At 41.3% G+C, this 489,353-nt stretch overlaps 1 protein-coding gene and 1 non-coding gene across 4 annotated transcripts; one reads left to right on the top strand and one right to left on the bottom strand.

Annotated features, from left to right (window-relative positions):
- The first annotated feature begins 117,862 nt into the window (after positions 1–117,862).
- Positions 117,863–117,937, top strand: Trnat-ugu (transfer RNA threonine (anticodon UGU)). The gene has a single exon. It is a non-coding gene; the product is annotated as a tRNA-Thr (tRNA).
- Positions 117,938–121,237: 3,300 nt separating this feature from the next.
- LOC126458000 (ATP-binding cassette sub-family C member 4-like) lies at positions 121,238–432,078 on the bottom strand. Of its 3 annotated transcripts, none has more exons than XM_050094772.1 (26): positions 431,923–432,078; positions 429,919–430,090; positions 336,839–336,949; positions 331,285–331,404; positions 323,079–323,283; positions 320,892–321,114; positions 315,276–315,432; positions 314,951–315,089; positions 314,458–314,568; positions 288,701–288,931; positions 259,714–260,000; positions 249,362–249,545; positions 229,348–229,530; positions 222,185–222,399; positions 203,055–203,431; positions 191,976–192,055; positions 180,793–180,943; positions 177,053–177,159; positions 175,620–175,740; positions 153,159–153,329; positions 144,850–144,977; positions 142,073–142,318; positions 138,266–138,435; positions 123,019–123,148; positions 121,578–121,688; positions 121,238–121,450 (listed from the first exon to the last, which is right to left on the bottom strand). In XM_050094772.1, exons 2-26 carry the CDS (start codon positions 429,990–429,992, stop codon positions 121,424–121,426), a joined length of 4,059 nt encoding a protein of 1,352 aa, XP_049950729.1. In that variant the 5' UTR covers positions 429,993–430,090; positions 431,923–432,078; the 3' UTR covers positions 121,238–121,423. The 3 variants fall into 3 exon arrangements, with proteins under 3 accessions (XP_049950729.1, XP_049950730.1, XP_049950731.1); XM_050094773.1 differs by lacking the exon at positions 431,923–432,078 and adding an exon at positions 430,212–430,228; XM_050094774.1 differs by lacking the exons at positions 429,919–430,090; positions 431,923–432,078 and adding an exon at positions 370,261–370,402.
- Between the last annotated feature and the right edge of the window lie 57,275 nt (positions 432,079–489,353).

Raw genomic sequence — 489,353 nt, 5'->3', positions numbered from 1 at the left:
AAAGCCGAAACCAGAGATAGCAGTGATGTTGGACGCTGGGGCTGATGTCGGGACTCTGGGCAGGCCAATCCATTGGAATGGTACTGTCTACAAACTATTGCCCCATAGATACTGTTTTATGACAGAGTGCATTGTCTTACTGGTGCAAACAAACGTCGTCTCCGCATTGTTCTCCTGCTGTACGCTATACACAGTGCTCTAAAATGTGTTCATATCCTTCCGCATTTAGCGATTTCTTAAGGGCAAGTAGGGGACCACACCACAACCGCGAAAATCATCCCTATACCGTAACACCATCTCTTACGTACATCAGTCGCAGTTGGCACTACACTTGATGACAGGTAACGTTCTCGAGGTATTCGCCTAACCCAAATCATCTCATCGGATTACCGCAAGGTACAGTGTGATTGATCTCTCAAAATCACTCGTTGTTAGTCATCCACTGTCCAGTGGCGTCCCTCTTAACGCTACTTCTTTGTACTGAAAACAAAAATATAGAGCTTATGAGAAACTGCTCGACCATTGTACCTTGTTCTCTTTAATTCCGCACACGTGACTGAAGTACAAAAGCGAAGAAACAACCGCAGATAAACCCAAACACCGCGAGAATATTGAAAATCTCGCGCGACGCGCGTGCTGTATAGCTTAGGTGCTTTTCGTAGGCCAGTTTGAGGTAGTTTTCCGACTTGATAGAAAACAAGCGTCCTGTATCAATATGTTCGTCTCAACTTCCTCTATATTACTGTGGCACGTTGTAAACAGTGACAATGTATAATACAGGAAACAAATAGAAATGTACTTTAAAAGTGTTCTGTCTCGGAAACCATTCGGAATAGGGCGTATATCCATATCAAGTTTTTTGTTCAGAATCACTATGCTATCACTCGTAGAAATACGTTCCTTTCCTCCTGACTCACCCTATATAACGAAACATACCATATATATATATATATATATATATATATATATATATATATATATATATATATTCTCTCTAGCTCCGCACACACAGTCATTGTGCTAGCTTGATTGCTGGTGTCATTTTGGAACACACGAATTATTCCTTCCGCTGATTACAAGTGTGGTTGTAAAACATCGCATGAAATATATAGGGTGAGTCAGGAGGAAAGGAACGTGTTTCTACGAGTCATAGCATAGTGATTCTGAACAAAAAACTAGATATGGATATATGCCCTATTCCGAATGGTTTCCGAGACAGAATACTTTTAATGTACATTTCTATTTATTTTCTGTATTATTCGTTGTCATTGTTTGCAACGTACCACAGCAATATAATGGAAGTTGAGGCGAACATATTGATACAGGATGCTTGTGGTCTATCAAGTTGGAAAACTACCTCAAACTGGCCTACGAAAAGCACCTAAGCTACAGCGCACGCTCGTCGTGCGAGATTTTCAATATTCTCACGATCTCCCCTCGCAAACTGTTAGTCCTAGACAAAAAATAAATAGGACCTTTTTTTGTAGCAAACTGAGACACGTTTTCGTTGGAGTGTGGGACTCGTCACCCTTCTCCCTCCTAGTGCTGCGGCAAAGGGAAAGGCTGCATCCCACATGCAGTCTGGCCGATTGTCCGTTCGCGGTCTTATGCCACAGGCTTTAACTTTACCTTTATAAATTTATTAAAGAAGATCATACAAGACCGATATTAAACGTGTTCTATCTCGGAAACCATTCGCAATATGGCATATGTCCCGTTGAAGATTTTTTGTTCAGAATCATTAATACTATCGCATCTCAAAGCATGTACCTTTCCTCCTGACTCACCCTGCATATACATATAAGAGAGAGAGGGGGTGGGGGGGATAATATACGTGGGAAAACAACGTGTTCAAACGCTCTGCTATTGTAGTTAAATCTGACTGCGAAGAAGAATACGAAACAGCAGATTTTTACAGCTCACCACAGAATTTTCTTTCTAGCCGCCATTTTTAACAGAAAACGTGCCGTCGGAATGTTTCTTAAGAATATCGTGTAAAAATTTGAAATAAGTCGAATAGGAACTTCTCGAGATTTTTATTAATAACGTTTCCCCTATATATTTTAGTATAACGAAACATATACTATCTGATTAAAACAAACCAAACACCCCCTATGTAATGTGGAATTGACCAAAAAACGTCACGAGAGATGGACCCGCCAGTATAAAAGGAGGCGGAGGATATTGAAACAGTAACGGCAGAAAGGGGTCTATCAGGAGACTTTAGTGACTTCGAACGTGAGTTAGTTTTTGCATGTCATCGGGGTAACATATCCATCAAGGATATTTCAGCCCTTCTAAAGCTGCCCAAATCGATTGTTGGTGATGTTTAAATAAACAGTGCACTGTTTTATTTCCTTCCGTGCAGTAGGTTTTAACAGAAAAACTGTAAATTCGTAAAGTTGTGTTTATGATTTATCAGCTAGTGATTAGAAAACCACTAGAATCAGAATCGTCCGAAACTTCGTAATGTTACCTGTTCGCAGATTAAAACTGTGCGAAATAGTGTCAATGAAGCTACTATCATCCCATATGAAAAATCTACAGAGGTCTCTCTCATACCCTGTACTCTAATGATCCTAACCAATTTGAACGAATCAAGGTATCATTTGCAGTAACAACAAAGAAGGCTCGAGGTCACAAATACAAATACGTTGGAAATGATTCACGATCAGCGTGTTTTTCGTATGGTCAGATTTAAGTTACCCTTTCACGAAATGTTAGTTCAGAAAATCAGTTCATATTTTTACCACACAGTACCCAAAAAAAAAAACGAAAAATTCTTTACATTCCGAATTTTGTGATTGTATCGCGTATGAAAAATTTAATCGTACCCTGTGATTTATTATAATTTCGAGCTCTATGTCTCCAAAGTGGACTATTTCACAGCAAAGGGTCGAAATTTGCTTCCTTACACAATGACCAGGGATACCCTAGATTAGGACGTACATCCAACTCCCATAGCCGAGTCCACTGCTATGAATATAACTGTGTTCTTGAAATGACGAAATCTTATAATTGGTGGCAGTTGTGAACACGGAAGAAGTAGTGTGACAGTCTAAAGATGACCAATATAGCACTCGTTCATTTATTGTTAACCAGGCACAGAACACGTCTGGTACATGTATTGTACAGCGTCTTGTTAATTCTAAGTTTATCTGTAGACGCAAAGAGAGTCATAGCAGGCAATTGCAGCCTCAACTTACCTGAGGACTATATCGTAGAGAAATATAAGACATCCCATTCTGAAGTACTCCAAGCCGAACGTCCGCACTATTGCACCTATGAGGCTAGGTTTCTTCTTCTTGAGCTGTTTCTCCCATTGCCTGAAACAAGAATGACAGATATATAACTTACTCCGAATCTGCAAATCTTTTCGTATATAATGGTCGGAGTTTTTGCTTTCACTGACAATAGTAACCAACGGATGCTATCCATTTCGTCTGTAACGTTGTTATCTCTGTAGATCTCTCTGCGCCAAGTATTTTCCAGATTGTACTTTTTGAGAGCTTCCCGACATAATAACTGCTTTAGTGGTTTACGGGCGTCGCTTCGGATAGTGACCGTTTATCCAAACGAATAAAACACGAATTTGCCGAATCTTTCTTCTCCTGTGAATGGCGAATCTGGAAAATTAAACAATAAGTCCGAATCTCTGCAGCCGTGTGTTCACCATACCACACATTCCGCGCCTAAATTGCTTTTTCAGATGCAGAACAAACGTATTTGGGCAGATTGTTTACCGGTGTTAAAGAAGTGCAAGACTATCAAAAGGCCAGAATTTTATGTCCTCACGTCATCGAATATAGTGTGTGCCGTAAATGATTTAGTATTTGATATTTTAACTATATGAATAAATTAATAACCTATAGTTCAGTAATACTACTACAGTGACCATTATCTTATTTTAGCTTTATGTAGAAACTAATAGAAATTACTGATAATTGCTTCTTGAACTTTTCTTGTACCGCGCTTTATCAGTGCATAAATGTGCGCCCCTGGTAGCTGAGTGGTCAGCGTGACAGAATGTCATGTCTAACGGCCCGGATTCCATTGTCGGCTGGGTCGGAGATTTTCTCCGCTCAGGGACTGGGTGTTGTCCTTATCATCATCATTTCATCCCCATCGACGTGCAAGTCACCGAAGTGGCGTCATATTGAAAGACTTGCACCAGGCGAACGGTCTACCCGACGGGAGACCCTAGCCATACGGCATTTCCATTTCCATTGCATAAGTATGACTTTAAATCTGCTCCACTTTCATGGAATCTCTTCCACCCTTCTCAGGTCGTCTTATGCGTGTCCTCCACATGGTATATATAGCAAAAGTAATTTGGGAAGTCGTTTGCTATCCACTCCCCGTTTGCATTCGAACCAGAAAATGCAATATTTAGTTGATTGGTCTCACTTAATACATATTCCGACTCGTATTGATTAACTTCTTGTGTGATTCGTTGTAGAGGAACTTAGTTATATGCAAAGCTTCCTTTTCTGCATCCTGTATCTAAACTAGAATCGCATTCATTGGCACCAAGCTTTCGCTACCATACAGCAATACTAAGAGAGTCAGAATTACTCAAGACTTCATTCTTCGACGTCTCGAGCATGCATATGCATTTGTTTTCCGAGAGTTTCTGTTGCTATTATGGAGTATTCGACAACCTTCATACTGTATCTAAAACACTTACGCTTCAGGTATTATCTGTATCGCAGAAGCCCCTGATTTTCTTCTTGTGTTTTGAATTGTTGAACATCATTTATAATGCAAATTATTTAAATGGTATTGTGCTGATTGTACGTAATCTCCCATTTCCTGGTATCTTAAACCATATGAGCGTCCTTGACAACGTGAAACGTACATATTTATGTCGAGTTTCATACGTCACTTCGATGTCACATAGTGTGAGTGATACTGCAGGTACTCCCTAACTAAAATTTCACCAGTCTTCTTTTCTTGTGAAGTTTTATTTTTTGGTTGTTATTAGCTCGGATATCTGTTTGTAATATCCCGCCGCTCCAGTGTTACAGAGGCGGACTCAGACTAAGGAAGCGCAGCCACGAGGATGGGGCTCGCGGCAGACACGCCACATGGGGATGTCTGTTATCTCTCTACCGGGAATACGCTGCCTGACAAAAAAGTAAAGCACTCAGAAGAAATGGTCGGACGTCAGTGTGACTTCATACGCGTGCAGACTATCGGCGAGTGTGTAAAAATTACTGCTGCGACAGACAGAAGTGCCATGAGAGTGCATTAGTGTTGTTTGTGTTTAGTGTTGTTACCGGTCTGGTATAGTATGTAAGTGTCAGATGTCGAATGATCGCTGTGAAAGACACGAAGATGCCACACACTCGTGTGTGACAGCGTTATCAGGACCTGTCAGAGTTTGAAAGCGGCGTCCTTGCGGGTCACTATTTGGCCGGCTGGTCCAATCGTGCAGAACACGGATGCGTGGGTAAACTGGATATTAAACTGTCCCGATTCCTTATCTGTTTGTCATTCGGATGTGACAGCGGTCCGATGATGGACTGCATGGGAACATGAGGGCAGGTATACGCGTCGTCAAGGTTCTGATCGACCACGTCTGACGTCTACAAGGAAGGACTGCCTTACTGTATACCGTTCAAACTCGCTTCACACCTGTGCCTGCATTCAGAGAACAATTAGTGGACTCCCTGCAACATTCGGTATCATTCCGCACCATTGTAGACTAGCATCAGTCACAGGAGGGAATTGTCATGATACGTATAGGCTGCCGTTAATACCACAACATAAAAGGTTGCGTTTGGAGTGGCACCGTAACCGGTGAACATGGATTGGCGATTATGATAGCAACCTGTGTCCCATTCTTCCAATGTTTTAGAAAGGAATAGCAGTATTTCTGGTGTTACGGTGCGTGTAGCCGTCGGATATGACTTCACCTCACGACTGGTAGTGACTGAGGGAACTCTGACGGCACAGTGGTACATCACAGACATCCTGCGTCATCCTATGTTATCCGTCATGCAACAGTATCACAGTGCCATTTTGCAGCAGGACAACGCATTCGATGTTGATGAATGGCGTCGTATTGCGTTCATTGCTGAATCACACTTATGCATTACCTCAAATGACTGTTGAAGGCGAGTTTTGCAGTGGCGAGAGAGACAACATCAGGGACATCTCTGCATCCTGTTTTTTCTCTTGTGTGGCAGTGTTATGGTGGCATTTTTTAACAGAACAATGCACTTACCCACACACACACACGACATGTGGCTCTGTGAACTGTCTGCGTGATATTGGCTTATTTCCGTGGCCAGAAAACCGCAAGATTTGTCTCCTACAGAAAATGTGTGTAGCCAGCTCGGACGTCAGCGCCATCCCACTTGCAGTAGCTTAGATATCAAGAATAATTTCCGACAGTACTGGACCAGCTTGCCTCAGGAAAGGATACAACGGATTTATGATACCCTTCCCAAATGAACTAGGTGCCTGCATGCACACCAAACAAGATGCAACGTCATACTGATAAATGGGCTCAAACTGGCAACTTTTTTGTAAACCTGACTCGAATTCATATTCACTGAAATGTAATCGCATACTCACTCAAACCGTGCGGTTTAATTTCGTTTCCTCCCCCAATTCTGGGTGATCCACGTTTTTGTCAGACGGTGCAAATATTCTGTGGTTCGTATCTCGCTACTTGGATCCAGAGTTACGCCAACGGTTGAATATTGTTATTACCTTGATTTTCGAACCAGAACTTTGATTTGGAACTGTTGTGGATTGTATGTTGTCGTGTGAGACGATTCTGGCTTCCGTTCATCGGCGCTGATTCGGGACTCACGTATTCGTTGTAACGTTCGCCCTCTTATTTAGTTTGTAGCTATCGACTCAGTGTAGATCTCGATTTCCGTACAGTACCGGTTCACAGAAGAGTCTTGCCTAGTGAACTGTGGATTTATTTTCAAAGAACACACTTAAGAATTTACTTTATTTACTAGCGATTCATCAAGAACATGAACACATTTAATCACACTACGTGAGCGTGGAAGTAGTTGCCAGGGAGTAACTGATGAAATCATTCTCAAATTGCTTTTAACAAATGGAAATTTTATTCCTAAAAGTGTTTTTTTTAAGGAATGAGATTTAAAATTAGAATCAGAAAACACCCTCTAAATATCAAGTTACAATTTATTCAGAGGCAGAAAGAAACCAAATTTTCGAGTGTATGAGCTTTCGGGCTGAGAACCTAGCCGTTCCCTTTTGACACGGCCGTAGTCTCGACCGCTCACAACAACCTCTGAAAGACTACACTGGTGAAAATCTGCATCACACCAGATTACTTTAAACTAAAAGTTTTAACAATTCACACAAGCACACAAACTATGCACCCCATAGGAGGGATGTAAATGGTGCAAAACACTAATATTAAAAGATTAACTTTGCCACCGAAGGTGCAACTTGATTTTAACTTCTAAAAAAAGTCTTACGGTGGAAGGGTGGCAACTTTATATACTAAAATGACCATTTAAATAAAAGCCCATGAAATGCAATCTTACATAAAATTATACAAGGTTGGCCAAACGAGTTAACATGCTCTACAGTACACATATACCGCCTCTCAAGATGATAGGCAAGATAAAAACATATTTCAGGAATTAGGCCGTTACACTCAAGCAATGAATTCGTTAACACACCGAATCCGACAAACATGACAGAGGCAGCTCCGAACGACAGACTAACTGCCTAACAAATGCGGACGAGAGACACACGAGCAAGCTGCTGACGAGAGATTGACCAAGAAAACAAGTAGAGTTTAACAAGGGTAAACCACACAACATATCACCAATCACTTAACTTCTAATAAACTGCGATTTCTCGAGAAGACCTGGCGCAGCACCCCCAAATAGCTCTCCCGAACCGTCCGCTGCCAGCCGCTTCAACGGGCGCAGGAAGGCGCGCCGATCTCCCCTCTCACGGCGTCGCAGCTCGCACCGGCCAGACCGATGTCGTTGATTGACTCCTGTTGCTCTTCTGTCGGCCACGAAGCCACTACCTCTCGCTACACGGCGCGGCCCACTGGACTCACGTGGCGACCTCACATGCGCCGACGCTCAAGACGGACAAGTCATCTTGTGTCTCAGTGCGCGACCAACCAACCGATCGATTCAACCGCCAATGACCATTGCCTGTGCAAATCGAGCAGACTGGCAGCCTAATGCGCAGACTCAGATGCAGGAACTAAGCACCGGCCGACCACTCGCTGAGTTCTCTTACTGACGGAGTGGAAAGACTCTCATTCTGCCAGCTTTAACGGTTGATCCGAACGAAAGACATACTAGCACTCCGAACGACAGACAGACACTAACTGCCTCACAAATGCGGACGAGAGACGGACTAGCAAGCAGGGAACAAGAGAATGACCCAGATTGAGTCCAGACTGACCAACTGGCGAGCTGATAGCGCCCCTGAAATGCACGAGGACAGGCAACCTTTCCGCTTTCCCACCAGAGGGACACAACAAAGCTGCGACTGCCACAGCGGCGCCACCGCCAGAAACGGGGGGCGACTGCTTCACACAACGCGCTGCGGCGCGCTCTTCAAAACAGCAATTTTTACCACGGCTCACCTAGTTTAGTGTTAGGCTACGATACTTGACTACTATTTTCCGTTACTAATCAGACTATGATTCTGTGAAAACTGTCAAATACTTAGCAGAGATCTACGACGAACACGTGCACTTGGAGATTAAATTCGAAACACTTCCATCGTGGTCGATTGTCTTCTTCGAGTCCTTTTTAATTATTCCTAATAAATTCGTTTGAACCAATTATTAAATAATCTTGCGTATGCTTGTCTATGCATTTTAGGAAGCTTATAAGTGTGTACGTTTTACAATATTTTCTCTTTCATGCAAAACCAAATAATATGGACGGTTTGAAGCACTGCCGGGAATGATTCATACTAAATAATATTATCTGATTTGACGCAATAAACGTAGATCATATAAAAAAGTGAAGGAGCCATTTTGTCGCTTTTCTGATTTTCATTCATTAGAGTCCCCTTCACATTTGTTTGTGTTTGGTCTTCCTCATATCTTGCGCGATACGATCGATTTTTATAGTGTTCAGTCCGCGTATCCCTTATCTTTACCTACATTCTACCGTATCTTAGTCAAATATTTTGAAGTCTTTGTGATCGAAACTATGTCCGTTATAATTTTGTATCTCTTTGTACCTCTGGTAGCTGATTTACGCATGTATTAAAATTTTGTTCGTCAGGTTGGAGAGAGTAACATCTCATAACTTTCATTCACCAAAGCACGTGATGTAAATAATGCGTGATTCTGCACTGTGCCATGCAATAGCGAAATGCCGCAGCATACTAAACACTTTAAAGACATTCAAAAAGTAATCCGGAGAATGAATCATGGAATCTCTTTCATAAGTCATCTTTGATGGGCTATCTCCTTCCTTCATACCTGAATGTATTATGTTGGTGCATAATTTCGTAGCGTTTTCCCATAAGTTTAATAAACACAGCAGACATGCACAACAGAGACTTTAGTCATCAAAAAATATTGTCATTCACTATTCACGCCGGGCGGAGCGGCCGCACGGTTTAAAGGGCCATGTCACGGATTGCGGGGCCTCTCCCGCCGTAGGTTCCAGTCCTCCTTCGGGCATGGATGCGTGTATTGTTCTTAGCATAAGTTAGTTTAAGTAGATTGTGTGTCTAGGGACCGATGACCTCAGCAGTTTGGTCCCTTAGGAATTCACACACATTTGAACACTATTTGCAACAATCTGCCAATGCTGGGGTAACTTCTCGATTCCGCGGCTACAGAAATCACGCGGTTTTGAAGTGAAGAACTCATCGAACGATGTTCGCGGCGCATTATTATCCGGAAAGAAAGTTCCTTGATTGTTGTTTGACAGAGAGTGGAAAAGCTAAAAATCTGAGGGCACAAGATCAGGTGAATAGACTGCTTGCGGAATGACTTCCCAACCTAACTTCTGTATAGTGTGTTCTGTCAGTCTAGCAGAATGCGGACGGGCGTTATCTTGGTGTAGTATCACTTCACGCAGTCTTCCTGGCCATTGTTGTTGGACTGAGTCAGCAAGATATCTCAGTTATTCACAATAAATGTCAACAAACAGAAGAATATGTCGTAAATGTTCCGGTTTCTCCACTTGGTAATCTATTTTGTAGTGTCCACAGCTCCACTCACAATTTTCAAATGAGAAAATGACGACATGGAAACTCAAATATAACAGTGAACTACAAATAAAAATGACAACCTGTAAATAAACCCATAGCAACCGGAATATCTAATTGCAAAACAAAAACACCTAATAATTCATATCAGGTAGCATAGTTTTTTCTTAATTTGTCACTACATTCATCGATTATAATCCCGAACAGGGGTCGGCATGACGAATGTTATCCCTCTTTCTTATTTTCTCCTCCAATTCATATACCATACATTTCAGTTACTTATTATTCCTAGTTAGCCATTGACCAAAAGAGATAAGAAAAAAGTCATCAACTAATTATATAAAATGTCACTTACTGTTCTAGTTGGTCCCCCAGAAGAGCAGATGTATCTTCGTCAAGGGGTTCAAAGAGGTCGTCCACTGTCAGATCGCGGGAGTAACCCTCTCTAAAAAGCGGGAGCGTGTACCTGTAACAGATGAACGTTCGTTACTTGTGTGTGTATGTTTAGATTAGATTAGGTGGTACTCTTCGTTCCAATAGATCCAATGTCAGGAGACTTTCCAGGGTGTAGAACATGTGACAAAACAAGAATACACAATAAATATTTACAAAGAAACAAAATTCTAATGTACCTCCTCCAGATCAGAAGTAAAATCGTCCTCATCGATGTGGTATAATCCACAAGATATTAAAACACATTATCATATAAAAGATAAACATGTAAATGTTCAACACACCGAGGTGCACATGAGAATTCATAGGGATCGTCAAGTAGAATAACACTAATTTGGCCGGCCGGAGTGACCGTGCAGTTCTAGGCGCTTCAGTCTGGAACCGCGCGACCGCTACGGACGCAGGTTCGAATCCTGCCTCGGGCATTGATGTGTGTGATGTCCTTGGGTTAGTTAGGTTTAAGTAGTTCTAAGTTCTAGGGGACTGATGACCTCAGATGTTAAGTCCCTTAGTGCTCAGAACCATTTTTGAACACTAATTTGCATTGATTGTATTACTGCGCTGAATTTGTACAGAAGTCAGATTGTATATAATACTCGCATATTTGTTATTATTAACAACGTATACACGTCAGTTGGTTCTACTAAGACATTCGTCAATGGAACAGGACGACCTGGCCGCCAATAAATCCTTTAGACCTTCTTAAAGCGAACTTCATTAGCAGTTACACTTTTATGGCAGCTGGCAAGTTATTGAAGACGTGTGTAATTGAATAATGGACACTTTTTTGTTCCAAGGTAAGTGACTTTAAATCTTTGTGAAGATCATTCTTATTTCTAATGCTGATTCCAATAATTGAACTACTGGTTTGAAAACACATATATTTTTAATGACGAATTTCGTTGAAATAAATATATATTGTGAAGTAGTATTTAGTATCCCTAATTCCTTAAACAGGCCTCTGCAGGACGCTCTTGAGTTTGTACCGCAAATATTTCATGTTACACGTTTAGGACTCCGAAAACTTTAGCTTGGCTTGAAGATGTACCCCGAAAAATAATCTCTTATGACATTATGGAATGAAAGTAAGCAAAGTGTGCCAGCTTTTTTATTTTTTTATCACCTATGTCTAACAACATCCACATTGCAAATAGAAGTTTGTTTAGGCGGTTCAGCAGTTCCATAGTATGCTGCCCCCCTAGATGAGTTTACCATCAAACGGTAATCCCAAGAATTAAACACTGTCAACCGCATCTATCTGCCTGTTGTCATATTTTAGGCATATGTTGCGGGACAATGTGTTTCAAGTTCTAAACTCAATATAGTGTGTTTTTTCAAAGTTTACCGACAGAGGTTTGCCGGGGAACAGTTTATTAATGTCCGCGAAAATTTCGTTCTTTCTAAGAGTGTACCTGATTTGCTATTTATTGCAGTATTAGTATCATCTACATACAAAACGAAATTTACTGATGAAGGGTCATTAGTACACACAAGAAAAAGTAAGATCCTAAGATGGAACCATGTGGGACACTAGACGTAATTAATTCCCAGTTGGAAGATGCCTTATAGCTTAATATAAGTCTGTTTCCTTTTGACACTGTCTTTTTCCTGTCAGAAGTTTTCGATTTGAACCATTTCCAGCGTTTCTTGCTGCACTGTAATATTCTAATATACTTATGTGGCGATGTACACTTGTGATGTACACAGTCAAATATCTTTGATCAAAAACGTAACAGTAGCCCGTAACTCGTTGTCTAACGAATTAAGTGAATTCTTGCTGTATGTGGAGCCAATTAGAAAAACGAACTGTGAATTTTACAATATATTGTTACTGTCACGTGGTTAAGAAACCGACTGTATATCGTAAAATATACGAGAGTGCTGGGAAAGGTAAAACTTGACTGATGCTTGTCTATTTCTTAAACAAGTGCTTAACTACAGTATATTTCAAGCATTCAGGAAGTGTTTCATTGATAAACGACTGGTTACGCTAGTAATTTATATGTTACTAATTTTTAATTAACGTTGTTGATACTACATCATAACCACAACACTTTTTTATTTTAAATGATTTATTACGGACATTATGTCCGCTGATATAAGGAGGGTCGTATTCAAGTTGCTGAGGTTATTTTAATGAACATTTTCTCTAGTTCAGAGGGTTTCGCAAGTGTTATGTTGAATGAATGAAATGCCGCCCATTTGCTAATACAGTAAAATCTTTGAATCCACTTTATATTAGGCCATTCTCAAGCGTATCTGAATCTGCCATTGTTAATTTATAATGTGATGGATATAAAAAATATTTTATAACAGGAGAAAACGAAGCCTCTATATTTGCAGAATAAGTACAAAAAGAAAATATAACTTGCACTATGTTGTTGAGAAGCAACGTAAAATGAAGAAAACAGTAAAAGTCAACTGGATTTAAAAAGTTATGTGGACAGTTACATCGTGAGAGAAAGTAGTAAGAAAAACTGTACAGTCTGGTATGTTAGAGCTATCAGCATACTTCAGATTTAAGAAAATTTATATTTGACGGCTCCAGATTTTCATTTGCATGCTTTTGCACTAAAGGTCGAAAGTAATTTTTAGATTTCATAAAACGGCAAAATAGTTGGGCGAAAGTTAAGTCCTCTGTCGAGTAACAGTTAAACCAGAAGGAAATGTAGAGGGCTCTAGTGTAGCTCGGACCTTCGTAGACTACTTACAGCAGCGTGTTGCCAAACACCTACAGACAGCTACGAAATTGCGGAGTTATTTAATGGAAGTTGCAGGAACTGGGCTGCTGATATTCGCGAAACTGCTGTTTCTTAGTGTGCATTGTCCGTTGAGCGTAATTTCCTTGGATTTTTTGAGGTAGGTGTAAATTTATATTTTTTCGCAAATGTCCGTAAAGTATCCTTTCCCCAATGTCTGAAAGATTACTAGGTTGTTTTCGATACTGTGCATCGCTTGATTATCTGTTATAAGGTGAACTGCGAAGGTGAATTTACTTCCTTTGTCTTTTTTTCTTTATATTTCTGTGTGTTCCGTGTATCGCATTTTAAAATTTCACCTTACAATGAGAGCAGTAAATTTTCTATTGCCACATTTTTGTTATAAGTTTTGTCTTGTGTTAATGTTGTGAATTAAGAGTCGTTTTAGAGACCCATATCCTTACTAAACTGAGTGACAGATGCACTATAGTTGACATGATAAGCAAGCAATATTGTTCACACATTAGTTGTATAAGTAATTGACCCTTTGACGACGTGTAACATGAAATTGTGACTATTATCGATTTCTGGGATTGTTTCCTGTGTAGAAGAGGCTGTGTGATGATGAGATTCATCCGATACTAGTCTGGATTAATAACAACGAAGTGCAGCAAAGTCTTTAATACAACACATAAAAGAAATACAAGCTCAAATCCTGCTGCTGCTGCTACCCTTTCCATCAGTAATGGAGAGTGAGACAGCACAATGAACAGTAGCAAACACTGAGGAGTTAAGGACACAAGACAAAAGGGAAATAGCGGGTATAGCGTAGTGTCAAAAATACTTATATACTTAGAACATTCTTAGATAGCATTCGTCACCGAGAGGAAAAATACGGCCAAGTAATTCCTGAACAAATAGTCGCCCACCTCACAGTGACACAAACGCTGGCCAAGGTCTGCCCTGCAGCACAGGTTACGTCACACGAGCAGTCTGAGATTACCTACAGCTTCAGGACAGCCGAGCTCCGTGTACTTTGATTCATACGCGCAGTGTCTGGATCACTGTATGACGCTCCCGAAAGAGGCCTGTGATGGTAGCACAAAATTGTAAAGGCTTTAATTCAACCACAACCTGAGATACAAAAGGATACAAATAATATACACAGGTGCAAAATAGTTCTTAATAGAAGATGGAAAACACGCCCAAACGTGAAAACAATCTAATGTCCTTTCGATGTTTCACGTAACGTAAAGGATGTGCTAAGTCACTAGTGGAAGGAATATCTTCCGCTTTCCAGAAATGCAACTAAATGTCGTTTTACTGAATGTTTATTGAGTTCAGCACCTGTTTTGGTTACATTTTTTTCATTAACAAATGACACAATTTAAGTGAAACGTGACGATAATTACGAGGGTGCACTATATTGTTGTCTTTTTTTTCTAAAAAGTCCTTTTCTTGACTCTTACGAAGCAGTGACTGTAGCTGTCAGTCAGTATGCTGAGATGCCGCATTGTAAAAGTCAATGAATGTTCTTTATTTACACCACAATGGGAATAAATGTTTGCGGTCTTAGTAACAGTTCTAAGTTCAGTTCTCACTGTTTGCTCTTTGAAGAAAATTCACATATCTTTTGGAGCGATATGCGTCCTTGGAGAACCAGCACGATATGTTCGCTGTCCGTTGTTTATAACAATATCAGAACTTACATGCCGCTGTCGTATGTGGAAATGGCATAATTTGGAGCAATTAACATCTACTTCCACATTCTGCAAACCATTCTGAAGCGCATGCCAGAGGTAATTCCGATTATAGTACGCATTAGGATTTCTTTCCGTACCACTCGCACCTCTATACGTCTGTAATTAGCCTAACTTCGTTTTCGCAGTCTTTGCGGGAGCGGTATGTAATGGGCCACAGTGCAATCACAATCAGAAACAAACAGAACACCATGAACGACTAGAGACAGGACGTTCATATTCACAGGACATATACATTAGAATGTGGAAAGACATTTAATTTTGTCCTTTCACTCGGTCACATGGCGTAAAAGAAATTTACACAGTAAGTATTGCCACCTTCGACGGAGATCACAGTGGATTAAACAGGAGAATTATATTAGCGATTTACGACCAACAAGGGCCGGCCGCAGTGGGCGAGCGGTTCTTGGCGCTTCAGTCTGGAACCGCGCGACCGCTACGGTGGCAGGTTCGAATCCTGCCTGGGGCATGGATGTGTGTGATGTCCTTAGGTTAGTTAGGTTCAAGTAGTTCTAAGCTCTATGGGACTGATGACCTCAGATGTTAACTCCCATAGTGCTCAGAGCCATTTGAACCAACAAGGACTACCCTAGACAATCACAAAAATTCATGGTTCATTACCTGACACAAAATCATTTAGTGTGTTTCTTTTCGTGTTACAGATTGATCCGACTGGTCTATCTCTGTATATCAGTTGACGGTTGCTGTTCTCAAACATTGCTCGGAGACAGTTTGTAACGCCGGAAATGCATATCCTCCTATTTCCAACTATTGCACTGCAAATTTTTTTCCTTATTTTGTTACCTGAACATATAACATTTCTGTGTCTTTATATATCGTAATTGTTTTACAATAATATATATATATATATATATATATATATATATATATATATAATTGTTTTATGAAGATTATTTGTATTTTTGCGCTGGGTCTGGCCTAGGGAAAACTATGCTATCGAACGGTTACGTCGATAGGTCGTGTGGAGAACCAAAGTGTTTAAGATCTTTGGTAGTGTCAACTCACCCGCAAAAGAGATGGGGCCCCTCCACGCCGGCACCAACGTGGTGACCAAACCAAAAGTTCTACTGTCACCTCCGTAAACATGTTAGTTATCTAGTAAGTGGATCACAGGATGCTGGGCTGTGATGTTGTCCGTGCGTCTGGGTAAGGCTACGCATTAACACGGTCCATCAGGTGATAGATAGTAGACGAAACGCGAGTGAGGGTAGCGATTTGAAGAGCAGAGGGAAAAAAGTGCCATGGCTCGTGCCGTGGGAAAAAAACCTCTGCGACATTGGGATGTGTAGTAAGAGCAGTAGTGGCTTAGTAGCTGCGATAGCTCATGCAAGGTTGGATTTGTTAGTATAGGTATCATGCATCATTACCGTGACAAGCGATGGAAATGTGCCCCAGTTGCTGCAGCTGCTACATTCCTGGAACAATCAAGATCGTTATACAGTAGTGGGAGATCGGCCATAGATCATTTCACTGTGTGGGGGATGTGTGGAGCTTGTTTGCATGCAGTGTACGGTACGGCTTCCCTGTCTGGTGCCAGTTATTCGGCAGTGTATTTCAGCTGGATGTCCAGTAATGGCGTCTGTGCCGTTATGTTTGCGTATGCTTGGCCACAGATGTTATGTCCTTACAGGTATGTCTTTTGATCTTTTATGTTTCCATCTATGGTTGAGGTCGTAGTTCCCCAGATCTGCCGCATGGAGCGCGAGAGCAGAGGGAGAGTCTGGCTGGAGGAGGGCAGTGTAGCAGGTGTGTTGTGTGACGCTCCCGCGAGTTGCCGCGCTTTCGGGGTTTGGCAGCATGTAATTGCGCTCGACTTGCTATGATAGTTTCTGACACGGTGTCGCGGGCGGGAAGCATTAGCTGGCGCACATCTAGAGACCGTTTCGCCTGGTGACCGTGTCGAGAAGAAGGCGCGCCAACACCAGCTTCTGCAACAGCGACGCCCGACAATGAGTGACTGTCGTCTCCTCCTCGATCGACGGCTTCAAACCTTCAATCAGCCAACAAGGAAGACTGGAAGCACGTAAAGTTTTAGAACTGTATGGCAGACCTCAGTTTTTAAAATTGTTGCATCACAAAATTACAGCAACTTAGCACGAACCTTTGTTGCTCGTTGTCCCAATTGCATTACCAAGCAGGGTCCCTTCCTTTTCCGAAATGAACCCGAGTGTCGTTGAAATTCAGACGCCAGCATTAAAGTAATATCATTCCATTTCACTGCTTTAATTTCAAAGTACAGTTAAAGTATTCATAGCTGGCTACAATATTTAGATTACTCAAGCACAAATTAAGAGTGCGAGTTTTGTTAGCATATTTTAGCTTACCTGTGACTGCAGCTCAGCTTGGTACGTACTAAATGTTACTATTGTTAATTGTCCAGAATCATTTAATTCAAGTTCAAAGTTAAAGCTCTTATTTCTAAATTGCGTAGATTCAAGTAGCTTTTGAAATGATTGTTGAGGTAGCCCAATACTAACATTATTTTACTGAATTTCGATGTGCTTCAGAAACAAAGCTCACTATTAATTTCAGTCACTAAATTAACTTTCAATTTTCCGGTTTTATTAATTCTTTTGCTAAATTAAGTCAGAGTGTAGCGAAGTTTATTACTTCTGACAAACATTCAATTTTCACACAACACGTGTCAACCTTCAGTTGCCACGCTTTTAGTGCTAATTATATGTGCAATAACCTTTCTTTTTCAGTTACTATAGTAATTGTCCATAGGACTGGTGACCGTAATTTTCCCAAAATCTCAAATATCTAATTACCGCTAGTTAACTGTTAACGTAACGACCGCACATTTACTTTCTTTATCAACTTTACCCTTTTTCAAAATTAATTTCCAGCAGTTTCATTTGCATTTTTCCTTTCATTTAGATGTAACCCTTTCCTCCCTCTTTACCGACAGATTAACTTCGGTGACGATTGCTTTTCCCAAATTTCCATTAGGTACACGCGGTTTAATTTTTCACTGTCATTAAGGTCGATAAGTGAGGGGGAGGTTACACGTGGAGACCTGGTGACAGGACAATCTTCAGATTTGAGGTTGTTCTGGACACGAATTTTGTATGGTGCAAATCTCGTAACAAAGTATTGGTTCTGAACAGGTCGTTACGTCAGCGAGATTAAGTACTGCGAGGAATCCTAATTAGGTTTGAGATTTGTCATTTATATTGAAAATTATTAAAATGAGTGAAGGCAACAATTACCAAAATTTGGTAGACTTGGATATGGAACAATCGGTCGAACAGTGGGAAACGCGCACCGCGGTACCCATTGTTCAGGGGCAGGCGGCTAGCATGAAAGACGCGACCGCCGAAACGCAACAAAGAGCAGAAATGGAATTCCAAGTTTTAGAAAATATTTCGGAATCGGAAGTGAAAATCATATCTGAACCCCTTGATGACGAATATGGGGGGACAATTAAAGAGTAAGCCGCTACGGAAGTAAAATCGGTAGTTTCCGGGAATTTAACTGATTTATTGAATGTTTTGATTAACGAAATCAAGAGTCAATCGGCAGAAATTAAAGCTCAGGCTGCCAAGCAAGGAGCTCAGTTTGCCAAGCAAGAAGCGCAGTCTGAAAAAATTGAACGGAAGCTAGACAATCAGAACAAAGCTATTAATGTTGTTAACAACAATGTTGGAGTTGTTAACGCAAAAGTTGCTAAAATCAAAGAAGATATTGTTGTAATTAATACCGAAATCGGTAATCTTAAACAGGAAATGATAGGCGTTCAGGCGGAAATTGCAAGCATAAATACTCGTTTTTATTCCGAAATTAGCAGAATCGAGAAAAGTGTAGGAGAAGCAGTTGCTCCGATCATCGAGAATAAGGTGACGGAACAAATTCAATTAGTGAAAATAGAGGATCAACAGAAGGTGGAAACTTTAAAGGCTTTAGTATCCGAAGTAGATATCAAAGTGAGGAAGCAGGCTAATACAAGGTGTTTCAAAAATGACCGGTATATTTGAAACGGCAATAAAAACTACACGAGCAGCGATAGAAATACACCGTTTGTTGCAATATGCTTGGGACAACAGTACATTTTCAGGCAGACAAACTTTCGAAATTACAGTAGTTACAATTTTCAACAACATATGGCGCTGCGGTCTGGGAAACTCTATAGTACGATATTTTCCACATATCCACCATGCGTAGCAATAATATGGCGTAGTCTCTGAATGAAATTACCCGAAACCTTTGACAACGTGTCTGGCGGAATGGCTTCACATGCAGATGAGATGTACTGCTTCAGCTGTTCAATTGTTTCTGGATTCTGGCGGTACACCTGGTCTTTCAAGTGTCCCCACAGAAAGAAGTCACAGGGGTTCATGTCTGGCGAATAGGGAGGCCAATCCACGCTGCCTCCTGTATGTTTCGGATAGCCCAAAGCAATCACACGATCATCGAAATATTCATTCAGGAAATTAAAGACGTCGGCCGTGCGATGTGGCCGGGCACCATCTTGCATAAACCACGAGGTGTTCGCAGTGTCGTCTAAGGCAGTTTGTACCGCCACAAATTCACGAAGAATGTCCAGATAGCGTGATGCAGTAATCGTTTCGGATCTGAAAAATGGGCCAATGCTTCCTTTGGAAGAAATGGCGGCCCAGACCAGTACTTTTTGAGGATGCAGGGACGATGGGACTGCAACATGGGGCTTTTCGGTTCCCCATATGCGCCAGTTCTGTTTATTGACGAAGCCGTCCCGGTAAAAATAAGCATCGTCAGTAAACCAAATGCTGCCCACATGCATATCGCCGTCATCAATCCTGTGCGCTATATCGTTAGCGAATGTCTCTCGTGCAGCAATGGTAGCGGCGCTGAGGGGTTGCCGCATTTGAATTTTGTATGGATAGAGGTGTAAACCCTGGCGCATGAGACGATACGTGGACGTTGGCGTCATTTGGACCGCAGCTGCAACACGGCGAACGGAAACCCGAGGCCGCTGTTGGATCACCTGCTGCACTAGCTGCGCGTTGCCCTCTGTGGTTGCCGTACGCGGTCGCCCTACCTTTCCAGCACGTTCATCTGTCACGTTCCCAGTCCGTTGAAATTTTTCAAACAGATCCTTTATTGTATCGCTTTTCGGTCCTTTGGTTACATTAAACCTCCGTTGAAAACTTCGTCTTGTTGCAACAACACTGTGTTCTAGGCGGTGGAATTCCAACACCAGAAAAATCCTCTGTTCTAAGGAATAAACCATGTTGTCTACAGCACACTTGCACGTTGTGAACAGCACACGCTTACAGCAGAAAGACGACGTACAGAATGGCGCACCCACAGACTGCGTTGTCTTCTATATCTTTCACATCACTTGCAGCGCCATCTGTTGTTGAAAATTGTAACTACTGTAATTTCGAAAGTTTGTCCGCCTGAAAATGTACTGTTGTCCCAAGCATATTGCAACAAACGGTGTATTTCTATCGCTGCTCGTTTAGTTTTTATTGCCGTTTCAAATATACCGGTCATTATTGCAACACCCTGTACCTGCGAAGAGAAAAAGAGGGAAGTGGAAACCCTTGCGACAACCACTTGTCAAGTAATTACGAGAGTTTCGGAATTAGAAACGAAACTTGACGAAAAACAGAGCTATGTGCCAATCTGTGCACATAGTTCGGAATTGTTGACGAAAGAGGAGCGGTATACACGCGTCGGATTTCATTAAAAATTGTGAAAGAGTTTTACCCCTGATCATGGACTAACGAGAGAAAAATTAATGCGGTTATTGACGTGTTGGCCGGTGATGCCAACCGTTGGGGCTTAAACCTCAACATTACGAACCTGACTTTTGACGAGTTTAAAAATTTGTTTCTGGCTGAATACTGGTCAGAGAAAAAACAACAAAGTGTCTGGCGCGAATTTGTCATATCGAGGCCTTTCGATGCGAATTCGCGCGGCTCGATGAAGGAGTTTTGTGGGGGCTGGATCCGCAAGTTGGAATATTTGCGTGATCGCCGCACGGAATCCGAAATAGTCTGGGAACTCTACAAGAAGCTTCCAGATGATACAAAACGCTGCGTAGGAAGCAATTACAGGACAATCAATGATTTCCTGGAAAGAGTTGAGGACGAGGACAATTGGCGCAATAATCGCGACAGTGGTAGAGGGCGTGGTAACAACAACGGGTACCACAACAACCACAGCAACGATAACCATGTGAATAATGCATACCGCAACCAGGGCAGTAATAACAATAATGGTTCGGACCGTAATAACAATCGGTACAATGCAAATAATAACAGGAATGACGGAAACCAGTATCATACTAATGTGATACGGGCTTCACAGAATAGTAATAACGCCAGAGGGTGCGAGAAGCCGCCTCAGCAGCATCCGGAGAGCAGATCTGCTGGAACGAGACAGGGAAACCATTAGCCGCGTCGGTGAGGGGCCGACCGGGCGTGGAGAAATTTTGGCGGCCCAATAACAGTAGAAAACCGAGGTGTCGTCGTTATGAAAATTCCGTATGGAATAATCAACGGCGGGAGAGTGTGCCAGTGTTAGGAGAAAGGAGTGCGCCCACAAGTAGTAGATCAGCTGTAGGCACGGCAGCAGAAAATACATTCACTGTCAGTGGGAACAATTTAAGCAGTGTTCCGGAAATCGATTATAAAGTGGCAGCTGTAACACCCACAGCGGAACTGGGGATTGAGTTTAAGAATGATTCGCAAGTGTTGAGAGAAGATCAGATGTCGGATAAAACGTCCGTCATCGAGCGAGGGGATGCAGAGAGGGATGAGGTCTGGTTAAGGCAGTTCGGTCGCTTATAGGACGAACTAAGACTTTATAGGGGCCTGTTTGGGAGAAGTGTTTATGGGGAGCGCGTGCAGGATTTTCCGCGTCTCGTCCCGCAGGAAGATAGTGTTTGTGAAATGATAGAAAGTTCTGGTCCTAACCGGCAGACTTTACCAGAAATAGTTGATGTTAATGGGTAGCACGAGTAAGATTCGTCGTATTTCATACCGCAAGAGTTGGATGTTGAAGTAGTAACGGAAAGTTCTGGCCCTAACCGGCAGACCTTACCGAAAGTTATAGTGGTAGAAGTAGCCGACTCATCCGACGCAAACCTCCAGTTTAAACATTGCGAGAGTATTAAGGAGAAATATTACGAAAATTTTAGTGATAGCCGGACACGATTGGTAGAAAAGCACGTAGATTACAGCGTGTATGAGATTAGAGCTGACGGTATACGGTCAGACGGTAGCAGTGTGGATTGTGCAGATCCAGAGGAAGTAATTGCAGATACTACTGGGCACATTCCTCCAGGTAGATTGGCAGATGAGGTCAATCTGACCAAAGAGGAATCAACGAAGGTGTCAATTAGTTAATTGATAGCAAAGCAACACTCACTAGTTGACGAGTTACAGGAAAAGGGTTCGGTATTGGAGGCGAAGCTACAGACTAAGCCTCAAGACAAACGTGTTGAAATTAAAACTGTATGTGAACAGATGCTGAAAAAGCCGCCAGATAAGCCGGATTTACGATCAAAGCCGGATGGTTTTTTCTGGAATGACCTGGATATAGACGAGGATTTACTGTGGGAAAATAAAGAAACAGACTAGGACAAGTGTAGACAGATAGTAGTGTCTGTTAATATGCACGACCTACAACTAAACGTGTTGATTGACACCGGTGCAGAATTGAGTGCTGTATCTGGGAAAATATTTGAGTTACTGAAAGACAGACCTGGCATCATAGTTATGCCAGTAACAGAAGTGAAAATTATCGGTGCTACTGGGAAGGCCAGTAAACCGGTCACAAAACAGATTTTTGTCAACTTCGAGATATGTGGGGCACGATTTGAACAAGAGTTTGTCGTCGTGCCAGACTTAACTACGGAAGTAATTAACGGGTTGGATTGGCTATTGAAGTACCGTGCAGTGGTTAATTGCGAAAGCAAAACTTTGACATGTACGTCACGAGATAAAACAACAGTAATTAGTTTTGACGAGGCAGCAGACGGTGTGCGTAGGCAATACCAGCCTATGCACATTGTTAATTGGCCGGATGCCATTGACATTAGTATTGGTGTGAAAAAAGATCGTTTGCGAGAAATAATGAAGCTAAAAGCCGATGCTCGCATAAGTCTTCATGACGCTAAAGCGCGTTTTGATAAGTTTGCAATCGGAGACTTAGAACTTGTAAAAGCTCATGAGAAATCGAGCGAGATAGACAATGAAATCTCTAAATTTAAGTTTGTTTATAATGGACCATATAAAGTCATTGGTATACCTCACACAAATGCTTATTGCTTAGAGTATCCAAGCTCTGGAAAACTATTAGGTATACGGAACATTGTATAATTGAAATTGTACCAACCAAGAATTGATTAATACCACAGAATGGGTAACTTGTACAGGATGTAATAGAGTGTAAGATTTAAGGATTTTCTAGGTTGCCATGCTTTTGCCTCACGAAGAGGCCATTAAAAAAGTTGCATTAATAAGTAATTAATTTTGATTAAATGAATTAAGAGTAACTGATTATAAATCAATTGAAAAATCCAAGATACTAGTTTGAGTTTTCAGCTGAGTCACAGTAGATTAAGGAATGTAAATATGATTTTGTAACTAGCTGTAAGATTTCATAAATATGTGATTTACTAATCATTGCCGATGTACTTAGACGCTGTTTTAAGTTTCAGGCTAGTACATGGAAGTGATGATGGACAGTGTTGAGTTATCCACTGTGATAGTATTAATGGACTCCTTGAGATTACTCGGGAGTAAGTTTTTCCGAAAGATTTCAGTGAAACGGACATTCTGGAAATGCCGTTACACAGGCGAGTGAGATCAAGCGTGCCGCACAGGCGGGCGCAACAATACTGGCGAGGCGGAGCCGCTGTCGGCTCTTGTGCCGCTCTCGGCATTCTTTGTACTTGCGAGTACGGAAGGCGGAGTTGTTTTTCTTCCCGGACAGCTGGTGTGAAAGACTTCTGCTGTTAATATCTATGTTTTTTTCGATCTGCTGTGTATTATTTTCTTGTTTAGAGTTAAGTGGACTCTCATGACAAGAATATTAATTATCAAAAGGTTATATAAAGATGTGTATTCTATGTAATTAATTATTAATTTGCGTATTTTGAACTACCTGTTTTTATGACCATGTACTCTGGTTAATTTTATAAATAGTATTCCATTTCTTGCTGATTTTAGAATAGCTAAACCATTTTCTATGTTTTCTATGAATTTTAATATATTGTCAACCTGTTTTCTTTTGTGTAAGATGACAGAGTGGAATAAGGTTAGGAGTGTCTCCACTCAATTATTATGGTCTAAAAATTGGTTTATGGTTAATCAGCCTAATGCTAAATTTTCTTGATGTTTTGAGCATATGCATTTCCTCTGTTTTTTCCTTTTTGGGGCATTTTCTGAGTCTGTTTAGGACAGATTAACTTCGGTGACGATTGCTTTTCTCAAATTTCCATTTGGTACACGCGGTTTAATTTTTCGCTGTCATTAAGGTCGATAAGTGAGGGGGAGGTTACAAATTAACACTAATTCACGCAGCTAATGTACTCCTGTCAACTGGATATTACAGCAGTGTGACTCGCACTCTCATAAGGAAAGGCATATCCTAGCATAGGTTGACGACGGTTCTAATGAATCTCAAACAATACCTTTCTGTTGACATTCAGCCTACATGAAACCAATCGAAACTATATGAGATGCGGTAAAAGATATTAGCTTCCTCTACTTTCATATTCAAAAAACGTTGTTTTTGAGTTTTTCGTTAGTCCTTATTAGCTTCTACATCCTTGGCATATGGGTAGTAATCACAGCTAAATGATATGCTGTTTTTATTGTGGCATACGCGATTCGCTTATTTTTATTTGTGAAGCCTCTTCAGTGGCAATTTGTGATCGTATTAGTGCATATGTGCCGTCTTTGAGTTGTACTTAGATGGTTTGCCCACCCAGGATGTGCAAGTTTCCGCGATTTACGATCGGATTTCATCTTCACACCTCACTTTCACTGATCACTGTGTTTCGGTTTTATTCGTTTGCCGGCCGGGGTGGCCGAGCGGTTCTAGGCGCTACGGTCTGGAACTGCGTGACCGCTACGGTCACAGGTTCGAATCCTGCCTCGGGCATGGATGTGTGTGATGTCCTTAGGTTAGTTAGGTTTAAGTTGTTCTAAGTTCTAGGGGACTGATGACCTCAGAGGTTAAGTCCCATAGTGCTCAGAGCCATTTGAACCATTTTTTTATTCATTTACTGTAAACCGTCTAAATACAACTCCAGGACGGCACATATGCGCTAATAAGATCCGAATCGCACTGCAGATGATTCACAAATAAAAAGAAACTAAATGTCTATGGTATATCATTTAGTAGCGTTAGACTATCTACATCCCAAGGATCAAAAAGCATCTTGGCTGCAATGGGATTAAAGTAACTCATTATTAATGCAGAGCTGTGAAAAGATGCCAATTCGACTGGCCGCACACGTGGTCTGGAGAGATTCCTGCAAGATACTAGTAAATATTATTCACTAATTTTTTCGTCCCTTTGGTTTGATAATTTTATAAATCCGTACTTTGGGAATTTCCCTGTATTTGTTACTATAAACAATCTGTTGCGCGTTCTTTCCTTGTCGTGGTAATATGTGAAATTGTGTTCTTCGAGATATCCCAGACTTAAACGAAAGCAGATATATAATTTATACCAATCTGACAGAGAAATCTCAGAAATAAAGTGTAATGCTGTTCAGTAGTGCGGAATGTCAGCAGGCCGTTTTGCTTTTTGTTTCGTATATGAGGGCAGTTCTTCCAAGTAGAAATTGTCACCGTCTTTTTATCCAAGGTGTGTGTCACACGTTCTTCGAAGCTCCGGTTTGAAAGACAAACATGAGTTCACTGTGAGCTGAACCTACAAACATTTCCTTTGCTGATAGCGAACGCTTCTTTATGCCCTAAAAAGTGAGAGACGACACTTGCGTTCAACATTTTGTTTTTAAGGCAAGGCGTGTTTCGCGATGACTACATCTGAAAAATAGGTTCAGCTCCTTTTGATAAAGTCACCAGCACTGAATGGACTTGGTGTCCGAGACCGCTCACTAGTCCACTAGCAACGTAACTTGGTTGTTATCAGGTGCGGTTTTAGCTGTGCAAACCTCACTATCAGCTGTGGCGTATTGCAACGACTGCGGCAACGATTCCTATGTTCTCCATGTCATCGCATTAGAAATACGCAGATGGCTGGATGTTTTCTTTTCTTTTTGTTCCTGCTGCAATACCTTAACCAAAGACTCGCTCAGCTCAACAATTTGCGAAGATTTAAGCGAATGCGTACAGCATGGTACAGTATAGTTCTTCAGCGCTTCCAGACATATTAGTCGACCGTTTCGTGGGGCTTTAGGCTCTAGATCCAGTTGACGAACTTGTTGATGTGTCGTTCGATGAAAACGATCATTTTCCGAGTATTAGCTTTACTGCAGCTGAACTCGACAGAGCTCTGCTCTTTGGAAGATACAGCGTCGCAGGAATTGCTAGTTTACATTAATGCAAGCTATCTTCGCTATCGGGGAAAGGGAGGAGTCACATCTGTAATCTCCACAAAAATATTTCGAACAAACCAATCAATACTGACGGATGGAATGGGGTGCCAATAATACCGATAAGAGAATGTGATAAACCTAACGAAGCACAATCGAATAGACTAATAACACCCCTAAGTTGCACACAGGAAGTGTTGAAAAGGATTTTTTAAACAATGACTTGAGTTGTTCTATTCCATCGCTCATCCGTGTTTTGTTTTCGGAGAGGATATGGCACGAATGAAAATCTTATAAAATTTGCAGCTGATTTCCAACCACGCTTCAGCCGAAATGAATATGTCACTGCAGTTTTTACTGGCGTAAACAATTCTGCTGACAATGTCGCGTTTCTTAGCGACCTAACTTATTCACTTAATCTCTCAGCAGACTGATAATAAAGAAAACAAATAAAGAGGAAAAAGCTCTACGGGGGCCTCAAGGCGAAAGCAAAGGCCTGCCACAAGGTTCAGTTCTATATGATCTCTTATTCGACATGTTTGTAAGGAATCTGACGACACTTTGTCACAAAATGTAAGAGTTTTGTAGTATGTTGACTAACTGTCTATTTATTCAAGGAGTAATACTCTACGTATACGATATTGCAGTGCCTGTGTTATTCTAATTACGTTGCAAAGCTCCTTTGGACATTCAAGCATATTTATCTGCCGATACCGGGCAAGCGACTTTCAAGTACAACGTCTGACCTGTACGGGACTCAAGCTCTGTCAAGACTACATACATAAACCGGGTATTCCTCCTAAGAGTCTTCAGGTACGTTTTCTCTGATGCCCGCCCCCGGTAGCTGGATGGTCAGCGTGACGGATTATCAATCCTCTGGGCCCGGGTTCGATTCCCGGCTGGGTCGAGGAATTTTCTCCTCCCAGGGACTGAGCGTTCTGTTGTCATCATAATCATCCTGTCATCCCCATCGACTCCAGGTCGCCGAAGTGGCGTCAAATTGAAAGACTCGCACCCGGCGAACGGCCTGCCCGACAGGGGGCCCTAGCCATACGATGAAACAAATAAATAAATTAAATAAATAAATTCTCTGATGTTTCGATAGCTATTTGCAGTTTCGTTTTTTGCAGTGTGTAGTTGGAGTCAGTTTCTACTCACAACGTCTTCCGTGCGACGCCCAGTGTCAACCCAGTGTCACTGGAAAACCTCCATTTGTTTCTCTTTACGAACAAAATGACTTTTAAAGCGAAATTTTACGTGCCCATTATATGGTGCGGCCCCAAATTATTCTAGTGCAATATTCTTTTTATCGATGTATATTAACAGGGACATAAAAACACGAAGAATAACGAGTACTCCAGCAGCGACTGAGCAGCGCTGTTGTTTGACGGCAGCAGTCACGGCTACAGGCATAATTTTGGAGTGCTCCATCTAACGCGTACGTAAAATTCCGCTTTAAAAATCAATTTGTTCGTAATGAGAAACAAACCGACGCTTACCGTCGACACTGCGTATGGCATGAAACACGTCATCAGCAGTCTGCGCTGACTCTAGTTTCAGATTTGGCAAAACACCGAAGAAGAAGCGCCTGACGGCTCTTACGATGGGTCCCCGATACAGAGGAGACTAGTAGCGATGTGTTACCTACAAAGTTCTCCGTTTAGCTGCTTAAGATAAACCCTATGTGGCAGATACTTAAGGACGAAAGTTTTACTAAAAAGATCGCAGTTGGCACAAATCAGATAATGCAAGACATTCATATCTTAATGTGCTTGTACTCCGTATCCAGAGACTGGCTCCTCTTGTTGTGGCGTATGTGGGAACTAGTCTATTTATCAAATTGAGTTTGTCTGGACAAAGACGGCTCTACTATGGTTCACATTACAAGCTCAGTACACTAGAAACACAAGTTGAATTAGACCTAGGCTTTCATTATGGATACCCATATGATTACGTTTTCAAATAACGTACCACTCCTGCATATTTTCGTACCATTCCTGAATACTTTCTTACAGATCTGGGTTATTGGACCCTGGAGGGTTACTTGAAACCAAAACGTTAAAGGCACTTAAGCTGTTCCTTGTACTGGTTTACTGAAATATTCGACGCAGTCCTTAGTTCATCCACGAGGTAGCAGGGCTCAGCAGGCTCTGGCGCACTCTGTGTATTTCTGTTTTTTCTAATCCAACAACTTATTTGTCAAACGTGCGAAGAATCGATATTTTGAATGCAGTAAGGGCACAGTTTTATTCCTTAAACAGTAAATTATGTAATTTTACGTAAATGTTCAACTATAAATCACCTTTAAAACGTTACTCATCAGAGTGTATGCTGGTGTACTGATAACCACATACAAGGGCTACTTGTACCCACGATCGGCTTGGATCCAAATAACACTTGGACATGTATATTCTTCAATTACATCAAATTAAAACACCTGTTACAGGTTGTAACAAGTTATTTTCAATTTGTGCCTAATACAAAATAAGTTTGAAATTATTTAGGTTTAAGGCTCACTACCGCGTCTAAATACAGAAGATTGTCTTGGAGATAGATGTACAATGATTTTGCAGAAGAACAACTGGAAAAATGCTTAAGCGGTAGGGGAAAACATTAAAAATGTCAACCAAAACAACTGCAGAAAAGGGGGAGAATAACAGAGAGAAATCGAAGAAACCATTGAAACAAGTGGACAGCGAGTCAACATTAGAGGATGCTGATGTTTTCAGCCTCCAGTCACCAAAAGTAGGCGATTTTAAAATGTCTAACAGTGAGGATGAGGCGTGTGACCTGAGGGATCTTGCTTTGCCATCTACCGGTAGGCCTATAGAAGGACAGCATAAGATGAGCATTACAAAAAGCGCCGAAGAAAAATAAAGACACTCTGGAAGTGGCCTAAGCAAAGGCACATTCTCCATTATAAATGGTGCGATATTAAGGAGAAGATTAACCCTCCAAAACCAGTCAAAAGGGACTTATTTTCTGTTCCATCAGTCAAAGACAGTGTTTAAAGTTGGTTAAAGTTGTGTGATTTGTTTCATAACTCTACGTTTTCATTACTGTTTTATGTTGCTAAAAGAAAATTTTTGTAAATGAACATCAAGGTATTTTTGAAGATCCTGTGGCTTACTTGAATCCATCACACGTTTATAATGCATTTGCATGGGAAAATATGAGCAGAATATTGGTTCAAGCAACTTAAGCTAAGGACTACTTGAACCCTATTTTGTTTGTTTTTTTTTTCAAAATCGTGAAGTGCAAAGAAAGGGAATAATTGTCACAAATAGTATGTATATAAGTTGTGCATTAAGAACAGTACCATTCTTTTGTAATAATGATTTTACTAAAACATGCATCAGGAATATGTAAAAACTGGAGTCATGTAACCCTGGTTTAAGGTAAATGCGAATAAATCTTGAGTAGCGGAATAAGTATTTCACCTGATCGACGAAAGAAGGAAGCAAACAAATGATCATGGTAATACAGAAAAAAAATGTGATTCACTTAGGAATGAAATGAATAGGAAGTACTGGGAAGTTAAGGCGGAATGCCTATAGGAAAAATGAGAAGAAATCGAAAACGAAAAGATGGTCCGAAGGATTGATTCAGCATGTATCAAAGTCAAGCTTTCGAGAAATTAAAAGCAATGACGCCCACATTAAGACTGCAATGGAAATTGTTCTGTTAAACCCAGAGGAGAGAGAAATAGGTACCTTGAAGGCCTCCACGACTAGGAGAAAACTTGTCTCATGCGACTGAAGAAGAAGTGGGACCAAATAGGCAATACGTATGGCACCCAGTATTAGGGTTTAGCAGATATTTGGAAGACTTGCGGTCAGATAAGGCAGAATGGATAGTCAACGTTCGTTCGGAATTTCTCAGCTCGTTAGAGGAAGTGGCTACCAAGCGACTATCATAATTGGCTTGTAGAATCTATGATTCGTGAGACATACCACCAGACTTTCGGAGAAAGATCACCCACACAACCCCGAAGATGGCAGGGGCAGATAAGTACGAGAACTATTGCACAATTAGTGTAATGGCTCTTTCATTCTTGATGCTGACAAGAATAATATACACAAGAATGGAAAAGAATACTGAAGATATGTTATGTGGCGATTGTTTTGGCGTTGGGAAACGTAAGGGCACCAGAGAGGCAGTACTAATGTTGCTGTTCGTTGTGGAAGCAAGAGCAAAGAAAAATTCGTACATGTTCATAGGCTTAGTCGACCTGGAAAACGTGTTCGACAGCACAGAACAGTGCAAGATGTTCTGAGAAGTAACTACCAATGACGGAATGCAGCCCTTCGAATTTGCCATTTTCACGGAGTGTAATCATAACATTGCTACCGGATGGGAATTCTTGCAAGCTTCACAAGCAGTCGTAGACTGTGGAAGATCAGAGGTCCAGATTGATGAAACAATTCCAACAAGCACACATAGAAAAGATTGCTGTAGGCGGTTGTTTACCTCTGAAGACGTTGTTATCACACCACCATCGACGAGACGAGTTCCAGGCGTTAGTCGAGATGCCCGTTAAACTCTGAAGTTTTAATTTGAATGCGTGATATATGTCCTTTTGGACATGTCCCAAAGAACAGACACCACGCATTCACATAACTGATTCGTCTCGATGGACAATGAGTCTACAACCTTCAGTGTGGATGCACATCAATGTTTGACTTCCAGTGGGCATCTAAAATTAGCGAAGATGAAAGACACTGACATAGACAAGGACATGGTCGTGAATATTGTACTGAAATGCAGGAGGATCTGCAACGAATTGACGCATGGTGCAGGGAATGGCAGTTGAATCTCAATGTCGACAAGTGTAATGTGCTGCGAATGCATAGAAAGAAAGATCCTTTATCATTTAGCTACAATATAGCAGGTCAGGAACTGGAAGCAGTTGATTCGATAAATTACCTGGGAGTAGGCATTAGGAGTGATTTAAAATGGAATGATCATATAATGTTGATCGTCGGTAAAGCAGATGCCAGGCTGAGATTCATTGGAAAAATCCTAAGGAAATGCAATCCGAAAACAAAGGAAGTAGGTTACAGTACACTTGTTCGCCCACTGCTTGAATACTGCTCACCGGTGTGGGATCCGTACCAGGTAGGGTTGATAGAAGAGATAGAGAAGATCCAGCGGAGAGCAGCGCGCTTCGGTTCAGGATAATTTGGTAATCGCGAAAGCGTTACGGAGATGACAGATAAACTCCAGTGGAAGACTCTGCAAGAGAGACGCTCAGTAGCTCGGTACGGGCTTTTATTGAAGTTTCGAGAACATACCTTCACCGAGGTGCCAAGCAGTATATTGCTCCCTCCTACGTATATCTCGCGAAGAGACCATGAGGATAAAATCAGAGAGATTAGAGCCCACACAGAGGCATATCGACAATCTTTCTTTCCACGAACAATACGAGACTGGAATAGAAGGGAGACCGATAGAGGTACTCAAAGTACCCTCCGCCACACACCGTCAGGTGGCTTGCAGACTATGGATGTAGATGTAGATGTAGATGTAGAACTGAGGACAGCTGGCGCTAGGGGGGATGTAAGTTGGCCAGGAAGCGTGCCGAGATAGTCTACGGATATACGATAAACACTGGTCTGGATGGTGCAGTGGTTAACGCAACTGCCTAGTAAACAGGAGATCACGGGTTCTAGATTCAGACTGACACACATTATCACTTCTCGCCGCTGATATGTTTAATTTCTTTCCTTCCCTTTCTTTTCTCTTCCCTCCAACTTCAATTTATATAATCTTAAGCTTTTGTCGTCTGCAAATACACTCCTGGAAATGGAAAAAAGAACACATTGACACCGATGTGTCAGACCCACCATACTTGCTCCGGACACTGCGAGAGGGCTGTACAAGCAATGATCACACGCACGGCACAGCGGACACACCAGGAACCGCGGTGTTGGCCGTCGAATGGCGCTAGCTGCGCAGCATTTGTGCACCGCCGCCGTCAGTGTCAGCCAGTTTGCCGTGGCATACGGAGCTCCATCGCAGTCTTTAACACTGGTAGCATGCCGCGACAGCGTGGACGTGAACCGTATGTGCAGTTGACGGACTTTGAGCGAGGGCGTATAGTGGGCATGCGGGACGCCGGGTGGACGTACCGCCGAATTGCTCAACACGTGGGGCGTGAGGTCTCCACAGTACATCGATGTTGTCGCCAGTGGTCGGCGGAAGGTGCACGTGCCCGTCGACCTGGGACCGGACCGCAGCGACGCACGGGTGCACGCCAAGACCGTAGGATCCTATGCAGTGCCGTAGGGGACCGCACCGCCACTTCCCAGCAAATTAGGGACACTGTTGCTCCTGGGGTATCGGCGTCCGCATGTATCCCGTGCCACCCAACGTGCTCTAGAAGGTGTAAGTCAACTACCCTGGCCAGCAAGGTCTCCGGATCTGTCCCCCATTGAGCATGTTTGGGACTGGATGAAGCGTCGTCTCACGCGGTCTGCACGTCCAGCACGAACGCTGGTCCAACTGAGGCGCCAGGTGGAAATGGCATGGCAAGCTGTTCCACAGGACTACATCCAGCATCTCTACGATCGTCTCCATGGGAGAATAGCAGCCTGCATCGCTGCGAAAGGTGGATATACACTGTACTAGTGCCGACATTGTGCATGCTCTGTTGCCTGTGTCTATGTGCCTGTGGTTCTGTCAGTGTGATCATGTGATGTATCTGACCCCAGGAATGTGTCAATAAAGTTTCCCCTTCCTGGGACAATGAATTCACGGTGTTCTTATTTCAATTTCCAGGAGTGTAGTTAGTCTCACAAAATAAATCTACATGCCAGACGTTTATAAGCATTGTAGGTGGTCAAGGAGAACTTTGGATCATTGTCAAGAGTAGTCACAATTAATCCCTAAATATATTGCGTAAGGGCAGTCAAACCAGTTCAGGTGAGCAACTTACTGCCATCGATGAAGAATCGTGCTCTGTCACCATTACAAACAATGCAAGGGAAGAAGCTGCTATCGATTTGACAGTAGGATCTGCCCTGACCTAACAACGTTGTCTGCGACTGATAGTCGTTCTGCGTCAGTTTTCGGATGCTTTCCATTCTAGAGTGGAGGAAAGACAGATCAACTGCCTTTGGTAAAACACCATATCTGCACTGAGGATCATCCGCTATCGCTCATATAAAGTACCGCCGAATGAACATCGTATAATCTAGGAGAAAATGAGCAAGACGCTTCAAGATGATGTCACTGAACTTTCAGAGAAGAAGAAGGACGGCAGATGGCGCTTCTGCGTTGACTACTGATGACTAAACAAAATCATCAAGAAAGATGTTTATTCAATGCCGTGCACTGATGACACCCTAGATTGCTGTAAAGGAAAAAAGTATTTTTCATTTATGGAAATGTTGACAGGCTACCATCAAATCGAGATTGACAAGACAGGCTGGGAAAAGATTTCCTTTATAGCTACTGATGGCGTCTATGAGTTTAAAGTTATGTCGTTTGGACTAAGTAACGCTCCAGCCACCCAAATGCACAATGGACAATCTGCTTCAACACCTTAAATGGACGATGTGTCTTTGCTATCTGCATGACTTTGACATTTATCCAAAGACATTTGAAGAATCCAAGTTTCTGACAACCATGCTGAAATGTGTTCAGACTCCAGGTCTCCACCTGAATGCAAAATAGTGCTTCTTCTTCAAATGAGAAGTATAATTCCAATAAGTGACGTTGGAGTTTGTCCTGGTCCATAGAAAATAAGAGCAGTCAGATTTCCCGAATCTTCGGCTCATTCGTGGTGTAAGATGTGTTTTTAGAGTACTATTGACGATTCATAAAGTTTTTCCGGACCCAACTTCGTCCCTTGCAAGAACTACTCAAGAGAGACGTCAGATTTTCCTGGAACGACGAGCAAGGAATAACTTCCTTGTCCTTAAGAAGGAGGCGCGAGCATCTTCTCCTGTTTTAGAATTGTATGATGAGAATGCCGAGACAGAATATCACACAGACACTAGCAGTTTTGAAATAGGGGTACTTCTAGTATAAATTCAGGGAAGTGCTGACACAGTGATAGCTTATGCTTCCATAGTAATCCCTTCGTTAGAGATGAACTATTCTACAACCGAGAAAGAGTGCCTTTCAAAGACTCATTTGGCAGAACGCAGCAGTTTGTATGAATTCTGAAGTACGGCTACCTATGACTGGTGAAGTCTCTACCGATCCGTTAGATCCTATGTGAGCCACTGTAAGGAAAGCCAGAGACAGAAGCAGTTAAGAGAGCTTTTATATTTTTTATTTTATTTTTATTATTTTTTTAATGTCAGATCGGTTGCCAAATTAGAACCAGAAAATCAGATGAAGCTCTGTCCTTGTGTGTTGCACGGTGTTTTTAGTATGGCCATCGAGCATGTCAGAGCAGACTTTCCAGTTCTGAAAACGCAGTGAGGACGTAAAGATGCCTACAAAAATAGTCTCCCGCCGTGTGAGACGTATGTGCTGTTTTCGATTTCTTCATGGGGAGAAGTTCCTCCCGATTTCCATGCATTCCACGTAACATATCTATGTTGAATGACGGCAAAGTGCGGCAGTGTTGTAGGAACTTTGAAGTAGGCTAAGGAACTTCATGATACAGTTGATCAGGGAAGGAAGCGAGTGGCAATCAATCATCTTGTTTAGCGAGTGGATCAAGTGATTCGAAAAAATCGTCTACGAAGAGCAGTTTAGAACAATGAAGAGGAATATTGTGAACAGGCATTCTTTTTCTACAGTACAATGCTTAGCTGCACGCTGCTGTTGCAACAAATATGCGTCTGCACCATTTTCGATAGGAAATGTTTGATTACCCACCACCATCACACAGCTCAGACTTAGTTCCCTCTGACTTTCATCCCACATGAAACGGTGGCTAAAAGGACAGCATTTTGCCACTGACAAACAGCTGCAGGACAGTGCAGAGAACTGGCGAAATGCATAGGCAGCTGCGTTCTATGACAAAGGTATTGGAATCTTGGCACAACTGTACAAAAAATGTCTAAATCAGAGCTGGGACAATGTAGAGAAGTAGCTAGAAAGTGTAGCTAAATGCTGTAGAAAAAAAAAGAAAAAAAATCAGGGCCGATATGGCCTAGGGAAAAAAGTTTCGTTTGTACATCCAGGGCATCTGCTACCAATCCCACCGGTAGCAGCGCCATTTCACCGAATTGGAATCGATCTGTTGGGGAAGTTCCCAAAATTGATAAATAGGAATCGATGGATAATAGTCTGCAGTGACGACCTGACCACTGATGTCATCATTAAAGCTGTGCCGACTATCGAAGCTCCAGAAATTGCGTAGTTCATTATAGAATACATCATTTTAGCACAGAGCACACTGTCTGATGATATCTGATCATAGAAAAGTTTTCCAGTCGAGACTAGTAACAGAAAAAATTTCACAGGTTGATAGCTGCGCACAATCCGGAGACGGATGGCCTGACGGAACGCTGTAATAAGATTATTATATGTGTGGTGTCTGCTCTGTCGGACACAATTGGGCACTAAATTAAATTCAGTAGTGACAGGTGAAAATTTGTGCCGGTCTGAAATTCAAACCTGGATTTTCCACTTTGTGTGATCGGTCAACTCAACCACTAAGGCTGTCTGGACACACATTCCGTCCAGTTCAATTTCTCAACTTGTTCCACACTATACATGCAACCTCCGCCGTCCATTATCGTCAGTGCTCGCAGCTTTACCGGATTCCTACAAGAGTTATATGAGTGGTGTCTGTTCTATCGGTTATATAATAATACATGTGTAACCTGATGGCAGTGATAACTTCAGTGCGGATGCACACTATGTCCAAACTCTTGTGGAAAACAGGTAAAGCTGCGAGCAATGAAGATAATGAACGGTGAACGCTACATGTGTTGTGTACAAGCTGAGAATTTGGACTGGACGGTAAGCGTGTTCTAATAACCAAAGCGGTTAAGGCGACCATTCTCGTAAAGCGATAAATCCGGCTTAGAATTCCAGTCCGGCAAAAATTTTCACTTGTTGCCACTGAATTTAATTCAGTGTCAAACTACGGATGGGATCTTAATTAATAAGACGTTGGCAGATTTGTTCTCTATGTACGTTAATATCGAACATAGAAATAGCCACACAATATTGCCAGTAGTGACATTCGTGCAAGACAATACATGCTTCCCACCATTCTTTCTGCTCCACGGTCACGAGGTTGAAACGACACTGGTTGATACTGAGGATGACTATGTGGAACATCTCTTCATCAGGACCGAAGAAGCAAGGCAGCTTGCTAGCATAGGGATTCTGGATGCCCAGGAGGAAGAGAGAGAGCAGTATAAGGAGTGGCCAGTGATATACAGCTTAGAGGCTTGTACGGAGTTCTACGCCTGTGCGGCAAGTGGGACTATCAGAAAAGGTGCTAAAGCGCTGCTTTGGGCTGTACAGTCTCCTTCGTCGCTTATCGGACGTCACATATGAAGTCGAGGATCATGACCCTTCATCAAGAGCATAAAAGAACGGAGACTTGGTCCACTCCTTCGTGAGAATCCCTAATGGTTGTTTAAACACCAGCATTCTGGATGTTTGTATAAGTAACAGCACTCTTCGCGCGGGACGCCAGTTCAGTTCTGGATGTACGTTGGTATTTGTAATAAATGTGCGCTTAGTTATAACTTATATTTAATTCAATAATCTGCTTTCACATTTTTACCTGAGTGTGATTAGGACATGACAATATTACTGCTTGCACAATGGGTTCTTCCATATTTTCATATACCTCTGGGCATTTTAATTTTTTTAACAATGCATAGGTGCTCAAAACTCACATCTGCTAATAAAACAAAGATCTAACCAGTTTGTCTTCTTATGTCTTTAGTTGGAAGGCCAATGTATGTACCCCATGATTAATTTAATGTTCTCGTCCTCCGCATAAGTTGCGAGTGTCGGATTAGATTGCCGTTTATTGTCGCTAATGACGTACAACATTCCCACCCGTTCATTGTGTAGAGAAAGCAAGATGCGTCGCCACTTTATATTTCATGTAAACACCTGGGCCAGTTAATGCTGATGAATCCAGCTGCCTCGTGAGATAACAGCAGCAGAGCTTTAACTCATGAGACTGGAAACACCGCCGCTGCATACTGGTGATCTCTTTGTGATTTTCTAACTTCCCCATGAAGATCGTGCCGCATGTATTATCGTCTGAAATAGTTTACTCGACTTACTACGTGATCGAGAACGTCTATGACAGTAACGTAGTTCGGCGTTAACAGATGTATCAACATGACTCAAAAAATTTCAGTCAGCAATACATCGGCTTACCGATTTTCCAGATCAGTGGAAACGTAACACTACACTCACTTCGAGAAAATAAGTGGCTTCTGTCAGTTACTGTAGTGCCTGAAACGAATGAGTAGAGTGTAAGCTTGTTTGCCAATAAAATTGCAGGAGCGCTTTGTTGTCTACTTGTCAGTGGCACAGTAGAGATTTAAGAGGACATGAAGACAGTCTCTGCTGGGCTTTGCTGTTTTTCTCATCAGTTTTCTGACCGGCTCGATGTGGCCCGCCACAAATTATTCCTCTACACTGACAACTTCTTCATGTCACTATAGCACTTGCACCAACCGTGTCAGTTATTTGTCGGACATGTTCCAGTCTCTATCTGCCTCTATGGGTTTTATCCGCTACAACTTTCTCAAGTAAGGCAGAAGTTTTTCCTTGATATCTTAATACATGTACTGTCATCCTTTCGTATAATATCAGTAATGAACGAGCATTTGACGATGAGCGTTCGTAGAGGGAATCGTTCCTCGACAACCCTGTACACGTATTGGTCCTCTCAGCGTCATAACTGAAACCCTACTGAACACTGATGGAATATCCTAAGAAAACATTGCATAGTAACAACAATTCTAAATTAAGTATCGATGGATGTGGTACGATAAGCTTAGGATGTATGCATTTGAAATTCAGTTTATTTGAGATGAATCTGTAATTCCGTAGCAAAAACTCCTAAGAAGCAGAAAGCAGTGGGCTTGTCGAAGGGTGCCCTTCAGTGATCACCAGATATGCAGGAGAACCTGGGACCGACTCCTCTCACCGAGCGGGGTGGCGCAGTGGTTAGACACTGGACTCGCATTCCGGAGGACGACGGTTCAATCCCGCGTCCGGCCATCCTGATTTAGGTTTTCCGTGATTTCCCTAAATCACTCCAGGCAATGCCGGGATGGTTCCTCTGAAAGGGCACGGCCGACTTCCTTCCCAATCCTTCCCTAATCCGATGAGACCGATGACCACGCTGTCTGGTCTCCTTCCCCAAACCAACCAACCGACTCCTCTCGAATAGCACCAAGAGGAGCGTCGAGCATACCGTCTCCAGCCCTGTATTACCTACCACTGTATGAAGTGGACCCAGAAACGAATGGCGACTGTAGTTTCAGCTTTGTATTTGTACCTTCACCTGTTAAACGAGAATAATGATTATAATAAAAACAGTGTGCTACCAGTCACGTCACTGTGGAAGGTTACAAGCCGTCTGGCTTTCACCTTCCATTTATATTAAATTTACCTGCCATTTGTCACAACTGGCGATATGAAGGACACTTCAGCTGCTTCCACTTAAACTCTCATTACGTTGATTTATTGCGGCGAAATATATTTTATAAAATTTCAGTGGTCGTCAGTAAAGGGGCTAATAGTTCCAGACCGTGAATACTTGAAAAATGCACAGCCCGCACGCTGCTCTGAATGCGGCAGGTGTTTCGTCGGCACTCAAAGCACTTAGTGCTGGCTTGCGCGGGTCAAGGGACCACCGACGGAAGGTCACGGAACCTACTGGTCCTTTTCACTAAGTCGGGGTTAGCAGCCTGTATGATTTCCCCCCAAGTATTTAAATTGAGAAATCCTTTTTATTTTTCCATATTTCGTGTTCAAAAACTTTGGTGCTTGTTTGTTGCCAGTCATATATACCGTTTCTTCGAATGATGTTTGTAGTCCTTTCTTTTCCACAAGTTCTTTAAGAACTTCAATTTGTCTTTGAGCTGTGGTAATATCCTTAGTTAAAATCACCATATCATCTGCAAAGGTGAGGCAGTCTTCTCTAATATTACTTCTACCTAACTTGATTGATTGATCTATATTTTGGCTTAACTTTTGCTCTCGCCATTCTGTAATTACCTTTTCCAAAACACTATTAAACAGTAATGGGGAGATTCCGTCTCCCTGCCTAACACCAGTCTTTATATCAAATGGTTCAGAAATTTCTCCCATGAATTTATCTATGTTTTCTCAATCAGTGTTAGAGTTTTATTATCTAGCATTTGTTTCTCTAAAATTTGGAAAATAGATTCATGATCAACTAAGTTGTAGGCCTTTTTAAAATCCACAAATATACATACAATATTGTTACTAGAAAACCTTTGGTGCCTAAGGATTAGTTTTAAATTAAGAATTTGTTGTCTAAAGCCTTCTTGGTACTCCCCAGTTTTAGGCTCTAACTGTTCTTGGGTTTGATCAAGTAAACATTGCGAGAGAATTTTGTATGTGAATGGGAGAAGAGAGGTTCCTCTGTAATTATTAACATCAGTTCTACCCCATTTTTCATGCAATGGATGAATTAGGACAGTTTCCCAGTCCTCAGGCATTTTCTCAGTTATCCAGAAATGTCCTCTTAGTTTAGTGAACCTTTTTATAGTGTTAGGGCCAGTTGATTTTAGTGGTTCTGCAATTATACCGTCTTCTCTAGACGCTTCATTGTTTTTAAGTATCTTAATTTGTTTAGTTATTTCGTTTTCGTCAGGTTCTTTAGAGTTAGGGATGGTGTAACTAGTTTTCTGTGGTTGGAATTTATCCTCTGGTTCTGCACAGTTTAATAATTTTTCAAAGTAATTAGCAGGTGTCTCACAATTTTCCTGGTTGTTAAGAACCAAACTGCCATCTGCCATTTTCATTTTTGAAGCAAAGACTTTGAGGCTGGTAACCGTTTGGTTTTGTTTTGAATGTTTTATAAAAGTTTCTTGTATTGTTCTTTTGAAAGTATTTTCCGATTTCTAATAGTTGGGAGTTTTCGTAGTTTCTTTTAGTCAGTCGGATTAATTTAGATGTTTCTTTTCTTACAATTAGAAAGGTGCTGCACGTATTTTTAGTTTTATTACCATTCCAATTTTTGAATGTCTCATGCCTACACTTAACTGCTGTTTCACAATCCGCATTCCACCAAGGGTGTTTTTGTTTCTTTCTAAGCGGAATTAAATTTTGTACTGTTTTGATGAACTTTTCTTTTAGGTTTTGCCAATTGTGGGGTTGTTTCTTGTCAAGTTCGCTTGTTAGCGTTGGGGCTATTTTAGCAGTATCAAATTTTGGGATAACATCTTTTGCTTTACTTTTATTCGCCTTAAATAATGGTTAGAATCAATTTTAGCCCCTTTCCTAAGCGGACATTTAAAATTTCTTTGTAGTTACTGTACGAAATTGTTACATGATCGATTTGACATTCCCCAATAAATGTACTGGGTGCCCTCGAAGATTTTGTTCAGGAGGGTTCTTTTTAAAATAGTTTGACATGATTGTAAAGTTAAAATTTTTGCACGTTTCAAGAAGCCTTTGGCCATTTTCGGTTTCTCCATTTATGCACAGGAAATCGATTCACCGTTTTCTTATATTTTTTTCTCGTTACTTGATTGAACATTAAAATCACCTACTAAAATTTTAACATGGTTTGAGGGAATTTTCGAGATGATTCTTTCTAACGTTCCCCAAGCTTTATCAACTTCTTCAGGTTTTGTACGGTTTTCCTCATTGACTGGCATATGGGCATTAATTGAAGTATATGCTGTATTTGCACATTTAAGAAAAATTGTCATTAGTCTATTATTAACGGGTTTTACCTCTGTTATTGAATTTAAAATACTTTTGGAAACTGCAAAAGCAACTCTCAGATGTGGTGTATCGTTACACATCCTTTTATAAGTTTTTACTTTTAAATAGACATAATCGCCGAAAACCATGGTATTATCGTTCGTTATCCGTGTTTCTTGAAGTGCCAAATTTCGAATCTTCTGTTCTTTAAATGTATCTCTCAGTTTATAAAGTTTACCTGGTATCAAAAGTGTTTGTATGTTAACCGTTGCAAAAAATGTGTTTGTTTTGGTTTTCAGTTGGCCAGAGAAGTAGTTATATACAGGGATCATTGCAATTTCCCACCTTATGATTCTATTTTAGGGCAGTTCAAGACAGCGATTCCGTTGCGTAATTTACGATTTACATCGAATCGTAAGGGGAGTGTGACGGAGCCTAGATAGATCCGTTACTCTGATTCTGATAGATTTCGCAACCTCACACATCGCGGGATATTGCAGTTGGGCAGTAGTGGGGTTCAAATGGCTCTGAGCACTATGGGACTTAACATCTGAGGTCATCAGTCCCCTAGAACTAAGAACTACTTTAACCTAACTAACCTAAGGACATCACACACATCCATGCCCGTGGCAGGATTCGAACCCGCGACCGTAGCGGTCGCGCGGCAGTAGTGGGGTCCATGAATGTTATCAGGTTGATCTTCCATACTACAACAGGATTTATTGAGATTGTACGAAACTTACTAAAGATAAAAGATACAAAGAGTATGAAAGTAATGGTCTGCCAGCATATATTCAGTGATTCATTTGTAGAGGGAAAGAATCCGTGACAGAAGCTGCTTTATCACTGAAGTTTATAGCCTTCCGAGAGCAAGGAGCTGTAACAAAAAACTGTCACGATTTGACAGTACGCACAACTGACAAACGTTTCCAAGCAAGCGAAGAGGTGTGAGTTACTTCAGATCTCTGGGGAAAGAACGATTTAACCTCAGTTACAGGTGGCCTCAATGAATGGACACATTCGTGACATGATCACCGAAACGCGCATTTTACATAAATTTGTGACACTCTAGTGTTATCCGTCGACATCGGCTGGCGTTGAAGTACCTAGTGACAGAGCCACTGCTCGTCAAGGGCCTCTTATTGTTAACGACCTGTTGTCCTGCCTACTTGGGACGGTAAGCCCTCTATTTTCAGATAGTGTGGTTACGCTTTTGGGCTGCTTACGATCCCTCCAACAGCGAGCTGTATTATGTGACATACAACTTTTCCTATCGCCAGGCAGCTGCTTCCTTAAACGCTCTCTAACCTGTCAGGTTGTTTCTTAAAAAAGTGTACGTTCGTGGGACGATGTTACAAACAGTAAAAAAGTAAACCATGTGGTTACATGGCATATCCTGAAATATTTTAGAGTTTATTCTTTTGAACCAAACGAATTGATAATCTTTTCTTTTCCCGCCGGCCGGAGTGGCCGAGCGGTTCTAGGCGCTACAGTCTGGAACCGCCCGACTGCTACGGTCGCAGGTTCGAATCCTGCCTCGGGCATGGAGGTGTGTGATGTCCTTAGGTTAGTTAGGTCTAAGTAGTTCTAAGTTCTAGGGGACTGATGACCTTATAAGTTAAGTCCCATAGTGCTCATAGCCATTTGAACCATTTTTTATTTGGCGGAGGAGCTACACTCCCGTATAATTTCGCAAACGAACTACAGTGGAGTATCTGCTATTTTTTTCCTTGTAGGATTCATGGGGTCACTCATTCTCATATCCCTCTCTCTGGACTCTCTAAAGTCCTTGAACGGTGCGGCAGTTAGTTATTTATCACCGATTCTATACTCAAACACTAATAGGAGTTTTCATCACATTCCACTTCAAACGAACAAAATTTTTATGTGCGCACTGGCTGCCACGAAGTTAGTGATCGTGTTAGTTTACTTTAAGCAGGCCTACAATTCGATCGACAAAACACTTTGGAGGAATTCGGACGCTATGTGAAAATTAAGAATTTCCTCTAGAAAATCATGACTACGTCTGTGTAATGTATTGTCCAAGTAAGCTACAGTTTACGAGTAGGATATTGACGGTATTAACCATTAGCTTAAGTGATAGAAAGGGGGACTGAGAGGCTTCAGGTGATATCGGCGAACAAATGATGTCACCTCAGAAGGCTTCAAACATCACAACCAAAAGCAGAGCCTTAGATACGCAACAATATCAACTCTACGGATCATGGAAAGCAAGTGCAGAACGATCAAGAAAGTGCGAACATAAAGTTACGCCGGCCGGGGTGTCCGAGCGGTTCTAGGCGCTACAGTTTGGAACCGCGCGACCGCTACGGTCGCAGGTTCGAATCCTGCCTCGGGCATGGGTGTGTGTGATGACCTTAGGTTAGTTAGGTTTAAGTAGTTCTAAGTTCTAGGGGACTGATGACTCAGATGTTAAGTCCTATAGTGCTCGGAACCACCATAAAGTTACCTTGTGGAACTCGTAATGATGATATGGCTACCAGTAAAGCACAAAGCAACTGTAATCATATTAGATGCTACCGGAAACATCCATAACAAGTAATCGATTTCAATCATTCTAATGAATTCCGACACAGCTACATCGTATGCCTATTGCGTCACTGGATTGCAACATTTAAGGTTCCATGTGGCAGGCACACAGCTCTTCCGACTGTTGTCGAAGACGCTACTATACCTCCCCGAGAAGTAGATTAAGGTTTGATCTCACGAAGCTGAGTGATTTCCTCTGTAGTCGTCCCGACAAGGAAAAACACGTGGCTGTGACTTTCGATAGGGAATCAGAGTTTGCTGGTCGCTCAGCTACGGAAGAGAGCACGTGAGTACGTAGGGAAAAATGACGATAATATTGGGAAGGATTCCATAGAGTAGGAAAAACGGGACTAATTTAGAGTATGACTAATTGATGAACTGTGGTACAAGAGTAAATAAACCAGGCCAGGCTGGGGAAGATAACGCTGTACTTCTCTGAAGTCAGTAGAAGAATGACATCAGAGAGAATAGCTAGGAAGATCGTAGAATCTGTGAAAAACAAGAAAAAATTGTTTGAAGAAAGTCTTAGAGGATATATTAGAATAGGAGCCGGCTTACAACAGACCGGGATACGGGAAGACTGCATGAAATTTAAAAATCCCGAGATAAAGAGTTAACTGTCGTTCGGTAATACTAGGTATTTTCTTTGATTTAGCAAGGCTTTTTATGATGGATCGTGCAGTATTTTTGCATAAGTTGGAACATTATGGGATTAGGGAAACGCTCAACAATGGTTCACGTCTGCAAAAGAGGGAACAGACTGTTGCCCTTTAATGTCAATAAACAGGGAAAATATTTGAATCTGACAGGCATTATGTAAAGTGGAAAATGAGACATGGTTTTACTCCTGTTCCATTCCTATTCTTGATATAAATTTCTTATCAGCCACTAGACACGACGAGTCTTAAAAAATTTTCTTTTTTAAGTTGACAAAAGTGTTGTTGTAAAATACGTGGAATTTAATTTAAATGATCTATCGATTGCGGTAGTCGGTAACAGAAGCACTTGGCTTAACAGTATACAACGTGGTTATAAAAAAACTTTTCGGTGCTTGAGAGGACCCCCGTGATGGAAGGATAATGAAACTTTGTGGAAATATTTGTAAGTACATGCGGCAGAAAAATAACAAATAGACTATTGAAACAAACACGTTTTAATTTCCACAAGAGAGGTTAACATTTGTTAATTGTTTACCGTGTTAACGTTCCAGGTTACAAAATTTTTGAACGGTGGACCGTGGAATGTTCAGATGTCGTGACCAGTACCGCCGCCTAACGGAAAGTCATGACCGTAACACTAATAATAACGCAAATCGTGCAGCGCACAGTCTGAACATCGTTCCTACAAAGTCTAGTACCCAAATGGTTACTAGTTTTCCGTCTACACTGGCTCAAATAGCGTAAGCTTAATTATAACCAGCGAGTACATTTTCTCACGAGGAATTCTTGTGGAAGCGAAATTTTACTGTCCAATAGGGGTCAAACAGTCAGTGACAACGATTATTTTAGAGTCTTAGACAAAAATCATTTTTGGAAGTATCACGTTGAGGGTCTGACTCGTAAACTGAATGCTGCATCAGCGAATCTCCACTGTATTTGACACTGAAATGCGAAGGCTTCATTACGTTCAGGCTACAGTCTCTTATGGCATCATATTATGGGTCAGATGTGCGCACTCACCAAGAATATTTTCAGTCCATAAAAGGACTGTCAGGAAGTTCTGAGGAGTCAGTTGTCTGTTGTTCAGCTATCTCTAGATCGTAACTCCGCGAGATTTGTTGTAGGCAATACTGACTCATACGGAAGAATACATTTAACATAAATTTTCTCAGCATGTTATAGTCTTAGGTGGAGATTTCAATTTACCAGATATAGACTGGGACACTCAGATGTTTAGGACGGGTGGTAGGGACAGAGCATCGCGTGACATTATACTGAGTGCACTATCCGAAAATTACCTCGAGCAATTAAACAGAGAACCGACTCGTGGAGATAATATCTTGGACCTACTGATAACAAACAGACCGGAACTTTTCGACTCTCTAAGCGCAGAACAAGGAATCAGTGATCATAAGGCCGTTGCAGGATCCCTGAATATGGAAGTAAACAGGAATATAAAAAAGGAAGGAAGATCTATCTGTTTAGCAAGAGTAATAGAAGGCAGATTTCAGACTACCTAACAGATCAAAACGAAAATTTCTGTTCCGACACTGACAAAGTTGAGTGTTTATGGAAAAAGTTCAAGGCAATCGTAAAATGTGTTTTAGACAGGTACGTGCCGAGTAAAACGATGAGGGACTGGAAAAACGCACCGTGGTTCAACAGAAGCTAAACGATGTCAAAGTTAGCGTAAGGAAGGCTATGCGTGAAGCGTTCAGTGAATTCGAAAGTAAAATTCTATGTACCCACTTGACAGAAAATCCTAGGAAGTTCTGGTCTTACGTTAAATCAGTAAGTGGCTCGAAACAGCATATCCAGACACTCCGGGATGATGATGGGATTGAAACTGAGGATGACACGCGTAAGGCTGAAATACTAAACACCTTTTTCCAAAGCTGTTTCACAGAGGAAGACCGCACTGCAGTTCCTTCTCTAATTCCTCGCACAAACGAAAAAATGGCTGACATCGAAATAAGTGTCCAAGGAATTGAAAAGCAACTGAAATCACTCAACAGAGGAAAGTCCACTGGACCTGACGGGATACCCATTCGATTCTACACAGAGTACGCGAAAGAGCTTGGCTCCCTTCTAACAGCCGTGTACCGCAAGTCTCTAGAGGAACGGAAGGTTCCAAATGATTGGAAAAGAACACAGGTAGTCCCAGTCTTCAAGAAGGGTCGTCGAGCAGAAGCGCAAAACTATAGACCTATATCTCTGACGTCGATCTGTTGTAGAATTTTAGAACATGTTTTTTCCTCGCGTATTATGTCGTTTCTGGAAACCCAGAATCTACTCTGTAGGAATCAACATGGATTCCGGAAACAGCGATCGTGTGAGACCCAACTCGGCTTTATTTGTTCATGAGACGCAGAAAAAAGTAGATACAGGCTCCCAGGTAGATGCCATTTTCCTTGACTTCCGGAAGGCGTTCGATACAGTTCCGCACTGTCGCCTGATAAACAAAGTAAGAGCCTACGGAATATCAGACCAGCTGTGTGGCTGGATTGAAGAGTTTTTAGCAAACAGAACACAGCATGTTGTTCTCATTGGAAAGACGTCTACAGACATTAAGGTAACCTCTGGCGTGCCACAGGGGAGTGTTATGGGACCATTGCTTTTCACAATATATATAAATGACCTAGTAGATAGTGTCGGAAGTTCCATGCGGCTTTTCGCGGATGATGCTGTAGTATACCGAGAAGTTGCAGCATTAGAAAATCGCAGCGAAATGCAGGAAGATCTGCAGCGGATAGGCACTTGGTGCAGGGAGTGGCAATTGACCCTTAACATAGGCAAATGTAATGTATTGCGAATACATAGAAAGAAGGATCCTTTATTGTATGATTATATGATAGCAGAACAAACACTGGTAGCAGTTACTTCTGTAAAACATGTGGGAGTATGCGTGCGGAACGATTTGAAGTGGAATGATTATATAAAATTAATTGTTGGTAAGGCGGGTACCAGGTTGAGATTCATTGGGAGAGTCCTTAGAAAATGTAGTCCATCAACAAAGGAGGTGGCTTACAAAACACTTGTTCGACCTATACTTGAGTATTGCTCATCAGTGTGGGATCCGTACCTGGTCGGGTTGATGGAGGAGATAGAGAAGATCCAAAGAAGAGCGGCGCGTTTCGTCACAGGGTTATTTGGTAAACGTGATAGCGTTATGGAGATGTTTAGCAAACTCAAGTGCAGACTCTGCAAGAGAGGTGCACTGCATCACGGTGTAGCTTGCTGTCCGGGTTTCGAGGGGGTGCGTTTCTGGATGAGGTATCGAATATATTGCTTCCCCCTACTTATACCTCCCGAGGAGATCACGAATGTAAAATTAGAGAGATTCGAGCGCGCACGGGGGCTTTCCGGCAGTCGTTCTTCCCGCGAACCATACGCGACTGGAACAGGAAAGGGAGGTAATGACAGTGGCACGTAAAGTGCCCTCCGCCACACACGGTTAGGTGGCTTGCGGAGTATAAATGTAGATGTAGGAAACTGCAACGTCACTTCAGCGAACACTGGACGAAAAAACGATTTGCAGATGGGTAGCACTTTCTTTATCACTATGCAGAAAGGAATGTGCTATTCAGGAGGTTTCATCATCAGTAGGCATCCAGAAAAAATGAAAAAAATTAGTGATGAACTTCAACTCCTCAAATATGAATTGAAAGATTTCCTTGTGGTACACCTCTCCTATTCTGTACAGTAGTTCCTCACAGTAGGTGGTTACTATTTTCTGTAACGCGTCGTTTATTTGTAAGCTATCTCAAAATTTTTTCGTATTGTATTTATTATTTAATCTCCTTTTTCTATAAATTTTACAAACAGCTGGAAACTATTTACTGACTCCTTTCATGACCAAGTTGCTTTGACGCTCAGTGTCCCACGGAACATGCTAAATAAATGAGGAACAAGGAAGTGACGGACATCACTTCCAGGTGGCTACTTGTGAGGGCAACGTTCCGCTGGCGCTAGCGTTGCAGTGAAACTTGGAGGAGCTGTAGCGACTCACGAGAAGAAGAGCACGGACAGCGGGTTGGCCGTCTTGCGCGGGTTGTGGCGGGTGCGCTTCTTGCCGGCGTCCATGGCTGCCGGCGTGTGGTGGCTGGTGGCTGGTGCTCAGCGCTTGGTGCTCGGCGGCTGGCGCTTGGTGTCTGGTGTTGGTGCGCTGCGCGACGTCTGGTCGCCAGTAAGGGCGGCGGGCGACGCCGCTGCGTATATAGCTGAACGCAGTGCGGAGTGGCGCTTATCAGACCGGCAGGTGTGGGCGTGTGCGAACAGCGCGAGGCCGGGAGGGCTCAGACCGGGCGCTATCAGCTGCTGCCAGGGCGTGCGCTAATCGCTATTTCAGAACTGCTTTCTAACATGTTTTCACTCTGTGGTTCTGACATCCTGTCTGTCAGCTATGCGAGAACTTTGCTGGATGTTAGTGTATGCTGTACATACACTTGCTTGCAGTACATAATGATCAAATAGCTTGCAGCGTGCAGGTTGACCTTTGCAGTTAAAACAAATGCAATTCACAGTGACATGTCCAAGGACAGGTGACGCAGTCCTTGTAGATAAAACGGCTCTAAGCACTATGGGACTTAACATCTGAGGTCATCAGCCCCCTAACTAATCTAAGGACATCACACACATCCATGCCCGAGACAGGATTCGAACCTGCGACAGTAGTAGCAGCGCGGTTCCGGACTGAAGCACCTAGAACCACTCGACCACAGCGGCCGGCTACATTCACTTGCACAGCGCCTACTTGCAGTCGTTTTGTCTTGAAGATGACAGAGTGTGCTCATGTAGAAATATCGGCGGTTGTCGACAACGGCACCCGGCTGCATTCCTGTAAGTTATTTGAACAAAGTAAATTCTTTCGCCTACATTTCCGAGGGGAAGTATTATGGAAATAGAAGAGGACGTAGGTGAAGATGAGAAGGGAGATATAATACTGCGTGAAGAATTCGACAAAGCACTGAAAGACTTAAGTCGATACAAGGACCCGGGGGTAGACAATATTCCGTTAGAGCTACTGATAGCCTTCGAAGAGCTAACCATGACAAAACTCTTCCATCGGGTGAGCAAGATGTATGAGACGGGCGAAATACCCCCAAACTTCAACAAAAATATAATAATTACAATTCCAAAGAAAGTTGGTGCTGACAGGTGTGAAAATTACCGAGCTCTCACTTCAGTAAGCCACGGTTGCAAAATACTTGCACGAATCCTTTGCAGAAGAATGGAAATACTGGTAGAAGCGAACCTTGGGGAAGATCAGTTCGGATTCCAGAGAAATGTAGGAACACGCGAAGCGATACTGTCCCTACGACTTCTCATAGAAGGTAGGTTAAGGAAAAGCAAACCTACGTTTATAGCACTTGTGGACTAAGAGAAAGCTTTTGACAATGTTGACTGGAATACTGTCTTTCAAATTCTAAAGGTGGCATGGACAAAATACAGGGAGCGAAAGGCTAGTTACAATTTGTACAGAAACCAGGTGGCAGCTATAAGAGTCGAAGAGCAGGGAAGGGAAGCAGTGGTTGAGAAGGGAGTGAGACAGGGTTGTAGCCTATCGCTGATGTTATTCAATCTGTATAATGAGCAATCAGTAAACGAAACAAAAGAAAAATTTGGAGTAGGAATTAAAGTCCAAGGAGAAGAAATAAAAAACTTTGAGATCTGCCGATGACATTGTAATTCTGTCAGAGACAGCAAAGGACTTGGAAGAGCAGTTGAACGGAATAGATATTTTCTTGAAAGGTGAGTATAATATGAATATCAACAAAAGCAAATCGAGGATAATAGAATGTAGTGGATTCAAATCAGGTGATGCAGAAGGAATTAGATTAGGAGAAGAGATAGTTAAGTAACAGATGAGTTTTGCTATTTGGGAAGCAGAGTATGGAGGATATAAAATGTAGACTGGCAATGGCAAAAAAAGTTTTTCTGAAGAAGAGAAATTTTTTAACATCGAGCATAGATTGAAGTGTCAGGAAGTCCTTTCTGAAAGTATTTGTATAGAGTGTATACATGTATGAAAGTGAAACATGGACGATAAATAGTTTGGACAAGAAGAGAACAGAAGCTTTTGAAATATGGTGCTACAGAAGAATACTGAAGATTAGATGGGTAGATCACGTAACAAATGAGGAGGTACTGAATAGAATTAGGGAGAAGTTTGTGGTACAACCTGACTAGAAGATGGGATCGGTTAGTAGGACACATTCTGAGGCATCAAGGAATCACCAACGCAGTACTGGAGGGAAATGTGGGGGTTAAAAATCGTAGAGGGAGACCAAGAGATGAATACAGGATTCGAACCTGCGACTGTAGCAGCAGCGCAGTTTCGGACTGAAGCTCCTAGAACCGCTCTGCCACAGCGGCCTGCCCTTGTAGATCAGGAGGTCGTTGGTAGTCACCAGCTCTCACAGCATAACATACTTTATGCTATATGATCAAAAGTATGCGATCAGCTATTAGTGGACATTAATATGGAGTGTGTCCATCCTTCGCTTTTATGACGGGTTGAGGCATTGAGAAATGGCAGCCCATTCTTCCTCAAGAGCCAAAATCAAAGATAATAGTGGTGTTGGACGCTGGGGTGTGGAGCGAAGTCGACGCTATAAATCCCAAAAACGTTCCACTGGATTCAAGCTGGGACTCTCGGCGGGTCGATCCATTTCGGGAATGTTACTGTTGACAAACCACTGCCTGACAGGTGTTGATATTGACAGGACCCACTCCCATGCTGATACAATCATTCATCATCCCCGAACTGTTTCTCTATCGTACGTAGTACAAAATGCTTTAAATGTGTTCATATACTTCAGCATTTTCAGCGTTTTCTTACGCGCATGAAGGGAACCACACCATAAGCACGAAAAAAAAGCTCGTACCATAACATCAACTCCTCTGTACTTCATCATTGGTGCTACACATTATGGCAGGTAACATTCTATAGACATTCGTCAAACTCAAACCGTTCCATCGGATTGCCACAGGGCATAGCGTAATCCATCATTCCAAATCAATCCAGTCACCCGCTGGCCATGGGTGTCGGTCTTTACGTCGCCCCAAGCATCGCTTAGCACCGATTACAGGTATGGGTGGTTTACGAGTAGCTGTTCGACCGTTGCTCCCAATTCTTTCTTAGCCCCTACGCACAGTCACTGTGCAAGCTGAACTACTGCTATGTGACTTCCAATAATTAGCCCATGTTCGAAGTCGCAGATCTCTCAAAATGTTCAAATGTGTGTGAATTCCTAAGGGACCAAACTGCGGAGGTCATCGGTCCCTAGACTTACACACTACTTAAACTAACTTATTCTAAGAGCAACACAAACACCCATGCCCGAGGGAGGACGCGAAACTCCGGCGGGATCAGAGGTCTCCTGACCGACACGTTCTTCTGTTGCTGCTTCTCAGCACAGTACCGCCCCCCTCCTCCCACCCCCTCCTTTTTTACTGACGGGTCCGTCTCTCGCAATGTCTAATGGTCAGCTCCGCATTACATAGGGATGTCCGGAAAATTTTGATCATATAGTGTGTGCACTAGACAGAGTTGAGATTTCGTCATTATATCCGAATGATTATCTGGATATGAGTCATGGACAGTTGTACTGGAAATGGCAAGTCGCATGTGAAGGGTTTCAACAGTTCAGAAATAATAACGAAATAATCAACCTCTTCTGTAATAACTGTAGGCCTGCAAGATCTTCAGGTGAACGAATCATATTTCTGCCATCAGATTTTGTACCTCGATGTGACGTTAAACCTTAATATCCCTGCCGGCCGGTGTGGCCGTGCGGTTCTAGGCGCTTCAGTCTGGAACCGCGTGACCGCTACGGTCGCAGGTTCGAATCTTGCCTCGGGCATGTAGTTCTAAGTTGTAGGGGACTGATGACCACAGGTGTTAAGTCCCATAGTGCTCAGAGACATTTGAACCATTTGAACTTAATATCCCTCCATTCGTTACTTGTGTACTATCTTTAGTGTGTCAGTCGAGCTGGAGTACTGGACGACAATCTGTCTTCACAGTACCGTCGTCGAGCATGTATTCTGATAGACAGTCGGTCTTCACACTACTACCGACATGATATAACGAGGCATGTTATTCATCAGGAAATTGATTTCCATTGTTCCACCTTCAGTTCCGTGTGTACTGGATTTCTAATTTGTAGCGTACTCTTCTTTCACGTGTTGCGCCACAGGTTGCCGTCTATTCCCCTTCAGAAGGCTCCGTCGTCTACTTTTGAAATACACTAATGACGTCAAAACGCGAGCGTCCGACGACCGTCGCAGATTCCATGACACTCAGTGGACCTTCACAATCTCCAATTTGCCAAATGTTTTTTCCACATTTTCTGCATATTGAATCTGTTGAATGGCTTCTCTGTGTCACAGTCTACGGCATTTGTGTATAATTCGTGCAATGTATTTGCTAATAATGTTCTGAACAGTTTCAACTACTGTCTAAATATTTGCAACTGTATTTGCAAGAAGGTCTCATATTCGTAAAAGTAAAATGTTTGAAAAAGTAGATACACTTTCTGTGTGTAAGTGGATACAGAAGACCACAAGATAGTGCGCCCGAAAGTGCAACGTACGCATTTGGATGATCACCACGACGATAGTCTATTTCATTGCATACACGAATCAGCTCGACCCAAGTTACTGAACCATTACCTAATCACTCAAAATGTTCAAATGTGTGTGTATTCCTAAGGGGCCAACTGCTGAGGTCATTTGTCCGTAGACTTACACACTACTTAAACTAACTTATGCTAAGAACAACACACACACCCATGCCCGAGTGAGGACTCGAACCTCCGGCGGGAGTAGCCGCCCAATCCGTGGCATGGTGCCTCAAACCGCGCGGTCACTCCGCGCGGCAGCCAATCACTCAGATTGCTACGCCTTAAATAGTGGTAGGTATGGGTCAGGCAATCTTTGTTGAGTAACCGATAGCTAATGTTTACAATCGTGAACTACCATTGTTAACATCGAGATACCACGCAACAACATCGCTTGAGACATCGATAATTCTCAACGAACCTATAGCTGCGTGAAATAAAATTTTTAACAGTAAATAATAAACTACTTGCTTTGTATAAACAGATTGCCTGAGCAACTCGTAACTACAGTGGAACCTAAAGGGTGCACTATTTACATGTAAAAATAATAAATCAGTGTGACTGGAATGATTGGTGAACGCAGGGACTAAAATTCTCAAATGTAGACAACGATGAGTTGATCCGCATCTGTAACTGCAATTAATTTCTTGACAAATCCATGACCTGTTTCGGTCTCATGGAAAGACACATTGTTGAAAAAATAAATATAAAACAAAAATTTGAACTCAAAGTTAAATAAAGCTCTTCAAAACAGTCAAGCTTAAACATGCAGTAGCTGTTACAGTGCCGAACAAGGACCCCAATACATTCAAATTTCCAACTTCGGGCAAACCCGTATGAGCTCCATGACCCGTTATGAGGAGCACATCGACTTAAGAGGAAAAAACTTAAATGAACACTCTTCCTTTTGCAGTATATCTTATACAAGAAAAGAAATATCAAGTGCACTGTATCGACATTAATCTCGACTTCCTCGATACTTTGAAGAAAGGTCTTTTCAATTGAAGACATAAAGTCTGTATATGAATCCGCGATCATTTCATTTTTAGCACTTTCGGCTTATCGCTATTTTCAGATCGTCAAAATATTCTGATACAAATCATCGTCAAATTAAAACTGGCGATAAGCCGAAACCGGCCATAAAGTGTAAAGAAATCTATGTGACCAAGACGAACTTGTGATAATAAAAGTGCTGAAAAGTCTTTTAATGACAATTTTTGAGGAAATAGAAAGCTTAGCACAGCTACCAACCAGGAAGAAACTACACTCAACGACATGTTCCTCGATGTCAGTGGTAACTTTTGCCGCTCGTATTTTCAGTTCCAACCGAGATTAACTACAGTCCGTGTACATGTGAACAGTTGGCATAAGCTCCACGTTAGAATGTTGCCATACTCTCACTACGACTCTTCGTGTAGCTACGCTTCCGTTTCCACCTGCATGTGTCAGAGACCGACTTACGCATCGTCTCCTCCAATATTTTCAGTTCCTACGTGAGTCTGCATAACGTCAAATCTTCTCTGTGAATTCTGGAAATGCCCTGGTTTTTATCTGTATTCTTCTGTGAATTTTTAAAATTGTTTCACACGGTTGATTTAAGCACGTCATACATGCAGGTTGTTACGGATATAAGTGCAGAAATTTCAATGAATACAGTCTACTGAACGACATTACGTCAGTACTTAGTCCCTTTGCAAACTAATAATTATAGCTACTACGATCAGTATATTTTTAGATTAGTTAGTACACGTGGCACAAGCAAGCTTTAAAGTTTATTTTCTCCTGGGCAGTATGTGAGTGTGAATGCAAGGAGGCAAAAGGATGATGTATATTGATGGGTGTAATCCACTTCCCAATGCAGTTACGACCGTGCAGGAAACATCATAGAATAAATTAAATGATGTATCTACGGGAAAACTGTTAGACACAGAGAAAAAACAATTTAGACACTGAAGTTGGTACTTATTAAGGTGCCAATGTTCATAATGTATGTACTTATACCCCTAACATCCCGGATATTATGAGCTCGGTCTTCAGAGGATCAATGCCGCCTTCTCTCCTCTACACCGTCTGCTTTGTCATTGGCTGCACGCTTCCTGAAAGCTGTGTTAGAGGCCCCTACCGTTAGTGTGCTTGGAGCCGACACATTGGGCGGGCTACCAAAGCTGAGGAACAGAGATCTCAACTGCCACTTCATGATCGGCGACGAAGAACTGAAATATTGTCGTGTTTTTTCATTTATTTATTCTAGTCCACTTTCATGGTGGCAACACATGAAGGCACATGATGTTTTTAAAATGTATTTCATTCCATTCTGGCCTGCTGGTAAGGCAACGGTTTTTATTTATTTCAAATTGAAAAGCAGTTTGGGTTGCCATGTTATTTAATTTCAATAACGCGTTTCGCCCTTTTGAGGCATCATCACATTCTCTACAAAACAAGAAAACAATCCATAGGGACAAGTTAGAGTGAAGGGCACGGTCATATTCGTACGACTAAATAAACTAAATTATACAGTTCATTAAAAGTTGCATGAAAGTAGACGGGTATGGAACCCATCAGTCTCATAGACATAAAAATGAGAGGTGGTCCTAATTAAAAGAAAGAAATCACTACAGTAAGCAATCACGAATAGGAAGGAAACGGGAAAATGTCAAAGAAGTTTCAAAAACCCTTATGCTATCTTAAGCACACCAACACACAACGGCATAACAGCACAGCATAGGAACATATTTAGAAAAGCATAAACACTGTATCAGCTGTGTGTGAGTGCTGAACGGATCTATTATGCCATGCCCAGCCGATACCACGTTTATGCTTTTCTGAGCATAGTCCTGTACTATGAGGCTATAACGTTGTCAGTTGGTGTACTTAAGGTAACGTACGGCTTTTTAGCCTCTTCGGCACTTATAATCGGTATGATTGTTTAACAGTCTGTCATTTAATCAAGTCTTCTACGATAGATATTGAAAGAGTATGCAGGATACACCAGCGTAGCTACCTCGTCATCGAGAAAAGATATAGCGGAAATATTTATATACATTTATGATGGGTTTCACCACATACTTCACAAATATGTGAAATCTTATCCTCTGTAGACCCATGTTAAAAAAATATTATCAATTGACTTCTCCACGGGCCAATTTTTACCTTTCTTGGGCTTAATTGCCTCTGTTTACATAGAAACTTTTTATTGGATTTAAATAAATTATTATGTAATAAATACAATTGCACAACAAACCATATTAGTATGGCTTAAGCGAAGTTCTAAAAAGGTAAAAAATTAAAATCACATAATTTTCTTATTGAATGAACAAAAACAAAAAAATATTTTGAGAATGAATTACAGAAAATTGGAGATTTGCTTAAGTTAGTTAATACCCTAGCCAACATTAAGTATCAAAATCATATTAAACTATAAAAAGGTTAAATTTTAGGAAAGAGAAAATGGTAACTATCATCATTTCAGTATAACTGTTAGTGATTTAGTTGGATATTTCCTAACTAAAGCAAAATTGCGCTAAATTCAAGAAAAATTATAATTATTAAGGTAATTTTTAATTCATTTTTCATGTTATACATAAAAATTAATGCAAATAAAAGAATTCCCTTTCTTGCTGCTGCACAGTAGATAACTGTATAGATAAAATATTTACACTACCAGCTATTTTTCATTTAATTTTTGAGTTTTCACACAGTACATGTCTCACAAAAAACTTCAGATCTATTATAAAACACTTTTAGTGCTTGTTATTATTGTTGCAAAAGTAATCCTTAGTTTATAGTAAAGATGTTGCTGAAATTTTTGAATATATAAATCCTCAAAAAGCAGTTTATGACTATAAAAGAAAAATGTCAAAAAAATTGTAATGATATTAGACAAAATGAATCATTCACTAATCAAATATAAAATGTAATACAGTATTTATTAGTGAATCTGGGTTATATTAATTAATTATGGAGTCAAAGTGAAATTAGCAAAACAATTTCAAGATTTGGTTACTTAAGACGTTTTACCATCAGTTTGTGAAATGAAGATTATAAGATTAGAAAATATATGATAGATTACTACAGAAACCAAATATAACACAAAAATTATTTTATAGAACAGTTACAAAAAATAAATAAAAAATGGGGAAATAAATAACAGTAATGAAGTAATCATTACATAGGGGGAGAGACGAATAGAACATCTGAAAGAAACAGTTAATATTGCTTTAGAGGTAATAAACGAAAAAAGTGAGGAATCTGATTCAGCCAACTCAGACTTAAAATTCTCAAATAGTTCTCATTCTCATTATATTGTGTATTCACATTTTTAACAATATTATTTAATTCATTTTCTAAATATACTTTGGTAACTGCATCATAGATCTACTAATCTACTACCTTTAAAGTCAGTATATCTTTAAGTTACTTTAAAAATGTTTTGTAGTTTTTTATGAAATGGTTTGGTTAAATTTTCTAATTTTGGTTCAATTTCGTTTAAAAAAATTTTCTAACTCTCCAGATTTTTGCTTATTTCTCTCATTTTTGAAAATGTCAGTTTATTAAACTCAAAATACCATAAACTTATAATTACCTAACAACAGTTTTAAAACAAATATACGCAAAGACCACATATCACTTCATTAAATTTTTTTATTCGCTGTACATTATAGAGCCACAATATTTAACATATTCTTCATCATAAATTCCTCCAGATGAATCAGACACAAATTTTTATCATTATTCTTATAATAGCATATCCAGTGAGTGCCAACATTATCAAAAGAATCTAATATACTGGATGTTGCCATCACCAAACACATTTGAGCAAATATCAGGCTACATACAGAGTTCTATAGAACCTAGTACTTGCCACCATAATCTGAGCCACCTCGCCAACACCCAGCTTCACAAATGAACTGCCCACTGCGGACAGAATACCCATATTCCGTCAGGTACCGTGCACCCGAACTGACAGAAAGCATCGGAACAGCCTTCACATACCTACATGGAAAAATTAAAATGTAGCTGCATATGCTTCCACTAGGCTAGTATTGCCAACTTCACAAGCCTCCGAGCTTCTACCATTACCACAAACATTAAAACATAAAAAAATTAGATACAAAGCAAAGGAAAACCTACAGGCATTCACGATTTATAACTGACATGCGCAGGCTACAAACAGAATTAAGAGAAAGATTTTCGAAACATCGCATCAAAAGATAAGATGAAAATTTCCTCGCGCAATTCCAATAAGAGTGAAAAATTTTAAGGCGTTGAAAAATGCTTGGGCAGAGCAATTACAACTCCTACAAGTCTTAAAGACGTGAATATTTAAGCCGGCCTAAGTGGCCGAGCGGATCTAGGCGCTACAGTCTGGAACCGCGCGACCGCTACGGTCGCAGGTTCGAATCCTGCCTCGGGCATGGATGTGTGTGGTGTCCATAGGTTAGTTAGGTTTAAGTAGTTCTAAGTTCCAGGGGACTGATGACCTCAGAAGTTAAGTCCCATAGTGCTCAGAGCTATTTTTTTTGTGAATATTTAAGTAATGTCTCGGATACGGCAACGGAAAAAGACTTGAACTGTCTCTATTCGCAAACCAGATGAACGTCCTTAACAGCTCTATAGCTACAAATCACTTTCGCTGTTATATACACTGAGGGAAATAGCACATCAAATAATTCTAAAATGTATCCAGAGGGATCGCTTAAAGACAATACCGTATGTCCTGAAGGATTTAGTTTTGTAAGAGAACTATACGCAGAGATGCAAATCCTAAGACTAGAGGAATAGATCATCGTTAATTTAAGCTTGTCTAAATCTGTAGAAACCTTATTAATGTATTGAGAGGCTGCCTACGTTAAGTCTTAGATATATAATTAATCCAAAAAGTGATGTATGGCTCAGACCACAGTGCCTGACTGTTGTGTTAATGGATAATTTCTTGCAACACAGAAAAAGAGTAGTCTCCATTAACAGGGAGAACGTGAAAGAGAAGATAACAAGAACTGGGATACATCAAGTGTCAGCATTATTGCAGATAGTGTTGTTAGTAACATATGTAAGAAATGTTTGCTCTTCCAGAAAGCATTAGGCTAAGAAACATGGAAGAGTTATTCCACCAAAAAGCACATGTGAAAAATTTAACTGAAATGAGGCTATGGTGAGACCAACAGTTAAATCCAATGAGCCGTCTACGATGGATAAGCCACTATAAAATACGTCTGTAGTACGCAAATGAGAATACCATATGTCCTGAAGGATCTAGTTTTGTAAAAGAACTATACGCAAGGAGAGGACGACAAATATCGCTGCAACATGTGAGTCGGTAACATTCCTCTGTCATGGTTGTCACTAGACCAACTTACATTTATACAAACCTGGACAACTCGCCTAGTGTCGGTTTAAATCTTTGTAAACGTCTCATTGTATTAAGAAATTGTATATTTGTAACTACTATCCGAGAGCACTGGGCCGTTATACCTGTGCTGGATCAGTCAATTGACAACACTAGTTAAGAAAGCTTAATGTTATCACTGTTGTTAGTTGAAGTGCGTGCCAAAACATTCCATAGCGACAATACATATATATTTCAGTACTGTTTTAGGTGCTTTGAATGCAACAATTTCTATTTAAATCCGACAATTGCAAATGACATTGCATGACAGCGACTGACTCATAAAGGTTTTTGGAAGGTACTATGAAACGTGCTTCTATGGTAATTCTATAGCTTGCATAATGTCGGTTTGGAATATGTTTGGCAACACGAATGGAAGAGTAAGTATGGTTCCATGGCTTCATTCTTCAGATTCGATTATAATATACAGGTGAATTACATTTGCGTCATGTTTACAATCTTGTGTATCATTATTTTGATTAATGTATAGTTTAATTAGTGTGTGTTTCTGTGAATTTTTATGATCATAGTAGTTCATTGGTGAATTTTTTGAAGATAATTTATTTCCTTTCATACATTGTTAAAATCTGTCACACCCAGTTTTATAAACATGAATTTACAGCTTGAGGTCCATGGGATGGCGAGATTAACGCAATGCTAGATTTATCAAACAGACGCGCCGAACACACGCATATCTTGATTACCAGTCCAACGAAAACACTTCTACTTCTCAACAAAATCAAACGCTGTAGCAGAGCAATTAGCAAAAATCTGTATTGCTGACAATTTCCCAGATTGTTTGAGATTTATATTGACGATTCCAAAGCAACAGACAACGGCAGAGCGGGTTGAACGTCCCTATATCCAATCACAGGTTACAGGGAAATGATTTCGTTTACCAGTGAAACTAATGGTTTATCTGCAGAAGCCACAGCTATACGTCTCATCAACTATTGCCAGCTAATAAAGTAACTCTCCTTCATAAAAATAATTTATCGATTTTAAAACTGCTTCTGAAATTTTTAGGTAAATGTAACCTTACTATAAAAATACCAAAAAAACTTATAGATGGTTGTGTGGCATTAACGCCGAGACTCACAATCAAAAAAAAAAAAAGTAAATAAAAAGCAGCAGAGGTCACTTATTGCAGACTATAGGAGACTTCTGCAAGGGATGCCAAGAGGGGGCATAGTTTTTATTCATATATTGAGTGGATAACCGTGAATTACGTGGGACGCAATAAGTCTTTTGTGTCACTTATAAAATTTAGTTCTTTTGGCACGACATGTCTCGAAATTGAGCAACTAATGTATAACAAAATGCGTTTTAGAGCCTTGCCTCTCCTCCATTCCTCCCCCCTTTTTCTTTTTCCCCCTCTACCCCCACTGGAAAAATATTTGCAGATGCTCGTGCAGCAGGCTGAAATTATTTGAACTGTTGCGGTACACGTGTAGCATCAGGACAGGTTTTGCCCACAGATATCGTAACGTTGAAAGTCTGTCTCTGCGAACTTTTTTCAGTTACACGTCATACAAAACAGATGCTCGGACCAACAAGCGAGGGTCGTCCAGGGTGGAAACTGACATGAAGTTAAACGAAAATTCTTGAAGTTGGCATAATGTAGCTGTAGTCGAACCTTATCGTTCGCTCATGAAAAATCGAATATCTACTAAATATTGTTTAGAGTCCAGCTGGTTTGAATGCGAGATGTAATATATGAAGACTGCTCTCAAAAGAAGTTGCATACTATAATTTCATAATTTTTCAGGAAGTAAAAATAATTGTTGCCTTCCTTAAGTATTATTTATTTATTCGTTTCACTGTAATGATGAAGTGACATAGTATGTATTATGCAACAGCAACATGTATTTACCATATTTTCCAATATTTAGAAAATTATCTTAATTTTTATGTAGCTTTCCATGTAAGAATGTTGCATATCTTGTAACTAGAATAACGTCGTGTATCTAACAAATATAATTTTCTCTTACAATGGCAAACATAATGGAAAGTATTAACAGAATATATTATCTGAAATACTGAAATAATGCATTGCATATATTTAAACCTCCAAACCTAAAAAATTAGATCTATAGAGGACATACCTAAGAAAAATATTAAACAGAGGAAAAATAAAATTCCTTGTATTGTACATCAAGGTATTTACATATACCCGACAAATCTCTCGTTTTCTCTGCTGATAGAGGATGAATCTCTTTATACAAAAAAGGAATTTTGGATTGACGGGGGTCATCGCAAAAGTTCAAAGAAGAGCAGCTCCTTTTGTATCTTCACGAAATAGGGGAGAGAGTGTCACGGATACGGTACGCGAATTGGGGCAGCAATCATTTTCAACAAAGACGTTTTTCATTGCGACGAGATTTTTTCTCGAGATTTCTATCTCCAACGTTCTCCGACGTCGAAACTATTTTGTTGGCACCCATCTACACAGAGAGAAATGATCATTGCAATAAAACAAGAGAAGTTAGAGCTCGGGCGGAAAGATTTAAATGTTAGCTTTTCCAGCGCGCTGTTAGAGAGCGGAACAGTAGAGAAATTAGTGTGAAAGTGGCTCGAGACACATAAATGTGAGTTGCAGAGCAGTCATGTAGGTGTGGATATAGGAAATCTTGTAACGTATGTAGGGATGTTAACTTGAGGTTGATTTTGTCTTTTTTTTAACAGTAAATGACGTACCTGGTGTTGAATGACATTATGAGTAAGACGTAGATACACTGAATTTGGATCGTCAACATCGATACTCAACTACGCAACTAATAATTTTCAAATTTGTGTCGCACTTCCTAATTCCTTCAAGAACACTTTCAGCAACAAATTCATTCTGGTTCATTTCTTTTATACTGAAAGATATAATTAAATAAGCCTCAGATATTTCATGCTCCCATTTATAGGTAGTCCTGACATCTATTACTCTTCTTTTTGCTCGATTAATGCGAAAAAACGGTCCCAGGGAGGAAAGTTATATCCGGAAACAACAAAATTTTGCTATATTGTTATAAAATGTCCTATCAAAACATGGTAGTGGAACAAAAGTATAACTGTATCATCATTCTTTTGCCTAAACCAACGACAAGACCAAACAAATTATTGTAGCACACAACTTTTACTTTTCAAGCTCGTCTTTACCAACTACAAAAATATAAGATTTTCCATTGTTTCTTATACTTTTCTTGACATTTTGTCTCCACTTAGATCGATCTATTTTCATTTCTGTGCTTTTATTTAATGATATAATAGCCGTTGGATTGAAACTTGAATCAGCCATATCCGCTGTTTTCATTGATGTGCAACGTTCTTCCAGGATGGCCAACTTTACAATGACAAATAGCTCAACATGTGAACATAAAAAAAGACATCCATTACTTTGGTAACATGTTTCAGGTAATGCACCACTTTATTCCAGCGAAAACTCAGTTTTTCCAAAAATGTGAAAATCTTCTTTTAGGGAGTTCTTCATAAGTAAAGCGATGAGACTTATTTATGTAGAATAAAAAAAGTTTAAGATATGCTCAGTACCCGAAAATAATGAATACCTGGCACAGATGTGACGAAGTCAGTTGCCAGATGAGGTCGAGATGCTGCAAGGATGGAACATGTCTACTTTGTTTCTTAAGGTATTATTTGGATTAATAAATGAGAATTTGATGATTGTTTGAAACAGAATACAAATTGACACAAACTTTTTCTTCTTTCATCAGACAATATCCGTTTTTTTTTTTTGCAGACGGGTAGCTTACCTGTTGCAGCCTAATGTCGAGACTCACAATCCAGCCAACCTGCATTTTTGCTGCGACTGCTGTAAAAATTAGAAGAAGAGTACTAAGTGTAGTGTTAACTGTTCACTTTCCCGTTAGGAATAGTGGTGTAGGTTAGGGACACGCAACTCGTCGAAGTGGCTTTCAATTGAAACACTAGCATCGGAAATATTTGTTACCGAGATTTCTGAATGGTGCACTTCGAGCTGAGGAATCAAAAATCACCATACTATTGTGTCTGTTAATCTTGGCTATAGCTTTGTGTCAAAGCATCTTTTGCGCTACTTACGTAAGGTTTTCGGCCTTTCTGCGAGAGTTCGGTAGATGTCTGTTACTTAACCGTCGATAGAGGACTCTTTGTGGATACGAGAAATCTTTGGGCAGCTTTTTAGACACCGAAAGAATCCTTCAGTAAACAACAAAGTAGTTCAATTACGTGTTAGGATGATTTTTAAATTCCTTGTATGAATGTTAGATGATTACATTCGTTTCATCTGCAAGGCAGTGTGTAGTCAAACAGTTTGTACACTGTGTTACTTATATTGGTGATTGAATACTACTTCACAACGACATCTCACAGCCATTTGTAACTTAGGTGATAGTCTGGGAATTCTTCACTCTGTGTAAAGTCTCCTCTTTCTCTTCGGTTCGAAAGTGCCCCGCTGGCGTCATACTAACGTTGTATTCTAGATAATGCAGCACAGCACAATGTATTAGAGAATGGAAGCACCTAGTGAAACGCACCGTCCGCTTATTTAGATGATGTATAATGACTGAAGCCGAAAATTTAATTCTTAGTAACTGATGCTAAATCAGTGCCTCGGTTAATTTGTAATGGTCCGGATGCATTGCCCCGGTAAGAGAGCGAATGCTCTTTGAGACTGTTCGCAGATGATGAGGTCATCCATGATAAAGTAGCAACCCCAGGAGACGGTACCGGTTTGCAGGATGATTTGCAGATGAATGATGATGGTACAGGCTCTGGCAGTACATCCTAAACGTAAATAAATGTAACATTGCGCATAGATATCAAAAGAAATCCGCTACTGTACAACTACACAATTGAGGGAAAACTCCTAGAAATAGTATCTACCGTAGACTATCTAGGAATATCTATCCGGAACGACCTTAAATGGAATTACCACATAAAACAAATAGCAGAAAAATCAGATGCCAGACTGAGATTCATAGGAAGAATCTTAAGGAAATGTAACTCATCCACGAAGGAAGTGGCTTATAAAGCGCTTGTTCGACCGGTTCTTGAGTATTGTTCATCAGTATAGGACCCTTACCAGGTAGGACTGTTCGAACAGATAGAGAAGCTCCAACAAAGAGCTGCACGTTACTTCACGGGATGGTCTAGTCGCCACGAGAGCGCTACGGAGATGCTCAACAAACTCCATTGGCTGACGTTACAAGAGAGGCGTTGAGCATTGCGGAGAAGTTAACTATTGAACTTTACAGAGAGTACTTTCCAGGAAGTGTCGCACAACATATTACTTCCTCCCACACATATATCGGGTAATGACCACGACGAGAAAATTCGACCGATTACAGCTAATACAAAGGCTTATCGACAATCATTCTTCCCACGCACCATGCGCGAATGGAACAGGGGCAGGGGGAGGGAGGGGTCGAGAAACAGTTAGTGGTATCAGAAGTACCCTCCGCCACACACGATTAGGTGACTTGCAGAGTATGAGGTAGATGTAGATGAACTGAGGATGTCTAGTCCATAGGTAAAGGGAGCGGGCAGTTATTCTAATTTTAAGTCGCACTGGCGTGGAGGGTAGAGTCTTAACAATCCGCTTGGGACTGCAAAAAAAGATTTCTGGAGTTTTTCAAAATCAACAAACATAGAACACTCTAAGCTGGAATGCGCAATGGATTCTTAAAAGTAGTAATGCATCACCAGACCGTTGTTACAGAGAGATAAGCATCTAGAAAACTTCTGAGTTCAATACAGTCATGCTGACGATGAGAAATGACGTACACCTCGCGGCCCAAAACGTATCATAGCATCACAACTGTGACGTTCAAATTATCTCTCTAACCGTCACTGTATCAACACAGGATGATGAAGCTTGACAGATAAAGTGCGGTGACGAAACTGTTGTCCAAAGGAGATGTTAACCGCAAGATCACGGCACCAGACTTAGCGTAGCTTTTTGACTTTGGTGGATGATCTGATTTCTTACCCTGTGTACATCCTCTGACGATATGACACTAAGGATTTATCTTTCTTGGTTAGGGTTTGATACACCATCAACGTCGAACTATTTAGACACGGGGCGTTAGACCAGTAAGCCGAGCGCTGCAGACAAATGCACACGTGCTCGATTTCAAGTAACCACTCAAGCAATTGCGTCTACTTGTTTATAGAGACCATCGCACACTTCAGTCAGACAGCCACATCCGTATTCGACTTCTCTGAGCCTTTAAATATTGCGACATATCTTTCGGTATTGGGGATTTAAAGCTGTCATTTGTACGCTATCTCTCAAATTTTAGGAATTCAAGCGTGTTTTTCCATGTTGCAACGGTCAGATATAGACATGACAACATGACGTGTATCCAGTTCCTCCGGTTCGTGTGCTACTTGCTTTAAGTCCAGATTAAACACAACATTTAAAAACGTTTTTGCTTGTTATAAAATAACGTTTTCTGGCGCCAGTCACAATTTTCCTGCACGAAACGTTCCGAAGAATAATCCCCGTTCTCAAATGCGTTTTTGGTGTATTACGACATTCTTGCGTAAAATGTGTGGTGTGTGAGCTGCTGTAATATGTTGTTGCTTTTGCTGTAACATATAAACACGCGCAATTTTGTAGTTAGTGATGGATCTTTCTACTCGTACATAGTTAATGACGAATTTGGAAGTAACTTTTACTTACTGTTTTCTTGTAGCCCACTTATACAGAATCTCAGATATGTGAAATATCACAATTCCTCAATTCACACTATGCAGTACACGTGAAAAACATAAACGTACAATAGCAATCTCAAAATATTTTACATGCAATGAACTGAGACACTACGATCGCTCTCAGAGTTTAGCGCAGTGGGTATTTTTCTCCAGTTCTCCAAACGATTATATTTTACGATCTCTATTTGAGTCGGTGGGGTACTTGGTCATTTTGCTGTAAATTTCCGAATGAGTTTTCTGTATTATGTATGTGCTTGGCTATTGCTGACTTTTCGTGTCTGTTTGGTGTGTAGGCTCTGATGTGTCCTGTATCCCTTTTTGTCCTAAGTAGAACGTGGAGCATAACTGCTACGTTATTTTATATTTTCCAGAATGTGAATCTGCGTCATGATGACACTTCATATATGTGTTAATTGCTGCCTTATTTCTTTAGATGTAGGTAATCTAATTTTTACCTTATGTGTACTGAAGACATTTACAATCTTCTGCGATATATTGCCATTCTATGGGAGGCTAGATAAACATTTGTTTTTATATTTTTCTTCTGTAGTGTGGATTGTACCTCGGCTACACTTGAGTTTGCCCAGTATTGAGTCAACCATGGAAGCAGTGTAGTCTTTGGCGACTGCAATCTGCTGCACTGTGTCATTTTCTGTCCATGTTTTCTGGGTTCATCGGTATTTTATTTGCCATGTTCAGCACTGGCCTATAATCTGCTTGTTCATGGATGTTTCATGAAGTTGCAGGTATGTATCATTGTATTTTTCTCATAAATATTGTATGTGGATGGACTGTTGTCCCTTGTGATATGTAAGTCCATGCGATTAATATTTTTGTCTTGTCCATGTTACATTGTAAAAGTAATTTTCTGATGTAGCTACTGAAGCAATTTAGAACATCCACTACCCCTTTACTGTCCTATTCGACTGGCGGTCGTGCGTCATCATTGACGAATATACAATACAATTACTTTAGGAGAGGTCCTTTGCAGTTAAGCAATTTGTGTTCCAAATGATTACATGGGGTGTTTCAGAAGTAATGGTCAATATTCAGGGATATGACAGGAACGATCATTCGAAACTAAAATGTCAAGTATACATGGGCCCTAAAATGTATACCTTAAGAGCTGTGGGCAGTCCTCGATCTTCGATACTGTGAAACAAACTTCTTCTACTGCAGGGTCTTTGCTTTCCATATTTTGTGAAGCGGTAGTACGGACAAAAACAAGAAAAAAATCCAGTGAACATGTACTCTAAAATGCATACCTTAAAAGTTAAGAGCACTTGTTCATTAGATGAGTTGTGCGGAATGAGATTTATACTCTGCAGCGGAGTGTGCGCTGATATGAAACTTTCTGTCAGATTAAAACTGTGTGCCGGACCGAAACACGAACTCGGGACCTTTGCCTTTCGTGGGCAAGTGCTCTACCTTTTTTTCCGTGGCGTTTGGTCTGGGCGGACGTCACAAGACACCCTTTCAAGTTGATCGTTGATTCCTTTACTCAGCTTTTTTATTACAGAGGGCGAGCAGTCCTCTGACCGAACACGCTGAGCTACCGTGCCGGCTGCAAACCTTGCAGAAACTAGTACTCCTGAAAGAAAGGATATTACGGAGACATGGCTTAGCCACAGCCTGGGGGATGTTTCCAGAATGAGATTTTAACTCTGCAGCGGAGTGGAGCACTTGCCGGCGAAAGGCAAAGGTCCCGAGTTCGAGTCTCGGTCGGGCACATGGTTTTAATCTGCCAGGAAGTTTCATATCAGCGCACACTCCGCTGCAGAGTGAAAATCTCATTCTGGAAGCATTCCTCATGCTGTAGCTAAGCCATGTCTCCTCAATATCCTTTCTTCCAGGAGTGCTAGTACCGCAGGGTTCGCAGGAGAGCTTCTGTAAAGTTTGGAAGGTAGGGGACGAGGTAGTGGCAGAAGTGAAGCTGTGAGGACGGGACGTGAGTCGTGCTTGGGTAGGTCAGATGGTAGAGTACTTGCCCGCGAAAGGCAAAGGTCCCGAGCTCGAGTCTCGGTCCGGCACACAGTTTTAATCTGCCAGGAAGTTTCAGATGAGTTGTGTTTCAAAGTTGCGTCAACCCTGGCTTGCAAGAGTAATTACAATTACAAAGATCATCCTGAGCATCCCAATACCATGTAGGTGATAATAATCGTGTGTATTAAAACTTTGATGATATCGAGGTCCCCATGAAGATCCAGGGCATACCTAAATTTGAAGCGCAAACATCGGAGTATCGGCTCATGTTTATGGTGAGGAGGAGAAAGCAAGCCAGATGAGCAGGACAGGCATACTGTCGTCGGCGTCCTCCATTTCTCAAAATCTGCCAGTGAGTGTGAGATGCATGTAAACATGCTGCTCTTCTTTGATTCTGATGTTGGGTATGTGGAGGAGCCAGACCCCACATACCTTATTAGTTGCATGATGCGCTCGCCGATTTGCCGCTATGTCCAGAGCAACTAGTTTTTCTAAGAGGCTCCACCCCAAAACTGATGACAACGTTGGGGAATAAGCGGAGATACATTATTCATTATCGTAATCTCAGCAGTGTCTCAACTTGCGAATGGAGCTGGTTAGAATCACCTGGGCTATCTCCTTCAGTCCCCCTGCTTGAAGGAGTATATTGATTTGAATACGAGAGAAAGAGTTTCCGCGACGTGTGACTTTGAGAAAGTTTCTTATAAATTACTGACTAATTCAGTTTTCGGCAAAACAATGGAGAATATTATGGAAGGACGTGAAATTTTAATTAGAACCGAATAGGATGGGCATTGTGGCGTGAGAAAATGTATTGCCAGACCAAATTTTAAGCGGATCACCGTATTCCATAAAAACTTTGTTGCTGTGGGGATGGCGAAGACTGCACTAGAGTTTGTGAAACCTATTTATGTGGGGATGTGCGTACTAGACCTATCCAAACTCAACATGTACCGCTTTCATTATGTGTTTACGAAAACTCATTTTGCAGATAATAAATTACTTTATATGGATACAGATAGCTTTACTATTGGATGAAGAACTGCGATCCATATGAAATAATGAGGTGCCACGGTAATGAATTCGACTTGTCCTTATACACGATAATCCTTATGGTATTGTTCCACAGAACAAGAAGGCTGTCGGCCTCATGAAAGACGAGGCGAATGGATTGCTGACTGTAGAGTCTGTAGGTCTGTGATCAGAAACGTATGCGTATCGCACATCAGAAGGTGCCATACAGAGGCGAGCTAAGGATATGCGTCATATGGCATCGAGAGCCCTCTCTATCGAAGACTATTTGCAGTGCCTGTACAGCGGTGTTCTCAGTGCTGCACGGCAGCCGCCGCATATGGTACGGCAGACCCGTATTCGTTAGAGAGGACACGAGGTGTACACTGTGCTGCAGTCTAAAATCGGCCTGTCGCCTCATGACGATAAAATGGTCATTTGTAATGACGGGACTGAAAATCTCCCGTAGTCACACTACTCACTTGTAGCCAGGGAAGTGGTGGGGGACTCTAATTTAAGGAGGGGAAGAAAATGAATGAAAGAGAGAGAGTGTGTGTGTGAGTGTGTCTTCAGAGTAGTTTTATGACCCTTTTATAGTAGTGTAAGTAATTTTGTGTGTCTGTGAGTAGGGTGTAAATATTTATTTATTTATGTATACTATGTATGCGCCATGTGTGAAAAATCCATCAAAAAACATAAATAGAACAAAATCCTTATATATTTGTTTATTCATACGCAATGTCTGTGTATCCTGTAAATATATATGTCTACCCTCCATGTGTGTCTTGTATACAGAATAGTTTTTAAGTTTTCACCTGCCGCTATTCATCCAAGTCAGATTAATTTTTGAATTATATATATCTATTAGCTCACACTCCATCAGAAATATTGTAAAAAACCTTTTGTACACAGTCGACAAGAATTATTGTAAAAGATATGCTACTGGGACTGTGGAATTTAGTTGTAGTAATAAAAAAAAGTATCTCTGTATTAGTTTTTAGCGTAGATTTATATACCTGGAAAAATTGTAAACATTCTCATCTAGTGCTACTGGAAAAAAATGTAAAAAAAAAATTATATTCTCAACCAATGTCACTCTTGTACCATGTAAGTAAGTTAAAAGTATCTCCGCAGTGGAATGGCAGAGTCAAATTGTACCTCAAGAACTATATTGTACCTCAAGAACTGAACTATACCTGAAGAACTGAACAATAATCTCAAGAACTATATTGTATCTGTGTGAACTGAATAAACTAAAAAATTCATTACAATACATCTTTGTTGTTGTTGTTGTTGTTATTTACAAAAAAATTATCCCCTATTGCAGTATGTACATGTATATAAATGCTGGGCAGGACACAAATGGGATTAGTTTTTCTGAAGATGCGTGCTTTTAAGGAGGTGAAGTTTAAGACAGAGAATAACAAAATATATGGAATGGCTGCATGGAGTTACACCTATAATGCAGCACATATTGGGTTATGGAAGCAGGAGGCAGGTGACTGCGTCTGCCTCCAAAGACATGAAGCAAAAATTATGTCTCCTGTGCTTCAAGGCAACCACAGACATATTATCTGCACGAAACAGTATACTTTCAAAGTGGGAACAGGGTGAAGAGAAATTATAAACATATTATGAGGTAAAAATTCATTTATTTCTCATCCAACTTAAAAATAATTTTACATTTGAATGGGTAAGAATGACATAATCCAAAGCCACAAAATGTAAATTTTTCAGGGGAGCATTTTAAAACTTCGAATAAATCCATAAATCATATTTCAACTTTTCAGGTTTTTGACAAAACTAGTTTATTTCTTTAATGTGTTAATATACATGTTTGCATAGTTATATTGTGAAAAAAGTTAAATATTATTAATAAAAAAATATTTTATCCCTGGGTGACACAACATTGGGCTTTGGCCTGTCTCATACTAACTTTACACAAGGTTTACAAAAATTTGTTCATCAATATACAACATAACTTACAATGATAGTCACTACAGTGTTTCACACAATATAACCAGTATCTATCACCTGTGTTCACTTTGATCCTTTGATTCATTCAGACTGTTAAAGTATCCCTTTGAAACATCTGGTATGTATGACATTAATGACATAATATCTTTGAGTTTTTTGCCACAAATTGGAATGGGCTTTAAGTATTTCCTTGAGAGCTGGTATGGGTTACTCTCCTGATGTGCTCGTCCTTTTTCAGTAATATTTACAGTTTTGAATTCTTCAAATTCAGTGTACTGATACTTCACTTTCAAATGTGATGGCATTCCTTCATCAAAATGAAAAGCTGTCGCTTCAGAAAATCGGAACTGAGATCCATCATCATGTTTGTCCTTTTTTCCAATATTTATCTGCAGGGGTGTCAGATCTATAAAGCCCGCTTGCTTCATTTTAACTACTGAAAATAGCTTATTCTTGCACGATTCTTTAATGACTGTAATGCAGTCATGAGGGGTGTACACAGTGGGGTTTCTGTTCTTAACGTGCTTCTCAATTCGACGAAAATCTCGGTCACAGGGCAGTCGTATGTGTCCAACTTGTGGAAACCAATGTTCAATGGCCTTAAGTTTTCCTGAACGCACTAGTGGTCTCTCTAATGCAACAGTTGCCCAGTTTTTGCCTTGGCCTCTGCAATTACCACTAAAAATGTGAAGAATGTTTGCCTGAGACTTTAGTATTTCTAAGAATATTATCAGACAGCTTCCTATCTCATCAGATCCACACTTTGCTTCATCTTCACTCCACACAAACATATGTCCCTTTTCAGACCCGCAATCATGAATACCAAAATTGTAAGGCCACAACTTCCTCTTATAGAATGAAGGCTCAGATGTAAGCCATGGCGTTGGAAAGGTTTGTTGTAGATCAAAGGCTATTGTAAGATATTCCTCGGGATTTTCCCTAGCTAATTTGGAAAGCTGTGTAATCATATATTGTCCAGCGGATGCTTTGGCGTGATTTAGGTCCCTTTCAATTTTTAATCTTCTAATAATATCTTCAGAGTTGGCCAACTGTGCATTTTTTATTTGAATTTGAAATTCATCTCATACATGACATGTGTCTGAATGAGGTAATTTAAAACCAATATAAAAATCTTGGTTAAATATATATCACAAAATTTTGAAACTTTTACTTGTGGTGCATTATTTTCTTCACAATATTTCAAATAATGTTCTTGATATAATGAAGAAATTGAAATTTCTTGGTCGAAGTTATTTTATTGGGGTTCTGTGAATGGCTGTAATGACTGGCATACTTATGTATATTATTTATGAAATTGTGAACTGTCTGAACTGCTTCGTGTGAAATTTTCCTTGATGGGTACCCTTTTTTTCCTGGAAACAAAGAAAAAGTGATTTTGAAGGTAAATGCCCAGGTCAGACAGATTTAGTGAACTTGTGTCTGAATATGATATGTAAATAAAACCTTGGATAAATAGCACAGCAGAACAAAATTATGGTTTTTCTTGGAAGCAACATTAATTTAATCGTTAAATACCTCTTCTGTCTTTTGGAGAAGTGGAGTGTCCATCACACAAGTATTTTTGTAAGTTCTTAAAACGTCCTTGATTGTTCTGAAGCCAATGCACACTTAAAAATGCTTCCCTGCATACTAAAATATTACAGCCATTAACCTTAACCTGGTACAAAAAAGTGACCATTCGCCGTGAAATTGTGCTTTTCCATTTCTTTGGGTACCTTAAAAATTGAAATATATTAATCAAAATAATAATATTTTATTTATAAAAAGTACATGATATAAAAATCAATTTCAAATTATCATTAATCATAGTTAACTCCTTTGTATTTGTTGCATCTTAACATTGCTCAGAAGGTAATTATTTTGGCAACTGAAATCACCCATATCCCAAAAAGAATTGAATATCTGCTCTACACATTCATGAATTTTACTCCTACACTTGTTTTTACATTTACATCCAGAACCAAGAATTTTAGCACCAACAATTTGTCTTGTTTTATCAGATACGTACTCTCTGCCATAATTTCTACGACATTTACATTTTTCCCTTTTCCAATTCCTCATATTTCTCCTATTTTTTCTGCCTTTAGGTTCTGTAGCAGGTGATACTTCAGGAGACCTTTCACATTCATCAGCATCGTAACCCAAATAAAGTATTCAAAATGAGAAAGACCAAAGCCACTTTAACACATATACCAAACGTTAATATATTATACAAATAGGCTTATAATATTTAAATTATTACGAATAATACAGTAATTAATAGGAGAAGTAAAATTTGCTCATGATTCACATGTACATATTTTAATTAGCGAGTATATAAAAGTTATAGTTACGCAATAATGTTTCACTGTGATAAAGACCTAAGCCTCAATGTTTTAAATGTTTAAAAAAGTAAGTATTGTAGACTAACCATATCATTTTCAGATGAAAATTCATCAAAGGGGCAATAACTGTTGCCACTGGACGTAAAATCGTCTTCAGAACTAGCTATTTCTGTATCTGAATCTTCTTTTTCGCTTATGTATGGAAGTAGCCTCTTCTTTGAGAGCGCCATTGTACTGTGGCTTTGGGTTGTTTCAGACGCGAAAATACTGCTTCAGCATGAGAACAACAAGTGTGAACAGCTCTGCCATCTAGTGAGGGAAAGTTAAAATATTTATGCAGTAGCTTCCTCTGTTGCGTAGAAGCTGAACTAACACAAAAAACGTATTTTGAGAAAAGTGTGGCTTTGGGCTATATCATTCTCGCCCCTTCATTTTCATAAGCAGACAGAGTCGATGAAGAGCAGGACCTTGAAAGACTACCATGGTGCAATATTTGGTGTGGATGTCTCTATTCTTCTGGCATCTTCTGTGTACACCACGAATGCAACATCTTTAAATATGAATAGTGTACAGTGTAAGCTCATTATCATAGAAAACCCGAGCTCCTGATGATGTTCACACATTGAAATGTCATTGTGGAATTCTCTGGGTATGGGGCAGCAGCTGTTCATTTATACAGGTCGTTGCACAACGCAGGTGAGCGGGCAATTGTTAATCACATGGTAGAACTAGAGCATACGTTGCAGTGTGTTCCGGAAAATTTGCTGAAGATTCAAATAAGTCAATTCGCATATCTATAGGTCCTGACCTAATCATCTCGTTGTGTTTCGAGCAGTCTAGTACAATGATCTGTGATAGCTCCTTGGACTGAGAAGACACCCTCCTCCTCCTCCTTCTCAGCACTGTCATAGTAAGAAGCGTGAAACCTCGCATAAATGTCGTGTGCTAGACTGCATACGTTTTCATCCCACTGCGGGTGTAAATTGTCATATCGGTAGAATTCTGAATTCAGGTAGACTCTGGCATTAGTTAACTTGTAGTTGTCGTATACATTGGAATCATTAGCTATATTCCCTCTTCTACCAGCCTAAAACGCAAGTATGACGAATCTAGGCGTCTCTAGCTGCGAAGGGGTTTTAGTAGCCCGTGTTTGTCTGCTTGCAGTCGCTATCACTGGGTACTCAAGAAACCTCCCAAGAGTGGAATGTTAGTGGTAGATATGTACCGGGATTCAGAACTTTTAGAAGCTTGAAACGCTCTTCTTTTGATACACTGATGTGAGGCATTTTCCATATTATCTTGCTGACTGTGATCATATTCTTCTCTTGAGCTCGTTGAATCTGAGAATTATTACCGGTCGCACTCTGTAGCAAAATGAGTTCCTGTTTAGCATTCATAATGATATGCTTCATGTTCTCAAAGTAGCCCATAACCGTTTTTAGAGGTATGCATGCATTAAGTCGTATGTACTCTACAACTGTTCTATCCACCGGACCGTTTAGGAACCATCCCGCATTTTCTAAACCATTCAAATCCGTGGATGATGCAGAGACGTATGTTTTAAGGATTGATGTTACGTCGACATTGCGAGTACGATCGATCTTAGACCCAATAAGTTCATAACGTATCTCTTGAAACAGGAATGCTAAAGAGCTACATGTAAACTTAGATTCCACTGTTGCGCTGCCGTCGGTTTTCTTAAATGATCTCTCCTAATACATGAAACTCTCGCATAGAAGCGTCAGCGCGTCTTGATTCTGGATGACAATCCTAATTTCATCATTCTTGTTGAATATGATTGATGCATACGGTTTATTGCTGACGTTTAATTCTCTCATCATATTCTATTGGACGGGTTATACTGAGTGAGGACGTCATTGCAAGGTTTCAAGCCAACTGGTTTAAGAAACTCGTGGTTAGCACGTGTTACCACTTTGCGATTCGGCGGCGAAGTGACTTGCTGTGGATTTCGTGCACTGGTTTTATACCGTACACCCATCCTGCCTTAGATGTAATCGTACAATACTTTCCTCAAGCAGAAGTTAAAAAGTTGGTTATTCTTGTCCACAATACGCAACTCCAAATAGTCCAGTATCTGAACTGTCACTGGAAAGTTTATTGCATTTATGGGAGTCTCAACAATCGTATACTCTGTTGCAACTAAGGGGAAGAATCCGTAAATAGCACGAATCAGACTGTCGTTGAGGTAGGAGTTCGTTGCAGTGTTACACTCGACTGAGATTGTACTGACAGGCAGTATGTCCACAGTCTGATCTGACTTGTAAAATTTACTAGGATCCTTCTTCAGAACCTGTCCTTTTGTGAAATCGAATAGGCACCCTATTGAACTTTTCTGGTTGAAGTCAATTGTTCCATTCACATTCCTTATTTCAGTTTAAGTGTATTGATTTTTGCATTTGCACGTATCTCAGTACGCCCAATATCTTTTTCCAGACTGTTTTAAGAATTATTTTAAATCTTCGATATCGTATGCACCAGGTCTTATTTCCACAGTGTCTTTTTCACCATTAATATTCATATGAGCCGGCCGCGGTAGCCGTGCGGTTCTAGGCGCTTCAGTCCGGCACCGCGCGACTGCTACGGTCGCAGGTTCGAATCCTGCCTCGGGCATGGATGTGTGTGATGTCCTTAGGTTAGTTAGGTTTAAGTAGTTCTAAGTTATAGGGTACTGATGACCACAGATGTTAAGTCCCATAGTGCTCAGAGCCATTTGAGCCAAATATCCATATGCAGTTTGTTTGTTGTTAGCCTGGGTGATATTTGGGATGCTGTTGTACGTCCCCAGTCCACTCAATGCAATACTCCATTCACCAATGCCCAAATCAGTTTGTGGGAAGTAATTTGCACGTAGTAATACAGATGATCATTCTTTTAAACTGAAAGTGTACGACATTTCTTCTGAACCTCACCTGCTGAAGGAATGTTCAAAGCTCTTCCTTATATACTCTTCTTCTTCTTCGTCTTCTTCTTCTTTGTAAACGTCAAGAGAAACATGACGCATAGTAGTCCGCAGAGGTGTCTATTAAAATCATGATAGCGTCGAAAATTGTAGAACACCCGTCTTCTGCGAGGGAAGTATCGTTGTAATTGTTCTGGCAGTTGCAGGTCACCAAATGAGTCAAATAGTAGGCGGTATCCGCATTGTTCATAACATACGATACCCAGTGGGTGCTGGGGCCTCCAGTAACATCTAAATTTACAATACCACATTCACAAGTTTTCCACATAGTCTTCAGTAATATATCCCGCATAAACACACCACGGAATCTTGGAATGTTGAATTTTTTTCTAACGAACATAAGAAGAGAGTGGTCGATCTGATAGGACAGCTAATGGGCTTTTTTTTATTTATGAATATACCAAGCCCTTTCCTGTATGGTTTCAAGTATAGTCCTTTTCTGATGGATGTGGCTTCCATCATGCGGTTATGTCTTCTTGCCTCTTCTAACTGCGCTTGGGAGTTTTGCGCGTTCTTGGCCGTTCGAGCAATAGTTGCACCACCACCACCACCAGCGAGGGACGCTACCGCCGAGAGCGCGTAGTGGGCCGGGATGAGAAATGGAAGAAAACCACCAGGCATGGGTATTTGCAGAACTCGAGGTGCTTTAACCGATCCTCTTCTTTTTCTTCCCACAGCTTTCTGCTTCAGTGCGTTTTTAGTTGCATACATCGCTGTCAGGATACAGTTCTTCAAACAGCTCTGCTTCCCGCCCTTGTCCTTCTTCATCTTTAGTGACAACGTGCAGCATTCATAACTCGCTTGAAATTCATAACTCCTAAAACAATCTTAATTTTTTTAATGGTTTTATCAACTGCAAATGCAGCAATGCGTTAACCTATATCAATATTTTTTCTTCTCCGTATCGCCGTAGCCTTATCAGCTAAAATCCTATCTGCAATGTGACGACTGGAGAGGTCTTTATTTGCAGCGTATGCAATGTCATATTCCATACATGTTTCGTCGAGCAGATGAACCCCCTTATCACCTCGTGCCAAGCGTTTCTGAAGTTTTATTGCAGGTCTACAGTAGTTATATCCCGGGATGTGTAATTCCACTGGCAGTCTATCTAGAATACCACCACCTCCTCTAATGCGTCTCTTAGCATGCATGTTATGCTATTGTGGCGGTTGTGGACTGTGCGCCCCCATTATATAGCAAATCGTTAGCAACAATCCAACTGTTTTGTGTAGTAGGAAAACGAAGCCATGTGACTGATGCTTTATTTACACCACATCTGATGACTCTATCCTAGAGAAACACATCCGGTTCTGAGCTTTTCTGCAACTCCTCGGTGTAGAAGCAGCCTGCAGTTTCTTCAAATGGTTCAAATGGCTCTGAGCACTATGGGACTTAACATCTGTGATCATCAGTCCCCTAAAACTTAGAACTACTTAAACCTAACTAACCTAAGGACGTCACACACATCCATGCCCGAGACAGGATTCGAACCTGCGACCGTAGCGGTCACGCGGTTCCTGACTGAAGCGCCTGGAACCGCACGGCCACACCGGCCGGCGCAGTTTCTTCGTCTTTACTATCCTTCAATATACAGGATTCGTTCTTTGCACCTTTCAAACTGTAAGTATCTCTGTTGACCAGTTCGGTTGGTTTGATTTTCACATTCCGCCTTGTGTTTTGAGGTACGTACCAAATCACTTACATTAAATTTCTGTCTGCGGGGATCCAGCATTTTAATACGATAGTACACCGTATCCATGAGTCCATTATCACGAACGTCCATTGGTCTCATTTTTATTGTGCTATGTTTGGTTCGATTATACTGAGGAATTATTTCTGGGAGGATATCTGCCCATTTGTATGAGCTGCGAAGGTTAAAACGCATCCCCATTCGAACATTTATTGTTCTGTTCAGACGCTCCACGATACTTGCCTTCAGATGAGTGAATCTCAACCGCTGCATCAAGTTCTTGAAATACCTATTGTAAGACTCTCCACTGTGATCAGTTTGGAGGTTGTCCAGGCATCGGTTCGCCCTTTCTGCAGCAAGCGCTCGAACACATTGTAACGCAGAAAGTTATTACGAGATGACATTCGTTGCAGTAAGCCACGCAGCCGTCTAGTAAGGTGGCTGCTGGATGCCTACGTTTTGTTTTTCGTTCCGCTCACAGCACAGCTGACGCGCCTGCCGTGAGAAAGGCATAGCGTAACATTCAGTCGATGCGAAGAGTCATACCCTCTACGAATCTAAATAATCCATATTAGTTATTATCCGATTTTGTTCAAATTTGGTACACAGCCTTTTATTATTAATGGAACGATGCCATCAAAATTTCAGACTGTTATTTATTATAGTTTCGGAGATAAAGAGAATTACCTAAAAATCCTAAAACCTACGCTTGTCTTTTAAAACCAAGTTAGGAACAATAACAGATTGATTTTCATTATCGTTTGAAGCCATTACATAGTTCTCAGTGCATAAAAATCAATTAATTAGAATTTTCTTTTTAAAACTTTAGTCACTTTGCATTACGTAATACAAAAATCGGTCAAAATTATTATTTGATTATATTTTATTGTGTGAGTGCGTGAGAATGATTGAGAGAGTGTATGTGGGGCATATGTTAAAGTTAAATATTTCATTTTACGTAACACCTTTACAAACGAACCATGGGAAAGTTATGTTGCAACCACGATTCAGGTGACGTATGTCTGTGTGAGCATGCTTTTCTATAAAAGCAGCCAGAATGGCAATTAGAGGTGGAATAAGTTAATTTATCAGTTTGAAGAATATTTCACACTTCTCTTATTTTGATTCAAGATGAGACATGAAATTGAAGTTTTGCTGACATTAATTACTATCAAATTCGTTATTGGATAAGGCAAGATTTGCCGCGAGAATGATAAGGAAGGAACGATCTGATTGGTCGTTTAGATCAACAGCCAATCAGAACCAAGCTGTCCCCGCACGAAAAGAGGAGTGGGCAGAGAGGAGAGTATGTCGAGAAAGAGTCGCTTGCTAGTCGGCCTACGGATAACTCGATGTTAGATCGCTCCTTAAAAATACTCTGTAAGATGAGGAAATAGTGAGCAAATTTCGGTTCGAACATATCGTGACTGAAGCGACTGCAGTTACGAACATTTTAATGAAAGTTTGATGTTTCTAAGTTAATCAGTTTGAGAGATATGAGCGTGTGAACTTTCTGGTCATAGTAAAAGTCTGAGTTTCGTGTTTCGGGCTCGGTACAGAATATTTTAGCTAGCACTGACCACTGAAACGACCGAATGTTTAACTCGCAAATAGTTGTGGGTCTGTGACTGGTAGAACGTGAAAATAGTCTGGTTGGACATGCTAAAATTCCGGTTGCTTTTTCGAGTGAATATTTGTTATACAGACGGTGAACTTTCAATGATAACGTTTCACCATATTAAATACCGACTTGATAGCCATTTCTTGTGTTTCAGCATAAATAAAAACCAGAGTTAATCTAATTTTAAACGCTTTTCTGCTAGTAGACTGAATATTCCGAACGCCCGATTTTTTGATCATGAACTTTCAGGAACTGACTTTCAACTAGAGTTACGTGGCCTCTGTGTGGTAGGTATTAGGTAGTGGTTTCATCATCGCTGCTTTACACTGCGTAGAAGGGACATCTGTCAGAAACCTATCGAGGAAGGTGGACTGAACGATAGCGTTAACAGCAACACAGACGACCGACCCCATCCCGCCGCAACATCCGCAACATTTCTTCCCATTTTTGTTTTAACAGGTAATGTCAAGGCAAATTTGGACTATGTATCAATAACCATTAAGATATATTTGAATCCATTATTCTCTTATGAATATTCCCTCATATCTACAAGATCAGCCTCCCATAAGTCATCCAAACCTTTAATCATAGCATACCTACGAGGGTATGTTTTGCGTGTTGGTTTGTGCTATTCTCGAGCTACTACGTCCGTACTTATTCGATGGTACCTCTCTCTCTAAGCTCAGAGGTTATTGAAACAACCTCATTCGAGGGGCTTATGACTCCAGGAGAAACATATCCGATTGTAAGCTTTTCTGCAACTCCTCGGTGTAGCAACTGATGCCTTGAACAGATGTAGTCGATCTATTAGATCGTTGGGGTCGTCTTAATGTATATACTGTGGGATTCGATTGTTCACTGCTTTATGCTCAAAGTCAATACCATCACTGCTGCTGCCGATGTTTTCACCCATCAAATATTGGTCTTATAATGGCTTAATATTACGACAAGGAAAGTTGATATTCACCATATAGCGGAGACTCAGCATCTCCGCTGTATGGTGATTAGCAATTTTCCTTGTCGTAATATTGTTACAATCCATCTTGGATTTACAATTGTTTGATTTTATGATGGTTTTATATTTCTTGTTGCTCTGCCTTCTTGTGATCTTATGTACACCAGTCAATGCAGTATTTCACATTACATTTCAGTATCATTAACTGAATAGTTTATGGGTCTTTCCGTGGGTCTTAGGAAAATAAGATTCATTAAGCCAGGTGTTCTCTCAAACTGCATATTACCAATCTGCATTGTGTCATCAGCTACATTTATAGGCTGAGTACCGATCATGTATGGTCATCCCGTGCTGACGCCGAATGTTCTGTCTATCTGACCAGGGGCGTGACGGGTAATGAATTCGTCAATAACAACACCATCATTATCGTTTGGTTTTGTTTTCGCTGAGAGCTGCCTAAGAAATTCAAAGATTCAGTAATTGGCTTGAAGGTCTCTCTTAGTGTTTGCTGTCGATCCAAATGCCATAACCTTAGCAACCGTAATTTCTCTCGAAAGTTTTTCCGCGCCTAAATGACTTTCTGCTTTGTTGACATTTCTATGTATGCTAATCAGACTTCCCTGCAGCATGATGCTTTATATATCTGCTCTCCTTTCACTTATTATGTGCCTGCTTCCCCTTCTCAATAACAAGGGCCTCTACATCTATTTTCCCCTCAACAGCCTCAACCTTTTCAGTTAAGTCGGTTACTTTCATACCGATTTCATTAATTAAGTCATTTAATGGATTGATCATTCTCAGAAAAGCCTAGTAATATGTCTCTAGCTCCATGCACATACCTCCAACTTTACACATGACAGTTGGAATTTTCGCATCCATCTGCAAGCGAATGTTCTATCTATGCGCAACCATTCTCTCGAGTTGAGAGCCAGACATCCCTGCGAATTTGTCCATGGTGCAGCGTATACTGATGTACTCGCCTCTCTTAACGGGCTTTATGTACAGAAACTATTGGAAGGTTTGCCTATATGTACCAACATTCAGTTTCTTGTTTTATCAATAACGAGAAACACATACTGTGAATGCTTTCAGTGATCGGCGCACATTTTTACAGAATCAATGAACAACATGTCAGTTCCTACATGTGCTTTTCAAATGCGTTTTAAATTCAGATTGTGCTGTTTGAAGGCTATAATAAGGTTTGCATTATCCCTAACCAACTGTTTTGGGATTCTGGAATATGTCTGGCTTTGATAAAATACATCAGCACCATATGAAGACCAAAACCCAAAGATGGGTGAAGAGGTGTTTGAGGAAATTGTCTGCTGCTGCATGATTATAGGCATAGCATTGAAAGTATCGATGTTAATCAGTGTCATATTTGGACTATAATGAGAGAGGTATGAAATAAAACACAAACATAATTTGGGATTATGTATACACATTATTTATTTAAATGTCATACATCGACTGTAGTATTTAAAAATATCATCACTCTTGCTTTATCTTCTTTGCACTTGTACAATACTTCCCAAATAAAGCTTTTTAATTTGCAATAATTGCACATGTATCTCCTTCAGACTAATGGGCACCACACAGTACTGTGATTTTTCACATGCACATTTAACCTGTTTCTCTTTTGGCTCTGCATTTATAAGTAAACAAAGGTACTGTTCCAAATCATCAACATGTACACTATGTAGATATAGAAACTTTAGAACATCATTGTATGTGGAGTCTAGGCTTGGCAACCAGTAACTCAGTCTCTCCAATGCAAGGGGTAGCACAGAACGCACATAATGTAAGTATATAACTTAGGCATGCCGTAGATAAATACAGTAGTCACCCAATTTCATACATCATGCAGAGTCATCATACACTGTTGTAATGGATAATGTCACACCAGTAAGACGAATGTTCAGGTAGGGTATATGAATTGGACAATACTCTCTGATCGTCTGATAATTGACATAGCACTCTGCACGACATATATCTTCCCAGTTGAACTCAGAAATAGCCACTTTAACACCCTTTGCTGCATTTTCAATTTCTTTCCTCACATGCAAGCTCCAGTCATGATGTTTTTCTGTACCCACATTTACACGTTTTGTTCCACTAAGAAATGAAGGCATGGGAGCACTTGATACCTTCTTATCCATAACATCCACCCTCTGTTCCTGCACTACCACAGTGATGTTCTGCTGGTTTGCTCTGGTGGGTCATATGTTGGTGACGAGTACTGTCCTCCATCTTGCTGTTGTTTAGGACCACCAGCAGCATTCGAGGTACTGGGAGCAGACCGTGCATCCTCGTCAAACAAACTGATGTGTGGGACAGACGATAGCAAAAAAATGTTTCAAATGGCTCTGAGCACTATGGGACTCAATTTCTGAGGTCATCAGTCCCCTAGAACTTAGAACTACTTAAACCTAACTAACCTAAGGACATCACACACACACATGCCCGAGGCAGGATTCGAACCTGCGACCATAGCGGTCGTGCGGTTCCAGACTGTAGTGCCTAGAACCGCTGGGCCACCCCGGCCGGCAGACGATAACAGCTCTGTGTCCTGCTCCAGTAGGTGGGCTCTTTGTGGAACCTTCTTCATGAAGCATCTGTGCCCTGCACTACCACAGGGATGTTCTGACCAGATACATCATATGTCAGTGACCAGCAATGACCTCCATCTTGTTTAGGACCATCAGCAGAATTCCAAACGTTAGGAACAGACTGTGCATCAAGATCTCCCAAATCAATGGGTGGGATAGACGATAACAGCTCCTTGTCCTGCTCCAGCAAGTGGGCCATGTGTGCTTCAGGATCGCACGTGGTTGCTATAGGTTTGGACATGCTGGAGGTTGTTGCAGCTGCAGGTCCAGAGGTGGTGAGGTCTCAACAAGATGGCGGCTGAGGTCACTGTGGGTCTGGATGTGGCAGAGGTCGATTTGTTGATGCTCGCCCCTGCAGGCCTTGACATGTCGAAGGCTATTGCTGAACAAGAAGAAGGAGGAAGCATGACATACAGACTAAGACATGAAAACAACCAATAATAATAACATTAACTACAATCAAAGATGTGATATGGGATACTTACTTTACCATTTCGTCCTGTTCTGCAGGGCTGTGCTGGATCTCAACTGCTGTTGCTGCGTTTCATGGTGCTCCTTCTTCTTATTCTTCTTCTGCTGCTGCTGGATGACTGAGTGGGAATGAGGCTGTGAAGCTGCTGAACCCACCCTAATCTCCTTCAGTGATGTCACCAGATACTGCCATCCTATTGGCCGAAGTCTATCACATAACCTTTTTTTTCTGGACTGCTGTCTTGGATTACATCACAGGAGGGGAGGGGAATGGGAGGACCTACAGCGCCCTCTGATGGTGGTGTTGTGAATTACGCCAGTTGGACACCAGACCTCAAGGTGAATACACTGGATGAAGCTACTGTCTCTGACAACTCAAATTGTTTAAATAAACAATGTGCCACAATGCATACAAAATAACAACTTACATCCATCCTATACAGCAGCCTAGCACAGGCTGAATCCTTCCCTGCCAATTTCCAAAGAGCGAGCGGTATGAAGAAGAGGGGAGTTAGGTTAGTGGAGGTAGCCCGACTGACCTATCTTCCTGCCAAAATTTGAACTTCCCGCCAAGGCGTTAGTGTGATGTGGCTACATCAATGGTCACCATCTTGATCCGCCATCTGGACAAATTTGGCAACAATGCAGAGTGGGGTATGCCCCCTTTGTCCCAGTACTCATAAAAAGCAGACTAACAGTGGCGAAGAGGGCATTCCTGGACAACTGAAGTCTGCAAGTATGAGACATTGGCTTTAATGTGAGGAATAAATTCCTGAGAATGTATCTTTGGAGCACAGCGTTGTATGGTCGTGAATGAAGGACTGTAGGAAACCCAGAGAAGAAGAGAATCAAAACATTTGAGATGAGGTGGTATAGAAGATGTTGATAATTCGGTGGACTGAAAAGTCTGCTTTTGAATGTCAAAGCTGGTAATGATGGGTAAAATTCCACCAACATCACAAATTTTTGCTACACCAAATAGGTAGAAGTTCATAAAAAGGAATGTGGAAAACTGACAAATTGGAAAACCACTTTCAGTGTTTTCTAGGTTAATATGTACATCAATTTTTACTTGGTTTTTGTATATCCAGACGGCAATCCCCATTTTTTGCCATACAGTAACCAGATTCGATTGTAAGATACATACATTTTCAGGTGAGAAAGGTGAATGTAGTATACCGTCGAAATCAATCTTTGTATGACATAAAACTGAGATTGTCGTCTGAATAAATAAAAGAAAAAGACTCTCATAAATAACGACACTACTGAGAAAGACTCTATAATTGCTGAACTTTTAAAATGATCTCTCCAAAAATCATAGAATTTACAAAAATTATCTTTGAAGGAATTTGGGAAACAAAAAAGATGCCAGAAGGATGGAAAGTGGCTCTAATACACCCTTTCCATAAGAAGAGCAACAAGCAAGATGTTGACAGCTACAGAGGTATATCCCTTTTACGATTTGGTTATAAAAAAAATATTACTTAATAGGGTGCAATCTGCGCTTGACTGTCAGTTTGTTCAGTATCATTGCGGGTTTCGGAAGGGAAGATCCTGCTCCTGATAACGGTAATTCGTTACAGGTTAACAACCTCTAAAGACATAATAGTAACATTTATTGATTTTAAAAAGCTTTTGACTCTGTTGATAGGGAAACGCTAGATAAAGTAATCCTACAAGGTCGTGCTGAAAAATATAGGTTCCAAATTTTTTATGTGAAAACTCGTAAAGATTTTTAAGTGAAATAAACTTTATGAATGTTCTACGTACTTGTTCTACATATTTGTTTCTCAACATAGTCACCATGGCGACGAACACATTTCGCCCAACGAGAGACCAGTTTGTTGAAACCGTCAATGTAGAACGTTTGAATTCGTTGACGGAGCCACAACCTCACCTCTGCTTACGACGCTTCACACTATCAAAATGATATCCTCGAAGGTGTTCTTTAAGCTTTGTAAACAGATGAAAATCGCACGGTGTTAAGTCGCGACTGTACGGGGGATGATCTATGACAGTGAACCGAAGGCTTCGGATAGTTGCAGACGTGGCAGCACTCGTGTGTGGTCTGGAATTTTCATGCCGAAAGAGAGGATGCTCCATGTGTGGGCGAGCTCTTCCATTTCGTGCTTTCAGGTTCTAGAACTGTTCCTCACGCACCGACGTAGTTACGTTACACACGGCCATGTTACACGCTGTAATTCCGAGCCCTCTAGCAGCAGAGGGTTGTAATTTGCTTCAGCGAAACGGGAAAGTCGACCAAGTAATATGCACGACATGTAATGCCTCAACCGATACCGAGTACTGAATAAAAAAAATTCGAAGCATTACTTTTCAGCACTTCCTCGTAAGTGTGCAAACCTAGTCCAAGAAACTCCGACAGACACAATCTCGAAAGTGGAATTTATGGATGAGACAAATTAGACATAGGTGTCAGGCACATCCACTTCTGTTCAACTGTGCCTTGGAGAAAACTGTAAGAATCTGGAATGCAAAACTGAAAGAATTTAAAATATTTCCAGTTTTTCTATGGAGAAAGAAGAAAGAAGGTGCAATAAATTGCCTGGGATTTGCAGATTATTTTGCCGTACTTTCTGCAAACTTGAATGATGCAGTAAGTGCTAGTCAGTCTCCTACAAGAGACACCCAAGATGACAGGTTTAACAGTCTCTGCTGACAAAACAAAATTTACAACAGGCATAAAACGAGATAAATATTTAAAGACGAATACTGGTCAAATAGAAAACGTAAAAAATTCAAACGTTTGTTCGAAAACTGTTCAAGAAAACGATTTAGAAAAATCTGCTTTTGAGGGTAGGATACACAAGATGAAAGAAGCGTTTGATACAACTAAGAAAATCTACCACAAAAAGTTCTTACTTAAAAACCTTAAAATAAAGCGCTGTAAGACAGTGTGGAAAACAAAGGCAATAGACTCACCAATCAGATCTTCAAATGTCTTACGGAAAAGACATTAACCACCACCTGGATTAAAGAGGTTAGTAAACATCTGAAAAGTAATAATGCAAGACAGGAAGAAGTATTGAAAGTTGGATCTTTAGGGAAAAATATTCAAAACGAGAAGGCTTACAAGGCAGGAGTGAAAATAAAACTGGCAGAAAGTTGTCTGAAGACCTGAAAAGTAAACATAGTGAAACAGTGAAGGAATACGGGAAGAAGAACAAAGGATTAAGAATTGAAATTTTAACTCGACCTGTAGAAGGCATGAACACAAGAAGAAGAGGAAGGAGAAGAAGAAGAAGAAAAGAATAGTCACTACACTCCAGAGACGCCAAGTACATCTATTTTACAAAATACTACCGTTTCATGGGGACTCTATTCGCAGGTATTGTATACAGACGCTCAGGAGGGTTCTGAAAGTGTGTGAAGTTGGTATAAACAGTTCCAGAATTTGAGGTGGTTGTTACATATCGCTCGCTTGTCCCGTCGACGAGATTGTTATAGCTACTAAAGCGAGATCGGAATACTGACAATATGACTCGTGTTGTTATTGCTACTGTTGTTGCTGTTGTCGCCATTTGTTGTTGTTGTTGTTATGGCCATTTGTCCAGAGTGATTTGATGCACCTCTTCATACTAGTCTATCCTGCGTAACTCTCTTTGTCTCTGCATAATTACTGCAACCTACTGTACATCCCGTTGGGTCTTCTAGGTGCAGTGAAGGTGCAAATACAGGGTCACTCAACAAGTAATGTGCAGAATACTATTCCTCAATCCTTTTTTCGATATAATCTCCATTCAGTGCGACGTCCTTACAAACCTTACTGGGATGGCCTGTATGCCCGCATGGTACTACTCTACTGAGCCAACGTCTCGCTGCCTTGATAACCTCTCCATCATCCACGTACTGCTTCCTGTGAAGTGATTTCCACTGGGCTTAACAGACAGAAGTCGAGAGGTCCGAGATTAGGGGTGTAGGGTAGATGAGGAAGAACAGGTCAATGAAGTTTTATGAGCTCCTCTCAGTTGCGCAGACTTGTGTGAGGTCTTGTAATGTCATGGAGAAGGAGAAGTTCGTTTGAATTTTTATGACGACGAGCACTTTTTTTTCCTTTATTGAGTTTCGATTCCCCCCCCCTCCCCCCCCCCCCCCCACCCCCAAGGGGGCTTGCTGCCAGCAGCTTAGTATGCAGCTCTTCAGCCTACAGAATTTGTTTTAAAAAAATTAAGATAATAAATAATAAAAGCAGGCGATAAAATCGGTGACTTAAATGGTAAAATGGCGGAAAATCGTGGAACTTAAAACATAAAACAAAGGGTTGGTGATGCTAATAAAATACACAGGAAGTAGACAGGTAAAATAATAGACAGACAATTAAAAAACACGGCGACAGTCTGGTTTCTGTTCGCAAGAGATATAAAAATCACTCCCAGCGAGAGTATGATCTCTGTTCGTAACACTTTGGAAAGAAGCACAACACTGAACACTCACTTGAACACTGCACTAAAAAGTCGGCACAAATATGAACACCACAGCCGAGGGCAGACGTGGGGAAACATGGACAGATGATGGGAAACAAAAAGGGGGAAGGAGAGGAAAACGAAGTGGGGGGGAGGGGGGGACGGAACAGACGGAGGACGAGGATTCATAAGGGGGGGGGGGGCAGACGCGAGAGGGAGTGGGAAAAGGCAGAGGAGAGGAATGCAAAAGGAGTCGCGACGGGGGGGGGGGGGGGGGGGAGAAGGGAGGCAGAGAGAGGGTAGGTGGGGAAAAAACAGGATGACAAGATGGAAGGGGGGGACGAGCACATTACAAGAGTCTCAGCTTTGTATGGCCGGCTGACACGAAAGAGATCGAACAAGTTTACGCTGCCTTGTTGTGAAGATGACAGACGCCTCGCTCATCGGCTCACCAAGCTTTTGTCCGCTGCCAAGTCTCAGTAGACATCCTGCAAGAACCTGTGAACATCTCCGATGCTGTGTTTTTCCGCCAAAAGAAATTGCATTACTTATCGAACACCCCCTGTACATGATACTGATAAATAAACCGAGTGAGATGGCACAGCGCTCAGAGCACTGTATTTGTATTCAGGAGAAGCGATGATCAAACTCCATCGCGAATGCTGTGACGATTGTCTTGGAGAGGACACGGCTGATTTACTTCGTATTCTTTTCCAAACCGAATTTCCTTTTGTAATGACCTCGTTGTCGATAGTCCGTTAAACCTGCACTCTACTTTATTTTCTTTGGAAGACTAGAACAGAATTTCCTCTAAGATGTTAATAACTACAGGAGGAATCAAGGCCACAAAAATATCAGGGGAAGTACAGTCTAGAATTGCAGTAATGCATCTTAGTTATGTACTGATACCTTCGGTTCACTTCTGCTCTATGCCTATTCACTGCGTCTATAACTTTGCTGAGTCAAATTTTCATTGCACTTGTTTATTTGTCTTTCTTCATTCTTTTTGAGAGGAAATTTTGACGATAGTTCTCAAGACGCCAAGAACAAACAAATGTAATAGATAATTCCCTGTGACGAATTTTCAATACACGAATAAAAGCTAGCTTCTCATCAACTATATATTACTCCTAAAATTTCCATCTAGACCACTTTGTATATTGACATTAGTAAGTTACCGCATTAAATTTCTAGATAGGTTTTGCAAAAGGTATAACAGGAGAAAAATCTACGATCTTTTGGTTTTAATACTTTTTTTAGATATGTATTTCCTATACGTCTGCCTTTATTGGTAATAAATTACTTTAACTTGTAGTCTGTTCTAACTTATGCAGACCTACTCACAAGGGTGCGTGCATTTGTTAAAGTTATTTTTCGTTGATTTCCGCAATACTAAGCGGTTAAAATAATATAACCGTTATTCCTTTAATTCTTACGACTCTTTGGCATTTCTTTAGTGTTCCAGATATTCCCTCTTTCTTCGTCGTTTTTCGTAGTAACACTCCCACCAAACCGGTGTAGCTTCGGTCATATTTAAGTCATGGCGCTCACATCTCGCCAAACCACTACGTTGCCCTTCTTCGGCACAAAAATATGTTCCCAACTGGCCCTCTCTTAACCTTATCACAACTGCATAATTTTAGGTAATTTGGGAAGTAGGTGTCTGTTAATCTCTTCCAGAGTTCTGCTACCGCTCCTACTTTTACTTCATACTACTTCTGTATATTATTGCCTTTTACATTTATCATATAACACTGTATACAGTTTCCAGTTACATTTTCTGATCTTCTCTCTTGGAAGATCATTGTCAGATCCACAACACTTAGCAAACTATGTAAACGAGCATTTTGCAAGTATTGCAGAGAAGTTACAGCAAAAATTCCCCAAAACAAATATAACGCCTGTAAATAATGTTGCACTAAATACAATGATGTTACTTCCAGCCACAGAGAATGAAATCAATAAAACTGTTCAAAAACTAAAAAATAAAAAGTCAGTAGGATTAGATGAAGTACCAATGTGTGTACTGAAATAATGCATAGGGATTTACAAGGCCCCTTAACAAATATAATAAATTAATCCTTCACATCAGGGACATTTCCAGAGCAGTTAAAACAGGCAAGAGGAAGGTAATGCTTAAGGAAGGTAATGCAGAAGACGTATAAAATTACTGGTCCATTTCGCTGCTGTATGCACTCTCAAAAAATAATAGAAGCCATTATGAAAGACGGATTAATGAATTAACTGAATAAATACAATCTTTTAAGCGATTCACAGTTTGCTTTCCAAAGTGACAAAAATACGAAGTCAGCCATACTAGAATTCACAAAAGCTGTACTTGATGCTCTTGATAAAGATGAGTGTGTCACAGACATATTTTTGGATTTTCTAAGCGGTTGATACAGTCGAACACAAAATTCTATTAAATAAATTAGAAGCATTAGGGATAAGAGGGGTAGCTAATGGCTGGTTCCGATCATACCTAACAGATAAGGTACAAAGAGTAGAGATAACACATACTTCAAATAGATCCAAACATTTAGTAAAATACTTATCAGAATCAAAATACATTAATATAATGGTTCTGCAAGGTAGCATATTAGGACCAATACTGTTCATATGTCAATGAAGCCGCGCGGGATTAGCCGAGCGGTCTGAGGCGCTGCAGTCATCGACTGTGCGGCTGGTTCCGGCGGAGGTTCGAGTCCTCCCTCGGGCATGGGTGCATGTGTTTGTCCTTCGGCTAATTTAGGTTAAGTAGTGTGTAAGCTTAGGCACTAATGACCTTAGCAGTTGAGTCCCATAAGATTTCACACACATTTGAACATATATCAATGACTTTCCCAGTAGTGTTACTCATGGTGTAAAAAACCTCTTCGCTGATGACAGCAATATTATCGTCACTGAGAAAACGAGTACTCCTTGTCGTGAAAACAAATGAAACTCTTCAGGAAGTTTATTGTTGGTCAATAAGCAATAAAGTGACATTGAACATAAAGAGAACTAATGCCATGAATATCAGTTTGAATAGGAAAAATGACAATGTTAAATTAAACGTAGATGGCACCTCTATAGACTGTGTAACAAATGCAAAATTTCTAGGAATGAATATTGATTCTCAGTTTAAGTGGTGTGAACACACCAAGGTACTTGCAAACAGAATGTCATCAGCATGTTATGCCCTTAGAATCCTATCATCAGTGTGTAACATGCAGTGTCTTTTAGTTACATATTATTCATATGTACACTCAGTTCTTAGTTATGGAATTCCTTTTTTGGGGACAAATACACAAAATATGTACACAATTTTCAAACTCCAGAAAAGAGCCACAAGAACAACAACCAAAAATACTAGTCGAGCTCATTGTAAAGATCTGTTCAAAACACTGGGGATTTTAACTGCTCCATGTAAATATATTTACCAGTCAGTTGCACACATCAAAAATAACATTGGTAATTACTGCACAAACAGCTCTGTCCATGACCATGCAACAAGAGATAGACTCAACTTACATTTACCAAAAAAAAAGAATAAGCATAAAACTCAAAACAGCATTTTCTACCAAGGAATAAAAGTGTACAATAAATTACCAAAAGAGAGTAAAGAAATTGCAAAAAAATACACTTATTTAAAAATGCAGCTAAAAAGTACATGTTATGCAATACATTTTATACATTGAAGGATTATTTATCTAAAACAGAGTAAGGATTTGATAAAACAAATGTTATACAAATAAATAAAATACTAACAATGATTACAAAATATCCAACATTCCACATAACACTACACTTTTTTTTCCTTCGTTTCCCTTTCTAGAAATAATTACCCCCAGTCTACGCATAGCACAATACTAACACCTCTTCCTCTTTCTGAGATCAACATCTCACTCATTTTGGAGGGATGCTGATTCAGTTTTTGAGGATAGCAAAAGGGAAGTTGCCGTACAGAAAATGGCCCAGAGACCATTAGCGTGTGTGTGTGTGTGTGTGTGTGTGTGTGTGTGTGTGTGTCTGTCTGGTGTAAGACGTTGTCGTGGATAGCTGTACAGCGCCATCTGCACTTGAACTATTCTTTCCTTTCCTGCAGGTAATCTCCAAGTAATGAAAATGTATTTTCGCCTTCTACTGTAGATTATTTTTGCGATGGAAACGAAAGCATCTAAAGTGATTGTCTTAAGTGTTATGAAATAATGTATGTTTAGTGTGTGCAGTGACTGATTGTGAGATATGAGTGAACAGTGTGGTATTACATTATTTAATAAGTTATTCGTAAAAAAAAGTACTGTAAGCCTATACCAGGAGTAAATTGACTCTAACTAGAAATCTGTAAATATATGTGTATACGAATTAGTTTATTTTAAATTGATCTAAACTTGTAAATACTTTGACATGTCCTATATCTTTGTAAAAAGAGATCTACGGATGAATGAAGCTACTACTACAATACTACTACTACTACTACTACTCCTACTACTACTACAACGCATGAGTATCACAATATTGCTGGTGTAAGACGTTGTCGTGGGTAGCTGTACAGCGCCATCTGCTCTTGAACTATTCTTTCCTTTCCTGTAGGTAATCTCCAAGTAATGAAAATGTATTTTCGCCTTCTACTGTAGATTATTTTTGCGATGGAAACGAAAGCATCTAAAGTGATTATCTTAAATGGCAACTGCCAAGACAGAGCTCTGCTTTTCTGAGCCGTTATTGGCTGTATGTACTTGATGATATCTGTGACCCTTGACATCGTACCTTTGTAAGGCCATCCTGTATGTAGCCATAAACAGGCGTGATGTAGTTCTCTCGTCAGCATCTTGCAGAGAGCTGGCTATTTGCTCTGCGCTTACGAGTAATCTGTACATCTTTCTTTATTGCCTCGACACCTACACGGTGCAGGGTTTCTCTCCAAGACTTTTGTATTCTCGTCTTCGTGTAACACTACGAGTTTAAGAGCAGAAGAGCTCCTCCTTTCAGTCAGAACATCGTAATTTCAATCTTACGTCCTTTGTTGATTGACATAAATTAGTTTGCATGTATCTTTGATGCTATTCAAAAAGTCCTTTTCAGTTCTACACACATAATTATATTTCAAAGCAGAAATCCAGAAACTAACGCAAAGGAGCTGCGCTAAGATTGTAAAAAGTAAACTTGCCAACACACGCCGGTGGTATTAACATCAACGATGTTTCTCTTACTGATTAGCTCGGAAAACCGTACACTAAAAATTCGAGTACTCGTATAAATGGTATCTTACGCCTTCCGTAGTAATTGTGGATGACAGCATACTGACTTGTAACTTCTGGACGGACGAAGTACGGAAAAGTCTTCATGGTGAACAACAAGATGAGAAAAATTATACAGTGTACATGAATTTCTCATTGCAGGGAATGACACTAACTGGTCTCTTGAATCCACCAGGCCTTTATAAAGAACAGCACTTAAGATTCTAGCATTTGTCTTTTTGCACACATGTCATAAAATAATTACAATATAATAAATAAAATATGAAAGCTACGCCAGAACTACCTGAGAATGTTTGCTGGAGCTATGCGTGTGATATCCGAGTGCTGATTATCAAAAGTCTTTTGGAATACCAACTACATCCTTCTTTTACTAAAATAATTAGCGAAAACTGCTGTATATAAGAACCTTGTGAGTAATATACAAAATTATTGTCAGAATCAGTGAAGACGAATCACCGACTAGTAACTCCTCAGAAACAATTGCTTACATCTGTTCAAGATAATGAGAATTTATAGCGAATTACAAAACTCTGTTACGAAAGAGACATTTCCTCATCCAAAAGCAATCAGATTAATTTTTGTTACATTTATAGTGCCATCACTCAAAGAATTTTTGTTTAACGACTGATATACCTTTTTCTAGCCTGAAATAAGCTTCACGTACACGAGTTCTAAAAACCATTAGATTCTCTTCTTATGAAGAACATAGGAAATTATATTTAACTTGTGTTTGAAATTTGTGCGAATTATTTGTTTGTTCTCTTGCGGAGGATTTGTGATGTTTCTATCATTGAGTGTTTATTCGAGACACTGCGAGAGGAGTAATAGTTTCTGCAAAGGATACGTTTCGTAGTACTCCCCGCAAAAGTAATTGATAGACATTTAAGATGTAATGAGTAGAAATATAGTGCTTATTTTATAATTTCCGCGTGTTATAACAATATAACACATAACATCAAAATATTTACGTCTGGACGTATAACTTCATGGTGCCCGTATAAAGCGATAAAATAAACTTTATGTATACATATTACAAATTACAGTAACCCTCCTGATTTTTCTGCTTGTATTTGAAAGCCAAACTCAGGAACTACTGTCCGTCTTTTGATACCGTTTTCACGAAGAAGGTTTGTGTATGCCCCAGGCGGGTCTTCCGGCCGTAGGCACTTAGTGCTGCCAGTGTGAAGCTGGGACAGGTCGCTAGTACTCTTATAAAAATTCCTTTACTGACACTCTGGGTTCAGTACTGAAAAGAAAGGAGCGAATATTCTCGTTTAATCCGACACAAACAGACCGTAGACGTACAATAAACTTTCCGTGTCCGAAATCTTCGTAGATGGCCACTACGTTAGCGACAATATTCCTGTCCTTGTGTGGAAAGCCTTAAGACATTTGTTTTTTTCTGTATTTGACATGTGAAAAAAGACATCGACCCCAGGTAGGATATTATTTATTGAAAGAGAAGACACGATGGTGATTGTTACACAATCATTCAACTTCCGGATATTATCTTTAATTGCAATATTTATTCTGTACACAATGGGTAAACAAGAGCGCATTAGAGCATGAGATGAGACAGAAATAGGTTAAGCAAGCAAATCGGTCCTGTATTCTTCGAAATATCTATTCATGGTAGCCATAATTGAGTTATGTAATATAATGCAAAAGTTACATCTAAATAGCAGAACATTGATATAAACACGGTTCTCTCAAGTAAGTTGCCTTTAGCCAAACGCTACTTTCGTATGATGATATGTGTTGAAATTTCAGCGTATGGGTCAATGGTTGACGTCAAAATAAACACACTGCCTTCTCAAGAGCGAAAATAAAGCGCTTCTTGGTACTTCTAGCGACACCGTTTCCATAAAAATACCGGCAGGATGGCTATTGGTGGAAAAAGATTATGCTGCAAGACGCCATTTCCATGGAGACGCTGTGAAACGGCCGCAAGCGACTGAAGATTTATGGAGAGTTCGCTGTCATCATAGAGATGTCGTTCAGGTGGCTGTTAATGGTTAAAGATGTATTTATCGGACGCTGTTCCCAAGATGTTGATACCGTTGCAGTATCCGTTGGCCGCTGTAGATGTATATTGAAAAAGATGTGACAACCAAGTAGAAGGTGCATTGTGTCGATGTAAAATATCACTTCAGGTGTAAATTGACGTTATGCCATACATTGCTTGTAGTTATCAGTACTAGAATATATACAGTATTTCTAACCTTTTGTATACGTTATATAAATCTCCAGTCAAGTATCACGCTACGTTATTTTTGGTCTTTTGAATATGACTGTTATGCAAAGGCTGACTTCCCTAACTAAGAAGTCCTTTCATATCCTTACAGTGTTCGTAACCAGAAGATCACCGACTAAACATGCCGAAACTGGTCACTTTCATAAATGAAATATTCTGCGATCTTGACTGTTTTTGCTAATTTATGATCAAGAACAGATCACCGTGACTCCTTACCACGTTGGTTAAAATTACTTCAGGTACACTTGTCGTCACAGGTAGAAAATAAAAAAACAACATGTAGAATGATATTGTAAAAGTAGATGATAATCTAATGATTATGGCGTATCGTAACGTGATGGAAATTGATGGAATAGTAGGAAGATTTATGGGAGAATTTGGTCTTGATAGCAGGAATAAGATAAGAAAAAGTCTGAGTTCTGCAATACATTTCAGCTAGTAACGGCGAATATACCGTTCAGAAATAACAAGAGGAGAAGCTATACTTAGAAAAGGCCTGAAGATATCGAAAGATTGCAGCTGCCTTACATCATGGTGGATAGAGATTCAGAAATCAGCTTTCTGCCCATCTTTTGAAAATATAGTAATCTAGTCAGTTACTTCATATTCCAAGATTTTGAAAAAACGTTTATTGTTTTAATGAATTCTTCTACCAAATTCCATATTTGCTTTAAATTATCTAAAAATTTAAGTTTCAGTAGTTGATGATGTCACTTTCCTCAACAAAGGTCATAACTAATACTTCCAGGTCCAGGGCCTTACTTACACATCAATATTTATTGAAGTAGTATTTTGAGGGTAAAAGTCAACAACATTGAGCAAAATTTGCATTTTTCAAATCTTATTGTGGTGGTTGTTAGTCGGGGGTAAACATTATTGAAAGTGCTTTAGTATTGCTAAGAGTCTGCTAAAGGATATTTTCAGGTTCTGGACCCTACTTACATATCACTAACTTTTTAAAAAGATTGTTGTTAATATATTTCAACATCAATTAACGAATTTTGTTTTTTTTTATTTTTTTATTTGGTTTGTATAAAGTATTCTCCCCCATGGTAATGCACATTATGGAAATGGCCTTGGTATTGCTAGGATTAACAACAGTCGAACAGGATGAACAAGAGGCCAACTAATTTGATTCTTGAGAAAGTGGTGTTCCTTTCTAGGAGGGAAATGTCGGCACAGGAAAGATAGTGATAAGAGATCAGATGTGAAAAAAATTGCTTTGTAGAGAATCAGCATCGCAATACGAAATCCTAACCCATTTGGTTTAAAATTAGCTGACCAGTTCTAGGTAAAACAAAGGACCAGTAAATCAGAATCAATGGTGACACTAAGAAGCTCATTCTGTTACACTATTGACCCTTTGTTGTAGTCAGAAATCCACATTCAAATGTGTATCATTTGGAATAGCCTGAGTCTCTGAAATCCTTTGGGTTTAGGAATACGAATGGACAGCAACTTTAAAAACAATTAAGTACTGAAGCTGCCACAAGGATCTTGGTAAGTCGTAGCGTTGCAGAAATGATAATTTATTAGATGGTAGTACAAGTTGCAGCAACAAAGCACTGTTTAACTTTATTCTTAAGATAATATGGTTTTGTTTTGTGTTTCACATTTATCAAATTATGTTCATATGGCTTTGATTTATTGTTTTTTTGACCACACCATACTATGGACTGCAGAAGTGGATAAACCACCAATTGAAAAGGAGCTTATGTTTACATGTCAGATATAACGATTCACTTCATTATTATTATTACTGCTTAATGGTGCAATGCACATATTTAGACTAGTAAATTTAGATATGGGAAAGCTAGTACTGTTTTTCCTTGAGTGTGTTTTTATTTATATAAATTTTGCAGATTGAATAGTGTTTCGTATTTCCCTTTCGTACATATGCAGTGTTATTGTCGTCCTTTTTATGAGCTGGCAGTAACTTTCATGTACATTTTGACAGTAATTTAGTGTACTATATTAAATTGGCAAATGATGTTTTGCAGATAAATTTAATGGAGATTGACAACAATTATTATGCAATAGCTTATAAAATGAACATTTGCTATAACGACACATATCAGGAAATTGATGTTTCAGTTAAACTGTTAACAAACTTGTGGTCGGTACTTGCAATTTATTTGGCTGACGTACATTTGTGCGGACATTCAGGCACTGTTTGTTGTGCATGTGTCGGTTGGCACTTGTTATTGTATCTGTCAGGTTTCTATTCAAGAAATCTGTCTATTAGGGTAAGGGTTGGGTAAATCTGTCTAAGCCCTGGACTAGCAGGCTAGGCGTAAGTTCGGTGACTTATTTAGATGTTTTTTTTATATACATGTTTTACAAGAGTCCATGGAATTAATTTTCAGAGTAGTTCCATGACCGCCTTCAAGAGGTTGTAATTGTTAAGCAAGAGGACCAGACGCCAAAGAAGATGATGAAAATGTGCGAGTTTACAATACCGACAACCACAATGCACCGCTGTGCCCACGAATAGGGAAAAAAAGTTTTCAAGTGGAAAAGATCGAAGTGAGTAACACGTCTCAGTGTAAACAAAAATACTGAATAACAAAAGTCAAGGATTTATTACATGCTCCATCAACAATGTGTAAAAAATTATGTTGTTTAATTACATATTGTCTTTTAACACTCACATGTATACTGACACACAAGCAGAAACGTACAAAAATGGTAATGAAATATAGTTTAGTGCCTTTTTTGATTTTGCTTGTTTGTGCCATTTATATTAATGTAGTGTTCACAGATATACTGATGATTATTATATACTAGCTGAGTACCCACCATTACCTGCTTATGTATTTATTCCCGTCTTCTATTAGTCCATCTCCTGCTTCCTCCTCTCTCTGTCCATCTCCACTTCTCCCTCTTTCTGTTCACCTCCCCCACCCCCCATTCTCTGACCATTTCTCCTGCCCCTCTTTCTATCCGTCTTCTCTTCTCCCCTCTCTCTATAAGTCTGTTCCTCCCCACTCTATCCATTTGATCTTTACCTCTCCGTCTATCTCCTCCTCCTCCCTCTAATTCTATTTGCTTTTTATGCCTCAGTCTATCTCCTCCTCCTCCCTCAAATTCCATCTCCTCGTCCCCTTTTTTCGTTATTCTCCTTCGTCTCCTCTCCCTGTTCATCTCCTCCCCTTTCCTTTCTGTCTCCATTTTCTCCTCTCTCTCTGTCCATCTCTCCCTCCTCTTAGCGGTCTGAGACGTCTTGTCACGGTTCGCGCGGCTTCCACCGTCGGAGTGTGTAAGCTTAGGGACCGATCACGTAAGCAGTTTCATCCCATATGACCTTACCACAAATTTCCAAAATTTCCCTCTTTGCCTCTCTCCTCCTTCTCACCCGATGACTGACCGTCTCGTCGTCCTCCCGTGTCTTTCCATGTTATCATACACGTCCCAATAGAAGGCTGGTGGTTCTTACCCTTACAGTATTTCTATCCAGAGTGTAACTAATATGTGTAGCAATTTGACTGAAATCGTTCCATGGGTTCAGGATGAGCTTTTTACCCACAATGTTGCTCGCATACGCACATGTAAAATATATTTCACACATATTTAACTTATTTCACGCATATTTGTACTTATATCTCACCCGTATGTCTAGAAAATTTTGCCCTGTTGTTTCATTCTCACATAACTTAAATCTTTATGAAGTCGTATCTCCTGAAGTATGTGATATACAACGATAGAATCTTGCGGGTACATTCAGTGTTATATGTGCCTACTGTCTGCGAAATGTGTTACGAATAGAGTTAGTAGTAAATAAGCAAAAAATTAAAAGGTCGTGTACGATGAGGCAGTTTTTCACACATCTCAGTGCTTATGACGTCATACTTATTGAATTATGTGTCTTTCAATCGTTCAATGATATATTCTGTAGGTACATTCAGCGGCATATGTAGGAACCCCCTGTGAAAATTTCTGCGTATAGAAACAACGAAGTGATACATTTAAACGTCTTGCAAGGTGTGACAGTTTTTCAAGCTTCTAGTGTTTGTGACATCAGTCTCGTGAACTGAGTGTCGTACAGTGACGTAATTTTTCTAGCACATTCAGTGGTATATGTGAATACTATCTGAAAAATGTGTCACAAATACAGTTAGTAGTATAGAAGTAACAAATTAAAATGTCGTGCTTCACGCGGCAGTTTTACTGTATGAACAGCGAAAATGTAGTAAGCGTTAAACTTTTTCCTTTCATCATTCTGTGGGGGTCGACAGCGATAAAAAATTTCGTAGAAGGTTGAAGTTATCTGTAAGTCTGTTGCAAATCTCCATGGATGTTTAAGACAGATATCGTTCTGTTGAGTGATATCTAAACTAGAAATTGATTTTATTTTTTGACTGTCTTGATTTATTTTACTTCCAAACTAATTGCTTAAGCCGTTAGCTATGTTACTCCATATTGTGAGATGGGATGCTGCGATTTTCATCTCCATTATTAGTATGTTTGCTGGAGTTGTAAATCGAGCTTTGTGACAAATCCTTTGAGCGCTGAGTGAAATGATGCATACGAGCGCATTCCAAACTAAGAGAAAGGAGACGTGGTCGCTCAATTCACGCTGGTCAGTGCCCAAGTGGTGAAAGCGAGGTGACAACTCTTTGCTCGGCCTGCAGAAGACAGTAGTCGCTCGCCTTCCCAAAGTGTTTTGGCGACAGAACTACCTGTCAACGTAGCAAGACATGAGGTAATCCAATTCCATCAAGTTCTCGCAATGTGGTTTCTTTGCATGCGCTACGGCAGCATGCAGTCGCCTAATGGACATTTTAAAACCCCAGTCGCGACAGATAATGCATGATGCACTACAGCTAAATAAGAGTTAAGAATATCAAATGAAAGGCCTCTTTGAGACGAAAAGGTGAGCCTACGGAGAACCTCATAGCATAATTAGTTTAGCAGTCACAGAATGATAAATATGTAGAAGTTGTTGCAAATTAAGTTTGTGTTACTGCACAGAACTTAGCGATTACTCAAAAAAGCGTAATTATGAATTGAATTATGAATTGAATACTGATCTAGTATCAGATGTTTGGAATTAGTATTTATTTGGTCTCATTAGAACTTTTTGATATTTTGCAAGTAATTTTAGGAAAATATCGGTGATGCTAATTACAAGTACTAAGCCAGCATGAGAAAATTGATCTAAGGATGAGTTGACTGGGAAGCTGCAACCTGTGGCGTACTTAGTCTGGCGAGGGAAAATTGACCTTAAGCTCTATCAAAAACTGCTGGTAACTTCATCTTTCCTCAACATGTGATACTGTCATAGCTTTATGTTATTGTTAAATGCCCCTGTCTTTAGGATAAAGTGCAGTTGGTGTAGGTGGATATTCACCATAACTGCACTTTAATCCGTCTTTGCATAAACTTTTATATTGCAAAGCATGATTTTAATGTAAGAGACACTCCAATGAAAACTATAAAGATGGAAAAAGTACGTAAACTGTTTGTTATTTCAAAAGTAATTCCCATAACTGTTAATACACTTGTCCCACTGTAAGACAAGACGGTCAATGGCTTAATGGAAAAATACACTCCTGGAAATGGAAAAAAGAACACATTGACACCGGTGTGTCAGACCCACCATACTTGCTCCTGACACTACGAGAGGGCTGTACAAGCAATGATCACACGCACGGCACAGCGGACACACCAGGAACCGCGGTGTTGGCCGTCGAATGGCGCTAGCTGCGCAGCATTTGTGCACCGCCGCCGTCAGTGTCAGCCAGTTTGCCGTGGCATACGGAGCTCCATCGCAGTCTTTAACACTGGTAGCATGCCGCGACAGCGTGGACGTGAACCGTATGTGCAGTTGACGGACTTTGAGCGAGGGCGTATAGTGGGCATGCGGGAGGCCGGGTGGACGTACCGCCGAATTGCTCAACACGTGGGGCGTGAGGTCTCCACAGTACATCGATGTTGTCGCCAGTGGTCGGCGGAAGGTGCACGTGCCCGTCGACCTGGGACCGGACCGCAGCGACGCACGGATGCACGCCAAGACCGTAGGATCCTACGCAGTGCCGTAGGGGACCGCACCGCCACTTCCCAGCAAATTAGGGACACTGTTGCTCCTGGGGTATCGGCGAGGACCATTCGCAACCGTCTCCATGAAGCTGGGCTACGGTCCCGCACACCGTTAGGCCGTCTTCCGCTCACGCCCCAACATCGTGCAGCCCGCCTCCAGTGGTGTCGCGACAGGCGTGAATGGAGGGACGAATGGAGACGTGTCGTCTTCAGCGATGAGAGTCGCTTCTGCCTTGGTGCCAATGATGGTCGTATGCGTGTTTGGCGCCGTGCAGGTGAGCGCCACAATCAGGACTGCATACGACCGAGGCACACAGGGCCAACACCCGGCATCATGGTGTGGGGAGCGATCTCCTACACTGGCCGTACACCACTGGTGATCGTCGAGGGGACACTGAATAGTTCACGGTACATCCAAACCGTCATCGAACCCATCGTTCTACCATTCCTAGACCGGCAAGGGAACTTGCTGTTCCAACAGGACAATGCACGTCCGCATGTATCCCGTGCCACCCAACGTGCTCTAGAAGGTGTAAGTCAACTACCCTGGCCAGCAAGATCTCCGGATCTGTCCCCCATTGAGCATGTTTGGGACTGGATGAAGCGTCGTCTCACGCGGTCTGCACGTCCAGCACGAACGCTGGTCCAACTGAGGCGCCAGGTGGAAATGGCATGGCAAGCCGTTCCACAGGACTACATCCAGCATCTCTACGATCGTCTCCATGGGAGAATAGCAGCCTGCATTGCTGCGAAAGGTGGATATACACTGTACTAGTGCCGACATTGTGCATGCTCTGTTGCCTGTGTCTATGTGCCTGTGGTTCTGTCAGTGTGATCATGTGATGCATCTGACCCCAGGAATGTGTCAATAAAGTTTCCCCTTCCTGGGACAATGAATTCACGGTGTTCTTATTTCAATTTCCAGGAGTGTATTTGCGACTGCGTACGGAACCTTGATTACATCCAGGCGCGCACGTCTTCGTCCGAAGCAAATCAACGACCACGATTGTCTTTCTTCAGGGCTCCAAAAATATGGAAATCACATGGGGAGAGATGAGGACTGTACGGAAGATGAGTGAAACCTTCCCAGCTAAAGTTTTTCAGCGTACTCGAAACCTTGGAAATATGTGGGCAGACACTATTTTTGTTTTTTTATTTCGAGACTTTGAATATTTTGGGATACGTGGAAATATGACGACAAACTGAACATTCACCTGTTGTTCAGTAACCATCTAAGATATATATTACTCGCAATATGTTATTGTGTTTGAAGAATTAATGAAGTCAGAGAGTTACGATAATTTTTTTCATTCAGAGAATGTCTAAGTCCCTGCATTTTGTTAAGAAAAGGCATTAATGTTGCGAGATTTTATGACTTCATTAAATATCGGTGGCCATAAAAGGAAAAGCGAACACCTCTTCTGCAGGCCAGCTAGACACTCTTGAACATTTGAGCCATAAACAGTCAAATATTCAACTTTTGTTGTCCTTTCGTTCTCAGTTGCGTGTAATATTGTGTTATGTTGTGTTAATAACTTTCGGTTCGTCTAATTACAACTGAATGAAACGAATTTTTCGTGCCATATGCGTTTCGCCTGTATTATTTGGAAGGCATCATCAGTGACACATTTTGCAGACGGTGCTCTACTTGTGTTCATGATCCATTGTTATAACTGTTACTAGGTGACAGTCCTGGCATTGCTTGGATATTCATTTTGCCAGTGTTTGTAGGAAGTATCGAAAAAATCCATTTCTACGTATTTATGAAAACACCCTTGAAATTATGAATGAGTCCTACAAGGAAATATTCATAGTATTCAAATGTGTAAGTGTAGCATCCAAATTAAGAATTTGTCATAACCTAAGGACATCACACACATCCATGCCCGAGGCAGGATTCGAACCTGTGACCGTAGCGGTCGCTCGGTTCCAGACGGTAGCGCCTAGAACCGCACGGCCTCTCCGGCCGGCGTTACTGTCAAATTTGGCAGCTACGCATATACTACCGTAGTTGAGCAGCCATATCTTGGGAACTACACAGTCTAGACGGCTGTGAATTGTTTGGTTTTGTACCTACTGCTACGTCTTAGAAGTTGGCATTACGAATAAACAAATCAGTCCTTTGTTTCTGATACTAGTTTTCGTTGAAAGTAGTGTGATTATAGCCTATTTTTGTAGTAAGCTAACTTCTATTTCTTTTTATACGTATATAAAATGACTAAGCATAAAAGTAACTTCAAGAAATACAAATTTGCGGGTAACAGATGTGGGAGACCTGCATTTTCTTCTGAAGTACTTGAAAACACCGATGAAAAGCCATGTCAGGCTTTCTGTCCACCTTCACCAAACACTTGGTGTTTCACTCTGAATTTTCTGACACCCTGCATGAATTTACACATAATCAATGTCTTCCTTTGGCAGGAATGGAGGCAATCAAACCTATTTATAGAGATTTGGCAAATTCTGAGCTACTAAAGAAGTGTTTACATGGGTAGACCCAGAATATGAATGAGTCCTTCAGTAATGTTGTATGGTGACATGTGCCTAAAAATGTATTTTCTGGCCTTATGACTCTAAGGTTAGCAGTGTCTGATGCTGTAATAACTTTCAGTGATGGGAACTATGAAAGACACTTAAGCTTCTGGGCAATTAGAGGTAAGATTTGGATAGAACACAGTTAAAGGACTGCGGGAGCTGGATGAGCTTCGTTTAAGTGAAGCAGAGTTAGCTCCTCTGCAAATGACAAAAGAAGCAAGAAAGAAAAGGAGGAGGCAAGCACTGGGCTGTTGTGGCACTGAAGAAGACACAGACTACGGACCAGGGCAACTCTAGTGCATAAAAGACGCAGAAATGTAAGTCTGTATAAGAATTTGTAATAAAAAGGTTTTAAACCTCAATATCTCTGAACTACATTTTTTGCAATAAACGACCCGTTTTCTAAAAAAGTACTGATGGTAGAGACATGAAATTTTCGCAGTATGCGAAGTGTTTTGTTTTTATGTTCATTTATTTACAAAATTCGTCAAAAAATTGAGTGTTTGAAGAAAAAGTCAACATGCCCAACAGTGCAATTTTAGTAATAATTCTAGTTCAGTCTATCTAGAAAGGTGCATTAATATTATGTAAAATTGTAAGTTTGTGTCTTAAAAAGTTTCCAAGATAATGGGTCACAAAATTCGATAATTTAACGTTGGCGGTAAAGGACATATAATGTCCCCTTAAGTTGGGGGATTTAGAAATATTCCTGTTGGTGTTGGGGTTTGAAATGTTTTAGACAGTCATTGGAATTTGAAATAATTCCAACAGTCATTGTACGATCTTAACAGCTGGTTTTTATATGCCACTATCAGTGTGGGTAATGCACGACCTAATTTGTTGGCTTGACACGTGTTTTAATCTCAAAGGACTAGTCATGCTCCATAGCTTTAAAGCCCATACATTAAAGACAGAAATAATTCTTAAAACCTATTTTAGCAAGTAAACAAATCAACGAAATATAAATAAATAATAAAATGGCTGGGTATTATGTGAATATTCTTCTAGATAGTGATGTAGGCTAAAACAGATAACTAAAATTTAAGACAAAGAATGTTTATTAAATGAACTTTGCACATATGACAACGGTGACTTCACATCGATTCGCAGATTCAAATAAAACTACATACTTATGTAGTGTGAACAGAGTACTTGAGTACAGAAATATGTGCAAGCACAGTTCATTTAAGAGCTTAGTAACTCATGCGAAATCAACAGAAACATTCAAAATCAGTCTGTCCAATTGGCTACTCTCTATCGCAATGTCAACTAATGTTCACTGTTCTGAAAAATCACAGCCATAAACACGCAATATATTCATTGCATACGAATATAAATATCAATGGCATCAAGTTATTGCAGTTCACAGCTACCTCAGATACCATAAACAAAATCAAAGCTTGGGTAATCACGCAAACTCAACCACTGGAAACACAATCAAATATTCTTACGTCCTGTGAAAAGTAAGACTCCATAACTCATACTCACAAAGTTATTAGAAGTCCACACGAATCTTAAAGTATTTGATTCGTGCACTCACAAAAGTTATTCAAAGTCCAACGAATGTAAATCTAACGTATGCGACTTGCAAATCAAGACTGCGAAAAGATCACCTGCACACTCTAGCTCATGCTTATATGCTCTCTGTAACGTGACGCACTACTGAATCCAACTTAGTTCAATAATGACCACCATTCAGATTAAAACTAAATACACATATGTTTTTATGTTACTAAATGACTAAAACGGCCAGCCGGTTATCTAGTTTCCATCGTACTTTACCTATGTATAAACTGATTTCAGAGTCAACAATCTTCCCTATATACGGTTTTTAGAAATTCCCTTACAATCTTCCAGGACTTGTCGCGGGGAGTGAGTAGATAATACTCTGAATTGGAACTGATACCTGGAGACGTACATTTTCCGTACTACAACCATTTGAAAATACATTGGTATTGTGACCACTTTTGCAAGTAATTAATTAGATGACCCACTACATCACTTGATTTACAATTCCACTTATTAACAGCTAAGGAAATGGCACATCTACTCGTTGCCGGGTTGTCTCCTTGGAGCACCACAGTCACGCTTGCTGACGGTGAAGGTACCTTTTTTTTCAAAGCTGTTGCGTAATTGTGGCGAAAAGAGTACACGATGGAGTCGGACATTCAGAAGGATTCAGAAGGATCATGTCGGTGTATTCTGCAAACGTGTACTCAACCATGTTGCTCTAACACTCCTACAGACACATGAATGATGTTCGAACAAGGTCTGAGAGGAACGACAGACGTCAAATAACATCTTCTGATCCTGCGTACCACACCCCATCATGACTAAAAAAGGTTATGTACTCATTACCCTTTACAAGTCCTAGAAGTTTGTAACGGGAATTTCCGAACACCCTGCTATAAAAGGATACGTCCTGACTGATTCAATTACTCATCATCACCCAGCCAAAATCGCTAGGGCAGAAACTTGAAATGTGGATAGCGTGTTGTTTTTAGACCGTAGGCTTCGTTTAAGAAGAGATTTTTCGAAATTCCGTGCCTAAGTGGGTGAAATAGGGGACAAACGTTTTTAAAAAGTATGTCGCTGTTAAGGTAATTTTGAAACTAGATTTATCGAAATTGCTATGTGGTTTCTCGGTCAGAAAAAAGTCTTTCAGTATTTTTGGAAATTGTGGGTGAAAGTTTACTTTTAATAAATCCTCGTTAAACAACTGCTACAGCATTTTTGAAGCTACAGCTGTTAAAACTGGTACTTCAGTTCTCAGTTAGTAAAAAAAAATCGCATTTTAGAGTTTTTGGAAATTCAAATGCTAAGGGGGTGAAAGAAGAATGAAATTTTTTATGAAAACATTTCATTATGAAAGCATTTTCATAGCCAAATTTATGAAAATTTGTATTAAGCGTCTTAGTTAGAAACGAAAGAAATGCATGTTTCAGTGTTTTTTGGAAATTCGATCCAGAAGATGGTGAAATAGTGGATGAAGAGTTTTATCAAAATGTTTCGTTGTATTAAAACATTTTTAAAGCTAAGTCTATCAAAATTGGTATTTGACTTCTCTGTTCGAAATAAAGAGATACATGCTATGAGATGAAAATTTTATATGGAAATATCACCGCGAGAACTCAAAAAGTAGGACCAACTAAACCCTCCGACTCTAGCTACCAGAATGTTGCAGTTTGTGAAGAATATCAATGAAAGTTTTTTAACAGTCTCCATGACAAATCGACTTTGTCGGATTTGCATAGAAAAAGAAACGACTCTTCAATACATTAATCTGCAGTAAGCCCAATACATGTCTATAATTTCTTTTTTGTAATTACTACGAAAATGCAAGCGAAGCAGTTAGAGCTAAGCTAGTATTTCACACAATTACTGATCGAAGTCAAATGTTAAAAGTGCTGTCATAATCTACTCATTAAGCGGTTCCATCTTACATTTAAGGGTTTAACACAATACTTCAAGTATTACAGTTTGAAACTGTGTACGTATCTTGAGGCATCGTAACTAATGGCATACAAATAACGCAGTCTATACTCATCGAGTATTTGAGAATGAGAGCACTTCGCGACTTTCAACGACCTTTAAGCGTAATTTTAAACCTTGATGAAACTTTCTCTCGCTGATCCCGGCGGAAAATGACGAAAGGAAAAAATTTTATCTCCTACTACATTTTCGCTATTCTTGCAGTAAAAATTCGCATCAACCATGACGTTTTAGTGTATTACTTCTTTACTACTAACTGTGTCCGTAAAATGTTTTGCAGACGGTATTCACATATGCCACTGGACGTATCCGCGAATTATATTATTGTATGACACACAGTTCAGGATATGTGATGTCATAAACACAGAGATGCGTGAAAAACTAGCTTTTGCTTAAAATGGATCGGAAATTAGCCGGACTATATTCGTACAGCGTTTCGTAATGAGAAATTTTAACTTTAAACATGATTTCAAGTCTTTCCTGAACTTCTCCTCGCTTAGTTGCTTGATGTCAGATATTTAATACATGGACTCATTTGTAAGGTACGGACATGTTTGAATCTGTTTTATACATGGGAGTGAGATTCTTCAAAGGATAGGGAGGGCCTTCCCTAATCTAAGCCTTGAGATTCATCTCTAACTGCCCGGCTTGACGACGAGCATTAAATACTGATCTTTCTTCCTCCCTTCTTTTCGAGCTCATGTTAAAGCACAATATTCATTATGTACAAGTTACCTAGTGATTTTTGGTTAATTTTACCTGGTAGGTAAGTCGATATTTCCTAATAACGACAAATTATAATAGTAACATATTACTACAACATGTTAAAAACGTGCGCGACGTGTTGCTAAAGATTTGTTTCTTGTTTGACTTAACACTACGTATTTCTGCAGAATCACGCATCGTACACAATCGAATATTATAATTATGTGTTAGTCACGAATGACTGCCACTGTCGAACGTTCATCCAGCATTACAGCTTCAAATACTAATTAGGGCGTAACTGTTTCACAAAAAATAAATTGGAATTTATTCCCACTGCGTGTTCTGCTTTCTTCCAAATGAATGGTAAAAAATTCTATGGTTTTCTACAGAGATTTTCTTCACATCCTCACTTCCATTTTCACGTGACGTTAAAATGCGATATACGTTCTGAGATTCTATTCCAGCTTTAAAAATATGGCGGCCAGAGTGAAATGATACATTTGGAGAGCAAATTTTTTGCTTGCTTTGAAGAACGTAGAAACGTGCAAACGATACAGATACCAGAGGTATTGGCGCATACCACGTTTTATTCGTATCAAAACATTAAGCCGGTCAGTAATTCACCCCATGTGGCTAATAACATAGTTTGCTGAAAACCGGTTATTAGTCGTTGTTACTGGTGATAACATGTTTGTTGGCTGTGGTTCAAATGGCTCTGAACACTATGCGACTTAACTTCTGAGGTCATCAGTCGCTTAGAACTTAGAACTAACTAAACCTACCTAACCTAAGGACATCACACACATCCATGCTCGAGGCAGGATTCGAACCTGCGACCGTAGCGGTCGCTCGGCTCCAGACTGTAGCGCCTAGAACCGCATGGCCACTCCGGCCGGCATGTGTTTGTTCTCTAAGCAACATTTTACTTCACCAGGACTTTATAGAAGGGTAAAATGAAAGAAAAACCTACCACAGTTCGCGTAAATTTTAACGTACTGATGGTATTTGCCTTAGTAGAACATCAACGTTGGTCTTGCAAGCAATAAAACACATTTTGACATGCGAGGCTGGCGTAATGATATATGAACAAAAAGGCTCATACTAAATACTTACATTTGCACACATACAAAGCAAAGCACCACAAATGACGGCAGAATTTTTTCCAAGAGGGTGCAAAATTCTGAAATTTGCAACAATGATATAACTGAGTCAGTGTGTATGAAAACGTGTCGTGCAACAATTACCAAATTTGTTAAGCACACAAGGCTTTTATTATTTAAAACAATTGAAGATATTTCAATAGCATATGCGAAGTACGTCTTTTATGTTACTAATATGAATGTCGAGGTCTTGTTTTTGATCCGAAGATTTGCAACTACATTCTCGTACCAAATATCCAGCAAATCCAACGAGTTATGAAATAAAGCTACAAAATATATACAAAAACTTTATAAAAATTCCCACTGTCAATTAAAAATCTGCCACAGAATGAAAGTCAGAACGCTTGAGGGCTTCCTGTTGGATATTAACAAAAATAACCAACTAAAATGGTAGATTAGTAGTCCTCAAAGTGGAGAAACAGGGAATAAACTTTATAAAAGGCTTATTTAACTTTGATGACATATATAACAAATTGTTTGCATATGAAACTTGACATTTTATCACATTATTAAATTTATTCCATTACTCTCATGATATTTATGTCGCAATCTTAACAGGCGTAGCCGAAGCTGAACAAAATGTGCTTTTAAAGCTATATTTTCTGGGTTGGTCAGGTAAAGTGTAGACTAGGGTGGTATATGAGCCGATGAACGTGGGAAATCTAGCAAAGTCACCCTCAAAATGACCAGTAGAGATGTTCTTCAGCAACTGAATCAATATATTCCTCGTCTGACGTCTCTCACATTATGTTTTGGCAGTGGCAGTTGGACAATAGAATTCGTCGTTAGCGTGTGCCGCTGGGTTGCATCCAATAGAGTGGTGAGGAGATAAGTGTTACGTAATCAGCAGTTTTAAGGACTAGCAAACGATCATTGCCATAAATTCGTGAAAATGTTGTAATAAATAAAGAGCCGTATCCGATTTTCTTGCGGAAGCTTTTGCAAAACACTGAAATGTCATGGTGTACGATATTTATCATTGTACCATACGTCAGGGTTTCTATCCGTTCCAGCTGCATATCAAGAATGGGGGAAAGAACGATTGCTTAATCTCCTGCACCGTAATTAGTCTAATATTGTCTTTACCGTTCCTACGGGAGCAACACATAGGGGCTTAAGTATATTCCTAGCTCCTCCACTTAATATTGGTTCTTACAACTTTTCCGAGGGGTAACATGCGTCTCTATCTTCCAGAATCTATCATGGGTCAAACAAACCTGCGTCCATTCATGTTGACGTTCTGTGAATCTATACGTTTCCCCTGTTAGACGTATTTGTTACAGGTGACACGAGCAGTTTTCTAAGATGGAAATCACAGATGTTACGTAAGCAGTCTCTTTCGTAGGCCGACTGCGTTTTCCTAGTATCCTGCACATGAAACGAAGTCTACCACAAGCTTTTCCTACAACTCAGTTTACGTAATCATTCCATTTCCTGTCCTTACAAATTGTTACACCCAGATATCTATCAGTTGACTGACTGCGACTCATTGATATTGAAGTCATAGGATAGTACTCTTCTGCGTTTTATGAAGTGTACAGTATCAGATTTCTGAACATTTAGAGGAAATTACCAGTCTTCTCACCACTTAGAAATCTCATCAAGATCTAACTGCTTTTTCCAGATTGTACTTCATTAGAGATAATAAAATTATCTAAAAAAATGTCTGTGATTACTATTAATATTCGATGGAAAGTAGCCTAAGCTAATAAACCAGATTGTGTACTCTACCGAACCTCCTGGTAGCAAGATCTAATGCGTAGCGCACCCAAGATAGATTTAGAGAGCTCCTACACAATTCTGAAACTTACGGCACAAGTCTAAGAAACAGTTAACCTCGCGATTAGGTGCAAACGATAACGCGATGCTTAGTGGGCACCATATCGTCCACTTCCATATGGCATGACGTCATCGGTTGTAGTATGGAGGGGCATCTGGGAAATATTAATATCAAAAATTGAATGAATCAGGTCTGATCATTTCTTGCGAATACAGTAAATATGGTAAGTACTGCAGGCACAATACTGTAAACCAAAACTAACAGTTTTTTGTGACATTCCCATAGAGTAATTACGTTGTCGTTTCAGTGTAGTAGAAAACCAGTTCCACCAATATTGTAGTTGTCGGTTTCATAACCCCTATGGTGGCGAATGGGTTGGGCTGCTGGTATGTGAGGATGAAGTGCAGTTCCCCACTGGGGTACGGACTGTAGTGGTGCTGGTGGCTGCAGTCGAATGCTCGCACGTCAGAAAACACCTCTGTTTAAAAAAGTCGTTTATTCATAACAGTTACAGTGATGGAATCGATACTGGAGGAGAGGTGGTTGGGGTCTGTGTCAAAGTGGACTAAGATTGCGGCAGTATGCCGGCGTCAGCAGCCACCCGCCAGGAAGGTGGCAAGTGGCGACAGCGGTGGCAGCGCGAGGCTGTAGTCAGGGAGCGCTGATGCAAGATGATGATGACTACTGGCGACATACCGCAGAGGCAGCCTTTGATGCTGGCCTGCGTTTCTAGCCCTGGAGAAGAGCCATTGGGGTATACACAAACCATAGCCTCCGACATGGCTGATGTTGAAGGCATGTACTTGCTCTGGTAGTTGAGCAGCAACAGTGTTGGCTCGTATGGGGTGATGGACAGTGACAGTGCGGCTGCCTCGGCAGTGGTGGCCGGGCAGTTAGGTGGTTCAGTCTTGAACACACGGTTCACCTGGGACGCGATTGTCAGCAGGTGTTACTCACCTAGCAGGTGACTCAACGGTGCAAAGACACCGAGTAGACTGCATACATGGTTAACTCAGGCAGAGGCCCTCAGGTAGCAACAGCACCTGATTGATTCATCTTGGACTGCAAACAGACTTCTCCTCTGACTAGCGGTAGGCATCAACCGTCTAACTGGGCTTATTGTATACAACTGAACACTACTGAGACTGAGGGCCCGAGTTATGTGTTATGTGCACAGAGGATGGAGAAAAACATGGAAATACCAAAAACACGAAACGTTACCATACCTAATAAGGTGTAGAAAAACCGCGGGCACTCAGAACAGCTACCGGTCATCTTGGAATAGATAAATACGTGTCCTTTATGGTTTTCAAGGAAATCTTGTACCATACTTCCTGCAAAAATAGTGGAAAGTTCAGGTAATGATAATGGAGGTGAATAACGATCATGCATCCTTCTATCCGAAGTAGGCCACAGAGGCTCAATAATATAAAGATCTGGTGACTGGAGTTGCCGGGGGAGACGTCACAATTCATCCTCACTCACGAAACCTGTCGTCCACATTGCAAGCTGTTTGATCAGGGCCCCTTTCATCTTCAAACACAGAATCACCATTGGGGACCAAATACTGTACTATGGGGTGGACCTTACTAGCCAAAATGGTCACATAGTCCTTGGTAGTAATGTGACCCTGTGGAGTAACCGTGAGTCCCATGGACTACCACAATATTGCTGCACAAATCATCACCGAACCCCCGCCATGTTCCACTCGTAGCAGGAAGCAGTCTGCATCGTAGGCTTGGGATGGGATATACCAGACGTAAACTCGGTCACAAGTTGGAAACTGTATGAAGACCAAGACTCATCCGACCAAGTAACTTTCTTCCATTGCTTCATAGTCGCCGTTTCATGGCTTCAGCACCACCTTCTCCTGTTATGGGCATTTGCATTACTTTGATTTTCGAATTCCAGCTCTGCCTTTAATTCCCAAAAAATGGTTCAAATGGCTCTGAGCACTATGGGACAGCTGACGTCATCAGTCCCCTAGAACTTAGAACTACTTAAACTTAACTAACCTAAGGACACCACACACATCCATGCCCGAGGCAGGATTCGAACCTGTGACCGTAGCAGTCGCGCGGTTCCGGACTGAAGCGCCTAGAGCCGCTCGGCCACCGCGGCCAGCTTCAGTTCCCAACTCACGGAACTTACTTCATGTTGTTTTGTTGTTGACAGCATAATGTTCATATTGCAGTTACTTTTACAACTATCATTTCTGGTCACAGTACTTTTGTTGATCACTCAACACAGAATTTCGTACGCTTTGTGACTTAGCAGATGATGTGCTTGCTTTCCTTGTAAGCGATACGGTGGCTCTTGAAACACTTTGGGTACATTGCTTATGAAACAACCCACCATACCAGCACCAACAAATTGACCACATTTGAATTCTCTTAGCTCCAACATAATACACTCACAATTACACGGAACACTGTTCTGACCACAACTGACACTTGCGATGTATTGTCGGCATTGCACAAGTGCCATTCATGGTCATATACAACAGGGCCACCTGCAGGCTTGTTAGCTTCCGCATTTATGTTGGTGCATGCCTCTCTCAGTGCTTCCATATTTCCGTCCAAACACTGTGTGAGATGGGCTGGGTAGCATTTTTCCAACGACAGACTCCTGGCATGTATGCTACAACAGACGTGGGCAGCTGGGTGTCACCATTGAGCAACTATGACTTCGTTCACACTGATTTTTCTGTCTGGTCAGCTCTAGAAGAAACCCTGTCGATGGCGTAAGGTGTCGCAACTTCATTTTTCATACGCACTGGCTGGCTGCTTCACCATTATCAGATCACAGAATATGAATTCTTGCATACTAAGTATGTGCTCTTGTGCCATAGCCCCATAGCATGCACTGAGTTGTACAGGTGCCGGATGTCAGTTTGTGTGATGGATTTCCATGCCTGTTGCACTTAGTCGGTCAATACAAGGACGGTGAATGCTGTTTGTGGATGACGCTGGAGTTGTCGTCCGATGATACACTGGCCTGCTCGATCACCAGATCTGTCTCCGACCGACCACATCAGTCAGGTCACGTTCAGTGGGGTTGCTGCCCCTCTGTGTCCTTACATTAGGGCTGAGTTGTCTGGGGGATGTCAGCAGTGTCGAATGTTGTCAAAAACGCCGTCCTGTTTCACATCACCCTGCGAACTGTTGGAATCAACACCCAAAGCGTAGGTATGGTTTCATTGACGCCCTTCATACCACCACCTTTTCGCGTCGATTTTGAGTGGCGGTGTGTCTGAAATGTTTTTCTCGGTTACCCATAAGAAAACTACGTCATTTCAGCGCGAACATGGCGGTTATGAACTCTTTCTTAAAGAATCGAAAAGAAGTGGTGAAATGTGGGTAAGAGGGAGTGAGACGACCTCTGCATCGTTTGACACATCCACACTTGCGTCGTACAGAATTGTGGTGAAGTTTAGTGGCAAAGCGGTATCATTAACTCATCTTACAGCTCACATGAACTTCTGAACTCTGACCTTTTTTTTTCGTAGGTGTCGACACGTAGCTGTTTCTAGAGTCGCATAGCCCGAGGGTGATGTTACAGGGCAAATCTGCATATTTCAGAAATAAATGCATATGTACCACTTCGCTACTCAGAATATTTGCAATATAACATCATTAGTAGCTTCATATGCATTCATCGCAGTATCTACAGCAAAATTATCGTCTGCAGTCACACTCTGCATCATACAAAATTCATTGGCACATATACTCTCCCGTACATCTGCTCCATGCTCTACCGTTTCTGCACGACACTCGCTATCACCCATAGGGGTAGATATCATTACACCTGAGTCAAAACTGCTATTTACACACTTATTTACTTCAGTAAAGCACATGTTCATTTCTTATGGAACTACAAATAATTCAGACTCTGCATTTTCACAAGATATTGGAGCTGATAAAACACATTAACTTCAGAATATTAGTGCTTCGCGCATCAGTTAAATTCAAAATATTAAATTCTTACTCATTTTGTCCGCCTCGGATGGAGGACCCAGATTCGCTTCCTGGTACCGCCACGTATTTTTCCTTGATGGGAGGACTGGTTGGGTTGTACTCAGCCTGGTTAGGACTACTGAGAAGTTACTCGTCCGATTAGTAGCGGCTCTATATTGTTATTTTTGTTGTATTTTATGCTTTTATAGACAACATTAGCATATATTTATTCGTCTTCAAATGGTGTCCATTGAAATTAAACTCGCTTCGTGTGTGTTTTGTCATGTGGTAATATGTTGGTAAAGAGCAGTGGCAGATTTCTTGTTGAGTCCGATAAAAGTCGCCGTGTTATTTGCAGGTTCGTTCGCCAATCTTCCCAACGTCTCTCCAACTTCACGTCCTATAGTAATTAGAATGACTAGAAAGAGTATATTTACGTTCGAGTCTCATCTAATTACTTATCAAAGATTAACAATCGTTTATTTCTTCCTTGAATTCAGCTTTTACTCTTACTATCGAGTTGGAATGCGTAATATTCACAATTGTTCCCTTCGTCTTTATCAGACCAAGTACAAAATCGGGGTCATTAACATTACATTCAACAATTGGGATAATAAAAATCAGAGATAATGCAATAATGAGGTTCGCTTTTCTTATGCAAGGAGTAACGTCTTGGATTCCTACACACTGCACAGTTTCTGTCCCAGCTAATCCCGTAAGAAAACGTGATATTACAGTACCCGTGTCAACAAACCCCACAATAACCGGGAGAGCGGTTTGCTGACCACATGCTCCTCCGTAACTCATCCGGTGATGTCACTGGAGGGGGATGACGTAGCAGTTCGTCGAGCCCGGTTGGCCCTTCTAGGACCACAGAGCGGAACCACACGTTCTACTTGACCTTATTTTCTGCTTCCGCGCAAGTGCAACTCCTATTTAATCTCTCTAGATCTTGAAATGCCTAATATTATTCACCGGTAAAGAACAATAGTGATTCCTGTTTTTAATCCAACAGTCGTCAAATTCTTTCTGTCTCTTCTCCGCATACTAGGAAGTAACCGAACTGAGCACAACTCTGTTCTCTTCCGGGACCCCTGTTTGCTTCAATATATTTGCCTGATGTGCCGTTACCTCACCTATTTGAGATGCTACAATTCACAACATTTCCTCAAAGGTAGCTCCCTGTGGTATTGAGCTTGACATGGTTGACCGACTATAAATTGTAGAAATAAAAAATGACTAGAAAACAAACCAGAATGACCATGGGGGCCTTTAAATATACTACTAACATAGTACATCTTACTGAAACTTAATTCCTTTGCCTCAATTGCTGCACATGCTTACTACTTTGCATATTTCACAACAATGAGCCATACTCCCTGCTCTCAAGAAAATACGTTGCCCATTCCGAACGGAGTAAACTACCGTATATTTTTTACAATTCTCAGAACACCATCCTAGTTAACTTTCCTCGTCGTGGACGTACAGATACAATTAAACATCTGCCAATAACTCACTGACTTTCCATTACCCTTGCAATAAAAAACAAAAAAAAGAAAAGAAATACTCCACTCACCGTACTGCATGCTGACGGAGCTGCAGACTAGAGCTGTCGACAATGTCAGTGATCCAGTTGCTTGTAGCAGTCGAACCATATTCTCCGCAGAGTATCGAGATTCTTCTGACATCAATACGTAGGGGCGAAAGACCCTTCTGACTCCAGATGTCGGAGTTGGGTTTGTAACCTCAACAGTGGACTTAGAATTATATCAATACCTCCAGCTGCTGACGGGCGTTGATATATATCAACGGGGACAGGTGAAAATGTGTTCCCCTACCGGGACTCGAACCCGGGATCTTCTGCTTACATGGCAGACGCTCTATCCATCTGAGCCACCGAGGGCACAGAAGATAGCGCAACTACAGAGACTATTTTGTTCTAGACGGCTGCAGGTTATCAATGGTGTCTGTTCTTTCGGACATGTCCGAAAGAACAGACACCATATCCATATAAGTATATAGTTCTGGCAATACCGGCCTTGACCTTCTTCTTCTGTGCGGGTGCACACATATTCCCCGAACTCTTACGGGAATTGGTAAGAATGTCTTCCACGAGTAATGAGTGTGTTGGGGTGGGACACTACGAATGAATCGTGTGGACATACAAGGTGAGAATGTGGGTCTCGTGGGAGGCGTGCGCGAGATAGTCCCTGCAGTCGCTCTATTCTCTGTGCCCTCAGTGGCTCAGATGGGTAGAGCGTCTGCCATGTAAGCAGGGGATCCCGGGTTCGAGTCCCGGTTGGGGCACACATTTTCACCTGTCCCCATTGATATATATATCAACGCCCGTCAGCAGCTGGAGGTAACATAATTCTAATTTCGTTCTAGGTGGCTGCAGGTCATCAATGGTGTCTGTTCTCCGTGGCAAGCAGGATCAAACAATACATATAATTATATCGACATTGGTAGGTGGATTGGGCTGCTGGTATCTCAGGATGATGTACAGATCCCCCACCAGGGCTTGCGCTGCAGTGTTGGTGGTAGCTGGTGTCAAATGGTGGCCCATCAGATATATATCCCTGGTTAAGAAAGCCGTTTAACTGTAACATTTACTCTGACGGAACTAAAACTGGAAGTGTTGTCTGTGACAAAGTCAGCCACGGACACGGCAATGAACTTGCGTCAGCAGTCGTCCTCGAGGAAGGTGGGGTACACAGCGATGACAGCTGACTGTTTTGCTGTAGTCAGCTCAGCAGTAGTGCACTAATGGAAGGTAGTGGCGGCCACTGGTGACCGACAGTAGAGGCAGGCCTGGCTGCTAGTCCGTTTCTGTCGCAGTGGCAGAAGCCCCACCGTGGCGAGCAGGATCAAACAACAACCTCCACCATGGCTGATGACACTGGCGTGTGCTTGCTCTCGGCGTTAAGAGCAGCAATGTAGGCCTGTACAGGGTGGTGGACAGCTACAGTGCGACCACTTGGGCAGTGGTGCTGTGAAGCTAGGTGGTTCAGATTCAGACTTATGGGTTACCAGGGAGGTGGCCGTCAGCAGCGTCTAACTGAGCAGGTGACTGGACAGTGCGAAGACGCCAAGTAGGATACACACAGACTTAGCTGAGGTAGAAGCCTGCAAACAGCGACAGCAAAGACTGACAGCAGTGGCGGCTGGCTGCGTCATCTCGGAGTGTGAACATTGTTCTCGAGGCTAATAGCGCCGGCCGCGGTGGTCGAGCTACAGTCCGGAACCCACGCGGCTGCTACGGTCACAGGTTCGAATCCTGCCTCTGGCATGGATGTGTATGATCTCCTTAGATTAGTTAGGTTTAAGTAGTTCTAAGTCTAGGGGACTGATGACCTCAGATGTTAAGTCCCATAGTGCTTATAGCCATTTGATTTGACTAATAGCAAGTGGCTTTGAGTGTATAACAGCGCATACTGAGTACAACTGAATCATATTGAGACTGAGGGGATGAATAATGTGGTATACTGGGTGTTTCACAATTCATGTTACATACTCATAGAGGTTGTAAACGGGACTTAGTATATGAAGTTTTACATTGGATCAAAAAAATGGTTCAAATGGCTCTGAGCACTAAGGGACTTAACTGCTGTGGTCATCAGTCCCCTAGAACTCAGAACTACTTAAACCTAACTAACCTATGGACATCACACACGTCCATGCCCGAGGCAGGATTCGAACCTGCGACCGTAGCGGTAGCGCGGTTCCAGACTGTAGCACCTAGAACCGCTCGGCCACTCCGGCCCGCCTACATTGGATCCCATGTCCGGACACCGGACTCGCGTTCGGGGGGACGACGGTTCAATCCCGCGTCCGGCCATCCTGATTTAGGTTTTACGTGATTTCCCTAAACCACTCCAGGCAAATGCCGGGATGGTTTCTTTGAAAGGGCACGGCCGACTTCCTTCCCCATCCTTCCCTAATCCGATGAGACCGATGACCTCGCTGTCTGGTCTCCTCCCACCAAAAACAACCAACCAACCACCCAACCATGTCTGGAAACGTCATCCAACGACATTACAAAGCATCAAAGTTATAGGCACCAGTGCCTGTAAATGTAGGTAAATGCGGGGTGATTCTGTGATGATGTTACAAACTTTCTAGAATTATAGAGAAGGATAAATGTCTCAATTGGAGGTCCCCTGTACCGGGAACGAACCAGACGAAAGCTATACGTGGAAAGCGTCCTGATACCTTTGACAATGGAATATTTGTACTGGCACTGTTGTTGCTAAGACTGTAGGGTAGGCAACTTTCAGAGGTGGTAGGTAGTATGGACAAAAAAAAAAAAAAAGGTCCGGTAAAAAAGGTCTCTAAAACGCATACCTTAGGAACTATGAGCACTTGTTCAATAGAAGAGATGTGTTTCACAGTAGCGAAGATGAACAAGTGCTCATAGCTCGTTGGGTATGCATTTTAGGGCCCTTGTGTACTATACTTTTTCTCCTTGTTTTGGTCCTTACTACTACCTCCGTAAGTTGCCTACCCTACAATCTTAGCAATGACGTTATCAGTACGTGTATTCCACTGTCAGAGGTACCAGAACTGTTTTCCCTTACAATTTTCGCCTTGTTCGTTTCCGGTACAGGGACGCTTACCTCAAATTCAGACATTTATCCTTCATCGTCCTAGAAAGTTTGTAACATCATATGGTATCCCGCTGTATATGCATACGTTTACAGGGGCCTGTGCCTATGACTTTGACACTCTGTAGCGTTATTGGATGAGTTTCCGGATATGGTTTCCTTTGTAAAACTTGATCTACTAGGACCCCTCTAAAACCTCAATAAACATGTATAATTAATTGTGAAACACCCTGTATACATCCCCTGGGCTGGCTAGCGTTTCTCTAGCGAGAGCACTCCTGGCCTGTAAGTTACAATGGGCAGGGATGGCCGGACATCATCAGCGAGCAATTATAACTCCATTAATCCTGGTTCTCCTATCTGGTTAGCTCTTCCAGAACACTCTCGGTCCTGCAACGCGCCGCAGCTTCAGCTTTCCGGATCGTCGGCGTACTGAATATGATTTTGTGTACTGAATATGCAGTCTTGTGTCTCGGCAGCTAATTATCAAGCTGAAATGTGCTTCCCTCAACATGATGTTGGCCTGCTGAATCGATTAAGGAGCAGTTTGATATCTTGGACGTAGCCTTGGCGCAACAGTATGTAGGAAAGCGGCCGTGGGGTATTTTACACCTGCGTACATACTTTTAATACGTAAAAACACTATTACATCCCCAAAAGTTTACATTAACCTTCGCGATGTATCATGTGGTTTTATTAGTCTTTAGTTACTTCGACAACAAAGTCATACGTGAGATACACTTGATAACTGTCCAGAAGAATTTCTGACACATTCTCATCGACAGTCTAACGCTACCGTAAGAACAGATGCTCAATCAAATACCATAATACAAGGTTTGGAAATGAAGGAGAGGAAAAAGACAAAGGTGAGTTTAAAGTGTGTTTTATGAAAGTAGCGTATAAGGTCTGAAATCGGAAATATGAAATTTTTTGATGTATCATTTCATATATTCACTTTCCGTGGCCTTGGACCACTCTCCTAGTTCTAGAGAAAGTGTCGTGCTGCGGCATCTGCACTGAGAAGTGCTTTTATTTACTGAAGACTGTCGAAATTATAAATAAATACATACAAAATTGTGCATTTGTACAATGTTTGCAGGTTCCATTTGTTTTTCAGCGTTTCTTAGTACACTAAATCAATTAAATGCCCATGGAAGTAGTATCTCAGGCACGTTGCTCTTCGTCTTCTCTACAGACGAGTTGTAGTATTGTAACACTGAAATTGAAAACAAAATAATAAGAAGTATTCTTCATAAGTGCTACGGTAACTGGTTAATGACTAGTGAAGGTATGAAACCAGAAGCGTAAAAACTTCACTCTAGTTCTGTGCTGTTGTGGTTTACCTCTTCAGCGGCTCTTCTCAATTGCTCTGCCATGGATGGGCCGGTTTGCTGCACCATCTTGTAAAAGTATCCCTCCTCGTTTTGCAACAGCACGTGAGGATGGTCAAATTCCTGTGTGAATAAAGCAATGACATGCTTCCTTAATCTGAACGCCTACTAAATTAACACAATGTTGCATTCGTCCATTGTTCCAGTATATTTCTTGCATGTAGACAACATTTGAAGTTATTTAAATGTTAGAAGAACGGAAATATTTTGAAAAGTGCATAAGATTTTGAATCACGGCAGCACTTTGGCGATATTCGTTGACATAGAATTAGAGAAATACCTGAAGACATTAAACGTACCACAGGCAGTTCTTCACCTTGCTTTTAATCAGCAATAATACTTGTCTACTTGAAATAATGACTTTCTCAGTCGAATGGTGCGCATCATTTAATTAACAATAAGTTAATATTGAATCAGATTTATATGACCATCAAGCTAGATACTGATTGACTTAAAAGAGCTTTTGCAGGAAAAATTCAGATAACAGTTATTCCAAGTTAAGAAAGGTCTCCATTGGTTCAGTTGCGTCGTCACTGAGTACAGAAATATTGCAGTACAACATACGTGAATGTTTGACTTATTAACTACATACAGGAACAAGAACTTCACTACGCAAAACGCTGTATTTCATATGGACTTGACATTACAAAAAAATAACAAATAGATCTGAATTTCAGTTTTCGGACAGTAGGATAACAGCGGCTCAAATTTTTCCATGTTAATTTAGATACGCCACAAGTGGCACAACGTCTCGGATAATTATCAGCAAGATGAACTGAACTCAAGCTAGAGGTTCTTGGATCCCGACAGGAAGAGAAAATTTAATGTTGGTATAACCAGATAGGGGAGGAGAGGTGGTGTCATAAAGTGCCTGCTGGTCGCCATATTGTGTACGAACTTCGTGGTTAAATTCACAATCTGTTCTCAATGTCTCATGGAGGGAGGACATGTAACACACTAGAAAAAAATTCGTCTGTCGGATGGGGACATTAAGCTTGGCACCCCTCACCCCCTTGCCCCGGTGTTTCTCAGGAGTGGGCAATGTGATAGCACTGGTTTTCTTCGTATGGCTTCTCTCATAGTCATCATCATCATCATCATCATCATCATCATCAACAACAACACATACAAGTCAGAATACTACTCATTCACTGATCACAAATCATCCGAATACAACATTAACAATTACAGTTTAAGATACACAACTATGCACCATGCACTGGCACAGAGTGAGCGCGGTTGAAAAGCAAGGCACTTTCTGAGATGATACATTGGTGTGGGCAACTCATAGTTAAGTGAGTGTATGCAGATCTTCACAGTGACATATGTCATGGAAAGGGAATCTGTTTTCTTTTCTGAGACAATACTTGAATGATTAAACTATAATACGTACCACCATGCGACCAGCATCCATTACAAGCACCTTGTCGGAATCAATTATGGTGTTCAGACGATGTGCCACTGTCAGTACCGTACAGTGCGCAAACTTGAGACGAATGGTCTTCTGAATCAACGAATCAGTGCTGAAAAGAGAATTGTTTGTTTACAATCAATGCAAGTGAAACTAAAAATAAAAAGTTAAAAGCATTAAAAGTCAAATATTTATTAATTCTGTCAGCTTAAAAGTTTGTTAATGTAGCTGGAACAAAAGATGGTTGACTGTATAGTAACTTTCTAGACATCTACATCTATACTCGGAAAGCACATTACGGTGTATGGCGGAGGGTACATCCAGCTAAACTATCATTTCCCCGCCTTCTACATCTACATCTGCATCTACGTGATTACTCTGCTATTCACAATAAAGTGCCTGGCAGAGGGTTCAATGAACCACCTTCAAGCTGTCTCTTTACCGTTCCACTCTAGAACGGCACGCGGGAAAAACAAGCACTTAAATTTTTCTGTGTGAGTCTTGATTTCTCTTATTTTATCGTGGCCGATCGGAGTGGCCGTGCGGTTCTAGGCGCTACAGTCTGGAACCGAGGGACCGTACGGTCGCAGGTTCGAATCCTGCCTCGGGCATGGATGTGTGTGATGTCCTTAGGTTAGTTAGGTTTAATTAGTTCTAAGTTCTAGGTGACTGATGACCTCAGAAGTTAAGTCGCATGGTGCTCAGAGCCATTATTTTATCGTGATGATCATTTCCCCCTATGTAGGTGGGCGTCAACACAATGTTTTCGCAATGGGTAGAGAAAAATGATGTTTGAAATTTCATGAGAAGATCCCGTCGCAACGAAAAACGCCTTTGTTTTAATGATTTCCACTCCAATTCACGTATCATGTCTGTGACACTATCTCCCCTATTTCGCTGTAATACAAAACGAGCTGCCCTTCTTTGTACTTTTTCGATGTCATCCGTCAGTCCCAACTGATGTGGATCCGACACCGCACAGTAATACTCCAGAATAGAGGGGGGACAAGCGTGGTGTAAGCAATCTCTTTAGTAGACCTGTTGAACCTTCTAAGAGTTCTGCCAATGAATCGCAGTCTTTGGTTTGCTCTACCCACAACAGTATCTATGTGATCGTTCCAATTTAGATTATTTGTAATTGTAATCCCTAAGTATTTAGCTGAATTTACAGCCCTCAGATTTGTGTGACTTATCGCGTAATCGAAATTTAGCTGATTTCTTTTAGTACTCATGTGAATAACTTCACACTTTTCTTTATTCATGGTCAATTACCACTTTTCGCACCATACAGATATCTTATCTAAATCACTTTCCTAGTAGTTTTGATCATCTGATGACTTTACATGACGGTAAATAACAGAATCATCTGCAAACAATCTAAGACGGCTACTCAGATTGTCTTCTATGTCGTTAATATAGATCAGGAACAATAGAGGGCCTATAGCACTTCCTTGGGGAACGCCGGATATTACTTCTGTTTTACTCAATGACTTTCCGTCTACTACTACGAACTGTGACCTTTCTAACAGGAAATACGAATCCAGTCGCACAACTGAGGCGATACCCCGCAGGCACGCAGTTTGGTTAGACGACGCTTGTGAGGAACTGTGTCGAAAGCCTTCTGGAAACCTAAAAATATGGAAACAATTTGACATCCCCTGTCGATAGCACTTATTACTTCATGAGTATCAAGAGCTAGTTGTGTTTCACAAGAACGATATTTTCTGAATCCGTGCTGACTATGTGTCGAGGTACTTCATAATGTTCGAATACAGTATATGTTCCAAAACCCTACTGTAAATCGACGTTAGTGGCATAGGCCTGTAAGTCAGCGGATTACTCCTACTTCCCTTTTTGGGTATTGGTGTGACTTGAGCAATTTTCCAGTCTAAATTCTGTGAGCGAGTGGTTGTATATAATTGCTAAATATGGAACTATTTTATCAGCATACTCTGAGAGGAATTTGGTATACAATCTGGACTGGAGGCCATGCCTTTATTAAGTGATTTAAGCTGCTTTGTTACACCGAGGATTCCTAGTTCCATTCGCGAATGGTGTATGAGAAGAATGATTGTCGATAAACCCACATATGAGATCTGCTTTTTCTGTTTTCCTCGTCTTGGTCATTTCACGAGACTTACGTGGAAGCATGTAGCAAGTTGTTCTATTTCTTCAAGTATATTCTCTCGGAATTTCAACATTAAACCTCTCCATGATGCACAATGCTCCTCTTATAACATCAGCTATTGAAATTTAATATCCGTGTAACGCCCTCGCATTTATCAAATGGTACAGTGACGAATCGCATAGCCCTGCGCTGGATCTTCCCTGTGTATTCTATTGATCCTACCTGGTTAGGATCCCAGGCTCATGAGCAATTCTCAGGAATCAATCTAAGAGTGTTTTGTAAGCCACTTCTACTGTGAATGACTTATATTTCCTTGGATTTCGCCGAGAAGAATCTTAGCCAGGTGCTTACTTTTTATTACAATTATTTTCATGTGGTCATCCCTACGTACTGTCCTTCCGGGCAGTTACTCCTAGCCATTCTACGCATGTTACTGTTTCCATTAGTATATCGCTAATAATGTAATCGTACAGTAATCAATGTCTTCTACATCTACATCCTACATCCATACTCCGCAAGCCACTGACGGTGTGTGGCGGAGGGTACCTTGAGTACCTCTATAGGTTCTCCCTTCTATTCCAGTCTCGTATCGTTCGTGGAAAGAAGGATTGTCGGCATGCCTCTGTGTGGGCTCTAATCTCTCTGATTTTATCCTCATGGTCTCTTCGCGAGATTTACGTAGGAGGGAACAATATACTGCTTGACTCCTCGGTGAAGGTATGTTCTCGAAACTTTAACAAAAGCCCGTACCGAGCTACTGAGCGTCTCTCCTGCAGAGTCTTCCACTGGAGTTTATGTATCATCTCCGTAACGCTTTCGCGATTGCTAAATGTTCCTGTAACGAAGCGCGCTGCTCTCCGTTGGATCTTCTCTATCTCTTCTATCAACCCTATCTGGTGCGGATCCCACACTGCTGAGCAGTATTCAAGCAGTGGGCGAACAAGCGTACTGTAACCTACTTCTTTTGTTTTAGGATTGCATTTGCTTAGGATTCTTCCAATGAATCTCAGTCTGGCATCTGCTTTACCGACGATCAACTTTATATGATCATTCCATTTTAAATCACTCCTAATGCCTACTCCCAGATAATTTATGGATTTAACTGCTTCCAGTTGCTGACCTGCTATATTGTAGCTAAATGATAAGGAATATTTCTTTCTATGTATTCGCAGCACATTACACTTATCTACATTGAGATTCAATTGCCATTCCCTGCACCATGCGTCAATTCGCTGCAGATCCTCCTGCATTTCAGTACAATTTTCCATTGTTACAACCTCTAGATATAGCACAGCATCATCCGCAAAAAGCCTCAGTGAACTTCCGATGTCATCCACAAGGTCATTTATGCATATTGTGAATAGCAACGGTCCGACGACACTCCCCTGCGGCACACCTGAAATCACTCTTACTTCGGAAGACTTCTCTCCATTGAGAATGACATGCTTCATCTATTTACGCACAATATTTTACACTGAAGAGACAAAAGTCATGGGATACTTCTAATAACGTGTCGGACTTCCTTTTGCCTGGCGTAGCGCAGTAACTTGGCGTGGCATAAACTTTTACAACTCGTTGGAAGTCCCCAGCCCAAACACTGAGGCACGCTGCCTCTATAGCTGTCCACAATTGCGAAAGTGTTGCCGGTGCAGGATTTTGTGTATGAACTGACCTCTCGATTATGACCCATAAATGTTCGATGGATTTCATGTTGGGCGATATGGGTGACCAAACCATTCACTTAAATTGTCCAGAATGTTCGTCAAACCAATCTCGATCAACTGGGGCAAGGTGACGTGGCGCACTGTCGTCCTTAAAAATTCCATCGTTGTTTGGGAATATTAAGTCCATGAAAGGTTATAAATGGTCTCCAACTAGCCGAACATAACCATTTTCAGTCAATAATCGGTTCACTTCGACCAGAGGACCCGGTCCATTCCATGTAAACACAGCCCACACCATTATGGAGCCCCACCAGCCTGCACAGCGCCTTGCTGACAACCTCAGTCGATGGCACAGTGGTGTCTCCGACACACTCAAAACCTACCGTTAGCTCTTACCAAATGAAATCGGGACTCGTCTGATCAGACCACGGTTTTCAGTCTTTTCGGATCCAACTGAAATGTTCACGAGCCCAGGAGAGGCGCTGCAGGTGACGGTTGTGCTTTTGGCAAAGTCACTCGCGTCCATCGTCTGCTGCCATAGTCAGTTAATTCCAGATTTCGCCGCACTGTCCTAACGGGTATCTCTATCGGACGTCCTACATTGATTTCTGCTGTTATTTCTCGCAGTATTGCTTGCCTATTGACACTGGAAGCTCTATGTGAACGTTGCTGCTCTCGGTCATTAAGTGAAGGCCATTGGCCACTGCGTTGTCCGTGGTGAGAGGTAATGCCTGAAATTTGGCATCCTCGACACACTCTTGACACTGTGGATCTTGGGATATTGAACTACCTAACAATTTCCGAAATGAAATGTCATTTGCGTCTAGATCAAACTACCACTCCTCGTACAAAGTCTGATAATTCCTGTCGTGCGACCATAATGACGTCGGAAACCTGTTTGCGTGAATCACCTGAGTTCAAATGACAGCTCCACCGACGTACTGCCTTTTATACCGTGTGTAATCGATATTACTGCCATCTGTACACGTGCATATCGGTATCCCATGAGTTCTGTCACCTCATCGTATTCAAACAGATCAGCGGAAATCACAAGTTACCTTTGTGTGATAGCAACAAGCCTCTGGAAGATTAACGAGCTGTTCTACGTACTTAGTATGTTTATATGTTTGTGTGCCCGTAACACGTCATGTGACACAAGGCACTGGATGGATCAATTGTTCAGCTGATCTGAATTTAAGACTTCTGCAGATTCCGGAATTTGCAGCGTGATATGGTAACTCTATTAACGTGAGGTGGTGTAGTAAAAGAGCATCTTGTGTAAATCATTTTGCAATTCGTTCACATCATTTGATGACGGCAAATGACACTATCATCTGCTTACAATCCAAGAGGGCTGCTAAGATTGTCTCTCAAGTCTTTTAATAGAGAGCTTCCCGTCAGTTACTGCGAACTGTGACCTTTCTGACAGGAAATCAAGAATTCAGTCACGCAACTGAGACGATACTCCATAAGCATGCAATTTAATTAGAAGCTGCTTGTGAGGTACGGTGTCAAAAACCTATTGGAAATCTAAAAATATGGGAGCAGTTTGAGTCCCCTGTCGATAGTACTCATTACTTCGTTAAAATAAAGAGCTAGCTGTGTTTCACAAGAGTGGTATTTTCTGAATCCAAGTTGGCTGTTTGTCAATAAATCGTTTTCTTCGAAGTGATTCATAATGTTCGAAAATCCTACTGCAGATTGGCGTTAGTGATATGTGTCTGTGTTTCAGCGGATTACTCCTATTTCCTTTCTTGTGTATTAGTGTGACTTGTGCAACTTTCCAGTTTTTGGGTACGAATCTTTCTACGAGCGAGCGGTTGTATAACACTGCTAACAAGGGAACCTCCCCATCGCACCCCCCTCAGATTTAGTTATAAGTTGGCACAGTGGATAGGCCTTGATAAACTGAACACAGATCAATTGAGAAAACAGGAAGAAGTTGTGTGGAACTGTGAAAAAATAAGCAAAATATACAAACTGAGTAGTCCATGGGTCACATAAGCATCATAATGGACAATATGAGCTTAGGAGCGCCGTGGTCCCGTGGTAGCGTGAGCAGCTGCAGAAGGAGATGTCCTTGGTTCAAGTCTTCCCTCGAGTGAAAATTTTACTTTCTTTATTTTTGTATAGTTATTATCTGTCCGTTCGTTCATTGACATCTCTGTTCACTGTAATAAGTTTAGTGTCTGTGTTTTGCGACCGCATCGCAAAACCGTGCGATTAGTAGACGAAAGGACGTGTCTCTCCAATGGGAACAGAAAACATTTGATCGCAAGGTCATAGGTCAACCGATTCCTCCACAGGAAAACACATCTGATATATTCTATACGACACTGGTGACGGCATGTGCGTCACATGACAGGAATATGTTGTCGACCCACCTAACTTGTACACTTGGCGAATGGGTAAAAAGATTCTTCTACCTTGCCCGATTTAGGTTTTCTTGTGGATGTGATAATCACTCCCAAAAAAGTGATGAAACATAAGAGTTTGTCACATAAACTGAAAATAAAAAGTTAAACTTTTCACTCGATGGAAGATTTGAACCAAGAATCTTTCGTTCCGCAGCTGCTCACGTTACCACGAGACCATGGCACTCCTGCGTTCCCATCGTCCTTTATGTTGCCTATCTTCCGTTGAACTACTCAGTTTGTATATTTTGATTATTTTTTCACAGTTCCACACAACTTCTTCCTGTTTTCGCAATTGATATGTGTTCAGTTTTTCAAGGCCTATCCACTGTGCCAACTTATAACTAAATCTGAGGGGGGTGCGATGGGAAGGTTCCCTTGTAAGTATGGAGGTACTGTATCAGCATACGCTGAAAGCAACCTGACTGGTATACAATCTGGACCAAAAGCCTTGCAGTTCTTAATTCGCTACACCGAGGACATGTACTTCTAAATTACTCGTGTTGACAGTTGTCCTTGAGTCGAATTTTGGAATATTTACTTCGTCTTCTTTTGTGAAGGACAACCTTGTTTAGTAACTCTACGTTTGTGGCACTGTCATCAATAACATCACCACTGCTATCACGCAGTGAAGGTATTGATTGCGTCTTGCTACTGGTGTACTTTTCGTAAGACCAGAATCTCTGTGGGTTTTGTGCCAGACATCTAGACAGAGTTTCTACGTGGAAACTATTAAAATCACATCGCATTGAAGTTCGCGCTAAATTTCAAGCTTCTGTACGCGCCTAGGCACTTCAGTATGTGTTAATTCTCATATGTTAGCGGACCATGTAAATGCACAGTAACCATAAGTAGGTCGAGCTTCCTTGGTCACATGTCCCGTGTACTATGCATAATACGTGCTGAATTGTCATAATAACTTTATAATTAAAATAGTAACAAACTCTTCTTTTATATTTCAGTGTCACAGCAGATTCCATCTTGTTCCAGGGGATTTTATACCTGATCCTCCATCACAGTAGTTAAGGGAGAGTGCTCCCATCTGCCGCGTCGTACTCTGACTTCATGTTTGCAAGTTTGCATTATCTGTTGTGTACCCTATAGTATAACATAGTGTTATAGGTCGTTTATAAACAAATATGTATTTATGGAAGTGACGCACATTAAATACACTTATGGATTATATCACTTCTGTTTAACACACCCCTGTTGTTACGTTCAGTTCCAAGTGCCCGTCCCGGCACCCATTGTATATATTCTGCAGGTCTTTCTTCCATGAGCTGCTTCTACACTACTTCTGTACACACCACCCGCTTACTATCACTGATACTAAGGTGGTGTAACCGTAAGGCCGATGCCAACGTTATTAAGATATTAGCGTGTCTTCATATTTGAAACCCAGTTACGAGAGGTGATCCTCGAGAGGAATGAAGTAGTTTTAGGGAAGTTGGAGGTGTATTAAGCCGACAGTTTTCGTCAAGTTAGAAGAATTTATGTGCGTACGTGATTCTTTAAAAGTGGTCTGAATTTCTGATAAAAGTTGTTCACTTCGCCTTGTAACACCTTACGTAGTTGAGCGCTAACTGTGCACAAACACCCTAATTATTAATTCTGCCCTGAGTTCCAAACCACCGTTAAGTTCCATGAAATTTTAATTGATTACTAACCCTAATCCCTATCCTAAAGAAAAAACTGCGCAATGTAATTGTAATTATTGAGCTCCAGAACGACCGATCAGATATATTACAGTTTGCTAAGATATTATTTTCTCTCGCAGGGTACACAACGCTAAACATTACGGGTTACAGGGACATGAGCGGAAAGAACTGCGGGAAGAACTATGGCAGTCAACATGGCACTTGGCATACGTTGCATGAAGTGCTTCGTAACCGATCAAACATCAAATTCAGTTCCATTTGAATTTACGTAAAAGCGATTCTGACATCGTGACTCGCGAGAATTTCGCACTATTCCCAACAACGGAGTTGCATCGTTACGGAGAAACCTAACTCGAAATCGTTATAAAAATAATACTTTATCACGGAGCAGCGACTATTCTCGTCCACGTCCCGGTACGTTCCCTCTAAAACTTAAACCGCCTCGCCTCTACATACGGGGAGGGACAAAACTTGGTAGAGTTGACGGAACGCCAAATTGCTTCTTTTAAAGAGAGCATGCGTTTCCTCCAGTCGGAAGACAATCTCTTCCTAAAATTTTCCATTCCGTCAACGGCTGAAATTTTGAAGACGATGTCCCAACGCTCCCGTTTCAAACGTCCAAGTACAAAGCCCGACGCCTGGGGACGCGTGGCTGCGTCAGGCTACACAGAACTGTAACGACTTCATGCCACCGGAGCTGGCTTCGAAAATAACGTTCCCAGGCCGCTACAACAAAGCTAGCTCAAGAGCCTCCACCTGAATTTGCAAACTTGCATGCCTTCATTTTTGCGCACACCTTCAATCAAACTGGAAAGGCATCCATCTTCAGGACGAGTGGTAAAAGACACATTTTGTACTGACTGCCGGTCGTACTTAACGTCAGAATAAAAGCACATACATTAATGTCCCTAGCGTGATCTTTCCCCCCGGCACGGAAAATATGAGAATGGAAAATAATGGCAAACGCAAGCACAAAAAAAGATACTCTGCCGAACTTGATAAGACGTAACCACCAAAATTATATGAGAGCCGGAATGACTAACGCCTTTCACCCTTTCACAAGTAAAAGCAGGCTAGCGATGCAGCGACTTGAGATCGACATACTGTGCACAGTAATTATTCCATATTCAAGTGGCGACTAAATCCCAACGAAATCATTACGGTACAGACGGCAGATTAGTGATTAATGATTAATTCCTAAACTTTCACGGGTAACGTTGTTACCAAATTAACCATCCAGGTACGCCTCTAAACTAGTCTCGATCTTCCAGTATCTCTCTCCTACTTCCAAACCATCAGTGACCTAGTCCAGGCAAAGTATTCATCTGCGTCAGTCTGAGAATAGGAGACAGCGTCTTAGAGATTGAAGTCTGTATTGGAGGATGTCCAGTAACTTCTACCGCAGCACAGAAAATATCCTGTGAATCTATTTTCAGTAAACTGCGAAATGACTACAGTTCTTTGCTGCTTTTCCTTTCACCAAATTCCTCAAGGTATTGCCTTAATGCCTTCATGTTCGTAACTTCTCCTATGTTACAATATTACTCGAAATTCCAACACATGTACTGAGCGTCACTAGCTCCTTTCGTTATTTTTACGTCGGTCCGTGAATCAACCCTCTGGTCACTCAAACACAGACACACACACACACACACACACACACACACACACACACACACACAAAGTTCCTGCCATCATCAGATTAACTCTTCCTTGATGCCTCTGGATATGTCCTATCAGCAGAAACCTTCTTTTAATCGAGTTCTGCAATTAAAATCTTTGGTCTCTCATTCGATTCAGTACCTCTTCTTTCGTTATCATGTCTACTCACTTTTAGCACTTTTCTGTAAACCTACATCTCAAAAGGTACTGCATTCTTCTGGTATGTACTGTTAATTGTCCATGTTTCAGTTCGATATGAAGGTACACTCCTGACAATGAGACAAGGATATCAGCAGGAGTGCCGTAGGGATGTGTGATACAACCGCTCTTGCTTTTTTTCACGTAAGCGTTCTGACAGATAGAATGAGCAGCACTCAGTGAATGTTTGCTGATGACGGCTTAATACATGGGGAAGTACCGTCGCTGAATGGCTGTGAAAGGATACAAGTCAACTTAGACCAAATTTCTATTTGGTGTAATGAATGGCAGCTCTTTCTACACGTGGAAAAGTATAAGTTAATGCAAATGAGTATGAAAAACAATAATGTAATGTTAGGATATATTACTTCCATTGTGCTGCTTGACTCAGCCACGTTGATTGAATATCTAGGCGTAACGTTACAAAGCGATATAAAGTGGAATAAGCATTTATGGACGTTAGTACAGAAAGTGAATGGTTTACTTCGGTTTATGGGGGCGATTCTGGGAAGGTGTAGCACATGTATAAAGGAGACTGCGTATAAAATATTTGTGCCACCCATTCTTGAGTACGGCTCGAGCGTTTGAGATCCTCACTATATCGCATTAAAGGAAGACACGAAGTAATTCAGAGGCGTGCTGCTAGATTTGCTAGCGATAGGTTTAGCCAACACGCGAATATTACAGAAATGATCGGTAAACTCAAATGGGAATCCTTCGAGAGAACTCGACGCTCTTTTCGCGAGGCATTATTGAGAAAACTTAGAGAACCGGCATCTGAGGCTGACTAGAGAATGATTCTACAGTCGCCAATGTACATTTCGCCTAACGACCGCAGAGATAAGAGATATTAAGGTTCGTATGTAGGCATACAGACAGTCGCTGTTCCCACACTTCATTTGTGAGCGAAACAGGAAAGGGAATAACTAGTAGTGGTACAAGGTACCCTCCGCCACTCCGTGCATGATACCTTGCGGAGTATATTTGTACATGCGCATGTAGATTACTTTCAGAAAAGACTTCTTGATGCTTAAATGTACTAGGATTGGAAAAAAGTAGTGGCAACATTGCTGTGACATGAAGGATGTGCATCCAATGACATGCATGCTGTATGTAGCTGATGGCAGAACGTCATTTGAAGTAGTGCAGTGAGCGGCGACGACTGTGTTTGAGTCAGCTGTAGTGTGTACTTTCTGAAAGTGTGGGAGGCCAGTTCAAGTGCCATAACGGTATGTTTAGGAAACACAAAAAACGTGCATGGATCAAGAGTGAAGTGGCACTTGATTTGAGTCCACAACAGTGTTTTCAGGGACTACGTCAGACGCATGATGATGCAGCATTGCCGTACTGCACGGGAGTGGGATGGATGGAAGTGTTTCGGGATGGCAGGGATACCATTCACGATCGGCCCAGTGATTGGAAACGCCCTGGTTCTCTCCGTGCAGAGAACGTGCGCCCTGAACCAGCTGGTACTAAAGTGATGGTTGTTGTTGAAACTTCCTGGCAAATTAAAACTGTGTGCCGGACCGAGACTCGAACTCGGGACCTTTGCCTTTCGCGGGCAAGTGCTCTACCAACTGAGCTACCCAAGCACGACTCACGCCCCGTCCTCACAGCTTTACTTGTGCCAGTACCTCGTCTCCTACCTTCCAAACTTTACAGAAGTTGTCCTGCGAACTTTGCAGAACTAGCACTCCTGAAAGAAAGGATATTGCAGAGACATGGCTTAGCCACAGCCTGGAGGATGTTACCAGAATGAGATTTTCACTCTGCAGCGGAGTGTGCGCTGATATGAGACTTCCCGGCAGATTAAAACTGTGTGCCGAACCGAGACTCGAACTCGGGACATTTGCCTTTCGCGTGCAAAGGTTGTCGTTGCTTAGTACACTACTGGCCATTGAAATCGCTACACCAAGAAGAAATGCAGATGATAAACGGGTATTCATTGGACAAATATATTATACTAGAACTGACATGTGATTACATTTTCACGCAATTTGGGTGCATACATCCTGAGAAACCAGTACCCAGAATAACCACCTCTGGCAGTAATAACGACCTTGATACACCTGGGAATTGAGTCAAACAGAGCTTGGATGGCGTGTACAGGTACAGCTGCCCATGCAGCTTCAACACGATACCACAGTTCACCAAGAGTAGTGGCTGGCGTATTGTGACGAGCCAGTTTCTCGGCCACCATGGACCAGACATTTTCAATTGGTGAGAGATCTGGAGAATGTGCTGGCCAGGGCAGCAGTCGAACATTTTCTGTATCCAGAAAGGCCCGTACGGGACCTGAAACAAAAGGTCGCGCATTATCCTGCTGAAATGTAGGGTTTCACAAGGATCGAATGAAGGGTAGAGCCACGGGTCGTAACACATCTTAAATGTAACGTCCACTGTTCAAAGTGTCGCCAATGCGAACAAGAGGTGACCGAGACGTGTAACAAATGGCACCCTATAACATTACGCCGGGTGATACGCCAGTATGGCGATGACGAAAACACGCTTCCAATGTGCGTTAACCGCGATGTCGCCAAACACGGATGCGACCATCATGATGCTGTAAACAGAACCTGGATTCATCCGAAAAAATGGCGTTTTGCCGTTCGTGCACCCAGGTTCGTCGTTGAGTATACCATCGCAGGCGCTCCTGTCTGTGATGCAGCTTCAAGGGTAACCGCATCCATGGTCTCTGAGCTGATAGTCCATGCTGCTGCAAACGTCGGCGAACTGTTCGTGCAGATGGTTGTTGTCTTGCAAACGTCCCCATCTGTTGACTCAGGGATCGAGACGTGGCTGCACGACCCGTTACAGCTATGCGGATAAGATGCTTGTCATCTCGACTGCTAGTGATACGAGGCCGTTGGGATCCAGTACGGCGTTCCGTATTACCCTCCTGAACCTACCGATTCCGCATTCTGCTAACAGTCATTGGATCTCGACCAACGCGAGCAGCAATGTCGCGATACGATAAACTGCAATCGCGATAGGCTACAATCCGACCTTTATTAAGTCAGAAACGTGATGGTAGGCATTTCTCCTCCTTACACGAGGCATCACAACAACCTTTCACCAGGCAACGCCGGTCAACTGCTGTTTGTGTATGAGAAATCGGTTGGAAACTTTCCTCATGTCAGTACGGCGTAGGTGTCGCCACCAGCGCCCATCTTGTGTGACTGCTCTGAAAAGCTGATCATTTGCATATCACAACATCTTCTTCCTGTCGGCTAAATTTCGCGTCTGTAGCACGTCATCTTCATGGTGTAGCAATTTTAATGGCCAGTAGTGTATATGCAGGGGCAGACTACTGAAATTTCTTGCGACATCACTTTCGTCCCGCACTGAGAAGAAAGTGACGGCACCTTCTGGCACTGCGAGCCATCATCCTTCATGATAGTGCAAGATTCCACACAATGAACTCCGTGCAGGAACTCCTGCATACATGGGAGCGGGAGATACTGAACATTACCGTATTCATCCGATATCAGTCCACGCGATTTCGACCTGTTCGCCAAAATGAAAGAATTTCCTCATGGCACATGCTACAGCACAACAGAAGACATCATCCGTGGCACAGGGCGATCCTTGAGAGACATCGACAGAGATGGACAAACTGACGGTGCACGACGCCCTTTATGTGTGTGAGGGAAAGTGATCGAGATGTCGGACGATTGTGCTGAGCGCAGTTAAGACTGTGAACGTCTGTCAATAAAGTGTGATATGAATTATAACAGTGTTTCCATTACTGTTTATCCAACCCATGTTCATAAGGTATTAATTTTTTTCCTAAAAGCTTTATTAAAGTATTTTTTTCATAAACACTTTACTTGGTATGGCCAGTCTGCATTTATATCTTCTCTATTGTGACCATCTACAGTTACTTTGCTGCCCAAACAGTAAAACTCATCTACCGTCTCTAATGTCTAATTTTGAACCTAATGCCCACAGCATCACATAACTGTATTCGACTACATGGTGCAAGATATATTAAACTGTAACTAAAACAAATATGAAATATGGGTAATACACAGTCTTTACAAGAACGAATAAAGAACAACAATAATGGAAAATCAAGAGAGCGGTGCTCAGAATAAAAGGGCGTAAAGGAGGAATGTAGTCATTCCGCTCTACTGTCCAGTCTGCACGTCCTAGAAGTAAGGTACAGGTGTTGGATTCAGACTGAGTTTGAAAGGACGTCAGTGTTAAAATTCGTTGGTGACATTGCTATCCTGACTGAAACTGAGGAAGATTTACAGGATTAATGAAAAACCGCAGACGTTGCTGTTGAGAAACGAAGTGAGTGCACTAGCGGTTTCGGCCGTTTTCAAGTGGTTCTGAAAACTGCGGTAAACCTGGCAGATATATAACCATTGCTATATGAAGGCTGAAATTGGTACTGGACTCAGTAAACAGCAACTGGAGCGGTTTCTCATTAATGAAACAAACAGTTGCGGAATCAGGACATGGAGAAACTAAGAATTATAGAACCTCTTGCATCAAATGAACTGTATAATTAGTACAGAATATAAATTGGGGTAGACTAAAGAAAGATGGAAGTAATGACTAGTAACAGAAATCAGAGTAGGTAAAATTTAACATCATAATTGGAGACCACGAAGTAGACGATATGAGGGAATACAACTACTTTCGAAGTAAAATAATTCACGATGAATGGAGCAAAGAACACATAACATTAGAATAACACAGGCAAAGAGGGTATCCTTCGTTAAAAGAAATCTACTAGTACCAAACATGTATCTTCGTTTGAGAAAGCATTTTCTGAGAATGTACGTGTGCAGTACAGTAGTGAATAGATCAGAATCATGGACTGTGGGAAAACGAGAAAGGAAGAGAAGCGAAGTACTTGAAAAGTGGCATTACAGAAGGCTCCTCACAAAGTGGCCCGATAAGGAATGTGGAGGTTCTCGTTTGAATCGGTGACATGAGATAGTGTGTGGAAAACACAAACACTAGAATAACGGACAGGATGATAAAACACATGTTAAGACATAGGGGTAAACATCTATAATACCGAAACGAATCATAATGGCAAGAAGTGTGTGAGAATACAGAGACTGATATATATCTAACAAATAATTGAGATCGCCGGCTGTAAGCACCTCTATGAGATGAAGCGGTTAACACAGGAACGAAGACATAGTGTGGTACACGGAACCAGTCAGAAGACTGATAACGCTAAGAAGCAGAAAATTGTGGTCCCATAAGAAGTAACTTCAGCCCATCCGTCTTGCTGATCTTGTGTGTACATCATCTCAGACAGGGCCTGCCAGAAGCAGCAGTGAGTAACCAAAACCGCAGCTGTAGTCACGCTTTGACGCCAGTAGAGTTTAACCGCAGAAGAGAAACGATGCCTTTACAGGTGAGGGTCCCCTATGGAGCCTAAAAGTTGTCATAATACCTGAGAACAAGCTGTTTTAGTATTTTACAGTAACGGAAATCTGTTCAGAGAGTTGTGGAGAGGTGGAGGTGCGGGATACTGACTTGTTGTCGACGTTGGCCGTCGCCTCGTCCAGCATGAGGATGCGGTTGTCGCGCAGGATGGCGCGCGCCAGGCACACCAGCTGGCGCTGGCCCACGCTGAAGTTGCTGCCCTGGTCCAGCACGCGCGTCTGCAGACCCAGGCTGTCGTGCAGCGACTCGCGCAGCTCCACCTCAAAAACAAGACGGCAGCCTTCAGCTTGTCCTCATTTCTCCTTCACAAGTTTGAACCACACCTGAGTATACTGCCTATTTCTGTTTACTTACAACTGGTGAGTAATTCTGAACATGAGGCAAACTGCCTGTGGAAATCTGAGAGCATGAGAGGTAAATAAGGTTCAGAACATTTACTAACGACTGCCTTCGTCGGAGAACGTGCAGCTCTGACCATGGGCGCCGATAATTCTACACTACTGCCCATTAAAATTGCTATACCAAGAAGAAATGCAGATGATAAACGGGTATTCATTGGACAAATATATTATACTAGAACTGACATGTGATTACATTTTCACGCAATTTGGGTGCATACATCCTGAGAAATCAGTACCCAGAACAACCACCTCTGGCAGTAATAACGACCTTGATACGCCTGGGCATTGAGTCAAACAGAGCTTGGATGGCGTGTACAGGTACAGCTGCCCATGCAGCTTCAACACGATACCACAGTTCATCAAGAGTAGTGGCTGGCGTATTGTGACGAGCCAGTTGCTCGGCCACCATGGACCAGACATTTTCAATTGGTGGGAGATCTGCAGAATGTGCTGGCCAGGGCAGCAGTCGAACATTTTCTGTATCCAGAAAGGCCCGTACGGGACCTGAAACATACTGTCGTGCATTATCCTGCTGAAATGTAGGGTTTCATAAGGATCGAATAAAGGGTAGAGCCACGGGTCGTAACACATCTTAAATGTAACGTCCACTGTTCAAAGTGTCGCCAATGCGAACAAGAGGTGACCGAGACGTGTAACAAATGGCACCCTATAACATCACGCCGGGTGATACGCCAGTATGGAGATGACGAATACACGTTTCCAATGTGCGTTCACCGCGATGTCGCCAAACACGGATGCGACCATCATGATGCTGTAAACAGAACCTGGATTCATCCGAAAAAATGGCGTTTTGCCGTTCGTGCACCCAGGTTCGTCGTTGAGTATACCATCGCAGGCGCTCCTGTCTGTGATGCAGCTTCAAGGGTAACCGCATCCATGGTCTCTGAGCTGATAGTCCATGCTGCTGCAAACGTCGTCGAACTGTTCGTGCACATGGATGTTGTCTTGCAAACGTCCCCATCTGTTGACTCAGGGATCTAGACGTGGCTGCACGATCCATTGCAGCCATGCGGATAAGATGCCTGTCATCTCGACTGCTATTGATACAAGGCCGTTGGGATCCAGCACGGCGTTCCGTATTACCCTACTGAACCCACCGATTCCATATTCCGCTAACAGTCATTGGATCTCGACCAACGCGAGCAGCAATGTCGCGATACGATAAACCGCAAACGCGATAGGCTACAATCCCATAGTGCTCAGAGCCATTTGAACCATTTTGTCAAAGGTCATGGGCTACCTCCTTATAACGAGTGGGACCTCCTTTTGCCCGGCTTTGTGCAGCAGCTCGACGTGGCATGGATTCGACAAGTCGTTGGAAGCCCCTGCCGAAATATTTTGACCTATGCTGCCTGTACAGCCGTCCATAACTGCGTTAAGTGCCAGTGCACGAACTGACCTCTCGATTATATCCCATAAACGTTCGATAGTATTCATGTCGGGCTATGTTGGTGGCCAATAATTCCATCCAATTGTGCAGAATGTTCTTAAAACCAATAGCGAAGAACTTTGGCCCATTGACATGTTTGGGAATTAGAAGCCAATAAGTGGCTGAAAATGGTCTCCAAGTAACCGAACATTACGATTTCAAGTCAATGATCGGTTCAGTTCGACCAGAGGACCCAGTATATTCCATTTAAACGTAGCCCACACCATTATGGAGCGACCACCAACTTGCACAGTGCCTTGTTGACAACTTGGGTCCATGGCTTTGTGGAGTCTGCGCCACACTCGAACCTTACCATCAGCTCTTACCAACTGAGATCGGATCTCATCTGACCAGGCTACGGTTTCCCAGTCGTCTATGGTCCAACCGATATGGTCACGAGCCCAGGAGAGGCGCTGCAGGAGATGTCGCGTTGTTAGCAAAGGCACTCACGTCGGTCGTCCGCTGCCGTAGCCCATTAACAACAAATTTCGCCAACGGATACGTTCGTCGTAAGCCCCACATTGATTTCTGCTGTTATTTCACACAGTACTGCTTGCTGTTAGCACTGGCGACTCGACGCAAACGCCGCCGCTCTCGTTCGTCAAGTGAAGACCGTCGGCCACTGCGTTGTCTGTGGTGAGAAGTAATGCCTGAGATATGGTATTCTGTTTTAGGAACTGAATTGTAACAGTAAACCAGACCGTATGGCAAAAACACCTGTCTTGTAGCGTTGGCACTGGAATCAGTTGAGCATATCCATGGGCCTGCACAAAGCGTCGATCTTCTTCAGAGCTTCCTGCATTTTGCAAAAGTTTTCCAGCGTTGGTAGTTCTCTGTGTACAACAGCTTCATAGTTCTTACAACGTCACACACTAACTCATTTATATATACTGTGAATAGTAATTGTCCAATAACATCGTCTTTGGGTCATCTGACATATCCGAAGATTCCTCATTGTTAACAAGGATCCAATTGTTCTATTTGCTAGGAACTCTTAAATCCTATCACAAAGCTAGTCTGATACTCCGTAAGCTTCTCCACTCGTATTTTCTTCACAAGGTGACAGTGCGGAACTGTACCGAACGCTCTCAGATGCTGTAACACGGGGAATATCCGAAGCAAACTCGGTCTATAGTCACGTCGACTACAGGTCGTTATGCTCACCCACCGTACAGTCTTTCGCAGTTGGACGGTATCGTAGCAAACCTCTCTTGACTACTGCACACTAGAAGAAAAAAGAAAAAAACTAGCAGGTAAAATAAAATGGGCAAAATTTAACTGTGACAAAATTTGTCATAAATGGAATAGTGATTTGCTGTCTTCACTGATGACAGTAGATTATGCTGGTATTCAAGTAACGGTCGTGTCTGTACACCGCAAATATAGTGACACTTGTCATTCATAGGTCATTCATCCATTATCCTGGAACTCAGCACCTGAACGAAATGTCTGGGAGACCTTCATCTGAAACTTTTGTTCGCATTTCTATTTTGTAGGTATTGAGAAATGTGTGCCAGCTATATCTGTCACGTTGATAATCTCATGCTGCTATCATTCATTCGACAAGAAAGCGACATCCAGTTTACGCAAAATAATCTGAGACCACGTGGGTTGTTGCAGCGACATGTGCTCTTCGCAGTGTGTAGCACCTGTCCTGTACAGTCTGGTTAAAACTGGCCAACAGTGAGCTCAAGTGGGAGCAGTAACTGGTACGGACTCTGCAGTCACCCACAGCATTTCCGCAAGAAACTTGGGAAATTTTACTACAGAGTGCTATTTGCCACTGGCATGGTCATCTGCATGCGGGAATGCAAGTCTGCGCTACCGCCAATGATGATATAATGGGAAATGGTATGACAGTTAGGACACTTTCAGTTAGAAGTATCTGCATTGGTTTTGATGTCATATAAATCTATCTCCCTTTTCAATCTTCAGTTAAACATTACTTGCGGTTGTTGTAGTATTTCTTCGGATAATGTACAAACAGATGGTAAAAAACGTACCGTTGTTTAGAGAGCAAACTAAGAGTACATGAACATGTGTCACCTCGTCAAGAGTCCTCCAGAGGACTTCGTCAGGAAATTCGTCGAAGGGGTCCAGGTTGAAGCGCAGCGTGCCGGCGAACAGCACGGGGTCCTGCGGGATGATGGAGAGGCGAGCTCGCAGGTCCCGCAGGCCGACCTTGGCTGTGTCCAGGCCGTCGATCATCAGCTCGCCCTCCACGAACGCCAGCCTGAAGAGCGCCGAGATCAGCGACGACTTGCCGGCCCCCGTGCGTCCCACCACGCCCACCTGCAAGGCGACACCCCTTATAACACGTTTATTTTGCTTCGCAGGAGTTCTCTGTCTAATTAGTTATAAATAAACATAGGATTCTGTACAAAAACTCGCTTTTCATTGCTTCATGTGCATTTCGAAACATGTCCGTCCATTTTTAGAGGTTGATTTCACTTAAAACTTTTTTTAGCCCTTGATGTCTACCTTTGCTGCAAAAAATTACTGCTTCATGTTTGTGCTTGTTACTAACACAGCACTTAACCTGTTACAGCTCCACATTTGACCTTGGCCTATAAAGCTATAATTAAACTCTGTCAGAACAGGCGTCGGAAGACCCAAAGGTACCGACCGGCCGCCGTGTCATCCTCAGCCGACTGGCGTCATTGGAAGTGGATACGGAGGAGCAAATGGTCAGTATACCCCTCTCCCGGCCATTGTCAGTTTTCGTGACCGGAGCCACTTCTTCTCACTCCAGTAGCTATTCAATTTGCCTCACAGTGGGTGATTGCATCCCGCTTGCCAACAGCGCTCGCCAGAATCGGACGGTGACCCATCCAAGTGCTAGCCGAGCCCGACAGCGCTTAACGTCAGTGATCTGACGGGAAACGGTGTTACCACTGTGACAAGGTCGTTGGCCAATAGCAAACTTAAAAAGGGATATTTACTGTGTGCATCAAACTTGAGCGTATACCAAACTGTGCGTCTATGACAGGTCAAATGTTTGTTAACCATGAGAGTCTGCCTTTAAAGGGTGAAACATCCTGACATTAATACTGTGTGCTGCAGCGACAGTCGAATCCAGATCAGTGACTTTTTAGAATAATGCTCTTGTAACGTATCATTTCCAGGCCATGGCCGTCAGTTAGTGCTCGTCGCTCTTGTGAGGACTGCCGTTATTCTCCAGCCTGGAGATAAACAACGGGGTTCCCCTAATCCGGCTGAAGTGAGGTGGCTCGGGCCGATCTACCGATTTTTAAAGGCGCATGTTTCCCACACGGTGGATAGCGTTTGCTAATATCTTTAAGAAACAAATTCCAGAAACTGTCGGCAGGCAGCAGCGAGCATTAATAGTGGCCAATCGAGGTGTCTACTTGCTGCTCTGGAGCCTGACTGATCCAGAGGACTGTATGTAAAATATTTTGTTGGAGCATTTGGGAGCGGGCAAAGTTGAGTGGTCGATCGGCAGCTCTGGTGGCCGAGTTTTAAGCCCTCTAGGGTGGAGCTGTTGTGGAGGTGTGCTTCGGAAGTCTCTAGTCAGGGATCAGTGAAGTTACTCTCTCTGTGTCGAGAGTATAGGAAGTTTCCGGAAGTGCGATCCAGTATGCGTGGGTGGGAACAGTTTTGCTCAGTTTGTTGTTTTCACGGTGGGTGTTGCTGTTTAGCGGATTGTTTAGGAAGAGGCTGCCTAACAGAGCGGGGCACAACTAGATAACTGAAGCTGTTGTCTAGCGAATGAAGTGGAGTTGACGGGGGATTATTAGAAGTTAACACATTGTGTTCTGGTCCAATTGAAATTTAAAGTGTGGACTCCTTGTTTATGTCCTTATCGGCTTTGACTTTAGACTGTGTTGTTTATAGAGCAGATGGTAGAAACAGATTGGTGATAGTGTAGTGACTGACAGTGATGCTCGTTGTACAATTCAGCGGCCAAATTTGGGATATTCTTGAAACTAGTCAGATGGGCATAGGGGATTGAGTAGAGATATAATAGACGTGAACATAATAGCCTTGTCTCGTGTGTCAAAGCAATACTGGTGGATCCTAATTTAGCTTGTAGTAAATATGCAGCATTGAAAAGAAATTATTCAGGTCTGCTTGCAAATATTTCAGAGGAAGTTTATGGAGCACTACGAGGCGTGACTCGCCTCGCGCACTACGAGTTTATAGAGTCTGGCCGTGGCTGCGACGGGGACTACACCAGATGCTTATGGAACCCCCAAGACGAAGCATGAGAGGGAACGTTTCGCTCTTACCATCCGAACTAACCTGGCACAGCTTACAGACTAACTGAAAACTTCATTTTTGCTGTAATCCTCCCCATCTTTTCAAATTTCGCAGAGCTTCTTCAGGAAGTCTGTGAAGCATGAAAAGTAAGACAGATTTTGGGATACAATTCTAATATAGTCTGGAGTGTGCCTGGATACTTCAGCCGATAAGAGAATACCAAAGGTATAGATTGAAATTCCATTTTGGTGCTTAGTTTTAATCTGTCTTGAAGTTTCATTGGGGTGCACTTTCCGCTTAAGTGTGGAAGTTTCAGTTTGTGCGCCAGTAATAACGAAATGCTTCCCTAGTAAAGACGCACGAAAATCCAGCAGGAATATTTGGTTTTAAGAGTACCTACACCTAGCACTTGAAGAAACACCCACATCGTTCGAAATACATTGGATAGCAATGAAAATGGTTTTTGTGACTGAAGATGCTATCTGTTTATCACTGAAAGAGTAGAAACTGGAACAGCTCTAAAAAGTTCTGGTACTGATAAAGTGAAATGATTTATACACGTCTTCTTCTGTTACCGTTGGTCAAACAGGTAACTGACTCACCTTCTCCCTGGGTTTAATTTTCAGATTCAAGTCTACAATGACGTAGTCAGACTGAGGCCCGTATTTCATGTAGACGTGTCGGAAATCTATTTCTCCTTCTGATGGCCACTCTTTAGGTGTTTTCTTGTCTGAAATCAAAAAATATGTAACTATATTAGCAACATGAAACAATAAGTTCTTACAGTATGATTCTCTGTATGTTGAAATTCGTCATCTCTTATTTCCTCCTCTTAGAGATTTCAAATTGCTTTAAAATCTTATATGGACGAAAACAAAGCCTTTCGTGACGGCAATGATGTATAGAATATTCTTGGACTTCTTGCTGCGTAAATTCAGGATAGAACCTCAAGTTCTCGACGATTATCTCCATCGTCTTTGTCAACAGAAAAAAAAGAAAGGTTCAAATGGCTCTGGGCACTATGGGACTTAACATCTGTGGTCATCAGTCCTCTAGAACTTAGAACTACTTAAACCTAACTTAAGGACAATCTCCTTTATCTTCTTAGGAGGTAGGAAAAAAGATCTTATACCTCGTCTTACCAGGACTCTGCATATTGTGCTGGCCGTAGCACCGTAGAAAGGGAGGAATTCAATGGGCAGCTCATGACGTGAATGTTCAACATATTCATGTTTCCTCTTCTTAGAGAATGCTGACTTCGTACCACGTGAACCATAACCGTACTTTCGGAACAAGTACGTCATTTCAGAATCTAGATGGTCCTTGTCAGAAAGGCTTTTGCTGGCCACACGACGTAGAAGCCCTTGAGCACCCGCCTTGAACACAGGAATAGCACATACCCAAACATCCAGTTCACTATCGAGACAGAGAAAGAAGGAAGGTTAGAATTTTTAGAGGTTTTGTACAATTTAGGTTGGATGGGCGTCTCGTCCACTCTACGTGCCGCAAGCCGAAGCATACTGGTTTATATCTTAGCGCCCAAATTTTTCATCGTCCATTCCAGAAGAGAGCCGTTTTAAATACGTTGCTACACAGAGCAGAAGCTGTTTCTGACGAGGACCGTCTGGTTTCCGAAATTTCATTTGAAGTACGTGTTCCGAAAGAAAGGCTATGGTTGACGTGATACAAAGCCAGTGTTCTCCAAGAAGAGGAAACGCGAAAATGTTGAACATTCCCGTGATGATTATTCTCCGCCATAATGGCTATGTTTGTGAACCATGACTGTGTGGGATAATTATTTATTTGTAATTTCTGCTACCAGTCACTTTTTTTGTGTTATGTTTAATCTAACATAATACAACGCGTTTCGAACATATTCTGTTCACCTTCAGCCGTTTATACATACATACAGAGAAATGTTACTTAAAAATAAACTGTCTTAAACTAGATTAATCTAGACCTCTTTGTCCATTGTTTGTTACTGTTGTGGCTGGTGTGGCATTTGGGGGGGGGGGTGGAGGGGGGAACAGTGGATGGCCTGAAATCGACGTCAGTGATGTCTTCTGCTGATTTTCTTCTTTGTGGTTGTTTATATGACAGTTGATCACTTACGATTTCATAACCTTGCAACTTCACTTGCATCGCTGGTGTAATGGCGGAGCTGTTGATTAACATTACACCATTGCACATTGTATTTTGTCATTGATTTCGAACGTAATTCACTGCACAAATACAATGTGACAAAGTACTATGTGCAGCAGTGTAATGTTAATCAACAGCTCTGGAGATGAACAGAACATGTTCGAAACGTGTTTATTATGTTAGATTAAACATAAAACAAACAAATAAAAAAGTGACTGGTAGCAGAAATTACAAATAAATAATTTTCCCACATGAGCCGCCGATTGCAGTCCTTCCTTTCTACAGCACTACATCCAGAAAAACAGACAAAGTTCTCTTAAGACTGGGTATGAAATCTATTTTCCGGCATCCTAAGGAAATAAATGAGAGGCTACGACCTGTTAAGGGCAGTCTCAGTTTCAGAATCTCTGGGATTTACAATAGCCCTTGTGAGTCCAGTCATCCATACAATATGTGACTGCTGTGCAGAACATCAACGGCATATTAAAAATCGGGAAGTGGAGAAATCTGCCGTTGCTGAGCACTGTCTTATGAACAAACACGAAATACTTTTTGACGGAACGCAGATTTTGTCTCATGCTTCTATGTACTGGGATTCTGTAATTAAAGGGGCTGTAGGTATAAGAATGTGAAAGAAGTACTTCAACCGCAGCAGATATAATCTTAGTAGTGTATGGAAGCGAGCTCTCGATGCAGTGAAGAAGCAGAGACATTTGTCGCAATGCTGACGCTACTATAATCCCATCAAACACCTTATCTTCTTCAGAACCCTGACTGTCATCTGTGTTACTGACTAGATACAACCTAATGATCCCATACCCTATCATTTTCAGACCCACATCAACCCTACTTTTCCACCTGTATTATTGCTGCTGGCCTCAAATCCGTAGAACATCCCCTGCAGAACTCCAGCTGTGGCATTAAGTTCCAGACTCCCCTCAAAGTTACACTGTACCCACCATCTCCTACAGACTACTTCATCCCCATGCACCCTATCCCAATCTCCATATTAAATTTGTCCATAACTACTCCTGTGCTAACTGGAATGAATATCAGGAATCCATAGATACCCAGATTGGAAGCCACCCCATCGTCTTCCAGCACCGGACAGTATCCCCCATGCCACATCCTTGTTCCAGCAGACCTTTTTGGTCACTATATCCGCCCATATCCTACCAAGGCCATCCATCCTCATCATCCCACTCTATCCTCACAAGCCCTGCTCCTTCTCCGAGAATCCTGTCACTTATACTGCACCTTCCAGAGGACTTGTGACCAGGATACATTCACACGCCATCAGAAAATACAGAAACACATCAGAAATTTACTCAACGCTAAAAAACGCCTAGACAGGCGCCAGACATGCACCAGACTCAATGCTACATTTCCCATTAATTCTTCTAAGTATTGGAATGCATTCCACCGACTCACTGACAACTATTTCTTCCCTCACTACCCACACCTGCTCAACAACCATCCTTTACGTGACGACCGGACCAAAGCTGAACTTTGCATCCTATTTCCGACATCTTCTCAATTCCTGATGACCCTCGCTTTGGTTACTCCCTCTTTCCTACCACCTGTGAACATGTAAATACCGTTGTCCCACCTCTGACTCCCAGCTTCCAGTACTTGGACAACGTATCAAAAATGGAATCAAACAACCCAATCACAGCACATAAAATAAAACAAGTATTTCACAGAAAATGCAACACATCCCCTGGTCACAACCGCACCACCTATCAGCACCTTAAAGAATACCCCTCTCTTTTCTATCCATTTTGAAACCCTTTGTACCACTATCCTCTCCACAGGTTACTATCATCAGCTGCAGAAAACCTCCAAAATCCCACTTTTCTTTAAAAAAAATGGTTCAAATGGCTCTGAGTACTATGGGACTTAATATCTGTGGTCATCATTCCGCTAGAACTTAGAACTACTTAAACCTAACTAACCTAAGGACATCACACACAACCATGCCCGAGGCAGGATTCGAACCTGCGACCGTAGCAGTCGCGCACTTTTCTTTAAAAGCAAACAAACCCCCTATTGATACCCTCCTGCTACTGCCCCATTTGCCTCACTCAGTATTCAGGAACGTCTTTAAATCCATCCTATTCCGTTGTATCCGCAACAACACCTCCTTCCCTTTAATCAGTGTGGCTACCTTCTCCTCTGACAACCAGCTGCTGCACCTCATCCATCTCTTATCCAATCAGCTCAACACCCATAAATCCACAATCTTCCCATTCCTCAACCTGGAGAAAGCCTACAAACATGTATGGCATTTCACTCTTCTCTTCGGATTCCAGACTTATGCACTTCCAATTAATTATGTTCGCCTTTTGCATGCTTCCTCTCTAATTGCCCATTCTTTGTCAGCATTAACAACATCAATTACCATATCTCCTACCCCCACTGCAGGTGTTCCCAAGCCTCTGTCCTCTCTTATCTTCTCCACATCCTTTACATTGCTGATGTGCCCAAACCACTCCACTAGCCCATCGCTTCCAGTATGCTGTGACAACACTTTCCTCGCCCTTTATCCTACTACACTCCAGAAATCTCAACAGTCTCACCAAACACAGCTCAAATAGTTCCCATCATGGAGTAAAAAATGGCTCCTGAAGATCAATCCTTCCATCTCCATGGCTTCTACCTCACCATTTATGATCATCCTATCCATTTAACTAACACATTAAAATATCTTGGACTAATCATGAACCAGCAAATAACGTAGAAGCAGCATCTACTAACCATCCAACAGAAAGCCCACAATAGACTGAAACTGCTAAAGCTACTAACTGTATGAACCTGGGAATTGCCTTCTTCCACTGTCCCCCACACGTACAAAATCTTGACCTGACCCATCCTTTGCTATGCTAATGTCGCATGGATATCACCGCCCAGCTGCACGTTTGCCAACACATCCCATCAATCCTACACCTACACACCCTCCACATATTCTCCCAAGGAACTTCAACCATTTCCATCTCCCAAATCATGAACTCCATCCTGACTTTTAATCCCCCTACCAACTTTAAACCCATCTCATCCATTCCACCTTGTCAGTGCTCCCTCTCCCTCCCTTCCCCACATTTTCCCTACCCCCTTTTACCCTTCCATTCTTCTTTCCCTAGCCCCTTTTCCTTATCAGATTTTAGCCTCACTAATAACCCTCTACTCCAATCCCTCTTTTATCCCAACAGCCACACATACCTCACTGATACAACTGCACCAGTCCTCCACCCATATACCAACTGCATTCTACTCTTCTCATTGGCCAACCTTTCCCCTTCAACAACAGACTACCTACCCCAGAACTGGTCCTTGCAGCTTCAGTGCCAGTGAGGAGCTTCTTTTTAACATCAGCATTCTGTGTCAAGGTTTTTTTTTTTAAATGTTTTTAAATATAACCTTCCTGTGTTTCTGATTTTTACCTGTATTACCACTGTTTTTAAGTAAGCGTGAAGGAAGTTATGTCTCAAAAAGTTCAATCTATTTATTAGTCTTTCATCTTATTTAGATTTTCTTGCCAACTGGCTGAAGCGTGGGTTGGATGTACCATCAACAGCTCACCTTCTGCCTATATGGGATAAGAGGGGATAAAATAACAATAAAGGAGTGGGAATCAGTTTAGACAATCAATTTCTCATGACAAAGATGAAGGAGGTAATCATTGAAAGATCGAGGTTTCACGATGAATTGACACGGCAAGAAGCCCGAGAATGTTTTATATATCTTCTTGGGATGTTCTTAGGAGTATAACAGGGGGATGGGATTATATTAGCGAAATACTGTCAGTTATGCTAGGGACTCGGCGTATGACCACTTTATTACATGTCAGTTGTAAGCAAAGCGTTTCCTCATTGTTTGCCCCAAATCACTGTCAATCTTAAGATAATTCTCAAGATGACCTGGGTGGGTGAACATGTAACAGCAGATGTAAGAAACTTGATTTAGAGCCATAAATTTAGTACCTAATCTGTCTGTTGCAGATGATAAGGGAAAGAAAAAATTTATTGAATATATGTATCCTAATATTTCGACACCAGAACCAGACATTCAGGCAAAGAGGGTACACTTGAGCGGCAACCTGTATGTGGGACTTTCCCAAAATCCAGACAGGTGGGGTTTAACTGAAGTGTTTGCTTCGCTCTGACATGGTTGTCCTGTTTAATATCTGGTGGACAGCAAGAGGGACGCTACCAACTCATAAATACGTGAGGAGACGTGAGCCAATCACAGGCATTCCCGTAACAAACAAGCAGGTTTGTTGTTGGGTTGTGCTGTCTTTATAGCTCAATAATGCAAACAAATACTTGGAAACAATCCGGCAGGGACTCAGCTGCCAGTACTGGAAGTGCCACAACGAGAGACACTTGAGAGTGATTCGGGAGTTCCCCATTCACATGCCTCCCATCGCAAGATCAGAAATTTTCGCACTGTACAAAGACAGGGAGGTGTGGTAATGCAGTGTTAATAGCTTGTTGGGTTTGACGGCGAATTGATCCCAGCAATCGCAAAGACAAAATGACAAAAAATCCATTGCCTTCAGGACAGAGTGATGACAACTAACAATGTTCCTAAGCAGGAAGTGACAGATCAGTCAGTTACAGTGATGAGTCAGCAGTCTGCCAGAGAGGAACTAGATAGAAACAGAGAGACAATGAGTATGCCTTCCAAAGGCATGTCATCCTATTGCAGACTCAGATTTCAGACTCTGAATCAGATCACCACATTCATTTCAGTTCTCTGGTCACTTTGTGGCATAACCATTTTCCATTCCATGCCAAACGGAGCTTCCTTGCCATCTGATGTTCAGATTTTTCAAACATCCGTCTGCGCTTCCTTGTCTGACTTCAGTTTTCAAATATTTAAGTTGAGACAGCCTCTGTGAGGTAATCACCATAGACAACAGATGCCAAGCACTGGGACAATAACACTGTGGGACCCTCTGAAGTCAACCTGTGTGGAAGAAGGTATGAGTTAAACTGCCCAGGGCATCTCCTCAAATCCGCAGAATATGGAAGATGTAAGCTGCAGGATGTCAACTCGCAGCCACATATATGACGAGGGATGATAGACATGTCGAGCTCTCCTCGAATGTGCCATGTATACCTGCATGTAAAACTGATTCTGTCAAATAGTGAGATAACATGGCTCACCTCCCCTAGTTGCACAGTCGCTGAGTTATATCTACACCCAATCAAGTAAATCCTCAGATTATATTTGTATTGTTGATCTGATAATAAGGATTAGTGTTTCCATGTATTAATCCATGAACCAATTTGTTTTCACTGGCATCTCATTTCCATGAACCGGTTTTTGGATTTACTGCGCTTTGGTGCCCAGCCTGGTATAACATGATTTTCACTTCGCCAAAGCAATTTAAATTTATAGAATTTTGGCACCCGGTGTAGGGTCATTTGCATATCATTCCCTGTATCAGTTTTGAATTCATTACATTTTGACACCCAACATGGGGTCATCTTGTCTATTGTTTGCAAATCCATTTACTTTTATTAGGATACATATTTTTGTTTATTTTTTTAATTACAGCACAACACACATAGAAAATTGTAGCTTGTAATATACTGGTTTCCATAAACCATTAAAAAATCATAAAAATTAATAAAAAACATAAAGCAGTTGGCAGTACTGGTTCACAAACTACCATATACAAATCGGGACGATGCAACCTGGTTGTGTCACATATACCTAACATACAAGTCTTGTTTCTGGAATTAGGAGGGCAATTGCTGCTGTGAGTAGTAGTATATGGATGTGCTACCTGGAGTACAACCAAATAAGATCCGAACAGGGTTATGGTATTTGAAAGGAAGTCCTTCGGAAGATTTTTGGACCAGTTTACGGTAATGAGAGTGAAACATGGAGGTTCGTCACAATACAGAGTTGTATGATATTTACAAAGAGCCGAACATTGTGACTATAATGAGGACACGACAACTCCAGTGGGTGCGGCATGTTACTCGAATGCAGGACAACCGATGGCCGAAAAGCGCACTCAGTACCAAGCCAACTGGCAGAAGGCCCGTAGGAAGACAAAGAACACGATGGAGTGACTGCGTATCTAAAGACCTTCAGAGAGTGGGACTGCTGGAAGGTTGGCAGAAAGAAGCTGAAGACAGGCTGAAGTGGAGGCAATCTCTCAAAGCAGCGCTCGGACAATTGGCCTGATCGCGTAAAGTAAGTGTGTAAGTAAGTAACTGTTGCTGTGAGAATAAGAGAACACATTCCTGTCAGCCGACACTTCAGGTGAACTGCGTTGGAGGGTTGCTGGTACATTCTAGGTGTGTCAATCTCTGACAGACGATTTATAACAAGGTGTTTGCTGTTTGAGAGTTTAGCCAAGGACAGCGAAAGTCCACGAAGCTATCGATGTTTAAATTTGCTGTAAGTGGACGTGCCCTGTTTGTAACAGGCCAGCAATCACTGCAGCAATCTGGAATGATATAATCTGTCCACATAATGTCAAACGAGGTAGTATGTGCTCAAGTCATGATGTGTGTATTACTCATAGCTTGTCCCAATAGGAACGTTTGCAATGGGCGCTTCAACAAGAATTGCCTCCAGATTTAAGCAGAACAGTTCTCTTCAGATGTGGGTTCCAGTTCAGTTTGCAAATTTATAATGAATGTGTTTTGATCTGATACGCATACAATATCTTCAACCTACCTCCGAAACTTTGTCGATAGAATTCGGATTCACTCTATAGTACAGTAATACATAAAACAGTAGAACACACCTGGAGGCGCCTCAAGCAGCGGTTCTTCTTCCAAGCCAAGGTATTCCATGACACGCTCCACAGACATCATCTGGTTGGCCACTTCTGCGGACTGCCGTATGCCATATTGGAGCATGCCAGTAAGGCTCATGGCTTGCGTTATCGCGAGTCCCATCTGTCCACCAAAGAGATCTGCAAGTGTTTCATATCATTTTATTATATTGATTACTTAATCATAATAGAAAATAATGAAGTTAAAATTGCTGGCAGTAGGAATAACATGTAATCTTGTATTAATGGAAGCAATGCACATGACAAGTAGAATGTAAGTCAAGTTATTTGGATGAGAGAGTGCAAGGGATAGAGGACATAGTCAGTTGCTGAACTAGAAACTTTCTCTTTCATTGCATTCATTAGAACATTTTCTTGGCTAAATTTTCAAGTTGCACTTCGATGGTGACTGGTGAGAGTGGGTGATAATGACAAATGTACGATTAGTATAGTGATGTATTTCTGTTTCTGATGAGAACGGAGAAGAATTCTCTTTTCGAGCAGCATTAGATGGACCATCAAACTTAAAGTCCCTATGCTGCAAATATGTCACTAACAGCAGTTTGCATATACAGCTTCATGAACTACTGGAGACATGTTTGTTACTGAACACAGGACTTTGGCGCCAAGCTTTGTAATCGGCAACTTAACGCCTCCACCTCTTCTCACTTTGGCCACCAGAGCCCTGGTAATGAAAATTCTTCACTTCCATTGCCCTAGTGCCGGTTTCTGACGTCTGCGCAGTGAAGGTAGACGGGGAATTTATATGCAATAGAATATTTGGAGAATTGCAATGCAATTGAAACTACTTGGTAGATTAAAACGGTGTGCTGGACCGACACTCGAAATGGAGACCTTTGCTTTTCACAGGCAAGTGGTCTACCAATAGAGCTACCCAAGCACGGCTCACGACCCGTCCTCACAGCTTTACTTCCGCCAATACATCGTCTTCAACCTTCCACACTTCAAGATGCTCTCTTAAAAAACTTGCGGGACTAGCACTCCTGGAAGAAAGGATATTGTAAATACATGGCTTAGCCACAGCCTGCAGGATGTTTCCAGAACGAAATTTTCACTCTGCAGCGGAGTGTGCGCTGATATGAAACTTCCTGGCAAATTCAAACTGTGTTCCGGACCGAGACTCGAAGTCAGGACCTTTGCCTTTTGTGGACAAGTGCTCTACGAATTGAGTTACCCAATAAAAGCTTTACTTTCGCTAGTGCCTCATGTCCTACCTTCTGAACTTCACAGAATCTCTTCTGCAACAGGCTGGGATGACTTGCTGTTATCCGTGAATTAATTAACCAGAACGAACAAAGTGACTGCCACGTACGAAATACGGAATAGGAAATATCACTCAAAATACTGTTAATCGCAGCATCTGTAAACGTTGTATTCTAAATTTGGCAGTTTTTCTGAAGTAGCAGTAAATCCAAATATGAAATCTGACTACCTTTTTGTTAATTTTGAACTGTATGCTTAAAGTAATACGATTTAGAACTCTCCTTTTGTCTATAAGGCAATATAAAGAGGGTATTAAGGTACTGAAATCATTAAGTTGGGTTCGCCCTCATAGAATTACCCATACAGGTCACGAAAACTGCACTGATTTGGTTCTCCTTCAGCACAACGTCAGTTTTCACCCTAGAACATTGCTCACCTGTTGTGGGATGTGTACCAAATAAGGCAGAGGATACTAAATGTAAATAAAGAGGGGCAACACAAATGTCCATAGGTTTGCTTGATGCATGGAATAGCATCACGGAGACGCAGAAAAATGGAACTGGCGAACGCTTCGAGGTAGACGCAACTTATCCCTCGAAACAATAGTTACAAAGTTTCAAAAAACAGCTTTAAGTTATGAATCTAGGAATATACTACAGTGACCTTTGTATTGCTCCCTAAGGGATTGCGAGGACAGTATTTGACTAAGTACATTGCATCACAGGCGCTTAAGCAATCATTCCTCCCCTGCTCCACACATGAGTCGAACAGAAGAAGATTTCGAGTAATTACTCGTACAATGGGAAATACCCTGTGCCATGCATTCCATAGTGGTTTTCAGAGCGTGGGTGTATAGTAAGAAGAGATGTCAAAAGTTTGAATTTCCGTGGTAATGAGCTACCTGAGCAAGTTATTCATTTATTTGTGTAAGAAGTGAAAGTTGTAGCGACGGACGGAGCAGACGTTAGAAGCAGACATGCTTAAGCAAAAACTGCCTTCAACAAGAAGAAAATCTTAAGCCACCTGCCTTGAAATCAGAGAAAAGTTTTTCAAGGCCTATGTTAGAGTGTTGCATGCTATGGCTGTGAAACTCTGCGGACTGAGGAGAGACGGAAGTAAATTCTTTCGAGATGTGTTACAGTCGCAAGCTCAGAGTAAGGAGAACTGACATGGCTACAAACGAAGAATGTCTGTGATCCAAAGAAGAGTGTAACTTCCTGACCGTCTTGTGAAGCATGAAGGGCTTCTGAACAACAGAGAGATATGTCAGTGGAATGAGATCTAAAGGAAGAACGCGACTAAGGTACTCGTAGATGCACCTAATTATGAAAGCAAGGGAATAAGTACTGTAATGGGGAGAACCCCCCCCCCCTTACATGCCTGCCCTTACTCTACTTCATTCCCCTCACCCGCCCTCTCTCTCTCTCTCTCTCTCTCTCTCTCTCTCTCTCTCTCTCCCTCGCTCTCACTCACTCTCTCTCTCTCTCTCTCTCTCTCTCTCTCTCTCTCTCTCTCTCTCTCTCACCCACCCACCCACCCACCCACCCACACACACACACACACACACACACACACTGCATTACACTATTACCACAGTCTCTCTCCTCGCACTTGAGTAGAAAAATGAAATAACATAGAAATCTTTTAAAAAACTGTCTATTTTATGTTAAATACTTCAGTGAAGCCAAATACATGGTCCAGTCAATGTGACCACCCCCTATGTTCGATGTCAATGAGCCGCAACCATTCACACAGATGGCAGGTGGCAGCACTGACAATAGAAAGGAGGACGTGGGAAAAGACCAATCTTGTCGTAATGATTGGCTTTTGGGTCAAGGGTAGAAGCATTTCAGAAATGGCTAAGACTGTAAGCCGCTCGTGAGTTGCCATGATCAGCCAAAAGGGGTGCCGAGGTAACTATGGTGCGCCATTACCGTAGATGATGGGGATGAACGATGGCTGCAGAGATGTGTACGGGCGAATAGACGTGCAACCGTTAAGCAACTGATTGTCCAGATGAACCAAGGGGTTACCAGCAGTGCCTCCACAACGATAGTTCAGCGAATGGTACTGCTAATGGGCCTCCACAGCTGGCGCCTGGTTCGTGCACTCATGCTGTTTATCAGCGACGAAGGCTGGAATTTGCAAGCTAATACCAATTTTGGACGTCCTGCGAGTGGCGGCAGGTGGTCTTCCCAGATGAATCGCGTTTTAGGCCGTTGGCATGTACGGCGTCTAACATCTGAAAGCAAACTTCCTGCAACAATCATTGGAAATGTGCATACCAGAGGACGGAGCGTTATGTTTTCGTGGCATTCCCTAGTGATCTCATTATTCTGGAAGGTACAGTCGATCAACACAAGTATGCATCTGTTCTTGGGGAGCATGTCCGCCCATAGATGAAGTTTGTTTTTCCTCAGCAGGAAGGCATCTACCAGCTGGACAGTGCAACGTGTCACATAGTTCGCAGTGTACTTGTGTGGTTTGAAGAGCACCAGAGTTTACCATACAGTCCTGGCCACCAAACTCTCTGACTTTAAAACTTATCAAGAATCTGTGGCACCATCTCGATCAGGCTTTTCGCACCAAGGATCCTCAACCGAGAAACCTAGCTCAGCTGGACACAGGACACGAGTCGGCATTACTCCGCATGCCTGTTGTTACCTTCCAGAACCTCACTAAGTTTCTTCCTGTAGGTCTCGCAGCGGCCCGCTGGCTTTTGACAGGTGGTCACAGTAATGTGACTGGACAACGTAAAATCCTAACCACATTCAGCGACTGATCTCTAGATGAATTCCTCTCTGTATTCTTGCACATAAGAAATACTGCGCACTACCCAAGATACATTTTAATTAGATACAATCCCAAAATGTTTCTTATGGGGATCTTTATTTAACTTGTAACACAATCATGCTACATTCAGTATAAAAGCTTAAAAAAGTAAATAATGTCTTAAAAAGTGAAATAATTTCTAATACTGTACTGCAAGACAAAACAAGAATGACTAAATAATTTTTGATAAGTAAATGTCTGAATATCCACTATCCACGTAATAATGAAAACAGGTAATGAAACGAGTTGTCGTGGTGACCTAAATTCTTGCTTTTCTTAAATAAGTTTTTTCTTGTTCTTTTATGTGCAAAATGATCCACTATTTTGAGATAATGTACTTCGTGCTCTTCCATTTTCCACATAACTTAAACACTTAAACCTTCGTCTACAATCCGTGAATCACTGTAAACGCCGTGGCAGAGGATACTTTTTGTTGAATCATTCCATTTCCATTCGCGGACGGAGCGTGGGAAAATGAATCCTTCTGCGGCTCTGTGCGAGATGTTATTTTCATAATTTTATCTTCACGATAGGGGACTGAACAAAATTCGTGATTTTTACTCTAAAAGAAGAGTGTTGCAGTTTCTCACGCACGTTCTTGATAGAGGCATCATGCGTCGCTTCAGGTTCTGCCAATTAAGATTTCTTTTAGTCACTCTTACATGTAAAGCAAACGTGTTACCATTCGCAGCACCTTTCTCCTATTGATGGTACTTCCAAACAGGATAACCATTTCTGACTCATTGCAAAACGCAAAACGTAAAAATAGTTTTTAATCATGAAACTTCCTGACAGATTAAAACTGTGTGCCAGACAGAGACTCCAACTCGGGACCTTTGCCTTTCACGGGCAAGTGCTCTACCACCTGAGAACCCCAAGCACGACTCACGACCCATTCTCACAGCTTCAATGCTACCAGTACCTTGTAGAGCACTTGCCCGCGAAAAGCAAAGGTCCCGAGTTCGAGTCTTGGTCCGGCACACAGTTTTAATTTGGCAGGAAGTTTCAAATCAGCGCACACTCCGCTGCAGAGTGAAAATCTCATTCTGGAGATTTTAAACATATTTGTTTAAACTTTTGCAACAGCCGTGGGTTCTATACATCACGACGACTTTAAATGAACTTATCACTGTCGGCTGTGCTGAAACAGAAACGTCACGAGAAAAAATGTCATTGAAAAACTTAAGTGCTTCACTTTTAACGTCATCGTTATACGAAAAAAGTTATATTCCTACATTTGCGTTGATAATATACTTTATTTCAGGTATTAGGTTGCAAATAAATGTTGTTAACCACTGGATAGAAATATGTTACTTTAAGCCCAGCTACAGCGTCCTCACAAAGCTGGTCTTTACTGCTTTAAATCTTTTATTAGGCGATTTTCGGTCAGTGGCACATCTTTTAACCATGTTAAAACTTTTGTCAAGTAGTTTTTCGTTTGCCTGAGAGCAACAGAGCGATATGCCGCACTGGTAAGACACTGAAGTGGCATATGTCAGTCCACATTAAGGTTTTCTGTAATTTCCATCCAAGTCCTTTGAAAAGGATAGACCAATTTCCTTAACCATCCTACCCTTACACGAGTTTGTGCTCCGCCACTATTGACTTCGTCATCGACGGACGTAAAGCCCTGATCTTCTATCTTTGCTTCTGACAGCACCATTTCTAAGCAGTCATATGCAGCCGTAACATCCATAGTCTAAGAGTGCAAGATCTTATATACTGTATTAACTCTTTCTGCTGGTTTATACTGAATCTGAAAAAGGTAAGATAATATTTTTAATATCTATTGCGACACTTCATTTGTTACATTTTTTATTCTTACATATTATTGTCGGAGTCTTACGAATGCCAAGGATGCCTCTTTAAGTGTGTAGATGGCTTATCATTAGCCTCTTAGCTTTTACAGTGTCTTTCAGGGCTAAATTGAAATTTCCATTTGATTCTTTTTTGTAGATGCTCTGTCATAGCCTTGGCCGAAACACTGCTTACATCTAGTCGCTTTCATTGTATATATTCATTTTCGGACTTTCGTGTCCTAATGGAGATTGATCTTTGACATAGACATAGGAGATAAATGATAGGCATATCTTAACGTCAGGATGATTTTCTAAACAATCTTTCATTATTTTAACATAATGAAAACTACTCTTGACTGATCGATTTTACTAAATTTTCCGATTTTCTTTCATATTTCAATTTTTTCCCATTTCTCCTTTCTTTTAAATTCCCGAAGCATCTTATCCTTGGGAGTATTTCCACGGGCATTCCAGTCTAGTTACAACCCTCTGCTGGATAGCTTCCTTAATTTTGCAGTGATTAACTTCGGCGTACTTTCTCAGAGTAAACAAAGTATCTCGAATTGATGCAGTTCTTAGCAATGTGTCCACAGTGTCCCATGCCGTTGCTCAGAAACCGTTGGAGACGAGATGTCTGGTCAGCAGCGAGAATGCATCCGTCGCCAGTCAGCAAAATATTAAGAAAACTGTGAAATGCAATAAGAGGACGGAACAACGACAGCAGTCAGAAGGTAAGCCATCAATAGAACATTAGAGCTCTTCGAATCCGTGGCACCCAAACACCAGCGTCAAATTGCTTGCGCCTTTCTGTGGGCACACAATAAATTCTCGCGGGCACTTATATTTAATGAATACGGAGAGCTTCGATATTGCAGTTATATTCCGGATAATTTAATTTTGCAAACTAATCACCCAAACTGTTTATAAAGATTTAGCTGAGTCAGTCTGTGCTAAAGGAGTATTAATTTTGTAAACATGTAATTACTGGCAATCACAGTACGACAAATTATACATTCTCCTCATAAGTTTATGTGGCAACTGATCTTTGAATTTTCTCGTAATAAAGAAGGAAGGGAGAGTAGAGTTTAATGTCCTTTCGACAATGAGGTAATTAAGGACGGAGTACAAGCTCGGATTAGGGACGGATGGGGTAGGAAATCGGCCATGCCCTTTCACAGGAGCCATCCGGGCATTTGCTGGACCGATTTAGGGAAATCGCGGAAAACCTCAGTCTGTATGACCAGTCAAGGATTTGAACCGTCATTCTCTCGAGTGTGAGTCCTGTGCGCTGTCTTGCTCGGTATGCACTGATCCTACCCTAATAGCCGGTATGTCCTCCTTTGGCACGGATAACAGAGGGGACGCGTCATGGCATGGAAGCAATGAGGTCTTGGCAGGTCACTGGAGCGAGCTGGCACCAAATCTGCTTACATGTCACCTGATTCCCGTAAATTCCAGGGAATGGCCTACGAGCTCTAAGGCCACATTCAATCACATCACAGATGTGTTCGATCGGGTTGAGATATGACGAGTTTCGGGATGGAGGGGGGGGCAGGGCGGGGCAGCACATCAGCTGGCACTCGCCACTGTGTCCCTTTCGAACCACCCCATCACACCCATGGCTTTGTACCATGGCTATTATCTTGTTGAAAAATGCCACTGCTGTCGGGAAATATGATCGTCATGAAGGGGTGTACGTGGTCTGCAACCAGTGTGCGGTACTCCTTGGCCGTCATTGTGCCATTGTGCCTTGCACGAGCACCACTGAACCAATGGACACCCACGCGAATGTTCTCCAGAGCATAATGGAGCAGCTATCAACTTGTCCATGTCCCGCAGTACAGGTATCAAGGAGCTGTTCCCCTGGAAGACGACGGATTCGCTCCCTCCCATCAGCAGTACCACTGGCATGATGAAGAAGGTAGCAGGATTCATCGTACCATGCAACACTGTACCATTGCGCCAACGTCCAGTGCCGATGGTCACGTCTCCATTTCAGTCGTTGCTGTCAATGTCATGGTGTTAACATTGGGACACACACTGGAGATTGACTGCGGAAGACCAGCGTTAGGACTATTTGGTGGACTGTGTGTGTTCAGACACATTTTTACTCCGCCCAGCATTGAAGTCTGACGTTAGTTCCGCCACAGATCGCCGCGTCTTCTGTTTACCAGTCTGCTCAGCCTACGACGTCAGATATGTGTAATGAGGTATGATCACCCAACCCCACGACGTCCGGACATGGCTTCACCTTGGTTTCGCCACATGTTGAAGACACTCACCACAGCTCTCCCCGAAAATCCGACAAATGGTGCAGTTTTCGAAATGCTCATGCCAAGCCTCCAGGCCGTCACAATCCGCCCTCCGTAAAACTCTGATAGATTGCGCATCTTCCCCATTCTACATACGGACAGCATGCTCACTGATACTACATGCCCAGTGCGTCTGTCTGACTACCAGTTATTCCTTGCCAGCTAATGCTGCTATCGCCTGGATGGGTTTATATCGATAGTAAGTCGGTGGTCATAATGTTCTGGCTGATTGGTGTATATACACCCTTATGGACATTGTTCGACAAGTCATGAGTTCATGGTGATGGGCTGCAACTCAGGTTTCCCATACACATATCATAAGAAACAAAATATTTTTATAAGATTTTCTAATGACTGTACATGGATTTCGAACATTAAGCTGTATTTTTGTTAGAAAATTAACTCACCTTTTAAAGTCATAGGTCTATTGTAAACAGAATGATATTCGATTTGAAATTGTTGTTTCTGCAGTAATTTCCAAGAACCCTTACGCATCAAAGTCGCACCCTCACTGCGATCTAACGCCTGACTGTCGATGAACACTAAATAAGTGAATCAATGTTTTTTAATTAAATCATAGGAGAAGGTAGGTGGATCAGTATGTATTAATAATAGAATCACACTTGGATATATTAATAAACATTGGTCCACCTACCTTCTCCCATTATTTCACTTATAAAACATTGATCCATCTACTTTCTACCATGATTTAATTAAAAAATATGACTATTAATAGCGTTAGACCACATTTGCCTCTCAGTGCAGAAAACAATATCCAGACACCCGCCATGACAGCTGGGTGTTCGATATAAATTGCTTGCAGTGAGCCCGAGACTTCGATACCCAAGGTTTTTTGAATGTGTGTGAATTCCTAAGGGACCAAACTGCTGAGGTCATCGGTAGTTTTTTTTAATTGCTGTTTCTACTTATGTGCAGTTAAATAATGAGTCTTCGTACCCTGATTACCGGTGCAGTGTACTCACATTTACTTGACTTCTTGTCTCCCTAGAATATTTAGAGGTCGCTGGAATTCAAACTGCTAGTAGGTAAGATTCCTCTAACATTTAAAAATACATTTTACTTAGCATCCTTGTATTTAATCATAAAAATGATACAAGATTTGTCATACGTTGCCTTACGTAGAAAATAGGACATGAAAAGATTTACAGTTATATGTCCATAAGTTAAATATTATTACATATAACATGAAACCATATGCATAACAACAGTCATAATGTACTAAATTATAATAATAGACAAGTACAATTTAAAAATCCGCCAAATAAAAATTCGGTAAATTTCTGGAATCGCAGTCATCTCAACAGAGCGAGAGCACGGAGAATTGGCTATGAAGAAGGTGTATGTGAGGCAGGTGCAGGTACCAAAAGCGCATCCGGCACAACATTTCAGCACAGTACCTGGCGATATTTAATCGCAATCTGGAAGACTTTTAGCGCCCATTTGTAACTGTTGATGAAACCTGGATCCATCATTACACAGCACAGTCAAAAATGTAGAAACAACAATGGACAAAGTGTGGTGAAAGTGCACCAAAGAAGGTAAAGACCATGTTGTGAGCTGTTATGGTGCTCGCCAGTTTTTTTTTTTTCTTTTTTTTTTTAGATTCCCAAGGAATAATTCTCGTAGATTACTTGGAAAAAAGGGAGAACCATAAGTGGACCCTATCATGCTTCATTGTTGGATAGCCTGAAACTTGCGTTGGCTGAAAAAAGACCAAGGTTGGCATGCAAAAAATTAAAAGTGAAGGGAAGACAGTTGAGGACCCACTACAGATAGCCAACATATTCATCACACATTACATAAATATTGCAACAAAACTAATTCAAGGAAGATGTGATTTCAGCTCCAGAGCAAAACTACCAATGAATGATAAAACCATGTTTCTATACCCTGTTACTGCATTAGAGTTTCAAAATGCCTTAAATCAGTTAAAAAATAAAATGACATGTCTGTGATGGGATTCCAGACAAAAGTAATAAAGAACAGTGCAAGATATATAGATTCCTCACTTGCTAAATGATTAACCTGTCATTTAGCAAAGGAATCTCCCCAGAAAAACTAAAGAAATCGATTGTCAGGCCGAGTTCGAGTCTCGGTCGGGCACACAGTTTTAATCTGCCAGGAAGTTTCATATCAGCGCACACTCCGCTGCAGAGTGAAAATCTCATTCTGGAAACATCCCCCAGGCTGTGGCTAAGCCATGTCTCTGCAATATCCTTTCTTTCAGGAGTGCTAGTTCTGCATGTTTCGCAGGAGAGCTTCTGTAAAGTTTGGAAGGTAGGAGACGAGGTACTGGCAGAAGTAAAGCTGTGAGTACCGGACGTGAGTCATGCTTCGGTAGCTCAGTTGGTAGAGCACTTGCCCGCGAAAGGCAAAGGTCCCGAGTTCGAGTCTCGGTCGGGCACACAGTTTTAATCTGCCAGGAAGTTTCATATCAGCGCACACTCCGCTGCAGAGTGAAAATCTCATTCTGGAAACATCCCCCAGGCTGTGGCTAAGCCATGTCTCTGCAATGTCCTTTCTTTCAGGAGTGCTAGTTCTGCATGTTTCGCAGGAGAGCTTCTGTAAAGTTTGGAAGGTAGGAGACGAGGTACTGGCAGAAGTAAAGCTGTGAGTACCGGACGTGAGTCGTGCTTCGGTAGCTCAGTTGGTAGAGCACTTGCCCGCGAAAGGCAAAGGTCCCGAGTTCGAGTCTCGGTCGGGCACACAGTTTTAATCTGCCAGGAAGTTTCATATCAGCGCACACTCCGCTGCAGAGTGAAAATCTCATTCAAGTACAATTTAGTTTAGAATGAGCATTTTGGGTCATTATGATGAAGGAAATAAGCTATTGTATATTGAATGCTGATGATTTAAGTATTCCTTGACACTATAAAATCTCTACCTAATTAACATTTAAGTTCTTTTTTGAATATGTGGAATTTTGGTATACTTTTAATTTCCTTTGGTAGTGCACTAAATAAGATTTTTGGCTGATAAAGACACTTTTTTGGTACATAGCTTTTGTGTGACTTTCTCTGTGAAAGTCGTCTCTATTTCTCGTTTTGTAGTTATGAACTTCACTGTTTAACAAAGAATGTTCCTGATGTGCCTTCATAAAACATATACTTTCATAAATATAGTTACATGGTAGAGAAATGATTTGTAGTTCCTCGAAAACTTTTTTACATGTTCTCTGTGTGTCATACCTCTGATTATCCTCACTGCCTTCCCTCACTGCCTTCTTTTGAAGCACAAACGAGTGTTTGGCCAAACTGGTATTCCCCCAAAATATGATACCATATCTTAGTGTGCTATGTATGAGTGCAAAGTATGAACATAACACTACATCAACACTACAGAAATTTTTTAGTATTCCAAGAACATAACAATACTGACTTAATTTTTCGTTTAACGTTTCTGTGTTTTTCTCCCACATTAAATATTCATCTAGCCATTATCCTAAAAATTTAGTATGGGGGGTTTGCTCTATCTTACATTGCCCACATTCTACAGTTAGGTCACATTTTTCTTTGTTTGTTGTATGTCTGAGGTTCATCCAAACTTTTTTTTGCCATTAACAATTAATTTGATGTTTGTAAACCACATGTTTGCTTCTTTTGTGGCTACTGTGACTCTCTCCATTAGGTCAGTTCCATTCGTAGCTTTGACAAACAGACTGGTGTCATCGGCAAACAATACTGCATCTGCTGTTGATATATTGCTTGGCAAATCATTTATAAATATTAAGAACAGCAATGGCCCCAGTATAGAGCCCTGCAGCACACCATACCTGACTCTTTGGTATGTCAATGATAGGCTTTACCTGTATGCCTGTCTCTACCTTCTGATACCTATTAGAAAGATAGGATTTGAACCAATCATGTGCTACTCCACGAATCTCATAGCAATATAGTTTCCTGAGCAGTAAATTATGGTCAATGACATCGAAAGCCTTAGACAGGTCCAAAAACAGGCACCAGTTTAATTCATTTTTGTCTACAAAATTTATGATCAGTGTTAAGAAAATATAAATTGCTATGTCAGTTGATCTATTTTTCCTAAAACCGTTTTTCCCAGTAATTAGAATTTGATTTTTATTAACAAAATGAGACAATCTTTCATGTATTACCCTTTCAATTACTCTTGAAAATCCAGGTAACAGTTATATAGCCTGGTTATTGATAACATCAAACTAATCACTCTTCTTGTAAACAGGCCTGACAATCGATTTCTTTAGTTTTTCTGGGGAGATTCCTTTGCTAAATGACAGGTTAATCATTTAGCAAGTGAGGAATCTATGTATCTTGCACTGTTCTTTATTACTTTTGTCTGGAATCCCATCACAGACATGTCATTTTATTTTTTAACTGATTTAAGGCATTTTGAAACTCTAATGCAGTAACAGGGTATAGAAACATGGTTTTATCATTCATTGGTAGTTTTGCTCTGGAGCTGAAATCACATCTTCCTTGAATTAGTTTTGTTGCAATATTTATGTAATGTGTGATGAATATGTTGGCTATCTGTAGTGGGTCCTCAACTGTCTTCCCTTCACTTTTAATTTTTTGCATGCCAACCTTGGTCTTTTTTCAGCCAACGCAAGTTTCAGGCTATCCAACAATGAAGCATGATAGGGTCCACTTATGGTTCTCCCTTTTTTCCAAGTAATCTACGAGAATTATTCCTTGGGAATCTAAAAAAAAAAAAAAAAAAAAAAAACTGGCGAGCACCATAACAGCTCACAACATGGTCTTTACCTTCTTTGGTGCACTTTCACCACACTTTGTCCATTGTTGTTTCTACATTTTTGACTGTGCTGTGTAATGATGGATCCAGGTTTCATCAACAGTTACAAATGGGCGCTAAAAGTCTTCCAGATTGCGATTAAATATCGCCAGGTACTGTGCTGAAATGTTGTGCCGGATGCGCTTTTGGTACCTGCACCTGCCTCACATACACCTTCTTCATAGCCAATTCTCCGTGCTCTCGCTCTGTTGAGATGACTGCGATTCCAGAAATTTACCGAATTTTTATTTGGCGGATTTTGTCAATCATTTTCTTCGTCGTGACCTCAATTGGATGGTCAGAATGTGCTTCGTCCTCGGTACTTCTCCAAACACGTTTAAATTCATTAATCCAAATTAAATGGTCTTCAATGATATTGCAGAGTCCGCTTGAACTTCATCCAGTTCTGTTCAGATTTGTGCAGCAGCCTAACTCTTCGAATGAAAATGTCTAGTAACGGCATGAAAGACGGTTTTCTCCATTTTCTATCGCAGTCGACATGAAGGCATAACGAAAATGTTCCATTCTTTCATGGAAATTTACCAGACTTATCAAACCACCCTCGTATATAAGATTAAAAACCCATCGCTGAGAGAGGTAAAAGCTGTCCCAGAAGTGTTTCAGAGACTGGAAAAAAGCATTGGCCTAATTTTATGCTATTTAATGGAGCCCATTTTGAAACGAATAACATTAATGTAGAGAAATAATTTTAAAAAAAGAAAAATACCCTTCTTAAAGTAATATCAACATAAACCCTTTTTTCCTAGAGAAATTGATCGACCACAAATACAAATTACATCATTAGAAGTTTCATTGTGCCTTCACTTATTACTGATTTTATGTGGCAATTTCACTTTTCATCACTTAGCCTGATGTTCTGTTTGTGTAAACAGTATGATGTAGTTGTGTTCAGGGCCATGTCAGATTTTTGCTCTGAGTTATGTATATTGCGTTATACTTATTTAATTTAGGGTGAGCTGATCTCAAACATGTGCGGGAACATAACTATTCTCTCGTTTCTACCTACCTTATCTAACGTAGCAACTACATTTCGTATTATTGTATGAATGTTTCCCCCTCTGTTTTTCTTTTTTTTCACTTAAATCACAATAACACTGCAAAAGTCTTCGCCTAGATTTAAAAACAAGAGATCACGCCACCCATGACGTGGCGTGATTAAATTATTTATTCCGTAACTCAATGCTGTCTAATTACAACATTCACGTTAGGGGCGCCGGAAAATTATCACTGAAACGATGAAATGACGTAAAAAGGTATAAGAGGGCGTGCTAAAAAATTAAAGCCTCCGAATTTTTAATGTGAGAACGCTTTTTAAATAAAACAAACTTTATTAACATTCTACATCTTTATTCTGTCTGTAAAACTTTACGGCGGTTGGAACTGAAATTACAAAAAGGTCGATTTCTTTTAAAAAATTGCTTTGTTTTTCTGTAAGAAATATCATCTTTGGAGATGCATGAAAATTGTTGAATAAGAGTCTTAGAAGTTAGAACCACTACAGAGTTTCTCGATAGTGTGGCAACTTCTGTTGTCAGACAACAGCTCCAATTTGACATTTTCTTCTAGTTTCAAGAACGAATCTAAAAATCTGGCACACAAATATCGATGTCCACAAATGGTCATTGGATTTGGTACAATAACATTCCAAAGTATCGATATTTTTTATCTATACCATGTACAAGTTAACAACACCACGTGATGCGACAATGACAATAAACAAATGAACCTTAGATGTGTTTTCAACGTGTACGCATTCATTCTTGGGCAAAATCGTTGTGTTTATCTAGATGCGCTTGCATTGTTAGCTCTTAGCAGCATTAATAAACGAATTGTATCCTAATTGCACGTTAAACAAAACATGTAAAAATGAAGTAAAACCATGAAAATGACATTATCGTTCGGAAAGTAAGTAGTTATATAACAAAACACGCAAAATTAAATTTCGTTTTTACACCCAAAATATTCTGAATCTTAGAACTTGTGAACAATATGTAGCTCATAAAAGAGAAAGAGTACACATCAACCAACTCCGGACATTACTAACAAGTTATAATGAAATGAAAGGAAGCTGTCGATCGGCTGAGTGACATTTTGCACGTGTACGAGGTCCCATTAAGGCCTTCCATCTTAGAAATGTTATCAAGTCATCCTCCCAGTTCCCATCTCACTAGATGCACATTTCTTTATGAATCTGAAATGGCTACTAGTGTAACAAAACAGTTGCATGACAAAAGTACACTTGACAAAAGCTTACATACATACATTAATCCTTGTTCCATAGATCACGAATATGACATTTCGTAATGATGTGGAACGTGTCACTTTAACATTACACAAAATTAATAATTAATTTTTTATTTTTATTTATTTATTTACGTATTTATTTATTTTTTAGAGTTACCACTTCATATCTAAGAATTCATCTAGAAGAAGTTTTCATTCAGGAATTCTTTAAATTTGCTTTTAAATGTTGGTTGGCTATCTGTCAGACTTTTAATACTATTTAGCAAATGACCAAAGATTTTTGTAGAAGCAAAATTCACCCCTTTCTGTGCGAAAGTGAGATTTAATCCAGAATAGTAAAGATCATCCTTTCTTCTATTGTTGTAGCTATGCACTTCGCTGTTATTTCTGAATTGGGATGAGTTATTAATGACAAATCTCATAAGTGAATATATGTATTGCGAAGGTACTGTGAATGTGTGCAAGGTGATCTTGGGTGGGCTCCAGATATTATTCTGATTACACGTTTTTGTGCAATGAATACTTTATCTCTTAATGATGAAGTGCCCCAAAATATGATTCCATATGAAAGCAGTGAATGAAAATAGCCATATAGGCTAATTTACTGATATATTTATCATCAAAATTTGCAATAATCCTAATAGCATAAGTCGCTGATCGTAATCATTTCAGCCTATCATAGATGTGTTTCTTCCAATTCAGATTCTCATCAATGCACACACCCACAAATTTTAAGTATTCTGCCTTAGTAACAGACTTCTTTTCATAGTTTATATTTATAAATGGTGATATGCCATTTGTTGTACAGAATTGTATAAACAGTGTTTTCTCAAAATGTAGTGAGAGTCCATTTTCAGAGAACCATTTAATAATTTTCTGAAAGACATTATTTAAATTTCCTCAGCTGATTCTTGCTTGTTGGGTGTGATTACTATACTTGTATAATCAGCAAAAAGAACTGGCTTTGCATGTTCATAAATATAGAGTGGCAAGTCGTTAATGTAAATTAAGAACAATATGGGACCCAAGACTGGCCCCTGTGGGATACCATTCTTGATACCTCCCCAGTTAGAGGACTCTGCTGATTTTTGCAGACTATGTGTACTGTTAATTTCAACTTTCTGCATTCTTCCAGTTAAGTATGAATTAAACCATTTGTACACTGTCCCACTCATACCACAATACTTCGGCTTATCCAGAAGAATTTCATGATTCACACAATCAAAAGCCTTTGAGAGATCACAGAATACCCCAATGGGTGAAGTTTGGTTATTCAGCCCATTTTATATTTGATCAATGAAAGCATAATAGCATTTTCTGTTAAAATGCCTTACTGAAAACCAAATTGACATTTTCTTAGTACTTTATTTTTACAAATATGCGATGCTCCGTTTGAATACATTAATTTTTCAAGAATTTTGGATAAAGCTATCAGAAGTGAGATTGGGTGGTAATTGTTAGCATCAGACCTACCCCCTTTTTTATGCGGTGGTTTAACAATAGTGTATTTCAGTCCATCTGGAAAAATGCCCTGTTTCAGTGAGCTACTACTTATGTAGCTGAGAATCCTACTTATTTGTTGGGAACACACGTTTAGTACTCTGCTGGAAATGCCATCAATTCCATGTGAGCTTTTACTTTTGAATGAATTTATTATTTTCCTAATTTCAGCAGGAGAGGTGGGTTGCATTTCAATTTTACCAAATTGCACAATTATTACCTCTTCCATATACTGCCGTGCATTTTCTAATGAATAGCTTGATCCTATTTTCTCTATAAAACTTAAAATATGATTATTAAAAATGTTTTCTACTTCAGACTTCTTGTTAACGTACATTTCATTGACTTTAATGGAAATACAGTATTCCTGTGCTCTTGCCTTGTTTCCCTTTTAACAATATTCCAAATTATTTTAATTTTATTATCAGATGTGCTAATCTCAAACATAATGTACATACTTCTGGACTTTGTAATAACTTTTCTTACTACAGTGCAGTAGTTTTTTTTAATGTTTCTCTGTTTTGAGATCATTACTCCTCCTAGCTATAAGGTACATTTCCATTTACAAGATATTTTTATCACTTTAGTAAGCCATGACTTTTTACATGGTTTCTTACAATTATATTTCAGTGTTTTCTTGGGGAAACTGTTTCCAAATATACTCACAAAGGTATCATGAAATAGGTGAAATTATTAGCATCATGTTCCTTGTACACCTCATCCCAGTCTGACTGTTGTAAACTTTCCCTAAAATCTTGAATTTTTAAATCATTAACTGAACACACTACTTTGGAGGACTGTTTTGCATTACTATGTCATATAGTGTAACTAGCTGTGCATCATGATCAGATAGACCATTCTTAACAGGCAAAGTTTCTATTTGATTATCTTGGTCTACGAAAACATTATCTATCTTCCTGTACCAACCAAGTAGGAAAATCAATAACTGACATCAAATGAAAGAACCAAGTAATACTTCAATGTCAAGCTTTCTACCAGACTCTCTCAAAAAAATCTACATTGAAATCCCCACAAACAATAATTTGCTTTCTTCTGTATGACAGATAGCACAACAACGAAGCCAAGTTTTTCAAAAATATTTGAAAATTTCCCAATGGGGATCTACACATGGCTACAATTATAATAGTGCCATTATTTAGTTTAAGCTCACATGCTCATGCTTCTGTATGTTGCTCTATGCAAATCTTTTTTAGTTTCCAAGTTTTTCACACTATAACAGATTTTAATATATATGGCATCTCTTCCTCTCTCCATAGTGCTGAAAGCTTATATTCATCTACATTTACCATTTCCATACCTGTGACTATATGATGTTCAAACAGGCATAGTACATCTGTTCCACCCTCAGTTTCTAAATTTTCTAACCAAACAAGAAGCTCATTTACTGTATTTTTTAATCCCCTGATATTCTGATGCAATATACTGTCATAATTTTTACTGTGCTTTTATGTGAATCTTGTGACATACTAACATTATTTGTCACTTTACTGTTATGAGAATCTTGTGATATTTTAACATCTCTAGTACCTGCCTAACTGAACTTCTCATTAAGCTTAATTTCAATCAATGTTGAATGATTGGACACTGATCTTAGCCTAAAAAAGTACTCCCGTGAGTTTCAGTGCCCCCCTCCTTAGAGATTTTGCTGTCATCCTGTCCAGTTTACCCTTCCCTTTTCTATTGAGATGCAGGTCATGTCTTGTGAAGTCGCACCTACCAATACCATCAACAGGAACCAAACCTATGCCTGACAAAGTACGCGCCCGAAGCAGCTCATCTACCTCCATATTGCTGACAGAGCTGTTCAGTTGGGGCCGGTATACCGCATGAAAGCAGGAACCAAGCCAAAATTTGTATGGTTTGTTGTGGATGCTATTTTTACCAGGTCACAGTCAATATTGTAGAGCTGATCCCTGTCAATACCGTATTGTTTCCTGCTCCGCCCACTACCATAACATGATCCTGTAAAATCCTTGCACAATGGTCCTACAACCTCTATCACTTGGATAAGACATGCACTGGGCTTGAAAATACTTGTGACCCAGTAACTGTCAGCTAATTTTTCCTGCAACATCTGGCCCACACCTCTTCCATGGCTACTACCTAACGACAGAACTTTCCTCCTACTTTCTACTCTTTTTGCAACAGTTGGTTTCCTAGTGAAAGTCTGTTGAGAGCTGAGTACACTTACATCTACTTGAACTCTTCCTTAGTTGACTGAGGTAGCATGGCAAATCTATTATTTGTGCCAATGATGTAACTGTCAGATATTGTTCTCTTTCTGTTCTCTTTCTGTTCCTTGCTACCACTTCCCACCTGTCTTCATCATTCTCCCCCCTTAACCCCATCAGTTCCTCCCTAGAAATATTCAGTTCAGCCTGAAGGACTCTAATCTTCCCTTCCTATCCCTCGAACATAATCTGCAGTACCATGGAAGAGGACCATTCACTCCCATGATTTGCATGCCACTATATTCACCCTAATGTAACCATTTGCCACAACTGCTGCACAGAACCTCAAAACTGACTTTCCTACGGCAGCTCAAACACTTCTCGCTCATGGTGGTTTACAATATTTTTACAAACTTTATCTAGGCAGTGAGAGTAATATTCTATTAACTACAGATCACAAGAGTCACTAAAGTTATGTGGAACACTAATATATGTTTATACTATTAATATAGTAACGTAATGCAGTTAAATTAACATTAAAAATCAAAGCTTGTATACCCAAAAAATCAGGCCTAAGATCGTGTATGCACGATACATACCTTACACGTTTTGAAAGGAAATAAAAGATACAACTTAAAACCTTTAATTCCGCAAGTAGATATGACACTACTAAATATATATGTAATGAAAATAATCTAAATTCTTCACTTAATACTTAAAGAAATGTCTTTAGTTTGTATGTAAACCTACGTCTAAAGTATGCAGAAACTGGCCCTTAGGTTTTTTTTTTTTTTCTTTTTTTTTTTTTTTTTTTTTTTTTTTTTTTTTTTTTTTTTTTTTCCGAGAAGTGCTTTGAAACAAGTGAAACCTTCAATAGATGATATAAAACAGACTCTAATTAACTTAGTTATGGTGTAACATTAACTTAATTGACAGTTATTATAGAATTAATTACTTATCTTCACAAGCTTAATATTCAAGCATGTGTGATCTGTGCCGGTGCTTTCGAAATTCAAGTAATGGTTAACAATTGTCAGGTGCTAATTTAAAGCAGCATATTGTATTATATTTATTTTCATTTGCTGAAGGGATGTTCATTTGAAGTGTGTGGCTGGTGGTCATTACTTGTTGGTAGAAGTGAGAAGTTGTCATCATTGGAACTGCTGCCAACCTATGTGATCCAACACTGGTAGGTGCTCATTGAGTAATTGTAGTAAAACAGCCTTCTTGTGATGAATTCAGTAGTCACTTCTGTAAATATGCACCCATCACATTTAAGCATGAATGTCTCTATAATGCGTGGCAATGAAACTCAATTATCAATGCAGCAGTGTTGCCGGCAGTGAATGAAGTTCTCTCTTACAATTTTTCAGTCTGCAATGAGTTGTAAGTGAGCAGTGGGCCACCAATGTGGTGTACATAGAATTCTGTACACTATGAGCTATAAAAGCAAACCAAATAGAAGGACAAAATAAATGATATTCGTAAGTGTTTTGTATCTCATGACTGTATGAAAATGGTGATAGAATCCAAAAATACATTACCGACATCAACAGCTGGCACCAGTGTCATTTTGACGCAGGTGCAATTGTCCTGGGGCTGAACAACCACACTATCTACTTCTGTCGAGGCCAGACATACATCCTAAATGCTTTTATTCTTGGGAGTCAGCCAATTCACCTTCACATTGAAATGCTGTGGCTTGTCATTGGACCACATCCCAGTGATACTTAACATGGACATCAAAATAATCTCACAGCCCAACAGATGTTGCCATCTCCAAGGAATCAACTGGAAACATTCCCAAACCCAGATATTAGACAAGTGTGAGGGCACAATGGATCCAGGCAGTGTGGTCAACAAGGTGCTGACCCCCCTTATGTGACAGGTGCTGTGAGTGGCAGATACAGCCATGTACAGGAGCCTGCAAAAGCCGCACTTAGGCGGTCATTAAGATGTAAAACTGGCACTTCTGCAAATGGAAACTCACTAATCATCCATTGATAAAATGACTTTAAAATCAGCTGTAACAAGATGTCAAGGTAGCCACAGATGAGGCTTGAATCCAAGATTGGGTGGGCAATATTGCCACATTCAGTATCAAGGATGACAGCACTGTGGCCACACAATTCCTTCTTCATAGGTAGCTAAACCCACTGCTGAAAATGTACCAGATGTCATCTGTGAGCCAGATACCAATGCCTTGGCAGATAAATTTGCAGCCATTTTATGCCTGTGAAGACCCAGTCAACAACAAGCACATCTGCCTGGGGTAGATAGGCTACTGGCAGCCCAGGGAAGAGGACAAGATTGAGCCAGTCACAGGGGAGGAGATGTTCAGCACTTAAATGTAAAGAAAGATGGAGGCAGCAACGGACTCTACAACGTACTGCTGAAGCAACTGCTACTAAGTTCACATCACATCTTGACTGCCATTTTGCTGTGATGAGCAGTCTGTCAACTGCCCCTCTCTGTAGAAACATGAAAGTTGTAGCTATGCTGGAGAGTGGTAAATATCCATGGCTGTCACAGGATTATTGGCTGATCAGACTGCTTCCTTCCTGTTTGAAAGTTTTCAAGAGGATCTACATGAAGTGATTGCTCAAACATGTCATTGCATAATGCATAGTACCAGACGAGCAGTTTGGCTTCTGGAGGAGGCTCTCTACATCTCATCTACTGCTGCAGTTGATGAAGCAGCAGCATTGTGAGCACCTTAAGATGATGCCTGGTTCTGTCAGAGGCATTTGTTTTTGTGTGGCACACTGGCCTCACATACAAAGTTCTTGGCCATCAGTAATGATGTCACACAGTTACCTGCTCCACTCCTACCTATCCATAAATATCCTTCCATTATGGAACAGTCAATATGTGCTTGAGTGCCAGGGGGGTCAGTGTTCATACCTATGCTGTACTCATTGCACACTTCTGATGTACCAGTAGAAGTGCTGATGACACAGTTCTGTTCACACACAGTATAAGTATGTAGATGCTAGGAAAAGTTGAAGATTAGGGCTTAATGATATATCAGCAACAAGGTTGTTAAAGATGAAGTGCTAGCTTGAGTTGGATAAGGGTGAAGCAGAAATTTGACTGTGGCCTTTTCAATTTACACTGGTTGCCTTAAGTGGTTTAGAGAAACTGAGGAAATGTGGGATCTAGGTGATCAGTTGGGACTTTAAGCACCACTCCTACAGAATGCAAGCCTGATACCTTACCACTACATCATCTCAACTGGTAAATGTAAGCCATACAAAATTATTTGTTGGGAGACCCCATGACATCTATTAATCCACCTAACTGAAAAGTTTTTCCCTCTCCACATTAACACCTTACCTTTGTGAAGTATGTGTTTTGTGTCGTAAGTGTAGTGTTAAGAGTAGGGTATATACGTAGTACAGTTGACTGATGTGCTTTCCACATGATGAGTAAATTTAATTTTTTGTTCATAACTATGAAGCAAGTATATGCTATATTCAAAGCATTTTACAGATTTAGAAAACAATAATTTGCACATACCTTCTAGAAATAAGAAACTGAATGCAATGAATGCCATGTAAACTGTAGACATAACATCTAAGGTGAACCCAAATGTCTGTGATGTCGTTAAATACATATGCCATGCTGAAGTGTGTAAATCCTGAAACATGTACATAATAAGAAAGTAACTTCACTGTTTATCTGAAGAATGAAAACTCTTCATTCTCCTATAGAGACAGAATAATTTAATAAAATTATCACATAATTTTAAGATGATTTAAGGGTTGGACATTACATATCTTCAGGAGGGAAAATTCCTAGAACTAACAATAGAAACATATAAAAGCAGGGATACCTTTCCAGTTGTTGAATTGTTCATTATTAATAAACTTTACTGAATACTACATACAGAAACATTACTAAAAATGATCTGAAAAATCAGTGTCTTATTGGAGGCCATCACAGATGAAACCACTATAGATTCTTTGAAGCTTGTCAATTGTGCCATACCTCATTCAATTTTAAAATCTTGAACTACTTAGTCTGGCAGTATAAAAATGAGAGTAATGTCATCCAAGAAGAAAGCAAAGCATGACAAAATTACTGTCCAAATTGTTCAAAATTCAGCTATTACTATGCGTTTATGCAACTGAATCCACTTGCTTCACAGTGCAGCATGCCACAAGAATTATAAATTGCCACACCAGTGACACAAGAAGCAAATCTTCCCACCTCCCAACAGGTATCAGGTAAGCCAAATCACCCCTCTTTCATCAAAATGAGTATTTCAGCTCCAAATTTCTTCAACCAAATTTGTATTCTTTTTAAAAATGGTTCAAATGGCTCAGCACTACGGGATTTAACATCTGAGGTCATCAGTCCCCTAAAACTTAGAACTACTTAAACCTAACTAACCTAGGGACATCACACACATTCATGCCCAAGACAGGATTCGAACCTGCGACCGTAGCGATCGCGCGGTTCCAAACTGAAGCGCCTAGAACTGCTGTGCCACTTTGGCCGGCGCTGTAATCTTTTGAACCTTAGGTATTTTTCAATACATATGCCAAAAGCCCTGTTTCCAACCATGAATCTGTAATCTTTTCAGATGACACGTTTTTTTAGCAAAGATAACATGTAAGTCAAAAGATTTTTACGTTTTCTATTATAATTTCATGTTGTTGCAACCTGAAGCTTTGCTCTTGTCACTAACTTTGACAGTCATGACTCTACTCTTAATATAAACTTTTACTTTAATTTGATGCACAAATATGAATGTTCACTGACTTGTCCGGATCAGCTGCACAAGTGATTTGATCTATAGGACAGATAACAGTGAATTGAAATATTAATATGAGGTGTAACTGACATATGCATGTGTTTACATGACCTGTGTCAAATAATCACAATATATAACCTGAAAAATTAGTAATATGAACCACAAAGTGCAGCTTTGTAATTTTTTGTATTACCTGATGTTTGTCAAATTCTTCTCTCAATACACTCTCAGCACCAAAGGCTCTTATAGTAGTCAGTCCTTGTAAAGTTGCAAGAAGGTGGGTGAATACAGGACTTTTAGCTGAAACAAATTTATAGATCTGATCAGGTATTATTTTTAGTTGTGAGGGAACTGAAATTAAAGACTCAAAACTAAAAAGAAATATTTGAAACATTGTGTAATCCTGACATTCTACAGTGTGTTTTCAGTTGGTAAAGTTATGTATTACCATAATTTTTAGAGTACTGGAAATACTTTCAAGTGAAGTGAAGGTGAAAATCAACTAAAACTATCTAAAGCTTTTAAATGAACCAAGGAAAACAGTGAAAATAATGATGCCATTCATATTGAAACTGATTTGGATTACTTGGGTAGTGAAAGTGCCGTATTGTGTAAAATTAATAAAATTTTAGCAGAAGACTTTTCCTTAATGTTAGAAGACCATGTAACTCCTACAGATTAACTTGATGAACTTCAAATCTCAAAAGTGGAAAAGAAATCCATCCATATAATGTTTTGAAACTAGAGTAAATTCAGTATCAAGTTTAGAGTTGGCCAGGTTCTGGAGGATGGTAATTCAGCAAACAAAAATTGACCATAAGATTTTGACAGATATTTGTGGGTGCTGCTTGAAATGTCTGTCTGAGGAAATCTATTGCATCTGCATTTGACCATTATTTTCAATCCATAAACTTCCTTACATCATTAAACTGTGTCCATTAAGTTAGGTGGTCAGTGTTTCCAGTATCACCTCATTTGTGTCGCAGCTACAATCTGGAAACTGAATCTGATTTTGTGTAACTACTTTTAATAATGCTCCCAGTAAAATTTTCTTAAGCCTTTATCCACACGTATGTTGTGCATTACTGTTACTTTTTAAAATGAAGTGGAGGATGGATAACATTTCTTGGTACAATATACTTTAATTTTGTTTTCTGTATCTGCACAGGGTTTGACAGTGCCATGAAAATGTCACAGTTGGTACAGATGTATCTATACTATCTGATGGTTGCTCGACTGCAAGCTAGGAATTTGAACACTGGAATAGGGAATAGAATCTTGATTGGCAAGTCCATCTACAGGGGAGCAGTGAGTCCAAACACTGTGTAGAGAAGAGCATGAAGAGAAACACAAAACACAACCAGTGGGAGTAATTGAACAACAAAACACAACACAACAGAGCATGGTGCGAGGAGAATGTCAGATCTGAGATAGTTGAAATCAGCCTGGCCTACTGCCACCAACAGGTAAACACCTGGATCACTGGTTCTGCCCATATAATATTTTGTGCACACTATCCGTAACAGTTTTCCACTTTATTTTGCTCAGAAACCCATGCCAGTTCATCTGTTCCCATATTCATGCCTACTGCTGGTTCCTCCCCCCATGAAAAGGCCACGTAGGACTGAAACTGGTAATGTTTGTGCCACAACTTCCGAAACAAAACCAGAGAGGGTGTGAGATTCCCCAGTAGTGGAACTACCCCACAATAGGCAACATCAGTGCAGCTGATGCCTCTGGAGTGGTGGAAGAGTACGGATACTGGCATAGTGGCTGGGCTGCCTGTAATGGTGAGGGCAAGCACAATCCAAAGATAAGAGATGAAAGAAGGGTGCTGGTTCCAATTTTATGGCTCCAGAGCACAAACTGCAGGTGCAAGCCTTGCTGGTGCTTTACTCTGCAGACAGCTGGTGATGGTGGGGGACAGCTGCAGGTGTGCACCCTGTCACATTTGGGGACCTCTTACTGGGAAAATGCTATGACTGACCTTGCCATCCAGCTGGTATGGTACAGCAGCATCATGGGTCCAACAGACTGCAGACACCACTCATTGGAGACATAGATCAGCTGTTCCTGATTGACATCCATTAAAAATAAATGCTGACACTTGTTCCCCACCTCTATACACAGCAGCCAGTCAAGTTATGCTCTGTGCAAAATTCTACCAGGTGGCTTCCTCTTTCATTCCATATTCACCTACTACTTTTCCTTCACTTCCTTTTCCTACTATCAAATTCCAGTCACCCATGACTATTAAATTTTTGTCTCCATTCACGACCTTAATAATTTCTTTTTTGTCATCATACGTTTCTTCAATTTCTTCATCATCTGCAGAGCTAGTTGGCATATAAACTTGTACTATTGTAGGAGGCGTGGGCTTCATGTCTATCTTGGCCATGATAATGCATTCACTATGCTGTTTGTAGTAGCTTACCCGCACTCCTATTTTTTATTCATTATTAAACCTACTCCTGCATTACCCCTATTTGATTTTGTGTTTATAACCCTGTATTCACCTCACCAAAAGTCTTGTTCCTCCTGCCACCGAACTTCACTAATTCCCACTATATCTAACTTTAACCTATCCATTTCCCTTTTTAAATTTTCTAATCTACCTGCCCGGTTAAGGGATCTGACATTCCACGCTCCGATCCGTAGAACGCCAGTTTTCTTTTTCCTGATAACGACGTCCTCTTGAATAGTCCCCGCCCGGAGATCCAAATGGGGGACTATTTTATCTCCGAAATATTTTACCCAAGAGGACGCCATCATCATTTATCCATGCAGTAAAGCTGCATGCCCTCAGGAAAAATTACGCCCATAGTTTCCCCTTGCTTTCAGCCGTTCGCAGTACCAGCACAGCAAGGCTGTTTTGGTTAATGTTGCAAGGCCAGGTCAGTCAATCATCCAGACTGTTGCCCCTGCAACTACTGAAAAGGCTGCTGCCCCTCTTCAGGAACCACATGTTTGTCTGGCCTCTCAACAGATACCCCTCCGTTGTGGTTGCACCTACGGTATGGCCATCTGTATCGCTGAGGTGCGCAAGCCTCCCCACCAGCGGCAAGGTCCATGGCTCATGGCGAAGGGCTTCAATATGTAGAACACGTTTTCTTTCTCCTGATAAAAACATTCTCCTGAGTAGTCCTTGCCTGAGATCCAAATGGGGGACTATTTTACCTCCGGAGTATTTTGTCCAAGAAGACACCATCATCATTTAACCATACAGTAAAGCTGCATACCCTCGTGAAAAATTACGGCTGTAGTTTCTCCTTGCTTCTAGCCATCCACAGTACCAACACAGCAAGGCCATTTTGGTGAATGTTACAAGGCCAGATCAGTCACTCATCCAGATTGTTGCCCCTTAAACTACTGAAAAGGCTGCTGCCCCTCTTCAGGAACCACACGTTTGTCTGGCCTCTCAACAGATACCCCTCCGTTGTGGTTGCACCTACAGTATGGCTATCTGTATCGCTGAGGTATGCAAGCCTCCCCACCAATGGCAAGGTCCATGGTTCATGGGGGGAGGGGGGGGGGGGGAGGGGGAGGACTAATTCTCATAGCAGGAAATTTAAGAAGAGCGAAACTGTAAAAGATAATTACTTAAGTCTCAACAAGGCTCTTAGTTTTAGTTACTGGTCTTTGTTTGGAACTCATGTTTTTCATTATATCCCTGGAATTAGTTTCTATTAATGTTGTAGTATGGTGAACTCATTGTGTATGGGAACTAGTGAGAGAAATGTATTTAAAATCAGATGCAAAATTTTCAGAACTTCCTCATTACTGCTGTGACCCAGTTGTTTCCCAACATATTAAGATTAAGAATGCAGTTATTGCTCCAAGATTACAATGATGATCATAAATTAAATATGAATTCCAGCTCTGAAAAATTGTTGCCTCTAATATGAAAATCATTACATAGTTTATCTTACTTACTCATTCCTTCCAGTCGCTTAATGTTCATCGAAGACCTCAGGTAAATTTTTCTCACAAACCAAAGGATAAAGCCCATAACAATAATAGGGATAAGATACACCCAGTTGACAGCCACTGCTATGACCAGTGATCCAAGCACACTCATAATGATCTAGAATTTAGATAAGAAATGTGGTCAGAGAAGTGAATATCATGTGACATAATTACAAACAGTAAAATTGGGCAAAGAGACAATCATACAACAGCACAAGTAGTCAAATAATTAGAAAAGTTATTTCAGGTACATGTAAAGAATGGGTGGATGATCAGAGGAGCTCTCAATTATCAGTCTCTCTCTTATGAAGCTTCACAAAAATATTAAGAACAATCAAAATATCTTACTAAATTGTCTTTGTCATAATAACACTTTTGTGTAGGTTAACTGGATGGATTATCATTCACACTTAGGGTAATCCTTATTATAGTACTACTGGAACAAAAAAGTAAAAAAAAATTGGCATGTATGCATTATTTTCAGTTTTTAACATATTACTTGACAGTGTTAAAAATTTAACTGGTAAGATATTTGTTACTGGAAATGGTGACCTGCAAATAAACTAATGTTTATTTCTGTACCATACAAACCACTGTAATGTGAATTATAGAAGATACACATTATTGTATTACACATGGAGCAGTCTTTCCATTGTGTTCAAAGGTAGAGAACGGGAAGAATGATTTCATTTGCCTGTGCATGATTGAGCTAATTTTATCTTTGTGGTCTGTACTATGAGGCTGAAAACATTATATTGTCAGCTATCTTATAACTTTTTTCATTATTAAAAGAGAATCTTATCTTTGTTTTGTAAATTTTGTTTGCTGCAAATGATTGCTGCACAAAGAAAACTAGTCAAAATCTTGTATTGATATGTGCTTCTATAAAGACAAAGTGTGTACACTTCTTTTGATACTTTTGCCTGTATTTAAAACTACATTACCTTCTTCTAGGCACTAGGTTTATTTAACTAACCATTCAGAATATTCCTTCACTTAGAAGTCAAATTCTTCAACACATATTTTATTCAGCACCACTTACTTATTTAAAATCAAATCGCAGAAAAGAATACTTCCTGACTCGTCTGGAAATACACAAAACAAAAGGCTTTTGGTGGTGAATACCTTATGCTCAATACAGTACTGTGAATATTTGCTTAATAACTCACACATCAGTGCTGGAGGCCACTGTTTGTAAATTCGATGAGGAAACACTCAGTTACCAACCACATTTTTGGTGCACCCATTCAGTTCATTAAAAATGCAATGCTCAGTTACATAGTGAACAAGGATAGTGTTGCATTGGGGAAACAGACAAATCCATGCAATAGCTAAACATTGTTTTTAGATAACACCAAAGTCCAAATTACAGTCCAGGAGGAAACAATGTACTGCAGGATCATCATCTACAGACCCACATGAGAGCTTGCTGTAAACATCTTATGATTGTCAAGCAAGCCTGTTGTGGTCCATGACAGCCCTTAAATCTGCAGCATGTGTGTTGTCATGTGATGTGACACTGCCAGTTGTATCCTTCCATTACAGGCTACAGGCCTAGTGACTTCACTAGATGTATTCGTACTCATAATGAGTGATCCATTGATAAGTCCAGTAGTTTTACAACAGTTCAGTTGTCCTCAGCTTGTAATCTCCAGGTTCATTACTATTATAATTTTGGGAATAATAACTTTTGTGCCTGGACTTTTATTAAACTGAATAACTGTCCAGTGCAAAACTTTTTGAAAAGATAAATACTCTATCTTGTGCAAGCCTTTTCATCTCCAAATAACTACTGCATCCTATGTCCTTCTGAATCTGATTATTGTATTCATCTCTTGGTCTCTCTCTACGATTTTTACCCTCTATGACTTTTACTCCTCACACTGTCCTCCAGTACTAAACTGGTTATCCATAGATGTCTCAGAATGTGTCCTATTGACTGATCCCTTCTTTTTGTCACGTTGTGGCACAATTTCTTTTATCATCAGTTCTACTCAGTCCCTCCCCATTAGTTACATGAGCTATCTAACCAATCTTCAGCATTCTTCTGCAGCACCACATTACAAGAGCTTTTACTCTCTTCTGTATAAGAAATTTATCATCCACATTTCACTTCCATACATGGCTACACTGAAGATAAACAACTTCAGAAAAGACTTCCTAATCAGTGCTGTGCACAGAAGCCCGGACCTCGGGTGGTGGCAGCACTGATCTACAAGAGTCTCAGGATGAAGTGAGCCCTTGATGTCAACACACGAGTGGAGCAGTGCTGTACATAATCACTGGTGTGCTACAGGCTCTGCAGAGTCATGCACAGAGGCGCAGCCCACAGTATGCAGCAACACTTCAGGGACTAGTCCATGCCATGTGCAAGCACTGGCTTGCTGCAGTCTATGGACTGGTGGCAGCACTGACCGCTGTTGTGAGGTATATGAATGGCAAGTACAGCAGTCCTTACTCACTATGTTTACATGGCCTCCAAAAACCTGATTTCGTAAACTGATTTCCCAATGCTGCTTTTGATCGCTCATGTAAACACTCCAAAATCAATTTAGGAAATATGCTTCTTGCTGTCAGTTTTTGACTTTCACAATCGATTTTGGTTATCAAATAAAGAGCACAACTGTTTTTGAAAAGTGCATGGGCTGTCAAGTTACCACTCATTTTATAAAAATTTCGACTAATATAGATGAAGTGGCGTTTTTCACTGTGAAGTAGAAGTAGAAATATTATACTGAGCATGAATCTGCCTACTTCTAATATGTAATTGAAGAGAAATATTGATTGTGCTGACCCAATCAGAAACTTGTGCTGACTAAACCAGAAACTGTAACAGCTGATTTCCTGACGCAATATTTGACTGGGGTAGCAAATCCACTTCAGGCCTTTAACATGTAAGTGTGACAGCGAAAATGGTTCCCAAAATTTGTTTTCATCTTCCAGAAGATATGTCATATTTAAATGTAGTGGGTGTAGTGCTGCAACTTCGCCATTTTTTTCCTAATGCACAAAATGAGTGTGGAAACTGAATGTGATTTGCAGAGGAAGAAGAGCATGTCAGGAAAAAGGGAAATGAAAGAAAAACTAATCAGTGGTGAGTATATAACTGCACAGCCTAGAGGAATCTTAAAAGTACAGTTTGGATGACATGTAAGCCTATTTTGGATGGTGATGGGAAAGAAGTTAATTTTGTTTACTGTTCACTGTGCAATGAAATTTATGCTCACGCTAAAGTGTCAATTGGCACTTTGCGCATTTCTAGCCATTCTTGCTTGTTTAATAAACAACGATCTTATGTGTATGAGAAATGACTTCCTAAACCTACTCAGGAGATAATTGTCAACAAATGAATGGATAGATGTGCATGAGACTAAGTTTGCAAGGAACTATAGGAAGTGAAGGTTTCTGGATCTTGTTGAGACATTGGCTGACCCTGGAAGAACTTACAGATAAGAGTCTGCAAAGGCTATTATTATTCATGCCACAAACATATCACAGCACATGGTAAAAAGTACTAAAAGCCTAAGACATATAATAATGCCATAGGTAATAGCTCATATAATAAAAAGTGAATGCTCACCAACTACGGACATGTGGTCATGCAGCGCAAGAAGAAACCATTATCTGACGCGCTCTGTTTCCTATTCTGTTCACCGGGAATTCAGTTTCCAGGTGAACCAAAAACTGGCAATAACATACGAAGAGAACTGTTGAGAAGATATATGTCTCTTGGTATCCATGACTCTGCTTTGAAAGACAAGCATTTTACAAGTGGTCAAGGTGCCAACATTGCCACTGCATTGCACAATTATTCAGGACTGAATTGTTCCTGTCATATGCTAAATAAAGTGTTACGAAATACTTTTAATGCGAAGTATATATGCGTCAGTTGTTCACAAGTTCATGGTCTTTGCAAAAGAACTCATCACTTATGAAAGGAAAAGGAGGAAGAGGAGGAGGAGGTGGAGATTAGTGTTTAATGTCCCATCAACAACGAGGTCATTAGAGACGGAGCAGCAGCTTGGATTAGGGAAGGTTGAGGATGGAAATCGGCCATGCCCTTTTGGAGGAAACATACCGACATTTGACTGAAGTGATTTAGGGAAATCATGGAAAACCTAAATCAGGATGGCTGGATGAGGGATTGAAGTGTCATCATGAAAAGAAAAGTGTCCTTCTTAATGCTCTTGACAGATCGCTAGAGCAGTCCAATGATACTCACTGGAATACACGGTTGATGTTGTTATAAGCAGTAGAAAGCCAATATTCGACTTTATGCAAAAAGTTCTCAAAGAAGGGATAAATAGCTCGAATTGAACTAGTTTCTCTTCTCACTGCATTTATGATATTTTTTTACTGTAAATCTTATACATTATCACTTATTTTGTATCTTTTAAAACAGAGGCTTTTTGCAACTCTTCAAGGAGATGTCCAAGGAATTAGATCTAGAGCAATCACCTACACTACACCTTCTGGAAAATTACAGCATTTGAGTCAGGCCACAGGGCTGCAGTGGGTAGAGGCACAGGCTGTCAGGCAGCTGCGTTGAATGTGGTGGGTTGGACCAGAGAAGTGCGCAGTTTGGGCAGAGGGCCACTCTGTAATACTCTCTTTTTAGGACTTAAATCTATATTTGAAGCTGACAAATTGTTCTTCTTCATAAACACTTTTCTTGCCCTTGCCAGTCTACATTTTATACCCTCTCTACTTTAGCACTCATCAGTTACTTTGCAGCCCAAATAGCAAAACTTATCTACTACATTAAGTGTCTCATTTCCCAATCTAATTCCCTCAGCATCACCTGATTTAATGTTACTACATTCCATTATCCTTGGCGTGCTTTTGTAGATGTCCATCTTATATCTTCCTTTCAAGACACTTTCCATTATGTTTAACTACTCTTCCAAGTCTTTGCTGCCTCTGATAGAATTACAATATCATTGGCTGACCTCAAATTTTTTGTTTCTTTAATTCCTATTCCAAATTTTTCTTGGTTTCCTTTAATTTTGTTCAATCTGCAGACTGAATAACGTAAGGGACAGGCTACAACCCTCTCTCACTCCTTTCTCAGCCACTGCTTTCCTTTCATGCCAATCAGCTCTTATAACTGCCATCTGGTTTCTGTACAAGTTGTAAATGGCCTTTCGCTCCCTCTATTTTACTCCTGCTACCTTCAAAATTTGAAAGAGAGTATTCCAGTTAAGTCAGTGCTCTGTCAAATTCTTCTCACTGTATCATATCTCCCATATCATCCTCATCTGCATCCTCTTCCTTTTGTATAATATTGCTTTCAACTTCATCTCCCTTGCAGAGACCCTATATATACTCCTTCCATCTTTTGAGCTCTCCTTCTTTGGTTAGCACTGGTTTCGCATCTCAGCTCTTGATATTCATACAGCTGCTTCTCTTTTCTCCAAAGGCCTCTTTAATTTTTCTGCGAATGGTTCCTGTGCCAGTGAAGTATGCTTTTAAATCTTTATATTTGTCCTCTAGCCAATCCTACTTAATCCAACTTGTGTGTCCTGTCAGTCTCATTTTTTATATATTTGTATTGCTTTTCACCTGCTTTATTTGCTGCATTTTTAAATTTTCTCCTTTCATCAGTAAAATTCAATATCTCATGTGTTATTCATAGATTTCCACTAGGCCTGGTCCTTTTACCTATTTGACCCTCTGCTGCCTTCACTGTTTCATCTCTCAAAGCTACCCATTCATCTTCTACTGTATTCTCTTTATCTGGTCTGATCAGTCATTGCCTAATGCTCCCTTCAAAACTCCCTGCAACCTCTGGTTCTTTCAACTTATCCAGATCACATCTCCTTAATTTCTTACCTTTTTGCAATTTCTTCACTTTTAATTTACACTTCATAACAAATAAATTGCAGTCAGAGTCCACATCTGCTACTGAAAAGTCTAACAAATTAAAATCTGCCTTTTAAATACTCTGTCTTACCATTATATAATGAGCCTGAAATCTTCCAGTCTCTCCACATCTCTTCCACATATACCAATTTTCTTTCATGATTCTTAAACAAGGTGTTAGCCATACCAGGTGGCTTCCTCTTTCATTCCTTTCCCCTGACCATACTCACCTACCAGTTTTCCTCCTCTTCTTTTGCCTACTATCGAATTCCAGTCACCTACGACTATTACATTTTCATCTCCCTTAACTATCAAGGTAATTTCTTTTATCTCATCACACATTTCTTCAATCTCTTCATCATCTGCGGAGCTATTGCATATAAATAAACTTGTGCTATTGTGGTGGGCAAGGGCTTTGTGGCTATCTTGCTACATTAATGTGTTCACTATGCTGTTCTTAGTAGCTTACCCACATGCCTATTTTCTTATTCATCATTAAATGTACTCCTGCATTACCCCTATTTGATTTTGTATTTATGACCTGGTATTCACCTGACCAGAAGTCCTGTTCCACCTGTCACTGAACTTCACTAATTCCCACAGTATCTAACCATAATCTGTCCATTTCCATTTTCAAATTTTCTAATCTATCTGCCCAATTAAGGGGTCTAACATTCCACACTCTGATCTATAGAGTGCTACTTTTGTTTCTCCTGATGACGACATCCTTCTGAGTAGTCCCTGCCTGGAGATCCAAATGGGGGATTGTTTTACCTCCAGAATATTTTCATGATTTAATCATACAGTCAGTAGAGCTGCATGCGCTTGGGAAAAATTATGGCTGTCATTTCCCCTTGCTGTCAGTCTCCAGGAGAGGACAGTACTCTGTGTGAGGGTTACCATAAGTCATGTATCAGAGTACTATCAGGAGAGGATTGTACTGTGATACAGGACCCTCAGTAACCCACACAACACACTCATTCGCAGTGTATTTGAATCACCCGACAATAGTCAGGGTGACTTATAGCTGTTTATGAACATCTACTAACTCATCGTATGCTTGAGAACAGCAGTCATAGTGGGCCTGAACTGCAGGATGGGCAATGTTTTATGGCACATTAAAAGATAAGTTTAAATTAATCTTGCTGATTCTCTTTTAATCTCTGTATCTGTTAAACTAAAAGTATTTGCTAATTCCCTTTAGGAACTGAAACAATTAATAATTCAATACGAGATTTCTGTTAAGACAACAGAAAAATTGGTGTGAAAGGCAGACCTTCTGATTTTCTGAAACTTTTTTGATGTAATGGTCACTAAAAAATTCGAAAATAGCATTAATTTATGGCAAATACACACAATATACATTCGCATTGTAGGGGAAAACTAAAAGTAACATGCTATGTTGGTTACACTATGTGCTGCAGTAATCGTAAATTACAATTACCAAGTTATTATGAAATATGTTCTGTACAATACTTGTACTTACTAAAAATTCTTAAAATTGCATTTAATTTGATTTTTACCAATGCAATAAATTCTGCGGTGTGTTGTTACACATGGATACAAGACAAGTCACAATTACAATTTATGTAAATATCATAATTAGCTCATAATAATTCAAAACAATGAATATGAGACAAGTCACAGTTATTATTTGTATAAACATTATAATTAACTCATATTAATAAAAAATCAACAGTTACGTCTGTAGAAAGAAAGAAATTAGCTAAAAACGTATGGTATACAGGGTGTTACAAAAAGGTACGGCCAAACTTTCAGGAAACATTCCTCACACGCAAAGAAAGAAAATATGTTATGTGGACATGTGTCCGGAAACGCTTACTTTCCATGTTAGAGCTCATTTTATTACTTCTCTTCAAATCACATTAATCATGGAATGGAAACACACAGCAACAGAACGTACCAGCGTGACTTCAAACACTTTGTTACAGGAAATGTTCAAAATGTCCTCCGTTAGCGAGGATACATGCATCCACCCTCCATCGCACGGAATCCCTGATGCGCTGATGCAGCTCTGGAGAATGACGTATTGTATCACAGCCGTTCACAATACAAGCACGAGCTTGACAAGAGCTTTCAAATGCCCCCATAAATGAAAGTCAAGAGGGTTGAGGTCAGGAGAGCGTGGAGGCCATGGAATTGGTCGGCCTCTACCAATCCATCGGTCATCGAATCTGTTGTTGAGAAGTGTATGAACACTTCAACTGAAATGTGCAGGAGCTCCATCGTGCATGAACCACATGTTGTGTCGTACTTGTAAAGGCATTTTCTAGCAGCACAGGTAGAGTATCTCATATGAAATAATGATAACGTGCTCCATTGAGCGTAGGTGGACGAAACTAAAATGAGCTCTAACATGGAAATTAAGCGTTTCCGGACACATCTCCACATAACATCTTTTCTTTATTTGTGTGTGAGGAATGTTTCCTGAAAGTTTGGCCGTACCTTTTTGTAACACCCTGTATACAGGAAACATGTAACTTGGTTAATTTAGGCTCATAATAATAAAAATAATAGTAACATCAACAGCGAAGCCTTTAGCACATAAGATAATATTTAACTTTGTTAATGTAGGATGGAATTCATAAATTCATCTACTGTGTGGAAGGACTTCTTCTGAAATAACATTTTTACTTTGTCTCTGAATCTTTCTCTATTTAACTTCGATCTTTCTGGTACTGGTATTGCATACAACTCCCACATGCCTTATGCAGTTGCTTACACATTCTTTGACTAATTACAAATAATTCATTGGAATGATGGAACTGATAAAGATAAATGCCTTCACTTTAAAAAAAAAATTGTAAATTTTCATGAAAAAAAGCACATTGTTATGTGGATTTAAATAAAAGGCACTGGAATGAAAAAAGTGTTTAGTGGTGGAGGAGAGGGACGCTTATCTCATTATCTTAATTATTCTCATCAGAATAATAAATATCTCTCTGTGTGGAGCACCCCAAAATGGAACGCGACGTGTGTACACTGAATTTACTAGTGCAAAGTAGACACATTTTACTGTTTCATTGTCATAAACTTTTCTCTACTCAGGACATTATAAATGCATAGTACAAACTGCTCAGTCTATTTATTAACTTTTTTATGTATGTCCCACAGTAAGGTCTCATCTACTTACACTCCGTGGAATTTAGTGATTACTTCTGGGTTTATATGTACAGGTTCAAATCTGCCATCATCTGTCCTTGATAAATCTACAATATGTGATGGATGAAAATGTATAATCACAGCTGTGTCCTTGTTGACTAACAGTTTTTTTTAGTATTTAAGCAAATTGCCAGCCTGGACTTGTATTGGAGACCATGTTATTGAGTTCATTAGGACAGAGATTTTAATATAGTACCAGCAAGCTGCAGCAGGAAGCTGCCATTGTCATCAGGTCCATGTCATCTCCTCTAAACTTACGGACAATGGCATAAACATCTAGCAGTTCAAAGTGCAGTGCCATCAGCCATAAGGATTGAGGCTTTCTTCCATTTATTGTAAAGGCCTTAATCTATTTTAAATATGGTTTTACTGCTTTAACAGCCTGTAATCTAGTTTTATATATTGGGATTAACTGATTTACATATTATTGTAAATTTGTCATACTTTATTGTTGTCATAAGTAGACATTGTCTTATAGAAGACATGCATATCTACCACAAGTAGGGAAAGAAAAGTATGCTTACTTCTATATATATAATTTCCCACTTTTTGCTGCTGTGTTTAGTTTGACAATGCATGAACATTTTCTCACCAAATGCTACTAATAGGTATGATCCACATACAAACACCACCCATAGGTATGACCCACATACATTTTAACAGCACTTTACTTAACTCACAGTAGACCTAATGAAAATATATTTCTTGTTTCAAGATCTTAATGTATACTTTTTAGTTTTTCCTATTATACCAAAGAAGATGGTTATTGTGGGACAAAACCTCTTATGATTGTGTCATAAAATGTGACAGTGTCAAAAATAAACAAAACTTCGTAATCAGATATGCCATAAACACAACATGAATGTGAGTCTGGTTCTCTTTTATAATACCATAAAGTTCACCTCATGTGGTTGGATCAAGAAACAGTGTTTTGGGGAATAGCTCTGAGTCAGAACTGAGAAAGGGCACAGGAGCAACAATGTGAGAAGAAAGTTTGTTGTCAGTGTTTGTGAAGAATATACTGAATATTTCACATATTTCTTTAGGGTCAGAGATATTGCTACCCTCATACTTAATGTATGTGATTGAGTGACCCTTGCTTTCCTTACCACTGTCCCATTCATAATTTCCCACATTACTTTAGATTTATTCTCAGTGTTGACTATAAACAGCCGGTTGTAGTTTCTTTGCTTGTGAATAACCTTGCTGAGAATTTTGTTTTATACAATCATGAATTAACTGTTGTATATAGTTCTGTTGTACGCAAGAACAGTTTTTTTTATTTTTGCAAGAAATTTGTATTTCTAAAGTTATCCATTTCTGACAAGATTTTTTTGCATGAACCTTTCTTTTTTAAAACAAATTTATCTGATGGGTTTGATTTTACTCAAACACAAAAAAAATACTGGTAGTCAACTTACATATACAAAAATAAATAATATATGACCAAAATGCATGGATTTTGCAGTTAGCTGATTTCATGACAACTTCTACACTAGATGAACACTGTAGCATCAGTACATCTCATAAAAGCAGAGTAAATTGTGGAGCACAACACTGAACCTCTTCTGCTTCGGGCAGCTAATTATTTAAAAAAATTGTTCAAATAGCTTTGAGCACTGTGGGACTTAACTTCTGAGGTCATCAGTCCTCCAGAACCTAGAACTACTTAAACCTAACTAACCTAAGGACATCACACACACCCATGCTCGAGGCAGGATTCGAACCTGTGACCATAGCAGTCGCGCCGTTCCAGACAGTAGTGCCTAGGACCGCTCGGCCATCCCGGCCGGCCTAATTATTCAATTCTTTGTCCTAGTCAGATTTTGTATGTTATTTTTTGTTGAAATGAACAATTTTTATGTAGCACACATTGTATGATCAGACACTCAGCACTGACATATTTCCAAAATTTTGTGCTAATTTTGATGGAAATTGGGTTTTCTGTTATGATGACAAAGAACAAAAACTGAATATGATAACTAATGGCATTCATGCTGAAAGTAGTGTGATGTTTCCTGAAGTGTGGCTTGATTAATTGTAACATGTAAAAAATATAGTACATGAAATGCAGTTAATTAAAGAAACTGTAACTAAATACTAACTTGAGTTGCATCCATAACAGCCTTTGGAAGAATTTCATCAACTGCTCCCATGTCTTTTGAAAACCTATTTAATATACGACCTGAAACAAAAATTTTACAAAAGAAATGTTAGGTGAAGAATAACTTATACTGAAATGAAAATTTTTGATGTTCAATTATGGCAACAGAAAATTTTTTCAAAACATTTACATTTTTACTAGAACAAGCAATACAGTTAATTTCTCCATCACAAACCTAAGTTCAAGTCCAAAAATTGCTCATAGTAATTTAGCACCATATCTTTGTTTCAGTGTGACAGTATCCACCTTTAACTGCTACCTACTCGCTTGAAGCATGTGATCAAGCAATTACTTCTTATTAACAACTGATGATGGCTCATTTCTACTTTAATATAATTTTATCAATTTGGCATTAATTATTATTTTAGTTGGTGGGGCAGAGATAACAGTTCCACAAGCAGAAGCAACAGATAAGAATTCAAAAAATTTCAAAACTTAAAAAAATTAGTCATTGTATAGAAAGATCCAGATGGGTAGCAGAAGAAAGCCAGTAAACAGGCATGAGAGAAAGAGCACTCAAACAAGTTGTAGAATATAATAGTGCTTACACTATGTGATCAAAAGCATCCGGACACCTTGCTGAAAATGACATACGAGGTGCGGCTAGAAAAAAACCGGACTGATGCTGGAAAAAACATTTATTTACAATTATTTATTTTATCTCCTTCAATGTACTCTCCTCCTTGGTCTCTACACCGCTCCATACGAATTTTCCACTGTTCATAGCAATGCTGCAGATCATTTTCGGTAAGTCCATACATTACTTCCGTCGCTTTTTCTTTTACTGCTTCAACAGTCTCAAATCTAGTTCCTTTCAAAGCTGACTTGACTTTAGGGAAAAGAAAAAAGTCACAGGGGGCCAAATCAGGTGAGTAGGGTGGATGATCTAAGATGGGAATGTTGTGTTTTGCCAAAAACATCTTCACTGACAACGCACTGTGAGCTGGGGCATTGTCTTGGTGAAGGATCCATGACTTTTTTCTCCACAAATTGTTCCGTTTTCTCCATACTCGCTCACGTAGGGTAGCCAGGACGCTAATGTACTAATGCTGATTCACTGTTTGTCCCTCTGGTACCCAATCAATGTGCACAATCCCTTTGATGTCAAAAAAAAAAAAAAAAAAAAAAACAATCATCATTGCCTTGAATTTCGATTTTGACATTCATGCTTTTTTTTGTCGTGGAGAACCAGGAGTTTTCCAATGCATCGATTGGCGTTTAGTTTCGGGATCGTAAGTAAAAAACCACGATTCATCGCAAGTAATAACATTTTGTAAGAAGGTGGGATCACTTTCAATGTTTTCCAGGATGTCAGAACAAATCATTCTTCGGCGTTCCTTCTGTTCAATTGTGAGACACTTTGGCACCATTTTTGAACGCACTTTGTTCATGTTGAAACTTTCATGAAGAATCTGCTAAACACTTTCCTTGTCAACTCCTGTTAACTCAGACACTGCTCTGATTGTTAAACGGCGATCTTGTCGAACAAGTTTACCGATTTTTTCAATTTTGGCCCATTCTTCACAAAGTGCTGCACTGCGGAGAGGTATCAATGTCGCTTGGTGAGGTCTGGCATGAAGTCAGCATTCCAAAACATCCCAAAGGTATCCTATAGGAGTCCATTACAGGGATGTTATTGTCATGTATCCACTCCACCACAGGCCATGCATTATGAACAGGTGCTTCATCATCTTGAAAGATGCAATTGTCATCCCCAAATTGCTCTTCAACAGTGGGAAGCAAGAAGGTGCTTAAAACATCAAAGTATGCCTATGCTGTGATAGTGCCACTCAAAACAACAAGGTGTGCAAGCCCCCTCCATGAAAAACATGACCACGCCATAACACCACTGCCTCCAAATTTTACTGTTCACACTACATATGCTGGCAAATGAACCTCACTGCCCATTCACCATACCCTCACCCTGCCATAGTATCGCCACATTTAGTACCATGATTTGTCACTCCACACATTTTTCCACTGTTCAATCATCCAATGTTTACTCTTCTTACACCAAGTGAGGCATCATGCAGCATTTACCAGTGTCATGTGTGGCTTATGAGCAGCTGCTCAACCATTAAATCCAAGTTTTCACACCTCCTGCCTAACTGTCATAGTACTTGCATTTTGGAATTCCTGTGTGATGGTCTGGATATATGTCTGCCCATTACATATTATGACCCTTTTCAACTGTCGGCAGTCTCTGTCAGTCAACAGATGAGTTTGGCCTGTACACTTCTGTGCTGTACTTGTCCCTTCGTGTTTCCACTTCACAGTCACATTGGAAACAATGAACCTAAGAACGTTTAGGAGTGTAGAAATCTTGTGTACAGATGTATGACACAAGAGACACCCAATCACCTGACCATGTTCAAAGTCTGTGAGTTCTGCGGAGTGCCCCATTCTGCTCTCTCATGATGTCTAATGACTACTGAGGTCGCTGATATGGAGTACCTGGCAGTTAGTGGCAGCACAATGCACCTAATATGAAATATGTATGTTTTGGGTGGTGTCTGAATACTTTTGATCACATACTGTGTTTCATTGGTCAGATTATTTGGATACTGCACTCTACGGCAGCATAATCTAGCCTCTGGTGATCCACATGTTGCTATTTTATGCTACATTCTTCTTCTTTTAATTTTTCTAGCTCTCATCCACAACTTGCATTTGTAGTGTACCATATCACTTTAGTAAAGTGAGGTCTTGCACAATGTATACCAAACTGATACACGATGATTGCCACCACAGAAGTTTATTTCAGTAATTAGCTTAGAATGTATGCTATGTAGGAATTTGGTTTCTTGTTTTCACATGTGATCTTACATTGAATGGATGCAGTGCATCTGCAAGCTAGGATGAGAATAGCTACTTTATCACATTCCATGGCACCTGCTCAGTGGTGATTTGTTCCATTTCATCAGATCCTGTCTTGGAGATATGGTGTGCTCCCTGTCTTTGGAGATACGGTGTGCTCCAAGGAAGAAGGACATCACTGATATCAGTGATATCTGGAGAGTCTTAAAGGTCATTCTGGTAGCTATCATTCAAGTGAGAATGTTCATCAGTTACAATCAGAAAAAATTGTGTTGAGAAAATGTAATGATGGAGCTATTTTGTCATAAAGTATAGTACGAACTGTTCAACTACTGCAATGAATAGATCAGTATATTCATATTAATGAAGTAGGCCTCTAAATTATTTACCAGAAAGCTGAGATTTATTATACTAATGCAAGGTGTAAATCGAAAGTGGAGGAGAAAGGAAAGGAAAGGGAAAGAAATGATGATATCAGATGCATCACAACTTTATGCAGAACCAGTAGTGAGGAGTGTCAGACTGGGACTCGAACACACAATCTCCTGCTTACTAGGTGACTGCGATAGTCTGTGTCACCTGGACACCTTATTAATCACAAATGCGTGGACTGTTTCAGCATATTCCTTGGTGTAACCACATACACACAAGCACCACCACTTACCTGCAGCCCTGTCCATGTCGTCAATGTTCACTAATTTTATATTCCCACTGGATGTTGAACATAAATGTGCATCTGCTCTGACAGTTGTGTATTCATAGATCATCAAGGAGTATCAGTTACATGGATTTGTGGTATCTGTTCTTTTGGACATGAGTGAAGGAACAGACACCATGCATTCATATAAGCGACACACCTCGATGTGCTGTGAATCTACAGCCATCAGTGCAGATGCACATTTACATCTGCACCATCATGAGGTGCATGGCAGAGAATATGTCCCATTGTATCAGTTATTAGGGTTTCTTCCTATTCCATTCACACATGGAGTGTGAGAAGAATGATCATTCGAATGCCTCTGTGTGTGCAGTAATTATTCTGATCTTAACCTCACAATATCTATGTGAGTGATACATAGAGGTTGTAGTGTACCTCTAATCATTTGAAGCTGGTTCTTGAAACTTTGTTAATAGACTTCATCGGAATAGTTTATGTCTGCCTTCAAGAGTTTGCCAGTTCAGTTCCTTCAGTGTCTCTGTGACACTCTCCCATGGATTAAACAAACCTGTGATCATACATGCTGTGCTTTCTGTTTACATTAAATATACCCTGTTAGTTCTATCTGGTACAGATCCCACACACTTGAGCAGAATTCTAGAACTGGTCACATGAGTGATTTGTAAGTAATCTCTTTTGTAGGCTGACTGCAGTCCCCACAATTCTGCCAAGAAACCAAAGTCTACCATTTGCTTTACCCAGGACTGAACCTATGTGATCATTACACTTCATATCCCTACAAAGTGCTATGACCAGGCATTTGTATCAGTTGGCCAATTCCAACAGGGACTCATTGATATGATAATCATAAGATACAATGTTTTTTTTTCATTTTGTAAAGCATAAAATTTTACATACTGAACATTTAGAGCAAGCTGTCAATTTCTAACCATGTTGAAATCTTATCAAGATCTGACTGATATGTATGCAGCTTCTCTCAGACAGTACTTCATTATAGATAACAGCATCATCTGCAAATAGCCTGATTTTACTATTAATATTGTCTGAAAGGTTATTAATACACAACATGAACAGCAAGGGTTCCAACACTCTTCCTTGGACTACATCCAAGGATACATGTATGCCTGATGATGACTCCCCACCCAAGATAACATGCTGTGTCCTCCCTACCAAAAAGCTCTCAATCCACTCACAGATTTCACTTGATACCCCATATGACCATACTTTTGATGATAAGTGTAGGTGCAGTACTGAGCCAAATGCTTTTTGGAAATCAAGAAACACTGCATCTACCTGGTTGCCTTGATCCAAAGCTTCCAGTATGTCATGTGAGAAAAGAGCAAGTAGGTTTCACATGATCAGTGTCTTTGAAAACCATGCTGGTTGGCACTGAGTAGGTCATTCTGTTCAAGATACCTCATTATGTTTGAGCTCATAATATGGTCTAAGATTCTACAGCAAATAGTTGTCAAGGCTATTGGACGGTAGTTTTGTGGATCTCTTCTACTACCCTTCTTGTAGATGGATATAACCTGTGCTTTTTCCTAAGAATTGGGCACAGTTTTTTTGTTTGAGGGATTTACAATAGATTATAGTTAGAAGAGGGGCTAACTCAGCTGCATATTCAATATAGAATCTGACAGGGATTCCATCAGGACGTGGAGCTTTGTTGAATTTTAATGATAGCAGCTGTTTCTCAACACTACTGACACTAATACTTATTTCATTCATCTTTTCAATGGTATGAGGATTAAATTGGGGCAATTTTCCTGGGTTTTACTTTGTAAAGAAATATTTGAAAATGGAGTTAAACATTTCAGCTTTTTCACGGCTAACCTCAGTTTCAGTTCCTGTCTCATTCACTAGGGAGTGGACACTAACTTTGGTGCAGCTAACAGCCTTAGCATATGACCAGAATTTCTTTGGATTTTGTGAAAAGTCATTTGATAATATTCTCCTACAGTAGTCACTGAAGACATCAAGCATTGCTCTCATGGTTGCCAAACATGTTTCATTCAGTACCTCTCTGTCTACAGTGCTACTCTTTGTTTTACACCTATTATGCAGTAATCTTCTTTAGAAGTTTCTTTACTGTGACTGTATACTGTGGAGATTCCCTCCCATTATGAACTGTTCTTCTGGGTACATATCTATCCAGAGCATCATCAGCTATTCCTTTAAACTTGAGCCAGACTTCCTCTACATGCTCCTGACCTGTGTGGAAAGTGTCAAGTTTCTTATTTAGATTCTATGTCACTGGTCATATACAGGGTGTTACAAAAAGGTATGGCCAAACTTTCAGGAAACATTCCTCACACACAAATAAAGAAAAGATGTTATACGGACATGTGTCCGGAAACGCTTAATTTCCATGTTAGAGCTCATTTTAGTTTCGTCCACCTATGCTCAATGTAGCACGTTATCATGATTTCATACGGGATTCTCTGCCTGTGCTACTAAAACATGTGCCTTTACAAGTACGACACAACATGTGGTTCATGCACGATGGAGCTCCTGCACATTTCAGTCGAAGTGTTCGTAAGCTTCTCAACAACAGATTCGGTGACCGATGGATTGGTAGAGGCGGACCAATTCCATGGCCTCCACACTCTCCTGACCTCAAGCCTCTTGACTTTCATTTACCGGGGCATTTGAAAGCTCTTGTCTACGCAACCCCGGTACCAAATGTAGAGACTCTTCGTGCTCGTATTGTGGACGGCTGTGATACAATATGCCATTCTCCAGGGCTGTATCAGCGCATCAGGGATTCCATGCGACAGAGGGTGGATGCATGTATCCTTGCTAACGGAGGACATTTTGAACATTTCCTGTAACAAAGTGTTTGAAGTCACGCTGGTACGTTCTGTTGCTGTGTGTTTCCATTCCATGATTAATGTGATTTGAAGAGAAGTAATAAAATGAGCTCTAACATGGAAAGTAAGCGTTTCCGGACACACGTCCACATAACATATTTTCTTTCTTTGTGTGTGAGAAATGTTTCCTGAAAGTTTGGCCGTACCTTTTTGTAAGACCATATGTTTGTTTGTGTGTCTGTCGACCTGCCAGCACTTTCATTTGGTAAGTCACATCATCTTTGTTTTGTATATATATATATATATATATATATATATATATATATATATATATATATATATATATATATATAGACACACACACACACACACACACACACACATAGATATGTCTTCTTGTGTCTGTATATGTGTGTATGCGCGAGTATATACCCGTCCTTTTTTCCCCCTAAGGTAAGTCTTTCCGCTCCCGGGATTGGAATGACTCCTTACCCTCTCCCTTAAAACCCACTTCCTTTCGTCTTTCCCTCTCCTTCCCTCTTTCCTGATGAGGCAACAGTTTGTTGCGAAAGCTTGAATTTTGTGTGTATGTATGTGTCTGTTTGTGTTTCTATCGACCTGCCAGCGCTTTCGTATGGTAAGTCACATCATCTTTGTTTTTAAATATATATATATATATATATATATATATATATATATATATATCTGCCTGTTTTAGTTGTCCTTGGTACTTTGATAATCATTGTTGCCACAACTGTGTCATGGTGATTGATACCAGTTTTGACATGGACATGTTCAAAGACATCAGGTCTATTTGTTGGCATTAGATCCAATACATTTCCATCATAAGTGGGGTTCCTAACTATCTGTTCTAATTAGTTTTCAGAAAAGGCATTTAGTAAAGTATTACAGGATGTTTTATCATGGCCACTACTAACAAAACTGTAATTTTCCCAATTAATTGTTGGATGATTAAAGTCTCCACCATGATTACAGTATGATTGGGGAACTTCCATACAGGTGAACTGAGGTTTTCACTTAAGTTTTCAGTTATATCAGGAGATGAGTCTGGGGGATGAGCAAAGTATCCAATTGTCATTTTCTAACCAACCCTGATACTGAGACTTGCCAAACAATCTCACATACAGTTTCAGCTTCTATCTCAGTGGATTTGAGTTTCTTGTCTACTGGGACAAATACACCACCTCCATTTCCCATTTCCATATCCTTTTGATGTATACTTAAATTTACTCCAAAAAACTCACTGCAATCAATTTCAGGTTTCAACCAGCTTTCTATGCCTAGTATTATGTGAGCTTCACTGCTTTCCATGAGCACTTCAAACTGTGGCACTTTGTTGTCAATGCTTCAGCAGTTTACCATTAGGATTTTAATACTCTCACCTGTGGCAGGCATTTCTTTTAATCTCACAATGATATTTCTGGGTTTTCTAAAGCTATCATTATCTGGATTAGATGGAGAGTTGCCTAATCTAAAAAAAATCCTTGTGTGAACCCCCTCCCTTCCCCCCACACAGCCAGCTACTTGAGTAGCAGCCTCTGATGTGTAATGCACACCTGACCTACTTACGGGGACCCTACAGTTCTCAGCCCTATGGCGCAAGTTCAGGAAGTTTCAGCCTAGCTCGTCGCAGAACTTTCAGTGTCTCTGGTTCAGTCCTTCTACTTGAGTCAGGAGCAAAGGGACTACCATCAGTTCTAGGGACAATGCTGCAAATTGTGAACTTCACCGAAACTCCATGTGCAAGGCTGGTGTTCTCAGCCTTCTCTGACAGTCACTGGAGTGACCCAAGAAAGACCTCCAAGCCCAAACAGTAGGCATAATTTGTTCCATTGTGTTCCACAGTCTGCAGTTGGTTGCAATCTGTTCCCTCAATGGCTGCTGGAATAGTCTTTTCAGTGTGTGGAATGAGGCTCCCAGGCACACAACCTGAGTGCGCCTGGTGTCCTTTCCTGTCCCTTGCTGCCATTTCCCTAAGGAGTACCATCATTCACCATGTGTTTGAACTTCAGACAATCAGTACACCCCTACTCTCTTGCATTTGCCTCCTAATAGCAGACAAAACAGGTTCCCCATAAACAGGTGAAATGAGTCTCACTGGTTCAGTTTCAGTTTCAGTGAAAGACAGAATCTCATACTTGTTGATTAGAGAGATCAGTACAACACCTTGGATCCTCCCTGGTCCCTATCCATCCTGTACAGGACACCTACATCAACCATTGACATGCCACTCGCAACAAGTGGATGGGTAATGACAGATCCTGTACTTTCCACAGAGGAGACAGGATCCACAAAAGCAGATAGTACTTGAGGTACCTCTGGTACAGGTACCAAAGGTAAACGACTCTCAGGAGCTATTCCAACACACCAATTCACAGCAGCTTCCAATCATTTGACAGAAGTCAGGGTGATTTCCAGCTGCTTACAAACATCAACCAACTCATCCCATCTTTGAGAACTGCATTCACAGTGGGGCTCCATTTTGGTTGGTGCAATGTATTATTAGCCTGTGAACAAATAACTTTAAATTAAACCTGCTGATTTTCTTTTAATCTATCGAGCTAAAATGTTGCTAGTTCCCCATGAGAATTCAAACAGATACACAAAATGGGAGTTCTATTAAGTCAATGCAGAAACCTATGACAAAAATTATTAGTTTCCTAAAATGTTTTGATGTTACAGTTGTTAGTAGACTTGAAAACAGAGTTAATTTATGAAAAATGCAGATAATACATAGGGCTACTCCTCTTTAAGGGAAAACTAGATTTAACACAGTATGTTAGAAGATTTGCTACAGTAACTAAATCAAAAACCCTGATTTGTTACAAATTGGTCATAGATTATGCAAAGGACAATGGTAGCTTCCAAAAATTCTCAAACATGCACTTTTGTGTGCATTGATATACAATGAAATTCAGGGGTGATGTAATCCTTGTCTGAACTGTGAACCACAAGTCCTGATTTGCTATGCATTAAATTATGTATACAAAACACTCATACCATTAACATATGAAACTATAGCTTTCTAAGCTTCCAAAAATTCTGAAAGTTATCTGTTTGTCACATAATTGTACAGTGAAGTTAGAGATAGACTGTTTTGAATAAGGATAGGCCTACTGTCCAAAAAATTTTTAAAGGAGCCCAATTTAGTTTAAGCCTATAGTTGACGATAACAGTACTAGTTCATTGCAGCACTCACAAATGTTCAGCCTTTCACAATATATCACAGTACAAATGGATATTGGTACAATTAATGAAAGAGTATGCAGAATAAGTGATGTGAACAGTAAAATATGTGAATCTAGAATGTTCACCCTCCAGTGGTAATCTAAAATTAACGAGCAAGAAAATGGATTGGGACTGTGGATAGGTGGCACTAGGTGGAAATATGGGTTGGCCAAGGAATGTGCTAAAATAGTCTGTCCATTTGCAATCAGCACTGTGTCTGGGTGCTGCATTGGTTAATGCAAACGTCTAGTAAACAAGAGGTCCCAGGTTTGAGTCCCAGTCCAACACAAATTTTCACACTGCATATTCTACTTTAAGCCCTGATGCTCATGGTACAATCAGTTCCTTCCATTTCCCTTCCTTTCTCCCTCCCTCCATCTTCAATTTACATAAGATGAGATTTGTAAAAAGACCTTTCCAGCTTCCAGCATAAAAGAAGTTGCACAGGAGGAGACAAAGCCTACATTAACAGAGACATACACAGCTATTCTGACTTTGCAGTTCAAATGTAAGAGGTCAGAATTCTTAATCAATGGTAATTGGGAATTTATCCATGAACACATGACATCACATAACATAACTATGAAATAACTTCTCACTTTTCAATCATATTATGTTCATGTTTAATCTCTACACTTACCATCATCATCATGAAAATATTCAATTTTTCTTTGTTTATTTGTTGAATTTTTATTTTCCTTTTTTCAGCCTATTAGAGTCATCATCTGCATTTTGTTATAGACACAACTGAGCGGCCTTGTAGATGAACTGTCATTGGCACCTTAATATCTTAGTTGACTACACACACACTTTTCATCCATGCTAGGACAAATACTTTACTTACTAAAAATAATTGCATATTGATAATTCATTACAGTGAAACAAGAATTTGGGAACTTATCAGTTCTGTTTAATTTTTCATAGCACTAAGCAACACAGACACAAAATTATAATGCAACACAAAAGAAATGAGAAATTTTTGAATAACACTGAACACAACCACAGATGCTATTCAGAAGCTTCTAATGTGTGAAGCACATGTTTGCGCTTTGAGCACTGTTGTAATAATCTGAAGTGTTTATTCTGGATATCTTTGCTGTACTTTTTCTTTACACATAACAGGTGGCTGTACAAAACTCTGTGTTAATGTAGAAGGACTGACAAAAATCATTTGATTGAACACATGTGATATATAATATTGTGCATGAAACAGAAACAACAGCTCACATTATTAACAAGCTGATATCTTTAAGAAGGTATTAACTATGCAGTAAATGCAGATGTAAACACCTAAAGATGGACATACTTGCCTGGAAAATAACAGTTTTTCAAAAACCTTTGTGTCTAATCATCATCTCCCCAAATAATCATTATTTAATAATAATCATAGATGTTACCAGTTTCCTTCATGAATAAAATAATGTAAAAACAGGTGTTTTGTATATGAGTTTTATAAGATTACCTGAAGGATTTGTGTTGAAAAATCGCATAGGTGCTCTCATCAAATTAGTGAACATTGTATCATGAAGCTTTCTTGATGATTTCATACAAATGTTGTAGAAAGTTAGAGAACGTGTGAATGCAATAACAACCAGTCCTACAGTGATTGCCACAAACATGTAAATAAGAGTTTCAGTTTCATACAATCCATCCAGTAGACTTTCTGGATTTGTTTCATTATTAGAAGTTACAAAATCCAATAAGCTGAATGACTGATTTGCCTGGCTTGTTGTAGTACTTTCAATTGTTATCTCATCATCACTGGCAGAAATGTTCATTTTGTTAACAAAACTGTTCATCTCTTCCCTATACAATGCTCTAGCCTCTTCTTGTGTAGTCCTGAAAAAGAAATTATTGTTTAATTTTTTAATTCTGATATCAGTATTTTGATCTTGTGATGTTATTTGCAAGTTTATATTTAACTGGAAAACAAAACTGCAGGTTTAGAGATGTGAATTTTCTTTACTGAAATGAGTAGTCAAATAGATGCACAGATATCCTTCGCTTACATGATAGCACCTTTGCAATGAAGTGTTTCATTGCAGCATTTCAGCTACACTCATTAACTTGAGAGGAAATTGAGCACTTACTATACAATATAAAGAAAAATTTTCAGAATTGGGCTAAAACAAAATATTTATAGCATTTAAATAAGCATATGAAATATTTCCCCCTTCCTATATTGAAATAATGCAACAATATATATACAATTGTTGAAAACCCTCTTATTTGGTAACTGTTTATCAAAAAAAAGTAATCAGTGATTCCACAGCATCTTTATTTACTTATTTTCACAGAATTCATGAAACTGCTTCCTTCAGTTAAATTTTTTCTGATAGGAATAGATAGAATCTGGTAGGTGCAAGATCAGGCACTCTGCAGCAAATTGTGCACAGTTTTAACACTTTTTGGCAAATTAGAACTGTGTGCTGCACTGGGACTTGAACACAGACCCATGCATACAGGAGAATGTTTCTCAGGTTTGTAAGCTTAGAGAGAGGTCTTGGTAAAATTAAAGCTGGGACTTGAACACAGACCCATGCATACAGGAGAATGTTTCTGGGGTTTGTAAGCTTAGAGAGAGATCCTGGTAAAATTAAAGCTGTGAGGGAGGATTATGAGTTGTGCCTGGATAGTTCATCTGATAAAAGTATAACCATGAAACGCAAGTGTTAGGGTTCCAGTCCTGTCATGCAGTGTTAATCTGAAATTAGTTTTCAACTACAGTGAATGTTCCAACACATTAGTATCATTTTTTAAGTAGTAGTAAGACAAATTTGCAAAATCAGTGTTACACAAAAAGTAATTTAGTTACCATATTATTAAGGCATAATGTTTCTGACATTTTATCATAGCTGGCAGTGGACATCTGCCTTCATGATTAGGTACTTTCTCTGCTTTTTTACTCATGTTTTAAATAGATTTGCTGGTCTTTCACTCAGCTGAGCGCCCTTTTACTTAGAGCTTGCAGAGGAAACATTGTATTCAGTTAACAGTGAGCAAGGTTTTCAAAAAGTAATCATCTATATATAACTTATACTAGGGAGGCCAAAAGGCACTCCTTTCTGTTTTAGAGCTTGCCAAGCTCCTTAATTTTGCTGCACATCTTGTCCCAATAGAGGAGCTTGATGTGTGATTTCAGCCTTTTCTGGCGTAGGAAAATCTTGAATATTTCCTGTGTATTCAGCTGGGAGGCATCGTCAAACAGGCACAATATTTCTGACTTCATATTGGACCATGAAGACCTCATGGTGGTATCTCTCTTTATCTGGGTACCTCTAAGAGACTCCCTAAACCTCATAGGAGAAAAATTTGGGTCAATGCTAATGAAACTGTTGGAAATCATGCTTATATCAACCTAATTTCTGTTCAGTGCAATTTATTATGAACAAACTGATGGAGTTTTGATGGGATGCCCACACTCACAAGTGGTGGGCAATATGTTTATGAAAGCATGTGAAGAAGAAACTCTGGAGTCAGCAATCTACAAGCCTTCATGCTTTTTCAATATGTTGATCATACATTTGTAGTCTAGTGACAAGGACAACATCACCTACAGGACTTCCTGCAACACTTGGATCTGAAAATCAGATTCCCAATGGTGACATAAAAAAATTATCTTCAATTTCTGGAAACATCAGGTAAAGACCAGATAGCATGCTTAAATGTGGAGTCTACCACAAACCAACACATGCAGGTTTGTACTTACATGCCTCCAGCAGTCATGCCCCTTCACAAGGAGAAGATGTCCTGAGCGAATTAGTGCACAAGAATGGAAAATCTAAGACTGTGACAGTCTAGTTACAGAATTGCAGCACTTGCAGAACATGTTCCATATGAATGGATACAACAACTCCCAGATGCAACATGCCTTAAGACCAAAGAAGCTGATACCACAGCCTGCTGAAGATGAAGATAAACTGGTTGCAATGGCAATTATTCCATATGTCAGGAACACATCAGCAAAAATCAGGAGAATACTCCAGATACACAACTTCAAGTGCATTTTCTGGCCACCATTCCCTGCCAATGTAGGAAGATGTATGTAGGCCAGAGTATGGAGACAGTACAGGAGAGATGCACTGAGCATAAACACAACATAGACAATGTACAGCCGATGAATGCCACTGGGGCATATCCCATGGACATACACAAATTGTGATGACACCGAGTTGTTGCAACAATTCAATCTATGTGGAAATCTGATCCCATAACAGCTATTGAAGAATATGATGGCACAGCTGAGGACCCTGGATTGACTCCTGACATCATGCAGTGGCAAAATTTAATCTTGTGATTTTCCAAATGATTGTAGGCTTTCCAAAATAACAATTTATTCATATTCCAGTCTTTTATTAGTCAAACATAACTCCAAGTCTGAAGTCTGAACCCAGTCCCGGTTGAGATAACAAGCATGTAACACCTATGTCAAGTATGGTCCCAGTAATTGCTCTCACAATAGCTATGCACAAATTGTTCATGAAAGTACATGCATCAGTATCTGCGAAAACTCAGCAATGTTGATGTTTAAAAACCTGAAGTGATTTAGCTTAATGAATATTTAGACTGAAATGTGATGTGATTGGTAGAAAGTTAGAATGATCCATTGTTAATCATTGTGACTTTTATTAATAACTGAGCTAAGTGACTATTGCATTGTACTTTTATCTGGTGGGTTATTTCAAGTCAGTATGTGAACTGTGAGCCATAAGAATGATAGCCAACCTTAAATGGAAAGATTCATGTAAACCAGCATTTAAAGCTCTCAAAATACTAACATTACCCAGTATATGCCTACACGAACTCCTCTGTTGGACAAAATTCAAATAGTCTCCCGATACTAGAGATAACAACACACAACACAACCATGATACCAGAAAACGGAACCTTTTCCATGAGCCTGCACACACCACAAAATACAAAAAAAAGCCATCAAACACTGGACCAAAAGCCCTTGAAAAACTCCCTTCATTCCTGAGAGAAATAAACAACAAAAATATTTTCAAAAAAATGTTTCAAAAATTTTCTCATAGAAAACTGTTATTACAGTGTAAATGAAGTTATGTGCACTACAGTTCAAAACAATTGAAATACCATTATTGTATCAAAAGAAAAATTGTACAAAATCTAATTTAATATGAAATAGCCCCAGAGTAATTTTGTAATAAATTATATTTTTGTTAAACAGTATACAGTAAAAACTATGTACCTGTTGGTGCATGAAATGAAAATATGTCTTGATCCATACAATGTACTTTGTCAAAAGATAAATAAATATATAGTGTAAAAATGAATTGTGTTGTGTGGCACATTTAAATATTTTGTTCAGTGACTTGTTAGAATTACCACTGATTAATGGACAATGTTTAATTAACTTGTGCTTCAATGGCTTTACAGTTTATCTGAATAATTCTACCACTGAACTCTTGGTTGTTTGTGAGTGCAGACCTAATGACAAGCAATAATAATTTTACAAAATAGAAAACAAACTTAACCATCATCCCAACAATATGACTTTGAGGCTAACAAATGCGTAAAAAAGTGCAATCTAAATCATGTTGTTGTGTACATTTTTAGAGCAAATGCCATGAAGTACTGAATAAGATTTACATCTTCAAGACAACTGACTGACATGTTACTGAAGAGTGGATGGAGACTGCAGAAAAATCTGGTCGGTGGCTTACAGGGACTTGGTGACTAAGCTAAAAAAATGTCAGTATCTGTGCCACTTTGAAGTATAGTGTAGCATTCAATAAGATATACTTGACACACCACAATAATAATATTTATATCTCCTGATACAAGTTAGAACAAATTAGTTCAAGGCAGTATGAGTCAGTGCATTTGCAAGTCATCAAATGTTGGAACTGAAGAATTTACATAACATGAATGTCAAAATTTATTTGAAAAATATAAAATCTGTTCCACATCATGTACATAATTCACAAATGAAAAATCCAGGTTATTTGCTGTGAGATATAATGAAGAATTACTGCGAACCATTGTAGGCTGCATCAGCCTATTTCAACTTAAGTATTTCAGAACCTTTGTTACATTTCCTGCTTCAAAACTCTTAAAATATTGCAGAAATCTCATTTAATCACTTGAGAATAATATGATTTGAGAGTAAAAACATTTTATGTTCATTTTCATAAATACAAAGCATGAGCATTATATATCTCTTCTATATCTTCAATTTGAATATGATGAGGACACTCCCTTCTTCAAAAGTGACAACAGCAGCCAGGTTCACAGGACTGGAAGCATACATTTCTGGTTTGGCAAACACTCAGGTACCCAGTAACAACTCAACTGGCATGTTAAAGCACCCAATCTCACTCACGCGGAAAATATCTGGGACTGTTTGGAACAGTGGGTGCAATGTAGCATTCAACAGCATCTCAGTCTGGTAGGTATCTAGGATCTGATCACCTATGTGTGGCTTCAACTGGATATGGCATAGCAGAAGAAACTTGTAGACTCTTTCCTCCACTGAAGTGATGTGATGTTAAAAGGTATTACTGTAACTCCTCCTAGGACTTACTGTTCTTTTGTCCTTGTATTTACTTTGGTTGCATTGCCACATAAAGTACTTCTGTTATACAGCAGGGAGTGTTGTCAACACAGTTTAAGTGAAGTTTTTTCATAGTTGAAAACATAACACAACTGAGCTCCTTGGTTAATTTAACTTTGTTTGACTTTAATTTTGCTTGTTACCTATATGGCTTCCAAAGAATTTTACTTTCACTTAGTGCTTATTATTAACATTTATTTCTGATAAACTAGGTTATGTTTTTACTTATTTTAAGATTCACAATATGAATCTTTGCAGTATTAAGACAAACCCTTTGCTGTGATCCAGTTTCAGGCCTGTTCTGATTAATCTGGCTTCTGTATGGTATTGTTGAGTTTGGAGCCTTCGTTAGTTAGTGTATTTCTGATACGCTATTGTTGTTGTGGCCTTCAGACCAAAGACTGGTTTGATGAAGCTCTCCATGCTACTCTATCTTGTGCAAGCCTCTTCATCTCTGAGTAACTACTGCAACCTACACCCTTTTGAATCTGCTTACTGTATTTATCTCTTGGTCTCCCTTTACAATTTTATCCCCCAGGCTTTCTCCAGTACTAAATTAGTGATCCCTTGATGCCTCAGAATGTGTCCTACCAACTGATCTCTTCTTCTAGTCAGGTTGAACCACAAATTTCTCTTCTTCCCAATTCTATTCAGTACCTCCTCATTAGTTATGTGATCTACCAATTTAATCCTCAGCATTCTTCTGTAGCACCTCATTTCAAAAGCTTCTATTTTCTTCTTGTCTAAACTATTTATCATCCATGTCTACCCTCCACACAAATGCTTTCACAAAGGACTTTCAGACACTTAAATCTATACTTGATTTTCTGATGTATATAGCTTATTTATAATTATTTTCAGTTGCATGTTACAAACCCGTATGATATTAAGACAAACTCTTTGATTCAGGTTAAGGCCTAGTCTGATTAGTCTCGTTTTTCTGTGGTAATGTTGCGTTTGGGGCCTGGATTATTTTGTTGAGGTCACAACCAAACATTTTAGGTCTTTTTTCCTTTTTCTTCATCAACTCAGAAATTTTTTGACTCTTAACTTCATCAAATTCAAATGGAAAGCTGGTTTTTATATTCGAATTGTCACATGGTGAACATGTGCACTTCAGTAAAGTAGTGGTTTTGCTGAGAAGCATTCCATTAGTAACATTTTATATTGGTAGTATACCCTGAAAATTTAAAGTTAGTCTCTAATTATAATGATTTCCAGGATATGAATACCAGATTAATTATGATGGGCTCAAAGAGAGAGAGAGAGAAAATTGTATGTATTTGGAACATTTAGGCATGAGAAATTGAAGACCCTGAATTCATGCAAACATCATTAAGTTTCTTTTAAAAATCTAAGCATACATCTACTTGGGTTTTGATTAACATATAGTGGACTGACCCTAGAGCTCAGGGAGAAGGTAGGTAGATGGAGAAATGTATACTTGGGATACCACTCACCTGAAGAAAAAATTGCTCAGAGGACACAAGGGAATAGATGCTTTGTTGTGATTTGGATGGAATGGGCTAAATGTCTGTCCATCTGATCTGTTATAGGAAAGAGGGCTGCTAATACATCCCTCATGGTACATGAAACCCTAAATGTGTCTACAAAAGCAGCACCTTTCAAGTAGATAAAATGGAATCAGATATTGATTTCAGACATGGTGCGCCTACTTCCGACAGTCACAATCAGCTCACTCACACATTTGTCCAATCTCCTTTCTTACACTAAGATTTCTACTATGTTCTCAACCATAAATATTTATAATTGCATAAACATCTGCAGCCAGAGCCAATCAACATAAAAGTTTTCTACTGTAGACCCAGAAGAAGGCTGCTGCAACTGCGGCCAAAACATTGGTTTTTCTCCAGACATAGTTTTATACAATATGATGCAGTGCCATACCTAGAAAACTTTTATGTCCATAAATATTTCATTTCAGTTGAAATATTTCACTGAAATGAAAATACAGAGTGATGTATGATACTAATTGCCCTTTAATTCATAATTTAATGAAATCATAGCCTCAATGAAGGTCGTGACATATACAGTTATGACCAGTATGTTCTAAAATGCCACACTCAAAAATATAATTTTTCAAGGAGTCATATTTCAAATTCTGTTATCACAGACCTAATGGGACAAGTAGTTTTATGTAGGGCCAAGTAGTTTTATGTAGCTCTTGGCCTCACAACTGTGTGTATACCTTTTGGAAGAACTTGCATACTGTAACTATTCTACTGTATAGGGTCAACATTTAAACATTACATACTTTCTCCAGCCCAGACATATTGAGCAAATCAGATGATTCTTTTGCATTAGGTGTGATCTAGGGTGGACCTTTGGCAGCTTGTAAAAGCAACATTTGTTCATGAGTGGTTCTTCAGAAAACTTCAAAAAACTATTATTTTAGGTACAAAAAGTACAGATTGGGGAACAGCTGCTCCTATAATTTCTATTCATGGCAGGTCATCAAAATTTGTACCATTGTTCTTAAAATGATATTCTTGGGGAACTTTTATACTTTTTTGATACTATTCTCCATTACCGAGATTCAGAGGTTCAAAGTTATGCATATACAATATACAGTATGCGCATAGCGCATAATATCCAGTCTGGGGCATAAATGTAGTTTTAACTGATGTGGTTAACACATGGCAAGGGTTCTCTGGTCAACAAAAAAAAAAAAAAAAAAAAAAAAAAAAAAAAAAAAAAAAAAAAAAAAAAAAAATTAAGAGTAAAATGAGAATTGCTGTATGTGGTGATTTCAACATAGAAATGGTAAACACACAGACCAGTTGCTAGGACATTTTTGAATATGCTAAGATCATTAGACCTCTATTGTACAAATAACTGTGCCATACGTAAGAATGCCTGTATAGGCAATATTATTGTGAATTTCCATAGGGACGATTTTACAGTTAGACTTGCAGGAAGTGGACTTGCAGATTATGAGCCACTACTCCTTACCCTCTGTAAGAGGCAACCAGTTAAAACTGGAGAATCTAAAGTAGTAGTGGTACGAAGACAGAAGGGAGAGTACATAAATATGTTTGTTGATAGATTAGGAAGTGCAGATTGGGACTTTATATATAATTGTCAATCTGGAAAAAGGGAAGCTGAAACTAGCTTTGGTAACTTCTTTAAAAAGTACACAGATTTATGGTATTCTTGCTCACCAGTAAAAAAAATTAGATATCCAAATGAAATGAAAAAGAAAAGTCTGAACTGGTTCACACAAGAGCTAGTAGAAACTAGAGGAAACTTGCATATGCTGTACCAGATGCATAAACAAGCCTCTGACCAAGGGGCAGAACAGAGTGTGAACATTCATAGGTCATATCTGAAATGCAAAAAATACTATAAAGCTTAACTACTACTGGCAAAAAATTAAGCAGTGGAGAACTATATAGAAAGAGCTCCCGATAAATGCAAGGCAGCCTGGCAAATAATAAAACAAGAGAATACACCGAAATGCACAGAAACAGCTCTGCTTGATCCTGAAGAATTAAACGAGTACTTTTTAAACTCAGTTAAAGAAATAAGTAACAGTATCAAAGCAACAAATTCATCTGCAATGAACCTTGTTGGAACACCACTGCCTGTTAACCTGGCATTTCAATGGAGGGCTGTCACACCTGCTGATGTTATAAAAGCTGTATCCAAATTTTCAGGTTCTAAAAGTATGGACTGTTATTGGTTATCAAATAACATAATTAAAAAGACAATACACTCAATAGCCAAACCATTAGCTTATATTTTTAATAAATGTGTAGAATTTGGAGTTTTTCCGGATGCACTCAAGGTATAAAAAGTTGTCCCAGTTTTTAAAAAAGGAGACAAACATCTGCCCCAAAGCTACAGACCAGTCTCCATTGTTCCAATATTCTCAAAGGTATTTGAGGCGCTGATACACACACAAATAAGCAACTTCTTTGAAAAACACAATATCCTATGTAACAATCAGTTTGGCTTTCGAAAGGGGAAGAACACAACAGGGGCCATCTTGGAAATCATTGACCAAACCTTAACAGCTTTTGAAAATAATAACATGGTATCACTGGTATTATGTGACCTAAGCAAAGCTTTCGATTGCATTCCTGTTGACATACTACTGGGGAAACTAGAGTTTTATGGGGTGAGAGGCAGCACTTTATCTGTGATAAATTCTTATTTAAGTAACCGAAAACAATTCGTTTCAGTCAGAATTTTAAATTCTTCCATCACGGAAATCAGCACAGGTATACCACAAGGGTCTGTCCTTGGACCCTTCTTCTTCATTGTCGCTATTAATGATTTACCTAAAAATATAGCTCACCCTGTTGTGTGTTATGCTGACGATACAACACTACTTACCACACATCAGAACATTTCAGATCTGAATAACCTAACAAAAGAAACACTAGATAAGGCCCTGGACTGGTTTGCAGCCAATAAGCTCCTATGCAACCCTGACAAAACACAATAACTTTTAATGGGAACATCAAATGAAGTAGGCAATAAGTCAGTAAAACTCTTAGGTATTCACATTGACTCAAAACTATATTGGGAGGAACATGTCAATCATGTATGTGAAAAAATATCTCGGGTGGCATATCTTCTCTTGAAACTAAGGGAGGTAGTGAGCTTGGCGCACCTTAGGGTGACATACTTTGGGCTATTCCAGTCACATATTTCATATGGTCTTATTATATGGGGGCACTCCCCTCACATAAAAAATGTATTGAAATTACAAAAAAAAGTCATACGTATAATATGTAAAAGAGGTCATAGGGAGCACTGTCATCCTCTTTTCTCCAGACTCAGAATACTTACAATTATAAACATATACATCTATGTGTCTGTACTCTATATTAAAAATAATATTTCAGAATTTATTGCCAGAAAGGAAATACACGAACACAACACCAGGGCGAACGGTAATTTAGACATACCGTGCCACAGATTAGCGAGGAAATTCCCACAAAGTTAACCCACTCAAAATGTTCAATAAACAGTCAATTCATGTTCAGTCTATGGATACAAATTCTTTTAAAATTAAGTGGTACAGCTGGGTGTCAGATCATCCATTCTATGACATTAAAGAATTCTTTGAGATGCCTGAGGAGAATATAAGCATTTAAAAGTTGTCTGTAGTTAAACATATTCTTTTGTGCTGTGGTTAATCGTGTGTAATTACAAAGTTTATACTATAAACAATAAAATACCTTATTATATTAGATTATAAGATAGCTTGTTGCGTTAGCTTTTAAAAGCTATCCTTTGTAATTTGGTACACTGCCATGCTTCAAATGCATTTATAATGTATGGACAGAAGTTTATTTTGTTATTCTGTATGTTCTAGTACATCTTGTATGACGAAGCAATATCATTGTAAAATGATCTATGGTGAATAAAATTCTTGAAATTCTTGAAATTGCAAGGATTCTGGTTTTACTGGACTATGTTTTCAGTCAGCATATTTTCTCCAATAAAGCTTTATGATGCACTGTCTCTGTATAATGGGCACTTCATGCCAGTACAAATATGTCCAAATTAGTATTGTAATGACAAAAAATGGGTTAAAAAGGGGCTGTCTTCGCATGTCTGAAAATAACTTAAAACGAGCGCCAAAAATGACGTAAAACTGGAGAGACTGCACATATACAAAAATGTTACTAATAAAATTTTTACTCTTTCAAGATACAAATCATAAGCTGTGCATTTTTGATGAATTCTTCGATTGATGAGTTAAGTATCCAGAAAGCATGAAAATCAAATTATTCTGTGTTAACCTTATGTATGCATACTTATTTTTTCTTGATTTGTGTCAAAGTATATATATATGTGTTGAAGTATATTAATAGGCTGTCAAAACTTAACTGACCTACTAAATTCATTTTATATAGGCAGAATACCCTGCCACAAAAGGGAAAAGAAGACAACCAGTGGAAAAATGGTCCTGTAGAAGCACAAAAAAGATGACTATGTTCCTTTTTAAAAGAATCTGATATAAATGTGGAAAAGCAACTGCTTCAATCTTCCAATCTTCATTCTGCCTGCCACACCAAAAATTTTGGCATTTGAACAAATTTGTGCTTCTTTATGCTGAAAGAAAGGAGTGGGGAGACCTTTATGGTGGAAAAGAGAGGAGACAGTGCCAGTGGCAGAGAAAGAGAGAGGAATCAGCGATGGTGGGAGAGAGAAAATGGCAGTGAAACAGAAAGAGGGATGGATGAAGACAATGGCAGTGGAGCCAAAGAGAGAGTAGACACTGATGACCAGTGAGAGATAGTGGACTGAAAAGAATAAGGCAGTATGGACTCCCAGACCAGCCAACTTCAACCCCCCCCCTTATCCCACCCCCCCGCCAACCCACCTCCTCCACCCCAAACTTCCTATGTGTGGTAGAGTAAGCGTCAGTGGGAAAGAAATGCAAAAGAAGACAGTGTATGTGAGAGAGCAAACTGTGAAAGTGGGATATTCTGTAAATTAAGGGAAGAAAAAGGAGACATGGGAGAGAGACATATACAAGGTGTATGGAAATTCCCATTACAGACTTCTAGGCTTTGTAGAGGAGAGAGCATACATAATATTTTAATAGGAACCCATGTCCAGAAATGTATCATTTCTGTTCCATGATGGTTTCAGTTCAAATGTTTAACTCATCCATTTCTGCTTGAGAAACTGAGATAGGCATGATACAGTACAATTATTAGGTAACAATTCAAAAGGAAACATAACAAGATATACATTTATCACTTAACACATATTTTTATATTAACACTTAAATATTATAGGTTTACATTATTTCAAAACAAAAAGAGCCCAGCATACTGTACGTAACAGAACAGTGTTACAGTAAATAAATCAGAACTGTGTTTTCTCTCCACTCCTACGGTGGTGCTTGGTTCAATATTGTGAATTTCTTTGCTCATAAGTGTTTCTTTTGTTTTCCATGTTTTTACTCATTGAAGTTATTGTTGTTGCTGTGAGTCATCTTTTAGATATTAAAGGAAGAAGATCATTGTTGCTAAAAGTGTTGTGTTCTTGTTATAAAATTATATCATAAGTTCATCCACAACAGGTCATGGGCCCAGGTTTGAACACTTCAGGCTCTGAGAATTATGGTATTCATTCATCAGACTATATATCAGTCATACAAACATTCTTAAACTGTCAAGAGAAGATCAGTGGGAAACATGGAAATGACAGATTCAGCTTTGTTTAAAGGAATGTCCTCTTTATTCAATTACAGATGGTACATATCAGTGTCCGTCATTAGTGGAAGGAGAAGAACTGTCCAAAGCATATGAGTGCTGGCAACAGGACAATGTTCGTGCAGCTGGTATCATTGGAATGGTGCTTGATGAGAAACCTGCTGTTCATGTAAGAAAGAAGACTGACGCAAAGAAACTTGGGATACCCTTATGTCAGTATATGATCAATCTCCATTGCAGCGATTACATATGGTGTTTGATTGTTTATTTGAAACTTCAAGAGATGATGTCACGTCTATAACTAAACACATGTCACTACTTGTGAACATTTTCCACGACTTGTGCAGTGAACTGAACAAAATTAATCCAAATGTAACTTTGCCCCTTTCGCTGCTCCATCATAGTATTTTCAAAACAATAGGACCCGAATATCAATTTTACAGATCAACCTGGTATCATGTTCCTGAACCTGAGCAGAACACAGCTTCTAATTGAGAATTTGCATTCGATTGAGAATTCGCTAGCTACACAGGCAGCTGGTGCTTTCTACACAAAATCAAAATCGAATGAGCTACATCAAAAACAGAAGAAATTTGCAACAGAGGGGAGTAAGTCATAGAAGAAAGATAGTCGTATGTGTCTGTATTGCAAGAAAGCTGGACATATAATTGCAAACTGCCGAAAGTGCATGGCCGCAGAAGAAGCAAAAGCAACAGCTAACAACAATAACAATTCGAGTTCCAGTTTAAAAGTGAGCAACAAACCACATACATTTCTAGCCAATAATCTGTTGTCTCATGTTAATTTTGATAGTGCAGATTCTTGTATTTTGGACTCTGGTACGACACATCGTATTTCACCAAATAAACAGCATTTCGCTACATTCGAAAAGTTTCCGATTCCACGATGTGGGCAAACAGTTGACAAATAAGTTATTTTTGCACATGGGACTGGCAGTATTTATATTGTAATATTCATAAACAAAAGTTGCACACCTGCTTTGCTTGAAAATGTGTGGTATGTACCTGATGTCAGATACCAACTTTTCTTTGTCCATCAAGCTACAAAACATGGATACAATGTGACACGATAACAAAGGTGTTGTCATTCAGAAACATAGTGAAATAGTCACAACAGGAAGACTGGTTGGTTCAATATACATTATGAACATGAGAGTTTGTCCTCCGGATCAAGTAATAATTAACTTAGCAACTTCAGAAGAACAACTAAAATGTTGGCATGAGAGACTCGGTCATCAAGATAAACATCATGTACAAGATGTGCTCTCTTGTTTTGAAACATCAGTTAAGTGCCCTGATACCACATCATTTTGTGATGGATGTGTTCTTGGCAAATCCCACTGTAAACCATTTAGCCATCGCAGGGATCATCCACAAACTGTCAGTGAGTTGATCAATCCAGATGTTAGTGGACCTATGTCTGTTGACTCTATAAATGATTTTCGTTACTATGTGATTTTCAAAGATGATTTTTCTCGTTTCATTCAGATATATTTCATGTGAAATAAATCTGAAGTGGCTAACAATTTGAAAAGATTTTTGAAGGAGTGTGATGCTATTGGTCATAAGGTAAAAGTATTTTGGTCTGATGGTGAAGGAGAGTTTAATTGTAACATGAGACTGTGGTACTGAGTTTTGTCTTATGTGTCCAGGCACTCCTGAGCAAAATGGTGTTGTTGAACAAGCAAATTGACATATAGTTGAATTAGCTCACCCAATGTTAATGTCTAGTAAGTTACCTAATCATTTTGGACTCGTGCATGTGACACAGCCATTATTCTACTCAATCATATAGGGAAGTCAAGTGTTGAAGGTAAAACACCTTTCAAATTGTGGACTGGCAAAGTGTTTAACGGTTTTAACTATCTACGAATTTATGCATCAAAACACTATGTTCATTTGCCAAAGAAATTTCGTTCAAAGTTTGATGAAAAGGGTATACCTGGTCATTTAATTGACTAAGTGAATGACAAAGATGGTTACAAGATGTGGACACTGTTAAAACATCGTGTGATTAAATCAAACATTGTTGATTTTCAACCAGAAAAGCTATGTATGACTGGAAATTTTATTGAATTGGAATCTACTGTTTATCAGATTGAAACTAGTGACCAAGAATATTTGAATAAGTTACCAAATTGACATCCAGTTCATAAAACATGTCTGCCAGTAAAACTTAGTGACTACAAATTAGGATACCTGGCTCACCACTCTCAAGACGCAAATGCGTTAGTTTGCCTGACAAAAGCAATCCATGAAGAGCTTGCACCAACAAACTTCAAGGAAGCTATGGATAGTAGTAATTCCAATGAATGGTTTAATGTGATGAAAGAAGAAATGAAGACATTTGAAGAAAATGATACCTGGGACTTGGTAGAAATGCCTAAAGAAAAATATGTTATCGATAATTGATGGGTGCTTCATATTAAATACAACCCTGGTGGATCGATTGATCGACACCATGCTCACTTGTTTGTGTGTGGTATGTTTTGTTGTGCCAGGCCTGATTATGATGAAATGTTTAGTCCAGTTGCTCATTATGATACTATTCATGTTGTAACAGTGATTGCAGGTGAAGAAAATTTGAAACTTGTTCAGTTTGACATTAGAACTCCATTTTTATATGGTGACTTGGGTACAGAAATATACATGGCTCAACCAGAAGGTTTCGATGATGGGCAGGTCGTGTTTGTTAACTCAAGAAATCATTGTATGGACTTAAGCAATCACCTCGTTGCTGAAATAATAAGTTTCATTCATTCAAGAGAAAAAATGGACTTATCACAGGAACAACTGAAAGTGTGGTGAATTCATTTATAGACATGTTAAAGTCTGAATTCAAAATAACAGTGGGATCCTTAGACTCATTTTTAGGTATGCAAATAGAGTAATGAGAGTTTATTTCACAGCAAGCATACACCATGAAAATTCTACATCGTTTTATCACAGCTGATTCAAAACCATTAAAAACTCCATGTGATAATGAACAATTAGACAGTGAATATAGCAATACTCTTGACAACAACTTTCCTTATTGTTCGGCTGTGGGATCATTAATATGCCTGGCATGCTCTACTCGTCTAGATCTCGCTTATGCTGTTTCAAAAGTTGCTCGATCTATAGCTAAACCCACTTCTTCTGATTGGAATGCTGTAAAATTTATTTTCAGATATCTATGTGGTACTTCATACATAGGTCTCTTCTATATTTCATCTGGTGGTAAACTTTGTGCCTAAGCTGGTGCTGATTTTGCTGGCAACACTCTAACAAGATGATCAACAAATGGTTTTGTTTCAATGATTGGTGATATGGTTGTATCATGGACATTTCAACTGCAGAAATCAGTTGCACTATCCACCACTGAAGTGGAGTTCATTGCTGAAAGTGAAGGAACCAAGGAGTTAGTATGGCTCAACAGACTGCAGTTGGAGATCAGTGGAAAAAGAAACACACCAATATTGTTCATTGACACTGCAAATGCCATTAAACTAGTGAAAAACACAGAGTTCTACAAATGTTCTAAGCACATTGAAGTATGGTATTATTTTGTGTGTGAACTCTATCAAAAGGGGGCTATCAATGTAGAATATATGCGTTCTGAAAATCAACTTGGTGACAAGTTTACAATGCCTTTAAAATCAAACAAATTTAAAGCAATGTATACCAAGATAGGACTTCATAACTAATGTGTTTTGACCTCTTGTTTTTTATTTAAAAGTTGTTCAGTGCACCACAGTTTGATTTGGGGGGAAGTGTTAAAGTAAATAAATCAGAACTGCGTTTCCTCTCCTCTCCTATGGTGATGCTTGGTTCTGTGTTGTGAATTTCTTTGCTCCCAAGATTTTCTTTCGGCTTCCATGTTTTTACTCTTTGAAGTTTTTGTTGTTGCTGTGAGTCATCTTTTAGATATTAATGGAAGAAGATCGCTATTCCTAAAAGTGTTGTGTTAGTGCTATAAAATTATATCCTAAGTTCAGCCACAACAAACAGTACTGATGCATTACAACAGCAGCTTGATATGGCAACCACCAACATTGTTACAGACATTGTACTTACAAAGCATGTTCTGGTATAAACTTTCATTCTGTCCAATTTGCTAAAACACTTGATATTCATTGTGAAAGCATATAGAATGTTCTGGAAGGACGTATATTATCATGATTGTCAGGGGATTGTTGTCATTAACAAAATTATGTACAGGTGCTGAGTTAGATGTTTAATCAAGAAATTGAAGTGTTAAATACCTGGCGGCAAATATTAAGAGGCTGTGGAAATGTTGGTGGGTTGACACAGAGAACATCATTATCTTGAGAAATGGCTTAAAAGTTATTACCAAGCAATGTATTTTCATTTGTTGGCTATTTTTATGTCCTACTCTGTAATTAATATCCTTTGTAATTACATTTCTAATTAACTCTCCAATTTTTTACATCACACAACTTTCCAATTTTCAGAATTTGAGGCCTTATTTGTAAATTTTACGTATTTAATCAGATAAAGCATAAGATTTGTACTGTCATTGAGCATTAGTAACCAAATCCAAACTGTAATTAATTACATAACTAAAATAATACAAGAGACATTATTGCAATTACAGTTCAGATTGATTTTTTATATTTAAAATTACAGATAATACTGAAAAATTTATGTAATACGATATTGTATTTTATACCTTATTCAGCTGTAACATCAGTAGCTTTACGTTTTGCTCATTTTAATTGTAACATCAAAATTGTACAAAATTAATAATGGGTTATTTTGAAATTTATTGTTAAAATTCTATATAAAGCAATGCAGCAAGGCTGCAAGTGAGTTGTTGAGTTGTTGTTTTGTTAGTTAGTGAGAGATTGTGAAGTATGTCAGTCAGTTTTTTTGTTAATGTGACGAGTATGCAGTTCAGTTGTCAATAAATTTTGTGAAGTAGGAAACTGTTATATTCCAATGAGCAGGACATTATACCACCTTGGACTATCCATCTTTCACAATATTGTCCATTAATATGTCTCCAAACCATGCGTGAGAAGTGAGGTGGTGCATCATCATGTTGAAACCATCTTTCCTGATGGAAATTCATTGGCACAGCTTCCAAGAATGGGTCCAATACATTGTGTAGGAAGATCAGGTACGCATGAACTGTTAGCTTGAGGGAAGGAGGTATGGTCCAATCACATAACCATCCAGAATATCCACCCACATGTTAATACCAAACTCGTGCTGAAATCCCTAAACATAAGTGGCCAGGGGTTTTTGTCTGCCCAGACATGGCTGTTTTGCAAATTCGGAACATGGTCTCTAGTGAACTTACATTCTTTTGTTAGCATAACTCAGTGTGGCAACAGGGGTGTGTCAATGCAGCAGGGTAGGAACCACATGCAGTAGTGAACACATTGTGGAAAATTGGACATTGTGGAAAATTGGCTGGACCCATAGCACATACCCTTTGTATGTGGTATGGATGTAATTGTTGCTCACACAGAACATCCCAGACAATACTGAGACCAACAACCATTGCACTTGCAATTGTTCGAGTTGTTCCCATGGGGCACCACAGCCCTGCCCCCTCACGGTGAATGTACTCATTTCATTTCACCACTGCGCAACATGGGGAAAAAGTTTATACAATGGCATGCTAGACTGTGGAAAATGGTCATGATACAGCCAACTAACAGCTCTTCCATTACCTCAAGCTTCACCACACACAAGGAGCATGACTGTATATTTCCAAAATGTGTATGGAACCATGTTTACATATTGGAGAAGCACAGGCATTGAATAGGTCTTACAGCAAATCAGACAATAAGTGACATCAGGTGGTCATCAGTTGTAGTATACATCATCTTGTCTACCCTACTGCACACCTGGACGAGCAACTCAGGGGCTTTTCTTTTTCTGTCAGCAGATGTGGACATGTTACACATCTGAACTGAAACTGTCGTAGAATGGAAATGGTATGTTTCTGGATGTAGGTTCCTATTCGAAATATTATGTACTCACACCCCTTATACATCCTATAAATTTGTAATGGATATTTCCGAATGCCCTGTACAGACAGCGGCAGTGAGTGGGAGTTGCTGAATAGGAAGCCTTTGCTACAAGCAAACATATTCATACTCCTTCAACACAGAACATTCTAAATCATTTTCCCCAGTCCCAGTAAGGGGAAGGCAGAATGAGGATTGTGACAGCTGGTTCTCACTTTTCTGTCAGGGTCTTTTAAAGAGAAACTTATTTGCCTTTTTTGTGCTCCTACAGAAGCACTTTTCCACTGATTATGTAATGCATGGAATGCTCATATGCTATTTCTGAAGGGCCTTGTCAAATCTTTGAACAGCAAATACAATGGATGTAATTGGTTAGGTGCTTACATGACAAGTACACACTAATGTGAAGGACAGTGTGTTTGAAAAGAAAACCGTAATTAGAGGAAATAAATGTACCTCAATAGACAATGTTGTAGAGAACCGATGGGTAATATAAAGTGGATGTAAACTTTGAAATAGCAGATATTGTTCTTTGTACATAGGTTTAATATTTACTGCATATTTAATGTGGCTATTCATGAGATGCAGGTTAACATGGATGTGATCTGTAAAACAGTTGAGCAAATTTAACTTGCAAAAAGAATCTTGATCTTAGTAGAGCTACAGTCACATCTTAAATCAAGATGATGAATATCTGATGACAGATACACTTGTCTCCTTCAGCTAATGGTAACTATGGCAACTCATTCTATTCCACATAAACACTCACACATATTTGTAACACATGACTGCCAATGTAAATTTTCTAGACTCACCAGTAAGAAACAAAGTAATCAACTCCACTGGCAAGTACTTGAGCCAAAGCAAAGAGTATGGCTATCAGAAATATAACAAAGTAGTTGGTTCCAGCCCTGAAATAGCCAGTGTATGGTGACTGTTTCACCTTTCCTTTGGTTGTAGCTTCTATCATGTCTGGTGCTTCTTCGTCCTCCTCTTCATCTACCAGGGATCCATGATATGAAGACAGACTCTTGAACAAATAATGAACTCTGTTACTTTATAGGAACATGATAGGTATCAGCAAGGCTAAAAAAATATTTAGTTTCTTCCCTTTCCTCTGTTTTAAGATGATAAGAAAAATAACATATCACAAGTAATTTCTTCTCTTACAGCATCAAGTATAAGACCAGCATACAGAGGAGACATTTTGTTTCTGTATAATTTAAAATAGGCATAACCTTTTTTAAGAGGCACCCTATCAAATTCATATTAGGCCACAACCGTCATGTGCAAAATATTCCTCTGGTCTTTGTGAAAGTATTTCTGAAGGCTATGTGTAGTTCTTATGGGGCTGGAAGAGTGACTGTGATATAAGGTGACAGGTAGTTTGCATGCTGTATGGGCACTGATAAGTATGAAAAAGTGTTTGTAGAAAGAATTAATTCCTAAAATAGAAACATGTTTCATTCACACCAATACTATACAAAAAGTATAATTGATGACTGTTGAAAAGAAAGGAGTAAGAGTATTGGGAAAATGTAAACATTATTACTTGCTTTCAAACATTTCCTGAATAAAATACAATAAAAGTACAGTGTGTTTAAAAAAGAACTCTCTAGGTTTAATGTGTCCTAGAATCTGTACAAAGATACATGCACTATTCTAGTTCATGGTGTTTGATTCGTTAACTCTCCATGTTTGGCTCCACTGCATTTGGCAGGTCTGCTTGACCTTGAGACAGCACCAGTGCCATTTTTGTTCCGCCCCCCCCCCCCCCCCCCTCTGTTCCCTCAGTTCAATCCAGGCATGCATGCAGTGCAGTGCAGATCAATTCAGCAACAATGTGTACTCCGCATCAGAAAGTGCAGTGTGTTATTTAGCTGGTGAAAACTGAGTCAGTTATGACAGTGCAACATAATTTTAGACATCAGTATGGTGGTGAACCACCTACAGAAAAAACTATCTGTCATTGGCTAAAGGTTTCCAGGAAATCGGTAGTGTTTTAAAAGCAAAATAGCCAGGTAGACCGAGAACTTCTGAAGACGTTGAACAGATCCATGTTTCATGTGTTTGGAGCCCAAAGGAGTCATTGGCCAGACGTAGTCTACAATTAGGAGTGCCTAAAGATACTGTGTATGATGTTCTGCATTAAATACTTAAAATTTGCATGCCTACAAGTTGCAACTGATACAAGAAATAAAACCTACTGATAAAATCGAAAGGTATGAGTTTGTTGTTGACTTTCTACACAGAATTGATGATGATGTCATTTTTTTTAAAAAGGATTCTCTCTTCTGATGAGGCTACATTTCTTGTCAGTGGAACAGTTAATCATAACTGCAGAATTGAGGAGGAGGGGGGGGGGGGTGGCAAAGCATCCACATGATGTTATTCAGCAACGTGACCCTCTGAAAGTTAATGTCTGTCTGGTGTGAGTTGATGGAAGATTGTGTGATTAGTCCTTTCATTTTTGTAGAAAAACCAATGAACAAGGATGTTTACTGTGACATGTCGACAGAGTACATCTTTCCCCAACTGGACAACATTGAGGCAGAAAAGGGGCTTGCATTTTTCAAACAAGAAGGCACAGTAACCATGTGCATAAAGCTCTTGACACTTGCTTTCCAGGAAGGTGGATAGGCAGGGCTGGTCCAATATCTTGGCCACAACAAAGCCCAGACTTAACCCTGCTGGACTTTTTATATTGGGGCCACATAAAAATGTTGTGTGCAGTGAAAAGATCAGAGACATCAATCATTTACAGGAAAGATTTACTGCAGTGGTGGAGAGAGTTGCACCTGAAATGTTTGTGAATACATGGCGAGAAATGGAAAATTGTCTCGACGTGTGCAGAGCAACAAATGGATCCCACATTGAAGTCTACTAACATCAAACAAAAATTGAAAGGATTCTCTTTCATGATATGTAATCATTGATGTAATTTTTCATTAATTTCCCCATTAAATTTATACTTAAAACTAGGGTGTTCTTTTTCAAACACTCTGTATATTTGGATATTCAGTGAGGTTATATATTTCATTTTAGTGTAAAATCTTTTCAACTGCCAGGCCTGTTCTCAGGTGATAGGAGGCATTGTATTCTGTGTACTCACTATCTAAAACTGATGTGTTTTGGGAAAATAAAACACATAATGTGACATTATGTCCAGCACTATGTATACTGAATACTTCTTTTGTTGCTTGTTGCTTGATTTGAGGTTGATTAACTGAGGCATTGTATAGAGGAAAGTTACATAAATTTTATATTAAGAAAAGTGTTAAAGCATTGATTAAAAATTCAGAAATCTCACTCACATACTGAACAAGGTTGATAAAGAACACAGTAGTATCAGGAATCCTGGGATTCCTAGAAATCTATCTCCAAGCAAGACATAAAAAGGTTGGCACAAGTGATGAATATTTTTGGTGGTACTGAATTTTGTATGTGTGTACCATGTGAGTAAAGTGCTTACTTTTGAGAACTAAACCAATTAATATCATAAGAAAAGAAGCAGTGAGTATGCTAGATATTTAGGGAGTTTAGGCTGAGTGTCTGAATGGCTGTATATATGAATAGTATCAGTCCAGAGGAAGCAGTGAAGCGGTGAAAAAAAAACCCTTTAAATGAAGAATCTAGGAATCTAATAAGGATTTTGAAGACAAGATAAGATTAGACTAATAACAGTGTGCACATAGACTTTGAGCAGTTATTCTTTCAGTGCTTCCATTTGCAGAGTATACCCATAAATAAACACAGAGATTTCAAATGATACTGAAACTGGATGCTATATTTATATATGAATGAAGAATGGTTTAGAGAGTTGACATATCACTGTTAATATTTGCTCATATAGACTTTGAAGTTGGTTGCAGTTGTGTTAGCAGCATGAAATTTATGTGAACATTAGACAGAAATACTATATGGGAAAACACACTATTTAGCATATATGTGAATTTCAATGTGAGGTCTCTCATAGAAGTGATTATACTAATGTTTTCAGATATTTTCCAACCATTCAAAACTCAAGAGTAAGGTTATGTAATCAGATATTCTAAGGGAAAGCATCATTCAACAATTGTATAGACCTACTGTCCTCCATTTACTAACATTAGATGCTGTCCAATCCTGTCCTCATAAAAACATACTTCAGAGTATATTCTGTGTGTATACATTCTTTTGAGCTCTTTATTTTCATTGTGATGTGATGACAAATTCTGTAGCATTGTAAGATCATACATAGATGAATAAATACAACAAAAAATTGTAGATTAATAGTGCCTGCCAGCCTGATAATAGGGTGCTATTACGTATTAAAAAACAGAGGGCAATGGGTTATGCACACATCTTAGGAATGGTTTCCTAAACTACATCAGTTTAAATAATTACTGGGATTCATCTGGGTTAAGAGTTTGTGTGTGTGTTAGTGTATCAGACTGAGCTGTTTTGACTGCAGACACTCTTCTATGAGTATTATGATACCAAGTTCCAAATAAAACTATTAATTTGAACCAATCTCTTCCACACCAAACAGTTTGAATAATCCAGCATGTGAAGACATAATTGTTAAAATGTCATTTACTTTATGCCTTTTATGTTAAAATATAGTGATTTCAGTAATATATATATATATATCATTCCACGTGGGAAAAATATATCTAAAAACAAAGATGATGTGACTTACCAAACGAAAGCGCTGGCAAGTCGATAGACACACAAACAAACACAAACATACACACAAAATTCAAGCTTTCGCAACAAATGGTTGCCTCATCAGGAAAGAGGGAAGGAGAGGGAAAGACGAAAGGATGTGGGTTTTAAGGGAGATGGTAAGGAGTCATTCCAATCCCGGGAGCGGAAAGACTTACCTTAGGGGGAAAAAAGGACGGGTATACACTCGCACACACACACACATATCCATCCACACATATACAGACACAAGCAGACATATTTAAAGACCTTACATGGTATTAGAAGGTGGAAAGTGTAACATGAGGCTGAAATGAAAATGAAAATAAAAATATATGGGGAGAGAAAAGGTGAACTGGAAAGTAACTGGAGATCTGGTGTGAAAAAGGCGAAAAGGTGTTAGTTACAGCTGGGCTATGTTGGACTTGAGTTGGTAGACAACGATGTGCACAAAGGTTAGGTGGTTGTGTTGCCGCCAAAACATGTTAAAGGACGGAGAAATTCGGGAAAATTTCGAAAAAACCGCGTGTAATGTATTAAAAGGAGTGGTTTTGTGGTGGCAGATTATGAAAATGAGGCTAACAATTGCCTGACGAAGAAATAATGACGGTAAAACCTGTGGGAAGCGGCTAAAAATTATTAGTGATGTGGGAAAAACGGAAATGGAAATAAAGCGAAAGTTATTAGAAATAGCCGAAATGGTTGTTTAAAAGGTGAAAGGAACTGTTTGTGAACTAGAAACGGTGGATTTTATAGTAGCGGTAGTGTTGAAAGCGGCAAAAAAAAAAAAAAAAAAAAAAATTTTTTTGGTTTTGGTTTGGAAGTGGGTTACGTATTATTGAGTATATATAGGCGGGATAAAATTGTATAGTAGATTACGGTAAAAAGGAGAAGGTGAATACAAAGTGAAACTACTGGCAAAAACACAGAGAAAATAAGACGACAGGAAAGATTTTGAAATGCAACAGTGACAATAACAAACGTAATTGTTGGGTTCAAATTATTGATATTAATATAATAGAGGGAAACATTCCACGTGGGAAAAATATATCTAAAAACAAAGATGATGTGACTTACCAAACGAAAGCGCTGGCAGGTCGATAGAAACACAAACATACACACAAAATTCAAGCTTTCGCAACAAATGGTTGCTTCATCAGGAAAGAGGGAAGGAGAGGGAAAGACGAAAGGATGTGGGTTTTAAGGGAGAGGGTAAGGAGTCATTCCAATCCCAGGAGCAGAAAGACTTACCTTAGGAGGAAAAAAGGACAGGTATACACTTGCACACACACACATATTCATCCGCACATACACAGACACAAGCAGACATTTGTAAAGGCAAAGAGTTTGGGCAGAGATGTCAGTCGAGGCGGAAGTAAAGAGGTAAAGATGTTGTTGAAAGACAGGTGAGGTATGAGTGGCGGCAACTTGAAATTAGCGGAGGTTGAGGCCTGGCGGATAACGAGAAGAGAGGATATACTGAAGGGAAAGTTCCCATCTCTGGAGTTCTGACAGGTTGGTGTTAGTGGGAAGTATCCAGATAACCCGGACGGTGAAACACTGTGCCAAGATGTGCTGGCCATGCACCAAGGCATGTTTAGCCACAGAGTGATCCTCATTACCAACAAACACTGTCTGCCTGTGTCCATTCATGCGAATGGACAGTTTGTTGCTGGTCATTCCCACATAGAAAGCTTCACAGTGTAGGCAGGTCAGTTGGTAAATCACGAGGGTGCTTTCACACATGGCTCTGCCTTTGATCGTGTACACCTTCCGGGTTACAGGACTGGAGTAGGTGGTGGTGGGAGGGTGAATGGGACAGGTTTACACCGGGGGCAGTTACAAGGGTAGGAGCCAGAGGGTAGGGAAGGTGGTTTGGGGATTTCATAGGGATGAACTAAGAGGTTACGAAGGTTAGGTGGACGGCGGAAAGACACTCTTGGTGGAGTGGGGAGGATTTCATGAAGGATGGATCTCATTTCAGGGCAGGATTTGAGGAAGTCGTATCCCTGCTGGAGAGCCACATTCAGAGTCTGATCCAGTCCCGGAAAGTATCCTGTCACAAGTGGGGCACTTTTGGGGTTCTTCTGTGAGAGGTTCTGGGTTTGAAGGGATGAGGAAGTGGCTCTCTCTGGTTATTTGCTTCTGTATCAGATCAGGAGGGTAGTTGCGGGATGCGAAAGCTGTTTTCAGGTTGTTGGTGTAATGGTTCAGGGATTCCGGACTGGAGCAGATTTGTTTGCCACGAAGACCTAGGCTGTAGGGAAGGGACCATTTCCACATCAAACCCCCCCGACCTGTCTTTCAACAAAATCTTTGCCTCTTTACTTCTGCCTCGACTGACATCTCTGCCCAAATTCTTTGCCTTTACAAATGTCTGCTTGTGTCTGTGTATGTGCGGATGGATATGTGTGTGTGTGTGTGTGTGTGTGTGTGTGTGTGTGTGCGAGTGCATACCTGTCCTTTTTTCCCCCTAAGGTAAGTCTTCCCGCTCCCGGGATTGGAATGACTCATTACCCTCTCCCTTAAAACCCACATCCTTTCGTCTTTCCCTCTCCTTCCCTCTTTCCTGATGAAGCAACCATTTGTTGCGAAAGCTTGAATTTTGTGTGTATGTTTGTGTTTGTTTGTGTGTCTATTGACCTGCCAGCGCTTTTGTTTGGTAAGTCTCATCATCTTTGTTTTTAGATATATCTTTCCCCTCGTGGAATGTTTCCCTCTATTTTTATATATATATGTAGTTATAATAGAGGGAAACATTCCACGTAGGAAAAATATATCTAAAAACAAAGATGATGTGACTTACCAAATGAAAGTGCTGGCAGGTCGACAGACACACAAACAAACACAAACATACACACAAAATTCAAGCTTTCGCAACAAACTGTTGCCTCATCAGGAAAGAGGGAAGGAGAGGGAAAGATGAAAGGATATGGGTTTTAAGGGAGAGGGTAAGGAGTCATTCCAATCCCGGGAGCGGAAAGACTTACCTTAGGGGGAATAAAGGACAGGTATACACTCGCGCACACACACACACACATATCCATCCACACATATACAGACACAAGCAGACATATATGTCTGACACACGCACATATCCATCCACACATACATATATATATATATATATATATATATATATATATATATATATATATATATATATATATATATATATATATATATATATATATATATAAAAACCTCATCACTGTACATGACTGACGTATTCAAAAAGTACTGTTAACTCTTTCAAAATAGACAAACATTTGGGTCCCTTTGTGTTACTCACATATGTTGATGTTCGGGATATTTGCCTGGAGAGCTTCGAAAGCTGCCTACCAACTGTTTGTGATGGTTTCTTCCCTTCAGACTGATCTTCATTATCTGCATTGTCTCTTGACAGACTCAGTATCATTGTATACTCTGGGTTGTGGACAATATCATTATATAATCCTTGAATTTGGATTTTGCCCTGTTGTAGGAAAAGTACAAAATTCTTTATTGTTTGATGATATTCATACAAAATCTTTTCATCTATGTGTCGTATGATCTATTCAGTAACAACTATGTATAAACATTGATCATCTGTAGTAGAAAGACAAAATTAACTGTCGCATCTAGACCAGGTGTGGTTTATAGTGAAAGGCTCTGAGGAAGAGCTGCCCCAAAATATATATTAAAATATAGTTCACAGTAATGTATTACAGAATTTAAATTATCAGTATGTATTTTGAATATTGAATAATGAGTCAAAATTTATGGACAATATTCATGATTTTTTCTTAAAAATGGATGACAATAAATGTAGACTTAAAGGGAAAAAAAGAAAACATTGGTGAACAATGCTGATTACTATTTAAAACTTTATATGTGATTTTATGATGCATTTAAAATACGGTCACTGATGGTTAAGTGAGTGATGCTATGGTGTAATGGTGATGTTAATGATGTATGGAAACAATCATGGTTATGACAGAGGTGGAATGATGAGTATGACTATGGGCTCCTGTGGTAACACAGACAGTGGTTAAAAGTCAGCAAGGGGGAGAGAAGAAAATGGGAGCATGGTGTTAGGTTGAGCATTGTGACTGAGGTTGGGTAGAGGGGTATATCTTGGGATGGATTTCATGATTTGTGGGTTGGAGTCATTTGAATTTCCAACAGAAGAGGCTAGATAAGGCATGATGGTACATAAGGTATAATATAGATGTAATAGAGAAGCAGAATACCAGCATTTGTGATTATTGGGTGGGATATTGGGTGTTACAGCTGGGTTTAGCAATACATGTATTGGATCTGAAGGAGTTTTAGGAAGAGAAGAAGATGAGGGACGCAGATGAGTTGATACGGGATGCAAGGTGGGGAAAGTAAGCAGATTCAGAAAGGAAGGTGGATGCTTGTCTTTCCAAGATTTCAGGTGCAAATTTTAGAGGAGACACAGATACAGGGAATGTTGGCATAGATGATGATGGGGCAGATGCAGCATTTATGGGTGAGAGTTACTGTAGAAAGATGCAGCCCCCAGATGTGGCCTGTTAATAATTTCAGTAGTTTTAGTCAGTTTTGAGTTTAGTGTTGGATGTTAAGGAGATGTGTATTCAATGTTAGTTTTCTGTTGAGGGTTAGTTCTACATACTTTACTGTATCAGTCAGAGGGATGGATCAGTTGTAAAGAGAGGGACAGAAATGTAGAGGATGTAATCAAATAGTGGTGCAACCAAAGATGGTGACAGCTTTTCTGTGGATTTACTTGAAGTTTTCACACATTACCTCACCTGACCAGAGATGATGGAAGTGGTGTTGGAGGGAGGCTTGGGAGAGTTGAAGAGTGTGGGAAATGGTTAGGTAGGTGTTGTTCTCAGCATAGTGCAGGAGTTAGGTGAGGAGATGTCATTTGGGAATATCTGCAGTGTCAGTGAAGGAGGTTTGAAAGGATAGAGCCTTGAGACAGTAGGGTGAAATACACAGGAGAAGGTGTGTTGGCAGAAGATAAAATGGGTAAGGTAAAGAAGTTAAATGTCAATGTAATAGTTGGACAAAAGCTGCAATAAGTGTTGGGAATGATTAAGTGGGTTGCAAGGTACTAATTGATTCATTGGGCAGGCTTGACTTCGAGAATTTCTCTGAAAGCTGATGTGAGGCTGAGACATTGATAGGATGAGGTATCTGAGTGTGGTTTATCAGCTCCTGGAAGAGGAGAAGTTTGGCCATTTTCCACTGCTCTGGGCAATAATCTGTGTAGAGGATGGTTTTGGAAATGGTGGCAAGGGCTTTATAATAGGCTCTGGGACATTACTTGAGGTGGTGATTGGTAATTGGATTATGACCAGGTGCAGTATTTCACTTTTTAGAAAGCGTCTGCATAATGTTTTCAGCTGTTGGTGTGTTCCGTTAGTGGAGTGCTGTGCTGTGTAAATACTGGAATTTTATGAATTATTATGCAATGTTGATTTGGACATGAATGCATGTCAAAAGGAACAGGCCCTGTGGCTGCTACAGCCATTATGAAATACATGAAATGTGTTCACAATCATGAATAAATTTCTCATATACTGGTATTTTGGTGTCAGAGGTGGGATAACTATGTTGGTATGTTCATATACATAGGAAATCACTGAATAATCAAAGTTGGGGTAATATGGGATGGTGACTGTGTCTTTCAGGTAGAATAAAAAATGGTTGTTGGCTTTGGTGAGGTTGTCAGGAAATGGTTTGTTGTTAACATAGGTTGGGACATATGGGAGTGGGGTTGTTTCTGGAGAGCCTATGGAACTTTTCCAATACTTTGTAGAATTTACAGGTATTTCTTCAGTGTAGTGCATGTCATGTGCCAATGCCGAAGTTGTTACTTTATAAGTAACTGACTGTGTTGCTGGAGCTGTCAATTGTGTGTGAGCATGACACAGTTATCAGTATGAAGGATTCTCTTTAGATAAATGGAATTCTTGGAGCAGGGCAAGAGCACATGGAGGGACAGTGAGACAGTTATAGTACATAGTTTTGAGTGGAATATGATTGGAAATTGCATCTGAGATAATGTGCTGTGGGAAATCAGATTCATCTGGGTGTTGTCAGGATTTTGAAGGTTGGAGTATGGCTTCTGAGTTGATTATGGATTTGTTCATATTCTGCATGGAATAATCTTGGATTTGTCATAGTGATTGGGAAGGAGTGGGGTGGGTTCAATCTGGTACACAGTTTGAGATCTTGAGAAGGACAGGTAAGTAATCACTGCTAGTTGGAGGAGTAACATCTTCAACTAGCAATCAGAATGCTCTGGCTCCTGGATACCAATCAGATAACAGCCTAAAATTTTGAAGAAAAGTCATCAGCAATGGTGGCTGAAGACTTCTGTCATAAGAAGTCACTGTCATTCTTCTAACAGCCCTGTCAAAGAGAGCAGAGGAGCAGGCAGAGGTTCAGGACACTCTCATGCCATGGGGGTGGGAAACTGCCCCTAAAAGAAAGAAGAACCAGCAATGATCAATGGCATGAGGGTGCAGAAGGCAATGGAAACTGCTGCAGTTAGAGATACACAATGCATATCCACAGGACCCGTGCCCTGTAATTGAAAGGTGTCATAATGATATTCTATGAAGTTTGAAATGGAAGAGGTGAGGAACTGGCAAAAGCAAAGCTGTAAGAATGGGTTGTTAGACATGCTTGGGCAGCTTTCCTGTGCAAGGGAAAGGTCCCAAATTTGATTTTCAATCTGGCACACAGTTTTAATCTGCCAGGAAGTTTCAACTACTCAATCATCCAAATTTTAAGGAAATGGTCATAGACCATTTTTCAGCACAGCACTAGAAACAAATGAATTGAGGTAAGCAAAATGTGCATTAATAGGCTATATGAAGAAATTCTTTTGTTTAACTACTTATTTAGCCTAGTACATGAATTGCTAGAAAATGGGTGGCTACATGTTTCGCCACTGATGTCACATTTTTCTGACCCTTTACTACAACAAGCCATACTGAAAAATGATGTGTTTTGGAGAGGTCTTTAATGTGGTGCATCACTGCACTGTATATTTTCATAATACACGAATACAAATGTGAAAAGTAACAAATAAGGTATACTAGCTTACCAAACACATAAACAAGGTGGTGGCTGCATAGTTTACTTCTGTCAGCCAACAACCTCACAAGACCCATGAAGTCATGGAAACATCACTGTTTTATCTCATGAATTCATGGACATTATGGGCTGAACACAAAAAAATTAAACACCTCAAGTTTACAATTGAAAACATAACAGACATTAAGCATGTAATGATGCTAACATACACTGCATTAAATATATCTCTAAAATGCGTGTTTTAGTATGATTTGTTGTGATAAAGTGTCAGAAATGTGATGTCAGGGGATAAATATGGCCCTTATTGGTATTAGCTTTTGGTGTTATTTAGTAGTTGATTATTATATGGAAACAAGGTAGTAAAGTTTGGCTAGCATGTGATATTCCCCCCCCCCCCCCCCCCCCCCCCCCTCCTTGATATCTCGTGGGCTGTGACAGACTAGTCTGCAGCATTGCCAAGGTCAAGGTTCAAGAACATTGTACAGTATTCTTCAGACATTTATGTGCCAACAATTATATTAGAAAGCTGCTACAAAGCAAAAATAGTGTAAATCTGAACAAAGCCAAAATTAGCATAAGGAGAACCACACATGAAGCTTTCAGTGAATTCAATAGTAAAATTCTGTCTTACAACTTGACAGAATATCCTAAGAAGTTTTGGTCTCTTGTTAAATGGTTCAAATGGCTCTGAGCACTATGGGACTTAACATCTGAGGTCATCAGTCCCCTAGAACTTAGAACTACTTAAACCTAACTAACCTAAGGACATCACAAACATCCATGCCCGAGGCAGGACTCGAACCCGCGACCGTAGCGGTTGCGCGGTTCCAGACTGAAGCGCCTAGAACTGCTCAGCCACACCGGCTGGCTGGTCTTTTGTTAAATTAGTAAACAGATTGTAGCCATCTTTCCAGCCACTCTGTGAGCATAATGACATTGAAATGGAGGAAGGTGCAGAAAAGGCCAAAATACTAGACTTCTTTCTCCAAAACTGTTTCACAGAGAGAGATTGCACTGTAGTTTCTCATTTAAATTGTTGTACAAATGACAAGAAGATATATTTCAAAATAAATGACCAGTGCACAGAAAATCAAATGAAATCACTAAACAGAGGGAAGACCACTGGACATGAAGGGATATTAGTTTGATTCTACATAGAGTACTAGTATGTGAAAGAACTTGCTTTTCTTCTAGAGGCAGTGTCTTTAGGTCTCTGGAGGAGCAAAGTGTTCATAACGATGAGGAAAAAACATAGATCATTACCATTTTCAAGAAGGGTCATCAAACAGATGCACAGAACTATAGGCCTATAGCTCTGACTTCAATCTGTTGTAGTATTTTGGAATGGTTTATGTTCACATGTTGTGACATTTCTGGAGACCAATAATCTCCTCTGTAGGGACTAACATGGGTTCCAAAAACAATTATAATGTGAAACCCAATTTTCTATGCATGTCCACAAGACCCAGAAAGCACTAGATACAGGTGCACAATCAGATGCTGTGTTCCTTGACATGTGGAAGGCATTTGACACAGTTCAACGGTGTCACCTAATGAACAAAGGACAAGCATGTGGCATATATGAACTATGTCACTGAAATGAAGACTTTCTAGGAAGCAAAACACAACATGTCATTCTCAGTAGTGGAAACTCTTCAGATGTAAATGTTACTTTGGGAATATCCAAAGGGAGTGTTTTGATGCTGTTGCACACAAAGAAGTTGCAATGCTGGAGGACTGTAGTGAAATGCAGGAAGACCTGCTGAGGACTGACCCTCAACATAAACATATATAATGTATTGAATATACATAGAGAGAAAGACCCATTATTGTATGATTACATAGTTGTAGAACAACCACTGGAAGCAATTACTTCCATAAAATATCTACAGGAGTGTGCATACTGAGCAATTACAAATGAAACATCCTCATAAAATCAATAACAGGTAAGGCAGACGCCACACTAAGATTCATTGGAAGCATCCTCAGGAAAATTAGTTCATCTTCAAAGGAGGTAGATCACGAAACACTCATTCGACCAGTGCTTGAATATTTCTCATCAGTCTGAGACCTGTACCAAGTGGGATTCATAGAAGAAATAGAGAAGACCCAAAGAGGAACAGGATGTTTTTGTACAGATTCATTTAGCAAGCACAAAAGTATCACAGAGATGCTCAGACATTTCCAATGGCAGTCACTCCAAGGAAGACATTCTGCATCATAGCATGGTTTACTGTTAAAGTTCCAAGAGTGTATTTTTCCAGAAGAGACAACAAAAAATACCAAGAAAAGGAAATCAAAGAGATTCAAGCCAACATGGATGCTTACCAACAATCACACCACTTGTGACTGGAACAGGAATAGAGGAAGTGTCATTGGTACACAAAGCACTCATTGCCACACACTATGAGGTGGCTTGTGGAATATACATGCACATGTAGATGTAGGTTTGTTCCGACTGGTAGAGGTTGCACTCTTTTCCAATATGCAAACCAAGATCTGTGCCTAATACTAAAATGATTAAAACCAATGGAATGTGAATGAAGACACTGACTGCAACTTTTGAATATATTATCATTACTATAAATTATTGTTTGTGACACAATGAGAAATTTGTTTAGGTGAAGTAAAATATTTAAGTTCAGTCTCAAAGTAATAGATTTCTCTTCGTTTACCGTACTGTTGACGTAGTTTATGTTATCCTGACTGTAGCATCTACATATGGTACTTAAAGACAGGTTTTTCCCAATACTGTCTTTTATTTCGAGGCTTAGTATTTGAGCTAGGTGTCCACCTGCTTAGTTGGGTGGTACCATGCTTGCCTCTCCTGCAAGCGGGCCCAGGTTCGATTCCTGGCTGGGTTGGGAATTTTCAACGCTCATGGACTGGGTGTTGTGTTGTCCTCATCATCATTTCATTCTCATCACTGTCACGCAAGTCGCCCAATGTAGCATCAAATGAAACTTGGCGGCCGAACTTCACCGAATGGGGCCTCCCAGCCAATGGTGCCATACGCTCATTTCATTTCTCTCCCTCTCTCTCTCTCTCTCTCTCTCTCTCTCTCTCTCTCTCTCTCTCTCTCTTTTTTTTTTTTTTTTTTTTTTTTTTTTTTTTTTTTTTTTGAGCTAGATGATCGCTGAAGCCTGCACTGAAAATGTTTAGTGAACTGTTGTATACACTCTCCTTGACTAAATGTCTAAACCTGTTTTGAAAGTTTCTGTTTTTACTCCAGTAACAGTGGTAACTTCACATTTTAAATTGTAGGATGCAGCAAGGTTCAAAAGGGCCTATATGTTTCTACTTTTTGTAAGAAAATCAGTATCAAAGTTTTCGCAAGTTATTAAATCACATTTAATTTATTTACTTTCTTTAGCAAGTATTCCAGTTTATGAGAGAAAAGTTCAAAATTTCCAGAAGGTGATTGTAAACTGCCACAGTAACCAAGTTCAACTTAATAATTTCTAAAGCTGTAGCCTCATAGTCCCCTTCAACATTAATTCAAGTCAGGTAGGGTAGTGAAACCTGCATTTTCCTTTACCTGGATTGCCAGCCCATTGTGTGTGGTAGTAGGAAGACAAAATGAATTTTGTTATTTCTCATGCTGAGTTAATTCAGAGTTAGCCCCATGCTAAGAAATGCATATTACTGAGATATCCTTTACCTCATCTTTGAGTCCTTAGAGGCAGGTCATTATTGTGTGACAACCAGTGTCTTTTATTTACAGACATTCATATGCACAGCCAATTCTTAGCTATTGAATTCTTTTCCAGGAAACAAATGCACAAAATACACAATTTTCAAAATACAGCAAAGGGCAATAATAATAATAATACCCAAATTTTAGTCAAGCTCACTGTAATTAACTTTTCAAATTCTTACAATGAAATCAGACTATTTTTGACGAAATAATTAAATTGGATAGATAAAAAGTCTACTGATTAAGTGGTGGCATAACACAAACATAGAGGAAGGTTATAAATAGACAAACTTTTGGAGCCGATGTTCCTTCTTCAGGGAGAAGAGTTGAAGGGGAAGGAAGAGGGGTGAAGGAGAAGGACTGGAGAGGTCTGGGAAAAGGTGTAGATTTTGGGAAAGTCACCCAGACCTGCAGGTCAAGGGAGACTTCCTTCTCATCCCAGCTGGTAAGCCTCCCCTGACCTGCAGTTCTGGATGACTTTCCCAAATCTACCCCTTTACCGAGACCTCTCCAGTTCTTTTCTTTCACCCCTCTTCCTTCCCATTCAACCCTTCTGCCTGAAGGAGGAGCCACTGGCTCCAAATCTTGCCTAATTATAACCTCCTTTCATGTTTGTGTTCTGATGCCACTTGGTGAATAGATTTTTTTATCTATCCAATTACAGTATTTTTTCAAAATGTCAGAAATATTGACTACACCTAGTGAGTACATTTACATCTACTTCTACATCATCTACATCATACTCTGCAAGCCACCTAATGGTGTGTAGTTGAGGGTACTTTCAGTACCACTATCTGATACCTCCAACCCTGTTCCACTCACGAATAGTGTGTGGAAGAATGATTGTCAGTAAGCCACTGTATTGGCTCTAATTTCTCAAATTTTCTCCTCATGGTCAATACGCAAGATGTATATGGGGGGAGGGGGTAGTGATATATTGTCTGACTCCTCCTGAAAAGTGCTGTACCGAAGTTTACCAATCAGTTTTACATTGATTGATTGACTGATTTTGTTTGGTTCCATTTTATCACATTTTGTACAAAGTCTGTACTTGTAATATAGGACAAGTCAACTTAAATCTATTTTCTTACAATATTTAACCTATTTATTACAATTTAATACATCAAAATTACAATACTTATAATAATTTTGCATACATTTTTGACCCAGTTTATTAGGTCCTGAAAATTATTTATGTACTTCATTATGCTCATATTTACATTATTTACATATTTCTCTCAGTATTCATGTTCTCATGTTGTTTACATATCATAATAAAGTCAGTTAGTTACAGTACCTCTACAACAGTAACAGTAGCATTTTTCATTCATTGATACATATACTCTTCTACATTACAAAAAACTTTTTCCATTAATTAATCCTTTAAACATTTTTGGAATGTCTTTTTGCTCATATTGCCCTCAAACTCTTTGGAAGGCACTTTATGAGTTTGACACTCGAATATTGAGGATCTTTTTCAGCAACTCTCAGTCAGTGTTGTATACTTCTCAGCTGGCCTTTGTTTCTTGTTTCATATTATGAACGTCTGCATTTCTTTCTAGTACTGCATTTCCTTTTATTAAATATATTACTGTTTTGTAAATGTATAGAGATGGAAATGTCAGCATTTTTACACTGTGGAAAACAGTTCTGCATGACTCTCTCTGTTTCTTGTTCAAGATGGTCCTAGCAGCTCTTTCTTTTCTTCTTTTTTTTCAATATAAATATTCTTTTTGTATTTTTGCTGCTGAAATTTCCTCAAACAGTAATACCATATTGTAGGTATGGATCAAATACAGCATGGTACACTGTACATAGAAGCTTCTTGGTGGCATAATGTGCAAGCTGTTTCATAACTAATATTGCAGTGCTTAATTTACATCAAACATTATCTGTATGTTGACTCCACTGGAGCTTATTGTCTACTGTAATCCCCAAAAATTTAATAGTGGTAACTTCTCCCAATCTTGTTTCATCTATGAATATATCTATGTGTTCTTTCTTTTCTCTATTTGTGAACACCATGAATATTGTCTTTTTTAGATTTAAAATTAGGTAATTTTATAAAGTTACTGTGCTGTGTTATTCATTGACGTAAACACACTTCTTTCCACATTTTTTTCCATTCACTAGTGTCATGTCATCTGCATATAGTACTTTTTATCTTTATCACTGAGATCAATATTGTTTACTAATAGGTTGAACAGAAGTGGACCATGTACAGATCCTTGAGGCACTCCATACTTAATATTTCTGATTTCAGATCTGCATTCAGTTTCTGTTTCCATATACTGCTTTCTGTAGCTGATGTATGGTTTTATCCACTTGGCTGCATGTCCATGAATACCATATATTTCAAGTTTTTCAATAAGTGTAGTATGGGTGACTGTGTCAGATGCTTTAGACAAATCCAGAAACATAGCAGACACAGAGTTCCTATCATCTAATGCGTTTATAATGGATTCTGTGAGGCTTGAGATGGCAGTTTCTCTAGATTTCCCTTTTTGGAAACCATGCTGTGCTGGAATCAGAATACTGTGTTTCTCCAGGAAGGTGTTCAACCTACTATGCATGAGCATCTCTAGTAGTTTTGAGAAGCCAGAGATTAAAGACAATGATCTGTAGTTATTTGGGTAACTTTTGTCTCCTTTCTTAAATCTTGCTACTACTTTGCTTACTTTTAGTTTTTGTGGGAATACTCTATCTCTAAATGAGCAGTTTGAAATATCAGAAGAGGTTTGATTATTTCTTCATTCACATGTTTTATTAAATAATTTGATACTTCTTCATCTCCTGCAGACTTTTTGAGTTTTAATTTCTGGATTATTTTTATGTGTTCTGGTTTTGTCACTGGTTCCAGGAACATTGAGTGGGATGGTTGGCCAAGTTTTTAGCCTGCCTCAACCACTGATCATTTGTTTCCCCTTTTAAATTTTGTATAGCATCTATAAAGTAGTTGTTTAGTATATCAGCAATTTTTGTTCCATCTGTAACTAAGTTGTCACCAATCTTCATTGCCTTAATAAAATTGCTGTTTTCACACTTTTTTGGCTGTGTCTTGCACTATTGATTATATCCCAAGTTGTTTTACTTTTTTGATCTGAATTTGATATTGCTCTGTTTATTGAAATGGTTTTTGCTTCCCTTATTAATTGCCTGTACTTCTTCTGATATTGTTTATATGTCTCCATGTGCCCTGCTTGTCTAAGTTCCTTCACTCTAGTCCCGAGTTAAATTATTTCTTTCGTAATCCATTTCTTACTGTGACCCTGCTTTTTCTGATAGGCTTCTTTGGGAAAGACTACAAGAAAGTGATGCATTAGTGTGTCAAGAAATGCATCATACTTCTCATTTGTACCTTGTGCTGCATTGTTTTGACCCATTCTTCTTTCCTCAGTGTCGTTTTGAAAATGTTCATGTTTTGCACATTGATAATCCAGACTACTTCTTGTAGACTTTCATATCAAAAACACCAGTGATAGTTAAGTACAGCACAAACAGCACTGTCCATTATCATGGAACAGTTTCTAACCTGAACTTGCATGTACTAAGGAAGAATAAACATAAATCTCAGAACAGTATTCTCTACCAAGGGATAAAGCTACACAATTAATTGCCCATGGCAATTACTGAAAACAAACTTATTTCAAAAGGTAGTTAAAAATTACTTGTTAAGCAATACATTCTACACAGTGAAGGATTACTTAGACACCACAGAGTAAGCATTTGGCAAAAAGTGTAACAGAAATAAATAATAATAATATTTATAATAAACATTTATAATTTCCCATAACACTTTCACACTACATTTTTCTCCTTTTTTACTTTTCTAGAAAAATTTACTCTCAGATCTATGCAATGTATAATACTAATATCTTTTTCTCTTTCTGAGCTCAATATTTTGCTCACTACAGAGGGGTACTGACTCAGTTTTTGAGACTAGCAAATGGGAAGTTATGACACACAAAATGCAAACCAAATATCTTTGTCATAGTCCTGACATCAGCTGTTAATGTGTGTAGTGTTACATTATGGGATAATATTAGTGTAACATGTACAGTGACTAGAAGTGAGAAATGAATGAATAGTGTGGCACTAGCCCATTACATTATTCAAAAACGTTTTTATCACAGAACAATATTGTACATTTGGGATGAACTCAATGAGTTAGCACTGTTTTAAACCAACTGGATTTGTATTTGAGAGGATGGTGGCTCCACTCTTCATCTGGTCATCCTAATTTAGGTTTTCTGAGATTTCAGTCAATTACTTCCAGCAAATGTCTGGTTCCTACTTGAAGGCCACGACTGGCTACCTGTGCTGTCCATGTCAAACTAGAACAGTAACTATGTAAATGTTTGTGTATATGAATTCTGATATTTTTAATCATATACAGTTGATGTTCCTGAGATGTACTGCATCAATGATGTAGGCTGAAGCAATGAATTAAAATTTGCATCTCCTGCTAACTAGGTAGATGCCACATAGGCACTGTGGCTACCACACCTGCACATAGTAGCCTAGTACATCTTGCCTCAGCCCATTGTTATTCCTGTTCTAAACTCACATCAGTATTTCTGGGGCTCTCCAGTGTTGGAGTAGTACCTTAGCTAGCAATGAGCAATATTGGAGAGCCTTGACAATACTGGTGTGAGTTTAGGAGGGGAATAGCAGAGGGCCAATGAGGGTAGGACACGGTATTGGTCTCACCAATTTGGCTCAAACTGTGTGAGTAGAAGCAAGTATATCACTCTTTGAAGTTCCTAAAATATTTTGTCTGAGTGGGTTATAGGAAAAGAGAAAATTCTCTTGAAATTTTTTTGATTACTTTGTGAGTGATATTTGAATAACAGTTGTGGAGTTAGTGGCATGGCGCAGTCAGTAAGCATACAAAGTGATAATTTGGCAGCCCAAGTTTGATTACCACTGCTACCCATTTTTTTTCATTCATTGGGTATTTTATTCCTTGCAATATTAAACTATCAGTTATAAAATTTAAATACAGTCTGTCAGTCCAATTTATATAAGTAAAATCAATAAATAAAATTTATAATTAGTTATGATTACTTTAATCTGATTAGTTAATATGGTTAAACAAGGTTTGTTTTTAAAGGATTCATCTCTGATGGTTTGTGATTTCAACTGTTTTCTGAGATATTGTAATGGTCTGTACAACTGTGAACAGCTTTATACCATGTGTTTGCAGTGATTTTTTGTAAAATCATATTTTGTTGGAAAATGGAAACTGAGCAAGAATTTTCTACCAGACTGGTGAATATGTCACAATTAAAACTTTTGATGAAGATTTAAAAAACAAAATTCACCAGTGCTCATCATTACTGTTATTCAACTTATGGAGAATAAGGATGATAACCGACAATCCTCCAGCATCTGTAAGAGCTGCAGTGATAGCTATAGATCAAACAATTGCCGAGCAGGTTATTGAAATTATGACTGATAATTTCATAGTAAATGATGAAGATTTAATGTTATGCACTGAGCCTTATGATAAAAATCTTTATGTAGAGGTATGTGGATTTTCTCATTCTCTCTGTGCCCACATATACTTCTACTGTATGCAGTCCTATTTTATTTGTAACAGGTTCCTGCTTCACGTACAGACACGAATGGTGACAATTACAATACAGACAAATAATCTTTTAATACTTTGGTGTCCCTGGCTGAAAAGAATAAAGTAATCAATTTTGCTGATCCTCATATGTGATGGATGTTCCCATTACAAAAATCAAGTTCCCAATCTTGCAAAAAAACTATCTTCAGATATGGGGGAAATAAACAGAACAAGGTGGCACCAGAAATGACTACAGAATCATTCATCAACTCCAAAATATGGGAAAGATTGCAGGATGTACAAGGCTGTTATAAAAAGTGACAATGATAACATTACAACAATGGGCAATGGCAGTTGCATGCCCACATTTATCAGAAAATTTTTGGTATATTGCAAGTGATACCTGGGTGAAAACCTCTAAACAAAAAAATTCAATAAGATAACAAAAAAATGACAAAATTTGTCAGCAACAATGATGTTAAAAGTTTGGAAGAAACAGTGGAAGCAGCAGATAAGTTCTGTGTACAGACAAGACGTACACTGATCAGCCAGAACATTATGACTACCAACCTACTATTGATATACGCCCTTCCATGTGGTAGCAGCATCACCTGTCAAAGAATGACTGCTAGTCAGACACAGACACAGAACACATAGATTAGTGAGTGTGTTGTCCATGTGTAGAATGGGGAAGGCACACAATCTATCTGAGTTTGACCAAGGGCAGATTGCGAAGGCCTGGTGGCTCGGCATGAGCACCTCGGAAACTGCACTACTTGTTGGGTGTTTGAGGAATGCTGTGATATATGTTTTCAATTATGACTGAAATAGGCATGTGAGCACTGGCACTGGGTGTTGGCACAGTGTCAGACATTGTGTGCTCTGATGAATCCCAATACCTTCTTCATCATGCTGATGGGAGGGCAAAAATCCATCATCTCCCAGGCGAACAGCTCCTTACACCTGTACTGTGGGACGGAGGCAAGCTGGTGGTGACTCAATTGTGCTCTGGAAAACATTCACATGGGTACCCATGGGTCAAGTGAAGCTTCTGCCAGGCACCATGATGGCCAAGGAGTATCATACACTAGTTGCAGATTACTTACAACCCCTAAATGTGCTCATGTTTCCCAATGACAGCGGCATTTTTCAACAAGGTAATGCACCATGTCACAATGCCAGGAATGTGATGGAATGGTTTGAGGAACACAACAGTGAGTTCAAATTGATGTGCCAGCCCCCAACTCATCAGATCTGAACCCGGTCGAACACATCAGGGAGTGCATTGCCCCCCTCACCAGAATTTATGGGAACTGGGTCACTTGTGCGTGCAGAGGTCCAGTGACCTATCGAGGCCTCATTGCTTCCATGCCATCGTGCATCTCCACTGTTATCCATGACAAAGGTGGACATACTGGCTATTAGCTAGGTGTCCTCGCTGATCAGTGTATAATTTTGAATTTCAACCTCGATTATGCAACTAACACTGACCAGTCTGGATGCCAGTATGAATCACTGTATAACCGGACATTGAATTACAAGGCTGTGAAGACCATTTTGGGGAATCTCTCCAAAACCAGAGCACAGTACAGTTTAACAGCTTCAGAGAAACTATTACCCCTTGTACTGTTACGTATGCAGGAGCCTGGCAATAGATTTGTCCTCAGCTTGCGGTTACTGTGAAGAAATTAGTAGAAGAATATAAGAATGTTTCCATTACTTGTTTCAAGTCATGAAAACTAAGAAAAGAGCTTTATGCAAATTTTTTTGGAAACAGTGTTATAACCATACATTGCTGAAAACAAATTCCTTCTATTGATGGGTTTGTGGGGTGGCCAAGCAGATTTCATAGCAGACAATGAGACATGTAGCAATGAGGAAGGTAATATAACGTGTAGGGTTAAGATCATTCCATCCAAATGTGCTCCTCTTGCTCAACCCTTTGATGTATATTTCTATTGCCTAGTGAAAAATGTGATCAAAAGATTACAAAGTACCCCTGATCTGCTATGACAAGAGTGAGAAATACTATCAAGTGAAGATGAAATTAAAATACATTTGATCATGCAGTATCAATTCAGTACTGCTGTTTTCACCTCAGTAATTCGATATGCTTGGTATGATCGAAACTGACCCAAGAAAGACCTTCATTTAAAAAAGTGAATGAAGCATATCTTGAAAAAATATTCTTGCTCAAAATATGCATTCATAAAATGTGTACATTGTGAACGATATTTATGTCCAAAATGTTTCTTTGTCAATTATCAGCCAATGCAGTAATGTAATTGCCTGTAATAAATAAAAAGCAGATAATTGCTTGGCAGAATTTTCGGAGCTATTACTTCATTCAAAACTTCACCCAGTTACAAAAATTAATTGTTTAACTATATTCATTACTCAGAATAAGTAACTGTAAATAATTGTTAATTGTATATTTACATTTTATAACTGGCAGTTTAACATTGCAAGGAATAAAACACAATGTTTAAAAAAAGAAATAAGATAGCAGAGGAAATGAACTTGAGCTCTGTACACTTACCAACTCCGCCACACCATTAACTGTGAAATTGTTGTTAAAACATTACTCACAATGTAATCAAAAAAACTTTCAAGAGCATATTCTCTTTTCCTATGGCCCACTCAGATGCAATATTTTAGTAACTTCAAAGGTTGATATACTTGCTTCTGCTCACACACTTTGAACCAAATCGGTGAGACCTGTTCCGTGGCCTCCTCTTGTGATGCAAGCTGGCATCTTTATTGAGGAGGAAGATGTACTAGAATAATCTGTGCAGTTGTGATAGCCACAGTGCCAGTGTGGCGTAATGGCTGATGCATCTGCCTAGTAAGCAGGAGACCTAAATTCAAATCCCAGCCGGCACAAATTTTAATTCATTGCCTTGACCTACATCACTACTGTATGTTACTTTTGTTGTTCTTAGATTCTAATACTACGACATGACCAATTTCCTTGTAAGAGTGTTCTACAGATGAATGAAACTACTACTACTACAACTACTACTATTACAGCCCTTACTAGTGCTGCTTACAGAACTTATTATGCAACGCTTATCAAAATGCACCATTTTGGAAGTGTGGATTCCATAGAAAGAGACTGCTATACATGAAATGGCATGAATTTTAACAGAAGGCAGAAGAAGGTCCTGCACCAAAAAGCTAGCTGGATGCTGGAAGCAGTAAATAGTCAAGGAAATATAATTGGTGTTATTGCAGATCCTTCATCAACACCAGTAGATCTCATGGATAAAGGTAAATCTCCCACAACAGAATCTACAGTAGCAGAACACAAACTGTTACAAGAAGATTCACCAGCAGAAGATGAAGCAGCATTTGCACCTATGCCAGCAGAAGCAATAACAGAAGGTAATGTTAGACCTGGCCTCAGAAGAATAACAGCTCCGCCAATACATCTCAAGGATTTCTTACTGGCAGGAATTGGAACACAAACAGTAAGGTAAATGGTGCATCAATGTCAGAAAACAAAAATATTTTAATTGTTTTCTATCAAAACATGTGGTATTTAGGCAGCAAGCTAGGTAAGACAGAAGTCCTTCTGAATGACTGTTTAAAAGAAATTGCAATGGAAACTCCAGGTAGTAATATCTACGATGTAGGAAAAGATAGATTGCTATTTACCGTAAAGGCTCAAACTGACCTACAGGAGAGAGTGACAGTAGCTGCAGAAGACTCAAACAAGTCGGTGTGTTTTTATTGTGCCTGTCTGCAATGTGATGTGTCTTTGTTATGGTAAGTAGCAGTCAGTCTTTTCCCACATTGTTAAAAGAAACTGCAGTCTTATGTTTAAATGAGCATTAGTTAAAAGAGATGCAAAATGTACTGCTGTTATTCATGAGTTTGAAATTGTAAGTAAGTTCTGTAGAACTAACAGAAAAGGAGGTTGTACATGCATATATGTTACGTCAGGGCTAGACACAAATGAAATTAAATATTATAATGTGAAGTGTGTGGAAAAAGACTTTGAATACTATGTATGTGAGTTAAACAAATTCGGAACAATTTTACTCTTTTCCTGTACATTTTTGAAATGCTTCTGAATGAACTCAAACATCAACTAAAAATACAATTGTTCTTGGAAAATTTAATGTTAATTTTAAAAATAACTGTACTAAATAATAACAACTGATCAATTGTTCTTATAATACCACAGCTATAATATTTGAAGACAGGAGGTGTGTGGGTGGATCTGAAACAATAACTGATCAAGTATTTGTCAATCAGAAGAAGTGTGAGCATACCACGAAAGTAATACATACTGGGTTATCGGATCATGAGGCAGTCATATTGATTTTAAATAATATAGCTTTTATGGATCTAGTGGCCTGTGATAAATACAGAGAAAAGGTATTTATTAATGAAGACAGCATATGGCTTTTTAATTGCATGTTAAAAATATAACTTGGGACATGGAATCAACCTGTGATGTACGTAAAAGATTTGAGTCATTTCTTGTAAGTTATGAGCATTGTCTCATTTCCTATCAAGCAAGTCTGATTTAAAATCAAAGCAAAGACATAGGTAAACCATGGAATAAAAAAAATCTGTTGACACCCTTAGAAAGTTAAACAAATCTGCCAGAAATGCTATTATGTTAAAACGATATATAAAAATAAAGAAAGTTATAATAGCCACCAAGAAACTTAATAATGGCTCGAACATCAGGAAAGGTAGCAACAAAATAAAATCAACCTGGACTTAATAAATAGGAATAGAGGTAAGCAGAAAAATAAAAAATAAATAAAATAAAATAAAATAAAATAAAATAAAACAGTTTTATTGTTAAATGTCAATGGAAGTCTGTTGAGGGTCCACTGCAGATAGCCAACATATTCAACAAACATTACACAAATTTACCAGCAAACCTAATTCAAAGTAAGTGTAATTTCAGCTCAAGAGTGCAACTCCCCATGAATGGTAAAACTACATTTCTACATCCAGTTACTGGATTAGAGGTATGAAATGCTATAAGTAAATTAAAAAAAATAGAATGTCATATTAGTAGTTATGGGATTCCATACAAAGTAATAAAGCAGGGTGCAAGCAAGATACATAGAGTCCCAACTTGTTGACATCATTAATGTATCATTTATTAGCCAGCAAATAATTATAAATTTTTCCTAGAAAAAGTAAAATATTTGATTGCCAAGCCAATTTACAAGAATGGTAACCAGTCTGATGTTATCAATTGCTGACCTATATCGCTGTTGTCTTGATTTTCAACAGTAATACAAAGCATAATGCATTAAAGATTGTCTCATTTTCTTAATAAAAATCAAATATTAGTTAATGAGCAAAATTAAATTAGGAAAAATAGGTCAACTGATAGTGCAGTCGGTAGCGTTCTCACTTCCCGTGCCCGGGTTCGATTCCTGGCGGGGTCAGGGATTTTCTCTGCCTCGTGATGACTGGGTGTTGTGTGATGTCCTTAGGTTAGTTCGGTTTAAGTATTTCTAAGTTCTAGGGGACTGATGACCATAGATGTTAAGTCCCATAGTGCTCAGAGCCATTTGAACCATTTTTTGATAGTGCAGTGTATAACTTTTTAAAAAATTTTATCAATTCCATAGACAAAAATGAATTAAACTGTAGTCTGTGTTTGGATCTATCTAAGGATTTGATGTCATTGACTATAATTCATTGTTCAGGAAGCTACACTGATATGGGATTCATGCAGTAGAATGTGATTGTTTCAAATCCTATCTTCCCAAAATGTATCAAATGATAGAGATACAACAATAGGTAAAGTTTATTCATCAGCATACTAAAGAGTCATCAGGTATGGACTGCCATGAGGCCCCGAACTGAGACCATTGCTGTTCAGAATATATATATAAATCACTTGCTAAGCCATATATCAGTGGCAAATACAATATTGATCACCAATGCCAGTCTGTTTGGTAAAGCTATGGACAAAGCTGACCTACACGAAACAGTGACATTAGCTGCAGAAGAATCAAACAAATTGTTTAGGGATAACAAATTAATTGTGAATGACAAGAAAACAGCTTCGATAAACTTCAGACATATAACAAACAAACTAAGAACCAACCTAACAGTATTACTTGGGCTGTGTAAAATAGAGCAAACTCTCTATACTAAATTTTTAGGAGTATGGCTGTATGTGGGAGAAATATATAGAAATGTTATACAAAAGATTAATTCAGTAATGTTATGTTGCTAGAATGCAAAAAATTCATGTAGAAATGATGCAGTGTTCTGTTCGTATGCTGCACTCATTCTTAGCAGGTTAATATATGGCATCTTATTTTGGGGAAATACTAGTCTGGTGAAACAAACATTTATGCTGCAAAACAGAGTAATAGGAACAATGAGAGAGGTGACACATAGATAACCATATAAAAGGAGCTAAAATTCAAGACCTGCCATGACTTTATGAAAGTATGTGTTTTCTGAAGGCATACCAGTAATGTTCTGTTTTAAACAATCAAGTCCAAAACTTAAAAATGAGAAACAGAAGTGATTTTTGTGGTGAAATGCTCATTATCTGCCTAAAATCTGTTTAGTGAATTAGCAAAGAAAATTAAAAGACGTCGAAATTCCACATATTCAAAAAATACCTCAAAAAATACTAATTAACAAGAGTTTTTTTGGTGTCAAGGAATACTTGAGCCATCAGCATTCAAAACAGATTAGTTTATTTCCTCCGTCATAGTGATCTGAAGTGCCTGCTTCAAAAATATACTGTAGTCACTTATTATTCTAATTTAGTGCATTATGACTGTTACGCTCATGGTTTCATGTTATATGTAGAAATATTTTATTGGCCAGCATATAACTGTAAATCTTTCTTGTCCTATTATCTATATAAGATCATGTATGACAAATCCTATATCATTTTATAATGATGAGATACAAGGGTGACAAATAAATAAGAGCTTATGTTCACAAAATACTTACAGCATCAATTACCACAACATGATCTGTGTGAGGCAGATTCTGAATCTGATGTGTCACAAGTATTCGTGTTTTATTTTGCAAAAATTTTACAATGCATTCCTCAAAGAGATGTTTTCCCACATGAGTGTCCACTGCTGACAGTGGATCATCAAGAAGATATATGTCTGCATCACGATAAACAGCCCTGAAATGTACAAGCACTCAGTTTATCTTGTAATCAGGCAATAGCAAAAAAATAAATGGTTGCAAACAAAATGGAATGATTTGTTTGCCACGTTAAATGCATTTATACTTGACATTTATGTATAGTTAATGAATGTATAAATAGATGTATCAGCACCTACATGTTTTCAAAGCAACTATTTTATGCACAGGAAACTAATAGAAAGTCATGTCGAAATGTAACAACCTTGGTATGCATTCAGAATTACACTTTAGGCCTACTCATTCATCATTGATTTCTAATCATATCACTCAAAAGAGTTGTATTTGTTTAGATCAACTGTATGGGACTCTTTTTTTTTTTTTTTTTTTTAACCACTTCTCCTTTCCTCATCATATAGTGGAGATGCTGAGTCACAGATAGGCACAACAAAAGGCTGTCATAAATATAGCTTTCAGCCAGTAAGGCCTTCGTCAAAATTAGACAACTATCACACACATACACACTCACACAAACACAACTCACACGCACATGACTGTAGTCTCAGGCTTCTGAGGCCACACTGCCCTTGTACGCTACATTCCATCCTGGATTTTCCATTGTTTGACCTCCTTTCCTCATGTAATACCTACAGTAATGCCATACTAAAGTGTATCCATATAAGCGCATCTTTTTAACTTCTGTGACATCCAAGCAATGTTCTGTTGTGAATTAACATCTGTGCAGGAATGCCTTATGAGTATTTAAATTTCCTTTAGTGATATGAAAAGATAATCTTTCTTGTTTAAAAAGGATTCTTATGTTTTCATGAAAAAGTCCAACTCTATTTTGATTTTTAACCTCTGTGCCATCAATGCTGTTATTTTTTGTTTTGTTTTCCACTTATTTCTATTGCACCTATAGCTCGTTAGCACTTCTATCTTTCAGAAACATTTACATCTATAGACAATCTGAAATGCATGGGTGTTGTCAAAGAACTCAAAAGTATGACTAAATCATTGTATTAGTGTGAGGACACCCTCAGAGATGTGCCTGATGCCATATTAAGTACAGAAGGTAGAAGCAAAATCACCCTACATTGGGTGGCAAAATGTACCAGATCTTGTGTAGCTGTGACAGTCAGTATATAAGGTAGAAGCAAAATCATCCTACACTGGGTGCCAACATGTAGCAGGTCTTGTGTAGCTGTGGGAAAATCAGAGTCAAAAATGAAAGTTCTTGCTTGTAAAGATGGCTTCAGGTCTTCCTATGGGCACTGTAAGATCCATGGATGGTTTGAGGGACTGGAGAGACATGTGGAGAAGCAGCATACAGATCAGCAGTCAACATACACAAGGTGCTTTATTTAATCATTCAACTAGATTCCTCCATGAACAAGAACAAGTGTTTAATTATTCCCTATGGCTAGAACAGTCATTGTGGTGCATTTACTTCCCCATGTAATATTCTGCACAAAGCACCAGGTGTAGAAATAGACAGTGGCACAGAGAATGAGCTGCTTACATAGAGGAGCAGCAATCCAGAGCGCTGACTCAGTAATGGAGATGCAGATTCTGCATGAGATTTTATATCACTGAGGTACAGAGAAAGACCAGCCAGCAGCATCTTCTGTCTTTACAGTGGGCCACAGCATCCCAGTGGCATGGTGATAGCATTGGTTGTGTCAACCTGTGGGTAGACGACTGGGGATCAGGGAGCAACTGACTGGCAGATTGTTAGTCATCCAGGCTGGAAAAACAGGTGGATGTTGTTGGTTTGCAAACCAGTGACCTGAGAGTTATAGTGATGGCTCCACTCAACACAGACAAGGCATCACATATTGCCCAGTTGGCTGAATGATGATGAGCTGTTTCGGTCATGGTTAAATACTGCTTCCCCCTGTTGATTCCACAGTAACGGTAGTGTTTGTGGCTCTGAGCACTATGCGACTTAACTTCTGAGGTCATCAGTCACCTAGAACTTAGAACTAATTAAACCTAACTAACCTAAGGACATCACACACATCCATGCCCGAGGCAGGATTCGAACCTGCGACCGTAGCGGTCACGTGGTTCCAGACTGAAGCGCCTTTAACCGCACGGCCACACCGGCCGGCGCAGTGTTTGTGGGTTGCAGTGAAATGTCTGGAATATGTTGATGTTCAGAAAGTGTGGCATAACTGGTAATAGGTTGTTCAAATTGTGTCGATTACATGACATGAGGATGTTACCTGGTTCCAGCGCTCATTTGATGACAGGAGCTGATCATGTAGTTAAATGACCAGCACCTGCTGCCTGGTTTGGCCTCATTACAGTTTTGATCTTTGACTTCTGCTTCAAGTTCTCCAATAGTTTCTTCCTATTACATCAAATATGTAACTGAAGTTATGGTTCAAAATGTTACTAGCACCCTCAATAATCACTAAATGATCATCTTTACTAAGATTTTCCCCAAGCAAGACTAAATCACAGGCGACATTGCTTAGCTCTACACTTGGCTTGAAGTACTAGTTACTTAGTATATACTATCCAAAAACCTCAGATTTTGCCTTTATTAGTCTCAGCTTGTACCTTTTTCATCATCTTGTCAGATTGTCCCTCAACATATTGTGTTGTTGGCACAATTTTGTTCACAGTCTACAAAGTGATGAAGCCATTAGAGATATGTAGCGTAAGGTTAGCAGATTTACATTATCTGTTAAACATCTTGCCTAATTTTGCAGGATTGCCCATAGACCGGTCATCTACAAATCCCTAATCTTTATACCCTCACATTCAAAAATTATAACTCATTGAATACCTATGAGAATGGTTCATTCTATATAATTCTGTCTGTTGATGTTTGAAGCATTAGAATAAAATGTGTTGGATACAGGGTTCAAATTTCCATGATTTCATTAAATTGTTAAATGTGCTGGCCAGAAGATTAGGTGGATCCTCCTCTGTATCCTGTCTAACCTACTGTTTCATATCTCTTTGTTGATGGGTCATTATTTTCCCTGAGAAACGTCTGACCATATATTTTATATATTAGCTCACAAAGCATTAAAATGGATGCTGGAGGCCCTTTGCTGCCCAACCCTATCCCAGACATTTTTAATGGGTGACAGGCTGCGTCAAGGTGCAGGTTGGGCAGGGGGTCTTAGCAGTCATTTTTTTCAATAAGGCTGGCATATTCATCACTACATGTGGTCTGGTAATGTACCACTCAACAATATATGGTAAAGTAGATTATTACCTCTGACTCTACAACTGTAATGTAGCATCTGCTGTTCAAAATGTACTCAATGTAAAGAATCTAAGATGACCTGTTGTATTGAATGATGTCCTAAACCTCTCAGTAAAGAGAGGTTAAGTTCACATGTTCTCTACATTGACATCCTATCCAGTTGCATTTGACTTTCATTCACTATGTCACTCAACAATGCAGGCTGCCAGGTAGTGGTCACCATGGTACAGTCTAACACATATCTGGTTCTCACTGTAGGACATGTTGCTGCAAAATTCTTGAAAAAATTACATTTTGTCACTTAGACTGCTAGCACTAGTGTTATGTTTTCACATTTGTGATTTCTGCATAATGGAAGCCACCACAAATGTGTGCAACTAGGACATCCCATAGCAGCCAGACACAAATCATTGTTGCACAAAAGTCCATATGAGTATAGTGCTCCAGGGTCAAGCCAATACTTTGGCGAAAAATATTCAGTCTAACACAGGCATACAGCTATGAAGACAGTCAAGTACTCTGATTACAATGTGTGGTGGCTGCACTCAACTGTATTATTCCCACTGGTGCTATACATCCATCACTGACTTGGTATCATGCTTTTATGCCACAGTATGACAAACTCATTTCCTTAAGAGTAATCTCTCTGCCCCCTGCTATCCTGATGCAGTCTTTCACACCAGTGATCAGTGAGGCATGATTGTCCTTGCTTTCACTGATGCCTGTTCAATGATGCCACTTGTAATAACTGACATTACTGGTCACCATAGATGAGGCACTACTAGGCCTGGATCTATGTCACCTCTGTGTAATCTACATCTACCTCTATACTCTGAAAACCACTGTGAAGTGCATTGCAGAAGTACTTCTTATTGCACCGGTTACTATGGCTTCTTCCAGTTCTGTTCATCTATGGAGGATGGGAAGAAATATTGCTTAATTGTCACTGTAACTAGGTTAATTTTTCTTCGTGATCCCTACAAGAGCAATACATAGGGGCATTCTTTGTTCCAGAATGAGATTTTCACTCTGCAGTGGAGTGTGCGCTGATATGAAACTTCCTGGCAGATTAAAACTGTGTGCCAGACCAAGACTCGAACTCGGGACCTTTGCCTTTCACGGGTAAGTGCTCTACCAACTGAGCTACCCAAGCATGACTCAAACCCCGTCCTCACAGCTTTACTTCTGCCAGTACCTCGTCTCCTACCTTCCAAACTTAACAGAAGCTCTCCTGCGAACCTTGCAGAACTAGCACTCCTGAAAGGAAGGATAATGCGGAGACATGGGTTAGACACAGCCTGGGGGATGTTTCCAGAATGAGATTTTCACTCTGCAGCGGAGTGTGCGCTGATATGAAACTTCCTGGCAGATTAAAACTGTGTGCCGGACCAAGACTCGAACTCGGGACCTTTGCCTTTCGTGGACATTCTTTGTTGCTTGGATCTTGGCTGATTCTTGTAATTTGTAAGTAACCTTCCATGGAATAATTTGCAAGAATCTTCAAGCACCTGTCAGTTCAATTTCTCCAACTTTTCATGACATTCTTTCATGGCAAGCAAATCTGTGACACTTCATGGTGCCCTTCTTTATATACATTCAGGTCCTGTTGTTAGTCCTATTTGGAAGACCTGACTTTGTTAGGTGAAGGAAATACAGTGATCTGTATTATTCCTTTTTTTAGCCCAAGTTAAAATTTAATCCAAAGAAAATTTTTAACAAAGTAACATTTGGTATAGGTTCAATGATATTCTGAGATGGGTCACACAAGTGATGTGTAAGTAATCTCCTTTGTAAACTGACAGCATATTCTTAGTATGCTGGCAATGAACTGAGGTCTGCCACCTTCATTATCCATGACTGAGCTAATGTGATTATTTTATTACATATCACTGTAATTTGTTAGACCCAGGTATCTGTACAAGTAGACCGACTTTGATTGTCACTCACTGATCATGCAGTCATAGTTTAGTAATTTTTTGCACTTAGAGAAGTGCACAATTTTACATTTCCAAACATTTGATGCAAGTTACAAATCTTTGTATGACTTTGAAATTTTACCCAGATCTGATGGAATATTTGTGCAGCTCAATCAGTTATCATTAGTACTTTGTCCTGTATACCTTCCTAGTCTGGAATTCTTGTATCCTGGCCTAAAATTGATCTGGGCTTTTACTCTGTAAACTGCACAATTCATGACCTATGCCACTGTCATTGTTAGGCAGTGCTCAAGAGATACCACAGTCTGTGTAAGGAGTCATTCACAACATGTACATTGGTTGTCTCCATTAAAGCATGTGGCCCATATTTCAGAACATTTCATTTCAGGTCATCTATGACAACTTGGCCAGAATTTGGTCACATCTGAAAACATTTGGTCCATTCTCTCTGGGTGGTGGAATATTCACTGTCTTTGTTTATATGTGTTTTGCATGTAAAAGAGATGAAATGAGACTTACACACACTGGTGCTATGTGGGGCTTTCCTTGGTGGTTCACTGGAAGACAGACTATGAAGTTCCAAATAACTAACATATGTTGTTGTTGTTGTGGTCATCAGTCCTGAGACTGGTTTGATGCAGCTCTCCACGTTACTGTATCTGGTGCAAGCTTCTTCATCTCCCAGTACGTACTGCAGCCTACATCCCTCTGAATCTGCTTAGTGTATTCATCCCTTGGTCTCCCTCTACGATTTTTACCCTCCACACTGCCCTCCAATACTAAATTGGTGATCCCTTGATGCCTCAGAACATGTCCTACCAACCGATCCCTTCTTCTAGTCAAGTTGTGCCACAAACTCCTCTTTTCACCAATCCTATTCAGTACCTCCTCATTAGTTATGTGATCTACCCAGCTAATCTTCAGTATTCTTCTGTAGCACCACATTTCGAAAGCTTCTATTCTCTTCTTGTCCAAACTAGTTATTGTCCATGTTTCACTTCCATACATGGCTACGCTCCATACAAATACTTTCAGAAACGGCTTCCTGACACTTAAATCTATACTCGATGTTAACAAATTTCTCTTCTTCAGAAACGGTTTCCTAGCCATTGCCAGTCTACATTTTATATCCTTTCTACTTTGACCATCATCAGTTATTTTGCTCCCTAACTAGCAAAACTCCTTTACTACTGTAAGTGTCTCATTTCCTAATCTAATTCCCATAGCATCACCTGATTTAATTCGACTGCATTCCATTACCCTCGTTTTGCTTTTGTTGATGTTCATCTTATATCCTCCTTTCAAGACACTATCCATTCCGTTCAACTGTTCTTCCAAGTCCTTTGCTGTCTCTGACAGAATTACAATGTCATCGGCGAATCTCAAAGTTTTTATTTCTTCTCCATGGATTTTAATACCTACTCCGAATTTTTCTTTTGTTTCCTTTACTGCTTGCTCAATATACAGATTGAACAACATCGGGGAGAGGCTACAACCCTGCCTCACTCCCTTCCCAACCACTGCTTCCCCTTCATGTCCCTCAACTCTTATAACTGCCATCTGGTTTCTGTACAAATTGTAAATAGCCTTTTGCTCCCTGTATTTTACCCCTGCCACTAACATAAATAGGCAAAAGTGGGTAATGAAATAACTGCTTTGTAGAAATACACTTACACTACAATGAATGTTTATATGCAATACCTATTTACCCCTCCTTATGAGCAGAGAATCTGTCAATGGTGCATTTACTTAACTCTTTGATGCAACATTTGAAGTCTTCCTTGATGAAGAGAAGTGCTAGTACTGTTAACCATTCATGACTCACAGTACTTTGCAGAATAGTTATTATTCTGTTAAGAGGAGTGAAAAATTGCTCCATTTCAGATGGCACTGGAATGGTAACAATCCTTTCAGGAGTTGCATTGTTTCACTTAAAGGCTCCTGCAAATTATTTTTGGGCAGCAATGCAAATGTGCAGAAGTGGATCAGTATCTATGAGAGTTCTAAAAAATCATTCTTAGAATATAGTATCTGAAGCTCCATTCTCAGCTTATTGCGGTCAAAGAAGAAACATGTTTGACAAGAGATCTGCAGCAACTTTTGTAGGAACTGAATTTTCACTTTTAAATAAAGTTGCAGCAATCAGATGCCTTTGAAGCCAAAGCATTCAGCAACTGTAACTGTGTCACACATTTCTTTACAGCAACAGCACTTGGAATTTTGTTTCCCAACTCTATCTTTACAGTATGCAGCAGCTCTCTGTATGTGGAAACTGTGTCAACTATGCTACCTCAGATACCCAGTATGGCTCATTTGAAATGTTCTACTCCTTGCTGCGCAGTCAGTGGATCAACTCATTTTTGTAATTGTCTGTACAATATGTCAACATGTGGCATAATATAATTGAATACAGACAATCAAAATTGAAATGCTGGGTGCTTCAATTTTGGGCAGAGCCCTCTTGCTTGAGTAATTGTAGTAGTGTGCCAAGATACTCATGTTTCTTCACTTATGTGGTAAATGACTGAGAGTGCCAATACTTCTTAAGAATCCAAGTCATTTTGCAAACAGTGTTTTCTTTTGCAAACAACAAACACAAAAGAGAGTTCAATATTCTTGTGATATCACAAACCACATATCCAGCCTACTTTCTTGTTAATATCTAGTCTGAAAATTCTTACTGTTTCAAACAATAGAAAATCCAGGATGGAATGTAACAATATTGAGAAGGAATGTTGCTACTCACCATAGAGTGGAGATGCTGAGTCGCAATAGGCACAACAAAAAGATTCATACTTTTGAGACTGCAGATGTGTGTACAAGTTGCATTTGTGTGAGTGTGTGCGTGTGTGTATGTGTTTGTATTACTGACAAAGGCCTTAATGGCCAAAAGCTATAATTGTGTGAACCTTATTGTTGTGCCTACTGTGACTCAAAATTCTTACAGTTTCTTTACTTTTATTTTTATTTTTATTATCTGACTTGACTTCTGAAGTCAGTCTCCCTCGGATCTTGGTAAGTAGCTCATCTTCGAGTGACAGGAAAGAGAAATTAATAGCCTTGAGTCTCTCCAATGAATTACCACACATATGACTTCACATTATAGATATGGAATCCTCTCACATGACAGACAGTAAAATCTGTAGGATTGCCAATCTAAAAATAAGTTTTATTCACACTTTCAATACATTCATTAAACTCAAAAGGAGCATGCAGTAATAGTACTGCATGGTCCAGTCACATTAACATGATCACCACCGATGTTCAACATCAATAACCACTCACAGCCACCAGGTCACAGGTGCAGGGTACAGTGCGATCATTGTCATAATGCAGAGACGGAGCAATTTATTTGATGCCCAGAAGGGCATGGACATCAGCTTTCAAGCAAAGGGTGGAAGCATTTCCAAAATGGCTAAGCTTTTAAACTGTTTGCACAATGCCACAGTTAAAGTATACTGTGCATGGCAAAATAGTGCTGATCAAACCTGGCCCTGAAACGACAGTGGGGCACCATGAGCCTTAGATGACAGAAAAGAGCAAAAGCTGTGGAGACAAGCACGGCTGAATAGACTGTTCAGCAACTGACTGCCCAGGTGAACCAAGGGGCTAACATCAGTGTCTGTTCAATGACCATTCAGTGAATGCTGCTGTGTTGGGCCCCCCACATCAGGCTCCTGCTTCGTGCACCCATTCTGACTGCTGTTCATTGGCAATGAAGACTGGAATTTGCACATCAGTACCACAACTGGATGTTCACTGAGTAGCAGCTGGTGGCATTTTTAGATGAATCTCATTTAATCTCCATTGGACAGATGGCCATAGGCATAAACAGCCCTTCAACAATTGTTGTAAGTATCCAGGCAGGAGGAGGAAGCATTATGATCTGGGGAATGTTTTTGCGGCATCCCATGGGTGATCTTGTTATTATGGAAGGCACACTGGATCAACACAAGTATGCATTTGCCCTTGGGGGCCATGTCCATCCCTACATGCAGTTTTATTCCCTCAGTGTTATGCCATTTACCAGCAGGACCATGCAATGTGTCACTCAGCTCACAATATACATGTTTGGCTGGGTGAGCACCAGGAATGGTTTGTAATACTCCTCTGGCTACCAAATACTAAGGATTTAAATCCAGTCAAAATTTTTGTGGAACCACCTCCATCGGGCTATTCTCACCATGGATCCTCAACTGAGAAACACAGTGCAGCTGGTGATTGCACTGGAATTTGGATGGCTCCATATTGCTGTTGGTACCTTCAAGAAACTCGTTGACTGTCTTGCTGCACATCCATGCTGCAAAAGGTGGTTGTTCATGTTTTTGACAGGTGATCATATTAATGTGACTGGACTGTGTATCACAATGGAAAACATAACATTTGTAGTAGGAAATTAAATTCGGTTAGCATCAGTGTGATTTTTCAACTGGCATCTTCTCTACAAGTTCAGTAAACCTGAAGATAATAGTATAACTCAAAGCAACACACATAGCATCACGTACTTTGAATTGATTCGAGGATTTATATTTAATTACTAGGAGATCATGAAACCCTTGTGCACAGAAATAAGTTGTGGAGACAAGTTTAAGAAATTATGGTTCATATGAAGGCGTAAAGGAAGTGTTTCCCATCACTTTTTTGGGAGTGGGACAGGGTATTGGGTAAAGGGTAAAGGATAACCTCTGCCACGCACTTTACAGTGACTTATGGAGTATGTATGCAGATGTGAATGTAGATGTGAAGGTCTAGTGCATATTTAATAGCTGCTTATGGGTGTACTAGTGTAAATTCAAAGACATAGTTGATGTACAATATAACTATCCACAATCTTGATGTACCAATCTATGCAGAACTTTTATATTCAAATGAATAAGTCAGAGAGAAGACTGTCATTGACGTAAACAATGGACGTACCATTTCTGGACATTGTCAACATGAACAAAGAATGAACTCTATCTGCTCTTGCAAATTAATGGGGGAATAGTTGTGGTCACTTAGGGTTAATAACTGGCACATGGAAAAGAATCCTGTCACATAGTTACCTGGCAAGGTTGACGCGTGCCTTCTGCCCCCCAGACAGTGAGGTTCCACGCTCGCCCACAACAGTGAGGTCCCCCTGGGGCAGCAGGTCCAGGTCTCGCTGCAGTGCACATGCCCGGATGACCTCTCGGTACCGCCACCGGTCGAAGGGCAGTCCAAACAGGATATTCTGGCGAACCGTGGCTGCGAACACCCAAGGATCCTGACATGCATATGACAGTTTGCCATATGCCTTGCATTTGCCCTCACTCACCATAAGCTCTCCCAGTATAGCTTGCAGCAGAGAGCTCTGAAACAATAAGATGAAACCTTAACTAATACTTAATTATAATAAATGTAAATTATTAACAAATAAAAAGAATAACAAAAAGTTCCATTTAGCTAGATCCACAGTTCCTCCTTTCAACGATCAGTCAGCAAAATAACAGATAATGAGATAACCTCTTGTAGCATAGAAAATCAAGCAAAAATGCTCAGCAGACAAATGGCGACTGGCTCTAATGTTATATGCCCACAATACTGCACGAACAATCCAAAAAACCTGCATAAATACATACATACAAAAATACATGAATGCTAGTTCCATATATCATGAATACAACATTTCATAATGATGTGGAATGTGCCACTTTAGTATAAGTTTTCTTTACACAAAATAATTAATTTTTTTTTTTTCAGTTACTACTTCATATCCACAAATTCATCTATTAAGTAGAAGGAGTTGTCATTCAGAATTTTTTTTTTTAATTTGCTTTTAAATGTTGGTTGGCTATCTGTCAGACTTTTAATGCTGTTTGGTAAATGACCAAAGACATTTTTGGCAGCATAATACACCCCTTTCTGTGCCAAAGTGAGATTTAATCCAGAATAGTGAAGATCATCCTTCTAGTGTTGTAGTATGCACTTCACTATTATTTTTGAATTGGGGTGGGTTATTAATAACGAATTTCATAAATGAATAAATGTATTGGGAAGGTACTGTGAATATACCGAGTTCCTGAAATAAATGTCTGCAAGGTGATCTTGGGTAGGCTCCAGCTATTATTCTGATTACATGCTTTTGTGCAATGAATACTTTCTCTCTTAATGATGAATTGCCCCAAAATCTGATGCCATATGAAAGCAGTGAATGAAAATAGGCATAGTAGGCTGATTTACTGATATGTTTATCACCAAAATTTGCAATAGCTCTAATAGCATAAGTAGCTGAATCTAACTGTTTCAGCAGATCATTTATGTGTTCTTCCAATTCAATTTCTCATCAATGCATACACCCAGAAATTTTGAATATTCTGTCTTAGCAATAGACTTCTGTTCATAGTCTAATTATCAATGCTGTTATGCCATTTACTGTACAGAACTGTATAAACTGTATTTTCTCAAAATTTAGTATGAGTCCATTTGCAGAGAACCACTTAATAATTTTCTGAAAGACATTTACAATTTGCTCAGTTGTTTCTTGTTTGTTGGGTGTGATTACTATACTTGTGTCATCAGCAAAAAGTATTAGCTTTCCATCTTCATGAATACAAAGTGGCAAGTCATTAACAGAATAGAATAGAATAGAATGGAATAGAAACTTTATTGTCGCATAACATGTCATATAAAGTCAGATGATTGGGACATAGGTGACTCATCAGTTTAAAGCTGGTTTCTAATTGTAAGTATACAGAATAATTACAGGTATTTTGTAATTTTAGTAGCACAAAATAGTTTTAAAATAATCATGTTGAAAATAAACTAAAGTTAAGAATAAGTATTTACTTAAAGTACTTTTTAACTTGACAGAATAAAATGTAACATCAGGCACAGCTATTTGTGAAAGCCAGTCATAAATTTTTCTACTCTGTAATAATATTTACTTGCTAGGTATTATTTTAAATGATATCCAAATTCTTCTGGTTCATAATTTTTAAATTTTTCACAGACTTTATTTTCCAGCCTCTTACCAAAATAGCAAGGTGTCTTCCCCAGCAGTTTTACCCTAAGAGTTGGTAATTTATACTGATATTTGTTTCTTATTTCATAATCATGATTAAACAGGTTATCCTCAAAAGTTGTGGGTTTTGTTTAGAAAACTTAACTGTCTCATAGATGTGAGAGGCCAGGAACAGTCATAAGATCAAGGGCCTCGAACAGAGGTCTTCGCGATTGTCTTTTTTTCTGCACCTGTCAAGGCTCTAATGATTTTTTTCTGTAGCTTAAAGACTCTCTGTAAGTTTGCTTTCTTTTATCCCCAAAAAATTATACCATATCTAATCACAGTTACAAAATATGCATGTGTTTTGACTGGTGTTTCTATTACACTGCTTTAACATTCAGTGAAAGTATTAGACTATTTAGATGGTGACACATGGCATCTACATGGTCTGCCCATGATGAATTCTCATTTAGCATCACACCTGCGAATTTGGTACAGTTTGTGGTGGCAAGCTGTTTGTCCTCATATGGTATTTCTAGTATATCCTGTACAGCTTGTTTTGTGGTAAAGTGAATGATTTGTGTCTTTGTTAGATTTAATTTCAGACCATTATTTCTCACCCAGGCCTCAATTTCATCGAGAGACTGCTGAAGATGACTAATTCAGTCTTTTTCCAACTTGAGAAGAATCTCTTACCAGTTTCTTCTATTACTATTCTTTGTTTCCTGTTTAATAGGTAAGATGACATCCATCTCAGCAAATTTTCACTAAAACCATATACTTGTAGCTTGAAAAGTAGTAGTTTGTGATCTACTATGTCAAAGGCTTTATTTAGGTCACAAAAGATGCCCGATACATTCATATTTTTATCTAGACTACAACTAATTTTTGTAATAAGTTAATTAATGGCTTGCACAGTGCAGTGTCCTCTTTGGAAACCATTTTGATTGTTCTGGATAATATTATGCAGATTATTATAGTTAACTATCTGCTTACATGCAGCACTTTCAAATATTTTGGAAAATATTGATAACAATGAGATTGGTCAATAATTACTCACTTCATCATGTCTGCCTTTTTTGTAAATGGGTCATATTTCAGCATACTTCAGTCTATCAGGAAAACATCCTTCCTCGAAAGATTGATTCATTATAAGGGACAGAAGATGTGCAGTACTATGGGTGACTGCCTTTATTATTTTTGTAGGAATTTCATCCCAGCCTCCAGAATTTAAATTCTTCAAGGACTTTATATCAGCTACTTCAGAATAGGAGATATAGGTGAATTTAAATTTAGTGGGGTTACATAAACTGGAAATAGGGTACACATTTGGTGGTGAAAGTTCATCAGTTTTACATGGATTTATGAAGTGGCTGTTAAACTCTTCACAGATTTGTGTAGGGTTCCAAACAGGCTCACCTTCAACCACCGGTTCAAGTATCTGTTGTCTGCCTTGTTGATACCTATTTCATTCTTTACAATGGTCCATATTTCTATAGACTTAGTTTTAGTATTTGAAATGTAATTATTATTCACCAATTTTTTGGCTTCTCTGACAACTTAATCAAAGATTTTCTTATATTGCCTCAAATAATTTAAGAATCCTGGGTCTTGATTGACTAAAACCTCCATATGAAAGTCTCTTTTCCTCATGCTTGAAATCTGAATGCCCCTTGGTATCCATGAACACTTCTTAGGTGTGTCAATTTTTATAGTTACAAAAGGAAAGCATTCTTTGAGCACCATCAATAGGGCCTCCAGAAAATTACTGAAATTTTCATTTACTGAGGATTTAGCAGTAAATGGCCATGAGATGAGGCTGATTTTTATTGATGAGCATTTCTACATTTCCTTGTATAAAATTCCTGATTTTATTATTTGTGCACTTTGGGCTAACACAGGGTAATGGCACTAATAGAGCACTGTTGTCTGGGATCCCCAAGCTTACTATGAATTTTTCTGTTACTCTGTAGTTTAAGCTACTAGCAATGTTATCTATGCAGGATACCGAAAAAGCAGTTACCCTTGTCATTTCTACAAAATTTAGAATAAAACCATGTATGGACATCAGCTCCTCCATCTTAAAGGCAAATTTGTCTTTTTTTCCTCACATGTACATTAAAATCAGCACAAACAACATTTTTTTAAAATAACTTTTCAGTTTTGAGTTGGTGGAGTAAATTTTCAAGTTTGACCAGAAAACTGCAGGGCTTTGAGTAACCAGGGGTAGGATATATGCTGAATATCAGCATTTTATAGTCCTTTAAGTTCTATGCAGCAACTCTCAAATGTGTGTTCTTCACTTAAATAATTGAAAATTTTCTTAATTTGGTATTTTACTGATGAATGAACCAGAATACATGAACCACAATACCCTTTGTCTCTACAGAAGCTAGCTGCTACTTCATAATCTGTAAGTTTGTTCAATAAATTTATGTTTTCATTTCTAAGCCAATGTTCACTTAACCCTTCTAATACCGAGCATTTTTTGTTACACTGAGTACCATTGGGGTCTTTAGTGACCCCAACAGAATTTATTTTTTATTAAAGATAGTTTTAATAATGGTAGAATAAAATCACAGTCCTTGTTTTTTCCACAATCTAAAACATGATGTCAGTGATATTACATTAATTTGAAATGCATATTTTTTTAAATTATTTATTTCCGTACAATTTACAAATGATTCTCATGAAACTACAAACATTTTTGATTAAATTCCGAATTGACATTAATGACGCATTTTTTTTTTTTTTTTTTTTTTTCTCTCTCTCTCTGTGCTGTTGATGGAAGTACTTGGGAAATAATTTTGTCTGGCTTTCTTCTGACGAGCTGCTTTCCTAATTCTATGAGAAATGCCCATCTCTTGTAGTTGGTCCTTTCTGCCCAGTCTGGTGTAAGATGTAGCCATATGACAAATGCATTCAGTGCACTGATATCAATCATGTTGTAAAATAATACCATTGGCCACCTTCTGCTCATCTTCTTCATAGTGTATGTTCTAACCAGCTTGTCCATGGTATCTACTCCTGATTTTGTTTTATTATAACCCAGAATCATTGCTGGCTTGCGTTCTTCACGATCTTCCGTTTCCTTCCTTGAATGCATTGTACTGAGCAAAGTTACAACTTTTCCCTTTTTCGGACAATATGAAACATTTTAAGCATGCTCTTGGAATCCAAAAATTGATGAATATTTGACTCAACCTTTGGTCTGAGTGAAAGCATGTGGTAGTTCTCCTTTATTTTTTCTAATTGTTCCTAAGAGTATGAGACTGTTTTCAGAAGTTCTCTCGCCAAACTAAGGCTAGTGAAAAAATTGTCAGTTGTTACATTTCTGCCACTGTTGTCTAAGCCTTTCACCATATCTAAGGCAATTCTCTTGCCTTGACCAACTTCACGAGATTCGTTTTCTTGTTGACCAGTGTAAACTTGGAGATTGAGAATGTAAGATGTTGCACTATCACATACAGCCCACAATTTCAACCTATATTTTCCTGGTTTTGAAGGAATATATTGCCGAAATAGACAGCTACCATGAAATGCCACAAGTCAGAAATATGTGTTACTTCCTGTTCAGGCTGGACATCTGCGCTGTCCATATCTTCTTCTGAACTTCTGTCTGATTGAGGAATATTCTCTTCTAAGACGACAATTTCTCCATCGCTGAATGAGACATCAGAAACTATATCGCTGATAACACTATTTGATTCTCCAGATAAAGGATTATCCTGCAGTAATATTTCAAGCACTTCGTCTTCGGATAGGTGACGAGACATTTTCCACTAAATGCAACACACACAATAGTAGTCTCCACTTGTATGGAACAAATAACTGTCGGCTTATAAAGTATTGGCAACAATCACATGTTACAACAATATTTACAAGAATAAAACAAAGGAAATACAGCAACAGTTACGCGTTCAATGCAGCATTATTGGGTAATAATACAGTAAGAGAGCATTGGTGTCGCCTTTGACCCCAATGGTGTGCAGTTGTTTTTTTTGATTTTCTGCAATACTAAATATTTTCAAAAAGTTATATTAATATATTATGAACCCATTACTTAATTCAGAAAAAGTCCGAATTTTTCGGAATAGGAAAAAAGGTATATTTTACAGAAAATTACGGCATGGTGTCATTACAGACCCCACGGTATTAGAAGGGTTAAGCAAATAACTTTTGCAGACCATTTTGTTCTCTCTAGAAATATTTCTAAGTCATGAAGCCTACTGACCAGATTACTTGATAAACCTCTAATATTCAAGTGCATAATATAATTTTTATTCGCTATTCTAGAGGTGATGTCATCAAAATCATCTACTCTAAACTGGCCAGACACAACTTTTTTTGGATTACTTATCTTAATGTTGTTTCCATCACAGTTTCTACAAAATAATCATTAAGATGGCATTATGGTGAAGTTTCTCTCGCATTGTGAGTGGCTCCTATAGATTCTTCTGCTGTTATTTCTTCTGTTGATGTTGTTGGTTCTTCTGTTGTTGCTTCTTCTCTTGTTGCTTGTTCATTTGATGATGGTAGTCCTGATTCTGGCAATGCTGATGCTGCCACCAGTTGTGACAGTGGCTCTGTTGTTGTCTCTGATGATGGTGGTTCTGCTGTTGATTGAGATGATGTTGCTACATCTGTAGTTCCTACGACATCTGATGAGGATTGTCTTGCTTCAGTCAATGCTGGTTTTTCTGCCACTGGTGAGGGCTGTGCTTTATCAGCTGATGATGGTGGTTTTATAAAACAAGGGACCCAAGACTGGACCCAGTGGGACACCGTTCTTGATACCTCCTCAGTTTGAGGAATCTGCTCATTTTTGCAGACTATCTGTATTGTTAATTACAACCTTCTGCATTCTTCCAGTCAAATATGAATTAAACCATTTATGCACTGTCCCACTCACACCTCAATACTTAAGCTTATCTGGAAGAATGCTTCTCTTCTAGCAGTAATCTGTCATACATCTCTGGAAGAAGCAACCATTCCATAAGATTTGAAAAATGCGTCAGTCATTTCTGTATGTAAGGTATGACACGCTGCCATCCTCAAGTTTAATATGCCACATATGGCTGTGATTTTAACAACAATAACAGTAAAACATATTTTTTATAATATTATTATTATTATTATATATTTATAGATTGTTCTTGGTAGAACAATTCCATATTTAAGGTTGCAAACAAACAAACTGTCCTTTTGGTCACTGATATTAATTTATTTCCCCCCAATAAATCAGAGCAAAGAGTTCAGTAACAATATTTGCAAATTATCTTTGTGTATCAATGCAGCACACCTTGTACAGTAATGGTAATAAATTTTATAATATAGGAACAGAACAACAAATGGACACTGCAGAAGTAGGTGCATTTTTTGCTTGGGTGATATAATGCATTTAAAACTTTAATACGGTGGATTATGATGATTACTTTTAAAATTAGCTTGAAATTACCTCATGATAACAGATAATAAAAGTGGTACTTATCAGCACGCATTAAAAATTATTGTTTCATAATGTGGAGAAACTTTTTAAGCTCAAACACTGAAAGTTTAGGATAAAAATGATGCAAAGTTGATGAGATGTAAATTTGTTTATGGTTACATATAAACAAACAACACTAGCTGAAAAAATACAATTTGCTATAGTCAGATGACTGTCTTGAATGGAGATTAGAAGACATGCAAGACATTTACATTGTGTGGGCTGAATGCAAATCAGGCAGCATGTAATGCTCAGATATTGCAGTAAGTTGGAGAAAACATTGTTGTTGTTGTTGTTGTGGTCTTCAGTCCAGAGACTGGTTTGATGCAGCTCTCCATGCTACTCTATCCTGTGCAAGCTTCTTCATCTCCCAGTACCTACTGCAACCTACATCCTTCTGAATCTGTTTAGTGTATTTATCTCTTGGTCTCCCTCTACCATTTTTACCCTCCACGCCGCCCTCCAATACTAAATTGGTGATCCCTTGATGCCTCAGAATTTGCCCTACCAACCGATCCTGTCTTCTAGTCAAGTTGTGCCTCAAATTTCTCTTCTCTTCAATTCTGTTCAATACTTCCTCATTAGTTATGTGATCTACCCATCTAATCTTCAGCATTATTCTTCTGTAGCACCACATTTTGAAAGCTTATATTCTCTTCTTGTCCAAACTATTTATCGTCCACGTTTCACTTCCATACATGGCTACACTGCATACTAATTCTTTCAGAAACGACTTCCTGACACTTAAATCAATACTCCATGTTAACAAATTTCTCTTCTGCAGAAATGCTTTCCTTGCCATTGCCAGTCTATATTTTATATCCTCTCTACTTCGACCATCATCAGTTATTTTGCTCCCCAAATAGCAAAACTCCTTTACTACTTTAAGCCTCTCATTTCCTAATCTAATTCCCGCAGCATCACCCGATTTAATTCAGCTACATTCCATTATCCTCGTTTTGCTTCTGTTGATGTTCATCTTATATCCTCCTTTCAAGACACTGTCCATTCCATTCAGCTGCTCTTCCAGGTCCTTTGCTGTCTCTGATAGAATTACAATGTCATCAGCAAACCTCAAAGTTTTTGTTTCTTCTCCATGGATTTTAATTCCTACTCTGAATCTTTCTTTTGTTTCCTTTACTGCTTGCTCAATATACAGATTGAATAACATTGGGGATAGGCTAAAACCCTGTCTCACTCCCTTCCTAACCAGAATTTGAAAGAGAGTATTCCAGTCAACAATGTCAAAAGCTTTCTCTAAGTCTACAAATGCTAGAAACATAGGTTTGCCTTTCCTTAATCTATTTTCTAAGATAATTCATAGGGTCAGTATCGCCTCACATGTTCCAACATTTCTACGGAATCCAAACTGATCTTCCCCGAGGTCGGCTTCTACCAGTTTTTCCATTCGTCCGTAAAGAATTCGTCTTAGTATTTTGCAGCCATGGCTTATTAAACTGATAGTTCGGTAATTTTCACATCTGTCAGCACCTGCTTTCTTTGGGATTGGAATTATTATATTCTTCTTGAAGTCTGAGGGTATTTCGCCTGTCTCATACATCTTGCTCACCAGATGGTAGAGTTTTGTCAGGACTGGCTCTCCCAAGGCCATCAGTAGTTCTAATGGAATGTTGTCTACTCCCGGGGCCTTGTTTCGACTCAGGTCTTTCAGTGCTCTGTCAAACTCTTCACGCAGTATCTTATCTCCCATTTCGTCCTCATCTACATCCTCTTCCATTTCCATAATATTGTCCTCAAGTACATCGCCCTTGTATAAATCCTCTATATACTCCTTCTACCTTTTTGCCTGCCCTTCTTTGCTTAGAACTGGGTTGCCATCTGAGCTCTTGATATTCATGCAAGTCATTCTCCTTTCTCCAAAGATCTCTTTAGTTTTCCTGTAGGCAGTATCTATCTTACCCCTAGTGATATGCACCTCTACATCCTTACATTTGTCCTCTAGCCATCCCTGCTTAGCCATTTTGCACTTCCTGTTGACCTCATTTTTGAAACATTTGTATTCTTTTTTGCCTGCTTCATTTACTGCATTTTTGTATTTTCTCCTTTCATCTATTAAATTCAATATCTCTTCTGTTACCCAAGGATTTCTATTAGCCCTCGTCTTTCTACCTACTTGATCCTCTGCTACCTTCACTATTTCGTCTCTCAAAGCTACCCATTGTTCTTCTACTGTATTTCTTTCCCCCATTCTTGTCAATTGTTCCCTAATGCTCTCCCTGAAGCTCTCTACAATCTCTGGTTTGTTCAATTTATCCAGGTCTCATCTCCTCAATTTACCACCTTTTTGCAGTTTCTTCAGGTTTAATCTACAGTTCATAACCAATAGATTGTGGTCAGAGTCCACATCTGCCCCTGGAAATGTGTTACAATTTAAAACCTAGTTCCTGAATCTCTGTCTTATCATTATATAATCTATCTGATACCTTCCAGTATCTCCAGGCTTCTTCCATGTATACAACCTTCTTTCGTGATTCTTGAACCAAGTGTTAGCTATGATTAAGTTATGCTCTGTGCAAAATTCTACCAGGCAGCTCCCTCTTTCATTCCTTACTCCCATTCCACATTCACCAACTACGTTTCCTTCTCTTCCTTTTCCTGCTGTCCAGTTCCAGTCACCCATGACTATTAAATTTTTGTCTTCCTTCAGTATCTCAATAATTTCTTTTATCTCATCATACATTTCATCAATCTCTTCATCATCTGCGGAGCTAGTTGGCATGTAAACTTGTACTGCTGGGGTAGGTGGGGGCCTCGTATCTAACTTGGCCACAATAATGCATTCCCTATGCTGTTTGTAGTAGCTTACCTGCATTTCTATTTTTTTTATTCATTATTAAACCTACTCCTGCATTACCCCTATTTGATTTTGTATTTATAACCTTGTATTCACCTGACCAAAAGTCTTGTTCCTCCTGCCACCGAACTTCACTAATTCCCAATATATCTAACTTTAACCTATCCATTTCCCTTTTTAAATTTTCTAACCTACCTGGCCAATTCAGGGATCTGACATTCCACGCTCCGATCTGTAGAATTCCAGTTTTCTTTCTCCTGATAACATTGTACTCCTGAGTAGTCCCCGCCCGGAGATCCAAATAGGGGACTATTTTACCTCCATAATGTTTTACCCAAGAGGACGCCATCATCATTTATCCACACAGTAAAGCTGCATGCCCTCGGGAAAAATTACGGCTTTAGTTTCCCCTTGCTTTCAGCCGCTGGCAGTACCAGCACAGCAAGGCCGTTTTGGTTAGTGTTACAAGGCCAGATCAGTCAATCATTCAGACTGTTGCCCCTGCAACTACTGAAAAGGCTGTTGCCCCTCTTCAGGAACCACACATTTGTCTGGCCTCTCAACAGATACCCCTCCATTGTGGTTGCATCTACGGTACAGCTATCTGCATTGCTGAGCCACGCAAGCCACCCCACCAATGGCAAAGTAAAAACGTATCTTGTCCTTAACATGTTTAATCTGTACTATTTACATTTCAACTTATAATACATCAGAAACATATCTATGAAATTCTATACCATATAGACATACATCACTTGTCACTAATAAAATATAAACTCAACAAATGCAGGCCTTGGGTTACATATGTCATAAACCTCAGGCTACATAAGTCAGTCTATAATAAAATACAAATGCACCAATCCTCAGTCTCAGGCTACAGCTGACATAACCCTGAGTTTTATGTAGTTTGTAACTTAGGAGTTATGTCAGTTGCAACATAAGACCTAGGTTTGTTGCATTTATGTTTTATTATTGACCCGTGGTATATGTTGACAAAGATTTATGCCAAGTTAACCCAAGGCCTAGGTCTGTTGTGTTTATGTTGTATTATGGACCAGTAGTATATGTCTGTATTGTATTCTTCATTGATGCATTTCTGTTTGTATGATTAGTTGATACAACAGATATAACTGGATATAATTTCGTACACAGTTTCATTGATATGTTTCTAATTTATATGATTACTTGAAATACAGGTAGAGAAGATGTAACTTATAAATAGTCATTTCCAATGTTTATGTCATCCACAGCCCATGGTCTAAGTTTAGTGTGATCCATAGTGTAACCATTCTTTTACTTCAGTGGAAAAATTGAAATTACAGTTCTGAACTAGCATATGACATAACCAGCTTTTATTAGTCTTCATAAAATTAATATTGAAATAAGAACTGTCAGAAAGACTAAGAACAACAAAGTCTTAAAGAATGTGAAGCTGTCACTAATGTATTGCTTTTTAGTATATATGAGGGTTGGAACTTAGGAACTTAAATAGAGGCAACTATTTATTCACAACCGATACCTGTTACTGTCCTTCAAAGTAGTCACCAGCATTGTGTAGAACCTGTTCCCAGCAATATGGAAGGTGTAGTATACCGTTAGCAGAGCCTGTTCTGTTGATGGTGCAAATGGAGTGGTGTACTGCCTGTCGAATCTATGGAATAGTTCTGAAGCAAATGCCACAAAGTGGTTCCTTCATCTTTGGAATCAAATCGAAGTCACAAGGACTTAAGTCAGGGGAGTATGGTAGATCATCCAGTACTTTCCAGTCCCATCGACTGAACAGAGCAGCCACATCTTGCACTGTATGCACCCACACATTGTTGTGGAAAATGATAGGCAGGTTGCACAGAAAGTGTCACCACTTCCTTCACAAAGCTGGTTACAGGTGATGCTCCAAAAACGAACAGTAGTACTGTGCATTGACAGTCTATCATGGAGGAACGTAATGCATTAGGGATAACACCATCACAGTCATACTTGAAAATCACCATAACTTTCACCATACTGGGTCTCTGACGAACTTTCGACTTCCGCGGCCACCCATAATGATGCTATTCGTTGGATTGGCGTTTCAGTTTTGTCTTGTACGATGTGGCCCATGTCTCACCCAGTGTTACAATACAGCATAAGAAAGCCTCTCCTTCATGCTCATTGTGCTCCAAGTGCATCTGAGCAGCGGCATAACGCATCCATTTCTGCATGTCCGTCAAGTCATGCAAAACCCATCATGATGCAATTTCTCACCCGGCGTTCCTTCAGGATGCAAAGCACAGTCATATGCATTAATCTAGTTTTGTGGACAAGCTTACAAATGGTATAGTGTTGATCACTGTCCACTAACATGGCAACAGCATGCACTTCTTCTTCAAACATGCTAGGACGACCTGCCCGATGCATGTCTGCCACAGTTTGTTGACCTTCGTTAAAAGCTTTTACCCAACATGCCACTGTTCTGTATGGCAATGCCAATTCCCCACATGCCTCTTGAGGACCTTGATGACACTGTCATGCTGTATGGCCTCTGGCACATTCAGTCTTGATCCAACTACATTGTTCCTATTTTGAAAACATTGTGACACCATTACATTAGACGGCTCGCTCACAAGTGATTGTGTTTCTCTTGATTGTGTACATGCTGGTGATGTGGGCTGGGCGAGTCCATTTGCTTGGAGGTAAGTTAGGTGTGTGAACAATGGGTGCTATCAGCAACAATAGTAGATTGCATTGCATAGTGTCTCCACAGCAGTTTTGCCACTATTTAAGTTCCAACCTACGTACATTGATGTAATCCATTATACTGAAATAATCCATTGTTTCAGGCCTTCTCACTTCTTGTCTCTTGTATTTTGTATCTGGTGTCTGGCAGTGTTTGGAAAAAAGAAAATGCAACAGCTTTGAAATCAAGCTACTTTCCTTCAAGTAGTTCAGGGAAACTTTTCATAAGGTGTGAACAGCAAGGTTCAAGGTATCAACAGCTAATGTACTACACAAAAAAGGGTTCCTTAATACAGTGATGGTTGACCTATTCCTAACAAGATAAAGAACACAATCTTTTGAATGTGAATGATTGTGTTAATAGTGTGGGATGAAAAATATTACAAAATTCAGCTGTCAGAGTTAACTGCTGCTGTGAGCAGTAATTCATTTCTTTGGATTTCATTTGTGAGCTACTATGCAATTCTCAATATAAAACCTTAGATTACATAATTTTTATTTAACTGCAGAAGGACGTAAAGGAAAATTACCATTCTAACCAAAATATATAAACTACAAGAGAAAGCATTGAAAGATAGAATTATATGAACTGTAGAACTGTTTTGCATGTGTTTATCACAAAGCCATGCAATTGCTAAAATAAATATTGGAGCTGGTCGCTGTGACTGAGTGGATCTAGGTGCTTCAGTCTGGAACTGCGAGACCACTGCGGTTCCAGATTAGAATCCTGCCTCAGGCATGGATGTGTGTGATGTCCTTAGATTAGTTAGGTTTAAGTAGTTCTAAGTTCTAGGGGACTGATGACCTCAGATGTTAAGTCCCATAGTGCTCATAGCCATTTGAACTCCATGGATAGATTATTCATTGGCTATATTAGTCGTCTGCCACTTACTAAGAGAGTTACTGGTATGGTTTTTTGGCTGTAGACATGTTCACCAGGTTTATTTGGCTGTTTCCTAGCAGGGACATGACGATAGATACCAGCACTCGACACCTGCCCTAGATTTTCGTTCTCTTTGGTCCACCAAAATTTCTTGTAAGCGACCATGCTCCCACGTTTACATCATGAGAATACCGCAGGTTTCTTTTTTTTTCCTCTTCCCCCCCCCCCCCCCCCCCCCTCCCAAGACGAGGTTAGGCACACCACAACCAGCCCTTTCATATTATTTCATGTACAAGCTCAAACGAAGTGGGTCCAGTTGTTCCCATTGTTGAATCTAGTGTTTAATACCGCCCACCATGAGGCACGGAAAAACATTCCAACGGATCTAATGTTTCCCTACTCAATAAACTCGCCCCTATCCAACATGTGGGATGTTAACGATCTGAGACCATCAAGGAGAGTAGCAAGAGGCAAAAAGGAATATAGAGTACTCACCAAAGGGAAGCAGTGCCTTGTAACTGATCGGCGTCTGGGAATCAAGATTGAATAAAAGACTTTCATTAAAAAAAATTTGGAGGTGAGGCCAGATGCACAAAGGAGCATGAAGTAAGTTGACATCTCAGTTCGTGGGACCTTACCAAGTCACGAAGGTGCCCATCCCAGTTACACTCCTGTTCACAGAAGAGACTACAGGGCTCGAGCACCAATTGAACCTGAGTCAGATGAAACGATGTTGGCCAGACTAAGTATCAGTCACAGTCTTGAAGCCCTACCCTGCAGGTTTTTGTTTATGGAGGGGGAAGGGGGGGGGGGACTGAGCCGTGCCACGACCTGTCAATAAACTGTAGCACATCTTTGACCCAAAGGATCAGTGGGATGGCGCGCTTGTGCGGGAACAGGGGGACTCGACAGTATGCCACGATGTGAGGTGGATGGAGCTGAGTGGCGGTTGTGGACTAAGGCATTGCAATGTTAGTTCGTGGCCTTCTGGCTCCCAAGATTCGTGCATCTGATTTGGTCACGCAAGATCTGGGGGGGTGGAGAGTGTGACACTGGTTGGGAAGTCTCTTTGGAATGGAGATAAGCAGTCTGAAGCGTCTGGTCTATCTGCAGTAGGATCAGTAGTTGGAGGTGTGACCTGTCGCAATTACGTCCGCTGACCTTCATGCCGCCGCCACCCCCACCCAGTTCAGCTGTCTTCAGCACAAAGAATCTGGTGAGGATTACTTGGCGTGGAGCTATTCCACTTTTGTGCTGTGTTTAAGTAGTGGTTGATGCAGGTTAATTCGACGGCTAGTTCATGGCTCCTCAGAAACTATTCCCGCCAGAATCATAACGATTGCTACTTGTACCGTCAGTACCATATATATGACCATGTTCTATACAGTGGTTCTGCTCAGCCTCCCTCCTGTATTGTAAGTGTTCCCAGATTAGCGGTACTTGGGTCTACTCTATTCTGTGTATGATTGGACATAATGCCCATACTTACCTGTCCGTTAACCTGCGGGTCCCAGTCGTATTAATGTTGCTGATTTGCTGTGGGTACCGGTTTTACTGTTGGATTTGTGCATCTTGAACTTCGAAACCGAATGGGCCTGCTTACTTCGGGCTGCTCTGTTTTGTAACTTGCTTCCTTTTAGCGGGAAGATTAAAATACAAACTAGCCAGTAGGATAATAACGCATTCGTCCTGGGGTGTGCTTGTTCAGTTTTAAAAGAAGTGTGAGCGAGCCTACTAAAATTTCTTGGCACTCGATGCTGCTTTTGTGCACTCTTCATCCGCGTTAAATTTTGTCATTAGTCTAACTTGACCTCTTTCTGGAACTCACCGCAAGTCGTTCACTATTCCGCGGGAAGGTGAAGCAGCAAACATCGTAAAACTAATTATTCATTGCGTTCTTAGCTCGCTCACCTGATTTTTGTTTCATCGATCTGTTCTAAGTTGAAATCACCCTATATTGCAGTCGGAGCCTTGAATTGGTGTTTGTTGTGTGCATTTCTAAGAGTATTTCGTGTGTTATAAACAAGTTCTGCTCCCGTGCTTAGCCTGAAGGTCAGTGCGGCGGGTCAGTTGGCCAGATTTTCTTTTTTCTTCTTTTTTTTTTTAAGTTGACCTCTGAGCAGCTAAAGCAGTTTGTACTAATTCTCATGTTGCTTACTTCATACTGCTGTTATTCTGTAGCTGCTCTTGTTGATGAAATTTTAAGCTTGGTATAGCTCTTGGAGCACTTGATGTTTCCACTTTTGGATTTCTGGTTAGTAAAATAATCGTTCTCGTAAAGTCTAAAAATTGATTAATAATCATTGTTAAACTGCATTCAGTTTGGACTATGGTTTGCTGTTAGCAGTTTAGAATAATTGTTTAATTATTTCAAAGCTCTAACGAAGCGTAAAGTCTATTGGTCTGCATTAAATGTTATCGCTACTAAAATTGTTTTAAATGATCTTTAAAGAAAGCATTTCAATATTTTTATGTAGTTTTAAATAAATTGTCTTATGCATTTTGCGAGTGGTGATTAATCTTCATTTGGGCTCAACCCTTCCAACCCTTGAGCAGGTAATTAATCGCAGAAAGCATAACCAGCTTTGTTTCCTAAGCCCTATTAAAACCATACTTTGCTTCAGTCTGCATACGGTATTTCCAATTGAACATGCTGTGCGTGAGCTCTGCATTTAGTTCAGGCTTTAAATACTCGTATTTTACTTCCTTCTGTGAATGTGAGGCTTTTATGAGGAATACCCATGAATGAATGGAAGGGCGTGTTCTGGTATCTTTTCGGTGTTTGGGTGTCTGCATTACGTTTGTTCGGTGTTTGGGTTTTTCCCACGTTTATCAACAGATTACGTTCTTTTAAGTAGTAATTAAATTTTACAGATACGAAATGCAAGCGAACTTTTCATTGCTTGTACGTCCGAGAATGCTTTCTTGCAAACTTGTTTCTCTCCACTTCCACCTATTAGGTGGTAGAGAAACGTTGCATTTCTTCCCTACTTCCTTTGCTTCTATAAGGCGTTACAGATGCTAGTCCGGGACATCTTTAGGAGGAACGTAAAGACATTTTTACAAAATTTTCATTACGTCGATTTACATAAATAGAATCATAACATTTCAGTCTGCAGCTGAAAGGAAATGTACAATGAATGAATGGTATTCCATATAAAAATCAATATTACCCCGATTTACATCCCTTGCATTATGATGCTTTTATTCTAATAAAGATTATTTACCTGCATGGTTCTCTGATTTCCCTGGAACATAACATCTTTGTAATTTCTACAAGGCTGTCCTTTGTACGAGCTGCCTTTACCTTATTTCTGTTACGATCTGCACTGTTATTCTTCCTTTTTGGAGCCATTGTAATATTTCTGCTGTTGCTCAAATGAAAGATAATGAACACTAACAGTGATTGTGTCACAAGAAAGGAAAAGTACAAGTTTATCAATAAACTGTAGTACAGCAATCAGTTTCGGCGCGGCTATGAGCAACGAATATTGAAACGAAATGAGTCAGTGACATTTGGTTTCAAAAACGAATAGTATAAAGCGCACCTACATTTCTACCACCCCTAGGACGATGACATTTCATTTCAACACAAAATGATTGGTTGTAGCCTGAAATGTATTATTCGGTGAAAAATGAAAATAGGAAATGTTGACTTACTTGGTCTCAACAATTGACAATTCAGTTATAAAAACTTTTGGTTTTATCTACACAGTGGTTGGCCCCACTGTTTCTAGCATTTATGGTACAATTTTATTTATTTATTGACTTTTACATAATGGTCACTTTATGGGTTCAATGGCGACCTGTCGGTAAAGCTCGCTGTCACTCTGCATTACGTTTGTTATGTACTTGCATTTGGTTCATCAGAAGAATGAAACCTGATACTGTATCTTAAATATGGATACTGTATCTTAAATATGGGATTGAGTCAGTGCGTTACTTGGATGGCAAGCTCACTGATTGTAATTACTATCTACAAATGTCTTTTCATAACGTCATACCAAAAAGAAAATTTTTATCTTATAAGACAAAATGGTTCAAATGGCTCTGAGCACTATGGGACTTAACTTCTGAGGTCATCAGTCCCCTAGAACTTAGAACTACTTAAACCTAACTAACCTAAGGACATCACACACATCCATGCCCGAGGCAGGATTCGAACCTGCGATCGTAGCGGTCGCGCGGTTCCAGACTGTAGCGCCTAGAACCGCTCGGCCAACCCGGCCAGCTCTTATAAGACATCGTAACATAGTAGATGTACTGGAAAGTGTATCTAGGAAGAGGTTCACGATATAGCTTATTAGTAAAGTATTTCACTTTCACTGAAAATTTTTTTGGTTCGAATCAGGAGCCATGTTTTATGACGTAACGTCATTCAGAGCCTAAGGTGCGTCCACACAATAGTTCTTGCCTTGTGCGCAACCGCAGGCGCACGGGAATAGCTACATTCTAACGTAATCATCGCGACACTCCTTCTGGCTTTTGTTACCCACTGCGATAGCAGCGCGCCAAGCAGGCAGCAAGTGACACCTCTGGATACAATATCGATTGAGCGCGAATACCATTGTTTACATTAATTTATAAAATAGTTTCTACAAAAGGAAGCGTATTTAGCGCTAAAAAACCGACGATAACTAAAAGATGAACTCACATTTGTCATTTTTCAGTTTGCTAAGGTCCCTGGGAGGGGAGAGTTTATTTAAGATTATCTTTTAACGTACTGACACTTACTGCTAAACGTCATTTTCCTTGAATAACAAAAAACTGCCAGTAAACACCAAAAGACCTACTTTTTGTAGAAAGGCATCATATATAAGACCAGCAATGCGAAGTTTGTTCCCTAAACGTCCAGCCAAATCAGTGAATGTGGAACGTAGGAAACTTGTGTTCAATGTAATACCTACATCATTTAACGTACCAAACAAGGTACCACACCTGTGACCTAAGGGATAACCACACACGTCATAATAAAAGGCCAAAAAGCAAAAGGGAAGGAACCGGTTCCACAATTGCTGCTACATCTGAACCACAAAGGGCAAGAACCTCCAACAAATTCACTTTTGGAGTAAAAGTAATTACATTCACAGATGTATTAGTGTATCAGAAAGCCGAGTGAAGTATAAGAGTTGTCGAATCATTAGACACAATAAGACGATTTTTATTTGTCAAGGAAAGTGCCTGTCATAAGAACAGACAACAGAAATATGTCTCTCATGCATGAAATATTTATTTATATTCTCTTCCTGTCAATGGAGTAAGTTGCGGTTGTGCACATATAAGAAAGAATTTCTTCATAAATAAGTCGCTTATGTCACTGAATCAGTGAAATTCGGCTGTTTTTACATTTATTTCATGATAATTCATGTAGCTTGGTAATTTAGTAATGCATTGAACGCAAAATCATTATTTCGTTAATTAATTAGAAAAATGAAAACATACACTATCCTTCCCACAGATGTGTCCCCACTTGGAGCGCTAGTGTCGCTATGGCTGTTAAATACCACACCAAAGTGTGTCCAACTGTACGTATTATCCTGCGCTAATGCTTAGTAATCACATTTTGATCTGCCGACTTAGCAAAGAGCCGGCCGGAGTGGCCGAGCGGTTCTAGGCGCTCCAGTCTGGAACCGCGCGACCGCTACGGTCGCAGGTTCGAATCCTGCCTCAGGCATGGATGTGTGTGATGTCCTTAGGTTAGTTAGGTTTAAGTAGTTCTAAGTTCTAGGGGACTGATGACCTCAGCAGTTAAGTCCCATAGTGCTCAGAGCCATTTGAACTTAGCAAAGTGATGTTATGGAAGAACGAACACATGCTGCGGTAGCTTTGTAATTGTCAGACACCCCTTCGTCACCGCGGGCAGTCACCGCGTAAACAGTCTCACCCAGTTATACGTAAATATCTTTGATTTTCGCAGAATGGTGCAACTTGACTTTTTATGCACTATTTTAGTATTACACTAAATAAACACAGAGGAAGGGTATGTATGTGTTCATAAATATCGTTGACTTTCTCAGAAATAATGCATAACTTCCTTCTTAGCACTCATTCAAGTTAATATTACGTGACTTATTTTTCTGCATATCTTAGTTTGGTGCCATTTGTATGCAACTAAATGCTTCATTTTAACACAACACTGAGACTGGCTGGAGAGCGGGAGGGCGCATGGGGCTGTTGTTGTTATGGTCTTCAGTCCTGAAACTGGTTTGATGCAGCTCTCCATGCTACTCTATCCTATGCAAGCTTCTTCATCTCCCAGTACCTACTGCAACCTACATCCTTCTGAATCTGTTTAGTGTATTCATCTCTTGGTCTCCTCTACGATTTTTACCCTCCGCGGTGCCCTCCAATGCTAAATTTGTGATCCCTTGATGCCTCAGAACATGTCCTACCAACCGATCCCATCTTCTAGTCAAGATGTGCCACGAACTTCTCTTCTCGCCAATCCTATTCAATACCTCCTCATTAGTTATATGATCTACCCATCTAATGTTCAGCATTCTTCTGTAGCACCACATTTCGAAAGCTTCTATTCTCTTCTTGTCCAAACTTATTATCGTCTATGTTTCACTTCCATACATGGCTACACTCCACACAAATACTTACAGAAACGACTTCCTGACGCTTAAATCAATACTCGATGTTAACAAATTTCTCTTCTTCAGAAACGCTTTCCTTGCCATTGCCAGTCTACATTTTATATCCTCTCTACTTCGACCGTCATCAGTTATTTTGCTCCCCAAATAGCAAAACTCCTTTACTAATTTAAGTGTCTCATTTCCTAATCTAATTCCCTCAGCATCACATTCCATTATCCTCGTTTTGCTTTTGTTGATGTTCATCTTATGCCCTCCTTTCATGACACTGTCCATTCCGTTCAATTGCTCTTCCAAGTCCTTTGCTGTCTCAGATAGAATTACAATGTCATCGGCGAACCTCAAAGTTTTTATTTCTTCTCCGTGGATTTTAATATCTACTCCGAATTTTTCTTTTGTTTCCTTCTCTGCTTGCTCAATATACAGATTGAATAACATCGGGGATAGGTTACAACCCTGTCTCACACCCTTCCCAACCATTGCTTCCCTTTCATGCCCCTCGACTCTTATAACTGCCATCTGGTTTCTGTACAAATTGTAAATAGCCTTTCGCTCCCTTTTTTTTACCCCTGCCAACTTCAGAATTTGAAAGAGAGAATTCCAGTCAACATTATCAAAAGCTTTCTCTAAGTCTACAAATGCTAGAAACGTAGGTTTGCCTTTCCTTAATCTAGCTTCTAAGATAAGTCGTAGGGTCAGTATTGCCTCACGTGTTCCAATATTTCTACGGAATCCAAACTGATCTTTCCTGAGGTCGGCTTCTACCAGTTTTTCCATTCGTCTGTAAAGAATTCGCGTTAGTATTTTGCATCCGTGACTTATTAAATAGATAGTTCGGTAATTTTCACATCCGTCAGCACCTGCTTTCTTTGGGATTGGAATTATTATATTCTTCTTGAAGTCTGAGGGTATTTCGTCTGTCTCATACATCTTGCTCACCAGATGGTAGAGTTTTGTCAGGACTGGCTCTCCCAAGGCCGTCAGTAGTTCTAATGGAATATTGTCTACTCCCGGGGCCTTGTTTCGACTCAGGTCTTTCATTGCTCTGTCAAACTCTTCACGCAGTATCGTATCTCCTATTTCATCTTCATCTATATCCTCTTCCATTTCCATAATATTGTCCTCAAGTACATCGCCCTTGAATAGACCCTCTATATACTCCTTCCACCTTTCTGCTTTCCCTTCTTTGCTTAGAACTGGGCTTCCATCTGAGCTCTTGATATTCATACAACTGGTTCTCTTTTCTCCAAAGGTCTCTTTAATTTTCCTGTAGGCAGTATCTATCTTACCCCTAGCGAGATAAGCCTCTACATCCTTACATTTGTTCTCTAGCGATCCCTGCTTAGCCATTTTGCACTTCCTGTTGATCTCATTTTTGAGACATTTCTATTCTTTTTTGCCTACTTCATTTACTGCATTTTTATATTTTCTCCTTTCATCAATTAAATTCAATATTTCTTCTGTTACCCAAGGATTTCTACTAGCCCACGTCGTTTTACCTACTAGATCTTCTGCTACCTTCACTACTTCATCCCTCAAAGCTACCCATTGTTCTTCTACTTCCTGCCAATTGTTCCCTTATGCTCTCCCTGAAACTCTGTGCAACCTCTGGTTCTTTCAGTTTATCCAGGTCCCACCTCCGGGAGGGCGCATGGGGTATAAAGAACAAATAGGCTAGTTCCACCGTCTTGCATTTTTATAAAATTATTTTATTTATTTGATACATTCAGACTGGCTGCTTCATTTTAATACTTCGCTGGGATTGGCCAGAGAGGAGAGGAGAAATGGGGGCGTAGTTCGTCATTGATAAGGATGATATCAGTGATAATAATTATATCACTGATAAGAAAGATGACATCGCTGATAATGAGAGTCCGGCTTGTGATGTTACAGAAAGGTCAGTGGTCTGGGTCACGTGGCGTCACAAATGCAAAAAAGTTGCTGAAACATACATAGCAACGGAATCTTTGGAAGTGGGATCGTTCTGAAGAGACCCTGTTGAGTAAGGGTAGATAACTGTATTTGAGAAAAACTTCGGAATGATTCTACAGATTCCATTGTATAGCTTGCATAGGAGTCATTAGTGCCATATAGAATGTATATCTCCTCCCTCGCTCTGCTACTGACTGACCTACGAAGCGAAGCCACTACTGTTTGTACAAATGATGGCTTGCTGAGTTTGCCTGGAGATAAACGTGTATAATAACGTTACTCGGAACGGTTCTTAACTCTTCTCCCTCTTCATACTCTTCTTTCATATGTTAACACCCTTTCGTTAGGGGGGCCTTTCTTCGCTCATTGTAGATCTAAAACTTGCTCTTCTAGTCGGACGCTCTTCTTACTCTCGCAACGTCACCTTAGACCAAGGGGAGCAGTGTCGTCTGCATCATCTGTCTAAAAAAATTGTAAATTCAGTGTTTCCATGTTTTAATTGCGTATGCGCGTGTTTGTGAAGTCTAGGTGGGGAACCAGTCCGACAGCCGCCTAAATGTTTGCGAGTAAAATCTAAAATCCGCAGTACGAGGGGCCGATTTATAATCTGTGGAATGCATCAGTCGTTACTTCTCACAAAATGAAAAGCGATATATGTGCTTCAGAGATGGGACGACTGTAATGTTTCGTAAGTCACATCCGTTATGTGTTTACTACTGTCATTTTTGTGAGAACTCAGCCGCCCAACGACATTCTTCGACTGAAAGAGAAATAGCTCTGTTGTACACAAATGGAGGAAGTAATATAATAGCATAGGTACATTCTGATGAGGAGTTAAGGAAAAGACAAGAAATGTTAACCAAGGTCGACAAACGGCGACTTGAACCTTGCTACCTTGTTATCATGAGCTGTTAGCTACTTACATGATAACAAATGTGACACAGAATGCACTTTGTTATCTGGAATACCTACTCAGTCTGTACGAGAAACTTATTAAATGATAAAATACTTGGAGCAGTTTAATAACGTTCACATCGCACCACAAATCAGTGGTGCTGTAAGGCTATACAGACATCATCAAATATAAAATATATACCTACTAGTATATCAAAGTTCGCTCAGGAGCGAGGAACTATAAATTCCCAGCAAGGATGTGTTGTACCTCCGTAAAAAATAAACATGGCAAATGGTTCAAATGGCTCTGAGCACTGTGGGACTTAACATCTGAGGTCATCAGTCCCCTAGACTTAGAACTACTTAAACCTAACTAACCTAATGACATCACACACATTCATGCCCGAGGCAGGATTCGAACCTGCGACAGTAGCAGCCGCGTGGTTCCGGACTGAAGCACCTAGAACCGCTCGACCACAGTGGCCAGCGGTCTGCAGGACTTCGGCCGTTCACTTAAGTAATAAAATAAAACACCTACAACTGTCGTTTTGATATTTTATTATATTGCAATCAGTTTGAGTGACTCAATACACCAGCTTCCAATCTTAACTGACACTGAGCGGGTGCACTCCAATCGGATACACGATCCCATCAGTGACCGACAACTATGCACTGGCTTCTGTAGAACACAGTGAAAGTGATGTTATGTTTGTAACCATCAAATACCAACTGAGTCAGATGACAGTTGATGATGGCAAACACAACATCGTTCTTACAACATTCTACAGTAACAAGTTCAAAGATATAGGCCACTGATGGGATTGTGTATACGATTGGTGTGCATCGCCTCAACGTCAGTTAAGACCTGAAGATGGCGTTTTGAGTCATTGATACTGGTTGCAATGTAATAAAATAACATCAAAACGACAACTGTAGGCGTTTCATTTTATTAAGTGAGAGATTATGAAGTGAAAGACGGGGCATGAGGAATAGGCACGGGCTCTCAAGAAGGACGGCAACATGAGAAGATCGTAGAATTGTTCGACTGGCTCTGGTGAATCGACATATGACAATAGCTGAAACCCAGCCAGAGGTTAAAGACAGCGTCACCAAGAAGAGCTTATGCGAAGACGTATACCTTGATTCGAGCCTCAAGCCAGCAATGTTCATAAACTCGCATAATGCGTTTCAGGTATGGCAAGAAACTCCTGAACATGACATTCGGAAGCAATTAGCTTCCATGACACAATGAGTGTATTCGTTCCTGTTGGGGTCATACCTCGTACTGATGTTGTGAACATCACTTCGGAACGGAATGAAAGCTTAGTCATTTAATACCCATTACAAGATGAATATCTCCACAGAGTTTGATAAACATCGAACTGTATTATGATAAATTTTATTTTGAAAATGAAGAAATGTGTGTTTATTTAAAGAAGCGAAATACCGCACATTAAATATTTAGCACTCGACATTTTACCTATCACAGATATTACGTAATACTCACTGAATATGTTGAAATGTCTTGATCGTTAAGTAAGATAATAAAACAGTATTCTAATGTACACTGACGTGACAAGTCATGGGATATCAGCTAATGTCATGTCGGACCTCGTTTTGCTCTGCGTAGCATAGACGCAATAAGTCGATGGAAGCCCCCTGCATCAATATTGAGCCGTGCTGTGTCTATAGCCGTCCATAACTGCGACAGTGTTGCCGGCGCAGGAGCTTGTGCACGAACTGATCTCGCGATTACGTCCCATAAATCTTCGATGGGATTCATCTCGGGCGACCTGGGTGGCCAAATCATTCGCTTGAATTGTCCAGAATGTTCGTCAAACCAATCGCGAACAATTGCGGCCTGGTGTCATGGTGCATTGTCATCCATAAAAATTCCATCGTTGCTTGGGAACATGAACTCCATGAATGGCTCCAAACGGTCTCCAAATAGCCGAACATAACAATTTTCAGTAGATGATCGGTTCAGCTGGACCAGAGGACCAAACCTATTTTATATAAACACAGTCCATACCACTGTGGCGCCACCATCAGCTTGCACAGCCTTGTTGACAACTTGGGACCATGGCTTTGTGGGGTTTGCACCACACTCGAACCCTACCATCAGCTCTTACCGACCGAAATCGGGAGTCGTATGACCAGGCCACAGTTTTCCTGTCGTCTGGGGCCCAATCGACATGGTCATGAGCCCAGGAGAAGCGCTGATGGTGACGTCGTGCTGTTAGCAAAGGCACTCGCATCGGTCGTCTGCTGCCACAACCTGTTAACGACCAATTTCGCCGCACTGTCCAAATGGATACATTCCTCGTACGTCCCACATTGATTTCTGGGTATATTTCACGCAATGTTACTTGTCTGTTAGCAATGACAGCTCTAGGTAACCGCTGCTGCCTTCAGATGTTAAGGCCTTTGGCCATTGTGTTGTCCGTGGTGAGAGGTAATACCTGAAAGCTGGTATTCTCGGCACACTCTTGACACCCCGGATCTCGGAATATTAAATTCCCTAGCGATTTTCAAAATGAAACTTTCCACGCTTCTAGACCCAACTCCCATTCCGCATTCGAAGTCTTTTAACTCCCGTCGTGCGGCCATAATTAGCCTCCGTCGGGAACCTTTTCACATGAATCACCTGAGTACAAGACTGCTCCGCCAATGCATTGTCCTGTATACCTTACGTGCGCAACACTACCGCTATCTGTATGTGTACGTATCGCTTCTGACCCCCGTGTGTGTGTGTGTGTGTCTGTCTTTACTTAAAGAAGTTTGTATTAAAGCGTTAAAGGGCTGTACGCTAAATAATTAACGCTGGACATTACTAATTATCAGAGCTCTTAAATAATACTCACTGAATGGTATTTTAATTGTCCCCATCGTAAGAAAGATTGTAAAACAGTACTGTAAAACATAAATAATGAAAACCACTATCACCTCTCGCTTCAGGGCTACGTTAAAAGTAAAACCAAAACTTTTTTCAGCTTCTTGTCGTTTGGTTTCTGGTAACTGTTTAAAATACATGACTGCGACCAAAAAATAAGTTCCAAAAATAATCTGTATTTTTAATTTCGTAATGAACTGAGGAAAAATTTTCATACTTGCTTTGCAAATCTGTAATGGATGCTAGGTAAAGACATCAACGGAATATCATATGCTGTACAAACTGGTAGCTAAATTTTAAGACGCTCGTAGTTGTAGAAACGAAAGCTGAAAATCTGCTGGTGGCAGAGCAACAATATAGAGCTGTACCATCCGTTCAGAACGTTCCGAGGCTGATTTTATTTCTGGCGTATTGAGTAAAATGTACAGAATTTTCATAAAGCCATGCGAAACTGTCAGAAAAGCCCTTCTTTGGGATGTTGTTCAATTCACGTGTCGCATTGGGTCGAATGTCGGTTACTCGTCAGCGCAGAACTACAGTGGCAGCTTGAACTTCGAATAATCAGTTGTGAGCAGGTAGTCGTGGAAGTGCGGCCGTAGTGTATCAATGAAGATGCGTCACAAATCGAAATGGAGCAACATCTCTAGATCAAGTGTTAAAGACATTTTCCAGAATGTTTTGAACAGAAGGTGTGCAAAGCTGGTCTCGCACACCTTAACTACCGAACCAAAACGACGCAGCTTGACTGAATCGCAAAATGCCGACAGGTCTTTTCTGGATGACAAGTGACAAGTCGTGTTACCAATGCGAACCTACCAGAAAACGACAAAGTGCAGAAACTAACACGAAGGGTCAAAGTTTTTGTGACATAACCGACATTCTACCGAATGCGACACGCGAGCTGAACAACATCCCAAAGAAGGACTTTTCTGACAGTTTCGCATGGCATTATGAAACTTCTGTACGTTGTACGCAAGTGGGATGGATAATGTAGAACACCTGAAGCATCAAAACAGCCTAACTTAACGTTTCTCAGTTTTTTATGAATACCGTCTCGAAACTTTTAGGATTGATGATTGATTGAAGAATGTTCAGGTAAGTGGTCGAAAGGTGATTACTAACTTTTTCCGAAAGAAAACTCAAAAACTACAATTATCTAGTCAGACGAAAACGTGAGTACGAAGTTCCGCTTGAAGTATCTTTTCTCGTCAGACCAACTGATATCATAAGTAACGATGGGGACAAGTCGCGGACAGAAGATGCGGCCACTCACAGCGCAAGGAGGAACTACCGTGAAGCAGGATGATTCACTGCACAGTACTGTACTGTGCCTCTCGATTATTGAAACAAAGATAAGTTTGCAATATAACGTTTTTGAATTGGAGTAAAAAGTATAAAATAATTTCTCCTAGATCCATACAGATCCCTAACCCGAAACAGATAGTTTGGAGAATTTGGAATAGAGAATTTTTAATAGCTAAGAAAATACTTATAAGATTTATAACAAAGGACTTTGGACGCATGCAACAGACAGTTGTTAGAAGGTGAAGTATTAATGTAGCAAATACGTATTGCAAGCGCCTCGCGTTTTTCGTTATAAATTTTAAAAACGTTTTCATAAGTATTAAACATTCATAATCACAAATTTTCGGAACTATCTGTATGGAGTTAGGAATCTGCATGGTGGTAGGAGAAATAATTTTATACTTTTTAGTACGATTTAAAACGTGGAATATTAAAAAATTTCTTTCTATTTAAATAATTACTTTCTGCCTTTAGCCTTATTTGAAATTTCTCAATGGATTTAAACATTTTGATGAGATTGTAAGGTATGTTAAATTTAAGGTTTCAGTGTATAATTACTTGATCATATCTGTAATAGAATGGTAGTATACCTACCTACTGATTATACTATATTCATCTGTTTAATTGTTACTTTCCTAAAAAATAAAACAAACAACCAAGGAAAACTAATTTTACGTAATTGTTATAAGATTTTTATTTCAATACTACCTCTATACTTTCAACTTTGCCCATGTACATATATGTCACACAAATAGCACAGATCTCAGATCTCCTTCTTCTCCTCCTCCTCCTCCCTCTCTCTGTCCATCTTCTCCCCCACCACTCTCTCTGTCCACCCCTCGCCCCTGTCTTTGTACATCACCTCCTCCCCTCTCTCTATCTATCTGCTCCTGACTTCTCTGTTCATCTCTTCCTAGCCCCTCTCTCTGACCCTGTCCTCCAGCCTTTCACTGTCCATTTTCTTCTCCCCCCATGTCTCTATGAATTTCCTTCTCCCTCCCCCCTACCTGTCTAATGTATCCTCACTCCTCTCTGCCCCTCTGTCTGTCCATCTCCTCCTTCCCCGCTCCTTGCCTCTGTAAATCTCATCCTGCCCCTCTCACCACCCATCTGCCCCTGGCCCCTCTCTCTGCTCAGCCACACCTGTCCACAAGTATACCCTCTGAAGTGCATTCTGATACTATCTGCTCAACACACTGGTTGTGCAGGGCAGCCTAGATGTCATGTGTTACCAAACTATTTCATCTCCAACATCACCCTTAAAGAGCAGACCGATAAGAAAAAGAGTTTATATTGCAGCGTCATCCAATTCTGAACTTCGTTTAAAATTTCAAGTTTCTGACTCGTCGAGAAGTCAGTTTAAGAGTACTTTCAAAATTCGTCCTGAACAGTCAGATAAGAAGGCAACGAAAGAAAAACGTGGTAAGATAACTCCATACATTGGGTGTAAATGACATGAAGAGGATGGTTCAGTAGAGGAAGTCGTGGCGGCCAGCAAGAAACCAGTGAAAAGACTAACGACACCAAAAGAACGAAAGGCACCGTACCTTGCCGGCACCGACGGGTCCCGCGACGCCCACCAGCTGTCCGCGACGCACGCGCAGGTCCACGGCGTCCAGCGTGTTGTCGCTGAGGCTCTCCACCCACTTTGCCGTCACCCCCTCCATCTCGACCGCCAACTCCTCAACCTTCTCCTCTTTGTCGTGCTTGTCGTCCAGTCCGCTCAACAACATGCGGGATTTTTTTTCGTCAGTGATCTCGTCATTCCCCAGGAATTTCTGTGTGAGAAGCACATAATTATAAGGTATACTGGATAGTACTTAAAATGTCATCAAGTGAAAAATTAACCACAGTTTCTGAGCCAATCAACAAAAAAAAAAGATTTTTACCGGTTAAAAAACAATATAATATACTACGTTTCTGGAAGATAATTCATACCTAAAACTAAATATAAATTCAGAATTTCTGTAACAGCCTCAGTTTTCATGAAATTATGATTTCTGGGTTTTGTAAATGGCTTACGGAAGCCTACATGTCTGGCAAAATGACACATTGGTGCAACAGTACTTCCAAATACAAACAGCGCAAAAATCTTTCAGGACACAAATGAATCCAAGAAATGAGTAACATATCAGTTAAGGAAAGGAAAGAAACATAACAAAAAGTATTTCCTTCCAGATTTTCTGCAACACATTGTGTCAGGAACGTCGCTTCGTAAGGGCCAAAAGTTGCTGGACAACATCGTGATACTCCATTTGTCTTGATAACGCTTGTCCATTCGATAAATGTCCTGATAGAATCGTTCTGCATGCTAGGACCAACAACGCCAAGATTCAAATGGTTCAAATGGCTCTGAGCACTATGGGACTTAACATCTATGGTCATCAGACCCCTAGAACGTAGAACTACTTAAACCTAACTAACCTAAGGACATCACACAACACCCAGTCATCATGAGGCAGAGAAAATCCCTGACCCCGCCGGGAATCGAACCCGGAAACCCGGGCGCGGGAAGCGAGAACGCTAACGCACGACCACGAGCTGTGGACACGCCGAGGTTATCGGGCAATAAGTGAAATGGTACGCCCCATAAGATGGCACGATCTCAGTAGCTCATACACAATATCGCGATAATTGTCTACCGTAAGCTCTCCAAAAAACGTTCTTGCAGATATTTGTGGATGATAGCAATTCCATTCTGTCAACAACACTCACTCAATAAATCAAAGAAACGTTCATCACACATTAATTCCCTAATTTTCGGCCCATTACTCCTTTATTTTCGATTCACTCATCATTGGAAACGTATCTAGCAAACAAATGAATCCACTTGAAGGTTAGTCCTTGGCTTTCACAATGTTTTTGATGAATCAAAATGCAATGTGCAGTGAGAGTAGATAACACATTTTTGGGGTCAACAATGGGAGTGGGCCATTGCTTCCCATGATAGAGGTTTTTCTGTGTCTGCTGTTCGACTCGTTTATGAATCAGCAATGTTCTGTGTACCAGAGTCATATGGCGATAAGATTGAAAATACCTTGAGATATGCACATGTACATCATTTGCATTGCTCATACAAAATAAGTATGAGTACCAGTTTAAAGATCTTATGTATATCCGTAAGATTAAGTGCACGAGCAATCGAAACAGGAGGAAATTTGTTCCCATCGTGGAGTGGAGAGGTATTGCAGTCGGACTGAGCCTACACTTACACTAGATCCGTAATGCTCGCGACCATCAGACGGCACCGTAAGGGAAACAAAGACCGAGGCTACAATGTAAATGCCTACAGTAGAAACTGATGACCGATCCGACTAAAACCGATGACTCTCAGTTACGGAAGGACGTGCTGACGGATCAAACATGTTTGTTTCCTGTCCGATATCGTAGGCCCGATGACACATAATGACAGCAAAAACTGATTATAGCACACACATAGTTACTCATTAACAGTTCTTTATTGATTATGTCAATGTTACTGTGAAAATGTCATTAAAGAAAATGAAGTGTGTTCACTTGCCGCGTTGTGGTAGAAAGTTTTTCTTCTTGACTGATGCACATTCTGAAGTTAGACTGAGCAGTGTAACCGATTCGAGAACTATTTTTTCTCGACAAGCGACGTATTATTTGCAGTTCATTGTGTTATTTGCTGTGTTGACCTCTCCTGGTCCATTCTAAGAGTGTGTTCCAAGAACACGAGCCTTTTTTTGATGATAATGTTCGAGATTCTCTCTGTCTTGGCATACAGTTCTTGGTTCACTCGTCTTCCAAACAGATCATCTTCTGTTTCTCGAGGTCCTAATGTCCTCCTGAGAATCTTTCGTTCCCCCAGTTCTAATGTCTAAACTACTCCTGCTCTTACTAGGTTAAGAGTTTCTGCTGCATATAAGGCTGTAGGGCGGACCAGTGTTTAGTAATGTCTGAATTTTGCATTGATCGGAATGTAGATGTTCATCGTTAGTCTGTATGCTTTTCTCATTTTGTTTTTTCGTGCTCCCATTACTTTCTTTTCTGTCAGCCAAATTTGTATCCATTCTACCAAGTATTTTAATCCCTCCTCCTGTTGTCGTTCATCTAGAAGCTGCCTTGTTGTTTGACATATACCGCCTCTCCTCGGTAGGGATCAGTAGGCCTGCTTTAGTCGCTTGTCTCTGTAGCTGCATGATTTATTTAGCCGCCTCTTCTAATAATTCCGACAATATCACAATATCGTCTGTGAATGCAACACAGTCTACCCGTAGTTTTGTAAAACATGAAATGATGTTTTCTTGCACAGTCCTCGTGGTGTCAACAACTCCCTCCCGTCTATCCGAACAATGTGCACGAACTACCGATCTTTTGGTTGACTTTGGTAATGAATGCTGTTAGGTTGTATACCAACAAGATGCTATCCAAAAAACTGTTAGACACAGTGAAATTTTGTCCGAATCTGTTTCGTCTACCACGCCATGTACAATTCCACCGAACCCGTTCCGGTCGGGCCAAGCACGAACACTTTCGCAGCATTTCCTTCCCAGCCTTCTCATCAAGAGACCGTTCCTCGTTGCTCCGACCAACTGTGATACGATGTGCATACCAGAATGTTAATACTGTTCGCCACAATCCATAACCCAAACTGACACCCTTACACCCTGAGCGACCGGCTGAGTGGGTTACTGTCACCGAATGCTCACAGCTCTAAGTTCGTCATTTTACTGACCCATCTAGGCCAGTATCAGCATTAATTGGCTTCTCACTCATGTCAGGTCACAAAATGGTTCAAATGGCTCTGAGCACTATGGGACTCAACTGCTGAGGTCATTAGTCCCCTAGAACTTGGAACTAGGTAAACCTAACTAACCTAAGGACATCACAAACATCCATGCCCGAGGCAGGATTCGAACCTGCGACCGTAGCGGTCTTGCGGTTCCAGACTGCAGCGCCTTTAACCGCACGGCCACTTCGGCCGGCTGTCAGGTCACACCTTGTGGACACTGTGAATAGTGAAGTTACCGCCTCAAAACTCCTAACTCACTAGGTGTGGTCTCTCAGACCGCGCGAAAATTTTCGAACTCGTTCTCTAAGGCCAGTTGTGGTGGAATGCCTCTACAATCCCCCTACCCTCCTTAAATTGCCTAGCCTACAATGTTTTGCTGTCGGTTGCGTTATCGCCTTCTGTGTTTATTGTTGACACGTGTTACTGATAGGTGTTGGAGTCTCCTAGACCGTGCCTCGTGAACTACATACCTGTTTTCTTCAGTACGGTGCCGTATAGCTCAAAATGTGTTGGCACGAATGTGTCATTTTTAACTTTCCAGCGTTTGATGAAATTGTTAGTCGATCTATGGAGGAAGGTGTCAGTGATATATATCAAGAAATAAACGAAACAGACAACAATTTTACATTAGCCAGTGATCACAGATCTCCTATCGAACAAGAGTATCATTCAGAGGAAGAACTTCAGGAAAGTCGTAATAGGGATCTGTCTGTTTCTTCAATGAAATAAAATACTTAAAGTGTATGTTAAAATCGAATGTGTTCTGAGTGGTGATACAAACTGTAGTTCCCAGAAATGAAAGTCAATTTGACAGACTTCCTTTTTGTACCTGTAGAGTGGAATTTTTATGCGCATATTTAAACTCTGGAATTTAGTTTCATTTGGAAATTTATTTGCTACAGAGATTGTATAATTTTTCAGAATGTACTCTAGCAGTCTATTTATGTGTACCATTTAAAGGAACCACACAAAATTATGTACTTTTGTGGGATAAATAGTAAAATGTTGCAGGCTTTGTTTAGTCCAATAAAATAAACTAGAAGCATTTAAGCAACACTGAAATAATTGTAAAAATAAATGTTGTATAGCATAAATTAAAAATTTCAAATGATTTTTGTCTTAAATCTCGGTTTAAACATAGGGGTCCCAGAGACCACACATCGTGGTATACCTTACAGAAAAGACACCTCGCAAGTTAAAGATTAAAACTAGCAATGGTCTCGCATGAGCATGAGTCACTAGAAAGGAAACTAATTTTAGCGCGCAGACTTCTCTCTGTATTACAAGGTCGACAATGCATTAATTCATTGGATAACAATGACCAGCTCTGCTCCATGTCGCGACAGGTGTCAGCGCACAGCCGAGGTGAGGAAACGAATGTACACGGACGCCCCAGAGAATGACGTCACTAGCAATCTCTAGAGAAGCGCTCTCCAGCCGGTCAAAACAAACAAGTGGCCAGCCGACGGAAAGAGGTAGTCACGCATTTGCTAGTTTTACGCTCGTTTCATCGATAAAGCACGCAGTTGCATGGCACTTTGTGAACAGCTGAGCGGGAAGAATGTTCCGCAATAGGTGCACCGGTACATTACTACAACATGTGTGCCAGTCAAGTTGTACACCGTCCCCGAGCTAGGGCGGTAGACTCTGCGTCCTGGATCATATTTGCAACCATTATGTTCTTGTTAATATTGGGTCTGAAGTGAATGCCAAGCCACATGAGCTACTACCTCCGGAAGGAAGTAATTCCGCCCTCCAATTCCGTGAATGATTCAAATATTGCGGTATACGGAACCCTATTTTGAACTTTGGACCTGAGTTTAGGACACATGTTTTCATGGCAGTTTTTCATTGCTGACGCCAAGGAACCCACACTGGAAGCTGACTTTCTACAACATTTTCATCTCACCCCAGATCGGGCACTTGGAACTCTTCTTTATCACAGCAGAAGACATTCTGCAACTGGGATCATTGGGGCCCCACTGCCATCCACGCTCACACATTCCACAAGTCCAGCTCACAAACTCTCCTTCCTGCCGACACACATAAAAGGGATCGATAAACACTTTGCGACTGTCTGGCATCGATGTTGAACTAGCAACAATTCAATCAGCACTACCTCGACATCAAACAAGAAACAATTCACCTATGCAAAGAGAACCATTCTGTACATGATAAAATTCGCGCATCTGTAGAGGAGCTCATGGCTGCAATTACATACTTGGAGTAGCTCACCAGAGAACAACCTCATCATTATGATGTTATCACCATGAACGAGTCAAGCATGGGGTAGCTGGCAACAGACACAGACAACGGAGTAGTCGGCAAATCTACACCAGCACTGACACAGGTTAGTCCAGTGTAGCCTTCTTCTGGTTCCTGTACACTTACTGCGTGTGTAAGCTCTCAGCCCCAATAGATTCATGTGTGCTGGTCAGACAAAGTGCTATCTGCAACAAAACTGTTCCTAAAATCAGCACCATGCCAGGTCCTCCACTCTGACATAAGGCATGTATACTAGCTCCAGATAAGCCTTGCATGATCAAGTTGGCTGTAGATGAGTTACTACAAGCTGATATCATCAGACAGTCTTTGAGTGTCGCCCATTCATCTTGTACCTAAGAAGGATGGCACATATAGACTTCATGGCAACTAACGGGCTCCCAACATCCGCACCATCATGGACAGTTATCCAGTTCTGATTATTCAGGACTTTACTCATCGTTTAGCCGGTGTCTCTGTGTTCAGTGTGTTGGACTGCAAAAAGGCTTATTTGCAGGTTCCCATGAACGAAGAGGATTTACCAAAGATGGCTATTATCAACTCTTTTGGACTTTATGAAGTCCTTTACACGCAAAACGGACTCAGAAATGCAGTACAGACTCGGAAAAGGTTCATAGACAATGTTCTTTTCCAGTGTTCCTTTCGCTGTACCTACTAAGATGATATTTTAATCTTCTCTGTTCTTAACTCAAACATGGTGAGCATCTCAGATTGGTTTTCAAAGCCTTAAATAAACTTGGTGTCATAGTTAATAGTGATAAATGTCAGCTATGACAGTCAGTAGTTACCTTCCTTAGTCTTCAGTTAGAATCGAAACATACAGCCTACAATACAGTGGACTGAGTCTTTAGTCAAGTACCACAGCCATGTAACATTCAAGATTAAGCTGATTCCTTGGCATGGTAAATTTGTATTGCAAACATTTATCTCATGCAGCTGCCATCCAGGTGCCACTGACAAATGTGTCAGAAGGCAAACAAACAATGGACAAAACAGACATTCAGTGGACTCAACAGATTCAACAAGCATTTCAGCAAATTAAATATTGCCTTTCTCAGACTAAGACAGTGGCACACCCACTACCACATCAGATCTGTACATTACCTCAGACGCAAGTGATTCCATCGTTCTAGCAGTTCTCCAACAGTCGGTAGCGGGAACACAACAACCACTACAGTTCTTCTCCCAAAAGTTGACTGACTACCAACGCTAGTGGTCGGCTTACGACAGGGAATTGTTGGTCGTATACAAAACAGTAAGGCACTTGAATGGTGATATGGAGGGCACGTTTTTGACCATATACATTGATCATCAGCCTATGGCAGATTCCATTTGCAGTCTAGCAAAAGACTGTTGTCCAGTTTGTTTCACCACTTAGATTATATTGTGAAATTCATAACACATATGCGACATCTTTATGGTGTTGACAATGTGTCAGATTATGACCAGTGCTCTCTCAGCAGATAATGGCTGTGATGAAATAGCAGAAGCACAAGTAAATGACATCCAGTTTAGGGTATACCATTCCTATCTCTTCAAAACAACTAATGTGTAATGTTTCACAGGATCATTTTCGATCACTAATGCCTTCAGCATGTAAAGACTGAATAAACTATACAGGCTGTCCCATCCAGGCATTTGCCCTACAAAGAAACTCCTCAGCGTTTGTTTTGTGTGGCCAAATGGCATAAAAGATTGTACAACTTGAATGGAAATATGTGCTACCTGCCAACGATCTCAATACAATAGCATGCACGACCACAACACAGCCGTTATTCAATTTCGAAGGGCTGCTTCCTGCACATCCACCTATACCTCATCGTGCTTCTCCCCAACTTAAGTGGTTGTCATTATATCCTTTCGGTAATTGGCTGGGTAATCCACTGGGTCAAAGCTATATCAGTACCTGACATCAATGCAGAAATCACAGCAAAAGCATTTATTAATTTATGGATTTCCCATTTCGGTTGTCCTTCCTTAATTACGATTGATCAGTGCAGATAATTTGAATCACCACTTTTTACCAAACTCTGTCATTTGCTCATTGTTCAGCACTTTTGAACCACAGCTTACCACCCTCTAAAAACAGTCATGTCTCACGGAGGATAATGGACAGAAGCTCTACCGTGAGTGCTATTAGACATGCATTCAGCATATGAAGAAGACCTCCAACATCTCTGGGAACCGCTAATTCTGCTGGTGGACTACACAGAGCCATCCCTACCAGCTACAGAGAAGAAACTTCCTCTGCTCGTCTGTAAGGTGAAGTGGTACATTACAATCTTCGCCCACCGAGCCCTAGGGGACTGTGACTACATAATGCTGAGAAATGATACCGTCTGCCCAGCATTGCAACCGTCATACTCACGCCCACACAGAGTGATTAGAAAGGACAATAACACATTTGACACATTACTGAAGGGGAAACTGACAACTGTTACCATCGATACATTCAAGCATGCGTGTAACCTACAGAACACCTCTGATGCGAAGGTAAACAGCGCCGACCACATGGACAACAATACATCATTCAGGATGACAATGTAGTTATAGTACGAGTAGATGTGCAACGATTTCGGTATGAAGAGATCTTGGTTAGATTTGTCAAGAACAACATAGTGGATAGGCAGCACGGTGAATAGTGGAAATATATTCTCGCCATTACAAACTTCTGCAGGTTGTGTACAGAACTCTCACAGTCATAGCCACTAAGAAACAACACCAGCCTTAGTACTTGCGAACAGAACACCATTTCCACCACCTAACCCCCCCCCCCCCCAAGACTCCCCCCCCCTCCCCCTCACCTCACACAATATCATCTCTACTGACTGGGCAGCGTCACCCGTCACTCAACCCAAAAGCGCTCCTGCACTGCGCTACCAGGAGGTTGGGGGGGAGGGGGGGGAGTGTCAGTAACGACTCAGCAGCGATTGCATCAGCTAACAGAAGAAAATTCTCTGGTCAGTAGCAAAGTAGTGCCGCAGGACTGTATTTGGAGTCAGTACGTTCTAAGCCTTTGTAGTATGTGTATGAATTTGGTGTATTTCTCCCAAGAAATAAAGTATTCTGTTACCCACTTACATTCTCAGTCATGTTACTTGGAGTGTCCTCACCTGGGTTCTCTCCACAAGCCTTAAACCTGTCCTGCTGACCAGTTATATCATTTTTTACGCCTTAGAAAATGTAGTGAAATTTGTCGATAGTCATAGTGTGGCAATCCTTGAATTTATCTCGAAAATTTTGTAAAGACCTATCTTTGTTGGTGGCCGAGCGGTTCTAGGCGCTACAGTCTGGAACCGCGCGAGGGCTACGGTCGCAGGTTCGAATTCTGCCTCGGGCATGGATGTGTGTGATGTCCTTAGGTTAGTTAGGTTTAAGTAGTTCTAAGTTCTAGGGGACTGATGACCTCAGAAGTTAAGTCCCATAGTGCTCACAAGGGAACCTCCCCATCGCACCCCCCTCAGATTTAGTTGTAAGTTGGCACAGTGGATAGGCCTTGATAAACTGAACACAGATCAATTGAGAAAACAGGAAGAAGTTGTGTGGAACTGTGAAAAAATAAGCAAAATATACAAACTGAGTAGTCCATGGGCCAAATAAGCAACATCATGGAACAAGTGTGCTTAGAAGCGCCGTGGTCCCGTGGTAGCGTGAGCAGCTGCTGCACGAGAGATCCTTGGTTCAAGTCTTCCCTCGAATGAAAATTTTACTTTCTTTATTTTTGCATAGTTATTATCTGTCCGTTCGTTCATTGTCATCTCTGTTCACTGTAATAAGTTAAGTGTCTGTGTTTTGCGACCGCACTGCAAAACCGTGCGATTAGTAGACGAAAGGACGTGCCTCTCCAATGGGAACAGAAAACATTTGATCGTAAGGTCATAGGTCAACCGATTCCTCCACAGGAAAACACATCTGATATATTCTATACGACACTGGTGACGGCATGTGCGTCACATGACAGGAATATGTTGTCGACCCACCTATCTTGTACACTTGGCGAATGGGTAAAAAGATTCTGCTACCTTGTCCGATTTAGGTTTTCTTGTGGATGTGGTAATTACTCCCAAAAAAAGTGATGAAAACATAAGAGTTCGTCACATAAACGGAAAATAAAAAATTAAAATTTACACCCGATGGAAGATTTGAACCTAGGACTTTTCGTTCCGCAGCTGCTCACGTTACCACGAAACCACGGCACTCCTGCGTTCCTGTTGTCCTTATTGTTGCTTATCTTTCTTTGAACTACTCAGTTTGTATATTTTGCTTATTTTTTCACAGTTCTACACAACTTCTTCCTGTTTTCTCAATTGATCTGTGTTCAGTTTTTCAAGGCCTATCCACTGTGCCAACTTATAACTAAATCTGAGGGGGGTGCAATGGAGAGGTTCCCTTGTCAGAGCCATTTGAACCATTTATCTTTGTTGAACTTGTTCTTTTAAAGTTTCTTATTAACGATAACGCTCTCCACCAGTAGAAACCAGCACAAAACGGACCATGGGGCACATGATTGCTGTATATCACACTGGGAGAAGTACGGATCCAGTGCAGGTGTAGCCAAGAACGAAGTCGGATAACTTCGGGTCACATAATCGGTCTACATCGGATCGAGAGAAATACGGATCGCCGCGTGGAGTGGCCGCGCGGTTTAAGGCGTCGTGTCAGCGACTGCGCGACCCCTCCCGCCGGAGGTTCGAGTCCTCCTTCGGGCATGCGTGTGTGTGTTCTTCCTAGCATAAGTTAGTTTAAGTAGTGTGAAAGTCTAGGGACCGATAACCTACGCAGTTTGGTCCCTTAGGAATGCACACACATTTGAACATTTTTTGAAATACGGACCCACTGTTGATGTAGCCTGACTTTGCTAGAACTTATGGACAAGTAAATCGAAGAAAGACGAACGTAATGAGTAGGCGAAATGAGATTGGCTGGTTCAAATGGCTCTGAGCACTATGGGACTTAACTTCTGAGGTAATCAGTCCCCTAGAACTTAGAACTACTTAAACCTAACTAACCTAAGGACATCACACACAGCCATGCCCGAGGCAGGATTCGAACCTGCGACCGTAGCGGTCGCACGGCTCCAGACTGTAGCGTCTAGAACCGCTCGGCTACTACGGCCGGCGAAGTGAGATTACCGATAAACTTAACATCAATATTGGGGACTACGAATTATTCGAAGTAAAAGAATGCTGCTACCGTGGAAGCAAAATGACACATGATGAAGAACAGAGGGCGTAAAAAGCAGAGTAGCACGAGCGAAGAAGGCAGTCCTACCCAAAACAGCAAGGCGGCCACAATGAACTACGATAAATACCCAATTCCGTATTGAGAAAAAAAAAAAGATTCCACTTTTAAATTGCGAAGCTTAAATCTCAGGTTGTTGCTTCGATAAATGTAAATCACTTGCAAGATCCTCTTGGGACAACAAATATGGCTTGTGAGATATCCAGTGGTCATGAAATGTTCGGTCGGCATGCACATCTCCTTCACTGTTTTCTGAGAGCATCATCATTGGATTCTTCTTCTATCACTTTCACTTTCTCAGGAGGTAATGGTTTCGGCATTTCTTCACTGTGACACATAGGCCGTATAGCAGATAGTAAATTAGGACATTGCACAATTTTCCTTGTTTTCGAACTGATTTAATCTATTTTCTGTCAGACAAAAAATAACAGCCGATTGTGTGATTTAGCAACAGGAAAGGACACATGGCGTGATCCTTTTAACTATTCTATCAGGTGTATAGTACATGACCAACAGCACGATTCTTGTATTTCCGTTGGCCAAACTTACTCCTTTAGTAAGTTCTTAACACTTATGTACGAAAGGATTTAAGTTTCGGTTTTTGCGATTTCAGAGTTAACTATCCATAGACATAACGAAAATAATTTGCGCTAGTTACACAGGTGCGAGAGATTTATCCTTCCGAATTAACAAAACAGACAAACGAGAAACCATCACAAACTTAAAATAACAAACAGTCATTCCCAACAACTGGCAAAACTCTTCAACGCTGAGATAAAGGTGGCAACAAATATAACGTTAATCTACGTATTCCATAATGGTTCATCATCAATGCTGCCAAAGCAGCTTCATTTCCTGGAGGCAGGTTTCTGAACAGAGGGTCTAGTGTGGTAATTCCTTGTACACATTTCAATTATTTTTCAAGTGTAAAGTTCGTGAAATGTGTAAGTTGGTGTAAAGAAAAATAGCCTGTTGTACCATTTTCATCAGTGTTGACGAATAAGCGGTAGCATATCAGAAGAAAACTGAGCCCTAATAGCAAATACTGATTTAATTTTTGAATTAAGCTTCCACGACTTAGCAAAAATCACTATTCACATTCTTTGTAACAAAACTGTCGTTGATCAGTGTTATTAGCGAGATTATTGCCTAATGTGGAATCTCGAACGTTAAACACACTGGTATTTGTCATGTACGGGAAATGTATGTCTGGGAACGAATCAGTTTAATCGAAGCCTTCATACTGTGTTGCATCTGCTTGCACCAGTTATTTGCAGATTTTTGTTTTGTTTCTGTATAATCCCCTTAAGTGGTTTATTTAAAACTATATGAAATTCAATGGTATGCGAAAGTTTTGCTCCCAACAATTGGCGATAATTTTCCGGTAGTTGAGAGGAAGTACATTGGATGATATGGAGTCTTGTCAGTGACAATAACAGAAGCGTTTCTTGCAAAAATAGGAAGATCCATACTAGGAGAGTTTGGAGTTACATGTACTATCTTGTGATAAAAAAGGCCTTTTGTTTTATCCAAGAAAGAGGTAGCTCCTGTTTTTATCTCTTTGTTCTGGTATGTTTACAGGAGCATTACGCAACAGTGTTATCAACAACGGTGTGGTTTTCAGCCATGTCGTACCATGTCGTAGTGGCACAAACAGCAGTCGTATTCTTGTTCGAAAAAAAAAGAAACAAACAAACAAAGAGTTCTGAAAGATAGTGAACGGAAACGAAATGTAAGGAAGCGACGAGTGATCGAAGGCAAGACGTATAACACCATAGGTGGAGAATGTCTGAGTAAAACTGAGTCCTATAGCTAAACACTGGTTTCATTTTAGAATTAAGCATGCACGACGTAGCAGAAAACAACGTCCATGTTCTTTGTAACAAAACATTAGGTGTAGGCATAGATGTGTTTCAGTTAACTTGTTGATGGCGAAAAATATGCCTTCTAATTCTTCATAACAAACCAAGTGAAAACGAGCACAGCATGTTTATTTAGGCCATTATAGTACAGATCGAGTTCAATGAGACAGTGAGAAGAATAGACAGTGTCAGTCAGACTTCCTTGATGCACCGACTGCCCCAGATGTTACAGTAGGGGGAATGTGAAAATTAAAAAAAAAATTAAAGTACTTCGACCCTTAAATTAAAAATAAATGCTGCGATTAACTTAAGGTTTTCATTACATAAAATGTTATGCTTGCAGATAGAAGTCATAAGAAATATCAACCATTTCCTAAATGTAGACATGTCGTCTGTTTTATGGCAAGGAAGTGATAGTTCCACCAATGAGGCAAATACCACGGGAAATAGACCACGTATTTTTTAATGAAAGTAATGTTCTAATATGTGAGTCTATTAAAGATTTTACTGAGAAAGAAACTTTACACGTAATTTAGAAACATGGTTTTAAAGTCTTTTTCTGTTTATTGAAAACTTGGAAAACTGGAGTTGCTTTCTTTTTTCAGAAAATCTTTCTTGTCGAAACGGTATTTAATCGACCGGAAGACGAACAGGTGGCCTTTCCCACAGAGATGCCGAGCGCACGAGGAGGAAAAATGCAGCTTCGTTTAGTGGTGTCTTCACGTTCCAGGTGATACAATAAATTGTTGTAACTTGCACAATGTGTGTGTGTGTGTGTGTGTGTGTGTGTGTGTTTTTTTTAGATCCGTCTCAGTTAATATCTTTTGTGTGTCAAGTCTAAATTTTTCAACGTTTCAACATACCCTCAGTATATTTTACCATCTCATATGGCAAATTAGCTGTATCTTCATAATTAAATTTGGCTATAGTTGGTGGAATGTCCATAAAGAGAGACATAATTCTGTTGAGTGTCAATGACAGTCATCATTTTTTCTATAGAGTTCATTTTAGAACATATTTCTTACAGTTTTTTTTACTTGCTGTTTAAGTTTTACCTCGCGCCTTCCACTATATCTTTCAACTCTGTTGAATAATCAGTCATCTTTGGAGTAATTACTTAGTGTTGGTCACAAACAAGGATTTGGGCATCGCCACTTTTCATTCTCTTTTATGCAACTCCTTCAGTTTCGTGTGCTATTGCATCCAGCTATCTCTAATGCTTTCCCATTTTCATGTCGTCAGTTTGACTGAAAACTGATTTTTGACGCCGGTACACGTAGACAAATGAAAAGTTGCCCCTCTTATATCATAAGGCGAAGTCTGTTTGATGTGCCTGCACAGTAAATCTGGTACGGTAATTATAACAATATGTACATTTTTGGACATTATGTTTCTATGAAGAAAATATTGATATCTGCTAAACCAAAATTAAGTAAGTATCTGTAATACACTTCTTATGCTTTACATACATGCATTGGCAAGTTATACTTCTGTTCTGTATAACATTGCAAATTTGGTAGGCCCTGAAAATGACGGATTTATTTGTTGAAACCAGTAAAATGAAAAAATTTCCTAATTATGCAATTGGTGACTGAATTTTATTCTGTAACTAGCTAAGTATCCAGCGCTCACCAGATATGTATCAATTCCAATTCTGTTAATCCACCTCCAGAGCTCTCCTCTCTGTTCATCTCCTTCTGCCGCTTTCGCTGTCTAACTCTTCCTCTCTCTTTCTCTCGCTGCATCTGCTATTCCGCCTCTCTGTCTATCTCCTCCTCAACACTTTCTCTGTCCATTTTCCATCCCCCCTCTCCCCAAATCTCTGCCCGCTTGCTCCTTCTTCCTCTGTCCATCTTCTTTCCCCTCTGAGTCCATCTGCTCCTGCACCCTCTATCTCATCTTCAATCCGTTTATCTTCTCCTACACCCTCTCTGTGTCTATCTCTTCCTTCCTCCTCTCTCTGTTCATATCACCTTTCTCCCTCTGCTTCTTCGTTCCTATATTTATCCCATCTCCTCCTCCACCCTCTCAGTTAATCTCCTCCTACATGTTCATCTACGTACATACTCTGCAAGCCACCCTACTGTGCGTGGTGGAATATACTTTTTGTCATTACTAGTCATTTACTTTCCTCTTTCTCTCGCAAATAGAGCGAGGGAAAAACGACATCTATATGCCTCCGAATGAGCCCAAATTTCTCACATCTTATCTTCGTGGTCCTTACGCGACATATATGTTGGCGGCAGTAGAATCGTTCTGTAATCAGCTTCAAATTCCGGTTCTATAAATTTTCTCAACAGTGTTCCTCGAATAGAATGACGCCTTCCCTCTAGTGATGCTCATTTGAGTTCTCGAAGCCTTTCCGTAAGGCCTGCGTGTTGTTCCAACCTACCGGTAAGAAATCTAACGGTCTGCGATTGAATTGCTTCGATGTCTTCCGTTAATGTTACCTGGTGCGGATCCCAAACACTCGAGCCGTACTCAAGAACATGTCGCACTAGTATCCTATTGGTGGTCTCCTTTACAAATGAAAATTCTCCCAATAAACCGGAGTCACACTACGTCCCGCACGATCAGCAATTTTCCCGGGTGGATACATTACATTCTCTCCTGCCAATAACGCTTACTGATTTGGCGGTACGGTTCGCGCATACATCTGCGAGGCATCCTGCTCAAGTGACACTGATCCATTACCTTCGGTTTATTGCGACAACGAGAGCCGCAGGCACATTTTACCGGTAGGTGGTGTTGCACCACGATATCGATGTTGACATTGAACCCGCTGGCCGACATCGTTCAAATGCTAATCATTTCTGCAGAACAGACTTAGAGAAAGCTTTCCATAATGTTGACTGGAATACCCTCTTTCAAATTCTGAAGGTGGCAGGGGTAAAATACAGGGAGCGAAAGGCTATTTACAATTTGTACAGAAACCAGAAAGCAGTTATAAGCGTCGAGGGACATGGAAGGGAAGCAGTGGTTGGGAAGGGAGTGAGACAGGGTTGTAGCCTATCCCCAATGTTATTCAATCTGTATATTGAGCAAGCAGTAAAGGAAACAAAAGAAAAATTCGGAGTAGGTATTAAAATCCATGGAGAAGAAATAAAAAATTTGAGGTTCGCCGATGACATTGTAATTCTGTCAGAGACAGCAAAGGACCTGGAAGAGCAGTTGAATGGGATGGTCAGTCTCTTGAAAGGAGGATATAAGATGAACACCAACAAAAGCAAAACGAGGATAATGGAATGTAATCGAATTAAGTCGGGCGATGCTGAGGGAATTAGATTAGGAAATGAGACACTTAAAGTAGCAAAGGAGTTTTGCTATTTGGGGAGCAAAATAACTGATGATGGTCGAAGTAAAGAGAATATAAAATGTAGACTGGTAATGGCAAGGAAAGCCTTTCTGAAGAAGAGAAATTTGTTACCATCGAGTATTGATTTAAGTGTCAGGAAGTCGTTTCTGAAAGTATTTGTATGGAGTGTAGCCATGTATGTAAGTGAAACATGGACGATAGATAGTTTAGACAAGAAGAGAATAGAAGCTTTCGAAATGTGGTGCTACAGAACAATGCTGAAGATTGGATGGGTAGATCACATAACTAATGAGGAGGTATTGAATAGAATTGGGGAGGAGTTTGTGGCACAACTTGACAAGAAGAAGGGACCGGTTGGTAGGACATGTTCTGAGGCATCAAGGGATCACAAATTTAGCATTGGAGGGCAGCATGGAGGGTAAAAATCGTAGAGGGAAACCAAGAGATGAATACACTAAGAAGATTCAGAAGGATGTAGGTTGCAGTAGGTATTGGGAGATGAAGAAACTTCCACAGGATAGAGTAGCATGGAGAGCTGCATCAAATAGTCTCTGAACTGAAGACCACAACAGCAACACTCCATCTATTCTAAAAAGCATACTTTAAAATTAAAACGAAATAAAATTGACGCAAGAGTGTTCTGTAATCAATTTCCTTTGAACACTGATTGCATTTCCTTAGTATTCTATCAATAAACTGAAGCACGCCATCGGTTTTACCTACGGCTGAGCCTACTCCATAATTCCGTTTCATATCCCTACAAACTGTTGCACCCAGGTATTTGTATGAGTTGACCGATTCCAATAGCGACTGGCTGATAGTGTTGTAATAAGATACGCCGTTTTTTCGTTTTATGAATTGCACAAGTCTATATTTTTGAACAATTAAAGCAAGTGGTCAATCTCTGCACCACTTTGAAATTTTATCAAGATCAGACCAAATATTTGTCCAGCTTCTTTCAGCCAGCAGCCGCCAGCCAAGACAGAGCAGAAACAGCGAAGTAACCGATTTTGTGACAATTTACGAATTCCTAACCAGGAGCGTATTACATAGTTTCAACTGCGTGCTTTGGTAGTTTAGTTTCTGATACTCTGCGTGTTAATCGAATTTATTTGACACGGTACTTGCGTTTTCGTCAGTGTCTACAGTACAATTTCGTAACGCATGTCTATAGTCGTTTGTTTGTCTCTGTAGTGTAGTTTTTTGCCGTCTCTGGTACGGATAGGGACTGTGATTGTTGTGTGCGGATGCGAGCTTAGTTGGTGACACTTTGCTTTCAGCTCCAGTCTGTGATGGCTTCGGTTACACAGCTTCAGGCTGCAGTGGTTAGGCATCACTGTTGTGCACCCACCGTGGGGATCCAGCGGACGTCCAGCATGACCCTCGGGTCCGCCGATCGGTTCGTGCCGATGACCAGCCCAGTTACTGCTCGCACTGAGGTTGACCTCTCACCCATAGTCGAGTGGGAGGTCACCTCGTGGCGTGGTAGGCGCCGAAAGACTTCCTGTGTGACAGAACGTATGGCCTCCCTGGTTGACCCGACAAACAGGTTCCAGGTCGTATCTATGGCTAACACTGTTCAGAAGACAGATGTAGTTGCTTGTCCTATTTCAGAGGAAACCTCTCAGCCTGCAAGACCCAGCCATTCACAGAGAATTGGATTAGTGATAGTTGGGACCTCCAGTGCTAGCCGCGCTATCAGGCGTCTTAGAGACATGGCTGTTAAGGAGTGGAAGAAAGCCATTGTGCACTCCGTGTGCGTACCGTGTGGAGTCATTCCAGAAGTGGAACAGGTGCTTCCGGATGCCATGAAGAGCACAGAGCGCAGTCAACTGTAAGTGGTGGCTCACGCCGCTACCAATGATATGAATCGGTTTGGACTGGAAGAGATTCTCTCTGGTTTCGAGCAGCTGTCAGAAGTGGTAAAGGCTGCCAGTCTTGCTTGCAAGATGAAAGCAGAGCTCACCATTTGCAGCGTAGTTGACAGGACTGATTGCGGACCTCTGGTACAGAGCAGAGTGGACGGTCTGAATCAGGGGCTCAGACAGTTCTACGACCGTAGGCTGCAGATTCTTTATTTTACGCCGTAGGGTGGTGGGGGTTTCGGGATCCACGAAATAGGTCAGGAGTCCATTACATGCGGGAGGCGGTTACACGGGTAGCGGGGCCGGTGTGGCGCGGGCTGGTCAGTTTTTAGGTTAGACGGTCTTGGGAAACACAAAGAGGGCTCCAGTCTCAAAGGATGCACGTTGAACATGGGAAGAAGGTAGATACAGGAACCATCGGTATAACGGTTTTAAATTGTAGTAGCTGTGTTGGGAAAGTGCCAGAGTTCCACGAGCTAATGCAAAACATTGATGCTCAAACCGTTATAGGCACTGAAAACTGGTTAAAGCTTGAGGTAAGTTCAGTTGAAATTTTTGCGAAGGACACAACGGTGTTCAGCAAAACTGAAGTAGGTTCAAATGGCTCCGAGCACTATGCGACTTAACTTCTGAGGTCATCAGTCACCTAGAACTTAGAACTAAATAAACCTAACTAACCTAAGGACATCACACACATCCATGCCCGACGCAGGATTCGAACCTGCGACCGTAGCGGTTGCTCGGTTCTAGACTGCAGCGCCTAGAACCGCACGGCCACTCCGGCCGGCAAGTAGGTAGTTCCTGCGAGTTAGTATGGGTAAAAACCATTCTTGACAACCGGAATAAAATAATAATTGGAATCCTTTTACCAAGCTCCCAACTCAGATGTTACATTTGCTGAAAGGTTCAAAGAAAACTTGAGTCTAATTTCAAACGCGTACCCGACTCATACAATTATGGTTGGGGCTGACTTCATTTTATCCTCGATATGTTGGCGAAAGTACATGTTCAAATCCGGAGATACGCATAACACATCATCCGAAATTGTGCTAAACGCATTCCCTGAAAATTATTTCTAGCAGTTAGTTCATGAGCCCACTCGAATAGTAAACGGTTGTGAAAACACACTTGTCCTCTTAGCAACGAATACTCGTAATCCTGAAACAATAACGACCAATAAGGGATTAGGGAACACAGGTTGTCGTAGCGAGACTGAATACGCAGCTCCCAAACCCCCAAAAACTAAACGAAAATATGTCTATTCAAAAAGGTAAATATATATTCTCTTGGCGCCTTCCTGAGAGACAATCTCCACTCCTTCCAATTGAACAATGTATGTGTAGAACAGATGTGGCTTGAATTCAAAGAAATAGTACCGACAGGAATTGTGAGGTTTATACCAAACAAATTATCAAACGACGGAGCTGACACCCCGTGGTACACAACAAAGGCTCAGAACACTGCTGCAAAAACAGCGAAAAAAGCATGTCAGATTTAACAATGCAAAATCATTAAGATAAGCGATCTTTCACAGAAGCTCGAAATTTAATGCAGACTTCAGTGCGACAGGCTTATAGTAGTTTCGACAAGTAAACCTTGTCTCAAATCCGGCAGAAAATCCAAAGAGATTTTGACCGTATGTAAAGTTTGCTAGCGACAAGACACAATTAATGCCTTCTCTGTGCGATAGGAATGGAAATTCTATCGATGACAGTGCTGCTAAAGCGGCGTTACTAAGCATATCTTTCCGAAATTCCTTCACCAAAGAAGACGAAGTAAACGTTGCAGAATTTAAATCAAGAACTACTGCCAACATGAGTAACCTGGAAGTAGATACCGTCGGAATAGTGAAGCAAGTCTGCTGGTCCAGACTGTGTAACATTTAGGTTCCTTTCAGATAATGATGACGCAATAGCTCCACAATAGATCCTTACTTAACAATCATATACAACCGCTCGCTTGACGAAAGATCCCCACCCAACGACTGGAAGGTTTCACAAGTGACACCAGTATACAAGAAAGGCAGTAGGAGTAACGACCTAAATTACGGGCCCGAATCATCAACGTCAATATGCAGCATGATTTTAGAACATATATTCGAACATTATGAATTGCCTCAAAGAGAACGGTCTATTGACACACAATCAACACGGATATAGAAAACATCGTTCTTGTGAAACATCACTAGCTCTTTACTAACTTGCTCTACTTAGCAACAAATAATCCTGAGTTAATAACGAGCATCAAAACCGATTCAGGGATTAGTGAACACAGGGTTGTCGTAGCGAGATTGAATATTGCAATCCCCAAATCCTCAAAAAATAAGCGAAAAATATACCTATTCAAAAAAGCAGATAAAAATTCACTTGACGCCTTCCGGAGAGACAAACACCACTCATTCCAAATTAATAATATAAGTGTAGAACAGATGTGGCTTAAATTCAAAGAAATAGTATCGGCAGCAATTGAGAGATTTATACCAAATAAATTAACAAACGACGGAGCTGATCCTCCCTGGTACACAAAACGGGTTAGAACACTGTTGCAGAAACAATGAAACAAACATGCCAAATTTAAACAGACGCAAAATCCCCAAGATTGGCAATCTTTTACAGAGACTCGAAATTTAGCGCGGACTTCAAGCCGAGATGCTTATAACAGTTTCCAAAACGAAACGTTGTCACAAAACCTGGCAGAAAATCCAGAGAGATTAAAATCCAAAGAGATTATGGTCGTATGTGAAGTATGTTAGCGGCAAGAAACATTCAATGCCTTCTCTACCCAATATCAATGGAGATACTATCGAAGACAGTGCTGCCAAAGCAGAGTTACTAAACACAGCATTCCGAAATGCCTTCACAAAAGAAGACGAAGTAAATATTCCAGAATTCGAATCAAGAACAGCTGCCAACATGAGTAACGTAGAAGTAAATATCCTCGGAGTAGTGAAGCAACTTAAATCCTTTAATAAAAGCAAGTCTTCTGGCTCTGAGCACTATGCGAGTTAACTTCTGAGGTCATCAGTCGCCTAGAACTTAAAACTAATTAAACCTAACTAACCCAAGGACATCACACATATCCACGCCCGAGGCAGGACTCGAACCTGCGACCGCAGCGGTCGCTCGGCTCCAGACTGCAGCGCCCAGAACCGCTCGGCCACTCCGGCCGGCTCAAGTCTTCTGGCCCAGACTCTATACCAATTAGGTTCCTTTCGGACTATGCTGATGCATTAGCTCCATACTTAAAAATCATATACAACTGTTCGCTCGACGAAAGATCCGCACCCAAAGACTGGAAAGTTGCGTAGGTCATACCAATATTCAAAAAAGGTAGTAGGAGTATCCACTAAATTACAGGCCCATATCGTTAACGTTGATATGCAGCAGGATTTTGGAACATATATTGTATTCCAACATTATGAACTACCTCGAAGAAAACGGTCTATTGACACACAGTGAACATGGGTTTAGAAAACATCATTCCTGTGAAACACAACTAGCTCTTTATTCACATGAAGTGTTGAGTGCTATCGACAAGGGATTTCAGATCGATTTCGTATTTCTGGATTTCCGGAAGGCTTTTGACACTGTACCACACAAGCGGCTCGTACTGAAATTGCGTACTTATGGAATATCGTCTCAGTTATGTGACTGGATTTGTGATTTCCTGTCATAGAGGTCTCAGTTCGTAGTAATTGACGGAAAGTCATCGAGTAAATCAGAAGTAATTTCTGGCGATCCTCAAGGTAGTGTTATAGGCCGGCCGGCCGGTGTGGCCGTGCGGTTCTGGCGCTTCAGTCTGGAACCGCGTGACCGCTACGGTAGCAGGTTCGAATCCTGCTTCGGGCATGGATGTGTGTGATGTCCTTAGGTTAGTTAGGTTTAAGTAGTTCTAAGTTCTAGGGGACTGATGACCTCAGAAGTTAAGTCCCATAGTGCTTAGAGCAATTTTTTTTTTATCCAAAATAATGAAACATGTGAGGTCATCCACATGCGTGCTCAAACGAGTTCGTTAAAATTCGATTACACGATAAATCAAGCAAATCTAAAGGCCTTCAATTCAACTAAGTATCTAATAATTACAATTACGAACAACTTAAATGACAAAAAAAGCATGGATAGTGTTGTGGAGAAGGCGAAACAAAGATTGCGTGTTATTGTCAGAACACTTAGAACATGCAATAGATCTACTAAAGGGACTGCTTACACTACGCTTGTCCGTCCTCTTTTGGAATACTGCTGCACGGTGTGGGACCATTACCAGATAGTGTTAACGGAGTAATCGAAAAAGTTCAAAGAAGGGCTGCACGTTTGTATTTTCGAAAAATAGGGGAGAGAGTGTCACCGGCATGATACACGATTAGGGGTGGACATCATTAAAACAAAGGCGTTTCTCGTTGCGGCGGGATCTTCTCACGAAATTTGTATCACCAACTTTTTCCTCCGAATACGAAAATATTTTGTTGATGCCGACCTACATACAGAGAAACGATCAGTGTCATAAAATGATGAAAATCAGAGCTCGCATGGAAAGATATAGGTGTTCGTTTTTTCCGCGCCCTGTTCGAGAATGGAAAATAGAGAATTATTGTGAAGGTGTTACGATGAATTCTCTGCAATGCACTTAAGTGTGATTGCGGAGTTTCCATGTAGATGCAGATGTAAATGTAGTCCTTATTATACTCGTACATAACTATATACTATGGGAAACGTCCCTGGTTACTACTTACACTGTCTGCAAGGTCATTAATCTACAACGTGAACAGCGAGGGTCCCAAAACACATCTCTGTGGCACATTCCATGTTACGTCTAGGTCTGTCGATGACACGCTGTGTCCTCCCTACCAAAAGATCGTCAATCCACTCATAAATTTCGCTTGATACGATCATACTTACAATAATAAGCGTAAATATGGTACTGAACCAAATAGTTGTCAGGAATCAAGAAGTACTGCATCAGCTTGACTATCTTGATCTGTGGCTTTCAAGAAGTCATGTTTTAAAACTGCGAGCTGTGTTTCACATAATCGACGTTTTCCCAATGGACGCTTGTTAGCACGGAGGAGGTCATTCTTTTCGAGATACCTCAAAGCTTTTGAGCTCAAAATATGTTTTTTTTTTAAGATTCTGCAGCGAACGGATGTTCAGGATACTGGATGGTTCAGTTCTGGCACCATTCTTGTAGTTGGGTACGACATGTGCTTTCTTTCAACTATCTGGTACGGTTTTCTGTTCGAGGGATCTACCGCAGATTATGGTTGGAGGAGGGGCTGGCTCAGCTGTAAATTTGATGTAGAATCTGATTGGGATTGCATAGCATTCTGTAACTTTGTCCAGTTTTAGAGATTTCAGCTGTTAATCAACATCACTGACACTAATATCTATATCACTCATCTTTGCTGTGGTGCAGGAATTAAATAGGAGCAGTACTCCTGGATAATCCTGCGCTAAGCGGAAGATGCATGAGCGCTATAAAATTGTACTTTAAGTAAGATAGACACACTTTAAAAGGGAAGAGTATTTATCACAAACCAACTAAGTACCGTCTACATCTACGTCTGCATGGATACTCTGCAAGTCACACTTAAGTGCCTGACAAAGGGTTCGTCGAACCACCTTCACAATAATTTTCTATTATTCCACTCTCGAACAGCGCGGAAAATAACGAACAGCTACACTCATGCTCATAAATTAAGGATAATGCTGATACATGATGAAACAACGCACTAGTGGGCGGTTTCCGGGTTTAAATCACCTCGGGGTATGACCATGCGGGCATTTGACCTCCGGTCGTCGCACGGTGGCGCTGACAGCAGTCCACACACGCAGAGGTGTGTTGGTGCATGTCAGAGTAAGTGTGCAGACGTTTTCAGACGTGCTAATGGTGACTATTGAAAATGGCTCAAAGAACACATATTGATGACGTTATGAGGGGTAGAATACTAGGGCGACTGGAGGCTGGTCAAATACAGCAGGTCGTAGCATGGGCCCACCGTGTTCCTCAAAGTGTGATCTCAAGATTATGAAACGATTCCAGCAGACAGGAAACGTGTCCAGGCGCTACAGTACGGGACCTCCACAGTGTACAACACAACAAGAAGACCGATATCTCACCATCAGTGCCCACAGACAGTCACGGAGTACTGCAGGTAGCCTTGCACGGGACCTTACCGCAGCCACTGGAGCAGTTGTCTCCAGACATACAGCCTACAGACGACTGAACAGACATGGTTTCCTCGCCTGGAGACCTGCAAGGGGCTTTACACCAACCGCTGGTCACAGGAGAGCCCGTAAAGCCTGGTGTCAAGAACACAGTACATGATTATTGGAACAGTGGCCCCAGGTCATGTCACAGACGAGTCCAGGTATAGTCCGAACAGTATTTCTCGCCGGGTTTTCATCTGGCGTGAACCATGAACCAGATACCAACCTCTTAATGTCCTTGAAAGGAACCTGTATGGAGGTCGTAGTTTTATGGCGTGGGGTGGGATTGTGATTGGTGCACGTACACCCCTGCATGTGTTTGACAGAGGAACTGTAGCAGGTCAGTATGCACCAGTATGTGTCCGCCTTTTCAGGAGTGCAGTGGGTCCCACCTTCCTCCTGATGGATGATAACACACGGCCCCATCGAGCTGCCATCGTGGAGGAGTACCTTGAAACAGAAGATATCAGCCGAATGGAATGGCCTGCCTGTTCTCCAGACCTAAACCCCATCGAGCACGTCTGGGATGCTCTCGGTTGACGTATCGCTGCACGTCTTCAAACCCCTACGACACTTCAGGAGTTCCGACAGGCACTGGTGCAAGAATGGGAGGCTATACCCCAGCAGCTGCTCGACCACCTGATCCAGAGTATGCCAACTCATTGTGCGGCCTGTGTACGTGTGCATGGCGATCATATCCCATATTGATGTCGGGGTACACGCGCAAGAAGCAGTGGCGTTTTGTAGGACATGTGTTTCGTGAGTGTTTTCCCAACTTATCACCAATACCGTTGACTTAAAGATCTGTGTAGTGTGTGTTCCCCATGTGCCTATTCTATTAGCGCCAGTTTTGTGTAGTGCCACGTTGTGTGGCACCACATTCTGCAATTATCCATAATTTGTGAGCATGAGTGTATATTCTTCCGTGCTAGCTCTGATTTTCCTTATTTTATTATGATGATCGTTTTTCCCTATATAGGTTGGCGACTGCACAATATAAACAACAATAACATATAAACTTATAAAATATATTAACAAAAACAAAAAAATTAAAGAGACCAAAGCATAAAGAATTTTCATGTTAGGACTGAGTATGCATCATTAAAGAAGGTAAAGCAGAATTTAAATGTTAAAACAACTAGAATTAGTGCCCTGTACGTATGTAAGAGGGCATATTGACGAGTAATGTCACAACTCGTGGCGGTCTTGCTCTTTTTCCGGCAGCAGGATGCTTGTTTTACGTTTCTGGCTATTTGCATGGCGGCATCGACGCGGATCGGACAGGTCGGCGCAGCGCCCCACCGCGGGCCTGGTGAGTTTTTCCGTTGGGCGGCGACTCGGGATGCAGGTAGGCTGTGACGTAGTGGATAGGTAGTTTCCACCAATAGTGGGAGTAAATTTTACAGATATCCTGTTGGGCGCAAATTTCACTGGGCGTAGTTTTCACATATCCGCTCTCGGACCGCAGTCTGACACCGTTTTTTTAACGACTGAGCTTCTGGTCCATCTTTAACGACCTCGACGTCATCGAAATTTTGTTTCCTTCTTTCTGGCATTGTCACACATTTTAATGAGTAAATAAGAAGTATAATATAACATAAGTATAATATAACATCTGTCATCGTGGTAGTGCCTCGCGTCGTGAAATGATGAAAATAAACGTATCGAAAACGTGGCCTTTGGTTTTTTGTAGCTATTTGGTTTGCCATTTCTGATGAAATTTATGTTACTACTTTAAGCTAGAACATCACATACAGTACTTATTATCATGTACTTACTTCGATTCTCCCAATTGAAACGAGCGCCTCGGCTACTTCAGCTATGCCTCTAACGAAAATCATGGTCATTGTCTGTGCCAAAACGTTGAAGTAAGTCAGTACAACGAACACCTGAAACCGATTAGATAAATATGTACCAATTAGACAAATATGTAAAATAGAACTCGTTCTTTGCAGTTAGGAATCTGTAATTTACAGTCTGTACTACAGCTAGATAAGGATTTGGGCAGCTTAATGAATGAAAAACACGAGAACAATGGGTAACTATGGATATTTAAAAAATTGTTCAAATGGCTCTGAGCACTATGGGACTTAACAGCTATGGTCATCAGTCCCCTATAACTTAGAACTACTTAACCTAGAACTTAGAACTACTTAAACCTAACTAGCCTAAGGACATCACACAACACCCAGTCATCACGAACGGATATTTGATAGAAGTTTTAAATGTTATAACATTAAATTATATTTAACGCAAATAATTTTGATTTACCTTGTCTGCTGTAAGATCGTTTCCTATTAGAACAAATGTAATCAGCGAGCAGCATAGTGCGAGTCTTGTAGTGCACAGACCGAATGACATATAAATTCCACGAATGTAGGATGCCTTAATGATAACTTTCAGTTCGAGCCTGAAAAGACAACACCCTTCTTCAGTTTACATCGTTATGTCAGGCTAGTGTACTCGATGAACGTGAGAGATTTCAAACATTTATGTTACATTATTCAGGACAATTTTTATTGGAGTTTTGACAGTCGTGAGAAGCATGACTGGCAGCTTACTCACACAAAGATAACGAGCGTAAGCGGTTACTTACTTCCTGGCCAGCTCAATTAGCTTAGCGAAAGGTTTCTCCCAGGCGTACATCTTTATCACTTGCATCCCAGAAATGATCTCATCCGTAAGACGGACTCTCTTGTCCGTTTTTAGCGCCGTCTGACTGCGGTATTTCGATTGCAGCGTGCCCAGATAAGCTGGAAGATAATTTTAATGTGACACTTTAAACGCATGATAGATTAACTTTAAAATACTGTTAACGTGATATTTCAGAGACGTATTTCTAGTTCAGATAAACTTTGACGCTGTTACTAGAATCATTCATGCACAAAATTAACAGAAAGAGATTTAGACGCACACAACAGAATCCATACTGCCCTCTCCGTTCTTTCAGCGTTTTGCAGCTCATTGCATAAAGTATTAAATAAAAGTCAAAGTAGTCTCATACTCATGGTCAGAGTGTATGGGAGCAGATGTAGGAATCCCGCATCACCGTTCCACGCATTGTACCGTTGTTATGGATGAAGGGAAGGGAGACAGTAAGATCCGGTGGCTGGCACACTTCTCTCCAGTACAACCAAGAGGGCGGCAGAGCTTAAGGTCCCCATACGACCGACGGATCACCATCAATAGCGCCGCATGCCCTCGTTTCCTAAGACAGTGCGGAGATGTGTGGAATTTCATACGGGATATTGACGCAAAAATCGATCAGGAACTTCACGTCACCAACTTTCCTCCCCTTGCAGGCCAAATACTGGCAGTGGAAATGTATTCACCACCAGGATTCGAAGCAGCCTACCTCCAAGTCAAGTGTCACTACACAAGCGTACGTTAGCGACCTCGGCTACGGCAGCGGATACAGAAGATTTAATGTTGCAGTAAATCACGCATGAGGTTTATGTATGAAATTATGCCGCACTGTAAATAGCTTACAAAATGGTGTGAAGTGTGTGAGGAATAAACGGGACGTAGTGGCATTTCGTGCAGAAGTGAAATTAATATCGGTCATCAATATGAAAATATTTTACGTGATGTACTACAGATCTACGGAATGCAAGTTCGGGAAACTGCGTTAATGACAATTACGAAGAGGTAAAATGCGATACTCAGAGTGTGCAATGAAGAAACATTATTTTTTACGTCAAAGTTAGCAAAATTATACAACCGAATAACTGAATCAAGCACGACGTAACAAAGAAGTATCAAACAGTTGAAAGCGCGGAAGCTAAACAAAGAAAAGTGCGAGGTCATCCACATGGGTATTAAAAGAAACCCAATAAATTTTGGGTATACGATAAATCGCACAAATCTGAGGGCTTTCAATTCGACTAAATACCTAAGAATTACAATTACGAGCAACTTAAATTGGAAACACCACATTGACAATATTGTGGGGAAGGTGAAACAAAGACTGCGCTTTGTTGGCAGGACACTTAGAAGATGCCAGAAACCCACTAAAGAGACAGCCTACATTACACTTGCCTGTCATCTGCTGGAATACTGCTGCGCGGTGTGGAATCCTTACCAGGTAGGATTGACGGAGGACATCGAAAAAGTGCAATGAAGGGCGGCTCGTTTCGTGTTATCGCGCAATAGGGGTGAGAGTGTCACTGATATGATACGCGAGTTGGGGTGGCAGTCACTGAAACAAAGGCGGTTTACTTTGCGCCGAGATCTATTTACGAAATTTCAATCACCAGCTTTCTCTTCCGAATGAGAAAATATTTTGTTGACACCCACCTACGAAGGGAGAAATGATCACCATAGTAAAATAAGAGAAATCAGAGCTCGAACGGAAATATTTAAGTGTTCCTTTTTCCCACGCGCCATTCGAGAGTGGAATTGTAGAGAAGTAGTACGGAAATGGTTCGATGAACCCTCTACCAGGCACTTAAGTGTGAATTGCAGAGTAACTATGTAGATGTAGATGAAATGGAATCAAATGGCTTAAAGAATTCTTCAATATAAACTGACACCCCTCTAACTTAAAACAAAAACCATTTATGTTGCAGGAAATCTGCACTGAGTAGTAATGGTCAGTTATTATTGTACCCTTTGCAGTGTAATCGATCATCAAAAAACATTTTGCATCCCATAAAATACAGCTCGTAATTTTTCTAACAGCTGAAATCGACTTCCTCTGCTTCAGTGGTGTTCCATTCCTCACATGAATTGTGGATTTATGGATTATTTACAATAGTAAACTGCTGCACAAAATCGCTTGGAATCTCATTAAAACTGCCCAAACGTTATTAAGAAATTATTTTCTGTCCTTACTGTAGGTCAGCAGGCAACATTTGCTACCTACATGGGGTGGACAAAAATATGGAAACACCAAAAAAACACATTACAATGCCTGATACGGTGTATGAAAACCGTTGGCACTCAAAACAGTATCCATACGTCTAGAAATGGATAAATACAGATCCTGTATGGTTTTCGAAGGAACAAAAATTGGAGACAAGTAATGAACATTTTGTATGTATCGCCCATAGTTGGCTAGCACATTAGAAATTAACAATTAGTGAGTTATTCAGACGACGGCTTGGTGTGTTATCTCAAATCATTATATCAGCTATATTACCACTGAAATGATCCTGCATGGGTTTTGTGGAGAGACACGAAACATGCATACCATGGAAAGTTGTACTAAGAAATCATTCGCACGATCCGTGCAGCATGGAATGGAGAAAGTATCGACAAAGAGCAGATCCTGTTACTACAACTACTCGAAACGCCCGTCGCGGAACAGTCAAACAAACGGCATGAGCATCAGCGTATGTGCGCCCGCCCAGCTAGCCGCGCGGTCTAACGCTCTGCTTCCCCAGCAAGAAGGCGTGTCGGTCCACGGCACGAATCCGCCCGGCGGGTTAGTGTCGAGGTCCTGTGTGCTGCCTGCCTGTGGATGGTTTTTAAGACGGTTTTCCATCTACCTCGGCAAATGGGGTCTGGTTCCTCTTATTCTGCCTGAGTTACACTATGTGGGCGATTACTGCGCAAACACTGTCTCCACGTACGCATACACCATAATTACTTCACCACGCAAACATTTCGGATTACACTTGTCTGGTATGAGACGTTCCTGGGGTGAGGGAGGAGGGGCCACTGGGGGCCGAACCGTATAATAACCGTCGGTGTGGGGTGGCGGTGGGGTGGGTGGACTGCTGTGGCCTGTTGTGGGGTTTTGAACCACTGACTACGGCGGGACGAAGCATCTCCGTCATTTCTAGGTCCCCAGTTTAATACACAATACACAACGTATGTGCGCTTCCTCACGTTGAATCTGAGCCAAGGTTATACATTTAACTAACATACTGTACAAGTAGGTGCAAATATAGATTATATATTCTCTGGACGTAGATGTGGTACTTTGTCTATATTAACGTGGCAGATGAAAATGGTAAAGACAGTAGTAATATGAAAATACACTGACGAGCCAAAACATTAGGACCACCTGCCTACAAAGTTTTTCACTGTGGATTCCTTGCATAAATAGTTCTCTTGCAGCGTCAAATTTGGATAAAAATTCCGAGCTTTCGAATATTGGCCCCTGATAATGACGATGGAGATAAAAGTGACAGTCGTGAGCTGGCGAAAGCACAACATTTTGTTTGAACGAAAGGACTACGGGACCAAGCTGCTGAGGTCATCGGTCCCTAGGCTGACGCACTACTTAATCTAACTTAAACTAACTTACGCTAAGGACAACACACACACACACACACACACACACACATGCCCGAGGGGGGACTCGAACCTCCGACGGGGGGGGGGGGGGGGGGGGGGGGGGAGCAGCGCGAATCGTGACAAGACGCCTCAAACCACACGGGTACCCCGCGCGGCAATGAGCGGAAGCGGGCACTTTATAAAGAAAAAGAACAGAGGGAGACTTCTTGCATTTTACTGCCTGATGCGAGGGATGGCTCTGCAAGCAACACTGGATAGAGAATGCAAACAGAATCCATAGACGTAGAGGGCACCACCCCGGTAAGCACCATTTCCGTGTTGACACCATGACGTAATACAGCCAATCACTTGCTGTCGTGTGAGTATAAAAATGGAAGCCTTGCCAGTTCAAGACAGTCGGTTTTAACCCCTGCTGATGGTGATGGAGGTAATCATCGGAAGCTTGGAATTTTATCCGACTTTGACGCGGCATGTAAACCGAGAACTTTTTATGCATTAAAAGCACCTGCTTCAAAGCGTGTTGATTCACCTTCGGAAGGCAGCACAGCACAGCAGCGATTCTGACTGGCTCGGGTTTGAGAAATCTTCGGTAGGTTTCCGGAGGGATGGGGAACAAGATGTCTACTTACAGGTCACGCAATTCCCGTAAATTAGTGGTCAATTGTAGGTGAGCGTGGGGCTGCCGCTCGATAACGTCTCAGATTTGATCCACCGAATTCAGATCAAGGGCAATTGGTTGCCAAGACAGCAACCTGAGATCACTTTCATGCTCCTCAAATCACTGTAGTGACAGTGATAATTTCTCTGCCTGTTAGATGCCATGGCCGCTGGGGAAAAGATCAAAGACGAAGAGATGCAGGTGGTCCGAAAAATATTCACATACTTCACAGCTGTCACGGTGCCTTCCATTACCACCATAGGTCCTATTGAAATCCAGGGATGAATGTCCTCCTTACCATAATACCGTCCGCAGCAGCCAGTGTCCGTGGCGCGGTACAGAGTACGAGCAGTCTTCGCCTGGACGACGACGTATCCTAACATGAACATCGGCTTAGTTTAACAATAAATGCGATTCTTTCGACCAGGCGAAACTTTGCCATTGCACCACGGTCCTATCTTAATGATCCTGCACCTGCAGATATCGTAATTGAAGATCTCGTTGGGTCAACATGGCATGGCAACTGTGGTGGAGCCACAGGTCACACCGCTGAACGGTGTGGTCTGAAATACCTGAGTCTGCACCAGCACTGTACTCTGTCGTCAGACCTGACACAGATCGCCGCCTATCCTACTGTATAGAGCAGGCAAGCTTTCGATCCTCACGTTTCCTGATGAGGGGCGGGGGGGGGGGGGGGGGCTTGTTTGGGGGATGAGGCCAGACACCGAGGTCATCGGTCTCATCGGGTTAGGGAAGGACGGAGAATGAAGTCGGCCGTGCCCTTGCGAAGGAACTATCCCGGCATTTACCTGGAGTGATTAAGGGAAACCTAAATCAGACTGGCCGGACGCGGGATTGAACCGTCGTCCTTCCGAATACGAGTTTCCTGGTCAGGTGTGGGCGTCCAAAACTTCATTGGCTACCACTTTTCATAGATGTTCACTACTGTAGCACGTGAATAGCCGACGAGCATCACAGTTTTCGAGATCCTCATTCCGAGGCGTCTGGCCCTTTGTCGAAATCGCCTATGTCAGTGGATTACCCATTTGCGGCCTGCATCGTGGCTAGAGTAAATTCCCACTCGTCTCTGCTCCACTAGCATAGTTTCCTTACCTAGTCACGTACGTGTAACGGCACCAGACAGGATTCAGTTTCAGGATGGGCAGCGGTCGTAATGTTGTGTCTCATCTGTGTGGACTGCATAGCCTCCCGATGCAGATATTGTACTTCATCTATTACTACGGCCATTGACAATATGTTAAACCTATATAGTAATAAGAAAATATAGCAATAGACGTATAGCGGCATCACCTTGTGTAGGTACGATGACGAGCACCAGGCCAATTCCAACGAAGGCCGAGGGCCCAATAGTGGCGTAGAGGAAGTAGGCGCAGACGCAGCCGCAGATTGGAGCGCACCACATGATGAGCATGAGGACAGACACTATGTCGAACCTACTCACGTCGTTGGACAGCAGATTCACCACTTGCCCAGCTGCCGTCTCCCCCAGCGCTGTGCGGGTCAGCCGCAGGGACTGAAATGTATTGAGCGTTTTCTTCAGTTACTGATTATTCAATAAAACCCCTTAGCTTATTGCTAGTAATGGTAGGTTTAAAAAAGAATTGTTATTCCAGTTACTAATAAAGCATTGCTGCTAATGAGCAAAACAACAGCCATACACACTAGGACAAAAAAAGAAAAAAAAAGAAAAAAATACTCTATGAAGGAGTTATGCGAATTTGCCACCAACTGGTATTCATACAGTAAAATTCAATGATCTGGGCACATTCGACCTGGAATGCCAGTGACTACAGCAGAATTGCCTTCAGTGATGTGTTCCGCTTAGAACTGGGTCTGATGATCGTCACTGCGCGACAGCGATGCAAATGTTACCGAAGATGATGACAGTAAAACGGAGTTACTAAATACAGTTTTCCGTAATTCCTTCACGAAAGAAGATGAAGTAAATATTCCAGAATTCGAAACCAGAACAGCTGTTAGCATGAGTGACATAAAAGTAGATATCTTAGATGTTGCGAAACAACTCAAACAGCATTTACACAAGGTTGGCGCCGATGGCGACACGTACAACGTGCTGACATGAGTGAAGTTTCCAACCGATTTCTCATACACAAACAACAGTTGATCGGCGTTCCCTGGTGAAACATTGTTGTGATGCCTCGTGGAATGAGGAGAAATGCGTACCATCACGTTTCCGACTTTGATAAAGGTCTCATTGTAGCCTATCGCGATTGCGGTTTATCATATCGCGACATTGCTGTTCTCGTTGGTCGAGATCCAATGACTGTTAGCAGAATATGGAATCGGTGGGTTAAGGAGGGTAATACGGAACGCCGTGCTGGATCCCAAAGGCCTTGTATCACTAGCAGTCGAGATGACAGCCATCTTATCCGCATAGCTGTAACGGATCGTGCAGCCACGTCTCGATCCCTGAGTCAACATATGGGGACGTTTGCAAGACAACAACCATCTGCACGAACAGTTCGACGACGTTTGCAGCAGCATGGACTATCAGCTCGGAGACCATGGCTGCGGCTACCCTTGACGCTGCATCACAGACAGGAGCGCTTGCGATGGTGTACTCAACGACGAACCTGGGTGCACGAATGGCAAAACGTCATTTTTTCGGATGAATCCAGGTTCTGTTTACAGCATCATGATGGTCGGAACCGTGTTTGGCGACATCGCGGTGAACGCACATTGGAAGCGTGTATTCGCCATCGCCATACTGGCGTATCACCCGGCGTGATGGTATGGGGTGCCATTGGTCTGGGTCACCTCTTGTTCGCATTGACGGCACTTTGAACAGTGGTCGTTACATTTCAGATGTGTTACGACCCGTGACTCTACCCTCCATTCGATCCCTGCGAAACCGTACATTTCAGCAGGATAATGCACGACCGCATGTTGCAGGTCGTGTACGGGTCATTCTGGACGCAGAAAATGTTCGACTGCTGCCCTGACCAGCACATTCTCCAGATCTCTCACCAATTGAAAACGTCTGGTCAATGGTGGCCGAGCAACTGGGTCTTCACAATACGCCGGTCACTACTCTTGATGAACTGCGGTATCGTGTTGAAGTTGCATGGGCAGCTGTACCTGTACACGCCATCCAAGCTCTGTTTGACTCAATGCCTAGGTGTATCAAGGCCGTTATTACTGCCAGAAGTGGTTGTTCTGGGTACTGATTTCTCAGGATGTATGCACCCAAATTGCGTGGAAATGTAATCACATATCAGTTCTAGTATAATATATTTGTCCAATGAATACCCGTTTATCATCTGCATTTCTTCTTGGTGTAGCAATTTTAATGGCCAGTAGTGTATATGAAAACAGAGTTTCGAAGTTCAGAAAGGCCGTAATATGCGAGCGTAAGGCGGCTTCTAAAATTCTTCAGCATGCTGACGTTAGCGCTGTAAACCTGTGCATCCACGGGCGTCAGTGGACTGACGTGGCAGAGGCACGTGTGGGACTCACCTTACGGTAGACGAGAGAGCAGCAGGCTACGCGCATGCGCATTCCGGTCGAGAGGACGCCCAGCATGAAGTGGTTGACGGTGAGGGTGCTGATCGCCGTGACGATGACGATGGCGGCGGCGTACAGCATCGCCTCCTCGCGCGACATGGTGCGCGGAGTCGAGAAGTACTGCAGCAGGTAGCCCAGCAGCAACGGCTGCACCATCCTGCCGGAGAAGCAGACCCGCGCTTCAGCAGGCACTCACTGGTATGTGGACTGACAAGTGTTAACTTTACTGCTGCGACTATGCTGTCGTTGTGTTGATTGAATGAAGTGGGATATCTGCTACCAGTAGTCGACTTTGTCCAGAGATGTAAGAAACATGCGACGAGAGCGACCGCTACAGTCGCAGGTTCGAACCCTGCCTCAGGCATGGATGTGTGTGCTGTCCTTAGGTTAGTTAGGTTTAATTAGTTCTAAGTTCTAGGGGACTGATGACCTCAGCAGTTAAGTCGCATAGTGCTCAGAGCCATTTGAACCACATGCGACGAATGGCGTAAACAACATGGCGACTAGATGTGACGATTTTTTTTGAAACAGACTAATCTACAGATGCAACTGGCACCACAAACAAGTTTTTTTTCAATGAAATGAATACCCTTAGATGTGTACAGGCGTTGATATAAGTCAACGGGGACAGATGAAAATGTGTGCGCCTCGACAGGGGCTCGAACCCGGGATCTCCTGCTTACAGGGCAGACGCTCTATCCAGCTGAGCCATCGAGTACACAGAGGATAGATAGTGCGATTGCTGGGACTTATCTCTGGCACGCGTCCCGTGAGACCCACATTCGCAACTCATTGTCCCACACTATATTCATAGTGCCCCTGCCCATCATACTCATTACTCGCGGTTTTACTGCCGATTCCCGTAAGAGTTCGGGCACTGTTTGCATCCGCACAGAAGAAGATGGTCAAATGGCCGGTGACCACTTTTTTTTGCACATTCGTTGGCGTCGCCAGCGCACAACAAACAAAACTGTCACCTTCCAACCTAACCTACAACTCGGGCAAAGCTACAAATCAGTCTTTCACCACAACCGGCTTCTCAGTTTCACATTCGTTGGCTTTGCCAGTTGACAACAAAACTTTGAATATGCACACCAGAGTATAGTCATACTCTGGTGTGCACAGCCATTAACATTACGTCATCGGTCAAAGTTCGTATCAAATATTCCTCTTGACTCCTGCTGATTTTTCAGTTGTTCATTACAACGTAAGTTTTTGTGTAATAAAAGTGCATTCTGATGTAACGTAACTTTGTGCTACGATATAAAATTGCTTGAAACAGTCGGTCTCTTTCCGTATTTATCTTTTTACTTTGTCAGTTTTCTTCGTGTGTATCAACATTTCGTATTTGGTTTCCTTTTCAGAAATTATCCCCAATGTTACTAACATTTACTGGAAGTCGGAACCTCCTCTTATTCCCAGTGAGATAATTTATTTTCTGTATGACAGTATCCATGAACTAATCCTGGTACGAGAGCACTGCTGAACTTACTTTTGAATACATTTGTGCGCACTTGCATTGTGAAGCAACTTGCTTATCACAGTCGTTGTCAAGACTGCAATACAAACTACCACGTTACAGGTTTGTTCAAATGGTTCAAATGGCTCTGAGCACTATGGGACTTAACTGCTGTGGTCATCAGTCCCCTAGAACTTAGAACTACGTAAACCTAACCAACCTAAGGACATCACACACATCCATGCCCGAGGCAGGATTCGAACCTGCGACCGTAGCGGTCACGCGGTTCCAGACTGTAGCGCCTAGAACCGAACGGCCACTCAGGCCGGCACAGGTTTGTAGTAGATGAATTAAATCCACTCTTTTGGATCCCCATGTCATGCAGTTCAATCAGTATACACTATCTGCCAAAATAAGTGAAGCACCCAGAAGACACGGTCGGCTGTCAGTGACACATCGCTGCGAGGTCTAGCCGCGCGGTCTGGGGCTCCTTGCCACGGTTCGCGCGGCTCCCCCCCCCCCCTTCCCCCCACGGAGGTTCGAGTCCTCCCTCGGGCATGGGTGTGTGTGTTGTCCTTAGCGTAAGTTAGTTTAAATTAGATTAAGTAGTGTGAAAGCATAGGGACCGATGACCTCAGCAGTTTGGTCCCATAGAAACATTCCACAAATTAAAAAAAAAAAAAAGTGTCACATCGCACATGTACTCATCATCGGCGGACATGTAAAGGAATGGAACTGCAATTATCTGTGGGAGGTAGGACAGCCAACAGAGTGCATTAGTGTTGTTCGTGTTTAGTGTTGTTGCCAGGTCAGGTAGGGTATTTAAGAGGCGTGAACGGCGATAGATTGATCACTGCGAGAGACACGGAAATACCGCGCGCGAGACAGCATTCTCAGCACATAATAAAGTTTGAAAGGGACCTCACTTTCGGTCTCCACTTGGTCGGGTGGTGAACCTTGCAACACCCAGTTTTGTGGGCCATTCCGGTGTAACAGTGGCCTGACGCTGGACTGCTTGGGAACGTGAGTGTGCGTATACTCATCGTCAAGATGTTGGTCGACCATGTCTGACCACAATAAGGAAGGATCAGAGTATTGTGCACCAAGCACATCGTAACACCTTCAAGCCTGACATTCAAGAACAAGAAATGAGCTCCCTACAACAATCTGTGTCACCCCACCCATTGGTTGGAGACTAGTAGTAGCCCATCTGGGGAAATACCGTCTCATGCATAGGCTGTCATTAACACCATGACCAACATGTCTGGTTTTGGAATGGTGCAGTGACCCAGAAGCATGGACTGTTGAACATTGAACATTGTGCTCAGCGATGACTCGTGATTCTGCTCTATCCCGGACTACTGTCATCAGCGAGTGTGACAATAACGTCAGGAGACGTCCAATTCTTCCAGTGATTTGGAGAGTCACAGTCATGTTACTCCTGGCGTCGAGGTATACATGTCGATGTATACACATCAAAGCCAAAATGAAACCTTTTCACTGTAGAAATGCAGTACCATCAAACGATAACTTGTATACATGGCAGAGGATTTGAAAGTCTGATATGTGATGAAGCCAAATATTTTGCAGTATCAACTGAAAATGGCAAAAGTAGCAACAGGGAAATAAATAATTTCTAAAGTCAACGGTGAATATGATGTCCTTTAAAAACTTCAACATGACCAAGAACCACTACTATAAGAAGTTAATCTTCAGATATAACTCCACGTCATGGCTCGTAGTGACTGAGGGGACTGTGATGGGGTAGCCAGAAAGATCCATATATTTTTCCTCCACAAAACATGTGTGAGATGAGTTCGGACGTCTACTCCGCGTTAGTGGCAGTATCCAGGATCTCAAAGACCCGTTACAACAGTTGTGGCCCAGCTTACCTCAGGAGAGGATACAGCGGCTTTATGACACTCTTCCCAATCAAATTAGTGCCAGGCCAGAGGGGGAGCAGCTTCATTCTGACAAGTGGACTAATACTGCCAACTTATTTGCAAATTTGTCTCGATTTTTTAATCACCGAAATAACGGCAGATACCCTCTCAACCTGTGCAGTTTCATTTCGTTTTCTTCTCTGCTTCTGGGTGCTTCACTTCTTTTTATAACGCAGTTTACATTTGATCCTAAGACATTCTGTAGTAGACCAAAACTAGTCACCGTACTGGAAAAAGTGCTACAGAAGACTCTGATAAAGGATATTTTAAGTATAATAGCAGTTTTCTTTCAGACACGTGTCCGAGTATTCTGTTCCTACAAATTTCGATGTCGATGAAACGTTAACCTCTCAACTTCCTATTTGTCGCCCTTTTTGTTCGTGTTCGCCTACTGTCCGCTATGTCAACGATCTACCACTTCAGAAATTGAAAGGACGTAGGACTGTGTTTGGGTAGTTAGTTGTTTGTATGTTGCATGGATCATAACTGCCATCTCTCAATGTGACGTGGAATGAATGTATTTTACAATAACACCCTCTCTATGAAAAATACCGGAGTAATCTGTTTCACTTATGTGATTGTCTTTCGGAGTGAAAGGTGATGTTAAGCAGATATGATTTCAGTTTTTGGTCCAGTTCGATTTTGTTGTCTATTATATTGGTTACACCAGTGACTAAAAGGTTCGCTCATTTCCGTATCACAATAAGGCTGAGTGGCGGATAATGTAACTAATTTCATGGTATAGTGTTATATTTGTGACTCTGACTTTGAGAGATTCAGTAACGGTGTATGACCTCCGCGAGCGTTAATCACTGCCTGGCATCTACGTGACATGCTCCGTTTAAATCTAAGAACGCCGCCCTTTGGTATTCGCTCCCGCTCTTCAACGAGAGCCTTGAGAGGTGTTGGAGAGTCTTTGATGGAGCAGGACGATCACGGATACATCTATCAAGCTTATTCCACGTATGCTGGATAGGGTTAAGATTGGGAATGACGGCTGGCATTCTATTACTTCAACGTTCAGGCGTCGCTAGATATCCCTTGTGATGCCGTTCGCAATGGCCCTGGCATTGCCTTGCGTGAGAAGGAATTCAGGACATCGTATACCACAGCCACCACATGGTCCAACAGGACCTGTTCGATGTACTGCCTGGAGGTAATGCGACCATGGGCAACAGCGAGATTAGTATGGCTGTCAAAAATTACGCCTCCCCACACCATCACACAACCTAGGCCGAATCTGCCGATTTCCTGGGCAACGTTCGGCAGGTAGCACTCCCCACGGCGTCTCCACACACCAATACGGCCATCGCCTGGCATCAGGCGAAATCTGTACTCGACTGTGAATAACACTTTTCGCCAGGGTGGAAGTTGCCAGTTGACATGGGAACAGCCGAACTGAAGGCGAGCTGCGAGATGATGTGTCAAGCTGGGCACTCGAACATGACGTCTGGGTCGTAAAGCCCTTTCTCGTGATCTGTTCCTTACAATCTAATCGGACACAGCGACTCCAGTGGCCCTTCTGAGATCGTCTTGGCGGTAGCCGTACGATGCCACAACGCATCGATTGCCACATTCTGGTCTTAACGTGTGTCTGTAATGCGTCGGAGACCTTGTCCAATTCGCCTCCTGTGCTGGCCTGTCTCCTGTAGCGTGTCCGCAACCTACGGATGGCAGATGGAGAGATACTCGTATTTGCGCCAACACACGACGTAAAGTTCATCCTTCTTGGATAAAATAGACTGCCCTTGCAACGTGTACTGCATTAAGACATCGCATTGCATTTGCATTGTTGAATACAACGTCCACAAATGAGAACTGCCGTCTGTGTAACTCACTAGAGAACACTAGGACACCGGTACTTCCTTTGTTCTGAGGGGGCACTTGATACTGTAATGCATAATACAGCCGATAGATGGCGAATGACTTTAGTTGTTGCGTATACAAATAAAGAGATTGCCTGGGACTACGCAATAAATCCACAGGTACCATATGTATCAAAAATGATTTAACATACCTTTCTCCTAATTCTTTTGAGCAGTGTACGTAGGAATATAATTGTATCTGACAAATTATAGAAACGCACTACACGTTATAGCAATGAACGTGGAAGAAGTATTATTTGTAAATTGAGGGGGATCACTTCTATCAGGTGCAGCGGGGTATGTATACACTGAAGCGCCAACGAAACAGTACAGGCATGCATATTTAAATACAGAGATACGTAAACAGGCAGAATACGGCGCGGCGGTCGCCAACGCCTCTATAAAACAAGAAGTGTGCGGTGCATTTGTAGATCGGTTACTGCAGCTACAATGGCAAGTTACCAAGATTTAAATGAGTTTGAATGTGGTGTTATAGGCGGCACACGACGCGGTGGAATGCAGCATCTCCGAGGTAGCGATGAAATGGGGAGTTTCCCGTACGACCATTTCACGAGTGTACCATGAATATCAGGAATCCAGTAAAACATCAGATCCTCGACATCGCTGCGGCCGGAAAAAGATCCTGCAAGAACGGGAACAACGACGACTGAAGAGAATCGTTCAACGTGACGGAAGTGCAACCCTTCCGCAAATTGCTGTAGATTTCAGTGCTGGGCCAACAACAAGTGTCAGCGAGTGAACCATTCAACGAAACCTCATCGATATGGGCCTTCGGAGCCGAAGGCCCGCTCGTGTACCCTTGATGACTGCATGACCCAAAGCTTTACGCCTCGCCTGTGCCCGTCAACACCGACATTGGACTGTTGATGACTCGAAACATGTTGCCTGGTCGGACGAGTCTCTTTCAAATTCTGTCAAGCGGATAGACGTGTATGGGTATGAAGACAACTTCATTTATCCACGGACCCTGCACGTCAGCAGGTACTGTGCAAGCTGGTGGAGGCTCTGTGATGGTGCGGGACGTGTGCAGTTAAGAGTGATATGGGACTCCTGATACGTCTAGATACGACTCTGACAGGTGGCACGTACGTAAGCATCCTGCCTGATCACCTGCATCCATTCAAGTCCATTGTGCATTCCGATGGACTTGGGCAATTCCAGCAGGACAATGCGACAATCCACACGTCCAGAATTGCTACAGAGTGGCTTCAGGAACACTCTTCTGAGTTTACACACTTCCGCTGGTCACCAAACTCGCCAGACATGAACACTGTTGAGCGTACATGGGATGCCTTACAATGTGCTGCTCAGAAGAGATCTCCACCCCGTCGTTCTCTTACGGATTTATGGACAGCCCTGCTGGATTCATGGTGCCAGTTCCCTCCAGCACAACTTCAGACGTAAGTCGAGTCCATGTCAGGTCGTGTTACAGCACTTCTGTGTGCTCGCGGGTGGCCCTACACGATATTAGGCAGGTGTATCCGTATCTTTGGCTCTTCAGTGTATATATACTCGTATAATGTGAAAGTATTTAATCAAAATTGTTTCCTTCTTTTATTTGTGAAAGTATCCTTGATAAGATTGTTCTAAATTAATTATTCAACAAACCTGCATCTGACTGCGTCTGTGAACTTGTTTCTTGAACTCCTCCATTTTGCCAGAAATGCAACATGTATTTGACTCAGCAATCAAGTTTAGGAGAATAATGCCGTTTGTGCAATGCCATTAAGATGGTACTGAAAAATTAACTTTTGGCCCTGATGTTTACTTAATGAAATTATATCTTGCCTTGAATAATGCTAGTTGCGCAATGGCATAAAATTATTATTTGAAATAACTTTTCTCTGATAACGTTAGTTATACCAAAATCGATTTCAAACTATGAACTGCACGTATATATTGCATAGAGGCCTCATTTTCTTTACGTTCTTTCATTGGTGGATAACTTTACTTTAGACTCGTTTTCATATTCAGTACAAGCAAAGGATGTGGATTATGATTCAGGGTGTTAGATTTAAACACAATGTTGATTTCAATATATATATATATATATATATATATATATATATATATATATATATATATATATAATTTTAAGTCATACGCAAAACCTACCATGGTTCAAATGGCTCTGAGCACTATGGGACTTAACTTCTGTGGTCATCAGTCCCCTAGAAGTTAGGACTACTTAAACCTAACTAACCTAAGGACATCACACACATCCATGCCCAAGGCAGGATTCGAACCTGCGACCGTAGCAGCCCCGCGGTTCCGGACTGCGCGCCTAGAACCACTAGACCACCGCGGCCGGCAAACCTACGATTTCCAACAATTTTGTAGCCCGAATCACTCTTACAAAAAATTTTACAAAACGCTTACTGTGTCGAACCTTGGACATACAAATCCTAACTCTGAACATTATCTAACAAAAATCAATTTGAAATCATTATATATCTTCTCTCATTTACGTGCTAAAGTTTGGTCAGGGGCAGTGAACGCGACCCACCTTAAAACTGTCTGCACACGTCTGCTTCCTCCAGGTACCTACCTGCGACTCTCCGGTTTTTTACTGCGCGAGCCCGGCTCTCTTAACCATCAAAGATCCTCCTACTCGAAGATATTATACTCGTTCCACCTTGCGGTTGAAACTACCGACTTTATTTTCTGGAGCTACCCTGATCAGACCTTACCACATACCTTTCAAATGGAAGAAGTACGTCAGTTCAAACAGGCCCAGTAGATCTGCTGTTGTTCATTTATTGATAACCAGATGTAGAAAGCGTCTGGTATATGTACCGCACTTGTGTGTAACTTACGCTTAGTGGTAGGTGAATAGATAGTAACATCCAGTATACGCATTCTTAACATACCTCAAGACTACATCGTAGAGAAATACAAGACATCCCAATCTGATGCAATCCAAGCCAAAGGTCCTTGCCATTGCATTTATGAGGCTAGGTTTCTTCCTCTTGAGTTGTTTCTCCCATTGTCTGTAACAGGAATGACAGATATTATAATCAGATCAGACACACAACTTACTCCTAATCTGCAAACCATATCGTGTGGGAGCTTTTAGTTTCATTGTTTATAGTTTGGATGTAGATTAATTTTTCATATGGAGATAGACATTCATGCAGCAGATTGTTTTCTGGGGACAAGTGCGAGAATAAACGTCAGAAGAGTAGATCTAACGGTCTATTGTCATCGAGTATAAAAGTATTCTATAAATAACGTAAATGGCTGGATAACTGATGTTATATTGTTTTCGTTGTGGTCCAATGACTGGTTTTTGCAGCTCTGCAAGTCATTCTGTTCCGTGCAAGCCTCCTCATCTGAGAAATCAACAATCATTTCAACCTGCTTACTGAATTAGTCTGTTGGTCTCCCTCTACAATTTTTACCCTTCCCCCCCCCCCCCCTCCCCCCCACTTACCTCCAGTACTAAACTGATGATCTCTTGATGTTTCGGAATGAGTCTTTTAGTCAAGTTACGCCATAAAATTTATTTACTCCCTAATTCTATTCAGTACTTCGTCATTAGTTACGCGATCTGCCCATGCAATGTTCAGCATTCTTCTGTAGTATCACATTCCGCTTCCACACAAGGCTACGCTCTAGACAAATATCTTCAGAAAAGACTTACATTCAATGTTAAAATTCTTCGGAAGCACATTTACTTCCATTGTCAGTCTACATTTTATATTCTCTTTACTTCGGCCATCATCAGATATTTCACTGCTCAAATTGCGCTAGTCATTTATACTTTCAGTGTCTTATTTTATAACCTGATTCACTCAGCATCCCAGATTTTATTCGACCACATTCCGTTACCCTTGTTTTGCTCTTGTTGATGTTCATCTTACAGCCTCCTTTCAAGACACAGTCCACGTTCAGCTGCTCTTCCAAGTCGGTTACTGTGTCTGAAAGAATTGCAGTCTCTTCGGCGAGCCTAAAAGTTTCTGTTTCTTGGCCATTAACATTAATTTCTTTTCAAAAATTTTCTTTGCTCTTCTTTGCTGCTTGCTGAATGAGCAGGTTGGTTAACGTCAGGGACAGGCTACAACCCTGTCTTACCTCCTTCTCAGCCCTTGCATGCCTTTCAGTTCTCATAGCTGCCGACAGGTCTCTGTGCAAATTGTATCTAAGCTTTTATTCCCAGTGTATTATCTCTGCAACAATAACAATTTTAAAAGTGTATTCCAGTAAACATTGTCTAAAGGTTCCCCTGAGGTGACAAATGCTGCGAACGTCAGTTTGCGTTATCTTAACCTGTCTTATAATATGTGCCGTAAGCTCAGTATTTCCTTACTTGCTCCTAAATTTCTCCGGAAGTCAAACTAATCTTCCCCAATGTCGGCTTCTACATGCTTTTCTTCTCTGCTGCAAATAAATAGCGTCAATATATTGCAACAATGACATTAAACTGATAATTCGCTAATATTCACACCTGTGACATCTGCTTTCTTTGGAATTGTATTTATTACCTTCTTCTTGAAATCTGAAAGTACTTCAGTCCATTCATACACCTTGCTCACCAGGGTGAACAATTTTGTCATGACTGTTTCTGCCAGGGGTATTTGTATTTCTTATGGAACGTCGTCTACTCCAGGGGCCTCGTTTCCCACCTGCTGCGTAGCGTGTTGCTCCACATTTGGAATGCAATATAGCAGCGATTCTGCGTGGCATGGATATAAAAAGTTCTTGGTAGATATGTGGCACCAGAAGTCTACTGTAAATTACGGTCCGGTGGTTTGTGGGCTCGAAACTGTCATTTGTACTGAAGCGATTTATGTGGAAAGGTTTCTGGTATCATTATGGTCGCTCGACGGGAATTAACAGACTCTGGACGAGGAATAGTAGTTAGAGCTAGATGCATGGGACAGTCCATTTCGGAAATCGTTAGGGAATTCAGTATTCCGAGATCCAGAGTGTCAAGAGTGTGCTGAGAATACAAAGTTTCGAGGCTTACCTGAAGAACACTCTGGACTATTCGAGAGAATGATCTGGCCACTCAGATTGCCCGACATGAATTCCATCGAATTTTTGTGGGACATAATCGAGGGGTCAGTTCGTGCACAAATACTACACCGGCAACAATTTCGCAGCTACGTACAGCTATAAAGGGAGTGGATGGATCTGTTGAGTCCATTCCACGCCGAGCCGCTGCAGTATGCCGGGAAAAAGTAGGTCTGATACGATATTAAGAGGTATCAAATTACTCTCGTCACCACAGGTATTTGTGAATACAGGATGATTTTTCCCATCGTGTACACACTCTAGCAATTGAGCGATGAGAGGATACGGAAGAAAAAATATCCAGTGAATTTGTTACGCCCGGAAATGCATCGTTCCCTTGCCAGAAACCATTTATTCAATCATACACTTTTACAGAGGCTGCGGTCTAATAGGCGCTGTACCATGCAGCCACAGCCATACTATGTATTGAAAATGGTTTACATGTACCTCAACACATGCGTGTACGAACAGTAATACACTATGTGATCAAAAGTATGCGGACACCCATAAAAACATACGCTTTTCATATTAGGTGCATTATGCTGCTACCTACTGTCAGGTACTCCATATCAGCGACCTCAGTAGTCATTAGACATCGTCAGAGAGCAGAATGGGGCGCTACACGGAACTCACGGACTTCGAACGCGGTCAGGTGATTGGATGTCATTTGTGTCATACGTCTGTGCGCGAGATTTCCACCCTCCTAAACGTCCCTAGGTCTACTGTTTCCGATGTGATAGTGAAGTGGAAACTTGAAGAGATATGTACAACAAAAAAGCGTACAGGCCGACCTCTTCTGTTTACTGACAGAGACCGCCGACATTTGAAGAGGGTCGTAATGCGTAATAGGCAGACATCTATCCAGACCATCACACAGGAACTCCAAACTGCATCAGGATCCACTGCAGGTACTATGAAAGTTAGGCAGGAGGTAAGAAAACTTGGATTTCATGGTCGAGCGGCTGCTCATAAGCCCCACATCACGCCAGTAAATGCCAAACGACGCCTCGCTCGGTTTAAGGAGCGTAAACATTGAAGGATTGAACAGTGGGAAACGTTGTGTGGAGTGACAAATCATGGCACACAATGTGGCGAACTGATGGCACCGTGTAGGTATGGCGAATGCCTGGTGAACGACATCTGCCAGTGTGTGTAGTGCCGTTTGTGTTACGGTGTGGTCGTGTTTTCCCTTGCACCCCCTGTTGTTTTGCGTGGCGCTTTCACAGGCCTACATTGATGTTTTAAGCACCTTCATGCTTCCCACTGTTGAAGAGCAATTCTGGGATGGCGATTGCATCTTTCAACACGATCGAGCATCTGTTCATAATGCATGGCCTGTGGCGGAGTGGATACACGACAATACCATCCCTGTAATGGACTGGCCTGCACAGAGTCCTGACCTGAATCCTGTAGAATACCTTTGAGATGTTTGGAACGCCAGCTTCGTGCCAGGCCTCACCGACCGACATCGATACCTCTCCTCAGTGCAGCACTCCGCGGAGAATCGGCTGCCATTCCACAAGAAACCTTCCAGCGCCTGATTGAATGTATGCCTGCGAGAATGGGAGCTGTCATCAAAGCTAAGGGTGGGCCAACACCATATCGAATTCCAGCATTACCGATGGAGGGCGCCACGAACTTGTAAGTCATTTTCAGTCATGTGTCCGGATCCTTTTGATCACATAGTGTATGTTCCGTCTCACACGTTCACATTGGCCAGGCTGCATCCGAACAGTGTCAAAGGCAGCATGAATACGCCGCTCCAGTTTCTCCACATCCGGAATAGGCTCTTCATACATGACACTTTTGAGATGTCCCCATGACCAGAAATCGCACGGATTGAGATCCGGTGAACGAGCAACTTGACCCCTCGTCCGATTCGTCAACCAGGGAATACACGACTGAGTTGCGTCTGGATGCTAACGGCGAAGTGGACTGGAGCGCCATCATGTAGCAGCCACATAAACCTTCGAATCATCAATATCGCTTCTTCCAGCAGAGGAAACAAAGTCACCCGCAAGAAACGCCGATAGTTCCGGCCTGTTAGGTGACATGGAAGGAAGACGGGTCCCAAAATACGGTCGCCAATTATCCCAGTCCACACATTCCGGCTGCAGCGATACTGATGATTCGCTGTGGCTGTAACCTGGGGGTTCTGCATTCTATCCCACAAATGACTGTTATGAAAGTCGAAGATACCACTCCGAGTAAAGGTGGCCTCATCTGTGAATAGGATGGCTGACACAGATCCCGGAACCCCTGTTGCCTGTTGAGGAAACCAATCACAAAACTGCTCTCGATATGGAAAATCTGTCTCTAGTAAGCCCTGCACACGCTATAAGTGATAAGGTTAGCAACAATTGTCATGGAGAATGTTCCACACGGTCGTCTGGCTGACCTGTCCTGGCGGGCCTAATGCCTGCTACTGACACGGCGGTCGCCTTCCACAGTGTTAATCACACTTTCCTGCAAGTCTAGTGTCCGAACATTGCAGGTACGTTATCATGATTTCCTGCTTCCTGAAGCGGCCCTGTCGCAAACGGCGAAACACTGTTGCAAACATTGGATGCTGTGGTTGCTATCAGTGGGGTAGGTCTCCTGATACAACCTTGCTGTCCGCCGCCCATTGCCATTTGCCTTTCCGTTAGTAAACACCATGTCGGTAAGCTCTCAATTAGAATACAGAACCGTTGTGTACAACGCTGTATCATATCCACTACAAGGTGACTCAGCAAGAGAAATGAAGAACAGTACCGCCGTCCAGGAGGAGCCATGCATACTTAATTAACCGTGGTTATGTCATAGGTGGGTATGAGATCCCAGTCTCTGTAACAAGGTTTGATAACAAAGTATGATTGAATAAATGGTCTCTAACATGGAAACCATGCATTTCCGGACAGAAGCTCATTAGACCTTTTTTGTTCCGTATACTCTCATCGATCAGTCCCTAGAGTTTTTGCACGGTGGAAAAAATGACCCTGTATTCAGAAATACACAATCATCCATACCATGTGGCACAGTTCTTCTTCTTTCTGGCCTTAATCCGTATCTCACAGGGTCGCTACGTTAATTTGACAACGTTAGTGGTAGTGTAGCCAGCCTCTTGCCCCAAACCTTCCATCCCCCGTCCACCGGGGCCAGAATCTTAGTATCCGGACTCTACCCGGTGCGGCGCGCTTATCCCGAATCCTGGGCGGGACATCATGTGGTAGGTTGTTTCTTGATATTCCTTTGATCACTTTGTGTACAATCACGAATAGGGGATGGTATCACGAGTGCTGTCGTTCATCCTTTTTTCTATTTCTTTTCATGTACATTACGTTACACTTACTCATTATTTCAGTTAAACGGTTGATCGTAAAGACATAACAACAAAGTCATGAAATAGCTATGTATAATATCACTTACTTTTCAAGTTGGTCCCCCAGACGGGCAGATGTATCGTCGTCAAGGGGTTCGAAGAGATCGTCCACAGTCAGATCCTTCGAGTAACCCTCTCTGAAAAGCGGCAGAGTGTATCTGTAACATATACAAGCATGTATATGAGTTCCATAATGTTATCGCGCAATCTCTATCTCATCAACAAACCATCAGCCACAAAATAATTCTTCGATAGTGAAAATAAAAGAGTGCTCTTGTGTGTATGCGTGTGTATGCGTTTGCGTGTGTTTGTCGTTAAATAGTTCGTTAAGCTCCACAAACGGTTCGATGTATCGAAGATTTTCGATTTGTACCAAAACTCCTCACAAAGAACGGCAGATTATCATCTAAATGGTACGATCTAAGCTGCCGCCAAAGTACTGTTCCCACACCATTATGTCACCTGCTTTCTCGTTCTACATCCACATCCATACTTTGCAAAACTCTGTGAAATGGGTGGCAGAGGATACTCCGCACTGCACCACTTACTAGGGTTTACAGCAGTTCCATTCCCGTACGTGGTGAAGACTGACTGTTGAAGTGCCCGTGTGCGCACTGTAATGTTGTATTCGCTGTCCCTGAGAGACTGTAGTGTATGCCCAGGTTATGTACTGAATACTGGTTCTTAAAAATTTGTTAATAGGCTTCGCAGGATAATTCAGGGGTCTGCCAGTTTAGGTTTTTCAGTCTTTTCTTTAAGCTTTCCCGTCCGTCAAACAAGCCTTTGCCCTTTCGTACTGTCCTCTGTCTACGTGAAATATCCTCTATATGCCATATTTGGCATGGATACCTCACATTTCTGTAGTACACTATGATGTGCTGCACACGAGTGTTTTGTAAGCAGTATCCTTGCTAGATTGAGTGCATTTACTCACTATCCCACCAAAGAATCGAAGTCTGCTATCTATTTTACCTATTTCACCACTCCATTTCTTTGCTCCACGCATTCCTGCCTTCATGTACTTGTATGAGTTTAGTGGTTCCAGTTGTGGCTCACTGATATTGTAGTCATATGAGACTAATTTTTGCGTTTTTTGAAGTGCCAAATCTTTTCTGAAAATTTAAGCAAGTTGTTACTCCTTGCTCTAATCTGATCAGTAACTTACTGAATATTAACAACAGAGAGTTTTTCAGACAGTGTTTCGTTATAGATGGCACATGATCTGTAAAAAGTCTGAAGTTACTATTAATATTACTTGACGGATTTTTAACATGCAACATGACTTTCAAGAGCTCCATCACGTTTCGATGTGGCTTACTACTACATTTACCTAAGATTCTCCATCGAAAATAACGTGTTACGCTCTCCCTGCCAAGAAATCCTCAGTCCAGCTACAAACTTAGTTTTCAACGATCATACTTTCGTTAATAATCGTTGCTGTGATATCGAGTCAGAAACTTTCTGGAAGTGAAGAAATGGTGCATCCATCTTATTGACTTTATCCGTGACTTTCAGGATATGATGAGAGAAAGGTGCTAGTTGCATGTCGCATAGAGGATTTTTTTTGAATACACGAAGAAGTTTGGAGATTCAGCATTACCTTTGAGCCCAGAATACGTTCTGATATTGGGCAATTTCGTGGCAGTTGACTACCAACAACGCTAGACAGACAATTTGGCTTTTGCACTCAACGCATTTATCGCCTACTTTAGTAAACCTTATAGCGAGTGCTTCAACAACTGTAGCATCACACTGTATACCTCTTTTCAAGAGTTCTTGAATGTTTTTAAGAGACTGTCGCTGTCCCGTAAAGAAGACATTTGCTTTAATACTTCTACAGATGAGAAAGTGTAACTAAAATGGCTAAATCCTCGATCCTTTTCGGAGCATAGCCTAACGTCGCGGCGCGGTCGCTAGAGGAGAAGCTCCGATCGAATTAAAACGTTAAATCCGCGTTCCTCCAATATTCCAGCGTTTCTTGTGTCTGAAGACGGTAATATATTGTAAGAGGTGCAGTCAAGTGAAAGGAGACTTTTGGGGATATATAGCTGTAGGAAAAAATTAGTCAGCATCTCTTAATCAGACTCCTGCTTATCTTCTGTAATCACAATTTGTGACGTCGACTGTAGCCGGATGTTCTCAGTGGTGATTACGACACTTGATAACTGTACAGTCATAGCCTGCGATAACTATTCTGACGCAATCTTGAGAAATAATGGAAAAAAACTATTGGGTAATGGTACCGCGTAATTCCAGTAGCATATTCTGTTGTAGGTAGGCCTTCTACCTGAGTCCTTCATTCCTGACCTCTGTACATTACGACGCAGAGACAGTCGAAACTGCTAAGCGGCTGAACAATTTATACAGTATCGGTGGCTTTCAACTACTGGCGGCAACGGCTACCGACTATCAGTGCTACGAGGACCTTACCGGACTATCCAGACATTAAAACAAACAGGGCACCACCACTCCACCACCCTTTCTTCTTCACATCTTGGGGGATGAACGCTGGAAACAGTGTACGGTAACTAGTTTCAGTACATCAGGATGCCACAATGTGTAGTCAGTTCCTGAAAATGGTTCAAATGGCTCTGAGCACTATGCGACTTAACTTCTGAGGTCATCAGTCGCCTAGAACTTAGAACTAATTAAACCTAACTAACCGTAGGACATCACACACATCCATGCCCGAGGCAGGATTCGAACCTGCGACCGTAGCGGTCGCTCGGCTCAGTTCCTGAAAGGAGGCTTCAGCAACATGTCTTGAACGTCATATCAGAAGGATCAACAATAACGACGCTGTACCAGTGCTCAAGAACTCTGAAGGTCATGGACAAAAGCCACGGAAACGAATGACCAAATGTTGAGGAATTCCTGAAGGATTCGCAATTAAGATGGTCTGTTATCGTGTGCTAGGATCTCCCAGCGCGCCTTGCAGTGGCAGTATCTTGTCAACACGCTCACGAGTACCTCGCATAGTACCATCAGTGGACGTGACGTAGAGCTTCTCGCGTAACTGTGCCGTGTGCTCCTGCGATTTGATTGTTCCGGTGTAGGGTGATCGATCTCTTTCGATTCACTTTGCGGTGCGCGGATTGGTGCGCTCTCTGGATTCCGTACGGGAAGCCGAAAGGGAGTCTCGGGCTGAGAGAGAGAGACGAGCGGGCCTGGGCGGAGCGATGCCGGAAGATCGCGGAAGTCGCGTCGGTAAGTGGTGCGAGTTTGGCAGTTGCATTGGGGCCGGCCGAGCAGCGGAACTGGAGGTGCTGCAGTGACTCACTGTCGTTCGTTCTGTTTACGAGTTCAACCTTCAAATGGTTCAAATGGCTCTGAGCACTATGGGACTCAACTGCTGAGGTCATTAGTCCCCTAGAACTTAGAACTAGTTAAACCTAACTAACCTAAGGACATCACAAACATCCATGCCCGAGGCAGGATTCGAACCTGCGACCGTAGCGGTCTTGCGGTTCCAGACTGCAGCGCCTTTAACCGCACGGCCACTTCGGCCGGCAGTTCAACCTTCCTCACGCTGTGGCTACGGGCTGGTGTTATTCTGGCCATTGCCTTATTAGCGGTATTTGGATTAATATTGTTAAGGGTGAGCTGTTAGTTTGGTGCATCTTCATCTGGTGGAGTTACAGCGAGACTTCTTTCTGTCGTATTCTGGCTTGCGCCGCTGAGCAGTGAGTGTTCCCACGTCGCGTGTCGAAACACAGACTTGTGCCCTGGTTGATTTACGTATGAACTGGAGTGCCTATGTGGGCGTGTTTGCTTAAATTGTTGATGAAGTGTTTCACAATACCCTTACTTGAGTGTCTTTACATTGCATTTCAGTTTGTTACTGAATTTATGTCAGTTAAGGGACGCCCAAATTGTCACGCTAGTCAAGTAAAGTTTAAGTCAACTGTGACACCACTATTTACCTGTTGGATTAAAATTAATTCATTCTTAACCACGGTTAGGGATAATTCAAGGCTAATTATAACTGCCGTGTGTGTGTGTGTGTGTGTGTGTGTGTGTGTGTGTGTGTGTGGTTTTTTTTGCCCTTTTCTCTTACTCACTACTGTTGAGTGTTAAACTGTTTTGTAAACCCCTTTGACGTCATTTCACGGTGTGGTTTTAGAAAGAGTTCTGTGGGTACTGTTGTTAACGGCTCCTGTTGCAACGAGGTTTCTGATCCACACATCTATCGCACGCCAGGGGTTCAAATGGTTCAAATGGCTCTGAGCACTATGGGACTTAACATCTGTGGTCATCAGTCCCCTAGAACTTAGAACTACTTAAACCTAACTAACCTAAGGACATCACACACATCCATGCCCGAGGCAGGATTCGAACCTGCGACCGTAGCAGTCGCGCGGTTCCGGACTGAGCGCCTCAACCGCGAGACCACCGCGGCCGGCACGCCAGGGGTTTAGTGCCAACCACCAACAGTGCGGTAACTTGTTATCAATCCTTTTCGAATCACCGTCTGGCCTACGACTATTGATGGATTTCTGTGGTAAAATTCAAATGGAGACACTGTCTTGTTAACTTGTCTGAACTGAATGTGCTTGCCTTGTAAAACAGTTCATTACTGATTCTGAGTAGTTTAATCAGTGGTAGGGCACTCGTTATTCTGGACCAGACTGTACTTGGCATTAATTGCATTGTCTTGGTAAATCGGTGTGCTTCGTAAGATTATAACCCAAGCGCCATTGTGGGTAATATTTACCATTTAACTATATGAGTGGGTTATGTGAATCATTGTGGCACACAAGGTCACGTAAGACAGTGCTGTAGTGGGCAGGTATTGCTATACGTCTGTGATATTATTTCCTGTAGGCCATTGTGCCCATTAGGTTATGTAAGGCTTAAATACAGTGACCAGTTTGGTAATTTCCTGTGTTTCGTAATAACATTTTACAAGCATTAAAATTTTGGGAAAGGTTTAAATCTCATATTTGCAGATTGTTTGATGTTAGATAACTTGTTGATGATTTATATTAAGTCAGCTGATGTACATTTAAACTGAACAAGTTGTATGTCAGTATGTTGTTACCAATACCCTGCATGAATTTTCTTGCGTAATAAATAAAATTTTATATTCTATCCTCAATTTGTTGCTCAGCCTTCCACTCCAGCATCCCCTGTATCCTCCTCCCAACCATATCAGTAACGCAGATGTGTGGTTTTGTGAACTGGTACCGATGTGCTGGGTGATGCGTGCTGTACCTACGTCGTGTGAATATCAAGTGGGCTTCGCGCGAGCAATGCAGAGCATGTCAGGTTCCCTCATACTGAACAAAGTGGTCACTGCTCCTAACAGGTTTCTCGACCATTTTTAAATAAGTGCTAGGTCACGCATTAAGTCGTAATAATATGACTGGTACTTCCATAACTCGGGTTGTGCAGAAGCAGGCACATTCGGTTAATAGCCACAGGAAGCGCTCTTTCGATGAGCAGTCATTCTTCTAGCCATCACTTCATGTTTATCGTCTCTCCTGTGTTGTTTCGCTGCTACTGTTCTAATTAGCGTTTTAAGTAGCAGATCGATAACAAAAGAGACTCTTGAGTCAGGATGTGTGCAGTGGATGGTCGTTCAGCAGTTATCTACAATCCCATCTGAAATCATTACTCAACTAATGAGAGATACATTCTCTAGGCAAAGGTAGCTGATTTGATATAACCGCCTCGCAGCACGCACTGAACAGATACTCGGCTGTCGACTGACTGGGCTCACGCAACCTCTTTGGCCGCCTTTATATACTCCAGAAAAGATGTCGTGCCTCGCTCAATTTGTTACAGCCAACGGTTTACCACTACTATTTATAGCCGGCACGGTAGCTCAGCGTGTTCGGTCAGAAGGTTAGCTGCCCTCTGTAATAAAATAACTGAGTGAATGGGTCAATAATGAACTTCAACGGGCGTCAGGAGACGTCCGCCACGAACAATTGCAACGAACTATGAAGAACAGAAAAAAAGAGAGAAGAAGAAAGTGGTCAGCGCTACAGAATGTCAATCCAAAGGGCCCGGGTTCGTTTCCCGGCTGGGTCGGAGATTTTCTCCGCTCAGGGACTGGGTATTGTGTTGTCCTTATCATCATCATTTCATCCCCATGGACGCACAAGTCACCGAAGTGGCGTAAAATAAAAGACTTGCACCCGGCGAAAGGTCTATCCGACGGGGGGCCCTAGTCACACAACATTTTTACCCCTCGCTATGGCACGTAATCTGTACTGTGCAATACATCTCCACTTGCTTATCCACAACGCAACCCGTTCGGTTTCATGTTCCAATAAAGCGTTATTTCATTTTTTTTTCATCTTTCTAGCGGTGTGTTAGGCGCTCACTTGAGTCATTTTCACCTGTCATGAACTAAAGAAGAAGATTACTCTTTCTCTTTTGTCTGGTACATCTACATCTACACACCGTAAGCAGTGTTACGGTATGTGGCAGAGGGTACACTGTGTACCACTGTCACTTCCCCCTTTACCTGTTCCAGTCGCGTATGCTTCGGGGTTCGAATCTCTCTAATTTCATTTTCATGGTCTTTTCGCGAGATATACGTATGAGGAAGCAAAGTATTCGTTGACTCCTTTAGGGACGTACTCTCTCGGAATTGCACTATGATGCAGAACGCCTCTCTTGCGGCGACTGCCTCTGGAGTTGAGAGCATCTCCATGATGCTTTCGCGCTTCCTAAATGAACCTGTAACGATACTTTTGTTAATAGACTACATTTCCTGATGATTCTTCCAATGAATCTCAGCCTGACATCTGCCTTACCCGCAATTAATTTTATGTGGTCGTTCCGTTCCAAATCGCTCTGTACTCATACTCCTATGTATTTTATGGTAGTGACTACTTCCAGTAATTGTTCTCCAATCGTGTAATCATACAATAAAGGGTCTTTCTGTCTACGTATCGGCAATATGTAACATTTGTTTATGTCGAGGATCAACTGCCACTCCCTGCACCAACTGTCAAACCTCTTCAGGTCTTCCTGCATTCCGCTATAATCCTCTAGCAGTGGAACTCCTCTGTGTAAAAAGCATTCTCCACGAAAAGGCTTATGGAATTTCCTGTGATATCACGTATCGATAACACCCCACGAGTGTCATAAAATTGGCAACAGAACTGCAAGTTTCTGTCAGACGCCGGTAGCTGTCGTGCGGGATACGGCGGATCCCATGGAGCGTGCCCGCTGAGCCACGCCTCCAGCTCCTGCACGTCAAATTCAAACTAAGAAAATCTTCTGTTATTGTGTTAACTTACTCGCTAATCATTTCTGCTCCTGTCCAGCATTCCTATGGCAACAGATGCCGCATCAGTCTGTAGCCCAACTCTCCTTACCATTGTGTACGAAGTCGTACACAACGTTCGTGACATCGGTCACTTATATATGGTGTGAAAAGTAATGGTCCTATACCACTTCCTGGGGACAAGCTCGAAGTTACTTTTTCGTCTGAGCACTTCTCTCCGTTCACAAATGACATGCACCATTCGGTTTGGTAGAAATTCTTCAGTCCAGCCATACCATTGGACTGATACTCTGTACGCTCGTATTTTGTTTACTAGGCCACAGTGTGAACCTGGTATTGAACGCCTTTTTCGGAAGGTGAGGAATACGGCATTTACAAGCACGCCTGTTATCTACTGCTTCTAGGTTTCGCGGATGAACAGAGAGAGCTGGGTCTCACACGGTCGTTCTTTAAGAAAACCATGTTGATTCCTAGTGAGGACACTTTCAGTTTCCAGAAATGTCATAATACGCGAGCATAAGACTTTTTCCGAAATTCTGTAACAGACTGACGTCAGAGATATAGGCCTATAGTTTTATGCGTCTGTTCAACAGCCCTCCTTGGAAACTGGAATGATCTGTGCTTGTTTCTCCCAATCATCGGGAACACCCCACTCCTCGAAACACCAATGGCGCACTGCTGCCAGGAGACGGGCAAATTCTTTCGCATACTCTGTGTAGAATAGTACTGGTATGCCGTTAGGTCCAGTGGTCTAACCTCCATTGAACGATTTCAGCTGCTTTTCTATCCCTTGCTCACTTCTTTCGATATATGTCATTTTGTCGTTTGTGCGACTATTTAAAAGGGGAAGCAATTTTGGAAATATACGTTTAATATTTCGGCGTTTTCTGTGTCACCCTCTGTCTTAGTGCCACTATGGTCACAGTGTCTACATAGATGGTTTCGATCTGTTTACTGATTTAACATACAACCAAAATTTCTGAGAATTTTCTGTCAAGTTGGTAGATAGAATTTTATTTTTTAACTCTGTTGTCGAACCACGGTGTGTCTTTTCCATCCCTCACAACTTTGTTAGGCACTTACCTGTCTCAAGTGTATTGTACGAAACTCTTGAACTTCGTCCGTTGATGCTCAACATCATCAGTGCTGGAGATTAATTTGCGTGTTGACACGTCAGGTAATCTGAAATCTGTCTCTTCTCCCCCTTACTAAACCGAAGGGTATTCCTAACTTCCTTTGTGTTCCTATCTACTGATGCAGTAAGGCCCTCATGATTACTGGTTCCTTGTTCTAAGCGAATTTAGACGAAAAGTTCGTGTCTGTTTGTCACCAGCAGGTCTAAGATATTTTCTGATAAAGCACTTAAAACAATTTCACACGACTCTCTGTCCCTACTAGCCAGCATACTCAATTTAGTCTCCTAGTCTATAGCTGATAAGTTAAAATCTGCTCCTAAAATTATAACACGACCAGGAAACTTACGCAATATATTTTTCAAGTTTTCTCTTAGGTGTTCTGCCACTACTTCTGGTGACACAGAGGATCTACGAAACATCTGATGATCATGTTTCATCCACCTTTAACACTTATCTGCACCCAAACTATTTCGTATCTGAATCTATACTAATCTCACTAGATGTTATGTTAGTTTTTATTCCTATACACATGCTTCCATCACCAGCTTTAAACCTATCTTTGCGGTATACTAGACTCCAGTCGGAATCTCGAACTTCATTGCTGCTGACATCTGGCTTCATCCAGCTTTCTGTTCGCAGTGCTATCTGGGCATTGTTACCTTTTATTAGCGAGACAGGTTCCGGGCTCTTGCCATAGACGCTCCTGCATTTACCTAATACTATATTAACGTTTTCTTTCTCCAGTCCTCCGTGACGAGTGCTACCACGTCTGGACTGGGAACGCGTCTTTTTGGGCATGTGAACGGATTTTTCTATTCCAAAAATCTCACATGTGCGTGTCAGACGTAATCTGCTACCCTGCTAGTAGCGTCCTGCGTGCAGCCCACTCCTGACGTATTAAGAAGTGTCATACACTCCTGGAAATTGAAATAAGAACACCGTGAATTCATTGTCCCAGGAAGGGGAAACTTTATTGACACATTCCTGGGGTCAGATACATCACATGATCACACTGACAGAACCACAGGCACATAGACACAGGCAACAGAGCATGCACAATGTCGGCACTAGTACAGTGTATATCCACCTTTCGCAGCAATGCAGGCTGCTATTCTCCCATGGAGACGATCGTAGAGATGCTGGATGTAGTCCTGTGGACCGGCTTGCCATGCCATTTCCACCTGGCGCCTCAGTTGGACCAGCGTTCGTGCTGGACGTGCAGACCGCGTGAGACGACGCTTCATCCAGTCCCAAACATGCTCAATGGGGGACAGATCCGGAGATCTTGCTGGCCAGGGTAGTTGACTTACACCTTCTAGAGCACGTTGGGTGGCACGGGATACATGCGGACGTGCATTGTCCTGTTGGAACAGCAAGTTCCCTTGCCGGTCTAGGAATGGTAGAACGATGGGTTCGATGACGGTTTGGATGTACCGTGCACTATTCAGTGTCCCCTCGACGATCACCAGTGGTGTACGGCCAGTGTAGGAGATCGCTCCCCACACCATGATGCCGGGTGTTGGCCCTGTGTGCCTCGGTCGTATGCAGTCCTGATTGTGGCGCTCACCTGCACGGCGCCAAACACGCATACGACCATCATTGGCACCAAGGCAGAAGCGACTCTCATCGCTGAAGACGACACGTCTCCATTCGTCCCTCCATTCACGCCTGTCGCGACACCACTGGAGGCGGGCTGCACGATGTTGGGGCGTGAGCGGAAGACGGCCTAACGGTGTGCGGGACCGTAGCCCAGCTTCATGGAGACGGTTGCGAATGGTCCTCGCCGATACCCCAGGAGCAACAGTGTCCCTAATTTGCTGGGAAGTGGCGGTGCGGTCCCCTACGGCACTGCGTAGGATCCTACGGTCTTGGCGTGCATCCGTGCGTCGCTGCGGTCCGGTCCCAGGTCGACGGGCACGTGCACCTTCCGCCGACCACTGGCGACAACATCGATGTACTGTGGAGACCTCACGCCCCACGTGTTGAGCAATTCGGCGGTACGTCCACCCGGCCTCCCGCATGCCCACTATACGCCCTCGCTCAAAGTCCGTCAACTGCACATACGGTTCACGTCCACGCTGTCGCGGCATGCTACCAGTGTTAAAGACTGCGATGGAGCTCCGTATGGCACGGCAAACTGGCTGACACTGACGGCGGCGGTGCACAAATGCTGCGCAGCTAGCGCCATTCGACGGCCAACACCGCGGTTCCTGGTGTGTCCGCTGTGCCGTGCGTGTCATCATTGCTTGTACAGCCCTCTCGCAGTGTCCGGAGCAAGTATGGTGGGTCTGACACACCGGTGTCAATGTGTTCTTTTTTCCATTTCCAGGAGTGTACATATCTCCACCCAGAAGCGTAGGTCGAGAAAGTCGCGTTGAAGATAGTCGCAGAATAGTCTTAGCCTCTGGTTTAAGCCTTCCTCTCGGCTCCAAACCCAGACCAGAGGACCGCGATGGGTTCTGGAAAAGATACTACAAAGGTCTGCTTCCACCCCACGAGCGAGGTTAACTATCTTCATAAAATCAGCCATCCGTCTGTTAAGAGCCGGGGAAGACATCTGAACCCAGACAGACGGAATGAGCCACTGTTTGCAGCAAGGTACACTCAATACACTCAGTCGCTGCCGGCAGTGCCTCCACATCTCAAACGAGACCCCTTGGCAAGAAAACAGAGAACATTGGCCTTATCTCCAGACCTGCATGCTACGTTAAAATTGACATTAAAATTGCTACACCAAGAAGAAATGCAGATGGTAAACGGCTATCCATTGGACAAATATACGATACTAGAACTGACATGTGATTACATTTTCACGCAATTTGGGTGCATACATCCTGAGAAATCAGTACCCAGAACAACCACCTCTGGCCGTAATAACGGCCTTGATACGCTTGGGCATTGAGTCAAGCAGAGCTTGGATGGCGTGTACAGGTTCAGCTGTCCATGCAGCTTCAACACGATACCACAGTTCATCAGGTAGAGCCACGGGCCGTAACACATCTGAAATGTAACATCCACTGTGCAAAGTGCCGTCAATACGAACAAGAGGTGACCGAGACGTGTAACCAATGGCATCCCATACCATCACGCCGGGTGATACGCCAGTATGGCGATGGCGAATACATGCTTCCAATGTGCGTTCACCGCGATGTCGCCAAACAAAGATGCGACCATCATGACGCTGTAAATAGAGCCTGAAATCATCTGAAAAAATGACGTTTTGCCATTTGTGCACGTACACCATCGCAGGTGCTCCTGTCTGTGATGCAGCGTAAAGGGTAACCGCAGCCATGGTCTCTGAGCTGATAGTCCATGATGCTGCAAACGTCGTCGAACTGTTCGTTCAGATGGTTGTTGTCTTGCAAACGTCCCCACCTGTTGACTCAGGGATCGAGACATGGCTGCACGATCCGTTACAGCCATGCGGATAAGATGGCTGTCATCTCGCCTGCTAGTGATACGAGGCCATTGGGACCCAGCACTGCGTTCCGTATTACCCTCCCGAACCCACCGATTCCATATTCTGGTAACAGTCATTGGATCTCGACCAACGCGAGCAGCAATGTCGCGATACGATAAACCGCAATCGCGATAGGCTACAATTCGACCTTTATCAAAGTCGGAAACGCGATGGTACGCATTTCTCATCCTTACAAGAGGTATCACAACAGCGTTTAACCAGGCAACGTCGGTCAACTGCTGTTTGTGTATGAGAAATCGGTTGGAAACTTTCCTCATATCGCCCGCATCTCGTGGTCGTGCGGTAGCGTTCTCGCTTCCCACGCACGGGTACCCGGGTTCGATTCCCGGCGGGGTCAGGGATTTTCTCTGCCTCGTGATGGCTGGGTGTTGTGTGCTGTCCTTAGGTTAGTTAGGTTTAAGTAGTTCTAAGTTCTAGGGGACTGATGACCATAGATGTTAAGTCCCATAGTGCTCAGAGCCATTTTTTTCCTCATGTCAGCACGTTGTAGGTGTCGCCACCGGCGCCAGCCTTGTGTGAATGCTCTGAAAAGCTAATCATCACAGCATCTTCTTCCTTTCGGTAAAATTTCGCGTCTGTAGCACGTCACCTTGGTGGTGTAGCAATTTTAATGGCCAGTAGTGTATTTACCTGAGGGGCACCATCGCCCGCGTGCTAGAGCTGCGGCATCAAGCAAAAGTAGACTGAGAAGCGTACTTGCATTTCGTCACTGTCTGAGCAACAAATAGCAAATTAACATCTGCATTGCCAACATTATTTCAGTTAACACTCTTAAAGTACTACACGTGTGTTCTTGTGCTCCACTGAGAGAATTTAACGTATGGTCGATGACGAGGTCATTTGAGATGAAGCACAAGATCGTGTTGGGTAGAATGAGGAACATAAGCATCCTGGTATTTGCCTTACTGGGTTTAGGGAAGCCAGGGAAAACCCAAATCTGGACCGTCTGATGGGAATTATAACCACTGATACCTGGATTAAACGCCATTGTCTCACCAGTGCAACACCTCGATGGTGCTGGTTGCCAATCTCAGTGGTACATGATACAGTGGAGAAGGGTTTCGAAGTGATGGAAATCGCGAAAATACAAGTGGCGTCTCCGTAAAGAATTTAAATGTCTGCTGAGAACTTTGTAGTGCCTGGGATGAAGCTTTATCATGCAGTTTCGTTTGCCATCGAAAACACAAGAATGTCTTGTTGTCTACTTGGTAATTACGCAGGAGAGTTAACAGGACGTGAGAGCAGTTTTACTGTTTTTTGTGTACTATCAATTACGAATGAGCACATGAAAAAATATGATCGTAGGGGGAATGTGTGCAAGAAGATAGTTTCGTTTCTTTTAACGTGTGTAAGGGTGCTCATAACCTCGCCGTTGAGCGCCCGTAAGCAGCAAACACATACACGACACACGAATTCAGTGTACCGGCAATAGACTGGTCATTTTAGTCTCGACTGAGTCCCTTATAAAAACTGGTGGTATATCCTAAGCAGCCGTTCCATTGTAGCCCAAGAGAAAGTTATATGATGGGCTTTCCAACATTTTCATGCCACTCTGCAGTGAGTATAACAAACCGGTTACCATTCTTGCCACCCTTTGCTGAAGACTTTCAACTTAGTTCGTACGGGGCCCACACACATGAGCAATATTCTACGATATACAACATGAGTTTTTTTTCACTTGAGTCTATGTGATCGTTCCACTGCAAATGCCTGTAAATTTTTAAATCCACGCATTTTTATCAGTTGACTGATTTCACTTGTGGGTCACTAATATTGTAATAATAGGACTCATGATTTTTAGCGGTTTCTGAACTGCACAGTTTTGCACGTCTGAACATTTAAAGCCAGTTACCAATATGTTCATCAGTTTGAAATATTATCAACATCGGAAGGGATATTTGTGCAGTTTTTTCTGGAATAACAGTTATAGGTAAATATTATGGGAAGGGGCTACTACTAGAGAAAAGTGTTCTAAAGTGGACTCCCCCCCCCCCCCCCCCCCCTGCTAAAGCGATTCTGCATTCTCCTGAACTATACTGTATCCAATTGTAAGTAGCGGTTAAGACTTCTACTAATTTTTAGCGGAGAGTCGCCCACTTCGCTTGTTGCTTATCAGTTTGTAATAACATGTTTTGATGTTTTGACACAGGAAAAAGTTTTTCATCGTCACAAATATTTCGTTATTTCTCCTAAATATCTGCAGGTAAGCCTTTCAGTGAAAAAAGGTAGTATACGTGGAAGATGTATGCAGACACCGGGAGGTTACAGATTAGTTGTACAATGGTAGCACACACATTTCGGATCCAGAAGAGACTACAAGAAGTTGAAAGAACCACAGTTTATTAAGAGTTTCAGAGGGAACATTAGGTAACGATTGACTACAACATAGGATAGTAATGTAGTAGAAGACAGATGGGTTGGTTTCAGAGATGGAAAAGTGAGGCCAGCAGAGAATGGAATAGGTAAAATGACTAGGCCTATTAGATATCACAGGAGATATTGAAATTAATTGATGAAAGGAGAAAATATAAAAGTGCAGCATATGAAGCAAGGGAAAGAGAATACAAAAGTCTAAAAAATGAAAATAACAGGAGGTGCAAAACGGCTAAGAAGGAAAGACAAGAGGACAAATGCAAGAATAAATAGAAGCACATGTCACTAGGGGAAAGATAAATATCGCCTACAGGAAAATTAAAGAACCCTTTGGAGAAAATAGAAGCAGCAGTATGAATACCAAGAGCTCAAATGGAAAACCAGTACTAAGCAAAGAAGGGAACCTGAAAGATGGAAGTAATATAAAGAGGGTCTATGCAAGGCATATGAAAGGAAAGAGGACTTAGATTAAGATGACAAGGGAAATTTGATACTGCGAGAAGAATTTGACGGAGCACTGAAAGACCTAAGTCGAAGCAAGTCCCCTTGAGTAGATGTCACTCCGTCAGAATTACTGATAGCTTTGAGAGAGCCAACAGTAACAAAACTCTCCTATCTGGTGTGTAAGATGTGCAAGACAGGCGAAATACCCTCAGGCCTCAAGAAGAATGTAATAATTCCAATTCCAAACAACGCAGGTAGCAACAGGTGTGAATATTACCGAACTATCGGTTTAGTAACTCAGGGTTGCAAGATACTAACACGAATTCTTTACAGAAGAATGGAAAACTGGTAGAAGTCAACCTTTTGGAAGACGAGATTGGATTCCGGAGAAAAGCAGGGACAGGTGAAGGAATACTGGTCCTACGTTTTCTCTTTGAAGACCGATTAAGAAAATGCAAACCTATGTTTATACCACTTGTAGACTTTGAGAGACTTTTGACAATGTTCATTGGAATATTCTCTTTGAAATTCTGTAGGTAGGAGGAGTAAAACAAAAGGAGCGAGAGGCTATTTTCAACTTGTACACAAACTAGACGGTATTTAAAAGAGTCTACGGGCAATAAATGGAAGCAGTAGTTGAGAAGCGAGTGAGAAGGGGTTTATTCCTAATATTATACAATCTGTACGGTGATGCCTCAGGAACTTAAATGGGAATCCGTGAAGGGAAGGCGACGTTCTTTTCGAGGAACACTAGAGAACCGGCATTTGAAGCTGACTGCAGAACGATTCTACTGCCGCCAACATACATTTCGTGTAAGGAGGACGAAGATAAGATACGAGAAATTAGAGCTCATATGGCCATTACATTTGCTACACCAAGAAGAAATGCAGATGATAAACGTGTATTTATTGAACAGATATATTATACCAGAACTGACATGTGATTACATTTTCACGCAATTTGGGTGCATACATCCTGAGAAATCAGTACCCAGAACAACCACCTCTGGCCGTAATAACGGCCTTGATACGCCTGGGCATTGAGTCAAACAGAGCTTGGATGGCGTGTACAGGTTCAGCTGTCCATGCAGCTTCAACACGATACCACAGTTCATCAAGACTAGTGACTGGCGTATTGTGATGAGCCAGTTGCTCGGCCACCATTGACCAGCCGTTTTCAATTGGTGAGAGATCTGGAGACTGTGCTGGCCAGGGAAGTAGTCGAACATTTTCTGTATCTAGAAAGGCCCGTACAGGACCTCCAACCTGCGGTCGTGCATCCTGCTGAAATGTAGGGTTTCGCAGGGATCGAATGAAGGGTAGAGCAACGGGTCGTAACACAACTGAAATGTAACGTCCACTGTTCAAAGTGCCGTCAATGCGAAAAAAGGTGACCGAGACGTGTAACCGATGGCACCCCATACCATCACGCCGGGTGATACGCCAGTATGGCGATGACGAATACATGCTTCCAATGTGCGTTCACCGCGATGTCGCCAAACACGGATGCGACCGTCATGATGCTGTAAACAGAACCTGGATTCATCCGAAAAAGTTACGTTTTGCCGTTCGTGCACCCAGGTTCGTCGTTGAGTACGCCATCGCAGGGTCTCCTGTCTGTGATGCAGCGTCAAGGGTAACCGCAGCCATGGTCTCTGAGCTGATAGTCGGTGCTGCTGCAAACGTCGTCGAACTGTTGGTGCAAATGGTTGTTGTCTTGCAAACGTCCCTATCTGTTGACTCAGGGATCGAGACTTGGCTGCACGATCCGTTACAGCCACGCGGATAAGATGGCTGTCATCTCTACTGGTAGTGATACGAGGCCGTTGGGATCCAGCACGGCGTTCCGTATTACTCTCCTGAACCTATCGATTCCATATTCTGGTAACAGTCATTGGATCTCGACCAACGCGAGCAGCAATGTCGCGATACGATAAACCACAATCGCGATAGGCTACAATCCGACTTTTACCAAAGTCGGAAACGTGATGATACGCATTTCTCCTCCTTACACGAGGCATCACAACAACGTTTCACCAGGCAACGCCGGTCAACTGCTGTTTGTGTATGAGAAATCAGTTGGAAACTTTCCTCATGTCAGCACGTTGTAGGTGTCGCCACCGGCGCCAACCTTGTGTGAATGCTCTGAAAAGCTAATCATCTGCATATCACAGCATCTTCATCCTGTCGGTTAACTTTCGCGTCTGTAGCACGTCACCTTCGTGGTGTAGCGATTTTAATGGCCAGTAGTGTATTTGCGAGTGTAACAGGAAAGGAAATAACTAGTAATGCTACAGGGTACCAACCGCCACGCACCGTACGGTGTTTTGCGAAGTATGTATGTAGATGTAGATTGAGCAAGCAGGAAAGAAAATCAAAGTAAATCAGCAGAAAGAATTCAAGTTCATGGAGAAGAGATAGAAACCTTGAGGTTTGCCGATGACGTTGTGATTCTGGCAGAGAAGGCATGGGACATGGAAGAGCAGTTGGATGGAATGGATAGCGTTTTGAAAGAAGATTAAAGATATACGTCAACAATAGCAAAACAGGGCTAACGGAATGTATTCGAATTAAACCAGAGGAAACTAGATTAGTGAAACGAGAAACTAAAAGTAATAGAAGAGTATTGCTATCTGAGCACTAAAACAATTGATGACGGTCGATGAGGGTAAAAGATGCAATTTGCGAATGAAAAGAAAAGCGTTTCTGAAGAAGAGAAATTTGTTAACAACTTCTCCGTTTATGTGTTAGGAAGTCATTTGTGGAGGTATTTTGTGTGGATTGTGGCCTACTAGTATGGAAGTGAAAAATGTACAATAAACGGTTCAGACAAGATGAGAATAGAAGCTTTTGAAATGTGGTGCTACAGAAAAATTCAGACGATTAGATGGGTAGACCTGCAGTTAATGAGGAGGTACTGAATAAGACTGGAAAGAAAAGAAATTTGTGGCACAACTTTACTTAAAGAAGGAATTGGTTTATAGGACATGTTCTGAGACATCAAGGGATCACCAGTTTAATGCTGGAGGGAAAGGAGAGAAGGGAAAATCATAGAAGGAGAGCAAGAAATGAATACAGTAAGCAGGGTCCCAAGGATGTAGGTTGAACTAGTTATTCCGGGATGAGGAGGCTTGCACAGGATACAGTAACTTGGAGAGATTCATTAGACCAGTCTTTGGACTGAAGACTGCATCAACAACAACAACAACAACAACAACAACAACAATAATAACAAAAGTCCTTCCTATTTACGCGTGTTTTTGAATAGTAAGAGTTACGGATAATGTTTATGACCAACTATTTCATTTATATACTGTGTTAAAAATTTATTACATCAAACAAAATATGATAGGCTGCAGTTGCATAAATTACACTCCCTTCAGTAGATTGAACTCGATCCTTACTTTTTTATTTTTAAGGTCTGCCTGTATTAGTACACAGTCTTATCCCTTTTGAATTCTCTTGCAGATTCCAAGAGGATAATGGCGAATATAGATAAAAGAAACTGGAATCCGCCTAAAATGACTAAAGCTGTTGACGCAGTTCAGAAAACGAATATTGGTTGGAAGAAGACCAATAAGCATGTTAATGTTCCAGAAACAACACTTAAGAGATTGCCTAACAGGAACTACAAAACACATGAGGAAGCAGAAAAAAAAAAAGAAGGACAGACCTAGAATTTTGGGTAAAGTTCTTGAACTAGAGCTGATTTACTGTTGTCTTGCTATGAAAGCTTCTTTCTTTGGGCTTACTCGTAACGACTTTTGAAGAATGACCGTACAAGTGAGAGGAGAAATAGTTTTGAACACTCTTTCAAAGATGAAACTTCTGGGAGGAAATGGATTAGTCTTTTTCTTTAACGTCCCGGAGCAAACTGTCAGAAACAAGGCCTGCAGGAACATTCTATAGCAGCTCAGCATTGTAAAAACAGAATTTTGTAACCTTCTGGAAGATGTTATATTATACCTGTCTCTTAAATTAGATAATGTTTTCTCTGATTTAACACATTCTTCTAATTACGTTTAATGTTATTTCGTTTATGTTTACAAGGTGTCCGATTTTTAACCATTTTTCAAACTTATCAAATGTAAGATTTTCGAAAATAATTTTTATAGTGACTTTTAATCACATTTCCTAAGAGTAAAATGTAAATGTTGCATAACATCAAAAAGTAAATATTGCATCCTTATAAAGCCTATTTTTTTACTATATTCTGCTTTTTTGAAACAAAAAATCCAAATGTTTGTCCGGTTTTGGGTACTTCCCTCTACTGTGCCTTGCGCCAAGCGCAGAGTTGCTATGCTCTTTAGGTGACTTTCAAAAGCAGTTGATAGTGGGTAGCTGAAAGCTACTTTTCAGTGCGCCATTTCATCAATGTGTCATTGAGTCTGCATTGTGTAGCTGAGCTAAGCCATTCCTCGATAAGCGCACCTTAACCTGTAAATTACATCAGTAGCGCCTCGTGTGTTGTGATGAGTAATACAAACAGTATTCTGGTTTGTTTAAAGTGTGCTACAGAGATCAAGCTAACATGTTGGTAAGTGCACCTTAACGTCTTAGTTGTATCAGTAATGCCAATAGGGAGCCGTATGTATTTTCTGAACACAACAATTAAGTGCCACATGTAATTTGTACTCCGAATATTTATGTATTTGAAAAATAATACAGGCAGTTTTATTTTGGTGGACAGATCAAATTTTTACTCATTATCAGAGATCTGCAATTATAGTTTCGTATTTAATAAGCAGCCTGCACGTGTTTTGTACTCGAAATATTTATATATTTTGAAATATAATTTTATTTTGGTGAGAAGGTCATACTTCTGAGATACTGAACTTCCCTTTCTCTGTGGAATCTTGTCCATCATTCTCTTTGATCATTTTGTGTTTACATTTGATATCTGAAGCATTACAAAGTTATAGCTGAGTATTACGAAAACATGTAGTTTAAGTATTACAACACATTAAAGATCTCAAAAAATGCACCATTTTTAGTAAGGTTTGTTGAGCTAGATTGTCAGAAAATATGACGCCTCTGGACAAACTTGCTGCCAGAGATAGGTTCCAAATAAAAAAAAGCTGTATCAGTCAATCAATGACGTTATTTATATTTGATAGATGAAGTATCTTCTTCTCCATCTAAATAGTGTTTGGTCAGATTCATTCTTACGCATAGCCTCATGTAGGCCTAGGATGAAATATCGACTGCCCGCTTAGCACGTTATTTTTAAGTCATCACCAGTTTCTGAAAGTATTTGTATGGAGAGTAGCCATGTATGGAAGTGAAACATGGACGATAACTAGTTTGGACAAGAAGCGAATAGAACTTTCGAAATGTGGTGCTACAGAAGAATGCTGAAGATTAGATGGGTAGATCATATAAGTAATGAGGTGGTGCTGAATAGGACTGGGGAGAAGAGAAGTTTGTGGCACAACTTGACTAGAAGAAGGGATCGGTTGGTAGTACATGTTCTGAGGCATCAAGGGATCACCAATTTAGTATTGGAGGGCAGCGTGGAGGATAAAAATCGTAGAGGGAGACCAAGAGATGAATACACTAAACAGATGCAGAAGGATATAGGTTGCAGTAGGTACTGGGAGATGAAGAAGTTTGCACAGGATAGAGTAGCATGGAGAGCTGAATCAAACCAGTCTCAGGACTGAAGACCACAACAACAACAACAATCACCAGTGCTAAGTTACATCAGTATTGAAAAAATTTTAAGTATTTTTGATTAATAATCGAATACTTTGGAATATGGTAGCAATTTATGCAAATATGTGGTGAATAATATGTTTTTTTATTAATAATACATTTTAGACCTGGAAACACTGCAGTACTGTCAGTAGCTTTATATAGTTCTCATAAATAACTCAGCCTGTTTGGGTACTTTTGAGCATGAAGCAAAACTCAGATTACTCTGATATTTTTAACGTGGCGCTATCTCTGATTGTAACATTAGTGGAACTCGAAGAATAACTGGGCTAGTTCCACCATGTTTTCTTTATTCAGCTTTTATTTTTATTTTTTTAATTACCCATCACCGCTGTCTTGGGAATTTTCAAATTCCCACCATAACTGTGTTGAATATTTTTTGTTTCTCACGACCGCCATACGGTCCCTTCGCTGTGTAACAAAATTAAGCTTCTAAGTTAAAGCAGTCAACAGGTAGCGCCATCTATGTCATATAATTTGATACTCGCAAAGTCGCTTGTCAAAACCTAGAATCACGAAATTTGATAAGAAGTAAGGATCCACAGTACAATTAAAGGGAAAAAATCTGAAAGTTGTTAATTTGTAATTGTGCTGTGTGGTAGTCTTCAGTCTGAAGACTGGTTTGCTGCAGCTCTCATAGCTGCTCCATCCTGTGCGAGCTTCTTCATCTCCAAATAACTACTGCAGCCTACATCCTTCTGAATCTGCTTACTGTATTCATCTCTCAGTCTACCTCTTCGATTTTTACCCCTCCCCCACACTTTCCTCCAGTACTAAAATGGTGATCCTTTGATGTCTCAGAACGTGTCCTACCAACCTATCCCTCCTTCCCCTCAGACTGCGCCACAAATTTCTTGTCTCTGTTCTACCCAGTATTTCCTCGTTAGATACGTGATCGTCCCATCGAATATTTAGCGTTCTTCTGTGGCACCACATTTCTAAAGCTTCTATTATCTTTTTATCTAAACTGTTTATCGTCCTTGTTTCACTTCCATACGTGGCTACATTTCAGACAAGTACCTTCAGATACCGCCTTCTAACACTTAAATCTATACCCGATGTTACAAATTTCTCTTCTTCAAAAATGCTTTTCTTGCCATTGCCATTCTACACTTTATATCCTCTGTACTTAGGCCATCATCAGTTATTTTGCTGCGCAGATAGCTAAACTCAGCTACTGTTTAAGTGTCTCGTTTCCTAATCTGATTCCCTTAGCATCCCCTTTTTTTATTCGATTACATTCCAGTACCCTTGTTTTGCTTTTGTAGATGTTCATCTCATATCCGCCTTTCAAGACACTGACCATTCCGTTCAACTGCTCTTTCAAGTCCTTTGCTCTCTGTCAGAATTACGATGTCACCTCAAAGTTTTTATTTCTTCCCCCCTGATCTCCAGTTCCCATACCAGATTTTTCTTTTGTTTCCTTTGCTGCATGCTCAGTATAGAAACTGAATAACATCGAGGCTAGGTTACAACCCTCTCTCACTCCCTTCTCAACCACTGCTTCCCTTTCGTGCCCCTCGAGGCTTACAACTGCCATCTGGTTTCTGTACATATTGTAAATAGCCTTTCGCTCCCTGTATTTGACCACTGCCACCTTCATAATTTGAAAGAGAGTATTCCAGTCAGCATTGTCAAAAGCTTTCTCTAATTCTACAAATGCTGTAAACGTAGGTTTGCCTTTCCTTAACTTGTCCTCTAAAGTAAGTCATAGGGTCAGTATTACTTCGCGTATTCCTACAGTTCTTCGTAATGCAAAATGATCTTCCTCAAGGTCTGCTTCTACCAGTTTTTCCATTCTACTGCAAAGAATTCGGGTCAGTATTTTGCAACCATGACTCATTAAACTGATAGTGCGATAAATTTCACATCTGTAAACAACTGCTTTCTTAGGAATTGGCATTACTACATTCTTCTTGAAGTCCGAGGTTATTTCGCCTGTCTCATACATCTTGCACGCCAGACAGGAGAGTTTTGTCAAAGCTGGATCTCCCAAGATTATCAGTAGTTCTGACGGAATTTCGTTTACTGCTAGGGTCTTGTTTCGACTTAGGTCTTTCAGAGTTCTGTCGAAGTCTTCTCGCAATGTCATATCTCCCATCTCATCTTCATCTACGTCCACTTCCATTTCAATATAATTGCTTGCAAGTTCATCTCCCTTCTGTAGATCCTCTATATACTCCATCCATCTTTCAGCTTTCTCTTATTTGCTTAGGACTGGTTTACCATCTGACCTTTTGATATTCATCAGTTGCTTCTCCTTTCCCCAAAGTCTTCTTTAATTTTTCTGTAGGCAGTATATATCTTTCCCCTAGTGAAACATGCTTCTAAATCCTTAAAATTGCCCTCTAGCCATTTGTACTTAGCCATTTTGAACTTGACGTGAATCTCATTTTTTAAATGTTTGTATTCCCTTTCGCCTTCTTCATTTATAGCATGATAAAATTTTCTCCTTTCATCAGTTAAATTCAGTAGCTCATGTGTCAGCCAAGGATTTCTACTAGGCCTCGTCTTTTTACCTGTGTGATCCTCTGCTGTCTTTACTGTTTGAACTGCAGAAGCTACCAACTTGTCTTCTGCTGTTTTCCTTTCCCCTCTTCTAGTCAACCATTGCCTAATACTCCCTCTGAATCTCTCAAAAACCTCTGGTTCTTTCAACTTATCCAGATCCCTTCTCCTTAATTTCCTACCTATTTCCTGTTTCTTCAGATTCAATCTATAGTTCATAACCAATAAATTGTGATGAGAGTCCACATCTCTTCTTGGAACTGACTTACAATTTGAAATCTAGTTCCTGTATCTCTGTCTGACCATTAAATAATCAGTGTGAAGCCTTCCGGTATCTCCAGGTCTCCTCCAAAATACAACCTTCTTTTATGATTCTTAAAACAAGTGTTAGTGATGATTAAATTATGCTTAGTGCAAAATTCTACCAGGCGCCTTCCTCTTTCATTCTTTCCCCACAGTCCATATTCACCTTCTGTTTCTCCTTCTCTTCATTTTGCTACTATCGAATTTCAGTCCCCCATCACAATTAATTTTTCGTCTCTTCTAACTATCTGAATAATTTCTTTATCTCATCAAACATATCTTCAATCTCTTCATCATCTGAGGAGCTAGTTGGAAACTAAAACTTGTACTTCAGTGGTAGGCGTGAGCTTCTTATTTATCTTGGCTACGACAAGCGTTCACTATGTTGTGCATAGTAGCTTACCCGCATTCCTATTCTCTTATTCATTATTAAAGAAACTCCTGAATACCCCTGTTTGACTTGTATTTATAAGGCTGTATTCACCTGACGAGAACTCCTGTTCCTCCTGCCACAGAACTTGACTGATTCCCACTACATCTGACATTAGCCTATCCATTTCCCCTTTTTAAATTTTCTGACCTCGCTGCCCGATTAAGAGATCTAACATTCCACGCTCCATTCCATAGAACGGATGGAGTTTCCCCTTGCTATCAGCTGTTCGCAGTACCAGCACAATAAGGCCGTTTTGGTTAATGTTACAAGGCCAGATATCCCACGAAATTTTTTTTTTTATGTTTGTTATTAGACTATGTCTGTCCATTCGTTTATTAAGACCACTTTTCCTCATGAACGGGTTGACATATCAAGTTGAAATTTATATTACACACTAAAGTCTATAGCCCCTTGTTGGTGTAAGAAACGTAGGCTTCTAAGTCAATGCAGTAAAAAAATATGGCCATTTATGTTACGAGGTTTGACACTCGCAAGCTCACTCACCAAAACCAACAGGGTACTTCCCAATGACGAAGTTTGTCAAGAAGTGATAATTTGTATTTATATCACACGAAAAATATATTTCTTGGTCATTTGTGGGGGGACTGTCTGTCATCTGTCTGTTAAGATTGCTTATCTCATACGGGTATACATAAAGTTGAAATTTATGTCACATATTGAGGTCTATAGCACCTTGGCCGTGTAAAGGAAAGGAAGTTTCTAAGTTCGTGTCGAGACACTGCCATTTATGCCACATATTTTGGTACTCGCAAGCTCATTCATTAAAACTTATACGTTGATCTAGAGTCATGAAATGTGGCTAGAATCAAGGTTTCACAGTACAAGTAAAGGAAAAATTCCAGAAAGTTCTTAATCTGTAATTGTATCACACAAAGAAATACTTGTATTTTTCTCATTTGTTATCTGACTTCAGCCTCATAATTAAAACCTTCTCAAAAGTATTGGAATTCCCGGGACTAATATCTTGCCAGTATCAATGTCGATAACAAGCGAAAATCGTCAAGGTTCTCGATTCGATTCATAAACTCTCTACAGGCATAATTAAATTTGTATGGAGTCCTTTGAGTGCGGGTCTTACTCGCACGTGGTCAGCTTTTTGCAATTGTCCACAATTGATAAAGATCTAATAGACACATGCAGTACCGAAGAGGGGGGCCGCATTACTCTCTTGCAAATTGTAAAATTTCCAGGAAAGCTACATGTAAGTTATTTCTCTTGTAGAGAAGTTACACGTACTAAAGAATTGTAGTTCAGTATTAGTTTTTCTGAGTATGATTGGCGAGGTTATCAGTCTCACATTCTTCTTATGAACTCTCTAAAGTAGCTATGAACGATATTCGCAGTATAGCAGTTCATCGCTGATTCCACATTCAAACAGTAGTGGGAATTTTCATTCAACACCACATCAAAGAAACCTTGCTTTACGTATGAACTTGCTGGCAAAATCAGTGACTGTATTCGTTGATTTCACTGATGGAGAATCCCATGTTCCGCCCTGGCTGCTATAAAAACACTATTGTTTACACCACGTTCGGCTGATTTCGGCTTCTAGCCATTTTCAAGTGTGTGCTACTATACTTGTAAATTTACACTGTCACCCTACGTGGCTCTACATAAATATACATTTGATGAGTGACAATTGAAAACGTTCTAAGTGCCATTTATTCACAAAACACCTTTTCACTGCTGTTGTAATCTCGATACCTCGTTGCATGGTAATGAATTCTTTAATTCTCTTGGTTTTTCTTAATGTTTAAATATTTATTTATGACTGTTTTTTATCCCTCTCTGTTTATTAAACCACTGTTGATGATCCTGGACTCGATCCAGGTGCCAGATCATTCGGGAAAGTGTTTTAGGTATGTGTTATTAAATGGTGCGTGGTCTCTGTGCCTTGCAGTGCTTCACTCTGGAGTTCCACGTGCCACGCGTCAAGGTGTCCTCCGTTTAGCCTGCGATGGTTTTATACATAACGCACAAGATTTTGGTGAGTGGGCACAGCTTTTTGAGCTGCGACAGAGATCCTACAACAGCAGAGGGACGGAGAGGTCTTAGCTCCACAATATTTACGCAAGACTGTTGAGTCACCCGAAGCCACGAACCCATTCTATGTCATTCTAATGCAGACAAATGACTTCTCTGCTTTTTAAGTTGCATTGTTGTAAATGCAGGTGTGTAAAATCTGCAAATGCAGTATGATCAAATTCCCTAACATTCGTGAGTCTCAAATAGTTATTAAAATTTCTTACTCTGAAACAGAAGAATGGAAACATATCAATGAGTTCAAAAGAGAGAAAACCGCAGCCGAGGTATGTCATATTGTATTTCATATGAAAGACCAGCCACCTTTATCAGCTGCAAAGCGGAAAGACCTAGTGACATTATTGCCATTTCTTCCTCGACAGCACACGACTGTTTACAGTAAACTTTACATCTGATCTCAAAAATGTGTTGCGTACGATACTGAGAGATTTTTTCCTTGACTTCAACTTTGTTATTCTTCTGTAACAGATTTAAAAGATACGAGAAATGTCTTTTGCTAAGTACAGTTTGTTAGTTAAAACATTACCACTGTGCTTCTGTATGTGTATTACCACAAATAAAACATAGTGTCCCAGTATTAATGGCACCTGGAACGAAAACTGTCGTACTGGCACTTAGAACCAGTTAGTTTTCTGGTATAGCACTTAGGACGTTCTAAATAAATTATTCATTTCCTAATTTGTCACATTATTTGTTGCGGGTGTGAAACGGACAGCATAATTCTGTGGTATCAGAATACCTTCTCAATTTTTTGGCTACTAATAAGTTATGCACAAAAAGAGGGATATTGTTTGTTGCTTCTCCTGACAACACATAGAATCTTTTCAATTTCCATCCTTTATTTGTCGTTTTAATACGTAACCGCTGTCGTAGTAAACACGAGAGAGAACAACGTTATATAACAGTCACGCTTTAAATTAACATTATTGCCTTAGTGGCATACGCATATAAACATAAAAAAACGTAATGTATCGCTTAGAACTTTGTTCTACCGTAGTGGATTCGACACCGTGCAGTTTACAGTAGGCAGGTGCTCAAAAACGTACCTGGCTGATCGCAACTATCGATGTGTGCCACGGACATGGTGTCTCACTATTATGTCTTTTGTGGGTGTGTTTCAAATTATTGTTAAAGAGGGTGTCGCAGGAGGAATGGTCAGTACAGTCATTCGAAACAAAGAAGTCGAGTAAATATATTGCCGGCCGCGGTGGTCTAGCGGTTCTGGCGCTGCAGTCCGGAACCGCGGGACTGCTACGGTCGCAGGTTCGAATCCTGCCTCGGGCATGGGTGTGTGTGATGTCCTTAGGTTAGTTAGGTTTAAGTAGTTCTAAGTTCTAGGGGACTTATGACCTAAGATGTTGAGTCCCATAGTGCTCAGAGCCATTTGAACCATTTTTTCGAGTAAATATTGGTTCTAAAATAAATACCTGAGGAGCTAAGAGCACTTCTTCATCTTCGACACTGTGAAACAAATCTCTTCTACTGCACTGTCATTGCTCTCCATCGTTTTGGAGCAGGTAGTGTGAACCACAACAAGAAAACAAGTCTCTAAAATGCATACCTTAAGGGCTACGTGCACTTACTTGTTCAGTAGAAGAGTTGGATTTCACAGTAAGTCTTAAGGTATGCATTTTAGAGCCAATATTTACTGGTGATTTTTTCCTTGGTTTGGTCCATAGTACTATCTTTCAGAATATGGAAAGCAAAGAGTTTCACAATATCGAAGGTGAAGAACTACTCATAGCTCTTAATGCGTGCATTTTAGAACGCATGTTTACTGGAATTTCTTGTTTCGAATGATCGTTCCTGTCATATTCCTGAATGTCGACCATTCCTCCTGGGACACCATGTGTACAGTGCGATTCAGCTGCCCCTACCGATGGGTTTTATGCAACCCACATTGCCTTCAAATACTATACACGAGATATTCATAGTGTCTCGCTCACTAAGTGCAAACCAACAGTACTACGGAAAAACAAACAGGACCGTTTTGTAGCGAATTTAATGTAGTTAAATTTTACAATGGGATACGTTTTCGTTAGAGGCCGTTGTTTTTGAGTAATTCAAAACAACGTACAAAAGTGACCTTCAAACGTACCTCTGCTCCCACACTCAGACCTTGTTGGTTAGGATTTCTAGTAAGTTCTTCATGGCACGCCCTCCTACCACTGTACAAAAATTTTGGGACTGCACGAATTGTTTCCTACATTCGATCTCTTTTGGTCTTCATTGACTAGCCTTATTACGCCACCAGCTCAGTCGAGCACTTACAAATTATAAAACTGACAGCTGTGTAAATTTTACCTAACAATTTAGTGAATTTTAGTGGTATAAAATAAACAATTACATCGTTGTATTCGTCAGGCGTCCTGACTGCGAAACTACTGTTCTTGTAAGGGTTAAGTTTGGATCGAATTGCTAACGTAATTAGTTTTACAGTAACACTTCACACATGTTTTTTTCATAAATTTCATGTGTACGTTTAAATTAATAATGTTAACGGACTAGCCGAGTATGCTGTTGGCAGTCAATAGAGATAAAAAAGTCGAATGTCGGAAATAGCTCGCGTAGACGGAAATTCTTGTACAGTGATAGGAGGGAGTGCTACGAAAACATACTAGAAATCGTGACTGATGAGGGATAAGTGTGGTGGTGGAGGTGCGATGGACGATCACTTTTGTACGTTTTTCTCGAATAACTCGAAAATTTTGGCGTCCAGCGAAAATGTATCCCAGAACAAAATTAAACTACATTAAATTTCCTACAAAAAGGTCCTGTTCGTTTTTTCTGACGGACTAATAGTTTGTGGTAGGGAGAGAAGATGAAAAATTTACATGTGCTTTTTGAAGGCGTTTCAGGTTGCATAAAACCCATCGGTAGAGCAACTGAATCACATACTTCACATAGTATTCAATCTAGAAAATGAATTCTAAACTTTAAACAAACATTTTGAAGCACTGAAATTCAAAATTTTTACAAGATTTGTATGGTTGTGAACTGTCATATAATATCACACATTTAATTGCAGATTCTCTGGGCACTTAGTTCCAACGTTTATATCGTTGCTTTTAATAAAATGGCACTGGAGAATTATTTGCAACATTTATACCGTTCCATTTGATGAAATGGAACGCTATAATGTTGCAAATAAGTACCGAGATAATCTGCAGTTATATGACAACTTACAAGCTCATAAATTTTGTGAAAAATTTAAACGTCAGTTCTTTAAAATGTTTGTTTTAAAATTTTGACTTCATGTTATAGAATGATTTACTTAGTGGCAAGATACAAACACAAATATATATGTGTGTACGAGGTGGAATACACACATAATAACAATTTTGAACACACCAACAAAACATATACAGCATAATAGTTGGCCCTTTATCCCTGGCTCATATCGCTAAGAGCGATCAGCAAGGCTGTCGTGCCTGTATGTTGGTATGTCACTGAGAAGGTGTTTACTGTAAATTGGACTGTGTCGAATCAACACGGATATGGAAATGTCCTGTGGTATATGTGATGAGTTTTTGTCACTATGTACGTGTGCCATCACAATAGCAATGTTATTCTAAAGCGCTGACGTATGTAGAACGTTATTCTCGCTCGGGTTTACTATGGCAGCGATTACATATTAACATGACAGAGGTACACCAAGAAAGGCTGACGGAGCAAATTTACGAGTATAGAGGCACGCGCTTGGAAATGATTAACAGGCAAAATCGGCTGATCGTGGTGTAAACAACAGTGATTCTGTAAAATGGAATTGTCCTGCAATAAATTTATTGCTGTGGCACGAAAAAAAATTTATTGTTGACTTTAAGAAGGCATTCGATTTGGTTGACAAAATAGACTTGATAAACACGTATGACTAATTTGAACTCTATGACAAATTAAGAGCTCGATCGAGGAAATCACAACTACTACTGTTCTCCAAGCACAGTGCAAGGGCATGCCGTGGAAATAATTCAGAATTGTTCAAATGGCTCTGAGCACTATGCGACTTAACTTCTGAGGTCATCAGTCACCTAGAACTTAGAACTAATTAAACCTAACTAACCTAAGCACATCACACACATCCATGCCCGAGGCAGGATTCGAACCTGCGACCGTAGCGGTCGCTCGGTTCCAGACTGTAGCGCCTAGAACCGCACGGCCACTCCGGCCGGCGGAAATAATTCGTGACTGACTCAGGTGCCAGACACTAGGGTTCGGAAGAATTGAGATGATGATGTGTTTGCGACTGAGCAAAGACTAAACATTGGGAATATGTAAGAACAAATTCGAATATCAAGCAGTTGTAAAAGGTGCGATGATACTAACCACTAGAGGAGCAATCACAATACACCGTACAACGTTTCATGTGGTCTCTGAAAAGAAAAGTTTTCATCTCAGAAGATGTCATAAACGACATGCAGAAACAGTCCAATGCACAGAAAAAGAGATTCCATGTCCTTGGAAATCAAGTTCAGAACAGCCAAGTGATACTGGATACGGTTGGTATAACCCCAGCTAGGCTACCAGGAATAGTGGTGAAGGGAAGCGCAAAGAAGTAGAAAGGCTTAACAGCTACCCAGAGACCTTCGCTCAAACGTCACGATCAGGTGCAGATGACGGCGCGATTCTGATCCACCAAGGATACTTTTTATGCCCACAGCGTCATTGCAAAACAATATTGGAGGTCCTTGTAGTAAGAGCACCGTTCTTCCAACTGTTGACGTTGGCTTTCGAAAGCGTAGCCTTGAAGCTGTTCATTGGCCAGGCGATGCTGAATGGACTCCTGGCCATCCTACGATCGAGGAGAAAGACGTTACGGGCACTCGAGCCTGGGACCTTCAGACAACAGTCGGAGTGTGCTGATCACACCGCTACGGGAGAGTGCACGTGAGAACTTAGGGCAAACCAAGGATATCCTCTAATAGAATATCAGGCAGTAGGAAGAAGGCGATGAATCTAGAGTATGGCCAAAAAAAGATCTATGTAACAAGACTGTGGGACTCGACACACCAAGTGGCAATGGAACATTGTACGAGATAGACTGAAAAGTAATGCCACATGCTTGTAGAACACGAGAAAAAACAGGAAGCCCAGATAAAATTTAAATTACTGTCCTTAAGCTTCAAAATCGTACATTTATTTTTCAACATAGTCACCGATAACACTAACACATTTCTCGATACGTTTAAAAAGTTTTGCCCGCAGCTCGTGGTCGTGCGGTAGCGTTCTCGCTTCCCACGCCCGGGTTCCCGGGTTCGATTCCCGGCGGGGTCAGGGATTTTCTCTGCCTCGTGATGGCTGGGTATTGTGTGATGTCCTTAGGTTAGTTAGGTTTAAGTAGTTCTACGTTCTAGGGGACTGATGACCATAGATGTTTAGTCCCATAGTGCTCAGAGCCATTTTAACAAGTTTTATCACTGCTTCATTCTGACTTTTTCGAATCCAGGACTTGCCTTCGCCTCATCGTCTGAGGTGTAATGATTGCAAGTGAGGTTTCTCTTGAGTAAAGTGAAAGAAATAAAAATCTCAAAGCGTAATATCGGGAGAGTAAGGGGATGTGGAATCAGTTCAGATTTCAGGTTACGCAGAGCCTCTTCAACTGTGCGCGAGGAGTGTGAATGAGAGTTGTCATGTCGCCAAATTACTGGCGCCAGCCTGCTTCTAACACGACAAATTCGACTTCGAGTTAGAGTCTTCATGTCCTGAGAAGAATTTGCCGATGTTCCTCGTACCGGGTAATCGGTCACATAAAAGCGGTGAGCATCCCAAAACACAGTCAAAAGATTTTTTTGCCCATGATTGTGTTTTGAACTTTCTCGTCTGAGGAGAAGACGGATGTTGGTATCCAGCACTCTGTCCTTTCCGTTCTGGTTGGTAATAATGGACCCATGACTCATCCTCTTAGAAAAAAGTCGTCTGCTTCGTCACGGTGGCGCTGCAAAAGTCGCTAGCAACATTCCAGTCGACACTGCTTGTTCTCGTCTGTGAGATGGCGTGTTACCCATCGTGCACAGATTTTATGGTATCCTACCTGATCAATAGTGAAGCCGACACTTTCCTTCGATATTTCAATATGGTTTTCGATACGCCTTTGAGTGGTTCGATGGTCATTTTCAATCAAATTGTCGACGAGTTTGGGATGTTTATCGACTGTGGCAGTGATCGAACGTCCGCTGCGTTTTTCAACAATTATGATTTTTCCAGGCGCGCAGCTACGCAATTTTACTGTCCATTGATTTACAGTAGGCCTATCAACAGCAGCATCGCTATAAACAGTGAGTATCACTAAGAGTCACCTTTTAGCAGTAAAAAATTCGATAACAGCACTCGCGCTGACATAGCACTACAATATCTCTCCATGCTTCCGCTACTCAAAGCACACTGGTTGAACGCAGCACATTCAAACTATTCATGCATGTACAGGGGGAGTTATCTTCTGTATGCCATTCGGTGTGTTTCTCAAGGCCATTTAGGTGGCGTTCTACAAGCATATATTTGTGATTTCATAGCCCACACTTGTTCCTCTATGCATTCAGTAAAGAATGTCAAAGCAAGGCAAGTTCCGGCACTAACAAAAGAAATAATCTAATTGATTTAAGTAAACAATTCGTACAGAAACCAAATGGCAGTTATAAGAGTCGAGGGGCACGAAAGGGATGCAGTGGTTGGGAAGGGTGTGAGACAGGATTGTAGCCTGTACACGATGTTATTCAGTCTACAAATTGAGCAAGCAGTAAAGGAAACAAAAGAAAAACTCGGTGTAGGTATTAGAATCCATGGAGAAGAAATAAAAACTTTGAGGTTCGCCGATGACATTGTAATTCTGTCAGAGACAGCAAAGGACTTGGAAGAGCAGTTGAACGGAAAGAACAGTGTCTTGAAAGGACGATATAAGATGAACATCAACAAAAGCAAAACGAGGATAATGGAATGTAGTCGAATTAAGTCGGGTGATGCTGAGGGAATCAGATTAGGAAATGAGACACTTGAAGTGGTAAAGGAGTTTTGATATTTGGGGAGCAAAATAACTGATGATGGTCGAAGTAGAGAGGATATAAAATGTAGACTGACAATGGCAAGGAAAGCGTTTCTGAAGAAGAGAAATTTGTTAACATCGAGTGTAGATTTAAGTGTCAGGAAGTCGTTTCTGAAAGTATTTGTATGGAGTGTAGCCATGTATGTAAGTGAAACATGGACGATAAATAGTTTGGACAAGAAGAGAATAGAAGCTTTCGAAATGTAGTGCTACAGAAGAATGCTGAAGATTAGATGGGCAGATCATATAACTAATGAGGAGGTATTGAATAGAATTGGGAAGTAGAGGAGTTTGTGGCACAACGTGACTAGAAGAAGGGACCGGTTGGTAGGACATGATCTGAGGCATCAGGGGATCACAAATTTAGCATTGGAGGGCAGCGTGGAGGATAAAATCGTAGAGGGAGACCAAGAGATGAATACACTAAACAGATGCAGAAGGATGTAGGTTGCAGTAACTACTGGGAGATGAAGAAGCTTGCACAGGATAGAGTAGCATGGAGAGCTGCATCAAACCAGTCTCAGGACTGAAGACCACAGAAACAACAAGTCGTGAAACGTATGTAGAAAAGGAGGCAGTACACAATAGACAGAGTTACAGGAAGGCTATGCACGAAATCGACGAGACATAACGAGCAGGAAATGTACAAGGATCACTTGCAGGTGGCTACTTGTGAGGGCAACGTTCCGCTGGCGCTAGTGTTGCAGTGAAACTTGGAGGAGCTGTAGCGACTCACGAGAAGAAGAGCACGGACAGCGGGTTGGCCGTCTTGCGCGGGTTGTGGCGGGTGCGCTTCTTGCCGGCGTCCATGGCCGCTGGGGCGTGCTGGCTGCTGGCTGCTGGCCACTGTCTGCTGCGCTGCGTGACGTCTGGCCGCCGGGAAGGATGGCGGGCGACTACGCTGCGCATATAGCAGCACACAGTGTGGAGCTGCGCTTATCAGACTAGCAGGTGCGGGCATGTGCGACCAGCGCGGGGAGGGGACGGCTCGGACGAGGCACTATCAGCTACTGCCGGAGCGTGCGATAATATTGTACTGTTTCGCTTTGTGATTGTGTTCTCGTCTTCAGTTATCGACCTTAGTAGGCGATAGTGTTGAAGGGCGACGCCACACGTCATACCTAAACTTATCAGGCAGACTGAATGATCAGCTAGCTGGTAGCAAGTTGGTACGACTTTGGCACTCTCTCATACTGGTCGCGTACTTCATCCTAGCCCCTCTGTGGCTGACTTCGTGCCGCCCCGGAATGTTTACGCTCGTTGCCAGTCTTACCTACGTAACGGTACTGTGCGCCGTAACAATAAGTAACCGTTGTGAATATGCAGAGGGGTTCAGAAAAATGTAGACGGTCTTTGATAGTTAACATCCTTGAAACAAAGTGACATATCTTTGCAATTTTGTGCGGTAGCGTAGTCCATTGTTTTCTCAGCAGATCTTGGTACGCGTTCTCCAAAAGATAACAATGCAGCAATGCTGTCTGAGCAACGCAAGACCGTATTGAAGTGGTACTGGAAGTACGGAAACATGATGGAGGTACAACGGCAATGGCGTAATGTGTACGAAACTCAGCCACCGACATCTACAGCAATTTATCGTATTCGTGATAAATTTGAAACCGACGGTACTGTTCAGGATGTGGATAAGGTCTGACCGACCAATAACATCAACAAGTTCAGCTTCCAGCGCTGCTGCGGTGTAACATTTTACTGTGTCACCTCAAAAATATGTGAATCAGGGTGCACGTGAAAGGGGGTAAGCCGATCAAGCGTACGACGAATTCTGAAAACCGCAAAGTGGAAAGAGCACATTCCAAGATCGCTACACTCTATGAATGGTGACGATGCGGGTCGAAGGATGGTGTACTGTGAGTGGTTTGAAGGCATGCTTCGCGAAGATGAACGGTTTGCATGGATGATTTTCTGGTCTGACGATGCACAATTCGAACTGAACGGTACTGTAAACCCTACAACTGTGAGTACTGGACTCCTGAAAATCTTCACGTTCACGTGGACAATAATGTTATTCTACTGGGTTTAATGTGTGGTTTGGTCTTCGTCGCGCGATTTTATTGGCCCATACTTCTTCGATGGTACCGTAACTGCTGAGGCGTGTCTTCATATACTGCAAATATCGACTTTACCTGCCAAGTAATATGTGTTTAGAAATGAAAGATTTTACCTGAAACAACATGGCGCTCTCCTTCACCACCACAGAGATGTCAGGACCTACTTGGATGAAAATCTACCACGAAGAAGGATAGATCGAAGAGGAACTGTTGAGTACCCACCAAGGTTTCCATTCCTTACATGCCTTGACTTCTGCCTATGGGTGACCTTACAAAAAGAAATTTATCAACAGAAGCCAGGTATACTGAACGAGCTACGACGAACCATCGAGGCGTCCTGTGCAGCTATAACATCGGTAACAGTGACAGCCGTGGTTCGGTCAACAGTTCAGCGACATCCATGTTGTTCGTCTCCTAATGGGGGTCACTTTGATACATAAAACAACCTTCACCCCGAGCAAGAATTGTAACAGTATGTCATTTTGTTCTATTAATACTGACTATCAAAAAATGTCTACATTTTTCTGGACGCCTCTGTTGTGCTCATCCGTGAACGGTGTTGTGCGTGTTGTTGTTGTTGTCTTCAGTCCTGAGACTGGTTTGATGCAGCTCTCCATGCCACTCTATCCTGTGCAAGCTTCTTCATCTCCCAGTACCTACTGAAACCTACATCCTTCTGAATCTGCTTAGTGTATTCATCTCTTGGTCTCCCTCTACGATTTTTACCCTCCACGCTGCCCTCCAATGCTAAATTTGTGATCCCTTGATGCCTCAAAACATGTCCTACCAACCGATCCCTTCTTCTAGTCAAGTTGTGCCACAAACTTCTCTTCTCCCCAATCCTATTCAATACCTCCTCATTAGTTACGTGATCTACCCACCTTATCTTCAGCATTCTTCTGTAGCACCACATTTCGAAAGCTTCTATTCTCTTCTTGTCCAAACTATTTATCGTCCATGTTTCACTTCCATACATGGCTACACTCCATACAAATACTTTCAGAAACGACTTCCTGACACTTAAATCTATACTCGATGTTAACAAATTTCTCTTCTTCAGAAACGATTTCCCTGCCATTGCCAGTCTACATTTTATATCCTCTCTACTTCGACCATCATCAGTTATTTTACTCCCTAAATAGCAAAACTCCTTTACTACTTTAAGTGTCTCATTTCCTAATCTAATTCCCTCAGCATCAGCCGTTTTAATTTGACTACATTCCATTATCCTCGTTTTGCTTTTGTTGATGTTCATCTTATATCCTCCTTTCAAGACACTGTCCATTCCGTTCAACTGCTCTTCCAAGTCCTTTGCTGTCTCTGACAGAATTACAATGTCATCGGCGAACCTCAAAGTTTTTACTTCTTTTCCATGAATTTTAATACCTACACCGAATTTTTCTTTTGTTTCCTTTACTGCTCGCTCAATATACAGATTGAATGACATCGGGGAGAGGCTACAACCCTGTCTCACTCCTTTCCCAACCACTGCTTCCCTTTCATGCCCCTCGACTCTTATAACTGCCATCTGGTTTCTGTACAAATTGTAAATAGCCTTTCGCTCCCTGTATTTTACCCCTGCGACTTTCAGAATTTGAAAGAGAGTATTCCAGTTAACATTGTCAAAAGCTTTCTCTAAGTCTACAAATGCTAGAGACGTAGGTTTGCCTTTTCTTAATCTTTCTTCTAAGATAAGTCGTAAGGTTAGTATTGCCTCACGTGTTCCAACATTTCTACGGAATCCAAACTGATCTTCCCCAAGGTCCGTTTCTACCAGTTTTTCCATTCGTCTGTAAAGAATTCGCGTTAGTATTTTGCAGCTGTGATTTATTAAACTGATAGTTCGGTAATTTTCACATCTGTCAACACCTGCTTTCTTTGGGATTGGAATTATTGTATTCTTCTTGAAGTCTGAGGGTATTTCGCCTGTCTCATACATCTTGCTCACCAGATGGCAGAGTTTTGTCAGGACTGGCTCTCCCAAGGCCATCAGTAGTTCTAATGGAAAGTTGTCTACTCCCGGGGCCTTGTTTCGACTCAGGTCTTTCAGTGCTCTGTCAAACTCTTCACGCAGTATCTTATCTCCCATTTCGTCCTCATCTACATCCTCTTCCATTCCCATAATATTGTCCTCAAGTACATCGCCCTTGTATAAATCCTCTATATACTCCTTCCACCTTTCTGCCTGCCCTTCTTTGCTTAGAACTGGGTTGCCATCTGAGCTCTTGATATTCATGCAAGTGGTTCTCTTCTCTCCAAAGGTTTCTTTAATTTTCCTGTAGGCAGTATCTATTCTACCCCTAGTGAGATAAGCCTCTACATCCTTACATTTGTCCTCTAGCCATCCCTGCTTAGCCATTGTTCAATTTATCCAGGTCTCATCTCCTCAATTTACCACCTTTTTGCAGTTTCTTCAGGTTTAATCTACAGTTCATAACCAATAGATTGTGGTCAGAGTCCACATCTGCCCCTGGAAATGTCTTACAATTTAAAACCTGGTTCCTAAATCTCTGTCTTACCATTATATAATCTATCTGATACCTTTTAGTGTCGCCAGGATTCTTCCAGGTATACAACCTTCTTTTATGATTCTTGAACCAAGTGTTAGCTATGATTAAGTTATGCTCTGTGCAAAATTCTACCAGGCGGCTTCCTCTTTCATTTCTTCCCCTCAATCCATATTCACCTACTATGTTTCCTTCTCTCCCTTTTCCTACTGACGAATTCCAGTCACCCATGACTATTAAATTTTCGTCTCCCTTCACTACCTGAATAATTTCCTTTATCTCGTCATACATATCATCTATTTCTTCATCATCTGCAGAGCTAGTTGGCATATAAACTTGTACTACTGTAGTAGGCATGGGCTTTGTGTCTATCTTGGCCACAATAATGCGTTCACTATGCTGTTTGTAGTAGCTAACCCGCACTCCTATTTTTTTATTCATTATTAAACCTACTCCTGCATTACCCCTTTTTGATTTTGTATTTATAACCCTGTAATCACCTGACCAAAAGTCTTGTTCCTCCTGCCACCGAACTTCACTAATTCCCACTATATCTAACTTTAACCTATCCATTTCCCTTTTTAAATTTTCTAACCTACCTGCCCGATTAAGGGATCTGACATTCCACGCTCCGATCCGTAGAACGCCAGTTTTCTTTCTCCTGATAACGACGTCCTCTTGAGTAGTCCCCGCCCGGAGATCCGAATGGGGGACTATTTTACCTCCGGAATATTTTACCCAAGAGGACGCCATCATCATTTAATCATACAGTAAAGCTGCACGCGTACTGATTGTTAATACACAGAAGGGCCAAAAAACTGGTACACCTCCCTAACATTGTGTAGCACCTCCTTGAGCACGCAGAAGTGCCCCATCACGACATTGCAAGGACTCGACTAATGTCTGAAGTAGTGCTGGAGGGAACTGACGCCATGAATCCTGCTGGCCTGTCCATAAATGCGTAAGAGCACGACGGGGTGGAGATCTCATCTGAACAGCACGTTGCAAAGCATCGCAGACATGCCCAATAATGATCATGTCTGGCGAGTTTGGTGGCCAGCGGAAGTGTTTAAACTCAGAAGAGTGTTCTTGGAGCCACTCTGTAGCAATTCTGGACGTATTTTCCTGCTGGAATTGCTCAAGTCCATCAGAATGCACAATGGACAGAATGAATGCAGGTGATCAGACAGGATGCTTACGTACGTGTCACGGGTCAGAGTTGTGTGTAGACTTATAAGGGACCCCATATCACTCCAACTGCACACACCCCACATCATTATATAGCCTCCACCAGATTTAACAGTCCCCTGCTGACATGCAGGGTCCGTGGATTCATGAGGTTGTCTTCATACCCGTATTCTTTCATCCGCTCGATACAATTTGAAACGAGACCCGTCCGACCAGGCAACATGTTTCTACTCATCAACAGTCCAATGTCGGTGTTGACGGGCCCAGGAGAGGCGTAAAGCTTTGTGTCGTGGAGTCATCAAGGGCACACGAGTGGGCCTTCGGTTTAGAAAGTCCATATCGATGATGTTTCGTTGAATGGTTCGTACGCTGACACTTGTTCATGCCCCATCATTCAAATCTGCAACAATTTTCGGAAGCGTTCCACTTCTGCCATTGAATGATTCTCTTCAGTTGTTGTTAGTCCCGTTCTTGCAGGATCTTTTTCCGGCCGCAGTGATGTCGGAGATTTGATGTTTTACCGGATTCCTGATATTAATGTGATATTAGCGTGAAATGGTCGTATGAGAAAATCCCCACATAATCACTACCTCGAAGATGCTATCTCTCATAGCTCGTGCGCCGACAATAACACAACGTTCAAACTCATTGTAATCTTGATAGCCAGTCATTGTAGTAGCAGTAACCGATCTAACGACTACGCTAGACACTTGTTGTCCTATATAGGCGTTGCCGACCGCAGCGCGTATTCTGCCTGTATCTGTATTTGAATAAGCATGCCTATACCAGCTCCTCTGGCGCTTCAGTGTGTTATGAGCTAAGCGGCCGCAGCTGGTCCTTCAGGCGAATCGCCATCAACTTCAGTGTCACTTCTGCAAGGCTTATGCCCATTACACATTCCTTTCTTTCACAAGGTATGAGTTGGCTGCTCTGGGAGGAAGAGGCGGAACTTGTCCCAGCAGCCAACGTGGTACATGCTAATCGCAAGCTTACGCTCCCAGTATCCTCCACTCAGGGGCCAAGTAAAAGTGAGCCACTGCATATCTACACAAAAATGAGGTGATTCCTGTACATCTTTAGCAGACGGCACTGAGTAATATACCACTGGAGGCATTTTGGGGCCAAAGGCAGAATGGAATTCGTTGTGATGATCCTCAAACCACTGCAGCATGATCTCATTTGTGAAATGAACGGTTATCGTGCTGTGAATTGGCATGTCCGACGGGAAAGACATCAGACATGAAGAGATCTAGATGTTAAGTGATGATAATGCGATAATCAACTGAATGTATAAGAACTAAACACTTCTAGACAATGAACTGTATAGCCCAATACTGTTATCATTGATTCTAGAGTAGATAAGGCTCTGGAAGCCGAACCACCCTCACTCTACCACAGGTCCTGCGGGTAGCTGTCTTCTCTGTTTCATCGAAAATCCAGTGCTTCTACGTCTATGCTCAATAGGTACTAATGGCGGCAGTAGTTGTACAGCCAATGAGCCTTTTATTGCCACGAAATTCATTGGGCCTCCACAATCTGCCGTTTATCGAATGTTATTTCACTACTATCTGCATATTATGGAGTCTACAGATTTATTCCTCTGTATTTCTGGCACCTGCATTCCGCCCGTACTGCGTATTTTATAATTCGAAACAGTTGCAACTGCTGCGAACTCGTTTACGCCAGAAATGAAAAACACACAAAATATATAAAAAACTGTTCTTCAGACAAGTGGAAGAAACACATTCTGTCTCTCACTGGGTACAGTAAACTACCAGATGGTGGGCAGGAAGGTGAACAACGTGCTCAGGTACGTTGGTCTAAAAAATAGTCTGTTTCATCAGCTAGTGGCAATTCACTAAGCTCAGACCATCAATCACTCTGACTGCTAGATCTTCAATAATGAGAGATACTCCCCCGCGCCCCTCCTCCTCCGTTCGCCGTAAGTAACTTATGACGTGACGGCACCAAAATATATAATCATACCTTAAACTTTTAAAATTTCTCTCGATTATACTGTGTCTTAAACGTCTGTATTCTGATAATCGATTCTGAAGTAGAAATAAAGCTTGTAAAACTGTGTTATTGTCTTCGATCTTAAATATCTGAAAGTTTTATTAATACGTATAAATTAATAACTGGAATACTATGTAAAAGTAAATTGTTAATTGTAAAGATTCTTCAACTCCCAAGGGGACTTTATTATTTTGAATTCGCATTTGCAATAGGCATTCAGGTAAGCCAGGAAACTACACTGTGTTGTCCCCTCCTGGGCTTTTTTTGGATGACCTTAGCGCTTTTATCGTTTTTGTGTCAAATTCAGATGGCGGAGAATATTTAAAAGTGTTCTGAGTCGAGTGACTCTAGTTAGCAGAAAGTGAAGTGGTGTGGATGACGCCTTCAAGCGTATAGCTATAGCGTGTATTTACGTGTGACGAAATGTTAATCAGATTCTCTACCAACTGGTGTGATAACATTTTGCACAATTGTAAGTCGTCTCCAAAAAGTACTAGTCACGGACTCAAGAATTTCTGGACGTATGTTGTGGTGAAATAATTACACCACAAGCACTTCAAGAAATCGGCTGTGGGTGGCAACATGGCAAGCCATTATTAATTCAAAATATATGAGATGTGAAGAAACTTTCTAACATATTTGTCATCATCAACAATGACATAACTGCTACAAGGCAAGAACTTTTATGTAATTTAATAACTAACAGTGTATAGGAAGTAATAGTCATCTCAAGGCACATCTTCCATTCCTTGAATTTTGAATATTACACTTGTTTTAATTTCAGTAGTTTTAATGTTGTCTACAAACACTCAAAATAATTTTCCTTTGTCATTTTGAAAAGAAGTAAGTTGTTGCTAATCTGTTTTCACAAAACATAGAAGCCTGAAACGACAATGCCAAAATGTCATCATATTTCACTAAGTACTGAGTGGAACTAAATACCACTAATGAAAGCATATGAGTGGAATTTGATGCATTTTTCAACTTGATACAATTAAATTCGCTTGTTGCCAAATCTGCATTTAACATAAATTATTTTCAATTATTAATGAGATTATATTTCAAATTAGCAGCCAGAAAGCTACGTAGTTATAGTATTTGCTTGCATCCATCTTGTTTACTGATGGCTTTGTAACAATGAAAGAAAATTTGCGTTAAAGTAATTCATGCCAACACGAAAGAATATTCAGGATCTGTCTCATCAGGACTGGTGACCATCTTATTTATTTCAGCATTCGTTTCAGAAGATATACTAACGGTAAGTTAGTTGCTGCTCTCATCCTGATGTTCATTAATCACTGTTGTTTTGGGGGATATTTCTAAGTATCAAAACGGTACTGCAAGTAGGAAATGAAAAGTATTTATATTTGTGTGGTAGGTAAATGACCTTACGTTTTGGAATCAAGTACACGATTTCCTGTAACAATGATTTCAGTGCAGGCTTACACGCATTCATAAATAGTCAATATTGCTACAAGCGACATATTTTTCCAGTGTAGTAACAACGCCGAAACTCCTAAGGCTATTAGAAACAGTGCAAACTCTAAATTAGCAGTTCGATGCGAGTGTAAAGTTACGACGCGCTCAAGGTCACGAGCAAAGTCACACGGCCAGACACACTCAGTTGGCTGAAGAACAATTGTGACATCGCGTACTGTCGTCGAACGAGTTTACACAAATTTTTGTTACCGTAGTCCCGTGGAATATGCGTTTAATATTTGACTAGTTGGGGTGAAGTTACAAATCGATTGTGTGTGTTCTTAATCGTGACCTGTAGTGTAAGGTGAAACCATAATGACGCCACTTGATTTATTGATATATTTTTTCACCCTATAAGAATTTTCATTTCCTAGCGCAAGTACAATGAAGTTATTCTGTATTTGGTAGCGATGTACCATAGCGCTGAAGTCTATTGTTATTTTACTACAGCTGTGTGAAGTAATATACTGTTTTAGCAGTGAGTGGTCTGAGGAACGAGTGTTTGTTTATTACGAAAAGTAAGCATTGTTTGTGCTCATATAAAGCGAAAGTGTAAAAGGCGTGCCAGAGTCCTCTACATGCGTGACAGACTGAACTGTCATAGTAAAGCTGAAAGAAGCCTAACAACTCTATTGATTGTCTTGCCAAGGACTGATAAGGTAGGATGAAGTAGATCTTTAGTTACCAAGAAGTATGAAATAATATGACTGGAAGACGCTGACTACAAATATAGAATCAACATCTGAATTGATACCCTGCATTCTTGCTGCTGTTGAGCCTGTTTGGATTTGTAAGCCTGAAATGCTCTCTTAAAAATCACTCCTTACCCACACATATCACTTCCTACTAGTCATCATGATACAACAACAGTAACTTCCTATTCCACAACATGTGTCCCTCCCAAGAAACAAACCTGTTTATGCATACCCCCTCCCAACAAAGTCCATACCTTCATCCTAAATAAAACATTCCTCCAATCCTGTTCCATCATCCAAACTTCCCTGTATATCCTATGATGTGGACAGATAATCTCAGTCCAAGGCGAAGAGCTGAGCTGCAATTGCCAACGGGAAGAACATCCCCATTTGGTCACAGTACCTGTACTGTACTCCCACTAAAAAACTCATTCTCACCCTCTTCTGCTAAACTTCAACTCCCATATTACTGGTGACACAATATATCTACGACCCCTTCAGCCCATCCCTTATGATTTCCTCAGCCACACAGACTATATCTTTTCCTTCGTTATTATTGTCACTGAACTAAACATCCACAGCAGACCTCCTGCAGAAATACAGTAGTGTCCTTGGTTTACTGACTCCTTCCAAGATGACATAGACCCCATCTGCCAGCAAACAGACTGAAAGTAAGGCAATTCCAGATGTCATCTTAGCATATCCTAAACCGGTTTGATACATCACTGAAAAAGCCCTTGATACAAGTGAGCACCTACCTGTCCTAAACATTACCTCATCAGCATGTCCCCCACCCTAGTATCTGTCTTAAAGATATGCAGGACTACTCCCAAATCAATTGAATACCTACCAGCAGACTATAGATGCCCATATCAGATCCATTCAATAATCTTCCATCAACATGATTTTTGCCCACAAGTCACCTGCTTTCTGCAACTTATCCTGTTAGACGCTAAGTCTATTCACATCTCTACCAAGGCCATTCATCCTAATCGCCCCAATCTTGCATTCTTCACCTCCCCCTCCCTCAAAGCTCAACTCCTGTTTGCTGAATCTTGTCTGTTATACTGTTTGTACCTGGCAGCTCGTGAGCGTGGTACAACCACATACCACGAGAGACACAAAGTAAATTAATTAAACGCTGAAAACTACCGAGATTTGTACCGAACATGCACCAGAATTGACACTATATTCTCATTAATTTCGTCAAGTATTGGAAAGCCTTCCTTCAATTCACGGGGCTCTAGAAGAGTCGTAAAACTACCGTGGGCTACTGCAGACTATCATCGGTAAGCGTCGACTAAGGCAGTTTTTTTAGTAGCCTTGGTCAATTAAGGTCGTAATCGCGATACCAGTATGTTACGCGTTTAGCATACCTCTCTGGCGTTGCCTCTTTACCATCTCTTTGTTTGCGTATGCGATCAGTGTCTTATTAGATTCCCCCAGAAACTGGAAGCGGTGAACCGTCTAGAAATTGAGTGCTGAGTGAGGCTATTTAAAGGGACGCATAACCTATGGAATATTTTTGTTCTACATAGTTATGCTCCTGCCTATTACATAAATATAAACAGTGTTTATAGCAAAATTGAAACTGTCACCGTTTAATTCAGGTTTTATTCGAAAATTGTTGATTTGTAACGCAAAACAGAGAGATGTAGTAAAAATAAAAAAATAATACAGGTTTATCATATAGCGCTAGAAAACGCAGTTTCCTAAAAAAAATTAAAAAAAACATCAGAAAACGAAAACATACCAAACAGCGCTTCAGTACTTCGACGAGCATGTACAAAAGATGTTCCGGTTATTCATAAACAGCTTCACACTTAATGGTAATAACAGGAATCTTCTGCCTTTGATCATGATGGAGAATGTTCTACTGAGTACAAAATAACAACAGTAATTACACACAGTTTTATGTTTCTGCACGTAGCTGTACTTCCCTCCAAAGTAATTGCTTTGGTTACATAAAAGCGCAAAGTAACGCGATCATCTAATTTATATTGCTTATAAAATGCAATTTAAATTTTGTAAAGAACACTGAACGATGTGTGGTTCTAACTATGTGCAAAACAAATAAGCAAACAAAAAACAAAGACAATTCGTCGGCTCCCAGTTTCTCTCTCACACATTCATTTATGTTTTCTTCTCTACCAATACTAACTGCTCTACACGTAATCCTACAATTTGCTACGTAAATTATGTACTGCACCAAAACCACCGAACTGTAATTTTCGGTAAGCGCAACTCTTGTCTCTAACCGTTCCTCCATAGCTACCATCCCTTATAGAACAGCGTGAGTAAACCTGACCACTTCGCATCGTATTTTTCTGACATCTTCACAATTCATGGACGCCCTCATTTCAACAACTCCCTGTTCCCTACGGTCCATGAAAATACAGACAGTATTCTCCCACCCCTGCTACCAGATTCCACTATTTGGACAATATAGCACATACAGAGATAATCAGACCATTCGTAGCACATGTCATACAACAAGTACTACACAAAAAATTGAGCACTGTCGCCAGCCACGACTGCATCATTCATGTACCCTTGGGATGACCCCTCTCGTTCCTTATATCCCTTGCATTTCCTGTATAGAGATGTCTAAACCACCTCTACCTTTTAGCCTCTTTAGTGTGCTAATGTCACATATATCCTAGGTCTCTAGCCCGCAGTACAGAAATACTAGCGATCCCTCCAATTCCACCTTAACCAGTTTACCCCCTGGTGTAACCATATGGACCTCAAGACAAACTCTTTCCAAAATCCAGACAATCATTACACGGTAACCTACATACAGATTCCATCCCCATTACTCCTATTACATCATTTACGACCATACTATTCCATTAATCATCAGACTATAATACCTCAGGCTAACATATCACATCCGACAGAAAGCCCTCAACAGACTAAAACTACAAGCCAGGTGCACACAGGGATTGCACAACTCAATTGTCCCTCACACCTACAAATACCTGTCTGACCCACCCTCTCCTAAGCCAGTATTACTTGGATATCCACATCACCAAAGCTTTACCACTCGCTCCCAGTTTTCAAACGACATACATTCAGGCGTACGTTTTTCGTCTACCCTTTACTATCTCATCAGTTTCACACTTCCCTCACATGCTTAACCCCTCCGTACAGCAAACTTGATTACAACAATCGGAATGTTCCACTCTAATTTTGAATCCTGGTAGGTGCTGCCTCTACTATACATACATATTCCACCTACCTACCCTACACTTCATAATCTCTCCCAGACAATGAAATCCGCCCCAATATTTATTCATCTTTGTCAGCTCGAGCACTTCTCTCTGTATCGCAAACCCATCAGCCATTCTCCTTCTCTCCGTTCCCCTTTCTTTTTCATCTTTCTCTACCTCTTTCCCCTTCGTATTACGACCCCAACTATACCTCCACTTACCTAATTTCTGTTTCCTACTGTCCATCCCAATACCTGCCCTCATTTCCACAGCTGCAGCCCGCCAGACCCTTCTCCTTTTACCGGCACCTCTACATCTACATCTACATCTATATCCATATTCCGCAAGCCACCTGACGGTGTGTGGCGGAGGGTACCTTGAGTAACTAAATCGGTTCTCCCTTCTATTCCAGTCTCCAGGATTGTCGGTATGCTTCTGTGTGGGCTCTAATCTCTCTGATTTTATCCTCATGGTCTCTTCGCGAGATATACGTAGGAGGGAGCAATATACTGCTTGACTCTTCGGTGAAGGTTTGTTCTAGAAACTTCAACAAAAGCCCGTACCGAGCTACTGAGCGTCTATCCTGCAGTCTTCCACTGGAGTTTATCTATCATTTCAGTAACGCTTTCGCTATTACTAAATGATCCTGTAACGAAGCGCGCCGCTCTCCGTTGGATCTTCTCTATCTCTTCTATCAACCCTATCTGGCACGGATCCCACACTGCTGAGCAGTATTCAAGCAGTGGGCGGACAAGCGTACTGTAACCTACTTCCTTTGTTTTCGGATTGCATATCCTTAGGATTCTTCCAATGAATCTCAGTCTGGCATCTGCTTTACCGACGATCAACTTTATATGATCATTCCATTTTAAATCACTCCTAATGCGTACTCCCAGATAATTTATGGAATTAACTGCTTCCAGTTGCTGACCTGCTATTTTGTAGCTAAATGATAAGGGATCTATCTTTCTATGTATTCGCAGCACATTACACTTGTCTACATTGAGATTGAATTGCCATTCCCTGCGCCATGTGTCATTTCGCTGCAGATCCTCCTGCATTTCAGTACAATTTTCCATTGTTACAACCTCTCGATACACCACAGCATCATCTGTAAAAAGCCTCAGTGAACTTCCGATGTCATCCACAAGGTCATTTATGTATATTGTGAATAGCAACGGTCCTATGACACTCCCGTGCGGCACACCTGAAATCATTCTTACTTCGTAAGACTTCTCTCCATTGAGAATGACATGCTGCGTTCTGTTATCTAGGAACTCTTCAATCCAATCACACAATTGGTCTGATAGTCCATATGCTCTTACTTTGTTCATTAAACGACTGTTCTCTCTCTTTCTTTCTCTCTAATTTTTATTTATTTATTTATTTATTGAGAGTCGCCAGTCTAACTGAATGGTTTGATCCGGCCCATCACGACGACTTTTCCTGTGCCAATCTCATCGTCTCAGGGTAATACGTACATGCAATGTCCTCATTTACACATACTTGTGAGATTCCAATCTCTCTCTTCCCCTGCAGTTTTTATCTTCTACTCTCTTCCTCTAGCACCTCGGAAGTTCTTCCCTGATATATACTAGAAAATGTACCACCACAGCCTTAACTTGAGTATGTCTTTATTGTCGCACACAATTAATTTCGGCAGCACATCACCGCCATTCTCAGCCCCCATCAGTGCCTAAAGAGTATCAAATGTCTTTGGTGCATTTATTGTGGAGACCTAGTTACTAGTACAACGCATTGGAGACAACATGGTGCAAGGTCGCCATAGCATTGCTACTACCACAGTTAGAGGAGCAAAACAGCTAGAAGACTGAATCATTGGCCTGATGTAGAAGATGATGATGACAGAGAAGAGTGCATTCCCTCAAGGAAAAAGGATACAAGTGTGCAAAGATATTCTTTCTTGAATGAAAAGAATCACTTAGAACCTTGTCTTACAAGAATGTGATTCAATTTATTTCATTTTTGTTCTATGAATGGATGGCTTGACACTCAGGAAAATTAAATGTGGAGAGTTAACAACTTAAATACTACATTTTTGAAGAATTTGATACATATTGTAATGTAGGAATGCAATCCCATGACGTCACAAGCCTCACTCTCCCTATCAGTGGTGTCATCGGTCCCACCCCTTTGACTAGCCGGAAAAATACCAGACAGCGGAAATAATCCAGTTGCGCTAGTCAAAAATTTAAAAAATGCATGCAAAAATCCAAAAAATCGAAGGTGGTAGAACCAGCTAATTTGCGCTTTGTACAGCATACCCCGACCTCCACACCCTGCTCCCCCTCCTCGCGTATGTCCAGGATCAGAATAATACAGGCACTGCGGTATCTTAATTATCTGCTGATACGGGGCAAGCGACTTTCAAGTACAATGTGTGACCTGTGCGGGAATATAAATAACGGACGTACGACTTCAGGTCGTAGACGCATGGTTGACGACATATGGCACCTTGGGTCTGGCAGTGAGTCGTGCACGGATAGCCAAATGGTTAGCTGGCACAGTAGCTCAGCGTGTTAGGTCAGACGTTTAGCCGCACTCTGTAATATAAAAACTGAGTTAATGGATCGACGATGAACTTGAACAAGCGTCATCGGACGTCCATCCTGAACAAATAGAACGAACAATAAAGAACAAAATGAGCTTTAAAAAATGGTAAGGCGACTGATCGCGATAAGCGGGAAATTCTGGGGAGAGTCGCGGTCCAGCACAAATTTTCATTGCTGTTGGTTGTCCTTATTCACAATTGCGAATTCATTTGATGTGTTTCGTAACGCCGGCCGCGATGGCCGAGCGGTTCTAGGCACTTCCACCTGGAACTGCGCGACTGCTATGGACGCGGTCGCGCGGTTCCAGACTGTAGCGCCTAGAACCGCTAGCCCATCCCGGTCCGGCCGCGTTCTACATTACCGTTTCAATATCCTCATATACTTTCGCCATCTCTTGATTTCCAGCTTGCGACGTCGGCAAGTATACCAGAACTATCATTGTCGATGTTGTTTTGTTGTCGATTCTGATAACAATAACCCTTTAACTGGACTATTCACAGTAAGATACTCTCCGCCCTGCCTTTCTATTCACAACGAATCCTACTCCTATTATACCATTTTTTGCTGGTATTGATATTACCCTAGAGTCATCTGTCCATTTCACTTTACTGACCCCTACTATATCTAGATTGAACCTTTGCATTTCCCTTTTCAGATTTTCTAGCTTCCCTACTACAATCAAGCTTCTGACATTGTTCGCCCCGACTCGTAGAACGTTATCCTTTCGTTAATTATTCAATCTTCTTCTGATGGTAATCTCACCTTTGGCAGTCCCTTCCTGGAGGTTCGAATGGAGGACTATTCCAGAATCTTTTGCCATTGGAGAGATCAACATGACACTTTTTCAATTACAGGCCACATGTTTTCTGGATACACGTTATGTGTCTTTAATACAATGGTTTCCATTGCCTTCTGAATCCTCATGCCGTTGATCATTTGCTGATTCTTCCGCCTTTAGGGGCAGTTTGACACCCCAAGGGCAATAGAGTGCACTGAACCCCTGTCTGCTCCTCCGTCCTCTTTGACGAGGCCATTGACAGAATGAGGGTGACTTCTTATGCGGGAAGTCTTCGGCCGCCAATGCTGAGTATTAATCAAAATTTAAGTGGTTGAGCGTTTCGAACCCGGGACCGAGGACATTTTGATTATGAATCAAAGTCACTACCCCCCTCCCCCCTCCCTCCTTTAAAAAAGGACGTCCGAGAACACAGGTTCAAGTTCATAGTAGATCCATTCACTCAGGTTTTTATGTTATTATTATTTATTACAGAGGGCAGCTAACCCTCTGACTGAACAGACTGAGCTGCCGTGCCGGCTATCCCAAGACCACCTTCGCCTGTGAGTGGTTACTGCATGTTAACGTCGAACATAAACGGAAGTCACAGTAATGTGACTGGACAGTGTATTCGCTATTGTTTTGAGATCTTTGTGGAATTCGACTGAAACCTCGAATTGATTCCCTGTTTCGGTGGTTATATAATACGAGTAGCGTGTGTATTGATGGGGAAATGAGTTTTGCATGTCAATCGGAAGAAAATGGTCAGTAAGTCTCGTATGTGCACTTTGTCGACCTGTTGGACCACTGTTGCTTAAACTGGCTATTGATGCAGTTGTCAGATGAAGTTTGGTTTTCAGAGGCCATGTCCGACCGAGCATCAGATTTCGTTTGCTGTTTTTTATCAATTTATTTTAATTTTGTTAGCTGTCTGTGTGTAGAACGAACGCGTGCCCATCTAATTATATCATTGCCTTCTACTGCTGTGTTTGTTTTGAGTATTCTCGTCATGTTTTTGTATAACATGTGCATTGAACACACACTGCGTATTTATTTCAAGTCGTCGCTGAGTGTTGATCAGTGTTTGACTTCAGTTTTGCACTTGTGTGATTTGGTTGGGTGTAAGGAAGAACGTCCTCGTTGACTGTGTTATGTGCACCTTTCCTATACTTGTTGGTTTTGTTTATCGTATGCAAGTGCGCGTATTTACTCAGTTATTCCTTTGTGTTGCGTGCAAGGAACAGCGGACGTGCGATGTTGTCAAGGCTGTCCGCTCTCCCGTGTGGCTATCCTGAGCTCTTATCAACAAAACCCTACAGCGAGAACTGTTCTAATTCTTTCAGTGATAAATTACACCACGGCGCAGATTAATACTGAGGCTACTGCCGTAAACTGGGTTTTACTGCTAGCGTGGACCCAGGATAATGCTTATTTAGTTATAAATTGCTTTTGCCATACGCTAAATTAAGAAATAAATAAATATATAAATACAAAGAGCTTTAAATCCAAGCTCTAAACAAAATACCTAGATTAAACTACGGCTAGTGCTAATTGGAATAAGAGGGTTATCACCCGATAGTTGTGTGATATCGTATGACAAATGCCGACTAGCATAGTTGTAATTGATGTTAAAGTAATTAAAAATAATAACTAGTGAACTCTCTGGCTCAAGTGGCTTGGGTGTAGCTTAGTCATAATTGACGTTACAGTCATTAGAGATAATAAATAGTGACCTCTCTAGCTTAAGTGGCTTGGTTGTAGCTTAGACAGCAGCTGCTACTGTTTCTATTAATGTGTAATATTTTTATTATCAGCCGGCTTCACGAAAATACACTACTGGCCATTACAATTGCTACTCCACGAAGATGTGCTACAAACGCGAAATCTAACCGACAGGAAGAAGATGCTGTGATATGCAAATGATTAACTTTTCAGAGCATTCACACGAGGTTGGCGCCGGTGGCGACACCTACAACGTGCTGACATGACGAAAGTTTCCAACTGTTTTCTCATACACAAACAGCAGTTGACCAGCGTTGCCTGGTAAAACGTTGTTGTGATGCCTCGTGTAAACAGGAGAAATGCGTACCATCACGTTTCCGATTTTGATAAAGGTCGGATTGTAGCCTATCGCGATTGCGGTTTATCGTATCGAGACATTGATGCCCGCGTTGGTCGATGTCCAATGACTGTTAGCAGAATATGGAATCGGTGGGTTCAGGAGGGTAATATGGAACGCCGTGCTGGATCCCAACGGCCTCATATCACAAGCAGTCGAGATGACAGGCATCTTATCAGCATGGCTGTAACGGATCGTGCAGCCACATCTCGATTCCTTAATCAACAGGTGGGGACGTTTGCAAGAAACAACCATCTGCACGAACACTTCGACGACGTTTGCAGCATCATGGACTATCAGTTCGGAGACCATGGCTGCGGTTACCCTCGACGCTGCATCACAGACAGGAGTGCCTGTGATGGTGTACTCAACGACTAACCCTGGTGCACGAATGGCAAAACGTCATTTTTTCGGGTGAATCCAGGTTCCGTTTGCAGCATCACGATGATCGCATCCGTGTTTGGCGACATCGCGGTGAGCGCACGTTGGAAGCGTGTATTCGTCATCGCCATACTGGCGTATCACCCGGCGTGATGGTATGGGGTGCCATGGGTTACACGTCTCGGTCACCTCTTGTTCACATTGACGACACTTTCAACAGTGGACGTTACATCTCAGATGCGTTACGACCCGTGGCTCTACCCTTCCTTCGATCAATGCGAAACCCTACATTTCAGCAGGATAATGCACGACCGCATGTTGCAGGTCCTGTACGGCCCTTTCTGGATACAGAGAATGTTCGACTGCTGCCCTGGCCAGCACATTCTCCAGATCTCTCACCAACTGAAAATGTCAGGTCAATGATGGCCGAGCATCTGGCTCGTCACAATACGCCAGTCACTACCCCAGCTGTACCTGTACACGCCATCCAAGCTCTGTTTGACTCAATGCCCAGGCGTATCAAGGCCGTTATTACGGCCAGAGGTGGTTGTTCTGGGTACTGATTTCTCAGGATCTATGCACCCAAATTGCTTGAAAATGTAATTACATGTCAGTTCTAGTATAATCTATTTGTCCAATGAATACCCGTTTATCACCTCCATTTCTTCTTGGTGTAGCAATTTTAATGGCCAGTTGTGTATCTGCAAGAAACGCAGGTGCTAGATTGAGACCCATTGAGAGAATTCTCAGGTAGTATAGTTCACCCGCGAATGAGGTACTTTCAGTACCGTGGTTCGACCAGTAGTTGAATATTGCTCGTCAGTCTGCGGCCCATACGAGTAAGTATTGTTAGAGGAAACAGAGAAGATTCGAAGAAGTGCAGCACATGTCGACACAGGTCGTTTAGTGACGACGAAAGCATCACGGAGATGCTCATCCAAATTCATGGGCAGACTCTAGACGAGAGGCGTTAAGCATGGCGGCGCGCTTTAGTATTAAAATTCCTTGAGTGTACCTTCCGACAAGAGACACCCAATATGTTGCTTCCTCCTGCGTATATCTCGCGAAAAAGCGTGATAAAATTAGAGAAAGACCCGAGTTCACATATCCAATTACGATCGTTCTTTCACCGCACCATTCGCGAGTGTAAGAGAAACGCAGCGAAGTGACAGTGGCACTGTAAGTACCCTCTGTCCTACACTATGTGGCGCCGGCCAGAGAGTTGACGAAGAACTGAAAATAAATTGCGTAAAAATTGTGTCACACCACCAGCGTATTTATTCAGAGGGGGTTGTTGCAATGCTGGGACTGTATTGTAACTAGACCAAGTTTTATTACTGCCCTCAACAACGATCTCCCTCTCTTCGTGTATCTAAGGCATGCCTTAGATAGGTGATGTGGGCAAGTTCGACGTGCCAGGGACCACACAGAATACTGAGGTTTGCTCACTATTGCTTACCTTCTACGGAATTTGAAATAAGTGTAGATCGGACAAATACTGGCCCTAAGAGAATTCGTTACTACATACTATTGATGTTCAAAAGTTAAGTCGCACAACAGGTAACATGCAAATGAATTTACATCAGCGAAAGCTACGCAAAAGGAGCCACTCGCTGCATTATTAAATTGTCCACGACGTTCTTATACCACGCTTATGGCGTGAATGTTGGTCATGGTGTTACAAAATAGCGGGAGTGGGTGCAAGCTATAGTTTCCAAATCAAAATGGTTCAAATGGCTCTGAGCACTATGGGACTCAACATCTGAGGTCATCAGTCCCCTAGAACTTAGAACTACTTAAACCTAACTAACCTAAGGACACCACACACATCCATGCCCGAGGTAGGATTCGAACCTGCGACCGTAGCGGCCGCGTCGTTCCAGACTGTAGCTCCTAGAACCGCTCGGCCACCCCGGCCGGCAAATCAAAATGGCATCCCTCCATATTCTTTGAACACTTGCAACATTTATTTACTCAGAAAAGCTACTATTGGCGGGAAACAGATAACTCATTTTTCGTCTACCAAAACTACCGGTCTCTTACCTATGTTGTAAATTATTGACAATTATTTTACCAAATACCGTTTTCGGCGGGAAATAATACGTTTATTCACTTTCTCCATACGTAAAATTATCTGTAACGCGAAAGAATGTGCCCTCAATTAAACATTCGCAAATACTCAAAATACCACCTCGCTGAGGTCTTCTACATCCCCGAGAGTTTGAAGAAAAAAGGAACAGCAGAACAGGAATGTGGCCACTCGTAATATAGCCCGCTATCCCCAGTTTGGCAGTTTACTAGGGGCATTTCTCTAACCATGAAAATATTACTACTTCGTCACAGTCCCTAACAGGGTAATTTCTTTCATGTGCACGTTCTCTGTTCTAGAATAAATAAAATCAAATAAGCATTTTAGTAACACAATTCCCTTCTAAAATAAAAATTCATGAACTAGTTAATCAGGCTGAGTAATACGAATTAAAATTGCACTCGTCTACATCGACTCAATTTGGATCAAGCACGCTCAATCCAAAACTATTGTCTGTCCACCAGCAGCCACGACGTCCGCCCGGGACAATGAGAATTCATTGTACTTACCATGCATATGTGCTTGTCCGTACAAATGATTTCACACGCTAATAAACTCAGTTTAATTATACACTCAATACGCAAATGATCTCAACTTATAATCTGCACACGCAAGCCTCATCTGGATCCGGATCTTGCACGCTCTGTACGCACTGCCTGTGCAGCCAGCGGCTACGGGGTCCACTGCAGACAAGGGATTTTCAGAGTACTCGACATATATTTGTGCTTTCCTGTTCAAAATAAATCACACCAAATAATCTCAGCTTACAATCTACGCACGTAAGTCTCATCTGAATTCATTTGATCCCTGCGAAACCCTACATTTCATCAGGATAATGCACGACCGCATGTTGCAGGTCCTGTACGGGCCTTTCTGGATACAAAAAATGTACGACTGCTGTCCTGGCCAGCACATTCTCCATATCTCTCACCAACTGAAAACGTCTGGTCAATGGTGGCCGAGCAACTAGCTCGTCACAATACACCAGTCACTACTCTTGATGAACTGTGGTATCGTGTTGAAGCTGCATGGGCAGCTGTACCTGTACATGCCATCCAAGCTCTGTTTGACTCAATATCCAGGCGTATCATGGTCGTTATTACGGCCAGAGGTGGTTGTTCTGGGTACTGATTTCTCAGGATCTATACACCCAAATTGCGTGAAAATGTAATCACATGTCTGTTCTAATTTGTCCAATGAATACCCGTTTATCTTCTGCGTTTCTTCTTGGTGTAGCAATTTTAATGGCCAGTTGTGCATCTTAGTTGCGTATGTAAGCACTTTGTGGTGGATATTGTTTAATAGCGCCTTGTTGTCTTCATATTTGATATTAGTTGTCAGAATTGTATTATTTTAAGTTTTATTCTGTGCATTTCTGCTCAAGTTTTTAAAGTTTTCTTCCGTTTTCATGTTTCTATTTGATGTGTTTTCAAATGTTGTGATCTAGTGGTGCTGTTAGTTGTAGTTACATCACTTTAGTTATTGAGATGTTTACTTCGATCAAGAGACCTTCCGCCCTCCATCGGTTTTGTACTCCAGCCATTGAGGGGTGTGCGCCGTCGTTGCTACGGACGCGGCGCTGGTAGAGCTGGGTCATGTCTGACGCCGGGCTCACTCCAACGACATCGAATGTCCCAAATTGGAATCGGATAAGAAGACTTTTTAATGATGTTTGAGTTGAGAAAAATAAAATAAAGTTGGAAAAGTAATGTTTTTCAGCCCAACCGAACCTCAGACGCGAGCAACCCAGCGCTCCATTCCCCAACCACGTTCCCTGGTGCAACAATGGTAGCAGAGCGAGATTTAGCAATTGCGATAGTGAAAAACTAAGGAAAAAATAAGTAAAGAAATCTTGAGTCAGCACAGCCTATTCTCAATTTAAAAAAAGAAAAAAGCAGCAGCTCTGCCCCCTCCCCCCCTCCCCCCCTCCCCCCCTCCCCCCCTCCCCCCCAAACCACATTATACTGAGTTACGGGACAAGGCTGATTTCTTTTCCTCTCTTGGCGTTCAACAGTGCAGAGCTCGCCGGAAATACTGGTCACTGTAGTCTTATCTACACTGAATTGCGAGTGAAACTGGTGCACCTGCCTACTATCGTATAGGCCCCCCCGAGCACGCAGAAGTGCCGTAACACGACGTGGCATGGGCTCGACTAATGTCTGAAGTAAAACTGGAGGGAACTGACACCATGAATCCTGCAGGGCTCTCCATAAATCCGTAAGAGTACGTGGGGGTGGAAATCTCCTCTGAACAGCATGCTGCAAGGCATCCTAGATATTCTCAATAATGTTCATGTCTTGGGAGTTTGGTGGCCAGCGGAAGTGTTTAAACTCAGCAGAATGTCCCTGGAGCCACTCTGTAGCAATTCTTCACGTATGGGGTGTCGCATTGTCCTGCAGGAATTTACCAAGTCCGTCGGACTGTGTAATGAGCATGACTGGGTGCAGGTGATCAGACAGGTTGCTTATGCTCTTGTCACGTGTCAAAGTTGTATCTAGAAGTATCAGGGGTCCCATATCACACCAACTGCATACGCCCCACATCATTACAGAGCCTCCACCATCTTGAACAGTCCCCTGCTGACGTGCAAGATCCATGGATTCATGAGCTTGTCTCCATACCCGTACATTCCCATCCGCTCAGTACAATCTGAATTGAGACTCGTCCGACCAGCCAACATGTTTCTAATCATCAATAGTCGAATGTCGATGTTGACGGACCCAAGCCAGGCGCGACGTTTTGTGTCATGCAGTCCTTAAGGGTACATGAGTGGTCCTTCGGCTCTGAAAGCCCATATCGATGATGTTTCGTTGAACGGTTCGAATGCTGACACTTGTTAATGGCCCAGCAGTGGAAATGGCTCTGAGCACTATGGGACTTAACTTCTAAGGTCATCAGGCCCCTAGAACTTAGAACTACTTAAACCTAACTAACCTAAGGACATCACACACATCCATGCCCGAGGCAGGATTCGAAACTCGACCGTAGTGGTCGCGCGGTTCCAGACTGTAGCGCCTAGAACCGCTCGGCCACCCCGGCCGGCAGCAGTGGAAACTGCAGCAGTTTGCGATAGGGTTGCACTTCTGTCATTGAATGGTTCTCTTCAGTTGTCTTTGGTCCCGTTCTTGCAGGATCTTTTTCCGGCCGCAGCGACGTGGGAGATTTGATGTTATACAGGATTCCTGATATTCGTGGTGCACTCGCGAAATGGTCGCACGGGAAAATCGCCATTTCATCGCTACGTCGAAGATGCTGTGCCCTATCGTTGTTGCGCCGACTATAACACAACGTTCAAACTCAATTAAATCTTGATAATCTGCCGTTGTAGCAGCAGTAACCGATCTAACAACTGCGCCAGACACTTGTTGTCTTATATAGGCGTTGCCGACCGCAGCGCCGTATTCTGCCTGTTTACATACAGTGTGTTTCAAAAATGATCGGTATATTTGAAACGGCAATAAAAACTAAACGAGCAGCGATAGAAATGCACCGTTTGTTGCAATATGCTTGCGACAACAGTACATTTTCAGGCAGACAAACTTTCGAAATTACATTAGTTACAAGTTACAGTTCATTATAAGAGGAGTCAACTATTCGTGCAGACGATCGAGGGACGTCAAGTGAAGGCGGTGCTCTATAGAGGGGACACGATTCTTAAGTGAATTGTTTTTTCTTCTCTTAAGTGTTGGTTCGCCGCGGTGGCGTCACGTAAGGTTAAACCGTCTCAGGGCCAAGCGGTCTTGTTTGTATGAGCGGATGACTGAGCTGAGACGGAATAGATTCGAGCTGTACTGTGCTCTTTTATTAGTGGCTGCTTGGCCTCTTTTTTCTTAAATGATACTGAACACACGCGCTTTTGGCGCACCCAGTTTAAGTTGTTTTATTGATTTGCACCACGTTTACGCTAAGGGGTAAATATATCATTGAACGGATTTTCTAATAGCAGCCTTAGTTGGATTTGGTGCACACATTGGACCGTCTATCCTCAAGTATAGCCACAAGTGCGATACTATGATTTGAGTGTTGTTGTTATGTGTTCTAGTGATGCATAGAGAACAACATTACCTGTCGAACTTCGTTTTAGATGGCTACGTATTGTGATTACGGTGCTCATCGTCTTGGCTGGCATGTGTGTCTAAATTTGCGATTAGAAAGACAGTTACACACTAGGCTCGCTTCCCTATCTGTGGTCAATCGAACGTCGTGGGCACAGGGACCTTGTGTTAACTGGACTAGTGCCCGCCAAGAATTAAGATCTAGATTAAGCAAAGACTTGTGCTGGTAGAATAAAGAATTATCAGCCGTTAGTTATGTCATAAAATCTCATACCATCTAATGCCTTATTATGACATAAACTACCGATTATATAAGTTGAAAGAGCGCTCTGTATGCACAGTAGTTTCCACTCACCGTGTTCTTATGGTCGCATCCGTGTTTGGCGACATCGCGGTGAGCGCACATTGGAACCGTGTATTCGTCATCGCCACACTGGCGCATCACCGGGCGTGATGGTATGGAGTGCCATTGGTTACGCGTCTCGATCACTTCTTGTTCGCATTGACGGCACTTTGAACAGTGGACGTTACATTTCAGATGTGCTACGACCCGTGGCTCAACTCTTCATTCGATCCCTGCGAAACCCTACATTTCAGCAGGATAATGCACGACCGCATGTTGCAGGTCCTGTACGGGCCTTTCTGGACACAGAAGATGTTCGACTGCTGCCCTGACCAGCACATTCTCCAGATCTCTCACCAATTGAAAACATCTGGTCAATGGTGGCCGAGCAACTGGCTCGTCACAATACGCCAGTCACTACTCTTGATGAACTGTGGTATCGTGTTGAAGCTGCATGGGCAACTGAACCTGTACACGCCGTCCAAGCTCTGTTTGACTCAATGCCCAGGCGTATCAAGGCCGTTATTACGGCCAGAGGTGGTTGTTCTCGGTACTGATTTCTCAGGATGTATGCACCCAAACTGCGTGAAAATGTAATCACATGTCAGTTCTAGTATAATATATCTGTTCAGTGAATACCCGTTTATCATCTGCATTTCTTCTTGGTGTAGCAATTTTAATGGCGAATAGTGTAATTGAGTATTAAAATCAGCCATTAAAATTTTAACATGGTTTGAGGGAATTTTCGATATGATGCTGTCTAACGTTTCCCGAGCTTCATTAACTTCTTCAGGTGTTTTGCGGTTATCTGCATTCGCTGGCAAATGGGCCTTAATTAAAGTGTATGCTTTATTTGCGCATGTAAGAGAAATTGTCATTAGTCTATCATTAATGGGTTTTACTTCCGTTATTGAATTTAAAATATTTTTAGAGACTGCAAAAGCAACTCCCAGATGTGACGTATTGTTAAGTATTCTTTTATCTGTTTTACCTTTAAAAAGATGGTAATTGCCGAAATCTATGACGTTATTGTCCTTCATTCGTGTTTCTTGAAGTGCCAATCTTCTGTTCATTTAATGTATGTCCCAAATTATGAAGTTTACTTGGTTGTAAATGTGTTTGTATGTTAAGTGTTACAAAAAATATATTTGATTTGATTTTAAGTTGGCCAGAGGACTCCGACTACCTCTGTTGAATCACACTGCATTTAAACCTGGCCGCCCCAGAATCCGAAAGACCGGTTGCTCCAGTAATACTGGCGGTGGACTGACTACCTCGGGTAATATCGTGCTTATTAAAATGTTCCATGACGATTGTACCTGGAATCAGGTGGAGGTGAGTAGACTCGTTGAGTGTACCCAGAGTGTTATGACTGGAAGGGTTAGTTCCAAAATATAAATTTCAGCCACACCACTGGTGAACAGACGCTGGCCACTTTGCCGCTTGCTACAAGACACACGTGACGTGGATTAGGTTTTGTTTTTCTTGGTCCGGGACTGCTTATTCTGTAATCGCAACTGTCCACCATATCTCATGGAACGTTCACAATCCGCCACCTGTGACCCGTCCAACACCCTTGGCAAGATCCGCTACTTAGATCTTTAGCTACAAAGTCTTGAAGCCTGGACGTTGTATAAAGATTATAAAAAATTAATATTAAAAAAACTGACTACGTATCTCAGTGTTTTCCGTGAGATCTACAACCATCATGTCTGTTTGATTTTATATCACAGAGTATTTATTGACTTAGAGACACTCTGATTGATCTATCTCCAAAGAGGAGGTTGTAAGTTGGGCAGTATTTTGTATATGTATTATTGCACTGTGAGGTGCCAAAATACATTGAGCTACATATCTCAGCGTGTTTCTCGAGATCTACACTGTTCAGTCACATTAATGTGACTATTTGTCAAAACCAAGAATTACCTCCTTTTGTAGTGCGGGCCGCTGCGAGTCATACAGAGGTTCTGGAAGGTGTGGACACATGCCAACTGCAGTTCCACGGCGAATTGCGCTAGGTTTCTTGGTTTAGGATCCATGGGGTGAATAGCCCTATCGGTATGGTCCCACAGATTCTCGACTGGATTTAAATTCAGGGACATTGCCAGCCAGGCAAGTATGATAAACTCATCCTGGTGCTCTTTGAACCATGCACGTACACTGCGAGCTGTGTGACACATTTCATTGTCCTGCTGGTAGATGTCATCCTGCTGAGAAAAAAAAAAAACAAAAAGCATGTAGGAGTGGACGTGGTCGCCACGGACAGATGCCATCCAAAACACAGGTATCACCCAGAGAATGCCACGAAAATATTCCCCAGGCCATAATGCTCCATTTCCCGACGTGGAACTTTCCAACGATTGTTGCAGAGTATTTTCTTTCAGACGTTTCATGCTGTACACGCCAGCGGCCATCTGTCTGACGGAACATAAAACGTGATTCATCTGAAAAGGCTGCCTGTCGCCACTCGGTGGATGTCCTAGTTGTGGTAATGGCGCGTAAATTCCAGTTATTTTGCCGATGAACAGAAATGAGTATGGGTGCACGAACCAGGCGCTTGCTACAGAGGCCCATACGCAGCAATGTTCGCCGAACAGCCATTCGGGAAGCACTGTTGGTAGCTCCTTGGATCATCTGGGTAGTCAGCTGCTCAACAGTTGCACGTCTAATTACCCATACATGTCCCCACAGTTATTGTTCACCCCCATTATCTACGGCCTGTCATGCACCACAGTCGCCTCGGCGCGAGTTGGATAGTGCCATTTTACCATGTATGGTGTACTTTAATCACAGTAGCCCGCGAACAGTTGACAGGCTTAGCTATTTCGGAAATGCTTAAACCCCTGGCTCAAAAGCCCATGATTATGAAATTTTAGACGTCAGATAAATCTCTCTATTTTCGCATTACGTAATGACTGCATTGTTTTCCGCATCCCCCCAATATGCTTAATATACGCTCCACTGCCAATGATGCCAACAGCTGTCTGTGAGTGGTTACTGCACACTGATACTAAACAAAGGTGATGGTCACATTAATGTGACTGGACCATGTAGTATACCTACACCATATGGCAAATGTGTAGATGCGCAACTTCGCTCCCGACGTCCATGACGGGGTCTTTGTTTACAACCACGACACCAAGCAGCGCGGTACAGATGGGTCCAGCAACATGCCGAATGGACCGCTCAGGATTGACATCTCGTTCTCTTCACCGATGAGTGTCGTATATGCCTTCAACCAGAAAATCGTCAGAGACGTGTTTGGAGGCAACCCGGTCAGGCTGAACATCTTAGACACACTGTCCAGCGAGTGCAGCAAGGTGGAGGTTCCCTGTTGTTTTGGGGTGGCATTATGTGGGGCCGACGTACGCCGCTGGTGGTCATGGAAGGCACCGTAAGAGCTCCACGATACGTGAGTGCCATACTCCGACTGATAGTGCAACCATATCGGCCGCATATTTACGAGGCATTCTTCTTCATGGACGACAATTCAAGCCCCCATCGTGCACATCTTGTGAATGACTTCCTTCAGGATAACAACATCGCTCGACTAGAGTGGCCAGTATGTTCTCCAAACATGAACCCTATCGAACATGCCTGGGATAGATAGAAAAGGGCTGTTTATGGACGACGTGACTCCAACCAGTCCGAGGGACCTACGCCGAATCGCCGTTGAGGAGTGGGATAATCTGGACCAACAGTGCCGCGATGAACTTGCGCATAGTATGCCACAACGAATACAGGCATGCATCACTGCAAGAGGACGTGCAATAAAAAGGGCGGAAATGATGTTTATGTGGATCTCTATTCCTATTTTCTGTACAGGTTCCGCAACTGTCGGAACCGAGATGATACAAAACATTTTTGGCGTGTGTAGATTATGTAGGTCTGTCACCTAACCATATAACCTGTGGGGTGTAGGCAGCATCTGCTTTACCATCTGCTTTGTTAGACGAACGTTTATTTAAACAAAGACTGTATCATTTTTCATACGTCACAAAAAGAATATACATCCCATCTCGTTTATCAGATCTTTGAAAAGAGTGATGCCAATATCATAGACATAGTAAATACATTTCACTGCAGGGTTTCTTCAGGGAGAAGCCACCCTTTGGGCAATTGAAACCACTAAAACCTGAGAGACGTATGAGCAATTTGAGAAGGCGTTCTTGTCAGAATACTAGTCAGGCTGTATACAAGAAAGTTTCCACAAGAAGGCGTTCAGCCGAGAGTGATTTCACTACACCCAACTTAGTTTATGATAATGTTTCGAAAATTACTCGAATGAGATTCGGTGTTGGGATGAATCCGTTTCACTCAAAGAAGTATTGCGTATATTAAAAGCGAAGTTTCCTCTGTAGATCAGAGACAAATCGATCCACGTTCCAGAGACAAATCTAAAACTCTTCGTGTATGCAGAAGATTCACTCAATTTAATACATGAAGTTTCATGAGCAATTAATAACTATAACAATGGTGACGCCATGTGCGCAATTTAACAATCACTACAGGATAAGAGGCTTTTGCATTAACTTTGTGACTCAACCGATGTGCCTCTGCTGTGTAATGTTCAACCTGCTGACCATTGCTGCAAATTTTAATAGGAAAAAGAAGGAAATATAGTAGATACACCGCAGTTACAGCAGTAACGGAGGAGGAAAATGGCAATACAACTGATGGTTTTTTCATATTCGCAACTGTGAATACGTTTCATGTATATCATGAGACGGAGCAGGATCAGAGAAAGTACGATCTGTAAAGCTGTTGAGATGTGACAATGACATGGATGTTAGGGATGAATGAAGTACAGATCACGACAAATGCTGAGATCAGAGTAAAGAAACAGTTCAAGTTACTGCAAATGTTATTGTAGAAGTGCCGACCATAATTGTTCTTGATATGGGTGCTATGGTGAACGTCATGTCAGCAAATTTATTTAGTAAGATCTGTGAGATAATGAGGGTACCTAATTTCCCCGTACAGAACTGTAACATTACTGGAGCAGCTGTCAGGTTGCAACTTGTCAAAACGCAGATGGAACTCATGCAGACATAGTCTGCCCATTCCTAACTGTAAGTGGTTTAAGTGTAGAATGCATTTCTGGGAAGGATTTTCTGAGGGAGAAGGTCACGAACGTCGACTTCTCTTCTAGCAAGTGCTTTCTGAACATATATGGTGAGAATATTGTTGTAGATGTGATAAAAACGAAGAATAAGCATGGTAAATACTGCCAAAGCATAAAAGTGAAGTTCATTAGAATGGAAGTGCACACATCAATAGTACCCCTCCCCACTGTAGTTCTGTTAAAAATAATGAAGATCACATAAAGGATAAGAGTACAGAATCTCCAACCAGTGACTCCATACACCAGGCAGAATTAAAAGATTTGCTTTTAAAGTATATTTTTGATAAAAATTAGGTATTATTGGTATGTACCACTATCACATGGACGAATCCCCGCATGAAATATACTGTCAGAACACTTACTCTATCCCATGAACAACACAGGAGGCGGACGCCAAAGAAATATGTCAAATGGGAGGGTGGAGAACTTGTTATTATACAAATTATCTACAGTGACGATATTAAATGAATTTTGTTAACGTTTGTATTAAATGTAAATGAATAATTGAATGCATATTAGTAATCAGCAAAAGATCTTAGTATTATGATTAACCGGCCGAAGTGGCCGTGCGGTTAAAGGCGCTGCAGTCTGGAACCGCAAGACCGCTACGGTCGCAGGTTCGAATCCTGCCTCGGGCATGGATGTTTGTGATGTCCTTAGGTTAGTTAGGTTTAATTAGTTCTAAGTTCTAGGGGACTAATGACCTCAGCAGTTGAGTCCCATAGTGCTCAGAGCCATATTATGATTAACCATGGAAACTTAGACAACAAGTATTCAGATAAAGTAACTTTTGCCACACAATACGTACATTTTGTAGAAACCGAATGGTGGGCACTGCACTGGATGTGTCACAAAATGACTGACTGTAATAAATATATGTATATAGTAGGTATTAGAGATACAGAAGAAAGCAACATTTTAGCATTCGTCTAAGTCATATATAGACTGTGATCTATGGAAATGAATATGATGCTCCACAAACTCTATGTACGGAATCATAATGTGACAAAGAAATTACACTGCTTCTGATAGTCAGCAGGAATAATGTGATGCTGCCGTATTTGGTAATTATTACGCCTTTGTTCCATGACGAAGCAAAGGCATTTGTGTATATAAAGGAAAATCTTTTATTATTGTGATTAATTTATTATGTCTCTCTAATAGTACTTGGTATTAAGTTATAGAAAGAAGTACACTATGTGATCAAAAGAATCCGGACACCTCCGAAAACATACGTTTTTCACATTAGGTGCATTGTGCTGCTACCTACTACCAGGTATTCCATAGCAGCGACCTCAGTAGCTATTAGACATCGTGTGAGAGCAGAATGGGTCGCTCCGCAGAACTCAGGACGTCGAACGTGGTCAGATGACTGGGTGTCACTTGCGTCACACGTCTGTATGCGAGATTTCCACACATCTAAGCATCCCTAGGTTCACTGTTTCCGATGTGATAGTGAAGTGGAAACGTGAAGGGACACGCACAACACAAAAGCACACAGGCCGACTGTTGAAGAGGGTCGTAATGTGTAATAGGCAGACATCTATCCAGGCCATCACACAGGAATTCCAAACTGCGCCAGGATCCACTGCAAGTACCATGACAGTTAGGCGGGAGGTGAGAAAACGTGGATTTCATGGTCGAGCGGCTGCTCATAAGTCACACATCACGCCGGTAAAAACGATGCCTCGCTTGGTGTAAGGAGTGTAAACATTGGACGATTGAACAGTGGAAAAACGTTTTGTGGAGTGACGAATCACGGTACACAATGTGGCGATCCAATGGCAGGGTGTGGGTATGGCGAATACCCGGTGAACGTCGTCTGCCAGCGTGTGTAGTGGCAACAGTAAAATTCGGAGGCGGCGGTATTATAGCGTGGTCGTGTTTTTCATGGAGGGGGCTTGCACCCCTTGTTGTTTTGCGTGGCACTATCACAGCATATTGATGTTTTAAACATCTCATAGCGCAGGCCTACATTAATGGTTTAAGCATGTACTTGCTTCCCACTGTTGAAGAGCAATTAGGGGATGGCGACTGCATCTTTCAACACGATCGAGCATCTGTTCATAATGTACGGCCTTACACGACAGTAACATCCCTGTAATGCACTGTCTTGCACAGAGTCCTGACCTGAATCCTACATAACACCTTTGGGATGTTTTGGAGCGCCGACTTCGTGCCAGGCCTCACCGACCAACATCGATACCTCTCCTCAGTGCAGCACTCCGTCAAGAATGGGCTGCCATTCCCTAAGAAACATTCCAGCACCTGATTGAACTTATGCCTGCGAGAGTGGAAACTGTCATCAAGGCTAAGGGTGGGCCAACACCATATTGAATTCCAGCATTACCGATGGAGGCGCCACGAACTTGTAAGTGATTTCAGCCAGGTGTCAGGATACTTTTGATCACATAGTATCAGCCTGTTAAATACGTTGGAAGCGGTCGACTGGAGAGGCAACGGTTGCGCGCTGTAAGCACGCTATCGTTTATGCATTCAACATTTATAAGTCCAGCCTGCAGTCTATGTCTTTAACGATTGTTATTATTACTATGCAAGTCAATTCCTTGTATTAAAACCTAACATTATCACGGTTGTGTGTCGCCAAGCTACCTTCTTATTAACGACGACTTCTGGCACTGAAGCATATTACTTCATGGTGAGAAGAATAGTCGGACAGCAAACGAAAGCTTTTTGAAAGCTGCAATACATAATTTCCTTGCTGTCGTTTATGTGATTCGCCTCACCTCTTTAACATCTCACATTTTTACTTGAAAATTACCTTAAAAAGTACACCAGTGCGAAAGATGAAGAATTACACTAATCGCAGTTAGTCAGAGTTTAGTTCACTGAATGACTTACCTTACTTTTATTTAAGTTTTCTAAGTTATTACGTACTTTCTACCATAATATTTTCTCATAACATAGTCCACAGACACTCAAAATTACAATCTCATTTACTCCTCAATTAATTAGAAACCTATTATTCTCATTCTCAGTCAATCAATGATTATTCACTAGCAATCCAGCTAACAGGTATCTGATGAACTGATAGTCCCGGGTGATGTATGGGTTTTCGTTTAATCCAAAAGCAGACTACACAAATCGCAATGAGAACCATTACGGTATTGGAAACTGTGACAATTATTGTCACTAAATGGTGATGTTGTTTATCAGAGTATTCTTGCATATGCTGAAGCGTTTTTTCTGCTGAAATTCGACGCTTCTGTCTAATGAACATAGGAGATCCGGATTCAAGGTGTCATTCAGGAAGGTTAAATGAGTTGACAAAACGTCCAATGGCTACGCTGGCGAAAGAAACACTGGCTGTGGCAAATCCATAAATGTTTTACCTTATGTCACAGATCTTACAGTTAATCCTTCGTATTCTTTTTATCATGTTTATTATTGCCATTTTCAGAGAAAAAATGAATAGATTCAATGCATGCCTACTTTCTGAAAATAAGGCTGTGGTGACAGGTCTTCCTCTTGCACTCAGCAGCTTCTGTTTTTCCTGATAACAGTTCTACCTCATATACCTCTTCACCAGTCTCAACAATTCTAGTCGGTCAGATCGTAGTTCCTCCATTGACATCAGTATGTAGGTCTTTCTCTGTTCCGATAGTCACAACACTTCCCGTATCCTCACTCGTGCCCATTTCATTACAGTTCCGCATTTCATCGAATATGGATGAACTGTGGATCACTGGTAACGTGCATTGATTCTTGCTACTGGGAACCGAACCTACACGTACAACCTCCCTCCATCTGTGTTTATTTCATCCATTGCCATACGGTAAACAGTGACAGATTCTTCTCGATCTGTTCCACTACGTGTTGAAATTATACAATGAATTTTCACTGAGCCTTCTGTAGCCCAGCTACGAATTGATTCGGTGGTTACAAAGTAGAGCTTAGTTGTCCGCGCACTGCATGATGGTCTGATTCATGAAATGTTGCCACTTCCATACTTGCATCATTTACACTGTCCGCCAGGGAATTCAGTCGGGTCTGCACTGTATCCAAATTCTTCTTTGCCATTCGGATCTTATTTCGTGCATACTGCGCCATCTCTACCGTTAATTCAGGTACTACTCTGGTGTTATGCAGTACAGTGTGTTCTAAATTTGATAACTGGGTGGTATGCCACGCCACGGTGGTCTGATAGCGTCTGCTACTTCATGTAAGCGTTCTAGTGTATTGTTTAATTCTCGGATGTCGCCACTATCTGCTTTGCCGAACACTGTCTTTAGCAGTTTTTCTTTTTGCATCCAACCATCCCCTCTTCATAAGCACTAGCGTTTGCGGCACCATGTCTACTACTTGCCAAAATTGTTGTCTTAAATTCTCAGATGAACGTCTTCACCCTTGATATTCGTCTTGCGCTGCCGTTAGTACACCTTCACTCCGTACCTCATTTTGCAGTTAGGTGAATGCTTCTTGTAATTCCCGTATCTCGGTTCGCACCTCCCAGGTGTTGTACATCAGTCTTGCAGCGTCTACTGGTGACTCTTCATTATGAAGTCCTCTTGCTTGTAAAATACCACCTCGGGCTCGAGTGGGCGCTTCCTCAGCGCATTTCTACTCGCCTCCTGAAGACGTGCAGGAGATAAAGGAGAATCACACTCATCCTGAACGTTCCTGCTCATACGCCACTAGCGAGAAAGGAATTTCGTAATTTCCGCTCCCTCTTTCAAAAAGTGCGTGTAAATAGTTCATCACATACTGATAGCAGCTAACGATACACCCTACTCACGATCCAAGACATCATCATAAATTCCCCAGAATGCACAAAGCATAATAACGAAAACAGACCCACGACATTCCAAAACACCATAGAAAACGATGTTACTACACACATTACCTCGAACAACCAACATATAACAGAGTAACGTGCTTCTCCTTGACGTTGTCAAAGTGCTTGAGGTATCTCGTCAGTGGTATAGTCAGAAGATGGAGGACTCAAGGCAAGGTTAGTACCTCACGACGGAAAACAACTAAGCATAGTCGCTGCCAAAAGCAACGACGAATGAAAGGAAGTGGCGTGGACATGCCTTCAGGAATTCCATAGACCACCGCCGCCGCTGCAGCACGCTTACTTACACTGATGGGCCAGAACATTATGACCACCTAGCTGACAGCCGGTTATGTCCACCTTCGGCAAGAATAACAGCGGCATGGAAGCAATGAGGCCTTGGTAGGTCGCTGGAGGGAGTTGTCACCACATCTGCACACACAAGTCACCTAATTCCCGTAAATTCCGAGAAGGGGGCGGTGAGCTCTGACGCCAAGTTCTATAACATCCCAGATGTGTTCGATCGGGTTCAGATCTGGCGAGTTGGGTGGGGTGGGGGGGGGGGGGGACAACACATGGCGCATTATCCTGTTGAAAAATGCCGCTACAACGTTGCAGTCATAGTGCCTTGCACGAGCTCCACTGGACTCATGAATTCTCATGTGACTATTCCACAGAGCGTAATGGAGCTGCCACCTGCTTGTCTCCGTCCCGCTGTATAGGTATCAAGGAGCTGGTACCATGGAAGACGACGGATTCGCTCCCTACCATCGGCATGATGAAGAAGATATTGGGATTCATAAGACCATGCAACGCCCTGCCATTCCACCAACGTTCAGCGACTATGGTCACGTGCCTATTTCAATCTTAGTTGCCGACGTCATGGTGTTAACATTGGCACATGCATGCGTCGTCTGTTGCGGAGACCCATAGTAGGAGTGTTCGGTGGACAGTGTGTTCAGAGATGCTTATACTCTGCCCAGGATTAAAGACTGATGTTTATTCCTTCAGAGTTTCCTGCCTGTCCTGTTTTTCCCGTCTGCCTAGCCTACGATGTCCGACATCTGTAATGAGGTCCGGCCGCCCAAACCCACGACGTTCTTGTTTTCGCCACGTGTTGAAGACACTCGCCATAGCAGTTCTCGAACACCAGACAAATCGTGCAGTTTCCGAAATGCTTCGGGCCATCAAAGTCTTCCCCCGGTCAGACTCCAATAGATCGCGCGACTTTCTTAATCTACACGCGGATAGTACGCTCTGTCGTACTAGATGCACAGTGCATGTGTCTGACTATCAATCATTTCTCGCCAGGTGACGCTCTTACCCGCTGGACGAGTTCATATCGCTGGTAGGTCAGTGGTCATAATGTTCTGGTTGATCAGATTATGTCGGAGCAGAGTGATTCTCAACCCAGTCAGCAGTCATTGCCAAAGACGACAGCATCGTCTCTATACCAGGTCATCAGTCCAATAGTTGTATTAGACTGAACTCTGCATAAACGGTTATCGTCAATTGTACTTTGTGAGAAGAGACTGCTATCTTGTTCTGTAGCAAGCTATACATTAATGTTCAGTCACAGTAATAAATACTAACGACATTCCTGTGGCAGAGATTTTCACAAAATTACGTATTTTTCTTGTTCAAGTTGTAATAAAGTGATCTAATCCTTTATGTGTTGTAGTATCAAATTGGTCACCTCCAGGCGTAAAGCTGAAAACCCAGCACTAAACGGATGAGTGTTATTTTGTCCCGTACAACAAATGTCGACAGAGATGGTCGTCTATATAAACTTCACTCGTCAGATTACAAACTTAGCACTGTGAGCACATTGTTCCCGTGCATTTTTCGCCCTGAGTGTGCCAAATGCATATTGATTTTTCTGTATGGAATCTAACGTATTTAACCATATCGGAGCCGCCTCAGAAATTGTGTCTAAACGAAGTTGTTCCGTTTCAGGCGCAGCAGATTGAATGACTGCTGCTCATTGTCCAACAGATGACACAATTACTATTGCAATGCTTTTTTTCTTTCGACTGTCAGAGCCAAAGTGTTCCGTCTGTGTTTAAAACTGTGCCGTGATTCTTGTCCAGAAATTATTAAGTTATGGAGAACATGTTAGGCTGCTCAATAAACAGTATGACGCTCAGTTGCATGTCGCTGAAGCGAGGTTTAAATTTGTCCGTCTCAAGAAGTAGTCTACACAAGCTTTGAAACAGTGGATTGCCTAACTTAGAGGGCTAAAAAGACATTACAGGTTTAATATTTTTTGTGGACTCGGTTATAGTGACTTGAAGGAAATAAATACCGACAGCTGTAATTTTATAAATTATTTTACTGGACTACCAGTTTCGATGGCTCATTGGCTCCATCTTCAGGCTCCTGCATAAATCGACAAAATCAAGCTTAAAACAGACAACAAACCTGCTATGCAAAACCATTTGCCATTATTTAAAATAAATAAATAATGAAACTGAAATTGTATATCATATTTGTTGCGCACATTAAGATTGATTTTATCGGTTTACACAGGGGCCTGAAGAAGATGCCAATAGGCTCCTAAACTGGTAGTCCAATAAAATAATTAATAAAATTACGGTGATTGGTATTCATTTTCTTCAACTCTTTGATTAACCGTAGTCTCATTCCATTTACACAAATCGGAATATACAGAAGCAATTATAGTGATGTTATGTTACTTGATCCAATCACACAAAATGTGTCAGATACACACAATCGCAATGCTATTCTCAAATTGTCAGAGTACTATCTGAAAACAGTTCTTCCTATTGTGGAATCTCAAACTATTGCGGACACAACTGAAGTGGATTTTGAGGGGATGTGTATTTCTGTTGTTAAAAGTGCACGAAACACTTAGTCTAAAGTACATACTACTGTTAAAGTGAATAAAAACAGAGCTCTGCCTAACAGTAAACGTAAAGATAAAAACTTTCAGTCTCTTGGTACACAAGATATACTACACAATACAGCGTGGAAGTCTTGTCTTCATCAGTGATTTTCAGATAAAGATAGGAAATCGTGTCCTTATCTTGATTCAAAATGAAACTTCCTGGCAGATTTGCAGGAGAGCTTCTGTGATGTTTGAAAGGTAGGAGATGAGGTACTGGCAGATTTGAAGCTGTGAGGACGGGTCGTGAGTCGTGCTTGTGTAGCTCAGTTGGTAGAGTACTTGCCCGCGAAAAGCAAAGGTCCCGATTTCGAGTCTCGGTCCGGCACACAGTTTCAATCTCCCGGGAAGCTTCATATCGGCGCACACTCCACTGCAGAGTGAAAATTTCATTCTTGTTACAAAAATTTTCCACTGTGGTAGACAAGTGTGTTATCTAAGCAATCCGAGCTGGGGCCAGGGCCGCGCTGTGCAGGTGCGGAGCTTCAGCGAAGCTATCGAAAGTGCATGTCATGTCGACATTGCCGTTAGAGCCAGCACAGGAAAAGGCGCGCATTTCTGCGTTGACGGAACTTCTGCTGAAGTATATAGACAGAGGAGCAAACTTTTTGTCCCGTTACGAATGGCTCAAAAGACAAATTTCAGTTAGACACTGATGCTTGTTTCCCTTATCAACAAATGCAAATTTGAAAGGATTGCTAGCCCACGGCCACAAAAACCTACCTCTGTTTTGTCTGCATATGACGGACACAAAATATCAGTACTTGGCATGTGTAGTTTGCCAGCAACTTTCCGTGCCACCACAAAATGTGTTTCACGTACTCAGTTCTAGGATCAGTACAAACGTTTTTGGTTTAGACTTGATTGATTTGTTCAGCCTATGCATACAAGACAATGTGTCACAAATCTGCATTTAAGTTCTTCATACAAATGTTTCAGTCCTGTATCAAAAGGACAGTGACCTGCCTGAATCAGGTTTAGGAAGGGATAAAGATTTTTAAGTGCACATAAGACACTGCAGAACCGCTATTTTTTTCGCACAAGATCTGTTGCCGATTCAATATGTGAACAAGCTGTTCAGGAAATGCAACGATGGTAAGAAAACTGGGTTATCCAACCTGTTTCTATAAGTCAATCGTCATCACCTTTGGTCATTCTCAAAAAGCCGTCAGAATATTTACGTCTGTGTGCTCGTTTTAAAGCGACAGTAAATCCACAAACAGATGTGGATTTCTTCCACTCCCACGACCGGAAGTATTAATGGACGGATTAGGACAGTGCAAATTCTTTTCGAAGAGTGACTTACATGAGGCATACTTACATTTGTTGCTGGATGAATAGTCGAAGTAATATTTTGCGATAAACACCAGCCTGGGTTTGTCCCAGTTTCAAAGGATACTGTTCAGAAGCGCTGCTATTTTTCAGCAGCTCCTGGAACAATTAATAGCACAAGTCCCTTGTTGCACAAACTATTTGGACAATACTGTTGTCACAGGTCGTATGCCAGCTGAACATTTGGCAAATTTAGATTGCTTGTTTCAAGTTCTTTCTGCAGCTAGCTTAAAGTGCAACAAGGAAGAGTGCTCCTTCTTCCACAAAGAACTTGAATATTTAAGACATGTTATACAGTAAATGCACGAGGTATTCATCCTGGTGATTCACATTTGTCTCCAATTAAAGATCTGCCAGAGCTCCGTAACATTAAGGAGCTCCCATGTACACTCCTGGAAATGGAAAAAAGAACACATTGACACCGGTGTGTCAGACCCACCATACTTGCTCCGGACACTGCGAGAGGGCTGTACAAGCAATGATCACACGCACGGCACAGCGGACACACCAGGAACCGCGGTGTTGGCCGTCGAATGGCGCTAGCTGCGCAGCATTTGTGCACCGCCGCCGTCAGTGTCAGCCAGTTTGCCGTGGCATACGGAGCTCCATCGCAGTCTTTAACACTGGTAGTATGCCGCGACAGCGTGGACGTGAACCGTATGTGCAGCTGACGGACTTTGAGCCAGGGCGTATAGTGGGCATGCGGGAGGCCGGGTGGACGTACCGCCGAATTGCTCAACACGTGGGGCGTGAGGTCTCCACAGTACATCGATGTTGTCGCCAGTGGTCGGCGGAAGGTGCACGTGCCCGTCGACCTGGGACCGGACCGCAGCGACGCACGGATGCACGCCAAGACCGTAGGATCCTACGCAGTGCCGTAGGGGACCGCACCGCCACTTCCCAGCAAATTAGGGACACTGTTGCTCCTGGGGTATCGGCGAGGACCATTCGCAACCGTCTCCATGAAGCTGGGCTACGGTCCCGCACACCGTTAGGCCGTCTTCCGCTCACGCCCCAACATCGTGCAGCCCGCCTCCAGTGGTGTCGCGACAGGCGTGAATGGAGGGACGAATGGAGACGTGTCGTCTTCAGCGATGAGAGTCGCTTCTGCCTTGGTGCCAATGATGGTCGTATGCGTGTTTGGCGCCGTGCAGGTGAGCGCCACAATCAGGACTGCATACGACCGAGGCACACAGGGCCAACACCCAGCATCATGGTGTGGGGAGCGATCTCCTACACTGGCCGTACACCACTGGTGATCGTCGAGGGGACACTGAATAGTGCACGGTACATCCAAACCGTCACCGAACCCATCGTTCTACCATTCCTAGACCGGCAAGGGAACTTGCTGTTCCAACAGGACAATGCACGTCCGCATGTATCCCGTGCCACCCAACGTGCTCTAGAAGGTGTAAGTCAACTACCCTGGCCAGCAAGATCTCCGGATCTGTCCCCCATTGAGCATGTTTGGGACTGGATGAAGCGTCGTCTCACGCGGTCTGCACGTCCAGCACGAACGCTGGTCCAACTGAGGCGCCAGGTGGAAATGGCATGGCAAGCCGTTCCACAGGACTACATCCAGCATCTCTACGATCGTCTCCATGGGAGAATAGCAGCCTGCATTGCTGCGAAAGGTGGATATACACTGTACTAGTGCCGACATTGTGCATGCTCTGTTGCCTGTGTCTATGTGCCTGTGGTTCTGTCAGTGTGATCATGTGATGTATCTGACCCCAGGAATGTGTCAATAAAGTTTCCCCTTCCTGGGACAATGAATTCACGGTGTTCTTATTTCAATTTCCAGGAGTGTATTATGGGCAAGCTTACATATTACATTAAATTCATTGCAAACGCTGTGCAAATTGCTGCTCCACTGAATCAGCCGGGCTGGAAACATGTTCCTCTGAGCAGTCTCAAGTATGTCAGGTTGCATTTCAGCAACTAAAGTACACATTATTAAGTCGTCACTGTTTGTGCCATTTTCATACAGCTAAGTCTGTGGTGTTAGCTGTGGATCCAGTTCTTAGAAGATTGGAGCTGTGCTGTCCGATAGAACAGGTTCTTCTGATTTTCTGATAGTCTTCTGTCTATTCTGATAGTCTTTTGTCTAGGAACCTCCTAACAAAGCGCAGTGTAATTACAGTCATCCTGAAGAAAAGGTGCTCGCCATTACCTATGGCGTTGCCAAATTCTACCAACATCTGTACAGTCAGAAGTTCTATTTGATTAAAGATAATCACCCTTTAATGGCCTTGCTCAATCCTTCCAAGCCTGTTGCACCACAGACAGTGCAAAAATTACATCCTTGGGTTCTGATATTGTCTGAATGTCAGTATTAGCTGTTGTATACGCCCATTGCCCGACATTCGAATGCTGACTTGTCTCAGTTTTTTTTTTTTTTTTTTTTTTTTTTTTAGTTGCCACATCCGTCTGCGTCATGGCAACCCATCCATATTGATCTTGCGAGTCCATCTGGAACACGCAATGGATGGTGGTGGTGGGTTGTTGTTGTTGTGGTCTTCAGTCCTGACACTGGTTTGATGCAGCTCTCCATGCCACTCTATGGTGGGTGAGTACAGTAAATTTCCTTTTGTTGTTCCCAAGAAATCCACCACTAATGCAAGTATGAATGGGCTTTGTTTTCTGTTTTTTATCTTGAAGGTCTTCCTGAGGTCCTGGTTTCGGACAATAGAATGCACTTCATGGCAGCCAATTTTCAAGAGTTTGTGCTGCCAGTGACGTACACCATGAAACTTCCTGACATATTAAAACTGTGTGCCAGACCGAGACTCGAACTCGACACCTTTGCCTTTTGCGGGCAAGTGCTCTACCAACAGAATTACCCAAGCACAACTCACAACCCGTCCTCACTGCTTTAATCCCGCCAGTACCTCGTCTCCCACCTTCCAAACTTCATAGAAGTTCTCCTGCAGACCTTGCAGAACTAGTACTCCTGGAAGAAAGGATATTGCGGAGACATGGCTTAGACACAGTCTGCGGGAGGGTTCTAGAATGAAATTTTTACTCCGCATCGGAGGGTGCGCTTCATATCAGCGCACACTCCACTCCAGTGCACTCCACTGCAGAGTGATAATTTCATTCTGGACACACATCATGTCACTACTGTTCCTTTCCACCATAAGTCTAAGGGTGAAACTGAACGCTTCATTCAAACATTCAAAAGTCACATGGAGAAACTTTGTCTCTCCCACTGATGAGAGGAAGAATTAAACAGTTTTCTTTCCTCCTATCACTCTTTGCCACATGATGGGATGTCGTCAGCAGAATTATTACATGGTCGTCGCCACCATATCCTGTTGCATCACCTGCGGCCACTGCAGAAACAATTTGTTCAGCCACAGTAAGAATCTACTTTAAAATTTTTGGCAAGAAACAGTGTTTGGAGAACAATGCCTTAACAACAGCCTTATCAAGTTCTTACGTCTTAAACGGTTCCGCTGGATTGGATTGGCATCACTCAGATCAAGCTGTAGTGCTTTGGCGAGTACGTCAATGATTCTGTCGCAGAATTCTTGCCCACAGACTCAGAACGCCGCTGGCGTCCACAAGAGTGCTCATCTCCACCTCTCTGTCTGCCACAGATGGTACCATCCTGGGTTGTGCCCTTAAAGGTCGACATAGTGCCACTGTGCCTGCAGCCACTGCTGCAGTCGCTGCCAACCATGCCCATCTCCAGCCTGAGCCGATGTCCATAGAGGCACTATCATGTTTCTCCAGGAGTTCCACTTACTGCCAACCTGACAACAGTGTGTGCATCACTGAATGCAGGCATGCATCCTGTGGCTGGTTTTTCAGCCAGTTTTCCTAGTCATTCGCAAGGTGGATAGTGGGGTGCAGATGGACAGTTGCCATCAGCCGTCGTTCCACTACGTTTTCTCATCTACATCCACAGTCAGGCTTTCCCCTGCCATCGGTACATGACACATCCCTACATGACGACAGCACAGTGGTTGGTGGGGTGGGGGGTGGGGGGGGGGAGGGGGGGGGGAGAAATGTTATGTCATGGTGTCACCCGAATAACAAGGTGCCAAGACAACGCTGATACCTCATGATGAAACCACTAGTAAGTATATTTACTGCCAGAGGGAACGATTAATGGGAGATAGTGGTGGTAGACATGACCTCAAGAGTTCCATACGCCCCCACTGCAGCATACGTACTTATGTCTGAACAGAGTGTCACTCAATCCAGTCAGCAATGATCGTTCATGATGGCAGCATTCTCTCTGTACCAAGACAGCAATGCATTAGTTGTATTAGACAGACCTCTGCATAAATGTTTATCATCAGTTGTACTCTGTGAGAAAAGATTAGTATCTTGTTCTGTATCAAGTGATATGTTAATATTCAGTGATAGTAATAAATACTCATGACTTTCCTGTGGACATGGACTGTTACAAAATTAAGTATTTCATCTTATTCAAGTTGTAATAAACTGATCTAATATTTTATATGTTGTAGCATCAAATCAACCTCCTTCAGGAGTTTACCTAAGATCCCACCACTGTACTGATGAGTATTGTTTTGTCTGGTACAACACCCTGTGCACCCAGTTGACTTGGCCATTTCTCTTCCGCTTTTCAGCTTCAGTATCCTGGTCTGATGATGACATGGGCACAGGTGAAAAACCATCTATAGCTTTCTAAGTAGCTTTACACACTATGAATAAACAACAGCCATCAGCAACTGCAAATTAACGTCGACAGGTGACATTATTTTTATGACCCTATATGGTCCTTGGTACTGGGGCCAAGAATTTCTTTGCCCAGCTCTTATGTGTGCAGAGTTTATCACAAACACATATTGTCCCATTCTGTATCGTCATAACCTAGCCATAGACTATTGTGTTCGCTCTTGTCACTCGAGAGCTTTTGTGTTTGCGTTTCTCGCTCTCTGTCAAAATTCACGTAATCTTTCGAAAATTTCTTTACTGAATCACTGTTTCTCCCATCAATAAGTTTAATAACCTGAAAGGGTGAGGACATTTTCCTCATATGTTGAGAGTCCAGGCCCACTTTTGACTTTATAGTAGTGCACGGAAATGATGAATGCGAGAAAGACATCGCATCATTGTGATGAGTAATCACATTATGACTCAGTTTCCTTGACGCACTCAGCCATTAGACTGAAAGAACTAGTTTAAAGCTCGTGATTGCACTGCAACTTTCATAGCTGTTTCAGTAAATTTGATGTAAAGCTAGTGCCCTGATAAATGATTATGGTATCAGGAAATCCAAATTTAAGCAACTAGCTGTTCGCCACAGCTTGTGCTAATGTACGCATTTGCTGGTCCAGAATGGAAACTATTGTGAAAAACGCGAAAAACCATCTATCATGGTCGATAAGTAGAGATTACCAGGTGTTGTACGATTAAATGGGCCCAGAACATCCATCCCCAGTATTTTTAATGGTTTGGGCGCTGCTGGTAACCTCTGTAATGGGACCCAATGGTGACTGACATCAGCACATTGTGCACAAAGTATACTGTTTTTGATATATTGTTCCATGTGCTGTTGCCTTGTCCACCACAAAAGCTTCTCAGCTACCGTGTGAGTCAGCTGCTCTCCATCTGCCATGACCTGCTAAAACATTGTCATGCACTTCAGTACTTCATCCACTAAAGCTATAGGTGTGATCAACCTTTTGTTCTGCACAACAAGCTCTCCTCTGTGATAAACTGCTGCTATGATGTAAATAACTGGCAGTCAGCGTCAGTTGCCAATCAGCAATACACCTACTCAAACATTGTAAAACTCCAACCTTACTATCTATGCTGTCAGTATTACTGTGCCTTTCTCTGGGTTTATGCAGCACCTCACAATCAAATTCACACAACTTCAGAGGTGCTCACCTCAGTATACTCGATGGGCTCTTTAGCCCCAGAATTTTCATGCAGCATGGTCTGTCACAACTTTAAACTTTCTGCCATACAAGTAACAATCGAAGTAAGATGCACCATAAATAACAGCTAACATTGCTTTTTCTGTCTTATAATAATTCTATTCTGCTTTATACAGCTTCCTGGTGCACATGCCACTAAGCGCTCTTTGCCATCCATATTTGTCTAAGAACACATCCAATCGCCAGACTACTTACGTTGCACAATAAAATAAATTCTCTATTAAAATCTCGAAATACCAGTACTGGATTTGACGATAATGCCTGTTTCAAACCTTTAACAGAGTTTCACTGTCAGCTGATCACTGAAATTTCACCCCATTTTCCAACACCCAATTTAGTGATTCAGCAATTTCAGAAAACCCCTTAATAAATTTCTCTACAATAATAACAAAGCATGAGAAATGGCTGCAGCTATTTTGATGTTTGTGGTGGTGCAAAATTGTGGACTGCAGAAATCAAATGTGGATCAGTTTGGAAACCCTGTTCACTAACCACACAAACCGAATAATTCATCTGTGTTGCTACAAAATGACAATTATCCACACTGAGCATGTCATGTGGTATATAGCCTTTTGAAAACTTCCTCCTGTCGATGCACATGTTCTTCCATCTCCTTCAAAAACACAGTGATATCATTGAGTTAAACCATACATTGTTTTGGTTTCAGTCCGCTGAGCACTCCAATAGCCTTTGCAAAGTAGCTGGGTGTTGTTAAGATCAAACAGCATCTATATTATTGATAATGGCCCCAAGGTACTGTTAAGACTGTTTTTGGATGATCTTCTAGATCCACTTCCAACTGGTGACAGTCACTTCTAAAATACATTGTTGGGAAATATTTAAAATGATCTAAGTTCTCCCGAGGTTTCCTTATATTTGCTATAGGATATGTATCTGTAATTGTTCTTGCATTCAGGTAATTGTAATCTATGTTTTTCGTGCCATCCGGTGACTTTTCTGGGACAACGACAATGCTTGCACCCCAAGGGTTGTCACCATGATACCATAAACCAACTGCTGGTCAGTATACTCTTCTATCACTAAGTCTTGGAATTCTATGTGATTTTCTGTACAATAAATGTTTCACTTTCTCGTGCAGCACAGATATATCAGCAGCTTGCTTGTGGACAAGGCCTCCTTCTGACGCATCAACATGGTCTTCATTCAGGACATCCGAAAGGACACCTAGTAATCCCTTTCGTAGACTACCTTTGACCATGCCAAAATTATCTATACTCACCAGAACAATGTCATCTCCTTTTATTTCTCTCATGAATACTACACTCTTACATACAAATTAATGTGATTCACCCAACCTTGTAATCTAACAGCTCCACAACATGTAACATTTCACTTGGGAGTTTGACACCCACACTAACCCAGAATAACTTCCCTGTTCCTCTTGCTTCTTTATCATGCAAATTACTCTTCAGTACACGTATCTATATAGTTCATGTGCTGTCACTGTGATGATCACCCGAGAAGATTTTATCATACTTTTTCTGTCTCTTTATCATCTGCTTGCGATGTCAGCATGTATACCTAAATTATTGTTGTCGGTGTTGGTTTGCTGTCGATTCTGATGAAAATAACGCTATCACTGAACTGATCACACGAATTCTCTCTCTGCCCTATCTTCCTACTCATAAGAAAGCCTGCTCTTGTTATACCATCTTCTGGTGCTGTTGATCTTATCCTATACTCATCTGACCAGAAACCCTTGTCTTCTTTCCAGTTCACTTCACTGACACCCACTATATCTATACTGAGCTTTAGTATTTCCCTTCTCAGATTTTCCAGCTTCCCTACCACGTTCAGACTTCTGATTTTACACGTCCCGATTCGTAGAACAGTACCCTTTCGTTGGTTATTCAATCTTTTTCATATAGTCGCCTCCTCTTTGGCGGTCCCCTCCCGAAAATACGAATGAAGGACTAGTCTGGAATCTTTTGCCAATGGAGATATCATCATGACACTTATCAATTACAGGCTTCATGTTCTGCGCATACATATTACGTGTCTTTAATGTAGTGGTTTCCATTACCTTCTGCATCCTCATTCCGTTGATCATCACTGATTCTTCCGCCTTTTAGGAACAGTTTCCCGTCCCAAGGGCGTGCCCTGAATTTCTGCTCGGTTCTCCGCCCTGTTTAATAAGGCTGTTGGCAGAACAAGGATGACTTCCAGAGTCTAAATTATATGTTACTCGGTGCTAGCGTATCAGTAGTTTTGTTATGATGAGTGATGCTGACTAAGTAAGCCAGTAATTTTACGAAATGTCTGTGTCTATAGCGGTGTACATATACACGTATAAAAATTGTATTTAGTGCCGGTATGTAGGTTCATAAAGAATGTGTTTCTATTATTTTACTGCATGTCGAATCTGAAAGGATGCATTATATTTTCTAATTATATTGAAAACTGCCTCGATTCATTGCATTCGTGCTGAAGCAGAGTTTTTAGGGGTTTCTCTGGCTCACCTAGTACTGAATGGAAGACTTTGCCACCAAAGGAACATATTTCAATCGTTTCTCCCTTCCATTTTAATGCGTTATGGTGCCTACAATTTCGATCCATCCCCCTATGATAACTAATTTATGATTAGCATAGTCAGTAATAGATCATAAACAAATGCGGTCTCACAGAAAGCCTCTCGTGCTACACGTGTAAAGGTGCGACCCTCTGTTTATCGTACAAACTTTAAATGACGTCTTCGTTGTGAGTCTTCAAGCGTCTTCAATGCGACGGGCTTGGCTTTACTAACGTCCCTGTACCTCTTCAGGCTGTCTGATGTTCTGCATCCAAGTTGCGGCAGACATGAGATTCCTCTGAGGTTTCTTGGATTCGAGTAACATTCGGAGCTTGAGCTCTCTTAGAATTATGCGTTAAACCAGATTTACGTTTGTGAAGCTTATATCAATAGTATTAAATATGGTTCTCGGACTTACCGTCCGACTTTACTTTTGTTTTACCACCAAAGCTCTCCAGCTAAGCCAGGTGGTGTAGGAACTAAAAACCATAAACCACGAACAATAACAATGTATTTACACTGTCACAGAATATTTTGTAGACACTTAGAGTCACCAACCATTGCGCTGACTTTGTCGGTATGACACTCACATACACCATATTTAAAACTGTTAATAATATTCAAAAATATACAACTTTCTAAAGTAAGCTATGGTCTTTCTCAGGGTTCAAGCTATCTCTACACCAAATACCACCGGAATCGGTTCAGTGATAGAGTCGTCAAGTTGTAACAGAGTGAGATATTTTCGCAATTAATAATACTGGTATTGGTATGGAAGTATTGATTGAACACATTGAGAACAGATTAAGCATTGTATTGATTACACAGAATCATATTAAGTAGAACATAACAACAGATAAAAGCATTTTAACATATACGATAAAATTTAAATGTGAAAAAGTAAATAGCTTTTTGAAAGAATAAATATTTTTCCTTAACTTCTGTAATGTTCTTTAAATCAATATATCTTGTGCCACACGTTATGTAAATTAGACTATCTTCTTCACCTGGGGTCAAGGGGCCTCATGCCAAATTTCAGCGATTTAGTCGTGAGAACGTAACGGACACAGTTTCTTTAGCATTTATAATTTTAGTATGGAAGTATGGATTGGCATGGATTAAATACATTGAGGATTGTGTAAGCAGTGTACTCTAGCTGTTAATTATGGCTGCGTTAGTGTAACAGTAAAATGAAATGTGCGTATGGTTTTATTGGCAGGGAGATTCTGGTTCCGATGTTCGGGAGCTTTGTGTAAATATTTTTATGACGCCACTACGTGGAATTGCAAGTCGATGACGATAAAATGTTGATGAGGACTATGCAGACATCAAGGCACGAGCAGTAAAAAACTTCACCCGGGTAGAAATTTAATCTGAAACATCAACGCTAACCACATAACCACTGTCTTTCGTTCAATTTCAACGCAACAAAGAAGTTACGCGCTACACATGACCCTCAGTTACTAAAATATGACATAACACATACAGGATTGTACTCGTATAAACGTTGTAATCATTACGTTGAATCGTATTAAGCAGAACAAATCAAAAAAATAAAATCATTTTCGAAAATATGAAAAAGTTCACAAGTCAAAGACGAAATTGATTCTTTAAAGAATAATTATTGTTCCATACATTGCGTTATATTTTTTAATCAATAAATATGTTGACAACACACTTTCTATAGCAGCTCATGTCCTTCCTCAGCGTTCAGGCTATCTCCATAACAAATTTTATCAAAAGCGGTTCAGCGGTTTAATGGAGAAAGCGTAACAGCCAGAGTTACTTTCGCATTTGTAATATTAGTACGGATTTAAGCAATGACTGTGTTCGAATGCATGACTCAGGACGTTCTGAGTAATAGTCAAAGACGCTACCCCTAGACAACAGTTACTCAGTAAGTTATCATAATACTGGCACCTCATTAAAGTAAGCATTACAGACAGCTAGAGAGAGAAGAGGATGGAAATTTATGGTGGTTTATAAAGTAGAGAGATAAAGTTTACTGATTGTGATGACGATGATGATGATGATGTGGAAATATTTTGTGCACGGACACATGTGATATGAAATTAAATGATGCGGATTTTCTCTCTCTCTCTCTCTCTCTCTCTCTCTCTCTCTCTCTCTCTGTCTCTCCTTCTCTCTCTCTCTCTCTCTCTCTCTGTCCCTCCCTCTCTCTCTTTCTCTCTCTCTCTCTCTCACTTCCCCTCACCCACTCTTTTCCTCTGTAATGCTACTGGACAAGTCAGCTACTTCGGACCTCAGCTACTGCGCCGTGTGAGCTACTGCGAGGGTGAGAATGTCAGCTTCTGGTGATACAATACAGTTTTAAGATACGGTACCTGACATCCTACAATAGCTGACACCATCCAGTAGCTAAAATCCGCCAACAGCTGACACCCCTAGCAGTTGTCTCCCATTGCAGACGCACACTATTAGCTTCTGTGATAGAAAACTGTTGGTAAGTCTCTGCTTACTGACTAATCGGCATTCCTTGTTGCAACAAGTCACAAATTGACTGAACTAGTCAATACTTGCTTAGTCAGTGTCATGATTACACTTGCTGATATCTCTGCATGAGCACCCCTGTAGCCGCACGAAACAGAATATTATTTAAGACACAGTAGCCGACATCCACTGCATTGTAAGAACCAGCTTTGACTTGATAAATCACAACTAGCTGACTAATGACTTTTGCTTGTTAAAAAAAATCGCAAATGGCCAGAACAAGATTAAACTTGCGTAGTCGACATCATGGGTAAACATGCTGACTTCGGTACATGCACACTGCAGTAGCTGGATATGCAGTATGCTATATAAGATCCAGTAAATGACATCCACTACACACACACACTGTAGCTTCTGGCATAGAATACTTTTTAATTTTTGGTGTCTACTACACACATCAAAAAATGTTTTGCATCACGCCGGTTCCCAGAACTCCTGAAGATAAGCGTTGACTGTGGATATTGTATCACAGACACAGTCCCTTTGACTGTTTAGAGATGTCACTAATACCGCCGAAAGAAGTAAACAACCATGCATGAGCAGCGCCTATTAGACGGAGGGGGTCCGACAGCCAATAAGTTCCACTCATCAGGAAGGAGGTACACGGCTCGTGTTGTCTGTAGTTCAACCATGCCTAGACGGTCAATACCGCGGTTCGATCGCGTCCGCATTATTACTTTGTGCCAGGAAGGGCTCTCAGCAAGGGAAGTGTCCAGGCGTCTCGGAGTGAACCAAAGCGATGTTGTTCGGACATGCAGAAGATACAGAGTGACAGGAACTGTCGATGACATGCCTCGCTCAGGCTGCCCAAGAGCTACTAATGTAGTGGATAGCCGCTACCTACGGATTATGCCTCGGAGGATCCCTGGCAACAACGCTACCATGTTGAATAATGCTTTTCGTGCAGCCAAAGGACGTCGTGTTACGACTCAAACTGTGCGGGATAGCCTGCATGATGCGCAACTTCACTCCCGACGTCCGTGGCGGGGTCCATCTTAGCAACCACGACACCATGCAGCGCAGTACAGATGGACACAACAACTTGCCGAATGGAACGCTCAGGATTGGCATCAGGTTCGCTTCACTGATGAGTGTCGCATATGCTTTCAACCAGAAACGGTCGGAGACCTGGTCAGGCTGAACGCCTTGGACACACTGTCCAGCGAGTACAGCAAGGTGGAGGTTCCCTGCTGTTTTGGGGTGTCATTATGTGGGGCCGACGTACGCCACTGGCGGTCATGGAAGGCGCCGTAACGGCTGTACGATACATGAATGCCATCCTCCGATCGATAGTGCAACCATATCGGCAGCATACTGGCGAGGCATTCTTCTTCATGGACGACAATTCGCGCCCCCATCATGCACATCTTGTGAATGACTTCCTTCAGGGTAACGACATCGCTCGAATAGTGTCCAGCATGTTCTCCAGACATGAACCCTATCGTACATGCCTAGGATAGATTGAAAAGGGTTGTTTATGGACGACGTGGCACACCAACCACTCTGAGGGATCTGTGCAGAATACAGGCATGTATCAATACAAGAGGACGTGCTACTGTGTATTAGGGGTGCCGGTGTGTACAGCAATCTGGACCACCACCTCTGAAGGTCTCGCTGCATGGTGGTACAACATGCAATGTGCGTTTTTCATGATCAATAAAAAGTGTGGCAATGATATTTATGTTGATCCCTATTCCAGTTTTCTGTACAGGAACTCTCGGAATCGAGGTGACACAAAACTTTTTTTGATGTGTGTATTTGAGTTCTGAACGCTGACATGTTTGGAATTGTCAGTTATCACTGCGTGTCTGTTTAGCACATTATTCTGTTCCAGGTTTCCAACTGAAACTTGTCATGGTGACAGAAAAGGAAAATAAGTTTCTTAAGTATGAGGGAAATCAAGAGCTTTTAGCTTTGGAACCTGTAAAAGATACTAGGAAAATGTATAAAATTCCCACAACAACTCTGATGTATAAAATCTCTAGAAAATATCCTCTTTAAAGACAAATGAGTCCCTCCCATGTATGGGTTGAATAATATGAAGCTTATTTAGTCATTCCAATCAGTTCCCCTTTACCAGAAGCCAACTAATAGAATTCTCAACCAACTAGTTGTGCAGCTGAAACTGGCTACTCCAGTCAACGATGGGAAATCTTGCAAGAAGTGGACAGAATTGTTTTTGCAAAGACATTCAGACAGTAAAAAATGACTCCATCAAGATGCAGTGTTACTGATAAAAGACCAAGGAATGAAAATGTACCGTACGTCACAACGAAAAGCAAGAAGAGGAAGAAGAAGACAGAGCGAGACAAAGAAGAAGCAGATATTAAAGTAAAAGAAATAATGTATTTATAAAAGAAGAAGGTGTATATGTTTGAGGAGGAAAAGGCGATGGTCACGATTAAGAAGAAGAAGATGATGATGATGTAGAAGACGATGATTACAACGAGGATGATGAAGAAGACGAGAAGAAGAAGATGATGATAATGATTATGATGAGGTAGATGACATTCGTGATTGGAAGATGGTCACCAATGAATCGCCAGGATGTATCGACTATGTCCACTGGAATAACCCAAATGAACTAGTAGAGCTTCAGAAGTGGTAGGCGTATTTCACATGATAATGAACTAATGTCTGTTGAAGAGGAACTTTGAAAAGCATCGATTATTGCTTGAAGTTTGCAATGGCTGTAGAAAAAAAATGAAAGACTCATGGTTATTTGCTTATGAGAACGTTATGTCTTACCTAGAGAAATGAAGTGCTTGGATAAATCGTGATGAACCTACTCCGGCGAGCTGGATCCTTGCTAAGTTGCCAATTCAGCCAAGACTGGGAAAGGTAATAATACTGGAAGGTAAATATGTTCCATCAGCTCACACTTTCTAGAGGTTTTTGCAAGCATTATCTGCATCAACAAAAAAACTCCTTGCTAGTGACAGCCATTCTGATAACACTGGTATGGTAACTGAATTAAAAGTATGGGAGGATGTGTGGATCAATGATGAACTAGTTGAAACTGGTTTTTGCCAGCACTGCATGACATTGTATACTTTTTTATCATAAACAGTTGCATTTTACGATGTAAGTTGGAGCAGCTGTACTTCTAATGTGTGTTTTGTAGTACTGCAGAACCAATTTTTATGTATTTTGATGAATTTAATGCACAGAACTACGATCGAACTCTGGTCGCCAACTAACGTGTAATTTATTTCAATAGTATCAATAAGTGAGCTGCCTGTATTTTAATAAGTAATACAGAATATTTAGATGTGGAATTATTTTACTTTAAGTTTTATTGTGCTTCCAGAGTGTGGTAGAGATTTCTAACTTCAGGTTTTAGACATGAATGTTTGTTGTGAGGATAACTTCTTCAATTGTAATTCTTGTCAACATGAGAACTTTAAACTGCATGTCAGATAAGTAGTAGTACAAATAAGCGTTTGAAATGTTATGCTATCAGTTGTTCTTTATTTTGAAGTATGTAAACCGTGGAACTCAGGTCGAGCTACACTTGTCAACTAACATACAATTTATTTCAGTTGTCACCGAGCGATGTAGCGCAGTGGTTAGCATACTGGACTCGCATTCGGGAGGACGACGGTTCAAACCCGCGTCCGGCCATCCTGATTCAGGTTTTCCGTGATTTCCCTAAATCGCTTCAGGCAAATGCCAGGATGGTTCCTTTGAAAGAGCACGGCCGACTTCCTTCCCTAAGGCGACGGGACCGATGACCTCGCTGTTTGGTTCCCTCCCTTGAATCAACCAATCAGTTCTGTCAGTAAGGGAGATGAGTGCATTTAATACCTTATACAGAAAATTGATGTATGGAAATATTAAATTTGAATGTGTACTACGCTTGCAAAGTGTGGTACAGCATCTGAACTTTGGTTGTTAACAAGTCCTGCTTAATCTATGAATTAAGTTAATAGTACCAACATGCAATCCATGTGTATTGTTTTATCTTATAGAACAATTAATTTATGAGAGTAGTACTGCATGTGCCATGATCTTGAAATCCTACGTATTTTCAATATAATACAATTTTATTTTGCTCCAAAGTTCGAATTTTTGTATGTCATAATTTATACTTGGATATTACTCTATAGCACTGTATGAGTGATAAATAATTTTATTTTAGTCGAAAGATTTTGTATCGACTCTGTCCCATTGCCCACTGTTTTTTGGCGATGTTTCATCTCTTTCTTCTTCCGGTAGTGCATCTGGTCATTTTTGACACAGGAGGGGTTTTCTTACTGTAGTACGAACATATTCAGTTTAAGTGTTATGTCGCAACAAAATAAAATCGTCAGAACTCCTCTTTCCTTTCTTTCTAAAATGGTATTTGCTCAGACAATACTGGTCCGCTCTGGATTTTTCGCAGAATCCAAAGTAGACAGTCGTCATAGGTTTCGATTTTCTGAACTCGAATATCACGATTAAAATTGTCTCCCAGCTCAGGGGTACAAGTAAGATGTCACTTTACGTTTCACGTATGTTTATACCGTAATCAATAGATCAATACATTGATTGAGTTTACCTAGTTTATTCGCGCCGCTTCTTTGCCTCCCTGTTGTGGGTGGGTGTCTGGAGCACCTCTCTGTAACATCCAGCCCATATCAGTCAATAATGTACCGTCATGTGTGCCGCTGTTCCAGGAGAGAAATTTCCTGATGGAACCGCTCACCGTGCTCAACGCCAAATGCACCACAGTCCTCTGGAAACTCTTCGAGGCGGGAGTAAAGGAAGTGTATCTTCGATGTCATGTCATCGTCAATGACTTTAAAAGCATGAATGAGTTCGTCCACAGAGCCGCTGTAATTTTCGGCTTTCCTGCTTTCCTGGAACAATGTCATCACTTTACGAAAACAATACCATGCATGCAACTAACCAGAGGTTAGAGTGGACTCAAGTGTGTGTGCCGCAGCAGCTGGTGTATCTGTGGATCAATGAATATTCCTTTTGTGATTATCTGTCTGCTGAGTCGTAGAATCTCCAAAAACAAATACTGAAATGCTCCTTCATTCCTGTCTAAAGCCTTAACAAATGCTGTCATGAGCAATATAATGTGCAATGATGGCAGAAAAATTTTGTTAGGTATCACTAGAGATTCTTCGGCATTGTTTTTTTACCTAGGCACTAGAGTTGTTCGTGGAGGCGATTGACTCTGAGCGTACTGTTTTTCTCTTGAGCGACTGTCCAACTCACACAGGTAGAAGCAAATATCTGCAAACCCAACAGCTTCACAATGAGCTTGAAATCTCCACATACCACCCATTCATACGTATTGCAATTAACACAGTTAACGACTGGAGCATATGCTCCAGGAATGGGCTATCTTTCATTACTGTTGCGTAACAGTACTGCCATAGGTTTGTTTTTGAGCTATCTGTAAAGAGTCTCCACTTTTATGGTCAATGTGACTGCAGCATGTAATGTCACCTTCGACACTGAAATTACACTGAAATTTTCTCTGGCGTTCCCGAATTACAGACCCACGTACTGCAGTCATGAAGCCAAGTGTTGTGCTTTACCCTTCAGAAGATCTAAATCCGTAATCATATCACTGAGTTCACACTCTGATTTTGTGTTTTTCTCTGTATGATCACGTTGGTGTAAATCTAGGGTTAGTGTCACTAGCGAATGATTACACTTTTTCAGCTGTATGTGTCTATTCAACACCATCGCTGTTACTGCTTGATAGTGATACCTTCGGGGCGAATAGGGACTGGCAATCCTTTGTCATGGGCCAGAGACTGAATTACAGATGGGATGTCAGAGTACTGAATATTCCTCTTCCTGTTGGTATTGATTTCTTTCCTAAGTGAGGTACCACACAAAAATAGAAATCTGATGCATAGTTTGTCAGTTTACGCCAAATAGCAGGCACATCAGACTTTATGCAGACGTTTTTACCATGCATCCAAGCATTGAGTACAGACGAACATGTGATGAAATACACGAGTGGAGCCCACGATTTATTTTGATCTGCAACTCTACACCCGAAGTGCAAGGTGCATGCTTGTTTCACTGCTTTTATCAGTGGTTGCCTTCTTAAACCACAATATTTATGGCAGCAGAAATGTAACAAAATTTATCAAGTGCAGGTGCAGGGCATTTTTTGTGAAAGCGTACATGCGCGCAATAACACAATTCTTCAATCCCAACACTTCATGTCACGTACATTCACTGTCAACCGCCATGACACTCGCTCCAATAACAAGCGAACTAACGCAGCACTAGAGCGCGAAGCTGTGACAAACGAGTCAAAATCATGTCCACATTCTACAATGCTCATATGACTTGATTGTGCGCACATGGGTTATGGTGAACTGTTGGAAAAATGTACTCTAAACATCCACCTTACTTATTTACGGCAGAGAAACGGTTGTGACGATGTAGCTCTTATAATGTCCCGTAACTGAGGCTGCGAAACGTGGCCTGAGGTAGCAGACAATTTTAACCTTCATATTCGTGTTCAGCGCATTTAAATTTGTAAAGCACAGATACTTTCGTTTCTGTAAAAAAAATTAAATGTGGAAATTTGTGTAAAAGTGTAATTTGTCTTCTAGCTATTTGTGCAACAGTGTGGTGTTTCTATAACGCATATTTCAATTAGATGTTTATATTATTAAGTAACTGATTACAGGAATTACAATCTGTAAACGTTTTAGTGGTCCTTGGCACCATAGTTCCAAGTGGTAAATTTTGCAGCCTTCGTCGAAAGTTATTATTGCACATAAACTCGACTTGACTCAATCAGTTCTAATAAAAATAAGTGATTCCCAGTCAGTATCACTGATTATAATTTTCTGGTTTAGAATACGATACATCTTTTACTTCCTCCCTAACCTGGTGCTTGCTAAGGTGAAATGTTAGTATAAAACTTGTAAAAGCATCATATAATGACGTTTCAGTCTATGAGACCCCAATAACATTTCCTCCGATTGAAAAGACTATACCCATTTCCTAAGTTTGATGTGAAGATAGCATTGTAATACTTGATAACAATCGTAGAACACTGATGTATGGAAATATTTAATTTAAGGATCCACTGTGTTTTACATCAAGTATTTGCCTGAATAATGGAATAAATTACATTCTTCCACTAGCTGGCAATAATTTACGCATCTATTTGTTTGTGTGTTTGCCTGCTTAGCATAGTACTATAGCCATAACGTATTTTGTGCGGCTATTATCCGGTCGAGACAGTTTTACGACATACATCTTTTACGCCTAACCCAAAATGTCAACTGTCTATTTAGTATGCGATTTGCAGGTATTTAGACAAGGAAATGACATTGTGCCTCGTAATTTAGCATTCAAAATCATGTTTCAGGCATCAATTTGACGGATATATTGATGTGTCTGGAAAATTAACATAGCGATATTTCATGTAAACACAGCAATCTTTGTTGCTGATAAATTTTTTGCATACATTTTGGACATTAAAAGAGCATTTGTCAAGCATTGTAGAATAATTCAGATATGGAAAAAAAATTAATCTGAGACGCCATTGTGTCTTACACCATCTGTGTTACACACATCGAATTTTGGACGATCACTACTGCAGCTTAACTTGTAAGTGAGTAGCTTAACATTTAACTGTGTGTGTGTGTTTTGCTGACGTATGAAAATGCTACAAGGTACCACCGTCAGGTAATTATTCTGTAAATACTTTCGAACATCGTGCAAAAATTCTGAATGTTTGGATAGTTTTGAGAACAGCTTTCTCTTCGGCTACATTGTTATTTCATCCAAATGTCCACAAAAATATTACACTATGGTTTATTTAACTTGCGCATAATTATAATTATTTAATTATTTCTCAATTATGGTAATTATTTAAATCATGCGTGACAGATTTGCTTTCCAAAAGATCGATTACTGTATGGTGAACTAAATTGAGAGTTTTGTTTTAATATTACGCTGATATTCGCTATAGTGCCGAAGGGGAGAGGGGGAGAAGTTACAAAGCACAGTGAGGTGGTTCCACCATCTTAGGTTTTATTTTCAATTTAATATCCCACTAACACAACTATGTTAGTTAGGATACCCAACACTTTGATTGGCCAGAGAAATGGAGGTGATGGGGAGTAGAAGAGGGGAGAAGAGTCGTTGTGGCTTGTCACGTGACGATTCTGATGTCATTGATGACGTCACTGATAAAAGTGATGATATCACTAATAACTGGGTTAGGTCTTGCAATATCATGGGATTGCATTCCTTGCTTTTCGAAGTGGATCAAAGGCCCTACAGATATACTACTAATATTCTTCGTTTCCAGAGGAAAACAAAGAAAAATCTTCCCGACCCCATGATACGAAAATTTTCATCTTGAGAAAAAAGAGTTGTATTAGCAGCGAAACTGGAAGGAAAACCACAATTCCGAAGTCAGTCACGATCAGAAGCTCTCTGGTAAAATGATGCGGAAGTGCAGCTTTTGAAGAATTTAGTGTTTGTGTAACTTTAGAAAGGAGTACAGTTCGATCGACAAAACGAGCTTCGTAAATACTTGGGAAGGATTTGTGATTTAAATAATAAAACACTGCATCCGTAAACGTAACTGGTGCAGTGTTTTATTATTTAAATCAACAACGAAAACGATTCTGCAGCCTGTGGTAACCAAATACGAAACAATCAAGAAAGTCAGGACTTTAAAAGTATCTTCGAAAGTGAATAATACCAATAGGGCAACCAGACATAGCGTTGTAGAAAACGTTGAAGAAATTCTTAGAAGGTTTCCAACTACCAACAAATCAACATAACAAGAAATCAGTTCCCCTGTTATAAACCCAAACTTTTTCATGCGATGCATTGCATGTGGCTCAACAATAAGTGCCTACCAGAAGCAGGAAACTGGCCATTAACATCGCGAGCAGGCTTAAACGACCACGAGTTTACGACCTGCTCCATTGACTACAGTGTCATTTGGTGCCACTATTGATGGCCCACTTAATATGTACATCCGCTGCTCTTCCGACTGTTAATATTGGCTTTCGAAAGGGCAGCCGAAATCACCATTTGATTTTGAGAAGCTGGGTTGACTCCTCTCCTCGCACTAAGTCCTACTCGACTGTATGAGGAACCGAAACGGGACCATTCGCATGGCAGTATAGAATGTTGAGCGCTCAGTTCTGGAAATGGGTACAAGAGAATGCAGGAAAAAATGTGAATGAGCTAAAGAAAAATTTTGGAGGCAAGAAAGAGGGGATTAATTTAGAGCGTGACCAAAAGAGGAACTGGTTACAATTACTGAATTCTTCATATATTGGAGTATTATCGGAATAGGGAAAAGCTAAGTGTCTTAAGCAAGTGTTGTGAGAGAAAGTGGGTCAGTGTACAATAGACCGAGTTACAGTATGAATGTGCAAGGAAGCCCAGAATGTAATGAGCAGATAACTGATAGGTATCACTTTCAGGGGGTTAATTATGGGTTCGACCTTCCGCCAGCGTTGACATTGCAGCGAAGTTTTTAGCAGGGTTTCCCAGACTGCGTTCTGCAGAACACTAGTGCTCCATGGTAAGTAAATAAGTGCTCCGCGAAAAAATGTTAATAGCACAGCGGCTTTTTTCACAGCATTATTTTTTTTTATTTTATTGTGATTTCTTTATTATTACTTGCGATTTAAAACTGAATTAATCACTGAATAAAACAGGTTTCCCTCATTTTTAAAATTTTTATTAACCTCTCTATCTAAGTACCAGGATTCTTAAAGTGTTCCTTCAGAATAAAAGTTTGGGAACCCCTGGTTTGGAGCAGCTGTAGCGACTTACGAGAAGAAGAGCACGGACAGAGGGTTGGCCGTCTTGCGTGGGTTGTCGCGGGTTCGCTTCTTGCCCACATCCATTGCGGCCGGTGACTGGTGGCTGCTGGATGGTGGTTGGTGAGAAGTGTGTGATGAGTTGCGTGGCCTCCGGCCGCCAGTAAGGATGGCGGGCAACTCCGCTGCGTACGAAACATCGCACAGTGAGGATACGCGCTTATCAGGCAACAGATATGGGCGCATGCGAACCGCGCGAGGAAGGGAAGGCACTGCTAGGCACAAGCAGCTCATTCAAGGACTTACTTTCAGACAAGCTTTCTAACGATTTTCACCGTGTCGCTATATTATTTAGCTGTACTAGGGTAAGCCAATAAGTATCTTCACTTTCGTTCTAAACGTCTGTAGGTTGGCAGTACCGCTTAGTCCGTTCGCCAGTCGCTAGATGGCCCTGTCCTCTTCGCTTGTCCTAAATATCAGTGTTGTTACATCACAATGCAGTGCACTCGCGGGACGTAAGCATGGCTGCGCCACTCTCCGTTTGTAATCCGTTATTGTTTCGTGGCCTAAGTGTTTACCAGGAGCCGAAATGCATTGACGACTTTTAGTACAGTACTGGAGTGATGTATTACCGCTACGAAGTGTTTACCAGAAGACTAAACAATTCAAATGCGGCTGAAAGAGCGTGGAGCACGTGAGTCAGTCGCATCCTTAACTGACGCCAAAACTGTGCAAGTGCGTCACTTAATTTTGAATAACTCTCGAGTGACTATTGATGAAGTAGCAAAAGAAACGCAAATTCGTCATGTTTCTGCATATGATGCCACACATAAAAATCTCAACATTCCCAAAGTTTGTGCAAGTTCGTGCTAAAAAAGCTCAATGAAGAGCACAAGTGCAATCATGTGAGAATAAGCTTGTTAAAGGTACTGCTTTCTGTATGTGTTTTTGATACACCTCAAACACATCTCAATAAAACGGACGTTACAGCAGTTATTAATGACAAAATGTTCTACATAGTCAGTTCCTTTATTTTATTTATTTATTTAACCTAATCAGATTACGTCTATCAGACCCTCTCTTACATCGGACCAGTGTTCCACACATGCAGCATTTCACACATCAGAGTTACATCATGACAATAGTTTAAATAAGAAAATTAGATTACTCTAGTGACAATATGAATAAAGAGTAATGACTAAGACCTAATAAAGTAATTGCTGGCAGTATTTTTACAACAGGTGCTATACATACAAATTATGATAAAAGCAATAATAATGACAGTAAAAAATAAAATCAAATAATAATGATAAACATGAGAAAAATTGGCAATAGTAATGAAGATTAGTGCAGATGTACATTAATATCTTGGTGTGTAAAGTAGATGTTTACTAGTATAGCGAGTTTTGGGGAAGGGAGATTGAAGGAGGGGAAAAGAGGGAAGTAATGAGGTGAAGTGCATTCATGTACAGAGGAAGGCATTACTGTTACTTAAGGAGATACGTCATTAACCGTTTTTTGAAGCCGGAGATGTTTTTAAGTTCTCTAACATAACGAGGGAGGTTATTCCAGAGTCGGGTTCCCGCTACTTTAAAGGACTTGGAGAAAGTGACTGAGCGATACAGTGGAACAGAGAGGATTTTATTATGATGTGAACGTGTGTTTCTGTCATGTTGTTCCGACATAAGCGTTAAGGACGGGGAGAGATATGAGGGACAGTGTACATTTATAAGGCAGTAGATGAGACAGAGTGTACGGAAATCTCTGCGTTTGTCTTTAGACCACTTAGCTCACCTAGGCAAACGAACAATAAATGATAATTAGGATTCATTGTAATTATTAACTGAGTAAGAATCGTTCTTAGTAACATACATCAAAACATTCCTGAGTTATTTGCGTGGATGAAAATCAAATACACATGTGACAGTACCAAATAACGAATCAAAACTTCGTCGAACATTCTTCATGGAGATGTTAGCAGATAATTTACAATAGCCACGTATGTGGTTGTACATACCTTAAGCAAATTTCTCCTCACCAAAATAATATTCTGAAATACTAGATCCTTCAGCCAGCACTCTACACAAATGGTCCTTAGCACTAACGGTTGTAGCGCCAGCCGTAAAGAAGTAACCAGCACCAGACTTTCTATGCGCTTCCTGGCACTTGTCAGCTTCTGCGCAGGAGAAGACGGCCTTGCTGGTACGTAGCAAAGTCGATGAGTCACGCCCTGACCAGCTGGAGACGGCGACCTTGGCCGGGATCACTCACCTAGCGTTTAGACCTGACTTAAGTAAATATTAGCGGCAGGAGCCGCGTATGTTGGTCTAGAGGTGAAGTGCTTCCCTGAAATTCAGCCAATCGCCGGATCGAATCCCGGTCGGACTTTAAATTTTCTAGTCTGCGTTTTAACCTGGCCTTCACCTCTCAACGATGTGAGGAATCGCCAGAAACGTCAGATGGTTTGGATTTCACGTTAAACAATAGGCCCACCTTTCCCGGTTGGCTAACTGGGGTAGGTTAGAGGCACTCAACTTGTCAAAGTGGCGTCGAATTGAAAGTCTTGCCAACAGGCCAGTGAGTCAAACGAAATTATCATTATCACCAGCGTCAGGCCTGTCTGTGATGCCCGGTTACATACCTATGGGCGCAGCGGGTGATCCATCACCTGCAGATAAGGACAGAAGCAGATTTGACAGCAGCAGATGTCGCGGTAGATCCCTCTGCAATGGAACATGATCGTCCACACAACCGATGGCGTGGAATCTTAAATACGACGTTCACCAACTTCTCTACACTCACCCACGGCAGATACCGTCTGCAGTAACCAGTTTCAGAACAGATGTTACGTGCCCTTCCGTAAAATCCAAAATCTACCGAAGCCTTAACATTATCCGTGCTCTTACATGATCGCACATACCTGTCATATATTTACATGTCTACGGCCTCTTCTCTCTCTTAAGATCAAATTGAGACCTATAGTTTCTATCCTGAATAGGAGACAGCACAACCCATGATATATAATTTAAAATTATATTTGCTACACTGAGTCGGAGACCTCACTACAAAGTTTAGCACTACGAATTGTTTAACCGAGCGAGGTGGCGCAGTGGTTATCACACTGGACTCGCATTCGAAAAATGGTTCAAATGGCTCTGAGCACTATGGGACTCTACTGCTGAGGTCATTAGTCCCCTAGAACTTAGAACTAGTTAAACCTAACTAACCTAAGGACATCACACACATCCATGCCCGAGGCAGGATTCGAACCTGCGACCGTAGCGGTCTTGCGGTTCCAGACTGCAGCGCCTTTAACCGCACGGCCACTTCGGCCGGCGACTCGCATTCGGGAGGACGACGGTTCACTCCCGTCTCTGGCCATCCTGATTTAGGTTTTCCGTGATTTCCCTAAATCGTTTCAGGCAAATGCCGGGATGGTTCCTTTGAAAGGGCACGGCCGATTTCCATCCCAATCCTTCCCTAACCCGAGCTTGCGCTCCGTCTCTAATGACCTCGTTGTCGACGGGACGTTAAACACTAACCACCACCAACACGAATTGCTTACCAGTAGACTGAATAATTCAAAAGCAGGGGAACAAGAGTGAAAAACGAGGAAAGAGCAGTCAGTCATATCCACAACTGACGCCGAACTTCAGCAAATGCATGACATAATTTGGATAATCGACGAGTGACTGTTGATTAAATGGTAAGTTAAATGCAGCCGGCCGGGGTGGCCGAGCGGCTCTAGGCGCTTCAGTCTGGAACCGCGTGACCGCTACGGTTGCAGGTTCGAATCCTGCCTCGGGCATGGATGTGTGTGATGTCCTTAGGTTAGTTAGGTTTAGGTAGTCCTAAGTTCTAGGGGACTGATGACCTCAGATGTTAAGTCCCATAGTGCTCTGACCATTTGAACCTTTTTTTTTTTTCTTTTTTTGAGTCAAATGCATTGTACCCGTGGTCTAGGGGTAGCGTCTTTGATTCATAATCAAAACGTCTTCGGTCCCGGGTTCGATCCCCGCCACTGCCTAAATTTTGATAAATAATCAGCATTGGAGGCCGAAGACTTCCGGCATAAGAAGTCAGCCTCATTCTGCCAACGGCCTTGTCAAAGAGGGCGGAGGAGCGGATAGAGGTTCAGGGCACTCTCTTGTCCTAGGGGTGGGAAATTGCCCCTAAAGGCGGAAGAATCAGCAATGATCAGCGACATGAGGATGCAGAAGGCAATGGAAACCACTGCATTAAAGACACGTAACGTGTATCCACAGGACATGTGGCCCGTAATTGAAGAAGTGTCATGATGATCTCTCCATTGGCAAAAGATTCCGGAATAGTCCCCCATTCGGATCTCCGGGAGGGGATTGCCAAGGAGAAGGTTACCATGAGAAAAAGATTGAATAATCTACGAAAGGATAACGTTCTACGAGTCGGGGCGTGGAACGTCAGAAGCTTGAACGTGGTAGGGAAACTAGAAAATCTGAAAAGGGAAATGCAAAGGCTCAATCTAGATATAGTAGGGGTCAGTGAAGTGAAGTGGAAGGAAGACAAGGATTTCTCGTTAGGTGAGTATCGGGTAATATCAACAGCAGCAGAAAATGGTATAACAGGTGTAGGATTCGTTATGGATAGGAAGGTAGGGCAGAGGGTGTGTTACTGTGAACAGTTCAGTGACAGGGTTGTTCTAATCAGAATCGACAGCAGAGCAACACCGACAACGATGGTTCAGGTATACATGCCGACGTCGCAAGCTGAAGATGAACAGATAGAGAAAGTGTATGAGGATACTGAAAGGGTAATGCAGTATGTGAAGGGGGACGAAAATCTAATAGTCATGGGCGACTGGAATGCAGTTGTAGGGGAAGGAGTAGAAGAAAAGGTTACAGGAGAATATGGGCTTGGGACAAGGAATGAAAGAGGAGAAAGACTAATTGAGTTCTGTAACAAGTTTCAGCTAGTAATAGCGAATACCCTGTTCAAGAATCACAAGAGGAGGAGGTATACTTGGAAAAGGCCGGGAGATACGGGAAGATTTCAATTCGATTACATCATGGTCAGACAGAGATTCCGAAATCAGATACTGGATTGTAAGGCGTACCCAGGAGCAGATATAGACTCAGATCACAATATAGTAGTGATGAAGAGTAGGCTGAAGTTCAAGTCATTAGTCAGGAAAAATCAATACGCAAAGAAGTGGGATACGGAAGTACTAAGGAATGACGAGATACGTTTGAAGTTCTCTAACGCTATAGATACAGCAATAAGGAATAGCGCAGTAGGTAGTACAGTTGAAGAGGAATGGACATCTCTAAAAAGGGCCATCACAGAAGTTGGGAAGGAAAACATAGGTACAAAGAAGGTAGCTGCAAAGAAACCATGGGTAACAGAAGAAATACTTCAGTTGATTGATGAAAGGAGGAAGTACAAACATGTTCCGGGAAAATCGGGAATACAGAAATACAAGTCGCTGAGGAATGAAATAAATAGGAAGTGCAGGGAAGCTAAGACGAAATGGCTGCAGGAAAAATGTGAAGACATCGAAAAAGATATGATTGTCGGAAGGACAGACTCAGCATACAGGATAGTCAAAACAACCTTTGGTGACATTAAAAGCAACGGTGGTAACATTAAGAGTGCAACGGGAATTCCACTGTTAAATGCAGAGGAGAGAGCAGATAGGTGGAAAGAATACATTGAAAGCCTCTATGAGGGTGAAGATTTGTCTGATGTGATAGAAGAAGAAACAGGAGTCGATTTAGAAGAGATAGGGGATCCAGTATTAGAATCGGAATTTAAAAGAGCTTTGGACGACTTACGGTCAAATAAGGCAGAAGGGATGGATAACATTCCATCAGAATTTCTAAAATCATTGGGGGAAGTGGCAACAAAACGACTATTCACGTTGGTGTGTAGAATATATGAGTCTGGCGACATACCATCTGACTTTCGGAAAAGCATCATCCACACAATTCCGAAGACGGCAAGAGCTGACAAGTGCGAGAATTACCGCACAATCAGCTTAACAGCTCATGCATCGAAGCTGCTTACAAGAATAATATACAGAAGAATGGAAAAGAAAATTGAGAATGCTCTAGGTGACGACCAGTTTGGCTTTAGGAAAAGTAAAGGGACGAGAGAGGCAAAAAATGGTTCAAATGGCTCTGAGCACTATGGGACTCAACTGCTGTGGTCATCAGTCCCCTAGAACTTAGAACTACTTAAACCTGACTAACCTAAGGACATCACACACATCCATGCCCGAGGCAGGATTCGAACCTGCGACCGTAGCAGTCGCACGGTTCCGGACTGCGCGCCTAGAACCGCGAGACAACCGCGGCCGGCCGAGAGAGGCAATTCTGACGTTACGGCTAATAATGGAAGCAAGGCTAAAGAAAAATCAAGACATTTTCATAGGATTTGTCGACCTGAAAAAAGCGTTCGACAATATAACATGGAGCAAGCTGTTCGAGATTCTGAAAAAAGTAGGGGTAAGCTATAGGGAGAGACGGGTCATATACAATATGTACAACAACCAAGAGGGAATAATAAGAGTGGGCGATCAAGAACGAAGTGCTCGTATTAAGAAGGGTGTAAGACAAGGCTGTAGCCTTTCGCCCCTACTCTTCAATCTGTACATCGAGGAAGCAATGATGGAAATAAAAGAAAGGTTCAGGAGTGGATTTAAAATACAAGGTGAAAGGATATCAATGATACGATTCGCTGATGACATTGCTATCCTGAGTGAAAGTGAAGAAGAATTAAATGACCTGCTGAACGGAATGAACAGTATAATGAGTACACAGTATGGTTTGAGAGTAAATCGTAGAAAGACGAAGGTAATGAGAAGTAGTAGAAGTGGGAACAGCGAGAAACTTAACATCAGGATTGATGGTCACGAAGTCAATGAAGTTAAGGAATTCTGCTTCCTAGGCAGTAAAATAACCAATGACGGACGGAGCAAGGAGGACATCAAAAGCAGACTTGCTATGGCAAAAAAGGCATTTCTGGCCAAGAGAAGTCTACTAATATCAAATACCGGCCTTAATTTGAGGAAGAAATTTCTGAGGATGTACGTCTGGAGTACAGCATTGTATGGTAGTGGAACATGTACTGTGGGAAAACCGGAACAGAAGAGAATCAAAGCATTTGAGATGTGGTGCTATAGACGAATGTTGAAAATTAGGTGGACTGATAAGGTAAGGAATGAGGAGGTTCTACGCAGAATCGGAGACGAAAGGAATATGTGTAAAACACTGATAAGGAGAAGGGACAGGATGATAGGACATCTGCTAAGACATGAGGGAATGACTTCCATGGTACTAGAGGGAGCTGTAGAGGGCAAAAACTGTAGAGGAAGACAGAGATTGGAATACGTCAAGCAAATAATTGAGGACGTAGGCTGCAAGTGCTACTCTGCTCTGAGATGAAGAGGTTAGCACAGGAAAGGAATTCGTGGCGGGCCGCATCAAACCAGTCAGTAGACTGATGACCAAAAAAAAAAAAATGCACATTAGTCATGTTTATGAAACTGACGCCATACTTAATAGTCCCAACATTCGTAAAGTTTGAGCAAAATGGTTCCAAAACAACTCAATGAAACGTAGATACGCAGTCATGTGAGAATCTGCCAGCAGCTGCTGAACTGTTGTGCTAATGAAGTGAGACGTTTTTGAAACAAATAATCACTGGAGATGAGACAAGTGTTCGTCACCTGTGCACCAAAAGTAAACTCCAGAGCATGAATTGGAAACAGCTTCTATCTCTAGCCAGAAAGAAATTTGAATGTCCACCCTCTCTAGGGAAAGGGATGACCACAGTTTTCTGGGTAGCACAAAGTCAAATTCTAAAACATTACCGCGAAGCATTAAGTGCTGAACGAGTTGAAGTCTGCAATTCGAATATCCGAAGTCACATTTTTTTCGAAATGTCATTATATTTTCGCTACGGCTGTCCTTGATGAAATGCCTTTGTTCTCGCCAGCTTTGACAGGGGGAAGTTTTAATCCAAAGCTCATGCTTTGGCCCCTGTAATATTTTCAGTTTATAACTAAGACTCAAGGAACACTTTTTCGTGTGGACTTTCTTTCTTGGTAAAGATTAGCTACTTTCTGTCGTAATCTGAGGGTATTTCAATACAACATGCATAAATCTTCTTTCACTTAAGTGTAAACGTTTTATTTCTCGGCAAGGTAGAAGCTACCGAAGTACAAGTTATTACTGAATCTGTGCCTTTGAAAATCTGCCGTTGTATGCTATTTAAAAAGAAACGATCCCAGAAAAGGATGCCGGTGCCATCTCACCATGAGCAATGGAAACTTGAAAGAGAGAGAAGACATTCAGTGGCTCTTCAATTTTATACCACCGGCAACGTTATAATAACGCGTATTTTTATCTATATAAAAATACGCGTCGATTTAAGTGTATATAGGGCCTGCGAGCACCGATAAAACACTCCTTTTTTGTCAAAACTGCCAGAGATAAAATCAAAGAATAATTCACCTACTGCGTAAAAAATGTAAGAAATCGTTAAAAAGATTTGTGAAATGATTTGTCCAAAGCTAAGAAATTAAATGGAGAATTATTTTACGCAACTCATTTGCTGTACGTGATTTCGAGCATCATTCAAAGACGCTTCAATATTTCTCTAACGTATTTTACTTCTTACTTCTAGACAAATCATTTCAGAAGATATTTGACCGAATTTTTGTCAAGTTTTGTTCAGAAAGCATGCTCTTACTGACACCTCACTTGCTTTCCTAGTGTCTTATGTTCTCAAAATGTTCTGAATTTAGTACTTGATTCGCAGGAAGCAGTTAAAAATCACACAAATGCAAATTTTTGTGTGAAATATAGCTAATACTTCATTTAAACAGCTAGCAAAGCTGTTCGTGAAATATTTCAATTTTCCTTCAGATCACTAAGTTTATCTTAATTGTCGTGATTACTTTTGAGCAATCAAATATTTTTTTCTGCAACTGGATTTCACGTCGGTCAATTGTGATAACCTATTTGTCCAATTCCCACTCTTTTCTTGGCTATGAAAATTCGGACGAAGACTCTATGTGTAATTTATAATGGATTAGAGAAGAAAAGCTTTTTTGCCAAGATCACTAATTATAAACTTTATTCTCGGTAATGGTTTCGGTAATCAGTGTTACCATCATTAGAGCTCGACAGGCAGTTCAATGCATATTTCTTAAAATAACAGTAAAAGTATTCTTTCTAATGAACTGGCAGATACGTTACAGACTCGAAAACTGACTCATCGGCAAGTCAGAATTAAAACAACTTTATTTATAGTGAGTATCGTTTTCGCTCCGCTGAAGCACTTGGCCACCAAGAAAACAGTTATATAGAACTTATGGTGTTTTATTTTACTGGGGACTGCAATATAGTGTAAGTCACTGAAAATAGCAACTTCTATTTGTTTACCAGATTGCTATCTGACGTTTCGAAAAATTTCAGTTGCACCTTTTTAATGATACTGATTTCTGAAGTCGACGGATAGCAGCGCAGCTTGTAGCCATTATTTCACGCAAGTAAAGAAAAACGTGTACTATTAGAGTTTGGTGGACTTGTAACCTATGTTATCGCAGCACTGGTAAGATTGTCTTAATGCAGTGATAGTAGGGAGTTTGCCAAGTTGTTTTCTGTTAAAACAGACACCCACATGTTTTCCTGTAATGTGGATATTTATGGAAGTAGTTGCCTCCTAGTGTGTGGTAGTGTAGGTGCTCTCATATTTCGACAGGAATTGCCTACCTGTTAACCCACCACATAAATACTAAAGGCACGAAATATAGATTATCGATTATGCTGAAAACGGCCCACAAATGACCAGCTTCGCTGATCGTTTCAGGTTGGAATTTATACTTCCTACCAGCAAAGTCACTTTATTTAGAGCACAGGTCTGTAGACCATTGGTATTCTAGCGATCGAATTGTTAATTTCAATATTTTATTTATTTTAAACAATACACCATTTGCCTCACGGACTAGTTCATGAGGTTATTATATTGCAGTTACTGTTGATGTAGTATCTTTACTACTCCATTATTTTAAATCTTGTCACTACATTCCGCAAATAATCTTTCTTTGATTTGAAACGTGACTGCCAGTTTTTAAAATAGTTTTATATTTTTAATAATGTAACTATTTCGTACTCATACACAATCTGTGCCTGTCATTGGAGGACTGTTTTCCCCTCCCTCTTGTATTTACTTGCATATTCAGTGGTCATCCACTTCCTTAAATCTGAGTTCCATTTCAGGCCCCTGTCGGGAGTGCACTAGCAGTCCACACACTGACGAGGGGAACATGGCAAAAGCCATAACCCGATTTCTCAGAAACTTTGCTCAGTGGAAGAGAAGTCAAAATAAGTGAACACCTGTCTCGGTTTATTCATTTTTGAGAAAACGACCGTCAAAGTTTTCAACGTAATTTAGATGCCTTTTAGTGATCGAGAATGTCACTCGAAATGTCGGCAGAATGCCGAGCGTTGCGGACTCTTACCTTCGCGCCTCGTGTTCGAAAACGGATTATTTGTTTTATTTTCTTATTTTTATTTATTTATTTACATTTATCTACTCATGTCCACCGATGGTTACTACACGAATGTTTCTTATCAGAGGATACAAGGCAATTATATTAATTGTAAAATTACAACTGAGTTTGACAATAAGTGCCACACATATATTATACAATATAAGTGTATATGGTACTTAAATTTCAATTCTCATATTCATATATTCCATTCTTATATCATCTCTTGTATTAAATCTTATTTTATTCTTATATTTATTCTCCAGGAAGATTCGGTGCACTCACTTGCATTATACTCTCGTAGAAACATTCGAAACAAAGAAATTCCGAGTGCCACGAGCAACGCACGCAGGCATGTTTGCCACAATGAAGTTTCTTCGTATGAATCTCATTCGGGAAAGAAACGTCATTAACTTTGCAGAATATTTCACACTTCGGCAATAATTTCGCGGCAAACCACACTTGACTGATCACTTTATCGAAAACTGACTCTTGCAGTTGATTATAAATCAAGATGCATTACAGGATTTTCACCAAAAACAATTTTAAATTATTTTCTAATTTTTTATTCATTCGCCGGACATTCAATTAGTAGGCGGAAAATGACAGTGTTATATCAATACTCGCTGGAAACCTTTCGTGTAGTAATCTTTTACAAACATGGGAAGATAAATGAAACGCTGAACTAAAAATAATAATCGAGTTTCGTACACTGTGCAAAAGCATGAAGCCGGGATCCTAGCCACAGTTGCACTGCTTTGGTTGCACTCTTTACTCGCTAAAAGGCACATGAAGTATCTCGAAAACTTTGACCATCGTTTCCTCAGAAACAGTCGAGTATCTACGGATAAACCGAGATACATTTTCGCTTATTTTGACTCCTCTTCCACCTAACGAATTTTCTGAGATATCAGGTTCTGGCACTTGCTGTGTTTTCCTCGTTAGAGGGACAATAAAATCTGGTGAATCGAAACCTAAACTGTAGATTCAACATCGGCGACGAAGAATCCCAAAATTGTCGTTCTTGTGTCAGGTCGTGAGGAGCATGGGACAAAGCTTGAGACTTCCGGGTCCAGGAGTAAGGTCAGGGTATTTACAAAGTCCTCTGCTGCAGCAGGACTAGATGGTAACATCAGTGCCAGTGAGAACCCATTTTGTAAATTCGAGATCGATTATTTCAGATCAAACCTGCTTTGTTTGTCACAACCAAAATTCTTCGCATCTGAAGTTGCTCTGATGTAATAAAACAGACACTTTCTGCCACTACATAAAACTTCTTGAAATTATTCGTCCCTTTCTGTGTCTACCTTTATACTTGCATTTAGTATACCAGCCTTCTTCTTGTGGTTCAAGGTCTCACATTTATTTTCTGTTTTAAGAATTATCCCCAGCACTACTAAATGTTTTGGAAATCAGAACGATTTCACAGTGACATAATAGGTTCTGCGAGGGATAGGTTCTATCATGTGGAGCCTTATATGAAAACACTGCTCATCTTAATTTAGACACTGTGTTAGAAACTCCTTTCGAAGTAGTTCATGTATTTCATTCGAAGCACGCCGACAAATTACCTCGATTGTGACAGTTAATTTGACTTAAAAGACACTATTTTAATTACACTCTAAGCCAAAGTAAAGGACGCAACACGGAGGAATTATCCGAATGGGGCGGGAATCGGTAGATGTGATGTACATGTACAGAGATACCAGAATGGCGGCAGGAAAGTTGTTCCAACATTTATCCATCGACGGCTTAGGATATGCAGGCGTGCTAGGATCTTCATTAATAGGAAAATTGGACACTTAATTCCCGAGGAAGATAAGATTAATCTTTTAGCTTTTAATGCTGTGTCGCATGTGACTAAGGCTGACTTTGATGATTTGCTCGGAATTTTAAAATTTGTGTGTTTGAAAGTGCCCACTTGATTATTAGTACACAAGAGCGTAAACTTAATATATGTTAAAAAATGACTTAATTGCTCCAGCTGATATCAGTTACTACCTGCCTTCCGCATGGAACACGCCTATCTCACCACTGACTACTAGTGTTAGACACATACGGTTATTGTCAACAAGCATGGGCCTGAAGATGATGTTGTAACAACATCGAAACTAGTTGCCAATAAAACCAACACTTTCATACAGCTGGAGGATTTACGTCATTTTTTAACATATACTATACCAGCTGACGTCCCAAGTCGTCCGTTTTAATTATGGATATACGAAGATTAAACTTAATATGCTTCGGAAAATTTATTGTCATTAAGCATATCGCCGGGATAAGAGACCCAAGGTCCATATTCCGTTTGCGGAGCGTCTTGTCAACCTAACGGAGATTCTTTTCAGTGTATAACAGATAAACGCGCTCAACAAAGGCCTTAAGTATAGCATCCAACTAAGGCTACTGCCTCTTCCTCGGTGACAGACGTTATATTCGCCCTTGATGCTTCATCTTGTAACAAATCTGAAAAACTGAGAATCGCTTGTAAAGCCAGTGAACTTATTGAGAGGCCACACTTGCTGAGTATGATAACAAAGGCCACATGATTTTGGCATCTCTTAATAAAATCCATCACTCAGATAATGCCATTATAGTCCTTGCTAACAAAGAGAATATTGCTTTTGTTGTTTATGAAAGTAACTACAATGGTAAAATCCAGAAGAAACCTAATCACAAAATAGGTTATGATCTTGCCAAGATCTATGCTAAAGAGCTTAAGGCTTACTTCGATGTATGCACATATATCGCCCCCTGAGCTCTTACCTAACTTTAAAGTTATGAGTCCTAAGGCCCCCAACATGTGTGCACAAATATACACTCACAAGATGAATTTCCCTATATGTCCTGTTATTAATGGGACTGGGAACACAGGCGAATTAGTCTCTAAATATTTGCTTCAACTAATTCGCAATGAGATCACATTTCGCGAAAAGTTTGGCATTTCTAATAGAAACGAACATGTACAACTCTTAAATGAAAAATATTTCCCTCCTTGGTGCACTTTACGAGTTTCAATAATAATATTTATAAGCAGTCGGATGGCTTGGTCGTCGGTAATTGTCTTGCAGTGTTTCTTGCTAACATATTCGTGAATTACTGGGAGTCTGAATGCTTCATCTGGGCCTTTAAGGGTTTAAAAAAATCCGCTTTTACAGGCGATATGTAGACGACATAATAATTGTTTTTGACAGTGAAGGTTCGGGTATTAAGCTTCTGGTAGAAGAGTTTAGCAACCTTCATAGTGAAATGACCTTTACACATGAGGTCGTGAATAGTAATGGTATGTTCAACGCATTTGATTTGCTGCTCTGTCCCACTAATAATGTTATCAAATTCGACATTTATAGTAATCCTTCTGCAAATGACTCAGTCGTAGACGCTACGTCGTGTCATCCCTGTAAGTACAAGATGAACTACTTTAGGTCTATGTTCCATCACATCACTGAAATTCCACTTATCACAGAATCTATTACAAACGAACTCGAAAATCATAAATATTTCGCTTTTTGTAATGGCTACAGCCCCTCCATCACTGACAAATTATACATGCAGAAAGCATGATGCTACGGACGAAAAACCACTTTCAGCCCTGCACCTCAAAACTATAGGTTTGCTAAGCTCCCATTTTTCGGTAATGTGTCCTGTGCCATAGCTTAACTCCCTCGTGGTCAAAATATGAGAACAGAGTATATCATATCTAATAAAATTCAAATCAATACATTCACAACGAGCGTCCCAAGAAAGGTAAATACCCTAAATCCTGCGGCCACCATCCACCTTCCCTACGGGAACTTTAAGTTTTACACTATGCTCCGAAGAGAAAGAGACTCAATCTGCTTGAAGAGATCGAAACTGCCAAACATCCACATGTTAAGAAGTATTTTTACTCAGTGATCAGTTATCTGTCAGAAATCAGGTTTTAGGATTATATGTTTCCATTTTTAAACATTATATTAATGTTTAGCTTTTTATTACGAGGGCCTCGGTCGCTCATCATGTGTATACTATTGTAAGTTCTCTTTTTACCATTGTTACCTTTTAGCCTTGTACCGACAATCGGCCCTGCTTACTACGAAAACTCTCGTCCTTGTTTTCTGTTAACTTATTGGCTCTCTCTAGGGACGATTTTGGTTATTATCTTGCCAACACTAGCGTTACGTGATATTTGTTCACTTATCGCATTTGGTTGGGCTAAATAAAAAATCACTGTTTTAAACATATTACTTTATTCCAATTACATGGTCACATCCATATTCCACCGCTGCCCCAACAGTAAAGACCACAGGCACCATCTCTCTCGGCCCCTCACCACTTGCTTCCGCCATATTCCGACACACAAAGGGCTCCATCCAAAATAACAAAGATTTCTACAACTTCCCCACATTCTAGCATTCTAAAACTATTTTCTTTGCCTAAATGTCGCTGTTCTTGAGCAAATATAACTATTGTATTTTAATTCAACGGAAAATTCTTGTAAGACATATGGCGCATGGATACACTATGTAAGCTTACTGATTTCCGACGAAAATAACCAACATGTGGAAATAGTATCTTTGCATTATTTCAAAGAGCCTCTCTGATGTCGTCTACCACTGACCATCGATGTTATTGTAATGTTATAGCCTTATATTTGTAGTGTAATCTTTGTTTATTCCCCTACATATTTTACTTCATGATTCATTTACACTGCAGTTCAGCATCAGGTTTAATACGTTTCCGTACATAATTTTCTATCTGATACGTTCTGCATTCTGTATATTCCCACACGTCTTCTTTTGGTTGTTTTATTATTTTTATTTTCATTACTATTTCTCAATTTGTCGATTAATACTTAAATTTTACATCGTTATCACACCCCATACCCGACAGCAGCGCCACATGTCGCCTTTCATTACTACTAGCCCAATACACTGCTTGAGCACGTATCGTTCGTAAGTATGCACGACCTCCAACGCCGTTCTAGTGCGCGGTTATTTTGACAGTTTGCGCGAGTGGTCTTGTTCTGCACTGCTATATGTGTCGTCATCTCAATGAAGTAATATGGATTTTTCGGTTTCTCCTTCGTTCTCTATTCATCTCTGATCCAGGTCCTTTTATTAAGTAATTTTTAATACTTTTTTTAATATTAATTGCTTTTTAGTACATTTGATTCGCTGTCATACCTTCTTTAACAGATGCTTATTGGCATAAAATTTTTTTCTTTTTTTTTTTTTTTTTACTGAGTTATATTACGTTTTTCTACGTAAATTTATTCGGTCGATGTTTGAAGCTTATTTTGCTTTGTAGTAGTCCTGATAGAACCACGTCGGATTGATTGTAATGTTATCCTCCCCTTGTATTTCCAGATCTACGTCTACATCTATCCACATGGATACTCTGCAAATCACATTTAAGTGCCTGCCAGAGGGTTCATCGAACCACCTTCACAATCTTGTATAGCACGCGGAAAGAACGAACACCTATATCTTTCCGTACGTGCTCTGATTTCCCTTATTTTATCGTGGTGATCGTTTCTCCCTATGTAGGTCGGTGTCAACAAAATATTTTCGCATTCTGAGGAGGCCGTCGCAACGAAAAACGCCTTTCTTTTAATGATGTCCAGCCCAAATCCTGTATCATTTCAGTGACTCTCTCTCACATATTTCGCGATAATACAAAACGTGCTGCCCTTCTTTGGACTTTTTCGACGTACTCCGTCAGTCCTATCTGGTAAGGATCCCACACCGCGCAGCAGTATTCTAAAAGAGGACGGACTAGCGTAGTGTAGGCAGTCTCCTTAGTAGGTCTGTTACATTTTCTAAGTGTCCTGCCAATAAAACGCAGTCTTTGGTTAGTCTTCCCCACAACATTTTCTATGTGTTCCTTCCAATTTAAGTTGTTCGTAATTGTAATACCTAGGCATTTAGTTCAATTTACGGCTTTCAGATTAGACTGGTTTATCGCGTAACCGAAGTTCAACGAGTTCCTTTTAGCACTCACGCGGATGACCTCACACTTTCCGTTATTTAGGGTCAACTGCCACTTTGCGCACCATTCAGATATCTTTTCTAAATCGTTTTGCAGTTTGTTTTGATCTTCTGATGACTTTATTAGTCGATAAACGACAGCGTCATCTGCAAACAACCAAAGACGGCTGCTGAGATTTTCTCCCAAATTGTTTATGTAGATAACGAACAGCAATGTGCCTATAACACTACCTTGGGGAACGCCAGAAATCACTTCTGTTTTACTGCATGACTTTCCGTCAATTACTACGAACAGTGACCTCTCTGACAGGGAGTCACAAATCCAGTCACATAACTGAGACAATATTCCGTAAGCACGCAATTTTACTACGAGCCGCTTGTGTGGTATAGTGTCAAAAGCCTCCCGGAAATCCAGAAATACGGAATCGATCTGAAATCCCTTCTCAATAGCACTCAACACTTCATGTCAATAAAGAGCTAGTTGTGTTTCACATGATCGATGTTTTCTAAACCCATGTTGACTGTGTATCAATAGACCGTTTTCATCGAGGTAATTCATAATGTTCGAACAATAACCTGATGACGCCCTATCCGGACGAAACGCGTTGTTCTTGGGTTAATAAAGAACATCATGCAACATACAACTGTTTTTTAAATAGTAGCAATAATAAGCTTGCTGTGGCACCACGTAAGGATGTAATGGAATAATTTTTCAATGTTTAAAATGTCAGAACAATTGGATTATTTGTTCTAGAGAAAGAGCTCCACAAACTGAGCAAGTCAATAACGTATCTGTCGGCATCTGATTCTTATACATGCAGTTACACGGCTAGACATTGATTGATAGCGTTGCTGGATGTCCTCCTGGGGGACATCGTGCTATGCTCTGTCCAATCGGCGCGTTAGATCGTCAAAATCCCGAGATGGTTCGATGGCCCTACTCCAAATGTTCACAAGTGGTGAGAGATCCGGCGACCTTGCTGGCCAAGGTAGGGTTTGGTAAGCACGAAGCGAAGCAGTAAAACTCTCGCCGTGTGCAGGTGGGCATTACTTTGCTGAAGTGTACGCAAGAATGGTTTGACATTAAGGGCAACAAAACGAGACGCAGAATATCTTCGACGCAACTCTGTGCTGTAAGGGCACCGCTGATGACAAGAGGTGACCGCTGGTGGCCGCGACGTATGGTGGCCGTCCGTCAGGTTGGTATCACTGCTGTCCGGTACGTGTCCAGACTCATATTCGCACTTCATTGGGCTCAGTTCTGCAGTTCTGAGCGGGACTCATCACTGAAGACAGTTTCACTCCAGTCAATAAGATTCCAAGCCGTAGACGTGTCTGAAGACGCCCTGGACAGCGGTGGGATACCAGCGTCACTGTCGCCCACCATACGGCCCGACAGCAGGAAGCGATGGCCTGTGGTGGCATTTCTTTCCGTAACACCACTTTTGATAATCCTGGGTCCACATGTCAGCAAGATAACGCCAGCCTGCAGACGGCCAGAGTTTCTATCGCTTGTCTTCATGTTGGCCAGCAAGGTCACCGGGTCTCTCCCCAGTTCAGAATGTTAGGAATATTATGGGCAGGGCCCTCCAACCAGCTTGGGATTTTGACAATCTATCCTTTACTTCGTAGCTGCAGATAGTGCGATATATGTTTTGTTGAGAGGCCAGAAAAACGTGTGGTTCCTGAAGAGGGGCAGCAGTCTTTTCAGTAGTTGCAGGGGCAACAGTCTGGATGATTGACTGATCTGGTCTTGTAACACTAACCAAAATGGCCGTGCTGTTCTGGTACTGCGAACGGCTGAAAGCAAGGGGAAACTACAGCCGTAATTTTTCCCGAGGGCATGCAGCTTTAAACATCGAGTATAGATTTAAATGGCAGGAACTCGTTTCTGAAAGTATTTGTATGGAGTGTAGCCACGTATGGAAGAGAAACATGGACGATAAATAGTTTGGACAAGAAGAGAATAGAAGCTTTCGAAATGTGGTGCTACAGAAGAATGCTGAACATTAGATGGGTAGATCACATAACTAATGAGGAGGTATTGAATAGAATTATGGAGAAGAGGAGCTTGTGGCACAACTTGACGAGAAGAAGGGATCGGTTGGTAGGACATGTTCTGAGACATCGAGGGATCACCAATTTGGTATTGGAGGGCAGCGTGGAGGGTAAAAATCGTAGTGGGAGACCAAGAGATGAATACACTAAGCAGGTTCAGAAGCACGTAGGCTGCAATAGGTACTGGGAGATGAAGAAGCTTGCACAGGATAGAGTAGCATGGAGAGCTGCCTCAAACCAGTCTCAGGACTGAAGACCACAACAACAACAACAACATGTTTTGTAGGCGCGAAAAAGCATACACCCAGAGACTGAATCCGTCCAGTGGTTCCAGGTGGTATGAATTGCAGTGAGATATACCGGATGATCAAAAAGTCAGTATAAATTTGAAAACTGAATGAATCACGGAATAATGTAGATAGAGAGATACAAATTGACACGCATGCTTGGAATGACATGGGGTTTTATTAGAACCAAAAAAAAAGTTCAAAAATGTCCGACAGATGGCGCTTCATCTGATCAGAAAAGCAATAATTAGCATAATAAAGTAAGATAAAGCAAAGATGATGTTCTTTATAGGAAATGCTCAATATGTCCACCATTATTCCTCAACAATAGCTCTAGTCGAGGAATAATGTTGTGAACAGCACTGCCCAACGGTTAGGCATTGGCGTCGGATGTTGTCTTTCAGCATCCCTAAGATGTCGGTCGATCACGATACACTTGTGAATTCAGGTAACCCCAAAGCCAATAATCGCACGGACTGAGGTCTGGGGACTTGGGAGGCCAAGCATAACGAAAGTGGCGGCTGAGCACACGATCATCACCAAACGACGCGCGCAAGAGATCTTTCACGCGTCTAGCAATATGGCCTGGAGCGCCATCCTACATAAACATCGTACGTTCCAGCAGGTGTTTATCAGCCAGGTTTTTTTTTTTTCTTTTTTTTTTTTTTTTTTTTTCTTTATTGTTATTTTCAAACCCGTACAAACAGGCAGGCTGTCAGCAGCATGGTACGCCGCTCTTCAGCCGTAGAGGAGATAAAGATAGAACAGAAAGAATACACAAATGTGACATAACGGTGGGTAATAAAACAGTAGACACATAAAGACAAACACGGAGCCGTTCACACTTGACGAAAATTCACTACAAACTGTTGTCACGACGCACTAACACTGAAGATGGCGATGGCACAGGTATGGAAATGGAAATGAGCGTTTGGCGTCATTGGCCGGGAGGCCCCTCGCGGGGCGGGTCCGGCCGCCATATCGCAGGTCTTATTACATTCGGCGCCACATTGGGCGACCTGCACGCCGGATGGGGATGAAATGATGATGAGCACAACACAACACCCAGTCCCCGAGCGGAGAAAATCTCCGACCCAGCCGGGAATCGAACCCGGGCCCAGAGGACGGCAATCCGTCACGCTGACCACTCAGCTACAGGGGCGGACATGGCACAGGTGAACGATGGAGTATGACGGGAACACTGAACACGAAACACGACGGCACTCACGAGACACTGATGGCGATGATCTCCGGCGCGCGAATGTCCACTCAGCGTGTACGAGTCCGGGGACCTGCCAAGAGAGGAGGTGGAGGAGGAGGAAGGGGAAATGGGAGAGGGGAGAGCAGAGATGCCATGGGCAAAGGAGAGAGGGGGAGGGAGGAAGGGGGAGTGAAGCCCGGAGGAGAGGGTAGGAGGGAGGGGGGAAAGGAAAGAGAAGGGAAGGGAAAAGGGGGGGAGGGAGGGTGGCTGAAGGAAAGGACACAGGAGGGGGGGGGAGGATCAAAGTTGATAGGAGGGGTAGATGCAGGGGAGGAGGACATCATCAGGGAGGGGGAGCTGGCGGAAGCCACCTTGGGAGAGGGTAAGGAGGGTGGAGAGATGGAGACCGGGTGGGACATGGGAGTACAGGCGCGGCAGCGGGCGGGGGTGGGAGAGGACCGGGGAGACGAGCGGGTGAGGTGGATCGAGTTTACGGGAGGTGTATAGGATTCGTATCCTTTCGAGGAAGAGGAGGAGGTGGGGGAAGGGGATAAGGTCATACAGGATCCGCGTGGGGGAAGGGAGACGGATGCGATAGGCAAGGCGGAGAGCATGGCGTTCAAGGATTTGGAGGGATTTATAAAAGGAAGGGGGGGCAGAGATCCAGGCTGGATGGGCGTAACAGAGGATAGGGCGGAAAAGGGACTTATAGGTGTGGAGGATGGTGGAGGGGTCCAGACCCCACGTTCGGCCGGAAAGGAGTTTGAGGAGACGGAGTCGGGAACGTGCCTTGGCTTGGATTGTCTGGAGATGGGGAGTCCAGGAGAGGCGACGGTCGAGGGTGACGCCAAGGTACTTAAGGGTGGGGGTGAGAGCGATGGGACGGCCATAAACGGTGAGATAGAAATCAAGGAGGCGGAAGGAGGCAGTGGTTTTGCCTACAATGATCGCCTGGGTTTTGGAAGGATTGACCTTGAGCAACCACTGGTTGCACCAAGCGGTGAACCGGTCAAGATGGGATTGGAGAAGGCGTTGAGAGCGTTGCAGGGTGGGGGCAAGGGCAAGGAAGGCGGTGTCATCGGCAAACTGGAGAAGGTGGACGGGGGGTGACGGCGGCGGCATATCCGCCGTGTACAAAAGGTACAGAAGGGGGGAGAGGACGGAGCCTTGGGGCACACCGGCGGAGGGGAAAAGGTGTAGGAATCGGTATTATGGATGGTGACATGGGAAGGACGGCGGGAGAGAAAGGAACCGATCAGACGAACGTAGTTAATGGGAAGGGCGAAGGTTTGGAGCTTGAAGAGGAGACCGGAATGCCATACGCGGTCATATGCGCGTTCGAGGTCAAGAGAGAGGAAGATTGCGGAGCGACAGGAATTGAGCTGTTCGGAAAGGAGATGAGTGAGGTGAAGGAGAAGATCATCGGAAGAGAAGGACGGCCGAAAGCCACACTGGGTAACGGGGAGGAGGCGGTGCTGGCGGAGATGCTGGTGGATGCGGCGGGTGAGGATAGATTCCAGGACCTTGCTGAAGACCGAGGTAAGGCTGATGGGACGGTAGGAGGAGACGGCGGACGGCGGTTTGCCAGGTTTGAGGAACATGAGGATACGGGAGGTTTTCCACAGGTCGGGGTAGTAACCGGTGGACAGGACTACATTGTAGAGCCTGGCCAGGGTGGAGAGAAAAGAGACAGGAGCTTCACGAAGGTGACGGTAGGTAACACGATCGTGACCAGGAGCGGTGTTGCGTTTGGTGCGGAGTGTATTGATGAGATCCTGTGTGGTGATGGGGGCATTAAGGTCCGTGTGTGGAATGTCGTCCAAGTACTGGAAACCAGGAGCGAGGGGAGGGACAGAGGTGTCAGTTCGATCGCGGATATCTGGGAAGAGGGAGTAATCGAACTGGGGATCATCAGGGATGGAAAACACATCGGACAGGTAGGAGGCAAAGTGATTGGCCTTACTAAGGGCGTCAGGGAAGGGGTGATCATCGTGGAGAAGAGGATAGTAGGGGGAGGGTTTAGTTCCGGTAAGGCGACGGAAGGCGGTCCAGAACTTGGACGAGTTTATAGGGAGGGTAGCATTTAAACGGGTGCATGTCTGTCGCCAGTCCCGGCGTTTCTTGGCCGCGAGCAAATTTCGAATGTGTCGCTGTAGTTGCCGGTGGCGTCGTAGGGTGTCCGGGTCACGCGTGCGGAGGAAGGCACGGTAGAGACGACGGGATTCACGGAGGAGGAGGACGGCCTGTGGTGGTAAGGTAGGACGGTGGGGGTGGATGGCAACAGTAGGGACGTGGGCCTCCACGGCCTCAGACAAGGTCTGCTGGAGAAAGGAGGCGGCATGGGTGACATCATCGGGACGGCGGTAGGCGAGAGGGTGGCTTTCGACCTGAGTGGAGAGGGTATCCCGGTAGGCATTCCAGTTGGCACGGGAATAGTCATGGGCGTACTTAGGGGGAGGGTCATGACGAGGGTCGGGGCGGGGGCGACGGCCGTCTGAAACGGTGAGGAGGACAGGGAGATGGTCGCTACCAATAGGCTCCAGGACATCCACCGTAATGCGACCAAGGAGGTTGGGGGAGGAGAGGATAACATCGAGAGTGGAGTTGGATTCGGGTCGGGTGTGCTGGGGGATGGGGATGAGGTCGCCTTGAAGGGAGGAGAGGAACCGATGCCACCGCCGTAACTGGGCAGCGGAGCGACTATGGATGTTGAGGTCGGCAGCGATCACATAGGAGGAGAAGGTACGGTCGATGTGGGAGAGGAAGTCGAAAGGAAGAGGGGCGTTGGGGCGGACATAGATGGTGGCACAGGTAATGGTAAGGCCGGGGAAGAAGAGACTAAGGATCAGGTGTTCGGTGGGGTCGGGAAGGAGAGGCTGGAGCCGAACGGGGTTCTGGCGGTGGTGGCCAATGGCAACTCCGCCACGCGCAACTGGGAGGGGATTATCGGAGCGGTGGAGGAGATAGGGGGAGGTGTGGATGGAGTGGTGGGGTTGGAGGAAGGTTTCATTGAGGAGGAAGGCATCCACACGGTGGGTAGCAAGGGTGTGCAGGAAGAGGTTCTTGTTGGCGGGAAGGGAGCGGATATTGTTGAAAAGGATACGATGCTGTGGCGCCATGATAAGGACTTATACGAGGGTGTCAAGGCGGGAGAAGGTGAAATGGGCCTGGTTATTGGAAAAGGTGGCGTACATTTTAAGGTGGAATATGGAACGGGCGGCGAGGGAGATCTGTTGTAAGGTGTGGGGGCGCTGAAAGGGATGGACGTTTTGGAGGACAATGGTGAGGAGCCTGATGATGTCCTCAGCAGTGGGGGGGGGGGACGAAGGGAATTGCCAGGAGGGGTGGGGGCGTCCAGGGGACGGACAGGTACGGTGAGTTCAGGAGTGGTGGGAGGGGGTCGGGCTTTACACTTTTGGGAGTAGGTGGGGTGGGGGAGGCTGCAGGTATTACAGGAGGGAGGGGATTGGAGGTTGGGGCACTGCCGGAGGAAGTGCGCTTGCCGACAATGCGGGCAGGTGGGGGCCTCGCGGCACTCTGCTGTTGGATGTGCATTGTAGCGCAGACATCTCTGGCAGCGCAGGGATTGAGGGGGGGAACGGGAGGGGTCGACCTTGAACCGCTGATTGAAGAGGAGGGCACCCTCCTTCAGGAGACGGTCAATGGAGGGGGCGTCCTCAGAGAAAACCCGCATAAGGCGGGTGGGGCCGGTCGCGTTGAAAATGCGGCGGACTGCCCGCACCTCCAGGGTGGGATGGGCCTTCAGCTCCGCCAGCACATCCTCCTCCGTGATCGACGGGCTAAGCCGAGTGATCACGGCGGTGAGGGTCGGCGGGCGACGCGGGGGTTGGGGTTGGCGGGTAGGAGATGGGGAGGGAGCAGGGGTGAGGGTGGCGTGAGGACCAAAACGGGTGATGGGGAGGCGGGAGAGGATGTCAGTATGGAGGGTTGGGCTGGGGGAGGAGATAAGAACAGAATCCCGTCTGGGAGTAAGGAGAGAGATGGGGGCGCCAGGGAAATGTTGGCGGAGGAGGAGGGAGAGATTCCGGGCCTCGAGGAAGGAAGGATCGGGACGGGACAGGAGATATTTGTAGAGACCGGGTGGGGAGGAGGAGGAGGAGGGAGCGGGGCCTGGTGGGGAGACGTCCATGGCATTTTGGGGTGGGGATGGGGGGCGGGGTGGAGCCTTTTTAGGAGCAGAGGAAGTGGAGGCGCCACTAGGGCGTTTGACAGCGGCAGATGGGCGGGTGGTGACATGAGGGACGGGAACGATGGGGAGGTGGTGGGAAGGGACAGGTCCCGGCACGGACGCAGCAGTCGGCGCCGGAGATAGTGACTGTGACGGTGCAGGCGAATGTGGCAGTGATGGTGATGGTGACGATGATGGTGGTGGCGGTGATGGCGATGGCGATGGCGACGGGGAGAGCTGGGCGTGGGCAGTGGCCCGACGGGCCACCACCCTAGCCGGAGCTGCAGTGACAGGCTGGGGGAGTGGGGGGAAAGGATCAGAACGAGAGGAAGAGGCGGGAGAGGGGGCGACAAAGAGCGAGGGCGAAGGGATAGAGAGGAGGGGAGGGATGGAAGGAGGGGGGTGGCCAGCCAGGCTGATTACAACTCCTTTTATACACGATTGCCATGCGCAGTCACTGACGTTTTGCTGTCCAGCGCCATCTGTCGGACATTTTGTGAACTTTATTTTTTGTTTGGTTCTAATAAAACTCCATGGCATTCCAAGCATGTGTGTCAATTTTTACCTCTCTATCTACATTATTCTGTGGTTTATTAAGTTTTCAAATTTATACTGACTTTTTGATCATCCGGTACTTTTCAGAAGGGATAGTTTGCTCTAAGAGAGCATGATTTTTATACGCAGGCCAGAAATTAAGAGAAAGCAAGTTATTTTGACTAAGTACGGCCTAAAGCAGTAATCATACCACAGTTGTAGTTCCCTTACGCCCAGTTTCCCACTCTTGTTTGCTGTCCTTGGAAGATCACGCACACGATGAAGAATCTTAGGAGGCAGAGCACCTCCAACTTCTCGCAGCACAGTAAATAAATATTCAGCTAATTTACCGTCCACATTAACAGTCGGAATAATTGTATACAAATGCGTTAAGGCACTGATGTCAGATGATCTTGATACAACTCTCTGATGCTTCTAATTTCCGTGGTTCCTTTCATATGCATTTACTCTTCAAACACGAGAGGTCTGAGCTGAAAGCAAACTCCTTACTGAACAATGGGACACGTTTGTGTACCTCGTCTACAAATTTTCGAGCCGATTGCGCAGTTTTCTGTGCATCGTGAAGTTGAAATTTCATCTTACGTCTTCCAGTTCTGTCGCACTGTTTGAAGTTATCACTGCTTCCCTTGAAATCACTGTAATATGCGTCGCACGCAGTTTGATGTGCATAATGTAGTATGTCACTATCACGGACATCCTGTCAAATGTATCTTGCATCCTTGAAACGCGCAAATTCAGGTTTTCTTATGAAAAATTAAATGCGTGTGAAATCTTGTGGGACTTAACTGCTAAGGTCATCAATCCCTACGCTTACACACTACTTAACCTCAATTATCCTAAGGACAAACACACACACCCATGCCCGAGGGAGGACTCGACCCTCCGCCGGGATCAGACGCACAGCCCATGACTGCAGTACCTTTCACCGCTCGGCTAATCCCGCGCGGCTTAGGTTTTCTTACAAGTGCGTCTTGTTCTCCCTTGAATATCCGTAGTTTTTCTTATGGGCTACGCGGTTATATTGGTGTGGACTTACTCGACGTTGTTCATAACTTTTTTTTTTCTATGTTGCGGATGATTTTCTATGTACGCAATTATGTTCAGTACCCGTTTCTTGGACAACGATTGTCCTTTATTACGTTTCACTGGAGACGGCATTTGTGGCTCCCTGTCCGACAGAAATGATGAACTACACTGCTCGATACCTGTCTCAATACCACTTTCGATTGTTAAGCACGTATCGTCATCGCTGTCCGCAAAATCCGGCGCGTACGACGCCACACATTCCATTGACTCATCTTGTAGAGACTCTAATATTTCATATGCGTCTTCTTTCTCATTGTGCGAAATTCGTTGGGTTCGTTTCTGACTAAATGTCAACTTCAGCAACTGTTGTTCTTGATGTTATGCAATGTTTGCTTTGTTTACGCTGCCATTGCTTTACTTTGTGTCAACACTACTAGCACTGTAGCACTGTTTTGAGTTGCTCGTCGACTAAGTAGTTCAGCTACGTTCCATAGCCTCATGCTGTGTTTACCATAGGATACCTACAGTCCCGCTCTCTGTTACCATTAGCAGCCAATGTTTTGGGTGCATGGTAGACAATATCTGGGGCATCGAATGCCGTAAATATCATTATCCTTTTCCGACCTCGCACTTAAGGAGTTCCTCGTTAGAGTGTATTATTTGCTAACTAAAACATCGGTGAAAATATAACAATAACTTCTGTATTAATTTTCGTAGACAAAATCCAATTTTATTTTCGTAATCCTCTGATTAAACGGTATCGTCTGATATACATCACGATAGCATTATTGTTTGATTTATATTTTGACATTTTTCTAGTGTTCTTATTTTTTGTAAGTTTTTAGATCTTTCCACTCCATTTCACCCTGTTTCTGTCAATATGTTATAAACACGATTTGCATGAGATCAGAACAGGCAATATGTGAGGGGCTGCCCATGTTATTCGAATGCTCTGAGTTATCTGTGTAAGAGGCCATCAAGATATCACAAATTTACATGATACTTAATCTGATTCACAAGACATGTCATAAACATGACATAGCGCTAGTCTGACGCCGTTAGAATATCTCAAGCTAGTAGAATAAAAACAGATCCTCTGAAGGTGGACTCTTGGCCATTCGGGCAGTTGTTGCGTGCAGTAGCTGGGGTGAGAGTCTTGGCACACTATCGATATTAAAGTGAACGATTGTTTGAAGACGCTGCTACATTGTTTTTGCCAACATGAAAGTTGGTAACAAGGCACAAATGAACAAGGAGGAATAACGATAGTACGACAGAATAGAAACAGAAGCACTTCAGTGCGAACCGCCAAATCATTTCAGACAACTGACATGAAGTTCACTTCAACCAATTTCCCTGACCAAATACTACTTCACAATGACGAAAACCAATTTAACAAAGCCAAATTCAATAAAGAATTGAGGAATCGATAACGGGATTACTGCATGCAATCTACACTGGTGACCGCACTGAATATCTTCTTGAAAACATTGAAGATTATACGGTAGCAAATGCGTTTTTTGCCGTGAGTGTGAGGGGTTCAACGTCGTGAATAAGGGAGTTCCCAAGGAAACATCCATTATGGAAGTATGAGAAGAAATATGTCAAAGCAAATACAAAGTAAAAGATCTCCATCAACTTAAACGGTAAAGCTATAAACCCTCAACTAATGCCTTTACCTTTTTTACTGTAACGTTGGCATATGAAAGGGACACCAACTGCTGACAATTAAAACTGTATCACCAGAAAGGATACAAACAACAAAATTTTACGTAATGCGCAGTATAGTAGGAAGAATACGTAATTAAATCTGTGGGAGATTTCTGGTATACAGGCTGCGAAATTTAGTGCATTCAGCTACAACTTTTGACAGCAACAACAATTGTAACTCGGCTGGGCACCAAATCGAACTAAACTTGGATGACAGATACGGGTACACCATTTCATGCTACTTGAACTCCATATCAGAGTTCATCAACCACGGTGACTGGTGAGTCGTGGCCTGACATTCTCTTGGCAGTCCTGACCAGATGTTTTCACTTGTGAGAGTTCTGGGGAACATGCTGGCCGGGGCAACAATCCGACGCCCTCTGGAATGAGTAAGTCGGGACAGCAGAGGTAACATGCTGTCTTGTGTTAGATTTGCTGACTGCTGAGCTCACGGAACTCTTGAAGACATTACATAGAGACCGAGCTTCACCTGTAAGAAATGTGACAATTGTTGTCAAAATTACTAGCTGTGCAAAAAAGTTGTGATCACGTTGTGTACAGAATGGCAGCCTATAGCATCACGCCGGAAGCTGGACCTATATGCTTATGACGAATGCAATCTTGCAATGTTCGGTCTCCTCGGAGCATCCATCGTGATGCTGTAAGCAGAATGTGGATTCATCTCAGAAGATCATGTGGTGCCACTCTGTGTCTAGTGTTATCAATGAGCACACACCTGCCTGCAGTCCTTATTCTGCTGCCATGTAAGGGAAAACTGTAACAGTGGTCGCCATGCCTGCAGTTCGTGATGCTCCATATGTCTTCGCATTGTCTGTGTGGATACTTGTCTCGCTGCAGAAAAGCCCATTTTCTGACTGAAGTGTCTGACGTAGGTACACGATCCTGCATGTCTAAGTGAGCAATACGTCTCATCTCTCAGGCGCAAGTTGTGTGGAACTGTTCGCAACCTGCATGAGCATGGTCCTTATGAACCCATCGGTTTCATATTTTCACGAGAGCAGCAACTTAGCAGAATTATAAATCTCATTCTTGATAGGCCATGATCAGTTCTAGTTGCTGTTCGCGTTCTTACTTCAGGCACAACACAACGTTCCCAAAAACAAGCAACATTCACATTCAATTTCTGAACAAGAACTACAATTTGTAAACTTTTCGTATGAACGGAATGAATATGGCATTGATCGTACGTTCTTTGTACAGTTGCGCTGAAGTGCTAACCATTTGCGTATTCAAGTATGCAGTACACGTTTGTAGTACATTCGTGCGATATCGTTAACTAAGACAGAAACACCAAGAATTCATAATGTATACACACTCTTAGAGAGTTTCGACCAATTCTGCATGATTAACCCAATAGTATATTACTATTAACACTACTGATTTTACTTTGAAATATATACGACTGTATATACAAATTACTCCTTCAGAAAGCATCAGATAGAAAGAAGGCAATAATAGCCAGATTCCTTATATTTGGAGAGAAATATTTTAGAATCTGATTTCCGATACTATCATTATAAGAGAATTCACTTAGTTCCACAAGATTGCGACTAACGTTAAAATCCACTAGAAATTTAGACGCTTCCTTCTTCAGGTAGATTCAGTGATCCAATAGCGACCGTACTTGCATCGATTAGCATCTATGTAGGATGAGGATCCTCGGCAAAACGGAAACAATATCTGCAGTTTGTGTCCCAGCAGGGAGAACTTCATTGCACATCGCAAACTTACTGACAATCTGTCACTGCGATGTCATAAAATTATGCAAAGCTCTCTCGAACAGTAACAGCAACAAAAATAACAGTATTTATAAAGCAAGTAATCGACAAAAATTCTACCTCATCAGTAAATTACACGCCTATCTGTTTCATACAACACTAAAAAAAGGTTTATCTCAAACACAGTAGTTTTCACCTTACATGTATTTACAAATAGAGTCAAAAATTACGTAAAGGATGTAACTTATTGTATTTGCATATCCACATTATTTATAAAAATCCACTAGAAATTTAGACGGTTCCTTCTTCAGGTAGATTCAGTGATCCAATAGCGACCGTACTTGCATCGATTAGCATCTATGCAGGATGAGGATCCTCGGCAAAACAGAAACAATATCTGCAGTTTGTGTCCCAGCAGGGAGAACTTCATTGCACATCGCAAACTTACTGACAATCTGTCACTGCGAGGTCATAAAATTATGCAAAGCTCTCTCGAACAGTAACAGAAACAAAAATAACAGTATTTCTAAGGCAAGTAATCGACAAAAATTCTACCTCATCAGTAAATTACACGCCTATCTGTTTCATACAACACTAAAAAAATGTTTATCTCAAACACAGTAGTTTTCACCTTACATGTATTTACAAACAGAGTCAAAAATTACGTAAAGGATGTAACTTATTGTATTTGCATATCCACATTATTTATAAAAAATACATAAGCATCTAAAATTCTGCCACGTTAGTATTCTGCATAATCAGCAACAGCAAAAAAATACATTCTGTAGTAACTTACAGTACTTTTAACGTCAAAAATATGTAAGCACCTAAAATACTACCGGAGCAGTAAACTTCTCTTTGTCATTTGCTACTTCAGTAAATCACATCTCTCTATGCGTTATTCTCCACTAAAAAAATATTTATGTCAAAATACTCTATTGCTTCACCGGTAAATTTCATCACTTTGGCTCTCTCTCTCTCTGTTTTATACATCACTAAAAAAATGAAGTCCAATTTCATCTCTCTCTCTCTCTCTCTCTCTCTCTCTCTCTCTCTCTTTGTGTAGTTGTTACTTGAATGAAGCATAAAATCAAACAAAAATCTCAAGATATAAATTTAATTAAAAAAGTGTTTTGTATTTTCACAGAATAAATCGCTTACAAGTCACATTTCATTTTGTTTCTTTTTTTTTTTTTTTTACAAATAAACACTAAAATCACAGGCAGCTGCATCTTGCAACTCAGTTTTTTTGTTGTATTATGCTATCACACTGTGGAAGTGTAGGAGAGTTTAACACACATTCTTATTCATCTTCCACACTTTTTGGAATGTTATCCACAGTATAGACTAGGTTTCTACAATTTGAAAGTGAAATATCTCCATCAGCTAACCAAGTTTTAACAAACAAAATTTAAAAATTTGTGTAGGTAGCTTGCTACAGCTGTGAGATATTTATGGAAAAACATTTTATTTACCATGAGCTGTATATATTATATTTATTGCCGGCCGGAGTGGCCGAGCAGTTAAAGGCGCTAAAGTCTGGAACCGCACGACCGCTATGGCCGCAGGTTCGAATCCTGCCTCGGGCATGGATGTGTGTGATGTCCTTAGGTTAGTTAGGTTTAAGTAGTTCTAAGTTCTAGGGGACTTATGACCACAGCAGTTGAGTCCCATAGTGCTCAGAGCCATTTGAACCATCTTTTTTTGTATATATTATATTTATTCTTGACTGGTTTCGGTTATTTAAGACTAGAGAAACAGATAAAAACCATATGTAGTACACATAGACTAACATCTGTTGTGTTAAAATGCATATTTTTCACAGAAGACACTTTTGTATACTAAATGTAACAATGACGAAATGTGGAACGCTATATAACCTTATTTTGACAATATCTCCAAAATCTTACATAAACTGCACATACACTTATGATAGCTAACAGGTGACTGCCATGTTAGGCCTGTGTAACCTCAGACGACCAAAGAGTCTAATATAACAGAACGAAACCATAAAAAAATCTGTAATACAATCGTTGGAAAAGTCAGAGGGAACATTAATTAACAAGACACACTATATGAGTGTGGCGTAAGGCAAACAAAGACTAAACAATGTTAACCTGCAGAACATGTCAATCAAGTAAAATGCACTTATGAAACATGTCTTGTAAGAGCCATATATTTGCATAAACAACTTTTGTAAATAGTAATTACGACAATTGAGCTTATCGATAATGAAATAATGTCAGGATTACAATGAATGCTAAGCTCAGTTATCGTAATTGCTATTTAGCAACGTCGTTTATATAATACTATTATTATACCATTATATGGCTCTTGTAAAACATTATCTTCATACATACATTTTACTTGGTTGACGGGTTCTGCAAGTTAGCATTGTTTAGGTTTTGTTTGCCTTACGCTACACTCAACGGGTGTCGTTTATCGATAATAATCACATCGTGACAAACCTAGAATTTGTCTTATAAACTAATGTTCTCCAACGAGTGTATTACGGATCTTCTTATGATTTTACTTTGGAAAATTAGACTCTTTGGTCGTCTGAAGTTACATGGGGCCAGTGAGCTCAACACTAGAATTTAGGTCATCGCATAGCCCTGATAAGGCAGTCGCTTGTTAACTTTCAGGTGTGCATGTGCAACTTACGAAAGTTTTCCAAGATATTGTCAAAATGTGGTTATGTTGTATTCCACATTTCGCCATTGTTACTTTACATTTAATATACAGAAGTGTTTTCTATGAGAAATATGCATTTTTAGGCCAACATAAGTTATAATTTTGAGGGATGTATACGGTTTTGATGTTCAGAGATATAACTCTTACGTTTCGACTTTTTTTGTCTATGTATACTACATATGGTTTTTCCTGTTCGTTCAGTCTTCCAGCTGACGATGGTCGAAATAACGAACAACAATTATGAACAGATGTAATATTTACACCTGATGGCAAATAGAAATGCTTTTCTACGAATTTTAACAGCTGTATATACACTCCTGGAAATTGAAATAAGAACACCGTGAATTCATTGTCCCAGGAAGGGGAAACTTTATTGACACATTCCTGGGGTCAGATACATCACATGATCACACTGACAGAACCACAGGCACATAGACACAGGCAACAGAGCATGCACAATGTCGGCACTAGTACAGTGTATATCCACCTTTCGCAGCAATGCAGGCTGCTATTCTCCCATGGAGACGATCGTAGAGATGCTGGATGTAGTCCTGTGGAACGGCTTGCCATGCCATTTCCACCTGGCGCCTCAGTTGGACCAGCGTTCGTGCTGGACGTGCAGACCGCGTGAGACGACGCTTCATCCAGTCCCAAACATGCTCAATGGGGGACAGATCCGGAGATCTTGCTGGCCAGGGTAGTTGACTTACACCTTCTAGAGCACGTTGGGTGGCACGGGATACATGCGGACGTGCATTGTCCTGTTGGAACAGCAAGTTCCCTTGCCGGTCTAGGAATGGTAGAACGATGGGTTCGATGACGGTTTGGATGTACCGTGCACTATTCAGTGCCCCTCGACGATCACCAGTGGTGTACGGCCAGTGTAGGAGATCGGTCCCCACACCATGATACCGGGTGTTGGCCCTGTGTGCCTCGGTCGTATGCAGTCCTGATTGTGGCGCTCACCTGCACGGCGCCAAACACGCATACGACCATCATTGGCACCAAGGCAGAAGCGACTCTCATCGCTGAAGACGACACGTCTCCATTCGTCCCCCCATTCACGCCTGTCGCGACACCACTGGAGGCGGGCTGCTCGATGTTGGGGCGTGAGCGGAAGACGGCCTAACGGTGTGCGGGACCGTAGCCCAGCTTCATGGAGACGGTTGCGAATGGTCCTCGCCGATACCCCAGGAGCAACAGTGTCCCTAATTTGCTGGGAACTGGCGGTGCGGTCCCCTACGGCACTGCGTAGGATCCTACGGTCTTGGCGTGCGTCCGTGCATCGCTGCGGTCCGGTCCCAGGTCGACGGGCACGTGCACCTTCCGCCGACCACTGGCGACAACATCGATGTACTGTGGAGACCTCACGCCCCATGTGTTGAGCAATTCGGCGGTACGTCCACCCGGCCTCCCGCATGCCCACTATACGCCCTCGCTCAAAGTCCGTCAACTGCACATACGGTTCACGTCCACGCTGTCGCGGCATGCTACCAGTGTTAAAGACTGCGATGGAGCTCCGTATGCCACGGCAAACTGGCTGACACTGACGGCGGCGGTGCACAAATGCTGCGCAGCTAGCGCCATTCGACGGCCAACACCGCGGTTCCTGGTGTGTCCGCTGTGCCGTGCGTGTGATCATTGCTTGCACAGCCCTCTCGCAGTGTCCGGAGCAAGTATGGTGGGTCTGACACACCGGTGTCAATGTGTTCTTTTTTCCATTTCCAGGAGTGTATCTTAATAAAATCGAAATGGCACTGAATTGCAATTTGTTGGCAAGTACTATACAGTATGAATAATATATTCTTAATGTAACAATCAATCAGTTTGTTATACTGAATGAGAGACAGTTCAGTGTAATAAATACGTTCATATTTATCATACCTTTAAAAAGACACGAAGTGTTTAGAAATTATAAAGCAATCCTTCTTGAGCAAGTGTCTTACTTTCACATTCACTTCTGAAAAACTGTTTGGATAGCAATCAAAATTAATTACTCTCTACGTAAGAGTGAAACATTCTCGCAAATTAAACACAGAACCACAACAATCATTTCATAGAGAGCGAACATTAAGTTCTCGTATAGTTCAACTGTATGATACCTTCTGAGTAGCAACTGATGCTTTATATCCATATAATATACCACTAACATAAATACACAGTTTTCTACTACGCATTTATGAAAAAAGAAGGATTTTATGGTAGTTGATATGACTTCTTTCGAAATCAACTGTGTCCATATCGTTCATTTTACTGTGCACGTGGTGGCAGTCAAGCTCACCATAGTCTTTCGGTGTAACTTCACGTCTACCCTTACCTAGCTGCTTCAAATTCTGCAACATGGAGGCAGGAGAATCTCCGTTACCTTCTTTTGCAATAAGTAATTCATAAGAAAAATAGAGGTTTTATTAGTAGTGTTATTTAATGCATACCAGACTTATGCTTTGGAGAGTTACGAGTGTGTCGAAAGCATTGAATAAGGATGATGACAATTGTAATGATGACATCTTTGATGATCTAGCACCAACTGCACACTACTCAAAGTGGATGCTTTGCTTTTATTGCCCACCTTCCTGCTGAGTCAACAAGTTCAGACTAGTTTCAGCTACTTGTAAATTGTTCCAAGTAATTCAAATTTGTTCCAATGACCAAAATTGATTAGTCAGCAAGTTGTAAAATGTTGGAAAGCAAGTCTTGTCTTGTCGACATCTGCATTCTCAAATATACGTATGCTTCAAGGAACAGAAAACAAATCTCGAATGCAGATGTGCCGTCAGTATATGCACATTCAAGGAGTCAGTAATGCAGTCTCAAATGCACGTGTCACCTCTTCATCTCTAAGCTGTATAACAAACGAAAATGGATTAAATTAATTGGTTTTATAATAATAACTACAATTTTGCAGTGAAAATTAACTGCCCATATCACTCGAGTGCGTTGTGGTAGGCTGAACTGTAGTTCCTCGGGTGTTAAGACAAGTGCAGCTGTTGATGGCCACTATCCACAGGAGACGGGATTCGTTATGTGCTCACAATGACTCTGCAGACTACACGTTACATTTTCATTCTGTTAATCTCTAACTTTCTATGACGACAAGTTTGTAATAGTGGCACTATTATTCTTTCTATGAGACATGTTTTTTTTTTCAAGTAAGTATCATTTTCAAATAAAAAACAAACAGACTTTTTTCAACAACTTTATTTTTACATGAAAATCTGTACTTTAATATACTTTCCTACATAATTCCCACCAATATTAAAGCACTCATCGTATTGTACAGACAGCTTTTGAATACCATCGTCGTAGTAATTTGCTGCCTGATTAGGCTACAACTGCTTTAATCGAACTTCTTTACACTTGATAAAACTTACAAAACTATGTCAAAACCGCGAAGTGTCTGTTCTCTCTCACTTTTTCATCAAAGTTCTGAAACAAATAGTCAGCTGCAACTGAAAGTAGCCCACTTCGTTTCTCATCGGGCACATTCAAACGGTCAGCTTTAAAAGTTCTCACTTATTTATGTACCATCCTATCATTCATAATGCGTTCTCCACTTCCCTGGTCTGACGATGAGTTTCAGACGCTTCCACACATTCAACGCTAAGAAAACGAATCACAGCTGGCGGGAGTCTGAATCGGAGGAGTCACTGAAAATACGTACAGACAAACGTAAGACCTCCGAATATTGGTGAGAATTAACTAGAAAAGTAAAGTATAGGCTTTCATGCAATAACAAAATTGCTATTAAAAGTCTTTTTGTTTCATTTTCATTTCAAAACGGTACTTACTTTAAAAAACATGCTTCGTATATATTTTGAATTCTTTTGAAATCGAATATGTTCCTTTGCTTAAAATCCAACACTTGCTTTTCAGTATGCTAGTTCCCACACAATGATTATCTGAACCGTTTCCAATTTCTCGAATTTGTAGAAAAACGCACATTTTGTGGGTGCCTTTCAAGTGATGGTATGTTTTCATGTGCAACTTCCCAGTCTGTAATTATTAAGTTTTTCACTTTGTTATTTTTGACAGCCATCTTAAATGTAAGCAATAATTGATGCTTCCAAAGCTCCTCTTCATTAGATATTATTTCATTACTACGTGAATTAATGCCCACCGCTTTCAAAGCTAGCAGGAAACTAATTGCTTCATGAATTCATTAGGATTATTCCAGTGGATGATGTCAATGTGTGTTGACGAGTCGCTGGAGACTATCTTCCAATCGCGAATGTCAAGTCCATTTTCGTTCACTACTATGCCGATTTGTATGTCATCATCTAACAATAACGATCCATTACTTTTATCTAATGTAGGCTTAACGATATAGCTATATTTATAGTATATGTTGGAATTCGCTTGTATGCAAGAAAAAAATTTAGCTTATGAGCATTGCTGATGATTTTACCACAATTTCGAAGATCTTCTGCAACTCATTTTAGGAAGTTTAATTTTAAATAATATATTATATAACTATCTCGTTCTTGAGTATCTTAATTGTGAATTATTAAACCATCTCCATCAGAATGTACCAGTGAATGACCGATCATCCACTCTCTTGACATCAATTCAAATTTGATGTGTGCAGTGTCACTCTTTTGTGTATTGGTTTACTAGAAAATGATGCTGCTGGTATACTTCCTGCCATTGCTCTAATTTTATCTCGAGACTTTTCTTTATTTGCATCACTGTTTTTATCATTATGTTCATCATCTCCTTCTCTTCCTACTGCTTTCATAAATACAAGGGCATGCTGAAAATTAATTCCTCTGAATTTTTTATATGAGAACTCTCAAAGCCTTTTAAATTAAATAAACTTTGAGAGCTAAGTGAACTGAATTTGTATATACATAGATTTCAGTCATTCACACACACACACACACACACACACACACACACACACACACACACATACACGTAGAACTATGACAAAAACTTCCTCTAGCTACTATCTATTCCACACACACATATACAGTCAATCCCTCTCAAGCAAACAGTGTGAGTGAGTTCAAGAGGGTCCTGGTGCCATTCTCACAGATGAAGTGTTCGTTGTCATGCTGCAACAGGCTCACTTTCAACTGCAATACAATAAGCATCTCATGATCTTGTGACCGAAATACTACTCTCATGCAGAAGACCATCTACTGTGCAGTGCAGACACTCCTTGTAGACCTCAATAGTGAGACCTTATGGGGCTGCACAATGCACATCCTTAGCCTGCTTTCGAGTGGATCCAGAACATTTATGGTATGCATACAATTTGGATCTCAGCCCCACAATCTCCTCAATCTGCGAGCCATTCACCTCGTCTTTCCTCATGCCTTTAACTTTCTTGTTCTGAGATATTAAGCCATAAGGACTATCAGCCACATATCCAGACATGTTGAATTCCTTGGAACTGTTCCTAATTACTTTATAATGATTGCAGTAGATGAAACTTCCTGTATCTATGTAAAGTAACTAGGGTTCAGCGAAATTTCGTTTTGCAAACTAATAGTGGAATCGGTGCATACAGAATCTGGAGAGGTCTATAACACACATACCAATATACACAAGCTTCGTGAACTCCACAGACCTTAGCCACCTCCACAGCAGTTAGCACTCCTTGGAAGATTATGGCCTGCTTAAAATTCGGCTTGGTGATGTAATCTCTTCCATCGTAATATCCATCCCATCGGTGAATTGAATGAATTTTGCAGTGGTTTCTAACATACTCCATGATTTTGCTGAAAACAGAGTTATTCATTAACTTATAAAAATCCATTTCAAAATCACATGTTGTGAATGCCCTCTTTTCGGCATTAACGTCAGTGTATTCATTCGATCAGGGATGTTGCTTGAAGGAGATACTACAGGTGATTCTAATAAGTCTCATTTCCAATTCGAGTCATTGCTGTAAGTTTTTATTGTAGAATATATCTCTGCTTATTCCTCGGCATTGTCATCAGCTTGGGGACGGAACCATTTCGCAGGACTAACCACTTGGGCCACAGCACAAGTCGCTGTGTGCACCATGCCCATTAACGAGATACTCCAGGTCGGTCTCCAGGACAGCACCCACAGTCATATCGTGGATCTGTTTTTCCAGTCTGTTAGTTTGATCCTTGGACAGCCATTGGAGCCCTCCATATGAAAGAGATTGTAGCATGGTGTGTCTACAGAGATTGTTTACATCCAAGTATAGGGTTAGTTCAAATCGTCAGATGGTCTGTACTCCTCACTCATTTACAGGTTATTCGCCTTGGCATATCTATGCACCCATTGGCAAAGTTCCCCATGAATCCTTCGGTTGGAAAAAAATCAACATATCAACTCGGTGTCATTTTACACAAATCAGGAGAAAGTTACATTTTTTTAATAAACAATACTAGTTTTCTGGATTTAACATGGCAGATACATAACGATCACCAGTTTCGTCAGTATATTTTTGATTTCCCACCTTGTTATGTCATACAAAGGAAGGTGTGGCTTGTGATGTCATGATTACGGCGTTATTGATTGAGGGTTTGGTTTGTGACGTCGTTATGATAACATTTTTGGTAAGGATGACGTGTTTGTGACGTCATATGTTCAATGTCAATGACTGCATGTGACATTGCCAGGGTTCAGTTGTCAGTCAAAGGGTTGTAAATTCCCCATAGACATGCTACTACCATGATACATATCTACGCGTCTTTGCCAAGGACAGAAGCTTGTAAGGTTGCCCGTGACTAAATACTATCATGCTGACAGCGAGCACAACTAAATAGTGAGGAGGAGCGAGGCAGCCTGATAGGTGTTGCAAACCGACACCAGCATTGAAATGTGGCAAGATGTCAATTCCATCCCACAACCCACACCCCGTGTCGTCTCAGTCTTTCTCTTATTTATTCAACTTGCTCTCTGCTCTCTCTAACTCATTGCCAGATTATCCACCTACAGTACCATCAGTGTAGAAGTAGAATCGAGATACCAGTTAAGCAGTATTTTATCTGTGTGACTAACTTGCAGTTTTAGAAGTGTATCACTAATGCTTGTTCATATTAAGTAAGTATTTCCTGTGTTAACTCCTTGGTGACGTTGTTGTTGTCTTTCTCTTATGGAGGCAGGATCAGTACATTCGTGAATGCGGCTCTAAGCAACCGTCGTGAACTTTTTATTATTATACGCAGGTCTCTTGCTCATGTACAGTGGAATTCAGGACGAAACTGGAAGGGCTGAGTAGCAATACATACCTCACATCAATTTATAGTTCGTTACGTGCCGCCTTCACTGTATTGCAATTGTAATGGTGAGCGGTGTAGTTAGAGAAGTACCTTCTATTTACTAGGTAACACATAAAAAATAACAAACCGGAAGGAAGTCTCACACAATCAAAACATTGCCTATACCTAACCCTTGTACATGATACGAACGAAGAGCACTACCATGCATCATAGTGCATGTTATGACCGGACCTGAAAGCATAATACATCTTAAATGATGAACAACAACCAACTCTTGCAAAGATTGTAGACATCATCACGCGTTTCCGCACTCGAAACACTGCACCAGCCACACTTCAAGGGAAACAGACTGCTCCCAACATATTCACCCCTGTGTAAGAAATCAGACCCTATTGCCAGAGCAACCAGCAGTGCAAGACAACTAAGATGTAATAAATTAAAATCACGCAGCAAGGAACGTTTTCGCACAATTCATGAAGACTGTAGAAAGAAAAGCAGTTGACTACATGTCAGTCAGCAACGCAGTAAAATAAATAGTGGCACTTATTAATGGCCTCTTAAATACGATAAAGAGACCTCGAACAACAAACAGGTAAAACGTGTGACTAGATTGAGAAAATTGTGGAAGTCCATTTAGTTCACTTTGCAAACTACCACCAGTAAGTTACCGATATGAATACCCTGACTAGGTTTTGCGAGCGACATAACACTTGAAGAATCTACATTTTCTTGTGTATCGACGCATTTTTTCTTTGTATTTCGTTTTAGAGTTGTATTTGAAGTACAAATGAATTTAATTCTTTTAACTTTTCAGTCAATTCTAACCTACACAGTCTTGTACACAAGTGTGTGTGCTTCTTTAATTACTTTTCATTGATCCTTGCAATGCGATAAGGTTAAAATAATGCATTCATTGTTTCTTAATTCATATTGTTCTTGCCGCTTGTTTACTATCGTATATTTTTACTCTTTCTCCAACACTTTTCTTAGGTACTCTTCATCTACATCTATCAACATCTACATGTGTACTGCGCAAGCCACCTATGATGTATAGCGGAGTGTATCATCTTCCACAACCAGTCATTTACTTTCTTATGCTACTCGCAAATGGGGCGACGGAGAAACGATTGTATATATTCCTACGTACGATTCCTTATTTCTCCTGTCTTGTCTTCGCGATCCTTCAGCGAAAGGTGCATTGGTGGCAGAAGAACCGTTCTGCAGACAGCTGCAGATGCCTGATGTTTAAGTTTTCTCAATAGTTTTTCGCGAAAGGAACATCGTATTCCCGCCAGGTATACCCATTTGAGTTGACGAAGCACTCGTAACATTCGCATGTTGATGGACCCTGCTGGTAACAAATCTAGCACCAAACCTCTGAATTGCTTCGATGTATTTTTTTAATCCGACCTGGTGGGGATCTCGAACACTCGAGCAGTAGTCAAGAACTGGTCGCACATGCGTTCTGTACGTGGTCTCCTTTGCAGTTGAGATACGCTTTCCTAAAACTCTCGTAACTGATAGAAAATGACCTTTCATCTTCCCTGCTACCGACTTCACGTGCTCGTTACATTACATGTTGTTTTGCAACGTTCCATCTACATATTTAATCGGCGAGACTTTGTCAAGAAGGGCTGTGTTCGAACATTACAGGATTGTTTGTTCTCTTCATCTGCATCAACTTACATGCACTACACTTAGATCGACCTTCCGTTTCCCACAACAAATAGAAATTTTGTCTAAAACATCCCGTATCCTTCAACGATGATACTTTCCCGTTTACTACTGCGTCGTCAGCAAAAGTCGCAAATTGCTGCTCATTCTATCCATCAGATAATTCATGTTTATGGAGAACAACAGCAGTCCTATCACAGTTCCTTGGGGCACTCCTGGCGATACACTTATATCTGATGAACACTCGCTGTCGAGAACAACATACTGGGTTCTCGTCCATAATAGCGAGGTGGTTTTGATCAAATATATGTTCTGCTACTATCCTGCCGTCACATCAGTTGGTCCTCCATATACATCTACATACAAATTTATACTCTGCAAGCTACGCACCTCGTGGTCTGTGGTGGAGAGTGCGGGGTACTTGCATCCCAAAGTCATTTCTCCATTTTCCTGTTATGTTTGCGAATTTTTTTCGGAAAGAGAGATTGTTGGTAACCTTCCACATGAAAACAAAGACCGCTAATTGTACACACATCGTCTTTTTGCGAGATATACTACACAGTGATGCAAAATGACTCTCTTACAATCATCTTCCTGAGACTTTCGCACTTACTAAAAGAACCTATAGCGAAATACATCGCTCTTCTTTGGATCTTCATTCCTCTTTCCGACAATATTGTCTAGTACGGATCCCAGACTGACGAGCAATATTCAAATGTTAATCAAACGAGGGTCTTGTAGCCTACATCTTTTGTGCCTGTGCTACGCTCCTTGAGTATTCTTCCAATGAATTTTAATTTAGTATCTGCCTCATGTGTGATTAGTTTCATGCTGTCATTCCACTCTAAATCCATCCATACGCATAATCTTAGATAATTCACAGATGCAACTGTTATCAGTGATTTCCTGTCGTGTAATCATACAACAATGGGTCTCTCTGCCTACGTATGCGTAATGCGTTACATTTGTTCACGTACATAGTCAACTGCCAGCCCCTGCCCCATGTGTCGATCATCTGCACATTTTCCCACATTTCGTTACAGTTTTCTAACAAAAATTCTTTAAAAGTGGTCCACTGCTACAACTGTTCCTCGATGTGAAATATGACGAAATCTAGCGACAATTTCTTCCACGTTTCAGTTAGCACTCATACCTTCACTTCATACTGCCTCTGTACGATACTGCCTTTCACATTTACCATATATATTTCGACAGTGTCTCTGGCCGCGTACCTGCATATTCTCTCTTGGAAAGTCATTCTCAGTAACGCTTGAATATGTTGCTGTTCTTGTCGTCTTCAGTCCAGACACTGCTTTGATGCAGCTCTTCAAGCTACTGTATCCTGTGCAATCGTTTTCATTTCCAAGTAACTACTGCACCCTACATCCTTCTGAATCTGCTTAGTGTATTCATCTCTTGGTCTCCTTCTAAGATTCTTACCCTCCGTGCTGCCCTCCAACACTAAACTGTTGATCCCTTGATGTCTCAAAACATGTCCTACCAACCGATCCATTCTTCTACTCAAGTTACGCCACTTCTTTCTCTTCTCCCCAATTCTATGCAGTACCTCCTCAATAATTACATGATCTACCAATCTAATCTTGAGCATTCTTCTGTAGCATCACATTTCGAAAGCTTCTATTCTCTTCTTGTCTAAATTATTTGTCGTCCATGTCGCACCTCCATACATGGATACACTCCATACAAATACTTTTAGAAAAGACTTCCTGACAGTTAAGTCTATACTCGATGTTAACAAATTTCTCTTCTTCAGAAACACTTTTCTTGTCATTGCTAGTCTACATTTTATCCTCTCTACTTTCACGATTATCAGTTATTTTGCTACCCAAATAAAAAACTCATCTACTAGTTTAAGTGTCCCATTTCCTAGTCTAATTCCCTCAGCAACACCTAATTTAATTAGACTACATTCCATTATCCTAGTTTTGCTTTTGTTTATGATCATCTCATATCCGCCTTCAAGACACTGTCCATTTCGTTCAACTGCTCTTCCAAGTTCTTTCCTTTGCTGTCTCTGACAGAATTACAATGTCACCTCAAATTTTTTATTTCTTCCCCCTGATCTCCAGTTCCCACGTCAAATTTTTCTTTTGTTTCCTTTGCTGCTTGCTCCATATACAACTGAATAACATTGGGGATAGACTACAACCCTGTGTCATGCCCTTCTCAACCACTGCTTCCCTTTCATGCCCCTTGACTTATAATTGTCATCTGGTTTCTGTACAAATTGCAAATAGCCTTTCGCTCCCTGTATTTTATCCCTGTCACCTTCAGAACTCGAAAGAGAGTATTCCAGTCAACACTGTCAAAAGCTTTCTCTAAGTCTACAAATGCTAGAAACGTATTTTTGCCTTTCCTTAACCTGCCTTCTAAGATAAGTCATAGGGTTGGTATTGCCTCACCAGTTCCAACATTTCTATGGAATCCGAACTGATCTTCCCCAAGGTCGGCCTCTACCAGTTTTTCCATTTGTCTGTAAACAATTCGTGTAGGTACATTGAAACCGTGACTTATTAATCTGATAGTTCGGTAATTTTTCCACCTGTCAACACTTACTTTCTTTGGGATTGGAATTATTATATCCTTTTTGAAGTCTGAGGGTATTTCGTCTGTCTCATACATCTTGCTCACCAGATGGTTGAGTTCTGCCATGGCTGGCTCTCACGAAACTATCAGTAGTTCTAATGGAATGTTGTCTACTCCCGGGTCCTTGTTTCGACTTTCAGTGCTCTGTCAAATGCTTCACGCAGTATCATATCTACCATTTCATCTTCGTCTACGTCCTCTTCCATTTCCATAATATTGCTCTCAAGTACATCGCCCTTGTATAGACCCTCTATGTACTCCTTCCACCTTTCTGCCTTCCCTTCACGCTTGAACATCTCAGTACTAATTTTCAAGGACAGTGTAGTGATTTTCTCCATCGTATAAGCAGCTCTTGAATTCTCGCAGTCGAGCAGCCGACCCGAGCGGAACGCTGCTCTCTGCACCTGGCGTAGCTGCCCGCTGATAGCTCCTCGGAGTGGTCTCTAACAAGCTGCAACTGGCGTAGCTGCCAGTGACGCTCTACTGAGCGGCACGAACCCGCGCAAGCCGCTTAACGCTTTCGGGCGCTAAGTGGCAAGAGCTTCGGCTCAACTTCCTGCAACTTCGGTTGTAAATCTCCCCAGCGGGACTCTCCCGTTCTTTGGTAGGGTAATCTCAGTGTCAGGGGCCCGTTCACGTCGGATAACCCCGCGCACTGTAGGCCGCTCTCTTCAACCCGCGCTCTCTTGCGCCGCGCATTGCACTCTGCGCAGATAGGTCGTAGGGACACCCCTCTTCTGTAGGAACAAGATACACAGCGCTTTCGCTAAAAAGCAAATATTGTCGCTTCTTGAAAAAGAGCAAAATTGTCGTGCATCCATCCTTCCCTATCCAAATAAATAAATACTCCCGAAACAGCAAAGATGTCCGATCTTTCCTGTGCTGCCCCACCACTCACCCGCAGCAAAGCTGCAGCACAAGAGGCGGTAATGCCGGCTACTCCCGCCATCATTTCCGTCCCACTGTCCACCTTCCAAGAGCAGGTTGCCTTGAAGGATAAACAGATCGCGGAACAGCTGGAGCTGATCGCAGAGCTGATGGGCAGCGAAAACACACAAACAGAAACACCCACACCACACACACAGACGCCTGCTGAACAACAGAAGGACATGCCGCCTATCTCACCTCTGGCGGCCCAGGCACCGACGGAACCGGATCCAGATCCGACAGAGGACACAACAAACACAGATGAAGACGGGCCGTGGCAGCAGGTCGGCCCAAGGCGCAAACAGCAGCCAACTACACAAACAAGTGAGCCCACAAACTCACGAGGCAACGGCCGAGCGCTGCTGCCAACACCATCTACATCACGTACAAACAACAATAACAACACAGGGACCAACACAAACAACCCTGCGACTGCAGCAACCACAAATATACAAGCAGCTACGCAGAACACAAACAACACCGCGACTGGCTTCCCACCGGTCATCATCCACAACTACGGAGACCTAAGTCTCCTAAACAAGGAATTTAACAATCAGCACAGCCCCACAACATACTACTCCAAGCTCACCGGGGAACACGCCGCACTGTACGTGGCGAACAAAGCAGACAACACGAATCTACTGGACTTTCTCAAAAAAAGGAAGGTAGAACACTTCACGTACAGGACAGTCATGGAAAAAACTCAGCAGTACGTGATAAAGGGGATAGACTCACGAACCCCGACCGACACATTACACAATGAACTCTCTGCTCTCGGGTGGGAGTGCATTCGGGTAAACCGAATGTCAGAGTTCGGCACAGCGAGACCGTCTCACAACTACATGGTGGAGTTGGCCGACACGGCCAAATCCCGCGACCTGCTGAAGTTGAAGCTATTTCTTCACATGGTCGTAAATGTAGAAATTTACAACACGCCGCGCACCCCCCAACAATGCCACAACTGCCAGCGCTATGCGCACGCGGGTATCAGATGCGGTCTCGCACCCCGCTGCCGATTTTGCGCTGGCGGTCACACAACCCAACGCTGCAAACTCCCCCATACAGCACCTCGCAAGTGCGCCAACCGTGGTGCTGCCCATCCGGCAAACTACAGAGGGTGCATTGCTTGCAAAGCAGCTCTGAGGCGCAAAATCGCGAAACATGCGAAACCTACCGCCATCACAGTTCCAAAACCGCCCCCGCGCCCAGTAAGAAGTGGAATATCCTTCGCTGGAGTGGTCGCTGGCAGCCCCAGCAGCGCGGGACGGTCAGAGGAGCCCCAGAGCTCAAAACACGCTCAGCAAGCACCCCCAGCAACAGACACACAACAGACAAGCACAACGCCTGACACCACACCCGCACCGGGCACACCACACGAAACAAGCAACAACAACACCCTACCCCCTGAGATCGCGAACTGCAGCCCACCACAGGCTACAGAAAACGCACCTACACAGGGACAACCACAGCGCCAGAGGAGGAGGAGAAGGAGAAACAGCCGAAGCACGAGGAACACGACCACACCACAACAACCACACAGGCAACAGAACACCAACACCCACGAACACATCCCGGACACCAACTCAACAACTCACATTACACACCCACTCACCACAGAGAATACACAGGCGACCACAACTGCCACACGAACAACCGACTCGCAGGCCAGCCCTCACCAAACGCCAACACTGGAACGAGCGGCCGCTAACACGACCAATAACTCGCAGGCCGACATGACCAACATTACGATAACATTCCAGAGAATAATGGAAACATTATTCCCCGGACGCACGACCACCGAAATAGTCTCGAAGATTATGGGGTGTGTCTCACAACTCTTCATGCAGTTCATGTCGGGTACGCTCAACTGGACTAGCTTCCAAGCCACTATCACACCGCTTTTCACACTACTACATGGATAATACACCACACCAGCCCCGAAACGCAGACTTAAACACAATCACACAGATCCTGTTTTGGAATGCCAACGGGATCGCAAGCAAAAAAGCCGAGATGGCCGCGTTCATGGAGCGAAAGGGTATCCGAATCGCTCTTGTGAACGAAACACTGCTTACGCCTCGCAAACAACTAAACTTCCCAGGTTATTGCGTCTATCGTACCGACCGAGCGGATGGCAGGAGGGGACGCGGCACGGCAATCAACATACACAGAGACATAGACCACACGAACATCGAACTCCCAGCACTTGAAAGACTAGAGGCTAATGCCGTCAGGGTCAAGTTCAACGGAGCCAACACCACACTGGTATCGCTATACAATCCTCCTAATCACATAGTAACACGCGATATCAGCACAGTACTCAACATAGCACCGCGGGTAATAGCCGCTGGAGACCTCAACGCAAAACACCCTGATTGGAACTCACGAATACGAACCTCCAACGGCAAGAAACTGTACGAACACGCGCTAGGCCGAAACTACATTATACACTCCTGGAAATTGAAATAAGAACACCGTGAATTCATTGTCCCAGGAAGGGGAAACTTTATTGACACATTCCTGGGGTCAGATACATCACATGATCACACTGACAGAACCACAGGCACATAGACACAGGCAACAGAGCATGCACAATGTCGGCACTAGTACAGTGTATATCCACCTTTCGCAGCAATGCAGGCTGCTATTCTCCCATGGAGACGATCGTAGAGATGCTGGATATAGTCCTGTGGAACGGCTTGCCATGCCATTTCCACCTGGCGCCTCAGCTGGACCAGCGTTCGTGCTGGACGTGCAGACCGCGTGAGACGACGCTTCATCCAGTCCCAAACATGCTCAATGGGGGACAGATCCGGAGATCTTGCTGGCCAGGGTAGTTGACTTACACCTTCTAGAGCACGTTGGGTGGCACGGGATACATGCGGACGTGCATTGTCCTGTTGGAACAGCAAGTTCCCTTGCCGGTCTAGGAATGGTAGAACGATGGGTTCGATGACGGTTTGGATGTACCGTGCACTATTCAGTGTCCCCTCGACGATCACCAGTGGTGTACGGCCAGTGTAGGAGATCGCTCCCCACACCATGATGCCGGGTGTTGGCCCTGTGTGCCTCGGTCGTATGCAGTCCTGATTGTGGCGCTCACCTGCACGGCGCCAAACACGCATACGACCATCATTGGCACCAAGGCAGAAGCGACTCTCATCGCTGAAGACGACACGTCTCCATTCGTCCCTCCATTCACGCCTGTCGCGACACCACTGGAGGCGGGCTGCACGATGTTGGGGCGTGAGCGGAAGACGGCCTAACGGTGTGCGGGACCGTAGCCCAGCTTCATGGAGACGGTTGCGAATGGTCCTCGCCGATACCCCAGGAGCAACAGTGTCCCTAATTTGCTGGGAAGTGGCGGTGCGGTCCCCTACGGCACTGCGTAGGATCCTACGGTCTTGGCGTGCATCCGTGCGTCGCTGCGGTCCGGTCCCAGGTCGACGGGCACGTGCACCTTCCGCCGACCACTGGCGACAACATCGATGTACTGTGGAGACCTCACGCCCCACGTGTTGAGCAATTCGGCGGTACGTCCACCCGGCGTCCCGCATGCCCACTATACGCCCTCGCTCAAAGTCCGTCAACTGCACATACGGTTCACGTCCACGCTGTCGCGGCATGCTACCAGTGTTAAAGACTGCGATGGAGCTCCGTATGCCACGGCAAACTTGCTGACACTGACGGCGGCGGTGCACAAATGCTGCGCAGCTAGCGCCATTCGACGGCCAACACCGCGGTTCCTGGTGTGTCCGCTGTGCCGTGCGTGTGATCATTGCTTGTACAGCCCTCTCGCAGTGTCCGGAGCAAGTATGGTGGGTCTGACACACCGGTGTCAATGTGTTCTTTTTTCCATTTCCAGGAGTGTACTTGGACCGGACGTTCCCACGTTCGTGCCTACACAGGCCCGACATAGGCCAGACGTGTTAGACATAGCTCTCATAAAGGGCATTACATGTACACTCAACCTAACGGTTGAAAACGATCTGGACTCAGACCACATGCCTGTAATACTGCACATGGAAGAGACACTGCAGGACATCGAACCACGCAGGATGCTCAACTACAAGCGTGCGAATTGGACACTGTTCAAGGAAACGCTTGATAGTCGCATTCCTGACACACACGAAGTTAACAACACACAGCAAATTGATGAGGCTGTGGAGGCTCTCACAACTGCCGTCCAAGACGCAATGACTGGCGCCATTCCATTTACAACACCAAGACAACACTCGACGGCCCTGCCCCAGGAAATCCTGGGCCTTATCTCAATGAGGAACCGCCTCAGAAGATACTGGCAGCGTACCAGGCGCCCGTTCTATAAACTGCACGTCAACAGACTCCAGGGCATAATACGGAATAAAATTCAAACATTCAGAAACGAACAATGGGGACAGAAACTCGCTGGGCTGGATACCACACGTCCTGGCGTGTGGCAGCTGGCCAGACACTTCACCAGGGAGAAACATTACATTCCCACGTTACAAGGACCAGACGGCCCAGCCTACTCCGCGACGGAGAAGGCAGAGCTTATGGCCACAACACTTGCAGCGTCTTTCATGCCGAATCTGGTTCCTTCAGACCCAGCATTCACACTTGAAACGGACCAGGAGGTTACACGACTTGTAGCCCAGCCCTCGCGCAACGAAATAAGACGTGCTAGCACAAATGAAGTCACATGGGCTATCAAGCACACCAACGCTAGAAAAGCCCCTGGGCCTGATGGCATTCAAAACCGTGTCCTCCAGGAGTTCACGGATAAAGCCGTAGAATACCTCACACACCTAACGAATGCCATCCTGACACACCAACACTTCCCTGACTTTTGGAAGGCGGCCAAGGTCCTGATGTTCAGGAAGCCAGGGAAAGACCACTTGTAACCTCCCCCCTCACTTACCGACCTTAATGACAGTGAAAAATGAAACCGCGTGTACCTAATGGGAGTTTTGGAAAAGCAATCGTCACCGAAGTTAACCTGTCGGTAAAGAGGGAGGAAAGGGTTACTTCTAAATGAAAGGAAATGTGCTAATGAAACTGGTGGAAATTAATTTTGAAAAGGGGTAAAGTTAATAAAGAAGGTAAATGTGCAGCCGTTACGTTAACAATTAAGTAGCGGTAATTAGGTATTTGAGATTTGGGGGAAATCACGGTCGCCAGTCCTAAGGACAATTACTATAGTAACTGAAAAAGAAAGGTTATTACACATATAATTAGCACTAGAAGCGTGGCAACTGAAGGTTGACACGTGTAGTGTGAAAACTGAAAGTTTGTCAGAAGTAATAAATTTCGCTACACCCTGACTTAATTTAGCAAAAGAATTAATAACCGGAAAATCGAAAGTTAATTTAGTGACTGAAGTTAATAGTGAGCTTTCTTTCTGAAGCACATCGAAATTCAGTAAAATACGGTTAGTCGTGGACTACCTCAACAATCATTTCAAAAACTACTTGAACCTACGCAATTTAGAAATAAGAGATTTAACTTTGAACTTGAATTAAACGATTCTGAACAATTAACAATAGTAAAATTTAGTACGTACCAAGCTGAGCTGCAGTCACAGGTAAGCTAAAATACGGTAACAAAGCTCGCACTCTTAATTCGTGCTTGTGTAATCTGAATATTGTAGCCAGCTCTGAGACTTTAACTGAACTTTGAAATTAAAGCAGCGAAATGTAAGCTAAAATACGGTAACAAAGCTCGCACTCTTAATTCGTGCTTGTGTAATCTGAATATTGTAGCCAGCTCTGAGACTTTAACTGAACTTTGAAATTAAAGCAGCGAAATAGAATATTACTTTAATGCTGGCGTTTGAATTTCAACGACACTCGGGTTCATTTCGGAAAAGGAAGGGACCCTGCTTGGTAATGCAATTGGGACAATGAGCAACAAAGGTTGATGCTAAGTTGCTGTAATTTTGCGAGGCAAATGGAACAAGATTAAAAGCTGAGGTCTGCCATACAGTTCTAAAACTTTACGTGCGTCCAGTCTTCCTTGTCGGTTGATTGAAGGTTTGAAGCCGTCGGTCGAGGAGGTGGCGACAGTCACTCATTGTCGGCCGTCGCTGTTGCAGAAGCTGGATGTTGGCGCGCCTTCTTCTCGACACGGTCACCAGGCGAAACGGGCTCTTGATGTGCGCCAGCTAATGCTTCCCGTCCGCGACACCATGTCAGAAACTATCATCGCGAGTCGAGCGCAATTACATGCTGCCAAACCCCGAAAGCGCGGCAACTCGCGGGAGCGTCACACAACACCTGCTCCACTTGCTACTCCCGCCAGACTCCGACTGCTCTGCCCGCGCTCCACGCGGCAGAGTTAACACTACCAAAGATCCTACACACTTTGATTCTTCACACGACCCATCGATGTAATCGTTCGATAGCAGTTTTCCCTAGGCAAGGCCCAGCGTAAAAATACAAATAATATTTACGAAACAAACCAATTATACATCGACATGAGTGCATAAATATATATATACAAACAGTAAAACAATTACAATATATAAAGAGACAGAAATGTCATATCTTGAGGTAACAAAACAAGGAAAAAAAATAATAGTACAATAGATGGAAATAGGAGGATATGCATTTCCGGCGTTACACACTCCCTCCCACAACCGACCTATCAGTCTGCTGTGCTCGCTCAGCAAGATTGTTGAGAAGGTAATACTAAAACGTATCACTAGGCATTGCATCGCCAACGACACCCTAAGACCGGAGCAATTCGGCTTTAGGAATCACCACTCGACAACACAACAACTCCTCCGCGTAGTCGAACATATAACACACGGCTACAACATGAACAAAGCCACAGGGGCCGTGTTCCTAGACATCGAAAAGGCTTTCGATCGTCTCTGGCACAACGGACTCATACGCAAACTAAGCGAAGCTGGTTTCCCGGACGGACTCGTGCGTCTCATACACTCATATCTCACGAACAGATGTTTCAGCACTAACGTGCAGGATAAACAATCAACACAACACGGTATCCAAGCTGGAGTACCCCAAGGAAGCATCCTAGGGCCCATCTTGTTTAACCTGTACATTAATGACTTCCCAGCGACACGAAACACGACGTTAGCCGTCTACGCGGATGACACAGCCATCCTCGCGCAAGACTGGAAACCGTCGATCATCAACTCACGAATACAGACAGCACTCAGAACAGCTGAGCCTTGGCTGGAGCGATGGCGTATTAAAGTTAACGTCGACAAGTGCGAAGCAGTTCTGTTCACACGCAGACCGAAACTACTGCGCAAACACCAACACTGTAGACCGATAACACTACATACACGCCCAATACGTTTCCGAGAGAAAGTCAGATACCGTGGTGTCTGGCTGGACCGGAAACTTACATGGGGGGACCACATCGAATACGTTGCCAACCGAGCGCACGCGAGGCTCAAACAGCTCTACCCAATGCTCAACAGGGCAAGCACACTGAATAGGAGGGTGTCGAGGTCCTTATACATGACACTGATTAGACCTCTGATGACGTACGCAGCTCCCGTCTGGGGATATGCAGCTCCCACACGACTGCGCCGCCTGCAGATCATACAGAACAAGGTGCTACGAATCATCAGCAATGCTCCACGCTACACACGCACCGTGGATCTTCACCATGAATACCGCCTTGATACCCTCAAGGAAGTATTCAAGAAACACGCCACACGACTATACAGGAACTCGAGACACTCGAACAATCCTTTCATCCTCACTCTGGGAAACTACGATCACAACCACAGGTGGAAACACAAGCGGCCAAAGACACTGCTAGCTAGGGCATAACCACCTATGGTAAACTAACATACGCAAACAGCGACAAACGCCGGTAAGCCCCTGCATATCAGCAACACTGACTGGCAACTACCAGCTGCTATTAGAGCCAACCAACAGGCCACAGCAGGGACACCGACGAGCTCGCCCACAGACGCACGAACAATCTGCCAACACTCCCTCACACTGTGTCTCCGGTATATGACCTATCGGACACAAGACCGGAAACAAACCTAACTGTTGCAGGTTGCAGGACGCTGAACGAGGACTCTGTACCAGCACCCAGCGCCAGCCGCCGAGCAGCACAAACGCACAACGTCAAGGTATCGACATGCATGATACCCACTACTAACAAAGCCTATCCTTACACAACCTATCGCAGGCAGCAAGACAACCACTACTGCTCTTGCCGCCCGACCTAACTTTCGCAGAGGTTTTTTTCCCTTGGCTCTTGCTTTGGCACTTTTTTTCCTCTGCCCTTCAAACCGCTACCCTTCGTCAGATTTCGACCAATCTATCTCCAGATGAGCGCGTATTAATGGTTAATCCTAACCAGACGTACGCAGACATCGCAGTACCCACATCCTGCGACACCTCACTTTAGTGAGTTATGCAGAGATGGCAGTAGACCTTTTGTGTTGGCCATCATGCCGGTGTGGGCGTGGAGGGGCTCCACCTCTTATAAAAAAAAACGTCCACGTTTTCCTTTCCTGTAGACGGTATTCGCATACTGAAAATTCTCTTTCCACCTTCTCTGGTAGGCTAAATTTCAGATGTAAGTGTAATCGAAGGGCTTCTCTTGGAAATTGCTCCTACTACGAAAGATCGGTCGATCGGTCGATTTGGGGGAGAGGACGAAAGTCATCGGTCCCATCGGATTAGGTAACGATGGGGAAGGAAATAGGCCGTGCTCTTTTCAAAGGAACCGCATTTTCCTGAAGCGTTTTAGGGAAATCACGGAAAACCTAAATCAGGATGGCCGTGGCTTTCACTGTCGCCCTCCCGAATGCGAGTCCAGTGTACTAACCACTGCGCCACCACGCTCGGTGCTAAGAAAGAGCTCTGGCTTTCTGAACCATTGTGTGCTGTATATATATACTAGATAATATTTACAGCCCTTGACATCGTACCGGTGTGAGGTCACCCCGTATACAGTTATAAACAAAAAAGATGTATTTCTGTCGGCAGAATCCTGCTGAATGCTCGGTATTTACACTGGGCGTACGTCTAATCCGTGTATCCTGATTTATTGCCTCCGCACTTACACAGTACAGCATATCTCTCAAAGTCCACGGTCTTCTCGTCTTCGTGTAATGTTACGGTTTTAGCGACAGAAATGTTCTCAGTTTCAGTGAGAACACTATAATTTGAACCTTGCGTCCTTTGGTTGGTTAAATTATTTCATTTGCATATGTCATCGACGACATTTAAATATTCCTTACTAATTCTGCACATAAAATATCATTTCACGTGATAGTTGAGAAAGTTCGAAACTGTAACACAAAAGCCGGCCGAAGTGGCCTCGCGGTTCTAGGCGCTGCAGTCTGGAACCGCGAGACCGCTACGGTCGCAGGTTCGAATCCTGCCTCGGACATGGATGTGTGTGATGTCCTTAGGTTGGTTAAGTTTAACTAGTTCTAAGTTCTAGGGGACTAATGACCTCAGAAGTTTAGTCCCATAGTGCTCAGAGCCATTTGAACCATTTGTAACACAAAAGAATTGAATTACGGCTGTGAACAATAAACGAACTGACGCACGCCACTGCTTTCTACATCTACATTTACATTTATACTCCGCAAGCCACCCAACGGTGTGTGGAGGAGGGCACTTTACGTACCACTGTCATTACCTCCCTTTCCTGTTCCAGTCGCGTATGGTTCGCGGGAAGAACGACTGTCTGAAAGCCTCCGTGCGCGCTCTAATCTCTCTAATTTTACATTCGTGATCTCCTCGGGAGGTATAAGTAGGGGGAAGCAATATATTCGATACCTCATCCAGAAACGCACCCTCTCGAAACCTGGCGAGCAAGCTACACCGCGATGCAGAGCGCCTCTCTTGCAGAGTCTGCCACTTGAGTTTGCTAAACATCTCCGTAACGCTATCACGGTTAACAAATAACCCTGTGACGAAACGCGCCGCTCTTCTTTGGATCTTCTCTATCTCCTCCGTCAACCCGATCTGGTACGGATCCCACACTGATGAGCAATATTCAAGTATAGGTCGAACGAGTGTTTTGTTAGCCACCTCCTTTGTTGACGGACTACATTTTCTAAGGACTCTCCCAATGAATCTCAACCTGGTGCCCGCCTTACCAACAATTAATTTTATATGATCATTCCACTTCAAATCGTTCCGCACGCATACTCCCAGATATTTTACAGAAGTAACTGCTACCAGTGTTTGTTCCGCTATCATATAATCATACAATAAAGGATCCTTCTTTCTACGTATTCGCAATACATTACATTTGTCTATGTTAAGGGTCAGTTGCCACTCCCTGCACCAAGTGCCTATCCGCTGCAGATCTTCCTGCATTTCGCTACAATTTTCTAATGCTGCAACTTCTCTGTATACTACAGCATCATCCGTGAAAAGCCGCATGGAACTTCCGACACTATCTGCTAGGTCACTTATATATATTGTGAAAAGCAATGGTCCCATAACACTCCCCTGTGGCACGGCAGAGGCTACTTTAACGTCTGTAGACGTCTCTCCATTGATAACAACATGCTGTGTTCTGTTTGCTAAAAACTCTTGAATGCAGCCACACAGCTGGTCTGATATTCCGTAGGCTCTTACTTTGTTTATCAGGCGACAGTGCGGAATTGTATCGAACGCCTTCCGGAAGTCAAGAAAAATAGCATCTACCTGGGAGCCTGTATCTAATATTTTCTGGGTCTCATGAACAAATAAAGCGAGTTGGGTCTCACACGATCGCTGTTTCCGGAATCCATGTTGATTCCTACATAGTAGATTCTGGGTTTCCAAAAACGACATGATACCCGAGCAAAAAACATGTTCTAAAATTCTACAACAGATCGACGTCAGAGATATAGGTCTATAGTTTTGCGCATCTGCTCGACGACCCTTCTTGAAGTCTGGGACTACCTGTGCTCTTTTCCAACGTCAACAGTGCGACTGTTAGTGATGAGCTCACCTAATATAAATATCACACGATTTTTTAAAGTACAACTTGGAATGAAAATGGTAGTAAATGTGCATGGTAATATACCGACCTTTAACTACTGGACATAGGAAGTATGAAAACGTCTGTAGGCACACAACGATATGAGAAAACCAAAATTGTACACAGGAATTTTTCAACGGAAAAAAAAACTGTGGTGAAGCAAGAAATAGCAACACATTGACCCGCTTGCATGCTTCATTCCTACCTAAAGAATAGCGTTTCAGATTGTAACATATGACTTTTTTCCTACCCGTCATGAACTAATTATCATTTTTAGAAATTATATGAAATCTGCAACAGCTCAAAATGGATGCTGGACATCTGCGTAAGATATCTAAGGTCTTGGTTTTCTAAAGTCTTTGGGAGTACGAACTATCTCCGTGTTACGGCACAATTCCTTAATGAAAACTGGCGAATAAAAGAACATTGTTAATAATTTAAGAAAATATTATGATTGATTAGGGGAGGATCAGTGGAGGAGAAGCATCGACGAGTGATGTTCTTAGAACCAAATGCTTAGATCAGTTTAAAGTAATAGGAACTTGTTGTGAATGAAAAAACACTGTTACTGAGAAGAGAGTCCACAATCCAAAATTAATCAACACATTTTTGTTTGATTTAAAGCAGACTCAGTAACGCGGTTTTATGTACTTCCTGATATACCCAGGACGAGATTAATTAATTTCTTGTGTGCATTACAAATTTACATATGTGGAAGAGAATCATACAACATTTACAGAATTAAACTGGCCTGGAGAAAATTTCAGTACTTTGAAACACGTGCAGAGTCTCTGACCTTTATTGACACAATAGGCACGTAAACGCAAAGTCCCGCCGAGCTTTAACTGAACACAAATGTAATAGTATGCTGCTGAAAAAGTACGAGTTCTGCAACTATATAAGCAAATCGAAGTTCGAGTTTCAATGTATTGAGGAATATTCCCAAACCGAAAAACTCTAAAACTGCCAACTTGTAGTTCAAAATTTGAGTCCAAAACTCACTGGAGATTTTCTATCATAGTAGTCAGTAGTAAATTCGGATAAATCTGAAACACGCAGTCATTTCAGTTAGTTGAAACTTAAGGCCCCGTACAGCATGCCGCAGATGCATCTCATTGACTGCTTGTTGGCTGCACATTTACCGCCGCTTCTGTACCCTCGTAGCCCGCAAATTCTCACCAACTTTTCACAAATACTTAATTTTCGCACATTATTTAAATGTGACACACAAGAGATACATATTAATAATACTCGAACTAAGAGTTTTTCGATCCTGCAAATGTGTATAACATATATGGCATTTCACCAAGCATAAAACGTATACATCTGTCGACATCGTAGGAGACACAAAAATACAAATAAAATTTTTGCGACACATATAGCCACGCGAACTCGTGTGTCTCTCTGAGCAGCACCCGTGCCATGCCCTTGCGTTTACTCTAAGTGGAACTAGATTTGTACGACAGACCGTTTTATGACTGACCATTTAATTAACCATTAATTTCATTAATAATATTAACTTAGGGCTAGTATTTGAATACGTGAGGACGAAAGGCTGGGCATAGATCGTTACAGATCTGCTTTCAAAATACATTTATTTTAATTTCCGTTTAGATCTTGATATTAGCTGCACACATTTGCACGCGGTTGTGCTTTAAGTGTTTTTGCGTAATTTCAGAAATTATAAACGTAGTCCAATTTACACAGTGATGGTGGTATGAGCGAGTTCGAATGTGCAATGAATTTGGAGCGCCTACTTTTAATGTTGATCGTCGGGAACATTTAGAATATTCTTACAGTCACTATTTATTATGCATGGCACTTACCGGGAGGTCCAAGCGAGGCGACTCGAACAAAACGCAACCCGCTTCAAGCAGCTGGACTATCTGAGGCGCCGTGCGAGTACACATGTAGAAACTCGCCACCTCTTCACAAATTCCAGCAGCTTTCAGCTCGTTGTACCTGGAGCTGTCCACAGCTTAACGTGCCCTCTCCTATCAAAAGGACGTCAAACCAGCGTCTAATAAGCTGCCAAATGGGCGGAAGCTTACACAGTGTCGCATTGTGCACTTTTCTGATATTTTACTTGTGGATGCATTTTCAGTTCATGTAGCTCATATTCAGGAGAAGTACGATCATGTTCGAATACACTGGCATATTCCTTAATTACTGGAAATTATTCAGCAGCCATATAATACCAAAAGTTGAAATGTGTGTGAGATCTTATGGGACTTAACTGCTATGGTCATCAGTCCCTAAGCTTACACACTACTTAGCCTAAATTATCCTAAGGACAAATATACACACCCATGCCACATGGAGGACTCGAACCTCCGCCGGGACCAGCCGCACAGTCCGTGACTGCAGCGCCTCAGACCTCTCGGCTAATCCCGCACAGCCATATAATATCCGTTATAAGATAAGAAAACGACGCGCCACGAAGGAATTATCCGAATGGGACGGAAATCGGTAGATGTGATGAACATATAGAGACAAAGAAATGATTACAGTTTAAGAAAAACTGTGTGATATATTCAAAAGAAAGAGCTTCACAAACTGAGCTAGTTAATAACACGTCGCTCCGCCTCTGACCCTTATGCAGGCTGTTATTCGGCTTGACGTGGATAGAATTGTTGGACGTCCTCCTGAGAAATATCGCACCGAATTCTGTGTAACTGGAGCATTAGATGGTGAAAATCTCTAACTCGTTCGAGGGCCCTTCCCATTGTGCTCCAAACGTTCTCAGTTGGGAAGAGATCCGGCGACCTTGTTGGCGAAGGTACGATTTGGCAAGCACGAAGACAAGTAATAGAAACTCTCGCCGTATGCGGGAGGGCGTTATCTTGCTGACATGTGAGCCCAGGACGGCTTGCCATGAAGGGCAACAAAACAGGGTGTTGACGACCGCTGTGCTGCAAGCGTGTCGCGAGTAACAACCAAAGGAGTCCTGCTATGAAAATAAATGGCATCCCAGACCATCACTCCTGATTTTCGGACCGTATCGCTGGTGACAATGGGGTTTGTATCCCGTCGCTGTTCCAGGCGTCTCGCAGGTCATCGGGGCTGTTTCAAGCTGTACTCATCACTGAAGATAATTCTATTCTAGTTAATGAGATTCCAGGCTGAAGACGTGTCTTAGCGTTAGGATACCAACCTGATTGTCGCCCGCCATACGATCCGACTTCCACGAGCGATGGTCGGGGATGCGATTTCATTCCGCAAGTGACCACTTTGGTTGTCACCAGCGGCACCCTTCAGTGGTACGTTGACTGTATTCCATGCACCGTTTTGTTGCCATTGATGACAAGTCGTTCAGGACTTGCATTTCCGCAATATAATGGCCAGCCACACACGGAGAGAGATTCTACCGCTTGTCTTGGTGCTTGCCAAACACTACCTTGGTCAGCAAGGGCGCCAGATCTCTCCCCAGTTGAGAACGTTTGGAACATTATAGGCGGGGCCCTCAAACCAGCTTGGGATTTTGACGATCTAGTACACCAATTGGACATAATGTGGCACTTTACCCTTTAGGAGAACATCCAACAACTCTGTCAATCAATGCCAAAATCTGACTGCTTACATAACGACCAGAATTTGTGCATCTCTTTCTCTTCAATAAATCATGAAATTTTTCATTTGTTTGTCTTACATGAACATCACATCCGATTCTCGTCCCATTCGTATAATTCCTTCATGGTGCGTCGTTTTTTTCGTCTTAGTGTGTGTTAACTTTCTGTTACTTGTTCTCTCGGAGCTTTTAAGTTTCAGAACTCCATTTGACTTTCAGTACTCAGTTACCTATTCTTGTCTTCATCTAATCTATCATCTTCCTTTGTATGTTGGTCGCATTTTGTCAAGATTTATGTTTCCACAACCCCTCCGACGCTCTAGTTTTCCCTTATAGATACAACAAATTTGTAACGTCACCCACCTTATCTGACTGATTTTTTCGTGACGGAATGCCAAAAACCTCGTGTACGTGACACCAGTTCCCGACTAAGAAACACATCTCGGCAGGATACCAGCAGCCGTCTGATGAGGGTCGTGCGATGCCTGGTGCACTTGGTAGAGTACACCAGAACTTTCTACAAGTACATTACGCCAGTACTGAATGTGG

This window comes from Schistocerca serialis, chromosome 2, assembly GCF_023864345.2.
Source record: "Schistocerca serialis cubense isolate TAMUIC-IGC-003099 chromosome 2, iqSchSeri2.2, whole genome shotgun sequence".
Lineage (NCBI taxonomy): Eukaryota > Metazoa > Arthropoda > Insecta > Orthoptera > Acrididae > Schistocerca > Schistocerca serialis.
The sequence above is the reverse complement of the archived record's forward strand: the minus strand, read 5'-3'. Positions and strand labels throughout refer to the sequence as shown.

What these genes read in the sequence shown, in the direction of transcription:
- LOC126458000 (XM_050094772.1), bottom strand. Translation starts at nt 429,992, where the DNA reads ATGGATGTGGGCAAGAAGCGAACCCGCGACAACCCACGCAAGACGGCC. An exon ending in AAGAATTTGACAAACATCAG is followed by an intron (nt 175,741 to 177,052) that starts GTAATACAAAAA and finishes TACATGTTTCAG; the next exon opens with GATTTACACACTTCAGCATG. An exon ending in TCTGGAGGACTCTTGACGAG is followed by an intron (nt 138,436 to 142,072) that starts GTGACACATGTT and finishes CTTGTTTTTGAG; the next exon opens with GTGGAGCTGCGCGAGTCGCT.